Source organism: Tympanuchus pallidicinctus, unplaced genomic scaffold (assembly GCF_026119805.1).
Source record: "Tympanuchus pallidicinctus isolate F22 unplaced genomic scaffold, pur_lepc_1.0 scaffold1, whole genome shotgun sequence".
In the NCBI taxonomy this organism is placed as follows: Eukaryota; Metazoa; Chordata; class Aves; order Galliformes; family Phasianidae; genus Tympanuchus; species Tympanuchus pallidicinctus.
Genome location: NW_026294618.1, coordinates 32,488,112 through 33,050,029, shown reverse-complemented (window position 1 = coordinate 33,050,029; position 561,918 = coordinate 32,488,112). Strand labels below are relative to the sequence as shown.

Here is a 561,918-nt window from a genome sequence, read left to right as displayed (position 1 = left end):
CTCCAGACCCAGTTCATTTACTGGCCCATGGAAGATCTATGGTAATGATTTCGACTTTAGATGTAATTAAGGGAAAATGCAATTCACAGTGAAAAGTTCAACTTAGTAGGATATTAGGATTAAACCAAATGTTAAAAAGAGTAAAAATTATGGGATTATTTTGCTGCACTTTGTGACTATCCATGTGGGCCCTCAACACAAGAAGAACGTGGAGCTGTTGGAACCAGTCCAGAGGGGAGCCATGAAGATGATCAAAGGGCTGGAGCACCTCCCCTATGAGGACAGGCTGAGAGAGCTCAGGCTCTTCAGCTTGGATATGAGAAGGCACTGAGGAGACCTTATAATGGCCTTCCAGTCCTTGTGAAGGGGGACTACAGGAAAGCTGGGAAGGGGCATTTTATAAGGGCAGATGGTGACAAGATGAGGAGGAATGGTTTTAAACTGGAAGAGGGTAGATTTAGACTAGATATTAGGAAGAAATTCTTTACTGTGAGAGTGGTGAGACACTGGAACAGATTGCCCAGCGAGGTTGTAGATGCCCTCTCCTTGGAAGCATTTAAGGCCAGACTGGATGGGGCTGTGAACAACCTGGTCTGGGGGGAGGTTAGCAGGGGGTTGGAACTAGATGATCTTAAAGGTCCCTTCCAACCCAAACCATTCTATGATCTCATTTTCACTATGGCCTAGAATTGGAATGATTAAAACCAAAGTGAGCAAAAGGCTCAGATTGCTGGTAAATATTCAATTTACCATTTGCAGAAATTGAGATGACAACAAAGCAGCTAGCACAGTAAGGAGAGTTTGATCACAACCGACACTGTATCTATTTTTCTTCAGTTTCCAAACAGCTTCTGTGAAACCTTGTCAAACGTGGTAAAGTGTAGAACAGATGTTTAAAAGCTGTCTGATGGCAGATTCTTCTCTTGCCTAAATTATGTGAGGGTCATTTATGTAGTTGGTATTTCTCTCTTGGGAAATAAAACACATGCTGTACAAGAGGAGAAAAATAGAGGCTGAGTCCATTGTTAAAGAAGAAGTGCAGAAGCATCATTGTATTAGTACCAACAAAGGACTAGCAATTTCACATCAGCATTATTTGTTTGATAAAGCATAAAAGTGACTATCAATGTGTACAGAAAGATAAACTACGAGAAAATAACTTTGGCCAATGGCCGTTAATTGTTGCAGAATTCTCTTAAATATCTGTCCCAAATGAGAAAATGTCCCATGAAGAAAGTGTGATTTACCCATTAAAAACAAACTGACACAGAGGTGTTGAGAGGATAAGGAGAAAATAATGGCTAACAGCTGTTTCTCCCTGCATATTTTCACTCTACGTGACTCCTTGGCCTTACAGGTTAGTAATGCAGTCCTGTTTATTGACAGAAATTCAAACGTTTGAATTTGCTAAGAATAACTTGCTATCACTGACACCACAAAAAAAGAGAACATAATGTTTTGCCAAATTCCAACTGACCTTGAAATATGGGCCTTGACATATTTATATTATGTAGCATCAGAAAGCATAGTTGTGAATTCAACATTCAGTCTGCTACAGGAAGTTCCCCCATGCATTCTTGCTTCTCCCAATTAAAGCAGTGTTCTCATTCCTGTCTTACTTCTTACTTTATTGTATTTAAACTTTTAAAAGAAGTATGAGTGCTGAAGGGATTGCACATGCATAACTAAATTGACTGTAGTAAAGCAAACCTGGGAGTTGAGAAAAGATACATTGTGCTGTAAATATTATAGTGGAATCAAACAGGAAGAAATGATGTTGTATGATTTTATTTACTCTCTTACACAGTAATAAAAATAGCCAGGCACCTAATAAATTCTCATGTTCTTGAAAATACCTCTCAAGATCCTGGATATTTTTTAATTAGTGCTTTTGAAGCAGGAAAACTCATAGGGTTCAACTGTGTTTAGCCGCAGTTTAATTATTATAGGTATCATGGCATAATTACAGCTGATTACAATTTCAAATGTGGTATAAAGAAGTCTTGCATGGTAATTCTGAATTTACAGGAGAAGAATTAAATATACAATTTAGCTTTCTCAGAGTATGTATGTTGTGGTCGGTATACCAAGGACTGTGTATCCAGAGCAAAAGTAATTATCTTGGTTTGCTTTAAATTGATTAAAAGCGCTTTTGTGGTTCTCTGCAGTACGACATCTTGAGATGTGATGTGCTGTTAATGGGATAGACAGAAGAGCAAACACAGAGGCCTGTGCAGGTTTGAGTGTGCTACTACAAACAAAGAAGGTGTTCACAAATGGCTTAGAGCTACATTTGACAAGACAGTGCTAATCACACTTGGAATGGGAATATCTGGACAGAGAACACTCAGCTGGCTTTGTGTCAACCTTTCTGAAGGCAGAGAGAGCTCTCATTTATTAGTAAATTGTGGACATGCATTGCTTGAGTTCATACGTAGAGAAAATCTGCTTAGAAATTTGTTGAGTGAGAAAGGAGAAATCAAACCCCCGCTTACTGAGGCTGGGTCGAGGAAGCTGTGATGAGCAGACAACACTTGATCCTGAGTGTTTGATAACCTGGCTTCTTGGTATTTCCCACTCTGACAAAACTTCAGAACTGGATTTTGAAAACGGAATGTATACTTATTGTTTGCATGCAGATATATAGCATACATGTATATGCCATTTATTTACATTTGGTCTATTTGCTGATAAATTTTTTTCTACTGTAACTTGAAAGTAAAGCATTAGTTTATAAAGAACTGAAGGTTTTACCAGTCTCTCTGTTCTCACCATTGTTAGTTGGAGGCTCCTGTTTCAAGCGGAGACATCCACCCCTCTTCTTCCCATCTCTCTGGATTTGGACTGGGATGCAATAGAATTAGGTGCCTTTATTGCATTTCATAGAGAAAATGGTTCTTCCCCTTCCTCTGTGTGGCTGGACTGGAAGGTTTGCCTGTGGGAGTGTGCACATGTGAGAATGTTGGGGTGGTCAGTGGTATCTGCTGGGCAGAAGGGAACATGTTTATGTTTGTAGCATATGTGCACCTACTGGAGGCCCCCCATGCACATGTGGCAAGGTGTGACCCACACAGCAGCTTGGTTCCCTCCTTTCCCTGCCCCACAACACTCAACTCCCATCCTTAGCAAATGGCAAAGGATAACGTATGGGAAAGTGACACACTAAGGGGCTAAGAATGTGTAATGAGTTTGGCTACTGAGTGCAGGGAACTTTTTTAGAGGATGAATATCATTTGCTGTCGAGTTCTGAGCACTTCACATTCCATGCAGATAAGAAATGAAGGCCTCAATGCTGAGCACCACTCTTGCCATTTCTTTTAATATAGTGGGAGTTAATGAAACACTGATACATCGCACATGCTGGGGCTCTGCAGAAGTGTCTGGCACACTCAGAACAATGCAGCACAATGCCACAGTGCTTGCTGCAGTTGGAGCTCTCTATGCTGCAGTGTGGCAGCAAGAGTATTGTCCTCTCACCTCTAAAGAGAAATGAGAGGCAGCCAAATGAAATGCAGTCAATCTAGCTCAACAGCTATTGACAGAAAAGAAGAAGAAATTAGATAATCATTACATGTCCTGGTTTGACTCCTCTGGCTGGTAATACAGTCCCTAGCTGTGTCACCTCTCCTCTTACAGTGCACCGTTCAATTCAGTGTTTCTTCAGATTTGTTGCCTCCCTGGCTATGGAGATATTCATGAAAACAGAGAGGTTGTTTTTCAATTTCCTTGTATCTCTAAGGCATCAGCACAGCATCAGCCCTCAAACAGGATGCATGCCACTAAATTTTGGATGGAGATAAGTCAGCATTTAACCTCCAGCAGGGAGGAATGAATGAAACAGCCATGCCTTGGAGAAACAAGCACCTGAGACAGGCAACATGAGTCCCAAAGATAGCAGTGCCAGCCCCGAGGAGTACATGCAGTGTGCTGTGCTGCTCTGTGGGTGACAGAGTCTTCACACAGGTGCCTGGACATGAGTCGTGACATAGACCCCTGGCTCTTCCTCACCAGGATGGGTGGCTTCTGGCAAGTGGTCTCAGGAGACTGCAAATCCCATTACGGCAGAATTCCATATTTTTTAATTGCTTGCTTACAGTCATAACTGAGCTCAGGGAATATAGGGCACTTTGTGTGGGCTGGCAGTAGCCTGCCCATTCCAGTTATGATATGCATAAACAGCAGAGGTAGTGAAGAATAAATACTGGTATCGCTTTTAAGACTGTCTGTCAGATCCCTTGAAAATCACATTTTCCTTTCCTTCTAGCTTTTCAAGTCCTATTTGGACCATGTTTTTACACACTAGGTTTGTTCAGGCTTAGTCTGAGGGAAAAGTGCAATCAAAATAAGACAGCTCAAGCCATTGAGCCATTTCCAAGAATGAGGGAGAAATGGTAGAAACATTATCTTCCAACATTCAAAACGTTTAGTGCCTTTTTTGGAGGTGTTAAACAATTATTCCTTACGACTATGACGGTTGCCATTGCATTCTGAATTTTGCCTGAAAATCCATGGAAATTTGGACAATTTCCAAATCTACAGAATGATTGTTCTAATTGCCCACTGAGAATACTTTGAAGAATTTAATTAATAAATTCATATGAGGAATTACATCTGGATGGGTCCCATCCCACCCAGAACCAGGACTCTCCTTGCAGCCTCAGCTGTGTGTTGCTGGAGACTGGGTACATTTTGGGATGAGTTATCCAGATTCAGAGCTTCTTTCTTTTCTTTTGCTCTCTTCCTTTACATAACCCAAACACGGGCTGCAGAAAGATGAGGGTTGCAGGAAGAGGAGGAGGAGAGAGGAGAGAACTGGGCAAGTGCTTTGGTGACAGACAGTAACTGAGAGGTGAGGACAAGGCTGGGATTTGGCAGTTATTGAGAACTAGCATTAGAAATTATGTAAAGAGGAGACAGCAGAGAGTTTTAGTTAACTCAGTGGAAAACGAGAAAGAAGATAAAGGGGAACTGAGACTGGAAGCCAGGACTATGGCTACACAATAATACACGACGACACCACGACTAATTCATTCCTGTTGGCAAGAAAAAAAGATGTCGCACCAACCTCAGACCCACCTTGCAAATGAAGAGCCAGACCCTGGAGCAATAGGCTTGATAGACTTGAGTTAATGAGGGACATTGCAGTTGGCTGACCAAGTAGCTGAAGTGCTGAGAAGGCATCTTGGAGGAATCAACTCCAGCTGAAGAAAGTAGCCTGGGGATAAGTCATGCTTGAGCAGGAGGCTGGATCCAAGTAACACATGGGTACAAATGGGAAAAAAAGAAGGAAGGAAGGGACAGAAGAGATCCCTACCATGGCAAAGCCTGTGAAACTGTGGGCAAGGTATGCTCACCTTCTAGGGAGACTGCAAGTAGATATCACTAACAATTACTAACTACCAACTGCTTTTTGCACCCAGTGTGCTCCCATTTAGGTGCTTGCATAGCATTATCTGATGCAAAGTCAATTATTCAAAAATCCTGAACTTTCAATGAGGAAAAGTTATTAGCGGTTCACTTGTTAATCATGTCTCATCTAAGTTCAGTGTTCGAGATCTGGTCATCCAAGCCTAAGACGATGATTTATTTAGGCTGCCTTCAGTGCTAAATGTATTTCATCCTGAGAGGAGATGTCTAGGGTGCTTAAAATGTACAGGGCAGGCAAGTTGATGAGCTCTCTGGCACAAACTCTGTCTCTCTACAGATTCTAAAAAAAATGATTAGATTGGAAGTGACTAGATGAGCTTGAAAATATCTTTTAGAAGCTTCAGACTGGGCAATATAAATCCTAATGATGTATTTTTGTGTCTGAGATGTGAGTCTGCAATGTGATTTGCAGAAATGTTTCAGTACAGGTCCCTCAGGGTTTGTAAGTGCAAATTTCTTCTTGTAATTTTTGTGTCCTAAATAGCTTGGACACAATGGGTGTAAGGCTCAAGACTGCTGCTGGACTGAATAAGAATCATGCCTGAAATAGAGTGCTATGCGAAGCTATGTAAAAATGAGATCATAGCTATCTCAAACTGGCCAGAGAGACTTAAAGAGCCTTCCCAACAGAAGCATGTGTCCTTAGTTGCCTGTGTATAAAATGGGAATGCTAGGAATACACTGCACAGTCCCTAAAAGTCTGTTCATTAGTTCACACAGCCACTAGAGTTACTAGCATGCAGAAGACTCACAGGGAAATTTATCAGGGCAGCAATCTGAAATCCTGTCTGTAAGCTTTTGCTGTGCAAGAAAAATGTCTGAGTTGCAGACTGCAGAGAGAGATAACAATACATTGAACTGTAATTCAACAAATTGTCATCACCTCCTCTGGGCACTGAGAGGAAGGGGACAGAACATGTTGATGCCGTTGAAATTGCCATGGTGCAAATACACTACACATAAGAACTGAATTTAAGTTGTGCAGGCATCCATGATTCTGACCTTTTTCTAACTTTTTGGTACTTCCTGTCACATTCTTAATAATTTTTTTTTTGGCACATAATTGCTTGGGAGTGAGAACACGTGTCTGTATTTCATCCCATCTGGAGATTTTGTGTAAGATCTCCTTTTCAAATTCTCTTGAAAGCTTCTGAGCATGTGTTTATATGCCCTGACTTAATATCTGAGATATTAACATATTCAAGACAAAACACATCACAATATTCAATATACTTGATACTCAGTGATTAACTATGAGGTGCAATGCTTGTTGTTGATAGGAACACATACATTCAGGTTACTGCAAAGTAGTTGATAGCAAATATTGTCTGGTAGGCATAAAGTTGTCATCTTTAAAGAATTTGAAAATCATTATGGAAGAATTTTTAAAGCTGCATGCTCTGTGTTTTTATCAGCTTCCTCTGCTCAATGCTTTATTGATTTCTTTCCTCTCTGAAATGCAGTCACGTTCTGTTATCACACATTTCACAGAATCACAGAATCATAGAATCACCCGGGTTGGAAGGGACCTCAAGGATCATGTAGTTCCAACCCCCCTGCCTAGCAGGGCCACCAAACGTACACATTCAGATCAGGTTGCCCAGGACCCCGTCCAACCTGGCCTTGAACACGTCCAAGGACGGGGCATCCACAACCTCCCTGGGCAGCCCATTCCAGGGCCTAACCACTCTCCTTGTAAAGAACTTCCCCCTAACATCCAACCTAAATCTTCCCTCCTTCAACTTGGATCCATTTCCCCCATTTCATTCTTGTACATTCCAGCATTCATAATACAAAATACAGAATTGCAAATCCGTGTGATATCACGTTATTGTGAATTTTCTTGTCTCACCTTTTAAATTTTCTCCTGTCGGACTTTTTTCATGAGTACTCTGTAAGAATTCTGCAGATCCCTCTTGCCAAGTTACTGGATTGGCTTTGATCGATGGAGCATAAGGCTCCCAACAATTACTATTCTGTTAGTCAGCCAAATGTCTCTCTGGCCTCCAACCCTTCCTGCAGCATAAGCAAAAGAAGTCTAAATTTTTTCCATTACTTTTACCTGCTGTCTTCTTAACCTAGTAATTTACCCCAAATAACAGCTTGTATCCATCTTTTTTCATGTTGAAATACTTCGCATCTGTACTAGACATCCTAAAGTCTCACCAGTTACTTTACTTAACCTGGAAGAGTATATATACACACGTACCCATATATGCACATATACATAATACATTTTAAGTGCATTTCTACCTGAATAAATATGACCTAGTTAAAAACCTATGCATTAAAAATACAAACCTTGTCAGATATCTCTGAGTACCTAAGTTTCTGACTAGTATATATAGATATTTTAAATGATGCTCTTATTAAGAAGAAAAAAATAACGTGCAAAGGATTTTCAGAATATTTTCCAGCCAAAATGTGGATCTCCTCATTGAAATGATTACCTTGGGCATTCGTTATGTCAGCGCTGCAAGAAATCACTCATATTCTATATGACATTGACATCAGGAAAATACTTTGAAATAAAATATGGTTTGAAATGCTTACCAATTAAACAGCTGTTTGTCTGACATAGTTTAAATACATTTAAGCACGTATATTTGACATCTGTTTTGTGTATTCAGTGATTCCCTAAGAGAGGATTCAGATGACATGAGTAGGAAATGCTGGCCTAATTTACACAAATATTAAGTGAACTGGGTTAAAGCAACTCTTACATACATGTTGTCAAGCTCATAATTGAAACAGTTGTTTTCTCTGATTTTTTAACCTATATTAGCCAAGACTGACAACTATGACTATGTAATTACTGCAGTGTAGGTGGAGGCTTCATTTCCTGGTGCTTTTTCTGCTTTTATCAGAAAAAAAAATCTTGTGCTGATTGACACCATGTTCACCATTTATAAGGGATTTTATGACCTCAAAAGGAAATGCAGTATTTAAGCCTGCCCTGGCTTCCTCTGAAACCTGCAGTGATATACTTCTGAGCTCCAGAGGAGTCATGTCAACTTCCAGCTGCCACCCCACCACCAATAAATGCATTCCTATGAGCAGGAGGGAAAGAGCTCATGGTTGGCACTTCCCAATCTGTACAGAGAAGATAGCAGCTTCTGAGGTCACATCCTCGTCCTGAACTTCAGAGAGCTGAGGAGCTGAGATGCATTTCACAACAATGTTTGTATCCATGGGTAGAGAAGCAGGGAAGAGTTAGGCCTTTTTTTCCCCACACTGAGGCCAAGAAATAATTTATTTGAAGAAAACTTATCGAGAGAATTTTCTGAAGCGTTAGTTTTTATTTCTTTTTCCCTTCCTTCTGCTGTCTCTGTTCTCACTCACTGCTCTCTTCCCATGGAAGAGAGAGCAGGTGCAAGGCAGACTTTTTGGCAGATAAAGATGTTCTAGCAGTATAATTGTAATCAACATTTATATATAAAATACCTAGGGAGTTCTGGATGCACATACAGGGAGTTCCACACAGTCTTGGATTCCTTGCTATCATTCAACAATTCATAAATACTAACAGAATATTAACAACTTTAATCTTCTGGAGAATTCCAGATATATTTTGGGGGAGGCAATAATCATGGGGACTATTGGCTTGACCAGGATTCATCCTCCTTCTCATAGCAGGTGCCTGTGGTGCAGTGCGGTGAAAGGGGGAACTCTAGGAACATTCTGCCAAAACAGCTGCTCTGATTTACCTCAGCACTAGAATGGAGAAGAGATTGCTCCAGGGAGACCTCACTGAGTTCTTATTACTTGAAGGGAGCTTATAAGTAAGAAGGAGGATGGACTTCTTATGCAGTCTAACAGTGATAGGACAGGAGGGAATGGTTTTAAATCAAAAGAAGGGAAATTTGGGTTAGGTGTTAGGAGGAAATTCTTTACTCAGAGGGCAGTGAGGTGCTTTCACAGGTGCCCAGAGAGCTGTGGGTGCCCCATCTCTGGAGGTGCTCAAGTCCAGACTGGGTGGGGCTTTGGGAAGCCTGAGCTGGTGGGGGGCAGCCCTGCTTGTGGCAGGGGTTGGAATTGGTTTGTCTTTGAGGTCCCTCCCAAGCTAAGCCATTCTGTGATTCTATGATTCTATGGTGTAAAAAATGGCTAGAGCCTCCATCGCCTCTCTGGGTGCTTGTGGTGGGCTTGTGTAGTGGTTGATGACGGAGACAGAGCAGAGGAGGACCAGCCTTGTTGCTGTCATGGGCTTTGTATAGACATGAGATTCTCACAAGTAGCAATATAAACCTGTATGGCTGTCAGAGCTGAAAGTAATGGTGGTGTGAGCTTTCTAGACAGAGGCCCAGGAGGAGGAAGGTGCATGGTTTGTTCCTGTGTCCCTCATGATCCTTTGCCTCTGTGCTTCATATGCACACCCTTTGACAGTGAGAGGGATGGCTTCATTGCACAAACATGAGAAATTATCTCCACTTAATAGTGCAACTCACTGAACAGTGGAGCCAGGAACAGAATTTTCAGTAAATTATTTACTTAAAAAGATTCAGTTCTGTGCACGCGCATGCATGCTTCCTTATTTTGGCAATAGGTTTACAGCCTGAGAAATACCTGATTTTTTTGTTTGTTTGCTTAAAACCATGTCTCTATTTTTTCATAAATTATGCACAAACAGTTTTTGCACTTCCTCCTGCCTGAAATCTTACTGCATCTGTGAGGTGGACAGACAGTGCACATCTCTGTTCTCTTCCTGAGTTGGACTTCTATGACTGATCTTCCCATGAAGACATTGCACACATTCATATTCATCACAGAATCACAGAATTGTAGGGGTTGGCAGGGACCTCCAGAGATCATCGAGTCCAACCCCCACTTCATCACTTTATCACTTAAGATTTCTTTTCCCTGAACGTTTCCAGTATTGAGTTTAAGAGTCTTTGTTTTCATAATACAATATTCCTGCAAACAAAGTAAAGGCAAACACAGAATGGATGAAAAACACCACTTTAAATGTGGAGCAGGATGAATCTGCTAGCACATGAGGTTAAAAAAAAGAGCATAGGAGTGATTTTAAAGGAAGGATTGAGGAAAAGATGACAGGTGCTGGAGAGCACACAAGCTAGAGTGACTCATGATCTACAGGATAACAGCAGAAACACTCTGCATATGTGAGAGAAAATGACAAAATCCAGATAGGAGTCAACAAATATCAGTGCCTACATTGCAAATAAAAATGGGCATATGATAATGGATTCAAATCATAGAATCAGAGAATAGCTTAGGTTGGAAGGGACCTCAAAGCCCATCCAAATCCACACCTTGCCACGGGCAGGGCTGCCTCCACCAGCTCAGGCTGCCCAGGGACCCATCCAACCCGGCCTTGAGCTTCTCCAGGGATAAGGCATCTGTAAGTGAGCACTTCTTGGCCCAACCAGTCAGATGTTCCACAAGAGACAAAGCCGCTCCAGGTGTAGACCTGAGCAGTTTGCAGGAGCTATTTCCACGTATGACTCTGGAGGAAAAACTGCAGTGGAGAGCCTATGGTGTTACATCCAGCACGTCTGCAAAGATGGAAAAGACACCAACACACAACCACTTGGAGAAAATAACTACAGCACATCTGAGTTCATCAAGAAGGAAGCTGCTTACAAATGAAGAAGTCAATCAAAATCAAACTGTATGAATCATAAAAGAATAAAGTAGAGGGAAATGATTTAGATTTGAGGAAGTATGTATGGCTTATACAGGTGGAAGTGACACTTCACCAAAGGATGGTGCATTATTTAAGGTGTCAACCACTTTATTAAAGTACAGAAATCAAAATTAAACAAAAGCCATCATTATACCATCAACCTTGTGAGCTTATGGTGAAACTGTGTTGAGCACTGCATGTAAGATTGTTCCATTGTCATGAAAGTGGATGCAGCACAATTAGAAAAGTCATAGGAAGGCATCGTTTATGTTAAGAGTACTGAAACAGCACCTAGATTAGGGGAGTAAACATTACAGCATTCTCCAATTTAGAAGGAAAAGTGATGTACAGAATTCTGTAATTCTACCAGGTATCTGTAAATTGTTAGTGATAAAGAGAATAAACAACTATTTCTCATGATTTGATCTCTAGGAACATCATATAAAATTGCCACGAGGCAGGTTTAAAATTAACAGAAGATTCTTTTCCATACAAGATACAACTAAACTGAGAAATTCACTGCCACAGGGTGCCATAGAGACCAAAGCATAGAGGTGTTTGAAAGGATCAGACAGAGATAAGGCAGATATGTCAGAGAGTATTAAAAAGGATCACATGGGTATCTGTCTGACTGGGGAAATCAGAGTGAGGAGTTGTGCTTTCTCTGATGCCAGGAGCCCTTCTCTGAGCCCACAGAGGGCTGGTCTGGTGCCTTGGCCTGCTTGGCTGTGCCCTCATGTTCTGATCAAAGGCATGAAGGAGCTGAAAGGAAAACCAGGGGGTGATTTTGATTACTAGCCTTTGATTATCAAGCTGGATTGTGGAAGTGTTAATTTCAGGATGAACAATTCCAGCTAAGTTATCATATCCTAGGAGCATTGATTTGTAAGTGGAAGACAACATGAATATCAAGTGATTCTTAATTGCATGAAGAACAGCAGTTTCCTGTCTTTAACTCAGATGCAATATATGCCTTTCAGTGCACAAGTCAATTATTAGAACTTTTATGTTCTTCTGTTGCTGTAAGAATTTGGTAAGAAAAACATTAACAGCAAAAGTTGTCTGACAAATACTTTCTCTTTTCACAGTCATTACTCAGAAAATGTGACTGTGCTTATCTGCCTTCTTCCGCTGGCTCAGTGCATTCTGTGCCTCGTCCTGAGGCACCGTAAGCCAGGAATGATAAACTTAATTAAGTTCCTTAAGCAACAGCATTCTGGCTCAGTAAACATTAACACTTCCCCTCACGCTTGAGCAAACACGGAGATCTGGTCTCAGGCTGGGAATGGTTTGGAGCGCTAACACAAACAACACAGCCTAAGCTATTTCTGCAAATGGTCCTGAAAGGTTTTCTAACAAGTGTTAATCACACTTCTCACTTGGGAAGATAATTTTGCTCTGCTGTTCTGCATCCTACCAGTGGAGTCTTTTGCATGTGAAGTGATTTATTTGGCATGAGGAAGGGAAGGAAACGTGCTGGGAAGCCTCTAAATCATCATGCTAGAATTCTTCCCCCCCTAAAAGTAACTATAAATTAAATCTGTGGGTATTCTTCAGTGACATGGAGTAGATTAGATGGTTTCAATAGCATCACCCTACACAGTCTGGAGGAGCCAGAGTTACTTTTGTCCAGCTTTGCACCTATATTTTAGCAGATAGCTAAAAGGCACATGTGCAGAGGCATGTTCATGGTTACACATGGGCTTGTATGTGGATCAGTAAGAGCCAACAATGGCATTCTGATGTTTCCCAGAAGTTTCAGTTAGCTGTAAGAGCACATCTCTGTACCAGGCAAATCCCTTTGTTACTCTCTCCCCATAGACCTTTCTAGCTATTCAAAGGGCCACATAACACTCTACTCAGAATTCATTTTCTACTTCTTGTTGTTATTGGATTGTTTGTTTCATTTGTTTTTCATTGCTGAATGTTATATGATGTTGGCAGGGGGGAGCACAGAAGAACTGTCATGAAGTGTCCATGACAGTATAGAAGTGCTATGTGATTATCTCTGTTTGGGGCAAGCAGTAGTTCTGTCATTTTAATCTTATTTCACTTTTGAATAAAACCGTAGTTAAACTTTGCAGAGAAAGAATATAATGAAACAAAAAAAAAATCTTATTAAATATATAAATATATTTGTTTTATGACTATATTTAATTATTATTAATAGCTTTTTCTTATGGTATAGAAATCTGATGGGGTTTCTAAATTGTCTGTAAAAGGAAACCAAACCATCTTTATTCATTTGCACTGAAAAACATGGAGTCAAAGCCTGGTTACTGGCCTTGATACTCTTTATTATTTCTATTTCATTCAAACTGAATGCAAGAAGGACAAAGATAGTTCCAGTCATTGAGTTTCTATGCTTGTTGTTCGTTAAAAGGCTTTTATTAAGGGCTTAAATGTTAATGTTAATGTTAATGTTAAAAGACTTTTTTTTGTGTTGCAAAATCTGAAAACAGGGAAATGCTTGCACCTATGACTATTTACTCTTTGAAATACAGAGATATTGTTTAAATAAATCTTTGAAGTTCTTTGTGTACTCAAAGATAGGTTGGCCCAATTAATGTTTCTTTTAGTCAAGCTCATTTAGTCCTTACCCTTTCACTGATTGTAGATTGCACCTCGTTTACAAATACGCCTATATATACCAAGAAGCCTTTTTCATCTATGTGAACAGTGTGCTGTGTAGGTTCTTCAGGAAGGCACTGCATGCTTTATAGGCTTGCTATTACTTAATTTCTTTGTTTGCCGCTATGTTTTGTTTCCAGCTATGTTTTGTTTCCTCTTATGAGTCCTATGCTCATCCATCACTTTTCTTTTGTTCTTTTCTGTCGTCAGGCTGTTGTCTCAGGGAACATGAGCTAAACACCAAGCATGCCTTTGTTACTTGGTTGTCCTTATCACTATCATCAGGATCAGTTCCTTTCATGTTTTCATGTCCTACCAGCCTTCCCAAAAGCCAAAACTATACTACAGTCTGCATTTTTTTGTCAGGTAGAAGGGGTTGCTTAGAAAGCAGATGAGAGATCTCAGCTGAACTCTGGCCCAGGAGGTGTCTATCTGACTGTTATCTTGGGCTGGAAGAATTCAAATTTATGCCTTCACTCTCCCCAGAATATAGACTAATTGGGAAGCATCAGGCTATCCTGCTGAGGAGGAGGAAGGTCTCTAACTAAGAACACACCTTCTGCTGTCCAGGAAAGCATTTCAGTACTCACTATCTATAAGATAGAGAAAAGCACCTCCCCATCTTCCAAATCTGCAGAGGTAGACAAGAGGATGATGGGGAGAGGGTGTAAGGAAAAGGACACACAGAAAAACCTGGGGAGGTGTGGCCAGAGGGGGTGTAGAGGTGAAAGGCTGGCAGGAGAGGACACAGTCACAAGACATCCACTGCCTGTCCACACAGGACCTCTGCCTGCTGTCCTAGTCAGGAGGCTGTTGTCAAATGTGTGAGTGTGATTTATGTTGACTGGTGTGGCTGTCCTGAGAGGAAGAAAGGCATGCTATTCTCAAAGTCCTCATCCACGAATTTGGTTGGAATGTACTCTGTAGCTCATATATGTGCCTCTTTTCTCTTTGCCTCAAAGGCTTCCTTCCACAGAAGTATTTCCAATGCTTTCTTTTTTCCTCCTTGAGAACTTCCCTTGCCAACTGTGCCATGAGGTAGCTCTCAGCACTGGTTCTACCTAATTTTCCTGCTCCCTTACCTTCCACATATTCTGTTTCTTTCTTCCCAATTTCTGATCTCCAATTTCAAGCTCTGACTGATGGCATTTATCTAATAACAAGATGACCTCCAGAGATCAGAAAGGAAAAGAAGCTGAGAGAGTGCTGCCTATATCTCTCCCCCCAATATCTCTGTTGCTAGCATGAAGTCTTTCATTTTCTGTTCCTCGCTATAAACCTCTAAAAGTTTTTGATAATCTCACAATTCACTGAGCAGAGCTGGCTGTACCTTCATCTGCACAGAAGTAAACAAAGTTTCAGGCGGGATTACTAGCTGGTACAGTGGCTGCCAGCCTTTGTATTAGGCAGCATTCGTGGGGAGCCCTAAGGTGAGGGTCTTTTAGAGGATGAGCTTCATGCTCTCTCATAACACATGGAGATTTTGTATGGTGTTATTCTCAGGCTGTGTATTTCTGTAGTATAAAGTAAAAATAGATTGAAAGTAAATTCCTTGTTCCAGGTGCATAAAAACATAGTGAGAAATCTGCCAATCACTTTGTTGCACCTGATGGTACCCTGCATATTTTTTTCTCTTAAAACTTCTCCTTCGTGATAGAGATGTTCTGTATCTATAAGAAAAATTCAGTAGTTACATTATGATGTGGAATACTGGTGACAGACCACAAAACCATGACATTTTCTTTCCAAATCTTTAATGGATCAAGATTAGATGTGAATATTCAGGAGCCCAAATTCACTGCTTTTGCTAATACTGATCAGACAAAAGAGCAGTGGAAGGAAACAGTGGTTGGGACCGAATATGATCAAGAATTCTTCATGATGAAGGAATATCAAAACCAGAGTTACACCCTGACATGAGAGCAGATTATACCAAGGCTACCCCTGAACATCCACTCAGTTTCCAGGTTCCCTTGCACTGCCATGATCCACGCTGGAAATCTCCCATTCCACCTAGGACCATCTCCTTCCACAGGACAGTGTACACATCTTTATGCAGGAAGAAGCCTGGGACCAAATTTTGATTTGCAATCTCTAACTTTCCCCAAGTCTGGAGAGCAGAAAACATTCAAACACCATGAACCTGGTGAATAAAGGGTTTTTCAGTAAGTAATGGACGCTGACACTTTCTGAAAGTCTCTGACAGAAGAAGACCGATTTAAGATTATATTTCTTACGTCTAGAACATTGTGTTTTCTTTCTTTTCTGTATTTGAGAACTGAGTGCTTTACTCTATCCCATTTGATACCTTAGGGTCAACTCAGTATCGTATAAACTGAGGAAAGAGATTACACAATGTGGTTGCCTGTGTTCCTACGTCAAAACAAGTTTGGCCATCAGTGAGAACAGAATCATATCATAATTCCCACACAGCTTGTGATGACAAACAGGATTACAATCTGTGGTTTAGTAGGGGAAAGAAATAGTGGAAGGAAACAAAGTCTTAAGAAACAAAGGCTGTTTTCTTTCAGCTAGATCTAAGAGCACAAAATAAAGAAAGCAATACCCTGAGAAATGTGGTTTGGGATGTCCCTGACAAGCATTTATCCCAAGGTGTTCAATCACCTTATTTTTGTCACAGGCACTAAAGTATCAGTGTTCTTTTTTGCTGGCTGTGGATGTGTTATGGATCTACATTACATTATGAAGTAGGAGATGTAAGGAATCTGAAAAATCAAAACCCTGTAACTGACATTATGGTGGAAGAAAAGAATGTAGGTCTTACAGCTGTGGTGAAACCTCCCTCAGTTAACGTTGGCAGGGACCATAACTGTCAGGGTCCAGCAAAGCAAAAGCTGTGGCTCTGTAATGTTGCAAATCAGATCCATCTTTTTAAGTTCTCAGTCAAGCAGAAAGCCACCAAAATGCCTCTGCTGCATGTTCTCATGCAGATGGTACTTGATTAAAAAAATTTTATATTTCAGTTTAGCGTGCTCTGTGTTTAATGTTTCTTAAACCTTAGTTACCTTAGAGATTTACTTCTTTTTTCCTTTCCTTCTTTCTTTCTTTTTTTTTTTAATTACTTACCACCAAATCATTCATTCAGAACCAACCATCAGTGAAGACATAATTTGTGTTATAGTCTTGTATCTTTTAAGTAAAGCCCTGTCCTTCAAATTAGCTATACCACATTAGAGCTATAATTCCCACATGGGAAAAATTATTAAAAAGATACCGGTCTTGCTATGTTTCCATCAGCTCAAAGAAAGCAGCATCCCTCCATTTCAGATGTTGCTGACACCCCAACCCAGGCATCTTCAGGGGTTCCCATTTATGTCCATTGGGGGTTCCCATTAATTTCTTCTTGAGGTACATACCAGGCTGTGGGTATCTCATGTGCTGTTGGAGGGATCTGACAGCAAAACCTCCCTGTCACTTGCCATCTTCTGTGACTCTATTTGATCACAATAAGTGTCAACATTCTCCACACTGCCCACTGAAGGAAGGAAGTGGTGGTTTCAAATGCTAATTGCGTTTACATTGAGAGGTAATGGCCTTATGTTGCACCAGAGAAGATTCAGGTTGGATATTAGGAAAAATTTATTCTCAGAAAGAGTGGAGAGGCAGTGGCACAGGATGCCCAGGGAGGTGGCGGAGTCATTGTCCCAGAAGGTGCTCAAAAACCATGTGGGTGTAGCACTGAGGGACGTGGTTAGTGGGCATGGTGGTGATGGCGGATGGACTAGATGATCTTAGAGGTGTTTTCCAACCTTAGTGATTTTATGATTCTTAACAGAAGCTGGGAAAATACCCCTTCTCAGATGGCAAGATATTTCATTTGGCGTTTTCATTGTCCCCTCACATGACGAGTGGATAAGATCCCACACAAAGCAAATACCTTCCCAGATTTGTGTTGCATTTGTGGAATCACTGCTTGCTTAAGGAACCTGTAATTACCACGTGTGAAAAACAGAATGAAGCTCAGTTGTCATTTGATTGTTTTGATGTCATTTGTCATTGATACTCTGATAAAGTGATGCACAGCTGGAGGAGAAGCAGTAGAGAGAAGTAGGAGCTGCTCTTAGTGCATGAAATGAGGCTCCTCAGGTCTGGCAGTTCCTTGAAGGGCTGAGATGGTGCTTCAGGAAAAAGAATTCACCCTACATACATGTTTGTGATTATATTGCTGTTTATCCACTATTATAAAAGTGGGAGGGGTTCATGTTTAATACTTCTCATTAGCATTATCTAACTTCCTTCAGAATGTCAGATCACATAACAGGATGAAAATATTACAAGTGAATACTGTAACACAGTAAAAAATGAAGTAAACTCACACAAAAGCATGTTAAGTTAAAAAGTAATTTAAATCCAAAATAGTATAATGTAGTATCTAAATATCTGCAAATGGATCAGTTTCTTTTGGCTGGACAGGATTGTACTTGCTTATCTGCTGGGGTCAACCTGATTAAAGCATCAGATGTATTTCACAAAACCAACAGCAGAAAGCTCTTAGAATTTAATGTTTCAGCTAAAGCATCTGTTGCTTAGGCTCCTGCACATGGTACCTAAGAACAGACAGCAGATTGTGACATTGCCTTCACCAAAGGGAACATTGACAGTGAGCAGTGCAAGGCAGCACCCTGACTATGTGGCCATGGGAGATTTCTCCACCAAATCCACTGCAGTGCTGGTCTGCAGCTAGCTGTAGGAAGTCTGCTACATGCTGAAGGCAAATGATTTAAATAATCCTTTCTCATTTGTGCAATTTAAGATTCAATACATTAAAAATGATAATTAGTGTTTGGTGCAGTCTGTGAGCAGAATACTTCTCCACAACAGAGAGGCAGAGTTTTCAACCACCGCCATTAATAACATCGATAACAATTAGGCTCTCTAGGGGACAGCCTGGTGTAGGTATCATAAGTAATAGCTGTGAGAGAAAATGAGGCCAGTAATGCAATTACTGCTCAGACACACAGTAAATGTTCTGCAATCTTCTAAATTTTGTAGGGCTTAAATACACCCTGATGATCTGAATGAAGCACTGGGGAGCAGAATGCTGTAGAGAAGAGAAGAAGGAAAGGCACAGTGTGTTGTTAAATGTGGCTACAGCATTAAAATAGCAGAGCTGCTTCCTCCCCAGCTCTCAGTGCTTAGAAAATCACCTGCATCTGATCAGGATGCAAAGCAAAAAGCTTAGGAGATACAGAAGCACAACTTCCACAAGTTAAAAAAAAAAAGAAGACATATAAAAACAAATGACAACGGATTTTCAGCTTGCATAAAACTTTGTTTTTCTTTTTCTTTTTTCTTTTTCTTTTTTTTTCCTTTTTTCTGTTTCTTTTCTTTTTCTTTTTTTTTTATGTAAAAGTAACACAAGAGAATGCAAAGTGGAATTGACTCATTAGACTGTTTCAAATATATGAGTCTGGAGGTTTCACACTAAAGGGTAAAAATGAAATATGCCAAAAGATCTTGTAATTACTTACATCGCTATTTCAATACATTAAAATAATTCAAATAAATGTCAAGAGGGGAATACACACACACATATATATATATAAATCACATATATAAATTCTTGTGTAACTAGTGATAGGACTAGAGAGAATGGTCTCTAGTTGCACCAAAAGAGATTCAGGTTGAACATTAGGAAATATTGCTTCTCCAACAGAGTAGTCAGGCTCTGGAATAGGCTACCCAGGGACTGGTAGAGTCACTGGCCCTGGAGGTGTTCAAGAAATGTTTAGACGTTGTCTTGAGGCACATGGTTTAGTGGGAAATATTGGTGATATGTGGATGGTTGGACTGGATGAACTTGTAGGTCTTTTCCAACCTTGGTGATTCTGTTATTCTATGATATATATGAAAAGTAGCCCAATAGGCAAAACATTGGAATGGTTTCTATAACACCATAACAGCAAAGAGGTAGAAGTTAAAAAATTGTTAATAAATGTCACAGTTCATAGAATATCCCATGTTGGCAGGAACCCACAAGGATTAAGTCCAACCTCTGGCTCCCAAAAATGACTACCCAAAAACCAGACCCTCTATCTGAGAGTGTTGTCCAGACACTTTTTGAGCTCCAACAGCTTTGGGCCATGCACGCTGCCCTGCAGAGCCTTTTCCATGCCCACTGCCCTGTGGTGAAGAAGATTTTCTCAATACCCAACCTGACGCTCCCCTTGACATTTCTCCTCACCATTGGTTCCATGCAAGTGAGGTCTTATCAGGTTTTATTTCATTGTCTTTGACTCAGTGATGATTTGGGCAGTGGACAAAATGTGTCAATGAAATCTACTTGGGCTTGCACAGTGAATGTGTATGTGTGCTACTGATATCTGAAAGCTTTTAACTGGTGAAATTAAGGTGGTGGGAAATGCAGGCATTGACCAACAGCTCCTGAGGTAAATAAGGACAGAAGTCCCCAGTGAGGTGCCTGATTGGGTGGGCTTTCTCAGCTGGGCTGCTTCTGCTTCAACACACTTTTCTGGTCCCAGGCTACTCACTGTTTATGTGGATGATTCACAGAGTGATTCATAGAGTCTTTGCCAGAAAAATTTTGAATCTCAGAAGATTGAATCAATAAAACATGTGGAGAATTGGTATGCTCTGGGTCAGTTATGTGCATGGTCACAATGTTAGAACAAAGAAAAGGTTCTAACATCTACAGATGAAACATTCAGTTACTGAGGAGGGGAAAGGGTTATTTCTGTTCATTTCCAGTGTGATCAAAAATGCTGGAAAGCAAGAAAAGAAGGAAGTGGGAAAGGGAAGCAAGAGGAAGAAGATGATCCTTTACCCAGGAGAGAAGTAGAGGCTGTTCATTTGAGTTATGTCCCCATCTCATCTGTGGGTACAGCACAGAAATCTCAGTGTGCATGTGTATGTGTGCATGTTTGAAATCTGGGGCCCGCCCTGCACATACATTGGAGCCTCCTATACAGAAAAGGAAACTCGCTGCTGTGTTCTTAATACTCATAAATTATGCAACTCTGTAATACGACAATGATTATAATCAAATCTTATGCTTGAAGGCTTCAAAGTCAGAAAAATGTAATGACCCTTCATGCCACTACCAGGACATGCTCCAAATCCCTCCGGTACTGAATGGGTTCATTTTCAATGAGCCCAGGCAGCTGGGGACCTTGGGAACTTTCTACTTGGTTATATATGTATTAATATGAGCCCACCCCCAGTGGTGCTGTTTTGGAAAACTGGTATCACTTGTGTAACTAAAAAGCATCAGATTGATATTTGATGTGCTGAGATCTGCAGGAAGGCAGATGAATTTATCCATGCTCTGCTTTAGGTTCCATTTCTCAGAAGAAGAAGGCAGAAAATAAATTCCATTGTTAATGCAATAAAACAAATTAAAAAACAAACAAACAAACAAATAATTGAATGGCTAAAAGGAATGGAAGGACAGGTGAAGCTGAGAGAGCTATAAAATAAAATTGCTACTGCATTATTAAACAAAGAAAGAAGGAAAGCAAATCATGGAATTATAAAATGATTTGGGTCAGAAGGGACCTTTAAGATCACACAGTTCCAAACCCTTGCTATAGGCAGGGACACCTCCCTCTAGACCAAGTTGCTCAAAGTCCCATCCAGCCTATCCTTAAATACTTCCAGGGAGGGGACATCCACAACCTCACAGAACAACTGGTTCCAGTGTCTCACCACCCTCACAGTAAAGAATTTCTTCCTAATATCATGCAGCTATTGAAAGGCTACTTAATTCCAACAGATGTGGGTAAGAGTAGTGGCCAGCCTATTTTTCATGCCTTTCCTCGCTGTTTTCCTGTGGTTAGTGAAAATAGCTAACAGTAATGGAGAAATATACTTTTAGGGAGAAAATAGTAGTATGTATGCTGGCATTTGCAGTACCACATTGCAGTAACCATTTATAACAGTAGCAAAGGCACTGGAAGAGGGATGCCCGGGATTTTTTACTTTGTGCTAAGTGAAAGAAGAAACTGTGATATCTGAACTTGCATGTCAGTTTATCTATCTTACATATAACTTGTGCATCTGCTTAAATATATGCCAGTATTAGTCAGAAGGCCTGGGACTACATTAGTGTTGCCACGACTGCACAATCAAAAGGAAACTGAGGATCTGAAATGTCTGAGCACTAAGAGATATCAACACTGGCCTATTTAACAAGACATGACATTTCAAGGTACAGCTTACTGTGATGTGGAGAGAAGCTAAATAAAACAACACGAAGTAGAAGCTGCATATGTAAAATAACCATTTATGTCTCCCCTGTTGCTCTACTTTTTCATATGATGAAGATCCTTTATGAATTATTGGATTGAGCTGACTGAGCTGTTCTTATATTCTAATTCTGCTTTTTCTGTGTTCAATCTCTACTAATACAAAAGTCCCTATATAGTTACTATTAATTTCATAGCTAAAGTGTGGTACAGAATGCACAAGACAACATTCTATTTTGGGAGCTTATAACCTATGCTTAATGAGATACCTGTGATGAAGAAGGTCTTAAGGGTATGAATTTGTGTTTACAAAATTAATTTTGTTTCCATATCCATGTGGTACTTTTCCCTTCCTTAGTAGAGAAACAATCACTCACTTAGTATCACTCAATATTCATTGAGGAAAATGAAATGGAAATGTATTAAAAGGAGTCCTCTCAGATAAAATGCTGCACCTGAGAGATGGAAATTATGAAATTAGAAATACGCCAACTTGCCAACCCCTGTTCTTAACCTAAAATACACAGGTTTTCACTTCAGTGTATGTATTTAAATGTACAAAAAGAGTAATGAAGTTGGACTGAACTTTAGAAGTTCTGCCTGGGGACAAATCATGCAGTATGAACTGCAAATGAACCTACAGTGTGACTACAACAGGTTGTTATTTCATCTTGCTTGATCTCAGCTTCCCGTTTTCAGATTATATGACCTCTTTCAGATAGGAGAGAGGTCTGACTGGACTTTTGCAAAGCACTTAATAGGTCCTCCAAAAGGAACAAGTATTTTCTAGGCATTATAAGGTGTGGTGATGGTGAGCTGCTGTCTCCATTTGCCCAGGCAATGACATTTCAGACCTGAGGGCAGCTGGGCATAGTGTGGGGGCCAAGAGAGGAGCAGCTCTGGGCATATCTCCAGGGAGATGAAGGCTGAAAGAGCACGCACCGTTCCTCAAAAGTCACATAGTCTAACAGGCCTGTTGAGCATGAAATAACAGGCAGGGAGAGTGTTTGTAGGAGAATGTATATCTACAGGTGAGTCTAGGCTGGAAATTAAAACCTTTCTAAGCTTCAGGGAGGCATAGGAGTAAAACACCAACCCAACAGCTGCTGTGGGAATAAAAACCACTGATTAAAATTTAAGATGGAACTTCATCAGTTTGTGAATGGGGTGGCTTTACATAACGGCTTGTAAAAGCAAAAATTAGGCACTGTGAATCTAAAATTCCAAATCAGTCCTGTGCAACAGTCTATTTAGAATGCTAGTTCTTCAGAACAGCCATGGTCCCTTGTAGTGCTCTTTTGAAGTATCAAGATAGCACATTTGTTACCACAGCAGGGCTTTCCTTTGTGCTTCTATATGATTATTATTTTTAGAACTATATTATTATTGCAATCATTATTATTATGTTAGTGGTAATAATAGAAATAATCAGTAATTATTCATTGTGAGGAGTTAAAAAATAGTTATGAAGCCCAGAAAGACTGATTTTGGGGGGATATGCAGAATCATGTCTTGGAAGGGTCTGTAACATTTCTAGCACTTGATGGCGGGTTTGCTGGAGCTGCTAGTCAGCATCCTCAGGCAGGCAGCTCCAGTAGCAGGAAGCTCTGCTCGTGGTTGTTTGGTGCCATCTATGGCCAGACACTGAAACTCATTCACACATAATAGGATCATTTGAGGAAAGAAAACATGCAGTGTCTTTTAATGAAATCAGCATTTACACTGATATTCAATATGTTTATAAATATATCTATGATAAACACCTATCTCTATATCCCTATCTATGTCTATATCCATCTATCTATATATGATCTTTGCATCTGTGATAATCACCTATAACTAACTCTTCTAGCAGTTGGACACTGTGAGTGAGCTCCTAGGGGCTATGAGTAGTTCCTGAATTTACTGAATATTTTTCAAATATGCCTTCATAGCCAAAGCACAGTAATAATTAAATTGGGGTGTGGAATTAGGAAACTTCAACAGAGAAAAGGAAATGTGGTGCTGAAGGGTGAAAATGCATCATTTGTTTTTCTACATGAATTATATAGATGCTCATCTGCAGAAGGTGGCATGGGCACACACACAAACTCATCTCTGCCTGGAGAACCTCAGGTCCTCAGGTAGAGCTTTATGAAGTAGAGCTCTATGTCTTCTCTCTCCCCCTTTCCAGCTTAGTCCCAGCATCTGACCCCATGTCTCTGGACAGCTGTGAGGTCTCAGAAAATATTGCTGGAGAAACTTAGGGCATGTCATGGCTGGGACAAATTTTGGGTAAGCATAACGAGCCTCTTGAGATGAGAATCTCCTAGATGTCATATGGGGAAGGATGCAAACACCTGCATGTAGGTGTCTGCATGTCTAGGTCTACATTTGAGAATCCACTGAGAGACTGCAGAATTGGGATGCAGAGCCCACCAGTAGGCACTGTGTGCTGTTGGAGATATCCTCTTGTGTCTGACACATCCTCACATACAGAATCTGCAGGATACCCAAACCTTTCTGCAGCAGGAGCTGGAGACCTGACAGGACATGCAAGAACTCACTGAAAATCATAGGAGCTGGAAGGATCTCTGTGGATCAACTAGTCCAATCCCCTGCAAAAGCAGGTGCCCAACATTGTTACACAGGTAAGCATCCACACGGGTTTCAAATATTTCCAGAAAAGGAGACTCCACACCCTTTCTGGGCAGCCTGTTCTCGTGCTCCTTCACCCTCACAATAAAGAAAGTTTTCCTTGCATTCAGAGGAACATCCCATGTTCCAGTTTGTGCCCACTGCCCCTTTTTCTGTCACTGGACCACACTGAAAGGAGCCTTGCTCTGTCCTCTTGACATTTGCGCTTTAGATATTTGGATATTATAGATATACAAAAGGCTTTACATGCCAGCACTTGGGCAGTGTTGGCTCTTGCATTCCCATGTGCTGATCCGGAGCTGAATCCCACTGACTGTATTGTTATCTTTTCTGAGCTACTGGCAACATGAGGCCATCTGGTGTGGTCTCTCTGTAAAACAGACTTCAGAATTGCCTCCAAGTAGTCATAATACTCTGCCGAACATTTCTGCTGACATTACTAGCAGTTGCAATGCCAGGTAGTCAATTTAAGTTGTGTTTTTTAAGTTTAAAGGAATATTTTGAAGATATTCTAAGTGGATATATGAGCAGACATGTGACAATAAAAATGCCTAGAGGTCCATATCTTTAGTCCCAGTCATCCGATGTTTACTCATGCTGTGCACCTCCTGACAACTTCAGGGAGATTTCTTAGAAGCATAGAATCACAAGGTTGGAAACAACCTATAAGATCATCCAGTCCAACCATCTCCTCATCACCATTGCCACCACAAGCACTAAACCATATCACGCAGCGCGTCGTCCAGACGCCTCTTGAACACTAGCAGGGACGGCGGCTCCACCACCTCCCTGGGCAGCCATTCCAGTGCCTGACCACTCTCTGAGAGAAAAAATTCTTCCTTATGTCTAAGTGCAATACTAATGTCTTGCGCATTACTAAAGTGATGAAGGTGTGCATAAGTGCATTCCCATAATTTGACTAGGATCAGCTGTCTCACATTGACAATAACATTGCCATAGACAATACAAGAGTTATAATTTTAATGACAGGAATTTGGAATCCATTCATTATTTGTGACGTTTACTTAACTAGTTGGCTATATATTACTTTGTTGGAGTTTAGAAAATAACTGTAGTATCTAGAAAGATACACTGCTACCAAGAATTCCAGCATCTGTAGGAGCCAAATGTAATGGATCAGTGCCAATTGTCTAAGCTATTTGAGACATATTTGTCAAAGGACAAAAATATTGTGCTACTGGGGCCTTTTCTTCTCAGAGTGAGTAGATGAAACATTACAGTCATTCAGAATTTTGATATCTTTTGTAATATAGAAAGTACAGAGGACAGAAGTGAATATGGCACTGTCAAGTTTGTCTGACTTTGTCAGTGCAAGTAAAACTACCTCCTATTACTTTAATAATCATAGCAATTTCCTAGGAGAGCTTTTACTGAAGTATTCTCTTATTTCTCAATTTAAGCTGGAGGCAGAAGTAAAGATGGGCTAGACAGACCTCTCTATTATGCTCTCATTTTCCTCCTATCTGATGGAAAAGAAAAAAAAAAAAAAAAAGAGGAAAAAAAAAAGGAGCAAAGAGAAAACTGTATTTTTTTTCTGAAAAGATTGTGCTGATACAGTATAACTGGCATTATCTTTGGTGTGGTTATGATCTATAAAAAACGTTAAAGAGGCCCCTGGTTTTAGAAAATCAAGCTAATCAGTGATAGTCAAAGAAATAATGTTTGAAGCTTCACAAGCACAATTACTTCAAGGGCAGTAAACATCATGGTCAACCTCATAAACTTGGATCCTGAAACGATGGGTTTCATCTGCTCTAGATGACAGGACTCTGACTGTGTGCACTGAAAAGTACAATTATTTCAGCAGGATGGAAAATTGTTTTTGTTCTGAATAAGGAGATGAAGAGACATTGAGACTAAGTGACTCCTTTAGATCAGAATTCATGGCAGAAACAGTCTAAATGAGTTAACAATTTGCCTGTCTGTTCTGAATGAAGATGTCCAACTTGGGATCTGTACCCCCAAATAGACTCAGTAGGCTGTACAGTGGTATAATAACTTCAGGACTTTCACAGTATTACTTTTAATGAAACCTACACTTATTTTGGCCTTTTTCACACAAGAGAATTATAACAGGAGGAAAGAAAGCTTTTCAAATGTCTGTCTTGTCTTAAGCTCTCACTCTGCTCAGCTGCATTAGACAGACCCCAGAAGCCAAACTTAAATGATGTGGACCATCTCTTAAAGGCTTCTGTCTCCCTATAAAGATCATTGGGTCCTAACTCTGTATAAGATAGAGGGGTGTTCACATCTGTTCTGGGATCTGGCTGTTAAAAACTCACTTTGGGATGTAAGGGATTTTCTGAATAAGTATAGCATATGCTGCACAGAGTTGAGTAATCTGGAACCCAGTCATGCGTATGTGTTTTTTATCTCCATACTTACAGGAAGACTTGGTGTTTTCATACAACCAAAACATAAAATTGTTGTTGTTATTATTCAGATGGCTTTATTGCACCTATTTGCTATCAAAAAGATTGGAAATACTTGACGTTAAAATACCGTTAGAGAATGCTTTACTTCATGGATTTTCTGGCCAATTGTACAACTGTGGTTTTGCTTGTGGGTGCATGCTGATTTCAGTTTTTTTTTTTTTTTTTTGCACCATGTTTGTGCCTTGGCTGGACTGCTTGCATTTCAGGATCAGTTGCCTCAAAATGCAAACATAAATGAAAACAGGAAAATGAAAAGTATTCTTTCAGTAACTGTAGTTTAATCAGAGGATTTACTGCACTTGACTTTTAAAACCAGAATATTAACTATCATAGCAAACGTTTGAACTTTTCTTTAACATGGATGAGATAAATAACTGATCAGTCTTTTGTGTGCAGAGTGTACTGTAGGAAAGGAACATTCACAGATTTGTACATTTGAATATGTCTTTATTAAAAGAAACTAGCACACAGCCAGAAGCTTCACTTCTGGCAAGGCATCCAAATGCAGCTTTACAAACAAGCCAGTTTCTGAAGTTGAAGCAATAGACAACCCCGCTGAAGCAGAAGAATCTATCTTTTCACTTGGCTCATTGACAGAGATGCAGTCATATCTGAAGCCCAGAATTATCCACTGCTGCTAATTGTGTTTCCCTTCACTGAGAACACAGATGACCTTCAATTTGCCCCATCTCTGCCGACTTCACCCACCTTCAGTTACCACAATTGCATCATTTATTTCAGAAAAAATATAGATCACTAGGATCTCCCCTCTCATCTGCTGCTTTCCAAAGCCTGAGGTGCAGCCCTGGTTCAGGCTGTACCCGGGGTTACATCCCAGAAGTGCTCTATTATTAGAACTGACCATGCAGATGTGCTTCAAGAGACTGTGCAGCTGAAATGCAGAGAACACTCATATTAAAAAGAGAAATGTTTTCAATTTACTTCGTTGCTGCTTTCTTTGGCAGCTTCACTTCATTGCACATTACTCTGCTTCCATTCCTTTGAGCATAGGTAATTAATACCTTTTCCATTATTAAAGCCTTGGGAATAGAAGATAAAATCCTGCCTCCATTGAAATCAATGGCAGATCACCCCTGAACTTCAGTTCCTTAAGTATCAGGCCCAAAGGGATCATTAGATAGTCCTGTGTATGTCTGACACTGATGCTATGTTAGACTACTGCTTCTCCTCCAGATGGCTGTGAATACAAAGGGACAGAAAATCCACCAATATCCTTGGCAGCAATGTGTTCCCATGATCATTTACCCTCCCACTAAAAAAAAATCCTATCTTTTATCCTATTAATCTTGCTCAGTTTGAAAATCCAAGCTCCGATTTTTGATATAATTTTTCCTTCCCATATTAAAGAGACTTAACCCATCTATCATATTTCTCCAGGAAGATTTTGATTTGCTCCAATATATATATTTTTTTTAATCCAGTATCTTTAACTACCACAAGCAACTATTACACTTTTTGTCCTTTTGCCATAAATTATCATTTCTGCCTTTAATATGCTGTTTTGTATTTTTTTTCATTCTCCTATGTCATCTAGATCTCTTTACAAGGGTCTATGAGTGATATTTCAATATCATCTCATCAGATTCACCTTCAGCCTTACCTTCCCACACTTGTTATAATTCCATCCAAGTATACCACATTGGTTATGGTTCTCATGCTTAGTTTCTCATCTGCTGCAGTCCTTTCCTCCTTCCTTGAACATACCTCCCTTGTTTAGACAAGGGTTTGCATAATACTTCACACTTTCATGCCAAATTCCACCTGAGGTTCTGACACTCTATGGAGCTCAATGAGTTGAGCTCCACAAAGATGCCCTGAAGCAGATGTTGTACTGGTCCCAAACCTGAGATGATGAAAAGGAATGACAGAAAGGATAGAGAATGCCCAAGGTCACTAAGGTCTACGGCAGAACCAATTCTAGAAAAAAAAATCCTATTTCTTTGCCTTGGGCTCTCACCAGAACACTGTTCTTCTCTAGAACATAACTTTGAAAAAAATATATAAGATTACACATCTTATTAAGAAATATTCATTATTGTGCCTATAGGCATCCCCAGGGTTGTAGTGCATCAATGCACCAGAGGGGGCTCAGGCAGCATGTGGTAGAAGACAGAGTGAAAAAGATAGAAGGAAATGCTAGAATGAAGGTTACTATGTAATATGTTATTTTTATGAAGGTAATTCTTTTTGCACACTGAACAAGTGGAAATAACTAACTGTGGAAAAACGAAACATGTGGTCATGTAATTGGTGTGTTTCAGTGTCATTTAGCCAGTGGAGCTATTGTCAGAGTGACTCCAGCTTCACTCCAGAAGTTACAAAATGTGTAGTGAATGAGGCAGGAGACCGCAGGCAATTGAATGCTGCCCTGGAGAGACCAAGTCTGTCCCTGCCTCTGTCATTTTTCATTTTCTTGTGGCCCAACGGGAGACATCTGGGTCTAAATTAGAACAGGGCTGAGCATTCACAGCTGCTCTTAAAATTGCTAGCTGCAATTTGAACATATGAAAAAATGATCAGGCTCTAAGCATCTAAAACTGGGCATCCTATTCAGGCAATACTTAATTCTTGGTTTAACCACTGTTCTTCAGTTCTCTCTGTCTCATGCCCCCGTGTATAAAATTGATGGAATAGCAACCTCAAAAAAGAGCTGTAGGGATACATTAATTGATGTTGGTAAGCAGTGACAATATTGCGAAGAGATCATCACAGTAAATCTCATGAGGAGATTAATAATTCAATAGAGGATTTGAATAACTGCACTAATAATGGGTAAGGCTTGAGAGTACTGAACATGGAATACGCGATGAGCTTGCTGTGGGGCGAGGCCTGTCTGTCCTCCAGGCAAAGTGAGTAGGAGTGCTGTGGAGACGTGGCTGTGCCATCAGGCATGGCATCACCAACTGTACTCCCAGCTGAGCTGCATGCACGTTATTCTGCTAATTCTGGCACTCCCTGACCTCTAAGACGTTGAACTGCTTTCTAAAAAAAATTAGCATTCTTTTACTACTGACTTCTACCTACCAAATCCTGAATGCTACTGTTTACCTGACCTGAAGGCTCTCCCCGTCACCAGGGACAATTCCCAAAAGTATAGGGATGCAGAAACCCCATCCCTCTCCCAGAGATGACAGCAGCTGGCAATGCCAGTGCTGGAATTGTATTACTAACAGCTGTTCCTTGTGGCACCTCCCTCACGCTGCTGTTGGGAAAGCAGGCAGAGCAGAGCTGAAGCTACAACAGACTACGGGGCTGCATTTCGAAGCAATGGTGCGCCTTGGTGGAGTGTTGTATTTCCATCTGACCTTCTCTCTGGATGGTAAAACAATGCGAGCTGCAGTCAATCCTTCTGACGCCGTCAGTTGGCTCTCTGTGATTGCTTGCAGGTTCCCACAGCCTCGCTTCTCGCTTGGGGCCAGACTTTGCAGACTGACTTCCACGTCACCAGGAATCGCTCCAGTACTTTTGCTGATTTAACTGACAAGAACAGGATTTTTTGCTTTAAAAAATCAGCCTCTTATCCCTATGAGAAATTACGTGATGATGAAAACTGGAGCATTACTATCTATTCCAACACTAAAACAAGCACATAGTATAGCTTAACTATGATGTTGGCTTGCAATGAAATAACATGTTTTATAACATTTCTGGTCTAACTTCATACAACAGATTTTAATATTTGTTGTTGTTGTTTTAAGTATGTGTTTTAATTTTGAGAGGACGGACTTTTCTAGCTTGAGAGATCTTTGAAGGCAGCCAGCCAATGCAGAAGGTGTATTTGGAAACTTTCCCTTTGTTCAATTAAGACAGCTGGGAGCCATCCGGATTCAATGCAGTGCTTTCTTTTACCATCTCTCCTCAAATTTATTGTTCTTTTTATTTATTTATTTATTTATTTTTATTTTTTTTAACCCTAGCTTCAAGTAAAATTGATGAGAATATTAAGCTCTGAGAAAAACATTCCATCTGACTTCATCTCTCATACAGCAAGAGAGGCAAGGTCAAAACTGTCACTACTAGAGAACCTCTGTAATGTTAAAAAGGCACAAGAGCAAGCTAAAAATGTTATTTCAGTATTAACTCTTTTTTGTGTGTGTGTGTGTTTGAAGATTTGTTACAGAACCAACTCCTACTGATGTTAGGTGACTAATCACATTGCAGTGTAATAGCTTGCATAAGTAAGGCAAATTGGACTTAGCCTTTACTGACTGCTGGCCCGCTGAATTTAATTATGATTTATTTTAATATCTTTGAATATATATACCCTTAACTCAAAAACTGCACTGATTTATTAACATTTTCAGTCTTCGGTCCTACCAATGGCAGAATGGGTTGGATTTTAGAGGAACAAACTAGGAGGGACAACTATGTAAAACATACCAAACAAGCATTGCTTGGTAAGAGCTGAGCAACGCCATCACAACTGAGCCAGAAAAAAACACAAAACCAACATCATGTAACTCTGTTTCTTGGTCTTACAGAATTTAAAAAGAAAGAAAGAAAGAAAGAAAGAAAGAAAGAAAGAAAGAAAGAAAGAAAGAAAGAAAGAAAGAAAGAAAGAAAGAAAGAAAGAAAGAAAGAAAGAAAGAAAGAAAGAAAGAAAGAAAGAAAGAAAGGAAGAAAGGAAGAAAGGAAGAAAGGAAGAAAGGAAGAAAGGAAGAAAGGAAGAAAGGAAGAAAGGAAGAAAGGAAGAAAGGAAGAAAGGAAGAAAGGAAGAAAGGAAGAAAGGAAGAAAGGAAGAAAGAAAGAAAGAAAGAAAGAAAGAAAGAAAGAAAGAAAGAAAGAAAGAAAGAAAGAAAGAAAGAAAGAAAGAAAGAAAGAAAGAAAGAAAGAAAGAAAAAGAAAGAAAGAAAGAAAGAAAGATGAACATCTCCAGTGTGTGCACAAATTAGGCTGAGTTCAGGGTTTGCAGTGATGAATTTTTCCATAATTGTTTTTTTGGTAATAGAATTAGTATAAAATCTAAATATGACTTCAAATCCTACAGCAAGAATACTGGCTAGCTGGTGATTAAATATCAGTTTCTCTTCTTACCAAAACATGACGCATTAATCTGGAATGAAGTACATACCCCTCTGTCAATAGATAAAAAATATATATATGTACATGTCAAAAGCTAGAATAATTATCAAACTTTAGTTTTCAGAAGCAAAAGCATTACTTCTATAAATTAGGAGAACTAACTAAAAAAATGTATCAGTCAACAATCAAATGTATCTTGAAGTCATAGAAGGCACTGAGTCGTAGAGAGAATCATTAAATGAAATGAAGTCTGTCTTCATTTCTGAAAGATTACACATTGTTATCTGAGGCAAGATATTTGAGCAGCATATATTGCAATGATCTATGTCTTCCACCTTCTTGCGAGTTCAGAAACTGGGAAAAGGGAATCTAAGGACATTCAGGGACTCGTGGTTCAAATTCTAAATCTTTTCTTCACATCAAGGAATGGCTGATTCCCTTTGCTCCCACAGACAGCGGGTCTCCCTCCACAACGAGGGACTTCACTGCAGACACATCAACACCTGCATCTTCCCTGATGATTACATACAGGCAAATTAAATTTTATCCTTCTTCACTGAAGGGTTTTATTGTTGTTTTATTTTTTTCTTTTTTCTTTTTTTGCAAGTCTGCAGGAGCTTAGCAAAGGCGCTGAGGGCTACTGTGTAGGCACTGTCATATAATTCCCATATACTTCTTCCATGTACCTCTCATGTGGTGTTCAGATTGATGCAAACCAGTGGGGCAGCCCTTGGTGGAGACTGTTCAACACACACACACAGACACGCAGTCTGTCACTAGATTCTCTTCTGACATCCCCAGCAGCTAAAAGGCACCAAGAGCTGCCACTGGGGGTAAACATCACTGAGTTGGGACACCAGCAAAAAACTGGTCTAAATGTTATAGGCAGCTTCTTCTCCTTGGACAAAATAAACCTCCATAGTGTTGTGGTGACTTACACTGGATGAAGAACTTAGTGCTATCTTCCTAGTGAAACATGTAATACTGTAGACTCCTACCTTAGAGAACAGGATGGTATTATAAAGGTGAAGTTATTCACCAGTCCCATGTAGTAGTATGGGGTGCTTGAGCAATGAGAGGATGCCCCAAATATGTATGCAGGCAGCTGAGTAAATCATAGCAGTTCCCTCTGCTCTGCTATTACTGGGTCATGCAAGTAGCAGGAGATAAAAGGACGTGGCACAAATAGGTCAGAAACCTATTCCTGATGGTCTATTCCAGGGAAGTGGCCACTACTGCAGCCCGCTGCAGGAGCAGATGTACTGATCCTCCTCCATCTGCTTCTGCAAAATAGGGAATGTCCTTCCACTTCTCCTTCCCCTCTCTCCCACTCACTTTCAAGAGTGAATATTAAAGCCCATTTACTCTGGATTTGTGGAGAGCTTTCATTCCTCCACCACCTCTAAAATCCCTGTTCCTTTTAGAAAAGGACTGGGAAGAGAACGGTCTCCAGTATTTTCAGCAGGTGAGACACTGCCTTGCTCTGTGACTTCTGCTACAGCCCAAGGCCTTTGTTGCTGCTGAAAACCAGGTGTCAATCTCGCACTTCAGCAGCCTCTGAAACTGTGAGCTATTAGGAACTGGTTACACTCTTGGAATCCTTGGTGGTTGCAAGTTTTCCCATCTGTTATGATCTTTTTAGAGCTGATAACACTAAAGTACCCCAAAAGCTCTCTGTACAGGGCTGCACAGACCCTATGCCATCACCTCTGTGATCACCACTCATTCCAAGATAACAGCGGTGCCACTGGGAAAGTAAAGGACATTAAAGGTTTTAATTACACTGGCGAAACCAGGACCAAGAGTCATCTTAGGTCAATTTAGACATCCTCACCGCAGATAACAGTGCGAGAGCTCAGCAACTGGCACTCCTCTATTGTCAAGGGAGAGGAATAAACAGGATCATCTGATCTTTAGAAAGATATCTGCTTTACAGTAAGATGAATCGTACCTCAGAAGTGCCACTTCTTGGCTAAAAAGCAGATAAATAGCTCAGATAGATCTCTGAATTTAATTTATAGACCTGTAAACTTTGAAGAAGTTTATAGAACATAGAAACAGCCCAAGGCAAGGACATCACCCTTTTGATGACGGAATCTGCAATGATCTTATGTTTCCCTAGTTACAGGTGTCTAACTTCTTTTAATCTTTTACCCATTTTCCCCCAGTGATTATTCTTCCAAGAATATGTCACATTCTTTTCTAAAGACATATTACAAGTTAGACACTGTTAAAAACAATAGGAGAGTTTCCTTGTTGATGTAACCTCCTCTCGGGAAACTATCCCTAAAGTATCCTCACTAATTTCAAGCTGAATATGAGTCACTGTACCTTTTTGAGATCACTTTGTAATAAGTAGCTGGGTTTTTTATTTGTCTTTTGAGTGTGTGCTTGAAGCAGGTTTGGTGCAAGTTTTTATTGCTGTTTTATGAACATTCTGTTTGATTTTCTCTTTTTGTAATTTAGTACTGCCCTTCAGGGAGAGGAGTGATATAATGGCCTAAGCCACCCCAAAATATTGTCTGATTATATTATCTGATTTTTTACTTGCTGTGGGTGTTACATGGAGAAGAAATGCTTAGCTATATTTGCTTTAAAAAAAAAAAAAGAAAAAAAGAGAAGTTTTGTATGCACTTGAATTGTTATCTCAGCTATTTAACATTCCCGTAAGATGCCAAAAGAAGTTCCTTGATGCTGTGGATTGAACATGAACCAAAATCAAGTATACAAACAAAAAGGTCATCAGCGGTAAGGAATCCACCTCATCCAATTGCCCTAAGTCAGCAAACTTCAGTGCAAAACTGGGAATGTCGGAGATAATTTTTATTTTGTCATAGTTTTAAGTGTTAAGTTTGATAGCAAAGGTTGTAATTAGTCCTGACTTCCAGACTTGTGAAAAGAGAAAGTTCTCAGTGTTCAGATAAACCTCTGCAGCAACGTGAATGACATAACTATAATAAAAACATCTTTGTATCTGGGTTCTTTGGATTCCTGCATTTTTATGGCATTTGGCATTATAAAGAGAATGCGCTTGATTCTCATGAATAATTTTGTCTTCCTTAACCCCACCCGGTCTCAGAAGGATCAAGGCATTTTTATGGCCTTTGTACTGGGTTTTAGACTTCCTGTCATTCAGACCTCTGATTAGAAAGGAAGTTTGCACGATCTAGAGTTTTATTTTAAACCTGCATCAAATACACACAGAAAATCTGCCAAACATTTTGTTTATCTTCTATGTTTTTATATATCCTCTTCTTACTTTCCATGCTCTCATGAAGCATCTCTATGAAAACTCTTTGCAGGAATACTGGACCAAAACATGGCTGAACCATAAGAAAAGGCGATCAGACATTACCCCTCTCGGGTAACTACTGCAGAGAACTGTAAGCATGCAAGTAGTACACAGATAAAACCCCCTGAGTCTGATTTACTTGCATAAACAGCAACAACCCCCACAGTCTTGTGCTGCCAGTGCAAAATAGAAAGCTATGCTTGAGGAGTTCTGGTTCTGGTGTTTGAGAGGCACAGTGATACAGAAACAAATTTCTTTTTTTTTTTCCTTCAGAGGAATTTTTTTTAAAAGTAGTTTAATAACATTTCAAACATGTCTGACTGCAGTGAAGAGCAAACACACTAAAAACCAGAGCACGCAGAGGCATTCCTATGTTGTCCCATATCATCATCAAAACAGTTTACGCGCTATGGTAGACTCTAACAGTTTGAATTAACTCAGCAGACTGCTCTGGCATTATAAATAAGGGCTTACCACATAATTTAGGCCCAGCTTCAGCAATACTGCTGAGCTGTGGGCTATATGATGTATTGCAATGACCACTAAATTATTTTTCATGCCTAATATAGATTAGAAAAACCATGATGAGAAGATGCAGTGTCCCCATTAGTGTCATTCATGGTTGACATCAGCCATCGTTCCTACCCAAAGGCCATCAAGAGACAGTGTGTCAAACCTGTCTTGCTTTTTGTGCCAATAGAAATAGTTGTGGGTTGATCTTGGCATGTTTCCAGATTCTTTATGTGACAGGAGCGGCATGAGAGGGAGGCAGCAGACAGGAAATCCAGCCCCACTGTTCTGCTTAGTTCTTTGTTTGCCAATGCAGACCATGAACAGCTACTTTTAATCTTCAAAAATGGGTGTTCTAAATTAGTAATGATGTTGACAAGATGAAATCTAAGTGAGCTATTCCACTTCATTACATCTATTCCAAAGTCATTATCAGAGATCAGAATAACTACCAAACATTCTGGATATCAAACTTTCATGATGGATTCAGTGAACTCTCCAATGTCAGTCCTCAGAGATAAAGAGCACTTCACCCCTAGCAAAAATTTATTTACTGATGATAATACTAGTAACATATTAAAAAATGCATACATTCCAGGGTTAAGAAAATGGGGTGTTATTCTTTACTCACAAATGTTTTTTTCCTGGTAGAAAAGAAAGCTCAGAAGTTAATCAGGCTGGGTGTCTATCATTTGTGACGCCATTAAGGCCACCATTAATCAAGAATATTGAAGTATGTTGCTATTGCAGAGGTAGAGTTGATCTCCATTTCTAACGATAACAAGCTCAGGGCACTTACTCCTGATACATATTCCTTTAGCTTACAGCAAACAAGCAGCTAATATCTACTGTATATCCCCATCAACATGTTCTCTTTTCTTTCCTTTTGTATGCTGCTTCCAACAAACTCAACAAAGTCAGAGATGCCCTTTACTAAGCACATTGAGGCATAGAAGGATAGTCACTGGGAAGCAGTGTGTGCATCTACTCCATTCTGTCCTTTTGATGAGTATTTATTAGATAGGTTTATAATCCCATTGAAATTCAGTGTAATTAAAAAGCAAAGCCTGCATGTTATATGGAAAAGGCTGTTTATTCCTATGAATACTTATTAAAGAGATATAAATGCATATCATTAATTATTTAAAGGGCATATAAACATGAATTTGTTAGTATAATGCAGTGGGTTGGATTCCTTCTACAGCAGTCCCTCTCAAATTCAGCCAGATGAAATATCCACAAATACTATGTGCTCTGCCCTGATCTGACAAGTCTAACACTGTAAAGTGAAAAAAGATGCAACAGGATAAAATTCCATGTTCTCTACTGCAGTTTACAGCACTAAGACTTATTAACTGCTATTTACACAGCTGAAAGCCACACACAGGTGTTCATATGCTTATTAACCGCGTTTGCACACCTCACACACACACAAAAAAAGAGTATAATGTTACATATGATTTCTCAATGACATCCTTTCTGCAGTTTACTTAAAAAATAATAATAATAAAAGAAATAAAATCTGCATTTTCCTTCCTGTTTTTAAGCTGGCAGAATTGTTTCACACTGAAAAAAGATAACCTTTTATTGGCTTAGGTCCTTGGGTCTGTAGCTTCACAAACATCTTATTATGTGAGGTCTCTAATAGTGCCAGCAATGTGGTAAGCACTTCCTCGGCATAAAGAGAAGGCAGTCCCTGGGGCTAATAATGCTTACCTTCCATGCAGTGCAGTTGAGAGGTTAAATTAGCATTTGTAAAATACTCGGAGTTCTTTGAATGGAGGACACCATGGAAATGAAGGCGAAAGCAAAGGACATTGTGAAGCAAAAATATCAACAGTTAATACTATTCCATAATGGCCATAATTTTCCTATTAGCAACACATGAAAATGAGACTTAGGCTAGATCTGGGTTATTTTAGACTGAAGTCTTCCACATAGGCACTCAATTAAGTATCTACCCAGAGATACAAATGATTGGCTAGTCAGCATGGTCATTCAGGCAATAATATGTGATTACATTTTGGTCTTGATCCATGTTCATCTCTAGGAGCTGCTCCTCTTCTTCAAAAACATTTCTAACAGTTTTTACCCTTTTTCCTCTGCAGGCCCTACTATAACATCTTTCACAAAGCCTCACTCTGATAGTATATAATCATCAAACCATTTCCCATCACAGTTCCTCCTAGAGATCATTTTTGCCATTCTACCCATTGGAAGCAGAATTTATTGATGAACCACACATACTATTTATAAATGTACATGCTTAAGAGCATCACATTTTCTGGTTCTTGTCTCAAATTCCCTGCTTCACTCCAAACTTTGGTCGATATTAACTCTCACATATATCATTTCCAACATGAGGCAATGTCAGTAACTTGCTTCTGTGAACCTTTTGACCTTAAAAATAAAAAAATGAAAAACTCATTTCTCAGGGCTGCAAAATACTTGAGTACCATCACTTTCAAGAAAACATCTGGCACTCAGTACTTCTAGAAAATAGTCCATCTCTTCAGTTAGCTAAACAGAGATTGAAAAATCTCAGTGAAATCTGCTTCTTTTTTTCTCGTGGGTTGAACTCAACATGGAATCAGGAAGTGTTTGGCTTTTTTTTTCTAAGCACAAAGCAATAAACAGTTAATTGTTTTCATGGAATGACAGAATCATCATAGAACTTCTTGAGTCAGAAGAGACCCTTAAAGGAACAGTTAAAGGCCATCTAGTCCAACTGCCCTGCAAAAAACCCTACAGCTAGATCAGAGTGATCTCCAGCCCCATCCAGCCTGAACTTGAATGTTTCCAGGGATGGGGCTTCCACGACCTCTCTACGTAATCTGTTTCAGTGTCTCATCACTTGTACTGAAAAAAACTTCTTTATATCTAATCTAAATCTCCTGTGTTTTAGTTTGAAACCATTTCCCCTTGTCGTACCACAACAGACCATGCTATAGAGTCTGTCCCTTTCTTTCTACAGCCCCCATTTAAATACTAATAGGTCACTCTCAGGTCTCTCTGGAGCCTTCTATTCTCCAGGCTGAACAACCCCAGCTCTCAGCCAGTCATCTCAGAGGAGGTGTTCCGTTCCTTGGATCATTTTTTAATGGCAGCTTTGTAAGTGCTCCTAGAGTACTCTACAGCAGCAGGATAAACACCTCTTTTCTTCGTTAAGGATGATGTTTAAGCACTTACTGATACATCCTGTATATTTTTGTATATTTTGAGCTGTCAAAATTGTGCTTGCCCAGTTGGGCTAAACTCAAGGAGAAATTAACTTCGATGTATTTTCTTTAAATAAGATTTTATTGTATTAACTATGGCCAGAACCTGCATATAATGTGGCAATTATGCTTTCTTGTGATAGCCTGACAGTACAGCCTATGAGGAAATGCTCCTACCATTAAGAATAAAAGGCATTCACCTGTCTACTCAGTGTCAAATCTATGACTGTTTTTATAGTCCTGATTTTCAAGAAGTTTAGAACAGGTTTTCTGGATTTCTAAGGACAAGCAGTTTTGATGAAACAAGAAAGTCACTCCGTAATCAGAAAAGAAATGGGGAATACCTTGAAAGCAAGCAAGCATGGCTCTGTGGTGTGAACTGCTGGAGGAAAAGCATCAGGGATACACTGGGCAACACTCATGCTCAGTAATTACCAGCATGATGTGTGTGCAGACAAGAGTGGCCTTTTCTCCTTCTGCACAGGAATATAAAGTTTTTCCAAGTAAGAGGTCATTATCAGAGTGCACAGTGAGCTAGGAATGGGCAAGTGAACTTAATATTTGTCACTGCTCATTACCGGGCTGGAGACTGCAAAACCTTGAGGTAGGATACACAGTGGTAGGATTGCACACATCTACAGAGGGGCAGAAAAGAATACCAGTAAACAACCTCTACCTTTTATAAATGCTCCTGACAAAATAAATGGTTTGTTCTTTTCTACTTCCCCTTTTGACAAATGGCTTATATATTTCCAATTTATGGAGAGGCCTGTAGTCCTGGTCCGTATGTCTATCATGAGGAGTCAGGTGAAGAGGACAGCAAGAGCCTCCCAACACTCTAGTACATTTAAAGAAAAATAATTTCAGAGAACATGGAAATAAGAATTTAAGCAGTCTTGTATTCCTGGTGTCATCCATGCCATACAAACAAATGAAAATCACACCCTGCTGCTGTTGGTGGATCTGATTATAAAACCATACATCTCATCAGGTCTATCCACATGGCATCATACTGGAAGTTCAAATATTTTGCTTGCCTGCTATGATCTCTAATCCCTTTCAGAGTAAAAGCTTTCCTACAAGTAATCTTATAGGATTTGCTTCTAGATATATGTACTTGACTGTACTGAAGTGTTGCTGACAATCCCAGTTTACTGTGCAATGCAAAATCAGAAGGGCTTAGTCTTTTATATGATTGTGAAGCAGTCAACACCGTGCAAGACCATTAGATGTACACTGCATGAAGTCCAGTAGAACGAGCCGACTGATCACATCCCACTATGAAAATGGCCATTGGGTTGCCAGTCCAATCAAAAGTGCCCTCCTATGGTGACTTCTATGGTGATAAGGTTAAAGAGCAACCTCAGTCTTGGAAGATTAGACGTGCTACCATATCAGAAGAGTAGATGAAGAGTTTGGTCTTACAGAGCTTTAAATTATGTGTGTTGAAAAGCATATGAATTAAAAATACTAAAAGATTAAGCACTGTTAAAAAGGCATGAGAAATTTACTATAAAGTACATATCTGTATATATACATTTTATCATACATTCAAGTGTCTATTTGCCTACCTTGGCCTTTTTTTTTTTTTTTTTTCTTTTTTTTTTGAGTGAATAGAGGTAGAGTTTGGTCAAAAAGTATTACAACTTTTAATCTAATATATGCTTTTTTTTTTTTCCTTAAAATTTATTCTACCCTCTGGGTTGAAAATGTTACTTTTATTTGACAAGTCTGGCATCTATTGAACCTCTGCTGAATTAATGTGTCACTGAAATTACAACTTGAGAAATTTATCAGCAGACTGACAGTACTTCACTGTTGTTGCACTTACAGCTGTGTGTATACAGAGCAGCAGCAGATGTGCTACACAGCATGTGGTCTAAAGCTTAGTCCTGAGGTTCAGATGTTGCTACATGCCTACTGTCCGCAACAAAAATGTGTTTTGCTGAACCTCAGCGAAGTCTTCTTGTGGTTCTTTCTATAGTACATCTGTTTCTGACTGGTTAAGACGTGCTCCTATGGTGCATAAAAGCTCACAAAGACAGTGCACACTACCCAGCAGAGCTTGCAGTTACCTCTTTAGTAGTGGCATGTTTTCCTTGACTAAAGCATCACTTTCTGTCCATCAGCTGCTACATATACTGGACAACAAGTAAAATAAAAACATGCTGTAAGTACACCCAGCTTACAGAAAAGCAGTAGGACACTACAGTTACTGTCAAACAGCATTCCCCCTTTTGTAGCTATGGATAATTTGCCGCTTTCATTTGATGCCAGGAGTCAGGCAGTTGGTGAGAGAGCAGGCTCAGCTTCCAGGACCACAGCTACGCTTTACTGACTTAGCACAGCAAAGAAATGAAATTACCTTCTCTTGACAGCATATAGAAAAGAAAAGATCTCTCCTTTGCAAGTCTTTGCTAATTTGATTGAGAGGAATCATACACTGCAGCTTTGCTCATGTAAATCCGTTGGGGATTTATTTTATTATTTGGGGCAATGCTGGCTTTGATGGTGTCTGTGAGAAAGGATGCAAACAGGAAGAAGAGCTGGAGAGAAGTAAAAGGGTGGGAGACAAAAAGGGCATCATGCATCTGAACGCCACCTCAGCTGCTCCTCATCCAGGCTTTCAGCCACTTGCATCACTTCTGCTCCATGCAAGGTACAGCAGCTTAGAGCTGGCATTGGGTGGTCAGATGGAAGCCAGACAAGTGATAGTGAAGCATACTGACTGCTGTACACAATGGCCAAAATACAACCACAATTTCACCAATACACAAGTATTACAGTTATAAATAAATACAAAAGTAGTTCACCACTGGCAGAAAAATGGTGATGCTTTATTAGTCTCAATAACAAAATAATGCTCCTTTACCCAAAGAGCAGAAGAGCATAACTAATTTTGCTTGAATATGAAAACTTACTGCTCCCATAGCCAAGGTAGTTCAAAAGTCTGTTCTCAGTTCCATGGATCACCATTTCTTGTTAAATATGGTATACAGAGAAATGAAATTTGAATTTTATTTCAGGCAGCATCCTTCCCTCCTTGAGGAAATGATGCAGCTTTGATCAATTTCTTCAGTGTTATTTTGTGTTCATAGACAGGGATTGTCAATTAGTCATTGAGTAATAAATTTTACAAGTCAATTAGTAGGAAATTATCTGTTTCTCTATATTACTGCAAACCTGTCTCACGCTAATATCTGTGAAGCCTCGCATGACTTACCTAAATTATCTGACAGATGTTCCCCTTCCCACTATCGGCAGCTTCTATGGAATATTAAATATTTGTATTTAAGCTGACCTGCAGACTTCCTTATTCCTTAAACTATTTCTCACAGCTGTCTAATATAAATACAAAGCTGTCATCTCTAATGAATATATTAAAATACACACTGCAAACTGAAGCAGAAAGCTAGGTAATTTTTTGGTACATAGTTTCATTTAAATATGTGGAATAAGACAAATGCTCAAAAGAAGGGAAAAATTGTAAAAAAATAAATTATTTTAAGCCTAGTCTGATTATGTTGCATGGAAGAGCAATCTACTTCTTAACTTCGGATTTGGAGGAGCTACAGAGAATAAGAAATTAAACGAGGTAGATAATAGTGAAAAGTTTTATGAATATTGACTTTCATGATTACTGGACTTTTCTGTCCCACTTCTGTATCTGTGTATCTCTTCTATTTCTGATCTATTGAAGTGTTTGCTGTTACTAGGCCTGACCCAAAAGTTACTCCAGCAGAAGAAACAGTCCTTGCAATGTGGATGATGATGTCCATTAACTCATCAGACCAGTAGGGACCTTTAAGATAAACAAATTTTAAGGTAGTTCCTGTGGAAACCAGCATACTGAATAAAATTGATATTCATGCACAGGAGAAATAATTCACTTTTAATGAACTGTCTACTTTGGCTGCATGAACATATCCAGGCTGCCTCCTTCTTGGGCGGTCATACTGACTGGAAAACTGGCAACTTGCTTTAATTTGTCATTGGCACTTATTGCCATAGTAACCAAAAGAATTACTGGGACAGCTGCCCTGATGAGGGGAGCTACAAAGTCTGAGTGAATTTTCATGGACAGAAACTGCACAAGACCAGAAGATAAGCTTACCCTGAGAAGCAAAGCATAGGAACTTCTGGATATCTCATACTTTGGCATTTATTGGTCCTGGTGTTTTGCAACTCCTGCTGCAAGTAGCAGGACAGAAGGATGCACTTTCTTTGTCAAGTCCTTTCCTTCTCCTTACCACAGCTACATGGATTTTATAGGTTCACTGATGTCTCAGTGGTGACAGCCAGCCTCTCCAGGAACTGTGTTTCTACCACTCACCATAAGAGCAGCAGCAAAGCAGTGGCACTGGGTATCCTGCTGGCTTAGATGTCACCAGGATGGAGCCTGAGCCAGCCTGACCCACTGCCTACATGCAAAAGCAGGAGGAAAAAGCACCAGCGCTGGCTAGAGAATTGGATGGCCCAAGAGGAGAAAGCTGGAAATAGATCAGATGGGAAACAAAAAATAATGCAGAAACAGAATTACAGAATCAGCTAGGTTGTAGAAGAATATCAAGATCATCAAGTCCAACCATCAGCCTGACCTACTAAGTCCTATTATCAAACCACATATCTTAGCACCACAGCCACATCTCTCTAATATTTCCTGAAGAAAGGACATCATCATTACCCTGGGCTGCCCATTCTAGTGCATGACCAACGCCTCCTTGAAGAAATTCTTCCTGGTAGCAAACCTAAAGCTCCTCTAGCACAACCTGTGGATGTTTCCTCCCATTCTATCATTTGTCAAGTGAGAAAAGAGACTGACACCTTCATATTGCAACCTCCTTTCAGGTAGTTGTAAAGATCAATGAGATCTCCCCTCAACCTCCCCTTTTCCAGACCAAGCAGCCTCAGTCCCCTTGATCACTCCTCATAACTCGTTTCCCAGTCCTTTCACCAGCTTAGTTGTTCTTTCCTGCAAATACTCAAACAGCTCAATATTCCTGTAGTGAGGGGCCAAAATTGAACATAATATTTGAGGATATGTGTTAAGAAAACTGTAACTTAATATGTACTAAACAATGAAAATCCAACATGCTTTGCATCACTTGAGACATAGGCGTCTCAGTTTTATAATCCAGTTTTCAGGTGAGTTGAATCAGCCTTTAGACATGCATGCTTCTCTTCCTGTAGGCGCTTGAAGGTAAGATTAACACAGATCAACATCTTTTTTTCTTATTTCAAGATCTGGTAAGAATTAGTTTTGAGCATTTATCTCAGCTTTGTAGTCATTGGTGTATCTTCTCTGTCAGAATCTTCAGTATGAGGCCGAAAGCGCAGCTACAAGGAGCCAAGAAATAGAACACCATTCTGAGTTATTCTAAACAGCAAGAACACTTCCCCACTGCCTGCATTGCCCTCAACCAGACCTCCTGGTGCACCCCATCAGCCACAGAACCAGCTCACCTTGGGACTCCAGGACTGTGCCTAGAACAACCTCAGCAAATGTTAACAGCAATCCCAGACCTGTTCAGGCTCAGACAGCTCCATCCATTGTCTTTCCTTATTCAGGATGGTTCCTATTTCCTAAATGGATTGCACCACAAACTTGAACTCTTGTTTTATGATTATTGATGTGGTTTTCTTGTTGTTGTTTTGGGAAGTGAGGAGTTGACTGATCGATTTGATTTCTATTTGTTTGGGGGGAGGTGCTTTAAAATCCAAAGGCAATGCAGCTCCAGCAGGTCATATCATTTTACTTTGAATTTTAGCAACAATGATGTCCTCTTCATGCCCCACTTTCTTAAAGCATCTTAACTTTTTATAAATATCACCATAAACCAAAAATTCAGGCAGCATGCTTACTGAGAAGATTTCATTGAAACACCACTTTCACCTGTTGGCATTGAGTGATCCTGTTTTTGTTCAACAAAATCTTTGTATGCCATGGTCACCAGAAATCCTCGTGCTGACCTCACGTAGAGGAAAAGAAGAGCCTCATGCACAGTACTGCTGACCAAATGTGATACGGATGTAAATAAGAATATATTTTCAGAGTGGTTTGTATTCATGATACTGATTATTTGTTGCTGAATATGCAAGTAATGGGAGATAATTTAATTTAATATTAAAAAAAAAAGCTTCCATACTGCTGCCTTTATGAGACCTTGCAAATTGTTCTTTTTGCACACTCCAGTTCTTAATGCAGCAAATCGCCAGATTATCACACATATTTTGGATGATTTCATCATTTCTTTCTTATAAACTCAGTTTGCAAAACATACATTTAAGTCAATAGTATTAATTTGTAATATCTTTTGCTTAAACATTTTGACAGTGTGAAAATATAAAAAGAGGTGAGTATGAACAGCCATGGTTCTGGTGACACAGCCATGATTTCTCAGTGACTGAACCTGCTGATAGTGATACGAATCGGTTCAGAAAGAGTCATGGCTGTTACATTAAGCCTGGCTCAGGATATGCACAATGGTCATTAAAAACAAGTTACACCACTAATTAAATACCTTCTCTATTATAAAAGTTGAACACTGTGTCTACAGACACCCACTGTTTGTGAGATTCTCATACAAGAGGGTCAAATTCTCAAATATGAGAACATTCGAAGTTTGTAGGTTCCTAACATTTCTTATTGACATATGTGACATATATTTTCAAATTAAATTCAAACACTGTGCAGGTGAAAACATTTCAGTCTTGCGATTTGAAAGAATCAATGCACTCTGCAAAAGGAAAGCTGTTTGACTCATACTGAGAGCTGGAGGGGGCTGAGCATCTTTTTTTCAGGGCACACAAACACCACCTGAAGTGTTCTGTTATTATTTTTTTTTTCAGAAGCGATTTCCCATAGAAACAGGAACTGGAACTTTGGAGCATTGCTGCAATAAGCTTTCAGGCTATCTACAACTTAAACTCTGGGTGGTTACATTCAAAAAAAAAAAAAAAAAAAAAAAAAAGCAGTAGTGAAAAAGCTGCTGTTTCATACTGTCATGGAACACAGTCCCCAGGCAGCACTGTGCTCCTGGTGCAATGAATGGAAATGGTGCAGTGTGTCTGCATACAACACGACCCAGCCATCGTCTCCTATGCAGGGATCTTCAGTGCCGGCTGTGCACATTGCTGTATTCGGGTAATTAACAACACACATCGTCTTCTTGAATTTGCTCCGACAGCAGCTCAGTGTAATTGCTACCAGCACCATCCCGTTTAGACCCCACCCACCGTAATCACTTTACTCCAGAACTAAGTTCAGACAATTTATGCTATTCCATGTGCACCACGTTTCCGAAGGCTCCGCACATTGCTCGGTTGGGCTTCAACCACACAACCTCCCCGAGCTGCTGCTGCTGGTGGCAACGCGCTCTGCCCAGCGCAACAACCGCGGTCCTTAGGATATCTTCAGTAACAGAGAATCTTTCCGGGGCCGTTGACAGCTTTAGGCAGTAATTAAAGCCCAGTTTGCACGCAGTTTGGGGATGTCTCAGTGAATCATTTCGAAGCTTAACCACGGGACCGTACCGCAGACAGAGGAAGAAGCATCGGCGGCTCCTGCTGTCTTCCCCATTTGCACAAGGTGCTGTGCGTTCTTTATTCTTCCGGCGCTGTTCTATTTAGTTACGCTTTTGTTTTTATCATTATTATTTTTTTCCGCTGGAAACCCGCAGCCCCCCGGCACTCTCTAGGCGTCACCTTTAAGGGGCGCGGCGGGGCGGGGGGCTCCCCGGGCGGAACCGAGCGGCCCGACCCGGCTCAGCACGGCTCAGCACGGTCCGCCTCAAGCCCGCGTCACCTGACCGCGCCGGGCCACCGACCTGCAGCGGGCGTGCGGGCCGGCTGCGTTCCGCCCTCTGCACCGGGCTGGGGGCGGCGCTGCTGCGGCAGTCGCGCGGGGATTAGGCTGCGGGAGGATTAGGCTGGAAATAGCAGCGGCGGCTCCCGGCCGTGCACGCCCAGCGCATCCCGGCGGCGGCGGCGGCGGCGGGAGGAGGGGGCAGCCCGCCCCGCACCTGGGGCTATCGGGGCCGGGGGGGGCTCTGGGCGGCGGCGGCCGGAGGACGGAGGGAAGGACGCGTTGACAGGTCGGTGCCGACTCTGCCTGATCCACCCCCCAGGCGCTGATGGCGGCCCTTTCCCGGGGCGGGGGGAGCGGGCAGGCCGGGGAGGCGGCGAGGGGCAGGACGCGGGCAGGTGATGTGGGGGTGAGCTTTCCTCCTCCCCCCCGCTTCCCCACCACCCCGGCCCTCATTCGCGGTTTGTGCCGTCTCCCTCTATTCTCCTTATTTTTTCCCCTATCCCCGCAGTGTCTGAAATCGCCCTTTTTTGCCCCAGGCAACCGCTCTGGAATTGTCTGGCGAGGCGAACGCTCGCGCAGCAGGGCGGGGGGGCCGGAGGAGCCCTGTGCGGCGGCCCCCGCCTCCCCACGGCCCGCAGCCCGCGAGCCCCTTCCCCTCGCGTGTTTTCTGCCTCTGCAGAGCAGGCAGCGGCACGAACGGCAACCGAAGATGTCGGGTCAGACGCTGACAGATCGCATCGCAGCTGCTCAGTACAGCGTTACGGGATCGGCCGTAGCCAGAGCCGTCTGCAAAGCCACCACGCATGAAGTGATGGGGCCCAAGAAGAAGCACCTGGACTGTAAGCATCCCTTTTGTATCCGCAGTGAAACCCGGGGCTGAGCTTGCGGCCCTCTGGGATGTGGCTTTGGGCTTTCTGGCTTGCTACTGTAATCCAGCTCGTGAGTGGAAAGGGCTGTGAGAAATCTCCAGGAGACGATGAGTTATTATTGCATTTCTTCTCGTATTGCATAATACCACTCTTTCAGCCATTTTTTTCCTCTTGACCTCTTGCTTTGCGCTGCCTTTCTAGATGAAAAGCGTGCCTCACAGAGCACAGCCCCAGCCTGGGAAGGGGGTCGTGCACATGGCAGGATGGCACCTGCCTGCCACTGCCTCCCCCGGCCATGGTGGGGCCCAGCAGGAACAAATAAGTGCTTTGCCAGGAGCATGGCCTCTCTATAGAGGCCTTCTGAAGAGGTTAGGTGACGGCATAGTGGTCAGCAGTATGCTGTGGATTGGAATGGCTTTTGGAGAGGGTAAGGGCAGGTGCTGAGGTCTTAGACATCTGATAGCAGCTTTGTGGTCTGCCTGGTGGTTTCTGTCATGTTTTATTGAGGATGGCTTGAGGCTTTGTTTCAGAGATTTATTGTCTGTTCTGGACTTGCTGTAGCTGGTTAATGCATGAAACAAGGTTGAAGTCAAAACGTTTCTTAAAAGGCAATAAGCTTGTAATGCTTTATCTTGACAATTCCTTCTTTTCAACCCACTCAACTGTCAGGCCCTTCTTGGAGACACCAAGGAGTTAGGATGGTGAAGGTACTTAATTGTATGATGGTAATTGGCATTGTTCACCATAGAAACTGTCCAGCTTTGGTTGCAATCAACAGCAGGTTTTAATGATGCCTGAAAGTAAGTGCTTTTTCTTTTTTTCTTTTCTTCTTCTTCTTTTTTTTTTAATGCTTGAAACATATGGTAAAAAACACTCAGAAGAGAAGGTTAGTTGAGTATTGTATCAAGAAGTCTCTTGGCTACTTCCATTATCAAGTAATGCTGGTGCAGGTGCATGCAAACACAGTTCTGATTATACTATATTTCTTCACAGGAGGTAGTATTACTTCTGGAAAATAATTACAGATTTTGGTGCTAATGATTTCATGGCTAGCCGTTCAGATGGAACACAGCATGTCAGCCTTCAGCCATGTCCAGTGCTCTGTGTGTATGGCAAAGAGATGCTGAGTGTACTCTCGGCATGTTTGTTGATGACACCAAGCTGAATGATATAATTGACCCAATAGAAGGAAAGGATGACATCCAGAAAGACCTGGACATGCTCAAAAAGTAGGCACACAGGAATCTACAGAGGTTCAAAAAGGCCAAGTGCAAGGTGTTGCGTTTAAGTTGAGGCAATCCAGATATATATATATAGGTCAGTAGAAGAATTCATTGAGAGCAGCCCTGTGGGGAAGGACTTGGGGATTCTGATGGACTAGAAGCTGAGCATGAGCCAGCAGTGTGCCGTTGCAGAAGCCCAGAAGGCCAATTATATCCTGGGCTGCATCAAAAGAGGGATGATCAACATGAAGAGGGAAGGAGTTGTCTCCCTCTACTCTGCCCTCATGAGGCTCCATCTCGAGTACTGAGTCCAAGCCTGGGACCCCCAGTACAAGAATGATGTGGAGCTGCTGAAGCTGGTCCAGAGGAGGGCCACAAAGATGTTCAGAGGACTGGAGCACCCTTCCTATAAAGAAAGATTGAGAGAGTTGGGCTTGTTCAGTTTGGAGAAGTCTTTGGGGAGACCTCACTGCAGCCTTCTTGTACTTAGAGGGAGCTTACAAGCAGGAGGGAGTCTGGCTATTTGTATGGTCTGATAGTATGGGACAAAGGGGAATGGCTTTAAAACATAAGAGGGGAGATTCAGGTTAGATATTAGGGACAAAGTTTTTACTCAGAGGGTGGTGCCAGAGGGAGCTGGCATGGCTGCTCAAAGAAGCTGTGGTTGCCCCAACCCTGAAGGCATTCAAGACCAGGTTGGATGGAGCCCTCGGCAACCTAATGTGGTGGGGGGAAGCCCTGCCCATGACAGGGATTTGGAACTAGATGAACTTTAAGGTTCCTCCAACCTAAGCCATTCTGTGGTTCTGATTTATTACCATTGACTGAAAACTGACTTAAGCATAAACTGTTGTTAACATAGATCTGCTGTCTTAATGTCATGTAATCTCCCTTGTTTTCTTGTAAGTTAGTAAAAGATCTTCTGATGAGGGTGGATAATCAACAGACTATAAATTTCTTGGTTATTGATATCGCCTATGTTGATGTTTGGTAGCTGTCTACACTTCTCAATCTGTAGGCTGTGTATGGCCAGTCCTACTGTGTCTGTTACTAGAAACTTCAGCTTTAAAATGGAAAAAGAAAAAAGCTTGGCTCTTGTATAATTAAAACCATGCTGTGTCTATGCAATATTAATGTGCATATATTCTACACACATGTGCATGCACACATCTGTAGAGAAGAGAAAGAGCTATATGGAATAGGTAGGATTGAAGTGAGAAGTGTGGTAGAAACAATTTACCAGTGCTGTAATGAGGTCTGGAAAAGAGTTGTGCTTGGATATTGATGCTAGTGTTATTACTTTGGGAATGAGACTGGGGGAGTCTGAAGCCTGCAGGCTTCCCTGCCATTTCCTGTCCACCTACATGTGAGATACCCATGAGGAGGGGGGGGAATCACTTCCTGGGAAGAAGTCCTTGTTCGTTTTATCTTCTGTTTTCTAGGCCGTGTGTATTAGTTGAGCATTTAACTATCTGGGATCATTAAAGACAGAATCTTATCAGTGGGAGATGCACACATTCAAAATTGCAGGCTATAAATGAAAATCAGGTTCATATTTTAGAAGATAAAGTATTCTCAGACTCTTAAACCTGAGACATCTCCTCAGCACCGTGAATTGTCAAGCAGCTCCTTGAACTCTAGTGTGTGTCTTGTGAGCAAGTGTCAGGATGGGTCTGGTGCTGTAATGAGAACCAGAGGCCCATCCCCTGCCTGCGTGCAGGAAACGCTGCAGGTGGGGGCTGTGCTCTAAGTTGCATGGCTGGCTGCATTGCTGATGGATAAGTAGCACAGGAGGGCCAGGGAAAGGAAATGGAAGGCAAAACTTACCTTACATTCTCAATTGAGGTGTGAAGGATTTTGACAGCGAGGGCTGTAGGTACTAGAGACGATATGTGAGGTGATTGGAACAGTGTATTATTAAAAGCTGTAATTGTACTATCAGCACAGTGGTTCTGCATCCTTAAGGATCTCTGTAATTGTGTTTAGTGTCTTGGGTTGTGTGACATGACACCTGGCTGCTACCTGCCAGTGTCCTGCTTAGCAGCTGGGCTTTGTAAATGAAGTGGAAAGGTCAACCATTGAACACGAGTCCTGTGAGGATGGGACACAGTGCCTGTCCTCATGTTTTCTACAGAAGGCATTAGCTCTGGAGGTTACAGAAAGAAAATGGGTGGTGAGGTGTGTGGAGGGTTTGTTTGGTTTTGTTTCTTTTTAATTTTTGGTAAATAGTGCTTGAGTAGAGGGAAGTTGCTGTCAGGGTTAAAAAGCATGATTTGAGTGTGAATCCATGTGCACAAGGAAGGGAGAAAAAAGTATAATGAAGTTTTTTGTGTGAACAAAAGCTGAGCTGCTTCATGCTTACCTTGGTGTGGCTTTCTGTACTTGCTCAGCTTACAAGTGCAGGCTTTGCTGTGGATGCTGCATTGTAGCTGTCCTTTGGCATGGACTCTGGGTGCTGCACAGACTTGTTATGTAAGGAAGAAGTACAGAGCGTGAATAGGCTGCTTACATTCATTAGTAACATTTACCACTTTTTTGAATCCCAGCTCTCATACCAGTAAGAACTTCTGCTGGAAGTCATACACTGAACAAATTCTCAAATGTCTGTGGGGGAAAAGCATAAATATAGGATGCAGTGACGGTTTGGGGCCAGGCACTGCAGCTAGAACATCAGAGCTCTGATCCTTTTGGACTTAAAAATTGGTATCTCCCCTCCTGTAGTTCCTTCATTCCAATAGAGGCCTTTAAGTTTGCACAGTGATATTGATTCATCTCTTTCTGCTAATTGTGTTGCATTAAATAAATTGCAGTAAGATATAGAAGGTGAGGCAAGCGCTCACATGGTGAGATGAGGATTAGCAGTGTGGTTTTATTTATGCATTTATTTTTGAAGCAGTGAAAAAGGCTATTGAGGAATTTGTGGATGTAATATATGTATGTTAAGGATACATGAGATGTGGTCATTCAGCTGTGAGGGCAACACTCATGCACAGCACAGATGCTTCGTTCTCAGTGTTGTTATGAAAGCTGTGCTACTGCTTCGCTGGGGGTTTGGTGGTGGGGCAGGCAGGCAAAGCAAGCATCCAGTCTTAAATGGTGTTGGCTCTGAAGGCATCAACAGGGAGAAGTTTTCAGAGAAAGGACATATCGTGACTTGCAAATGTTAAAACACATATAGATCCGAAAAAAAAAAAAAAAAAAAAATGAAAGGAGCTCTGTTCAGACCTACTTATAAGGATTTAGCTGAGAAACAGACCAGTGATCTGTCAGTTAGGGAAGTGAAGTGGAAAGCAGTGAGGCTGTTACATCTGTGGTTGTTTGTAACAAGTTCCTTTTTCTGAAAAGGATCAGAATAGTTGGGATTTTCCTTGTCTTATGTTGTCAGTGAATTATTTTGCAGCTGGAGGAAGCTCTGGAGTGTCTAATATCATGTCTCACATGGCCTAGAAAGACCACGTAAAGTCTCCTAGCTTCCTCAAAACAGTTTTTGTAAGATTGAAGCCCTTCCGGGGGGCCGATCAAAAGCTGGGAGGTTTTCATGAAATGTGGAAGCGAAGATGAGGATTTTCTGTGACTGTGGAGATGACCTGTGTGCATATTGCAGAAATAGAAAAGTATTTGCACCTCAAGTCTAATTTTGTCTCTTCTTATGTGGCTGACAAAGGCTCTGAAAAGAGATATAGTTTAAATCATGTTGGCAACTGAAATGCAGGACTGGTGTCAGTGTTTTACTGATACAGATACTTGTCTCTGAAGGGTTTTTGCCTGTTATCCTGCAAACTGTGTGGATGACCTAATGAGTTTGAATTAAGATGGTCTCTAATGTTGAAAGAGAAATGGTGATTGACCAAAAGCAGTGGGCTAAGTTTTCTTCCCAGGTTCAGTGAAGAAAGAGGTACAAGATATTACTATGTATAATTACATAATTACGTATCTCTAGCTGGATGGCTTTTGTGCTATCTTCAGTTCCTTGCATCAGTGCCGCTATCGTTAAACGAAGTGTGTATTTCAGAAGCTGTTTGCTGTTGAGGTTGTTTGGAGAGTGTTCCAGATTTGTTGGCACTTATGGCCTCTTACTGAAGGGAGTAGCACAGACATGAGTTCTGCATTGCTCTGCAGTCTAGGTGATGCTTTGTCCGGGTGGCTGTGGAATTACTCTAAAAAAATTGTCAAGAAGTGACTCTCTGCACAAATCAGACTTTATCCTTCATACTCTTATAAAGAAACCACTACAGTATAAGATATAATGAGGTATAAAAAAAATAATTTGTCAGTTTCTATATATGAGAGAAATGGCTTTCGATGTAGATCAGTTTTAGTACAATGTCTTGTTTTTGTTGTCTCAGCTAGGATGTAGTCTGAATTGTGAATTTCTTTCTCAGAAAATAAACATTTCAAGCAAGCGATTCTTTACTTTAGTAGGCCATTCAGTAGTGAATAATAGATTAGCACCTTTTTCCCCTGAAAGTTGTCGTCATCACTCTCTGGTGAATAGCACTCTGTTTTTTGTGGACTTAGCTCGTGTCCTGTCTCAAAATGGTTTTGAAGACTGGCTTTATTTGGAGTTGTGTAGATCTCTAAGTAGAAGTACAAACAGCTGTAATGGGTAAGGGGAGCTAATAAGAAGTCTGAGTTAGTCTTGAACATTCCTAGGACATTACCTCTGTTCCCATCTTTGCCACATTTGAATACTGTTTTTGAGGCATGTGTACCAAGAGAAGGTTCCCCTTTTTATTAAGATATGACTTGGCAAAGTAATAATTCTTAAAAATGTGTTTGATCCTGGATAGAAGTTTGAGTTTGAGTTAGGATTCAGAGGCAGAAACATGATCAAGATCACTCAATTTTGTGCATCTAAACTGTTCTGTCTTCTTATGGTGCAGTGCCTAAGGACAAGGAGGACAGGAGAGAGAAGAGTGGTAAATAGAGTAATATTAAACATCCTTTTATCCAAATAGTGTAACTTGATAATGTTAGATTCATTAGTCCTACCCTCCCTCCCTTTGGCTTTTCTGCCACTGAAGACATATTCTTAGTCTATTTCCAACAGTCAAGATCCTTCTGTCAGAGATGCTTTGCCAAGGTCGCAAATGACCAATTTTGGGACAGGTTGGGCCTTTCTGCTGTAATGACTTCTGTCAGTAGAGCTTTATAATGCAGCAGTCATGCCTTTTCTGCTTTCTTTGTGGTCCCTTGTTCCTGAAATTGTCAGTACAATATGGCTTCTTTTCCTTTATGTAAATGAAGCCTAGCATTTTCTGGTTCTGCACAGATGAAAAAGGTGTGTGGTTTTTATTTTTTTTTCTTCTCCTGGAAGAGCAGACAATAGTGCAGTGACCCATCCATAGTTTTCATCACTTCTATTTCCTGGTTGAATATCTCATCATATTCTTGTGGGGCAGTAATCCTATAGCCCTGGGCTGCAGTGATTGACAAAAGCAATAATTAAAATAATAATAATAATAATCTGTTCTTTTATTTCCTGTTGTTTGACTTGATCTGTGTGTGTGATTTCTTGACCTGGCTCTTAAATTCATCTTCTCTATGCATCTTACCTGAGCCTGTCCCGTTAGTTAAGACTTCTGTGTACTGTTCAAGAAAGTACCCTGGTGGAGTGGTCCTGTGTGTTTCTTGAAAGATCCTCTGAAGTGCTTAAAAGTAGACTGCAGTCAGGATAACTCTGAAGGGCACACAGAGTTTTGGGTGCTATTCAGTGCTATTTTTCTGGATGGAGAAGATGGCAGTGGTGGGTGATACTTCCCCACCTGGTGTCCTCTCCTGTCTTGAAGCCTACTGGCAGGTTGAAGAGCCGCTGGTCTTGGAATTGAGAGAAAACTGTAACTGAAGAGAAGAATTAGTCTCTCCTTCTGAAGAGGTGGTAATATAGTGAAGGCACACCTGCATCTGGTGCTTCTCTGGTTGTTTTCAAGATACTTGAGACAACTGACATGTTTTGCACTTCACCTTTTCCTTCAGTATTGGATGTCCATGGCAAGGTGTTGGCAGCAGGATGTCTGCATGGTGAGAAGAAACTGTCCTTGGCCAGATACAGCCACCACAGACACATTGTAGGATGTGGCTGAGCCCAGAAGTTGAGCTGGATGCACCTCTGGGAAAATGTATTTAAGAAGGGGCAGGAAATGCTGGACAGGCAGTGAAAAAGTGAGAATCAGCAAAGCGAACGCCAGCATCAGAGGTGGAGCAGGAGGCTCATGGTGCTGCTGAATCAGATATCCCCTGTAGCCCATGAAAGAGACCCCCTTTCTCATATAGGTCACTCCTGCAGCTCCTCCATTACCAAAACTGTGCTACGTATATCCCCTAGTCCTCAAGGAAAAAAAATGGAAGATATCCCACAGTCAGTTGCAGACATATGGTATTGCTGAAGGCATCCCTTAGTCTTTCTATAGTCTAAAGATGAGTCAATTGTACCGAACAGCATCATTAACTTAACATGTGCTGTTCCTTTTTGGAGCTTATTTTCCAGGCACAGATCAGAATGTTGGTAAGGGTGGAAAAGGACAAGTTCTGGTGTGTGCATAGGGAAAATACCAGACACAAAAGAAGTCACACCAGTGAGTGTCTGATGAAACTTGAATCACCAAACTTCAATACACAGTATGCAGATTAGGAACAATATTCTGCCTGGGTTTAAAATGCTGTGAAAACTGAACAGCAAGGACTATATGCAAACTGGAAAATCAGGGTCAGAGTCTCAGCACAAGGCTTCCAGTGTACAGAAAAAACTGAGCAATATAGCACTAGTCTGAACCCTGAACTCAAAAGATATGGTATAAGGAGCCTTTCTAGGATCTTCGCAGGCACTGATCCTTAGCAAAGGGTTTGCAACAGTATTTTTGTTCTGCTTTGGCCAGTAGTACCAGTAAGATTGCAGTGTGAAGCTGGTAAGTGAACACTGGAGTATCCCACTTCATCAGACTCAACATAGTTGTTTAGCTTCCCTACTGGCCAAAATTTTGCTTGGATGAGGGCTTGATGGCCTGAACAAAACCTGAATAAAACCGATGTTGGCAATTGTTAGAAGGCAGTACTTGGCAGAGGCTAGCTTGTCACTTTCTGGAGTATAGCTATGCCTGCTTTTTCTGAAGTCTTGCAAGCCACATGGTAGACTGTTAAAACTGTTTTTAATACTTCTAATATTACTATTTTGATTGTATTTAATTCAATCACAAAACATTCTAAAAAACAGTATGAAGTTTTGAAAAGATGGGTTCATAGAATCACAGAATTATACGGGTTGGAAGGCATCTCTGAAGATCATGTAATCCAGCCTCCTGCTAAAGCAGGTTCCCTGCTGGATGTTGTAGAGGAAAGTGTCAAGGTGGGTCTTGAGTATCTCTAGAGGAGATTCCACACGCTCTCTGGGCAGCCTGTTCCACTGCTCCATCACTCTCGCAATAAAGAAGGTTTTCCTCATGTTTGTGTGGAACTTCCTTTGTACCAGTTTCTGTCCATTGCCCCTTGTTGTGCTATTGCTTACTGGGTACTGCTGAAATGACTCTGGCCCCACCCACTTGACTCCCATCCTTTAGATACTTATAAGCATTGATAAGATCCTCTCTCAGTCTTTTCTTCTCAAGGATAGTCCCAGGTCTCCTTCTCAGCCTTTTCCCTCAAGAGAGATTCTCCAGGCCCTCAGTCATCTTTGCAGCCCTCCTCTGTTCTCTCTCTAGGAATGCAATCTTTCTTGAGCTGGGAAGCTCAGAACTGGACCCAGCATTCCAAATGTGGCCTCACCAGGGCAGAGTAGAGGGGGAGGATCACCTGCCTGGCCTGCTGGGCATGCTTTTTTTAATGCATCCTGGGATACCATTGGACTTCTTGGCCACAGGGCTATTACTGGCTCATGGCCAACCCGTTGTCCACCGGAAGCACCCAGGTCCTTCTCTGCTGAGCTCCTTTCCAGTGGATCAGTCCCTAACCTGTGCTGGTGCATATGGTTATTCGTCCTCAGCTGTAGAACTCTATACTTGCCCTTGTTGAATCTCATAAAGTTGCTCTCCAGGTCTCACTGAGTGTGTCAGTTGCTCCTCCTGGCTTTGTAACTAGCAGTCAGTTTATGACTAGTAGTCAGTAGGCTGCTTGCACTCATAAAAATTCTCCTCTTCAGGTTGTGAAATTAATTTTTGCTGCAGTACTTTTAGTCCATCAGAGAGGCAATATACTAGCAGCCTAACTAGTTCCACAGATGGTATTGGATGTCAGCCTTCAAGACTTGACCATATTATTGTGAATGTACATGGAATACGGTGTTTTCTGTGCTGCTGGCAAGTGGTAGAATCCACAGGGCATCTAAGGTTTACAGCTTATTAGTAGGCACAGTAGACAGCATACTTTATTACTACTGACTTCCAGACTAACCAAGTCTAAATACCCTCCTGTTCTTCCTCCCTGTCCAGGGTAATGTGATTTCATGCTTTTTTTTTAGATTGTATCTATATCTCATTCTAGTTTAATGAAAGGAATTGTATGCTGAGACATCCCGATGTCATGCTAATGTTGTGTATTTTTGTAACATGTAATTTGGCCATTTGAGCTGAGACATTGTGTCAGTTGATTGCCTTTGCTAGAATCTATTTTCTAGCCATTGATAAAAATCAAAAGTGTATGATATTTCTTGCTTCGGGGTGGGGGGAGTGGGATGGTATGAGTACACAGGCATGGTCATGGTTGAAGGCCACCAAAAGGGATACTGTGCTTTTAATATGAACTGAGAATTGCAAGTTAATGCCAGGATGCATCTGCAGCTTGAGGCTAACTGGTGACAATCAACCCTTTTTTTTGGTTGCAAGCTGATACACAAAATTAGCACAGGTAGATGGCAGTTGGCAGGAGCTCCCAGTGCTGTAGTTGGGCCATAGAGCTCTAAAAAATGATTCAGCTGTGTTTTGCCAAGGTGGTTTTATATCCTTAAAGAAGGAATGAAAAAGAAGGCATGGGATCATTTGTTTGTTTTCCCCTTCCCTAGCTGTTTAGGAGATGAGGTTATAGCTGAAATGTGAAACACTGATAAGGGCAGATTCAAAGAGGCTGGTGTTTACTTGAGCTAAGATCGTTCTACCATCTCTTTAAAAGACCAGAGAAACGTCCTTTCAAGAAAGTATTGTAAACTTTGCACTCTGTTACAGAGGCGGGACAAACTGTGGCATGACTACTGACAGTAGACTTGATTGCTTCAAACTGGATCTCGACTTGGCATGAGCATGGATGACATGGATGACATAACGGCAGTGGATGCTTCCATAGCAGATGGTCAGCTGTTAGCCTGCAGAGACTGGCAGGCTCTCAGTGCCTTTGGCATAATTTCTTTGTATCTCTTAAGTCTGATAGTTTACAGAATGTTCTAAAATGGTACTCTGTAGAAATGAGAGGAAGACATGATTGCTCAAAACATGAATAAAACATAGTGACTTGTCGCCCACGCTCTTATAATTTATTCAAGTCAACAAGTTTGTGTGGAGGTCCTCAACATGGGACAGTGATCTTCCCATGATGCAAGACTTCACTAGCTAGAGCATGCATCTTTACAGGTAATTAACAGAGCCCTTATAGATGCACTTAAGTGGGAGTTCAAATTGCTTTTAAAGGAACTCTTTCTTTCACTTCTCATTTTAGAGAGTGTGGGACTTGTATGAAAGGGGGAAGCCAGCTGGCCTGTTTCCTGGCTCTGAAAGCTGCTGTTTCTCATTATATAGAGGTTGAATATAGACACCAACTTTAAGAAATCATTACATCAGTTCTTTAGCAACCCTGGAGTTTTTAAACCCAACCTTATCATATGGAGACTTGGGTTTGGATCTTACTGCTTAACTCTGGAATCCACAGTGCAGTCATAGTGCCTGTAGCTCTTAATCCAAGTTTTATAGCCTCATCTAAATGTGTTTACAGGGGAACGTACATTCTGCTAAGGGGCAGCAAGCCAGAGGAAGCTTATCTCAGTCAGCATATCTCATGTGCCAGTATTTGAAAACAAGTACAATTTATCATGAGTCAATGGTTCATTTCTAGCTTCTAAAACAGAGCACAATTTTCGTACATGAACCTTGCCTGTGACTTTCTGATGTGTTTCTTCATTCTAAGCCATGGTGAGTCTCTCTGGTTATGCTTAGCTTTATGCAAACATTCTTCTGTTATTTGTGAATGGCAGGAATATTACCAGACAAAAGTTACAGTGTTTACCATAGGTGAGAGCAAAGAACTTCCTGTTGTTTACTTAGAAGCTGGAAAATGCTTAGGCAGTATTATGAAAAGTTACCTTTCAAAAACTCAACTCCACAGTGTGCACGGGAGTTTAATTGACACTTCTTGGTATTTCAGTCTAGAGATCTGCCTCTGCATGAAGGTTTGTTGTCTGGATTTAAACCAGCATGACAGATTCCAACTTTCCCACTCCTCAGTACTTGATATGAGACTTCCACTGCCAGTGGCAAGTGCATCTTCCAGATATGGTGGTGGCTTTGAACTGTTAGATAACAACTTACTGCTGTCAGTTTATTTTAAATGCTAGTAGTCCTAACTGCATCCTCCTCCTCTCAGGTGGATATTCCATTGAGATTAGCAATTTTATTTTCTTTTTTTCTTTTTTTTAGCATTGAGAGATGTGCAGTATGTGAAAAGCTTCAACTTGCAGAAGCAGAAGATTCTTGTTGAACTGCTGTGATGCAAGGGAATGATCTTCAGGGAACTGGATGTTTAGTTTCATCTTGTTGTATTTGTTTTTTTAGCACAGAGAGGGTGCTCCTTCTAACCCTAAAGGATATCTATCAGCTTTGTAAAACCTCTTTTAAGGCACAGCATTCACATGTGAGGCAGCCTCCTGCTTTTAGAAAGTCTTGCTGTCTTTTTATTTGTTGCATTACAGATGTGAGACAAAATGGATTGAAATGATTCCATCGGTGTTAAAAATTACTTGCTGATGCAGCTATGCTTCAGTGTGCCTCGAGGAGAGTGCTGTTGCATTGACTACATGGGCAGGTTTGCATCACACTTGGTATCCATTTCCTTTAAGTATGCCCACGTTTCCAACAAGACTGCATAGTTGTGAGCATTTCATTTGCAGTTCAGAATTTCATCCCATTTTCAGCTGCTGGTGGCATGTCTGTTCAGTGGAGTATGAGGACTCTGGTCTTGTTTTATTTTCAGGTGTTATACTGAAGGTTATATATCATCATGTGACACACACTGATGAAGTAGCTGGACTCCAATGAGAATCCCACTGAAGCAGCTGAGAACACATGGCCTGGGTATTGAATACTAGGCCTGTCAGCCACTTGGGCTGCCTACTCAGCTGACCCTTTTCTAGCATTCATCAATAGCTAATATACATAGCACTGAAGTTGCTTGTATGTTGTCTGATCTTCACCCTAGGTTTTTAATCTTTCAGTACATAGAAGCTAAGTAATGCAGCTAAAACATCAGGCTCCTTCCAATGTTTTTCAAGGCTAATTCAGATTTGTAGTGGATTACAAACTGCTCTTTTGGTCTAGTGTAACTTACACTTCTACAGTCTTTTTCAAAGCAAATGCTTTTTCTGAGGAAGACAGATCATCTGAGGGTAGAGAGCACTAAAGGGAATTTGTTCTTCTCAGCGTAAAAAATGACAGCAGTGTAGCAACTCAAACATCTTGTGCACCATGCCTCTATTGATTACCACTTTCTGCCAGGTATGATTGGATTTTTACATCACCACATGTAAAGGCTAATTATAAAATGCTGGAGGGCAGAAATTACAGCAGATGACCCCATACTGATGTGGCAAACAGACTGGAAAAGGAAGGATTGTGTATTTGTGGTGTTCTTGCTGAAAGCTGCTGCTAGTGGTTATTGATAGTCCAGTAAACAGCCGAGTGATAGGAGTTACAAATTGATATAACCAACGCTTAATGTTAGGCGTTGTTCACTCTCGTGGAAGGATAATCACAGGCCACAGCTGGAGTCCTGGTATTCAGTTACAGCAGTAAACTTACAACAGAAAATTTGCTTGCTTTTATCCTTCTCAGAAATCATCTTGCAACTGTACATTCCCTCTAAATTTGTTTCTCTGTATCGTGCAAGATCTAGGACTCTGTATAGTGCAGTACAGTGACCAATGGGTTGATGGCTTTAATGCTTGCATGGATTGAGAGAACAATTTTATACTTTACAGGAAATCAAATAAATGCTTTGAAGGCTTGGGAGAAGATTGGCTGATGCCTGTGGCTTTGTTTTCCTTCTCTAACTGAATGTGCATTTTGGTTAAGATTTGAACTGGTGAAGGAGGTGACTTGTAGAATGAGGTATGAGTGTTGCCATATGTGACAAAAATTATTTTTATTGCAAAAAGTTATTGGTCAAGTGGTTAACAGAAGACATTCTCCTTCTAATGGCAGTATTTTTTTTTTCCAGTATGCCATATTAAGATAGGCTGTGGAATGGCATTTCTCCAAGGCAACTACTTTTGTGAACTAACCTTATCACTTGATGTCCACCAAATGCAAGTGGCATTTTGTATATTTTAAACTATTAAAAGCTGCCTGAGAAATGTAGTACAAGGCGATGTGTTGCTCAGCTGCTATTTGTGTAAGTCTTTAAAATGCTGAAGTGATGTGTTCAGCTCCAGAATAACTTGATGTTTCCTACTGAAACAATGAAAACTCTTCAGTATTTGTCTTTGGAAAAGTGTGTGTATTTATTGAACTAGCTGTAGATGTAGATGTAGAGTCATGCTATTGGCATTCAGGAAAGAGGAAGGGAGCATGGGGGCAGAGATTTCTCCTCTTTCCCTTTGCTTTCTGAACCTGTCTCCTTACCTGAGACAAATTCTTTGGCATATAAATTAAAGTGAATTCTGTACAAATGGGGTTCAAGAGTGAGCTTCCTACTTCTTTGAAGAAGGAAGAAGATTTTATTCTGAGTCATTGTGGCTTTTCCTACCATGAAGGCACTTGACCAATCTGCTGTTGCCATGGTCTGGCCTGAATGGCATCTTTCTGTTTTATTACTTTATAGGAGAGAATTCAAATGTAAACAGTAAAGGTAAAACATTCTCCCATTATCAGTGGAGCAATACACTTTAATTTTAAGTAGAAAATATACGTAGTTGATGGAACTTGCAGTTGCTTGTGACAAGAATTCTTTTAAGACAGTATATCACACATCTTCTGCATTTTTAGTAGTTAGAAAAACTAAGCAACTTAGGGCTGCACCTTTTCAAATCTAGTAGAACACTGCCTGGCAGTGGTTTATATGTTCTCCTTTCCAAGGGAGCTGCATCTGACCCTCTGAAAAGGACAAAAATTGAATGCAACTTATTTAATATTGTTAATGGAATAGGGTTTTTGATTTTTTTTTTTTTTTTCATATAATTTAAAGCCTTGTTGTGGTGGGGAAGGAAGGGTACAGATTGTATGAAAGTGCACTGGATAAGATGCAGCAGTCATAGGATCACAGAACTTGGGTTGGAAGGATCCTTAAAGTTCCAACCCCCTGCTGTAGGCAGGATTGCTAGCCAGTAGATCAGACTGCCCAAGGCATTATCCAAACTGAGCTTGGATGCCTCCAGGAATGGGACATCCGCAGCTTCTCTGGGCAGCTGTGCCAGTGCCTCATCTCCTGAAAAACTAAAAATTTTATTCCTAAAATCTAACTGAAATCTACTCTCTTTTAGTTTAAAGCCATTCCCCCTTGTACTGTAACTATCAGGCTGTGCAACAAGATAGTCTCCCTCCTGCTTGTAAACTCCCTTCAAGTACTGGAAGGCCACAATGGAGAAGAGAAGCCTTCTCTTCTCCAGCCTCCTCAACCTTTCTTCATCGGAGAGGTGCTCCAGACCTTTGATCATCACTGTGACCTTCTCTGGACCCTCTTCAACAGTTCCACATCCTACCTGTACTGGGAGCCCCAGGTCTGGGCACAGTACAGTACACACACTCAGGAGGGCAGAGCAGAAGGGGATAATTCCCTCACTTGCCCTGTTGGCCACCCTGTTTCTGATCATACTCTAGACTTGCTTCTCTTATCTGAATAAACTGCACATATCCCAAGACTGGGTCAAAAAGTGGTCTAGTCAAAGAGTTTAAAGGCTAGTGTTTAGATTTAAGTTTTGATGTAGAACAATTGCTATCCTTTCTTATGATTTTTTTCTTTTGTATATTAAATTTGCATCTGAAGACTTAACTGGAAAAGTATATTCAACTCCAAATGAAATGTATAATTTAAAAAAGGATCTCTACACTGACTGAGTGTTAAAATATCAGCTAGCAAGATGTGAAGAAAAGAATTATAAGTCATGTACTGTGATTTGGCAATGGTAATTCAGTCCTTTGCAGTAAGCAAATTAATTCAAGTGAAGGATATAGGTCTTCACTCTTCAGTGATTTTGCGAGAGTATCACTGAAAGCACTTCTGTGATTGCTGTAGAATTCCCATTCTTTTTACTATGTAACTTCCATCTGAACCTAGTTTCTGGATTGGGAATCAGCTGTCAGTGCATTTGATATGTATGCCTGCAGTAATAGAAAATTCATCATGAAGGTATCTTTAATCCTCATTCATCCTACTTCTCTGTATAGCAGACAGAATCAACATTGCAGGACTATTTAATATTGCTTCTAGTGTGCTGTTCTACATCCAATAGTTTTTATTATCTCTTTCATATTAACAAATCCACCTGTGACTTCTGTCCAGTAAATATCTCCATCAGAGTGTCTTATAAAAAATGTAGCTTCTAGATTTTTTTAATTGTGTTTTCTTTTTCCTCATACCTGTTCTTCCCAAGGTTGCTGAAAGCAAATTAGTTCAGTTGATTCTTGTCTTGAAATTCCAATTAGCCACTAAACAAACTCTTGAGTTCTATAAATTCAGCTTTGCTTGTCAGCAGCACCAGACGCTGACAATTCTTAATTAAGAGGAGGCTTTACAGTGTTGGGGAAAGAATTCCTTAATTCTGTTTATGATAGCTGAATGAAAACCAGCCCTGGAAAAATTAACTAGATAACTCACCCATTTTTCAATTTGTTTTTTTTTTTTTTTTCTCCTGACTCAGATAGTACACAGCGTCTTCATGTGTTGTTTAATTCTTTTTTGCTCACTGAAAGAAGTACGCTTAAATATAATCATACCTCTCTCCTCAGCACACTGTAATTACTCATGTCCTAAAACATTTAGAGCTGCAGACTGTAATGCTGTACCCTCCAGCACTAGGGAGAGGATCAGAATTGACTGAGTGGCTTAGAAGCAGTGCTGCAGCAGCACATATGGATCGTGCACTGCAGCTTGCCCTGACGGCACTACTGTGGGTGGAACCCCCCATGGTTTCATTACCTAACACCCACAGATGGAATACACAGAGTATATCTCCACTCCCCATAGTGAGCAACACACTGAAACTTAAGACTGAAAGCTTGCAAATGTGATGCATGTCTCCCTTGTGAGAAAGGCAAATGCTTGTCTGAAAAAAAACTTCTGAATGCAGTGAACAGACAGCAAGGAGATTGTGACTTGCTTTTAGGCCTTTACTGACTGAAGTCTTCTGTAATGCATTAATCAGCATTACAGTATAGAAGATTATTAGCCTGTTGTTACAGTGAGATCAACGAAAATTGTGAGCCTGGACTGCTTTCATTCAATAGTGTGTCTTTACTGCCGTAATAGACTGCAGAGCTGCTTCCTTCAAGGGTAGGATTACTGAGGCTGTACAAGTTAACTGCGTGTTTCAGAAGGTGCTCCAAATAAACAAAATATGCACAGAAAAATGAACAAACACTTTAAAGCTGAACTTTGCTTATCTATGGCTGCAAACAAGTCACTCCACAGTCAGGAAACGGACAAATTGCAATTTCTGTTTTTTTTGAAAAAGACAATTGCTAACACAAGTACTACTGTGCTGAAGTACTGAAGTGTTTGCAACAGATGCACGTAGTTGAGGTGTACAAGGATCAGTCACACAATTGCACTCTGCTTCTAAGGAAGAACATCTGTTGTCACTGAACAAATTGAATAGCGAGGTGAGGATTTCTAGTTGGGGGCAGGGAGGGGAGAAATACGTGGGAGATCATTAACAATGGTTACTGCCATCCCAGGGAAAGGAAAGTAGGAACATTTTCATTAGTAACAGACACTGATTAGTCTAGGAGTTAAGCTTTTTAATTTTTAACTTATTTTACCTAGGTCTTCAAAGGTTAAGTCTCAGCCCCATCTCTCAGCCCCCCTCAGTGTTTTGCACTGCTTTTGTAATGTCAAGTCTTCTCTTGCCAGGACTGTGGCTGGCACTGCACAGGCTTAAGTCATGCAGTTGTGGTATGCAGTTTCCCATTGTGTTCCCAAAACTAGGTAACAGTTTGTAAACAGTCATTGCCAGATACCCACCAAGTATCTGTAGTAACATAGTAAATCAAAGATCCTAATAGTAGATGTGGGATAGAGATGCCAGTGGAAAGCTGCTGCTCTACTGCTTGTGATTAAGTATTTATCTTAATTTCTGGTACAGCCATGTGCAAGTATGCACCTTTCTAATGTACAAGATCCAAAGCCATGTCTTCTTGTTCCCTTTCTCTGAATACACTGGTATCTTATTTCTTCTATGTAATGTCTACTTGCATGCAGAGGAGGTGCTTTTATAGAAGCTCGTATCCATCTTTGCTTTCTTTTCTGATGCTGAAAAGGTCTTCATGCATGTCTGAGTGTACTCTTTTGCTCTAGAGGTACATAAAGACTCCAGAAGTTGTGCTGTAGCGTGCTGATGAAACTCTAACCTCTGAGATGGCTAGAGTATCTGTTTCTGGTGATATGGCTAGATTCAGTGTGCTTGACATACTATCTGTTAGCAAAGAATTTGGTAATACTTATTAATCTGACCCAGAAAAATGAACTGCCACAATTACCTTGTAAACCCACAAGCAGCAGTCACGTAGTGTTCTGTACCCCACAGTCATTTGGGATAAAGATGGGGAAGGGCTGAGGCATAGCTCAGGACACAGTTGTTGGAAAGGAGAGCCAGAATGGCATCACTGTCAGCTTGTACCACTCTAGCCTCAAAGATATTCTGTTTTTTAAATTTTTTTATTTTTTTTTATTTGCAGCTTAAGCACTGGATCTGCAGTTTGTCACTGCCATGGCCTGCAGCCTGGTGATCTGAGAGCTCGGCCATGCTGCGAACTTATTTGTCTTATTTGTAGCACCTAAAACTTTCCTTTTATCTCTTCTACAGACTTGATCCAAGCAACTAATGAAACAAATGTGAATATTCCCCAGATGGCTGATACACTGTTTGAGCGAGCAACAAATAGTAGCTGGGTGGTTGTATTCAAAGCCTTAGTTACTACGCATCATCTCATGGTTCATGGCAACGAGGTAAGCGGAAAGCTTACAGTATTAGTTTTGGAAAGATATCTCTCAGAACCACCAAGGACCTGAGAAAAAAGGGCAAGAATAGTTATTTATGACAAGCAAGCTTCCAAACTTACCTTTAGCATTATAGTTTAACTTGGAGAGGCCTGCTAATTATCTGCATTCTCATTTATATAACTGCAGAGTTAGAGCAAGGAACAGTATGCCTCAGTATTGTGACAGAATTTATGTGCTCTCTGAACATAGAGCTATGCAGAATTAAAGACTACTTGGTGCTTCTATCTATGATGAACAAAACCTAAGGAGAAGCTCTGATGCTGGTTTTGCATTCTTGATGTCCCATCTCATGTGTGTAGTAAAAGGTTCTGCTATTAATGGCCTTTTATGGCTTGGAAGACATTAGAGAATCAAAGTTGTTGTGTAGCACCATCAAAGTCTTGTGTGTAGCACCATCCAAATAGCCCTTTCAGTGTGACTGTTAAACTCTTCCTAGACCTGTAAATTCAATTCAGTAGCTTTCTGGATTGTACTGTCTTTGCTGTTGCTTTTTATTGACCTGGTTAGATTGATGTGTCTGTGCAAAACTAAAAGCATTAGTATGATTGTAAAACAGCTCCTTCCTGGCAATGTATAAAGTATCTTCTTGCAACGAACTTATTTGGTGCTGCAGCGTAAACTTCTTCCTCCTGTTGTATATTTTTGTTCCAACTTTGGGCCAACACTGATTTGTTTTCCGCAATTGTTTCAGTCTATTGGCCCTGGTTCTCAGTGTGAGACCTACTTGTTCTTAGGCCCTCAGCTTGGCTGAAACTGAGGGCTGGTGGTTCAAGAAGTTGAGACATGCTGTTTTGCAAGCAAATAAATCTTAGCTATTCTTACTGCTCCTTCCTCTTTGCTGATATTTTGTATAAAATCCATTTTTACTTATCCTATGCATTAAGATATTCAGTAGAGATTCAGGCTAAATATAATTAATCTTAATTGGTGGAAAAGTTTTTGAGAAAAATACAGTAGGCTACCACAAAAATCTGGGTTTTCATGTGTGTTTACTGGTACTAGGCTAGTAATCTTCTTGCTAGGAGGTAGAAAGTCTGCAGATATAGCCTGTGATAAGAAATAACTTTGTGTTGCAGAGATTCATTCAGTACCTGGCATCTAGAAACACATTGTTCAATCTGAGCAATTTTCTGGACAAAAGTGGATCTCATGGTAAGCCTATTCTTGTCTGTTACCTTAATAAGATCTTATATAAGATACTATTGTTAATTTACTTCTCCATTCATAAGAAGCAAATAATGTTAAAAGGCTTCAGTTGTACATTTTTAGAAGTACTTAATACAGGAGCTCAAGTGAAATAAGAGCTGCAAGATCGTTTCAAAACAGTGTTTCTCAGTTCCTGCAAAATCCTCATTCAAAAAGTAAAACTATAAAATTCCATAAAAAGTGCTGGATGCTATCCTCTTAACTCCTCTGTGAGTCAAAGATAAAATGAGCAACTTATTATATAATGGTTTTTTGTATTTTACTCAGTCCCAAATGGTAATTAGTTTAGGGACACAGTGCTTTTTAATATTTGTCCGTAAGTCTTTTGTTTGCAAATAAACAAACCAAAAAGCGACACCAGAGGAATTATTTAGATCTGTTTTGAATAGTGAACTTAAAAGGCTCAAGGAAGAAATTAAGTACTTGCTTCCTCTGAAGTTTGTCTAGTGTGCTTTTCTAGTTTGGTTTTGAATTAATAGTGAATCTTCTTGTTTTTTTCACTTAAAGAGGGGAAAGCTTGTTTGATGGTGGTTGTTTTAGAGAACAGGAAAACACAGTTCTTCAGCTGTTATGGATATTAGTAGAACGTATGCAGAATGCATGGTTTCTAAAGTAATAGGCAAAATAAAGCAATACCAAGTTTGTCCATCTCTTATTGGAGGCATGTGACACCAAAAAGACTTGATCATCTTTTAGAAATGATAAAAAAAAGGGCAAGAACAAAGGCCCAGAATAGTAAACCTCTGTTTGTCAAGCTGAAACAGGGTTTTCACATTCAGTGGTAGTGGTATTTAGCAAATGTGAATTCTGTCCAATGCATGCTTTTGTGTACATTGCTGCTCTTTAAACTTCAATTGGAGTTTCACAGTTATCACTGTGTCATGGACAATATGGCATCAGGAATTGTAGTAATAAACCTGAGTTTGCAGAGATGCTTAGTATTGGAAAGGAAAAATGCATGTGATTACGAAGTTGTGGAATGTGGATTTTAAGGAAGGTAGCAAAAAAGAGGCCAATACTGAAGAGGACAATCAGTTACTTTCTGTACACATTTCAGTAATTTAAAGAAGAAACTTCATGAGAAAAAGAAGAAGGTTAAACTGTAATGCTGTTTAGAAATTTTCTAGATTGGAATGTCATTGAAATTTGAGGCTTTTTGCAAATGTACCTTGAAGATCTCAGGTGTAAAAACTTCATTAATGGGAATTTTCATTTGAGATAAATCTTTATCTTGGAAAATGTGTAACAGTTAAGCATAAACTTTCTGTTAAACTGGCTTTTTTCATGTTTACAGAGAGATAACTAATTTCACCTCTAAGTAGTGTCACCCCATAACTGTGGTGGAGCCACTGGCGGGTTTCCACAGGAACCACCCATTTGTGAATTGGGTGCATCAGTTTGTAGTAGAGAGTAGCAGTAGATTGCTTTGGTGCTACACTGCTGGTTTCTTTCTTCAGAAGCAAGAAGATGTCATACAATGCAAAATTAAACGTGATTTTTTTTTTTTTTTTTGCACAGGTTATGACATGTCCGCCTTTATAAGGCGATATAGCAGATACTTGAATGAAAAAGCATTTTCCTACAGACAAATGGCATTTGACTTTGCAAGAGTGAAGAAAGGGTAAGCAAAATTTAGATATGTAAACTGATTGGATTGCCTGACCCATAAAAATCTGCTTTTGGCATTATGCTTAATTTTATTTTCTTAATGACTTCATTCTTCACTTTTTTGTTTAGCCCCAGTGAGACACCAAAATGGCTGAATTTCTTAGGCATTTGTAATTGATTAAAATTACACAAGGCGAAGAGGAAAGACTGTGGGTACTAAGGCAAATATTGAAGACTGCCCTAAGATGCCCTGCGGAACTGGGAGCTTTTAGTGCTAGGTATTAAATCAGGCTCTTATTAAATTGTGCTGCAGGGAAACTGCATTTAGAATTTTTAGAAGGAAATGCTCTGAATCTATATTTAGGATGTTTCATTACTCTCCAGATAATTTCCGTAAGAAAGATGACGTATTACAAAGGAAAATTCAACTGAGTAGGCTACATAGCAAACAGTCATAAACCAATCAGAACAAGGCTGTAAACTGCTGAGTTGTTTTTCCTGCGAAAGTTGTGGTTTTAAAAAAAAGAAGTGTGATATGGCACGGAAAATAATTTAACCATACTCAGAGTAGTGAGTTGGTATCTGTCAGAATATTCTTTTGGTCTCTAACTGAGTGATCCATAGCTTCAGATTATCTTTTGAAGCATTAGCTACACTGCAAGTGTCTTAACACCCACTGCATATGCAGTTTTGTTGACTGCATACTAAAGATATTTATTTTAATGATGAGTTACATACAGGATTGCTCCAGCAGTTTTAGTATAGTCTGCAGCTTTGGGCTGCTAACGCAGACATCATTGCTTGGTTTTCCTCTCCTGCTGTTTTAAACTAGGAGACAGTCTAAGGCCTACTGTAACTGTTTTTGCTGTGTGGCTTCATGCCATTCCAGTAATGCGGACCAGAGTAATCTCTTGAACCCATCTGGAATATGAATCATTAAGAACTTTGTGACATGAAGGATAATAGCTAGTGGGATTGGTATTACAGGTAGGCTTTGATCCAGCAGACCACTTTGATCCTGCAGTCCTAAGTTTCCTTTGACATGTGGTACTTTAAAATGCTTCAAGTTACACAAATGTAAGTTTGGGTTGCTAGACATCCTTCAATTTCTGCACTGTTATGTGTTTCTGGAGAGCCTTTCTGTTCATTTTGTTTCTGGTTCTCAAGGTGCCTCAGAGAGTAACGTAAAATGAGTAGGAATGCTGACATGCATTTGCAAAGAGGAGACACCATACCTATCAGTGATCAGAATGGGTCAATACCTAACAGTTGTCGAGTGCATTTGGGTATTTAGCAATAAAAATCAGCGTATGTGAAGACTACTCTAAGCCTCTGAGCTGCAAATAAGAGGTGCTACACATCCATGACTGCTAAGTTATCCAACTGGAATAAAAGGCCAGCACCACTATGACAGTTCAAGATCAAGTAATATTGTTATGAAGGAGCAGTAGAATTAGTAGAGGAAAGTGTGCTAACGTAAGAAGCTCTTAGCAACAATTGCCCAATTTAAGTTATTGACATGCATATATTGTGGTATTTGATGGGAAAAAAAGCAGCCTGTAGAAGTGTTTTTTGTCTTCAGTGACCATAGATATATCATTAAAAAGTACTCTTAGCAATAAATGTTCATTAGTTATTCATAACAAAGTTAATGCACAAGCACTATCAATTCTCTGAGCGCTTCCACAGCAGTTATTTCTTGTCAAGTTATTCAAACTCTTAAGCAGCTTTAAGCTTAAGTTTAGGCAGCAGATAGGTTTGAGGAGAGGAAGAGGAAATACCATGGCTTCTAATCTGTATTCTCTCTTGCAGAGCTGATGGTGTAATGAGGACAATGGCTCCTGAAAAGTTGCTGAAGAGTATGCCCATACTACAGGCACAAATTGATGCACTACTTGAATTTGATGTATGTATTGAAGCTGACCCAGCTTTAACACTAGCCAGTGATTTAAAATGCTGCACTATAATTAACACATTTCACATTGTAGGTAATGCTTTACTTAATGTTCCCAGTATGTGAGCAAAAAAATCCAATTTCAGTGTCCCACTGAGGCAGACTGAGGTGAAAAGTGGTACTTTCCTATATGCCTAAATGCAGGTGTTTGGTTTTTTTTTTTTTTAGAGGAACAGAATGGGAAATGAGGGCTGTTTAGGAATTTTGATTGAGAGTGTGAACTTTTATCTCTTGCATCAGTGAGGGGAAGAAATGGAACAAAAAAGGAGACTGAAAAATCTTTTTTCTTTCTTCTGGTAATCAGCTTCTATTAGAGGGGAAAGAAGAAAACATTAAGTTACCACATGTGCATTGTTTCACTCCTTAAAACCTTCATCTAGTTTTCAGTTGTAAGTGAATTGATTAACTTTAATCTAGTCTATTCATTGAAATGTCTTCAGTATATTTATAACATTGTTAATGTTGATGGGGTTATTTATCTGCTTTGAGGATAAAACCAGGAGTCAATTATAGGAGGTACACTATAGTATTGCAGAGAGATTGCTGAAGGAATCAATCTTGAAGTTGTTCTGTTCTTGGTGAGTGAAAGGACACGTTCCCAGGTGGAAGACAAGGCCCCCTCCAGCTTTCAGATGAAAGCCTTAGAACTACACAGTTTCGCTAAGGTTGTTTCTCAAGCAGCTTAGGAATTATGATGGTGGTCTACGAAGAGGTTTTTTTTCCTTTATACAAGCAGTTACTTTCTGCCCAAGTTAATATGAGAACTGAAAGAGTCTTGACTACATTAATCTAGCTGTGTTACCTAGGAGGCTACTGAAGCTTTGTTAAGCACTGTTATGAACTGATGCCTTTGGTCCAGTTTCATTAAAGCTTTTTTTAATGTCTCTGCCTTCTACCTGTTTGCGAAGGAGTCGGGGTAAGAGTTGATAGGAGTACTCTTCTGTTATAATGGTTTGTGTTGAAGTGAAAAAAGCAACCTGTGGTCTATTAACTGAAACAGAAACAACCTCTGTTTAGTTTTTTTCTATGTAAATTTGTATTCAGTGCTTGATCCCATCTGTAACAGCATCAGATATATGGTACTAGCTAAAACTGCTGCTTGCATTCAATAAATATATTGTAACTATTATTTTATTTGTAGGTTCATCCAAATGAACTGACAAATGGTGTCATAAATGCTGCATTCATGCTTCTGTTTAAAGATCTTATCAAACTTTTTGCGTGCTACAATGATGGTGTTATTAACTTACTAGGTAAGTAAGCCAGTGTTGATATTTTACATACTATGAGCAAATAAAACCTGAAGCAGATTTGAAACTCTTTTTTTATGTTTTACTTAACTTTAATTTAAATGATAATTATTCTTCTCCATTCTACTTTGAAGTGAGAAGTGAGAGATGACTTTAAGCCATAACCTATGATCTTAGTTCATCTGAGGCTAGGTTTTGATATGCTGTTAGAATTGTACAGTTTATTTAAAAAGCATTTCAGTATATAAAGAAATATATAGTGCTGTGAGAGACTGCATAATATGTCCAATAAGGCTAGCAAAACAGCTTTTGCTATTTGTTGTTTTTTTTTTTTAATCCAGATTATTCTTTCGGTTAAATATGCTATGCCTTACCTGAAGCAATATCCTCCTGTATAACATTCTTGATCTGTCTGAAAGGCCAAAGCTGGACCTTCCCTAGAATCTTACTTACAGTCAACCTACAAGTCCTGTGCAAGGCTGCAAACATGTTTAGAAATGCTCAGAAAGCTGGATGTAAGCAACAGCGTAACACACCTTAACCTTTGTTAAGGTTTTGCTGGTGGCTTTGTTATGAATGCTAAAACTGGGATTTGCCTTAAACTGCAGGAAATGCAACTGACGTTGTAGAAAATAAGGTTCCACTACTGAAACCTCTGAGCACTTCATCTGGTCTACAAAAATAGAAACTGAGATCACTCAGCCAGCGTAACTGACTAAAATCTGTGGCTGCAACTAGAAAAGGAAGAATCTGAGAAGTTGTAAAAATTACACTGGCAAAAAGAAATTCCTGGATTGTAAAGCTCAAACACTGGTCTTGTATCCATGTTGTAAAACTTTCTGATGATAATTCATAAAAGTCCCAGGTATTTTGACTGAAACTATAGACATGGAAGCTGATGAGACAGATAAAAGTGTGTTGAGCGTAACAGTTGAGTTGAGATTTCACTGTCTACTGCTACTAAAAGTGTAAGTTCAGTTGAAATATGTGGCAGTTGTGCTTATTAATGGACACAGACCAACTTTAAGGAATTACTTCAGCAGGAAGGTGTTCTTTGCAGTGTCCTTTGGAGTTCTTTGGAGTTAACACAACTTAGGAAAGGAAATCAAAGGAAATCTAAGTATCCTTAAATACTTTGATTTTTAAGGTTGGTAACTACTTTGCCTAGTTATTATTAATCTTTAAGTACTGGGTTTACATCACACAGTGCTATAGCTCCTTAGGGCGGAGTTTTCCAGTCTGTGTAATTCTTAGGCATCTCAGCAGATTCTGAGTTCTCTAAGACTAGGAACACTGCTAGCTTAGTGTCCAGGTAGAAAAATGTTAATGGAGTGCAGTATTCTTGAAACGAGACTTTCCTGAAAACTAGAATTGCTGATGAATGCAGGCCTACTGTAAGATATCTTAACTGAAATTTGCCAAATTATTTCTCTAGAGAAATTTTTTGAAATGAAAAAGGGACAATGTAAAGATGCTCTTGAAATCTACAAACGATTTCTTACTCGAATGACCAGAGTATCAGAGTTTCTTAAAGTTGCAGAGGTAAGTGACTTCTAATCTTCTGGAGTCTGGCACTTAAGTATTTTGTGAACTATTTTAGCCCTGATATAAAATATTAATTGTGCTTGTTAAGCATCTAACTCACTATATATAACTGTGAGGCAGCATAGAAATTCTTGGATCTGCTTATTCAGCTCTTCTTGAACTAGTAAGCCCTGCTTAGGCTTTCTGCAAGTCTCTGCTGTGCAGCAGCCTCAATTTCCTGCTAATATGTGTTCAATCATAGTGGTATTTCTTGGAGGTGCATAATGTGTGATTCTAGGGCAGAGTTGAACATCAGAGAAAAATGTGGTGATCATGAATAAAAGCATGATGATTTCAGAAGTCTTACTGTTAAGTCTTTGCAGCTAGCTACAAGTTAACTGCAATGTGAAAATTTCCTGATTTTGAGACTTCTTATTCTCTTCTGTGGATAATACAAATATTACGTGGTTAATGTGTTCTTTTGTTGGGCCCTCATTGGTGGTAGTTGGCTCCTTGGCACAAGATGCACATTTTCCATGTTTCATGCTTCATTATAAAGGGCAGAAGTAATGAGCTGAATAAAATGTTTCTTTACTACTTTATTTAACTGTTTATGAAGGAGCCTGCTAGACTCTTGAACTCATGTAATGCCTGATGTGAACACTGGACTTGAGAGAGTAGTAGCATGAAGACTTCAGACCTCTGAGCAATACTTCAGGCACTATAGGTCAGCTTTACAGGACAGGGGTTGTATTTGCTACACTTCAAGATTACTAGATGCACTGAAGCCTGCGCTTCTGCAAAACCTAAACCAACAGGCACTTTGAAGAGCATAGGTAAGCAACAGGGCAGCTAACAAAAGCTTGCAGATTGCATCTTGATTTGAAAAGCTAGGAAGAAAGGTTGGAAAAACAACATGATTGGAGCTTAAACATTTTTATAAGTATTGTCTTCTAGGACTTGCTCAGTGGGTGAATTTTAGAGAAAATTGTTTGGGGATAGTCAGGCATCTGGATAAGGTGTGTTTGGTAGTTCACTGATGCTGTCCTCTGAGGCAACAGTAGATGACCAGAAAGTCCTGTCTGATTTGCAGTAGGGAGCATGAATTTTACCAAGGAGGAAGAGTTAATAATGTGAGTTGATAAAGGTGATGGAATTAGTGCTGGAAAGATAGGGACATCTGCATGTGAAAACACTGTAGTCTTTTTCTGAAGACAAAGTGCATTACAGCTTGAAGTGTGTACCACTGTTCTATCAAGATTAATGTCTGCTGCGATGGAATAATGTGCTTACGTTTTACCTCCTTTTTTAAAAATCCACAGCAAGTTGGCATTGACAAAGGTGATATCCCTGATCTTACACAGGTAAGACTCTCTTGTAATCTTTTTGGTTTGTGTAATTAACATTTAATAATTAGTAAGTGCACCAGGAATTTAAATACTTACAGGAAATCAATATTTTCAAGCACTCCAAATTTGCAAATGAGAAAAGAACTGTCAAAAGCTGTTTATGAAGACTAATATAAGTAGATTAATGTCTTTCCTGATCTCTTCTAACCTGGAGCTGAAGGGTGAGCCATGTTGCTCTTTCCTTGCTGAAGGACAGATTCTCATAATTGTAGAAAATGTTTGTCTGTGACAACAAATTACATGAATGTTGTGATCATGATTGCTTCATAGTCTCTCATAGTGTCACTGTAGTGGTCCAGAGATGAAATTTGGAGCTGCAATAACATTCCTGTATCAGTCTAGGTACAGCAAACAGAAGTCATGATTTCATTGTGGAACTGTCAGTATACAACAAAACTTGCACACCAAATTTGCCAGTGCTGTAGTTGCTTGAATTCTGTTGCGCTGGCACATTTTCAATGGGCTTTGTGTTTAATGTGAATAGGATATTTATGTGGAGAAGAGGATACATACAAAGGAGTTTGGAATTTTGGTAGTTTCAGTGCCAATAAAATAGGAACAGAAGCAAAAATGCATAACAGTTGTAAATGTTAAGCATTCATAACCCATAAATGTTAAGTTTTGTAAAGCCTCTAGAAAACCTGGTTTAAATTGACATCCGAATAGTGGTTCTCTTTGGTAAACAAAACAAAACAAAACACTTACTAAATCTGAAACTCAGATGCCATGTGAAGGTGAAGAATTTTATTCTTTATAGCCCTGTAGCATCCCATAATTTCTACCCACTCTTCTTCAAGTGCGGAAACAGAGTTGTAGTAGTGTTTGGAATGCGAAACTCAGTTCTGAAGTAGCTAAAGGAGGCTGTTCAGTCAAATTTGTAACTAATGGGCACTTTTTTTAAAACAAGGTCATATGTTAGTCATATATTAGTCATATACCAAGTCCTTGAACAGAAGAAGTCATCTTAAGTTGGATTAACAAAATATGCTTTATCTGCTTCTGCTTTTGTTGCATTTGTCTAGACGAAAGGCTGCCTGCTAGAATGCTCAAGCCTTGCTCCACAGTCCATAGTCAGTTGCTACAGTTGCTTAGTTACTATTAGTTGCTGCTACCTCTGTTTCTGAGGCCTGTCAGTGGAGGTTTTTAGTTACTTTTGTATCTGTTACTGAGGTATATATCACCTCAAGTATCAATATTTTGACGAAGAGTAGCCGTTTTTTGGGCCAACTGGAAAAACGGATGACTGACTAGTGTTGCCAGAACGTGCTCCTCAGGCAGGCACAGGAAGCTGACTGCTGATCTAACACATTTATTATGCAGGGAACTGCATAATAAATTATTCTGGGATTGATAACTGCCACACATAGCTATTTGATAGCAAACCTAAATCTCAAACCATCCATCATAGCTGTGCTCTCCTAAAAGCTTTCTGGAACTTGCTTGCTGAAGCTCATTTGCAACACTCTAGATTCTGCAAAGACCTAGGCAGTGCATTTCAATGAGAAGAAAGTAAAAGGTGAATAATAAAACTGAATTCCAATTAATAAGTTTTATATGTAATTACATATAGTAATTTCAGCTAACGAAGTTGAAATATCAGTGGTATACCTGAATTCCTAAGAGAAGCAGTAGGATCACAGAGTCACAGAATGGCTTGGGTAGGAAGGAACCTTAAAGCCCATCTAGTTCCAAACCCATGCCGTGGGCAGGGCTGCCCCACACCAGCTTAGGCTGCCCAGGACACCATCCAACCTTAATCCAACCTCTGGCCTTAAATGCCTCCAGGGATGGAGTACCCACAGCTTCTCTGGGCAGCTGTGCCAGCGCCTCAGCACAATCTAAAGACAAAATTTCCTCCTAACATCTGATCTTAATCACACTTCTTCTGAGTTAAAGCCATTCCCCCTTGGCCTATTTTTATCAGACCAGTAGTCAGTATTATTCCACAAGAAATTGGCTATGTTGACATTTGATGTGCATGAATATATTTTAAACCAAGAAAGTGGTTACAGTACTAAATAGAAGTTCATAGTTGTCATCTTTGAAATTTCTGGTTTGGCTGCAAGGTTTTGGAAGCTGAGGAGGCATCTTGGCACTTAGGCTCATTTTCAGCTATACGCAAATATTGAAATATGGCAGTTTTCCCCCAGATAGCTAGTGAGTAACCCATAGCTATAGTTCCCCAGTGATGTTGGCCAGCAGATTAATCTAACTGAAGCAATATCCAGAGTAAATTAAGTGATGTTCAGGGTCACAAAGAGGATACCAGGCAATATTTAACTTCTGAAGTAGGTAGATATTTTTCTAAAGCTCCTTCTGTTAACTCTGCTTGCTAGATGAGTTTCATGTTTTCTTGTCTTTTTCTGAAACCTGTAAGTAATGTATTGAAAAGATAATTAAATTGTGTAGTGCTACAGTTCATAAGAGAAAAAAAAAGTAATGCTTTTCTTAAAAATATTTATTTATTTATTTTTGAAACATAGCATTTTGCTTATCTGGCTTACAGGCACAGTTTGTTTCTTGTGCTGTAGCCTTATTAAATAAATAGAAGTCTGAGTCTCTTCATCCGTTAATGAAAGACGTAGGAACAAGTGTTCTTCAGGAGCAAGAAAAATGAACAAAGTCATTTGTTTTCAGCTAAATTCTTTATTGTGCATATATTCTTAGAATATGAATAGACCTGCCTATGAAATAGTAGTAAAGGTTCAGATGGTGCTGCATTGTGTATGTACATGAGATGTATTTGAAATCAAGCAACTAGTTAAGGATTTTTTGGGCATTTAAAATTTTTGCATGTGTTAAAACTTACCTTACCACTCAATTTAATGTCCAAATTAATATAAAAACACTACAAATACAGTTAGCTCTGCATAACTACTAGGTACTAAGTGTCCTGAAGCATCCACATTAGGCAGACAACTGGTTTTCAGCATAATGTACGTACAAGCAGTAGGAAGTCTGTTTGCAAGCCAAGCAGACAGGCTTGCTTATTTATTTATCTATCTATCTATCTATCTATCTATCTATCTATCTATCTATCTATTTATTTTAAATTCATGTGTATACCCTGGAATTAAAGACATTATTTATGAAAAACACCATAGGTTTTGCTGTCAGGAGTTCTGGTTGATCTGAAACACACTGATAAAGAGAATTCCCCTTTTAAAGACAGTACCAGTGATGAAACGGTAACCCTGATGAAATACTTCACTGTTATGCTCTGCTGTATCTTTCAAGGGTTTCCTTCTTGTGTGTTGATCTTGTAGAATTCTACTTATCTGGACTCTGTTTTTATATTGGAGTAGATAAGTGCCCTGTCATTTGTATTTATAACTACTTTTCTTAACTACCATTGTAACAGCAAGTGCCTGCCTGGGGATATTACCAGTGAAAAGGTTGCTTAAAATAAAACCTAAGATCAGGGAGTCTAGTAAAATGCTTGGTTTTTGTCAATATCCAAAGAAGTAATCTTGCTGAATTTTGACTTACCTGCTGGGCTCAGTAATCTGTGCCTAGTTTTGGGAAGACATAGCTGAAAGTTGGTATTGGAATGTTGGGAGTATTAACTCAACGGTAACTGATTTTGGGGGCATTGGAACAATCTTTTAGCTTGTTTTATTTAGATATACAAATGCTTTGCAACCCTTTGGTGTTAAATGATGTGTTGGAGATCTCACTTAAACCAGAACTGAAGGAATGACCTTGAATGTATTATTCTTATACTTGACCCTGTGGATGCCTGTGCTGTTGTCAATGTTTAAAACTGACTCAAAGCATGGTGAGCACATCCTTGATTCTGGCTGTAGGCTCTGTTTGGTAAAGTGAAATGCTTTCCCTCTGCAAATTTTGACACAATATTATCTCTCAAAATCTCTTTACCTGAATACCTATAGCATGGAAATCCACTACTTTCAGTGCTATAATAACAGCATGAGTGTGCACATGGTGAACTTCAGAGAAGTTGTGCTAGATTTCTAGTACCATCAGGTCAAAGTAATCCTTTTAAAAATGTGACTTTCTCTTTGCTTTCAAGGCTCCTAGCAGTCTTATGGAGACCCTTGAGCAGCATCTAAACTCACTGGAAGGAAAAAAACCTGGCAACAAGTAGGTACATGTTTTGAGAACTTTCCTCAAGGCAGAATATTGACAATTTGAGACTAGCTAATATTTAGGTTTGCCTCCCAATCTCCTTTAGCTGGAAAATAAGCTGTGGTAAGACTCGGCTTTTCCTTTCCTTACAAAGTTGTCTTAATGCCACCTGTTTTTCTTATGGGGTGGGGGAGAGATACTGAACAGCTCAGCACTTTTCATAATGAAGTAAAATTATCTGTGAAGCTGACCCAGAAGGATCTATTTTCCTCTGCTGCCAAAGGTTTTATTGTTAAAATTTATTTGTTTTCTAATGGCTTTGCATCCTCTTACTAGATGCTTGTCATGGCTAACTCTAGGAAGGATTAAGCTAAAATTTTGTTTTCTCTTTTGCTGCTGCTTCCCTTGCAATTTAGTGAAGGGTAAGTACATATGTTTACATATCACTTGCATGCAAGCATGGTTGTGGAGCTTTTTTTGTTTTGTTTTTAAGATGGCTTGAACAATTAGATACCTCATGAAATTGTACCCTAAGCTATTTTTAGTCATTTCAGTCTTAACTCTGAATCTTCTAACCCATCCTACAGCTCATGTAATGTATCCAATTCAATTAACTTATAGGATGGATGCTAGCTCAATACTGGCACAATTTTTAACTTCAGCTCCTCTTTTTTAAATTAGCACCATTGTAATTCTTCATTTCTTAGATCAAAGCAGCTCTAAAAATGCATAGCAGTATTTTCATACCTCATGATAATGAAAGTAAACAAATGCACTGACATATATTCTAATTTATGACTAAAACTCTATGGATTAAGATTGTTGTGAGTATTCTTGCATGTGAGAGAATTCTTAGTTTGGGACTTTCCTACTCTTTCCCTACTTTCAAACATTATTTTAAAGTGTCCCTGACTTTCTTTAAAGAACAGACTTTGGAAATTGGCTGATACATTCTCAGAAGACTCATTTTCGATAACTGCTTCCCTATTGGTCTTATTCTGCTACCCTTGCAGGATTTTATAATATAGCTATATTTTGCCCCAATAATTCTTTTCTACTGACTTTTGTAGACCCTAAGGCAAGACATTTGCATGCCTCTCTGCCTTTCTTCCATTAAGTAGAACTTGTTTAAAAGGCAGAATAATCCAGTGATACCAATTAACTAAAAAGATTCATTTAAGCTTTGAAGTAACGATTTGCATTCCTTGTCTAAATTGACACATGAAGTCTGAGAAATGGAGAAGGCATGCAGTTGTAGAGATCTTCTCACAGCTGTAATGCTTAGTTTTTGGTCTTTTTACATGTGTTTTAAGTACAAGAAACAAGTTTGCAAAAGTGTACTTATCTCAGCCCCCTTTTTCTTCCCCCTAGATCTGGGGCTCCCTCTCCTCTGAGCAAGGTAAGTACTGCCAATTGTTGTACTCATTAATAATGAGTACAGCATGATATAATGAGTTTGCGTGATGTAACATAAAGGCATGAAGAATTAAGTTTTTCTTTCCTAATTTGTTTTTTAGGCTTGGTCACCTAGGCTGTACCTGAATGACAAAGTTGCATCTTTAGATGGGCTTGTAAATAACAGCTTCATAAAAACAATTTGGTGATCTGCAGGGAGATGCTGCTTAGACCAGTGCAGGATGCTAAGCAGCTTTGCTGGGGGTTGATGTTCAATGCTTTGTGAAAGCCTAAGACACTCACACCTTTATCCCAACTTCTTTTTTTTAATCTTCATCAGTGAGACAATTGCTCTGTTCTCTTTCTTCTCCAGATTCTTCTCTCCATGTTCAGCTTTTTATGAGAAAATGCTGACTCTTTCTCTTCCTAAAAATGTATATCGTTTCAAACTGTAATCTGATATACCTACTTTAGGAATTCTTTATTAGTGTGACTGCTCACTGTAAAGCTAGACTTGCCAGTGAAAACAGCCCGTAGGTTGTTTTTAAAAAGGGCTTTTTTCTAATACTGTAGCAGTTGATGAAAGTTGATGAAAACATTATAATCACACACAGAATCGTACACAGTATCACCAAGGTTGAAAAGCTCTCCATGATCATCAAATCCAACCGTCTGCTTACTACCAATATTTCCCCACTAAATCATGTCCCTCTGTACTACCTCTAAACACTTCTTGAACACCTCCAGGGATAGTTGACTTCACTACCTCCACGACCAGCCCATTCCTACACCTGACCACTATTCCAGAGAAAGCATTTTTCCTGACATCCAACCTGAATCTCCCCTGGTACAATTTAAGGCCATTCCCTCTAGTCCTATTGCTAGTTACACAGGAAAAGAGACTGACTCCCACCTTGTCACAATCTCCTTTCGGGAAGTTGTAGAGAGCAATAAGGTCTCCCCTGAGCCTCGTCCAAACTAAACAATTCCAGTTCTTTCAGATGCTCCCCATAAGACTTGTGCTCCAGAGCCCTCATAGCTTTGTTGCCCTTCTTTGGACACACTCCAGGGCCTCAGTGTCTTTCTTGTAGTGAGGGGCCCAAAACTGGACACAATAATAAAGGTGCAGCCTCACCAGAGTTGAGTACAGAGTGTGACAATCACTTCTCTGCTCCTGCTGGTGGCACTATTTCTGATACAAGCCATTGGCCATTGGCCTTCTTGGCCACCTGGGTGCACTGCTGGCTCATGTTCAACTGAGCATCTGCCAACAGCCCCAGGTCCATTTCTTCCACATAGCCTTCTAGCTTTTCTGCCCCAAGGTTGTAGCATTGCCTGGGGTTGTGGCCAAAGTACAGGATCGTGATCCGGCACGTGATCTTGTTGGACTTCATCCCATTAGCCTCAGCCCAGTAATCTAGCCTCTACAGATCCCTCTAAAGAGCCTTTCTACCCCCAGAGAAATCCACACTTCCTGCCAACTTGGTGTCATCTGCAAACTTACTGAGGGTGCACTCACTTCCCTCATCCAGGTCATCAGTAAAGATATTGAACATGACAGGCCCCAGTACCAACCCCTGGGCAATACCACTTGTGACCAGTTGACAGCTGGATTTAACTCTGTTCACCACCAAATTCAGAAAGTGTTCTTACAACTTTAGGTAAAACTTCTATATTTCTGTGAAAACCAATCTAGTCTCAAAGGCTTGAGAAAAGTTGAGAAATCATTGATCTATCTCTTGTTAGCATACTGATTATGAGATGGCAGTATGGCAGATGGAAGAAAATTAATTCAAATTTGCCATACTTTTTTTATTTTTGAAAGCTGTCAGAATGGTAAATAGTAATGAACGTAAGACTTGTTTTCCTTTTATGAGGAAAAGTATCTCTAGCAAGCAAGGGAACAAAGCTCATAGTATCTTTCAGAATTAAATGACATGCCTCAAGGAAATGTGATTCTTTAAGGGCACAGAAAGATTGCAACGTACGCTGAGTGTTAGTTCTTGCAACACTTAAGATATCCTTAAGCTCCAGAACAGGAGGTGCAATTAATACAAAATTATAGGCTGAGCTTTTTATTGTATCTTCCTGAGAACTTAACAGTTTGTGCTAGTAATAGTTCTTTTTCTTAAACTTTCTTCAGTCCGAAGGTTTGTGTATACACTTTGAACTGTTTAGATAGTTATCTTCTCCCACAAATTTTATCATTAGAATACTAAGGTTCTGTTGTGAACTAGCAGGTATTTGATTTAATGGACAAAATGAGGGGTCTGACACGTGCAGAATCAAACCCACAAATATACTTAGTCTCCAAAATGGTCTTAAAATTGATAGGAGGGAATTTGCTGATGAGCAAACTGTTTTCTTGAAACTTGCTGAGAATCCTTTGACACATAGGCACTGTTGGTTATCCTGGCTGGGATTTGAAAATGCAGATAATGCTCCTCCAGCTCAAGGATCTGAGTTAGCTGCTTAGACACTACTGAACCCAGGGGACTAAAGCTGATGTGACGCTTGCTGCTGGAGTCTCCATGCACTCAAAGCACCTACAGAAAGCATTTCCTCTGGAGTCAGGCATCACTATGTGGAGTCACTCTAGATTCAGTTCCTTGACTCAGCCATGATTTTTGGGAGGTCTTTCTTTGCTTGCCTCTGCCCAAGGGAAGATTTCCCCTGCCAGGAGAGGGATGTCACAAGTGTGTAGGCGTGCACAGCTCTGTGTGGTTAGGAAAAGAGGCACAGGAAAGCTGTTTTGTGCTGGTATAGGCATTAGAATTATCCCATGACCATACATCATACTTGTGCCTCTAGGAAGGAAACCAAATGTTCAGGTTTTGTGAATTAATAGCCCTCTGAAAATACAGCCCAATCTTTTTTGAGTTCTCTCAAGGTGAGAACAGTTCACAATGAGAAGACTTAATGTTCAAATTGGACTTTATAAGTATGTGAATCTGTGCACCAGTTTGTGGATAAATGCTCGCATACTGAACACGTTTAAAATATTTCTCCAGTCTTCTCCAGCCACAACTGTCACATCTCCCAATACTACTCCAGCAAAAAGCATTGATACGTCTCCTCCAGTTGATCTTTTTGCAACTGCATCTACAGCTGCTCCAGTCAGGTAAGTTGAGAAGCTTATTTGAGTTATTGTGCTTGATGGTACAAACTAAAGTCACACTTGTAATGGGTAGCCTGCAAGATTTTGCTTACTTTACAGATAGTATCCAACAGTATTGAATGAAGTACACAATTCTAACAGTCTAGGTCATATATGAGTTCAAACAAACAAACAAAAAAAACATCCAAACAAGAATGCAAACTTTGCGTCTACCCTGATTTGCTGTCAGTGCAGTACTGATTTTGTACAGTTCTCAACATAACATCATAAACTTATTGTCAAATAGATTGAAGTAATATGCACATCCAAAATAGTCTCTGCTGAACTTCTGTATTGCTTCTAAAACTACTGAATTAAGATTCCTTACTCTTGCTATTCAAATCAGTTAATGAAGCACAGAAAAATATAATGAATGTTGGGAGGTTGAAATAAAAAATAAATGTTAAATTCCAAAGAGGAATTTTGAATAGTACTTCCAAGTTAAAACTAGGACAGACGACTGTTGTTCATTGTAATGAGTAGAAATGAAAGATCTCTAAACATGTAAAAGCTCTGAGCTTGAACCAAAACTATGAAGATAATACTGACTTAATTGCCAAATTAAACACTTCAAACACTTCATTGAAGAAAGATCTTCTAAGCTTATTATTATTTAAATGTTCCAAATGAAAAAAAAACCTTGTTTCCTAAGCAAACACTCAGATAGCTTTAGGCATCAAAGTTTTACCAACTGCATTCTACCTAACAATTATTTATTGCCTAGAAATGCAGGTTTCTGACTTTCAGATATGTCATGAGGAATGGAGCTGTTTTCAGTTGCAGCAGTTATTTCCTCTGTTCTTAGGGGACACCTGGGTTCTTGAATTTGGGTTTGTTGGGTTTTTTTGTTGATGGTGGTGGTGGCTTATATTTAAAAAAATAACTTTTTGGGGATTATCACAGCCTAGTGATGTCTCATAAATTTATTAAAATGCCATTATGAAGTAACATAAGTATGTTAAGATCCTATCCTAGGATGTAGTATGCTCTTTGGCACTCACTGCAGTTCCATTCCTGGTCACTGCTCTAAGACCTGGAAAAATTCTCTCTCTTAATAGTTCCCTCAGTCTTTCAGTCTAAGGATGGCCTTATCCAATCTAATTCCTGCAATCCAGACATGACTTTTTTTTTTGCACTTGACTGAAGTAGAAAAATTACTCCAGTATTTAATAATTCTCTTCCTTTTCTTGACAGCTCTTCCAAACCATCCAGTGATCTTCTGGATCTTCAGCCAGATTTTGCTGCTACTGGGCAAGCAGCTCCAGCAGCCCCTGCTGGAGCGACTTCTTGGGGAGGTATAGAAAACCCACTGTCAGCATTTCTTCTTGCTAACTCCCTCTTCTTGCTTGGCTGGCTGAACTGAAACCTATCCCTTTTCATACTAGCACAGGATGTTCCCAGCTCATTTTCTGTGATCTGCTGACCTGACAGGCATGCATTCCCTTGCAGCACAAAACGACTCCTTTTTCTAGGGATATGCATAATTGTATAAGCTGATTATAAAGGCCTGAATGCAAAGCTGTGGTTGGGGGGCAGGACTGTGTAACTATATGAGCAGGAATTGATGGCTAAAGGTGAAGAGGTAAGGCAGACGCTTTAAAATAGTCAGGGAGATAGAACTAAAACTGTTCATTTGCTTCTTGGCAAGTTGTTTGGAGATATTAGCACTTCTGTTCATGAAGCAAAACACACAGACCAGTGGGGGAAGGATCAAAAGTATCTTTTAAAGCAAAAAATGTCAAAAGGATTCTAATGATGGTAAATTAGTTCTATTGTGAGTTTTACCTCTGACATTCCTTAACATAAAAAACTTGCTTTTCTGTTTAGAACTGTAGTAAGAAAATAGAAGTAAAGGACTAGCTGTCTTCAAATAGGAACCTGTTCTCTGGAATATGATCTTTGTGGTACAGCACAGGCTGAACCAAGCCTGTTCCAGACAGCTTTAGCAGTGATGGTCTGAAGAGGACCACAGTAAATGTTAGGCAATGCTCACTGCTCTTCTCTTGTGGACAAGGAATTAGGCTAATAAATGATGATTTAGGCTACATAGTTGTAAATCTGTGGTGTAGTTGTAGACATCTTCACTCATTACAGCAGGAATACTGCACTGAGTCACCTTGACTCCATTGTAAATGCTGTCGCTGGATACTAGTGACTTCTGCATTCCCTGTTTCTGTTCTCATCTTCAGCTCATTAAAGATATGTCTCCCAACTGCCTCATCATGAAAGCATAGCTATGTAGACCACGCTTTGCATATTTGTATTAAATCTGTGGGTTTTTTTTTCTTTTCAGAAGTGTCAGATTAATTAACTGAAATACAATTTTATACAGAAAATAAGACCAAAGAGTCATCTCTTCTAGATATCTGGGACTAATTAGTCCACATTTTTTCGCAGCTTCCTACTTATTTTCTCTGTAGTTATGCCCTAGCAGCTTGTAGTTACTTTTGTTGTCCTTTTCTATCATCCCCAGGTACTAGAAGCTTTTCTGTAAAAAGCTTTTTTGTGTAGTACAAGCTTTTCTGAGCTGTTCCAGAAGAGCTTGGGCCTCTTGGATAACTTTTTTTTTCTTCTTCAAGCAACTGTTCATTTGTGCAGAATAAATAGCCATTAAAATATTGATTCACATTGCAATTGAAAGCTCATGTTTTGGTTTTTGTTTTGTGTTGTTTTGTTGTTTTTTTTTTATAAGGAACATAGGGTTTGGAGCTTAGATGTTTTAGAAGAGGTGTTATGCATGTATTCCTTTGAATTACTGAAAACTTTTAAAAATTGGTCAGTAATACGTCTAGACCTCTTGCTCCATAGCAGAAGAGGACAGCAAACTTTTTTTCCTTTGGCTTGGATTATTACCAATCTTATCAACTATACTTCAAGCTTGTATTTCAGAATAGCATTTTGGTAACTTAGTAAGCCTCAAATTTGTCTGCTTTGCAGGATGTCCTGATGGCAGGAGTTCAGGTGTGGAAGACCTGTTATCACACTGGAATCACACCTTTTTCCTAAAACTTTTCAAAATATAAGGCCACTTCTGGAATATTGTATCCAGTTCTGGGCTCTTGTAGTCAAGGCAGACATTTGATAAACTGAAGGAGACTAAAAGGGGCTCTTAGCAGTGGCTTACAGCTATTTGAAAGGGAACTTGCAAAGTGGAACCAACATTTTTTTGGGAATGATGACTAGTTGTAAAGAAAAGTAACAGAAACACATAGCTGTTTTGGAGGCTTATTACATTAATAAAACATTGTTTCATGTGGAGGATGGGACAACACCAAGGCAGATCCTCTATGTACATGCTAAAGGAATATCCATTCCTGGAGATTTTTAAAGACCCAACCAGGAAAAGCCATGACTGCCTTGATCTGCTGTTGGCAGTAAGTCTGAGCTCAGACTGAACTATATGACCTTAAGTTCCCTTCCACTTTGTGAGAATGTGTAATAGTGCCTTTCTGCTACTTGAGCTGCTTGCTCATCTGCAAAACAGTTCCTGCTCACAGGAAGTTAATGTAGGAACTTGTGAGAAAGAACTAGTAAAGAGAGGAAGCTAGAAAAATTGCTGTAGTTCAGAATAGAGAATGTAAATACCACGTACTTTAAGAGGAAGCATCAAGCTGGCACCTTATATGTCACATAAATCTCAGGAATTCAGGTGGTCACTAACAAAAAAAATCCTTCTCAATCTTAGACTGAGATTCATTATTTATATTTAGTGGTGAATATACATTATGGTTGTATGTTAGGTGTATTTCTGAGTACAACATGAATTACCTACCAAATGAACTGTAAATTGTGAGATCTACACTGCTATGGTAACAATAGACTAAATACAATACAATAAGAATAAACACAGTGCTGGCCATGCTGTGCTGGGCAATTATTATTTCACTTTATTATAACCTATAATGTAACTGGATAACAAAAATGCATTGAAGAATAAGCTAATAGGAGGTAGAAGTTTGCCAGCAGTTGTTTATTTCAGGTCTAGCTGTGAGGCATCCACCTGTTGTGCAGTAATGAGATACCAGAGTGCTGCATTTTTAATACACTGCTACACTTTTCAGAATGGTGTTTTGACTTACCTTGGCTTGTGAAATGAGTCTCAAGTAGAGCTCTCCTAACAAACCAATTATTAAAATACACACGTCTTTTTTTTTTTTTTTTGTGACCTTTTTAACAAGCGATGTAAAATGAAGGCTAACTTATTAAGGTTAACCTCTAATTATTCAAAACTTTTTACTTCCTACATTTTTACTTTACCTATAGTGAAACATCCGGATGCTGTGCTGGTTCTTCAGTGCGTTGTAGGTAAATGAACTCATGACCCTGTTAAATGTACAATGAACCAAGGAGAAATACTGAACTATTGATTATTAAATAAGGCCAAGCCACATATTTTTTTCAGATTTTTATACCTCACAGTTTTTATTTCGATATTCTGTTTTGTAGCTTTCTGTGTCAGGTTTTGTGTTTTTTTTCTAAATATATATGTAGGGAAAGTTTCCTCTGTCTGCCTGTGTGCTCAATCTGACTGGTATTAGCACTCATCATATGGTAGAAAAGTCTATAACTAAAGATACTCAATGGCTTCTGAAAAGTTTATTAAGGAACCAAAGTTGGAACAAAGCCAGCCAGGAAGGGAGAACTTATATGGTGGTGAACTGCACTCTAAAGTTTCTTATCTGTGTCCTGTGGTAGCAAAAGGTAGGAGACCTTCCTGTCAGCTCCTATGGGCTACTGCTAGATTCTCTCTGCTGTAGTGTAAAACACAGAGCAGTAGCTGTATGAAAGAGTGATACATGATGCCTGTGTGTGATTAACTTGCTGATTAACTGTGAAGGAATGTAGCAAATGGAATTTATGTGCTTATGCTGACATGAATAGAGATATTTAACAGAATGAGCTTTGGCATGTAACCATAACATCTTGAATGTTAGAAAATCAAGTGCTGAAATGACATTTAAACTACACGTATCACCTAGAGAACAAATTTATCGCTAACAAACATCTTCAGTCTGGCAGTTCTACTAATTGGTCTGTTTCTTTACACTGCTGCCATTTTAATGGACAATTGCTAGACCTCTTGGGAGAGGGTGAGTAATATTTTTGATTTTTAAGTCTTCTGAATGTTAAGAGTCCTTATTAGGAGCTCTAACTTTTTGCAGTTGAGTGTTTGTGGTCTCTCTCCCTCTTCCCCTTACTTTTCCTGTTTGATCTTCGTTATGTGGTTGCATATAGATAATCTGGCTGCACTTTCCGGTGTTACCTCTGAGCCACAGATTTCAGATCCATTTGCTCCAGAGCCTAGTGCAACTACTGCTGCAACTACTGATACTACAACTACTTCATCTGCTGCTCCAACAACTACAACTATTACTGCTACCACTGCTGAAGTGGATCTCTTTGGAGGTTAGTTTGGTTGCTCTAGTCCTCTGTGCCAACTCAAAAGGTAGATGAACAACAGAAGTTCAGCTATTTGTAACGAGACCTCTAATTTAACTCTACCAGTGCATGTGTGTTGGATACTAGATGGAACAGGAAATGTAAACTACCCTTTTGTTTGCTGTGCTGTTAGCTATAGACTTCTTTGCATATATTTAACTAAATGGAAATGAAAAACTGCATACACTTAAGACTGAGGTATATTATGTTAAACAACTAAGAACATTAATTTTCAAGTCCACATTGGGTTAAGCAGGCATGCTTTCCACATTATCCAGTAACTACAGTTTCTGGAAAAGTAATTATTGGACTGGAGAAGATGGACATTTCTGCTTTTTGCATCTCTTACATGCCATGCTTGAGCTATTGTTTAATTTGGACTTTTCCTGTAAATACAATACTGAGCCAGCTGAAATGACTTCATTTCAATATTCTTCAATCTATGTTTTATCTTGCGTAGCATGACAGTAAATTGAAATGGCAATGAACTTGGTACTAAATGCCAATGATAAAATTGAGTTATAGGAAGCATTTTCCTGTAGTTTTGTTATGCTCTTTCCGTCTCTGATCTTAGCTGCTAACCTTGAATAAGAATAAACCTCCCTCCTCACCCAGTATGTTGTCAGCTCACTTGTCTAATGAAGCAAAGGGCTGCTCAACAAGTGAGAAACTACTGTTTCTTTTCAACGTGGTACCAGCCCAGGTTTATGGAAAAATCTTTTGATCTACAAGCTACTAACATTCCCAAACATTCCATTTTTCTAGTTATCCTTTCCTATGAATCATACTTCCCGTGGCTCAGTGGATGTCAAGAATTAGTAGTAACTTACTTGGTGTAAAAACTTGGTAAAATACTTGGTGTATTCTAGAACTTTAACGTATGTTCACTGATTGGGTGTGTTTATCTGTTGGTTCTAGTTCCAGGATTGATACAGAGGTCTTGTACAAAAACAGTTTGACTATAAAGGCTTTTCCCAAAGATTGGAAGTATCTAGAAAAAGATTTTTTTTTTAAGACTGGCTTCAACAGACATCTTTCAGATAGCTCCAGTAAAATTGCTGACAAGCTCTGAGGAAGGAGTGGAGCTGGTTCACTGCTTCTTAATCCATCCTTTAAAAGGGGTAGAAGAGAGTCTAGTGCCACAGAATCAGGAAGTTCAGAAACCATTTAACCTGGCAGCAGTTTACGATACCACCAGAAGCAAGAATCTGACATTTGTTGCTCTTGGAAGCTTGTTGCAGAGGCCAAGGCCTGATGAATTCATTGTTACATAATGTGCAGTGCTTACTTCTGGTGTGTTGGCTTTGGAAGGTAAGTCAGTCTTGGAAACAGCACTTTCAAATAGTATTCTTCATTTGGAAAAGATGTGTCACTTTTAAATGAATTGATAAAAATAATGATTAAAATAAATACATAAATAAGTTCTTAGTTGCTTTGCACTGTGTCTTGTCAGTGAGGTGCACTACAGGAAGGAGCAAGAACAGTGATCTCAAAAGAAAGCATGTGAAGAGTCTCCAAGAAGTGGCAGGGTAGGCAAAAGGGATAGAAAAAAGGCAGCAGAGAAGACAGAAGCAGAAGAGAACACTTTGCAGGAATAAATTCTGACTTTTCTTCTTATGCATTACCACTGATATGGAGCTTGTATGCTACCTGTGACTCTGACTGGACTTTGTCTTTAGGAAAACAGTCCTGTGTTACGTCTTTATCTAATGTATTCCTGGAAAGTAGGTGAGAAGTGCAGGGTTGATCCATCATAGCTTCTTGAAGAATTCAGTCTGAATGATGGGTGAGCTTTCATTTAACTGGTCCCACTTAAAAATTCCCTATCTAGAGGCTGAATTCAGAGTGCAACTGGAGTCATTTTCGACAGGGAGAAATCTAAAGGTAGAGGAAAAGAAATATCTTGAAATGCTTTCCATCTCAGTGACAGAATTCAGACATAGTGTTTTTGGACATCATTGATGTGCTTTTGAATTAAATTTATTCTATCATGTAAACAGTGAGGATAGCAAATAACAACAGCCTTTGTGCAAATGCTGAGCATTCAGATGATGTGAATAGGCAGGAGAACTGTGGCTTTCCCTAGTGAATGTCTCTTTTATTCTTGAACATACATTCATAGTCTATACCAAACTAATGTTTATTTTAAAAACATGTATATTTATAAGATTCTTTCCTAACACTGAGCCTAGTGAAATATGTCCTGTTAGCTCACCAGAGGTTCTCCATATAAAAAAAAATAGAGAAAAAAATGTGTAAACAGAACATCCTTTTCACCTGCACACTTAGTTCTATGATCATTCCTGTAATTTTGGCTTTCATACAGTTGTTCCAGATGTTACACATTACATTAGATGAGTATCAGTATCATCAGTGTGAAAAGTTTTTATCCTGTATTGATGCAGTAGCATCAAATAAAAAAGCTGGAATTTTTAAAATTGCACAGACCACTCTCAGAAACATTTATTTTGCTGTGGGCAGTACATACTGAAGCACTATTTCAGTATTTCAGAACTTAAGGGCACCCTTCTTTACACATTTCAACAATTAGTAGTTAAGCAGTATGTAATACATATCTACGACTCCCAGTTGATGTTCTGTGTAGTATGAAGTTGCAAAGGCTTCAGTAATATCTCTTGAAGTTACTGGGCTGTCTGTAAACTCATGTGAGGATCATGTATCATTTGATTATAAAAGTCAAACTACATTTTCTTTAGAAGCAAAAGATGTACAAATGTGAGGAATTAAGTAAATGTCTTAGCTGCTTTAAAGAGAGAAGGTCTTTTGCAATGCTGGGTATAAACTCATAGGGTTAGTATGACAGTGTGGAGGAACAAAAGCAAAAATATGTTTTTTTGACTAATAAAATATACAGTATCCATCTCTACATGTGATGCCACCTGTGCAAGTACAACAGAGCCTTTTGAAGGGCTGCAAAAGAATTGAGAAACATCAACTGTAGACCACATTTCAGGCGGGAATTGCATTGTTGGTCTACAGGCTTGTGTGGATAGAAATATGTTCTTTCACAAGAATGCAAGCTGATGTTCCACAGGAAGGCTATCAGAGTAGGACAAACAGCAGCACACAGGACCATGCGCAGTGTATTCTGAAGTAGTATGATTCAGAAGTCTTTGGTCCACTTCTGTCTTGAATTTCTTCTGAGGGGTATATGCCAGTGCCTGGTATGCATACAATAATGTGACTTTTGAATAATTGTTATTTTTACTTGGACAACTGCCATCCAGTTTTGTTATTAAACCTTGATACATGAAAAATAGAATTATATTTGAAATGGCTTATTAGCAGGCCTTTATTTGCTAACAATTCATTTTAATTCTATTGCAAGAGTAACTGGCTTTCATCTCTTATGTTCAAATTTCAGTGCATGTTCTTTTTGGGCTTTTTAGATTAACTGGCATAAACTTGGTTTTAAAATGGTTGTTTTCATTTTAAAATTGATATTCAAGTTAAAGCATGTTAAGCTTTTTCCTGCGCTGATTTAACAGTGCAATTGCAGTATTCCTGAACACTGTTGTTTGTTTTTTTTTTTACCTCACTAACTTTTTGCTAGTAGGTGAATGGCCTTTATGAGCATCTTAAACCAGTTAATCTTAATTGCACCATCTTTTTTTTTGTGAAAAATGTGCTCGCTTATGAGGATAGTCCGAATGCAACCACCCATTAGGACTACTCCGTGGAATTAACAGCTACAAATGGTGGTTTACATCTAGGAATAATGCCGTCAAAGTTCAGAGCTTGAAGTTTAGCTATATATTAGCAAGTGACAAATAAAAAAAAAAAAAGCCACAAAAAAACAAATCAGGCAAAACTCAAGAGCAAGTAATTCCAAAACCCCAAAGCTACTCTTTTCCCTTGCTTGACTGGGCTTGTTAGCCTTAGAGATAATCCTCATAGATGTGGAGATTAAGTATGGCTGGCCAGTAGTGAAAATGAACATTTTGGATCTGTTGGAAGTAACCTGAGTAAATATAACCTATGAATCAGTTTTTCCAGCTTCAGAAATATCCTGTTGAAATACTGTTAAGAAAAAAGTAAATTAAGGTTTTCAGATGTTTCAGAAATTGTTTAGATGTTGACTGAAAAGCTAGAAGTGGTAGCAATAGATCTCTTCCACTATAATTGGATTGTTGTTCATAACAGTGCTGAAGTTTGCAGACCCCTATGCAGGTAAATTCAGGTAAAGGATAATCACGTATAATGTGGGCTTTCAACGTGGAAATTCAGTTTCAACTATTAACACTGACATACTGCAATACCTCCACTCTTCATTAATTAATTGTGGGTAGACCATGACCATGCTGCTCTGAACCCTTATACAATGAGAATAAAGCCTTTTACGCTTGCTGTACTTTGAGCAACTGGAGAAATTCCTTCTTCAAGCCCTAGAACTTGCTCATGTGGGGTTGGGGGAGACAAAGCACATAAGCTGCATGTCTTGTCTTGCTGTCAGAAGAACAACATTCATGTTGTATAAGGGGATCTACTTGTGCAATTTAACTTGTTTCTTTTACTATATTTTTCTTCTCTTTATCCTTTTTCCTTTAAATTTCTGTTTTAAATCTGCACCCAAGATGCCTTTGCAGCTTCTCCTGGGGAAGCCCCTGCAGCAACTGAAGGGGCAGCAGCACCAGCTACCCCAACCCCTGTAGCAGCAGCTCTTGATGCATGTTCAGGAAATGGTGGGTTTTATGTCATTAGATGGTTTCTTGTTTTGCTGTTTTTGGTTTTGTTTTCTTTTATTTAAACTACATGGCAGTGTGTTTTTCTGAAATTTTCTTAGTGCCTGCTATTGGTTAAAACAAATCTTAGATGGAAGAGCATGCTTAACAAAATGGCCTGTTTCTGAGTCCCAGTATTATTTTGCTTATTCATTAGTGCTAATCAAAGATTCTGGCAGTGCTGACTTTTGTGAGCAGTAGCCTGTTAAACTGGATATTCTTTCATCATCTTTCTGTCCTTTTTGGACTTGTCAAATGGCCTATGAATGTTCTGCCCTTTAGTAACTGGACTTCTCAGCCTTTCAGACAGTCTTTATTTTGGAAAAACATAAGTGGCATGTCTGGATAAGTAGGCTAGATGTAGAACAACCTCATCTATGTGTGTGTGAGTGTATTTGCAGTATGTGCATAGCCTAAAGTTGCTTTGTTCTTGACTTCTTCCCTCACTGATACTAAGTAAGCATACACGTATATTTCCCCTCTCCTTTTTACAAGACCCCTTTGCCCCATCCGAAGGTAGTGCAGAGGCTGCTCCTGAGCTGGACCTCTTTGCTATGAAGCCAACAGAGACTGCTGTTCCTGTAGTTACCCCTACAACTAGTGCAGCCACTCCAGCTCCTGCAACAACTCCTTCTCCAGCTGCTGCTGTTGCTGCTGCCACTACTGCTACTACAGCTACTGCCACTACCACTACTGCCACCACTTCTGCTACTGCCACCACCTCCGCTCCTCCTGCTCTAGATATCTTTGGTGGTAATTTTGTTTTTAACTCTTTGGTGGATTGATCTGTCAGGAGTACTGAACTAAAAATTGTTGCATGCATGCTGTGTGCTAGGCTTTCAAACCAGAGAGCCTATTAACTCCAAAGATGATGTACAAAATTTGAAAGTTCACATTCAGTCCTGTGTTTCAAAAATGAGTTAAAGACGTGTTGTGTTCTTGGCCTTAGATTTATTTGAGTCTGTCCCTGAGGCACCTGCAGCTCCTAAACCAGATGCTACTCCTAGCATAGATCTCTTTGGTACAGGTAAACAGTGAAGTCTTCAAATACTCTGCTGCTTTGATGCCTTGTGATGGTGTAAACTGACTGAACAATACTCGACTTCTTGTTTTTTCTTTTGTTTTTGGAAGATGCTTTTTCATCTCCACCACATGGAGCTTCTCCTGTGCCTGAGAGTTCTCTCACTGGTGATCTCTTATCTGGTAAGTGTTTTCACAGGCCATCCTATAGACTTATGGTTTTGATTTTGTGGATTTTTTTTCCTTATAACTGAAAACCAAAACTTATTACCAATTTATATCTTTAAGCTGAGATAGTAAATTGTAGGTTTGTTGATACTTTGATCACAAGATTAGCAGTTATTGAAGATGAGGATCATGAAGTGGCTAACACTGAAGTTAAGTAAGTGATGTGGTTGTTAAGAGAGTGTATTCTTCTGTAAGCATAAGAAAGTTATTAATAAATGTTTTGTTTGTTTGTTGCTTTTTTTTTTCTTTAAAGTACTCCAGTGTTCAGTTGCTGTGTGAGAAATGTGACACTTTCTGTTTGCAGTTCTGCAGACTCTCGCCCGGCTTTACGTACCCCATGATTCTACCTAATGGAGCCTATGTTGCTTTGAAATATTTAGCTATCATTGTTGCCTTGCTGATACTAAATATTATTTATCCTATGCTTACTGCAGTGGATGCATTTGCAGCCCCCTCTCCTCTACCCACTGCCTCTCCAGCAAAGGTGGATTCTTCAGGTGTGATTGACCTATTTGGTGGTGGGTATTTTTCTTTCCTCACCACTTCAGAGCTGAATCACTTCATTTCAGTTAACTTTGCGCTTTGCCGAAGCTGCAGTTTTCCCCTTCTTACAGCTTTTCTTTGTCATTACAGCTAAGAATAACATGTACAAATCTTCATATTGCACATTAATGAACTGCAAATGAGCTGTCGTTGTTACCATTCTGTTGTCCTTACATTTGCCATTCTGTCTTCAGTCAATGCATGTATGAGTCTTTTTCTCAGAAGTCTAATGAAAGTATATTATGTTCTTCCTTTTTATTTTTTTACTTCTTCTTTGCAACTCTTCACTTTCACATTAGTTTCTCTCAGTTCCATTTCTCAGAGCAAAGCAGCTGAATTTTTGAGGGTGATTTGCCTCAAAGCAGAGGGCTGAATTACAAGGTCCTTGTTAGATTTGACAAGTTGGAAATTGGGATGAGCACAACCAGCTCTAGAAGTGCTGTAGAAGAGATGATTGTTACTTAGAAGTAGTGAATATTCAAACATTAGTGAAGTACACGTCTAATAAGACTTGATATGAGTCAGTAAATTATGTCTGGAATTACTCCAAACTTTGAATAAAATGGCTTACCCCTCTAGCCTAGAATGCTGCTCTTGAGTCTTCTGATAAGTGGCCCAAATATAAGGATCTGCAAACCTCACTGACCTAATATTCTTATCTTCTTCACTGCTATTCTTTGTTATAGAAAAATCTTTAAAATGCTGGTTTGTTGCGTCTCCTTTTCTTCCATCTGAGCTTTGCATCCATGGTACTGCTCTGAAATAAAGATGGCTAAGCACGTTCATGTTCTTCTGATGAATGAAGTTGTTATCCTATTGTTGTCTCTTATTTGAGTTGAATGATGAATTGATGCATTTAATATTGAACTCTTTGCTTCCTGGAATTCCCTTTAGATGCTTTTGGAAGTAGTGCTCCTGAACCTCAGCCGGCAACCCAGGCCACTTCTAGTTCCTCAGCTTCTGCAGACTTATTGGCTGGTAATAAAGAACTTTTTAACCAACTTATTGTCATGCAAAATTTAATGGATAGTCTTATGAAATGTTGTGAAATCTTACATGGGTGGATATGGATGATTACAGTGGGATAAAAATAGCTTTTAGTAAGATTTCTTGGTACTTTAAACTTAAATTAAAACTTCTTGGGTTTGTAATGGAGGTGTTATCTCATAGAAAGGCTTAGGTTGGAAGGCACCTTAGCAGTTGTCTTGTTCCAGCCCCCCTGCTGTGGGCAGAGTTGCCATCTAACTAGATAGGAGGCTACACTTTTTATTCCTCACTTGTAATTCATCGTTATTTCTTGGTTGATTTAATAAAGTCAACTTACATACTTTAGATGTTAGAAAATTGAATCAGTGATTTCTCTCAACAGTCTTGTGTTTAACCAGAAAGAGTGGGGTGATAAAAGAGAGCCTTCTTGAGTGCAAGGACACAACAGTGCTAGAAATCCTCTCCTTATACTCGCTTGTTCTGAGTGTGGCATCAGACTGTGATGCCAATTTAGGAGGTCAAATAACTATACTTCTAATCTGCATCCTAAAAGCTAAGCCACTTCAGCTGAATTCTGTTTCTGCAAAATGCCTGCCACATTGTGCATTTTAGTGGATATACAAATTGTGCTAAACAGTCAGACTCTTCCCCATTCCGGTATGAAGTGCATAGAAAACAAGATCCCAGCATGTTTTTTTTCAGGCTTAAAGAAAACTAATATGTTTCCAGTTTGAAGGAGAACTTGACTAATTTTTCCTCATGTTTCTAAAAGGTGAATTTGTCAGGTTATCCTTTGCAAATGTGGATGATTGTTAGCTTCGTGTTGTGCTTCTGTAGCTTTAGTTCAGACCCAGAGTGGAAGTTTGCTCTTTATGTAATGATTAACCATTCTAGGCATGGTGGGACCTGATGTCATTGGCTGTCTGTATGTCTGAAGTTCTCCCATGTCAATTTACACAACAGAAGTCAAATCCTATGTATGTTTTTGTCTTCAGAAATATATAATGCAAGTAAGATATCTCAGTGTTTTTGATAGTATCTGCTCTGCGTGTGGGCATCTCCTAGTTGGGCTTCACTAAAATATAAATGTTCTAGAGAATAACATGCATGTCTGTTCTGAATCTGTTCCATTTCTGGCCATCTGACTACTTAGTCGAACATACACTGTGAGGGCATGCTATGTACAAGTAGTTTCCAGACTTCAGGATGGAGGGCTTCCTTTTGTTTTAATACTGTTATTCTTTGTATTGGTTAAAAAGCTTATGAATATCTTTTAAACTGTAGATGAGACTTTACCAAGTAGATTCTGGTAATTTTGTAAGGAAAAAAGTTTACAAAAGGAAGTGCCGCTGCCCTTTGCAGTATGTGGGGACTGGGTGCAAAGATGCTGTCAAGAAAAAGCTAATCTTGTCAATGCAAACATTAGAATAAAAAAATACTTTCTGTCTTTATCTGTAATTAAACTTAAATTACAGTAGGAGTTACGCTCTAGATGGCTTAAACTTCTGCAGTGCACTTTCTGAATCTGATGAATCACATTAAATCAATACCTGAATTATATAATGGTTGTTGTAAGTCTGAATACTCAAGCAGACCTGAAGCTGTTTGAGTGAATAGATTTTTTCTACTTATATGCATCCAAAATGACACCAAGTTAGAGGTGAATCTCAATTTGGCATACACAGAGGGTCGGGAAACATCACAGCATATTGCTAAACATTTGTTCACCCTAGATAATGGCAGATGTATAGCCTGCAGTGCAATCCAGTTTTAAATTTAAGATTGTCTAGGTTTCGCTGAAGGCTTGTCCTTCATGGTTTATAATTAGTTGTAACAAGTCTTTATATGCACAGTGTTATGAGTATACTTGCCATGCATCATTGTCTCAAGTGTTCTGCTTTCAGGTAAGTGGCTAGACTCTGCTCTCTTGGAAAGGGTGGCAGAATTTTTTTCATACTCTTCTGAGCCTCTCAGCAGACAAAAATATAGTTATGTCGGTACATGCAATAGTCTAACCTTTTCCCCTTCTATATTTTTCTGTTCAGCTAAATGAATACATGTGTATCCCAGTGCTAATAGTATGTTCTTATAAGAATGATAGAATCATAGAATCACAAGGTTGGAAACAACCTGCTGGATCATCTAGTCCAACTATCCTCCCATTACTACTGCTACCACAAGCACTAAACCACATCTCGCAGTTCCTCGTCCAGGCACCTCTTGAACACTGCCAGGGACGGCAACTCCACCACCTCCCTGTGCAGCCATTCCAGTGCCTGACCATTCTCTGAGAGAAAAAGTTTTTCTTTATGTCTAACCTAAACCTCTTGTACAACTTGTGACCATTTCCTTGGGTCCTGTTTGTTGCCTGGGAGAAGAAGCCAAATCCCTCTTCATCACAACCTCCCTTCAGGAAGTTGTAGGATGCAATAAGGTCTCTTCTGATCCTCCTCTTCTCCAGACTGAACAATCCCAGCTCCCTCAGTCACTCCTCACAAGACTTGTGCTCCAGACCTCTCACCAGTTTTGTTGCCCTTCTCTGGACACGTTCCAAGGCCTCAGTATCTTTCTTGTAGCAAGGGGCCCAAAACTGAACACAGTACTCAAGGTGTGGCCTCACCAGTGCTCAGTACAGGGACATGATCACCTCCCTGCTCCTATTGGCCGCACTATTTCAAATGCAGATCAGGATAGCATTGGCCCTCTTGGCCACCTGGGCACACTGTCGGCTCATGTTCAGCTGAGCATCAACCAACCTCTAGGTCCCTTTCCTCTTCAAAGTCATCCAACCATTTAGCTCCAAGCCTATAGCACTGTATGGAGTTGTGCCCAAAGTGCAGGACCTGGCATTTGGCCTTGTTGGACCTCATCCCATTCACCTCAGCCCAATGATCCAGCTTATCTAGATCCCTCTGAAGGGCTGCCCTACCCTCAGGCAGATCAACACTACTACCCAACTTGGTGTCATCTGCAAACTTACTGAGGTACACTCAATCCCTTCATCTAGGTCATCAATAAAGATATTAAACAAGATGGGCCGCAGTACCGACCCCTGGGGGACACCACTTGAAAAGGGGCTCCAGCTGGACTTAACTCCATTAACCACTACCCTTTGGGCATGGCTCTCTAGCCAGTTCCTTACCCAAATTACCAAAAGAAGGGTATACCTGTCCAGGCCACGGGCAGCCAGTTTCCCCAGAAGAATACTGTGATAGACTGTGTCAAAGGCTTTGCTGAAGTCTAGGTAGACTCCATTAACAACCTTTCCATCATCTACCAGTCTCGTCAGCCCGTTGTAGAAGGAGATAAGGTTGGTCAAGCATGACCTGCCTTTCATGAGCCCATGCTGGCTGGGCCTGATCCACTGGATGTCACACACATGCCGTGTGATCTCACCCAAGATGATTTGCTCCATAACTTTCCCTGGTACTGAGGTCAGGCTGACAGGCCTGTAGTTCCCTGGATCCTCCTTATTTCCCTTATTGTAGATGGGAGTCACATCGGGAAAAAGAAATCTTACTGAGTGTGCTAGTAAAAACAACTTCAAAATCAGGCAGTTGGAGATATCCATACAACATATCTCAGCTGTTGCTATTTCTGCTATCTTTCTCTGGGTCTTGTAAAAGCGTAGATGACTAGGAATTATACATGTTAATGCATATTTGTGGCTTCTGTGCCTGATGATTGTGCATGCGGCTGAAAGCTATTAAACTAAGAGAACTTACCATGCAAACTTCACCTGAAGCTGGGGAGGACTCCGTTCTCTAGCTGGAAAAATAGGCGTTTTGTGGGGATTTGCAAAAATGTACATAATTTTCTAAACAAAATCGTATAAACTGTGTTATGTCATGCACTGCTGCCAAGCTCCTACTCACTCAGGAGGCAGAATGGGTCTGAGCATGGGATCTTTAGACGGTTCTGGTGCTGTAGGGATTGTTGGAGTCAGATGCCTTTGTCCATCAACCATATGCCTTATTACCCTGCTTCTGCGTGATTCTTCAATGATAAGTATGTTTTCTACATGTAGCTGAATGCCTAAAGCTTGGCCTTGAGACTGGCGTTGAACCAGAAGTTTGTATATAAGAATCAGAGCACTAGCAATTTTATAGTAGTTACCTGCTATAGACCATCTAGTCAAAATGAAGCAGTAGAAAAAGCCTCTCTTTAGGCAGATAGAGAAAGCTTTACTGTCACAGGCCTTGGCACTCATGAGCAGTTTTAACCACCATATGTGCTGGAAGGGCAGTATGACTGGGCACAGGTGATCCAGGGGACTTCTGAAATGTATTAAAAGTAATCTCTTGAAGTAGGTGACCAAGTCATACCAGTGTGAGATCATTCAGTGGAGGGCCACCAAGATAGTGACAGATGTGACAAATGAGCAGAGGTTGGGAGCTGGATCCATTCACCCTTAGAAGGCAAAAGCTACGCATTATAGCTGTCTAAATCCACCTCTTTGGAGAGATGCAAAAATCAACCACGTTCCTTATGGAGGTGCACTGTAAGAAGAAAAAGATGGTGTGAGAATTCCAGAAACTTTTATTTATTAATTTATTACCACAAGAATCATCAGATACTAGAATTATCTGCCCACAGAGGTAGTGGAGTCTCTCATCGTAGAAGCGCTCAAAGCAACTGTGTCTGAGCCACCTGATTTGATGAAACCTGCTTTTAGCAGGGGCTGGGACTGAATAATCAGATCAGATATCACCTCTTAAACTACCCAGTGACAAACCTGCCTCACAAACAGACACTGGGGAGCTGAGGCAGCTCTCTGATTCAGTATGTTTGTTCAGCTTCTCATTTAGCAACTGCAAGCATGTGGCTTGCTACAGAGTAGAGTTTGGATATTAAAGATTTCTTGGTGCCAGAACCCTGAGGTGGGTCTAATAAGCCAAAGGAAGCTCATGCAGGCATTTGAAATGCTCTTTACTTCAGGCTATTGAAAACAGGCTGCTCTGTGTCCTTCTCTTGCTTCCCTGCCTCCATCCAGTCCAATCAATCAGTCATCTAAAGGGACTAGTTTAAGTTATGATGTGTAACTGCCTGCAATCTGGCAAACTTAAGCAGCTGAAGGATATACCTAGAGGTCTTTCTAATCAGGTTGTGATCTCCTGGACCTGTAATGCCACTTTTTTCCTACCCTTTCAACACTTTTAAAGTATTTGGTGTTCAGTTTTACTTCATTCTGAGAAACTATCACTTTGGGGAAGATCATCTGAGATCTTACAGTAATATTTGATACAATTAATGATCACAATTTGAACACAAATACTTTACATTCAGCACTGGTTTGTCTTGTAGTTAAATGCCTGGGGAAGACTTGTTTTCGTAGCTGCGAAATATGCTATTGTCACTGTTTGGCAGATGTCTGCATAATGTTCTGTAATCGATACATCCTGTCATCGTGGAAAGCAGTTTTGGTTAAAAAAACTAATAAGGGGTTATAAAATTTTCAGAGCTTTCTTCCCTAGTGAACTGGTAATTAAAGAAAAGTTGAAGCAAGATGAAAAGGAACGAATTAGATGACTGCTTAAAGGAGTGGTACAAACTAGTTAGAAGTTGAGGCAGTGATAAAAGTTTCATGCCTTCTGAATTGATGCATGTATTTCAACAGTGTGACAGAGTAGCATCCTTAATTTTTCAGATTTCACACACAAGAAGAAAGATGTATTTTTAGATAAGAACTGAGTGGTCTCCACATATTAGAGAAAGTAGTCTGAAGAAGACATTTCAAGTGGGTAAACATGCAAGCTTCTGGTCTTGGAAAGTAATGATTAACTGAAGAAAAGAAGCTAAAGGCAGTGGTGGACTACTGACACATCACCGTCTTATGTTCAGCCATGGGAGAGTAATATGCTTCCCACTCTGATGGCAAGGAGAAAATTACAGCCTACATGATGTGCAGAGTTGTCTTCCTTTTATATTTGTGGTTGCAGTTAGAATGGTGAGCTCAGAACTTCCTAATACAAGGGCAGCTGGGAAAAGCCAAGGCCAAGACTGAAGGAGTATAGAGATCTCAGGCGTCACAGCCAAGAAAAGATTGAATAAGAAGACTGGCTTGTAGACTAGAGAGAATTGAGGAGGTGTCATATGTCTGTTCTCTTTTTGGCAGTCTTTGCATATTTAAACAGTTTCTAGAGTCTGTAGATAATGCAAATAAACTTAAATTGCAAGGGAGATCAAATTCTATAGTGGGCAGGGGAGGGATTTTAAGAATAGTTAAGCATGGGAATAAATTACTTTAAGGCTGGAGAATCTCCATGATTAGGTTTTGTTTATATTTGTGGATATTGTTGATCTGCTTTGGAAGGAGAAAGGGATGGTGGGCAGCAGCTTGAAGACATCTTGACAAGACAGAACAGGATGTTTTAAGATGATGAGAGACAAACTGGATGAGTAAAACACTGCCTTCTGAATTGGAATTCCTGAGTAGCTGGGTCCATTAAACGGGTCATAACGCTCTTCTCAAGCCAGTCTTCTGTTTCACTTTTTTTCTGAACTCATCCTTTTTTATTGCCTTCTGTATGTGAGCTTACTTAACTAGCACGTAGTATGGGAAGAATTGTGTATTCTGTTAGTGCACTTCTGGAGGTATCTAAATAATGAACATTAAAGTTTTTACCAGCAACTCTTGCAAAAGTTTAAATTTCTTGGATCGTATTTGGCATAAGGATGCTTGTGTAGTACTGAACTGTTTGCAGTAGTCTAGTAATTCTTTTTAGATTTATTTTATTATAGATTGAGCCTTTTATAGATTGAGCTTTTGTTAAACACAGCCCATCAAGACTGACTCTAATGTTGTCACCTCTTTTATGTGACTTTTTCAAGGCTTTGGAGGTTCTTTTATTGCTCCTTCTCCATCACCGTCTCCAGTCACTCCAGCTCAAACAAGCTTACTACAGCCTAACTTTGATGCAGCTTTTGGAACAACAGCTCCAACGACTGGCAGTTCATTTGATGCATCAGGTGAGTCAAAAGATTTCTTCCTATGAATTTTCTAATGTGTTTTATGTGTTAGATGAGTTAGTGGCACTAGATTTAGGCTTGGAATGCAAGCAGTAGAAGTGATTTCCCTTTCATCTCAACTGGAAGAACTCAGTGTTGTATTTAGGGAAATGTGTGCCCAAGAGCTTTCTGTGACCATGTTTTATTCTACCATGTCAATGGAAACTGAACTAATGCAAGCATCATCCTTGCATGTGCTTTATGGCATGAATCAGAAATTACTCAGTGAAAATACACTTTTGTAAATTAAATACATACCCAAGTCATCTCGCTGTTGCTGCTGAAGCTGTTTTTAAGCTCGCATGGCACCTGAAGATTCACAGAACTGAGAGAAAGTTCTTTGCCTGACTTATAAGCTTAAACTTTCATCACTGCTATCATTTTGTTTGTATCTCTTCCATTCTATACTTTCCATGCTGGGTCCTTGCTACAAACTTAAAATTGGTGAGTTCTGCAACTGTACAAGAAAAAAAGGTCAAAGTAGTACTGCTGCGTGGTTATTTGGTTGCTTGCCAGTGCACATGCTACCCCTTCCTGTTGACTTAATATTAGCATGTACCTCAAATACAGATCAGAAGACAGAGTGTTGGCATGGGATGTACCAAACAGTTTGACCTCAAGGGATCTAAAAAAATTTGCTTCTGAGAGATGGCTGGACTAAGGAAACTAGCTCTGTCAGTGTGGATGGTTCTTATTCCTTCTGATCTTTTGAGATATTAGTAGGTTTTCCCAACTCCCTGCTGCTTGCAAGTGAATAGTAACATCCTGAGATTGTTTCAATCCTGTTACCGTGTCAAGGTATAAGACTATCTTCGCCACCGTAATTCTAAGTGGTGTTTGCTGCAAGATGTTCATTTTAAAAGCCTTTAAATGAATATCTCCTGACAAATGTGTGTGCATCTAATGTCTTTCTAAGGATAACTGTAAGAAGAGTAGTGTCATGTGGAAATAATACTAACTCTGTGTAAATTCAATTGAAGTACTTTTAGGCATGTCCTGTCATTTTATTTTTCATTGGTATAACTCCTTTAGGGTTACTACTGGATGTTCAGTCTCTAGTAAAATGATGTGCATGCCCTTGTTGGCATTACTTTTAATGTCAAACTGTGTTTTGGTAAGTCTTGTGACGTTGCTGTCTGTGCTATATTTGTTGGACCAACATCCAAGTGTCTGGTAGCACTTACCAAAGCTGCTGTTCATAAACTATTTTCCTGTCCCTTTTAGTGTTTGATGGCTTAGGTGATCTTCTTATGCCAACTATGGTTCCTGCTGGTCAGTCTATAACACCTGCAGCCACAACAACAGTTCCTGCTTCAGCAGCAAGCAAAGGTCTTGGAAGTGATCTTGATTCATCTCTCGCAAACTTAGTAGGCAGTAAGTGACAAATATCTGTTTTAAGTGATGTGGCACATAACAATACTGTTTATTTGTGGATCCAAACACCTGTGCATTTTACCTTTCTTGTTTCAGTGTCCTCCTGTTTTTTTGTGGAAATCAGGTCAGCTATAGGCAAGAGTAGAGTCTGATTCAGGTAGCTGGTGCTCTAGGATCATAGCTCGTCAGTCATTCCATCTGAATACAAGAAAGAACTTGTCTTTGAGGGTGACAGAGCACTGGAAAAGGTTTGCCCAGAGATGTTATGGAGTCACCTCCCAAGGTATTCAAAACCCGCCTAGATGCTTCCTGTGTAATCTACTGTAGGGAGCCTGCTTTAGCAGGAGGCTGAACTACGTGATCTTCAGGGGTCCCTTCTACCCCCTAGAATTATGTGATTCTGTGATTGTGTTTAGGATCTGGGATAAACAATAGGATCTATTTGTTAACTGTGATTTGTAACATTTGAGCATTCTAGCTATGTTCAGGAACATAATCAGACTCTCAACAGATGGGCACTCAAGTTTTAACAAATGGAATGGTGAAAATTGTCCAAAGCATCTGGTAGTACCGTAGAATTTAAGCAGAAAAAGTTCAAAGAGATATTGCTATTCTCCTTGTGAGGACAGAGTAGTAGTGGTATGAAGAACAGACCTTATCTCAGATAGTGAACTTCCCAAGACATGTAATTGAAGCACTAAACAAAAAATATTCTTTCCTGTAGTGAGGTAGTCCTTATAACTAAAGATCAGTAGCACCCTGTACAAATCTAACACAGACTTACCTAGAGTAAGGTACAGTGTGGAAGTTGTTCTTGAGGGACCTTATATGTAGGATATACCATTCCTGTATGTAAATACAGCAAAGATATAACTGATCTTAAGGTGCACACTCTTCTGTTAGGAGTGGAGATAAATGACCATATTTAGAAGTCAGCAGAAGTTTTAATCACTCAAAACGCCTTCTGCAAGTCATTTGGTGTATCCAACTTTGGGGGAGAAAATAATCATACTCAGCAGTCCAACTTACAGGACTTGTGCTGATCATGTGAGATGAGAGTTCTTTAAAACTTAGATTAAAAATTCTTTCATAGGGTAGTTAAGGAAACTGCTTGGAGCACTCATTCATGACAGAGCAGATAAAACTGCAGAACATTCAGTTAACAGTTTTATCTGTCTGAGTAAAATAACTTTCAGTATATAATATGATGAATAGATAGTGCTGTCATTTGTGGTAGTTTTAATACCTTGAAGAACGTTTTGTAGAAATAAATGTATTGGCACTGTGGCTTGCTTTTGGAGCAAAAATGGCTTGAAGTATAAGACATCCATATAATTCCTCAGATGTAGTTCTGAATCAGATTTAGGTGTAGCTAGTACTCTGATGCTGACTAGGTACATGAAAACAGCCAAAACTTCATTATTCTTTATAAGCCCATGTGCTATGAAACATGAACTGTTACTTTGATGCACTTCAATTTCTTAGATATGTGACTTTTTTTCCCTCTTTTTTTCTTACAACTTTCAGATCTTGGAATTTCTGGTACCACTTCTAAAAAGTAAGTTCAACTTTTAATTTAAAAAAAGAAAGAAAGTTTTCAGGTCTGTTTTATAATCTTATATTGATTCTAGTGATCTGTAGAAATCAATGAAGTGATCACATCACATCCCAGTACCTCCCTCCTTTTGTATTCCCTCAAACAAAAAATAGAAATTCATAAAGATTTTGAGAAAAGTGTTCTATTCTATGCAGGTTCACTGAATAATCAATGTTTGTTTGTTTCTGATGTAGCTTTTAAATTTGCTGGCTTAAACATGAGCCTCTAATATATATATATGTTTATACGTATATCTTTGTATTGGATAGCTGATTTACAACTGGAATTGTCCAGATGATAAATTGCATTAGCTCCCTTCAGTTATTTAGGCTAGTATATAATAGTTCTGTTATCTTTTTACAGACACTGAATGGGCATGTAATGTAGGCATGAAAAACTTCTTTTTGCAAGAAGAGATATTTAAAACATTACACTTGGTTTTGAATGCCTTTAGCTAACTGCTTACTTCTGTGTGGAGTCTTCCTCTATATCCAAGACCAGTTTGTAATGCCCATTCTTCAAGACGTGTTGTGCCTCTATGGAGATTATAGGAGGGAAATGAGTAAACAAATCATATGCTCTGTCCTCCTTATATAGCTTCCCTCAGTCTACTTCATTCAAGGAGTTCAGCCTATTTTGGGTAAAGCAGCCTCTAACAAAATCTGGTTTTGAAACTGCCCTTTTATTCTGTGATTGATTTGTTTCTCTTGTATCTATCAACTTTTTTCAGAACTGAATGCTTTTCTCCTCCATCTTTCTGAGCAAGATTTCTAGCAATGAAATGACCTTTCAAAGACTTCTAGCAGGCAGCTCTACTTCTGGCCCCAGTAGAATAGGCAGTAGCAGTCCCTCTTCCTACTTTGCAAGGGTATATGCAATAATATGTTACCTTCAATCAGTACTAATTAAAACAGCTCTTTAATTCTCACCACAAAGGCTGTAACCACTTAACTGACTTGAGTGTAGAGTGTAGTGGTGTCTGCCACTAACAGCCCTTGGAACTGCATGGTACTAAAAGTCTATCTTTCTGTTAATAGCGTAAACTGTAAGTACTATAAACTAATGTAGCTGCAAGCTTAATTTTAACATATACTTGGTTTTCATTTTCATTGTGTGAGTATAAAGAATAGCTCTCTCTGCCTCTCTACTAGGGGAGACCTTCAGTGGAATGCTGGAGAGAAGAAGCTAACAGGAGGAGCCAACTGGCAGCCGAAAGTAGCACCTGCGACATGGTCAACTGGTGGTGTACCAAGTGGCCCACTGGTAGGTGCTTCATCCATCAATACCACTGATAGTTAAACCTCAGTATTTTGAGACTGCTGAAGTGTGCTGTTTCTGTCTGTTTCATCAGAAGAATTTGCATCTGTATAAATGATACTGTTGTTACAAGTCACATTTTTAAGACCATATTTACAGCCAACATCACTGAACTGAAGTCAGTGAAGATGCAGTAGCCCACAAATGAAGATTCTACATAGGTATTTAATGATTGAGGACTCTTCCAAGAAAAGTGTGTGGTTGGCCATTTAAGTCTTGGCCAGCATCAGGTCCAGATAAATTGTTCAAAGAACAGTGATATTCATCCAAAACTGATTTACTGACAGGAAAAAACTTAAGCTTGTTCTCAATTCAAATTTTCCTGAATGAAGTATCAAAAGACTGCGCATCATTCAGACTAAGTAGATGACTGACATTAGAGTAGAAGATAGCTTGTTTAGCCCAGCGAAGTAGTCTATTGGAAAGGGTGAGATTGCCATGTAAAATATATTAGAAAGCACTATTTTGAGGAAAAGGGGGTTGAACTGAGCTTAGAATCTAAACTTGGATCAAGAGCAATTTAGTAAGCTGCAAGAGTCTTCTGAAGAAAGGTCATACTTCATCAGAGCCGCACAGCATAAAGCAGCTTCTGTTGGAAAAAAGTGGGATGGGGGGGGAAAGAGAGCTCTCAAGTTCAGTTCCATGCTGCAGTAGTCAAATATTAATGCAACTGTAAGTTTATTACAGCTTGTTCCTTAACCCTATGAAACTTTATTGAGTACATTAGTTGTAATGCTAACTTTTTTTTTTTAATAGAGAGGCTGGACAGTACTGTACAGTGTAAGTGAATTATTTTGGGGGGATCTCATTACACATACTAAACATGAAGATACTAACAACAACTCACCTGCACTGCAGTTACTAAGGCTGGCTTAAAACTACCTAGAAGCTACCTAACATGGCTCTTTCTGAATTGTTCGTGCAGCAGAAAATCCTCAAGCAACATATGGTATTTTCAAACAATCTTTGCTATATGTGGATGCGACATATCTGGTAACATACACTACCTGAACTTTCTAGCTTCTGTAATACCAGTCTGATCTGGAATTGTTTTTACCATCCAGTAATTAACTGTCCTTTCTTGGAAAGCTGGGTGGTTTTGATAGCATTTTGTGAAACATGGGTGTTACATGCATTTCTTCTAAGTCTGTATACTAAAGTATTTTTGAAAACCAAAGCCACAGGGAAAATAAATGTGAAGATCAAAATGAAGCATCTTTCACATCACTGTTGAAGCTTGAATTTGGGCCACTGAAGTTTTGGTCACTTTTTCCCTCCCTTCCAGATTAAAATCAGCATCATTTCACAAAAATCTGTTCCTTTCAGTGACCCTTACTGTTTCAGGCAAAAGCAGATTCAGTTTGTATGGCTATGTTCTTGGCAACTGATGGACAGAATTCTGAACTAAGCTGTGTTCCTTTGGCTGCAATCAGATAGCTCTAAGGTGCTCTTCTGATGTCATTAGTGCATATCTTCACATTCCTTATTTTCCATATCCAAGATATTGTTATTAGCTTGAGGACAGACATACTGCTCGGGTGATAATGATTTTAATTGAAATGCTCCCAGTAAAAATTTCAGACTGGAAAAAAAAGATTCCTAATAATTCTTAAGAAAGATTAGGATGCTTGTTGTTTAATAAATCTGGAATTAGTTATCCTGACTAATCTCAGGTTCCTTAAGAAACTGGTATTTCTACCTCAAAGCAAGGATTAGGCAAGCACATTAAATGCAGCCTTCATGAAAGTGGGCTGTATGATGAGTAATTCCTGCATATCTCCAGAGCTGCTATCTGCTGTAAACTGAGAGTATGCAGACACAGTAGGTCAGTGCTGGGACCAATGCTCTTTTATATCTTCATCAGTGACATTGACAGTGAGGTCAAGCGCACCTTCAGCAAGTTTACTGATGACACCAATCTGTGGGGTGCAGTTGACACACCAGAGGTATGGGATGCCATGGGATGCCATCCAGAGGGATCTAGACAGGCTTGAGCAGTGGACCTAGAAGAACCTCATGAGATTCAGCAAAGCCAAATGCACGACCTTGCACCTGGATCGAAGCAACTTTCGATGCAAGCTGGGGGATGAAAGGATTGAGCACAGCCCAATGTGGGGTACAGGTGGATGGCAAGCTGGACATGAGCCAGCAATGAGCCCTTGTAGCCCAGAAAGCCAAATGTATCCTGGGCTGCATCAAATGAAGTGTATCCAGGCAGGACAAGCAAGGTGAACCTGCCCCTCTACTCTGCACTGGTGAGACCTCGTCTGTAGTACTGTATCCAGACATTGAGTCCTCAGTACAGAAGGGACATGGACCTGTTGGGGCGCATCCAGAGAAGGGCCACAAAAATGATTAAAGAAATGGAACACCTCTCCTATGAGGACAGGCTGAAAGAGCTGGGGCTGTTCAGCATGGAGAAGAGAAGGCTTGGAGGTGACCTGATAGCGTTTCGATCTCTAAAGGGGAGCTAAAGGAAGGGGAAAGACTCTTCAGCAGGGTCTGTTGTCGTAGAACAAGGGAAAATGGTTTCAAGCCTAAAGAGAGATTTTGTTAGGTGATAAGGAAAAAGTCTTTTACAGTGAGTGTGATGAGGCACTGGAACAGATTGCCCAGAGAGATGGTGGAGACTTTCAAGGAGAGGCTGGATCAGTCCCTGGGCAACCTGATCTAGCTGTGCATGTCCCTGTTCATTGCAGGGGAGTTAGACTAGGGGACATTTAAAGGTCTTTTCCAACTCTAAGGATTCTATAGTTCTGTGTTTCTATTACTGACTCAAGGTAGGTAGTCAGGATTTAGAGGCTCAGGAATGATCAAGCAACTTCTGTAACAGCTTGAGAAATTTTGCCAATAGTCTTAGTTAGGCCCCAAGATAACTGTAATGATGTTCCTAAAAATCCTACCATCATCTTAAATCCCTTCCTTGAATGCTTCCTGCCTCTCTTTAAAGTTCTTATTAAGAGTTTAAACAGTGTTTGGATTAAATACACTTCTGTGAAAAGGAGATCCTTGCATGCTTTCAAGGCCATAAGGAGACTGTACGTGGGAAATTACAGGCAAGGGAACCAAAAAGAGATGGTGCATAGGTTCTGCTGGATACCTGAGTTGGCTAGTTCAAGGATACTGCTTTAGATGTGCTGTTTATACAGTCAGATTACTAGACTAACATTTCTCTTTTCCTCAGTCCTCGTGGAAGATCTCTTTTCTTTGCTTACATGTTATTTGATGAAAAACAATTGCATAACAAGCTAAACTTTTCTTAGTAAACTATGTAACAGTTTTGATTGTGGTTTAAGTGTGTGAATTTAGTTTTTAAGTTAATATCACTGCATAATAATACTACTTTTTATTGGAAATTAATTACTATAGCAGTTACTTCCTTTAACTTTACATTCTGCTTAAGCTAGGCATAAATCTATAGCTTTTACTAAAACTCAGTGCTATAGCATGTGCAATGGCGCGTTGGCTACCTGTTATAAAATTGGTGTGCTTTCTTATCCTGTGTTGAAAGTAGAGAAAAGTGTGAATTTCCTTGGGCCCATTTTGGCTTTGTTCGGAAAATGAACTCCATTTGCAAAGAGAACTGAGTCTGTCACCCTAGCTTTCTTCTGACAAAGACAGCTGAACATTATTGTAAGGACTAATTCAATTCATTCTTCAGAAGCATCATAATTTTGAGGTTAGGTATAACCTACTACATAACAGCCTGACTTGATAGAACAACTTTGGGAATGCAGTTTCCAGATAACTGGCATTACAGAAATTCGTGCTTCTCTTTCTTTTTTAATTTTTCTTTTACGTTCCAGGCAGGAGCCGTGCCTCCAGCAGGTGGAGTTCCTCCCACAGGAGGTACCCCACCTGTTGCACAGCCAGGAGCCACATTTGGGATGGTGAGTCTCTTTCACTGTACAGCTCTCCCTTTTTTATCCAGAAACCTACTCATGCTGCCCTGATTTACAGCCCCCAGCAGGACCAGGTGTACCCATGATGCCCCAGCAGCCAGTTATGTATGGGCAGCCCATGATGAGGCCGCCATTTGGAGCTGCCGCAGGCCCTGGTGTACAGGTGAGTCAGTGCTCACAGAAAGAATCTCCTGTGTCTAACTACATCCAAGATGTATTCTGGAGGGGATTTGGGTAAAGTTTGAAGTAGAGCTGTTTGATGTTTCCATTCTGTTCAGAGCTTGCCCACATTTACTAGAGCTATGCTCTGCATCTTCCCTCTCAGCCCACCAAGAAGACTTCAGAAAACCGATCTTCTGCTCATGGACAAGCTTGAGTTCTTGAGTTCTTTCATGACAGCTGTTTCTTAGTAAATGCAAGTTTAATGGTTTTAGGCTGGTGGCTTGCTGCAAAATTACTGCATTTGAGTATAAATTCCCATAATGTATATAACATCACATAGAGTTCAAGAAGTGTTTTTCACTGCAATGTGCAAATTTAAATATTGAGGAATGGAGTTTTTCTTCTAACCTACATTGATGTGGAGAAATGCAAATGAAAGGTCTTGAGCTTCAGTCACTCTGTCGTTTTTTTTTAAGTTGGGAGGTACATGCCACTGCTTCATTTTTCATGTATTTAAAGTGAATTTACCTAGTCTGACTTTGTGATGATCACGTTTAGACCCAGAAGGGCACATACAACTTGGCCATATACAGCTAAAGCAAACCTGTTCTTAAAGAACTAGCATAGCAATTGAACTCTGGATTGGGTGGCTAAATTTTGAGACAGATGTAGAATCTTGAGCATAAATTTCCATGCATACAGATACTCTGTTAGTTGCTGCATACAGGAAGTTTTTTGTTCATTACATGAGGAGATATTTGCTTAGCAACAACTCTGGGTGAATCACAGAATGATTTAAGCTTGAAGGAACATCTGGAAGTCCTCTCATCCAACCCTTGCTCAAGCAAGATGCCCAGGATCATGTCTAGATTGCTTCTGAAGTTCTTTAAGAAGGAGACTCCACAGCCTCGGAGGCACCAGTGCTCAGTCACCCACACATCACAGAAGTGTTTGTTGGTGTTAAGTAGGAGCCTCCTGTGCTCCAGTTTTTGCGCATTGCTTCTTGTCCTGACACCTCTCTTTACATTTGACCAATATACCTAGACATTACTGCTGGATATTGTCCTGGATATTATCATATGTAGTGATGCTTCAAAGCAGAGCAGATTAGTCTGAAAAGATGGTAGTCATTCAGCAGGCAGAAAATAGTAAAGAACTGCAAAATGGTCTCTAGCCCCCAACACAGAGTAGTGCACTGCTGTAGTACTCACACATTACTTATGTCATTCATACAACCATCTGTCCTGCAGTCTGTTCCTCGTCATGCAACTGCCTACCTACCAGCTGCTACCTGAAAGTCCAATCTTAGCAGACTTCAGTGTCTGAGTGCTTCTGCTTCAAATGCTTCACTTGACAAGAATCGTGCACGAGCAGATTAAAAGCAGGTGCTCGAAATGGATCTGAAGAAAAAGTAATTCAAGCTAATCTTTGGGATCAGATTGTGGAAACTGATCACCCTATTCATAATGCAAGGCTAGTAACCAGAAAATGCTAACATGACTTACTGGCTACCAGGAAGATGCGTCTTTCTTTAATATGACAAAAATATCTAATGGAGTAGTTAATGACAAAGTAGTGAATGGAGATATGCCATCTATCCTGTTGAAAAAATATGTAATCAGTTGCTTCTTACAATTACCCAAGTATTCCTTCTAACTTGAAGCTAATAAAATTGGAAATGCAGCAGTCTGTATCCACTCTGGTACAAGTTTTTAGATGACTGATAGCAACTAGTTGACACAGCATAAGCCATGATAGCTGTTCCAGGCTATTTTTCCATAATAAAGTTTAGTTTATAGTAATTATGGAAAGACTCTTTCCAGAGGAGAGGCAGGGAACAATTTTCTTGAAGTACTTTTCATCTTATCTTTGAAATGAGTTTCGAGGTAGAAGTTCGTGCTGTGAGCCTAAAATCTTTTGATACTTGAAACCACTCCACCTCTCAGTTTTCCAAACATTAAGTCAAACAATCAACCTGTAGCAAACTGCACTCTTTAAGTTAGAAACTACGTTCTTGTTTAAGTAACTCTGAGTTTTCCTCGTAGAAACGAGAACTTGAAACTACTAGAATTTAGGTTGTCAGTAATGGAGCTCTGCATTTCACACATTCCTATTTGGTCTTTCCATCTTAAACTGTCTCTTGACACAGATTATCAAGAATGATATTATGGAAGACACAAACACATTTTTCTTAGAGTAGGGTAGTCATCAGTGTGCCAGGACTATGTATTAACTACCTGCAGTGCCCTCAGGTAAGGTGGTGATAGTGAGCAGTAAGGGTGGGAGCATCATTTAGCTCAGTAGGGAAAAGGGTTGCATGTAACTTGAAAAAATGGATACTATCTACTGAATAATTCATTTTATGCTTAACAAAAATCAAGAGGAATGTAAGTATAATACAGTCACATCTCCAAAACGCTAATGGGCTTTCATTTTTGTTACCAGTGCTGAACAACTTGTATTTAAATGCAAGTTGCTGGATTTTCAGATGTACTCTGCAGCACATGCTCAGTTTATTCTGTACCTTGGTGTTTAACATCTGACAAGTGCTTAACTTCTGTCTGGTTTGACACTCCTAACTCTGTTCTGTCTTGCAGGGTGCAAGCAATCAGCTATGCTAACAAGAATAGGCAGTGTCTGTGCCCATTACATCAGCCAAGCATTGTTAACTTTATAGTAAGGACAGAATTTAAACAATGCTTGAGCAAAATGGCAGCACAGTGAAGTTAACACCAATGTAGAACTTTCATATGCTTTCAGTGTGTTTGTGAGATCCAGCTATACTTACCTAATGCTTGTGTATCTGTATTGCTTTTTTTTTCTGCTTTCCTGGCTGGCGTCTGTTAGCTTTCTCCAAGCCCAACTCCTGCTACTCAGAGTCCCAAGAAACCTCCAACAAAGGACCCATTAGCGGATCTTAACATCAAGGATTTCTTGTAAACGATAAGGTATTTTGTGACTGCCTGCATGTTACACTGCAGTACATATCTGGCAAACAGATGGTGATTAGTCCTGCAGATTAAACACAAAGAGCAGAACTGTACCTGCAGAGATCTGTAGAAACATGCAATGATAATGTGATAATGTGGTGGTTAAAATGGAAAGCTGAATTCTGTCTGCATTTTTTAATTCTAGCCTGAAAGCCTGACATTCGACTACCTTTTGCCAAAAAGTGACTGACAAGAAAATTATCCCCAATCTATAGCTTCTATTTTGTCTTGCTTCCCCTCAGTCAAAGGGTTCACATTTTTGGTTTTCATGAAATTGATATTGAAACAAATAGAAACATAATAAGAGTACATACACTAGAGCAAAACCATGCCAAAGAGGCTTGTTCCATGTTGTTACAAGGAGCTGTGCATTGTTTATGAGGACTTTTGGTAAATTGTGATTGATCTTGCATCCCATCTCATGTGTGTGGAAATAGATATTGTAGCACAGGTGTGGAGAGAGGAAAAGGGGAAAAAATAGGGCTAGAAAGAAATGTCAAATTGGATTTAACACTTATGCATTTTATTTTTTAAATGGATGAAGTAAGGTAAGCGTTTTATAAGTCCAAGATAATTTGCCAGGTGAGAAGACAGTACTTGCATATCTCTGAGGCCTTTGCAAGTTCCTTTGCTTTCTACCCATAGCTTAATATTAAGGCTTGTTCTGGGCTTCCTCAGTGCTGGAATTAGCAGCAAGGAATGGGATTGAGCTCATTTTAGCAGGTACCGCATGGCTCTTTTTCTCCACATTTCTGTATTCCAGCTTTGAAGGTACTTAGAAATTTCTGGAGATTTCTAAAAGTGGAGGTGCATTTTTTGTTGCTGGGTTCACAGCTTTCAGCTTGTATTTGCAGTAAACGGGCTCATAACTGTCCATGGGAACACAGCCACTTTGTTAAATGCTGGTAACAGCTCTGAGATGCAGAGAAGAGTATATTTGGTACTTTCCCCTTAATTTTTCTAGAATGTGCTTTATCTGATTCATTATTTCTGCTTTCACGTAACACTCTTCTGTTTCCACAGCTGCAGTTTTTCTGACAAGATGATAAAAACGTGAGTTTGGAGTCTACAATTGGATGCTCAGAGTTTCAAAGTGAGCCACCAGTACCAAACCCAGCGCTTACTCAGACTTTCTCTTACTCCTGAAACGTGTAGCACAGCTGTGAAAGTGAACATTAGGAATGTGTACTACCTTAGCTGTTATCCCTACTCTCTCTAAATTTGTGTACTTGGGTTATTTGTGTTTTACAATTTAAACAATGGATGTATGTTTCTGATGCCTTCTAGTGCTTTTCTGAACCTATCCCACAGGGGCAGATTATGCAGCTGTTGTTTGGTGAGCCATTTGGAGCGATGTCTGTGTTTTTTGAAGGTTTCAATGTATATAACTTTTTGAGGACACCTACAGTTTCCCTAAGACTCAGTTTCTCCTTTATCTGTTACAAAATATAGTGTGATAATACCAGATAGTAAGGAAAATACTTATGGAATTGTGTGGAATACATTTTTTTGCAGTCACAGGAATCTCAATTGTCGTGAAAAAATGTTTTATTTTTGTGGCACTGTATATGTTAAGATAATTTAAAGTAATATAAAGGTAAACTTCCATAACAAGTACTTTTCCAATGATTTTCCAAGACTGAAAAGTCGTATCTGAAAGAATACCATATTTATTGTTGTTTTGATTTTAAAATATATTTTAATTATTTAAGTCTGTTCATTTTAAATTGGCATATTTATCTATCAGTTCTTGCTGAATGCACTGAAAATAAGTAAAGGGTCAGTTTCTCTCCAGTAGTTGAAAAAAGCAACCATAGTTGCCTGGCATTAAGGAATTTCAAATCTGAGAGCACTCATTGGTATATCTGTAGTCAGAACATGGCAAGTGATGTTATTCACCTCTGTTTAGTTCTTACGTACATCTCTTAATTTAGTACTTACCTGTGTATGCCTTAGGCTGGTGTTTTCTCCATTTCCCCAACTGCGCTGTGAGTAGCTTTTGTACAGTTGGTGATTAGATTTAATTCTGATCCAGAGATCCATGCCCTTTACTGTACATAATGTGTTTCTTTCATTTTTATTTGTTCTCATACTGTTTCTGCTGATGGCTTGGCTTAAGATCTTGACTCTTAAATGAGGTCACTGTTGATCAGTGTTACAAGTGGCTTGGCAGTTCTCTGTAAAAGCATATTGGGTTGGAAAGATTCACCTGAAGTCTTTCAAATTAACTATTTAATCAATGTATGGTACCATTAAGAGTGGATGTATCACAGAGTTTGCTGTGGGGATAACATACACCGTAATGGGAAAGTTCTATAAAAAGTTAATTTCAAAATGGCTCTTCTTTGTATTTCGGTTTGAAAAAAAAAAAAATAGCAAAAAACAGAAAAACAGAAAACCCCAGTGCATGTGCGCCCTCTGAGATGCAATAAACACCTTGATCAAAGTAAATAACTTGTTGCCATTTTCCTGATCATTCAGATGCTGAGCACAGTAATATGCTTTGAGGGGGAAATATGTATTGTGAGAAGGCTTTTGTGAGAGGGAGAAGAGAACTCTGTAGTTTGACCCATAACACCTCAGAAGTTTTCATTAGAGATGTGAACTCCTAAACTAGAATAATATTTAAATAGTTGCACCTATGAGAGCTTATGTTACTGGTCCCCATCTCTTTTCTATGAGGTTTCATTCAACAGCTTGTTGAGAGCTAGCGCAGCTATGATGCTACAAGAATTGCTTGTGCTAAGGTTCATCTGGTGACGGGATAAAAGGAAGGGAAAATGTTTAGCCACACCAAAGTCTTTCTGATGGTACACAACTAACAAGAGACCTTTTGATGAAGCGGTAAAAGAAGAAGTGATAAAGTGGTAGTGAAGGCTGTTTTGTTACAAACAACAGAACACTGGAACAACCTGGCGAGGTCTGAATTTAGAACTGGATTACAAAGAAATTTCCACCAGCAGAGTAGTGTAATTGCTTAAGAGATTTTTTTCACTGTTCAATTTTATTTTTATCCCATTTTCTTTTATTTGCTGCTACTGATCTATCTCGGTTGACCATTTAAGAGGCTTTTAATATATGTAACCCATAGAGTCAGACTGCCCTGTAAATGCCTGCGTTTTGTCACTATTTGAGCACTAAGACCCAAACAAGTTCATCCAGAAAGTCTCAGGCTCTGATCAGGTGGGTTTTTTGCTCATCCTTGCTATTGCCTGGAGGTCTGACACATGGTGTTGTGAAGCTTTCTTGAATGAAGTATTGTTGGAGTTAGGGTAGTTTGGTTAGGTTGTGGTTGGACTCAATGGCCTTTAAGGTCTTTTCCAACCTGAGCAATTCTATGATTCTATACCTTTTTCCCAAGGACAGTCATAACCAAGCACTGCACGTGAGGAGATGTGTTCAGACTACTTCATTGGATGTTGTTCTAATTAATGATGCAAAATTAGCTGCATGCACTTTGTTGCCAATAAATGTCAGCTATAACAAAATCTAGTTATTTCTGTAGAACACAGATGCTTCAAGGGGTAAAACCTCACTGTGGAGGCTCTTCCTTTGTCAGGTACTCCATCACTATGTGATAAATGTCTTTCTGTAGCAGGTTCTACAATGCCCCCAGTCCTTGTTCTTCATTCTTGTTAATCTTGTGTAGACCTCATGCCCATGAGCTCTGTGAGAATGTGGTGGTTTCCTATGAAGACAGAAGCTCTAGTGATGTGAGAAATGTGCAGCTCCTCCCCAGGCCTGAGTGCCCATGAACTCAGTTTGCTGAGTTTTGAATGACAGTGGTAGCAAACCTCAACCTGGCTCATTACTTGAATGCTTGGGGTTAGTAGCCTCTCACACTGCTTCCCCATTCATCATTCATTACAGTTTGCTATTTTTGTGATTTTTTTTTTAGCTATGTATTTCAATGTGCTCCAACTTGATGTATAGACTTTCCCTGGAGTGATGCTGCTGTTCCCCAAGACAACAGATGAAAATCTGGAAGTTGAGGACTGAATTGTTATCTTCTAAGACTGTATTTCAGACTGGTTGAAAAATCATGCTGCTACTTAAACTTCTGTTCTTAAGATTTAGTAGAAGAACAGAAAAAGCTAGGGACTTGCCTTAAAAAGGTCAATCAGATGGAAATTGCTTTGCAAATGCAGTTGATGCTTTGGTAATATAGGATATATTGGATGACAGATCTAGTGCATGATATAGCCACTAGCCATAGCTGACATAGTTCTGTTTTTCTGGTATGGCTCTTTCCTCCTGATCCTCCTTTCCCATCTTTCCCACTAAAATGAGAGCTGCCTGCCTAGGTAACTTATTCTTCATGGGAAAAAAAAGGTCTCAGTAACAGCAGTGCAGATGTACCAACTCTTGATGCTTAGAAAAGTTGACCGAAACTTCCTATGGTAGAAATAATGATGGTAACAGAAAGATGATGTACAAATCTCTCCTCTGAAATATGAAATATTCAGAAACTTTATTAAAAGAAAACCCCTTTCCCTGCATGTTGTGTATTGCTAGTGCTGTGAGAAATGTGGGTAGTGGCAGACACTAAAGTACTGAAAGAGCTAAACAAGAATTTCAGAGATGGAATTACAGAAGGCAAGAGTGGGCTATATGTGTTTTAAAGCAGCCAGCACCGGTATTTTTTCTGTTCCAGATTTTGGCTCCTAAAGCTTCACCTCCTCTTTCCTTCCCCTTAATTAAACTCTGAGAACCATGTGAGTAGCAAAAGACTGGTGCTTGTTCTTTTGTACAGAAATCTTGTAGTGCAGTTATAGATGTAAGGGCCAAACATGAGTTACCAAAGGTGGTAGTGCAGAGGCAGAAACTCAGCACACAAAAAGTGGAGAAGTGCAGAGGAGTGAGGATAAACATCCACTGCAAGATGTGAGGATAGCACACTTCTCATCTGGCTGTGTAGATGAACCTATGAAAGGTTGATCGATCTACTCTGCCATGACAGAGTAAAGCCCCTCCATCCATGTGTTCATGGTTGAGTGTGACCCATATTTTGGAAGTACAGCTGTCTCCTGATTTAGTATGATGTAAGCTCTTTGTCAGATTACCTTGCTGTTGTAGATGCCCACAGTAGCCATCTTTCTCAGAGGCCTTATCAAAGCACTAGCCCACTTCAATGGAAACAAAAATTTCATAGTGCTAAGTGACAGCAGATCCAGGGGAAGCAGAAGGTACTCCGTCAGTGTTGAATTGGCAGTTGGAGACAATTGAGTTGCCCACCACAACTGCAGGGACTGGTAGGCTCTCCGGCACATGTATAAATTTACTGGGTTTTGTGAAACTCCACTTTAATCCAGGAGTAGAAAAAAACAATAATTTCTATGGTTGGTTGTACGACTTCAGCTTTGTGTATCTATAACATGTCTATAATTGTACCCAATCATTTTGTCCAAGAGGATTCAGTGATTCTTTCTTACTAGAATAATACTTTGCTACCTCCAGCTGAGTTAAAGTATAGTTTCAAAACCCCAAAATCTGGCTTAATTAAAAAAAATAATCTAAGAGTAGAGTAGATTACTTTCAACAGGAGCTAAAAATAAGTTTAACAGAATAGCAAAGCTGCTTAATCTTGGTTAAAAATGGGGAGAAGTTAGTAATATTGAGACCATGCCATATAATTAAAATTGTCACACTATATAAATACTAGTTCAGGCTTTAGAGCATCTTTGAATCGACTGATCCCTTCTGAACCTTGGTACAGACCAGCTTCTGTTGTTCATGTAACCTCAGACACATTGAGGTTTTCATATTTCATAAACTTATGTGAAATGAAGTTGAGATCGTGATTTGGCTAATATTGCATTCAACTGGCATTTTTAATTATTATTATTTCTCTCAAATTTCCTTTTAAATGTTAAGCTCCAACACATGCAGATGAAATCATAATCTTATTACCATGGTGCTCATAAAGTTTTGAGCAAAAGTTGATTTAAATTTCTGAACAAAGATACCATTCAAAAAATACAGTTCTTTTCCAAACATAAATAAATTACATAATGGTGGCAAGAGTTTCACTTTTTGTTTCAACATTTAAAATGATAAATAGTAATCATAATTCATGTGCACTTCTGGCATTCTTACACCTATGTCATTAGTGTAGTGAAATCTGCTCTAGAGAAGTGTTGTGCTCTCTCTCTCCCCACAGCATGGTATTTTGCATCCAGGTTTTCTGTAGGATTTCAAGATCCTGGCAAATTTTTTTTTGTCATAAAGCAGCTTATGTGTCTGCTGAAATATTTTGCTTCTTTAGACGTTTGGCTTCATCACTGACCATCAGGATTGATTCTAATCCTACTCTATCATTTAGTCTGGTTTGGGCATTTTTCAGAGAGCTTACTTTTTTAACCAACAACCAGTAGGGGCTGGATGTGGGTTGTTTGGGCTTTTAACAGCTTTTTAAAATACCTCAAAGAATTTGCTAACGTATCACAACCTATAGCTCCCTTTAGATAAGGATATGCTGAAGAATGGTCTGTTAGAAGGGGGAATATAATGAGGGGGAGCTATATGGAAGAAGGGGACAGACTGTTTAGTAGGGTCTGTTGTGTTAAGATAAGGGGAAATGGTTTTGAACTAAAAAAGAGGAGATTTAGACTGAATATAAGACAGAAGTTTTTTTACAAGGAGAGCCATGTTGCCAAGAGAGGTAATGGATGCCCTGTCCAAGGAGAAATCCAAGGTAAGGCTGGACAGGACTCTGAGCAACCTGATGTAGCTGTATGTGTCCCTGTTCGCCACAGGGCAGTTGGACCGGATGACCTTTAAAGGTTCTGTCCAACTCAAACAATTCTCTGGTTCTATGAAATGGTCTGCATTTCTCTCAAATGTAAATTGCAGAGGCACAGAGAGCTGTGAGCCCTGGGAACTGCAGTGATGCCCGTGGTGGGACGTGCTTCACTTTCGCTTTCTGCTAGCAAGGAAAATCCTCCAGCTCAAACCTGCAGTACTGCCTTTGCTCCTTTGGAGATCCACTCTTACATGTTAAAGAAAGCACCTTGAAAACACCAGATTGCAGGTGGTTGGTCTAGAAATTCTGGCGTGAAGTGGCCAAGCTGGCAAAAGAGCTGTTTTGAATCCAGTTTAGTCTGTGTGAAGAGCCCATGGTGGACGTGCTGCTTTGCTGCCTCAAAGCTGGGCTGCAAGCTGAGCTGTATAAATGGATGACAGTTACCTTGTAGGCCATTGTACATGCTTCTGAAACAGAAAAGCTTTATCCCTTCAATAGAGCTGGGATTGTTTCGCAAACGGAACACAGGGAAATAGTGCAGATAAAACATAGCTACACCACCTACAGGTGGGATTTCCAGCCTTAATCCTGGATTAGCTCTGGCAAACTGCTCAGCTGCATGGAGATGTGTGTCGCTGTGCTGGCACCAGTCTGGAACAGTGGCTGGCAGAAGCCTCATCCACACCAGCTACCAGCAGTGTGTACTCAGCAGATGTGTGGGTGCTGGCTGGGTGTGGAGACCAGCAAGCAGCAGCAGCCTCAGGCAGCCCACCAGGATCTGCCTCTCCCCACTGCAGGTCCTGGGGCTGCACATCTGCAGCCATTGCAGGCCATTTGCAGCCTGGTTAGGGTAATCATACTAATAGCATCAAATCGCTGTTATTTTTGCAGTCAAAGAAATGAGGGAAATTTGGTAGAGCTTCACTGGGGACTCAGAGGAAGAGGATGTGTCAGGTGATTGAATTCCATTCTTGCTGCTTGTGTCCAGCTGGTGCCCTGCTTCGTGAATGCTTCAACATGCTGCACTCTGCATTGGGACAGTCAGGAGCTGACTATATGTAAGCTTTTAGAAGTGCAAATAAAACAGAGAAAAGCTGCTTTGTTAGCCTCTGTGGGAATGGGTAGAGCAAGGGAAGTTGCTGTCATTAAATGTAAGAGATAAAAGGGTGCAAGCCTGAGCTGGGAAGGAACACGCAGCTCTGGGTGGTAACTGTCTTATACTAATGCAGTCCCTGAGTTCCTCTAAGCTGAAGAGGAGGAAGTTTGAGCTGGTCCCTGTGTATGTGTGTGTGTGTGTAGCACACTGGGTTTGTACAGCACACCAGCCATGCTAAAGCTGCTTTCAAAGGCAGGACCCTGTAAGGACAGCTCTATCCCCTTAAAGGAGTATTATGCTATTAGTGGCAGCTGTTCTTTGGGGGTTTTTTTAAGGCTGCAGACAGAGTGCTTACCCTCACATTGTTGAATGCGTAGAGGTCAGATTTAATTTAGTCCCAGCTGGTAAGAAAAAAGTCAGTCAGGAAGATGCAAAGGATGGAGCCCTTCAGTCACATTAGCTGCAGTACTTGATCACAGATCACAGCTGCAAAAGGTAAACTTGCAAGCAGTAAAGTGTGAGATCTAAATTGGACACTAAGAAAACACGTTTTTATTTTGAGCACTGGCTTTCTTTCTGCTTTTTTGAAAAGAGCAGACCTTCTTACAGATCACAAATGCCTATTGTGCATTACTCTGTAACATATAAATATGTATAATGTGCAGTGGGTCAAATTCCCCTCTAAGGTTCACCACTGTAAGTGCTGTGGTGTTTGTTTGCTTACTGGAGCTTACCAAAACGAGTTCAGTTTCAGCCCACCATTATTAAAAATGACTTCATACATCCTCCCTGGATACATATAGTAAATTGTTTTTAGAGACACTAATATACTAGAAGGATGAGAAAGATGAGGAGGAACTAAGAAGACAAAAGAAGAAAAGATAAAGAACATAGCAGAATGGCTGAGATGGAAAGGGACCAGACCCCCACTCTATCAGGAACACCCAGAATAGGGTGCCCAGGTCCACATCCAGGCGGCTTTTGAAGTTCTCCAAGGAAGAAACCCCACAGCCTCTGTGCAGCTTGTGCCAATACTCAGGCACCTGCATAGAAGTGCTTCAGGGAATCTCCTATGCTCCAGTTTCTGTTCATTTCTCTTATCCTGGCATTGGGCATCACTGGAAAGAGCCTGGCTTCATTTCTTTGCATCCCACCTTCCCTTCAAGTATTCATTGACGAGATCCCCAAGCCTCTTTTTCTCCAAGCAAGGAGGAGACAAAAACTCCAGTGTTCATGCTCAGATGCCTCTGTATATACCACCATTCAAGCAAACCATGCCTGAGCCCAAACTCATGGTGAGCAACAAGAGTCAGACAACGCAATGGATCCCTGCCTGGTGGGGACAAGCTGGGATGGAAAAATGTTTGCTATGTTCTACCTAAATTAAATACAGTTCTTGTCTTAGCGATTACTCTTAAAATATTTTTTTCCCTCATATTACTCATAAATCCCATTGGAGTAACTCCACATTCTCTCCCTCTCTCTCTCTCTCTTTTTTTTTTTTTTAATTAAATTTGTCAGCAGCTTTGGTCTCTGCCCTGCAATCATTAGCACTGGTTAGCCAATGAGTTAATCATTCAAAAGAAGGCAAAGGAAAGGAAAACACAAGGGTTGATTTTTACTTTAAGAAAGACAAAGGTCCTATTTTCTCCCGTTCCAGAGAGTACTTTGGGTTTTTGCTGCTGATTACAACTTTCACCTTTCCCTTCTGCACCCTTCTGTGTCTGCAGCCACAGAGGTGCCACCAGGACAGGCCCTTCAGCTGGGATTAAGTGAAGTTGACACCGGAAATTCATCCAGAGTTGGAAATCAATGGGAGGGGAAGGGCTGGAGAGCGCAGTAACTGTAGCTAAAGGGCAGCTGAGTAATTCCTCTGAAAAACTGCCCAATTTAGTTTCATCCACTGTTTTCCAGCATTTTCACGTGGAAATGCGGAGCCATAGCAACCACAGTAAATATGGTGCATACATAACTGCCAAAGAAGCACAATCTTTATCAAATATGTGTATAGCTTTTGCAGTGCATCTGACCCTCTTTCTCAGCTGCAGCCTTCTTAAGGTTCAAAGATGTGCTCCAAGTGAGAGGAATGGGCAACTCATCAGGGTGCTATTTGTAACCCACCTAAGACATAGCAGTGGCTTTGAGGTTTCAGTGGTTGCTATTGTTTGCTCAGGTCATACACTTGGTAAAGATGCCGGGCATTAGAACCACGTCAGGAAAATACTCACAAGAGGAACTGGGCTCTGTCAAAACATTTTAGGCATGAGTTGGTATTGGGTAGGATGCTACTAGGCCCTTGCAAACATGAAACTCATATTATGTCCTGAATTGTGCCCTCCATAGGAGCAAACAAGTGCGTGTGCAGGGGACACACTCTTCACCTGTGGTTAGGGACAGAGAAACATCTCGCAGGCATGAAGCCATTCTCCAGGGCAATGGCATATGGTACAGCCTCAGCAATGGGAAGGTTTAAGTACTGTTCCCAGTCACACATGGACCTTGGTCCAGGTGGAAAACCTGTTGGTGCTATTTATTGCCATATGGCCATTTCTCCTCTTCCATGGACCCCCAGAGATGCACAGGAGCCCCTGTCAGACCCTGTTAAATATTGCTTGTATTGGATGGGGTGGTAATTGCTGCTGTAATCACTTTGAAACACTGCATGAAATAGTCCCAAACAGCTCTCGTTCTTGCCAGAAACCTCTCCTTTTACTGCCAGTGATCAAATCACCACTGGATTCAAGGGCACGGAGATAAGATAATGCTGAGAGCCAGCTCTGTCACATTTTACGTATTTCTGACTTGGCCTACTTCAAAAGTTCTCCAAGGTAGAAAATACAACAATTGCTAACAGCAGAAACAGAACTAATTGCTTATTTTAGAATTAATAAGTTGTGGCATAGTCTGTGAGTCACTTCCTTGCTGAGCCTTTTTTTTTTTAATCATCAAAGTTGCTCACAGTGTAATTATCTTGAAGACAGGAGTAGGCAGGGAAAATTTTCCCATAGCAAATTTAAAGAGACATTCATTAGTATCTTGTGAAGCTGCGACCAAGAGGATCCAATGAGAACCTATTAAAGATATTCACAGAACTGAGTCGGTTCAATGACAACGTGGCTGACAAAGGGCATTGTGAAAGAGGAAAAGAAAAACAATAGAAAATATTTATTGATGTAGTATGTGCATTGAATAACATCTTAATATACCAAAGGTTTGCATTAGTTTTCCCAAGTGAGCCATCATTTTGTGCATCTAAGAATTGTATAAAAGCACAGGTTTTTGAAGTTTGCTGTCACACTTTATAAAGTTAAGAACATTAAAGAATCATACAAGCCAACTCTTGGGGTTTTTAACCTAAATGCTATATCACACTTGGAGCAAATGATGGTGCAAGCAAAAATGAAAACCAGAGACTCAAACCTGCTGCCAAATCCTTTGAGAATACCGTGGAAATTTAAGCATTCAATCTAATAATATTTTTTGTTTTTTCATTTTATTCTCCAGTTCAGTAATTTGTCAATGGAAGTGTCTGCAATATACTGTGCTTTAAAATTAGAATCAGTTGATTAAATTTCTACAAAGATACCAAACAAACTAAAGGTATTTGTAAAAAATTATTGGCTAGACTTTGTAGGTATATGCAACAAGAATGGGACCAACAGTTGAAGTTTGGGATTTCTTTTTCCAAGAGGGAAAAGCCTTTGCAGAAATCCCACCAGAAAGTCAGGTTTGGACAACTTCCCAGGGAAAAGTATTTCCACTCTGTTGGTGACATGCTGTGCTGGGAGGTTCTGACCCTTTGGGCTTTGAGTTTGTTGCTTCCCAAGGATTTTGACTTACTGTGATTTTGGGCAAGGTCTGTAGATGTGGGTTGGCAGCTGCTGCCTGCTTTTGGTTCCTGCCGTAGCCTCAGTCCTCCCAGCCCTTTTCTCAGGGCTTGAGGCTGAGAAGAAGAGCCTCAGGCTCGGTAGTGGAAGGAGTCTGTCTATGTGACATGATTTTTACATCTTAATCTGTACTGCTATGCCTTTACCAGCTGCCTGCTCCTGCTTCCAGTGGGTTCCACTGTTACCTCACAGCCATTTCGTCTGTTACTCTCCACACTTTCTTTATTCCTTTCTCACCACACCACCTCCTTCTTGAAATATCAACTTGTTTTGCTCCCTCTTTCTGTAGCCATTGCTGCCTGCTGCAAGCTGGTCCCTTATCAGCAGACTGGGAGGAATGCCCCACATGCCTCTCTCACATGAATTATTTTCTTGCTGCAGCCATATTCTGGGCTGACTCATACTTTATGTAGACTCATAAATCTGCAGAACTTGGATGGTAAGTTATAAACTGACTCCAGGGGTTTCTTTGAGCAACTTTTAAAGCATCAGACACTCTATTCCTCTTATAACAGAAATAAGTTTGTGTTTTCCTTTTGTAAGGTAATACAAACTCAATTTTTCACGTCATAGATAACCCCCTTGACTTCCATGGCACTTCTCAGAGCCCCAGACTAACCACATGCACAATTACCTTGCAGAACCTTGGCTGGGTGTGTTAACGGTTTGAACGCGAGATGCGCCCTTGGCCTGGGGCAAGCTTATTTGTTAACTTCACAAATTGCCAGCAACCCTTTAGAAGAAAAGGAAATTGTCTGAATTTATGGGGTTTTTTTTGTTTGTTTGTTTTTTCCTAAAGCCATGAACACGACTAAATATCAGCTCTTACGAAAAAGCATTAGTACTGAGGAAAACTGATGCCCATTCCAGTACTGGAAAGAGGGAAAAATTCTTTGGGAAAAGATTTTTCCCAGAAGAAGCATTGTCCCAAACATTGTCCCCTTCTATAATGGGAAGCAACCCTGATTCCTGTGCACTATGCTGCTCACTAGGAACACCCTCTTCTGCATTTCTTCATAGATAACAAGATGCTAACTAATGCTATCTGAATGAAATCTGAAGCTCAGAAGTCCTTGTGCCACTTGTAGTAGTAGGTGACTGTAGCTCTGTGCAGTGCACTGGCCAGTGCATAAATACTTGATTTATGAACTATTCAGGAGGTAGTGACAATGCCTACACAAAGTATTTCCTTCTTTATTAGGGTAAGTGGCAGATCTAAATATTGTCTGGCGTTAACATTTTGTCCATTCATGTCTGCTTGGCCTGACAAAACAGCACGTGCTTTCCAAACCCATATATTTGCATGTCTGTGCACAGTCACTCAGACACAGAAGCTTGGATACCAATTGTGGTTGAGGCATCAAGAACAGATGGTTGTTAGAAAACCATCTGAAAACTGATAATATTTTTCATTCTTACCTTGTCCCCAGTTCCCAAACGAATGAAGAAATAATGCCATTTCTTTTCCTAATGAACACATCTAGAGAATACTTCCAAAAATAAGGAATGGACTATGTTACCTTACTGTGATCAGTTTTGGACTCAAATTAAGAATGAAACCACAGAGGCATTCAAGACCAGGCTGGATGTGGCTCTGGGCAGCCTGGTCCAGAGGTTGGCAGCCCTGCCCACAGCAGGGAGATTGAAAGTAGATGATCTTTAAGGTCCTTGTCAACACAGGCCATTCTATGAGGATGGAGTTGTATTGAAGTCCATGGAACTGTGCTGACTTCTGTTGATCAACAATGAGGTATCTCAATTCTTAGCATAACTATGGAAAAAGGCACTTAGGAAAAAGATTACAGAACCACCTAAACAATATTATAGACCAGCTGCATAGAGCAAGAACATTAAATACTGGATTGAGGGGATTTAAAATTAGTCAGTGAAGCCATATATCTTAATTGAGATGTTAACAACCACAACAATAATTAACTTTAAAATTAATTAGACATAGATTTCTATCTTTAACAATTATCAGGGGTTTTTTGTTTGTTTGTTTTTGCAAACAGTCACACAAGTCTTAAAAAAACCCCAAGTTTAATGTTGCCTGAAATGGCAGAAGTTGAAAGAAATATTTTCCATTAAAGTGAGATATTTCCAATTAGTGGAATGTTGTAATAGTTAAGGTATGGAAACAAGCGTTAAATTTTTATGCTTTGTCAATAATATGACAAAATCGCCTGCGCATTCAAAGTGTCAGGTTTTATGTTTTCAATCGTCTACAGAAAAAGTCAGTTATTAAAAAGGATCGTGTTTCACTGAAAAATGTTAAAAGCATATTCAAATATACCAACAGATGAATAATATTTGAAAATCTTGTTATATTTTTTCCTTCTGCATAGGAAGAAAAAGGATTTTGGTCAATATAAACTTATTAAAAAATGAAATATTGCAGTGTTGAATAATTGTGGATGTAATTAAATACAATGAATGTGATCTGAAGTACACAGTATCCTTTTATGTTATTAGATTAACATAGCATCATAACAACCCTGTGCACTCCAAAATCTTGATATAAAAAAAAAACAAAAACAACAAAACAACAAGATTAAGGCTTGCATGGCAATCAACAGCAACCAATTTTTATAAAGGCGATTCATGTATAAAAGCATGTAGAAGTCAAGCTCACTTTGTGTTTTCATTAACTGCGTGGTTCAGCAAACATATTGAACCACATGGTTTGATAACTACTGCTGCTACATAGCATGATATCTCTCATAATGCACAGGGTAGTTTGTCCACCGTTCAGAAGGCTGTATAATTTAGTTGGGAGGTTTTTTTTAATTTAACCCTAAAACTCAAGTTGAGGTGGAGTCTCAATATGACATGACTCAAACTACCCACTTTGTAAAACTAAAGGCAAGGAAATACTGCTTTCCAACTCCCAGCCTAATACCCAGAGCATTCTACCTATGAAGCATAAAGTAATTTTAAACGTCTGCAAAAATGGTTAGCACCCAATAAAGCCATCACCTGTGGCTTTGAGGTGAAGCTCTAAATGATTGTCAAACAGCCACCGCTTTGCCTTATGGGAAAGCAAAATGTTTGAAAAGAAACTAAAGCTACAGCTTTTCAAACACTAACTAGAAAATAAATCCATATGTTTAAGACTTGTCTAGCTTCTCAAAGAATATTCAAAGGCATTACGTTACGTTCTAATGTTTCTTCTTCTTCCAAACATGGAAACTTCTGCTCATTATTTTCTCTTTGTTGTTTTTGCTGAGCAGTGAAGCAAAACTTGTCTTTTAGGTCTGGTCATCAACTAGAGAAATGTGGGATTTCCATGGGAGCGTTCCTCCAGCAACCAAAGCTTTCCAAAATAACAAGCTTGAACTAGATTGCTGTTTCTCAACATAGAGCTGTGGTCTTTAGAAAATGCCAAAAAAAGTCTTGGTCTCATGCTGTACACATACATTCTGCACATACAGTAAAGGGATGTATGTGCAACTTGCATTTGAAGAATTGAAACAGAACCCTGAGAAAAGCAAATCCACTGGAAAAATGTATGGTGTTAAATAATACCAGTTTGAGAAGTTCTAATCCTTTCCGTGGGGGAAAAAAATGACAAACAAGTGTTGCCATTTTTTTCTGATGTGAATGATTAGAATTTATCACAATTTATAAATATAGCTTGGGATTTCAAGTGCAGACCTGCATTTGATTACAACTGAAAACATTTTGTTTGACAATGCTACTCATCCCCCAACCATTCAGAGTCACTCAAGTCACCATAACACATTTGTGAGCTTTGAGCTTGAAGGCATCCTGATGCGGAATGATTTCTCTCGGTAGCCTCTTTTCTCTCGGCAGCAGATTTTCACTCTATGATATCATGGGTGCTTGGCAAGTCAGTGTCAACTCTCTTCAGCCTTGTGCGCAATTCTCATCATTTCCGTGTATCCAGAAACAAATCTGGGCATATTTGAGAGGAGTAATTCTTACCGCTACATTGTAATCCTGCTGTTCCCCATTGACATCCACCCATTGGTGGCCCGAAAATACAGCAATGATCTTGCGTTTCCACTTCCTCTTGTTTGGCTCCTTCAGACGAAGATAAACACCAGACCCAGTGGAACCGGGCTCAGCATCACAGTACTGATAAAAAAGATCATTGGACTCATCAGAAATGCTACAAAATCTGTAGACTAGCTGCCCAGATCGGTCATTGTCAAAGCCTGAGAAGTGGATCATACTGCCAGGCATCATTTTGATGGTAGGGCTGATTCCCAGCTCCATGTATTTCCTTTTGTGGGGTCGCTTGAGCTCAAGAACAGCATAATCGTAATCTAGGGCAATACCTTCTGAGAAACCCTTAAACCAGCCTTTTGGGATGTGGGTACTCTTCACTCTGGTCCACTGGAAGGAAGGCATGCCATCTGAGCTCCCCTGCTTCCTCCCAGATCTCCTCTGTTTTCTCCCACCACCTCTGGACCGTCGCCTTTGTCCTGTGGCAACTTCAGAATCCTCTTGGGCCTCAAGGGCTTCTCGCCTGCTTCTTTTAGCACCTTTGCGTTTTCTGCCATCACCTCTGGACTTCGTCCTCATCAGACCCACCCTCAGCCTTTTGCTGCCCTTAACATAGTCCTTGCCATCATGCAGACAGTGGGCAGCTGTGAGCACATGCTTTGGGGAAATGAGAATGCCACTGCAGCCAGTGGAGATCTTCACAGCTGTGTTGAAAGGAAAATTGGTCATAAACCTCTTGTCATAGATGCTGAACCTACTGTCTGTTCCATATATCTGCCTCTTCTTTCTCAAAGACTTATGTGCAGTTGTGTTTCCAGCTGGATCAAGTGTCAGCCCAAGGACATTCACTTCAGTCAGGGTCCGCGTGCCATTTTCAAAGATAGTCTCATAGGATAAGAAGTCCTTCAAGTCAGACAAGCTGGGTACTGGCAATTTCCTTTGACATTCAATTCCACATACGCTGTTCAGCTCCAAATTGGGTTTTGCTTCAAATTTAGGGCTGTCAAGGGAGAAAGTTCTTTCGCTCACAATCTGGGGAACCTTCTTTAAATGCCAGGTAAAATCTTGTTCAGTTCCTATTCCATTAGCAAGACCCAATGCAGGCATGAAAAATATGAACAGCAGCAACACGTGATCCATCTTGTCTGTTTTTTTCTGAAACAAAACAGAGAAGTTTGAAAATACACTGTTGAAATACGCACAAATATCTTAGCATCTAAAAAAGCAAAGCCATGCAATATTAGGACTGACATCAGTGGAACAGAATTTAACATTCTGCTCAAAATAGAAGTGCCTTCAAATATTCCCTGCACTGCCTCTGACATTCCCAACAGTCTCTAGTGAGATGGGTGCTACCAGTCAGCCAGCATCTACGTTGAGCTACCTACTGGACAGAGCTAGCTAATGGTGGACAGAGCTGAGTTTTACTTGCTTTTTCCTCAGCAGCAGTAGTAGTCTCAGTCATTCCACTCTACCAGCAGCCTGGTTTTATCTATACTGTAGGAATGGAATTATCTTTTAAGACTCTGCTTCTCTACTGGTTATACTGATTATAAGCTACTGGTGATAAGCAGAACATGGTTGAATATTATCGACATATTTAAAAGTCATCTAGAAGTTGGCATGCAGACAGAGATAAATAGACAGACTGTATCCATGAGATTAAATCCCTTAGGAAACCAGACCAATTACAGTCTTTGATGTAAATGTCAAAAATGGTTCTGCCCTACTCATCCAGCTAAGATCTGTGAAATTGCATGCTATTGAAAATAACATTTTTCTAATTGTTTTTCCCAGTGAACATATTTAGAATGACCTCTTTCCCAAAGTTCCTGTTTTCTGGAAGTGACAAAAGGAACAATTTTGGCATCTACAAAAGGCAGACAGTGCCATTTTAGACACTTTCCATTGCTGCTGCTCTGAGAAGCAGGGGTGTCCTGCATCTCCTAAGTTGTGTGTCCTGCATTCTGGGGCCACCAAAATCTCCTTCATTTCCTTTGCATAGGCATCTCAGTCATAGAATTTCAAAATCCGTGGTTGGAAGGGCAGAAAGGTGAGAGAAGAAGACGACGGTTGGCCTAAAGAGACTCCTGGATATATGCACAAAGGAATGCCCAGCCAAGTAGGTGGGACAAGTCAGCTGACTCATGACATGCCTTTTTCCTGCAGGATCCCAGAAAGGCTGCAGAAACTGTGCGGTCTGTGTCTCATGGCCACATGTGGAAAACCCCACCTAGCTGGGGTGATACACCACACAAAGAGCTAATACTACAATTCCAAAAGACAAGAAAGTGTATTATTATCATCAGTAGTTGGGAAACATACAGAAAGAATGTAAAATTGTTAGAAGCCTGTGGCAGAGTCAGAAAATGAACCCAGAACTCTTGATTCTGAGCTCAGAACATTACTGAAAAGACCATTTTTCTCCCTTGGCAGCAGTGATGTCAGTGGCATTAACCAACTACTGACCAGTACCATTGGGAAGTGCACTCCATTCTCGTATCCTTCATTTCAACTACACGGAAACCTCAGTGGTGTATGAAGAAAGAACCTATGATTAAGCTTTAAAAGCCAAGCAATTCAAGGGTATGTATGTGGTTAAGCTTTCTGGTTTACATTATAATGGCAGTGTAAATCAGGGCAAAGACAAGCGCTTTCATTTTCCTGAGCTTTGTTTAGAATAACACAAGTAAAACCATACAGTGAAATAACCTGGTTACAGGGTAGCTAAATATACAGCATGAAAAAGAAAGGAGCGTGTGTGTAACATGGGGGGAAAAAAAAGTGTTAGTCTCACTTTTAAGAGCAATGCAACGGATCAACAACTCCTAACATTTTAGGCATCTACACCATATTGACACAGCATTTGGCTGTAAGAGGCAACAGCTATCACTTTTTATCTAAACACTATGGCTCAAACACTGCTTGTTGATTCTGACACCAAATTCAGAGTGCAGTGTTAGCATAATTTTTAATGCTTTTCACCTCAGCCTGCATGGAATGCTGACTTTGAGCTGGGGTTTATTTACCTGGATATACTTAAAACACATTTTACAATACCATATATATGCTTACCCTGGCTTTAAAGCAACTAACTAAAGTTTTGGAGATGTATGGACTATTCCAAGACATCTGGAGATTAGAGTGATTCACAGGCCTAAGCTCTGGGGTGTATGCAGTCATACTGAAAAATATTTGAAAATTTTGAAAGCTCAGAAGAGTCATTCCAGTGGCAAGATTGTGCAGGGAGACACCACTTGGCCATCTCACTGTAGGTCATTGGTACAGCAGAAATGCACATATTTAAACATTAATATTTATATACAGCATTACTTGAAAGCCAAATATGTCCCTCCTCTCTCACACTCTCTTAGCTTATAGCCATTTGCACCTCAAGAAATCTAAACCAGAGGCAGTTTCTACAGTGTGAGTAAAACTCTACTTTACTTTATGGATTTCTCTTCCATAAAGTTGCCCAGTCTTTCCTTGAACCCCACAGAATTTGTACCCACAGAGCTCTGTATCAGGGCATTCTACTGCTTAACTACATGTTGTGTGACAAAGCATCCCCTTTTCCTCATCTTAAGCCAACCACAGACTAGCATCATTTGATGACAAATCACATTTTACTAACGTGGGAAAGCTGCTTTTAGTTTACTGTGTCCTAATAGAGCTTTTGAAGAGAAACAAGGTATTAAGAAATTAATTTCTTCCATCAGGCTTCAGAAGAGACTTTTTCTGGCTCTTCTCCTAAAATGCTCTTCCCTTCCTCAGCTCTTCTCCGGGATCTGGGTAGCTGAGGTTTGTGAGCACTATGTAAAGTTAATTCACTAACTGCTAGTTCATATGGAAAGGTGCCTGGCTTGAGTTGCCTCTCACTGAGATGGTGGAGGCCTTCCCAGCTGGACCTGTAAGGAACTTTGCTTTGCATGGAGGCATTCTGCAAGCAAATGGGCGGAGTGCTGTGCCTCTCTTTAGCCATTCTTTAAAAAGAAGGGAAAAAAAAAACAAAAACATGCAACCCTGAATAGATGCATCGGAGCCTCCTGTTTGAAACACTATACTCAAGTGCTCACTACTTACAAAGAGTCTTGGAAGCCAAGATTTCCATCAATTATAATGAACCACTTGTTTGTAATGAACCGACTGGACAACTACACTTCAGTAGAACTGGATGAAGTCCAAGCCAAGGAGCTTGATGAAAATTCTCATCATTCTCATTTACAGCCAAGCACTCGGGCTCTGTTTACTAAACTGAACTCTACTACTTAAGCAAGGCCAGCATCAAGCACAGGCGAACTGAGCAGTTGTTATGGCCCAGTACAGGCTGCTGGCATGAGAGAATACAGGGATTTCTCTTGCCAGACAGTGGGGATGGAAACACACTGATGGTTGCAAAGACACTACTGTAGAGTGAGAGAAGGGGAAAGAGAACTCCCCAGAGTTCTTCAAAATGAGGAGGAAGGGCTCAGAGAAGGCTACATGATAGAAGGGAAAAAAGATCATCAAAATCTTAATAATGCTTTGCACTGCACTGTTCTCTGCTCTTCTTCCAAACTTTGCCCTCTCCTTTTCTTTGCTCCTTCCCCATACACATTTTAGGATGGCTTACAGTAATTAGAAGCCTTCAATGAGTTCTGCCTTTATGGCAGGATGAACTGTTTCAGAGAAGACAGAAAGTAGGAAGTAAAAGAGTGCTCTGACTCCATGAATATGTCAAAATTCTCCATCTGATTTTCAAGCATAGCAGATAACTACAAGGACTCTGTTCAGCGGCATTCCAGCACCCATATGTACATGTAAAAGCATTTTCAGTTCTTCTCCAGCATCAAACCTTTTTGCAATCACAAAGCATACTCATACCCTACCTTTTTAGGATATCCTTTAACTATTTTGTCAGCACGACTTATCTTACTTCAGCAGATTGTATTCCAAAATGCTTCTCTTTAGGCTACCATAGACAGAATTTGCCTTTTTCTGTAGTTCAAGCACCAGAAAAGATGTGCCCAGCTGCCTCCCAGTGCTATATTATGGTCTGTTTAGAGCAGCCTGAGCCGTATGGTAGGAAAGTCAGCACATGCCTAAATTTACATGCAGACTTCAGACCATAAAAAGAAGCTGCAGCACTAACCAGCTCCTTAAGTGCTTTTGGCCTTACTCTCAAAATGGTCTTGGAATTGACAGTTCCCCTTTGACACAGCAAAAGAGAAAGCAGATTTTAGAAATCCCTGGAAGGAAGCATCACCCTAACCCTGCCCACCGCTGCCCTCTCCACTCCTGTGGAGGTTCTTGCTCTGTGGAGCACCGCACTGATTTCATCCCTCTGCTCTGACTTATGGAAAAACAAACAACTCACTCAGTAACTCCACAGTGACTCCTGTTTGTCTTTTTTGTACAAGATTTAAGCTGCTTCAGTGTCAATAAAAAGAACAAAGTCAGCAAGGATATTGGAAAGCTCATGTGGACTTATGAAATCAAACTCAAAAAAAGGGGGGGAAAAGGGAAAAAAACGGGAAAAAAAGAGGAAAAAAAAAAAAAAAAAAAAAAAAAAAAGAAAGAAAGAAAGAAAGAAAGGAAAAAAAAAAAAAAAAAAAAAAAAAGGCAATGAAGGAACGGGCTTCATCTCGGGCCCGGATTTTCTGTGTCCCGGGAGGGGCAGGAGGACCGCTGGGTGGCGCGCCCGGATAGCGGCACAGCTCGGAGCCAACGGGCACAACTCGGCACGGCCCGAATCGGATCAGAGGGGCTGGGCTCGGCACAGCTTCGCTCGAGGGCAAGCGGAGGAGGACGAGCTTCTTTCGCAGCTTCAGCCCTGCCGGCTCAAGCCTCGCTTGGAAGTTCTCCCAGCCGGGCTCGCAGCAGGCAGCCCCGCTCTCCTCCCCGCCGAGACTTGGGGAAGGGGTCGGGAGGGGATCCGTAGCTCCGCTGTGGCTGCCGGGGTGCGGGGAACATCAGCAAAGGGAGGGAAGCCGGGGAGGGACGGCGACCGCGTTCGTTTCATTGCCCGCTCTCCTGCTCACCGTTCCGATGCACTAATCGCGCAGAAGTGTGGTGCTTTCCTGGAGGAGTGGGAAGACGGCTCTAAAGCCCCTCGGCCACCCTCTGTCCCGCTTTCGGGTGTGACCACGGGGCTCCCTGCTTTCTGCGCCCAACCCGAAGGAGCTCCCTCTCTCCCAGTCCTCAAGCTAGATACTTGGCACAGCTTTCCGCGATTCCGAGATAAAGCCGTTTCTAGCAGTGACGAATCTGGATAAAATTAGTGTCAGTTCCAAAAGGAGGGCAGGAATGGTAGCACAAACACAGCGGGGGTGAATCAGAACTCAAGGAAGGTTGTTTTGAAACGTAGAGAGGCTCTGGAGCTGCGCGGAGACAAAACCCTTGAAAGCGTAAAGAAATGAACGTGCCCCCCTCCGTCGCCCGCGGAGCCGCCTGCGCTTAAAAAGGGGATCAGAGATTCGCCTCACTTCTTGGTCCTATGAAAAAGAAACCCACCAGGACAGCAGTTGTTATGCAGAACCCGAGGCATCGACCCCTCCGCCTCGTTTCACAGCGGGCCCGAGGCCACCTGCGCACTGTCCTGCCCTGGCTGCGGAGCCCCCCCAGTCCGTCCCTGCGCGTACCTGGCAGCGCCGAGCCCCGGCAGGGGGGCAGCGGCCACATCCACGCCGCGCCGGTATCCCCGCTCCGCCGCCGCCGAGCACCCGCCGCTACTGAGCACGGGGCGGGGGGGAGCCGCCGGGTCTTCCCAGGTGGGGGAGGGGATGGAAAAAAGGGAAAGAAAAAAAAAAAAAAGAGCAAGGGAGGAGGGAGGGGGAGGGCCGAGGGGAGCCGAGGCAGAGCCCCTCGGATGGGATGGGATATGGGATGGGATGAAGGGACGGGACTCTGCCTGCGGGGCGGGGAGTGCATAGCCGCGGGGAGCCGGGGTGACCCGAGCAGAGCTGGGGCGGGAGCGGCTGCTGGGAGAGTAGGGGAAGGCGGGGACGGGAAGGGGGGGCGGCGGGGCCCCGAGCCGGGAGGGTGTCCTCCCCTGGGGCGCCTCGCTCCGCTCGGACCACTCTCCTCAGGGTGTCGGAGGCCGGGGAGAAACGTTCTTCTCCTTTTCTTGCTTCTCAGAATCACAGAATCGCAGGGGTTGGAAGGGACCTCAGGAGATGATCGAGTCCAACCTCCCTGCTAATCAAATACCCTACAACAGTTCATACATGTAGGCATCCAGACATGTCTTGAGTATCTCTGTAGAAGGAGACTCTACAACCTTTCTGAGCAAGCTGTTCCAGTGCTCCATCACCCTTACTGTAGCTAAGTTCTACTGTAGCGAAGTTCTTCATATGGGACTTTCTATGTACAAATTTTAGGCAGTTACTCCTCATCCTATCGCTATGCACCACCAAGAGAACCTGGCTTCATCCATTTGCCTCCTACCCGCCTTCACACATTTGTAAAATTGATCAGATTCCCCCTCAGTCTTCTTTTCACGAGGCTGAACAGACCCAGGTCCCTCTCTTTCTAACCTCTCTTTCTGCCTTCCCATGCCCTGGAGCAGAGAGCTCCCAGAACCTTGCTAGTTGTAGCCTTGTGTGGAATTGGAGCGCTGGAGCTTTGGTGACCCTTCTCCCACCACTCTCTTTGAGACCTTGGGCTGGGGTTTTCTGCTCCATAGGTCCTGTCCCAGTGTGGGAACAGTGTGGGACTTCTGAAGAGATCAGGAGACCCAGCTGGTGTCCACAGCCCTCTGCCCTACAAGTACTCCTGAAGCATTCCGGCGCTATGTAGATGTGCCACATGAAGAAACTCATTTATTAAGGAGTTTTGCAAGTGCTTGACTTGAGTAATTTCAATAAGCTCGTCTGCTGAAAACAGCTCCTGCAAGATGATGGCCTGCTTGGTTTGCCAAAACCAGCAGGAAATTTGTGGCATTGCTAGAGATCAAATTGAGATCTCCAGAGTGCTATTTAATGTCTCAAGGATAAGAATATCTTTCCTTTCAAAGACTTTAGTTTTGAAATTTGGTGTATCTATTATATGAATAGGGTGGAAATAAACTATTGGCCGTTCTTCATGATGTTCATTTTCTTGCAGTTTTGCTTGTGTTGCTGTTTGCCTGTACAACTTCAAACCAAAGCATAATGGTAATTATTTATGCACCTGAGAAAATAAGCTGAACAAATTCCATTTTACTAGACAAGGAGAGATAGAAATCCATGTTACGAGGCAGTTACGTTTTGCTAGCAATTTCTTGAACATGAAGAACACATGGTTCAGCCCGAAGATTTTTAAACCAAAAGCATATGAAAGAGTATTAGTGCAGGGCAAGATCATACGGTATTCCTCTAGAGAACTTTACCACCAATATTTCAGTCTCAGCGATTTTCTGAGGAATATATCATTTCTATGCACTTAATAACCTTTACCTTCCCTTAAACCTATGTAGACTTTTAGTGTCCACAACTGGCTGTTGTGGCTAGTTCAGCAAAACCATATGCCAAACCTGTCTCTGTGTATTGTCAACCTCGCTACTGCTAGATTGCTTACACTCACTTAGAGACACCCTTCACGTGTCACATCTAAATGTGCAGGTCTCCATCATAGAGATTCTGTAGCCACTCTCTCACCTTGAATGATTCTAGCTAAGTTAGCTGTTGTTTTATGTGAAAATAACTCATTTTTTTCCATTCTACTGCTGATGCACATGGACTAGAACATCATCTGAAGGATGATGGGGACAAACACTTCTTGGTAGTGGCAACTACAAAACGAGGAGCAACAGCCACGTGCATTGGGAAGCTGTGCTGTATTAACAGCTGCAGCCTGGGATGTTCAGCTTGGATATCAGAACCAAACCACCAAAAGGGTCGTAGGATCACAGAATCTTTAGAGTTGGAAGGGACCTTTAAAGGTCATTTAGTCCAACTCCCTTGCAACAAATAGGGACATGCACAGCTAGATCAGGTATCCCAGGGCTTAATCCAGTCTTGCCTTTAAAGTCTCCAGGGATGGGGCATCAGCCACACCTCTGGGCAGCCCAGAATCATGCAGCATTGGCACAAGGTGTGCAGAGAGGTTGTGGAATCACTGCCCTTTGTGGTTTTCAGCCTTCAGCTAGACAGAGCCAAAGCCTTGATCCAGTGCTGGCAGTAGTCCTCTGTCAAGTGGCAGCCTGGTCCGGGTGACCTGCAGAGGTCCCTCTCAACCAATATTTCTGTGATTCTTTACCTCAAGATGCAGCACAAAGGTGTTCTCTGTCCTATCCTGTGCTGATTTCCCAGCATCTCCTAGTTTTGTGGCTGTGGGGTTTTTTTGTTTGTTTTTGTGGGTTTTTTTTGATAGATGTCAAACACTACGCTGATGCTCTTGTGAGCTTTCAAAACTCCATCACTCTCCCAAGAAGCACTGACCAGACGACCTGCATTTTCATTTGTGAAGTAAGGACCGTTTTTTCCCATGTGAACCACTTCACATTTGTCTAAATGGAACTCCGTCCACCATTCTATGGCACGGTCATTCCCCTTCACAAATTTTCCTGAAGTCCTTTGCTTTGTCTTTATTAACCTGTATAATTTGGAAGCCTCACCAGACTGTGTGATCCACAGATCCCTTTTCCAGATCATTTATGAACATGCAGAATAGCTCAGGTTGCAACAGGCTGTTACTGCTAAACTGTCACCTCTACAAAAATTAGTTACTTAGTACTATATTCTATTTCTTGTTTTTCAGAAAATTAGGGTAAGAGAGGTTTGTTTCATTAAGTGAACTCAGGGTAATGGCACCAGTTTGCTCGTGTCGTATCACCCCCACTCTATCCTGCTTTCTCAATCTGCTGTAGGTTAGTTAACCTTCTAAATTTTTCTTTTTATCTTGGAAAATTGGCTAATATGATATTTCCTGATTTCACATTTCTGCCTCATCTCAGGTGACATTCACTAGAAGTTGTCAAGATAAATGAAAAGTGTAAAAATTGTTGGGGAAAAAATAAACTATTTTAAGAAGTATAATCTATATATATGTTTTCTATTTTTCTTCTTCATTTTTAACCAGCTTCTTGAACTCTGTTTCATTACAATTATTTTATTTCTCGCAATAGTAAAATTATACACTGTGGATTATTCTTAGTGCAAATTTAAAGATTCTGGAGGGAGAGAAAAAGTTATTATTGCATTAAAAAGTACCTCAAAATAACTAAAGATTGCAAAAAGACATCAAGAATTTGTATTTCATAGTAATGATTTTTTAGAAGCATGCTGTATAATATACATGGTAGGGCTGTACAAATATAATTGTTGGGAAAGTTCCAGCATGCTAATTTTATCCTTCAGAAGTAATTTTACCTCATTAGAAGACTAGTGAGCCCTTACAGTATTTTTACATGTCCCAAAAATAAGTTTGACATCATATACCAACTGAGAGAGCTTCACATGGAACTAAGCTTTGAAAGTCTGATGCCTAAAATAAAAGAGGGAGGAAAAGTGAAAAGCAACTAAGTATTAACATCAACAATTTGCTGTTTTCTATTGAAGTTTTTCCCTGTGGATCTATGGAGAAAATAAAGCAAGTTTTTACCATCAGATTTGAATGCACTCACAGAACTGTAATTAGTGGAAGGTAGATAATTCACAAAATGAGCTACAAAATGTTTCCAAATAAGATTCTCTTGTGTATATATATATATATATATTTATTATTATTATTATTATTATTATTTCATGTAGAAATCTGAGATAGGAGCCTCAGCTTTCCGTGTGGGCAGCACACACAGGGTGTGGACGCACCGGCTGCACAGCCACTCCCGGAATGCAGTCTGGCCTTACAAGGCTGGACAAATGCATTCTGCTCCCAGGCAGGTTTTGCATACATACAAGTAGTTTTGGATCATAGCAAGAAAATGTCAGTCTCAGGATCTTACCCTATGTAATGCATTACACCTCAATAGAAAGACAAGCTTACCTACAAAGTACTCTTTTGCATAAGAGCAAAGAGGGGAGAGAGAACAGAGATGCATCTCAGGAAAACAAAACAAAAAGTTGATAGATGTCAAAAAAGAACAGAAATGCTTATAACCAAATTAAAAGCTCAGTGCGCAGTCCCTTGCCACATTCAATGTGCAGACAGTAAGTCAGCTTTACTCTCTTCTTTCATTCCGTCTCCTCACTGCTCGTGTGCAGATGTGTACCTCATTCCAAAGCAAGCAATTACTTGGGGAGTGCAGGTAAGCCCATTTGGTCTCCCTTTAATTCTCAAGCTCATCTCAATACTCTTCTAGTTCAGCAGATAGCATGTATTTCACTTCCTTTTTACTTTCCCTTCCCCAAGAAGACTAATTTTATGAGCTTTGACACTTTTGCAGTCCCCAAACATTACACTCGCGATATCTCATTGGCTCATGATGAATGGTTGTGAGATAATTCCTACTGCTTTCAGAACAAAGGGATGTGAAATACAATAGATCTTTCTTACTGGATCAAGAATGGTCTCCATGGCAGTGTCTCTTCTGTAGCAGCTTGTTGCCACAGAAGCCCTTTTGTTATGTGGACCAGTTGGGCTTGGTTATTGTGCTGCTCAGAGGTTCCTGTGACACAGTGCTGACCGGTTAGACTAAGACGTTGAATGAAACAGACCTCTGTTAAAGACCCTGGCACTGAGGACTTGGAAAATATACAATAACTACAATAAATCACATCATTTTTTAAGAGTACACACAGCGAGGATAAAGAAGCATCACTGGCTCAGGAGGATTCTGCATAGACCGATGGACTATCACAGTGCATGCTGTGAGGCTGTTATTAAATTTAAATTGGGTATAGGTGTACAAGGGAGTATGGTGCCAGAACAAGGACATTAGCAATGAATGCAGCGTCATCAACAGAAGAACTTACAGATGAAAAAGAAATAAGTGCGTTATGGAACATAGGGCATCTGTATGAGACTTGATTTTCACCATGTGAGTATATGAAATAAGAGGTCAGGAGGAAAAGAAAAGAACAAAAAAAAATAACCCTACCATTTTGAGGTAGTACAAACAACAAAAAAGATCCCATTTCTGAGTTAAAACCGTGTCAAGCTTGTGGTCAAATCAAGAGGGTGCTTTCTTCAGTGAAGCAGAAAGAAGAAAAAAATGTGGAGATGTAGAAGAGTATGACCCACAGGAAGGAGACTGAATTGAAGGCCCAACGCCCAAGGGCTAAGTCCTGCCTTCCCTGGTTTTCACTCCCCCTACATCTGCATCTAAAGAGAAAGCAGTACTGAATTGTTGCTCTGAGATTCTTATTGTTATAGAAGAGCACAGTTGGCTGTTCAGTCATCAGTGCTAAAACAGCAATGCTTAAAATTCTTACCTGATAAGAATCATGGAGATTAAATACATACATAGAGTGATCACTTTCCTTGCAGAAAATTTGCACAAGGAGAGGTATTTCTGGAGAACTGTCAGATGGCAAATATTTTATCCACCCAATATGTTGGCAAGTTGCCGGTTGGCACTATTAGGGGGTGAAAAACTCTAAAAACTAACTGAAGAAAAATCAAGCAAGTATTTTTGAGAGCATACTACTTTGAAGCAAATGGTTTCCTCCAATTGACACTCCCACTACACTGGAAAATAGAGTGAACCGTAGATGGTAAACAGAGTACAGTAATATCCGTAAGTGACATTTTGATGTGAGGAGAAAAGAAGTGAATGTCCAGAGTTTGAGAAGCTTTGGAAAAACACCTGACTTTGCCTGGCTAAAGCTGAATATTCATTCTCTCCCCAGGCCTCTAGATTACTATAATGGAAACAGCACACTGCAGTGGAAAATTAATAGAGTGATGGTGACATGTTAGATAAACTAAGATTTTTAGCTACCATCAGTGTAGTTGACACAACTGATCAGAAAGGGATTCTAGGGAAATTAAAACTATTGAGGGACATTGTGCCTAGTAACAATATTTAAACTGGAAGGAGGTCTTTGGGAGGGAGACACACGTCTTAAAAGCTTGAGAACTCATAAGAACTAACAAAAACATGTTACCTGAGAAAATTTGGCATTTGGCATAAAACTGAGTGCCTATGGTAATGAAGCACTCTTCTTCTGGAAGCCCAGTCAAATGAGGAAAAGAAGCATTAACAGAAATTAAGTTTTGGAGAGCTCAAAAAGAGAAATCAAACAAACAACAACAAAAAATACAGATGTTGGCCATATCCACCGGTAATAAGAAATAAAGTATTCTCTTATGTGAGGCCACTTTTGACTGAAGGTGACCATAAACTATTTACTACTATCACAAAGATGCCCAGGTGAGTACAAGATTAGTTTTTCAGCTACCACTGCATACACTGGATAAAAAAATAGGGAAAAAAAAACCAAAACAGCATGCTTTAAAGAATCATTGATTTAACTGCATTCCAGAACAGCATTGCATCAAAAGGCAGATCTGACTGTTTATTCTTAGTGAGCTGTGTGTATGAAGAAAGAGTTGAAGAAAACCTGGTGATGCCCTTTTCAAATTCCATTCACAATCCTAAAATAGCTGGATGTTTCTGCTAAAATTGTTAACAGCCTAATAGCTAATAATGTTGAATTTTATAGGGTTTCATTTTAGACTTAAAGCTGAATATTCAGCCGAAATGAACCTAGTCATTTTATACCTCTCAGAGTTGTAATTACTATCTGCTGCCTAGGAAAACAACACTGGAGTAATTGCCAAAATCCATGGTGAACACAGCATCAGATTTGCCAAGAATGCCTTGTTGCTGTCCAGAGCGTGTTAGGAGAAGATTATCTTTGGGTCTCTGCAGCTGGCAGGAGAAAATGAGGGCCAAACAACATCCAGGACATATTTTTAATGCTTCCATCTTCTGCTTCACATTCCACATAGATCTCTCCTGTGTTGTCTGTTCATATATTCTCACTCACCTCTGCAGAGCTGGTCAGGACACAGGCTATTAAGTGAGGGGAAGCACAGCTGCAGCTAACGTAATAGGGAATCTTTTCTGGGGGCGTTACTGAAGTACATAAATGCTCATTACTACCCTTCATGGCTCTAAAATCTCTACATATTTCTAATAGTTTTAATGTTTTCTGTAGGCTTTCAGCTTGCAGCTGGAATCATTTCCACATGCCAACAGCTCAGTGAAAAAAAAAGAGAAGGGAGGCAGAAAGGCTTTGCCCTGAGCAGAGTCCCCTTTGCACTTTCTCAGTGTCAACTTCTGCAGCAGCATTTGCACAGAATCCCATTTCCTGTCAGTCCTTGTGACCTTGCTATTGCTCTAAGGATTTCCAAAGGTCCAGTGTCATTCCCAAGATGTTACAGGCAGAAGTGTCCTCAAAGACAACCCGCAGTAAATATGAATAGATACTGAGGGATGGCTTAGCTTGTATTCTAGGCATTGTGCTTTTTTTTTTTTTCAAAGCCTGACCTAAAGTTCACATTTTTCTTAGTCAAGAGGTGTTTTCAGACTGTCCTGCAACTCGCCTTCTTTCACTGCCACTTGTTGCCCTTCCAGTCTCAGGCAAGGTGCATCCTTATTCAGTCAGAGGGCCTGGCTCTCAGAACAGTAGCACCTTGACTGAGGAAAGTCAGAAGGGGCAAGATTCAGCATGCATTTTTTTCTCTTGAGGCAGGCTAAGAACTAGCAAAATATGTTAATGGACCTGAAAAGAAAGTAGAAATTAGAAAATATGTTATTGTTACATTTTTCCAAAGCTGTTTGAGAAAAAATAAGGGGGTGAGTCTTAGAAAAACAGAAGCTGCTAACCATGGTGTGAGCTGAATATCTTAGAATATTCTGTTTCTGTTTATTCCTGCATTAAAACTCTCTAGCATGCTGTCAAGTTATAACGCTTGTAGCAAAACATGCAGTGAAAGCAGAGCATAGAGGATTGCTAATGATAGCTGCAAGCTGTTTATATCAGACCTGTGCTTTCAGAGGTGTTGTCTATACCACGCCAGATCAACACTAGCACATTGGAATCCTTTTCATCCCAGCAGACCTACAGTTTTCATTTCAAATGACTTTGTGAATTAAACATACTACAGAATCCATTGTTGGTAGCATATTCCATGGCCCTATAGATCATTTCATACCAGTGTGATATTCTTCTTTGATTTACCTGCTAGCACAGCTGGTGAGGTATGAGAGACAAACCATAAGCCCAAATGAGATGGTGGAAGGACTTTTTTCACTTCACAAGCCTTTGTATCTGGTCTCAAGAGAGAAAAATGATGGTGAAGATTTAATATCCGTATAGATTCTCTTCCTCTACTCATTAAACTTTTTGCTTCTGATTATCTCTCCAGCCTGTAGTCTCCCTGAATTCTTTAACTGTAATAAAGAAAACAGATGCAAGAAGATTGACTTCAGAATGAATTTAATGCAAGTTAAAATAAATGGAAAATTATAGCCCCAACTTGTAATGGAAAACTGATATTCATCTGAAGAATTATCACTCATCCACGTACCTCTCCTTGGCCAAGATTTTTAAACTAACAACTGCATATGACTCAGTTACCAAATCCTCATTAGCAGTATGCATAGCCAAAACTCGCTGAGATGGGGCTTGTCTGCCTCTTATGTTTGCACGGACCTCACTTCATTTTCAGCAGAAGCCAATATTGTTATACATTATGAACAGAAACTGTAAAACTTCTCACTGGATAATTCTCTGTCATGGCAAGAACAAGCTACAAGCCTCCAGCTGTTACTTATTCCCCATTTCACTTTCTAGAAGATGCTGAGTATTGTTATGGTACTGAGTCCTCTCTCTCATGCAGTATCTTTCAGTCATTAAATATATGAGCAAGAACCATCCTCCCTCATCTGCTCCTGGTGTTGGCTCTCACCTCCTCATTCGGCTTTGAAAGAAGCATCTCTGTTACTTCATTATGCCCTTTCAAATCCTTTCATAGAGCTCTCCCTTTCTGTGACACTTATAGGATACTCACCACACTTAGGCTAATGATGGGCTGCAACCAAACACCAAGTCTGTTATCATATTGTTCTCTCTCTGTAGTACCCTTTCTGCCCATATTCCCTTAAAGATCTGTATTGGCTGACAACTGTAGAATCCCAGTTTAGGATGGAGATACTTTAAGCAATAACAGCACGAGTAAAGAAATTAATTTTTGCAGCAGGAATGAACTACAGATGTGTACATACATTACTCTAGTTGCCACAGTGCTGGGTATTGGAGAGATTTAAATATATAGAGCTACTTTGCTTGTGCCAGTATCTGTTCTGTTTTAATCATAATTACTGACAGTACGCTGCTGCAGCAACAGCATTTCCACTTGAATATTTCAGTTTTAGTAGTTCATGAACTGCATGTAAGAAATATCCTCTGTTAAAAGTTGGCACTAAAGCTACAGCCTATGAGCAGTTTCTATTTAGTTCAGGAATTTTATCTAAGAACAAAAGATACAATTGCTGTTCCAGAAAACATTCTTTCATATTATCATGTTCAAAACTGACTTTGATGACATTGCTCTGTATTTCAATTATCTAAAATATGAACTTTTAGAAATATAGTCCATCCACTGTTATCAGCTTTGTACTTCCTTGTCCTTTGATAGTGCTGAGTAGCAATAGGAACCCACTGGCTGCAGTCCCATGGATTGGAGGAAGAAACAGAGAATACTAAGAAGCATATGGAAATGCCCATTCCTTTGACTTTGGCAGCTACATGCTGAAGACTATATGCCTAATTTACACGCTCACTACAGAAGAAAATGGCTTTTTGCCTTCCAAGTCAAATAAGCGCCTAGCCAGGAAAAAGGCTTCCCAGCCACTAACGACAGAATAAACAAAGGGGAGTCCTCCCTGACATTGTAAAACTCTTCCAGAGAGTGAAGTTTCCACATTTGTTTGTAATTCCTTCTTCCAGTTTATTTTCTTTATTCTCCCTCGTGGGAGGGCCTTACAATCTGTAGGTTTTACTCATGCCTGTGCTGGGCCATATGACTCTTGCAGTGGTGGATTGAAGCTACAGAGGCCTTTAGGGACTCAGGCAATCCTTCTGCATCTTTCCCGACAGATCTGTCAAATCACAGGGCAGGAGACAGCAAAATCCCAGTGTGGTTGGCTTGACTTGCATTTAGCATATGATCAAAGACTGCCTGTTGCCAAATTTTCCCACAGCTGGATACATTTGACCTAGGTCTAGTGTATTTGCCTCGCTATATGGAACTCGATGAAAATCTGACTGAGGATGTGGCAGCTAGCAATATTTAGAAAGGGGACATAGACTCTGTAACATCATAAATGTAATACCTGATGGAGTTTGTGCAGCAATTTATTAGAAGTTCCCAAGCTGTGTGGTTACACAGACCTAGACCAAAATAACCTCTCTCCACATACTGCTGTAACTGTACATGTAAATGGAGCAATGCACACAATGCACATGTGCGTTTGCTGAAACAAAGTAATGCAGGCATGTCCTTTCTGCAATAACGTTAAATGGTTGAGTTAATTAATTCATTTGATTAACTTGAATATCCTGTGACACAACAGTGCACTACAAGATCCACATGAGTGATATGAAACTAAAGAAGCAAATGTAATGGGACAAATTGGAAGACAAAATTCACTATGACCCTCTCATTATTTTCAAATGTGTACAAGCAGAGCCCACCAAAATTGCTATTGCAATTATATGTGCATACTGAGTGGAGGACGCACCAACTTCTCACAGGAAAATTCCCCCAGGGCAGTAAATTGCTCATCCAGATTATTCATCAGGCTACAGAAAGCCAAGATTTTTAAGCAACAGTTACCAATTTGATAGTTTATGAATATGAGTCCAAGGTTAAAACTGCAGAAAATGAAGTCCAAAGGGAATGAGAAAAAAAATAATAATGGGCAAATACAGTGTCTGAATTTTCCTCATGTACATTAGCACAGCCATACTTTCTGCTGAAATGCAAATTGCATTCCTGCTTAGTAGTGCTATTATCTTAACTCTAAAATATTCAATTAATATTTTCCCGAACTGGATTCATTAGAAAACTACAATGGTATTCCCAGGGTATGGTCCTGACTTCACTAATTTTTTTCTTCTTCTACTTGCCAGAAAGCATGGGAAACACCCAACTCAGTTCCATTAACTGATTTCTTTTTAGTAAAACATATAGAATTGCAATTTGTTGGTCTCAGTTTAGTAATTCCTGAATGGGTCTTTTTGATATGACTCCAGGGAAATGTCTTATTTACAAGATGTTCCTATTTTGCTTCAATGAAATATTTGTTTTGACTTCTAATATCTAATTGCAAAAAATAGAATGAATTAATTACTGTCATTAATCAATAAAATAGAGAAATACTATTGAATAAAGGTTTTAATGCATGAAGTTGGCCAAACTAACATTTTTTAAATGTTAACATTTGTGAATCTCAAATTTAATTGCTTGATGATAAGCAAGCATTACAAAAAACTGACAATGTCACTGAGGCTTAAATTACTAAAGATGTCAATAGGTTACGTAGGAATCAAGATTACATTTAAAAGATTGAAATTGGTATTGGATGAGTAGTTCAGTGGGCTAAAACTATTGTGTTGTTAGGCCATCTTGAGCAGATCACCAAATTTAGAAGTGAGGCAATCAAAACAGTAGGTAAAGAAACAACACTGTAACCCTATAATCAATATGATATTGATTTAATCTAAACCTTTTCCTTCACCTTTCATCTGCAGCTAAAATGCCTTTCACAGTGCAATGAAATAGCTACCCATGTTGATTTTAACCCAAGTTACAGATACAAAAAAAAGAGATGTAATGAATTTAACTAGTCTTAAACCCACTATCAATTTCCCCATCACAGCACCAGGCATAACAGCTAAGGAAAAATGTATGAAGCCTTTTACACAGTAGGCTTTATATCCAATTAATAAGAAAGAACTAATAGCAAAGACCTGCTTTTACATTTAAGCAGCCTAAGCTCCATATAAGTCATATAAGTCATCAAAGTGTATGCCAAGAAAAAATTCACATTTGAGCTGTTTATTTCAAAGTGCATTGTTATCATAGCTGTCAGTTTTTTCCAGTGCATTCTTTAGAAATGAAACGGCCCATGGATTGCTATCATGACAGCTTTAGCATCAAACAAAAAGGTTCTATATTATTCGTTCAGCTACAGTGCGTCGTTCACCACAATTCCCATGAAACATTAAAATAAGAAATCCAATGCTACTGCAATGTGTCTCTGAAAATAAATGGTATATACTGGGCTTCATTGTAAAATGAATGACAAATATCTCTTCCCTGTGGTTGACTGCTTTGTTACAGCTGTAGTGCATTTAATGTATCGATATCACTGCAAAGGAGAACAAGCAGCAAGGTAAGAAAATAGCTGTGAATTCCTAATTAAAGGATTCAAGTCCAGAGATTTCTGGATTAAAGTCTGAAAGTTCAGGTTTTGTGGTACTTTCTCCTTTATTCTTTTTTAGGACGTTTCAATCATTAAACATTTTTGAAAATGGGAGCTTAATCCAGATTTTCACATAAAGAACATAGAATCTGCCTCTCCATGATTTAAAGGGTTTTATGAAAAGATCCACGTATCTTTTACAGTCTTTGCTACATATTTTTAACACTGAGACACAGTAAACACACCTAAAACATTTTCATCCTGATTTCACATGCTATTGTTTTACTTTTCTCTTGCTATTAAAATGGAGCTGATCAGGAGGAAATGAATTCCAGTACTTAAGAGGTGATTGTTTACATAGATTCCTTTCTCCACTATGTAAGTTACAGAGAAAAGTGAAATATCAGTTTTATGTGCTGTCACACTCCCTACCAAGCCATGTATCCAAATCTATCGCAAGAACAATGAATTTTGAACTTTCATATACGAAGGCTCAAAAAATGTATCTGAAAGCTCCAATAGGTTTACAGAAAGGGAAGGATTTCTTTCTTTCCATTTTTTAATCAGTATTTCTTATTTCTCCTGATATTTTTGTATTTCTTTTGTTTCCTTCTGTTTCACACTGTTCTGGAATTCTGGTACAAGATATTCATGTGCACCGAAGACAATAGCAGTAAAATTGCACATGATGCTGTAACTTATGTTATGCTGTGAACTTCGAAAGGTGTCTATAGATGCCAGAAATGTCCTAAAATTCAGCTGCTAACAAAAAAAAGAAAATTAAATAGCAATCTTCTTTTTTCTTTATAGGCCAGTCCAGCCATCTTGTGATTATGGAGAATGTAAAAAATCCACATAAATGTCGTTCATGTTTGACTTGTTCTTACATAAAAGAATGATAGAGGAACTAAATACAGGAATCTGCAAGGTACTTGTACCTTAGGTTTTACCTAGGCAAAATGTCTCTTCTTATTTCCAACTCACCAATGCAAGCTAAGGCTTGACTCGTTCACAGATAAACTGTCAGATCTTCATGCTACAACTACAGATGCACCATAGATGAAAACCAGACACTAATGAGTATGCTCTGGGATTTTCATCAACTGATTTAACCATGTAAGTGCTTTACACAGTAACAATTCCTTTAGTAGTCTATGTGAATAAGTATTTACAGTCAAAACTAGAATTCTAAGTTTAGGTTTCAAAGGAGAATAGCATTGATTTTGATCTGAATTTGGAATGTCTTTTTATTCTTGCTTTCTTCTCACAGTAATACATGATTTGAAACTACGTACTTTAATAATTAAAGGCAGAAACAAAATGCCATATTTTAACAATTTTTGTTTTCATGTTAATGATCTAACTGGCTGTAATTCTGTTAATATCTGGCAGAGAAGTCAGTGTTAGTAGAAAGATGTATAAATAGACAAATTCCATCAGCATATTAACAGTCTTTACAGGTTTCCCAAGTAAAACTGTGGCTAGTGAAATGAGATATTGGATCAAGCCCTGAGTGCAGCACAGCCTGGTCCAAGAGAGCCAGAGAAAACTAACAGGTCTGAAGTCTGTGCCTGAGGATTTCAACAAGATTAGCAAAGGCTGATGAAGAAAAGGGAGGAGGAGGTAGGAAATTCCCCCCTTGGTTCCTCTTCTCCACAAGAAAGAGGACTGCTGGTGTTGGAAATATTTGTCACATTCTTTTGTGTTAGAGGCTGCAGGGTTCTATGTGGGTTGTGAAGAAGAGGTGTGAGGATGCAGCTCTGTGCACGGTCATCATTAAGACCATGCCATAAGGGAAAGACCTGGACAGCTGTTGCAAAGGGCAAGTGGAGAGTCGAGGAATCTGAGTGCTCAAAGGGTAAGAGAACACTGTAGCAGCCAGGTGCCTGGCTGCGAGTGTGTCATTCAGTAAAGAAGATAGCCTAATTCCCACTTAATATACCAAGAACAATTTTTACTAAACTACTACTGCCTTTAGCTGCCTTTAGATAAGCTGTTTGCTTATCTACCTTGAATGCTGCATGCTGCATTCTCAAGACCAGGCATCTGGAAAAATAAATGATTTGTTTTCTCGTGGAATTTTTTTGAAGTTAGATCATAAACTTCCCATGTGGCAATTTAGGTCATGAAGATGATATATGAAGACTGATGTGTTAGGTTTCTCTGACTGGAGAAGAGATCAGATTACCTAGAGAAGAAATGGGAAAGGTTACAACTGGGATCTAAGTGACTCTCTCTGAGCTCCTGTGAGTTCTTTCATTTCTAAAAGTAGCCAGAGTTCAGCATGGAAGAAGAAATGGGGAGGAAAAGTTTTGGACTATTTTATCTCTCAGAGAACTCTTTCTCTTAAAATTCTGACAACATAAGCTAAATGCAACAAAGGTCTTCAGAAAGAAGTAGATTTGCAGGTAGTCACTGAGTAAAGTAAAGATGAGCACCATTTTGAAGATCTGCAAAAAATATGCAGTAAGTTTAATGGGAAAGATACTTACTAAGTGACTAGGCAACAAAATGGCAGGTAAATTTCAGAGATTACTGTAAGGTGACAGGTACAAGAAAAAAACAATTTCCTCGATGAACCCTGAGTTGACTGCTACTATTTTGATTTTAAATCATGACTTACAGATAGGCATTTCTATGAATATATCGCCTTGATGAGAAGCTGCAATGCAGACAGAAAGTTAGGGCATTATTAGGAAAGAATAGAGAGAGAAAAATTTTACTACCCCACAGTAAAATATAAGTTAAAGAAGTCCAAAGATCTTGAATACCTTGTGTAGTTCTTTTCCTTCTCTAGGAAATGACGTAGTAAAAAATGGTATGGCAACAAAGTGGACGCAAAATATGAAAAAATTTCTATGCAAGACTATTTTCTATTCATTCTGAAAAACAGCTGATCTAGAAGAACAAGACAAAGGTTTATAAAATCCTGAGTGTTATGGAAAATAAGAAATGGATAATAAGAAATTATTTTTCTCCATCTTTCAAAAAGTGGGAGACATTCACACTAGCAGTTAACAGGTTCAAAATTAAGAGAAGGAAGTACTTCTACAAGCATATATATTTAGCCTGTGGATCTCATTGCCACATAACGTTGTAGATGCCAAAATCTTGCATAAATTAGAAGTGGTCTGGACAAATTCACATAAGCAAAAATCTGTTCCAGGTTTTTAATGTAAATGGACCACCTCTAAATCAAATTCACCGCCTCTAACTCAGTTGGCTTCTGAGCCAGAATTTAGGAGAGTATACTGGGAAAAGTTAGTACATTGTTTGATAGAAACCACTTGTGTTTCACTGTTTATTTGTTTTAACCGAGGTTGATTTCTACCAACAGCAGAAAAAGGACAAAGAGCAGGGTTTCCTTACAGTGGAAGATGTATGTATATCAACTTATTTAGTCACAAAAACACCACACTTTGTGGAAATAGGAGAATTGAGACAGGTGATCTCAGTAAGTTTTCTCAAAAAATGGAAAAAGACCAGTGTTGGAAACTCTATGAAGAGACAACATCATTTTTCTACAGGTGGCACAGTATCTTCAAGATCCATAAAACCTCATCAGATATAGTTTGAACAGAAATTAACATCTGTCATATTTCTTTATATGTGAAAAATTGCCTGTATTTCTTTATGTCATGAACACACGGGGAATTGCCTCCAGGCTCTTGGCTCTTTGCCTTCGGTCCTCATAAAGTATAATTCTTTGAGGGGTACAGAATATCTTTTCAGTTCAACATTGGTGCTTATTTCTTCTGCGTTCTTTTGTTCACCTTCATGAGCTGCGGGAAACTGTCTCTGCTCTTCAGATATTTAGTATGCTCACTATTCACATTTGGAGACAGTGTTTGGGGATGAGTGGGTCCTTGGTTCTGATCCTGTTCAGTTGTTCTAATGTTTCCATTTGTCTAAGTGCTTTCCCATGTGATAAAATCCAGAGACCTGAATTAAAATATTTGCTCCTTGTGTGGTTCTCCTCCAACTCAGGAAATCATTGTGATTTACCTAATTACTGAAGTTCATTTGGGTTAAGACGCAGATGAAAGACTCCAGCCCACTTGAACCCTCTTCTGAGGAACCTCTGTTGAAGGAGCTCAAAAGTACTCTCTATCCTCCCTGGCTTTAGAATACACTGTAAGCTTTAAGATCCAGCTCAGCTAGTAAAATGCTCTTTCGAAACATGGAAGATGTGGAAGACGCCATGGAGCCATCAAGTCATACCAAGCTGGCTTGGTATGAAATGGTGGTGAGCCCGAGGCTCCCATCTACTTGGTCTGCTGTAACCACTAAGATGCTAGTGGTTGCAGTTCTGTTCTGCTTGTGATGATTAGATGAAGTACTCCATCATTTTCTCCGTTAGTAGTGAGAATTATAAAGATTAGGGAAATAAAGATAAATAAACATACATGCCTCAGGGGAAGTTGCCTGAATGAGACCAACAGCAGTGCAGGGGTTGCTGGTTATATTTCTTCTCAGAGGACATGGTCTGTTTACTTGCCAGATGAGCAGAAGACTTGATACACTTATGTTGCCTGTACCATACTCTGAATGCCACTAAAAAAATACTTAAAAAAATACTGGATATAGCAGTTACAGCCTCTGTGTTGAAGGAGTCAATGATAAAGTTATATTGTCCTTAATGGAAGCTAGAAATGATCCAGTGTTTCGGTCTGTAAGGTTTATTATCACTTTGTCTTCCCTATTCATTGTGGCCAGCAGCCAAGCAACAACATTTCTTCAAAGTTTGGAAGTTAAGCTAAAATGCTTTGGGCTGCCAACATATACAGAACACAATATGTATGTAAGATATGTAATAAATATGGAATATATAATCAGTTCATATATAGATCTGACACTTCAGACTTAGGTCTGTATAATTAGACTTTTTGAAAGGGTTTCTTTACATCTGCAATGCTGCACGTTCTGCCGTTGATCCTGCTGAATCCTGTTGACAAAGCGATATCATGATCAAGTTAAAACAGTCAGCAAGTAGCTTAAACACCAGTAGATGTTTCTACCATAGCTGGGAAATGAAAAATATTGCTAATATAACTAATAAATGCTAATAACGTACAGTTTAAAAAACTGCATGTAAAAATCATTGTGGTATTATTGGCATTTAAATTGGTGAGACAAAAGCTTGATGTTTGCAACCCATCAGTTTCAAATCAACAATTAATTCCTTAATTCAAGTCTTACGTAATGTAGAAAAGCAGTAGTGAGTACAGGATTCATACTTGTACTTCAGAAAGTCAGCAATTCATTTAGTGGTTAACTTCAGAATCTCTTTTTCTATTGCAAAGACTACCCGTAAAAAAAGAAGAAAAAAAAAAAAAAAGTGAGAATTAAATATGACCTTTTTAAGTATTCCACAAATTAATTTTGGTTGAGGTTTTAGGGAAAAGCAGGATAGGTTGTTGGAAAATGAAGAGAAGATGTTTAAGTAAAAAAGTTGAGAAATAAAATATGCCCTGTTCACTGAGTATGCATACTGTTGTGCCTTTCTGAAGCAGCCAAGGTCACACTGAAAACTGGGGAGAATACAAAGCTCTTGAGCACAGTTTTCTGAATTCTCTGCTCAGTTTCACTAGCAACTCAGTATCTTGCCAGCCCACCTGACCTCTGACACTCTACTCCTTTTTCTGTAGCTCCTGGGAAAAAAAAAATGAATAAAATTCTCAAACGTTTTACTGGATGAAGGCTTTTAAGTACTTTAAGGCAAGTCTTTAATGTTTTGCTTTCCCCCCCCCCCCCCCAAAAAAAGCATCAAATACAGAATCACAGAACACCATAAAGGATATTAGCTGCCACCATAATACAAATTATGGTAATACATATGATAATACAAATTAATTACAACACCTCCTTTGTGCAAAGCCCAGGCTGGGTAACTTCAAACCATGACTTTGCCCTTAAGTATAACACACACCTGCATATTCTCTGCCTGCTGGTTACTTGGATTGCTGACTGCCATCCAGGATCCATCACATCTGCAGGAGGGATCCATCACAACTGTGGCATGGTGTGGAAGTCTGCCTCTGCACTCAGTGATCTTGGTCTAAGCTGCTGGTATTGTTTTTACTGTTCTAAAACTACTCATATCATTGCTGCTACAAAATACATTACAATCCAGGTGCTGCTATGTTCTGAAGTGGTTTTGTAAGTAGTTTTACACTCATTTGTCAAATAAATGAACCTGACACATTCCTTAATACATTCAGTTTTCTTTTACTAATTGTAAATCAGTCTTCATCAGTGAAAAGTAACTCTTCATGCTCTGCTGGACCATAACCAAATATTATAACAAGTGATACTGAAACTGTGCATGACTTCAACAGATTATCAGGATAATTGCAAAGGCTTTCTTTTCACATGCCCAAAGATTACACTTACAAAATATCTTCTTACTGGCTCTGCACCTTATTTTCCAGACCGATAACAGAAACCAAGCCATACAATCTTGTCTCACTTAAACTGGAAAGTACAAAGGGATCAGAGTGTACAAACACAATTACAGGACCAGAAATTTCAGAAAAGAAAGTTTCCTACTAGAACTACAACAGAAACTTTGTGCAGCTCTTAGAACTACCTTAGAGAGAACTTTTCATAGAATCACAGAATCACCAAGGTTGGAAAAGACCTCAGTGATCATCCAGTTCAACCATCCACCTACCACCAATATTTCCCACTAAACAAATGTCCATAGTATAACATTCAAATGTTTCTTAAACACCTCCATGGATGGTGACTCCATCTTCTCCCTGGGCAGCCTTCCAGTGCCGAACCTCTCTTTCAAAGAAGAGATTTTTCCTAACAAGCAACCTGAATCTGCCCTGGCACAGCTTGGAGCCACTCCCTCTACTCCTATCACTAGTTAAGCAGGAGAGCAGGCCAACACCCACCTCACCATAACCTCCTTTCAGGCAGTTCTAGAGAGTTGAAACATCTCCCCTAAGCCTCCTCTTCAGCTGATTAAACAATCTCAGATGCTCAGTTGGCTTCACCCTTCCATGGCAGAACCAAGAAGCAACTGGTAAGTGCAGTATTGCTAGTCTCCCTTTGTTATTGGGTGCAAGTAAATCGGGGCTTGCTAATAACATGTTGCACTGGGAAAATATGAGAGGAATATTCAAATGAAATGTGGGATTGTGTAGTTAAGAGACAAGTGCCACCTCCTCAGAATGTTTACAGCCTTTGGCACATCACTTCCTAAGACATAAGCACAGATACAGTGCTATATTGTACCTTAATAACTCCAGTGCCTTTTGGATGCTTTAGCTTTACATTCTAGCTCCTCTCACAAGTCTAGCTTTCCTTTCTCTAGTTCTCTGCAGAATTAAGGAACATATGTCTGCAGCATGTGGGTACATCAGGGATTTTCAGAGAAAGAAGCTGAATGAGTTCAAATCCTTTTTAGGGTATGAACTGCAAAACTTTTCTGCTTAGAAACAGCTTTTTTACAATTTGCTTTGCACTTGTGAAAAAAAAAAAAAAAAAAAAAATAATACTCATATATCTACTGTTTAATTAAGGGCAAATTTTCTTATGCTACTACCAAGTTACTGCTGCTGTTGCCCTCAAGCCTTTCTGCTTTCCTTATGCATGCTAGCATACAACTGAGGTGTGGATCAAAGTGCAGATAATTACTTCAGTAGGCCAGAAACTCAGCACAAAATATTTAATTTCAACCCAATTCAGCTGCTACTCCACTTTACAAGCCATCTCCCAAGCGGAGGGATAACAGGAGGTGCTGTGGAGCAGAGCTGCTCAGGCCTATGTCAGGTACCATGAAGCATGGCAGCAGAGAATGTGGGCTGCTTCATGCCCATGTCTATTATTGAAGTATATGCAGCTCTATGAGTGCCTATTTACAGAGATAGATCACTTCTGGACACTATCAGCAGGACATAATGTTTCATAATGTCTCTCTCTCTCAGAGCTGAAGAAAGGATGAGTGATTTGCCCTGTAGGAACAATTAAAAGGCTGTGGGGAATTAATTAATTCTCTCAAGAGCCACAACAGTAGTATAAAGGGTGCTGGAGTCTAAGCTGGGATTTTCTGGCCCTCCTTGGGAAAGCACTTTTAGATCCTCGCTCTGGGGCTAGCAGAGGGAAGAGGAGAGGTTGCTCCTGCTCCTTACAGCTGGTCAGGAATGGCTCAGGCTTCCCCCCTTGCCTTCAGCTGGTTGTAGGGAGGCATGCCATATGCAGTAGGTAAGGGGGTGTGTGTGTGTGGGAGGAGGTGGAATATTATATTATTATTTAATAAAAAGGTCAATTTTAAAATTAATTTTCCTCTTGTTTTTTTCTTTTTTTTCTTTCCCCACAAAAAGATACATTAGAAAAATGTTTGAGCATCAGTTAGGTGACAAAAATCTTTTATTTTCCTGAAAAGCTGCCCCTTCCAAGTGCCACACAAGCTACAGGGACATGGTCTTTCTTTCCTTTAATGTGACAGGACACTGTCATTCCAGTAGAACAAAGCACAGCCTGGACAAGAAACACTGTAACTCTAGGCTGATTTCAGATGATACATCAGAAATGACCAGAGCCACACTGACTTCGATAGAATTAATGCAAGTTACACTAGAAGGCAACTTTTGGCTTATGAAACTTCTGTAGAATATTTGTGTACAGTCCCTCCTGGTACAACCTGAAACAAAGCAGAGCCAATTCGCACATTTGAAATTGTCGTTCTTTCCTTGGTTCACTGATTAGGTTGCTATGTAAGTCCTCATCTTCCAAGAAAAGATTTGTTCTTTGTTATTACTGTACTAACCCTACCTGTGAACCAAGTTTTTCACTGTTTTTCCATGCAGCTCACATGACTCTATGTTCTTAATTCAAAAATAATTAAGGATTTATTAGATATGTGTGGGATTGTTTTGTCTTGTGTTTTTTGTTTTTTTTTTTTTTTTTTTTGGTGCACTGGGGCAAATTCCTAGTTCGTTATTATTGATAGAAAAATAATGAAGTTAAAATGTGGCCTATATACTGTTAGATTATCTTAACTGCTAATTTATTCTTATTAATAGTTTATTTGTTCTACTAAAGATTTACACAGATATACACACCTTATCATAACCTTAACATTACTAGCAAAGCGGATGGGACTCTAAACTGAGGTGACTTCAGGGTCTCCCAGTTTAACATAATCATCTCTCTCTTGTCAGTTAAACACAGCAGGCAGAACAATATTTTTAGAAAGCACAGGGGGTGCTCATCACTCTGCAAACTGATTCAAGATGTAAAGGAAAATATTCACAAGGTACACCTATGTGACATGCTGCACCCAAACCTCATAAGAAATTCTAGACCTGCCACATGCTACTGAGGAGTTTGGGATGCAAAGGGAAATGGGGGCATTGAGAGCCACTGCAAAGCTGATGAGCTGCAGAGGCTAAGAGGTCTGCAATTGATAATGATTTTAAGACACAAGTATTCCTACCATGCTAGCACAAGGATAATAAAACTTATATGAATTATCAGAAAGTAATAATACAAAAATGTGAGATTTTCAGTTCTAGAGTGGGACCAAGAGAGCAGGTAGAGGATATATAGTTGATTCACAATGTTTTTCAGATACAAAACACAATACAGTTTCTTAAGAATACATTATAGTAGGTTCCATGAAAAAAGTGTGGCCGGAGGAAGCAAATTAGAAAACGAAGCCATTGTTGAGAATTCATTTTACTTATTTTAAACTTCAAAATTAAATTCTGGCATAAAATATCTGATGATGAACAGATCAGGAAACAATTTACTTTCACTACAAAGCCATAAATAAATGTGAGAACTATTCTGGGTAACTGTTTTCTGTATTCAGATACATTAAAATTGTGTGGCTTTATAAACTTTAAACAAGTCTTATTGCATATAACCCTCACTAAAGAATGTGCACTTTGGTACATATGAAAATACTGGTTGAGAGACAAAGAGGTTTGATATACTGCACGTGCACCATTCATTAATTTTCCCTGACAATTTACATGCATAGCTGTTGGGTTATCCAAATATAAACTTGTACATACCCTGAGAGCTTGGAAGGTTCACACCCTTTTTAAATCCAGGCAACCTTTCTTCCCTGCCTAATTCCCGTTAGGCCTCTATACAGTGCTTGCCAGCAGGCTGAAGCTTGGCAGGTGTGGTCTTTTGTAAATTTTCCCCAGCTGATGTTTAAATGGAAACCTCTTGCGCACATGAAAATATAATTTTCACCCAAATACTTTCAGGACTGTGACCTCAATTTGAAAACTGCGAAGTAGGGGCTACATCCTGACTCCAGATCACAGTATTGCATGCCATAAACCAGTAAAAATAACAAGTACTTGCAAATATTATGCAAAGACCCGGTGTTGCTGAAATATATGCCCTCATTGCAAATTTGTATTGCCAGTTTCAATATGATTTATAATTATAGTGGTATTCTTATGACATGATTAAGTTTCTGACAGCTTATGTTTTTTGACCCAACCACAAAATGTTGTTCTGGCTATTACTCAGCATAGAAAAAGCTGTAGTGACAGCAACTGCTTCATGCTATTTTAATTCTTTATAAGAGAAATTGTTTAAGGACTTAAAATCAACATCTCACAGTATGCAGAAGTTACTATGGAAACTCTTGTACTGAAAGTAGTCATTTTTTTTATTATTCTTTTGACTAAGGGAAAAGAAAGATCCTTAGGTATTTAATTTATGGGATAAGGTCTATTAGTCATGGAGAAACACTGTTTCACGTGATAAAGAATATTGGCTTTTCTCTTTAATGTAGGTTAATGTTACAACTTGTACCCCTACTTGAATTTCACAAATCCAGATCTTCCACTTGGAGTCTGCATTAGCAAAGATAAATACACACTAATTGTTATACATCTACATTAATACTTTTTAGCAACTCAGATATCCCATGATTTCTGGCCACATTAACTGGAATTGCTTTGGGCCCTGTATGCATTGCAAGAACTTCATCCTTTATGTAGATATAATCTCAAAACTAATCGCGTCCTGTTTTTATATTTGAGAGTTTCTATTTTCTAGTAAGTTTTGAACAAACAAAACCCACGTTATGAGCTCCTCCTGCTTAAGCAGAGCAAAGTAGGTTTTCTCTGTCATGCTGGTTTTAAATGACTTGTTAATTCGTAAGTGTCTGAGCAGCTGATTGTGGCAGAGATAAGTTGCTTCTGTGCCCCAAAGTATAATGATCTCCAATTTGTATCCATCTCCTGCAATCCAGATTAATGTTGGCCAATCAACCAACAGAAGACTTGTGGCAACAGATTTTTGGTTTGACCACAGACCTTAGGTATAGGAAATATGATAGTTGTTCTGGCTTTCAATGAGTGGGTATCTCATGGTTTGTAGGTAATACTGATAATGTTTGTAGCCATGGTTCAGGTACCACAAATAATGTGCAGCACTTTTTTGCCACAAGGACAAATTAATGAGAATTTTTCCAAGAACTGCAGAAAAGATGAATGATATGCAGGATGATCAGAAAGTCTTATCTTTTCTAATTCATGAAGATATGTCCTTATGTCAGAGGGTTTGGTGAAAGAAAGGCTGACTATACATGCACAACTACAGGAGGGAGGTGGGGTGAGACACAATTCCAAAAGATTCATAGTATCTGCTGAGGTAACAAAATGGTAGATTAAATATTTAATCTGAACTGCTCTAATTTACTTAAGACTTCTTAGGAAAGTGGCCACAGAGCCAACACAGAGCTCATTCTCTGAAAATTGGCACTGACTGTTACAGACTGTAGGAAAAGTGGATAGAGTCTCAGAAATTATTTGCGCAAATAAATGGAAAATCAAAGACAAGATATCAATGACATAAAGTGACATAAAGTTAGACACAGTACATTTGCCTCCTTGGCACAGTCTGTATTAGCAATCATGTCAACTCCAAAGGTTTTCAGTATAGGTAAAAAGTAAAAAATATTTATCTTTTCTCATACTCTACAAAAGTAGGGGTCATCCAAAATATTATCCAGCAAGAGCTGAAAACATACAACATTCTCAAACAAAACATTTTCAAACGCTATGCTGTTAATTATGAGACACAGTGCATCAGGGATATTGTGTAAGCCAAAGCAGAGGGATTCAGAAAAGAATCAGACAAAATCCATGGCTATTAGCTGTAGTAGTCTGATGGTAACTCTGTTTTGGGAAGTCCTTGCAATTTATTGCCTTGAACTGAGAGGGAATGCCAAGGAACGCTGCATTTCTAAAAACCTTTTGTAAATTAACTGTCTACTGCTTTTTATGCCAGGATATTGTGATAGGTGGCCCTTCAGTCTGACGAAGTACAAGAGTTTTCAGATTTTCATACTTGTTGTCACGGTTTTGTGCATAGATTGATCTAGTTAACTCCATGACACCTGTATGTTAAAAAACTCTTTGTAAGATACTACTATCCATAAATAATTTGGCCTTGGATAAGTGTGATTAATATTGCCCGAACGATCATGTCACACTGAGCCCTACATCTATGCAAAGCAAATCACAGTTGTTTTCGTGTGCTATAGAGTCAGGATTCTGTGGTTGTAGACCTGACACTGTGGCCCCAGCTGAGCTGAGCCCAGGGAGTGCATCACAAATAGATGCTTTCTGTGCTCACATTCTGGTAACAGCAGAGTGATAGAGGATAATATCAGTGTTTAATGTTGGCATGTAACAGTGTGGAAGCTTCAAGGTTCATCTAAAAGGGTCATCTGTGTTCCAACAGTGCTTCTGCTGTTTTCTTTTACCTAGCAGTGATTTCCTTCTGAAGCCTGTTGCATGGGCTGTATGGAGGTGGAATTCACTGAAAATAAGTAGCATTCTTGTTTTAATGGGTATTTAGAAACAGTGAGTAATTATGCATGGGAGATGCATAGAGTGAACGTTCCTGAAGAGTTATGAGGACATTATAACTAGTCATGGTAGGATAGGTTAACAGGTAGTGGTATGTAGCTTTTAGACACACTGTTTTCTACTGCTTCGATTAAACCATTTTAGGACTGTTTGCGTGTTCGTTTCTATATTTGGTTTATTTTTACATAAATATGAATAAAAATCTCTTCTCGCTTCTTACAGATATAAATCAACAGAAAAGCTTGCAGACTTAGCAAGAAGATCTGATTATTTGCCAGGTAAAATATCTGATGCTACATAGTGGTGCGGTTATCAGTCGTCTCTGTGTTCTTTACATAGAATTTCCCCTTGAGCTGTATTTCTCCCTGGAGTTAATTTATAGTACAAATTTACTTAATTTTTTTTCAGTAATGTTTCCTGAAATAAATAAATAAACTGTGCCCTTCAGCTGTTCCCTGTGGTTAATTATCTTAACTGGGACAGCTATTCTTCAGACATTTTATAAAACACTGAAACTCTCATCTGAACTAGGCCACTAACTAATTGCTATGCACAGGCAACAACACCACATTATTTCTGAAACCTTGTAATCATTGTCCTGTTTCTGAACATCCATGGTACTGGTGAATTATCTTCTGCAGGACTACTTTAAATCAGAAAATTCCCTGCTTAGACAAATTATCTATTATTTCCTGTATTTGTAATGACAGAAAATAATGCTAAATGTTTCTACAAGTTAGGTTTCAGCAGAAATAGTCTTAATGATATTAAAAGAACATAATGCTATTTGAAAAATACGATCAATACTCAAAATGGCTGAGGTAGTTCTTCAAAATATTGTCTTAGAAATATTGCATCCTTTTGGATTTTTGGTGTAGTGAGTTACTGTTTTAAGTGAAGCAATACAGATTGATTTATTTATGTTAGAAATCTTTTGGCTGCATTAAGGATTTAAGGTATGTATAGTCGCTGCATAAAAGCCATTGTATACAGACTTCTGAGGGCCCAAATGTATAGAATAGCTCCTTAAGGACAAGATGAACAGGTTTGGCAGTGAATCAATTCATAAACTACTGACTACTGTCTCCTAAGTAACCATGAGGTTGAGAATGACATCAGAAATGTTTTGAGAGAAATGCTCCTGTATCCTATGGTGAAGACAGAGCTTAAAATAATGATCTCTGAAGACTACCTTTGAGCCCTTACTCAGTTGTTCTCTTCTAGGTGCTACACTTGTTAAGATGCCCTGGAGGTGTTCAAGGAATGTTTGGATTTTGTGTTGAGGGACATGGTTTAGTGAGTACTATTGGTGATAGGTGGATTGTTGGACTGGATGATCTTGAAGATTTTTTCCAACCTTGGTGACTCTGTGATTCTGTGAAGATTGTAGGTATTTTCTCGTATGTTTTGTACTCATGCTGAGGTCGTCCAGGCCTTATGCAACTATTAACAAACCAGGAATCATTGAAAGGGATGCTCACAGAATGTTAGGATTGTTTCAGTTTCATCTCAAAAACTTTTGCCACTTCCTTCTTCTCTGCTGATTTAGGTGATTTTACCTTTCAGTTGGTTTTGTACAAAATATTTGTATATAAAAAAATCTAAATGCAGCTGGAATCTAAGTGCAGCTGGAATCTCATGAACCTCCAGTGCTTTGGCAAGTGAACTGCATGTAATGGACCCCACACAGCTTCCCATGCGTAAGGAAGGGTTGCTGATGAACTAAGGATTATATTTGAGCCTGTGCCAAAGTTTTTGTGAGAAGATTTGTTTTTAACATTGCTAATGATTTGGAAAACAAAATGGACTTTGTGGGACAATCTCCAAAATACTTATGGTAATTAGGACATGTGGAGAAGAAGTCTTTAACAGGCCCACAAAACCATCTGTCCTTGCACAGGAGAGGAAGTAGTTAAGACCTTTCAGAGCATGCTTTGTCAGTTGCTAAACCATTAAAATTACTGTGCCAGACATAACGATGGTGAAAATGGAAGCGAATGGAAACAAACATCAGAAACGCACTCACTTAAACTATTCCAAAGTAATCCTAAAGGTGTCAAAGTTATTTAGAATTATGCCTGTAACTGACAGAGCTGAAATAATTCATCACATTTTTATAAACAATGGTTGGAGACTCACAAAGTTACTACTCTTATTGCTGGAACATACATCTGATACAGCAGTTTAAGTAAAAATGCTGTTTGGGGCCTTTTTCTAAATCCTATTATTCCTAGCAATACAGTGAACTCCCAGTATTAAGATACTAATCATACAATAATGTCATAGCAATTTTATTTTGGCATTCAATAATCCTCAGTTCCAAATTCATTGTTAACACTGCTAAAACAAAGCCAAGAAAAATTTGTTCTGAGATACTTAACATAACAGTCAAAAATGTTAGTTCTAGTAATCCGAAATATTCTTCCATATTATCTTTAAAATATTTGAGATTGAAATGTGTACATACTTCATAAAATTATGTGAAGTGCACAATGAAGGCTTTAGCATTAGTGATAAAAAGATACTACTAACAAGATTTCATGTCTTTCAGATAAGCAGCCTTGGTATTCTAGAAATAACTGACATTCCTCATCACCAGCCAATTCAGGAAATTAATTCAAAAAGGATATTTCAAAAAAGATTTGCTTCAAACTTTTTTGAATAGTTTGAAGAGGAGGTACGTGATTTTCCACTGCTTTATGTAGGTCATTTAAGCTACTCCAGAGTGTCTATATATAATCAAAATAAAACTATTTTATATCAACTTTTAAAATATATTCTCATTCTTGTTGCATCTGTACATTTGTGAAGGATGTGGCCCACATGTCAAAACAGTAAAGCGTCATTCACTTCTCATTCTGCCATGAGCAAACCATGCAGCAGAAACGAATGGTTCTATAGGCATGCAATTGCCCCTGTTTGTCCTTCTCCCTCCTCTGCAGTCAGCTGATGGAAGTAGCTATTGGTGTGCACTAAGCTGAAATTCTCTCGTGGTGCTTTAACACATCTGCCAACATGTGCTGGACAAGTGTGGCTTTTTTTTTTTTTTTTGCTGCAATGCCTGGACTATGCAATATCAACTAGTAAAAAGTACAATGGGCATATTTACGGTATATTAAATATTTTTAGCTATATTTATATTACACTGGAACAATTTTGATTTCCATCAATCTAGCCTCAGCTTCCAAAATGGCAGATATTTATCACCAATTGTTGAAGTTAAGTAGTTTAACTAGATTTAAAGCAAGTAAAGACTGAAGTGTTACAAAAACTGTTTTTCTGAATATAGAGCCCGTTGGCCAAGCAGATAAATGTCGAAGTAGAAAAAGAGCCAGAAATAAAGGAGCGAAATCACTGAAACTTGAGATCATGAGGAGCAAAGGCCTTTAGCTGCCATGATGAAATTCTTGTAGATATGCCAGTGTGTTCAGAGAATTTGTCTTTCTCAGTATTGTGCAATTCATAAAATCACAGAAAAGTTCAGATTGGAGGGGGCAGCTGAAGGTCCTCCAGTTCAAAATAAGCCTAACCCTGAAGTGAGACAATGTCACTCTGGCCTTTGTCTCAAGTGTTGGAAAATCTCCAGGGATGGAAATTCATTGACATCTATGTAGTCTGCTTCAGCACTCACCATTCTTCTGGTGGAAAATGTTGTCCTTAGGGCCAGATGGATGTTTTCCAGGTGCAACTTGCTTCTCCTTCCTGTTGTCATTCTATGTCCTATCTCTGAGAATATCCTGGCTCTTCTTTGTGGAAAACTGTCCACAGAGTCAGAACACAGTGGGGGACAGTGTTTCCCTTGGAACCTGGGGGGCTCTCCATGTGAGCTGACGTGAGAGAATCTGACCAGTGAAGGCCCACCCTATCATCCACAGTGAAAAACCAGGACAGTCTGGGGGCAACTCGGGACAGTTCCTTGGCCAGGTCTGCTGCGGTCAGGCACAGTGTGGGGACCCAGGGTCAGGTAAAGCTCATGATTACTGAGTGATGTAGTGACGAGAGCAGGCTGAGGGCATACTGAGATCATCATGCTGCTTAGTCTCACCCTGCCACGTGTTAGATCAGCAGGGCCCATGGCCAGGCACAGATGTAGGGACTGATGGTGTTAGGGAACTTGATGTGGTGTCTGGGGCTGTGGGCTGGGTGGGGAGAGCCCTGAAGAAATGGAGAGGGACACCCCTCAGGCACTTCAGGCATATCAAAACTGCCATTAGATTCCTCACTCAGCTTGAAGTGTGCATTACTTACTTCAAAGTAAAATAAAACAAAATTTAGAAAACAACAGCAAAAATCCAAGTTTGTCTTACAACACATTTGTATTACCAAAAATTATTCAATTTAAAATTAAACAACAATATTGCACTGCTTATGCTATTTAGTTTTTTTCTCCTTCAGCTTAGCTAATTAAAAATACACTTCCCAATGACCAAAAAGTGAATTTCCCTTTCAAACTACCAAGTACAGTTCTGGCTTGCTACTGCTTGTTGTAAAATGTTTACATAATAGAAATGTTACAAATGTTTCAGTTCTATTTTTAAATCATTAAACAATTCCCATTTTAAAGCTAACCTTGTGTTTCTGCCAAATTTGACATGATATTGCCAACTCATTCAGACTGTACCCCTGCAGGAAAGGACATGGGGTTACATCGGGCCACAAACCAAACATGAGTTGATGGTGTTGCGCTATTGCAAAAAAAAGCAAACATTTTACTGAGAAGAATAAACAGAATCACCACTGGTAAAACAAGTGAAGTAAATCTCTCTAGTTGGTTTAGGTGAGGTTTTGGCTGACGTAATGTGGCCTATAATCAGCCTGCAACAGCATTTCAGGAGTGTGGTTAGGATGGTAAGGCAGAAAATGTGACCTGGGAGGAACATGGGAGGCTTGAGGGTCTGGGTAAGAGACATGATGGAATTCAAGGAAAAATCTTCTAAAATATCTCTTTTCTTTAAAGGGGAATAAACTTTTCTACATCAGTTGGTAACAGACCAACTAAAGATCTTGATTTGGGCAAGTTGGATATGAAGTACAAGTCCTAAAAAAAAATAAAATTAAATTAAAAAAAAAGGGGGGGGGAGAAGGGGGCATTTAATGCAATGCTTTCATCAGGATGTAGGATTTCCCCTCTCTTCTTCTAAGCTGGTAGCACTGGAAGCTGACTTTTTTCCAGAGCGGTACCACAGGAGACCCCAGAGTCTGCTGTAGTTCAAGCGATGGTTTGACAAGTTCCAAATCCTTTGACCAGTTGCAGCCCAATACAAGATCTCATTAATAACCACTTCAGCAACTGGGAAATCTTTTCTTTCCCGTATGATCTCCTCACTGTTGGATCGCCAAGGCAGATTGTAAGATCTCATTTTTTGTAGCTATCTAACAGCAGGTTGAGACATGAAGGCAAATGAAATGACATCCAATGCTCTTTCTAGTCACTTCTTCTAGGACTATTTCTTGTAGAGAACTTTCCATATATCCATAATACAACTGGGGAGATTTGGCAGACAAAGACACATTAAACAATTGAATAGAGGGAAGCAGGAGGAGACAGTGGACAGTCTTCAAGAACAGCTACTTCAGAAAAATCTTCAGCAGGAATTTTAGCACTGTGCTATATGAACCACTTGGGAAGAAGAATGAGGTGCCTACCAGAAAAGCAACAAAGCCACTGTCAGAAATACCTTCATAATGTATAACCCTTACTGATTTATTTGAATGAGGGTTAAGTCTTTAAAAATATCATTGTTGTACAGTATTAGTATTAGTGTATTAGTGGTTGAACATGATGAACAGAAACAATATCAGAGAGAATAATAGATAACAGAAATAATTGCACCAGGGGAGGTTTAGGTTGGACATAAGGAAGAACTTCTCTCAGAGAGTGGTCAGGCACTGGAACGGCTGCCCAGGGAGGTGGTGGAGTTGCTGTTCCTGGCAGTGTTCAAGAGGAGTCTGGATGAGGAGCTGCGAGATATGGTTTAGTGCTTGTGGTAGCAATGGTAATGGGAGCACGGTTGGACTAGATGATCTTGCAGGTTGTTTCCAACATTGTGATTCTATGAACACAGGAAGAAATTCATACAGTAAATACGGCTGTAAACTGTTTCTGAAGTCTGGCTATGTAAGGGATAATAGGGCCACATTGACTTTCACCTGAATTAGCTGTTACATTACATACCTTTAATAGTAAGAACAAGGTGAGTCAGGACATGTTCTTAGCAGGGGTCAGATGTCATAGCTGTTACAGTGATTCCTGATGTAAACTAGAGAATTTTTTAAATTATTTTTTATTTATTCATTTTTTTAAATAGACCACATTGCAACACTGTGATAACAATTACATCAGTGCACCTTTCTCTCTCTGGGACAAAAGTATCACCTTTGTTACCATTCTGTCTGAATGGTTTCAACCTACCTGCAAAGAACTGGGGAAAAAAAAAATAAATCCATTTTGCTTTTCATTTTTATCATGACCAAAGGAGGCTTGCAGTGTGAGCCTGATGTTCCTGATATGCCTATTTAAGGTAAAATTCAGGACTTGGGCAGGAATTGAGCTATCCAGACAAGCCTCAGGAAGGCTGGATTGCTAGTCACAGAGGCTTCAAGTCTGAAATTTGTTCACTAATACCACTCTTCACATTGCTTCCTGAGGCAGTGGAGGCTGGGAGAAGTTTATTTACTGAGCTTGCTGCTGACTAGCTAATCAAGTTTCAAGAAGCATAACCTGGAATGCTTCCAATTTCCCTTTGTTAATTAACCCCAAGTGAACTTTTAGGAGCTACTTAACAGGAAATTTGGAGAAGGTCAGGTTTTGGGAGAGCCTCTTTAATAGCAGATGAGGTAGCAGGATGGATACAAGGCCTACAGAATGAATGCAAGGAGGTAAGTTTAAAATAGTTTCAACGTTCTTATGTTTGTTGCTGCTTGACATTGCAACATCAGTGTAACAGCAAAAGCCTCAATCGCTGAGTAGTTTTCTGTCATTAATTTAAAGCTGTGTATTTCCTCTAGCGCGGCCACAGGATCCATATAAAGATTATTTCTCTTTACATCAACGAATCAGGAAAAACACTGCCACAATACCATAGCACACAGTTTTAGGACACGCGGCAAACAAATCCAACAGACGGGGCACAAACTGGCCCAACACCTGCCTTGCTCTGCTCTCCTGTGCTCTCCATCTCTACCACCCATAGCCCTGCTGCTCCTCCCCTCCCTGAAGCTGATAGCAGCTCACGCTGAGCACTGCACCGAGCTGTGCAGCCGATCCCCTCCAGAGAAGGGTAGATTTCACCGGTGTTTAATAATAACATAATGAAAGCGAAACTCGGTTCCTGTGAGGGTGGGCAGACCCGGCTCCGCGCACAGCTGAGGCCGGAGGAGCGCTCCCAGCTCAGGGCCCACCTGGGCGCGGGTCCGCCGGGCAGCACCGCGCGCAGCACCTGCAGGCATCGAGCAGCGTGGCTGTGGGGGCATCGCCGCGTCATCTTCCGCACAAAAATGAGCGTGAGGAGGCAGGAGCGCTGTCGCAATTCCTCCCTAGCAGGGATTAGGGAGCAGGCTGTTGCCGGCAGCGCTCGGCGTTAGACGCAGCGAGGCGGGGAGCGGCCTCGGCACCGAGGCCTTCCCCTCCCCAGAGGGGGCTGGCTGACCGCCCCGACCGGGGTGCGCCGGTGGGTGACTCAGCGCGGCGCCCAGTGACCCCCGCCTGGCGGCGGCGCCTCGTCGCGGCTCTGCCCCCTCCTTCGCTCCCTCCCCCACTCTCTCTCTCTCTCTCTCTTTCCCCGCAGGATCATCCCACCCCGACGGGCGGTCACCTCAGCAGGAGGAGTCGCCGCCGTTTCGCCTTCTCTCCCGCAAGACCTGACGGCAGTACGCCTCGCCGCGCCGAGCCCGTCGCCATGCAAGCAGGGAAGGCAGCCGGGAGCCGGGAGGGTGGAAGGCCCCTACAGCTCACCATGAAGAGGGGCTACGAGGTGCTCCGCGACCCGCACCTTAACAAGGTAGGGGCGGGTGCCAGCCCTCTGCCCTCCGCCGCCTGTCTGCGTGCCGTGCCGGGCGCTTCCCCTCCTATGGAGCCTGCAGCTGGGCTCTGCCGCTCCCTGGGCTCACCCTTCCTCTCTTCGTATTGCTCGACGAGGATGCCGGTGGGCTTTCATGTGCGGGTTTGCTACTTCGCTGCCAGCTGCAGTGCTTCCCGGCCCCCCATCCACAGCGCCTTGCTCTGCTTCCTGGGGCAGTGTGTGCTGCCTCCGCGGGTACCGGAGAGCTTTTGTCACGGTGTTTCTGCTGCCAAGTCCAATGCCAGTTCCCCCTGACCTGCATCAGAGGATGCACTCTGCGTTTGGGAGATGCTGTAGCACAGGGAAACGTTTATGGCATCTCTGCACTTAAGGCAAGCTCAGCTTGATAAAGTTTGTAAATGTGTGACTTGGACTAGGTGAGAAGGTGAGTATGCATTTGTACAGTGCTCATACAGCTGTGGTGTTCAGATAACAAATACTTGGTTGGTTTGCTGGACCTTGGATTTGTTGCTAAAAATGAAATATGAGAAGGGTGAAAGGTAGGCAATCAGCCTCGTGTAAAACATGAGACCTTGGTTAAGCCATAGCCACAGCTTTGTCCTTGTGTGTCAGCTTTACTTCTTGGCTTCTGTTTGTGCTCTGATTGGTACCTCTGCTTTAAGATGTATATACAGTCATTTTGCTTACTGCCAAGTTGTATGAATTGGCAAAAACTGTGTCTTCAGCCTTACCGGAGAGGTTGACTCATCAGTAAAAGCTCCATGTATTAGTTGGATGAATGGTGCTTCTGTTAGTGCGGGTGCTTGGATACACAATTTCCTCAGTGGGTGTGTGATGTCTGTTGAGGTCAGGTAAAATGGGAATTAACCAAAAGGTGAAAATCCCAGGAAGAATTGACGAGGGGTTGCTTCACTTGGGATTGCTTTTAGCAATTGTAGTGTTCGTGGAAAAGTCTGATTCAGAATAATCAATGGCGACTGATTGCTACCTTTTTCACCTCAAACATCTTTCCCTTGAACTGCATAGCTGCAGATGAGATGCTGAAGGTGAAAGCTTGTGGTTAATTTCTCGGCTTAGACTTTACTCTTCCACCCCTCTTAGCTGTGTTATGGCACGCATGCTGCATAACAGAAAAGCCAGGAGATGTATTCTTCCAGCTCACAGAGCATTCTGAAATATGTAGGAAAGGTTGGCTTACATCTCCATTTTTGCCTGTGGGGAAAGTCAGGTCCATGGCCAGGAGGGGACAAGCAAGCTGATTTTGAGATAGGTGATCTTTGGTGGGTATGGATGCATCATATCTTACAAGATACGGAAGGGCAATGATTTAAAACAACAACTGAGAGCTTAGCATGGTTACCTTTCTAATGGTTTGTGATAGCCTGCATGCATAGGAGCTGGTACTCCATGTTTGCTTTCGCGTGCCAAGGCTGTTAAACAAACATCAGGTTGTACAGAAGTCAATCTGAAGCTGACAAAATATCTCCTTTAATGATTCTAAAGTACAGGACTTGTTTTCGGTTCTGAAGAAGTGCCAGAACTTCTTGCTATCTTATGGGCTCTGCTTAAGGGCTACAATTGCTTGGTATCAGCACTTTCTTTTCAGTACTTTTGCATACACTTGGCAAAAGTAAGCAGTGAGCACCAAGCAGTGGTATCTATCTGTGACCTAGAAAAGCAGTAGAAAAGTAAGACAAGATGTGTGTTCGTTACTACTTGAATCTTGTCTGATGTTCCTTGTCTCTCTTCTCTAAGTAAAACTCAGTTCTTGCAACTTACATTGCAAACTTCAGCAAGTCAAAGCTGAACACTGAAGAGTTGTTTTAAGGGACTCTTAGCCACAACCATTGGCCTGGCAAGCAGGTAAAGCTCAAATATGCATGCTATGTGCAGAAACATACAGCTTGAGTCCTCAAAGAGTTTCTCCATTTTATCGGAGAGATTTAAAGAAAAAATTTATGAAGAATCATTTATACTTGGACTTCTTTAAAAATAGAGGTAAGAGGAAATAAGGAGCATGAGTTGGGATACCTAACAGCACCTAGTGCTCTGCTCATCCAATAATGAAACGGATTTTGGCACAATCAGTGCATTTATGGAATTTTATATTTAATCTAAATGGCTGGGATAGGTGAGAAGGAGGGCTATAGGAAGGTCAGGGCAAATATCCAAATTTCTTCTTTCCCCTCCTGTTCTACTTTGACAAAATTACCAGACACAGAAGAGCACACATGACACTGAAATAAATCCTTCACGATTCAGTTTTGAAATCACGTATTTTTCACACTATAAAATTCACACACCTACTAACTTAGTGGGGTATGGCTGGATTATTGGTATTATTATTTGATTTTCTTCCATTTGGAGTGTTTTGCCTAGATAAGAAGCCATTACTTCTTTGTTTTTGATGCATCAGAAATCATGTGGGACAGCAGATCTTAGCACACTGAGTGAATTACATGAGGATGAGCAATTGTGTAAGGACACAAGTTTAAGCCCATGAACGATAGTCATGGTTCAGTTTATAATGTTTTTAAACTCTATAGTTCTACAGCGCCTTTAGAAACTTCTTGCAACTTTTTTTCTTGTGCAACTAAATACTGTGAGTAGGAATTACAAGGAAAGCAAAAAGAGTTTTACTTCTTTTCATTGAAAAGAAATGCATTAGGAACTTTTGGCAGCAAGCTATATGCTCCTTAAGCTGATGAGTTACAGCAGTATGACAACAATTGGCTCTTTCCTCCTGTAAATCTTTCATTTATGCTTTACTCAGTATGAGGGCTATTTTTAAGCACATAAATCATAAAGACAACTTATGCTAAACGTTTATCTCACATTTAGTTTTTTACCATTAAATATTGTTTAAACAAGTCAGAGTTTCCCTTAACCTGCATATTTTCAGAATCTTGATATGAAGATACGCAAACATATATTTTAATTGCAAACTTTTCAAATAGTATTTGTTGGTTGCCAAGTCTAAATGCTTGCCTGATTGGGAAACTGGGCCATTCAGGGACTGCTTTTATATTTCAGCAAAGCAATTCAGTGAGCAGAAAAGAAGTGGTTCTGTTAAATCTAAGTGCTGGATGGCTCTTTCTCTTCACCAGATGCTTCATTTTAACTACTCTCCTTTGACTGACCACTGTCATTGCTAATTGTGGCATGCTTGTAAAATGCTAAAATGCTGAACCCTTTCCTTTTTTCCCTTTATTCAATTTCTACTAAACTGGAGGATTTCAGAACAGATCATTTGATGGGTCTGCTGAACACCTGAGAGTCCCAGATCTCAGTCCCACCTGCAATGGTAGTGATGTTTTATGCTTAGCACCTCCTGTAAGTGAGGCACTTGGATCCCAAAGGGTCCTCAACTTACTTTTAGTTGTTGCTTGGAGTTGACTGTGAGTCCATTGGCTTGCTACTGAAATCACTGTAAAACAGCCAATGGAAAAGACCACTTGTCCCAGTGTCATATTTCTGGCAGTGGCCAAAATGGATCTCTCAGGAAGAGTAAACGAATGGGAAGATCAGTTCAGTTGAAAGGGATCCTAAAAGCTCATCCAGTCCAACTTATGAGAGAATGAGCAGTTTACTATGGGATTATTGAGGTTCCAGTGCTTGGTTTTCCTATCAGGTTACATGAAATGCAGGTACTAATTTATTGAAAATGTATTATTATTTTTTTAAAAATTCAAGTAAAATAATTATCTGAGTTAAATATTTACTTCCTGCTTCCATTCTGTGTTTCAGACAGTGGGACAAGAATGCTTATGATGGGAGAACATACTGTTGTTTTACTGAAATCAAATTTGATTTATGTAGGAGATTACAAATATAAGCAACTGCTTATATATTATAATGCTTATGTATTATAATGCTTATATATTATAATCTATGCTTCTACTAAATACTAAGCAGTAGAATTCTTTTCTACTTCTGCTGGTAAAATTTATGTTTTCACTTCTTAAAACTGTGAGCACTAAGTCACCTACAGTAGTCTGCGCTCACTTTAACCTTAGCTGATATTCTAAGAAGAAAACTGATAAATCTGGGGATGAAGGAAGCAAAAACACTCTCTAAAATGATCTGTTAGAAGCATTTCTATTAACTTGTAAAATAGGTTTTCTGCAGGTTATTTAATACCATATGGGATGCTTTAGGATTATGTGCTAGTAGGCATGACATCTCTTGGATGATGATTTTTTTTTGTCTGTGTAGTTGCTGATCATTCTCACAATCTTCCTTTTCCCTTGTAGTAATTTTGCTCTTTACAGCACCATAGTTCTTAACATTAATATTTCTGATCACCTGGCAGAGCTGTTTAGATGTTGATAGGGATAAGCACATGCTGTGTTGTCTTTTTATTTGTCTTTCACATTTGTCTTTTATTTTGTCTTTCACAAATCTAAATGATAGTATGGCTATGTTAGTACAGAACCTTCATCAATCTGGTCTTTGTCTGGAATCTTTTAGAGAGAAATTTTATTGATTCTGCTTCTGTGTTATATGAGCATTATAGAGTTGATCTATTATGAGGGCCTGTGGAACAAGAGTTACTGTTTTGTGGAATAGCATCCTCAAAGTGGGAGTTCTGTTCATACCAGAGCTGTTTGCTGTTTAAAAGCCATGATTGTAAGTTGTAGATTGGCAGAACTGCAGCTACACTGCATATTTGCTTTTTGGGGGCAGGGATGTGAGCTCAGAGGTAGCTCACCATTACCTACTGTGTGGTTGGGTGAAGAGGTTATGACATTACCCTGTGTATTCTTCTTTCTTGAAACACAGTTTCTCTGTGGATAAAATTAACTTACTTCTTGAATTGTATGAGACTTCCACGTCCTAGTTTTTTTATTGATCTTTTCACTGCCTGCTCATGTTGTGGTTAGGGAAAAACTGAATTTTTGGGGGTGCAAGGAAAGAGCTGTGATGCAGGACTATAGTAGGAACTCTTTTATTTACAGCATGTGTGAAAGGGCTTTAGAAAAGACTTCTGTTCTTCATTCCACCTCTCTTTTTTCAAGACAGGTTTGTCTGCTTAAGAAATCTTTGATGCTAATATGAGTGACTTCCCCTAGCTGTTATTGCATTATTACATTAGTATGCTGCAGTGTTTGGGCAGGGGCAGCTTGTGATGACTGCCTTACACAAGTTACAAGGACATTCTCACTGTCTGAACAGAACAACTTTGTGTGCAAGAGACAACTCCTCTGGTGGGGCATGCGGTGGTCTGAGAGCTGTAAAACTGAGACCTGGGGCCATTTTCTTCACTAACCTTCTGAGGGAGAGAAGAGGCCCGATTTCCTAAGTTGTGTATGGGGAGGATGTTCTGTGAAAGGAAAACTGCAGGCTATTTTAGTCACTGTTGAAGACAAGATGCTGTGGAGAAGGGCCTTCCACAGCCCATTCTGTGTCAGGCTTGGTGAGGGTGAGCTCTGTAAAAGTGGATCATTGGATGTAGTGCCACCTCATCTTTTCACTTATCCTCTCTTCTGCAGTAGCAAGTTGAATGAAGCAGCCCTGAGGGAGAACAGGCTTATCTGCTAGAGCAAGCAGCCAACCAGGGCCGGAGGTGAAAGTTTTCAGGATGAGTATAGAGACTAGAAATAATAAGGTAAAACCCCCGCTAGCATATGAAGTGTGTTTTTCCATCATGTCTTCTGCATTGAAGAGTCTCTTCTAGAAGTTGAGATAATCCATACAGCTCAGCAGGACAGAGTCCAGCCCTTTTTTCTGGAAACAACTTTGGAAGGAGAAAGATCAGTAAATAGTCCTGCAGGAAAAGTAAGCAGTTGATGACTTTAAGGGTACAAAGGGATCTCGATAATGTGCACATGTGTAAGTAAAATATGAGTTTAAAAAAAATTGTAGAGAAGAGTAGCGTGGATCCAGAGATCTTTCTAAAATCAATTCAAGAACGTGCAGTTTATCTTTTGGGAAAATAGAGGTATTTTGATCAGTTTATTTTTCCATCATATTCTATTTTATGGGTGCAGTCTGCAGTGCGTTTTGCCTTCTGGTGCTTTTTTTTCTGATCAGGTAGGTAACTTGCACTGGTTAGCATTATATTCCCTTCCTTCTTTGGCTTCTGGTTCTTTGCTTGCATTTATGAAAAAGAATGCTGAGTCGGCACAGCAGGAAGAAAGTTCTGTGACTTGAATTAAAAGCAAATAAAATAAATGAGAAGTTGTTATGTAGCAAGCTATATAAGTATAAGCTTCTAGCAACTGGAAGCTGGTATGAATAGCTGCAAGAAACTGAAAGAGTGGTTTTGCTGTGAAGTTGTTTCAGACATTAAAATTAGTTTTGGTTGTGTAATTTTCTTGTAAACTTCAGTAACTAAAAGCAAACAAGCTCAACTCTTTTTCTTGAGACTACATGAATGGCAACAGTGCTGGCACAGAGTACCATCCAGGCAGGATTTGGGTATTTAAAGCAGATTATAGATGGTTCTCTACAGTAGGTTTTATAGAGAAGCTGGAATGGCATGCAACTTTATTATTATTATTTATTTTATTTAATGGATGGATGCTTAAAATATGATTGGGCTGGATCAGAAATTGTACTTCTATCTAGGTAAAATAAACTGAAAAGAACATGCTTTCTGCAGAAAAAACATCTCAGAGTCCGTACGTTCTTATTTTGCACTTTTCCCTGCATACATTAAATTTTGCTGTATAGGTCGTTTGTACTGAACTGTTTCTGGAGAAGACAGAAGTTGAAGCTGTGGCAGACACAAGCTTCTCCTACCCTTCTTCCCTCTCTGAGGAATTGAGGAAGTGAAATTCATGTGACAGTAATGTTTGTTACTAACCTGTGACCTCAAGTTGAATTTTGCCTTGTGGTTAAATACTTGTACTCGTGCAATCTTTGCTTTTCATACTTTTCCTTTTCTGAACTGCACAGTGGTTCAGATGTAAGCTGTGTATTTGGTGCATAACTGACTTGCGGTGGTTGATGCTGGGAAGCTGTGCTGAAGGCCTCATTGTTCCACATTCAGATGACTAAGTGGCAGGGGCTGTCTGCTGTCATGCTAGATGTTGTTGATGAAGGTCTAAAACATCAATCCCACAGAGCTCTGAGGTCCAGTGTAGCAGGAAGAGTGATGCAAAAATAGGGAAAAGGGTGAGAACAGAAAGGAGAGCGTTGATGTTTGTACATACCTGTGTGCACAGGATGGTCTGTTCAGCCCTGTATTTGAAACAGAGAAATTGTGTTCTGTGAGCACTGGTAGGAGTTAAACAGTTAGCATGTGCTGGAACCTATTGGGCTTTCTTTTTATTTTGCTACATAGTAGTGTTGGGCACAGTGGAGTGCTTTTTAAAAAGACAAGCAAACCGGTTGCATTCCTTCAGCACAGGTGCAGTGTCAAGGAGGAACTAGCATCTGCTAAGTGACAACTGGTGAATAATAGATGCTCATTTGTGTTCATGTATCCATTGTCCTCATTCAGTGCTGACTGAGATCTGCCTGTTGAGACAGGTACCGGTGAACTTCTGACCCAGAGATGTGCACACACGCCTGTCAGCTGGGCATGGAACTGAATATGAAGAACTGTATTATTTTTTTTTTTGTGGTGTGGTTACTGTGATATCTCAGCGGTGCTTAGATGTCCCAGGCATCAATGAGTTGAATTGCAAGTGTCTATAAATTAACCTGGATCCCTTCACTTCCATGAATAATAGTTTATTTGATCTCAGTGTAATACAAGTGATTTGTGTTTAAAAAGATGGTGATTTGTGAACTCCTTTTAAAAAGACTTTTTCCAGTCAAATTACCAAGGCCATCATTGGCAGACTCAATCTTACAGCTTCTGAAAATAAAAAAGCATTTCATAACGTGTAGTAAGTTAGTAGGAATCTTAAGACTGCCTTAAGGGATTGTCAAGATTATGTACATTCAAGACACCTTCAGGAGCCTGAACAACCTTGACATACAGCCTGTGGAATCTGGGTTAGAACATAATTGCAAGTGAGGTCACGGCTTTTACAGTGGTGATGCATATATGCAGCATGATATTTGAGAATGACTAAGAACTTAATTCTGATCCTGGTTTTAGTAGTTTAAAATCAGAATAAATTAATGGTAAAGGGGTACGAGAGGGGATGCTGCTTCAAAACTGACACAAAATGAGCACTGGTGTTTTAATCCTACAATAATCCTCCTTTGCCACCTTTAGAGTCTGAACCCCATTAAGCTACTCAGACTTTTAAGACCTAATTCCAAGGAGCCCGTCTAGAAGTGAAGTTTGAAATATGTATGTAGTGTGAAGGTTAAATAATGTTTGACTAACCAGATCTTTCTGAGATTATAAAGGCTGTAGTCTAATTTTAACAATATTAGATAACATCTTTTTAAATAAAATAATGAGGATAATACTTTAAATCTCTGTGTGACTTTAGGGGAAAATATGTTGTGGAGGAATCTAAAAATTTTTCTGTTATAAGACAGATCTCCAAATTAATTTTGTATTTGAATTATGTGTGAATTACTTTTTTAAGGAAATTGTTTAATAGAAAACCCCTTAATTGTATTCATAAGAAAACAAGTTTTGGTCTTATCATAGTTTAAGCCTTGCTAATGTAATGCACTGCATAATTCAGGAAGCAAAAATCCTGACTTAGAAGAAGGTGAAGGTCACAGGGCACCCTGGAGAGAATTCTTGCAAGCTTTCTGTTGAAATCAGTCTTTGTAGTTTACTTGAATACTATTCCCTAGTCCTGTGTGAAATACAACACTGCTTGAGGTTGTTTACAATGCAGAGGAAGTGCAAAATAAATGCTTTATAAATGCATAAACTATATGCAATGTAGAACTGGGGAAAAAAAACATAGGAATTGTCTACTGATTTGAATACTTGGGATTTTTGGAAATATGTCAGGATATAATTGTCTGATATTAAAGTTCAAAATGCAAATTCGTCACCATTTTGCTCTTAATATAAAAGCATAGGGCAGCGATGCATTTTATCTTCGCATGTTTATGCTTTGCTTACTCTATTGTTAAAATAGCAACAGTTGCATGTTTCTAGCTTAGAAAAAAACTTGATTTTGCTCCAATAATTAAGTTAGTATTATAACAGAAGTCACTCTTCTGCATTTTCCTCACATTTCTAGAACGTAAATACCACTACAAGTGATACGAAAAATTACAAAGGCACTTTGTTCAATAAAACTTAGTTTAAATACACTCAGTCTTCGGTTCTGAGTTTGTATTTTAGGTCAATCTATCTTGTTAATGGATAGCATGTACCTTACTATGAAGTTTAAATGATTTTGGCATCTGGTTCGGACTGAGATGTCTCAGATTAGCTTTCTTCCCCTTGTCCCCAGTGAGTGATACATTTTCAAGTTTGCTTCTGGAGTGGAGGTATAGTAGTATTGTATCTGTGCTTTTCAAGAGCAGAAAATAATTAGAAATAAGAGCAGTACATAATTCCCTTTCCTACAAAGGCAAATATAATTTTGGTTTTCACTAATGACATCTAAATAGTCTTTGTCTTAAGTCTTTACTGGAGACAAGTGCATACTTGTGACAGCAAAGTACATTATAATGTTTTCAGTAATAGCCTTTATCTGACTTATTGGATTTCTTCCTACAGGTATCTGACCTTAGAAAGCAGATTTGTATGTGGAGATATGCTTACAAAATAGACAGTAAAACCTCTTTCTATAAAAAGTACAAGTGAGCTCTGTTAGTACAGATAGAAGTCAAAATGGGAGAACATTGCAGAGCTGAAGTAAAATGAATACCTGAGTCTGTGAAGCACTGAAACTTGATTTTATTTGGCTTGAATCTGTTGAATTACTGTGCAGTGTTATTTTGGAGGATTTTGGCAGGAGAGACACGCTGACGCAGAAAGCCTATCTATAGGTACGTAGGTAGTTTTACAAAGGTATTACGGTGCTATTGCATCTTTGTTCCTTACACACTTCTCTGCTCTGAAAACTACTAGTTAATAAACTCAGGTTACGTATCTTTAGGATTAGATTTATCAATTACATTGTTTTTCTCTAAGCAGAGGCTGGATAAGGCCTTCCTCTTGCTTGTGTGATAGTGGACTTGAATATTAGTTTATTTATTAGGTCATTCAAGGGTCAGATATAGAAATAAGGAATGCTCCTTAAATTAACTTGATAATTTTGAAATACCTTTCACTTTGTTTACAGCATATAAATCCTGTCTTAAGTTTAGAACTCTGCTGTGGAGAAATGAAATATGTTGACTGTAGATGAGACTATTCAGTGTGTTTATGAACGGGTATCAGGAAAGGTAACTTACATACTAACATTTTTTTTTCTGCTTTCACCACACACCCTCAGCAGCTACTTGAAAACAACATTTTATCTAAACTCAAGAAAAGCAGATCTCATTTTGCATTTCACCAGAAAAACTTAACCAGTCCAACTTAGCCCTGCAGCCACTGGCGTTGGGTTAACCAGCAAAACAAGTGTTCCAGGTCAGGAGCCGGCCTGAAACTAGATCTCCTGCTCTTCTGCCATACTGGAGAGAAAAGCCCTCTGCCTCCTGAAGTAAAGGGATAAACTTAAAATGAAAGATTAAAAAAAAAAAACAACCAAACAAACAAAATCCTTCTGAGATTGAATTCTTACCCACACATGCATGTGCAAATACACAAAAATAAGATAAAGAGAGAAACTCTTTGAACTAAGGCAATTTCCTAATTTTCTTATTCACTTATTACACACAGGTTCTGTCTTCTGGAATTAGGGTTACTGAGTCCTCCAATTATTTTTCTGCGGTAAAGATGTAGAAGGTAAACATGGTCAAGAAGAGAAGATGAATGTGGGAAAAAGGACAATTTGTTTGTCACGGTGTTCCACTAGCAGTTCAAACAGTGTGACCAACTGTCACCCTTTCTGGTTTACTTTGAGGTGCATTTCAAAAAATTTTAATTAAAATTTCAGGGCTATTTAATGAGTATGGGCACACACTTTTCCACTCCTTTCATGGGATCTACTTCTGCAAGAGAAACAAAATATTTTAGTAATTTGGGCACTGAACTGGAAACTAGGTCAATAATTTTGCTTTCTCATCTGTAAAAGAAAGCATCATTTGAGAATTTTTCAGAATGAAAAGCAGTGTAAACTATTAAATACAGTGTATACTATTAAATACTGTGAGGTGAATCTCGAATTTCAGTGATCTTCTTCCTGGGAGTTCTACTGTTGTTCCTTCTTACCTTCTCATGCCATTGTAGGAGAAATTTTTCTTTTGTCCCAGCCTCACATAGCGCATGAAAATGCCAAGCTTCATCCTAACTGTTAATGTCTTATGACTAAGTGTGTCTAATCTATATAGTTCTGATATATTTTGTCCATGTCCTTCTACCTACTGCCATATTGCAATTACAATTAGAGAGTGTATTAGTGGATGTGCAGCCTAGATCCATGGAAATCCATTTAATGGGATCACGGAGTATGACCAGTGTTGAAAGCTGGGAGGGAGAAGGCAGATCTGAATAGGCAGAAACAAACGATCCATCTGTGTAGCTAAACCTGCTCCTGGTGTCAGGCCAGGCTGTGCCACATACGGATTAGTTCCAATTAGGTGAAGCACTAGCTGACCCTTGGCTGCCTTCTCTGAGCCTTCTGGTCCTGGGCAATGCTGTTAAGTGTCACATTCATTCCAACTAAGTGGGAAGAAGAGGAGAAAAAATGTTCAGTATTGATGTGCTGAATGCCTGAAGAAGCACAGATCAATACAGGCAAAACCTTCAGTTAATGATTAGTTGGTAGTTTTTAATTCAGTGGAAATTCATTCCTTCAGGAAGCTAGGATTTGTGATTCCAAAGCTTAAATACATGTGATTATGTGAATGAGATCTGTCTTTCTAAGGGTATATTTAGCTGAAGACTTTGCTAGTTATTGAATGGGCCAGGTGGTACAAATTTGAAAAGAACTCATTTCCCACACTTTGGATTCCTATGTTGACTACCTAAAGAAAATGTCTTGCATTGAAAATGTTAAAATGCTGAATAAAACGTCTGCCATATTTTGTGCAGTGGGAGGTTACTGTTGCCTGCAAAGACATCTTTTTTATTTTTCTTTTCTGAAACATGATGATACGATGCACTTGTATCCTCTAAAGTACAGGAGCTGCACTTTCTTTTTATATGTTTTGTTAGGGCATTCTCATTTTGCTTCTTTAAATAGCCAGCAGAACAACTTGATCAAGGTCTAACAATTAGAAAGCAATTCATTTTCGTGTCAAAATATTGAATTCTGTTATGGGTTTTCAAAAGTGATGAGAAGGGTGAAGCTTCTACATAGACAGCAAAGCAATAAGGCAGCAGTGGGAAATTGAGGCTGGGCCTGCTACGTAGTATGCTTTGCATTCTGTGAATCTGTTATCCATAGCAAATCTTGTCACTGAAGGATAGATTTTGATAATCTCATTTAGGAGCTGTGGGTGTTGGGGTCTAAGTACTGATGTGAGAAATCCAACCCAGTTTAAAGGTGGTGAGGCTAACGCTGGTTTTCCTACTTGTCTTCTTTTTCTGTTGACAATATATGTTATAGGCAAACGATTTTTGCTTTGCGGTGCCTAATACATGTCTGTGTGAGCTCAACCTGTTCTGAGGCATGGTGTGAAGAGAGCCTCAGCCTATCAATCAGATGTTCTGCCATTCTACCTTATGCCTGGAGATCAGTAGTTAGAGGCAAGTTAGCAAAGGAGAGGTATTGTCAAATGTGACATATATAGACTATAGAAATAGTCTGATCACAGCAGCTTGTCCTGGGTTTTAAAAGAATACCTTCTAATCAAAATTAAACCTCCTTTAGTTTTCCATGCTAAGGAACTTGCAAAGAGTGTCCTTTATTTTTATGATCTTTAGCTGTGACTTAAACTTCCCATTTTATTCTACAATCTGACATTTTATCTGTCTATTAAGTTCTATCAAATCATGTTAGTTTAATTTTGTGGAAGAATTGTTTGTGTATGTTTATTGCACCGTAGTTGGCCTATCTCAATAAGCTTTTCCAATGCTTTGGCTCAGAATCAGCTGGCTTACACAGATGTGTGAAACTAACTCGAGTGTGCCTTCAGGTTTTTTTCCCCTGCTTGTCTCAGAGTAATATCAGCAACAATAATAACACAAAACATTTGATATGAGAGCACCTGGCATTCCTGAACAAAAAGTGTGTGTGTTATTTTTCTGGATATATATATATTTTTTTTTACAATGGCAGTAGTTCTAAAAACTATAATGCCTCTTGAAATGATGCTTTGATGCAGACTCTGATCATTGTGGTGTCCCTGTACTGAGCTAACAACTGTTAAAAGGCAGCCCTTTTCTTGCCTCTATCCATGGCTGTCCCCACTGCAGATGTCATCTACAGTCTCAATGATGTGTGTGCCATTACCTTTTCCAGGTCACTGGCAGAGATGTTACACAGGACAGATCTCATTACAGACTCCTGCAGTACTCCACTTCTAATGGCCACCAGGTGCATGGAATGAAACTAGACTAGATGGAATTTGGTAGGGCATGTGGGTGTTTATTCCTTTTACTTTTGAGTGCCTGTGAAAATCATGTCCCACTGCACTGAAGTTTTGCTGAATGTCCCTGCTACTTCCAAATTAGGTTTGAAGCAATCCCCATGGCACTGACGTACCTTCCTTGCTGTGATCTTGGCCTGCACAATCTCTTTGGAGCTCTACATCCTCAATCACCTCAGCAAATAGAGAAGAAACTTATCTTCTCTAGCTACATTAGTTACTGTGCTTGCAAGAGATAGGAATGAATGTAGAAGCCATAACTTTTTGTTAATGATTTTAAAAATATATACGAATTGAACCTGCGCTTAACCTAATTATAATATAATAGCATAGGAATAGAACAAAAAGTCTTCGTTGTTCAGAACCTCTACTGACCAGGAACCTCTTCTTAGGGAGAAAGCCAAAATCTGCTGCTGTTAAACCTCTTAGGCTGTTTTTTCGATTTGCGGTTGGTTTGAGCCATTTGTAATTCTTTGTGACTGAATAATTCAGAATAATTTAATTGTATTATTCTTGCTTATGTTAACATGTCAGTGGAAATATAACAAGTTCACCATAAAAAAAAAAAGTGTCATTTTTCTCTTCTGAATTCTGTTGAAGGGAAAAACAGAGACATGCAGTACTCCATGCTCATGTTAAGAATAATTTTTAGTCCAATTTCTTATATCTTAATTAATGTGCTTACCCACACAGATTTGCAAATTTTAAGCAAGTAATAAATACTGTCCTCTGACTTGCAGTTTCAATAGTAATTAGTGTTAATCTGTCAACCAGATGACCACAGTATATAATTGCAAGGATTTCTTAGGACAATCTAAAGATCAAAATTCTTACTGCATTACATTTCTGGGGCGTGAGTTTTCTAGTTTAAATTTTTGTTTGTTTGTTTGTCTTTTTGTGTTTGTTTCATTCTCTGATGGGAATCGGGAGATTTAAGCATTTTTGTTTGTTTGCTTTTTAATTTTGGGCTAACTGTAGTCTGAATGGCTGTCTACAACCAGGATGCACTGTTGGACTCCTGGGACATATCTTTTATCAGTGCAAAACAATTCAGTTCAAATACTTTGAGACTAATCCATAATATAAACCAGTTACAGTAAGTTGAGACAATGAAGAAACTTGATTCAAAAGTGAGCATCCTGTTACAAACAAAAGAAATATAATGTGCATTCAACCTATATAAATAATTGAAGAAACACTTTATGCACCCTGTCACCAAGGAAAATTATTCACAGAATGTTTAAGTGTTGCTCTGAAAGTAATGCCTCCTATTTATTTCCATGAAAGCTGCATCAGATATGAAGAGCACAACAGGACTATTTGATACAACAAATTCTCAGCTACAAAACACTAATGGTCATGGTCACCATCATTAGCTGAGCATTTTTGCTGGCGATGATCAAGAGCACGCATGCTGAGCTCGTAACAAATCTGCACCACTGAAGGTGACCTATTGTCTCACAGCTACTAGGATGATGTTGTTGCTAGAATTACGTTGCCCATGCTGTCCATCTTTCAGGAGACTGAACAGATGGAAGTCAGAAGGTGCCAAATCTGGACTGTGAAGTAGATGTGGTAGGACAGTCCACTCAAGACTGGCAATGTGCTCTGTGGGTTCAAATTATTATAAAGATCATTCTGTAGTGTGTTACAAGAAAATTGTTGTATTCTCTGACTTTACTCCAGAATTTTGAGCCTTCAGCTTAGCCAGATTCATGTTGTAATGGTCAAAGTTGATAGTTTCTTCAGTTGTAGAAAATCTAGAAGGATCACCCCTTTTCTGTTTCAAAAATCAGTTCACATCATTTTGTGTCTTGAGCTTTTTCTTGAATAGGGAATTCAGATGTCACCCCATGGACTCTGATTCTGCTTCATTGTGGTGATGCCACGTCTTGTTGCTGGTAATAATGTGATTGTAAAAACTATCAATTCCAGCTTTGTATTGATTCAGTAAGACTTGAAAAACTTGCCTACAGAGTTCTGTTCCTGTGTGAACATTCGTAGGACCAACCTGGCACAAACTTTGCAATATTCTAATGTTATCTCCGTAATTTACAACACACTGAAGCCAATATTAATCTCTGTATACAGTTCCTTGGTTATGCAGACCAGCTGATCAAGATACTCTTCATTTTTTAGCGTGACACCTGTGTGTGGCCATCTACAATGTGACTTGTCTTTCACACTGCTGTCACCACTGCTGAAACACACCCCTCACTGCACTCCTGGCTGTTTGGTCTCTCTAGACCAAGTATCAGTGGGTGCAGTTTTTTCCACATGGAGGAATTCAGTTACATACCTTTGCTTCATAAACACTTCTGCTACAATTTGTCATGCAGAAACAAAATGTGAAAGAATATTGGTGGGAAGGTTCATTCTCTACCGCCATACTTCCAACATCTGCCTCTGTAGTTATGGGCCTAAAGTAGTCGTTGCTTTCAGAGCAGTCCTTCTGTGTTATACCTTACATTTGCACCTACAATAGCCTTCCTGAGGTTTCACTTCAAGTAGAATTTCATTTGATTGTCGGACCTGAAATATGGATGCTCATAGTTGGAACTGATTTACTCTTTTTTTTTACCCTTTAGAAAACTTTCATAACAGAGAAACTTAGAGAGTTTCCTCTGTAAATAAATAAGATCAGTGAGATTAGACATGCAACAAAAGGCATGCAGCATTTTCCTAGGGCTATTCTGTTTATTCCTTACATTTGTAATGTGTATTGAGATAGAAATATGTTGTTTTATAATACAGTAGTGTAAGAACTATTTTAAAAAGGTGTGGAGTAGCCTATATACAAATTTCATTTACACATAGGAAAATCCTTCTCAGTTTATTGGATATGAAGGCCAGATCATATTCCTCATAGGCCATTAAATATTTCATGTTCTGAATCTGACTGATGAAAATATTTCTGCTACACTTGGATTGCCAGTGTTTTAAAAATCAAGCGTGGTTCAATGCGTAGTCACACTGAATCTTGACATTGAATGACTGGCTTAGAGTTCAGTGGGGCCAGTTCCTGTGTTTTTTTCATCTTCAAGAAAAGCAGAGTTGGCAATTCTCTTCTGTTTCCTTCCTGACTTTTTTTTTTTTTTTGTATGCAATGTGTATTAAACCTTTTGTAAGCATATTTTGAACTTCATTTCCTTCGTTGTTATCTAATCACTTTGAATGGATAACACTTGGGTCAAGTGTGTTTTTGGATGTTTACTCCAAACATAGGAATAAAAAAACCCAACAAAATAAAAGAGCTTTTATGGAGGAGGTAACATGCAGTCAGAAGATCTGATGCTGAAATTCCTGTGTCTGTTAGTATTGTTGGATGGCTGCTGTTTTGTTCCTGTGTAATATCTTAGTTAAGTATTAATTTGTATGAAAAATTAAAAGGAATAATTTAGATAACTGTGTTTAGGCCGTTAAGTTACTAGCATCATCTTACAAAGTCTCTCTTGCTGTTGTTTAATGCTGAGTAGGACGCAAACAGTGGAATTCAAATTAATATTCATATGGGGCAGATTCCCCCTACCTCATCTGTTTCTGAACGGCTATGAGGATGCAATTCATTTTGCAGCTCCTCATGCTGGCAGGAAGATAGATATCAGAATTCCATAACTCCATTGGCTGTGAAAGAAGTTTTCAGCTCTTCCTGTTACACATGTTTCTGTGCTCATGTTCAAAGCACAAACCCCTTAAAACACATTAATCATAGAATCGTAGCTTGTTTCAGCACTGTGTAGAAATGGAGAGTAAAATCAGCCTTTTAGGTAAAGCATCTTCTGATATTCTGTAAGACAAACCACGGGACAACTTTTCCATGAATTCTCCTAGAAATTTTTGGAAAACAACGTGATAGTGTTTTTATCCATTTTACTTCATTCATCATACATCATTTATGGCATGTATGCCTTGGTTTTTTTTTACAGGTTACTGATGTGTGTGTACATAGGAGCAAACTCCTTACACAGTTAAAAACAAACAAACAAACAAACAAAAAAACAAAACAAAAAAACACAACTTTTATATGACTGTCACCTGGAAAATTGTTTTTAGATGGCTATCTAAATCTTTCTGATCATAGAACCATAGAGTTTGTTGGGAGGGACCATTAAAGGTCATCTAGTTCAACATCCACAATAAACAGGGATGCCTTCATCTAGATCATGTTGCTCAGAGCCCTGTTCAGCCTGATCTTGACTGTCAACAATGGCTTGACAAAAATAAAAAAGGTTAATTTGCAGAACATAGAAGGGGTCTGGGTAGGGATTTTGAGGCAGATTTTGAGGGCAACACAAAACAGGCATAGTATACCTTAGCATTCCTAGTATGTCATAGCCTGGGAGGATTCCAGAAAGTTTTCTTATTGCAAAAGTAGGTATGTTTTCTCTTATTTTTTTTACCAGACAAAGTTGATAAAGTGCATGCAAGAATCACCTCATTTGAGGAACTGGAAAGCTTCAGGTTTTGTAAATATATTCTGCTTGGAATGTATCCTGACTGCTTATTCCTTCCCGTTCCCTGCTTCAGAAATTACTGGTATGACCTTGCTATCTACTTTGGCTCAGTAAAGGAAATAACACGCCACTTTTAATTTCAGTCAGGGTGCTATATTAACCATTAATTAATGGATTATATATTAGTTTCCATTTCATTGTGTACAAAACTGTTTTTGATCACACTGAAATAGTTCTCAGTATGTGCATGTTTTTAAAGGACTGCTTGAACATGCTGTTCAACAGAAACAAGCTACATTGACCAAAATTATTTAACCAGGCATACTTATTTTATGACAACAATGTTCAGAATTGCTCTTGTAGGCTGTGTGAGAACTGAGCTGTGCCTATGCACAGGGCTGCTGCAGGGCTCTGCTGCTGCAAGTGTACCTGCAAGAGGAATTTGCTGAGCTGTTGAGCTTTGCTACTGTCCTAGAAGATTTGAACTGATCTTCCAAAAGCACGCATCTGCTGGCATGAACCTCAGCTTTGCTGCTCACGTTGTTGTTTGGCCAGACTTTGTTTTTTCCTCCCCCAGGTTGACAAAACTGTCTCTATTGCATTAATGTAGGCTGATCCTGTGCTGGATGGCTCTACTTTGCTGGTCAACCACTAGTGATCGCTTTTCAGAGTATGCGTAGATGTCTTCTCTCCCTCTCCCTTTTACAGAAACTTTTTACCATCTGCAGTGTTACTTTTTTTATTTTTTAGTAATTTGATTCTGAATTACTGTTCTGTATGCCACTGAAAATGATTCCTTCTGGAATTCATCTTTTCAGTGCACATTAGAAACGTATTAATCAGATCGTAAACACACTGGAGAGGATCGTTAAACTGCAAAAAATCCAACTGCTGAGCAATAGAATATATATATATATAAATATACATAATATATTTATATTTTGATGATCCTCATGGAATCAGTGCATTTAAAAGTTGCAGTATTGTGCACTGTTGTTTGTTTGTTTCTATGTAAGAAATGTTCAAGGTGAGAACTGAACCCTCTAGCAATGTCTTCCTTGAAAAGTTTGTACTTCACATTGTTTCTAAACTGCCAAGTAGTATAGGATGAGTAAACACATTTGAAATAATGGGGAAAAAAATATTTGTCTGTAATTATTTGGGCTAAGCTGAAGGAAAAAAAAATCACATTATTCTATCTAACTTAAAAACAATATTAACTGTGTTTAGGACAGTCCAAAGGAAAAGCAGATGATTATCTCTCAGCCACTAGTTATTCTTGTAAATATTAACATAAGCCATGGACAAGGTGACATTGTTAATTAGGAAAATGAAGTTGAGTTCATCTTTTCATAATGTTGTCTGGAAAGTTCTCACCAGTGGATGCTACTGTAAAAATGACCTTAAAAAGAAGTTCAGTTCAAGTGAAAGAAAAGTTGCCACATTAGCAGATACTTATTATGTTTCCTTTTGTTGCAGAGTATTCACCCCTTTCACAGAAAAACAAATGAGCTGCTAGATTCTGTCCAGAAATTGATGTGGTGAGAAGAGGAAGCTATTGTTTGAACCTCTTACTCATTTTCCAAGATGAAAATGTGGAAACAAATGCTTCCAGCTCTCTTAGGAGAAATATTTCTGCATCCTTTTTGTTCACTTTTTCAAAGAACTATTGCAGACCAATCCTTTCACTTTCTAAAAGTCTATATTTAGGGGGAAAAAAGGGTCAAAACCCAAAAGATCCTGACAAGAACCACGGGGAGTAGCGGTGAAAGGGAATGCAGACAAAGTTCATGGGAGATAAGGAGACAAAACAGGAAAAGCCTACACAGAGAAATTGCAGATTGTCCCTTTTCTCATTTAGTATCATGGAAAATATATGGTAAAATACTTATCTGGGGTCTATGCAGATTTTGAGAAACTGAAGGAACACTGAAAATGCAAAATAAAATATCGGGCAGAGCTTAGAGCTGGCATTTTAAATGGACTCTGAAGTAATTCTGTTTTCAAAGATGAACGTACAAACAGCCCAAAACTGACATTGCTGCTGCAGGGAGAACTGGTAGTGAAAGAAGAAGAAGCTTCAGCACTTTCATGTGGTTTCTAACTGAAAAAAATCTTACACTAGATGATGATCTGGATGTTGCAGGGGAATACCTTACCTGGGACTTGTTCTGAATTCTGCTTGTGTGAGAGGAGACGTAGGAACAGTACTGAGAGATGCTTTCTTCTCACCAATTCTTCCATGCTCTACTTAAGGTCAAGTTTTCTTCTTGGGAAGTAAGACCAAAGCCATTCTTCCTTCACTTGATGAGGGAAGATTAGACCTCACTAAGGTGTTTAGAATTTGCTAAGATGAACAGTATAGCATCTTTATTATTAAACTGTATGATGAGACAAACTGTGTTATCAGAAAGCTTGAAGACTATGTGTGTACTGGAAAGAAGGGCTGGTTGGAACTACATGAAATTCCTCAAAGGCAAGTGCACAACCATGCATTTAGGGTGGAATAAGGCCATGAGTAGATAGGTTCAAAACGAAGTAGAGAAAAAACTGCTCTGTATTTAAAGATCTGGCGAAGTAAAAGATTAGTTACCAGTGTTCTTCTGCAATAGAGAAAGCTAACTGTAACCTAGGCTGGATAGACAAGCTGGAATGTGAGATATCCCAATGGATATGAACTAAAAAATATTACCAGGAAGATGTTGGGGCTGCCTGCAGAGAGTTGGAATCTGCATTCTCAGTGCAACCTGATGCTCACCTGGAGATGTCCCTAGTCCTATAGCAGTTGAGCTAGAAGTCCTATCTCATCTGCATGATTCTGTTTTATTTATGGTTGACGTGAACTATATGAATAAAATAAAGGCTTAGATTTAATACTAGCAGGGTTATAATGTTTTCTTCCCTTGAAATAAGGGCTAGTTATCCTTTTCCCTCCAACTAAAACAAACAAACAAACAAAAAACAAACCAAAACACCTTTTATCAAGAACTAACTTAAATATCTAAGAATTGCTTAAACTATAGGATATGCATTTTCTGGCTTTGATTTTAAGTATGAGAATGCAGTACAATAGATGATCTGATTCTCTTTAATTCAGCACAGGTGTCATCTATGCACAAGGCTAGACACTACAAGGGGAAATCAACTCCAGAAACCCCATTTTTCTCTTTGTTGCCCTGCCTTTCTTCATCCATCCCAGTAGTGTATTTCAGTCTGTTTTCATAAGTATAATCTAAAGATTGGTTAAAGGTTGTGTCATGAATTGTCTTATGGTTCTCATGTACTTTTTATCAACTTGAGGACAGAAAGTTTTTCTAAATCAAACAGTTTATAAATTAAACTTGTAATTACTTTCCTGTGGAGTTAAGCTAATGGGAAAATATTTAGTAACGTGATGTGACCATTCATTCTGAGCACAAAGTTATAATAATTTTGAGCTCATGTCAGAGAGGGAAAAAAGATTTTTTTTTTTTTTTTTTTTTTTTCGGATAACCTATGCCTGTTCTTTAAGGAAAAAGAATGGTTTTCTTCTTAAAACTGTCTTTTGTTAGCAGGTGGGCTTTTTACCAGCCAATTCTCAAAAAAGCTTGGAATGTATTTTGGTGGTTTCCTCTATTTGGAAAGAAAAAAGTGGAAAAACCAATCAAGAAACATAGAAACCAGTCCAGACCCGCCCTATCTCCAGTGGTAATTATCTATCAAATGCTGCTAACCTAAGTAGATATTACCAATTGCTGCTCTGTCATTTCATTATCCAGTATGTTGGTTTTGTGGGGGTGGTAGAGAGAAAGAGGGGTTTAATGTTGTTTTCTGTTACTTGGATACTGTTTTATCCAAGCTGACTGCAGTATTATTTATGGAATTGACAAATCCATTTCTGTATTTTAAAAGTCCTGATCTCAAATCGTGCTTCTAAAATGAACAAAAATTTTACTCATTATGAAAATTCTGGAAAGAATAGAGCAGAAAGAAATAAGCTTTTTTTTTTTTTTTTTTTTTTTTTTTTTTTTAAATGAAAAAAAATCAAATGGTGACCTTTATAGTGCTTATGTGTATATACATCTGAAGAGCAGGTCATGACAATATTCCCAATCGTTTAGGTGGAAGTTTTGCTTGAATGAGTTAGAAAGTATGCTGAAATCCTTGGGATATTGTTCATCTGAAATAAACCAACAAAAACTTTAGTTTTGAAAGAATGTGAATTTCCTGTAAAAAATAATTCTTCCTAGAAGGAGCTAAGTTGACTGCTTTTTTATTTTTAAATGGACAGATTTTCTTAATAGTGTAATTAAAGCAAAGAATGAAAAGGCATTAAAACTTAGCACAATTATGAATAAATGATCCACCAGAAAAGGAAATGGGAAGGGAAAGGACAGTACTATGAGAGCCCACCCAGAAGGTTCTGGCAACCTGCTTTTGGATACTGACACTGACACATTAAAAATGGCAGATGATAGATCTACAATATTGTCATAGATAATAATCCAGAGAAAAAATGTGGATCTTCATTACTTTGCACTCTAAAATATTGCAATTTTCTGTTGTTTGTAGCAGTTGTTTTTTGTTTGGTAAAGTCTATGGTAGAATCATCTTGTTCATCAAGAATATGTCTTTGTATGCAATAGGGTAAATGCTGTGGATTCTGTGTACATGAATACAGAATTTTTTAATTTGCCTTGTTTTTTGGGTTTTGTATGTACCTTTTTCAATTTGTGCCCCTATTTGAAAAATATAAAAGGTTAATAATGTTTCAGTGCTGCCTAGCTCATTTTCCTACATGTGGGAGAAATTAGAGGATCTAGCAGAGGTTTTTTTTATTGTTTTCTGTAAGCATTACTAATAATAGGCTTAATTAAGCCTTTAAACAAAAGCATTCATTTTGCAGAGGACTACTAAATAGTTCTGGTTGAGCACAGTAATTTAAACATTCCAGCTTTAATAACTTGCCAAGCTAGGAGATAGTTTCCCAGGGGAATAGCATATTTTGAGTACCTGCTTTGTCTACGACATCCTCACATCCCCTCCCAATTTGTGATTTGTAATTCCTTCTGAAGACCAACAGGGATTTGTATTTCAGTAGGGAAGTGCAGCGTGTGAGAACTGGTTCTGAGGTGCCTTTTGTGGAAAGCTTTTTCCAATATGATAGATCAGAAATGCTGCCTTTGGACATGAAGCCAGCAGATTGCTTTATGCTTAGGGCATGCTATTTCAAGACCATGTGGTGGAGAAGCAGCCTGGAAGGTTGCACATAATTATGAAATGAAATGGGTACGTGAAGATGCTGATATTGGTAAATTTAAAATTTATAGTTACTGGAGGAAGCAAATAACCAAGGCCATGAATTCCAGATTAGTGAATGCATGTATCAAGGTGGAATCAATACAACCACTCATTCATTGGGTTCCAGGCTTTCAGCACTGCTGGAGAGCCCTGCCTCATTCTCCAGTGCAGTGCCCGCTTCCTCCACTACAGAGGCTGCCCTTTTCTGCTGAGGAAAGGAAAAGTTACTTTTTGCAGTTAAGCTTTTCTTCTGGACATAACTAAGGAGCAAAAAGAAAAGATGCTTTATATGTATTTATGTGGCACATGAAGTAGTTCGTGGCAACCCAAAGCTCTTTTGACACAACTGCTTGCAGCTTTTCAGTCTTATATTCTTCTTAGCTCACTCTCTTCAGCCTTTGCCTTTGCATTAATGCCTTGGTGTTTCCATGCACAAGTTGGACTTGCTCCATGTTGTTCATGATTCATACCTGTGAGCTCCGTTTCACTAAGATATCAATAGAAAATAAATCCTGCAAATGTTTTACTTGCTTAGTTTGCTTTTCCTTCTCCATCTGCTTGGGCCTTCTGCTGGACTGTTCCACTCCCATTACTTTCTGTCACAGCATTTAACTTTTCTTCTGCGCTCCTTCTCTGCTCAACTTTCTGCGACGCTCCTCCAGCAGCTCTCAGCAACTCCTTTTTAAGCCTTTCCTGTTTTTATTCTTTCCTAGAAATGTCTGTGGTTCCTGTGAGAGACAAATAGAACCATTTTGGGGCTGTGCCTCAGGAAGGCCAGTGACTGTCATATTCATATTCCTGTGAACAGCGAGATGTGTTTTTTCCTATAGGAAAACCAGTTTTTCTCATGAATCTTGTAAACGGATTTCTAAAGTTCTATCTGTGTAAATCACATTTCCTCCTAGAAAAATAAGCTGCTGTTGGAAAATTTTGCTTATTAAATCTTTGACATATGGTCTTATTTTGAGTTCCAGTACAGATGAAAGAAATCTGTTCTAAGGACTGTGCTGAGAGAATCATAATTGACATAGTACCAGTCCAGTACCAAAAAATGCTTTGAAACCAGCCCTTTTGGAGCAAAAATAACCAGAGCAACCTCTCTAGAAAACAACTGTGCTCATTTAGAAGATTGCTAGGCCCTCCTCTCGCAGAAAACAGTGGTAGGTTTGCTAAAACTCAGGAACAATGGGGAAGTAACAAAATATTTTTAGTTTACTGTTAGGCTTCAGATAGCAATTCATCAGGATTAATGGTGGAGATTTGAAAGCTCTTATGTGTTCTTGTGACACGGTCTCTGTAATAGTCTCTGCAATATTATTGCAGTACAGGTCGCTAAGATGCAGACAACCACTGTGAATTTGGCCCACCATTCCATTTAAAATTTCTGTCATAAGCTGTTTAAAATTCCAAAAAGATGTCTTAGTTGACTGAAGCCAAATAGCAGCCTGATGTGCTTATTAAAACACGGCTCAATGTTCTGTCATTTGAGTTAAACAGCAAGTCATCTTACTGTTTAACTTTTGGAGCCATTTTGTGGGGCTCCTCTCATCCTTTTAAGAAAAAGCTTGATATTTAGAAAAAGTGTTCAAATATGGTAGAAACTGTGAGAGTAATAAAGTCCACAGTTTAGCCTTCAACTACATGGCATGCAATAGATGAAATAGAAATGCAACTTAGGTCTGTATTCTGCTTTCTGTTACTTCATCAGATATTGTTCTAGCCATCAGGGAGCTTATGAACATTAAACTTCATTTAATAACAGCAAAGAAGAGACTGTACTATCAAACAATGAAAAAAAATTAGTTTTGCATAACAGAGCACAGAAATTTAATGCAGACCAAAGAAAGCTTTTTGGTGTTTCTAAGGCAGATTAAAGCTAGAAGCAAAGGACTCTTATCAATGTTTATAAATATCTAAAGGATGGGTGTCAGCAGGATGGAGTCAGGCTCATTTTGGTGGTGCCCAATGGCAGGACAAGGGGCAGTAGCCACAAACTGGAACACAAGAATTTCCATCCGAACATGAAGAAAAACTTCCATACAGTGAGGACAGCAGAGCACTGGGAACAGGCTGTGCAAAGAGGTTGTGGAGTTTCCTTCTATGGAGATATTCATAATCCTACTGGATGCTATCCCATATAGCCTACTTTAAGGAACATACTTTAGCAGGGAGTCTCTGCTCCAGGGAAATTTCAGAGCTGCTTGCTTTTTTATGTGGCTTCCTTATTGGTGGCCCTTTTTGCATGTTTCCATCTTCTGAGTAAAGGATAGTGAGAACAGGCCATTTGAACTGTAGGATATAATGGAGTAAGTTTAGTGTGCTAATTTGTACTATGGAGATTAATAAACAACCAAAACACCGGGATTGGTTGTTGGTTGTGTGACTTATCTTACTGTGCACTGTTGTATTTCAAGAATCAAACAGACTTTTTTTTAAACTGAACCAGTTATGAAGCAGATGAAAGCTGATGATCCTTCACCGCTCATAGCCTGAGTAGATCTCCTGTGTTGCCTAAAACATGACTCAAATAGGTCCTTAAGCCTAGGGATCCCAGGCACTTCTAAGAAAATATCTTTAGATTTGTCAGTCCTATAACTTGGTCTTCACTGCATGAACGTTGCTGGGAAATATTTTAGCTATTAGCCCATGAATGCTCTGGTTTCCCAATTTATCTCCAAGCTATTTCCCCTGCTGTGTTAACCACCCACAGTGTGCACTGCTGTGTAGGTGCAGTGTTTACAGGTCTGCAGCTCCATGAGTTCAGAACAGTCTTGCACTAAGGGCATTGTTGAATACCAGCTCTGGATTAATCAGGTTTAAACAAGATATTTGTTCTCATTTTGCATGAGTGATGGATGCGACACAATGCTTTCCTCTGTGGCAGTCACATAGCTAGAACCTTTTAATGGGATGGGATGATTAGATACTAGAAAATGAGAAAGATGGGAAGAGAGGGACAATATTTCCTTTGGGCTCAATCAAATATGCTTGTATTTAATATTTACTCCCAGGATATGTTTTTCAATGTTCACACAGGAAATGTTTTGCTTAAAATAATTTCTGTTTTGTTTTACTGCTTTGCTTTAATTTTCATGATTATTTTTGTTTTGTTTTTAGACTAGGATTTCTGTGACTGACACAGAAAGACAAAAGGATGAGAAAATCCACGGTTTGCTTTGAAAATGGTAGCAACTTGGAAAGAATCAGTTCTCCTGTGAGAGGATTCTTTGCATTTTTTCATCTTCAAAGATTTTCTTTCAGGTAGAAATCTTGTGTGTCTGATAGCAAATTCAGATGGCTTTATGTTGGCTGGTTTCCTTAACTACTATTCAGATTTTATTTCTATAATGTTCAGTTTTCTTAATCCAGTGTTTGCTTTTGATGAATCTAATTCTTTTGGAGAGCAGTCAAATGTAAAGAAAAGTGATATACCCCATGCTGTCACAGTTTTTCCATATGTTTTTCAATCTGATCCTTTATATGCATCTATCCTACCCTAAGCAGATACAACTGATATACAGGTTGTATTTTGGCAAAAGCAGAACTCTTGAATCTACTGGGCATATCGTTTTAAAGTGGAATTACTCTGTCATCAGCAGAAACTTTCCTTTGATCAACTTTTTCCATACTTGAGAAAGCTGTTGCTTAACTTCTCTTTCTCTAGGTAACAAGTTAAATGATAGTTTTAAGTAACAAAATCAGAGCTCATGCTAAGATTCTGGGCTGACTGTGTCTTATTTTTGCCATTGATTTTATATACCAAAAGTTTGCCACCTTAGTCATCTGATCCTTTCTTTTTTCCTCCCATGATAACTGAAATAATAGAAACAAAAGTGATATTTAATTTCTGTAGTGAAGTTCAAATAAGCTTATTATGTTTTAAACAAATATGAACTGTAAGACAAAGCTATGTGCACTCTTCTATCACTTGACTGCTGTTGCCTGGCTCTGAGATAATGTTTGCCTATGGTTCTAGTAATGAAAACAGCTATTGATGGCTCTGCTTAGTGCTTAAGAACGCAAAATAGGAAAACAGATCCTATCATGAAACCAATACTTCATTCCTACACACTTAGCAAAACTGAAAGAGAGTATGTAAGAGGGTAAGAAAGGTATAGATTATATCTAGGTTTGTTCACTAATTTTTTGTAATACTGATAATGAAGCATGGAAATGTGCTACCAACTGCTTCAATATATTATTGAAATTGAGAGGTTTTGATTATAACTGCGTTGGATGTTTATGTAACTAGAAGAGTTTCTTGCCCCCAACAAGACTGTTTCATTACCGAATGCTGTAATTTATGCATGCTAAGAATCTTGTGAGGCCCTGTTCAGAAGTGCTAGGTGCGGGCCCATTATCTGATTTTTTATTCTTAATGTTTGAGTTCGTGACAATTGTAATGTGCTTTTATGCTATATTCCACTTTGTAAAGCAAAAAGAGTGGTAGAGTAGCCCTAAAAGTTTAATAAAGCTGTAAAGGATTCAGTATTTGGCAAAGATCTGTATCAAAATTTAGGATTTTTGTGTGTGTGTGTGCATTAAATATGATAAAAACATTCACAATTAATATCTGCATATATTTCTTTTCTACATTCTTGGATAGCCATCTGATGTAGTTTGGAAAGTAGGAGTTGTAGCCAATGAAATTAAATGACAGTTTAGGTAATATAAGTCTGTCTAGCATAGTTTATCGGACAGTACAGTATAATCACCTAGTAATATAATCTTTCAATGTATTTTTTATTAATACTGTATAAGCCAATTAAGATGCCTAAAGTTTCTACTTACTAATGAAGAAAGCAGTACAATTTATTGGGTGCAGCTATTGGTTATGCGATGCTACACTTAAGAAAGAAAATACTGGCTTCTAGTGCTGATCCAAAACTAACTAGCCAGGCTGTAAGCCTCAGGTCTGTTTTGCAGATTGCAAGGCCTGGCTGCATGCTTGGCCTAGAGATGTCAGTGTAGCAGAAGTCAGCTGTGTTACTAGAGTGATTTACTGCTATGGCTGTGTACTATGTAATGAATCTCTTGCAGTCTATCCAAGACTATTCAGTGTGTCACTGTACGCTTGTCTCCTGTTTCTGTATGCCTTTAATTACAAATTTTCACTCTAACTGTCTTCATAGTTGCAATAAAAATTTTAATTCTGCGGAGGCCTGAGAATGAGGAAAAAAAAAAGTTGATTTTCAGTGTATCAGTAAATTCTAGCAACACTGAATGGGAAAGCAATGCATTGGTGATTAGAATTTCAGGGAAGGATCTGCAACTCTATGTAAGCACTTTTTTTTTTTTTTCTTTTGAGTAGAAATTGAAATGTCCTTGAATCTGAGAGTTGAGTCTTACCCATAACATTTTAATCTGTTATGTAGAAGAAAAGTGTTAGAAATGTCGGTTTGTTTTGTAACATCTGAAGAATTGCATCTATAACCACAGCAGGATAGCTGAGTCATCTAGATTGTATGGCATGTTGTACCTGCTTGGTCAGTGCTTTTTATTACTGCCATATATCTCATAACACAGAAATTCAGAAGAATGTCTGTAAGAGTTCCATTTTAAATTGAAAGCTTAGGATAGATTTAAGATTTAGTAGATCTTCGGAATGAGACTACCTCCTAAAGAAAACCACACATGGAAGAAGAAGAAAGGAGTAGAATTTTGCTCAGCTTAAATGACCCATTGAAAAGTCTCTCAAGAAAAGAGAAGAAAATGACTTGAAAGAGAATGCTGCAAGTAGAACACTTATTGTTTTGGCAAAATTATTATTAGATAAATTATCTGTCTGCTGGATGGATATTTTATAGTAGATAAGATAAATGGCCAGATTAGCTGTGCTTTGGAAACAGGTGGAATCAGAGAGTAATCTTGGTTTTAGTGTACTACTGGGCTCTGAGAACAAATGCCATGATTAGATGAAGCAAGTTCCCCAGACAGAAGACTTGGATAGTCTTTGCTATTTTCATATATTTATATGTTTCCTGTTCTTAGACTGAGATTATGAAAGGAAAAGTAAGTTTCAAACCATAGAATGAAGAAATACCTGATACGCATGTAAAATGTGCTTTTATTGTATGACCAAAAAGATTTACAGATGATAGACTGTGTAATCCAGAATGGATCTGAATTACCTATGACAGTGGAAAGCTTTTAGTCCAGAATGGCTGTTTATACTACTTTTGGTCCAAAAAAGAGAAAAATGCTCATCCTAGTGGCCAGCTCAGTGTCTCTGTAGAGTAAGCAGAGAGCCCAGAGATCTGATTTAGAGTAGGACTGCGCTACACATCAGTCATCTGATAATATATTCATCATTTAGGTTCAGTAAGTTTGATACCAACAGTTCTCTGGTCAAATCTTAGCCAGGCCACTCTTCCTGGAGCTATGTTGCTTAATAGGGAGTGTCCTATCAAGCTGCAGCTGTTGTACTGCTATAGGTGTGGAGTGAGCTGTTTTAACATCCTAATCTTTGAGTCTTAGCCCCATGTGAGTAGAAACAGCAGTGGAAAGTTTCAAGAAAAAGTGACCTATTTAGGACAACACGGGTAGCAAGGTGTAGAAAATAGATGTAAGATTTCTCCATGACAGCAACTACAAATCAAATGGGCACGTAGTATCTTGGTCATGAGAGGGAAATTTCACTTTTTTTAAAGTTGCTATAGTTAGGAAGATGTTTAAAAATAAATGTTAAGGTATGCTAATCTCTGTTAGAAGCTTTTCTTTATAAGTTTTTGAGCTGCCTGCTAAATGAACCTAAACAAATTTGAGCCTCCTTTGCTGATCACCATTTCTTTCTGCCTGCTTCCTTTTGCATTGCATTATTTTGGACTATTACTGTGTATTTCATTTTGCTATTGTGGTGCTACTCTAAGCAAATCTAAGCTACAGTATTTAAAATATTTATTTGTATTAATTATTTTTTATGCTGCTGAAGAGAAACTTGTCCTGTCAGGAGCACGGAACACAGTAGTTAATAATCGCTTTACTCTCTGAAAGGCAACAATAAAATCTGCTAAGCATATCAGGTCTATCAAATCCCCTCAGGATTTCAGGACTTACTAACCTGTATTTGGATAAGTGGATATTTTAAACAGATGGACTTTTTGGCAGTCACTGAAATTCCTCATCTACCTACATGGAAATCTGACTGACTCTCAAATAATATCTGATTTTGCACATGTAACTGGCATATTGAAGACTGCATACGTGGAAACTGTCCTTTATATAATATTTATGATTAAATACCTTCATTTGGCATTTCATTTGGAAATGCTCTAGTTAGCAATGTATGTCAGTTGTCAGCCGATATTGCACTTGTCTAAATTCCCTTCATAAATAAAGGTTCCGTGTTAGTTATTCCACTGATAGCATTGCAGACATCCTTGATTATAGTTATACCTGTACTGACTCACAGCATCTTCTGCTCAAAAGAATTCATTTCTGTAGTAAAATGGGAATTTCTGGAAAGGTCTAGTAAAAATTAGTGTCATCTTTATTTAAAAAAATTTGCTACCAGCTCACTGGTGGCTTTCAAGTGGGTGCTCAGAAAGCCCTCAGTGCCCTTGTTCCCCCAGGCATCTGTCTGAATCTGTCTGCAGTCCTTGACTGCACGTAGCAGCCACTTCCTTCTTGGAAGTGCCGCAGGTTGTGCAGCTCGATGGCAACATGTAGTGGGGGCCTTGAGCAGATCTGATGTCTTGCAGGATTCTGAGCTTATCAGCGCTGGGTGTTCAGCAGTGCGATTCTTCTGTGATGTTCAGCATGTCCTGGGGGACTTCCACAGGCAACTCCTCTGTAGACTCAGGGGTCCTACTGGGGCATGGGGACCTGCAGAGCATATTCTCACCAGCTCTGACCAGAAGACTTTTATCGCAACTCTGTATAACAACTGTATGACAAGGGACAAGAATAGTAGGGGAAAAGATTAGAAATCATAGTTGATGCTGAAACATGTAGCAATATGCCAGAGAGCAATATTGGTGTACTCACATTAAAAGTGATAGGATAGGTATCTCTACAGATCTTAACGCTAACACAACTGTTCCCTGAGTGGTATCTCAGATTCAGGTTCTGCAGGAAAGCTGTAGAGGTCTGTGGTTTGGGAGGTGGAGGTTGGGAGTTCTTTCTCCTTATCTGCTGCAGTTTGCAAATGACATCAGGTCTTCAAGATTATTTGAAATCTACTTTTAAGGCTCCTAGCTCTGATTAAAAGCATACAAATCCAGTTCTTGCAGTTTTGGGATTACTTTGAGCTTAAGCATTTTTGTAATAATATGAAGGATTCAAAGTAAGATGATTTTAGTGGGACACATGGATTGGGAATCAAAAGGACACTTGGAGTTTGATGTAGTGTCTCACATATCATAGAATCACAGAATAACCTGAGTTGGAAGGGACCAACAAAGAACACAAAGTCCAGCTCCTGAATCCACACCTAAAATTTAAACCCTTTGTCTGAGATGATTGCCCAAACACTCTCACAGAATAACACACAATTGAAGGGCTGGGAGGAACCTCAAGAAATCATCAACTCCAACCCTGTGCTCCTTGAACTCCAGCAGCTCAGGGCCATGTCCACTGCCCTAGGGAGCCTGTTCCAGGCCCACGGCCCCGTGGTGAAGAATCTTTTCCATGCCCACCTCTCCCTAACCCTCACTGTCCCTTTAGGTCCCTGTAGCTGTCACCAGGGAGTGCAGCTCAGCACTTCCTCTCATGAGGAGCTGCAGGCTGCTGTGAATCATCTCCTCAGTCTCCTCTGCTCTGGGCTGAGAATCCAAGGGACCTCAGCCATTTCTCACTCACCTTCCCCATCTTCACAGCCTTCATTTGGATGCTCTATATTAGTTTTATGTCCTTCTTCTACTGTGGCTCCCAGAACTGCATGCAGTTCTCAAGGTAAGGCTGCACCAGTCAGAACGGAGTGGGACAATCACTTCCCTTGAAGAGGCATGTAGATGACTAGGGCTGTTTGAGGTACACAGGAGTGCTGTGCCTGGTGTTGTGCCTGATTTCCACCTGTTGCTGTTCAAGCATCCCAAGTCTTCTTGAAATTGATTTACAGTTGACATCATTGCCATAATAAGCTATGTCATGTTGATATCTCTGGTATCTTAGAACCTGTAACAGTTGGCTCTTACATGTGCACATCTAAATTTGGTTTGTAGGCAATACAGTTATTGGAGCCTAGGGTGAAATTTGGATTAGTGATTGCAAGGTGTCTTTTCTAGAGTGAGTTGGATCATTCTTTATCAATACTGTATATTGTATAATTGCAATAAGAGGATAGGTACCTAGATTGCCTATAAACATCTACATTTAATGTTTAAGTCTAGATTCTGTCCCATCCCAAATTATACCACAACATGCTCTGTATTTTTATACAGTATTAACTGATGGCTTGTTTTACTCTTCAACTTCTTAATCTCTGCTGTTTGTGCAATCACAGTCTTAAAGTGAGGAGAGGTTATGCAATGTGAAAAGATTTTACTGTATATGTCTGTGTATAATAAGACAAATATGTACCAAAACTTTCTTAAAATAATTTTGGTTACCTTCTTTCAGGTAACTGTTTACAACAGATTGAAGGAAGATTGCCAAAATAAGAATGCAATGATGTGTCATTTCTAATGTGCTAGCCTGAATCATGCGCATATGAAATCCCCATCACCAGCTCACTGCGAGGCTGCCAAGCTGCCCACACATTCCCATGATGAATTTGCCAAGAGAAGCCTGATCTCCTTTTAGCCATCTGCATTTGTTTTGAGTCATAAGGCCTTGGATGTGTTTATTAGCTACTGTATTTATCTGTGGTTTATTTGTTAGAAGCTGTTTGTGACTTTGGTTTCAGTTTCCCTTGGTGACATGACTTTTTAAGTTTGCATGTGAAAATCCAATGGACATAGAATTGAGCTGTGACTGTAATTCAAGTCTCTTGACTTTCCTTGAAACTTGAAGTAATTTGATGTGCAATATGCTTTATGTTTATTGTCATATTGTCATATTGTCAGGAGTCATAATGTCTATTGTGACTCCTGGAAAACAATAGTGACATTGTAAGTGCTAAAAATCAGAATATAGCTCTTCAACTTAGATGCTAGCTGCATTTAAAAATATGCGCCAAGTCAAATCCATGCCCCTTGATATTTTATAGTGGAAATTAGGGTAGTTTCTTCTTTTTTGTGTGATCAGCACTGTCCCCATCAACTATAGTGCATCTGTTGCCTGAGGGTTGCAAAACCGGATTTGTATTTTCATATTCAGTATTCATGTCTGAGCTTCATCTTTGAAAATGATATTTGGCACAGGTATTGCTTTCCTGAGGTCCAAACAGTGATCTTAGATAACAGAAAAACATTGCTTGAGTTGCAGTATTAAGCTTATTCCTTCTTTTTAGCTATAGTGGCACTTTGTGACTGCTCTGGCCTAAACTGCAGTTCAAAGAAGAGAAATTAACTCAGATATCAGAAATAGTTGTCTGTGCACCTGGTATTTTGTGGCAATCATGACAAGAATGTTGAAAGAAACTAACAGGATCATCTTTAGCTATACTTAGTAATCCAACCTAAATGTCTTGCCATGAACCACATCTGTTTTTAGAAGAATAAGTTTATTACTCAGCGCATCTCAGAGTAATATTCTCTGCTTCCTGGGGTGTTGTCCCTTTAAACAGTTTTTGATATGGAAAATCTAGAGTATTTTTCTGCTTTCTCCAAAGTGCAAAGTGAAAGGGAAAAACTTCTAAATCTTCATTTTTGATTGCACATAGGGAATTTCTTTAAGTACAAATAATATAAAATATTACAAAGGGATTTGCAGATCATCAGACTCTTAAACAGAGCTTAAAATGCTTGAAAATTCATGTGTGCCATATTCTTTTATGGAAATTTTAATAAAGTTATTTGAATACCTAATATTTACAGGAAAAAAAGAAATTCTCATCTTAGAGGGAAGCACAATCTGTTGTGTGCTTGGAAATGTTTTTATTTAGCGCAAATCCAGCAGGACTATACATATATTATGCTGTTTTCTCAGCCTATGAAGTCCTCCTTAAAGCAAAAGAAAATTGTATTTGTTTTGACTTGGATTCTTCCCTAACAGCACTGGTGTAGTATGAGAAGCCAAAATTATGAAAGGCAAAAGCAGGAGCAGTAAAGGATTTACTTGAAGAGTTTTATACATACTAAAGTTTAAGTTTTCCAGAGAACCACATCTCATTCTGTTGAACTTTTGGAGACAAACCTGTGCATAAAATAGTGTGAGCAATATGGGATGTCCTGGGACTGGCAACTAATAGTGACATACCTGAGAAATCTTTAGGAAAATCTTTTCTCTGGTGACTGGAAAATGTTTTTAGTTCTTCAGCCACAAACTTACTTCTCATTTTATTTTCCTTTTTTTTTTTTTTTCTTTTATTGTTATTATTTTTTAAGATACGGAATGGCAGGGTTCTGTCTGCAGGCATATTTCTTCAAAGAAGTGATTCAAATCTTTTTGCAGACTTGTGTTCCATGCAGCTGTGGGCTTTTCTCTGCACACTGTGTGCCAGAATGCTTGTGCTCTGCTCTGAGTTACCGGCTTTTCCAGCAGCAGGCTGCAGGCGGTGGCTTGGAGCCAGCTCTGCTCCTTCCAGCTGCAGCCACAGATGTTCTGCATATCTGCATCCCTTGGATTTGAGTGGTTCTTTTCACATACTGTTGAAATTAGTTCACTCTTAACATTGTGATACATGGAAAGATCTTTTAATTGAGAGGGTTTTTTTTTTTTTTTTTACTTTTTCTTGGCTCTGAGACAGTGATCAACTGTTGTCTGCTGTCCCCAAGATATTTTAGAGATTGTGACTTTTATCTAGTAGCATCTTAGATCAGCAGTCCAGAAACTTTTTCTTGTAAAGCAAATGGTACTTCTAGATACGTTTTCTTTTTAGTTTCCTCTTCATTTCTTCCTTCCCCCTTGCACAGATCCTTTATACTCAACTACTTGTGCTGTCACTTGAGTTCAGATGTTAGTGTTGCAGGTTGTCTTTTGAGTCTCAGGGATGACTTAAGTCTTACTGGGCTTTGTTTGCTATGACCAGAAGCTGAAGAAAGAGTCACCACTTCTAAGACCCTTGGATGTGAGCACGGTTTCATCTTTGAAGACAGCATAGTCCTACATGCTGAAATGTTAAGAGTTGTGTACAGTGAGACCTGCAGGTGGAGATAAGCCTTTTTTTTTCTGAATGGTTTATAAAAATGGGCATTTTGGCCTACTAGAACAAAAGAGTACTGGTCTTTAAAGAAATTGAAGGAGAATGTCTGAGATGAACATTCTGTTGAGGTAGTTCTGGCTACCCACTGATGGAGCTGAATCTCATTAGCACATAAAAAACATGCGCACATAATTTTGGTGCACTTTTTCTTAAGGAGTTTATGTAATCTTTGGAGTCTAATTTGTGTTAAAAGAGAACTTGTCTCTTTGCTGACTGTGAACTGAGACTGAGATAGCTCTTGAAACGTTTTGAATGTGCTCTCTGTCTCCTCAAGCAGACCATGTCAATTTGGTTGAAAGCTGGTGCAAAAACCTGTTTCATTCAAAGTGGTGTTTTTCTGCTGTTCTGTTAGATGGCTGCTATTGAACAAGGAAAGTGATGTATAATTGCATGAAAATAAACATGTAATGGCATGGATTGTGGGAAAGCATAGAGGCTGGGTGGAGAACGTAGGCAAGAGCTGAGTTAATAAACTGATAAAGATTAAATAATAAAATAATACTGAACAATGTGTATTAATATAAATAATTGCTACAAGTATTGCACAACATTGCATTCTGAGTAATGAGTTCAGAATTAAATGTATTTGCAATGAGTTGAACTTCTTGAAGATGAAAAAGAGAAAAACAGACACAAAAAACTTTCTGTAAAACTGAGAGTAGGAGCTGTGTGTGAGGAGCAGTAAAGTTTAAAAAAAAAAAAACAATTCTGCCAAATGATTTGTGAGAAAGGCAGGTAATGAGATGGATGAAGAAGAACTCAAGGTTTTACCGAAGCCAAATTAAAGATGCATATGAGACAAAAGCATTTAAGACTTCAAAACTCTTACCCATGAGACTTAAACATAACTCAGTTTCTGATTATGGTGGTATATATGTTGCCTTCTGAAGACACAAGGCAGTGAACAGAAGCAACAGAATATAGGTAAAATTTAATGCTTACAGTTGCAGTCACTTGATCTTATTTTATTTTTAGATTGCCACACTACTGTTCTTCTTGAACAAATTATTTGTAATACAGAGTGCAAAATGAAAATGTCCACAGTTCTCTTATAGTTGAGCTACATTTACAGGTTGGAAGCCTGCCCCATTCAGGTGTGTGCACAATTAGCTCTCTACAAGGAGCATGTAAACCACGCTGAACTTAGAGCACTCTCTGCTGGATGGCTGGGAAACAACACTTCAAACATAATTCTGAAGTAGAAAACTGAATATGAAAAACTAGTACAAGAAATCCAAACCTAAGCCACAAAATGTATGTAGACTGGCTCACCCTATTATAAGAAGATGAAACAGTGTATGAGAAGTGTATGACCTTCTCATTAAATCGTCATGCAATGTGTTTCAGCCATAATTATTTTCTTGTAAGCATATAAAGTAGCAGAGAAAAAGGGAACTAAAGTTCCATCTTATACATTTGAAAAACTCATGATATCTGTTCTGAAGAAGAGTATACAAGTAGAGAATTTTAAAACCATGTGTAACGTAGTAGGTATAGATGAGGGCTGTGTTTTTGAAGTACTGCCCAAAAGAAATTAACATTTACTGTAGGAGCTGTAGCAACATGTGGAAAATATGCTATTCCAAGATGAAACACTTTTTTAAAAGGGAATTTGGCAAGATGCAGTAACTTTTCTTGTGTCTGTTTTAAAATACAGTTTCCATCAAGAATGCAAATTGTAGAGTAGTAATTAAAGTTCATATCTTATTCCTAAACGTGAAGGTAAGCACAAACAATAAAAGTGAAGGTAAGCACAAATCTTTCTTTCAGAAGAATCCTCTCTAATTGATACAGGAGAGGAGGAAAACAGAGGATAATTGGCTTGCCACTTTTTTGTCAACACTGATCCACTGAAACTGTGAAGCTCTCTTAAGTCCAACAATTTGGAATTGACGCTGAAGGGTGTGTGCGCATGAGTGTACATGCACAGCTTTTATGTATTTCCTGGGGCAAAAAAAGTCTACTGAGGATAGAGAAACCAACTTTGAAACCCTTGAGGAGTGTTGACTTTTTATTTTTTATTGGTCTTTCAAAATGTAATGTCAGGTGAAGTCACTCATGGCATGCAGGGACACAAAAAAAGTAATGTTGGATCAGGAAAAAACACGGCTTTTGAAACCCCTGAATACCTGCATGCATGGAAAGCTGTAGCAAAATGATTGTTAGCCTTTACTAAAATTGTTTTCACTCACTTTCTTTGTGTGAAATGAGTATATTTAATAATCCGGAGTTGTTTGGCATTTTGAAAAGTTTTTGTCATGAATTTTTCTTTTCCTTGTTTTGGGGTCATCTTTGTGCTTAGGGTAACAACTCAGTTAATGGCATTTTAGTGCAGACTGAACAAAACATGTACCATTTAAATGCAGATAATATGTAGATAGTGATGGAATTGCTGTTTTGTTTTGTTTTGTTTTGTTTTGTTTTCAGCCAGCTGTGATATAACTACTTGAAAGCTATTTTGATGAAAATTAGTATAAAAAGCATGGAACAGTAAGAGGGAAAAACAATTTTGTAGTTTATTTCTGTTCTGTCAAAATAAGTTCATTTCTGAAAATGAAAACTTGTCTGTATAATCAAACTGTCCAGTACCAACACATCATCTTTCATCACTAGATGTTGTGTAAAAGGCAGTAATGGTATTGTGTGGAGGACTGTGAATCTGATCTCATGATACAACACGAGTAGTGAGGGGTACCTTTGGCATTTGCAGTTGCCTTCTTTTTTTTCATCATTTTTTCATCTGCTGATTCTAAGGGTGAAATGAACAAAGACATTTTGAAATTATATTTATAATAGATGTGAAGGTACCATAGTAGTATTTATTGTCCACAAGAGAATGAATGCAAAAAACATCACACTGTTCTTTTTCCCTCTTTTGTGCCATGAGAACACCCAAGGTATTTCCTCATTTTTTCTGTTTTTGGAAGAACTGAAATGTTTTGTGTGTTTTGTACAACAGGCGTAGAAGACTAGGCAACTGTCTGATGGCTCGTTTATTTTTACTGGTATGCATATACATAAATCCTCTTGTTGAGTGATAAATGCTATCTAACCTCGTATACGTATTACAGAGATAGTACATTACAGAAATTTTTGATGTAAACCTAGAATGAACGCCTGCAGAACTGCAAGGCATGCTCCAAGGATGTAAGAAAGGGGGGCAGGATTTAAGGCAATGGGACAACGTGTTGGTGGAGCCTCATGTAGTAGTTATAGTGTGAAGCATGTATTGATTTGATAGGTCATATATAGAAGAAAACCCTATCATGTTCCTTTTTATCTCCCAAATCTGATTGCACCAGCAGTCTTCTCTGGCTGCAGTTACTATAACAAAGTAAAACTTCAATGTTTAGGATCCTTGGTATTGATATACTACACACACAATCGTCCTTCTGCTCTAAAGGCATAGTATTTCTTTCAATAGCCTGAGTAATTTCTGAAATATATTTCTGAATATATTTCTGAACACATTTTAGACAAACATATCTCATTATAAAAGCAGATTTTTGCCAGATATTTGGCTGACTACCAATCTTTAAGCTGCAAACATTGTATTTTATGACTGTCTATTTAACATACTAACTACTTTTTAAAGTCTTCTGGATGCTATGAGTCAGTCTGTAACAAGACTTTTCTTACTGTAGCTGAATGCAAATTTGAAAAACAAAAGAAATTTGGATCTGAATATATACCAAACTCAGAATGGCCCTGTTTCGGTTGAGTTCTGGATCAACCTCTTTGACTATAAAAAGAGAATGAGTACTTCGTTGTACTATGGCATTCTGTTAAAAATTCATGTGATCACCTGACATTACCCAGATCTTGAAAAACTTTCAGACATTAAGATCATAATGTTTAAACTGAAATGAACATTATCCATGCTTTGTGTCCAGAAGAAAGCCAAACAAATAAGTGTTTAAGAACATTCATTCACTTTTCAAAACCTGTGAACTGCTGTTCTGTAGTTGAGCTGTAGTTTAATAACTTTGCAGGCAATAATACTGCAGTGTTGAAAGATTTTAATTCATTCTGTTCTGGAATGGAGCTATTGCACTATGCAGGAATGTTCTCTTGTATTCAGTAATAAACTTTTTTTCCAAAATAATTTTGTAACTTTTAATTATGTTTAGTATTAAATAGATTATTTTTCTGATGGTGACTTGTGTTATATTTGCTGAAGAATTCTATTGAAAGATATCCCTCCATCTATCTCTCTCTTATGTGTGTATATATATTTGTTGCAGGGCATGGCTTTTACCTTGGAGGAAAGGCAACAACTGAATATCCATGGACTGTTGCCACCTTGCTTTCTCAGTCAAGATGTCCAGGTTTTGACTATTCTTAAGAATTTTGAAAGACTGACATCCGACTTAGACAGGTAAAATATGGCTGTAAAATTGGAACCTAATTATGAAACGTAGTCCTTTTTTTCTCTGTGATGGTAGATGAGATGAATTTTGAGCTGTTGCTGTCAAAAATTGAGAACAATTAAGCTAAACTCAACAACATTTGTTCCTGTGTATGGATACGTATGCTTGCAAAATATATAAAATATCTAAAGCATTATAAAACTGTTATGTAATATAGGTTTTTAAAGAACAAAACTGAGATGAGGGGAAGGACAGCATTTAGGAATACTCATTTGGTAAAACTACATAGGTTACAGCAGCATTCCTCTGTATTTTTCCCCTTTTCTCTGACATGGCATGTCTTCTTATCTTTATAATAACCAGCAGCTAATAGATACCTGTCTATTGGTGTCTATTTGAAGTCCCCATAATGTTTGTTTTTCATAGAGGCAAAATACTAGAAGCATGCAGAATCACAGAATCACAGAATTGTAGGGGTTGGAAGGGACCTCCAGAGATCATGGAGTCCAACCCCTCTGCCAAAGCAGGTTCCCTACAGAAGGTCGCACAGGTCGGCATCCAGGCAGGTCTTGAACATCTCCAGAGAAGGAGACTCCACCACCTCCCTGGGCAGCCTGTTCCAGTGCTCCGTCACCTCACTGTAAAGAAGTTCTTGCGCACATTTGTGCAGAACTTCCTATGCTGCAGTTTCCGGCCGTTTCCCCTTGTCCTTCCTCATCTGTGCAGAAGACATGATTGCAGTACCTTTTCTGCATTAGCTAGCATCCAGTGATTTTAGGGAGAGAAATATCAGTTATCAGAGTAGTAACCTCTCAGGCTAGAATGATTAAGTCTGAGTCTCTATGTATAGCATAACATAAACTGTCACAGAGACACGTCCTTTATGCACATCTATTACCATAGCAGTTAGCTTCTTCTGTCCTTATGTTTCCATTTCCTCCTTAACTCTTCTGTGAAGAAGTGCCTTTGTTACAGGACAACACAGTTGTTTGTTTCTACTTGACCTGCTGTATTTTCTATTCATCTGTAACTTAAAAGCAGTTAGAAAAACCTTTTATACCATATTACTATGTGTTTCTTAACTTGCAAGGAGCTTTTGCTCCTGGTTCAGGTTACAGGAAAAAGAAGCGCTTGTACTTCTCATTACAACTTAGATGGAAAGCTGCAGATTTAACTATGCAGAATGCAAGAGGAGACTAGCCATATATACAAATCTTAATTCTCTACTTTTCAACCAAAATTTTTTGACATTTTAATAGCCTTTTTCTTTTCTGCCAGAAAAGGAAAAAAAAACCACAAAACAACTGCCAATTCTATATGATAAATCATTGAAAATTTGAATGCTGTGCCATTTCAAACATAAAAAATCCACAATATACCCATCACTTGATTGCAGTGGTCTCCCACAACCATAGGAATAGTTAGCAGAATACTTACTTTGTTACACTAGAAGAAAGGAAAGAGAAATCTGTCTGACACTAGATGCCAGGAAGCAAAGATGAATCCAGGCTTTTCTCTGCTCTCACTGACCCTGCCTGGTGCAGGAATATGAGGCTGGCAATCTCCAGAGGGGCTTTACAACCTCAGCTGGTAACACGGATCTACAGCAGCTATGTAATATGCATTGAATAACCCTTGATCAATGTAAAATTGGGAAAATTAAGAACTTAAACACTTAAGCACTTAAAATTATATAAATTAAAAATGCGTAAATCCACAAGACCCTCTGTAAGAAACCACATATGTATTCTATGTATTCAGACCCAGCAGTTCTGAATTGGTTCTTCATGTCATGCTATGTGATAAAGAAATATTATATGAATTATATTGTAGAGGTGTTTTCTTCAGTTTTTAGTAAAGTAAAAACATTTGAGTGGTAGATGTATAAGTATACATTTCATGGAAGCATAGAACCTGTCCTGTCACTGACACCAGAGAGCAGTGCACCCTGTGAAGAGTGGTTGGCTGCCATGAGGTCTCCCTTCAGCTCCTCTGCTCTGGGTTGAACAAACTGACAGAAAACTTGGTAGTATTTGCATGCAGAAGATGCTTCTTTTACAGATTACGAACTTGGGCTTCTTTTCAGAGACGTTTGTGTGAAAAGAAGATGTTTTTGTGAATTGAGTATGAAAAGCTTGTGCGTGCAAAATGTGATTTGCAGCCGTTTGTATGTGTCTGCAAATTTTATTGGAGTGTCAGTAGACACCATACTCTGCAAACATGCACACTACACGTCTGTGAGCTCAGAGCCATTTTTTAAATTAAAAAAATACTGTCCTTCAAGGCTCTATGTTAATTCTGGTCTCCTGTAGTCGCATTCATGTTGAAATATATTAAAAGGAGAAGGAAATGTGATCCTGCTCCTGTATTACTACTTGAGTCCTATCACTGATGGAGACTGTTGGGAAACTTTCACTGTTTTAACTGGAAATTGAAAGGCAGTCTCAGCAGTACCTGTAGAGGAAGCTATTCAAGGACAAGCTTGTATGAGAGCACACATCTGTTGCCCTCTAGTGAAAGCAAAGATAAGAATTCTAGACAAAAAGTTACTTCTACTTCTACATACTACCAGCATGCATCTAGTCTTCTTTCCCATAAGAGCAGTGGTTGAGAAGAGAGAAAGGGATGCTATTGTTTTATTCCTGAAACTAGAATTTGGTCGTGGGTGTGTTTTACATCCCAGTGCAAGAGATTACGTATGTGCATTTGGATATGACAGTACCAGATGCTACTAAATGCTTTAGATAGAAGAGTATTATCTGATGAAATGTCTGCTGTGTAAGACAGTGCTGTACACTGGCAGGATTGTAGCCTGCTCTGGTTTTGATTGGAAAACATGTTTGTGCAAATTCATAAAGCAGAGCAGATAGTACCATGGCATTACATTTTTTGGCATGGCTGATATTCCTTTGCTGACTTGCAGTGTGGAATTGCTGTGTTCTGAAATACCACAAGTTCATATACAAGACGAACGTGAAACAGAAGCAAGTACACTGCCTGGTATGCTTGGCAAAAACAAAAAAAAAAAAGCCAGTAACAGAAAATAATTCTGCTCCTCTAACTTAATGTGGAAAAGCTGCAACGAATTCTACAAGTAATATGATTTCCCCCCCCCGTATGTTCCTAATTGTCTTTATTTTTGCTACATACTGACACTGAAGTCTTTGCCCTTTAGACAGACATACGTTCTATCAGAGCTTTTCTTTCTCCAGTTATACTGTTAAAAATTTTACTGAACATGTTAGCATAAGGAGAGGGTCCAGCGGTTCATTTTTTTTCCCAAGAATATTGTATATTTTTATTTTTTTCTTTAAGTTCACTGCTTAAATAACATTGACATTGTTAATTTAAAGAAATCTATGTGACTTTACACAAGTTGTACAAATTATGCATACACATATATATATATTTCTTCCAAGTTTCCTTTATTTTCTCTCATGTCTTGCAAGCTAAGGGCAAACAAATGCTATTGTTTTTTGTTATGTGTTTGCTTATGTTATTCTATGTTATTCCATTTTAATGTGTAAAATGAAGGTCAACAGGGCACATGTAGACTAAATTATCCTAAGAAATAGTCTAATTTTCCGGTAGCTATATCAGTTTTCCTTTGTTTTTTTGGATGGTATTTGGTTGTTATCTGTTTATTGTTTCAGTAATTGATTCGAATTTTAATAGAATCATGGAATCATGGAATGGCTTAGATTGGAGGGGACCTTAAAGCCAACTCAGTTCCAGCCCCCTGCCATGGGCAGGGCTGCTCCCTACCAGCTCTGTCTGCCCAGGGTCCACCCAACCCTGCCTCAAGTGCCTTCAGGGATGGCGCATCCACAGCTCTCTGGGCAGCTGTGCCCAGTGTCTCATCACTCGCTGACTAAAAAATTTTTTCCAAAAAAATAGCCTTAATCTCCCCTCTTTTAGCACTCAAATAGCAATCTAGCACTACAAATTCTTAGGTGAAGTGAAGGCGAGGAAGCAGAATGACATAGGAAAAATGTGAATACTTGGCAGTCTCCACTGCCTTCCTTGCCAGTTCTTGGTTTTCTACTTTTGAACCTTTTCCTTGAAATCTTTGTTCATGACTCCTTGTATGAGAACAGATAGTATTTTTCTCCCTTTTTATAGCACAAACGATCATTCTCAACATTTTATTGCTCATTTTCACTATGTTTTTAATTACATGTGGTCTTTAGTAAAAGATTCCATGAAATACTTCATTTTAAATGCATCTTTTTTAAAACACAATGCTGAAAACTTCTTCATGGTTTTAATTCTGTAGATTACTTGGATTTTGCTAAGAGATGCACAGTGGTTGTCTAATGCCTTATAACGAACACCACATTGAGGATGAGAGATGTTTGGTTTTTCTTCTTAAAAGGAATTTCTCTGAAAGCTGGAGCTCATAAGAAAGTAGTTTGAGGAGATATTTTATACCCACGGAAAATCAGCCTTCTAATCAAAATTGCTCTTATCTAGAAATATTTTTCTTCTGATAATAGCATCTATTATGCTGATTTGGATATGGCCAAATATGCAATATTTTAAATATGATTTTATTTACTGTGCTATTATTATCTTTGTAATTTTTTAATCATATCCCAAATATGAAAGTGGTATAATAAATACAAATAAGAAAATCAAATCCCAATTTATTGCTCAAGGACAGAAAAAACAGAATGGAGAATTTTAGCAAACAGAATGGCAGCCCTTGAAGAAGCTTTTAAAAAACCTTTTAATTTACTCTGTAAAAGCTTTCTTTACATTTAAAATACAGAATTGCTCTGAGTAACTAGAAAGGGCAATGAAAAGGTATTTTAAAATTTTAAATATTTGCTTCTCATTTTAAATAAAACTGGTAAAAAGAAGAAAAAGCATACGGGCAACTTGTTCACATAGCTTGCATGAATGCTTGTAGTCTCTGATACAGTGCAGGCCTAAATACACCTAACAGTCTCTAACACCACTTTGATATCCTCTGGAAACAAATGAATGCCCTCAAATGTATTTACAACTGTACGTAAAGGAGCTTGAATTTCATGGTAAATGTTGGGATAATCATTTTCAACTGCAAGGTTTTAATAAAGAAAGTTCTCCTGGAATACAAGGAGATTGAAAGACATGCCATATCATGATAAAGTGCTAGGAAAATTAAAGGTTGTAAGGAAATGTACTAATATGAGGGAAAATTAGTATACATGTATTTGCAGCAGAGAACTGCAAGTGTAGGGTGTAATTTAACCCTGGAAAACATTCAAAACTTCCATGTAGAAAGGAAGATAGTTCAGGATATCTCATGATGATAGTATTTAGAGTACATGTTCAACATTTTGGTTTCAAAATCTTTGTCTGTATGGAGGCCAGAACACCCTTAGTAACACAAGGTATTTAGCTGGTTTGCCTCTTACTCCTGCCACATCACTGCAGTCTCCTCTTGCCAAAGGGGCTGCACTGACCATTTGTATTGGACTTGTTGAATACTTCTTTAGCTGATGGATAAAGCTAAGCTTTAACAAAACAGCTGAATATTAGCTAAATTACTTAGGTTCATCAGATTCCAAAATATCAATTTTTCATGAACTGACCAGACTTGTACCTAAGAAATAATTATGTAACTTGAAGTCACCAGAAACGAACACTCTCATTTGCAGTGTCATACCCAGTGATCCTGGCTGGGATAATGAGTAACTCAGTATTTATTCAGAGTTAGAGTGATGGTAGTCAGAAGTAGACCAGAATAAGTAAGATATTTTTTCATTCTCTTTTTTCTGATGTTTTAATATGGAATTTCTGCTTACATAAATCTAAAATTTCTTCAAATGCAATCCAAAATTGATTTCTGTTAGGAGACAAAGAAAAAATTGTAGATTTCATTACAAGGATAAAATTCAGTGTTGAAAGATATATGTCAGCTCTGGTTTTGAAAGCTTTGTCCTACAGCATACCAGTAAAGTATTTGTTTGAAGTATTTATCCGGTTTGGGGAGAATTTGCTATGGAGGCAAGAGAAGAAAAAGCTGTATTTTCTAGTTTTTTTTTTTTTTTTTTTTTTTTTTTTTTTTCCTGCAAGTGAGAGATTTTGTTTAGTTTTTCTTTTAATAACTACTTAATTTCAAATGAAATAGTTTATATGTACGGTTTAGGTTCTGAAAGACTAAAAATTATCTTGCGTTGTAATGTTTTATACCTGGAGCTCAAGTTTAACTTCCTGAAGGTGTAGAATATGCCAACACTGTGATCTTCTCAGCTTCTCTCTGTCTCAACCAGTTAGTTATCCTTTAAGACAAACAGGAATTTAAGTATTCTAGGCAGGAGACTAAGAGGCTGTTGCTTTACAAACATGGCTTTAACTAATTATCTGGGCACCTTTTTGTTTCTGAATTTACTTCATATATTCCACTTGATGCCTGCCTAATTATATCTAATTCTCCACAGATATATTCTACTAATGAGTCTTCAGGATCGAAATGAAAAGCTTTTCTATAAAGTGCTGACTTCTGACATTGAAAAGTTCATGCCTATTGTTTATACTCCCACTGTGGGACTGGCTTGCCAGCATTATGGTTTAGCATTTCGGAGGCCAAGGTATGTAAGTTTCAAATAAAAGTAACTGTATCTTATTTTTTTCTTGGCAGATTTTTGCATGGGGGGTTCTAACATTGCTGAATTTAAGCCAAAACTGTAATAGTTGAGATAAATCAAATTAAACTTCTGGTCTACATTGAACAATCATTTGTGTTGCATTAAGAAGGTAAATGCTTGTTTTAATTGTGTTAAACATGGATAAATTTTTATTCTCGTTAACTTAATTTGACTTCCTTGCAATCCAAGATGCATGTTAGAACACTATAAAAGAGTGGATAATTTATCTTAAATTTGTTTTATCAGTCTTAAGAGTATTGGCTTTTACCTGTATATTTACATTATAGGTCTTCTACATACACACACATATATTCAAATAGCATGCATACAGTCTAAGGGTTTGTTAAGTGTGTATGCATGAATATCATAGAAATAATAATCCTCAAAGCACTTGTCTCACTGCCTGATAATTTGTGGTTTCATAGGCTACTGGAGTGCTTTTATTCTATATGTGGCACCTGCTTTTTTAGAGTGATAGGGAAGTGGTATGAAAGAGATGTAACTTCTGTCTACTTCTGTTTAATTTTGTCTCTTGAACACCAGCCCACAGAGTCTGAGATTTATGGTGGTTGCTATTTGAGAACGTTGTGTGTACCAGCAGTGCATTCAGATTTTAGGGCCTGCAGAAGTTGATAATGTCTATAGTGAAGGCAATATTTTTGTTTCAGTCGGAAGCAGTTCCTGAGGCTTGGAAGTGTGAACAATGATGCATCTTTGCTCCAAATACAAAATGGAACAATACTTTGGAGCATTGTTCTATTTTCCAGCAAAAGAAGAGATAGATAGACGAGCAATATGTGCATAATTCTGTTAAGAGAAACAGATTTTTTTACATTAGTTGTTTTTGACATTGGTCAAAAACAAAAGATTTGCAAGACTAAAGGAACAAATGGCTGCTGACATTGTCTTCAGCAGGAGGTATTTGAGGTACAAGGCTTAGGGCTTCAAGGTTTTGTTATTAATGTAAAAATCACTTTGGACTTGTGACTGAATGAGTCACGACCATCTGGCCAATTACACAATACAAAAATTCCCACTTCTACAGAGAGAAAAAAGTTCAAAAATACCTCAAGAATGCTTGCTTAAACCTGTTTAGCAATCTGTGGCTTTTAGGTGCCTCGCCTAGAAAGAGAAGTCATCTTTTTTCACATCAGTATTACCAACATGGTAACTTTATTGGCCTTCCAGTAAGTGCTAAATTTGCCAATATAGATTAAATATATATAAAAAAAAAGGAGTTATGTTCTTTAGTGAAAATTAGCAAATTCACTTCTTGAACTATTTCATTGCTTAAAACTACTTATGTAGTTTCCTTAACCTTTTAGCCTAAAAAATTATTTATAGGACAACCTGCTATTTACTATTTGACTTCACTGCTGTTCAGCAGCTAATGAATGAATGATGTTTGAAAAAATATGAAGTAACTTTTCACTGACAAGCCTTTCGGTATTCGGATGTATTCTTGAGCTACTGAAATCAGCCTTGGCTGTATTCAACTGTCTACTGCTTTCCCAGCTACATGTGAGCTTTGTTTTTTATGACTGACCGTCTTTAGAGATGTGAAAGATATTTATAAAAGTCTGTTTTGTATCTAGTCCTGCTGGATTGCCTCACCGCTGTCAAATAAGTGTTTCAGTGACTCATTTAAGTAAAGATGGCTGAAAAACATCGGCAGTCTTCTGAATCTCATAGGAACCTCATAAAATTTGTTGTTATTTTTTGTTAAGAAAGAAGATCATCAGCCAAGTCGGATGTTTACTGTTCCTCTGCAATTCCCAATAGTTATGTTCACGGTGGCTTACTTCCTACTCTTACATTCCCCAAGCATTCAGCTGATTCCAATGTTCATCAGAGGTCTCAGAAGAAAAGTCTGTAAAGTGTAAAGTTGGCACATTCTTCGCTACTTAAAAAATACCTATGTCTTGTCATCTTCCACTGCATTCTGTTAGATATACATATACATATACATATATATATATATATATATATATATATATATATATATATATATATATATATTTTCCCCCTAGAGAAAGCTTGTTGTAAATTATTCCAAAGCTGACTGTGAAAAGCAATCAACTTTATTTGGTTATATTCTATAGTGTGGCTCATTTAGTATTAAGTATTATATCCCTCAAAAATAGCACCCTCTGTAAACTGAATTTGCAAAGAACAAATGGGCATTTCAGTTAGAATACAAAAGGAAGGAAAGAATAAAAGATAAGCAATTTAGTCAACTTTAATCATTCATACATTCATATCCTTATATTATTATAACACTGAAATTTGCAAGGTAATATCTTCTGTGTGTTGTGTTGTGAAGTGAGCTTAAAACTCCTGCTTCACAAGTTATGTATTCAGTCAAGGAGTTAAGGAAAAATAGTTTAAAGATATGTGTCTAGTGGGATCACTGAATGAGATCATCATTTGTGCCTCCCTTGCATGTTTTTAGAAGACTATACTGGCCCACAAGATGTACTTAAAGTTACAGAAGGACACTGTGGCTAAGATGAGATGTTTTTCATCCTGAATCAGTATTTTGCAATTGTAGAATGAACATTCTTGGCTGGTTCGCTGAATGTGTGATTAAGCAATATTTCTCAAGAAAACCAGCTGCAAAATAACTCCATTCGCTGTTTTGATGCTCATCTGGATAACTGAACACTTGTTAGTAAAATTAAAACTCTACTCAGAATTGCATTCCTCACTGTGAATATTTAACTTCACCAGTATAATCAATCCATGGGTATAGTGAGCAAGCATCCAATGTTCTAGAAACCAGCAGATCTGGTAGCCAGTCTCTAACAATTGAAGAAGATGAGGGAAGATGAGGCTCCCATGGGGGTTGGTCAGTGAAGGAATATAGACCTCTATAAGAATTCTCCCCGCTCTGATATACTGTAGGCATATACAGGGATTTAAAAAATGTACGGATAAATGTTTTAAAGGCTTATGCTGGGAATGTAGTGAGGTATCTCAGAATCCCTATGAGGTAATTTCTGGTCAAGAGTTTCTACCTTTCATTAAAGTAAAGTGTTCTTTAATTGAACAAAGCATGTACATGATACAACTTTTGCTGAACTCACCAAGAAACAATTTATTTCTATAATTGGTTTTCTGAAATACAACAGTGTTTTCAGTTCCTTTATTCACCCGGAAAATATAAATATGGGAAAGTTCAATGGAAATTTCCTCTAAGAGTCCAAAATCAACTTTTTACATAGTTGAGAGAACACCCAGGAGCTTCAGATTCTTGTGTAAACTTAGTGTTCGGAGAGGGGAGGAAAAATTGGCAAGTATTGCTATGTTGAAGACTTGGGATGTTGATAAAATGTTAGGTGACTCTTAATGTATTTCCATTCCTAGAAGGAAAAGTCATTTCAAATACAGAAAGAGCTAGCCCCGACAACTACTGCAGCCACACAGGTGTGTCAGAACTCCTCAGGAGTAATTTATTGAGGCAGTCGTGCTGGTAAGCTGACTGGGGGCAGTTTTAAAAGTACCTAAATTGAAATTGATACTGCATATTGAATACTCAGATACTGTCACGTAAGAGGCAAAGTATGTCACCCTGAGCTTATTTTTTTCCCCTTTTCTTCCTTATTACGTATATGTATAATTAGGTCTTCCCCGACTTCTAGGTACTTGTTCAATAAATTCTTCTCACAGAGGTTTTCTTTTCTAATAATTCATTCACCATTGCCCTTTTTCTTGTTTTCCTTCTTTGAATGATTAGAAAAAGGAAATCTAAATTTCTTACTCTCTCCAGGTCTAAGCATGATTACATTTTGAATTGACTTTTAATAAGTATTTTAAAAACGTGTTTGGTTTAGCTCTTTTCATATTTTTGAAGAACACTTAGAATATTACTGGTGGTTGTTATCTCCCATAGTTCACAGAGCAATTTGGTATGTCAACTATTTAGCTTATAAATTCTGATGTTGTACGTGTTTGCCACTATATTGAAGTGTCTGACTGATCCAGCACATACAAATTTGAGATTGATTTCTTTCTTCATATTTCTCAAATGGAATGTATCCTTTTACATTTATTGCATGCATTTACAGATGTACTCTATTGTATGAGTTCTTTTTTCACTGATACACTAATGTTTACCAAACACATTGAAATTCTCAGCTGCAGGATAGTGTACTTTTTTTAATTTTTTTTTATGAGGGAATAGAATTAGAGAGGATGGAAATATTTGTCTCCTGTGACAGGGCTTACAAAATTTTAGAACTTGGCTGCAGAGTTGCTGTGTGTTTGCCAGAACAAGATTGAGTCTTGCAGTGCATTTAATAATTTTATCACAGTTTTTAATGAGTTTTTCACTGGAGACTTAATTTTATTTTTTTGTTAATTCCTTTGGATGGATGCCTCTGAAATCCAAGTCTCTTCAGAAACAAGACATGACTTACAGGAGGCCAAAAACCTGTCAAGTTCTCCTGGATCACAAGAGCCAATAAAGTTCAGTTCCTGGAGCTTCCTTGGGAATGCCTGTTTCACTCACGGATATGTGCTATTTTCTTGATTGAGACCAGAAATTCTGGATTCATTTAACATAATATCTTCACCAGTGTAACTGCCCTATGGATTTTTCTGGGAATCTAGATGGTTTTTCCTAGGCAAAACAGATTTATTTTGAGCCATTATTAATCTGATTGTTATTCTGAATAATTATTTTAGTAGCATTTTCACTTTGTAATAATCAATATTTTTATAGCATAAAATTATGTTAAAATTTTATTAAGTTACAAAGCCACTTAAGAATTCTTTTCTATTAATTGAGCTGAGCACAGCTGAATATTTAGGGCAGTCTCTGAAACTGAAATATGTTGTTACAAAGACATATCAGAAGCAAGATCCTTGTTTGAAAATAACATATTGGAGTTCCATTCTCCAGCAAGTGCTGGTATGGGCTGCATGTGTTAACAATATGGGCCAGGTGGCAAGCCGTTCTGTAACATTATAACAGATAATTAACAGGGCTATAGCACTTCTTCTAATTTTATACAGTCTTTCCGTTATTGGTTTCAAGTGTCCACCAGTAATGATAATTGCAGCCCATCACAGAGCACTTTTGAAGTAAATGTTGGTTTGTCATTTTCACTTTTGTCTCTTGTGAAAGTGACAACTGTTGACATTTTCCAGACAGCTTTCCTTTCTTTTTTTACTTTTTTTTTTTTTCTTTTTGAGCAGCCTTTCCACTGAATTAAAACACCATAACACCTTCATGGCACCCTGTAATTCTACTCTTTGGCACAATTCTGGTCTTCTCTGTTACTTTCATCAAGCTAAAACTTAGGTTAGTATACTATTGCTTCCTCAGCTCAAAAGTAATGCTAATAAATTCTCCCAGTGTAACATTTTGCCATACTCTGAAAAGCTGGAAAAAGAGAATTAGCACACGATGAGAATGTTGAATTTCTCTCTTCCACTAGACTGTCTTCTAGAAGATACTACAAGGGATTGTGCATAAAACACATGGGGTGTGTTTTACTTAGTCTGTCACCAGCCAATAACTCTGCAGAGGGAGTTGTGACAATCTTTGCATGGAAGATGTCAGTTGGCCTCATTTTGGTCTTAAGAGTGCTGTTTAAATATTAGGCCAATATCTGAGCCTAAGAAATAGATGAATGAAAATAGTTTTACCTTGACTTTGAAAATACTAGGATAAAGGATGAAGTTATATGTATGTAGCCATCTGGTCTCTCTTGAAATGCATAGGATTCATGACTTTTGCCAATATGTTGACAGTAGGTTTCACCATTTAGTCATCCTGTGAATTTTTCTTAAATTTTTACCTTAGAACAGAACCATTAATGATAACTTATGCTAAATTGAAAATATATAGTCCTGATCTAATATTATGAAATATAATATCCTCCATGTGGTGTTTTTCTACGCACATAGTGCTTGTATGTAGGCTTTACCTACAGCTACATTGGATGGATGGGATTTACAGAAGTCACACTTTGAGATAGTCTTTTATTTAAGTCTTGTATGAGTTGAAGCTTTCATTGTTGTTAGCTTCTTCCTACTCTCAAGCTGCATAGATGATTTTTTATGCATGTGATCTTGGGAATTCTCATCACGATCATAAAAGAAACTTTGTCCCAAAACATCACAAGCATGGAATTTTTGGCTTTCAGCCTAAGTTTGTACCTCTTGATGGTGTATTGCTCTGTTTTTTCTGGAGGGAGAACATCTGGGCCATGAGTAGAAGGAAATGAGGCCAGCGCTACTCAAAACATGACTCTCAAAATGTTTGGCAGCAGTCAGTGCTGGATCATTTTATTTCTCCTCTTTACAGTTTTCTGAGAAAGCCTCAGGGCCCTTCTATAGCACCATCCTTGGTGGTTTCTCTTCAAGGGTGCCAGAACTAATGTACTGGCCTTACATGTTTCCCTGTCCATGTCTTTCTCAAAATCCTGGATATTTCTAGGGGATTCCTTTTCTCAATTGACTCATAGTGTTGTACTTTACACTTTCCTATCACCTCTTGTGAGAGATTAGTGTAGAAATTTCCCTCTCCTCCATAAATTTGAAGGATTCAAATTTCTCTTTTCAAGGGCATCTGAACTCAGAGACAGTGGAAACTTCTATGGATTTTGATGTATTATGATTATCTTCCTCTCTGTGCATCCTACTAAAAGACTCCTCTGAAACACGTAATTTCCTTACTCGTGCTTTTTAGCATACAGGAAGGACAGTTTGTGTGACAATTTTTAATGTGGTGATTCCCATTTGAGTTGTTAAAACAGTCATTTTGCAGATCTGTATGCAGGAAACTGTGCAGAAATACAGCTTACATTTCTCTGACTGATCTTTTCTCCCTAGTGCCAATACCGTATAAAAAGTAGGCTGCATGTCAACAAATTCACTATAGATATATGACTGCCTTTTTAAAAGAGTCGTTTTCTTTCAACAAATTATAGTTTCCTATTGACAATTAGTATGTGCACCAATATATAACCATGTTACTCTTCAATATCTTTCTTCAGAGAGCTTTTAACTTTGTGCCAACCCACAATACTGTCTTCTGGTTATAAGCTTCCACATTTCCCAAAGTTGTACATTCCTTAATAAAATGTACAGAGATTTTATTTAGTTTTATGCCTCAGGTTGGCCCAAGCTATGGGCTATACTAATTCATCAGGTAATGCTGTAAGAAAGAAGTCTACTTACTGGCTCTGTCCTACTCTGATATTTATCGACCACATTTTTCTCTCAGTGAAACAGCCTCTGTCAACCTGCCAGATTTATACAGTGCCCTAACTGTCAACATCCTTTGGCCCTGAAGCAAATTTTTTGAGAGCCGCTTGCTTCAATAAGGGAATCATTACTTTCAGTAGACAACACTTTTTCAAGGACAGGCTATCAAGCTCTGAGCAAACACATCAGCCTCAAATCTCATGGAAGTTTTTTGACAATTTTTCCTGGGACTGTATAGTTTGTGTTGCTTTGTTTGTTTGTTTGTTTTTTAGAATTGACAGTGCTCAAGCTTAACGTTCTGTTCCTTTTAGGGACCCTTTTTATTAGTTGCCTCAGGAGGAAATACAAAAGTAGTTGAATGTTGGGTAATAATTTGTTATTAGACAATTTTTTAGTTATAAATATTTTTATAATTATTTTTATTTCTTATTTTTATATTAATTAATATTTTAGGGTTTTATTATTATATAGCTATATATAGTATATAGGTATTAATATTAACATAAATATTTATTTATAAGAATAAATACGTACGCTATAAATAATAAGTACGCTAAAAATAGGCTTTTACATATAAGGAGTCTTGGTCTTTCATTCCAAAATACAAACTCAGTTCTGGTGCTATTGATTTGGTTAGTCCACAAGGAGGACTGAAGAATGGTTCTTGGTCTTCAGGATGTTTATGTCCCAGTCCAGATATTTATTCTAACAAAAATGTTTCTGTGCCCATGAAATAGTCCTGTCTCTTGAAGTCATCAAGGAATCCTCCAGAAGAGTTATCCGTGACTGTTAGACACTTAAGACTGCAAGAAATACCAATGTCTTCCTGTGAAACCACCTGTCATCCAGAAAAACAACTCTTAGTTAATTTGATGAGTATCACATACATACAAGCACTCTTCATCAGACACAGAAAACTAGAGATCTCACCTGACTAAGTGCTTTGAATTGATACAAACTGTAGGAATTTCTCATTATGTGTCTTCATAGAACCACTTCTGTTATCTGAATCCCATAGTATGCCTAGAATCCTGTATCTCGACTTAATAAGGATCTCTTCTGACCTGTGTTAACAAATATCTTCTCTGGTGGAAGATCCCATGTAATGTCTGCAAATGGATGCTACATTATCTATTCCTGTTGTGCAGAATTGTAGATACGGTTTCCTCCCTTCTGGACTGAGTGACACTGAACAGTCCTGAAGTTGTGGCCTGCAGGTTTAGCATAGCCTGCGTAACAGTAGGCAGGTACTCTGCTGTCCTAGCACATTTAGAACAACACAGACAACTGCCAGGTTGTACACCATCAGCAAACAGAACAGACCAAGATTTTTTCATCTGTTTTTGAAACAGGAACATGAAGTATCAGGTGCTCATATCTAGAATCTGCTAATACCTTTGTGGGTGGTCTAGTAAGGTCAGATCCTTAAAGACAGTGCTTAGGAGAAAGAGAGATAGATCACTCATACTGGTAGCCTCATCATAAAGAAGGTAACAATTTTAGTTTGTGGATGCAAATTCCTTATCTTGAACACTTGAATTTTTTTGGCCTTTGGATGTCCTGAGGATCAGCTTTGCACCTATGTGTCACTAACTCTGTTTGTAATGGCTTTCAGAGAAATAATGTGTTAATTTTAATCTTCAGAAACGTATTTAGTAATAAGGTATTTCTGCCATATGTTGTCCTGGAGCTCTGGACACCATACCATCACCTATGACTTATACTATTTTGCTCTAAGGCTTCTCTCTAGTGCAATGTAACTGATTTGCTGTGAGATATGAGGTATTTCAGTGCAGCTAAATACAGACAGGAACTACGACGTCAGAAATTACTTCACTGTGTGTGTGGGGAAGCCTATTTTTTGACTAAAAGACATTGGAAAAGGAGGATAAGGCAGCTTCCTTATTGAGACTTTTGTTGATATTGAAGTGTGACAGTTTCAGTGTTAGGCATACTTAGCCTTTTTGTTTGGCAAAACAGGTCTTTTTAGATTACATACATTACTTTGCGCTGCATTGAGGCATCAAACAGACATTTTATCACAGAAAGGGGGCAATAACTGTCCAGATGTTATGAAGTAGTTAAAATGAAATTTCTTTATATCAGTGTGTTGTTTCTTGCACATCTATGCTACAATGTCTTCTGTGACATCTTTGCTGCATATAGTAGATACCTGTACTAACCACTATTTAACGTTTTCGTTGAACTTACTGTTGCAGAGAAGTTACAAATTGTAGATGAGAGTCCTTCAGAATACATAGAAGGGGGTACTCTGAAACCCTCTGGAACATATTATGCAGAATTGCTTAGCAGGGTACATGCCTAGAGAAACACTTACAGAAGAAGATCTGCTACATTTCTGTGGCTGTTCTTGGAGATATGAAGAGTGGTCTCTTACGCATTTATTTGTGTCGTTTTTAAGCTTGCAATTTATTGCTTGAGAAGCACTGAGAGAAATGTGTGTGCTTCTTTCTTCCTTCCTAGGACTGTAGAAGAGAAAGAGCTATTCTAGCTATCGGTGAGGTAAAAAAGAAATGATATTACTGCATGTGTTTATAATATATTTGTATCATATCTTTGCTACATGAGCATATAGCAAAGATCTACTACAGGTGATTGATAAGCATTCAGTATGTTCTTTTACACTGAGGTCTTTGCAGAGGAAGAAGAATCCCACCCTACAGCAACGTGCAGAGAACTTTCTCCAAATTTCCACTAATCCCCATTACTGACTTTTTATGTTGCAAAATGAGGTGCCAGTAGTATTTCAGATGAGACAACGCCACTGACTTAGAAACATTACAGTGCTTTTATTAGCTCATTCTGTATATATTCCTGTCCATGTTCAGAAGGCTTTTCCTATGGGGGTGTGCTTTACACTGGAAATTCTCCAGCTCTTGTTTTCTGTACATTTGCTGCACGTCCTTCAGCACCACCCAAACCCCCTGTTAACCTACTCAGCAGCTTCTCTGTTTGTTATGTTCTCATTACTCAGCAGTCCAGCATGCTCCTGTTGTTGCATTTTGAATACAGTATTCTATAACTTTAAAAATAGTCTTGTATTTGGTGGTCAAAAACAGAAAGCAAAACCCTCCAAATCTGCAGTAACTTGGATATACTAAAATCTACCTTTGACTAGAAACCTTCTAAATAGATCTTAAAACAGACAATTTGAAGTGAAAAGGAGGCGTAGCAATTGTCAGCCTTCAAGAGCATGATAATGAGATTATTGTGTATTTAATATGCCCTGTGTTTATATCATATTTATTGTGATTATTTTTATCAGTTCTGGAGATTTTTCCACACAGTTTTTGAGACAGTCATATGCCTCTCCTAGTAAGGAACTTCTGGAACAGGCAAGGGATGAATGTTTTGGGATAGAAGTAAATATGAGGTAGAATTAAATATATATTAAGTAGATGATATAAATATACATTTCTTGTTTTTTACTGGTAAAATTTAAACACTCGTTTCTTTTGTGATTGACTTTCAGAGAAGAACTTGTTTGTTGCAACTTTGTTAACATCAAATAACATGCTCTTAAGAATAGCCGTGTATGCCACTCAGTATTTGTGTCTGAAATACTGCTGGGCATACAGCTTTTTTCCCCTATATAAAGCTTTCGTTGGACAGAGTCCTAAGATGTATGTCTGTCTCGAATATTCATGCATGTTAAAAATTTAATAGGAAATACTAGCAAAACTAGTGCTAGCCAGGTTGTTTGCATTTTACTATTTTAAAACGTTGTGGTTTTGATTGTGGAAAATATGGACATAAAATGATGGAAAACATTGTAGCAAATATCAATGCAGTAATTGAAAAAAAAAAAAAAAAAAAAGGCTAAAATCAAGATGTCAAAAGAAAACAGTAAAAAGTAGATATTTGAAGAATGTGCAACTGAATCATTTGTATGCTAAGGACCTACTACCACAGCATATTTTTTGGAATTAGAACTAGATCAATCTTTATTTTGACTTATTCTTGCAACATTTCATTGAATCTTCAAAAATATTTTAGCTTAACATCCATGTTTTAAAATTACTCAGATTTTAATTAATACTCTAAACTATGAGATTTCAGCAACTATGCCCTTTCTAAAGACTTGTGTTTAAATAAAATTCAAACATTTGTTTAATTTGGAAAGTAGTCAGCCACAGCCCTGATTTTCAGAATGTTATTATGGGTATGCATAGTCAATCAGTAGTCTAAATAAAACATTGTTAAAGCTACTTCGGTTTTTAAATTTGTAAGAATTTATTAAGTGATGTTATCTAGTGTTAGTGTTGCCAGCAGAAACAGGGAAGAGTTTGTCCCTCCATATTCATCTCTGGTGAGGCTGCACCTCAAGTGCTGCATTCTGTTTTGGGGGCCTCACTAAAAGAAAGAATTTGAGGCCCTGGAGCATATCCAGAGAAGAGAAACAAAACTGGTCAGGGGTCCAGAGCACAAGTCTGATGGGGAATATCTGAGGGAGCTGGGATTGTTGTGTCTAGAGAAGAGGAGGCTCAGGGGATCCTTTATTGCTCTCTACAACTGCCTGAAAGAAAATTGTGGCAAGGTGGGGGTTGGCCTCATCTCCCATGTAACTAGTGATAGAACTAGATGGAATGGCTTCAACTTGTGCCAGGAGAGATTCAGATTGGATATTCGGAAAAATCTGTTCTCTGAAAAAGTTATCAGGCTGCTGGGATGGGCTGTTCAGGGAGCTGGTTGAGTTATTTTCCCTGGAGATGCCCAATAAACATTTAGATGTTGTATTAATAGGCATAGTTTATTGGAGGAATATTGATGGTAGACGGATGGTTGGACTGGATGATCTTGGCGATCTTTTTCAACCTTGGTGATTCTATGATTCTATGATCTATTTGAGTGATCCCAAACGCTAAAATAACAATGAAAGGGAAATGACCCAAACAGACTTGCTTCTTACAGTGAGAATAAATTAAAACCAAAATAGTCTCAACGTCACTAAACAGTGATTTATTCATTCTGCTTATCAAGTTATAATCTTACATTTTCATGTGGGAAAAATTGCTGAAAAGTCAGTTCTGTGGTAGGATGAACTGTCAACAGAGAAACTGAGTTACGGTAAAGGATTGCCTCAGTGCCCTTAAAATTTCCTTCTTGGAAGGCTTCTTGTGTTTCCCAGAAGCCACCAAAGCCTGGCTTCTTGGTCATGATGGTGGAACAATGGATCCACTTTCATGCAGAAGTGGAATAGAATAATGTGCCAGGATTTCTAACTATGAGTTAGCCTGTGCATAAACCAGCTGTTTTACAGTTGACAGTAAAAATCTAGACTGCTAACTGAAAATATTTGCTAGTAAGGAATTTATGGAGTAGATGAAACATGGAGTAAAGGCTGCTAAAGCACTGTCTTTGTATAAACTGTATTTCAGAAACAAGAAGGTCTCCATACAGTTTTTGTAGTTAAGACTTTATTTTCTCGCATGTAAAATTCAGAAAATTTATAAGTGGGTGAACAGCTGGGTGAAAGTATAAGCAAGGAGCACCCTCACATCACTCAACATGGACGTGAATACACTTCATACTTGCAGTCTCTGTGAGTGGCAAGCTGACTGAAATAATATCTAGTGGGAACTCTTCTCTCTGCTTGAAACCCAATACTTTAGAGGTTTCCAGGCCACTCAGCACTTGGTCCAGTTCAGGAAATCTGGACCTGAGGTCTTTTATGAGGATGCAATTGGAAGTCAAGGCTAGATAGGGACAGAAAAGGAGGTGAACATTAAAAGACTTTGCTAGGACATTTGCACTGATTCTACAAGCTGAGCTGCATGTCAGGCAGCTTTTTTTTTTTTTGATTTTGGTAAATTCATCTGTTGAAAATAATTTATTTCAGAAAAGTTTGGTTATTGAATATCAACGAAGGAATGCTTTGTTTCTTTGTTCTACCTATAGTCAATAGCTAGTCAAGGTGAGGAGTTTTTAAGAACGGAAACGTTTACTTTGTAAGGATTTAAAAATTACTTCGGTAGCTACACTACCTTGTTTCAGAAAAAAATGAATATGTTTACAGGTGGTGCCCTTTGAATGAGGAAAGAGAAAGTGTTTTTTTACTTACTAATGTGTTCTTTTATTTGGTGTTCTCTCACTTAGAGTAATGCTTGTCATGTGAAAGGTTGTTTGGCTTTGTCCTAAGACTGAAAAACTTAAGCTTATCTTAAGATGTGCAAATAATAAACTGAAAGTTTTCTTTCCCAGCCTCTGTTGCCCACCTCTACATGGTAAAATACAGGAGATCTACTTTCTAATGCTATTTTCTGTTAGAGTTCCCTCTGGTAACAAGACTAAGTTTATGTATAAGTTGCAGCAAAGCACAATGCAAAATGCTTAGTCTTAGGAGAAGCAAACTCTATTAGAATAGATATTTTCATTTTACCACTAACACTTCCTGCTAAAAACTGCGGAAAAATCATGGCCTATAATCACATTTTTATCCCAGAGGAATTCAAGACAAAATAACTGCTCTAGCTGAGAGTGCTTGGACTGGAAGATTTCATGAAATCCCATAGAATATTGGTGATCCTGCTCCTCTGGCCCTACAGACGTGGGTCTCAGAGATGTCACTGAATGTGATATGCAGGTAGCTCAATCATGGATAAACCTGCTCTGTTCTATGCCTGGAAAACTCACTGACAACGTGACATTATGACAAATTTAACTTGTGTTCTTTTTACATTACCCTGCCTTCCTTTCTGAATTTTGCCTCTTAGCACTACAGTTCTCTGCATGAAGAGCTGTTGTATTGCTGGGACATGAACTTGTCCTTGGTCCCTTTTCAGCTGTGGAGGTCAGCTGCACAAAGGGAAGATAGTGTCTGTTTCCAGAACTGACTTCTTCATTAAAGTAGAAGTTGAGTAGGATGTGCCATAAAAAGAAGCCTTTTTAATAAGTCCTCACTTTTGTCCTTTTAATGGTTGTTGAGAGCAAATGATGTCAATTTAAAGGTCAATGAAAACTGGCTTAAAGGACCTTATTGTCTAAATTCTGGAGTATTTCCATGTTCCAATGAGTAGAGACAGTACAAATTGTTGAAGAACGTATGTAGAAAGACAGTGATTTCACTTGTTTGAGTACTTCACAGTTTAAATAACATTTTAAAAAATTTCTTTAAACATCAGCAGCATTGTAGGACTCCTAGTAGAGACATGATTGATGCTGTCATGATGGTTTTTTACACAGCATCAGCATAAAATAAAATGAATATAGTAGCTATTGAAGTGGAACAGCAGGATATTTTTGCCTTTAGACTTAATTTGTCTGGCTCTGGTGAAATGTTCTCTCAATCACAATCTTCAAATAGTTCTATTTGAGTCTATTAGAGTGTAATAATTAAGTTATTTATTGAGCAATTGTCAGTAGAATTTAAGTAGCTTCCAGAGCAAAATAGCTCTGGATCTTAAATACTGTATAACTCAGAGTCTATCTTTTGCTTTTCAGACTAACACATCCCATTTATAGGCCATTATGCTGGTGTGGTACAGCAAGAGTACATACAAACTGGTTATCTAGATTCATGAGAGTTTTGGAATAAAGTAAAGAAATTTGTCCTTTAAGAAATTAAGAGAGATGATTTTGTATGCTCTATTTTTATATTAAATGGATGCATTATTACAGTCTGAATAGTTAGGCCATGAAGTGCTATGCTGTTGATTCTGTGAGTAAAGAAGGCAAGACAGTAATTTAAAAAGTTTTATCCAGATATGCAATAATGGCTATTTTATATAAATGAAAAAATATATATATGTAATTTGAAAGCCTGCAATTACAAAGTCTAAGAAGTGCTGTTTTTATCATGAAGAATTCTTAATTTTCTTCCAAAATACCTTGAGCTATGCATCATGGTTTCCAAAATTAGAGAATTGTGTAGTGAAGAGACAAGATGTACTTGCTTTATGTATCGCTTAAGAATCTTGGTTTAAAGATTTACTGTGTAAGACTTTCAATGTTTTATTCTGATTGCTTTATAATATAAATAGCTTTTGTGCCGAATGAGAGCAGTTGAATTAGTTCATCCTTTTGCTTCTTATTATACAAAGCTCTGACTTTTTTTACATGTTTATGGAACCACTGACATTTTGAAAAATTTAAGAGGTATATTTCAAGTACAGTGGTTTGCTTTTACCAGCCACATCATACACTTGAAGTAGCAGTGTGCTTGGGTAACAATAATCATGCTCTCTGAGAGCTGGAGTTGTCCAGACCTGTAGATAAGTGATAAAACAGCATCCTATGTTCCAGATGTTGAGATTTTCTTATAATTTCTGTGTTTTATTTGCCTTCAGATTGCATTACTCTAGGCATCTTGCTGTTTTTATTTTTTTGTTTTTGTTTCTTTTCACCTTCTCTGGTGTCTTATGCTTGCAAAATATACCCTCCAAACTCCAGAGCATGTTTCAGATCTATGGTCAGCAGCTCCCTCAGGCCTTTTCTGATAGCTCACCTCTGAGCTATCATGTCTGCTATGTGGAAGTTATTTTTAACAGCAGAAACTGTTAAAGCAGCCCACTTACTATCAGTGATTGATAAATAGCTGTGATGAACTTGGGAAATGAAAAGAATGCTACACAGGCTGCAAGCAAAGATAAACAGTGGCATGAAACAGCATTTTCAAAAGGAAGTCTTGAAATAAGACTAACTTCTGATTTTCTCCTGTAACTGAGGAGTTCAGACCCCTCAACATAGTGACATACAATGATTATATTTTTTCTTTTTTGATTATCTCCCTACAATTCTGTGCCAAATTAGGCTTTTGAATCACTGTAAAATTTATAATAATGTTTCTGTTATTCTTTTAAATTCAGCTAATTTGAGTTGGCATATGTTATCTTCCATCTTCCAGAATACTTGAAACCAGCCTCTTTGAAAAATAGATATTTAGTAACAGTCATTCAGGAAACCAGATGCCAAGCATGAAAACACATCTATTATTTACAAACATATGATTTATTCATGTATTTCCCAGGACAACACCTTATTTTCCATTGTCTTTCACTTACTGTTAATATTTACCTTTTCTATGAACTATACATGTCCAAGTTTTCAGGAATGATAGAAGTTTGTACCATTCACACCATTCACTTCACATACACTGTTCCCATTTTGCTGTTGTTTTTATATATAATCTCTGTTTTGTTTCCTACAAAATTTTGTGTTTAAATATGGTTTGCATACGCAGTGTCTAGAAAGTTTTAAGACTAGGTTTCTCTTTACTGATGAATTCAGAATGAAGCTTAGAATCAGATGAAACTTCAGTGGCAACTATTTTCCTTACTCAAATAAATACTTTTGCACTAAAGTAATGAAATTCACTCCTGTACAAAGGGAAATGTTAAAGCAAAAAAAAAAAAAAATAGAAAATCTATAAACAGCTTCCTTTTTAAAATCAGACCATCGATAGTATCTATTTGGCCTCAGAAATCTTGGGAGGAGCATCACTAAGAACAAGAACTTAATGGGTTAAGATGTAATTAAAAGCTTCAGTACTCTTTGTACATGGCAGGAGACCATGCTGAACAGTTACTATGAGAAATGCTGTTTTCTCTTGGTGAATAAAGAGCAAACCATTCTATTCTTGGGATTTAGGTACTTTAGCTTCTAGTACAATATTTATAATTGTACCACTTTGTATAATTTTAGCACAAATAGAAGGGAATTTCAACAGAGGAACTAGATTGGCTTATTTTGCAAAGCGCAGGAGTTTGAGAAAGTGAAGACTCAGAAACTGAAGCTGCTCCCTGTGAACTTTTATTATTATTATTTTTAAGCTAGTTGATTTAGATGGCATGGAGAAGTGAAATCACTTCTATTATAATTTTTATACAGTCCATAATTCAAATAAAGTTTTGAATGTGAAGGGCTGTGAGAAAAGTTTGAACTTCTCCATTCAAAAATGTTTGGCATGTTTGGCATTTTCTATGTTAGAATACCTCCTGTTTTAATAAGAAGAGGAAAGAAAGGATTATTCTGTTACTCCAAAATATTTTTGAACTTCAATAGAAAATAGACAAATATGTTAATGGTGAAACATTATTTCCTTGAAGCATGACAAAAAAATGCACTATTTAATTGTTTACTTTGTGCTAATAGATTAGAGTTCTAGTAAAACAAAGCCAAATTATGTAATTCAGAACGACCTTCATACTTCGGTAAAATCTACAGTATGGTGAAGTCCCTCAAAAATCCCTCAAAAATCCATCCTTTTTTTCAGTGGATCCTGATGTCCTGGCATGGTTCCACTCATCAGTCTTTAGGGTCTTACTGATGCTGTGACAAGAGAAAAGAAGGCATAGGAACTTCTTTGCATAATTTTTGCTGAACTGTAGCTTCATATACTTTCTTTCTATTCAAAATGATAGGACAAGGGGGAATGGCTTTAAACTAAAAGAGGGCAGATTTGGATTAGGTTTTAGGAAGAAATTTTTTAGTCAGAGGACAGTAAGGCCAAGGCCCAGGCTGCCCAAAGAGGTTGTAGATGCCCATCTCTGGAGGCATTCAAGAACAGGTTGGGTGGGATCCTGGGCAACATGATCTGGTAGATGGCAGGGAGGTTGGAGCTAGATGTTTTTTAAGGTCCTCTCCAGCCTAAGCCATTCTATGTTTCTATGAAAGGACAGGAGTAAAAGTTATACCTTTGGCTAGACTGGTTTGAATCACTGCTGAAATCTAACTGGAGCCAAAACAAGTAATGGTGAGCATTAGTGCCTATGCACTCAAAGACATGTTCCATGTAGATTTACCCTGTGCCAGGTAGCTGCTCCAGCCTGAAGGACTGAGTCAAACCCATGGACACAACATGGGCTGTCTGTTTGATTCTGGGCAGTGAGCATTGCTGACATCACTTATGGTTATGAATGTTATACACAGATGGAAAATTCTGTCTTATTTCTGAAAGTTTTTTTATAAATTACTCCCATTTAAGCTGTGTAGCTTCCAGCCTGCAATGTTCTGTGGCTTGAGAATGCTTCCATGCTGCTGCTTTCTTGATTGTTCTTATGGTTATGCATTGACAGCCAAAATATAACCATCATGTCTACTGGCTAGCCAAATACCTGGCTGTCTAAATAGTCAGTGTCACCCTATTAGCCCACTATTACAAACCTTGTTCAGCTATTGCTGTTTCTGGCCATTGTATAGTCTCCTAGACATGAAAAAAAATGTATAGCCTGTTTTTCTGTGGTTGCATGCCTGTAGCATTGCCAGCCTTAAAGGAGAAAAGTGCTTTAAATTAAAACTTGGAAGATGAGGACAACAGATCCAGATAAAGAGATTCCTTTCTCTTTTCATATTCTTATGGAATAAGGAAACTGTGCCCTTAAAATTAACAGCATCTTCTCAGTCAGGACAATAAGTTCAGAAATGTGTTAATAACATATAGAAAGAGTGGAGGGAAAGGTGGAGGGAGGGGAATAAAATGCTTTCAACACGATCTTTGTTTACACTTTAACCCCTATTTTTCATTGTTGTTTGAAAGTGATCCTCCTTGGACAGATTTCTGAAACAGGCTCTGAATACTTATTCAAATGTCCTTACAAATGTTTGGACAAAGTTCCTTCTGGAGCTGCCATCCTGCATTTATTTTCCTCTGCTGTGGAATTCACTCCATGGAGACCTTTCTCCTTGCTTTGCAAGAAAGAGGTCATTTAACCACAACTAGGCTGCTCTGGCACTTTAGAAAATCACTACAAAATCTTACTTAATTTAACACCAATGTATTAGGTCTGTGTAAATTGGAGAGCAGGGAAAAAGGAGAAGGGTAATATCTTTGGGTAGCTTTCTTTCTACACTTTTCATTCTGTTTAGCACTCTCATCTCTTCAGACTGGCCATCTCTGAAGCTAACAATTTTGACAAACTGTTTTATGCTTTATGTAAGCCGTTTACACAGCAGTTTATAAAACAGCTTATTTTACAGTACATCAGAAAGGAAGCATCAGCATTTATTTTGCCTTGCTTCCTTACAGCATTTTGGGAAGGATTGTCTTTTTCAGTTAAAAAGCACTCTTCAAAGTAAAAATTCAGTATGCTTAGCCCTATAGGGCAGACTAGATACACTTTCAAATTAGAGGTTTTCATGAGACAATTGACCACTTTAGTCTAATTAAATAACATTTTCTAAATATATAACCAAACACTCCTGAATTAATGATGATGACTTATTTCAGTTTTCATTCATAGATTAAAACTTCGGTGTATTTTTGCCTAAAAATTTTGGAACTGCATTAGTGATCACTGCTATAAAATGAATATGTTTTTTCAAGTCAGTAGATTAATGAATGCAATTTGAACATGTCAAATACCTGGAGAGTTTTAAAATCCAGCTTAATAATTTGCAGAATTAAATCCTGCAGATTTTTACTGCACAATGAATCTTTGAGCAGTTATGTTTTCACTGTTACTTTTTCTCTGACTTCTAATAAATGCAGATATTTAATTCTCTTATTCCAAAGAAACTAAGCATTTATTGAACAGAATTTATATATGTCGAAAACATATGCATGGAGTTAATTTATGATTTAAATAATTTAGAAGGGAACAATTGTTAGCTTGTGTATATGAGAAGTATTCATTTATTTGCAGAGGTCTTTTTATTACTATCCATGACCGGGGGCACATTGCTGCAATGCTGAAGTCCTGGCCAGAGAGTGTCATCAAGGTAAGTTTGGTTTTGTTTGCTTGACAAAGCTGATACTGTCAGAGAACATTTACTGCACTGTTTAATTTCTTTCAGAGTGCTATTTTATTTTAGCCAATTCTTTATAATTGAGATTTAGAAGCAGTACATATGGTGCACAACTGTTTTTAAAAAATGTATTAGTAATTGAATGTATGGAATTTTGAAATATATGTAGTCTTTGTATCATAAACATCCTAGCAAATTAGAAAAGAAAAAACATGTTGTATTTATGAGAGAAGTGGTGGCTGGCAACAGGAACTGTAAAATTTTTAACACCTTCTTCTAGGCTTCAGGGTCAATTGCTAGATGTGATCATATTTAATCTGTATTGCATTCTGAATCTGTTTCACAATGTTTCTGAGGAGACTTTTGCATGGATTTGGCAACCTGATGCTAAGGAATGTAGGTGTTTCATTTGCTCTCTGAGAATTTTCCATGTCTTTACTACAGTAGTTGCACTTCACTGTTCTTGCTACAAGAACATTTTTATGGTGCTATCTACTTCATTGTGATTGAAATGTTAACACAAGAATTTGACAGTTGTACTGTAGCTACAGCAGTGGCTTTTATTTATTTTTACATTTTTACTTTATATGAAGCTGTTTAATATTTTGTCTCTATCTTTATATTTGTACTCATGAATACGTGGAGTGTATTTCTGTAATCTAATATGAAAAATCTTCCTTATTAGTGCATATAACTTTGTGGGTTTTACTGAGTTTCTCTATTTCTACCAGTGGAAACACAATCTCATATGTATAAATATGATAGAGCGTGTTATTTGCTCAAGAGAAAAGCAAATATACATTCAAAGGATAAGAACTAGGTGACTGTAGACAGCCCTGTGAAAAGCCAGCAGGAGTGGCAGGCTCTAGTTCTCCTGGAAACAGTGATGACAGAACCCAGGAGTCTGGGGATCTTCTTTTTGTGGATAACTTCACTTCCTACTCTGTTTTGATGTTGTTGACAGAAAAATGTTATAGGGAACAATGCCAGTTTCCTTGTAATATAATATGAAATACGTTTCTAGGGTATTCTGAAAACTTTTACACGCAGATCCCATTTATGATGAAGTAAAAATCTAAAATAGTGCAACAAAAGCACAGTGATATACAATAAACCATTTCACAAATACAGATAAGCAGAGGAAAAGAATCTGGGGGTGTTAGCTGGCAGCTGGCTGAATACAAGCCATTAGTGTGCCTAGATGGCTAAGAAGGCCAGTTGCATCCTGGCTGTATCAGAAATAGCATTAGCAGCAGAAGCAGGGAGGTGATCATCTGTACTTGGCACTGATGAGGCCGCACCTCGAGTACTGTGATCAGTTTGGGGCTCCACTACGTGACAGACATTGAGGTCCTGGCGGGCGTCCAAAGAGGGGCAACAAAGCTGTGAGGGGTATGGAGCACAAGTCTCAACGGGGAGTATCTGAGGGAACTGGAATTGTTGAGTCTGGAGAAGAGAAGGCTCAGAGGAGACCTTATCACTCTCTACAGCTACCTGAAAGGAGGTCACAGCAAGGTGAGGATCTGCCTCTTCTCCCAGGTAACTAGTGATAGGATGAGAGGTAATGGCCTTAAGTTGTGCTGTTCGAGATTCAGATTGGATATTAGGAAAAATTTCTTCTCTAAAGGAGTGGGGAAGCAGGGCACAGGCTGACCAGGGAGGTGGTTGAATCACCATCCCTGGAGTTGTTCAAGAAATGTGTAGATGTGGCACTGAGGGGCAGGGTGATGATGGGTTGACAGTTGGACTTGGTGATCTCAGTGATCTTTTCTAACCTTAATGATCCCATGCACCTATGATTTCATGACTTTCGTTTTGTTGTTGTTTTATTTGTATCAGTTGTACCTGTTTTTAAATGAAAATTTGAAGAACACCAATATGATTACAAAATAATTTGTACATACAAAAATGATCTAAAAAAGAACTGATTTTTAAAGTGCTTTTCTTTCTTCCTCCAGGCTATTGTAGTGACAGATGGAGAACGTATTCTTGGTCTTGGAGACCTTGGCTGTTATGGAATGGGAATCCCAGTTGGTAAACTGGCACTTTATACAGCATGTGGAGGAGTGAAACCTTTTGAGTGCCTACCTGTGATGTTGGATGTAGGAACAGATAATGAGGTAAGTACTTTTCTGAGGTGTAGTGTTACCAGTTTAAAGGGAACTGTATAAAACTTGAACCATAAAAAGTTGTCTTTCTCTATTATGATATGGTTTACAATTAAGTGGAAACTAAAAAGACATACGGAAAAAGTCTCATCCTAATGCACAGTATATATTGTTTGATAAGGCTTGAGTATGTAAGGAAGATATTGTCTGTAAAAATGTACTCTGTGCACTCTGTGCACTCTGTGTCAGAAAGTTGTACAGCAAATTACATCTCAAGAAGGCGGGGATATTAGAGTTAAAACTATGATAAAAAGCAGCATTCTTGCTCTACTTTTGCTGCAGAATTCCTCTGTAATGATTTCAAATGTGAGTTCATTCTGGCAGAACAGCTTGAAGCTACAGCCTTGTATGTGTTCTGAGTGCACTTCTGTGTACTTCAGTTGTACATTAACTTCAGCTATAGAAATCTCTGTAATGCTAAGAGTTTTCCCAAAATGATGTCCTAATGCTTCAAAAACCTTGCCTTCCTTGACTTGGCTTCCCATTTGTATGAAGTAGAGAGATTTAAAGGCAGCTAGTTATAGAAAATTGGTTTTGTTATTTCCAGAGTGCCAGATTACTAATTACTTGGCCTCTCTTGTTCCCATTTTTTAGCTCAAAGAATATTTGAATTTGGTGTCTCTTAATGATATCAAATATCATCAGCAATATCATTATGCCTTAGAAGAAGTTACACTATGACTGATGCAAGCATTGAACTTTGTGACTGATAAACATATCAGAGATTTATGTGTATTGAAGATAAATAAAGCATTCTTGTACCGGTGAATTTAGCAGAGATTTCTAGATTGCTGGGCTGGGTGTGTGCAACTTCAGCTTCACCTCTGCCCCTGCCACGCAGGGATAGTTTAGAAAGTGTACATCATGAAAGCATTACTAAAATTAGGAATAGTCTGCTATTCTCTTTCTCTGTTTCCCCAAAATCTTCTCCTGAAAGTGAACAGATTAACTTGTAAAGTGCATCTGATCACCACAGGGCACAGCCATATCAAGTCACAAAAAAATCTTATTAGCTATAAATATTTTTTTCCTGGTTTTAGTAGGTGGGACAGTCATTTAATCTATGATTAAGTGTTTCTAAGCAGCAAATGTCATCCGCTGCTTCTGATACTGCAATAGTCTTCCCATTTTTCTTTTATGCCAAACTTCATTATCACTTTTAATTTTTCATGGGATGTTATTGTCTTGACATGTATTAAACACATGTAGGTCATGCCAAAAGTATTGCCTCCTATTTATTTCCAAGGGCACTACAACAGATACAAAGAGTACAGTCGCACTATTTTTTAGAGCAAAGTATCAGCTACAAAACACCATTTTCAACACAGTCACCAACATTAGCTATGTATTTTCACCGGCGATGAACATAAGACTGCATGCTGTGCTCATAAAAATCTGCCCAACTGGAAGGGACCACTGTCACTTTGACGGCTGCAGAAACATGTCATCAACTGTCTAACTGTGCTCACATCCACTGTTTGGTCTCCATAAATGGTTAGCAAATGTTGACAAATAGCAGTGGGTGCCATTTTCTTTTCATATGGAGGAATTCAGTGACACACCTTTGCTTCATGTGCAATGTCAGACATCGTTTTGTCAGACTGCCCCTCTGCTGCCACTTGTCACACAGCAACAGCATGTAGTGAAATCTTGACGGGAAGGTTCAACCTCTACTGCCATACCACCAACATCCACTTCTGATACTGTGGACCAAAATTAAAAAAAACAGATGTTACTTTCAGAGCAACCTCACTACAAGTGTGTGTGTGTGTATATGTAACTCTACAAGTACCAAAAAAAAGTGTACATGTACTAGTAGTTCAACTTTTATAATGCTCTTCTTGTGGCTAAACAATGAGGTCAAGGTTTCTAAAAGGGTGGTCAACCTTAAGCATTACAAGATGCAAACAAACTCCATGAGCTGGTGTGTATTGATGTTCTGGCACTCCTATCAGGAGGACTGCCCAGTCATCTCAAAGCCTCAATTCAATTTACTGCTGAAAGAGGCCTTAAACTAATCTTCAGTGAATGGATGGCTGAATAAAGAGGTTTTGTATTTGATTGTTGTTTTTTTCTTAATGGTTATAGTGGGTGCAAGAAATAATATTAGCCTACAATTCAGCACTGTTCATGCTCATCTGAGTTTTTGCAATGGAGAGGAGAAGTCAACAGGGTGTGAGAAATTAAGTTTCTGAGTCATGGTTGGGTTACCAACTAAAGGCTCTTCTGAGGTTGTGCTAGACTGCACTTCAAAGAGTAGAGGGATGGTTGTTTTTTTTTTTTCCCATTGGGACTGCTCAGAGTATTAAGCATTTACCTTTGAGCTGTAACTGGGAATGAGATCCCAGAATTTGCCACTTAACTGAAGAGACTGCATGGGTCTGATTCTATTCATTGTACATTTGGAGCTTGCATCTTGTCTTTTGATACTTCAGTCATGTCAGGAGTCCAGGGACACTAGCTCCCTTAGTTTCTTCCCTCTCACCCCTCTTCTCTGTCCCATAGCTCCTGTTCTCTCCTTAATGCTGGTGTTTGTCTGGCAAGGTGTTGAGCCACTTCAGGGCTATGTTAATTGTATTTGTCAAGCTGCTATGGAACGATACTTATCTTACTTACCTTAAAATCTAAACCTCTCTGACAAATAGCAGTGTTTTTATGCTGTATTTTCTTACTCAAGCCAGAATTTTCCATTGTCAGATTCAATGGAAATCAGTCTAATAACTTGGGCATATATAAATAATAATTATGCTGAACATGTTTTTCAAAATGTGCAGATGTTTTCCATTTAGATTAGTTTCTTCTCCCTTTCTGTGGGGGCCTCAGTGCTTTAAAATGTTTAAAAATATGTATTTTTGGCAACTTTAAACCTGTTGTGCAGAACCTGCAAATTCTCCAGAAAGATAAAATCTTACTTTAAAGCAGATTGCAAGAAAAACTTACAAATTTTCATCCTGTATTGTTTTGCTTTGTTTTTTACATACAGGACACAAAATAGTACATAGGAACTCAGTCCATTCTAATGATTATTGAATGTTTCATTACTGCTAGTTTTAGCAGAGGCATTTTTAGCTTCGGTGTTATCCTGCTACTCATAAAATGAGGGAATGAAAAGAAAATGCAGCATTTTTATACAGTTGTTCAGTTAGTAAGACAAATGGAAAATTCTTCCTTACAAGTAAAATGTATCTAGTTGAAAGACTTGCATGACTGAAATAGTAAATTTCTCTGTGTAATCAACACAGGACTGAGAGTCTAAGAGGAGTGGTGTTGACTACTGCCAAAACTAGTATGCATAGTTTTAAGTCATTGACAAATTGGAGGCAAGCAATCATTCTTAGAACACTTTAATACAAATATTTTAATACATTATATTCTGTTAATTATTTACCATGAAAATTTCAGTGCAAATTGTGTCTTATTTAGTAACTGTATTTGTAGGAGGTGAAAATGATGTTTCTCAGTTGGGATTTCAATCCATGTTAAGCATACTCGTATATCAGTCACTGTACTGATATCAAAGTGTTGTTAGGAATGCTGAGGTCATGTGGTTTCTGGATTCTGGGCATTCGTCAAACATCAGAGAGGCATACATTAATTGCCTTCTAATGGTTAAAGGATCTGCTTGCAGAAGAATGGTGAATAGGTGTCACAGTACAGCAACTACAACTTAATGGAGACTTCCCTGAAATATTTTCTCTGCCAGAAGTGGGATGTTTTAAGGATGAAGGAAATAATCAAGCAGAATCAATGCAAATCATTTAGACAGTAGAAATACAAATGATGTTTATTTACTACTTAAAACTCTTAGTAAACTCAAAAAATAAATAATAAACAGTAGGCATGTCTGTTGGTTAAAAAAAACCACACTCACAAGATGGATTCTGCACTGGGAATGGCCAGTGGTGGAAGCTGTGGGAGAGTTCATTGTATGTTAGCATTTAAACATAAGCCATTTACCATATCTTTCAATTTAGTAAGAAAACATTCAATTTTTTAAAAATTGTACTTTCCCATAGAACAGAGAGGTCAAGACATTTGGTGTTGAAATCTCTTGTGTCCTGGAGCCATCTCAGGATTGCTCAGCAGTCTCAGTAGTGTCAGGCTGACAGCTGGATTTGATGACCTTGAAGGCCTTTTCAAATCTGCATGATTCTGGCTGCATCCAGGATGGTTTTAAAGAAGCTGGACAAAGAAACTTTGTTTTGCTCTGGATAGGCATGGTTAGATAGAAGACTGGTCGGATATATATATGCCATTATTGACATCTAACTTCATATAGATGAACCATGACTGTCAGTACGCTTTTTGCAAATGTGTATCTGATGCTGTTCCTTTATTCATACAACTGACAAACACAGTCATGTAAGTACTGAACAGCGCACAAAAGAGAGAAATGTGCAAGGCAGTTGCTAGAGCAGCTCCTTCTCCTTCATCTGCCACACCACAGGGACTATAAGAAAATGGGTTGTTATTTGAAGCTATTTCTCTCATGCATACATTGGAATATTTTTTCCTTAGCTTACTGCAAGTATTTAAATGCAGGAATGTGACAGCTCTCACAGTTGCCCTAAATAGGTCAATAAGCATTACTGGGCTGGTAGTTCAGATATTTCTGGAGGAATGACAGGCATCCATGGCGGAAGACTGAATCCGGAAAAGCTAAGGTGCAAATTCAAGCTCAGTTCTTCAACTTGGTGTTGTAGTTAGCTTTCTGAATTTCCCCAAATTACTTCCACATGTCATAAGAGCTTGCACCAATCTTCAACTTTTACATTCTTCCAAAATATCATGCTATGAATGTGAATAAGGAAGCTGCTGATAAAACATAGAGACAAACCTGCTTCTATTATTTCTATTCCAGTCAAAATAGAAACTTGGATAGAAGGAAGCTCACTGCAGCAGAAAAGTGCAGTTTCTAATTGTCAGGTTTGGCCTGCTTCCTGTGACAAGTGGGTGAAGGGGATCCATAGATCCATGCCCTGGGAAAGGGAGTTGGAAGAAGGGAAATTGCAGGGAGATGGGGCTAGACAAGAAAAAACTGTGATATGTTATGGTGTGGAATAATGATGAAAAACCATAAAACCATGGCATTAATCAAACTAAAGATGCAAACTTCTAAAAAAAATCACACGCATTGCCTACAGCTGTAGGGATTTCTGAATAAAACAGTCACAATTATCATTCATATGTAGATGAGTTGCACTTCTACACTGAAGTTTATGTAGTTAATGCATTATAAAATTGTTACGATCTCTGAATTTAAAGAGGTCATATTCCTTTTGCCGTGCTCTTGGATTTGACTCTTAGAACTAGAGCCAGCTACTCAGTGATAGTGTACTGAATAATAATGACTAAATGAAATAAATGAATAAATTATAATGGAACTTTCTGAATTCCACAAAAAAAAATCTTTGTATAGACAGGAGGAAGGAGTTATCTTTGTAGCTGGGGATCTACTTTCTGGGTTATGTTCTGCAGGTGTGTTCACTAACAGTTTTGAGCATTTCTGATATGCACACGATCTGTGTAGGGTGCAGACAGTAGATTTCTAGATATACAGCTTTTCATGTAGCTATGTTAAATGTGATTGATCAGTTTAACCCATCTTACTGAGATAGATGGTCTCTTTTCCATGTTCCATGTTCCACAGAGCAGTGAGTCCAGAGCAGGTACTCAAAGGTTATGCTGTGGCCTAATCACGCTGATCTCCAGACATTACAGTGTCTAAAACTATTGATGGAGTAAATCTTCAGGCAGTTTATTTCCTGCTCCTGCCATTCTGACAGGAGATGGTTGCAGTTACCTTTTCAGGAGTTCAGACCTTATCAGGAATTTTTCTTGCTCTTTGCAGTCTCTTTCACAGATTTGGTGCTATTTTACAAGTAGATTTTTTCCCCTTAAATCTTGCTACAAGATCCTTCCGCTTGCCAGCACTTCAATAAACATGAAAATTCATGAATGTTCCTTCTTTACTCCTACTTCTCCCTTCCAGTTGGCAAGAAAATACTGCAGTAGGGTATTACTTTTCATACAGACAGTCATGAATCATTTTTTGTTTTCACTGCTCAAAAATACTGAAAAGTCAAGTCAGTTCTGAATTACAATTCTGTCCAGCCCATGGTGCTGAAGAAGAAAACCCCAAACCAAGATTTTTTAATTTTCAGGAATTAGTAGCCTTCTTTTAAATTTATTCAGTTATTTGGAGTGGACTGAGTCTGCGTTAGAGAAGGGTGTGGACAAGTGCAATCTATTTTTCTTGTTTCTTCTAAAATTAGGGGGCTTTGGTACAGTAGAAAAGGTACAGAGTATAACTAATGACCTTCTAAAGACTGAAAGGAAGGCGTGAAAAAAGAACAAGTAAGACGATATTGAGTCTAGATTTTACAGTCTATAGTATGGAGAAAATGGAAAGTCTGAATCTGAGTATGTCTGGCATTTCCCAAAAATGCAGAAAGGGAAATATTTAAAATTGTCCTTTAACCCATGATTTTAATGAGAATGGATAAAGTTTTTTGCACTGATACAATTATGAAGCTAGAATGGAACAGGATAATAATATATGGAGTGTGTTTGCTTCAGTGCAGAATAGTTGTCTCTATGCCATTCCCCTTAAAATTTCACTTCTGAAACAAATATGGCATCGGCCATCTCTCCTAAATATGCTTCATTAAAAAAAAAAAAAAAAAAGGAAGCAATCAGAAATACCTGAAACTGAGCTAACATCCGTATTATACTTGCAAACATAAAGGAGTTGGGAAAAGGGTGTAATTTATGACAGCTGCCATTTGCCCCTCATTGCAGAGGCATTTCTACAATTTTCTGGAGCTGCTCACACAAATCTGACAGCTGATCATTTTTGGCACTTTTTAGAGAGCTTTCCTTCTCTTGATTTTAAGGGGTCTTTTACTGAACAGTTCTTGCAATGCATTTAGAAACATTCACAACTTGAAAATATCAAAAGTTCTTTTGCCTCTAACTCAGAAGATTTGAGAATTTCTAAGTGTAGTAATAAGCCCAGATTTACCATTTGAATGTTTCTGCCATATGCTGCTAATTTGTTGTTGAGACATGCAGACCTCGGTCTTTTGACTATGCATTATCTTGCTCCTTCTGTCTCAAAGAATTGTTTTACAATAGCCTGTTCTCTCAGTTTATAGCTCCCTATTTCTCAGATTTTGAGACTTGTGATAAAGTGAAGTTGGATTGTCAGAAAAGCACATAGAAAACAATAAAACAGAAGAGGAAATGAAATCAAAGCTTTAGGCAATAGACAAGAAATGATATTAAATAAGCCTACTTTAATCAAAACTTGAAATAAATGGGAAAGTAAGGGTTTATGTAAGTGATTCTGTGATTCTATGATCCAGTGGTGAATGGTATATCCAAATCAATGGCTTGACAAGGCAAGTCTACACCAGAGGAAAAACTGAGCTAATTTATTAAATTTTATCAGAACTAGAGGATAGTTTGTAGAGGTTTTTACTCAGTTGGAGGTACGCTATTCTGTAATTTGTTGTTGTTGTTCTTTTTCCTCCTAATTAGTATTACTTCTAAATGATTATGTGTTTTCTTGGTTGTATTAAACCTGATTCTTCAGTCTGTAGAAGGCTGTATGTAAATGGCTTATGCTTTCTAAGGGAGGCACTGTGTGCTGAGCATGAAAGCATTGCTTACCCCTTTTATGAAATAATTGTGCACAACAGGGAACAGCATTTGTTCATGATATTTAGAGCTGTTAACTCTTTTGACTCATTTGCAAATGTAGATCATATGCTATCTTTACCATGGCATTTCCAGAGGAATGTATTACATCACTGCCTGTGTTTTCGCTTAGAGGCTTTTCTTATATTTTGTTAGGCTCAGCTCAGTAGCTGTGGTTATCAGTAGATTTATCAATAAAATTCCAGTATAAGTGGGCTTTTCTTTTAAAAATTTACTCAATTAAAATGTTTTTCAGACTCAGTTATATATTATCTACACTAACCACATTTTGACTGCTAGTATATTCACTTGTAATGAACTGCTTTCTTTAGAGAGTAGAAAGACATTCTGTGTTTACATTATTTCAGTTATAATGTATGTCTCCTTTTGTTCTAATACAAAAATGAAAAATACCTTCCTCTAAACTTTCTTTCAGAATATAAATACATAGAGCCCTTTGTCAAACCAATGAACTAATTACACAATTAAAAAGAAAACAAACAAAAGTACAACAGTGTAAAATTTTAATTTTCTTCATCTGGGTTTGCTTTTGCCGTTGTACAAATTTACTGCAATCTATAATACTCACTTGTTCTTGCACAGTTAAATTATAAGAGAATTTTGAGTTAATTTTACCTTTCTAATATCTTTAATACTAACAATATAATGTTGTATAAAATATTATTATATATTTCAGAACTGGACTTCACTTTACTATCATTGTATTTTCCTCTACTTTAACTGTATTGTACTTAGATTTCCATAAAACACTGGAGATCAGTACTTGTAATCAATCTCCTTGGAACCATTCGCTATCTCACATTGCTTGAGTCCTAGACCAAAAATAAGGCCTTCCTAGTGTACCTACATAGATAGCAATCTTTTTGTCTATCCTCTATTATCTTTCCAATACTTGAGATTCAACAGAATAGACAAATATAACCTCATATTTGAACAATTAATCTTGAGAATGTGACCCAGCATTCCTGAACTCAGTAAGCTCCAAATGACTGGGTAAGATAAAAGTACCTTGAGAGTCATCTGAACCCAGGTTAATCATCTGAGGCTAATTTTATGAAGAGATATAGAGATTTCTTGTAGAGGATCTGCCTCAAATTGGTCTAATGAATTATGTCTTGAAACTATCTGTTTTTGTCCAATGACTACTAAAAGAGCTTAGACTAGATTAGATGTTGAAAAATCCAATATAGATTCTTAATTTAAATAAGATAAATTCATTCTTGGTTTGCCCTTCACTTTCCTCTCTTGCTACATGCTTCTTCCACATCATTCAAACTTCTAAAAAGATTAAACTTGTTTTTGAACACATCAACTTTTTTTTTTTTTTTTAATAACACTTCATATCATTGAGAAATGCCATTCTACTGCTTAATGTGTGAGAATACCTCAGCAATGATCTCTCACTTTTGTTCATTTGTCATCCTCCAAACTTTGCCATTTTGACTAGGAGAGTATGGCATTCTTTTCCCTAGACTGTTATTTTTATGAAATACATTGTTTATGAATATTTCTTCTGTGAAATAATCTATTTCATTAGACCATGGAAAATCTGAGAGAGCCAGATGGAGTTTCAGATTGTTGCATTTACCAAACAGTGTATCTGCAGTGATTTTATGGACCCAAGAAGAAGCAGAGGAGGAAACGGCTTTAGCAGAAAGAGCGTTAATGCAGGCACTAGATTTATGTCTCAGTTTCAGTTCATATTAAAGAGTATGAGCTGTATACTGATATTACCAGCAGTTACATCAGTTCATTTCATTTCTTTTCACTCCGCATTTCAGTAAAAAGGGATTTATAAAAGAGAGTAGAAATGAATATCTGGAAATGCTTATTTTGGATAGTATGCATGAATATCCATAGACCAAACTGATGGCAGACCTTATTTCAAAATACAGCAAACATTTCCAATTCTTAACACTCAGAAAATGGCAAAAGATACTGTTTGTTTTAGTTGGCTTCTGTTCTTTCTGAAACTAGCTGTCTGCTTCTTCAGCACTTTGACAATCAGTGGAGAAGACAAGAGTGGGAATGAGCCATAAATATAGTTATTATAACAAACTGTGAGATAAGATGCATCATCTCTATTACCACAGAAATAGACCTAGTTTCTGAGACAAAACATCATGGGCTGATGGTGAGGCTGATCCTAAAACCTTGGGCCTTGCTCTAAAAGGTCTACATTGCGCACAGAGCTACTTCTGCCTTATTTTATTCCTGCTGTTAGGAAATCAGGCATAATCAAAAGCTGAGATGTAAGTATCAAAAGAATACCATAAGACTTTGTTAGTAATTTCTAGTTTGTCGAAGGGTCTTTGTTGGTGTTACCTTTTTATGTAGGAAGAGACTTTTTGGTTCTAATAAAGATCATGGCTGTGTCAGCTCTGGAGACAGGGATGCCAGGGTCAAAGATATTCTGTGAATGTCCATAAGGGATTAATTTATGGAAGTAAATGAAATAAATAGATACAAGTTTAACGAAGTTGAGAATAAGAGGACATAGCAAGTGACAAAGATTTATAGTTACATCTGAAAAAAAACAAAAATCATCACAAAATATCAGAACTGTTGATCAGAAACAAGACATACTGATAAAATGAAATAAGATTTTCAGTTTTATAAATAGTGCATTTGTTAAAATTATCTTCATTTTGCTTTGTAGTGAAATCAAGACACAATTTGTCTGTTATTAAATTGTGAGTTGAAAAAGAAAAAAAGAAAAATGTCTCTAATTTCTAGAAAAATTTTCACTGGGGCCAGAATTGGCTTTAGGTTTCTTTGGATGCATTATAGTCTCTTTAGATCATATTCTGTAACTGCTGTTTGATCATCTTCTGTAATTTATTATCATCTCTCACAGCATAACATTCTTTCAGCATTTTAAGTTGGAGATTTGTATTTTCCTTTTTATGTTTAAGAGCAATAAGGTAATAATGTTTGGTTGTGATTATCTATTTCTGTAGCTTGTTTCCCTTCTCAGCCAGGCATATTCTAAAACATGGAGGGTATTCTTAAATGTTTTGTGATGTGTGACAACACGTATGAAGTTTGAGATTTTAGCTATTTAAGTGCTGGAGCTCTTGAAGAAGGAATGATACTCACTAGTCATTTGGGGGCTATTTACGGTCAGTTGTACTGAGAGCTTAATTATTACTCTGAGCTTTTCCTGAGATTCAGTAAAATCTTTTATAGAAAGTAGATGTCAGGGATTTAGGAAATTTCTTTTCATGTCTTCTGATAATTACATGTGTTAAATGTAAGACTTACTCCACTTCCTTGCTGTCTGATCATTGTCTCTATTTTAAAATATTAATTACTGTATGCAGTGTAATCTGCTGAAGTCCTAAACAATATCAGATTCTTCAGGACTATTGTTTTCTCAATAGGCAAATAAGATTAAGATTTTCACGAAGTGCCACTGGCATGCAGACAACCATTTGTTTTCAGTTTTAATATATACAAGAGTTATGCATCCTTAAATTGCATCTGATGAAATATTGCTCTGCAACCATGATTCTGAGCATCTTCCAAATTCCAACTCAAATTACAGGCATTTGTGGAGTTAGCATCTTCCCTACCCCTTCAGTCAGATGTTAACATTCAGTGAGTTCTCTGAGACTGTTAAACATTATGCAGTACGTTTATCTTGGTGTTCTTATTTTTGTGTATCCTAAAATGCACACCGACTCTGCTAGATGTGGTTGTGGCAGCACGTCACTGATGCAGTGTTAGCCTGATTTAGTGCATCAGTGCCTACCCTTGAATAGTGTGGTAAAGCTGTTCTTGTGAAAAAAATCATTTGTGACTTCTTAAGAGAATGTCAGAAGGCAGTATTAGATGGGGAGTAATATATTGTTTCTAAAGAAGTGAAAAAAAATTGTAGGGAAAGGAGCAAACTGTTTTCTGAGCTCTGTTAATAGAAAGCTGCATTTTTAGGCCCATCAGAATTGTCCAGTGTTTAATTTTCTATGGGTATCCCCAACTAGCAACTCTTACGAGCTGCTCAAGCTTGGGTCTTCCTTCAGCTACTCTTGACTTTATCCTGCTGCATGAAAGATCATGTTTGCTTGTTTTTTCACCTATTTCATTTATAAAGCTCTTTGTCAAGCTGAGGAACTGAAAGGTGTTTTTAGATCAGAAACATAACCAAGAAAATGCATTGAAATATTACAAGCCTTCGTTTCATGTCTATATACTGTGGCACCCAAAACTGCTAATGTAAGTTACTGTGTTGGTCTTACAGACAAGGATGCTTGTCTCTTAACTTTTCATTTCAGTGGAAAGTCAAAGAACTTACATTAGAATGCTGCTAAATACATCATCATTTCAAAACAATCTACTTGTAATACATTACTGATAGATTTTCAGAATATAAGCAGTTAGTTAACTGATTGAACTAGAGAACATATGAAAGTTAAAAATAAAATCATTAAGTTGTAATTTCTATCCGTTCCTTTCTATGTAGTACTAATTTGTAGGGAGCATATTCTTCAGCTGAAATAGTTTTACCTCTGTGTTTACACTATTCTATGTATTGTAGCAACAAAATAAAAATTATAATTATGCGTCTATTGTAAACACCGGAGGAAAACCTGGCAAGAGCTGGATGCCAGGTTCCTTCTACAGTCATTTTTGCTGTCACATGCTCTTCTATTTCTATACAAATATTTCAATTTTGCAATCAATAACTATTTCTGGAATGACTTTTTCATTCCCATTTTGAATTTTCCTACCTATTTCAAATGACTTCAGGAAAATCTGACATACGAAGGATAATTTTACTTCTCTGGAAGATAAATTCATAGGAAATACAAATGAAAGATACATTCGCCCCCTTAAATTTTTAAATTATGAAGATGTTTCAAAAACTTCACAGCTAAATTGAGTCATAACTGATTGCATCAATAATCCAGTTTGAAATGGGTAGTAACTCTGTAAAAGTTCAAGAGAAATATGTGTTCAAATTTATGCTGTTTAAAGGAAGGGCTAATTGAGCCAAAGATCTGCCTTGAAACACTGGGTCTTATCCTCTTTATGCCACTTTTAAATCTTTAATAAGCATTTTAAATCTATAGTCAGTACTAAAGCTCAGAGCTCTAAAACAAGCGTAGTTATGAGAAAGCTATATAAATGTATTCACCTATTCACTTAGACTACTTAAAACATGCCGAACTCAGTGTTTCTGGGGCACGTTTAAACATCCAGTCTGGGAAGTCTCACAAGCCCAGACAATTAATTCAGCGACAAACGCAGATGAAAAGCTTGGCCAGCTATATACTGAGAGCCTGAAATTCCTTTACAGCTCAATGCCTTCTACTTTACAAATGTTACAGTTCAACAAGAAATAGCCCGAAGTTCCTTTATAGTCCTGTTTGGAACAATGTATGAAGAAACCCAGGGCAAAGACAAAGGAACTAAACATTCTACAAGTGAAAAGAACAGTAGTTATTTCTGAGCTGTGAGTGGCAATCCATTGTGGAGCTTCTCTGTTTCCAAAAGGCACTGAAGAATGAATAAGCTGCTTAAGCACATTATCCTGTTATTCAGGTCAACACCATGCAAACTGGGTCCCTGCTTTTTTTTTTTTTTTTTTTAGTGTTCACACATCTTGAGAGATTAACATTTACTATCGGCTATTTCATGGCTTTCAAAACAGATCACTGGAGAGAAACTTCTATACCACAATCAAGTGTGTCAAGTTGACATGATGATTAGGTACTTTTCCTCAATGACTTGGGTTCCTTTTGTTCCTCAGCTTGTTGTCAAAGCTTAAACTTAGATTTGTTCTTTTGGAAATCTAATCTCCTGTGAAACGTAAGTCTGCTTTTCCTGGTTAGTGGGTTTCTTACACATATTAAATGATACTGGAAAAGTTGACACTAGTTTATTTTTAGGCACACTTAATTTTAAGGCTGAAAAAACTACTAAAAAGTTGAGGTTTAGCAACATGGCAGAATTCAAGCTTTAAGCAAAATAAGAGTTTACAAGGAGAAAGGGCTTAATTGAGGTTCTGGTACTCAGAGGATCATATAGATCTACTTAAAATTAGCTGAGTAAAATAACAAAAAGTCCTTTGAAGAACCACCTGAGCATATTAAAACTGTAATGACTTTGAGGTTTTAAGAAAAAGGCAAGTCATTTATACCATCTTACTTGTGCACAATTATAGTAAAGAGATCAGCAAACCATCAGAGTTCAGGCAAGGCTTGAGCTGTGCACCTGGCTCTAATTTAGCTACAAAAGCCAAAGCAGTGAGAAACAGAAAATTGCACACATATATACTTCATCAATAGAGAAAAAACATGCGGAAATGTCATCTATTCTCAAACTTGGCACCAGGAAATTTCTTTGGAACTTACATAATTTAGTGCACGCTGGAGGTTCAGAACCCAGGGCTGCAAGATGCTGAGCCTCTCTACTCACAAAGACGTCAGCAAAGGGAGTCCAGACTTCTCAGTGCCACCTATAACATATTTGGTATACAGTGATGTTTCACAGCAGAAATTCCCCCAGTGCCATTAAAAATATCAAAACCCTTCATTTCTACAATGAGAAATAATATTCATTGGAGCCACAGTTATAAAACTAAAGGGAAACTACAGCTGTACGGAGCACCAGCAGCTTTGAGAGAAAGATGTGCCACCTCCCAGAAATGAGAAACATTTCAGAGTACGATTGGTTTAATGAGGCATACAGCCACCAAGGAACATTTAGGATCGTTGACACCTTTTCAACTGTGAACATTTGTATATGTTAAAACAGTCCAAATTCTTCCTGTGAGCTTCTTCTTTCTCAGTTTTCTCAGGTTGGGGAAGGGCTTGTGAACACAGTGGAGTTTCTGTTCTCCATGTCAGACATTTCAAACAACTTTTTTGTTTCCACAGGACTGAAATTTCACGCTGTGTGAAACTTTTTTCAATAAAAGAGTTCATCACTAAAAAATAACATTGAAGCTACGGGCATACCAACAGTTTCCATCAAAATTAATTGTGCAGTAATCAATCTGCGTTCATTTAAATTTGCACTAACATGCTGAATCATGATTTTCTGCCCTGTAAGAACTGCTTACAGCTGCAAAGTGTTTTTAAGGCATTAGGAAGCTGGATAAGATTTCAATTTGTATTAGACTATTATGCCTATTTTCTTTGAACAAGCTTATTTTGAAGTCCAGCACACAGAACTTAAATGTGTATTAGATTCTTTGTTTGCAAATGCTGACTGAATTTTGGATGTCCACAATCCTGCAACTAACACTGACATTAGTTGGGTTTGAGGCTGTAGAATGCTTTGCAAAAAGAAACTTCATAATCAGGTAACATTTTTCTTTGAACTATACTGCCTCTTTTACATACTCACCAGTAAGAGATTGGGGCTTTTCCTACCTAAAGACGAGAACTTTGTCAACACATTTGCAAGGAACCTCTTGTGAAAGAAAAAAGGAGCTTTATCCTCTGTTTCTCCCCAGAAGATACTTCATCTTTGGGATGAGCTAACATAAGTGCTAGCATCAGCTCTCCCTTTCTCTAGACTTGCTGAACAGATAGGTACTGACTATAATACCACTGAATGATAATAGACATTTTCTCATCTGTAACCCTAAAAACATCACTAAAACCTGCCCTCCTGTCAGTCCAGAATTTAAAAGACTGTACCTTCATAATGTTTCTATGATATCAATCTTAAACACAGTTGTTGAAAGAATAGTTTCTGTGTGAAAACATTAATAGCAGGAGTATTCTATGTATTTGATACAGTTTGAAATAACGATTCTATTGTTTTGCACTCCCGAGTTCACATTTTTCAGTTAATTTGCCTTTAAAAAGGCTGCTCGATTCAGTCCAATTTGCTCTTTCTATCCATGAGGTTTTTATCTTCCAGTTTGATCTTTGCATCCTTCGCTTGCCTTTTGCTCAGGAAGCCTATTAATTTCTTAACCTGGAGAGGAATTAACAGTTGTAGCTTCAACTTACACAAACACTTAACCCTACTGCTCATATTCTAGGGTTGGCTCCCACATGCACAGACTGCTTTGCCCAGCTGAGGAACTGTCAGTGCCAGTGAACTTTAATTAAAAAACAACACTGTAATGGCTGGAAAGAATGCTTCATGGAGGAATCTTGTAACAGGCTACAAAATTACCAGTTTGTCCCCAAGCAAAAGGCTGCACAAAACCAGACTGAGCCAAGGACATTCTGTGGAGGCTTTCGGCATATATCTGTGGCAATGAATAAAGAGCCCAGTGTGCAAGGGCTGTGGTCAGCCAGGCATGGTGTGTGCCGAGCAGGCTCCATCCCTACTGCCCTTGTGCGGCACAGCCTGCCTGCTTCTGTCCTTGCAGTGCAATACAAGGCACCAGACAAGCTGTCCCAGGATGCCAAACTCATTTCCTTGCCTAAGCGTGCAGAGCTAACGCTTATTCAGCCTCAGAAGACTGAAGTTCATGAACATTATATAAGTGGTTGAAGAGCAGTCCCACAGAAGGGCATCTTTACTGTATGCAGGTTTGGGAACCACCATATAAGAAGGACATAAAATGATTAGTGTGTCCAAAGGACTGCTACTAAGGTGCGGAAGGATCTAGAGGACAAGATGTACAAGGAACAGCTGAGGTCTCTGGGTTTGCTCAGCCCAGATCATTGGAGCTGAGGGGAGGCTTCATGGTGGCCTGCAGCTCCTGACCTGGAGTGGATGGGCAGCGCTGAGCTCTGCTCTCTGTGGCAGCAACAGGGCCCAAGGAACAGCATGGAGCTGTGTCAGGGGAAGGGCACTGAAGGTTAGGGACGGGTTCTGCACCAGACAGTGGTGGACATGGAAGGGGCTGCCCAGAACAGCAGTCTAGGCACTGATCTGCTGGAGTTTAAGGAGTATTTAGACAGTGCTCTCAGAGTTTGAATTTTCGGTGGTACTGTGTGGAACTGGGAGTTGTACTCAGTGATCCTTGTATGTCCCTTAAAGCTTGTGATATTCTGTGATTCTGTGACTCTCAACACAGCTGAAATGATGAACTAAGTATTCCCTAAGAGATATCTGTGAAACGTGATAAGAAGAGAAAATAACTTTTTTTAAATTCAAGCCCTGTCAGGATATAAAGGGAAAAAAAAAGAGAAAAGAACTAAATAAAGTTCTAAAAAGATATTCTTGAAACTTGACTTCTTAGGTTAAACTTTCCCTTTTTCACTTGGAAATAATATACTTCTTTTGATACTAGGATATCCATTTTCCTTGATACAAAAGGCTGTTTCTTTAATCGCTTTGCTGCATTTTTTCAGTCTTTCTATAGAGGTGGATAAATGGATATGTATTTCATACACTTGGGTTAATCCTCAAACACTGCATTGTTGTCCTTTTAATATAGAATGTACCAGTGTAACTTGTTCCTGTAATAGTTCAAATAGTTATTTTTTTTTTAACAGGCATTGCTGAAAGATCCTTTGTATATTGGGCTGAGACATAAGAGAATCAGAGGTCAAGCCTATGATGATCTTCTTGATGAATTCATGGAAGCTGTGACTTCAAGGTATGTGATATATTTGTGCTGTTCATTGGTGAATTCCATTGTGAACTTCATCTTGGAAGAAATAAATGTCCTTAACTATGTAAGGAAGAAAGAGTAATGAGATCAGAGTTGCTATGTTTCTGATTTTTTTTTTTTTTTTTTTTTGGAGCATTATATTTTATAAGATGACAAACTGTCTCTAACTTGCCTTCAATAGTGTCATTTTATGAATTCACTGCATGAGTGGAAAAAACTCATCTTGAGATAAGTGAATTAACTTTTCAAACTATTTTTTTGCAGTTCTGACTTCATAAGGCATCAGCATCATACTAGGAATATGCTGTTTTTACAGCCTGCTTGCCATCATGTTTAAATCTCTCTTCTCCTCAGGTTTTAAGGTTGCATGCACTTTGCACTGAATCCTTCTCTATTAAAAACAAGAATTACAACAACAAAACAGGAAAAGGAAAATAAAGTCACCCTAGTCTCTGTCCAAACCCAAACAAACTCAAGACCGATCTTCTAAAGTCTTGTTTTTAAATGTCATGTTACAGACCTATTCCAAATCAGCTCTTTCTCTTGTTTCCTTCTCTACTGTTCATAAAGTAGTTAGATTTATTATTAGAATATATGGAATAGTATGTTCTATGTCAAATGACACACTTGCTTACATTTTTCTTTTTTCATTAAAATATTTGGAGTTCTCGAGTTCTCATTCTGCATTCTGTGTGTGTACATTAAATAGCCTAAGTACCAGAATCCTTATCAGAACATGCTCCCCTCCTCTGCTGTAAATCATAAAGCCAGGACTGAGCTGTGGGACCAGGAAATACTTTCCAGCTCCTCAGTCTCAATTTGTGTCCGAGACATGTTTTGAATCCATGCTGGGACCTCACCTGGATGTGCACAACCTCTGTTCTCCCTGCCCTGGATCCTGTGTAAAATAAACTAGGGCAAGAGAGTAGTCTTAATTCCCGTACTTGAGGCACAGGTTCCTCTACATTACCCATTACCCCCTCTTGGCTGAGAGTCCCTTGTTCTTAATCTTCCTACAGTTCCTTTTGAGTATTCTCTTTCAGGTAAAACTGATGCATTTCTATCTCCATAATAGAAGATTTGGAACATTAGAAGTTGCTCTATGGACAAAGTTTTGATAATTTCTAATTTAATGCATTCACTAATTCAGCCTTTCTTTAAAATTGAACCATAGCTAATTTTAGATCATTTTAATCATATACTGAAGAAAATTATCAAGGTCAAGCAGAATACTATTTCAGTAATGTTTGATGGTCTGGTTGATTTGTTCTCCCATTCTTTTTACTCGAAAATCTTTATAAACAGTAATTTTGAGTAATTTTTAGCAATTGATGTTAACTTGACCTTCTGAAAGATCAGTCTGTTCTCAGCTGCTATGGTCTACAACATTGTCCTTTATTTCATGTTTGAAGTGGAGCACTTAACATTCAAAGTTGTTAGCTGTTTTGGCTGTAATGTGACATCCAGTTATGATACTCACTTGCTAAGATGAAGAGAGAAGTGATGTAGCTAAGATAGTCAGGATCATTTGTTCAATAATTTAATATACTCTACATTAAAACTTATGTTGAGGTGAGGTTTTAGCAGTTCTGTTGGGAACATGTGGAAGTAGGCAGCTGTACAGGATGGTACATTTTGTATAGGCTTCTCTCATTGCCTTCCAAGAAACCTTTCTAGACATGTGTATCGTATTGGCTGATTGTTAAATTTTGAAAATCTAGATTGTTATCAGCTGGTTCAGCATCATTTATAGTGTATACTTTTGGAATGCTACTTTTATAGAGTAAATGTTATGGTGTGCTTTACAAAAAATCCTGTCATGTGAAGGTATAATTTCATCAACTGGAATATTTTCCCTTTCACAGCCTTCACTGCTATTCACTCCAGAAGACTTTTCTTGTAAATCAAAATCATTTTTGAATGAGTCTTTATTTTTTTTAATAAAAGCACACAGAGAAAGACTTAAAACATCCACTAATAGAAGGTTTTGGTACAGTATCCACTGTGTTATCATAGCAGAATGAAACTAGTACAGTGTGATTTTTCCCAGATGTGAATAGGCATAAGCATATGGAAAGTATATGGATTTCTTCTGGCATAAAGTCAGCAAACAGCTTTTATTTATTTACCTATGTCTGTATCTGTCTGTTTGTTTGTTACTGTTGCCAGCAGCTGCCTTTGCTGTGGACAGGTGCTGTAATTTCTGTAGACATTACCCAGTTTTTCTTGCTTTTGTCTTTGCACAGCGATTTGAGGGTATGAGGATATACTAAATGGAAGGAATGTCTTATAATATGGGAAGTAAAAAAGAAATATCTTCAGCACCAAGTAGCACAAATCAAAATTAAAACCTGTTCATAACTATTTGCTGTATTTTACCCTATGGAGATGTGGGTGATAAAACATTTTATACAGTAGCAAATTTTTCCAGATGATAAGTTGTTCTTAAATATCTGCGTTTACAGAGGAAACTCTGAGAGGAGGGATTGCTGAATAGGGCTCTGGTAGCTGGGGTTGATCCACCAAGACTTCTTATAAAACTAAAAGAAGAAACTCAATTTTTTTATTCCAGTTTCCATTTCTTTCCTACTTGCTTGCAATAATGTATTCATTTACAGCAGTGAAGGGATTTTGGAAACACTTAAAGGGAAAATATGTAGACTAGAGATAGAACAAGAAATGAGGGGAGAAGAAAAAAACAGCCTTTTATTAACAGGAACATTACCTGTCTGATGTAAAAAGTGGATTTTTTTCCTTTTTCTGAAGGAAAAAAGGAAATTTGCTTCCTTTTATCAAATCTGGTAAAGATAACTCCAGCTTGAACGCCTCTGAAGAAGACCAGAGTAGGGAAGAATAGCATGCTATCAGCTTGCTTTCTGCTGCAGTTACTGTGCACTGGGGAAGGAACTGTGCACTGCCCAGAGAATCAAGGCTGACTTGTACCAGTGGTCTGTGAACAGTGAGTAAACTTATAGAAAATGAAAAGTAATCTCACGTAACTCTGGAAGGTAATACCACAGTCCCAAGGAGTTGTGCAGAATATTTTTTTCTGGTATAAGCTAAAATTTGTGGGTTTATGATGTGGAAAAGCAACCCTATATCACTGAAATTGTCTTCTGTAGGCATGATGTTTTTTGTTTTTGTGCGCTTTTCTGTTTCAGTTCAAGGTGCAATACTAGTGAACCTTAGAGAAGTAATCTCACGTATCATTTATGTTCCAATCTGTAATTACATTTTAATTAAATCCTTCCCCATTACTTTTATATGCTGTCCTTTTCTTAAGCTTGTGGTGCACAAAACAAGCTGCTGACAATTATAATTCAGTATGTTCTGTCCTAAATAATCATGATGTAGTCATTATTACTCATTTGCCTGATTATATTATTCACAGATGGTAATAGTGCCTAATTTCACATCATGTGTTACTTTAAAAGGCTGCATTATGGTAAGTAAGGCTTATCTGACTTTGAAAACAACTGTAAGATTTATCAATCATAAAAAGAAAATTACACAAATATTTAGGTCACTCCAAAAATAATATCTCCTGTTTATATCCATGGAAACTGCAACAGATCAAAAAGCACAATAACACTGTTTGATAGAGCAAATTCTCAGCTACAAAACAGTTTTTCAACATAGTCACCATCACTAGCTGTGCATTTTTGCCAGAAATGAACAAGAGCCTGCATGACACACTCATCAAAATCTGTATAGCCACCTGAAACACCTTTTCAGTGGCTCTTGCCACTGCTGAAACACACCACCCACCACCTCACTGTGGTCACATCCACTGTTTGGTCTCCATCAGTGTTCAGCAAGCATCGACAAATATCAATGGATGCTAATTTTTTCCACACAGAGGAATTCAGTGACACACCTTTGCTTCATCTGCACTAATAAAATAGGAAGCATTACTTTTGAAGCAGTTCTCATACTTCAGTTTTTATTTAGTAGTTGACATTGGAATAGAATTAAATCTGTAAATTATTAATTCAAAATGGACATAACTTCTTGCAAGGCAATGTACTGTCAAGAAATCAATACAAAAGGTGATTATAGCTGTGCATCGTTATGGAATTTTTTGCACAACACATTGCTGCTAACAATGTATTCACACACAGGTTGTTAGTAGAAGGACACTGGCACCTCTGTCCTCTAGTACATCGTGGTACTGAAAGACTAAGACTTGCATTGTGCCTATGTGTTCCTGTATTGTTCAAGTTAAAGTGACTGTTAGGAGCACAGAAAAAAATACTGCTGTAACAACTCCCTCCTATGGCAGTCTTAATGAAAGTATTTCTGTTTACAGATTTTTTCCCTTAGTGGGGAGTTGTTGTTAGCTGCTTTATAGCCCTCTTCCCTTCCCTTTGTGCTAGTTCATTTGGTGGTGCAGTTCTCCAGGTCGGTTGGCTGGGTGGTAATTTTCTGACACTCCAAAACTAAATGAACCCAATCTGATCTTCTGCAGTGAGAAGTGAGAAGTCTGCTTCCTCTTTTTTTTTTTTTTTTTAATTTTTTTTTAAAATCCCATTTTAAATCTGTTTATGCCCTTACCATAATCTATATCTAATATTTGTGTCCAACTTTCTTTAATGTCAATATAAACCATGAAATTTTGTCCTCTCTCTTCTTTCTGGACTTAGAAGTGCTGAAATCTTCAATTCATGATACTAGCTTATCTACCTTCACATTTTTCTTTAAAACTCATTTGTACTTTCATTAACTAGAAGCTGAAAACAGATTGCATGCATTGCTGGATTGATCACTGCTAGATAACCAGGAAAATGTCTATATCTTACTTTCAACATCATGTTTTCTATCCATCCTTTTCAATAACTTTTGTTTCTAGCACATGGGTCCAGCCATTTTTACAGCTTAGCACAATGGATTTCAGCTTATTTAAGCCTATTGTTTGGTTCTGTTGTAGAAATAGTCAATAACAACACATCTGCTAAAAATAAGTCCATGTCTCTTGTCACAGGAGCAGCGCTCATCATTTCCCAAATACCAATATTCTGTGCAGAAGCTCTGATCTCAGTCCTATTCCATCAATGTCCTTGGCAAGAGAAGGATCTTTGCTTTGTCATCTGAAACCACAATCAACTTTCACAGTGGTTTAAATTGTTGTGATTCATCATTTCCTTTCGCTTGCACGCTCTTGAGAAATACTGACAGCTTGCCAAGGCAGTAATAAATAAATATAAATATTCCATAGTCTAGATTTTGGTGACAGTCAAAACAGCAGCAACAGTGAATGCTGCTGGGAGTGCTTCATATGAGATGCAGAAGTGGAATATGCTGCACTATTCAGAGGCTGGAAAGGCCACAGCAGCTTTTTTTTTTTTTCTCAAGATTCTCTTTGTGGAAAAATATGAATGAAGATAAAGCCATATGAGGTTTTTCATTTAATATGCAGAGTTAATCTGAATCTCCTACAACACAATTATGCAGTCTTTCTGGATCTCCTTTAATGCTGCTTGCCATGAAATAATCTACTTAGTTGTTCACATGAGATAAGTTTGCACAGTGGTGCCTAATGACCAAGGTCAGGCCTTTCACAGTGGAAGCTCAAGATTTGCATTTGCAAGTATTACAGGGTTTGTTTGTTTGTTTGTTTTCCTTCCTTTAAATAAACTGAAATAAAGTAAAAATCACAGAATAATATAAATGTTTGAGTTGGAAGGGACTTTTAAAGGTCATATAGTCCAACTCCCCTGTAATGTACAAGGGCATCTACAGATAGATCAGTTAGCAACTCTACTGATGAGCAGTATTCCAGCTGTAAAATACAGTTTTTAAAAGACAGAGAACCTAAATCTTAGACCAGTGCAATTTGTTATGTGTGCTATTCCTTCTTTCATGGCACTGCCTTCTACCAGTCTTTTCCTAGGACCTTGCTTAACTCACTTTGCAGAACAGGCAAAGAACAAGGAGTAGACTTGGAGCTGCATTGGCAACTGTGCCAACTGCATGAATCTTTTTGGGATTTTGTGACCAGTGACTTCTGACAGCCTTAAAGACTTTTACATATGCATTTTGTGATTCGTTGCTGCGGGCTAAATTACATCTGATTGCTGGAAATGACACAAACATACACTTTGCGGGTTTTTCAGGCACAGTATTTGGCAAAAGGAAAAGTGAATCTGTCAGTGAAGTGAAATCATGGCAGAATAGACAGACTCTACTCACATCAAGTTTATTTGTAGAAAGAGTGCTTTTATTGTTTGTTATGCAGGACCACAGAGAAATTCTTAGCAAGGATCAGTAGAGGAGTCTTAAAGATATAAAACCTCATTCATTTCTAAAAAAAACAAGAAGCTGTAAGATTGTCAAACAGTACTGAGGGAGAAGGCAATTGTTTTGTTTTTGTGGGACTAAATAGAGAGAGTTGGAGGTATTTTTAGTATTTTTAATATACTTCTCATATTCAAACTGATTTTTGAGATTGGAATGGGATGTTTTCATGTTCTAATAAAGCTCAGCTATGTCCCAGACTCTGCAGTTAGTCAGAACCCAACCAGTGAAGAACACACTGTTCTCAGGCTTTCCTTCTCCACCTTATTTCAATAAAGGGTTTTTAAAGTGGAAAGGGCCTGGGTAAACCCAGTTATGCTCCTTCCTCTTTTTTATCTGCAGAACGTGGTGGGCAGGATCCTCAGTAGAAGTTAACTGGTGCAACTGCATTGCAAATGGAATGAGTGTTGATTTATTTGAATAATTTGTGAGCAATATTTTAACATACATGAGATAGATTTCCTGGTAAAATACAGCTAATCAAGGTCAATGATGTAAAACAAATAATAGTAGTAATAATTTGTTGGTCTCCTGCTTCAGTACAAATTTCAAAGTTTCTGTGTGCCAGTAACAAGCAGATTCAAGTATCACAAGAATAACAGGGAAAGTTGGATTCTGAAAATTTGTAAATCTATAAGTATAATTCTGCAAGTACAATTTTTATAAAATATGGGATATTACCCATATTACCCCTCAGATATTCTAAAATGGCCTATCATCACCTGCGTCTGCCAACATAACAGGCCAAGATGGGCTCTCCAAAAAGACTGCATTGCTTAGTTTGTTCTGAACTGAATCTGTACAACCTTCTCTGTTCCTGTGTTGATTCACCAAGGAATCCTGCATCTGTGCAGATGAGATGAATATAATCATGAACCTCGAGCAAAATTAATAGCACACAACATCAGTGATCCTAACAGATTCCAATGGGGGTTTGGGAAAGGAGAAAATATTTTAATACTCCAAATGTTCTGATATCAACATATTATTATATTTTAAGCCTTTGACAAACAGCTGTACTCTCAGATCACAGTATTCTGTACAATTTTTTGTACAGTCTTCCTAGAAAATTGTAATGGAAACTTCAGTTACTTCTCTTTCCCTCCTAGAATCTACACCAGTAGTATGTCCCTACAAAGCAATATAACTGACTAAAGAGTGAGACATGGCACTTCTGAAAATGAGGACAATTTTCATTTAGTACAGAAGTTTGGATTTAAATGCTGACTTGTGAAATGGAAGCATTTAATCTTATCCTGAGATTACAGCCAAATTAGCCTTTTAGCTATGCAAACCCTGTGATAAGAACTGTCTGCCAGGGATTTGGAACTGGAATCAGAATATGCCAGAGCTGAGCTGTGGAGCTGTGTGTGTTATCTGCACCAGTAAGTACAATAATATATTTATTTTAAAGATAATATGGAGTACCTTAAATGAAGTCTTTTCTATGTCAGGAACAACAACTTATGACTTTGGTTTTTTTTCAGTCTTATAAGCATATCCAATGATCTTTAAAACATCCTCCATCCAATCTGCCTAACCACTTTGTAGTGATGTGTAAGCCTTCTTACAGTCATGCTGCACTTAAAGTAGTTGCAGATTAATACTTTTTTCTTTTTCATAGCTGGGAAGTGAAGCATAAGATAACTGAATGTAAATTAGATGTCCTTGTGGGAACAATCCACTTGCCTAAACGTAGAAGTACAGCATTGTATCCTCTTTGGCTTCCAACTGGTGGCTTAGGTTCTTTAGTTGTCACGCACACTGAGTCCTAGCTGCCAGTTCTGTGCAGATGCCATAGATACCCCATGGATACCTTAGAGGGCACTGGGTTCCTGTGTTTAAATATCTATTTCATACCCCAGTGTCTACCTTTATGTGCTTGAAGGCTTTCAAGTGCCAGCCCTGAGTGACTTTTCTACTGTTGCACAGATAGACTACTGGCAAGAAAAGTAGAACCCTAAATGTTCTTTGAGGTAGACTTACACCTATACAGCTATCTCTAGCAAACATCTATGATTTTATATAAAAATAAATATAGTTTTATATATATAAAAATATAGTTGGATATAGTTCTAATAAAATTAAAATTAAAATTAAATCTGTTGCATGCAGATTTTGCCACTGTTTTGAATGCTGACAGCTACTTCTCTCTAATTTTGCAGTCTCTCCATACTTCTCTGCTGCCAAGAAGGCATACTAAAAGCTTGCTTAATTGAAAGCAGTTAAAGGCTGCAGCTTTGAATGGCAAGATAGGGCAATTTACTTACTTTACTGATTCATATTCTTTTTTATTTAAACTAGACATAAGGAGACAGTATTTGATGTCTGCTGTATTCTTGACACTTTCTGGAAATTCCAGATGCACATCTTCCTTCTGCATAAGCAATCACTAGTGTTTATACATCGCTGTGAAAAATATTAGTCTGGAAATGGCTGAAAAATGAAATATGACACTTCAGACCCACTAGCATATGTAAGTGAAGTTAGCTGACATTTTGTTGACGCCCACAGTTGCGCCAGTGCTAACAAACCCCAAATAAATGATGGAATATGTTTAGCTCATGCCTCTAATTACCAAATTATGAGAGTACTTTGTTATTCATTGTGAGTTTAAATGAATAACTGGATTACTGGCATTGGAAGGTTGCTGATCATGTCCACAGAAGCAGATAATGGTTAACTGATGGGTTATCTTATCTAAAAATGAGGGTGCACATGAAAGGAAAAAGAAAGACATTTTGAAAATCAGACTGGAGTTTTAGTGGTTCAGTGATGTTTCTCTTCCAATCCCTTACTCTTTTAGATTTTGCTAAGTTTTGAACAATAAGGAGGAAGAATTTCTTCTGCTATCCCTGCATTGGCTCTCGCAGAAGGAAATTCTTTACAGTTTTATCTCCAGCACAGCATTACTTTGATACTTCTCTCTCTGAAAATGGGATTTAGCTTAGTACAAAACCAGAAGGTTATCTGTTTCAAACATTATACTTTGGAAACTGCAAGAAACATATCACTTAATTGGCTAATTTTATTTCAGAATTTAGTGGATTTTAACATCAAAGTTAATCATTCTAGTTGCTGGTTTGTAGCAATGGCTACTGGAAAGAGACTGCTGGCAGGGTTTGCTGAAAATGAACTACACAGATTTTAATAAAAATGGAGTTAAACATAAATATACCAGCAGTATGTACGAGAAAAAGCTAAGTCTTCTTTCCAGAAGATGTACTTCTTGTGAATATCTAGTTAATTCATGCTATACATTCTACTTTTTAACACTGCTTTGTAATGATCGTGTAATTAATCCATATTGTTAAAAGATAATTACTTGTTGTGTATGTGTTTGTTTCCTTTTATTTTAAATATTTCAGTGTAACAGATATTTGGAATCACTGTTCTTGCTCAGGATAGAGCTCTGATATAGAAAACACACCCAAGAGTTATTTTGCATTTTAAAGTCGTATGAATAGCAGTAAGCTTATTTGTGTCTATTATATAACCAGAAGGGTTGTAAGAAAAGTTAATAAGAACGGAAGAGTCTGCAAATTTGAAAAATGCAGGAAAAAGTAGTTTTCTTTTAATAAGCAATTAGCTGATGCATGTAATCAGATTCTGCACAAGTTGCAACCATTTCTAAGCAGATTATTTGTCCTGGGTGTCATCTGGGTTTATAGTTCTGTGCTTACGAGCAGAAAACATTTGCAGCACAAATCTCTGAAAAGCTGCAATGCTCATAGTAATCTCTTATCTCACATGCTTTAAAAAACCATGAATATCTTCAAATTTAGCAATAAAGTCAACTTACATATATTTTCATCCTGCAACATTAAAATTGTTATATTTTTTTAAGCTTCCTTAATTAGGCTCAGAATACAAAGCGTGATTTTGCCCTTGTCAGTCATGGAGGAATCTAAAAACTTATGAAGTCAATTTCTGTGGTTGGAAGTAACGAGCCAGACATTTAGAGATCTTTTTACAGTATTGAATTTTTATTAAAAAGACTTTGATTAATCTTTTCTGCTGAAAAATTGATTATGATCTGAGCATATGCTTGACTTCTGGAAAACTACGTTTCTTCAGCTGTTTGACTGTAGACATTCCACTGAATTTATACTGGGGTGTTGGGTAGGGTAAGAGGCACAAAAGCTAATTAAATCATTGATCCTTCACTTTTATACAAGCTGATTTAAGAATGTCATAGCATCTACAAAGAAGTGCTCTATTAAATCTGTTAATCATTCAAATTTGTTTAAACAAAAAAGATTTTTCAACTTAAGCCAGACTGCGCAGTGTTAGGGTTTGTTTTCTTTTCTTTGCCAGAAACTACAGAAGCTGTAAGTTATATATGGAAAGTATTTTTAAAGAACAACGTTTTCAGGATAAGAGAACTGACTGCAGCTGGTTTGGTATATTTTCCAATTCAGATTTCAGAATGGGAACCAGCTGCTCCTATGTTGCTCTTAGCTAGAATGCCAGCATGAGCTGATGGTTGTGAGGTGGCCATTTTGAAATGATGCAAGTGAAGAATACAGGATGTGATCCCCACATCAGTTTCTGTTGCTGAGTACCTTCTGAGCAGATGGCTCCTGTTTGCTGTCTCTGGACACAGGAAAACTCGTACCACTTTTCTTTTAGCCCAGATGTCTTCTTTTAGCTGTACAAGCAAGTATGCATTGGTACACTAATGAAAACTGAGACTGTAGATGATGAGCTGTTATTGCTAATTCATTAGAAGTGTGTGATGTATTTTTTAAAAATAAGGTTTGTCTTTAACACAAATGTGATGGCGAATTAAGAAATAGAGACTAGCCTATTCATAGAAAAGAAACATGAGTGCAGCAAGCAGTGCATTCTTTGGGATTTTGATTTAGACAATGGGGGATAAGCTTTTTTGGTCTGGATGCAATTCTCATATTTACTAAGTATCACAAATAGTATTTAATCCATTTTTCCATAGTATTAAACACAAACTTGAATAAATTGGGAAATTTAAAAAATAGATTTGATCAACATAAGATTCTGTAGTGGTATTGCTTACTTATTTGCAAGAAACCTAATATTAGAGCAATAGATACACTGAATTTTGAAAATAAATGATAACAATGTTACAGCATATACAGAAGTAGTTTGCTTAAAATCTCTTTGAGTTTACTCAAAAGAAGTTAACTTTGAAGCCTTTTTCGACTTCTATGTCAACTTCCAAGAGATTATTTTTTCCACAAGAAAGAAATTTTCATACCATGTCCTGAAATTATATTCCAAAATATTCTCGTTACACTCACTTGATAACAAAAACATCTTGTTATGCTTTCTTTAGTTTCAATCCCAGTAAACTCTCACTGAACTGAAGGCAGCTTTTGCACATATTCAGTATGGCTGGAAAATCTAGTCTTGTCTAGGAAGTGTTGTGCTGCTTATTCTAACTCTCTGACCATTTATTGTACTACAAAATAGCCAAATAGTGCAGTTTGCAATTGCAGCTACTGGTGTAGGAGCATGCTAAAGAGAAGACTTGAGGTCTGAAGACAAGAAAATAGCTCTGTTTCATAGGACTCGAGTATTTGCACAACATGCTTTTGTTTCATAATTTGGTGTTTAAACAGGTTTTTCAACCCTGTATTTGGAAGAAGAGGGTCAGATTGCCGAGAACAAGGAGTTAATATACACTCAGGCAGTTGGAAAGGTTACTGGAGCTGTAGTGTTTTCTCAGTTGAGGATTGTTGGCAGCAGTTTTAGTTTAATGAGCAGAGGCAATGTCAAATAACCACTTCACAAAACACAGGACAAAATAGATTCTTGTCAAAAAAAAAAATGGTCTTGGCTCCAAAGAAAACCATTGCCTTGGTTTCAGCTTCAGCAACTACTGTGGCACTGTACTATATAAAAGTTTTTGAATGTTATCTCATTTTCTGTCATATTGCCTTCTTTCTTTGTTGGAAATCTTACACCAACTGAAACAGAAGGGAAAGTCCAAGTGACTCTTTTTGGCTGATAAGGGGCAATACAGTTCTTGAGGTAGGGGTTTTAAGTAATCTGCTGTGTCTTGGCATTCGTTACACTGGATCTTATTGCTTTCCTATAGGTGTTTTACTGTAGTTTCAGTGTATCCCACAGTATTCTCCTGGAGAAGCTGGCAGCCTTCAGCTTGGACAGGTACACCCTCTGCTGGGTAAAGAAATGGCTAGAGGGATGGACCCAGAGAGTGGTGGTGAATGGAGCTAAATCCAGCTGATGAGTGGTCGTGAGTGGTGTTCTCTAGAGGTTGTACTGGTGCCTGTCTTGTTCAATATCTTTATTGATGACCTAGATGAGGGCATTGAGTGTGCCCTCATCAAGTTTGCAGATGCCACCAAGTTGTCAGGAAGTGTCAATCTGCCTGGGGGTAGCGAGGCCTTACAGAGGGATCTGGGCAACCTGGATCATTGGGCTGAGTCCAATGGGATGAAGTTCAACAATAAAAGTGCTCTTTGGCTGCAACGATGCTAGGCAGTGCTACAGGCTTGGGGCAGAGTGGCTGGAAGACTGTGTAAACGAAACAGACTTGAGCGTGCTGATTGACACTCAGATGAACATGAGCCAGCAGTGTGCTGAGATGGTGAAGAAGGCCAATGAAATCCTGGCTCGTATAGCCAGGAAATAGCGTTTCCAGCAGGAGCAGGGAAGTGATCATCCCCTGTACTCAACACTGGTAAGGTTGCACCTTGAGTACTGTGTTCAGTTTTGGGCCCCTCATTACAAGTAAAATTTTGAGCCCTGAAGTGTTTTCAGAGAAACGCAATGAAGCTGTGAGGGGTGTGGAGCACAAGCCTCATGAGGAGCATCTGAGGGAACTGGGATTGTTTTGTCTGGAGAAGAGGAGGCTCAAGAGATACTTCATCGCTGTCTACAACTACCTGTGAGGAGGTTGTGGAGAGGTGGAAGTCAGCTTTTTCTCCCAGAATTGGCTTTGAAGCTGTTGAATCATTTTAAGAGAAATAGCCAAGGCTGACTTCTGCTTATACCCAAAGAAAAAAGTGTTCATTGTAGAAGACAACTAACTCTTTTTCTATGTCCAGATTCTATTTCTAAAATAGAAGTCAAATATGTCTTTAGTACAAACCCAAGGAAGATGAATCATTGGTGTGAACAAACTTTAGAAAATATCTTTGTTGGATAAGAATATCTGGAATAGAAAGCATTTCAATTTTATTGTAATTATTTTCATTTTTCAAAGAAAGAAGCTGGATTTAGATATTTTTTTTTTCAGTATAGTATAGAAAAAAAAAGTTAAAAAACTCTGAAAAATGTAGAAAGCAGAAAACTAATGCAAGCATGCTATCTTTTTGCCAGTTGTGTTACGGACATCAAAAAGCTATATACTACCTCTGAAGTTCAGAGTAGAGCTGGATGATACCAGAATAGATCTAGTGTAGATTGCTTTTCATCTCAGTGTGAAACGTGCTATGCATTAGAAACAGTAAAAAACTCAAAAATGAAGAAAAAAAAAGATAGCCAATTTTTGTGGATTTTCATGTTTTCATGAAAGGGCAGAGGCTGCTCAAGACAATAAGTCTGCTGTGATGTGGCTTGGACATTCTTTGCTTAAGGCAGCAGCATCCTGCCTCACCAGTCCAGGAGAAAGGGAACGATCACGCTGTCTATGCAGCATCTACAGCAGCTCACAAGCACAAGATTATGTGCTAACAGGCTGAGCAGTGTCCAAGTTTTATGTCACTGCGGAAGAGAGACCTGTGTTCCGAAACACTTGTTCCCTTGTAAGAAGCGAGTAACTTTTCATTGACTCGCTCATTCCATATTTTTGACCGTATATGCTTCTGGTTTTGCTTACCTCCTCCTTCTACTTGTAGTATCTCATCTTGTTGCTTTTTCTGCCCTGTGGACTTCTGTAAGTTCCAACTCTTCTTTTTCCTTTACTGCTCACTTATCTATGAAGAGATTCATTTAATCCTATTCGTACCTACTTTTTTACCCACTGTTTTTCTTAAAATTATCTCTAATCCTTCTATGTCGTGACTGTTCCCTTTTCCATAAGCTTCTAGATTTTTATTCATGATTCGCAGTCTGCTTTTCCAGATGTATATATATATTTTTTTTTTTATTATGATTATTTTATTCCTTCGCTTTATGATCTCCATAACTTCTGCAGTCTCTCCCCTGCTATTTCTGAAACTACTGTGTCAACTTGCTTTATGGTGGGTCCTGCAGCCTTGGCTCCTTATCTGGCTCTGTCAGAGCAGAGCACAGATCCCACCTTTCCCAGGCCTGGCTTTCCAGCAACAATTAAGGCTCAGGGAACACACTCTAAGATCACATACTACCATGACCCACAGGTGGTGAAGTCACAGTGAATATATTTAGGGACAGGAACTGGGGTATGTGTTGCAGCATGCATTTGCCTTGCATCATTAACTTTGAGAAAAATCTCCAGTGGATTTTTCTGGGAAGAATTTTAAGACTTTTGTTTGTTATTTTCTTTTTATTTTTGTTACTTATTTAATTTCCTTTTTCGCATCTGTGAAATTATCCTTTCTGTATTACAGCTCTGTCTCAGGGGTACAGTCCTCTCATCTCCATAAACATCTTCAAAGTTTTTTGTTTTCAGTGCATGTTATTTTTCTTTTTATATGGCTGCTTCTGTCCCATGCTATATTTCAAGCCTCTTGCAATTTCATTCTCTCAAATCCAGCAAGAGAAAAATGTTGTCATCCCTGTTTCACAGGGGAGAAGCAAGTACCTTAAGGGCCTGCAGATTTCCATTGATACTAAGGAAGCCTGGCAATTAAATTTCAGTCTAGGGCTGCAGGCTACAGCTCTGTCACTATATTTAAGGGAGTTTGTGATGACAGCCCTCCTTTTCAGTCATGATCCATTTCACTTTAACCAATCTAGGATCTCAGCAAGTATGCAGGGCCCACGTCAGTATGTGTGACTGAAGTACAATATAACTAACTCTTTATTTCTTCCATCTGTCCTGCTACTGCTAGAAAGCTTTTTTGATTGACATTTCTGAGCATGTCCCCTTCTATTTTTGTGTAAATCTAACCTTTCATCTGGCATTTTTTGGATCCGTGACACCATAAGTTTTCTCTGCCTGCCATATCTGGTAACATCCTCAGGTGCCAGCGCTGCTTCTTTCTGCAGATTGCATGATAAGTCATCTTTATAGCCCAAGACACACCTTTTTACTTGCATTTTTTTTTTATGCAGAAATTCAACATTTATATAGTATATTTACCAAATACATGCATGGTATATATGCCATTTATATGGTATATATTTATACCATTCAAGTTTTTTGACATCTCTCTTTTCTATAAAGCCAAAAAAAAGCAGATGATGAACAACAGCTAATTCTTTTTTGCTTCTTTATTACTTTCTTTCTATCGCTGTTCCCACTAAAAATAAGAAAGGAATGTCACAAAATAATAAAATAGCTTGGGTTGGAAGGGATCTCATTACAAGCCCCTGGCAACAGAGGGTTGCCAACCTGTAGATCAAGTTTTAGATCAGGCTGCTTAGGGCCCCATCCAATCTGACCTTGGACACCTCCCGGAATGGGGCATCCACAGCCTCTCTGGGCAGCCTCTCTGGGCAGCCTGTTCCTCACCACCTTCTCTATGAACAAGTTCCCTGACATCTAATCTAAAGCTCCCTTCCTTTAGTTTAAACCAATTACCGCTATCCACCGCTATCTTCCCATGTAGGAAGTTGATTTCCCTCCTGTTTACAATCTCCCTATTTGTCACAACATCATAATGTAAGTGAATAATATTAATTCTTTCTCAGACTGACTAACTTGTGTATTCCAGCCTCAGGAAGGACATTGGTAATATAATTTCCTTGGGCCCTTATCCCTTGAAAGATTCTGTCTTCTGCCAACATGAAACACAGTGGGGCATCAGTTCCTCTGTAAACTCCTGGAGTACAAATATTTAGATTTTTTTTTTAACTGTTTTTATAGATCATTGAATCATTTCAAATTTTTAATCTTAACTTTGTCTGAAAAGGGACATAAGTGAAGAATTTAGTAATCATGATAAGTAATAAAGACTCAGCAAGCTATTATCTTAGTAGTCTCGTTTTAGAATGATTAATACACTGTATGTATGAAAGGGGAGACAGATTTTCTTTCCACAAACATCTGTTTATGATTTAAGCTCTGCAAAATATCCAAAAAAAGATTGTGGTGAATACTGACTTAGGACTTTTGCCACGTATCAAACAGTCCCCAAGGATGGTTCTTACACTGCTGTTAATTTTGCTTGTTCAATTCCAAATCTATAATATTTACTTTAAAACTGTTTGTATTCACCTACTCTGTTACTAAACAAAAGTAAAAAGGGAGAACGTAGGGAGCATTTATGTAGTTGATTTAAAATATTACTTGAACGTGAAATTATTGTCAAAAAGCATATGGTCACTATCAATGAAGTATGTTCTAAATAGATGTGGATATATTTGAGAAGTGAGGTTTGCTCCATGTGCCTTGTTTTGCGTTGTACGTGCATCTGTTCTTTTCCAGTGAAAGATCTCACTTGTTCCATGTAAGTCATCTTGTCTTTACACCTGTTGCAGACCCCTTTTTCACTTGATCTCTCCCAGTTAAGTTTGCTCTAGTCAAGAATGGCATGCAGAGCTAATGTTGGATTTAAAGGGATCCAGCTGAACATTACATTTTGTGAAGGCCTGCTTCTGTAATAAAATGTTTCTTTCTCCTTCCTAGCTATTGTCTTGGCCCAAATAGAAATGAATTATGTGATCTTTCTTTGCTGGGAGAAGTACTTTCCAATTTGTATAGTGCAATAGGGCAAGGAGTTCTTCTCAATGTCAATGTAAACGTGAATTCTATATTGGTTTGTAATACTGCAATTTGAAAAATTGTGTATGCAGGTTTTTCAGATAGTTCTGGCTGAGGTATAGCATGTACCTTTAGTAGAATCAGTTGTTTGCCTCCCAGTGTAAGGTTAATACTCCCCTATAGCAATGCTTACTAGATTGAAGTTCAAATTTGAGCAATGATTGCAAAAATCTCAGGAAAAATATGACAGTCTGGCATCTCCAAAATATTTTGACCTGCTAAGAAGTTCTTTAAAGTACTTCAAAAATACAAAAATGGACAGTATAAATTTTCTTGGATGAGAGACGAAAGCTGAGAGATGATGAGGTAATTTTGTAATACCCCAGTGAAAGCCACAGTGTTACTCTTCCTCTTGGAAAGAAGTTGCCTTTGGTCATGGCATTAATGTGCATGATTTCAGAATTCTAGAATTTTTGCTGGAAACCTAAGGCAAACTTTGAAAACTGTTCAGCTGCAAAGTTCTACACTTATGAGCCCAACTCTGGGCACGTTGTCCAGTGGCACATTAGTTTTCACTGTGCTTCTGTGGATACAGGATAAGGAACATCTGGAAGTAGACAAATGAACTTTCAGAGATTTTATTTTCAGGATTTCTCTATGTGGTAAATGTTAGACTTTGTGTTCTGCAGAAGCTCATTTCTGCTAGCCATAGAACACTGGCTTTGAGTGCACAAGCTTTGAGTTGTCTTCACTGCTGTGTTTCAGAGGTATAACTATTTTCAGAGCCCTCTTTGTCCTCCCAGACTGCTCTTCCAGGAGGCTCATCCCTCAAGACAGTCTATTCTCCCTCTGAATTCCTATCCAGAAATGATATACCATTTATGAATTTCACAAGCCTATTTTTTTTTAATATCTCAAACACCGGGAGAGAAACTGAAAATATTTGGGTGCTTCTATACTTTAAATGTTTGGAAATGGGTGGAGACTTCATTATTTAGCTGAATCTCGTCAAGATTTGAAGCCCTAGCTGTCTGTACTGAATGCCAAAAAATGTAGACATTTTAAAAGACACGTGTGCATATATATGTATAAATTTGTAAAACAATAATAGTTCCAGAAGTATAAAATTGGCTGTTGTCCTGGTTTTCCAGTTAAAAATAATAGTACTGGAGATATTGAGTGGAATCTCATGGCATTAAAACTGTTTTACCAGATCATTGCTAGATACTTTTCTTATTTAGTAGTCTTTAAGCATTTCCAAAAGCTGATTATTCCCATCTCTAGGGAAGTGGCTTTGCAGACAGCTACAGTTATTGTACATCTTTCCTGGCCTTCTTTAGGGAAGTTGAGGGAGGGGAGCAGTGTAATGGGTATGTGTTTCCTGACCAAAAATCCATCGCAGTGCCTTCTGAGCGTTTGGATGAGAAGCTGAATGAGTTCATAAAAAAACCCAAGAACTGATTACAGTAGCTAATGTCTTAGTACATTCAATCTTGCTCCTTAAATCATATAAGGGAGAGATGCTGAATTAGGGAAGAGTTTCTTCTGCTAATAGAGTCAACTGTGAGAAGTTTACAGGGCTAATCTCAGGTCACCATCTGATCCTGATTTTCAATGAAGTTCAGTTTACTGTTGCCTGATAGAACTCTGAGAGCAGATTAAAACAAAAACGAACTGGCTGTGTTTCTGGCAAGAGGAAATGTTCTTAAATTCTGGAGAACTTTCCTCCACAGCTCTGAAGAGAGGATATTCAGTAGTGGTGAAACCTATTACTGAGAGCAGGTTGTTTGTATGTCTCCCTGTTAGGTGGTTGCGCTTTCATTCACGGAGTGAAATGGCAGCTTTCCCACAGCTTTTGACAAGTACGTCTTGCAAATTAAACTTTTCATTAATACGTATCATATCTTCTGCTAATTATTAAAAGTTTGTGAGAACAAATACTGAAAATATGTGACACTCTACTGACAAAGAATATGGACAATCTGGCTTTCCAATTTGCTGCTGCATGAGCTTTCCTTTTCACCTTTTGAATGGATAATTTTAATTGTAAGCAAATAGTTTTTCAAAGCACAGTAATTATTGTGCCAATCTTATTCTTTTGTCAACTTCTTCTTTTGTAGCTTCTTGGAAGAAATAGTCACATTACATTCCTAACTGCTTGAACCTGATTCAATATGATACGTGTTTCTGAAATAATATTGTTTATTGACTCTGAGAAGAAACATTTGTTTTTTGTTTTTTTTTTAAAAGTACGGGGGAACTTGCCAGTGTTTGCAAACCGCACGATGTAATCACTCTGACTCTTGTTTATATTTTTATTGACTAAATCCTAACAGCAAATAGAAGTGGTGATCGAGATTTAGATCAGTCTTTATCTCAGGAAGTTATGGAATTTGCAGACTTAGGGACGACAAAGGAACATAGATGACAGTCTTGTATAAAAACATAAAACATCAATACGTAGCTTCTCATTAAGGGAGTCCAGATGATCATCTCTGATAGTACCTGTCGGTCTATGCGGGAAGAACAGCAGCTGATAGAGCAGTTCTGAGAATAGTTATTATATTACAGATACTATGGATCCATTGCACTGCAACCAGAGAGTGAGGGGTAGATTTTGGGGATGGCCTCAGATGAACGTTAAACAGCCAGTGTTTAAAGTAAGCATTTAGAAATCTGATACTGTGTAAGCTGGAAACACTATTAATTCTGTTATAACTCACATTTCTCTGTGAGACTTTTTCCCATGCAAATATTTTTCCCGAAAAGGTAATATGCATACATGAATTTACTTCTTTGAGACTAGAAAAAAAAAAATATTGTAGCATTTTTCATCTCCTTCTTCCCTGCATTTCTGCAAAAGTACATATTTTGAGAGGCCAGTGTTACTGTCACAGATGGAATAGGGTGTGCAGGTTCACTTGCTTACAAGCTGTTGGTTCACATAGTGCTTTTGTGGGGTGTTCTGAGCTCATTGTCATTCCAACTTGTAATGGATTGATGGCCTTTAAAAATGTCATGCATATTACACATGTGACAAGGAAATGCATGTATATTCCCCAATGTCTACGTGCTACAGTCATATCCAAGAATTCTGATATATATGCATAATTAGTTTCTAAACAGCTTGGAAAAAAAGAGGAAAAAAAAAGCATCTCATTGATGTGATGTCTGTGTGGTCTAAAAGAACACATCAAATATCAATACTTAATTCATTCTGTAACAGAAACTGGGAGACCACGTGGTACATGTCTGAGGTTCCATGGCGAAGGCCTAAATGATAGTGTCAAAAGGATAGAATTTGCCCCACCAGTGGGTTATAAACAGATCTGAGGAGTGTGCAACAACTTCCTTTTCTTACTTACTCTCCAACTATAAGAGCTGCAATCTTATGCATTCTTTTTCTGAGGTTCCTGGTATAATCCCCAGTATCTTGGCTATTTGAAGGGACTAATGGGAGAAGCCATCCAAAGCATCTAGCCACCTGTTCAATATGTTAAAATGGAGTTAGAGCACTCCTGAGACATTAATTTAGTCTCCAATTAACCTTTTTTCCAGTCATTGTTAATAAATATTTGAATATAAGTTTACCAGTGAGGCAGTTTGGACTGAAAAGTTTGAAACTGCTCCAAAAGAAATTTTTCAGAAAGCTAAATTCACAATGATAAAACACAACCCCAGCCACTAGCACAGGCTTCACTAATGTGTCCAGTATAGGGCAGCTTCAAGTGTTGCCAGTTTTTCAATGTTAAATGCAATGCTCATGCTTTCACTTTATCTCTAGGGATTTCAGAACACTCCTGTTTCTGCAATGAAAGCAAGAGAGGCTATTATTTCTTTATGACGACTTCTGGAAAATACATTACAGTTATAAATATTCCATTCTATTGAGCTTTAGTATTCCACTTCCATGGCAAAGTTTATAAACATTCCTCCAACTGCTCCCAAGTATAAACCCAATCAGAGATGATTTTGATGTTAATATGTGAAGACTTGACTTTATTTAAATATTAATGGTGGTCGCAACTTCTGTACTGTTAAAGAGCCACGAAAAGTGTTTTTGTTAGTCTTTGAGGGTTTACTTTCTGTGAATTTTGGTGTATCACAACGTGTATAAACCACAGTATTAAAAGTGTAGAAAAAAAAAATAAAAGTAGTAAAAAATAAAAAAATAAAAAAATAAAATGAGTTCTGCTGAAACCTGGCTAATAATTTCAAAAGCATTAATTTTTGAAGCACTTTGAAAAAGTCTTTTCCCAGGTCTTTTTGGTGTTTGTTTGTTTCCTTTTCCTTACCTTTAAAGATGAAGAACTGAACCTCATCAGTAAAAACTTCTATTTATTTGAGAGGCTTACTGCAAATCTTTAATTTTCCATGGTCATTGCTCTACCAATTTTTTTTCCTGTGAACTCTGCGGTTATTTGCTGATCCACAGTAACTGGAGAGTCATCCAACACAGATGAAAGCAGAGATCAACCAATATGCTGCAACTTGGTTTTGTAACAGTGGTGGGATTTCTCAGAATAATATGGATGCCAATGGAGCAGCAGAATTCTTCATATTAGAGTGAAAAGTGCTTAGGTTTTATACCAACCATAACAAATAGAAGAGGATTTTCCTTAGAGGCAACTACATAGAGCCCATGGAAGTCCTCTGAACTTCTATTAATTTCTGTCATTTTCCTCACAATACTGACATACTTCAGCTTTCTTGCGAAAGCTGCTTCAAATTGAACATAATTTTTTTAACTTATGTTGCTGTTTCACTTGCAAAGTTGTTGGAAAAGCAATTTATTAATACAAAATGGTAACCTTCTGGCATGACCCAAAAGTATGAGGTTTATTTATTTTTTAGAGAATCTCTTACATTAAGGCATAGTACGGAATCTGTAATCTAGATTCTCATTCTTATATGCAACTCCCTAAGAAGGGTAAGGTCTGCTTTCTTAGGAAAGAAAGGTCACCATGCCCAGGAACACATACATACAAGTGCTTATATATTTTCTGGTTTGGCGTGTTTTCTGTATGATGTGCACTGGTAGAGCTACCTATTTCTAGCACTGTTTAATTTCTGCTGAGTCAGCAATTACTCTGCTGGCTTTGTCATTGAAAATTACATTGCACTAGCCAGTGCAATTTAATTAGCTAGAAAATTAAATTGCTCTATTGCTAATTAAAGGGAAAAAAAAAACCACAAATATTCAGATTCTCTATGGAAAGTAAGTGTTCTCTCCACTTACATCTCCACGTACATCTTCACTAGGATGTATGAGATGACTCTGATGTTTCTCTGGACATGATTCTTTTCTGTGCTTGTCTTTTATTAGGAAGCATTTTAAAACACGTCAGTCTTTTATAATCTCCATCTTGGATTACAGTAATTTCTGGCCTTTCTGATACACACCTGGTTTCCTTCCAGGCAATCCAAATACTACTGCCAAACTTGTCTTCCTCTCCTGCACTTTATTCATACTTCCTTTTCTTTCAAATCTCTTCATTGGCTGCACATTGCATTACTACATCAAAACATTTTTGTTACTTCATGGTTCTGCAGATTTTCTATTTTCTACCTCCACCTAATCTTCACTCTCGTTACACAGCTCTGCTGCTCACCACATCATGTTTTTTTAATCTTCTGTGTTGAAGTCCTTCCCCTCTTTACTTCTGCAAGTTTTTTTCCGCTTTTTTTCATTTTTCAGATAGCTAGTTGAAACTTACCTTTTCTAAGTCTTTTCAATCATTCCCTAGAGTACTGAGTATGTATACACAATTGAATTTTTGGAAATGAATGTGAGATTTATTGTATGTTATTTAAGCATTTTTCTGGCCGCGTGTACTGCAAGTTTAAAAAGGCAGAAAAAGTTTTTGCAAGCTTCTCTGACCTTCTACATTAAGTGGGGTATTTGGTTTCAGTCAATTGTTTTTGATCTTAAATTTTTAAAGTATAAACTTCAGAAATGATCGAAGTATTACAGCTTTGGTTGTACTGTATCCAATTCAAAGGAAAGATTACCCCATCTGTAGAAGATATTCCCTCTATCTGTACAGTCCTTATATACAGTGACTCCTTTGGTTGTGATATTTGCTGAACTTTTCTAGATATCATTGCTGATAGCTTTCTTTGAAATGTATCTTTCCACAGATAATTTCTTTGCCCTTGCTTTATTCTTTGGTCCTTGCTTTATAAGTTTACATTTGCCTGGATTTTATTAATTACATTTCTGTCTTTACCCAGAAATGGTAAGAGAGGAACCTATTTCATAATTTATAACAAACCCAATTTTTTGTCATGCTTAAACTTTAGTAATAATGTATTTTCTCCCCGAGTTGTTGCAGTCAGTAAAATATTTAATAACATTTTGTCCAAGCAGGAATTCATGTACTTTGCTCCAGAAGGATAAATGGTTCTTACTTTCTTCTTCTTCCATCCCATCTCCTTTCCCTTAGCTATTTCCATACCAGTTTTCCTATGACATTTAAATCGTATGTAACAGAGAGCAGAGATTCAGTCCTGCAGTTTTATTATCCAAGTGACCTTAAAATGTAAATAACAGTGGAATGGGAAAAAAAGGTTAAATGCTTTAGATATATAGTAGGAAGATATCTTAAAGCGTGTGTAGATGGTGTTCTTGGAAAAGAGTCAGAAACTGGAAGTTTACTGCTCTTTGGGTATTCAACTGGCACAAAATTTAGACTACATACAAGTTATGGAGCTCTGATCTGTTGGTTTCCAGAGTAATTCCATCTCTTAGGACAATGAGATTGGCTCCAGGCAATTGTAGATGTCAAGGTAATTTCTTCATATGTAAAAAATCTCAGCCCAGGAGGATGATAGCAGAAACTTCACAATATTTATGAAGAATTTATTCACATAGAATAAATTCATATTTTTAATGGGCATAAAACACAAAAATGATCTTGATGCCCATTAGCAGAAGTTTGATGCTTCTCTTTCTCCTTGAGTCAGAGTGATACTGTGGAAAGTTGCCTGCAGTAGTTCACCTTTCTTCTCTATGATCAGAAAACTTCTAAAGGTTGGTGCTCTCAAGGACATAAAACTTGCTCATTTGCTTAGGAAGCCTTGAATCCCATGTTTCCTGACTATAGTCTTTGAGGCTAAATCTGGCCTGCATGCTGCAGAAGGCAGTGGACTAGGGATTTAGCCAATTTCTTGAGACTAGGACATTCAGAGCCTGCTCTGAACTTGATTACTTGAGGCTGATTGCTCTTCTTCCTAAGCCTCAGAGGAGAGTTTAGCAAGGAGGCATCCTATAGACTGACTGCAGAAGGAAAGTGTGTCCCAAGAGACTAGGCATATTTCTGTCCAAAACACATAATCCATATAACCACACCTAGCATTTAAAGACACTACAATTTTTTTTCCTCTACCTCTGATGGTACCCTAGATTGAAAGAACATATGTTCTACAGCACCTAAGGCTGTGGTGCACACCTTAAACATAAGATGCAATTCTATTCTGTAATACTTTAGAGGGGATGGGGCACTTCTTTTCAACACTTGTCCATCTTCTCCTACTGAAATGCCACTTTGATCTCAGCTCATGCATTTACACATCTAGTACAATTATTTCACATGACAGAGCACCTTTCTGTAAGTCTGCAGTATTCTTTTTGACTGAAGGGATTCTAAATTAAGTCTGAGCTTTTCTATCTCCCTGTTTTTTAAATAGATGCAAGCTAAAACAATTTTCAGGTTAAATTATCACTGCTATAATACATTGGCCAGTAATGGCTGGTGGGACGTATAACAAAGTTCAATGGTTGCTAATGCAACCATTCCAACCACTCTTTTTCCTATATGCTTGGAATAAATTTATGTTACATGCTTCACTGTCTATCAAAAAAATATGCTTGAGGAGAATTAGGATTGACTTAAGGAATATACCATGCCATCCAGTTAACGATGTGGAATATTTTTCACATAGATAAATGATGATCAGTATAGCTATGAGCTATTTTGGAAGGAATGTTTCTCACTTGTCCAAGGTAGACTGCAAGTTCTCATGTTTTTTAACTACAGAAACTTGAAATTAAAATTAGTAATTGTAAAACCTACCAAAACATTCTGGTGCAGCTTACTTTTCCCAATCTTTAGGGACTTGGAGAAGAGACTCAAAGAACCAGTTTCTTTATCATCAAATACAATGACAGTGTGTAGTTGCAAATGGGTTCTTAAATATCTTTCTTGAAGTTCCAAGGTTTTGTCTGATTCTGGCAGCTCTCTATTGAAGTTGATCTTGTAACACATGTAATGAAATTGAATAATTTCTATGCGGTAGAATAATAGCTCTGTCGGTGAAATTTCCAGTGTGTTGTTTTATACACAGTTGAAATTACAGAGGGTAGGCATCATAGCATGCTGAATTCATTGCAGAACAACTGTAGAACAACCATAAAAATGTTAGTCTGTTCATAAGGTCTAACCCTGTGGCATGTCAGATACTTCCTACTTGAGGTATCTTTAGGATTCAGAAGTGCTCAGCACCTCCGTTAATATAGCACATAGAGAGACAGTGGGGTTGTAATTCAGAAAGGAGAAAATCTGAAGAATGCTTTAGCAATGCAATCTTTCCAGCATGTGTGTACGAAGAAGAAAAACATTTTCCCCCTTCAATTAGCAGTGTGAAATGAAATTGAGGCGTAATGGAGTTACTGACTTTCTGTATAATAAAGCATTTTCTTCATAATTAGTATGAATCACCTAGATTTAAATCTAAAGAGGGTAGTATAAGTGTAAGTGTTTATGGTTGTGAAAAAATTTGAATCATTGATCATTTTCACTAAATCTCAATATTTACATATAAATCATTTGTCAGACTGCAAATATTTCTATTGCCTAATTGGAGAAGAGATCCTTGCATTGTGTCAAATAACTGAAGTCCTACATTTTACAGAATTAGTTAGATGTTGTCATCCATATTCTGGGACCACCCACACCTGTGCCCATTTCTGGGCTCTTCAGTACAGGGGAGATGTAGATAAACTGGAGAGAGTTCAGCAAAAGGCCACTAAGGTGATGAGTGGACCAGAGCACCTCTCCATGAGAAAGATTTAGAGAGATGGGATTGCTCAGCCTGGAGAAGAGGAGCCTCAGAGAGGATCTTAGTGATGTCTATAAATACCTGAAGGGACGGTGTGAGAAGATAAAGCTGGGCTCATTTCAGTGGTGCCCCATGACAGGGCAAGAAAAAATAGACACCAACATTCTGCTTGAAAGTAAGAGAATTTTGAGTTTAAGAGAAGTTTTTTCACTCTAATGGAGCACTGGCACAGGTTGCTCATAGAGTCATGCAGTCTCCTCAGTGTGTTCCTTGGCACCCTGCTCTGTGGGTCTTCTTGAGCAGGGGGTGAGCCATATGGAACCAGATGTCCCTTCTCACCTCAGTTTTTCTGTGGTATTCTTATGTGACATCTGTAGTTCCATAAGTCAAACAGCATGCTGTGTAAATAATGCTTAGATGCAAATAAATTCTCCATTCTCTATTTCTCTGATTTAACTTCCAATATGATTCTTTTTCTCTCAAGTGATTTGTATTGAAGGTAAACAAGATACTTTAATGCTTTAAAAACACCATCAGGGATTTGGGGAGGGTGTGATCTGTATCAAATGATCGAACAGTACACAAATTGTGGAATGCATTTAATCTTTTGGAAATAATTTTAGAATTCCTACTACCAGCCTTTTTGACATTTCTGAAAGGCCATTACTTTTTGCATTTTAACTGTCAAGGTGAAAGCTGTCAGTGGTAAAAGCGAGATTTCCATCTGCTCATTATAGCTTAAGAAGCAGCTGAAAAGAACAGATGTGCTGCCCCAGGCTTTGTACTAATTTTCCTATCCAATTTCATCTCCTATATTACACATCTATAGACTCATACAGATCTATTTGAATATAGAAGTAAGTGCAAGCATCTTGATTTAACCTCCTATAGGTGCTTAGCTATCTTTAGGATCTGGAAAAGACGTAATACCTTTTCCAAAAACTCATTGCATTTGCTTTAAATCACTCAAGTCTAATTCAGTAAGGCAGCAAGGCATGTACTTAAGTTAAAGTAAAGGAACAGTCTTGTTGATCTAAGCTGGAATTCTCATATGTTTAAGTACCTTAATAAATTAGCCTTTATTGAAGAAGTATTTTTAAGTATAGTTAGACCCAGGTGAGTAAATATAGTGGGAAAAATATGAAACATACTGATGTAAAATTATCAGCCATGGATCCCTTTTTATATTTATTGCTTACAGTGCAAACCCTCAGCTTTTTATAGAAAATGGAGGAAATTTGTATCTGGGCAGCGAATATACGAAAGTTCATTCTCAAGAAAAGATAAGGCTTTTATAAATGGAATTAATTTTATGTGTTATGCTGCAAAACTCCTTAAAATTCACTCAGGCTGCCCCAATTTAGTTTGTTCGAATGAGATATTTTCTTTCTCAACAGCAGCTTTCATTTTAAAACAAATTTCAGAAGCTGCTCAGAGAAACCTCTCATGTCCAGATTTAGGAATCTGGGCTTCTTAGAACACGATTCCACTATTCACTGTAATTGTTAATATATACAGTATAGCATCTTTCATCATATGGATGGCTTCCCTGTGACATCCCCGTGTTATTGCTGACCAGTGCTCAAGTGCTACTGTATGTACTTATTTTTTTATAATTTTGGCAAAAATTTAGAACAGTGAAATCCTTTGTTTGAAAAGTGTGTTGGCTGTGCTGGTGAGAGCACAGCTCCCAGCACAACTGAGTCTCTGTGATGATTTTCTTGGCAAATTAAAACATCGTGACAGTCTGAAACAGTCAATAGTAATAGATTTTTAACAAATGCTTAAAAATTGCATCCATAATGTATACAGGAAACAACCATTTGAAATCGGATGTAAATATTTTAAGCTGGATAGGATGCCTTATCAAATACTATGCGATGTATTTTATATGCTTTTTTTATATAACCTTTGTGATTGAATGTAAAGCCACTAAATTAAGATTGCTCATTACATTTTGTAAGCTTGAAGAGCTTACTAAAGATTGCTCTAAGTTTTGAGAGGTCAAGGTGTGATTTGCACCTTTAGCTGCATATAAGGACTCATAAGAGATCGAGCTGCTCGCTAATTCCAGATGAGATGGATTTTTCTCTTATTTCTTTGTTTTACTGATTTAGTCTGCCCAGACACTTGACTGCTCCATCTGCTGAGTATCCTTCCTTCCCTTTGTGGAGGTGATGCTGCCAAGTCTCTAAAAAAGAACTGCAGCAACTGAAATGAAAAAAAAAATAACCTCAGATAATCTGTCTCAAATCTGCACTCATCTCTTTTAAATGAATATGAAACTGAACACAGTTTGACGTTGTTCATTTGTCAAACGCACAGAGCAGCGAGAACAGTAACACTGTGAAAAGAACTAGAATAACTAGGAGAAGCAGAATCACATTTCCCAGAGCTTTACCTTTTACTTAGATGGGATCAGGATCATAGAATCATATCATAGAATCATAGAATGGCCTGTGTAGAAAAGGACCACAATGCTCATCCAGTTCCAACCCCCTGCTATGTGCAGGGTCGCCAACCAGCAGACCAGGCTGCCCAGAGCCACATCCAGCCTGGCCTTGAATGCCTCCAGGGATGGGGCATCCACAACCTCCTTGGGCAACCTGTTCCAGGGTGTCACCACCCTCTGTGTGAAAACCTTCCTCCTAATATCTAACCTAAATCTCCCCTGTCTCAGTTTAAAACCTCTTTCCCTTGTCCTATCACTATCCACAATCGTAAACAGTCATCCTTTTTCCTGTTTATGTGCTTCCTTCAATTATTGGAAGGCCACAATGAAGTCTCCCCTTCTCTTCTCTAAAGGATTAGGTGACAAGTGAACCATTCATGAGGAAATGTCACTCTAATTCGCTGTACTGTTAACTTTGACTACATATGGAACTGATTTATTTATTGAGGAAGAAAGTTGTCAACGTTTATAATACAGTAGTGTTGTGGGGTGGTTTTTTTAGTTGTTTTTTTTTTTTTTTTTTCTTTCCCTGATTTAACTTCAGCATTAGCAAAGCCTTCATACTTCTGCATTTGTGGAAATTTTTGTGTGATAAGTTTTCTCATGGCAATGAGGTATGCTGATATTTGTGTATGTCAAGAACTGAATGTAAGAGTTTGGCTCGTGTCTGACTTGATGACATTTCAGAAGTATAAATTATTTGTTTAACAAGCATAAGACTACCTGTGTCATCCAGGCACCTTCTGGCCGAGGGAAGTTAAATAGTTTTCACAGTGAGAGAAGGAAGGTTGGTGGAATCCGCAAATAGGAAATTAATTTGATCACACACAGTGCAAGACTGTATGGAAGAAGGAGGTATTTTCATGCTACAAAGTCTGCAAACTAGTAGGTTTTACCTACTTGGTCTTACACCTCACAAGCATCACACCACTCACAAGCATCAGTCTTGTGTGTCCTGGTGGTCTGCCCAGGATTGCTCATGCACAGCACTGAAGGCAGAAGGGCCTTGACTGTGAAGCCCACAGTGCATTTCCTGGGTTCCTTGTGTCTGAAGATGATACTCTTCTTTTAATACAGGTCTTCCACACCTTTAGGATCCAAAATCTATACTAGCTTGATTCTTTCTGCCAAATACCTTGGTTAGTTTGGTTTCCAAACATATTAGACTAATCTGCTGTCTGTCTGTGTATTCTCATGTTGAAATTTTTCAGATTGTGTTCTGAACTTCCTGCAGCATCACTGTGTATGGAATGTGCTGTGATAGCATGCTGCTGTTGCTGTTTTCCTGTGGTCAGGGTTTTCCTTTAAGTTGAGCTCAGGTCTGCTGCTCTTCATGTAATCAGGTCTTTTTTTCTTTCCAATTTTTCTGCAGTCAGTACTGTCTTTGTTATCAGTGCAAGCCGTTCTCTTTATATTTCCATTGCTTTTTATTCAGGTGCTTTTGTATATATTTCCAGTCATAGCTCATTCATATTAGTCCACATCTTTTACAAGACTCTATGAGCATGCACTGGAAAAGTCAAGGTTGTGATGGAGCCCAGTTCCTAAGAACACTGTGTGAACATCTGTAGAACAAATATCTAAATGCAAAAAAACCCAAATCAAACTAAAACAACAACAAAAAACCCACTCAGAATTACAACAATGCTAACTTAGATGAGTTATTTATCAGTCTTTACATTTTACAGCCTTGAAAAATCTGATAGCTAATTCAGTGAGATACTGAAGTAGAGGAAAACTACCTCAGATTCTCTAGGGACCATCAGTGTTAGTCTTTTAAATTGAGCAATAAATGCACAAAAATTAAACAGCGTGTCCTTAAAAACGTTTTCAATTTAATATTTCAAATAAGTCTTCAATTTAAAGAGCAATTAGTAGTCTCTACAAAGTGTGGTGCAATCAAGATTATGAAAAATTAAGTTAAAATATAGACCATCTTTTACTTGTAGTAATTGTTTATGCTCCTGTATTGCAAAAGCTTTCAGATTATTTCTTTCTTTGCACAAGCCCCTTATGTAAGAGGTGTCTGAGCATGCTGAAAATCTGTTTTTATTTGTCTCCTTATAAGCATCAGAGATACTCTCCACATAACAGACTTCCCTGTGGAAAGCTGAGATGCTGACAGTTCTTTAGAAAAAGTTCTGTAGACAATCTCTTCCTGTGAAGAATGCTATGTCTCCAAATTGCTGTTCCAATCCAGGACCAAGAGCGAAAATTATCTGTTATTTAAAGATATCTCTCCTGGGAAAGTATTTTCATTGCAGCACTGTCAGGAGCTGAGTACACCTTGAAGGGTTTTTCATCCTGTGCAGCTGCAGCACATCAGGATTTTATGAGAGTGTTTCTTGTCTCCATCACTTTTTTCCATGGAACAGACAGGTAGCAATTAGTACGGAAATCTCCATCCCCCTCTGCCAAATTTAGTTGAAGTGAACCAGAAGGTTGAAATTGTATTAGAAGAAGGGATACTAGTATGGATGCATGATGAAACAGAGGTAAAAGCTTGGGAGAGGGAAGATATCCAGGTCAGAGGAGCTACTGGGAGGGACAGTGGGAAGACATCCCTTACTGAAAGCTGTGGCACAACAATGAGATCATAGCAGTGATTGTTGTGCTTTAAGTCTGCTTTGAGCAGTGAGATGTATGGAAACAAGCAAACTTGGAGCACTTGGAGTAGGAAGGACTAAGATTGTTTCCACATTGTCTTGATGCACTATAAATGGGGCTGGCTGGCAGTGGGACTGACTGACGCACAAGGAAAAGGAGAGAATGCCAATATTGCTACCATTTTGGTTCAGCCCCTTCTTGGGAATGGGTGTCAGCAGCCAATTCTGATGGCTTTTAAGTCTCTTTCAGTTCCAGACCCCATGAACAACAACAACAAAAAATACTCATACAGGATTCTGGAAACTCTAAAAGCCTGAAAAACAGCTACTTACCCCTTTAGGAAGGTTTCCAAAACAATGGCTGGCAATAAGAAGAAATGATCTAAATATATTTCCAGAAAAAAATATTTGCTGCAGAAATAAGTGTGGATTTTACTGATCGTATGGTTTGAATTCAAAATCATGCCCAAACTTTGAATGCTCCCTTTAGATTCTTGAGGGCTTTCCCTGTTTGGGGTTGCCAAAATGCTAGTATTATGAATTTGGTATGGTTAAGGAGCTGTGGGCATTATTCTCCAGACCATTACATAAATACGTAATCCAGAAAATTATTTTGAGAGATTAACATTGTTGTCATAGACAGTTGAATATAAATTTATTTATACATAGAGCAAAATAAACTAAGGCTGTTACCCAAAATATGTTGTAAATAAGCAATAGTGTTAGAGTGTTTTCTGACAACAACACATTGTTCTAGTGGACTGTCTCTTTTTAATCCATTGTCCAGTATTTGCCTCCAACACTCAGTGACAAATCTGAAGTTACATACTTACCATCACTTTTGTCAGCATTTTCTGTCCATAACAGAAAAAGGAAAGATGCCTTTCAATTTGTGTCCACTTGGATTGTGATTCAGACTGCCTACGTGACTTCAAGAGACAAAGTTCCAAGTACGCAAAATGATGCGGGTGATGAAACAGGATTTATGAGGGAGAGCAGTTGTCTGAATTATCATTTTTTAGGGATAATTTATAATTTTTTTAATCAGCTACCACAGTGACAGAGCCCAAACAGATGAAAGAGAGGTATTTGCAGCTACGAGATACTTGCCTGCTGGAAACCAGCAGCCCTAGCCAGATTACTGAAGCCAAGATACTGCTACAAGAGTAATACTTTCCAGAAATAAGAAGCATAAGAAAATAGTTTAGAATTTTGTAGGACATAGCACTGAGGATCAGTGTATTTCTGATATTAATTTATTTTCTGTGTGTTTCTAGTCTAGGCCTAAATGCTTTTTTTTGAAGTTATGATAGTTGATGCTCAGTGATTAAGTTCTTTCTTTGGTAATTTGTATCACCTTTCAATTTGAACACGCTTGTTAGTTATGTGCTTCCCCATTTTCCCAGTTATCCCCTATGTATACCTGGGTGAGGCATAGTGATGCACAAATGGTGTTTCTATTTCAGACAGGTGATGAAGTGTGATATGTTAGATATGACTCACACTTACAGCACTGCAGGATCATCATACAGGATGTTTGCTTGCTTCCATGACTCCATTTTTACTGACACATTCAAATTAGAAAGATTCCAGGTTATATTTTGAATGGTATGTCTTAAAGTTTCAAATATGAAGATGAAATTCTCTAAAGCGTGTGATGATTGACTTCAGCTACTTAGATAAACAATATAAAGATTAATAACTTCATTTCATGCTATAGCATTATGTAGTCCACAGCTTTTAAAATATAAAGAAATATCTCTTAAAGCTTTTTCTATCTTGACAAGCACTTGTTTGAAGAACTTTGCCTCCTTAGCTTCTTGTTCCTCCTGGAGCTGCTGGCACACAGACTGTAGGCCTTTTCCCTTTAACTTGCCCCACATAATACTCAGCCACAACCATTTAATATATTTTTTTTAATCTGATTATTTTGTTTGTAGCAAATCTCACTTCCTTCTGAACATTCCTGAGTCACCATGCGTCATCTGAGGAAACTCAGTGAAGTCAATCTGTGCTGTATCAGTGTAAAGAATTGATGAACAGCTGTTAAGAGTGTTATGCCTTAGGAAGTTATTATCAACAGTTTGGGCCTTAATAAAGGCCTGGTTCTGTGACTAAATGGGGCAGGGGAAGCTGTGGAACCATGCTCTGAGATGTGGGGAAGGGAGGAAAAGGTAGGGAGATGGACCTAAGAACAAAACAGCAGCAACGAACCAAGGGAGAAAACTAAGTCACTAAATATGATAGCAGAATGCAAGATAACACAATATAATACAGTGTAATTGGAATTGAAGCTAATAAATAAAATAAAATAAGAGAGTATGTAAAACCTAAGGCCTTATTCTAAAGCTGAAGGCGAGACGGCTGGGGAGTACACACCACAAAAACAAGCAATAAAATAAGGGGCAATCTCATGAGTCGTGAGCAGTTTTATCTTTCCTTCTGAATGGAAAATGGAAACAACCAGCAAAGTCTTCTGGGAGCTGTAGTTCTTCTCTTCAGTAAAAGGTATCCTGGAACTATGGACAATGCATGGAACAAGAGCATTAACTCTTTAACTTCCAGTGCACTGCACAATGTTGTGATGTGGAATATCCATAACAAAAATCATAAAACCATGACAGTTCACAGTATCACAGAATGGCCAGGGTTGGAAGGGACCTCAAGGATCACGAATCTCCAACCCCCCTGCCACATGCAGGGCCACCAACCTCCCCATTTAATACTAGACCAGGCTGCCCAGGGCCCCATGCAACCTGGCCTTAAACACTTCTAGGGACAGGGCATCTGAAAACTCACGATGAAGTGATAAGAGTCACAAAAAAGAGACACATTCTATTTCATGGATGTTGATTCAAACAGTTTCCCTTTATAGTGGAGAAGTCTCTAACTGAAACCATTCAAAAGCCAGTTAAATATCGCAAGGGGGTTTTCTGAATTGCCAGAGATTTTCTCTTCTGTGTTACTTCATTTGCATTTATCGCCTGTTAGTGGTTTTAAATAGCAGGTACAACTGGGAACAGGAGTGCTACAAGCAGGGAAATGCTACTTTTTTCTCAACTGTCATGGATGCCAGTGATTGAACTTAGCTGGATTTCTTTGATGTGCTAATGCTAAACCTTCACAATCCTCATGAAGTACTACTAGTGTGAGCACCACCAAGGCCTCAGGCTTTTACTTCGTTTCATATATATCACTTGCACAGAATAAAAATGAGACATATAATTTCCTTCTACTGTAATGTCAAAATTTGAGAGGCCCGGGATTAGACTGTCATTTGTTGGGCCTTTGTTCCTCTTATTTTAATTAATCAGGCAAAGTATCTTGCTCAGAAAATTAGTATGGGTAGTGTGCTCAGTACAGAATGAATGTTTTCTATTGAGAGTCTAATTTAATGTATATCACAGAGGGTTTTGATATGTGTCTAGAAAGGCAGCAAATAAGAAAATAGAGAAAAATCAAATTCAGATGAGAAAACTGAATGTTTTACTTGGTAAAGAATGTCATAATATCATCAGAAAAGAACTTCGACCAAGTTCTGGGGCTTGAGAGTGTTAATCTCATTAGTTTCATATTATTATCCAACTGTTAGCTCCTGGATCCTTATAGAATCATAGCAATTCATGTCAGATACTGAATAGAGTTAGAGATTTAAGTCAATTTTTGAAAAGTAGCTGTATTTTCTTCTCTTATTTGAACTCAGCTGTGGTTTACTATACTCAATTACTGACTAGCCAAGTTGTACTTTAATGGTTGTCTGTCATGCTGCTGAAGAAGCCCAGGTTTTTCCATAAAAGCTGAAGATACATTTGTTTTAAGCAGGGATTACCATTCTTGCCAGTGGAATGTTAGTAGTTTTGTTTAATTGTAATGTGGGTGTAAACATGTGATTTCCATGGAAATTAATTTAGTTACAGGAGGTTTTTTTTTCATTTTCTATACTGATGTCTATGCTAAACACAGCTGACAAACATATGTAGTTTAAAGAAAACTCAATTACCACAAGAGCAGAGTATAGTGAACTGCTCAGTATATGCATGTATTGCTTTTCTGGATGAAGCAGGAACTGCTTGAGATCTTGTCTTTTTACTCTTTAATGGCAATAATTTCATAACAAAACCTTACTTCAGTACTCTTTAAAAATTTTAAACAGAAAGTCTCTTACTCTGTGTGAACAGACATCAGATTTACTGAAGTCTAAAACACTTTTTAAAGAACTTCCAATATTATTCCAGGGTAGGATAAAGTTTATGTGATATTTCCAAACCTCTACAGGCAGTTTTACTACTGACCCTACATTTTAAACTTCTGAAGTTGTATTCTTTTTTCCCCCTTGTGTAAGTATTCCAGTTATGTTTTTTGTCTAGTGTTGTTTTTTTTTTCTGTTGCTAATGTGCTCTGCTACAAATGCATACTGCAATTTCAAAATATGGTGTATTCATATAACATATGCAGATGTTTTCAACATACTCTAGAAAATGTCAGTTTTAATTATTTCATTAGCTAGGGGGACAACAAAGTGTTGAAATGGGTGGTAGCTTTGCTTCTGAGTGCATTATTTAAGAAAGGTTTCAAATTCATATCAGACAATCCTTTCTGACAACCCAGTGAAACAGTAGATGTAACATTTAGATAACATTTTTTCTGCATATACACAAAGTTTTCTTATATTTTAGCCAAGCATAACTCTATGCAAACTCTCAACTATTGGTTTCCTTCCTTAACGTGTTGTCATACGTTTACCATTTGTCTAGATTAACTATATTGCTACTAAAGCTTACTTTATAACAGGAATGGGCTAGTGTGGCACTGTGAGTGACGTTGAGCTGCTGATCTGTAAAATAACATTAAAATAAAATCCACATTCTGAATGTGTTACTTCCTCACTGCCCTTCCTATGGGGACAATCTTTTTACTCATTAGCTGATTGCTCTATGAAGACTGCTGCTGAGATGTCTGCAGCCCTTTTCCCTGATCTTTTATTTTTAACCTGGAACTGAGTAAAGAACATTAGCACTCTAATTATGCCTTGTAGATAATTTATATTAGCATGTAGATACAGAATGCTACAGAAATGCATTAGCAGATGTTATCATATTCTATCATCATATTGCAGTTGTATTCAAAATCTGATTGCAAATAGTAGCAGCCTTTTAATACGCAATTACATATTTTCATAATTTAATGCACTTTCTGTTTTGTCTTTCCAGTTATGGCATGAACTGTCTCATTCAATTTGAGGATTTTGCTAATGTTAATGCATTCCGCCTGCTGCATAAGTACCGTAACAAGTATTGCACTTTCAATGATGACATTCAAGGTAACAAACTCTTTTTCTTCTCTTCTGATGCTTACATGTCAGAGAAATAATTTTCCCTATGCTACTTGAGGATGTTAGTATGAGGTCACATTTAGCCTTGGGTTTCCTCAGCATGGCTTTCTGGTGAGCTGTCTTTGACCTTAACCTTTCCTCTCTCATTTATTTCCCTTCTCATGCTTTATTTAGATGTTCACTCTTCAGGGTTTTTTTTCAGTAGTTCAATGTGTGCTTAGTTTTCTCGTATAAACGATTTACTCCAGATCTTTGGGCAAATGTCAGGTTTAAAGCCTGGACTGCACTTCTTCAGGTCTTTTTTTATTATTATTATTTTGCCTTTCCAGTTACAGCTGCCATTTCCCTGAGCAACAGAGCTTTCTTGATAAATGTCAACATTTATTTCAGTTCTTACACTGACAACTCAGCTAAGTATCCTGATTTGTGTTGCAGTCTCAGGGCCACATTCAATTTTAGAGGGAAATTATCCCCCTGACTCTGCTTTCCAGTCTGAGTCATTTGTAGCAACTGATGAAAGGAAAAGATCAAGGATGAGAATAAAGATTTCCAATGAGAAAAGTCGGAAGCAGAAGTCAGAGCCTGTATGACTGTGCTCTGCTGTGATTTCTGGGTTTTGCCAGTAAGCAAGTTCTCGGTCTGGTAGGCCTTGCAATGTTTTCCTCCCAAGAAAGGAGACAAGTTCCTTTGTGAGTTATCTAACCTCTTTTCAGGAAAACAGCACTGGAAAATGACTTCTCCAGGGCCTTAAGTGCACGATTTCCTTGCCAAGAGACTGAAGATGGAAGTACTGGGGAGAGGCACCCAGGGAAGGAAGGATCTGTGCACCCAGCTGCCTCATGCCCCTTCACGAATTCAGGTGTTCCCAGCACAAGTGAGATAAAAACTGGGAATTGAGCTGTTTTAATTTCCAGCACCTCTCAGGGATACAAAGCCAAGCAGTAGGTGCTTCAGTTTTTAAAATCCTTTTTGTGTTGCTCATGGGACCTAGACACTATTTCAGGGACTCATGAGTTCCTTAGTCATGCAACCACACAGAATCTTTAAATTTATTTAGTTTCTGCAATTTAATTTGTCTTTGAGGGTCTTTCAGTATTTCCCTTGGTGATATTTTGGACTTCAGGGTAACCTCCAGCCGTAATGCTTATATATCTTCCAGAAGGTGAAGGAAGATGCCATTAACCTGCCTTAGCTCTCTGTCATTTGTCCTCATATCTCCACAAAAAAACCTTCAGTACCTTTTTTGTAGATTGCCATCTTCCCCTGTAATGTGGAAGTGGAATAACAGCCCAAATACAGATCCAAGGATTTCTTTTTCCTTTTCCCTCTTCCTTTTCCAAGTGTGTAACACCTTAGGATCTCTCACCTGACCACATTACTGAGGTAGATGGTGCTAATCTCTCAGCAATCCTCAGAGGTTTTCCATTTCTAACAGTATTTTTCAAAAACTGGAACAGGTTGCCCATTGAGGCTGTGCATACCCCCTTCCTGGAAGCATTAATGGCCAGGCTGGATGGGGCTTTGAGCAACCCGGTCAAGAGGGAAGTGTTCCTGCCTATAGAAGGAGAATCTTAAAAGGGATCTTAATTGAAAGGAGAATTGAAAGGGATCTTAAAAGGTCCCTTTCAATCCAAAGCATTCTATAATTCTCCAACACTGACTTGTTTTCATTAGTGATCTTATATATAGGAGAAATACTAGTATTTTTTCATGTCAAGCTTTACAAAATTTTTAAATGCCTCATTAAAATTAGGTTCAAAAATCTGATTGTTTCCAGTATATTTAGGAAAGAGAGATCATAAGGATAGTGTGGATTTTTCTTTAAGACACAGGTGTTTTTTTCTCTCCCAAAGTTCTGCCTTGCACCAATGCTACAAAATGAATCAGGGTTTCTGAACACAAAGCAAGCAGATTGTTAGGGTGGAAGATGGTCTCTACTTGGTGAGCCCTCCTGAAAGGAGACAGTGTTGGGATTCACAGTTCAGGAGCCTGAAAAATCCCCTCAGAGAAACTATCCTGTTCTGTTTCCTGCCACAAGGTTGTTGAAGAAACCTGCTAATGCTGATTAAAGAAGATGTAGATCTGGAATAGCAGTGCCTGAAATCTTGAGTCCTTTGCTAAGCAGGTGGCATGCTGTGTATACAGTCAGGAGCAGCCTTGGTGCCTGCAGTTATGCCCCTGCTGCTGTGGCAGCCTGGGTGCTGGGTGCCTCTGTAGTGGTGGAGCCCCTCATAAAGCCCAGCTGTGGGCAAGGTAGGATGCCACACTCCCTTCCCACTCCCAGTTTGGTTTTGCTGTTCCTGTTGAAAGACTTTTTGGTACTCAAGCACAATCAGTGGCTCAAGGCAAGTTTCCATGACTTAGGAGCATTCGTTTTATGTGGTTCTCTTAATGTTTGTCACACAGTGATTGCTTTTAGTCACTGCTGATGTGGATGAATTTCTCTAGGTTGCCAATTATTTCAGCCAACTGTTGTGATTTTGCCCACCTTTGTAGTTCAGAATTGCCTCAATGGGAAATGACAAACTTCTAGAGCTAAGCCAATCTATCTAAGATGTTTCTATGTGCATATAATTCTGTAAGTTTTTATTTAGCATTCTAGCACTAATTTATTGTGCCATTATGGGCACAGAACCTGTACTTTATGCCAACAAAAATAATTTCAATACAGCGTAATTTCTCCATGTAAATAACTTCAGCATTCATCATGATTTTAGATGTCATTTGTTTTTAACAGCTGTGTGCTGTTTAATTGAATCAAAACTTTATTAAAAACAACAAACCTAAAGTAAAAATGTAGAGCATATAGAGTTTAACATTATTACTTCATTTTCTGTGCTCTGATTTAAATTATATGATAAATTTTTAGCAGACCACTTCAGTAATTGGGGAAATAAGATCTGAAAGTTATATTATGACCAATTCAACATTTAGTCAGTGCAGTTCTCAGAAATCTGAATTCTCTGTGAAAAATATTCTCCTTTTCAAAATGTAATTCTTTTTAATGCTAACATTGAAAATGTTTCACTTAGTAACTGGAAATTCCAGTCCTTGAAATCAATTGGAAAAAAGGTTTTGCTTTTGTTGTGATGGGTGTGGGGAGTCAAATCCATTCTCTTACAGGGAACTTGGGAAATGTAAAATTGGGAGATATATAGTAATTGAAATGTTTATATCATATCTCAAATTCAGATAGTGAGTGTAAACTGTACAAACTTCTTTCCTAATATGGGGTGAAATATGCTTAGAGGTGGAACAAATGTTCGAATCTTTTAAATTTAATAGCAATGATAATAATAACAACCCTACCAAGACATATACCATAGGTCTGTGATAAAGTGTCTTTTTCTTCTGGTATATGCACTCTGTCACCTGTCCATACTGGTAAATTCATGCTGAAATCAACATGTTTTCAAATAAGTCCCCCAGAGTAGCTTTTGTATACCTTCCCAAATGTATGTACAAGAATGTGCATATACACGTATTCTTCTCTTTCATTTTTCCATCATTATGGGTGAAAAAATCTTGCCTTCAGGCAGCCTGTTCCAAGTGCCTCTGCTTGGGCAAGAGCTTGGCTCTCCATCACTCCTTTCTAGCCTCAGTCAACAGCAATTCTTTGCTTTATCGCTCCTCAAAGATACCATATTTGCTCTTTTTCAAAGGCTCCACTCCTGCTTCCCTGCACATTACCACCCTCCTTGCACTGCTCATGCTGCAGTGTGGAGCAGGGATAGGATTTCTATGGGATGTGAACTACCCTTAGCCTTTACCTCACTACTAAATGAGATTGCACCTTTTAGGTAGGACACTTACTCTCACGGTTTTTTTTCCCAGTAGGAGTAAAAGAGGACAATGCATTTTTTCCAGCACTCTGTGTCAGTTGGAAGAATGACACTGTTAGCATATGATTTCTATTATGTTGTGTTTTGAGAAATACAAGTTTTGGTTTTACCACTTCCTAATACTTCAGCCCAGAATGCATACTTAAGATCTTAAGATGTTCTGCAAAGCTTCCTCTCCTTTTGTTTGCTTTGTTTGCTAGCATTTAAAGATGCTGTTGAGAAAACAAAATAAAGGAAATAATGATCTGATTACATTTTTTTTTTTTTATTTAAATAATGTGTAAGTGCTTCAGTGCCATAAATCAGTTATTGCTTATTCAAATTAAACTGCATCCAAAAAAAATTAAGTTCCCCATCCTTTTGTTCTGGGGCCTTTCCCCTCTTTTTTTTTTTTTTTTAATTGTTGCATCTACTGAAAGAAGAGTGCTCTGTAAAGCATTTTCAATGTACTAGCCCTGAAGTCTCTGGTTTCTAGGAATTCCTGTAACATCATATTGCTTACAGTACCAAGCAAGACTAAGCATCTTAGATTGAACACAAAAACTTGTTGAAGAACAATGCACTTCCAAATTTCACATCTAAATTGACATTTCCTTAGAAAAATACCTTTCATTATCAGTCTTGCTATGGCTATTGTGTAGAAAATTTGGGACAAAGGAATCCATTTTCAAAACAATACCAGTGTTCGTTTTAATCTGCACAGAGAGGATTTAACCTATGCTCTGTGAGAGAGGGAAGGAAAGCCAATTCTCATCATGAAAGAGAGAGCGGAAAAAGCAGTGAGATTCTTTTTCTGCACTGCAACATCCTCCAGAACCAGTTAGGCTCTGGCAGTTTGATATGAATTGCATTTTGATCCTTTTCAAAAACCTGACTTGGTGTTCACAGTGAAATGGAAGATGGGAGCAGTTCCGGTCAGACAGATCTGCTTTTCACTCAGTCAGCTGCTCTCCTTCCATGAGGAATGAATAAGGGAAGCTGGTGATGAGGAGTGATGACAGCTGCTGCCATCAGCAAACAGTGATAGAGAACTCACTGCTCTAATAAATGGGGTCATTATGCTTTCTAGAGGCAAGAAAAACAATACAGAGTATGTCTAAATTATACCATTTTCAGGGCAGTTCTTGTGTAAAAATTGTAGTTCATGAGAAATGCAGAATATTTGTGTGTTGCTAACCTAAACTTTCTGAATCATCCTCAGAATGAGCATACGGGTAGCAAAAGCTCACATAACGTGCAAAATTTAATTGACTTTCAACATAATATAGGGTCTCTTTCAACTCAAATGATTCTATGATTCATTTTTTGTATTTTATGTCTTTTTCCTTAAAACACACAGAGTCAACTCTGTAAAAATATTCCAACTGATCAGATATAATCACAGTTCATTTTTCCAGCTAAAAAAAACTTAGCAATACATCAGCCAGGAAGATAAGCAGGGTCCCAGCATTCCCATTCATGATAAATTAACACTATTTTATTTTATCTCCATCACTAGCAAGCAGCCTGGAGAGAAGATTTCCTGCTCTCCAAGAGTTCTACTGTTGTCAGGGAGCGGCTGCGCCGTGATTTCTGGCCATCTCCTGCCTGACAGAAGGGACTGCAGGAGCTGGGAATGGGGCCTCCTTTTTCAGGGGGGCAGATCAATGGCTTTAGGAGTCAGCTATGTTATGTCAGCTTCCTCCTCCTCTCCTGCAAACACAGCTGTGTAACATAAAATAGAAGAAAGCACTTGGCATCCAAAGAGAGGATGGGGTTTTATTGAAGGTTATGAGGAGTGTTTGGTAGAGTACCAAGGGAAACTGAGAAGGAGGTCTGATTTTCTCTGGTTTGCCATTATTGGTCTTTGCCAACTTGGCACTTTCCAGAGGAAGACTTAAATTTGTCTGGGAAAGAAACAAACTAACTCTTGGACTCTGCTGGGTGGAAGTGTCTCAGCCTGACACTTGGTGTTCCTGAAGCGATGCCTCAGAGGAACCATTTTTTATTTTTATTTTTTAAAAATCCAGGAGAAGAGAGTAAATGATCTCAGCTCTGACCAAGTAATAAAAATGACTAAAAATGACAAAATTGTATGGTCTAAGCATTAAGTGGGCTAAGAACAAGATGTCCTGTATTCCTGAGGATTGAAGGGAAACATCATAATGGAAAGCACACAACAAATAATTTTTTCCTTTAGTCCTATAGGCATGCTTCTTAACTGTTCAGATGCACCTCTTAGCTTTAAAATATTTGCTCAATTTTTTACCAAGAGTTACATTTTTTTAAACTATTTATTTATGAAAACTAGATGTTCCTACATAAAAACCGCTGATTGGAACCAAACTTTCCACACCAAATGGTGTCTTTTAAGGACAGATTTACCTACTCCCAGGTTTTCTACTACTGCTATTCTTTTACCTTGTTCGCTACCTGTGTTTGACACTTAGAGGTTTGTGTGCATACAATGTGAAAACCTGTTTTGACCATCTCCTCAAGCTTAACATAGAGGTTACAGCTTTAAACTTGGCTTTGCTTGTGGGAAAGTGAGCTTGTGAATAGCAAAAGTACCTCATGCAGGAGAACTGTATGTTGAGGGGAAATGGCCAATGTGCAGTTGGCCAGGTGCTTTTGAAGGCCTCAAGTTCCTCTGAAGGAAAAATCAGTAGTAATGTGAACCATACCCTCAAAAGAATTATTACAGAAGTTTTCAGATGCAGTGGGAGGGTTGGTGCCTCAAATAAGCTGGTCTTATCCTTTCAGCTCCCTTGATTTCTCTGTAAATGTTTGCAATTTGCTTTTCTACTCTTACAACATCTACATGAGAAGTAAGAGTTTATTATTATGTAGTAGTATGGCCATTACAGCATTATCAGTTCTCAACAGTTCCAAAGAAATGTTATCTCCGGTAGGTTTGGTGCAGATACCTGTTTCAAGAGTGACTCTGTTCTTAATTTTCAGTATCTGGAACCATTCAGAATGCTTCTTTCTGGGCTATCCAGTTTTTTTCTTCCTGAAAAAGATTGTAACTAGAATATTTTGTCACATTTTGGTCGCACCAGTCATGTTGCCCATTCAGTAGAATGAATTGGTTGATGATAGAATGAAGATATTCCCACCTACACCTTATTTTCATAAAGACAAAGTATAGAAAACTGCAGTTCCACTGAATATTTGCTTACTAGGCCAAGTATCTGTATCTTAGCTGAAAGTGACTGTGAAATCATATGAAATGTATGCCTAATGCCTTGTAGATCTTTGTGGGCTAATAAAAGACAACCATTTATTTCTTCAGGAACAGCATCTGTGGCAGTTGCAGGTCTTCTTGCAGCTCTGCGTATCACTAAGAACAGGTTATCAGATCACACAGTGTTGTTCCAGGGAGCTGGAGAGGTATGTGTTTTTAGACAGCAGTTCTACTTTGAAAATGTTTCTTAATATTTATTTAAGTTATAATGCATCCAATTTACAAGGAGATAAAACAGGCAGAATTACCACTGAAACCTGATAAAAGTCACTGCTTAATTCAAATGTAAACTTACAAAAAATATTCTCTGATCCTGTAGTCAGGCCTCATATTTTCACAAGAAATTTTGAGATCTGTTCTCTTTTTAAACATGAGGCTTTAGCTCTTCAGCTCTCAGTAGAAACTTAAAAAACAAAAACCAAAAACAAAAAGCCTGGATAGATAGAAGAAATATTTTAGATAGCCAAAGAGATAAAAATCTAATATATTTATTTCTATGTGTTATTTAGTAAGAAGCAGTGCCCCTGTAATTTTTTCCTCTCATTAATTATAGTTCTCTACTATTCTTCATGTGAAGACCATGAATTTCTGAAGATTTTTATGAATGCTTGTTTTTTGACACTAGTTGTTCCACATACATTCCCAGGCTGCTGACACACAAGTCGAAGTTGTACTTATCCATAGCGTGGCTGTCAACTGGTATATGAAATAAGACCATGGTGCCATGAAAATTTGTGAAAAATATTATTCATGGTCACAGATCCCCTTTGTAGGGGCAGTAGATTAACTCATCTTTGTGTAGTCCAGATATTTTTAATGTGATTCAATATTTAATTTAACTGAAATAGACCAGCTGAGTGGAGAATGCCTGGTGTAAGTCAGTGCCTTTTTCCATCAAGTCTGTCAGTCTCTACTGTTCTTTCTCCTGACTTTGCTCCATGTTCAGCAGACAGATGAATTCACAGTCAAATGTTTTGGGGTTCTCTTATCAGTTTTTTCAGTGTTTCTGTGCTGCAAAAAGGTTATTGTATATATCTTCCCAGCCATGTGAGCTCATTCCTAATAAAAGTACGTATTTCTTAATTGTTAGGTAGAAAAAGGGAATCTCAGTTGATTCTCAGTGAAACTGAAAAATAAAGAACAAGAATAATACCATTAATATATATGAGTTAGTAATCAAAAATACCAAGTAGACTGTTGACTCATTTTGTTGCCTGCTTTTCAATCTGTTCCTGTATTTGATCTGTTGGCTGAAATAGAAAATCCATTAAGAATGATATGTTTCAGCAAAATATTGATAAGTGATTTTTTTCTTACCCCTGCATTCATTGGGAGCACAGCCAAGTCTACAGTTACAAAATGCATGAACAGTAGGTAAAAGGAGATTACTTTCTTGATGGACATTTTAAAGAAAGATAAGGAACAAAAATTCTTTTAGGACTGCATTTTACTTTCTGGTAGAATGTGATTTCCTTTGGCTTAAATTACAAAGAAAAACAAACCTTTATGAACAAAAAAAAAAAACATCAAAAAACAACCTACAATTTTATATGATTGTATGGGATGTGTTAGTTTTAACATTTAAATTAGAGTTTGGTTATTATGCTATCCATACTTCAATTGCCACCCTAAGGTGTATCTCTACTTTTCAATATGGTTTCTAATTACTGAATATTAGTGCCCATTCATTACTATTTTATTGTTAAATAAATGAGGTGACTTATTTAAAACAATGTCTAGAGGAAACAAGTCAGTAGGGGATTTCTTTCATTTCTAGTTTCATATAGTTCTTTTATTTTTCCTACAGGCTGCACTGGGGATAGCAAACCTAATTGTTATGGCTATGGAAAAAGAAGGGATGTCTAAAGATGCAGCTATCAGAAGGATATGGATGGTTGACTCAAAGGGATTGATAGTGAAGGTAATACACTTTGCTTATTCCTTTAAATGTTGTGATAGTTACTAGTAGTCTGTAGATAAAGGCAAAAACATAATTTTTATAACAGGAACTACAGCAGTTCTTCTCTCTTGTCATAGCAAGCATTTTTCTTTCTTTTTTTTTTTTTTTTAAGTGTATTAAATAAATAACAGGCTCCCATTTTACTTCAAGGGAAGGTTGATTATGCCTGGAGTTTCTGACCATTTCCATTAGAGATGAGAAAAGAATTTCTCAGCAGTTCATGAAAAAAACGGTGTAGGAAATAAGTGTTCAACTTGTGAGTTTAATATTCTCCATGTTCACACTACTTTTATTTGTTAGTGCAGTCTTGTATGAAGATGTTTGTATATGTGCTATTAGCAAAATATTCAAAGATTTTTTTTTAAAAGAAGGAAAATATTTTCAAGGCGAATGTTTTCCTGGTGCTGCAAACATGTCTTCCTTCTTTGGGAATGGAGATATATTGCTTTGAATAGCTTCTATGCACAGCGATAGAGTTCATATTGCAGATGTTGTGGTCTGCAGTGCTATCAACATTGGTCAGGATTTGAAATTGCTGAGAGACTGCATCAGTCACCCTTACTTCATTCCTTCTGTGTGCCAAAATAAGGAAACAAATGTATTCCATGTGCCAGAATAAAGAAACTGGGTATGTTTTAAAAGGTGGTTATGTATTTAATGGTTTGTGAGCTACTTAAAAGAAATGTACGAAAGGCTCTTTGACTCTGCTTTTTCACCCTACTTTTTGGTTAGTATTGTTTGTGGCCATCTTTGTTGGCACTGTACTCTTTTGTGGTGTTCTTTAGTTGTCTAATATTTAAGATATTTTGTAGTTCACATGCATTTGCATGAGGAGCATGAATTCAGCACTGTGTATGTGAGTTAGTTTATTAAACAGTATCACAACACCCTTTGTTTGTCTTATTACAGGAAAAATAGTAGGATCATAGACACTGAGATGTGAAAACACTGTGCAAGTCATTTTGGACATTTTTTGCTAGATGGCATAAAAATTGTCTGATGGGTACAGAAAAAGCCATATCTTGCTACAGATTAAGATAATCTTCTGTTTGTTTCTGTTTTTTTAACAAAAAGTTTGTAATGCTTTTGGTTTTCATCTAATATGCGTAACGTGTTCTGGATCCTGACACTGATAAGTGAAGGGTTGTGCATCTGCTGTAGCTGATGAAACTTAGAGGTTGTCTAAGACGAATAATGCATTGCTCAATTTCCTCCACTGTACTGACTGGGAATATAATTACAAAAATAATACAACTGGGTTCATGGGTAGAAATGTAAGAGCTTCATGGCCCCAAAACAGTAAACCTGGCCTTGTAGCATGGCTATGCTACCAAGGTTGTTAAGCAGCCTTTCTTCCCTTCTGCTTCTTTTACACCTCTGACTTCTGCTGCTAATTTGCTAGCCAGCCGAGAAGCCAGGTTGTTGCTCTTGGTACTCACAACTCATTCCTTTCACAGTTTCTAATTTTTTAGTGCTTCAGTGACCGTATTCTTTCCTCAACGCCTTCTAGCTTCAGTGCTCTCAAGCAGGGCCAAAACCAATCACTCTCTTACACAGTTCGTAAGTTCCTTTCTTCTGCCTGTTCTTTCTGGTGGGGCTTTACTTGGGTTTTGTCCAAAGAGCAGTCCGCTGAATTTCATGTCCTGCCTGAAGTATATTTGTGAACTGTTCATGATAGCCAGACATAACAGTTATCTGAGATAGATTAGGGCTGACCACTACTTGGCTTGCTGGAGAATTTGAGACCAGCTGTTGATGCAAGCAGTGGGATCTACTGGAATACATTTCAAGACCATGCTCGTTGTCCTGGAAGATCTGTGGGCAATGATCATAGAGCCAGGCAGAGCTGAAGGGGCTTGAGAAGGGGTGGCCACTTCCAGCTGTGGCATATTTTGTGGCAGAGCCAGCTGGAACTAGAAGTTGGTGACACTACAGTGCCAAGCCTGAGCTGAGTGTGAGGAAAATTGTTCTTGGTCAAGAGCTCTGCAAATCCTGCCTTGGCTTTCTTCTGATGCTAGATATCCTAAACAAAAATTATAAGTAAATAGATGTAAAAAAATCTTAGGCCTCTTGAGGCTAGTGATTTAACTGCCAGGAAGTCATATTTACAGTAAGTAAATAATTAAGTTCTTCCTGGTACCATTTTTCTGGTCTGAGAAGGAATGCCATGCTTTACGTACACTTAGGAAATTACTCTGGCTTTAGCTGATTGAGGAAAAGTGTTGCAAGAGTCAAGAGACTTTCCAAACTCTTAGAGATGAGATAAGAGAACAGGAACATTTTTGAGAAAGCTGAACAATAGGAAGGATTCTATTCCTAGAAACCTTTTCATTATTGCTAACAGGAGATTCATCAAGCAACAGATTAGCTCACCTATTAAACAACTTTTGCTTAACCTAAACTGACTCTTATTTCTTACTGCTATCAAAGGTCTATCAAGAAAACCTGTACAGTGAGAGTCCCTTAAGATTTGTCTTATCAAAAACTGCCTGACCAAAAGTAGTGTCCTGGAAACCGGGAGACCCTTTCAGTCCCAGAAATATTCTGATCTCTTGTTTTAACAGTATGAAGAACAACAGAATCTCTAAAGACTCGGCAATTATTTTGTCCAAGTAAATTATTTTTTACATCCATTTTTTTTTCTGTTCTGTCCTTTGATCACTGATTTTGCAATGCGTGGTTATAGATTTAATCATTGTTTCTCCTTTCATCTGCTTTGAATAGCATTTCAACAAGTATAATCCAAAGAAAAATAACCTTGGGACTTTCGTTGACCTGCGTATGGACATCTTCCATCTTTTCTCCCTCCACCACCCCCAAAATCTGCCACGAAGTCACTTATTAGGCTTTTGCAGCTGATTTTTCCTTTGTGGGTTTTTAATTGTTCAAGTACAGCTGTGTTTTCATTTTCTTGTATTTTATGCTTTTCTTTTTCCCCTGGGAGCAATTTTTCTTCATTAAGCTGAGTTTGATGACCAGCTTTTCTGCTATGTTGTGGTGAAAGAGCTGGTGGTGAAGGTTACATTTATTGTACCGTCTACAGTTTTGCTCTCTGATTCATTCTGAATACCTTGTAATGCTCCTATTCATGAGGGCAAGTTTTGTTTATGCTATTTATTTATTTGTTAATCTGCTTATGTTGTTGCTTTTGCACTCTTGTGTATTAGGAGATTCTGTCATGTAGTTGGGACTCATCTTTAACTCTGAATTTTGTCACAGAGACTGACTGGTATATGTATACTGAACTATATTAATCAATATGTATTGTCTTCCAAATTCCTTTTCGTTCCTATTTGCTATCCTCATTTTTCTTCTCTTAATGATACTACACATAAGTGTGATATGTTCTGAATGCATTTTATCTTCTTTGAAGCTGCCATAATGTCATGCTTAGCTACGTCAGTGACCAAATCTTCACCCATAATCTTCAAAGACAGTGCATTCATTCGTGCCAAGTAGCCAAGAAAAGGCAAAAACTTAAGAAGAGTCTTATGATGTTCATCTGAGGGAGTTGATCCCAACAACAACAAAAAAAGATGATGCTCACCATTGTGTATATTTTAGTTAAGTCCTGCAAAACCTTCCTGCAGGGTAGTTCTTGAGCTGCACAGAGTGATTATGCAAATAATAAGTAAGTTTTAATATTTAAGGAGAGTGTACCTATGCTGCAAAATATAATTTAATTCTTTTGTGAAGTTTACCTGTAATTTGCAAGATTGCTTGTATGCCATGTGATTTCCAGTGCAAAAATGAACTTCCATAACATGGGGATAAATATTATCCTTCATTTTGAAGAGTATATCAACATGAAATATATTGGTCTTGGCATTTTTTTACTCTGCACTTCAGCACATCAACACTTTTGTGTAATTGAGTACTTTGTATTTTAAATGTCCATCAGCTATGTGATTTCATTCCGTGTAAGACTTCTGGGCAATCTGGATGAAGTGGTGCTCAGGGACGTGATTTAGCAGAAGGTTGCTAGAATTAGGGTAGTACGGTTAGGTTGTGGTTGGACTTGATGATCTTTAAGGTCTTTTCCAACCTGAGTAATTCTATGATTCTAAGTCCAAACTGAATGGCAAGATCAGTGTCCCAAAATACTGAACTCTTTAAGAGGAGGACAACAACAGACACCAAAATGTTGGTTTTCTGTTGTCTTCATTATTTAGAATGAAGATACCAAAGTAATCCTCTAAAACATTTTCAGAGGAGCACAAACTTTCACAATTCCCCTTTTCCTACTCACTTTTGAATATCTCTGGCAATCTTATTTGGAAATTTTACTCATAAGCAGTGAATTGACAATGGGAAGAATCGTCTTTAAAATTCATGGCTTAGTCAAGATTTGATACATACACAGTTCAATCTTGTCTTAGAGAATGGTGGAAAAGAAAGGACATTTGAGACTGACAGAATTACAGTGCCATCTAGGTGTGGTTGCTCACCTTACAAACAGGGCAACTGGTAATATGTGAATGATCATTTGCTGCTCAGAATCCGATTCTGACTGTCTGAATTTTACTGATTTTTTTCAGTATGCTTGTAATCGATTCTATTAAAATTGCTTAAGAAAAACCTTTGAACTTCATTTTAGGTTTTAAAGCCATTTTATAAATGGTTTAATATTCTATATGTTGTTTAATGTTATATCTGCTTCTTCTGTGAACGTTTTAGTAATCTCTGCCTTCCTGTTTATCAACAGTCAATTGTTCTGACTCTCTACTTCTGTCTTTTATCAGATCATTTATGTCTGATTGCAATTGCCCCTGACTTTTTGAGCCAAAAGACTCTTGCATCTTTAGCAAAGATGCAATGTGTGGGATATCTCCAAACATCATAGTCACTTAAAGCAGTCTGTCTTATTTTACTCATGTACTGACTCAGTGAAGTACTGTGTTTGTTTCTGCTGTTATTCTCATGACTGGGGAAATAGTCTGTTCAGTTTCATCTTGAATATATCTTGTTTTATATGAAGTATAAATTTTGCAGAAGGAAAATACATTAATTTGTCTTTGAGTTCTTATGAATCATTATACTTGTGACTCATACTTGAAAAGTAATCTATGAAAACAGTTGAAGAGAAGGCAAAAGGCTGATTGGTGGCGTGTATTCAATTAATACCCACATTATTTTCTTAAGAAGTGACACCACCAACTATTTGGATGTTAAATTTGTTGCCATGCAGCTATTCCCTCTTTGACACCGTATGCATTGGATGTTCAGATGACATGATGACCTTATCTGGATGGGTTATGGTTTCTTATGCTTTGATATTGCAGTGAAGGATTGTTTTGCTCCATTTTATTTTTATTGTTCTGTAGACTCCCAACTTGCTCTACTTCTCAGATCTTCTTGAAATAATTGTCTTAGTAAGCTTTGTCCGGCCTGTTATTCTTTTATGCTTATCTATGGAAAGTGTATTTTGTATGCTTGGGAGGACTTACATCTTCTGACAGTGTGTTTTTAAGTTGACATTAGAATTATAGTTCTTACCTAAATCTTATGTTTTACTGCCAACTGCCAATTATGACATTATCCGGTCCAAAAAATGTGGTGGGTTACTCTTATATTTTTTTGTTTAATTGGTTAGTTGTTTTTGTTTTCTCTGTCAAATGAATTTGTATCAAATTATGTTAATTGTGTATTCAGGATTTTTGTTTCTAAATGAGGTAACATAGGAGTGCCTGTGCCCTGCAAGTCCTTGATCTTCAGTGACATGCCTATATCCACACATTCTTTTTTTTTTTTTTTCCCCTACTTGCCAAATTTGGTAATTGATATTAACCTTGAGTTCTGCCTACGTAAGGCATGCCATAGTTGCTGCCTACAGACACGGAGTTGAAGTCATGTAAAGATTATCTCCTAACAGAGGGATGTTTCACCCTTTCTCCCATGACTCTTAACTGTATTTTTCTCCCTTTTTTCTTGACGCTTTAATTGTTGTTTTGCTTAGAACTCTGTAAAGAATTCATTTAAGAAATTAAGAAAACCACAACATTTTTCCTGTTGGAAATGCTATGCTTTTCCACTTTGGTTTTTGTTTTGTTTTGTTTTGTTTTTTGTCTACAGTTCTCATGTTCTTTTGCGGTTCTCACGTCTCCAGCATTCAGGAAACCTTAGATGAATTTATTAATTTATCTGAGTGCTGATCTCTGTTCTCTTGTTTAAATAAGCTGCAGTTGACACAGCCAAATGGAGGCAAGTATTTATATAAATAGATTTGTGCCTCCCTGGTTGAGAGATGGGACCAGTGCCAGCGCAGCGTCTAATGTGGGGCAGAGCAGTCATCAGGGTGCTCTGGCTTGCTCTCGTCTGCCTCTGAGATGATGGAAATAGTGAGTCTTGGAGAGCTTCCAGCCATGCCACTTGCCTGCCTTATGTAAAGCTGCTCTACTCTTCAGCATTGGTACGCAAGGCATTCCCTGGGGGACCGGCTCAAACAGGCCGTGGCATTAGATTTCTAATTGGTAGCATTCATGAGATTTGCCTCTTCATTTTTTCTATTTCCCATATACATTTCTGCTGTGCGGCCAGAGCTCCTGTTTTTACAGCTGTTTTTGATGAGTTTTCTCAGGGTTTTTGATGGGTCAGTTTTGTTTGTTATCTGACCCTCCATGTGATTCTGTGGTATGATGATATGAACAATTTTCTCTGGAAACTGATGCATGAAGAGTGATCCAGGGATATCCTTTCTTTGTGATGTCTATCAACAATGGTAACTAACATCTAATGTTATCTAACATAACTATCTAACTATCTAACATCTAATGTTAATCTAAACTGAAAACTGCTTCCAGTTCACATCCGAAATGCAAGCAGTTTTTCATAAAACTGTTAACTATTGAGTTATGCTACTTCACTGTTCTCCTTGGATTCCAAATCCCAGTGTACAAATGACATGCTTTACTATTGTTAATGATAGGTAATATCAGTGACTCTTTCTTATCCATTAGAAAGTATAGATGTTTTAGGTTTGCCAAGATCTTTCGTTCATAATATCACCATCAGAGAATGCTGCTATTGTTTCTTTATCTCTGTACTTTGCTGAATTAACACAGTCCACATTGTAACGCATTTGCTAATAAAGAATTTAGCTCATATTACTTTCCATCTGAGATACCATAGTGGCTTCTAATATAGCAACCTGTCTATTTTGAGGTGCCTTTGTGCTCTTTTGTTCAAATCCAAAATATACCATTGGTTTCTTGGTACTAAATGATACTGTGATACAAACAGTATTTTTCTCCTCTGAAGTCATTTCTGATATTTTCATTGATTCTTTGGACTGAGATTTCATTAATCTTTCGAGAATAATTCTCTTCACCTTCAACAGTTTGGAGAAAATGCATTGTACTGTTTATCCAGGCAGGCTGAGAATGCACTAAAGATACTGTGGTTGACTTCCTAGTATTTCAGTATTTAGTTTGGGGCTTTTTATTCAAGCAAATTTTGTATGATGCACAAGGAAAATCATTTTGCCTATTGAAGGAAGTACCAGTGAGCTGCATGCCATGTTAATGTTAGGATTATGCCAGGAGGAAGGCTTGAAGCTTCTGGAAGACATTTGCTTGCCATGCTGACAGGTCTGTTTGAGTTGTATCTCTCCTGAAGGAGTGAGAGAGTACAGAAAATGGCAGGAAGGCCAGAATGGGCACCCCTGAGTTTTAGCTCCATCCTTTTCCATCAACTATCCAACAAAATCTCAATGAATTCCCCTTTTTCTTCTGTAGGTGCTTTGGGGGGCACATTTGTAGGCCTCTACTAAACAGACTTGCATCTCCTTAGTCTAAGGGCAAGTACACAGAAATTAATTGTTTCTTCCTTCCTGCACATTTCTTCCTTCATGCAAGGCTTCCCTGCTGGCAGGGCACTAAAGGATGCTTGCAGTGCTTTTCTCAAACTTCATATTTTTGCTGAACTTAGAATTTATATTCCCCAGATTGGTGAATTCTTATCTAAAACACTGTTCTCTAAATCATCAGAGTTTTGAAACCAAATTTCAGAGAAATTTTTTAAGGAGGCATTGTGTAGATCACTGAATTAACAACTAAGAATATTTCTTCAAATCTATTATAATATATACACATATAAAGTATATACATACAAAATTCTAACCTTAGATTTCTCTTACAGACATTTTCCAAGCAAAAATCTCTATGTACATAGCTGTTGCTATTTTTGCTAAGCCACAGAATTGAGTATTACATTTTCAGTTAATATACTAGAAAAATATTTACTTGGAGATGTGATTCACTCTGACTAATGGGATCAAACTAATTGAGTGAAAGCCAAATAAAAAAGTTCAACTTTTTTTTTTTTTTTTTTAGAATGGTAGAAGTTAAATGTGTGAAATTGAGATAGGGTAGAAATGATGGCCAACGGCTTGTGAAGGGATGCAGTGGATCACATCTAGCTTACTGTTTGAGTATCCCCTCATAGCTAAGTTAATGAGATGATCATTTGTGTCAGTAGGAAATGGGGTCTGGAATCCTTGGGGTTATGACAATATGTATGTGGACAGTTCTTCCATGATTTTGGTTTTAAAATGTTGGAGTTCCTCCTCAATAGTCAACCAAACATAAGACTGTACAAAGAAAAGAGTACCAATGTATTTCTCCATAAGGAAGTCAGCCTCTGGCCTCTTAGCTATTACTAGTTGTGGAAAAACAGAGCATTTCATTTCCCCGTCAATCTGCATGCTCCCATGACCAGAGCTGTATGCTCTGAGTGCCTGGAGCAGGCTGAGGAGTGGGCCAGCCCATATCATAGCTATTAGAGGAGATTTATTTTATACTGGGTACCTTCTGGGGGGACTGAATTCAAGAATCAGTTTGAAAAGTGGCTTCCCCAATAGCTGCCTGATAAGCCATCAAGAAACAGATTGAAGGAGGAGAAGGGGATGAGAGTTTTCCACAGCACCCACCAAAAAAAAAATAAATAACCTTCCTTGATGTCAGGCTCTTTGTAGCACCTCAATTTCAAGCAACCTGCCCATCCCAATGTATCTCATTATTGCATTCTAAATTATTCCTAGCAACAAGCTTTTGGCCAGGAGGTTATATGTACAGTTGTTCTTTAATGGCTTAAGAAAGTCATACTTTCCCCCTGCGAATACGAAGGGAGATCACTGTTTTGAAATGGACACACCTCAGATGTGTGTGCATAGACTGTGGTGACATCTGCTGGAGTACTGGAAAACGGCAGATGCAAATGCGTAATGATGGGGAAGTGATTGAAGCATAAATGTCAAAAATTGCCTATATTGCAGCATTCTCTGAAGGCTGGGAAGTTTACATTTACCCACAAAGGAAACTAAGTGCCTGTATGGTGGTATTTCTCTGGTAATATTCCAAGAGAACCCTTAAGACCTGTATATACACACACAGATATAAGCCTCTTAATGAGAAAACTGTATTTAGGTTACTAAAAAAGAGGTCCCGAGGAGTATAAATCTGGAAATTAGTTGTCATCAGGGATGAGTCAAGAGGGGCTGGCATCCCGAGGCAGAACAGCTGACCACATAACAGATGTACCCTGCTTCCTGTGGTACCATCTGGAAACTTTACATACAGCTGAACATAAAAATTTGCCTTTCATTTGGTGTACCAGTTCCTGTGGTTACTGTTCAAGGAGCAGCAGAGGAACTCCAGCATGGCCACACTGCATTGTCTAATGTGTACTGACAGATCGTTCACTCTTGTTAAAATTCAGCAAAAATGTCATTTAAAAAATGACTTGAACCCAATAGTATGTGCACTACTAAGCTGAGTTAAAACAGATTCACAGACTTCAGTGGCATCATGGAATGAATGCTGTTCCAATACTTTCTGGGATTAAGGGAACTTTTTGTATTATTGGTAGGATAAGGTGTGGCTATGGAGGCAAGGATACACATCTGTATACAGCTAAATTATATTTCACATCCTGTTTTCCTCCTGCACTTCCCTACATATCTGTATCCTCTTCTGTCTCCTTAAAGGGTGAGGTGTTTGAGGGTCTGGCAATGTCTCTGAGATTTGAGTTTGAAAGTGCCCACCTGGCTGTGGGGTGGGATTGGAGGAGGCATACAATCTTTAAAGAGTTTCAGCTGTTCTGCTCTGTGTGTATAGACAAAGGTCCATGCATTTAGGCAGTGAATGTAATGTTTACAAGCGTGGTATCTTTCATGCCCCCATTCCAGGTCCCTTACACTGAGCACTGAGCCTGTCAATGTATGTCAATGTATGTCAATGCATAGCCCTTTTTCCAGCATCTGCCACGGAAACCCTGTTGGGCATCAAAGGAAATTGCCAGTGTAGATCACATTGAAGTTTGTGTCACAGCAAAGTCAATTTTGTTAATTAAGAAACAGTGCATTGAGCAGGTGGTTAGAATATTTTTTATCCTTAAGAGTCAATGAATGAAGTACAAAGAAGTATGAAGTAAAATAGTCTCCTTTATACTTTCCCCTGTATATTCTCTCTGTTTTTAGGCAAGAACAAACCTGAAAAAAGTTGAAAAAAGCTTCCTGTCCTAGCACTTCTGGGTTGTTTGTTATATAACAAAGAGTTTGAGCGAAAGTATGACAACTTTAAAAATGCTGAGAAAGAAATCTGTGATGTGTTTGTTTAATTGTTAATACAGTTGGTTTCTAGAGCTTTTATGAATGTGAAGTGAAATTATTGAATTTAATTCCTCTGCTTCTTAGAGAAATAGATTTCTCCTGAGCTATCCTAAGAGTAATAACTGTATACAACGTAACTTGTTCTGATATGGTATTTGTTGACAGATGCAAAAGCAGAAGTGAAAATAGGACGTGTTGAACCAGATACTTCATAAACTGATTATCCCAGGATATTAGGTTCCAGAAAGCTTATAGTAAATATCTTTTTCTTTTCCCTTGCTCAGGGGCGTGCCTCATTAACAGAAGAGAAAAGTCATTTTGCACATGAACATGCTGAAATGAGAAATCTAGAAGACATTGTTAAAGATATAAAACCATCTGTGCTAATAGGTAATTTCTTTTACTTTAACGCAATGACCTTATTCTTTGTTTGAAGAAAAAAACAGAGATGTGGCTTCATCTGAAGACAAGATCAAGTTCCTCTGAACAGAGTTTGCCTTTGTGGTTTTTTAAAAAACACCAGGAACATAATGGGCTCTGTTAAGCAACCGAACAAATATCAGCTATCCAAGCATGTAACATTGCTCTCACTCCAAACCATCAGTTTTACAGGAAAAATAATCCAACTTGTTTTAAACATCAAATAGAGAAGCTTATCACCTTCCTAAATTACTTCTGATCTAATGAGGACAGTGTAATACAAATGACCTCAAACTTAGACTGAGAAAACAGTTAGCAAATGCAGAGCTGTGTAATTATGAGCCAGTTGTATCTGAATATTCTTTTACTTCACATTTAGCTCCTTAGCCCTCAGTCCTTTGTGAAGACCAAAACACAGGTTTTACAAAGGCTTTTGCTTTTGTAAAAGTTGCAGGACTTTGATCTCAGTGAAGAATTGTTCAACTATCTGCAGTTTGGTTGTTGTATTTCAGTGACAGTTTCAGGAAAGAAAAGCAAATACTCTTGAATTGTTACTTAATATGTAAAACTTGAACAATTATCTGCCTAGTAAAATCAGTTAGGAGATGCTAGAAAATCTGAAATGCCACAGTGAATATTATGCTATGTTTTGACTATGCCTTGAACACACGGCCCTTATGCAGTAAAATCTGCTTTTTGACAATGATCTTAAATGAGGTAAAGAAATTTGGCTTGGGTTTGCATGCTCTCCTTGTGCAGCACCAAACTGACCTTTAGAATGGGCAGTGTTGGAATGCACCTTTAGGCACGAGTGACGAGAAGTTGCAGTGCTGACCCAGGAGAGACCCAAGCTGCAGACTCCCATCTCCTGGCCTGCATTTGGATCCTTTCCTACTCCCCCACCCAAGCATTTTTTCCTGCTGTGGAAACTCAGAATGCTGTGTGGAAAGCAGAGCCAGGTGTCAGGATGCTGAGCAAGTAAGAGGCCACCTTCTCTACAGCCTGTGTGAGAAGTTGTCCTAAGAATATGGTCAAATAAAGTTCATTCAAAGGGCTGTTTATCTGTTTCCCATGGAAAGCATGGCAATCAGAAGCTTGACTCTTGGATTCCCAGCTCTTATAGGTTAGGTAGAAATACATGTTTACTTGACATCCCAAAAATATGATTTCCTTCTCCTCTCCTCATTTTTGGTTAGTGAAGCATCTGAGATCTGAGATACTATACAGAAGCTGCACGTCTACATTGCAACAGAATCCAACTTAAATTAGATGCTTTCATACCACAAGACTGGCACCTAGTCCTTGTGGAAAGCATTTATAAGTGTGGACAGGCTTGGGGAAAGAAAACCATTACCTTTAATCTCTGGTAGGATGGAAAGTGTTGAATTTTAAAAGATTGTTGCTGTCACGGAAGCCTTAGACTTTTAACTGAAATTATCTGGCAGTTGAGGCTGGAGATGACAGCATGACCAGCTGTAGGACACAAAGGCTGTCATTTATCCTCTTCTTGTCACACAAGTCATGAGACTTAACAGACAGAGATACATCTTTCTACTTAGTAAAGTGAGAAGTTCACCAAAACTCTCAGAGATGTATAGACCCTCTCTCACATTGGAGATAACACTGAAGTTTCACAATTGCAAAATCTGGTATACAAAGCTTTTTTTTTTTTTTTTTTTTTTTGGGTTGAGTTACATTTTTGAAATGAAGGTATACAAAAAAAGAAATACTGTTCTTCTAAGTGTGGCATTTGTTACTTACCTGGCATTAATTACCTTTTCTGCTTGTTGTATGTGTCTTTTTCTTCCTTAGGAGTTGCTGCAATTGGTGGTGCTTTTACTAAACAAATTCTTCAGGATATGGCTGCTTTCAACAAAAACCCAATTATTTTTGCTCTCAGCAATCCTACCAGCAAAGCAGAGTGTACTGCTGAGCAGTGCTACAAATATACAGAGGTAACCAAAGAGTAATACCAATCTATGTAGTTTAAAGCAAAACTCAAGATTGGAATGGGGAAAAGGTAGAGGGTGAAATAACAGGTACTGATAATGTTTCTACCTGTAGCTAAGATTTAATTGAATTAAGTGACAGATTTTATCAAGGCAATTTCACTGAAGTCACTAGAAGCTTACACTCTCATTAAAAAAAAAAAAAAATAAGCATAATATTTGTTATAACTGAAGGATCAGTAACTGTCAGATATTGAAGTCTTATGCCTGTTTTTGTACAGTACCATTTGTTTACTGCTGTGTTAATAGCAGTATGCATTTTATTTGAGGCATTACAAATACACTTTGCTGTAAGAAAGTATGTCAGTAAAGAAAGAAAATCATTCAAATATTTCTTTATTAATAATTACTCCACTTGGAGTAACTGACTCCTCTTTGAGTCAATTGACAAGGATTTCTGTTATGGAAATATAGGTGAAAATAATCTATATTGTCTTATGCAAGTGCTAATGCACACATTATCCTGTAATTCAGTTTGGGATTTGCCATGTATAAATAGTTGACTGTATGTATTTTATAGTGGCTTCTATTTGGATTTCTTTTTGAATGCAGGGCAGTTTGAATGACAGCTTCAGTGTTTAAAAGACAAATTTAGCATGGCCATTGCCCACTGAAACGTACACAATTACAGTGCAGTGCAAGAATCAGGGAAGCAGACTGCATGGAGGGCTGGCTATAATGGGTAACAGCATCTGGCAGGCAAAGAAAGGGATACACTGAAGTGTTTGATCTCTCACCAAAACATATAATAAACAGGCCAGGAAAATGTTGCATGACACCAAACTAAACAGAATTATCTTCTGAAGAGCAAATACAGTATATTTTAAAATGCACACTTTCAATTCTCTAAAATAGGCATGGATATTTCTGATACAAAGTACCTCTGAAGTTTTAACATGACATTTATCACCTCAGTAATGCTAGCATAAATGAAAGCCAGCTTCTCTTCCCCACCTCAATTTACTGCTTAAATTCTAGGGTGCTCTTTCCTCAATTAGGCAGGAGCTCAGAACCTTTGGTGCAGAGCCTCTGAGATATCACTTCTTCCCTCAGTGCTCTAAAACTGACACCAAGCCTAGCACTCCAGCTGTCTAGTGCTAAGCTATTAGCAACATCAGCTTTGCTTCTCTGTCTGGCCACCCCATGTGCTTCTGCCCCTATCTGATGGCAGTGCCAGAGCAGGCCCTACATAGCCTCCCTCCTGGACAGAAGGGAGGGTGCTCAGATCACGCAGCACTCAGGTTCCCACATGCTCTGCCATGTAAAATGAGTTGGCTGCTCCTTTCATCCTCAGGATAAATGATATGGCACAGATTGTATCATCCACACAGCTAAGCTCCCTGATACCCCCAAACAGGCTAGGTTTTCCGTGTTGCCTGCTGGTTCCAACCAGTGTTTGGTGCCTGGGATCTGTTTGGGACAGCAGCACCATCTGGATCACTTGGCACTACCCAAAAGTCCGCTAGAAAACGGGTGTAGGTCTACCAGTATTGGGTGTTCACATACTAGCTCCTGAGCTGGTGTCCAAGCTCTACTCAGTGCTTTACAGTAAGTGAATCCACACAGTTCTAGCAGAGGAAATCCCATCACCAAACTGTGCTGTAGGCGCACTGTGAAATGGCATTCCTGGGACAGAACTGGCAACTAAGTCCTCCACTGAGCTGTGGGGTCACTGGAGAGGCATAGAAGTGAGCTGCTCTGCCTGTCTGCAGCTCCTCAGAAGTTGCCCTGTCTTTCACACAATGTGCAACACTTGCTGGCATTGGTGCCATTTTTGTGGTAACTTTGCTGTTGTTTTGGGGAAGAAAATGTCCAGTAGCATCAAGCGTTGTTACTGTGACAGTACTGTACCTTCTTCTCTTACAGCTGTAGGTATCTACTTTCTTCCCATATGCCCTTCCTCTGGTGTGGACACACAAAATGAGTAATTGGTGCCAGCCTTCACCTCTTCCTCCTCTAAACTGTACAGATAGCTATGACTCCTGAACATGGCAGTATGTACTCTGTGACATCAGATAGACATCCACAAGTAATTTCTATACTGTTGAAAATTTCTCAGCCAAATATGTGAACAATATATTCTCAAATAACATTTCTTTGGTTTTCTCTTTACAACATAGGGACGTGGCATTTTTGCCAGTGGAAGTCCTTTTGATCCTGTCACTCTTCCAAATGGAAAAACTCTATATCCTGGGCAGGGTAACAATTCCTACGTGTTCCCTGGTGTTGCTCTTGGTGTTATTTCATGTGGAATGAAACATATTACCGAGGATGTGTTCCTCACAACTGCTGAGGTACCGTATAAAAGTTTTTTAAATTTCTTAATATACTAAATTGGTAATAATAAGAAATTATGCAGAAATAACTAAATATTGTCTTTAAAATTGAGAAAATAGTGACTTTTTTTTTTTTTTTTTCCCTAAGATCTCTATTTACAAGGTATACTATTTCTTTTTAACGAGGTGATACTTGGCCCAAAGGACATCTGATGTAAACTTCATGTTCTGTTAGAATGGAAATGCGAGAGACCCTTTGGCAATGTACTGTCATGGGTGCCTATGTACAGTTCCCATACCTGTGCATACAAGTTTAATTTTAGACTTGTATTCTGATGTTGGTAGCTTTGGGTGACTTTTGTGGGTGTTTTGCTTGCAAAAACTACTTGATTTTTTTTTTCTTTTTGTTAATATTGCATAGAGTTGTTAGTATCATTTCTGGACCTCTCCTGTCAACAGCTGGTGAATGTGCTCCATTGCTTTCTAGTTATTTGCACCTCATCTTGAGGTGATGTTATTCTTTCCATTTTGATTCCTATCCTTTTCTGCACTGGTTCCTCTCTTTCCTCAAGCAACATATCATCATCTTTGTTCATCATTATTATCCAGCTTTTTGTCTGTCCTCCTTTATCTCCATCTGCTAGGTAAGAGACAGAGCAAACATATTTCATTTTGGGAACTCATTGACCTCTTCCAAAAATTATTCAAAATCTGACATCTACAGTCTTACAGTATGACATTGCAAATGCACAGGATTATTTCTTCAGCACACATCAGAGAAGAATCTGGCTAAAGGCCTTTCATCAAACAAAATAACCAGGAGTTGTTGAAATCAAATTCTCTTACACAGGTGTTTTTTTTTGTGTATATTTTTTTTAATTTTTATTTTTAACAAAAACTCCCCCAAGTCGATCTTTCTGTAACTGCTTTTTTGCTTAGGAAGACTGTAAATTTCTATGCTTTTCTGGATCCAACATCTTTGCTCATCTGCTATAGGCAGATAACATCCTTACCACTCTGCTCTGACTTAATCCCTGTCCCTTCATTCTCCTGCATTCTCGCACTGTCCTGATGTTCCTGGCTCCTTTGCATCTGCACCAATGTGATGAGCCTCACAGAGTTCAGCTCTGTCCATGCACACTCATTCAAAGCCTGATGCTTTCTTTTCTCGTTTGTTAATGGTACAGAAAAAAGCATGGTTATCCCCAGTTTACCAAAGTAACTGTGATTAATCTTGATTCTGTGCAATCATGTTTACCCACTGCAGTTTGTATCCATTTGCCATCCATACAAGTTTATGAAATTGCAGTGTCCTGATCCTTAAAGCTGTACAAAAACCTGGAGAACACATCAGTAGTGGCTTACACTGAATAAGCCTGAAAGCAATGAAGTTAGAAATTATGGAGCAATCAAAAAAGAAAAAGTTGCACCAGATAGCAAAAAAGAGAATGCCTGATGCAACTCTAAAGGATATTGCATTCCAGCATCCTTGCTCCCTGTGTCTTCTTCATGGATTAAAGGGAAGAAAGTGGCCCTTTACTATCACCCTAAGGCAATTGGTAGGCAACATAACTCTTTGACTGATGGTATGTGGTATGAAGCTTTCTTCAAGGGCAGACACTTGCATGCTGCCATTGCTGGGTTTCTGATATTTTGTTTGAAGGTGCATGCTACAGCATCTTTTAAAAGGTTTGCCAACAGCTTGCCCCCCATGAAAAAGACATTCACAATTTCCATCTTTAAAATTAGTAAAAGGCCCAGACTGTCTCCACTAGCTTTAACCATCCTAGGAGGGCAATGATCCATCTCATAAGTCTTTGGATAATTATATCCTCCTTTTAAATCCTCCTCTGTAATTTCAGTTGGACACGGTGATCTTCACTTGCTGGTCTAAACTGCTGTGTTAAACAGTTGTCTTCTTTCATTCTTGATGTTGCTTTTGGTTTGGGTGAAATGACTCCTGTGTATAGAATGTTGACAAATGAAAGGTGACACATGTAGATCAAACTGTGTTTTAAGTTGCAGTGTTGCAGTCTGCTAAGTCACCAAAAACTCATTTTGAACCAAGAAACTTAACTGGAAATAAAATGGTGTCAGAAATATTGAGGAACTTCTGAAATGCTATCTTGAAATAGATGTTCTTTCCTGACTCTTCCTCTCTGCTAAAGATTTTCCTACACAGAGTACCTACCCCCTTAATAAAATCCCTAGTAACGCTTGACATGTGAAACTATTTTTTCCTTTATGGAGAATCTGTACTGGCACCAGGTTCAATGAGTAGCTATTTGCAACACACCTGGAACTGAAAGAATTCATATTTGGTCTTCCTCACTGTGTGAGAGGCACTTCATTACTGGGGATTCAGTGAGCTCAAGGCAGCTTACAGACCTGGCAGATCAAAGGATCTTTGCCCAAAGTGTCATCAGAGGTGCTAAGGACAGCTTAGGCCCTTAGCTGAAATTACAGTACAAAGCAAAGGTAAAATTTTTAACTGTTTTTTTTTCCTCTAGATATTTTCCAGTGGAAAGAAAGAAATCAAAATAGTCCCCTGTGTTTTTCAGAACATTTGTTTGTACTCTACATTTGAAATGGAAGGGCCCAAGATGCTGCAAAAGTTATGGAGCCAAAAAGATGCTTTTTAAGTAGAGGAACCTTCTCAGTTTAGTGGTAACTTTCTTGAAAAAGTATAAAATCCAATCAGCCCAGGCTGCATGCCTGCTGCTGCTTCTTTGTGCTTTGCTGCCCCTCCAATTAAATCTGATAAAAGTCTCAAATAGTTTATTGTAACTACAACAGGTTCTACTTTCAGTGTTCTTTTCTTCATGTCAAGTAAAACAGAATGTAACTTTGATTTAGGTTTGATAAACCTTGTAAAGCTGTAATAGCTCTTAACTGTAGTCAGTTTCTCTGGATGACAAGGGACATTGCCTATTCTATGTCATACCTAACACAACAGAAGGGAAAGAGAATTATGAACCAACTGAATGTTCCTGACGTGTTATTTATAAGTTACTCCTTCCACCATAGAATTTATGTCCTATAAAAGTCAGGGAGCCACTATTCGTTTTATTCCATTTGTCCAATCTTGGCTGCCTTTCACTTCTTCTGTTAAAAACTGTAATTAACTAAACTATGAACAATGAAAAGCTGTCATACTGGGTTGGTCTTAAGACCCAAAGAGTCCTATACTTTCTGTAAAAGGAATGAGAGCAGAAGCTGAGGAAGAGAGGATAAAATAAGAGGAAAGGATAGAGCGATCCTTCTGCTGAAAATGTGTTCTCAGCAATCTGTGCTCTACAGACTTTGTGAGTTGGAAGTTTTATCCCTGCACGGCTTTCTCTCACATATGAGACCAATGACTTTTTAAACATTTGAATCTTCCAACATCTTTTAGCAATTAGTATCACAATTCAATTATGAGTTCCATGGAAAAAGAAACTCCTTTCATGATTTCCTGCTGCCTGATGACTTGGGTTTCCTATAGCATGATGAGAATTTTATTTTTTATTTTTATTCTCCTGCAGTCTTCCCTTCTCTTCTTTCAGGAGTCTGATTTCCTTGTACAGAGCCTAACCTTCTGAGTGCCTTCGTTATTCTTTATACCATTCATGATTCTACCCTATTCTTGCTTGAAGTAGGTAAAGAAAGATGCACAAAGTGATCTTGCATCCCAGATTTATACATTGATGATAATTACATTTTCTTTGTTGCCTCACACTTTCTTAATAAATCCAATTGTTGATTCATTTTTTTTTCCATTGCCATTGACCTAATGGTCTCAAAAGTTCTTTCAGAGACCACATGAAGAATGTGTCATTCTTTTGCTTATATAGGAGAAAGTCAGAAGGAACAGCATGCCATCTGTACAGGCTAAGCTTGCTAACTCTCCCACTTTAAGCATCATCTTCATGTTTTATGGCTTGCTTTCTATCAGCCCTGTCACAAAACAGAAGCACTCTGCCCCCGACCTTTCTTCTCAGTGATGTATTTCACTGACAGCAACTTGCCGTTGATCATTTCAGATTCCATCTTTTCTGCAGAATCTCACTGAACTGTGAACAGCAAAATTCTCTTTTTGTAAGCTCCTCCTTACACACCAGATGTATACTTTGTTTTATCAAAGGGCTGTGCACCATTTGTGGATAACCTAGTTGCTGTTACAGAAAGCAAGCAGTAGATCTTATGTTATCATAGCTCCCCCTAGAGGGGTGTTATGTCTGCTATATCTGTCAATATCAGATTAAAAGGTAAACAATCTTCCTTTACCTGTTTTTCTGAACTAGAGTATGTAACCTCTAGCTGCACTTGTTACAATTTTCCCTCCATATGGAAAACCCTGCTGCACCTAGCAGAGTGTCAGGTAGATTGCAAAAAAAAAACCAACAGGATCTCTTTGAACCTGGAGTTCCTGTCATGTTAGTCCTTTAATTCAAGCATTTTATCTGCTGCTGTCAGCAGGATGAACTGATGATAGCAACGTATCTTTTCTGGTGCAGTCCTCATCATGCATAAGCAGTGTGCACAAGGTCCTGTTTCCCACATACAGCACAAGATGTTGGAACTACTTGTTGCTCTGTTACAAGTAAGCTAATTCCTTCTCTCAGAGGCACACCTCTTGCTTTCTGTTTGGGCCATGTTATCAGAAGGATAGATTCCAAGGGCAAGCGTGATGTACTAACCTGCAATTGAAGCTGCTTATGAAATGTAACAGATTTAAAAAGCACAAACTTGTGCTGTACAAAAAGACTCCTTTTCTTGTTAGTGTTTTGTGCTCCCAGCTGCTCAAAGAGCAAGCAATGCCCACAATAGGGTAAATTCTTTCTGTGCCCAAGTAAGACAGACATATGTATTTGTCTGCTTTCTGAAAATGATTTAACATTTTCATAATATTTGAAAATGATTCTGTTTTGAGAACTGTAATAGTGAATGCTAGAGAAGACAGCTTTTAGTTTTTAAACTACTTGAAGCCAGACCATGTCTAATATATGAGTTTTGTGCTTAGTTTGCTTAGAAGCTATTTAGATTTGTTTCTGACTATCAGCTCCCTAGAAGATACAAAGGTGGACAGCTAAAGAACTGAAACCATCAAGTCCACCAAAGAGATTCCAGAATAGAAGCAGGTTAATGAACTGATCCCAGCTGACTCTCAGGCTCAGTAAACCCAAGGCTGGATTATCATGAAATGCTGTTCTCTATTTCAGATCCCCAAATGACAAACAAACTTTAGTTAGCAATAACAAGAATATCTTTAGACCCAAATATATTAGTTATTAGTTATTAGTTAGCAAGATCCTTTGCTTCTTAAATGTTATCTGTGGTAGTAATAGAGGAAGTTCATGAAAAAAGACAATGTGTGCAGTGTCTCTTCACTCTGTTGAGAATGCCCTCACACTGCATGGTAATAGGTTTTTCATGGGGCCAATGAGGAGATGGTCAAATTTTCTCCAGTTTGCCATGCTTTCCTGATCTGTTCATTACTGGAGATGACTGCAAAACACTTCCAGTCTTGGTGGAAGGACTAAGTAAGAATATCTAGGCTGTAGAGGAGATGCTTGGATGTGAATCAGAACTTCTTTGTCATTGTTTAGTACTGTAGTATCTTTAGTACTAGTGGTGGCAATGGTGATGAGGAGACGGTTGGACTGGATGATCTTATAGGTCGTTTCCAACCTTGTGATTCTATGATTCTATGATTGTTTCCCCTCATCAGTCTGATGGAAATAATAAGTAAATCAAACAGAGATTCAAAATAATTTCTCTATTAATCTGCTGTGGCTGAGGTGACAGACCTGCTGCAGCATTCAGGTGGAGTGGACATAGCAGCAGTGGGTTTGTTGTCCCAGCAAGCCCGAACGTGGACCTTCTGTTTATCAGTCTGCCTGCAGTGACTTCCAGAAAGCCTGGATAATCTTAACTTGGCTTTACTTTGCTCTGTGGTTGACTGTATTTCCTTTTCTGATTTCATACAGATTAGACTGGTGAGCTGGATGTATAAGAAACCTGGTTAGCCGCTAGTAATTTTATTCAAAGCATTTTACACTTAAGTTTTCAGCATTATTTTCTGCACAGGATGACATAACAACCATCAGAATAACAAGTGCTTCTATAATTTTAGAAGTCTATGGCCCAACTAAAACCAGTGGCTGGAATTCATGTGTCTTAGTGAACAATTTGCTAGTTTGTATGCTATGGCCTCACTCAAGATCCTGTTCAGTGCCTCCTGTTCTGTTCATTGCACAGCCTGTCAATGCTTTTATGCCAAACATTTCCTCTTACCTAAAAAAAAAATTAACCAACCAATATCAGATTTGAAATTAATAAATATTTATTTCCCTTCTACTCCATCTACAGGCACATGAATGATTCAGGTTTCAGTACAATCAGAGTGAGAAAAGGGCATAACTCCCTCAATTTCTAGCTCTTATCTGGCTACACCTAATGATCAGGCAGATTGTTAAAATCACTAATAGGGAAATTAAGTCACACAGTACCCATGTGACCTGCCAAAGCATGACCATTTATTTGTGTAAGACTAGATCAGTGCCTCATAAAGTTACAATTGTGTCTGCATTTAAAGTTTAACATGTCTGCCTTATTTCTAGGTAATAGCTCAGCAAGTTTCAGAGGAGAATTTACAGGAAGGTCGCCTGTACCCTCCTTTAGTCACAATTCAGCAGGTGTCTCTGAAGATTGCTGTGAGGGTAAGTCATTTCAGTCTTTCCTGGCTTTCTTTTCTTCCCATGCTGAGCATTAGATTTGATCTGCTGACACATCTTCTTACAAGTTGATTTACAGCAATCTTGGTCTAGGAGTAAAAAAAAATGTATTTAATTTCAATTCATAAATGTAACCCCAAATTTGACCCCAGTACAAGGAGGAATGAGTCAGAACTCCAGAAATTTTGTTTACTGATGTAAAACATTCCAGTTACTGAACATCCTTTTGAAACAATAATAAGGAGCCTTCATGCATCAAACACTTCCCTTAGCTTCACTTACTCTACATTTAAAATAAATAATAATAATAATAATAATAATAATAATAATAATAATATCCTTCTTGCCCCTCATGTCTTCTTAGGCAAATGATAACTGTCCTGTAAATGTTAAAATATTACCAAGATTCCTCAGGCTACATCAAACTGCCTATGTGGCAGAAAACACAGTGATGGAAACTCCTCTGTTGTCTCTGATGAGATAACCTGAATGCGTGTTGAAAAAGGAAAGTGTTACTGACCAAGTCTTTCTGCCTGATCTCTGCTGAAGTGTTATTCCCACAAGCACCTACTCTCATGTACTGCTTTTGTGCTTGTACAGCACTAAAGGTTAAGTGATGGCCTCTGTCCTTTCCAGGGAAGAAATACTCTGAAAATTTTTGGAATACCAAATGCAGAACATAAATTCAGACCTCATTCAGCTGTGATTATTATGCGTGCAGACCTGAAGAAAAACTCTTACACAAATACAGACATCTCACTCAGCTCTGGTTGGGACTTCAGATGAATTCTAAAAAGGAAGCCAACATACTGTAGCTCTTCCCCTTGGGGCACTGGCTTCTCACTAACCTAAAATATTTATGTTTTAAAGTGATGGCTAAGGAGAGCAGGAAGAAGACTTTGTCTTCCCTTCATTTAAAGTAAGAGCTTCAGTCTGTTTGCCAGTTGCAGTTGAAGCAGATCCTACTGAAGATCACTGCTGCTTTAAACTAATGTGTAACCCTTCTTTTGTTTCACAGAGGAGCATCTAGCCAAAAGATGTATATATCTCAAGCTGATGTTCTTCAGATGTGACAGTATGCTTTGATGCATTAAGTGAGCTCCAGTCCCTTACGAACGTCAATTTTTTGCCACAGCCATACGTAGGATGCAATTGATTCTGATCTTTTTGAATTCTCAGAGACAAAATACACAGGTTTTCCCCCGTCATACATAGAATTTAAACCTATGCACCTTGTTTAGCGTTTACCTTTGAGAAATGTTTTACCAAACTGAGGCAAATAATAAACTTCCCTCATATGCAGGGGGCATGGAGGCTTGGAATAAATCATACTTTTCTTATGTACTTTATAGGAGGTGGTAAACCAGGGTAGCCTGCTCACAATGTAATCCTGTTCAAAAGAGTTCAAAAGCAGCACAAATCAGACAAATCAGTGCACACATCATCATATTCTTAATCTTTTTTGCTGTATGTTAGCCCAGATCCAGTGTAACTTGACATGACTGTCAGCATCTAAGAAGATGTCATCTTGATTTTGACCTAATTTCTACTTAAAAATTCTGTTAAATGTATTCACATAAAGCACTAATTGGGATTTTAATGCAACTTTCCAGATTGCAGAAGAAGCCTACAGGAATAACAGTGCCACCACCTACCCTCGGCCCAAGGACCTTGAAGCCTTCATCCGTTCGCAGATGTACAGCACTGATTATAACAGCTTTGTGGCTGACTCATACACCTGGCCTGAAGAAGCCATGAAAGTGAAACTGTAAATACTTCATGAAGAAATAAGCAAATCAGCAGCAGTGGAAAAGCACTAAAATATTCAGAATGTTTCTGCCTAGAGAGCCGAAGAGTAGATAATTTTGTAAGATTCAGAAGAAGTTTTCTAAATCGTAATATTTGATTAGAAACTCAGATTAAGGAGTCATAATTAATTATAAATGAAAAAATAAAAATTGATCTGAGAACTGTATTTGTGTTGGTTGTTTTCTGATTGTTATTGCACTTGATGTGTCCTATATGATGGCTGTACACATTTTTTTATATCAAAATGAGTGGTTGCACCTTGAATTCAGAGATGTGTCATACATGTCAATGAGAACTTCAGCAGATGAATGGTACGGTGGAAAAATAAGAAATACACACAATGACTGTTCAATCCATTACAAGTCAGGATGTAACTTGTGTAAATTGTCAAGCTGTTATTGAAAAAGAACAGTAAGTTTAGAAATATTTTCCTCCACATAAAAGCCTTATTTGTCACTCCTGTGTGCAGCAATGAGGATTTTCTGATGAGAATTGAACCTGCAGAGCCTTTGTTGACAAATTATTCAGCAGCATTAAAATATTCTAACAAAGCCATAGTCCTGTGAATTATCATTTTCCCCAACAAGACAACTGTGCTGCAATTGCTCTGCATAAAGGCATAAAGCATAAAGCATATGCATAAAGCATAAAGGCAGTCAATGTCCCTCACAAAGAGAGAATATCAGAGTATTATAAATAGGCAGCCAAAGCATCCCCATTTTTAATATTGTAGTCATCAGGGGAGTGTACTGAAACACAGCTTTTAAGTAGCTGCTAACCAAATAGCTCGATTTGTAGATTTGGTCATCCATACCTCAACAGTAAGGGTGGTTTTATTGCTGTGTACCAATTTTCCCATTATGGTGCTTAGAGAGAAAGCAGAAGGCAGTGTTATGGTGGTTCTTTAAGGCACAGCTATTTCAGACTTCTCAGACACAGCCTTCATCTACTAATAACATTCAAATATGACAATCCTTTTATATCTATACAGACACACACACAACATATATATTTCCTTATTTATTATGTTAAACACCTTTCAATATGCTAGGCCTAGCAATACAAATATAAAAAAAGCACAAGTTGAGCAACTGTTACCATTCAAAATTACCATTAATGTAACCAGACCCTAATGAGATGAGAAGAAGCTGCTATTGGAAATGTGGGCAATAACACTATCCCTGTAAAGACACACTACCCAGAGCTTCCAAATGATAGGTGATGTAGGTTTACTTCCCCGCACACACACTCCTCTGTTTTAAATGCAAAACCTGGTGCTGTGCTTGGGCACAAGAGTCTTTGCTTTTCTTGGATCAGCTGAATTAAGTGAGAGCAGGTGCTTCATACAGCAGTAAAAGATAGTGAATGCAGCAAATCTCTGACTCCCTTTGGTGGCACTTTTATTCTGGAAATTGTATTAATCTCTGACTACAGCCACCTTGGTGACACACAACTAAATGAAAAAGTTAACTAAAGCTCTGCACCCCAGCTTAGTAACACAGCACAGTATGGATGATTGCAGACCAGTGTAATTCGGGATGCTACCATGTGGGATTTTCATCACCTTGCAAGCGCTTCTGTGAGATGTGGCTCAGTGATAAATGCTGCTTTTAAGCTCTCTGAAAATAAGTAAACAAGCACCTCTTTCAAAAAATACACTGCAATTCAGAACAGAGCCAGGAATATCTGCTTGAACTGTCCTTCTGTGTTAAACACTGAGTTTCTCTTTTCACAGCAGCCATAGCTTAAGGATAAATTTTAATGTCAGCTTCATCTCTTGCTGTCCAAAGTTAGCATTCTTTTACATCTTTTTTTCTTATTTGTCTGCAAGTTTGCCTTCAACACCAAATAAAATCTGAAAAATGTGTCCACTTTGATGCTGTTTCAGGAATTCAAGGAACTGGCCCAGATCCATGTGATAGTCGTTCCTCAGGCCATAATCACCATGGGCCTGAAACTGCAAGTCTTCAAAAGTTTGAAAGAGGCGCAAATTATCGATGCTTCCTTCTGCTTCTACAGTCTCCACATGTTTGCATGAAATATGCTTCCAGTTGGGATACCTGATAACACGCCAGAACTCCTCACAGTTTTCTCTGGTTCCCTCCACACAGATCACCCCAGGTTTTCCTGTCAAGCAGAAGCCAGTCAAGTTTAATTTCTTTGCACACTCAAAGATCTTCTTCCTCAATTCCTGCCTGTATATATGATGGCTGTAGATCCACATGCGTTGAATTGTTTCTTTAACTACTGTTTCCTTTGAAACACTTTCAGCAGAGACCTTACTATTTTCTAAATAAGGCAGGCTGTTCTCTTTCAGCCACTGCACAGCTTCACATACACACAGTTCACCTGAATCCAATGAGCTGATGTGAGAAGTGAGAAGAGTGTTGAGCTGCAACTGTTGCTGTCTGTGCAGTGCATTTGATCTTGCAAAAAGCTGAGGAGCCACATGGGGATACATATGAGGCAACTGTACCTGCAATTCCACTTTCACCTTTAAAACAGAGCACAAACACACAAAAAGAAAATAAATTCCACAGCTAAGAGAGACGCGCTAGATTCCTTTCCCTGACACAGGCAGATTATGAGATGTAATTGGGATTGCGGTATCCTAAAAACTGGAATCACTACTTATGTCTTCCTTTTGTCCCCATAACCTACTCTTTCATCTGGTCTTTCTATTGTATCTCGCTGGGACTTTCCCAACATATCAACTGTTATCACAGCTGCCCTCTTCTGCCATCTACCGAAATGATGCTATGGCTTGAAAGAAGGAACACAGGTGCTACTTACAGGACATTCCTATTTCCACTGCATGTTTTGAGAGTGTGCTCAGTTTTGTCATAGTGACAAAATACAAAGTGGCTTTGAGAATCTTTCCCCTCAGCAAACATATATGTGAACAATGAGTTCAGCCCAGGTGCTGAATGGATTCCCAGAAAACAGAGTTACACGAAGAATGCTTATGATTATACACAGTGTGAATAGAGGCATTATTATTACTATTTTAAGCAAATACCTTAGGAGATGAAGCGTTCTCTTCATTACAGACAATAAAAAGGATTTTTTTAGGCCGCGAAAACCTTGAGATTACCCTGCCTGATCTCTACAAACTGTTGAATTTCCCTTGGTTATTCCTACAGTGCCTTACAGCACTGTAAGATATTGTAGCACTTCAGTTCTCTGGAAACCAAATTCTGCCTATAGTTAAAGAGCAGGAAAGGTCCTCAGTGCTCACTGTTCCATCCCTGAAGGTGTTAAGAGGAGGTTGGATGGGGCAGCCTGGTCTAGTATTAAATGTGGAGGTTGGTGGCCCTGCCTGTGGCAGAGGTGGAAGCTTGATGACTCTTGGGGTCCCTTCCAACCCAGGACGTTCTATGATTCTATGATTCTGTGATGCTATGAAATGATTAAAAACAAGATTACAGATTCATGGAGGTTGGAAGGGACCTCTGAAGATCACCTATTCCAACACCCTGCTTACAGGAGGTTGCACAGGAGAGCATCCAGGCAGGTTTTTATTACCTACAGGGAAGACTCTACAATTTCTTCGAGCAGGGCGCAGTTTTACCCCTCAGCTTTTGAAACAGCAAATTGTTCCCCCGCTCCCCCCTTTCGGGCACACGTTCAGCACCTGCACCACGAGTAAGGCAGGCGCAGGGACCAGCCCAGGGGCAGCTCTCACCTCCGGCTCCCCGACACCGACAGCGACCGAATACTCGAGCCGCGGCGGCAGGGATCCGCCGCCGTCCCTCAGGTAGCGCTGCAGCGCGGGCACGGCAGCCTCGTCCAGGCTAATCTCCCCTTTCTTGGGGAACATGGAAAGGAGCATTTCCACCTCCAGCAGCTGGAGCTCCAGGCACTCCCGCACAGCGGCAGCCATGGCTCCGCGTTGATACGTGACGGCCGGGGGTGGGAACCCGAAGTCTGCGTGACGTCTGCGAGGCCGTGCCAGACCTCAGCGGCGCCGCTGCTGTTAAAGGAAAATCTGCCTTGCTCGAGAAGGCGGCCAACAGCTCCGCGTTTCCCTCCGCTTTCTGTAGCCTGGTGGGGCCTTATGAAAACCCGGGAAGACGCAGGGAACCGGTGAGTAGCTGCCTGAAACGACAGCACTGCTTTGGCTTACGTTTCGTGTCCACGCGTATCAGCGTGCTGCCTGACACGCGTCACGCTTTCATTTACACGGGTTAAACGGCCCGCATCAGCTCAGCGAGGAGATACCGCACCGGTTTTAACACGGCATTCCCGTTTAAAGCGCTGATCCCATCCACCCTCAGTGCCGGAGCATTGGGTTTTTCCATTGGGAAGGGCAGGGCTCAGCCGCCTCGTAACACTCTACCAAGCTGCAGGACGTCCTCGCAGCATCGCTGCCGGCTCTGCCCTACGGCTCCACCCCGCGGGCTGATCCCACTGCCGCGTGGCAACCGCTTGCCCCGCCCACCGCGCTGCCATTGGACAGCTCATCGGAGGGGGCGTGGCCTTACCGGACCCGGAAGGAGAGCGCGGAGGTGGCGGCCGGGCGGGGCGGTGTGCGGGTAGGGCTGCGTTCCTTCGGAGCACGGCGGCAGTGCGCAGCGGGCGGCAGGCTGCTTATGGTGAATGAATGGAGTGGTGTGGCTGTGTGAAGCGTGTGACTAGCGTTAGTTCTTTGCGGGGCGTTGTTGATGAGGGGACACGAGTGATGATCCGAGATCTGCTCTCCCAGATCACTTCGGCTCTTCGCGGTCTAGTCGAGCTCTTCTGGGGTAGTGTTGTACGGGGACTGTAGAGGCTCTGGTAGTGGTCCTCCCCGCAGCCCCACACGGAGGTGTATGGGGTACAAGCGGAGCTCTAGAAGCATCGAATGGCTTAGATTGGAAGGGGCCCCAAGGGTCATTGAGCTCTGCCTACTGCCATAGGCAGGGCTGCCTTCCACCAGCTCAGCTGCCCAGGGCCCATCCAACCTGGCCTGGGGCACCTCCAGGGATGGGGCATCACAGCTGTGCCAGCACCTCACCACCTCTGAGTAAAGAACTTCCTCCTAACATATAGCCTAAATTTCCACTCTTTTAGTTTAAGGCCATTTTCCCTTGTCTTATCACTGTTTAAAAAGCCAGACCCCTCCAGGTTATAAGCTCCCTTCAAGTGCTGTAAGGGCCGCAGCGAGCTCTCCGGCATTGTGTTGGCCCCAGTTTGAGACAGGATTCAAACTCAAATGAAGTACAAGATGTGAAACAAATTGGAATGACTCTTTCTCTTACAAGCGCTTGTGTTACTTCTTTCTCCAGAAATGGATGTTGAAGGACTTAAAAAATACTCAGCTTTGCATCCCAAGCCCGCTGGACTTACTCTTCAGTATGGCACTGCTGGATTTCGCAGCAAGGCGCAGCAGCTTGAGCACGTCATGTTCCGCATGGGCATGCTGGCAGCACTCAGGTCCAGGGCCACAGGAGCTACTATTGGTGTCATGGTTACGGCATCTCACAATCCTGAAGTAAGAGCAGCCTTTTGTTTGAAGGAAAAAATAGATGTGGCCTAATAGAATCAAAGCTCAGGTAATAACGAGAACAAGAGGTTTCCATGGGCTGCATCCTGCAGGCACCTCCATCTACTTAAGAGACGTGTTTATAGTGTTCCATTAAAATGTGAACTCTGGCACGCTGAGAGTTACCTTTCTACATACACAGGGTGGTTGTTTTCTCTCGTGGAAAAGTCAATGCTGTAATGTAGGATGTTTGTAAGATTAGCAAGGCTAGGAGTGGCTGTGAGAAGAGATGAACCTTTGAGCAAAATCTGCCAGTAGAAAAAATGAAGCAGTTACAAATCAAGCACTTTAGACTTCTGCTGCTGTGGAGTATTCCCTGGTATTCGCATTTTCCCTTAGGTCACTTTAATGTCAGATGAACTTCATGCCAAGATCATAGTGGGGTGGGGTGGAGGGGAAATAAATGACTTAATACGCTGCTTAGTTCAGTTAGTTGGGCTTGCTGGAGGCTGGAATAAATAGCTAATCTATCACTTCCTAAAAATGTTTCATGTTGACAGAAGTAGTATGGTTAAACCTTTCCCACTCTTAAGCTGAGTGTGTTTTGTTCTCTTTTCTTCTAAGGAAGATAATGGTGTGAAGTTGGTTGATCCTCTTGGTGAAATGCTGCACCCATCCTGGGAAGAATACGCTACGCAGCTAGCAAATGCAGAGGACCAAGAGTTACAGAAAACAGTAACTGAGATCTGCCAAAAAGCAGCAGTGAACCAGCAAAAAGATGCTTCAGTTTTTATTGGTAGAGATACCAGGTAATTCAAAAACACTGTTAGATGTGTGCTGCTTTTAGCAGAGGTGGCAGCAATTTGTTCATGAGTGCTGCTGAGTGCTTAGCTGTCTACAGCCAGGTTTGTTACCCATGCCTAGTCTGCTACCTGTTGAAGTCACTTAAGGCTATAGCAGTCCACAGCTGTTTTCTAGTGTTCCATTATGAGCTTCTCTGATAATTATGAGAGCTTCCTAGCACTTCTGATCTGGGTGTCTTATTGTTTTTTTTGGTGAGCACTGTGTCACATCCATGACACAGAAGTTCATCAGAAGTTCACTCATCTTCATAATTCTTTAGGGTAGTGACTTTCAGACTTGCTGAATCAAAGTCTGCTGGCAGGAAACTTGCTTTTCATAGTCATCTTCCCCATGCTTCTTCTTTCCAAATGCACGTATAAAGGTTTTCTGTAAAGGTTGTGCTTTTTATTTTCCAGACCAAGCAGTAAGGAACTTTCACAGGCAGTAATAGATGGCATCTCCGTTCTGGGTGGTCAGTACCATGGTATGTCAAGCTTTTGCTATTCTAGTTTATTATCAAGTTGTTTTTGTAAATGTGACTCTGCTACGTAGCCCTAAAGCAGTAGCCCAGGTTCCATTTCCATTTGTCCGTAACAGTCTTCTTTTAGAAGAGTTGGATTGCTTTATGGTAAAGGGGTTCATATTTTTTTAACAGAGCTTAATTTTCTTTGTGTTTCCTTTGTCTGTTTTCTGTAGAATAGCAGATGTGCTTTGTATAATATACTTTGAAGGAGAAGTTAATTTAGCGTTCAATTTCTTAATATTGAAGCCTTTGTTTTATGTTAGATTATGGTCTAGTGACCACACCACAGCTGCATTACGTGGTCTGCTGCCAAAACACCCAGGGGCAGTATGGGAAACCAACGCTGGAAGGTTATTACCAAAAGTTATCCAAGGCTTTCACAGAGCTGATAAAAAAGGTAAATGTTGGTAATTATCTTCTTCCTGCAAACGTACAAAGTGGGAATCTTCTGCTGTTATTTTGTTTGGGTCTGAAGTTTTAAATTCAGCGTATCTATAGGTGGGGTAGCGGAGCCTATGGTTTCCCTCAGGTGTGAGTTCACTTTGTCCTTTCTTTCTGTGTACAAAGTCTCTCAGTTCTGGAGAGGCTCAGAGGCAATTGAAGATTGACTGTGCCAATGGCATAGGAGCTCTGAAACTGGCAGAGATGGAGACCTATTTTCCAAAGGAGGTACAAATTCAGGTATATAATGATGGAACAAAGGAGAAGCTCAACCACCTGTGTGGGGCAGATTTTGTAAAGGTTCATCAAAAGCCACCTAAAGGTATGTAGTCAGTCATCTTATATCCTTTTACATCCTCTCTAGATCTAAACGTGCAGGGTGTAGTAGTGGTGTATCAGCCTCAGATGAGCTGAGTTCCCTTGTTTCTTACTAAGTGATTGTAAGACTGGTTGTGCTTGTGTTGATGGAAAGAGGGAATCCTAGGACAGGTTTTGATGCAATCTTAGATTATTATTCTAAATCGTTTGGTGGACTACAGCATGTTTCAGCACATTTGGAGACGTGTTTGACAATCTGACATGAATGTTAAGCTGGCGGAGCCCAGGGATCATCCAGGGCTAGCTTTGTTTTACCTCCCTTTATATTAACAAGAAGTATTTACACTGTGGCCTAGCATTACAAATCCTTTTCCGTGTTCCTAAGGAAGAGCATAATTAACACTTTGGTGCCAGCAAACTGACAGCTTGACATACACCACAGAGGTAATTATTTCAACCAAATTCCTGCAGAGTGCTTAGAAGAAAATCCCTAAACTGGGAGAATGGACTAGTTTGAATATTAGATTATTTGAGGCTAAATTGAGCTGTCTATTCCACAACTGCTTCCTGAGACTGTCAGCCAAACATCAAGGTATGGTGGCATTTCCTCTTTGTCATGCTGCTTGCAGGGACAAGTTTTGGGGTGTGGTTTCCAATGCTCTGAAGGATAGAAGGTGTCAGCAGCATGGGCTGGTTTCCTTGTCCACCTGTGTGCTAAACTGTGTCCCTCCAGGAAGGGGGATAAAGGATGCAGTGTCCTTTGGGGCTCTGCCAAGTTCCCAAAGATCTCCAAATGAGCCTAGGAATGGCCAGCTGCTGTTTCTGACATACAAACTCCAAGTTAATGGCAAGGTCAGCATTTTGACAAGAGAAAGACTTGCATTGATAAAAGGGCAGTTTGCTTTTCTGAGGCATTGCTCTGACAGGTGACAACTGCTTCCCAGCAAATTCTGTCTTGGCATTAAGCCTAGAAGCGTTTTGAGGCAGGAACTCATTTGTTTATATACTGTATACACTTAGCAAATGCAATGTCAGTTTGGAGCATCTGTTTTGTGTGTCTGCAAAGAGCTAATTTTGTTTCTTTATTCCTATCTCTAACTTGCATTTCTAACTCTGTGTGCATTAGGGCTAGACATGAAGCCTAATGAGAGCTGCTGCTCATTTGATGGTGATGCAGATAGAATTGTTTATTACTACAAGGACACAGCTGGCCATTTTCACCTAATCGATGGAGATAAAATAGCAACTTTAATTAGTATCTTCCTTAAAGAGCTCCTTGCCAAGGTAACTTTGATGTGTCAAATGAATGCTTACACTTAAAACAGGAAAAATGTAAAATAATAGTCTGAAAGGACTGTGTTGATTTACTCACAGGTGGTCTTTCTGTGCTTGCCTGAAGTGCACCCACTTTAAAAAGAGCACAGCAAAAACTGTTGCTTTGACAGGGCTGTAATTTCCTTATTCCAAATAAAAATCCAAATACAGAAATTTTAAACTTACAGTTCTTAGTGAGAATTTTCCTGTTTATGTGCTCAATGTACTGATAGTCCATTCTTTCATTTTTTTAATCTTTCTTGAATTCTGGGGGGTCTCAATCCTTTCCCCACTGTTTCTCTGAAACTTTATGAAGTTGAGCATGAGAACACGTGGCAGTGACAGGGTTTGCTTGTCATCATTCCCAAACCAGTACCTGCAGCAAAGCATCCTCCTCCTACAGGGAAGAGAGATATAAAGCTTTTCTTTTTCAAACATTCTCTTGGACTTGGTGTTGATGGTTAGCCTAGATGAGTTACCCTGGTTTTCTTCTCTTTGACACCAGCTAATTTCTTGCACTGTGGCAGACATGCCAGCCAGTGAGGAGAACTTGTGCTTGCCATCTCTCAGCCTTTGCTTGCTTTGCACTCGAAGCTTTCAGTTTATTGCTTGTGCTCGTGGCCCCATTCCACGTGTCTGGCCAGTGTGCTGAACTTGTTGAATCTGAACAGTGGTTTGAAAGCCTAAAGAGAGCTGCTTCAAGCTCGCCACAACACCCATGGTACACAAAGGCTTAGTAAAATTCACGCTGTCTTACCTGTGTGCATATTCTCTGATCTCTGATACTCAGGAGATTTAAGTGTCTGCAGGAGAGCATAGGCTTAGTCCTATATGATTTTATTTTTCTGGTTACCCAGCTGTTCAGCCTTCTGTACATAACCACTGCACAGTAAAGTGCTTTGCTTCTTGGTTTGCTCAGGTGGGACAGACTTTAAAGATGGCAGTGGTACAAACAGCCTATGCCAATGGGAGTTCAACGCGCTACCTGGAGGAGATGGTGCAGGTATTCTCAACTTTGTATCTGGTAGTGTTCTGCAAATGTTCTGTATTGCTTTTACTTAGTACTACTATAATATGATTCCTAGGAAGGCTTAAGCTGTGCTAAAATCAGCAACTGATGACTGTTTCAAAACCTAAATTATTAGTGGCAAAGGAGACTGGAGAGAGGAGATCTGGAAAGTTCCACTTTTACTAGTTAAAATCTAGTTTGGCAAAAGTTAAGCAAAATCCTTTGTTACTCCTGGAATAACATGAGGAATTTATGGCTTTGCAACCAAGTGAGCAGGAAAGGGCTCCTTGATACTTAGACACTGATGCTTTCATTTTTATCTAGCAGCTGGCTCAATATTGTTTAATAGGAATATGTGGCTTAAGGTCAGTTGGCAAAAATTGAGTTAGGACATTTAAAGTTTGGATAGAAATCTGTTATGTTCCCTGAAATAATAAAATGAATTAGGATGTACAAATATTTTTAAATCAATCATAGAATTCTAGAATGGTTTGGGTTGGAAGGTACCTTTAAGATCATCTAGTTCCAACTCCCTGCTATAGGCAGGGACACCTCCCTCTACACCAGGCTGCTCACAGCCCCATCCAGCCTGGCCTGCAATGCTTCCAGGGAGGGGGCATCCACACCTGTTCCAATGTCTCACCGTTCTCACAGTAAATAATTTCTTCCTGATATCTAGTCTAAATCTACCCTCTTTCAGTTTAAAGCCATTTCCCCTCCATCTGCCATCAGTAGATGGTAACACAGTTTACATTCTCTGTATGCCCTTGGGTTGTAGGTACCAGTTCACTGTGTCAAAACAGGAGTGAAACACTTGCATCACAAGGCCCAGGAGTTTGATGTTGGAATTTATTTTGAGGCAAATGGACATGGCACAGTAAGTATGAGCATGTCATACATGATATCTGCAGCCAACGCATCAAATCTAAGTTAAAATTAGCCTTTGAGGGAAATCTCTTCGTCGTCTGCTTACATTTGTAACCAAGACTTCTCTCATATATTGAGAACAGCCTTGTTTCTGCCTTTATCATAGCACTGCCACCATCTCTTCTGTTTTGTATGGGGAATGGGAAGTAATGGAGGCAAACCTTAATGATTATTATATGGGCTTAAAGGGTGAAAAGCTTTTTTCTTATATCCCAGTTCTTGATGCGGGCTGTGGGCTGGTCTTGTTCTCATCTTTTTTATTCTAGGTACTCTTCAGTAAGGCTGCTGAAAACACAATCAGACAACTGGCAAAAGAGGAGAAAGATGATGCAAAAAGAGAAGCAGCGAAGGTGCTTGAGAACATGATTGACCTGATTAATCAGGTAAAAGTCAAGAGGAACAAAACCCCATGCCTGTCAGCACAGCGATAACCCCATTTGTTAGGAGTTTTCAGGCTCCTGCCAGGGACTGCTGGAGCAGGAGGGGGTGTGCCCTGATGGAAGGGACCAAGAGGAAGAGGGTAGTAGTAGTCATCAGAGATGTAATAGTTTCTCAGGAATGGACGTAGGATGCTTTTATCTTGCTTCTGCATTCAGAATCAAGAGAGAATGAAATGACTGGAGAACTGAGTGAGAGCATGTGACTTGTTCCTGACTCAATAGCAATTTTTCATCTGATGTTTTTCATTGATCTTTGTAGTATATGAGAGGATGGGGATGTTCCAATGCCCACGACAATCCCTTGTCATGGCATACAGATCATTTCTCCAGGAGCAGGGCCAAGTTACATTTCACAGGCCAGCTTCAAGCATTCTGACCCTGAAACAAAAGTGAGGTGCCAGTCCTCATTAGGAAAGGTGAGAGCTAGCACTTGCCCTTGGCAAGTCAAAATTAAAAAGCCTGAAGAACAACAACTATCCTTACCAAGGCAAGTCACTGGCTGTGTGATGATTTTCTTAAGGTGGGAGCTTACTGATCAAAGCATGCCTTCATTTCTTCCCTGATGAATTCTCCAAGTCTTCCCTTTCCCCTCTCTGTTAACAGACGGTTGGTGATGCCATCTCAGACATGTTGGTTATTGAAGCAATCCTGGCTCTGAAAGGTCTGACTCTGCAGCAGTGGGATGCCCTGTACACTGACTTCCCAAGTCGGCTGCTCAAAGTTCAGGTTAGTTGCTCTTCACACTGGCTCATGTTGCAGCAGTGTCTTTCTTTGTAAAATTCATACTTCCATTTCACTTTTGCCTCTGGTTGAAAATTGGAACATTAGTGTGAGAGAGACAGTCTTGCTCTGCTGTAACTCTGTCCAATTTTTCTGGCACTTAAAGAACTTGAATATTCTGGTTCTTTCTCCTTCCTTTTCCACTGTTTGGAGAGCCTGAGGAAAACTGGCTCCCAGCTGATAACATTGTCTTATGCTTAAGAACACAGTAAGAGAGCTTTGGGCTTTCACATTAACTAAAGACAAGAGGTTACGTGTTCTGATCTACTGAGAAAAGCTCCAGCATTAGCTGAGCAGCTAACCAAGGAGGCATGTTCAGAACTGACCCTTTTTTCCAAACCAGAAGCTGAGTCCTATCAGGACTTGGTTACCACATACTGAGCAGCAGCTGAACAGGGGGTTCCTAGTGATCCCAAAGCCTTTGAGTTAGCAGGCAGCTCTCAAAGTGAGCTCTTATTCTGGTATTGAAACAAACCAAAACCTGAAGTTCTGTCTTAACAGTCACCTGTTTCATTCTGCTCTCAACATACTGCTACAGCATGGAATAGATAATAATTTGTCTATTTCTGACGTTGAAGGTTGCAGACAGACAAGTAATTGACACAACTGATGCCGAAAGGCGTGCTGTTACACCTCCAGGGCTACAAGAGAGAATTGATGCTCTGGTAAAGAAGTACAAGCTGTCACGAGCATTCGTGCGTCCATCAGGAACAGAAGATGTTGTGAGGGTGTATGCTGAAGCAGACACGCAGGTCAGAGCTTGAACTGTTTGTTCTGCAATGTCTCGCTCAGTAGTGGGTGCTAGACATTTAATCAAATGCAATAGGTACTAAATTTGGGGGAGACAGTGAATGTTTTTAACATTTACTTTTAAGAGTTAGATGTTTATGAAGGCAGATTTGATATTAAATGATTTTGAGAAGACAGCCTTCTGAGAACTCTAAGAATAAAGTTAACAAGGCAGCCAGTAACTGCATGATTTCTTAAAAGGTAAAAAGTGCTAATAAGATTTAGTCCAAATGGAGACTTAAAGTCACTACAAGCAATAGTCCAGCTCTTCCCATGGTCATACACTCCTACTCCCTCCTTCCTGCCAACTTGACCACAGTGGCAAAAGATACCTCAACATGACAGCAACATGAGGAAAACAGTGTTTGCATGAAAACTTTGGTTGTGGTGTTGCACACTCATTCTAAACTTCTAATACTGATAAAGAGATTACTAACTAACTTCTACAATATCCCACAGGAGAATGCTGATGCCCTTGCCCATGAAGTAAGCCTGGCTGTTTATCACCTTGCTGGTGGAAAAGGGGCATCACCCCAACCTATTTAACAACTGAAGTTCACAACTGGACTTATTTTTTAATGCTACTTTCTTTACTCTGTACTCGTGTGGATGTATCGAAACCTTCTTGATTGTAGCAAGGAGTAATCAGAACTAAGCAGAATACTACTTCACTTATTTCTTACCTTGGTTGGCAGCTTACCTCTTAATCAGATGTTCTTGCTACAGTGTGGTCTCTTCCTCTCCAAGTCTGAGTAACTACTGAAGCTGAATGGATTTAAAGGTGGCAGGTACCTTGGATGCCATTTCTTAGCAGCCACTGGCCTGTTTGGCCATAGGGGAGCTACATCTCCAGTCTTCTAAGGCTAAAGAGCCACCTTTTGTACTGGCAGCAGTCTGGTCATCAGCTTTTCCCAGACAGCATGCAGGGAAGATGAGCTCTGCAGCCTGGGCCAGTGAAGACTCTAGAGAGCCTTGCCAGAGTGGAAGCTCCCTTCAACTGTAGTGCCCTGCTGCTACCAGTCAGCCAAAAGTCTTTAAGAGCTTTCAGCTGCAGTTTTTAATTAAAAGGGATGCCCCCAGCTTTCATTGATTACAAGGATTCTAGTTGGGTAACTGTTATTTTCATATTTTAGCATTACTGTGATCAAATTCCTTACTACCCCCCCACTTCCCAGCTTATCATCATGTTATACTTCCAGGCTGACCTCCCCCATCAGTGCAGCCAGAGTTGTAGCACAGCCTTGCTGAATGCACACCTCTCCTACATGCCTAGACAACTGAAGCTCTCTCACACAGACAAGGGGGGGGAGCAGCAAGTCCTGGGCCTGAGAGTGAGTTCAGCTCAAGGCAGGGACACCGAAGTGATGAGAAAGCACTTGCAAATAATACAACTTACTATTGCAGAAATATCTTAAGTAGATTTTTTATGAAATTAAGAGATGAACAGAAATTAATACTTGATCATTTTGAAGGCAGCCTTCTGTGACCCCTTTCACTCCCCACTGGGGTGAAGGGGCTAAGCCAAAGGGGAGTAACACTTCATATGCACACATATCACTCATCCATGTATTTCAGTTCAGGGTATCTACCTCTGACAAAAATATTAACTGTATTAACTCCTGGTATGGCATTTTTTTATATTGTTAAATAAGCACAAGTGCCAATGGATCCCCCAAACCCTAAGACAAATAAACAAAGCAAACTGAAAAAAAATGTGCACTTTGTATTTTTTAGGTTTTTGTTTTTTTTTTGAAGACAGAACTCAAGACAACAGAAAGTATACTGTAAATAGTAGGCACCATAATCAATATGAGCCACCAATAATTACACGTGATTCAGGCCACATCCAGAACTCTTATTTACAAATATGTAACTTAAATACAACATTAATTATTACATACAAAGTAAGAAAAGAATAATATACAACTGGGAAAGATAAAGTATTTCATTGCAATACATACATTACACATAAGCAGAACAGTACCGGTTTGGTTCACGTCTTTATGACACCTTCCAGAAAATCCTTCTCAACCATTTCTTCTATCTTTTGCCTTGCTTTGCTGGAGAATGTCTTGAGGTTCTCCATTTTTATGTCCTTACTTGGAAAGCAGTTGGGGTAAAGGACAGGGCTCCCTGAGTGTCCAGCGCATCTGCTTGTGACTTTGCTGTTAAAAACTTGGCTGAGTACGTTAAAGAAAGGCAGAAGCTGCTCAATGCTGCGAACGGTGTAGATGGTTAGAAGCAGGTGACCTGGTTCCCAACTTAGTGTTTTCCCTGAGCTGTCCTCTTCTGGGTTTTTCTGTAAGTACAGAGAAATAGGAACTAATGAAGGACAAAACAGAAGTAGTATAGCTAAACATAGAAGGTAAGTGTCAATGCATTATTTTTCCATATTCCAAAAAAAAAAAGTTGATCAAGGCACAAAACACCAGAGTGCAGCTTTTGAAGTAGATCACTGCATACTGTGTACTTGAAGGGAGCATATAAACAGGAGCTGTTTACAAGGGTGGATATTGACTGGACAAGGGAGAATGGTTTTAAACTGAGACGGGAGGTTTAGATTAGATATGAGGAGGAAGTTTTTCACACAGAGGGTGGTGACGCACTGGAGCAGGTTGCCCAAGGAGGTTGTGGATGCCCCATCCCTGGAGGCATTCAAGGCCAGGCTGGAAGTGGCTCTGGGCAGCTGGATCTGGTGCTTAGAGACCCTGCACACAGCAGGGGGGTTGAAACTCGATGATCATTGTGGTCCTTCTCAACCCAGGCCATTCTATGATTCTATGATTCAGATCTGTTCCTCCCTGTCATCATGTGTGGCAGCAGCACTGGCCACAAAGGGACAGCTGACATCCACATGAAAGCAGTGCTGGATGTTCAGCCCAGGGCAATCTGGAGCTGCGTGCCTTCTGTGAGGCCACAGCCCAGTGATGCCCTGAACACAGCTCGAGCTGCTGCAAAGCTGTGGGAGTTGCAGTTGTTGGGAGAAGTTGCGAACTAGTTGCTCTCTAAAGCAGGCTGCCTTCTGATGGCAGCCCTCGCACTGTGCCCTACTGCTAGCATTAGGGACAACAAAGTCCTGAGGAAGTTAAGATAAAACCAAAGGATTTTCAACCTGAAGACAGAGTTCAGAGTTTTCAGAAGAGCATAAGCAGTGTTGTTTTAAATATCAGCGATAACAGCTCCAGACGCTTTGAGCAGACACCAGTGTTTCACACAGGAACCCAGATCACTGCTTGTACGTGATCTCAGCAGACTTTGTTTACACAGCTTCCACCTCACAGGAAAGATCTCAAGCATGAGGACATGAGGAACTCCAGCAGCACAGGCAGCAGTCACACCCCCACTGCTCGCAGGCACCAGCAGTGGCCCTTGAGGGTTGCCTTAAATATCTGCACACTGAAACATCTCAGCACTGACATGCAGCTGCTTACACAGTCATCTTTACTCAAAAAAATCCACATTTAAACCTATGCAACAAGGTAATATCAACTCTAGAAATACCTTGTTTGGACAACTATTGACAAACCAGTACAAAAGATCAACTACCATGAAAGCAGAGTTCCACAATGCAGTTTTTTTCATTCCCTGAGGCAGGAGAAAAGCAGGAGAGGTCACATATCAGTGAGGGCCCATCCCAGTTGGCCTCTGAGCAGCTCCTTGCTGCCCACACAGGCAGCACATTGAGGTGGGGGCTATGGGCACCACCAGCTGCATGGCCACAGGGGCAGGCCCTGCTCCTCCTGAGCTGACTCAGCAACCAAATGACAAGGAGAGAAATATTGATAGCAAGGAAAGGACTTTCTTCAAGAAATGGCATTTCACAAATACCATTTTTATCCTTTACATGAAAGCAACAGCTTGCTCCAATTCAGGAGCCTATGACAGCTGTTTCACAAAGAGCAGTCACATGAAACATGAACATAGGTAGTATTTCATTGTGTGGCTCCCTGCTTTTGGAGATGACTATTCCACCTATGCTGTTTATTCTCTACAAAAGTTCAAGAAAAGAAAAGCCACAAAACAGACTAGAGCAAAGGGAAGCCTCCTGTTTTTGCAAGAGTTTTTAGCTTTAAGATTTCTCCCTCAGAGCTTTCACATTGGATTCAGAGAAGGGAGACATTTCAGCACCGGTCTCTGGCAGCACTTGGCACAACCCAGTGATGGCTGCAGCCCACCCCCAGCATGCAGCAAGTGTAGTGCTACACAGCAGCCAACCAAATGGGTGCACGTGCAAATACTGCTGCTCCCTCCGAGCAGTAAAATACACTTTGTCCATGCTACACAGCAGTACCTTTGCAAACACCACTGATTCCTCAGATACTCAGAGCAACAGTTACTTTGACAGAGATTGGATCAGGGATCCACACTAGCCCGTTGGCAGAAATAATTATTTCATTTTATAATGATTTGTGAAGATGACTGGTTTTACAACAAAAACTGTTAAACTCATGTAGGAAAACAAAAATAAAATTATGTGGTGTCTATAAAAATGAGGGCCTTTACAGTTACTTCCCTTCAAAAACCCCTCAACCCTGAAGAGACTCATCTCCTTCATTTCCTTCTGGAAGTGAAATGCTACCCTGGGCCTTGAGGTGATGGTAGTATTATGGCGAGCTTATTTCACAACTCAAGCATCAAAGGCCACCCTCACCTGATGCTTGGCCATCTCCAATCCCTCCAAAACCATCGTTTTAAAGTCCTCCTGTTTGTCCTGTGGAAGGAAAGAGGAGAACTTTCAGACTGCATTTCACATATCATACTAAGACTTTGCCATGAAGGCCGTGCAGTTGCTTGGTTGGGTGCTGTGTTTCAGCAGGAAAAAAAAGAAGCAAAATTCACCTGCCCCAAATTGCCATAGAAACCATAGACTCTGGGGCTCTGGGACACTGCTACACAGTAACAGTGTTCTTCTGTGCATTGCAGTAATGCCAAAGGAAGGTTTTAAGCACATTTGTTTCAGACAGAGCCTGAGAAATACCATATGAAGGGAGCAAGAACATTGGTCAGTGAGCTCCAATAAAAAGTTGAAGTCAATTGAAACAGTTTGCTCAGAAACTATATTTTCTAAGAAAAATGCACAGCTATATGCAACAGAGTTCTCCTGCATGCAACGAAGAAGGGGTTGGAAATCAGTATTCATCACCTCACATTCATCTCATCCTCACACCTCCAGTTATGGCTCACAGTGTGCAACTACCACCACTACTGACAGGCTGTGGAAATCTCAGGAAGCCTTCTGCATTCTGATGCATGCTGTGGAAGTCCTGACTTCAAGCATCTATCTCAACATACAGTACTTACCAGCATGTATATGTCATACATCCATGTATTTCCTAATTTGTGCAGAGAGATTATTTGGAATATGAGAACCTTCTAACAGGTACAGCATGTTAGATCAAACATGAGAGCTCGAGGATATCGGTTAAATCAGCCAGTTAGAGCTCATTATTCATTTTTACAGGTGAGAGGAAGAGAGTTTTATTGTCCAAAGGCAATAAATTAAGAATGTGCATGTGCTTCAAGTGGTTTCTTTACCCCTATGACATGAGATTTGCTAGCTAAGTTCAGACTTGCTTGCAACTAAGTTATCTCTAAACTTCTCTATTTAGGCACTTGTATAACAGTAATTGTTTATTTGTTCAGAGAAAACATTTAACAGACTGTAAACACAGTAAGCTATCCCTGCTACAGCCCTGACCATGCCACCCTGATACAGGGATCCCTAAGGATGAAACTTCAAAGCTTCCTCCCAGGTGCCTTTGAGCTTCCTCCTCATTTCCCAGGCTCACACAGCAACTGGTCCCACTTGAGAGCCTGCCTGGGGGGTACTCACAGCAGGAGCAGCAAGGTATCTGACAGCAATGCTCTGCCCCTGTGGCAGCAGACAGGAGCTCCTCTGGACAGTGTTTGGTCAGCTTCCAATGGCTGACCAGGCCTTTGCCACAGCCAAACTTGGGTTTTGACATACCTCATGTGCCAATAACGATAGCTCTAATTCTGCTCCCATTTTATAAGTTATGCAGCTAAGATTTTCTCTAGAACCACTTCCATTGCTCTATTCCTTCTTCCATTCACAGTAACTACTCTGAGGAAAAACTCATTCTGTCCTGACTGTGCACTGCTTCAATACTGTTCTGTCATTTTTAGAAATGCAGTGGTTTTCTACATACTTAAATGCAATTATTATAAATAAAACAGCTTTACTGTTTCAAAAGGTAATTATTCTACTACCTACATATACAACTGGCTATCTAAAAATGACTTATGTCTATATTAGACTTCTAATCAGGAAACTCTGGGCTATTACTTGAGTAGAAAGTAAAATGCGTTTCAAAGCCACTGACCATAGTGACCCTTTTTAAATACCTATTTACAGTTTTTGTCTGATGCTGGCCTGAGATTACTCTAATGAAAATCTCCCACGCTATGTATACTCCCATCTATTCAACAACATCACAAGACAGTGCTGCAAGTTTCTGTACTTGCACGTTTTCAGTGCAGGCAGAACTGGATGGCAGTGGCATACCTTTGCTTTCTTTCGCAGCAGTTTTGCTAGGCGCACCACATAAGGTTTGAATTCCCTCTGATGCGTTCCCTGTCTTCGTACCTCCAAGCCTGAATCATCTGATGCTTCTGGAATAAAAGCCCAGCGATACCTGCCATGAGATAACACAAGCAGACATTATCTTTACCGAACGCACAGCTCATCAGCTAGATCTAAGAACATGAGATGCTGAGAAAATCTAGTGAAATATCAGAGAGGAACAAAAGCCAAAACTCAGTATTTGCCAAGAGAGAACAGCAAAATCATTTTCTGAAAAGTAGAGATATGGCCAAGAAAAATGGAGTTATCTTATTCTATTAGAGTTTATTAAAGTATTAAGGATGCCAAAACTGAGGCAGTGAAGCTAGAAGTGTGTATATTCACATCTTTGTTGTGTCTAAGGGAACCCAAAAGGAATTGTGAATTACAAAATATGTAAGTTGCACAAAACATGAGCACATTTGTGATACTTACTGTAATACACCAAACGTTCTCAGCACACTTGCGATACTATGACACATCAAATGTACTCAATATACTGTGTCGATAACAGGAATTCATTTCTGTTACCTATTCATAGGCCAAAGGACAAAAGGGACTATTCCCTTCTCTTCTGCTTACTGCACTGTAAAAAACAGCAGCTTGAATTTTACTCTGTAAAGGAAATTAAGGTTTCTGCCTTGAAGGCTTCAGTCCCAGTCTGTGAGAATGCTGTAAAAGGCAGCTATCCATCATGACTAGTGTCTCTCCAGAAATGTGCAGCGATGACCTCAATAACATTTTTAGCCTAATGGCAGAGATTAGAATAGCATAGAAAGCTTGGAAAGAGTTATGAATCAAATCTTCAGTAAATAAAACAAGAAACTCTTAAGATTAGCTTTAGATTTAGAAATACTGTGGGGCATAACTGGACAGTATGTGCACAAGTCCGTGCACCATCTAGCACACACGAGAATCTTTTCAACAATAGGACAACTCGAGCCATCTGCAGAGCTGTGCAAGGGACAGTCACTACTGTGCCACGTATAGGAAGAGACGAGATGCTTTGTTTTGTCCTGGGCTGTCTCTTCTACAATCCCCAGCATTGTTTTGCATTCAGTTCTTCCAGCAGATAGGACCGCAGAGGCACTGAGAAAGCAGTTTGTACATGTGAACACAGCTGCCCAGAAGCAACCTATGGGATCCCCTTAACAAACAGATTTGTTGCAGCGTATTTCAGTCAGATCACACAGGAGTAATTTAAGAGAAGTCATATTGAGATCATACCATCGGTCATCTGATCTGATGACTCACTCACTGAGACATACTGGGTGTATCTTAGGATCTTGGACATTACCTCAACTAAGTACTGGAAAAGTAAAGTATTTGAATAAATTGCTATTACTGATTAGCTCAGAGGTGTGGAGAATCTCCAGCCAGAGACTATGTCAAAGCAGCCTGAAATCATCTGCTGCATAGCTCTATTTGTTCTGGGGGCCACTCTGACACTGGGAAGGGATGGACTGCAGGCTACTATGGATGAAGGCGAGAAATGGAAAGGAAATAGGAAAAAGAAGGTTTTAAACAGCAGAATTTTACCAAGAGGCACAGTAAAACATTCAGAAACTCAGATAATAGCATCTTCTACTCACATCTGAAATTGAGGAAGATTTTCAGATGGTAAAGCTAAGGCCAAATCCAGAAATTTGCAAGCAGACAAGTACAGATTCAGCCATCTCTGGCTATTGTAGGATGTGGAGAAACCATTGCCCCCTGTGTACGTTGTCTCCAGACCAGCAACAGATGGGCCAGAAGTCCTAAAATAAAGTACCACAGACAGGTGAGCCGATGTTGCCTCTCACTCTATGGGCCAATCCTCTGGTGTTTGCTCTTATAAAGATTAAAAACATTTTACTTCCCAAAATAATCCCAAATGCATAAATCAAAATAGAATATTGCATGGTTATGCTGTTGCTGGAGTTTTGTAAGAGTGTGTGTATGTGTATAAAAATCATATAAATATGTATATAAAAATACAAAAGTATATTATGCTGTATCTGATTCCTGTCAGTCATCGAAATTAAGAAGGAGCTTTAACTTGGCAGCCAAGCAGACGTTACTTTATTTTACAGAATATTATTCAAAAGAATAAAGAGAAGCTAGGAAGAAAACAAAGAACAAGACTTGGACAAATATCCCTCTTTGTTCTTTTGAGAAATCAATTTCTATTGGTAGCATTGACTGAAAATGCATCATACTATGCAGAAGGTAGATGCAATAGAAATTAACAGTAAAACAAGATAGAAAGATCTAGTTCATCTTTGTATCTAACACTAGAAGATGTTACCTTTTTATTAAAGAAAAGTAACAACTTTGCAATCTTATTCTAAACATATGTGTGAAACAGAAAGCTAAAGTCATGCCATGCCTATTTGAGTTGAAAAAGCAGTGTCATTTTACATGGAAGACACAAAGAACTAGCACACTTGTATTGTGTAAGTTACCCTAGATGTTTATGAACAAGTTAGGAGTGGTACTTTTGCTTGTTTGTTTTACTCTGATTGTGTTCCTGGCACTGCAGTCAGACTGGAGTACTCTTCACTTGTACTTTTCATTTGGGCTTGGCAATTGTAAGACAAACTATTCTAACAAATGACAGCCCATCAACATGCCAGGATATTTAACAAGCCAGAAAAGCAGAAGTTTATAAGTTTACCTGGAAATGTCTTCGTCTGCAGTGAGCTCCTGCTCCATCAGTAAAAACACTTGCACCTGAAGACCAAATGTATTTTAATACAGTTTTCTTATGGACTGCTACCCAGGAAAATGCTGTAGGGAGGTGTGAGTAATAACCCTTAAAGTTCTGAACAACAGTTCCTCTACTTCCATTCTTGGATGACAAAATAACTCCTGTACTGCAAGTGGAAATTGGAACCGATATGCATGTGGAAATTGAAACTCATATACAGCCCAAAGTAGCATAAAGACCTGAGTCTTTTACAATCAGGATTTCCTAGAAAGGGAGCCCAGCAGAGAGCAAGACCTAAAGGAAATGACAATAAAGAATTATACAAAAAAACAGCCAAGCTCAGGTTTGAATGCCTGAAGATGACACAGTTTTGTCCGATGGAAACAGTTTCTTGACTGAGGCAGCTTGCATAAATAAATAGGGTACAACACAGAAACAAGAGAGGCACACTGTTCTCAGCTCTTAACAGCTCTAGCAGAGTATAATGATATTTCTACTACTTATACTGCTGACAAGCTTAAAAACAAATGCACGTACTTCTTTAAATAAATAAATAAATGCTCTTGATCTTTAAAATACTCCTTAGAGCTTTTCTAATTCATTGCTTAGATCAGTGGTTAACTAAGGGCTAGGTTAGGCACCAACAGATATCAGAAAAATCCCAAGTGATTCTGATTGCCAGTTTGTTAACATCACCTACAGATTCATGGACCAATGCTGGATACTGAACACAGTCATTTGAGTTTTGGCTTCGAGAATAGGAATAGCTCTGAATGACCATTAACTGCCAACGCAGCATGGATTCCAATTCTTTCTTTCAGAGTTTTCTCAGCTTTGTTGTTGGAGAAAAAGGGCGGAATGACCATGGAAGTAGCTACAAGGACTAGGAATGGTAGAAAAGGTACGTGTACATAAGTAGAAATTGAAGCAGGAACCACAAAGGTAAATACAAATTTAAGTCAGGAGACACCTGAACGGCTTCAGTAACATAAGCCAACAGGTGTTCTGTTTGGTTGGAAAAAATAGACTACAAAAATAAGTTTTTTGCTTGTGTCTATTTTGTGTAGTTACATGCATAGTATCTAAAGAAGATTTAAAAAAAATCATTATGGATATGGATTTCATCTCCAGCTTGCACCAGTCTTCCAGATAACATGTGCTAACTGCAACTTACCAGTTCGGTGATCATTGTAGGCCAAAGAGAAGTAAGGTGCTGTGGAGACATTCTTAAAAGCAATACTCTGAAAAACAGGAACACTTGGGAATGAAGGGTGGGCACCTGTGGCAAACGAAGACTTTCTACCAATCTTTCTGAAACAAAAAGCCAAGAAAGCTTCCTCAGTTCAGAATAGCAGAGTAACTCCAGCTAGTATTTTCTTATTCCTGCATTTACTCTCACTTGCATTGTTTTTTGTTTGAAATATTTTTCATTACTTCTTTATATTGACAGAATAAAGCTGTAGCAAGAGCCACTTACACTGACAAGGAACCTCAGAACTGCAGTGTATTTTTTAGTGTATTATGCAGAGCATAATAAATCAGCTTCTGACAGACTGGGAAAAACAAAACAAAACAAAAAACATCTCCAAGGAACAAACCCTGGAACAAATGTAATCAGGAAGATGATATAACTGACTATCTGTGTGGAGGAAGAGATCAAGGTGCCTGCTTTGGTAGCATTAGCAGATAACATATCAAGAAGATGCCATAATTATTTGCATCATCTTAGAAGAAAACCAACCAGACTTCATTCCCAATCATGTAAAAAGGTCAGTTAAAGAGATATTCTTCAGCAATAAATGGGATATATATACAGAGCAGCAGATAAAAGTCATGAATTCAAAAACTCTTCAAGGTCAGATTTTGTATTTATCCCTAGTTGAACATTCAAGATATAAGTATTTACCATGTCAAAGAGCACTTTTTGGGTGTCCGAGGACATTGATTAAGGTGTAAAATGACAAATGAGTAAATAATCTGTTAGAGAACTGGTAATGAAAGTCCACGTACTTTGTAATCATGTAAGATTAACAGTGTTCTGAGGAAAATCTGTAGTAATTCCATACTCAGTATGCACAGATATTCATTCCAGGGAACAAATTTACCTGCTGTTATCCTGTTATACAAATAATTCCTCAGGCAATCAGATTCCAGAAGAACTCCATGAACTGCTACATTTTTACTGACCTTGTATATCTGGAAGGTATTTCTGGTATTGGTCTATCTCACTACTAAAAATTGCAAAAGCCAGTCTCTTCAGGAGCATAGCACGCTGTTCCAGCTCTGCTTCTCTATTAGCAAAGAGATTGAGAGAACTGCTCTGAGCCACAGCCACTCGTGCTGAAAGAGATAATGAGTAACACAGATTAAAATTATATTTCCCTTTCATTTCACTTAAAGGAGCAAATAACTCTTACATTCATTGCATTAACGTAGCTCAAAAGCAGCCATTAAGAAGATGCATATTTTGCAATTTGCATTCTTAAAAACTGTGATTTCAAATACACGTTTGAAAGAAAACTCATAGGTATACACAGTGCAGCTGGGCTTGGCTGCTCACTTCAGAAGATCTTATGTATGTATCATAGAAACAAGTACTTGAAAGAAAGAAAAAAATATACTGGATAATTCAAATAAACTGGAATAAACACCAAACAAGTGCTTTCTTCAAATACTTATTCCTCCTCCCAGCCCCCCCTCCTTCTTTTTTTCTTCCTCTACAAGTTTTCCTTGGAGAAAAGTCACTGCTACATCACTGAATACTTACTCATCAAATCTCTGAATGTGGTTTTGTCGTGTGTCATCAAATTATCCATAATAGCTCTCCAGCTAAAAGAGAAAGATTTCACACAAGTCAAAAAAGTGAGAAATACTTACAGGAAGCTTCTCTTGTTCTTTTAACGTATACCAGCTCCAAGCTCTCTACAGTACCACTTACACTGCACAGTTTGATTTGATCTGAAACTATAAATATTTATTGCTTTTTCTCACAAAAAGTACTTAAAAAAAAATCTTAAAATTGAAAAAAAGAAGAAGGAATACACATTAGGTAAATGAGTTTCATAATTTAAGTGGTAATCTACAATACTACATCCCTCCATATTTCTCTCAATATAAGGCTGTTAGAAATTTTTGGTTTGCATACATAAAACTTGTAGTAATCCTCGATATAGGCAGCAAAAGAAAAGCCTTACTGGTTAACACAAGAAGCATCCATCTGGAAGAAGGTAGAATCCATGAAGAGATCAAATGCTTCCTTCTTCCATGCTCTCCTTGTATACTGATACCCACTAAGACTGCTTAATAACTGAACACAGGCTCGATAGCTGGATGCATTGTGAGCACTAAACAAAATAAGTCAACAGGAAAGAATTGTAAATTGTTGACAAACACTCACGAAATTTCAACTGGCTGTTGAGATCTACATATATTGAATACATTCTAAAGATACCTGTGATTACGGAGGTAGGGTACAACATAGTGCATGATATTTACAAGCAAAGGAATAACCCTCTCCTTTTCATCACTGTAGAAAACCATATCCAAGAGATGAGCCAAAACCTGCAACAGGTGAGGAAATTATGTTATTCTGCATTCTCAAACTACTTTTTATTTACTACACAGCAACATACACTATAATGTCCTTCACTGAACATTCAAGTTTATGATAGAACTGATCGCATTTCAGGTACGACACAAAATCCAGAAGTATAAATGTCCCTTAATTTTTTTTTAGAACAAACAAATATTAAAACACAGAAGCATCAGCTCTTGGACAAATAATTCCACAAAACAACCTGTGAAAGAAAAATTCCAAGGACTGACTGTGATTATCATTAGTAAATTACACAAAAAAAATCTATTAACATGCAAAGTCTTCCAGCAGAGCAAGCAACCCATACCACACATCTGAAAAGGCACGCTCTACTTCACATTAATCTCACTGTATATTTATAACCGGCTTCATAACAAAGTTTCATTTATTGTTACACGACAGGAACCAGAATCCATTCACACCAGTGTTTCCCATCAAAGCTCATTCTCCAAGCCCTTCACAGCAAGAAAAGATTATTATAAGGCAGTATTTATTACACTTGAGGAAATACTTACCTCAGAAAGTAGGGTCAGTGCATGGACACTATAAACTGATGGAGTTATGCTTGAAGTTTCCATTGCTGGAGACAACATATCTAAATGAAGACAACAGTAACGAAGTCCAAAGTTATTTTTCTCCAGCCATTATTCACCTTGTAAGCGTATTTTAACAACATACGTTTTGAAGGTATACAGACTTCACCAGATGCACTGTGTAAGGCAGTAAGGCTTCAACAATACTGAAGCATTTTTAATGTATTCAAGTATGGTAGAGCTGTCCTCTTTGTTCATCCTGGTGTGATAATTAATATTTATTTAAAAGTTTCATTTAGGATAAAAAGGATAAAAAGGATGAGAACAAAACTACCTTCAACATCTGATTCTAAGTTGTTTCCATCAACCATAATCTTAGGGGAAGGCTTGACCTCTAAGTTTCGTCTTAACCAAGTAGTCTGTTCCAATGAAGAACCAGCAATGGCCCCAATAGCATCCACTATCTTGTGTGTTACATCCTGATGAAAAAAAACAAACAGGCTTTCAGGAACTCTCAGTGAAAGAACTACATTATTGTCCTGACAGATGTTTCTGTAGAAAATCTCTTCATCACTTAGGTAAAGGACAGCTTTAAAAATCACTTCTAAATACTGCTCAGTTCATTCTGTGATTAAGAACATCACAGAAAATGAGATAGTCTTCAACAGATTATGAACAGTACTAAGTAGAAGACACTAGAGATACGCTTAAGAGTACAGAACTGATACATGAGGTAATTCTGGTACATACAAGAAAGCCAATAGAATAAAAATCCATGCTGAATACATCCTCCTGTGAGAAAGGTGGACTACAGTGTTTTCATAAAATCCCTTCTAACCACATGCACTGACTACAGCTCTGAACACACAGCTGGCTGTGGCAGCAACATTCTCATCATAAGATAAGACAGATACTGAAAGAGAAATGTAAGCTTTGATCTACTGGCACTTCTAGTATTTGGACAACAGTAGGAAACTGTATTCTGTCTACGAACAATTGCCTAACTCAGGATGGACTCTGCATGTTTTCCAACAGGACATTATCACATCATCTTGTAACTGAACCACAGGCATATCTAACCAAACGCTTTTGCTTGTTAACCAAGAAAAATGTTAATTAGTAATTAGGTACTTGGGAACAAGCCACAGCATAATTTGAACATGAGCATATGAATGCATGCTGCTACATACATATTAAAACAAAGTTCAGCATTTTAATAATAACAGAACCTCTATTGTGAGAGGGAGAAAATAATTCCTTTATATCCTTCTCCCCATTAGAATTTTTCAAGCTATTGTTTTAAGGAGAAAAGAGTTTAGGAAACCTAGTAAAAAGAATATTTTAGGAACGAAAAATTATGACAAAATTAAAAGAACAGGCAAGGCCCTGCTGACTAGAAACATAAAATAAGAACACAAACAAAGAGAATACACAAACACTTAATTGGAGGAAATAAATATTACATAAAATAGCAAAGAGCACATTGCTTCAAGGCTAGCAAGTTTAATAAAAGCTGTTCTATTACAAACACATTTTTGATGTCTATCTCTCAGTCTGCATTCCAGCTTCACAACCCTTTGGCTACTGACCAGCTCTCTAACAGTTCTCACCCTCTGCCTTTTCCACATCCCCCAGTGACCTTCCCCTGCAACCCCCTCTTGCTTCCCAAACTGTTTCATTGGAAAACCGGCAGCACCTGGCTGCTGTCTCTCCCTGCAAAGTGGCACTAATCAACTCCATGGAACAGTCAATTTTCAGAAGGTATAATATTTTTCAGGACATGTTAGCCCAAAATTGAGCATCAGTCCCTGGACAGATAGAAAATTTTCTTCAGAAGCTACAATAAGTAAAGCAGTCAACTAATAAGTGAAGTTTATCTATTAATTGCCTTATTAATTGCTTAAGGAATACTCTTATAGAGAGAAATCTCTTGAGTAAAGCACTGTCATTCAAATATTTCTACCAACTTCAGCATTTATTTCTCAATATTTTTAAAGAGTCAAACATGTAAAAATTTCTCACCTGAAGATCTCTTTGGTCTTTCTTATTCTCCAGACTTGGATTTTTCATAATAAACTCATTAAGAACACTGAAAAAAATTGAAGTAGACACGGATTTTATAATACATTATTCAGTTATTTTGAAACCCAGGGCAAATCTGAATCAGTACAAATTCCACACATTTATACTGAGCTTCTTTAGAAGCTTCTCTTCATGGAGAAGAGAAAGCTCTCGGGACACCTCACTGCGGTCTTCCAGTATTTAGAGGATGCTTAGATAGGAGACAGGCTTTTTTTTTATTGGGCAGATAGTGATTGAACAAGGGGGGATGGCTTTAAACAAAAAAAAAAGAGGGGAGGTTTAGGTTAGATGTTAGGATCCTTGGAGGCACTCAAGGCCAGCTTGGATGCAGCTCTGGGCAGCCTGATCTGGTGGGTGGCAGCCCTGCTCACATCATGAGGGTTAGAACTGAATGGAATTGAAGGTCCCTTCTGACCTCAGCCATTTCATGCTTCTATGATTCTTTGGAAACTGCAAACATCAAGTGCACTTACCCAAGTATGAGGAACTGTCCTGGAGCTGGAAGACCAACCTGGATGGAATCCTTCAACAGAAGTAGCAGTGCTGCCCAACTATCCACTAAGCTGGTCACTGGAATCCTGAAATATAAAACAATGACAGCAATAAAAACAGCAATGTCTTGCTCAGGTGCTCCCCAGACATTCCTTTTTACCTCACAATTCTCCTATCAGATAATGTTAATCAACAAGTACACAAGTTTCTGTGGGACTGTTTTTTTTCCCCTGCTTATTATTAGGGAGCTACATCAGGAAAAGGAGCAAGAAGGAAGAACAATAAAAACAAGATTGGTGTAGAACCAATGGATTATAGCACAATTAACATCAGTTTTCCTTATGCTGCAAGGAGATTTCCTGCAGGATTTTTAGACATGTGAAGAAAGATGATACAGAATTAGGAAACTCACAAAATCCCTTGTTATTTTTTTATAATACCTTCAATTCAAAACGATTTATATTGAAGTGGCAATTTATCTTCCTAGAGGTTATAAAACATTCAGATTGTCCACCTACCTCTGTCATCAAGACACATTTAACTTTTTGTCTTACCTTTGAGTATAAGCATAGAAAAACTGCAACATGCAGACTTCCAGTGAAAGATGTTTCTGGGAAAAAAAGATATGAAAACTGTCAGAAGAACACACTGACTTGTTCCTCTCTTGCTAAAGCAAAAATGAAAACACTGTGTTATCGCAACATCTGAAGATGCAACTTAATTAATTAACAGGGTTTTATGAATATCTATTGAGGTCTCTCTATAAAATTTGGAGAGGCCTTCTCTAGAAAAATCAGAGAACGCTATTCAGAAAACCTGGAAAGATAGGTTATAATGGATATAAATTTGACAATTGCCTTAAATTTTTAAAATCTCATTTCTTTAACATCCTAAACCCTGTGTGTTGAGTCCAGAAGGCAGTTCAAGAAACAAAGTAACCTTCATGTAAGTAACTTATTGCTACAAAACAGTTAGTACAAAAGCATGAAACAGGACTTTAGAGTTGTTCAAAAAATGGTACTGACTTAATGGCTTTCCTCCAAAAGTTGATCCATCTACAAGATATTCAAAATTCCTGTACTTACTGTGAGAATAACTATTTGCTCAATATTGCTCATGAAGTATCTATATTATCAGTGTCCTAAGTTCTGGTAAGAAGACATTGAATAAACAAACAGCACTTCCTCAGTTTACATACCTTGTCCTTTGCTATGGCTGGAGGCTGCTTCAAAACTTCTTTCACTGTTTGTATAACAGTCTCAGTTCTCATAACACTGATAGACCGAACTAGCTCAACGAGCAGAAGCTGTTCTTCACCTGCTGTAGGTATAACCTGGAAGAATCAGATACGTTGCATTATCATCACATAGCCTATATTAAGACATTTTGCCTCATGGGCTTGCTTCTGAAGTAAATGGAATGAGACCAACTATATGGATGGAGGAGAAACAGGATCCTGATCACAAATGCCTTGCAGAGCATCATGTTTTTACAGTCTACAAAGCATCTTTGTAAGTTGTCTTTCCTGTTCATGGTGCTTTTAAGAAAGCTCTACAAAGGAGTAAATTTCTAGGAAGCAAAGAACAATATTCTGACAATTTAAGAGTTGAAATACAAATAGCTATACTTGATATGTTAGAGGCAACTTTACAGTAGGTTTCTAGCCAGGGCATGATACAAGTCAAAAGCTTCTACAGAATCATCACCAAACAGAGTATTATCTTAAAAAGATGCACTACAGAGGTTGAGAAGGGTGGTGAGGCAGAGAACGTAAGTTCTGCTGCAGCATCTGTGATAATTACACAAATAAAACCAGAAGTATAACACATATGCAGCAGCTTCATAACTGTGGCTTCAAAAGCAAAAAGGCAGCAAATATTCTATTTGAGCAAATCTGGACAAATAAAAAGGATAGAGATTAAACTCTGACATCTGACTATGAATACAGTGAACTATAACTCGTTCAACAAAATCATGCTTTTGACAGACTGTGGCTGTCAAAATAGGGTATATGAACAAAAAAATCTCAACTATTTATTAGGGTATTTATCTTGCATCTGCATTACTAAGTCTGTGAACAAATTGTTACCTTCTAGTTTTGCTACGGTGCAGCTTTGCTGGCACACATAGTTTTTGAGTCTAAAAAGGTATAGGAAAAAAATGCAAGGTTTTAAACTGGTAATTCCCTGAAGGTACAGATGCTAGTTAAAAATATTTTCCATTTCACTGAAATGCTGAAATATTAGCCCTATCATTTTTAAATCACTTAAAGCTATCACTGCTATTTGAAGGGATTGTGTTAATACAAACATACCTTTGTTCTGGAAGTGTTTTTATTTTGTTTCCTTTCATTCCATACAAAAGCAATGGCAGCCATGAAGTGAACACCATGATTCATTGAAATTGGTCCCAACAACTCAAGAATCTGTTGCCTCAAATTCTGAAACATGAAATAACACCAACCTTTAGATAAGCACTCCTGCATTACGTGTAGAACAACTAGCACTAAAGCCAGACTTGGACAGCAACTATCGCTAATTTTTTGTGACAATGGAAGAATGCACTCAACAGGGTTCATAAAGCTCTGCTTTAGATGTGGTACTCTTCAACCATTTTATTAATGACTAAGATGAAGGAAGAGAAAATACACTCCGTAAATTTGCAAATTATAATGAAAAGGGAAGAGACTGAAAGGAAAATACAGAAATCAAAGTGATCTGACAAATTGGAAAAATGTCCTGAAAAAGGTGGACTACAGTAACAAACTTGAGCTTTGCATGCAAAGGGAGAGGAAAAACAACTGATTATTCAGGGTGAAAAAGTATTTAGATAGCAGTGCTGCATAAAAATAAAATTTCTGGATTACAGCAGATCACAAAGTCACTGTGACAACTTTGCAAGGGAAGAGAAAAAGAAGAGCATTCATAAACAGCAGCACTTCATGACAGACATGTAATATTTACCCTGAAAGAAGATACCATGTACCATGTCCAGTTTTGGACACCTTACTTCAAGAAATGTACACAAGCTGAGAGAACTCAAACTATAAAAAACAAGAAAGATTAGTGATACAGAAAGTGACCTATAAGAGGAAGAAATGGATATGTACAGTCAGGAGATGAACATTAGTGGAGACATATCTATCAACTGTGTATGAGAATTATGAAGAAAGAAAACATTTGCATCTACAAATAGAGATAGACTTTATTGTAAGTGAGATAAAAATTAAGTAGTAGGAAAAGAATTATATAAAAAAGAACACATTACTCTAGGAGTCTGAAATATTCATTATTTAAACTCTCAACAGCGTGTGTGTGCCATTCTTCTTTAGGCAAGTTTGGGTCGGAAAAAAAGAGCTTTTTTTTTCTTACGCTACTTTCTCATCCTGTCCTTCATCCAGATTTTTTTTTATGACAGAAATATTTCTGAGAAAAATGCACTTCATCTGTTTTCTGAAAGTCATTTCTAGTCTGGCCACATACATTCAAGCAGAAATTGTATAAGCCTGCAAGAAATTGTTACACAGAATCCTGGAATTTGACTGTGCACTTGCCACAAGTGTGGTTGCCAGGCTTAAAAAGGATTTCTTCATGCATAGCACATGTTGGGTGTTCTGTTGAATACCATGGATTTGGGCAAAATAAAGAAAATCTGGGATTTACAGAAAAGTTCATGTTGAACTGGAGTACAAAAGCTTTTCTTATTTTCACAGAAGCAGTGTATATCATGTGCCTTCCAGAAGTACAGAATCTTCTCCTGCCATTGAGTAGGAAGCCCTACTGGAAGTCCAAATAGAACCACAGATAACGTTTGTGGAAAGACATGCAGTCTTAAGACAAGGAGTTAAGACTCCTTCAGCCTGAACGACAAAGGTTGAAAGGGATGTAAAATAGAATCATCAAAACCAGTACTTGGTGTATTTGGACTAACTATGAGGAAAACATTTTTAAACATTTCAGATTTAAATGACAATTTCATATTTAAGAACGTGCAGTATTAGAAGTCTGAAGTGCTTCCAATAAGAGGCCTAGGCAGCATTCTCAGTATGGTCCTACTTGATTCCCTTCTTAGATTGTCTTCTAGATTAAAATTGCTGGCTTACTGCTTGCTAGGATATTTCTCCCCATGCATAGTGACATCACTGTATGGACACTGAATAAACAAAGGAACTAGTTCAAAAATGCCCAAGTTCAAGGTGTTACAAGAGGAGAGCTCTCTTACTAAGATTTTAGATGAGTATTTCACATCTCTTGAAGCATAAAAGGGTGGCTTAAACGGCTCAAGTATTATTCAGGATGGATGTAATTTTTTTTGTAGAAAAACAGGGGAGATGAATTGTTGTCAGCTGGTAATATTTAAAAGTAGATTCAATACCCATTTATGAAAGCCTTGTTTTTGGGAGGATGGGTAGATTAGGACAAATGTGTTAAAAGCCAGTTTACATTTAAGAGATGCAAGTGGATTTATTTGACAAAAAGCATTTAGGAACAATTTAAATGATGTTATCCCTGATATTCTGACCTTTGTTGACCCAAGATTAATAGTGGTAACGGATGCAGCAGCAGCAGCAGCAGTTTTCTCTGAGGAGTCTGCTAGGTGAAGAATGTTCCACAGCAACGTCACAGAAGACATGATCATATGCAGGATAGACAGAATCCCATTGCGTGCTTCAATCAAGTGCTTCTGATCTACATTAACCAAAAGCTAGTGGATTTCAGAGGAAAAGAGAAGAAAGAGTATTAAATATCTACATTAAACAACATTAATAAAATAGCATAAATTGAGACAATGTACAAGAAAGCTCTACATCTTGATTTCTTTTCCAAAACACTGTTCCAATGATTTGTACAGTATGCACAAGTTGAGTCTATCAAATAATCAATTAAAGAATCTTTTGATTCTCAGTCATTCAGTACGGAATGCATTCTGAACACGTGGTACGTGAACACGGGATGACTACAGCAATTTTGTATCATGTCAAAGTCTTTGCAAAACATTTATCTCAGAATTTGAGATTTGCACGTACAAACAGATTTCAGTTATTTCTAAATGAAAAGAAGGCAAATAAGAACAAAAATAAAACAACAAAGGAAAAACAAGACAGCAGAAACGGGAGGACAGAAGTGTTGTAGAATGTGGATCCAGTTTCTAAGAGACTATGAGATCAAAAATGTTGCTTGACTAAGAGAAAAAAAGGAATATAAAAAAGAAAAAAAGATAGTATTTTGATACATTGCATGATGAATACAATCTAGTCAGAATCTGTCAGACAGATATCAGCAAGGAAATACACTGCACAGGAACCTCTCACATGACCAAGTAAGTTTACCTGATGATACTGTGTTGATGGATCTAAGAGGCAGTAATGAATTATTGTTGTAATCCCTTCCAATAACGTAAGAACCATATCTGGAGGAGTGACTGATGCCATCCAAATAGGTCTAAAACAGATAATACAGTTTTTTAAATGAGTTTCTCAAAGCAATTCAACACAATCAAATACATTTTACAAGATTATATGCCTCTACATACACATACCTATTATCAGATAATCCTGTTTCATATTTATATTGTTGAATTAAATTATCTAAGTTCCTGCAGAGCTGAAGAGTCACAGAAACAACCACCCTCTGAAGAACTTTTCCCATGTAAGGCAAAGTGGAAGTGATAAGGCCAATCCACTGAGGATGCATTTTACAGGCACAGTGTTGATGTAAAGCTCTTATCACTGCACAAAGAAACATGCCTTGGCAGGTTATTGGCTGGGAATGTAAATACTGAAGAGAAGTCATTGGCTGCTGGGGACCAATGTGCTCCAAGTCTGTTACGACAAAGTCAAAGCCTGTTTCGTTCTCCTCAGGCACAGTCATTACTTTATGTTCCAGCACAATCAGCCGTTGAAGTACTTTTAGAAGCTGCGACTGTAGAGTACTGCCATTGTCAAATTCATCTTCAGAGAAATTTATAAGGCTGTCTTCAGAAAAACCTTCTTCTACAGCCACTATGTTTTTTCCAGCCATCTTTTCACTGTGCCATTTCTGCGCGCTAAAGATAGACGAGAGCAGACAATGCAGGATCACTTTCTGAACCTTGCACTTAGATAACATGTCCGAAATGAAACTAGGAAAACCCTTTGCAGAGCTTTCTATAACTTTTGCCAACTCAGCAAAGAGAAGCGTCAGAATTTCTATACTCATCATTTGCATATTACGGTTTCCTATTAGATCTGTCGAGGTCACTTTAACATGAGTAGGGTAGTGGCTCCGCATATAATACAAACACAAGGAGATAAGGATTTCTATGTACATAGAACTCCGAAAGTTATGGTTAGAATCAACCGGGATGTGACTGTAGAAATCCTTGCCCATGACAGATATCCGATGCCTGGCTAGAAGATTCTGGAGCAGGGACAGCTGAGGAGTGTATGCATTGTTGACACTGGTAGTGGAGATAGCACTTACAAAAGCTGAAGGATTTGTTTTCAGAATTGCTTTAATTGCAGAAAAAGCATACAAAGTTCTTGAAGAGTCATACAGCTGAAGATAAAGCAGCACATGTTGATACAATGGATGGATATTAAAGTTGGGAGATTTCCGCATCCCTGGGGAACCCACATCACTTTCAATTTCTGAAATTTCTCCTTCCCCACAACTGTACCAGTTTTCTAAATCAAGACCATCACTGAAGAACACATTTGTTTGTTTAAGCTTCTCTGTTTGTGCTTTCTTCTTCTCCTCATCTTTCTTTTTGGCTATTTTCACCTTTGGTTTTGCACCTGGTTGCTTACCAGCTTCTTTAACAATTGTTTCCTTCTCTGACATTTTTTCTGGTAGTTTTCCTTTGAAGTTGAACTGAATACTACTGTGGCTTCGCTTTCTGGACTTGGATTCTGTGGAAGTAAGAGTGAGATCAGAGAGGGATTGCTGGCTTGCTGTAATACAGGGTGAAGAGTTATTTCTTGAAATTTCATCTCTTAAGCTCTCAAGTCCAGTCTCAGTTGATGCTGATAATAATTGGGAGCTGTCATTACTAACCAAACTACTTTGGCTACTTTGAATATTTTGTTCTTCACTTTTAGTCACCTCTTCAGCATTATCCAAAGGACTGAATTTACATGAAATATCCTCAGAGAGCAGACTGTATTTAACTGGTTCATTCTCTTCTCCAAGACTGCTTACAACTTTGCATATAAGATCAGTAACCACTTGCTGCACAATTTCATCAGGTGAATCTTCTCTGAGAGTCTGAGAGCTATCTTGAGCACTCAGGCTTTCTGTTTCCACCTCATAACTGATATTATCTCCAGTAGATGACTGAGAGCAGCCTGAGTCAGAACTCTGCAGTATTTCAACCTGATTGTCAGGAAGGTCAAAATCAGACACAACCATTGGAATGGTCTCACTGCTGGTACTTAACAAGGAAAGTCTGTCACTCAGAGGATTGACAGTCAGGCTGAAGTTCTCCATTTCATCCATAGCAAGATGTTTTTCATTGCCTTCTTTAGGTATGATAAGTTGTCCTTGGCTTACAGGCACATGAGTAAATGCTTGAAGAGAAACAAACAATAAACATCACACACAATGTTTTGTTTTTCAGAATAGAATTTAAAATTAAAATTTAGAATTTTAGCTATTATCAAGACTTCTAATTATATAAAGGCATGGTCAATAGATCTTTTTTTCCACTTGAAAGCAGAAAAACATTAATAAGAAAGCAATATATCCACATAAACCAAGCAAGATTACTTTAGTACTAGACCTTAGTAAAACAACATAATTCCCTCAGGAGAAATAACAGTCATACCTACTTGTGATTTAATTAAAAAATATATATATACAATAAACAGAAAGATATTTAAATTGAATCAGTATGTTTTCAGTCAGTTCCACGTTATTTGTTCTAATTCACAAAAGCATTTCACTTCTTTGCTAAGCTTCTACTGAATTCCGTAAGACATAAAACATTCTTTGCATGAGGATACGAATATATTGCCTTAATATAGTAGGGCAATTAAACTTCAAAAGCACTTGGGGCACCTAGATTTGAACTAAAAAACATGCATAAATGCATACGTAAGCAGCAGTCACACTTTTTTTTGCCAATTACGCCAAACAAAATTTGTATTTTAAATATGTAGATAGCAAATTAAAAAATTAACTAATGAACTTTGTAGAGTTTTCTTTCGTACGTACCATCAGCACAGCTAAACTTCTGCATAAAGTGTTTTTCATTTTCTTCTTCAGGCTGATAGGGAGACTTAGTCCAGTAACACTCAGCCTGTACTCGCTGAACAGAAACTCGTTGAGTTTTTGGATGAAGAAGCAATAGGAGCAAAGGCTCAAGGACTCTTGCAATATCGTGTCTTTGAAGTACTTGATTTAACCAAGCCTGTCCCACTGACCAAGTAGAACCATCCAAGCTGTTAAGGCTGTCCAGCATGATAAACAGAGATCTAGAACAGGAAGAAGAATGAACCTCACATATTCTGTATTACCCAGTGCTGCATTGCCTACAACAACCCAGTATAATCTCATTTGAATCTGATACATGACAAATCTCTATGCATTAGAACATATTCCAGTATACTTCTCACATAAAACACCATTGTCTTTGGAACTCCACAATCCTAGGTTTTGCATTTTAGTTCAGTCTATTTAAGAAACTGCCAGGAAAAGCTAGTAATAAAATCAGTTAACAATGCTCTTGCAGTAATAGTAGTATAGTCAAAGAATTTGTTCAGCTCTGAGCGTAGCAAGGTTCGGTTGTCTATAAATGCTATCAGAGCACAAAACCATAAAATGCTAATTCACACAGTTACAATGAAAAGAAGACAATTCATTAAAGGAACTTCTCTTCAAGAACTGATAGAAGTGTATTTGGCATCTCAGTTCTTCCTACCATTGTTATTTTCTTCCTTTTATGGTTTTAGCTTTTATTACCCTTTCCTAAATTGGGGAAAAATAATATGTATTTTTATATATAGGACTTCAAATTTTACCAACTGTTCCACATCCTCCAGCGACACAAGTTCAGAAGTTCTAAGAACTGAACACAGAATTTACCATCACTTCTGCAGTGAGTCACAGAATCAAGGCAAAGAGATAACCCTTTTAATCTGCTTCCTACAGTTAAGTATGCACTAGAAAAATCAAGTAAGGATTTTTCCACAACATTTATGTTATCTGAGGAAGATGAATCCAGTTCAAAGTCCAGATCATTCAGTTCTTTCTAAGGCAGCCTGACATCAGAGATCAGGAGATCCCTTGCTGTTTGTGTGACATTGTACATAAATCACAGATTAAACAAAATAACTTTTATTGCTAACTTGCAAATGTTCCTTAGTTTTTTCTTGTTACTTTCTGTTTTCATGTAATTCATTTTTGTGTGGACTTCTCTTGCCTTTTTTTTTTTTTAAAAAAAAAAACCAAAAACTAAATCACAGTAAGAACTTAGATGTTATGTTCAATACATAGTGAACCACTCTGGGAATCAATGCATTACGTGACCATTCCCTGTTCTACTCTATCACCAACAAAAAAAACTTAACAGCTTCCATAATCATCACTGTGAAAATCAGTTTTCTTAACTATTTTGTTTGCTTCCTTTCTGGCTCTGTTACATCGTATTTCATAAATGCTAAACATTATATGCTGCCAGTATGACTTAATTAAAGCAATTTTGCCTCAAAAGTTTTAACTGGATCACACTTGCCATCACTAACCTGTCAAAGGTACGGCCAAAGGACGATGATTTGTTAATATGAAGGTCACGAGTGAGATGCCATAGTACTGCAAACTTTGCATGAGCTTCCATTCTTATCTTCTGTGAATCAAATTATAAGTTAGATCACAGTATAGCAACTTTTGACAACAACTGGGCATAGAGCAATCTAAAATATCAAGTACGTATTTTTACCAACTTTATATATTCAAATCCTGTCTTCTAATAGCAAAAGCAATAAGAGAGAACATATATTTGTGAATAACATTAAAGATTGTCCCCTCTCTTCATCTTGAGCTTGTCTGCCTTAGTTTTCAGGTATTTAGAATATTTTCAAGTCATACTCAATGTATTAACTTGAACAATACTCATCCTATTCTTATGAGTTACATGTCTCTTTTTTTCAGTTAGTTTATCTATATCTCCACTAGACCTTTGGTAAAGAGAGAGCAGGAAGAAACACACAAGCTGTTAAACAGGAAAACTCAAGGACAGAGAAGCAGAGTGGCACACAGAAAAAAATACTTAGGGGTAGTTAACCAGATTGTAGTGTCTGGAATCATGAGATTAAACACAGTAACCAAGGAAACAAGGGAATGAAAATGTGTTGGTAAGGGAGACATAAGAATTCCCTCGCTACAGATGATAGAATTTATTAAGAAGATACCAATTTTCACTAGGGAACACATAGTTTTGTTGTTGACAAAAAAACATGATTACTACAGCAGATGAATTCCAATGACTGCTAGTAACTTGAAGAATATTTAATGGTGAAAATGGTATTAAAATAACAATTGTTATGTCTTTCTTCACTGCAGCTGGTCAAGGAACGAGTTATTGAGCAAAACTGTAAACACAACAGTGAATGCCACACCATGATAAGAACATCTGGGTAAATCTGTTAAAAATAGCTTTATTAAAGAGACAAGGAAGCTACTAATCACTTGCAGGACTGAACAAGCAAAGTATGAAAATCAGGATGGTCATGCTTTAAAAAAAAAAAAAAAAAAAGTCAAATGTAATCAGAGCTTGAACTAAGTTACCAAAAGTCAGACAAGATGCTGATTGAGATTTTCACTTGTTTCTTTGTGAAACTTACAAACATGAGACCAAATCACAAACTGTGATAACTGTGATGATCTGGCATACTTCCACACCTATTTTATAACATGCAGTTTAAGCTTTGCAACAACTCACATCTGCCACTTTAACACAAATTTTAAGTAAAAGCTACAAAAAATAAAAACTAAAAATGTACAAAACCCACAAAATGATGCACTGCATCAGGTGTTCATTAAAAAAAAATGAAATAGGACTTTGGAAAGAAAAGCATTTATTTAGAAAAAAAAGCGATTTCAGGGAAAAAAAAAAAAAAAAAAGCTGCTGCAAGATCTACAGTTGCACAAAACTTTTTGCTAAAACTTTCTGAATAAAAAGAAAATTTCACTTCCACAAGGACTCCATGCAAGCCCTTGCAATCCACGCTAGTAAGATGTCATTCTCCTCTCTTTACATTTAGCAAAAATGACCGAATGTCCCACAGCAGTTCACAGACCAGTAAAATACTTTAAACTGTAACTCATTAGCAGTTTTATCAAAATGCCAAACTGTGAACTGCAGTGATTAACAAACTGGCTCACAATTGCTTTTGTTGACCTGGTTACCCTGGTAGAAAGGCAGAAAGGCAACTTCTGCTAAATGACACAACCTGAAAATTTCAGTATATGTAAGCAAGGAGTGGCCTATAATTCATTCTGCTGGGGTTGTGAACACAGGTCACTTATTTAAGAATTTAAAGCACTAGCTAAAATGACAGCAAAACAGAAGCTATCATTATAATAGCCAAGGTAATTTTTAAAAAACAGCCAGCAGTGAGTCAAGCAACTTCTGAACAGCAAAAGAAAACGGGAGAAATCCACTGAGATGGATCAGGAGCAAACATGATAGCCTGTGTCAGCAGAACAAGAAATAGGACAAGCTGCAAAATAAGAACCACAAAACAAACACCTGTCATACAGGCAAAGAAGCAGCATTCTTTTCACTAAGAGGTTCTGTTCAAATTGTACTCCATGGCTGTTTAGAGGAGATAGCGATGGAAGAAAAAGGAAAGAGAAGCTTTAGCAGCATACTGAAGAAAGGTACACAGACAACTCAGTTGTCAGGTGCCACATCACTTAGAGAGGATTAGGCAAGCACCACATTTCCCATGGACAGATGCAAAACAAACTAACCCTAACAATTATTGTTACAGCAGTTTAGTAAGTAGCTTGCAGAACAGACAAATGTGAACACTCAGTATTCAACTCTTTCAATGATACAACTACAAAACAGAGGGGCCGTATAACTGTAAAGAAGATTCTTCAATGAGGATACCTAGTTACTGTAACCTCCTTGCTTCCTAAAAGGAAAAAAATAATCTCACAGGAATGCAAATAATTAATGAAGAGAAATGTCAGAAGAGGAAGCTCAAGCATACAGCACAGCTCTTGGGATCTGCAAGTAAAATACACTTACAAGCTACTCTTTTCTCTGATATTTACATTCGTTTTTACAGAAAGAACCATAATCAGATAATGCATGAACGGCCAGAAAGACAAGAAAAGACTTGCTGCCAAAAAACAGAAAGGATACATGGCAGAAGTGATACAAGGCAGAAACAAAATAATACCATCAGACTCAGCAGACTCACTTAGTTTCTCACTGTAAGGAAAAGAACTGAAAGCAAATCTCGTGCTTTAGACGGACAGTGACAAACAGAAAGGCAGATAAGGAGGGCACCTTGACCCAGAGACAGGGATCCACACAGTGCTGAGAGAAGAAATCAAAGCCCCCCCTATGAAAAAAGGGACAGACAAAGTAGTTTAAAAAAAAAAAATAAAAATCCTCTTCTCTTTCTCCACATATTGTGAAGGTAAAGAAGGAGAAAAGCACAGACTCTACTTTAGACGAATTATTAGAAGAAGATACAAGAGTCAGGTGAAATAGGAAAGAGTATACCAGAGGTCAGAAAAAAAGTTGGTAAGGATGCAGCAAAATGAAGGGACCTTAAAAATAAAGAAGCTGTTCAGGGAAAGAGGAGTTGTTAGGAGAACTATCATTAAGAACCCTTTTTATGTATTTCTGAAACAGCAAGACAGCATGAAAACACGGATCAGATACAGAGATTAGGCTAAAATTTCTTGCCAGTGAAAATATAGGAAAGAAGGTCATGGTGTCAGGGTGGAAGAATCCAATATTCTGCATGTAAGATAAGAATATTTTTTAACATTTGAAACAAACTTTCCAACACAATGCAACATTCTCAAAATTCTGAAGTTCATTTACATCCTCCTCTGAGGTACCAAGTCCTTTTTCCAAATATATTTTGCTAGTATCAAACATACACATAAAGCCATCTTTCAGTAACCACACATACAACTTACCTTGTCTCTATGAGTCAGCTGCTGACTAATAACATCTTCACAAATGCTAGAAGATGGTACAAGGTTGTGCAGCTGGTAGAAGAGCTCCACACTCTTCTGATGATGCTGAGGAGTTCCATCACCCAACTGGTCCCAAAGAGTTAAAGCAATATGCTTTGGACATGAAAACAGAAGTTGTAAGAGAGACAAGTGAATGAGTATCATGCCTTGTTTTGAATCATAGAATCATAGAATTACAAGGTTGGAAACGACCTGCAAGATCATCTAGTCCAACCATCCTCCCATTCCCAGTACCACAAGCACTAAACCACATCTCGTAGCTCCTCACCCAGGCGCCTCTTGAACACTGCCAGGGACGGCGACTCCACCACCTCCCTGGGCAGCCATTCCAGTGCCTGACCACCCTCTGAGAGAAAAAGTTTCTCCTAATGTCCAACCTAAACCTCCTCTGGTACAACTTCTGGCCATTTCTTCGGGTCCTACTATTTGCCTGAGAGGCCAGACCCTTTCTCATCACAACTTCCCTTCAGGAAGTTGTAAAGTGCAATGCGGTCTCCCCTGAGCCTCCTCTTCTCCAGACTGAACAATCCCAGCTCTTTCAGCTGCTCCTCATAAGACTTGTGCTCCAGACCCCTCACCAGTTTTGTTGCCCTTCTCTGGACACATTCCAGGGCCTCAATGTCTTTCTTGTAGTGAGGAGCCCAAAACTGAACACAGTACTCGAGGTGTGGCCTCACCAGTGCTGAGTACAGGGGGACGATTACCTCCCTGCTCCTGCTGGCCACACTATTTCTAATGCAGGCCAGGATGCCGTTGGCCCTCTTGGCCACCTGGGCACACTGTCGGCTCATGTTCAGCCGAGCATCAACCAACACCTCCAGGTCCCTTTCCTGTTCACAGTCATCCAGCCACTCATCCCCAAGCCTGTAGTGCTGCATGGGGTTATTGTGGCCAAAGTGCAGAACCCGACACTTGGCCTAGGACCCAACACTTGGCCTAAAGTTTTGTTCTGAACTATGCTGAGTTCTATGCAGTTATGGGAAATGTATATGATGATGGCTTATGACAAAGAGGCAATCTATAAAACTGTTCTAATTGTATGAACATACATAGCTATTTGAAACACTGCAATAGCTAACCACACAAAGAAATCTTGTTACGAGTCAGAATAGGTATCTCCAGAAATAAATTTCCACTTGAAAATAATTAACTACATAACACACCCTGCTCCTGATTTACATTTGTAATTTACAAAAGGTAATAAAAAAAAGCGTGGTTTACCAGACTCATAAATCATGTATATCTATCTCCACTTCATATCTTTGCTAGTTAATGATTATGTTCAATCAGCTCTCACTTATGTTTGAACCTATATTTTTGAAAATAAGTATTCTCACCCAAGCATCCAGTAAAACAATCACAGTGGGAAAAATTACTACATATGTTCATTTAGACATCAACATGGATTACAGTTGTTATCAGAACACTCAGCAAGGAAAACTTTTATATCAAATCAAGAATGACTAAATGGCAACAACTGTCAGTCCTTATCAGTCAAGAAAAAAGTATAAAGAAAGCATCAGTGAGTTGCTGCGCAGTACCTTAAAGAAATCTGTCTTTTCAGCCATGTATCTCAGATTGCCTTGTGTAAGAGGAGGTCTGATAACCACAGCCACTCTTCCCTGGTTAGGGCTAAGAGGCTGAGCTGTTTCCACATTGTTCAAATTTTCTCCAGTGACGAGTGCTACAGATTGAGTCAATCCAACCAAGTCCATCACAAGGGAAATAGTTACACCCTGAACACTGAAATCACTCGCTTGCTTGCAAGCATTCATTAAAGTCTGAAGCCAAAGTGGGGGCTGCACTTGTTCACAGTCTGAAATAAAAATCAGAGATATATTTTTATTTAACAACAATTTTGCTGTGAATTTTTTCTTCTATATTTCACAACCATCAGCACATTTGTACTTTATCTTTCATTTTTCAACCTTGTCACCAAACCTGTTTAGCAAAGTGCACACAGGAGAGATACTTCCTGATGTATCTGTCTGAAAAATTAGCTAATCAAGAACGTAATCTTGTAAGACTTCAAATATTTAGTAACTAAAAAACAGAAAATTTGAAGAAGGAAGGACAAAATACATTGTATAGAATTGCATCCACACAACTTCATACTTTAAGCAAAACTGTACTTTTAGTAGATGCATTTCTCTGCATTCACTGCCCATCTTCAGGGCGTTCTTAATCAGTAAATCATGTTTCAATAGTGCTGCTCATAGTCTGTAATAATTCACACACAAACACGAGTTGGTTCATACTTATTGTTTACATACACACAGAAACATATCCAAATCAAGCCTTTTCTGATAAAAAAAAATTGAAAGAATTTACTGGAAACATGTAAATGTAAAAGTATCTACAAAAACTGATACTTTCAGTGTCAGAAAATTGATCCTATTGATCAGACTTTGCTTTCTGTGTTGGCTGTTGCTTTCTAACTGTTCCCACATTTAACACCACACACTATGCTAACAATCTAAGAGTTTTTCTCTGAATTCAGTGTCTTTATACACAGTCAACTCAAGTGAATAAAGCACCCCTCTACCTTAGGGATACCAAACTATTTTTTCTTAAACACCAGAAAGACTTCTTAATAGGTAAACAGTTCTACAATTAGATAATATGTCTTCACGTATGCCTACAAGGCACAAATACAGCATCTACTTAGAATTAAGGTGATTTCTAATTTGTATAATAATTCTGCCAAATAATTTAGAGCAAAAATATAGCTAACAATCCCACATAACATTCTACTGTTAACAGATACAAATGTTGTTTTGAGACTGAAGATGTTAAAAATGGAATTGAGGCAATAATAGCACACTTACTTGAGAAAATGAGAATGTAGCAATAGACAATATGCAAAATATAGCAGTACAGTTATATTCTCGCAATACAAGATTAATTTGGCTCCTTAACATAAATAACTGATGACACTCACTACTGGTTAAAGGCAATAGAATCATCATCAATATAATTCAAAAGCATTTTCCAATCTCAGGAATCCTTCAATAATAACAGCTTCCACTGCAGTAAAGAAACATAGCAATAGATAAAGAAAAGGCTGGTGCGTGAATTACAAGAATTACCTTCTCCTGTTTTTTCCAGCCAGCCAGCAGCACCTATAGAAAGCAGGGCTCCCTGGAAAGCTTTACAGTCCCATTCCCACTGCTACTCCTGTCTGCCATTCTGCACAGTTTATGTTCACATCTGAAGCAAAACCAAACTCTTTTACAGTTAATCTCAACCACCTGCAATTTATGTGTACTCCTCAAAGCCAAACTGCATAACAGACTCCAAACGCAACACTACAAATGAGAAAGCTCAGCTGGAAAATGAGCAATACAAATTTAAGACAATTAGCAAAGTGAATGGGATTCCTAGAAGTATTGCCTTCGTGTTCACGAGACTTAAGTTATTATTCAAGTTTTATGGGCTTTCTCCTTTGGAATTCATAAGACAATGATGACCAGAAGTGTATAAAAATGTAATAAGCAGGTAGCTGATATTTCGAAGTTTTCTCAATCATCTGCCACAACACTCAATCATTCAATTGTAGCCTAGTAGTATTTGAAAAACAAACAAACAAACAAACAAAAAAACCTCACCAAACCATTAATTACATATTTCATAGTCACATTATGCAAGATTATCACAAAACATTCCTGGATTCATTCAGTAAAAAGGAACACTTGAAAGTCTAGGTACTATTCTAAGGCTTCAGTTTGTATAATTTATATTTGTTATCCCAATTCTAATTGGTTTCAAATCCCATCCCAGCATTGTTCCTGAGGAAATCTATGAAGAAACAGTTAATTTTCAAAAAGCAAACAAACTGATAAAGAAGGAAACTTGTATTTCTGAGGGAAATGGTAAACAGGAGCACACACAAAGAATTAACACAATCATTTTAAAAATGTTTTGAAAGCAAGAACTATAGAAATGAAGAACAGAGTCCAGCTTACCAACTTCAGGCTTGCCAGAATGTAATTCTGAAGTACGGTTTCCCTCAGCAATGTAAACGGGAAAGCTTGAACATTCAAGATAAAGCTGACAAGCAGCAACAAAGGCAGGAAGGTATTCTTTTGGTGAATTTTTCTTGTTCATTTTTTTCACCTTAGCATCTCCTTGTGGCTCTCTATCCCATTTTGCGGTCTGTCCTTGCTCTCTAGCAGCGTCTACCAGAAGCTCTGTCCCTAAGGGCTGAGATGAGGAATTGCTCTGACTGATATACAGGTTGATAAATCTGGTTAGAAACTGTTGAACATACTCCAGACAACACTGCATTGCAGTCTTCTGTATCGTTTTCCCACTTCGAGTTGCTGTTCCCTGTGTTACTAGGGAAGGAGGCTGTACAACAGTTTCCTCAGATCCCACGGTCGATGCTGTCTCAGTCTCTGAGGATGTGCTACCTATAATAGGAATGCCAGGTGCACCATGACCTTCATTTAGTGCTCTGTCAATGTCATCAGTAGTATCTGCCTGGTATTGTACAAACTCTGTGAATCCACTTTCTGATGATCGACTGCTTGGAGGATTTTCACCATCTTCAAACACATCATTGGGATTCTCGAGAGAAACGGATGGCACCTAATTAAGATAGAAGTTAAATGACTGTTTAAAATAGGTTATTTGTTAGTAAGAAAATATTTGTCACAAATGTATCACCCAGTTTTAAATCTATTCCTATAAACACATTTTCTGCAAAATAACATAGATTGTTAAGCATTTTCATGGGCTCTTTCAGTAAGCTTGGCAGATCAACTGATAAAAAACAAGTCTAGTACTGTATGTGGACTTCCAGATACAAAAGAAGTCCACATACTGGACTGTATCAGAAGTGTAGCCAGCATGTCAAGGGAAGAGATGATTCCCTTCTGTACAGCAGTTTTAATGCCACATCTAGAATACTGTGCTCAAGTTTGTGTACTGGAGGGAGCAATCTCTAACATATGGAAATCCTCATTAGAATAATCTAACAGTGCAAACAAACCGTACAGAAGAAGTCACGGAATCTTCATTTTTGGAGATACTCCAAACCAAGTTAGATGCCATCCCAAGCAACCCAACCTAGCTTTAAAGTAGAATCCAACTCTGAAATCATTCCCACTTTGAGCAGTGACCCCCATCTATCACTTGCAATCTCAGTCACTGCATGATGTTCCTTTACTTTCTTCAGCTGGATCCGCTGGAGAGGAAGGATTTCAGGGCATGCCACTTCACATACCTGAAGTGGTCTGGTTGCATGGAACACGTTAAACAAAAATGTTGGAAGAGAAATAATTGCTGGTTGATTTGTATCTTCTATTTCTTTATTTGATATTTATTTATTATTCTAAGACTTGACAATAAAACGACAGATAAGCATTAATCTGATGCACATAAAGTGAGAGGAGAATTAACATGTGCCAGATAGATAAGCAAAGCAGAGAACTCTTTCAAGTCCAGTTACTCTACAAGATCAGACTACTGAAGTGCATCCAGTGAACTTCGAACAGCAGTTTTAGTTAATTACTCTGAAACACTTCCAAATCATAAAATTATATACATGTAATATTAAGTCTGGGTAAAAAACCTTAAGAATCAAGACTTTTTTACCACAATGATGTAATTTCTTTTGATGATCCAAGTTTTATATGTATATTTCTTTATGTTTAGCTAAATCTAATGAAAACTAGTAGTCCAACACTGACTTAGAAAATTCACTTCTCATTAAAGAAAAATGGACGAACAAAAGAAGTACCATTCTTTTTCCCCTGACACTGCTCAATATAACATCAATTACCTTTTTATTTTCCCATTCTTTGATGGAGCTGCTGTGTCCACTAGGAAGCTGCAGTGTACCATCCATACCCGCAGAGAGCAGGGGAGGTTGAACCTTACTAAGGATCTTCGAGCAGAGTCTGAGAGAATCCGTAAGCTCAGACAAGTGCAAAGTGTGAAGATGGCTCGTCAATGCAGAAATCATTCTGAGCAACAGCTGAGGCAAGTGCTCTGTCTGTATTTCAATGTAAGTCTCCTGAAATAGAAATAGTACATCTCAGGTGTTGGAACACAAACTCCATCTTAAAATTATTTGCTATAACAATGTTACTGGCCATCTGATTAACTGTGTTCCAAATGCATTGAAAATTTAAAAAAAAAAAAAAAAAAGAAAATGAAAACCTTAACATCTGAGAATAAGAACTACATACTTTTAAAAATTTAGAAAATTAACTTAACAAGCAAATAACCAACAGATACACTTTCTTTCAGAAGTGTACATCATGCTCACTACATACATGTTACAATGTATTTTAATAAGATTAAAGAATAACACTATTATTTTAATAACATACGAATTTAAGAACAACAACAACAAAAAAGATAAACAAAAGTGTAGTAAGTATAAATAAATGAAAAACAGGCTGATTGCCATACCTGACACAGCACTCTCATGCTTCTAGTAGGCTTTGAAATGAGAAAGCAAAGAATTGAAGAAAGACAGTATAGAAAGCAAAACAGTTTCAACAGTCATTGCTACATTAAGCAATGCCAACAGATGATACATTATCATGACATTTACAGGAGTCTTAAAAGAAAGTTGTGTATCTAACTGACAAATAAATAGTTACAGAAGACCATGCTTGTAATTAATACAGTGGCATTTTGAGAAAAGAAACAGAGGACAAACAACAACAAAAAAGTTTCAGGTATAAGCATCATAACTTCATTTAAAGATGCCCAACAATTAAATAAATTTAACAAAGCAGATATGCTATTTCTGTAGACTTCAAACATACAGTATTCCAGTATTAGCAATAGATAAAGAAGTTCTTACCAAAGAAACTATATCCAACAAAAAATCCACTAACAAGCAGAAATTTGTCAGGGGCAACTCAGATTGCTCATTACCACCTGCAGGCTCAGTTTGAAGTCTGGCGTGTAATGTCCTCCTGCAAAATTCAAACAAAGTTTAAACGTCATTTTTTTTTCTCCTCTTAAATTAACCACATTACTGCAATACAAAGCTGTGCACACCAAAGACAATCCTAACAGAAAAAGGAGACTCCTTGTTTGTTTGTAAGTACCTCACTTGACCCCGCTGTGAGTTCTACTGCAAGCACGCAACCATCCTTTCACTGTAGAAGGGTCTTTATTCATAAAACAAGGAAATGCAAGCTGAAGAAAACTGCATTGTACACCATCACTTACAGCAATATTTAATGCCACAAGCATGGTCACCAATAACAGAATTAAAGGAATGGGGCTACTGAAAATTGTTATTTTGAAGAGATCAAAAGCCAAGGCATTAAAAATATAAGATAAAAATAACCAAAAATAAAATAAAATGCCCATGAAACTTTAAAGCTGCACAAGATGAAAACAAAACAAGCTCATCTGAACATTCACTTCACTGTCAAATACCTGCATTGCTTGACTATCAACAAGATGACTTTTATAATTTAGACAAAACAAAAACATCCTCTGTAAGCGTGCTGCTATCTGAAAATATGATAAAGGATACAAGCAAAACAATTTGTTTCTCCAATTCATTCATGAGGCTGGTGGGATGTAAGTTCAGCCAAAGTTTTGTTCAGCAGTCAGGAAAGCTGCAAAGCTTCCAGGTGCAGTCTCACCAGTGCAGAGCAAAGGGACAATGACTTCCCTAGCCCTGCTGGCCACACAATTCCTGATGCAGGCCTGAATACCGTTGGCCTTCTTGGCCACATGGGCATGCTGCTGGCTCACATTCACCAGCTGTCAATCACCAACCCTAGCTCCTTTTCTGCCAGGCATCTTTCCATCCACTCTTCCCCATGCCCACAGCACTGCATATGGCTGCTGTGACCCAAGTGTAGGACCTTGCACTGAGCCTCGGTGAATGTTGTGACTGGGCTCAGCTCATTGATCCATCCTATCCAGATTCCTCTGCAGTGAATTCCTACCCTCAAGTTCAACAGCTCATCCCCTCATCTAGATCTGATAAAAATGTTCAACAGAACTGTCTCCAGCACTGAGCCCTGGGGAATGCCACAGGTCAGTTGCAAATGAATCTAAACTTAATTCACGTGGACTCTTTGAGCCTGGTCAATGAGGCAGTTCTTCACCAAACTGTATACTTTTCCAAGCAATGAGCAGCCAGCTTCTCTAGGATACTGTGAAAAACTGTGTCAAATGCTGTACTAAAATTCAGATAAACAACATTCACAGCTTTTCCCTCATCTATTAAGTGGGTCATCTTGTCATAGAAGATAAGCAGGTTAGTCAGACTTACAGCCTAGATGATCACATTTACATTAGGTTAAATTCTATGATGAAAACAAAAAGAAAAAAAGAAACCAAACAACTATAAAACAAAAGATAACTTCAATTTTACATACACAGAGAGAAAGTATTATTTCCTACCTACAACACTCTTCAAACCAACGAGCAATGTAATCCCACATATAATAAGGCTCAAAGGAATTGAATAGGAGATTGGCAGTTTTGATCAATTCTGCTGTTTTCTTGTTTTCCCTCAGTTTGCTAAAAGAAAATAAAAGAAATATTTAATATTTTTATGCTTCATTTCTGAGTTACTTCACCACATGTCAAGTTCATCCCCCAACAACTGATGCTGATGAATCACCATCTCCCCCAGCTCCAACCCTGCCTTAGAGTTCAGTACAGCAGTAGGCCCAGTACACCCATGTCTCTGTATGGTTGCTAGCCTTCCGGTCTGTTTTCTCATTATCTCTCCCATTGTTGTTTCTTCCACACTTGGGGCTTCCCTCTTCCGCATTTTAAGACAGACATCAGAAATGTTAAAATAGTTTTTATACTTCTCTCTATCTTCAATTTTATTCTATGATACAGCCAGCAAAAATACTGAATTTCAGCTGTATCGAGCAAACATTTTTGTCATGGAAAAAAGAAAAAAAAAAAGAGTAAATTTCATTGTAAAAATTGAAGAAAAAAAAAAACAGAAAAAAAAAAAGCAATATCCCTGCAGACCTTAGCACAGAGCACAGAAGTTGCAATTGCTATCAATAGAACCCATATCAGAAAGAAAACAAGGTCACAGTCTCACAGGCTTTGCAATCATGGCCTAGATACAGCATGCTTTCAGACACAAAAAGGCTTTTTTTTTTTAAATACAAAATACATTCCACGTATCATTCACCTGCTCAGCTGCGTGTGATCTTTGTTGAAAGAAGGCTCTGCCTGAAGCTCCAGCTCTGTTTTGCACTGTGTATATAATGTTCGAAATACTTCAATCAACACATCCTCTAGGATGGCAGGGCCTAAAGTGAAATACCAGCAATTACAGTCTTGTCAGTTATAACACCATAGCAATCCACATGTGAAACTTAAATAATTACCTAGCTGTGGTTACTGGAACCACAAAATTCCTTCCGTTCAATTTCATAAACTATATACATTTCAGAAAGGCTTTTTTTGTTTGTTTGTTTTTTGCTTTCTAGAAATAACCAGGCAATTACAATAACCAGAACTATAATAAATCACAAGAGAATTTTTTTCCCATATGTATACAATGATTGCTTGCACACAAACACGTCTAGTTCAAAAGCAAAACACATTAGCATAGCTCATGTTCAAGCAGACTCCCAGGTATTATTAGCTTCATTGAAATATGACTTCATAGATTCCTAATCAGAGGTAGCTTTTAAACAACTATTTTGGAATACCTGCTCAGAAGCTAACTCATGCTGTTAATATACAAAAAATATACTTAAACATTTTAAACCAAATTATGCAAGATAAAACATTCTGAACATTTTCCTTTTAAATTGAGGCATGTTTTGTTTAATTCCAGATAGAAATATGGGATTTTTTTTTTCTTTTAAATACCATCTGCTGAGATAAACTCTGAATTTTAAGGGAAAAAAAAATTTACAAACAACTCTTCTGAGATCAGTTGATTAGTTCAGAAAGTGATCCTGATGAAATATTTGCTTTCTGGTCATGTCATTTAGCCTCATTTAACTGCCTTCAGTGACAGTACGATCACTGAGTCAAGCTGAAATCTCACTAGCTTCTTCTGTGTCACTTTGCTGAAAGAATTCTCAGAGTGTCACTTACCTTATGAAAACTTCATGTGCACATTGCCTCTCAAAAAATAAACTGGCCCCAGAAAATACAAACTGACCCCAGAATTCAAAAAGTATCAGGAAGACAACAAGTTCTTGTCAGATATTTTGTTCTTGGTAGTCTGTCTTAACCACTTTCTTTTCAAGTTGCACCCTTACAAGTGATGCATTTTTAAGCTTTTATTACTCTACCCTCAAATTTTAGGGCATACACAGAAAATTCTGCTAATGTTTAGTCACCTTTAAAACTGTTGTAATAAAAAAAAGGCTTAATTGTTGTCAGTTCTTTCATCTTACCTACTTTCATTCTCAGTCCTTTGCACTTACCTGCTGAAAACTGCATGTTAACATTTAAAACAGTGAAAAACAAAAATAAAAATGAAGTAATACTTGCTTCCTTACAGATAGTAATTTTGTAATGAAGTGTTTTGTCGCTAATATCTCTGATCTCTCTGTGTACATTAGCAGAATGACCATACTGTTCCCAAAAGCAACACCCAAGATTTAAAACAGTAAAGTCACTATTTGAATAAAGAAATGAGAAATAGTGTATTTGCATTTCTTTCAACATGCTTTTTTTCTGCCTATGACTTCAGCTTTCTGTTCCCTGTGGTGAACGTAGAAGAAAATGACTTTGAATGAGGATAAATCTAACAACCACATTAAATAATTGGCTTGGAAGATCTAGAAATCCAGCTAACCGGCTGATACTAATGCTGTCCTTAGGAATACAGCTTTGTTTTAAGTTGACCAACAGAAGAAAAAAAAACAACAGTTATGCCAAGTCATGTAAAACAAAACAAAGACTAGAAGTAGGAAAATGAAAATTACCCAGTTCAGGCTTATCCAGCAAACTGATAAGAATTCGAAAAGGCTTTAAGTCTTGCATTAACGTGCTTTCTTCTCCATGTCCATTAACTTGTAATATTCCAGTCATGGCCTACGAAGGACAATAGTGTAAGAGAGAAAAGAAAAACCAAACAGAAAACAGTTTTTGAAGAAATCAGCAGGACTGCATATAAATGGAAAACTCTTAGTATTGGAAACCATTATCTCACTGTAGCTCATTGTCTCCAAGTTTTAACACTCTCTCAGTTTTGCCAAGGAGATAAAATTCTCATCTACAGAAATATTAACAAGTATATACCACAACTCAAAAGAACACCCAGTAACATATTTTAAATAGGTAACATCTCACAGCTTCCTGAAAATACAAAAGACAACAAGAAAAGTAATGAAGAAACTCATTGAGAATGTAAGGTAGGCAGACATAGAATTTAAGGAAGAAATAAAAAAACAATCTATCCATCTATCCCACAAAAATCTATGTTGTACATCACTTTCTTGACTAAGTTGAAGAGACAGCAATGACAATTTCAAAACAACAGAAAAACTGAGTTTCTGCACTAAAGCAGTTTAGAGTACAAGCTGTAGAATTAAAAATAGCCCAACTAAACTGCTACAGACTCAGTTCAGTTTTCTCTGTTGCTGACATTCCTTTTTTTATTTTTTTTTTTTATTTTTTTTTTTATTTTATTTTACAGCTTCTGAAGAAGAGAAAGAAGGAAGAGAGGAAATGAGGCAGGAAAACAGATTCAGCTTTTATATCCACTATAAATCAGGTGGTATAAGCCAATATCTTGAAAGAGAAATCTTTTGTACTGCAATGTGCCTTTGGAAGGTCAGAATTCTCATTACATTATCTCAGTGAATAAGATGGGAGGAATAAATGAATAAGAAGACATACAGAGAAGGCAGCAAAAAAGAATAATGTTTTTGAAATCTTCTCAAAGACAGCAAATGGTTTTTACAAGGCATATGTAATTCATATTATGTAGACCAAACAATTGCTTTTGATGTCATGAAAACGATTTAAAGCAAAAAATGTAAGACAATGATCATTGCCAAAAATTGTCACTTCCCAATCTAGTGTAACAGTAGGGCCTGCTTAAAGATCTACATCAACTCTACACTGCTTGTAGTTTTTTCAGACAGGAAAGCTTTTATGACACTAAGACATACATACAGATTTAGAAGGACAATCATAACTTTCTAACAAGTGCCAAAAAGATGCTAAAAGCCTACCAGATTTTGTACAGACAGAAAATTGTGAAGAATTTCTGAATTATCTGCCACAGGAGGCAGAAAGATGACAAGAAAAAGATGAGAGAGGGCCAGCAATGTCCTTGCTTCATTAGAATTCAGGTCACTTTCTCATCAGTAAAAAAGCAGATCTCATTAACTTCATTTTAAACTGCAAGTGCTTATTCTCCACTGGATTTCACCTTTAAGTTGTTGAGAGCTAAATATGCTTTTGTCAGCAAATCAGATTGAAATCCTCACTGTAATTCCTATACATAGTACTGCAATTCTTACTATCAGAAAAATTCCAAATGTAACAATTTGCCTTAATAAGAAAACTTCTACCTGATTTAAAGATCAGGCACAGCACCTTGAAAGACATCTGTATCCTCCAATTACTGTGAGAGAAGAAACACCAGTCCTTGAGACCAGGTAAACTCAGCACATTTAGCAAGGTTTTAAGGGTTAAACATCATGACAGTCAACTATCCCTAACTATCAATGGATATCAATGGACAACCAAAAGAACCTTCTCCTTGCCTAGAGGGAAAGAAGATCATTTATGCCCAGGCCTTCTGAGGAATGTTTACCTAATCAAAATTTTATGATTCCCAAAATATAGGAATTTTCTGAATCTACATCAGTGAAAATAACTCCTCAGTTCTGTCTTGTTATGTGTTGGGCTTATAATCAAATATCTTTCATGTGTGCTGCTTTCATGGAAGAATAGGACAGGCAAGAATCTAATACTTGTCCTGATCATACCATCACTTTAAAGAATGACATTACCTTATATTTATTACGTGTTTCATTGAGATGGTTTCAGAAGAGGAGGACAAAATACCACAGTAAGACAGAAATTGAAACGTCAACTCAAAAGACGAGAATAGTAACTTTGATCATTATCTACTTCTATGTGCTACGATAAAATATTGTATGCCTACCTGGACTAACATTTCCTTAGAGAAGGTGTTGAAATAATAAGTAGCATGCTCCTCAGGATTGCTGTGCCTTGTACTTCTGGGTCCTATAAGGGCACCATTGTTATCAAAACCTTAAAGGAAGCAGAAGACAAGGCAATAAATACTTGTCTCTTAACAGAATATTTTGTCAATTTCTTTAAACTACAAATCAACACACTAGCACTGATAACTTACCAAGGTGATGTCCAAGTAATGTTGGCAAGAGAGAGATGATTTAAAAGAGTTTAATATAGGAACTAATTGATACTTCCATACAAGCAGTTTGCACACAAGTTACAGAACACAACCACAACCAATCAAATTGTTTATCACACAAAGTGTCCAAAGCCTGCATAGTTCTAGGAAAACACTCTATGTCTCATAAGAATATATCAGTATTAATAATAAGAGAACACAGAATTTAGTATTTTAAATATAAATAGATAATCACTAAAAACACTCTGATATGACTAAAATACCTATACAGAGAGAATATTAGTCATCTACTGATCATTCATATTCCAAAAAAGCAACTTTATTATTATAAATTTAAAAGAAGATAAACTTTTGCTTTGAAAGGTTTCTAAATTTTACCAATTTATTTTATTATTTTTTTCTTTTTTCAGAAGAACCAAGTGAATATTTACTCCATTCCTCAGTTCTTGTTCAGAATTAACCAAAAAAAAAACAAAAACAAAAACAAGGAAGGAAAGCCTAAGAAGATTAATTCCAACTTAAAACAACCATTGTTATGAATGGTTAAGCTAGCATGGGTTCAAAGAGACAGAATGTCATATTTACACCTAGAGACATAAGAAGACATCTCCAGCTATAAAACAATAAGGAGGAATAGCCAACACCAGAATTAAATAATCTCATGCAGAATATAAGAGTTCAGAGAGTCCTCAAATATAACCAACTCCTTTATGCACACACAAAAAGGAGCACAACATCAAAAAAAACCAAGCATAGCCATATTGTCATTTACTCTCTCCAAAGATACACAAAATGGAGGCACCAGCAATTCATAAAACAGGTTCAGAAAAATTCATTTTGAAACCTTTTTCTGAAGCTTCAGCATTTTTCTGTGGAGACAGCTGTAGAAACTTACACAACTGAAAAAACACTGATTTTTAAAAAAGCATGAATTATCTTCTTCAATGACAGTAGATGATACATCTAATCCCCCAAACTTAGCTGAAATGTTGGTACAGTGCTTAATTTGGGAATTACTGTTCTCTAAGTTGGATAATGTAGGTATCTGAATGCATGATTGTGCATTTCACTGTCATTCTTCAGAAGATGAACACTTTGCCACAGACTTCAGAAGTTATTAAGGCATTAATAAAGATTTTAGCTGAAGTTAGTATACCTAGTGGTATCCATTTGGCAATAAGTTATGTGAATTTGAAATACAGTATTAAAAATAAACAATCTATTTAGTTCTATAAACAGCAAAACTAAAGAAATACAGAAAGATTTTTTTTTTCATGATAATCCATTAAATCCCTGCAACTTCTTCGGCAACAAAACTAATTCCCATATGCAAAATTTTGCTGATCTCATCCCTACCTTACTACTTTCAGTTCTCCCTTTCATGTTCTCCGACTATTTACCCACAAGCTACCTGCCTTTCATGTCATATCTACCAGCTGGGAAATATACAACAGTTGCTGGGAAGGGCTCTGGATAGCCTGAGAAGCTCAAAAGTATTGGCTGGTGAGCTGGAAAGCTAAACAAAAAAGGTAAAAGCAGAACATGAAACAGTTTTCCCTCCAGTTTCCCTCCACTCAGTCTCCAGATTCTACGACAGTTTTAAGAACTTACATGTCAGAGGTGCTGACTTCCATATTTAAGTACTCTGACAGTGATCATAAGGAAAAACAGGCCAGCTGCATGCAACCACCGATTTCATTTTCTCAAAACAAGACTGAATAAAAGTAATTTTTTTAAAAAAAGTTTTCTCATTTTCTAAACATTACCCAAAGTAATTACTAAAATCTTCTAAACATCTCTTCTTCTCTATCACTCTTTTTTGACTATCAACTGCTTTCATAGAAAAGAATAAACACGTATTACATTAGTAATTTATCATTTGATAGAAGTGAAAGTGTCTGTCATGTCATCAGTCCATTTGCACTCCCAGAAAAGGGTTGAAGTTCTGTATTAGCACCTTGAAGACCAATTAAAGTGATTGATGATTTGTTAATTCAACCACACAAATATTTAACAAAGCCTGAAGTTAAGGTTTGCATATTCAGTCCTCCATCAATATATTATCAACACATTTTGACACTGTTTCACTTTCATCCCCTCTCTTTCCTACTATGCTCCAACTGTCCGATGCTGTAATGCCTGATATCAATTCTTCCATTGTAAGATCTTAGGGAGACAAAACTTGCCTTTCAATGTCCACTTATGCAGGCCTATTACACTGGAATTTCTTGCTGAATGCAGCCCATATAACCACTGCTACAAGAAAATGCACAAATAATTTATGTAACAGGAAGCAGTTCCAGAATGACATTCTTCATTTGTTATGCCAACAGAGAAGGATGCTGCTTTTCTTCCTAACAATACAAAAGATATTTCCCTTTTCCAATAATTATTTTCTCCGTAACACAAAATGCAGCCAATGGACAAATGATTTTTCTTCAACTTTCAGTCAAAAATAAAACAAATTACCTAATAAAACAAACCTACCCAGCAGCCATGCATAAAGCCTTCGGTTGAGTGACATATCCCTGCGCAGTACCACATGTAGGGCTGCTGACAAAATTCTGATCATGTCGGGACGCGTTGCCTGAAGAAGTTAGAAACATGACTCAATTTAATTACGAAAAGTAACACTTCTTCTCATCTAGCAGCTTAGCATATACAAAACCAGTTAATTTCATGTTCCAGTATGAAGTTATTCTTTGAATAGACTCTTAGTAATAGCATACACCCTCTAAGAACAGCAAAAATACTTGACTTCATTAACAACTCATTTTTTTCTAATTAATGAAAATACCTTGTAAAAAATCCTATGAAGCAAATTACACTAACATCTAGTTAAAAAATTAAAAAGCTATTTAAAATTCTTTAGTCTACCCACTATTGTTTTTGAAGGCTTTTGTAAATCTTAATATTAAAATCAGAAATAAGCATCCTAGTATCTAAACAGACACACAACATACTCATGTAACAACTGATAATGCAAACAGTTCCATAAAGCAAGAACACAGCTCTTTTTACAGCAAAGTAAGAAATTCCCATCATTTCTGAGAAAGTATGAATCAATTTCATGTGCATATATTAAAAAATAATAATTGAAAAAAAAAATGAAGAAGAGACCTTATATCAATAAACAAATCATCTTGAATTCTCTCATGTTCTGAAGCACTTATTCTAAAAAGATAACTTTAACTGCTTTTCAACACTTGAGAACTGAAAACAGAACATGAACGGGTAACTTGTTTGCAGATGAAATCAGGACAAACTAAAAGCTCTTGATTAACACTATATTGGGTTTGTGGACACAAAAGTTAAAAGATAATGCATAAAGTTAGAAAGAACAAGGGCCAAGATCATGACGTGAGAATAACCAAATCTATCAGAGCAACTCTTACACATGAATCTATTCAATCATGGAATAAATCATTAATAAATATTTCTAAGTGCTGCTAATAATTAAGCAGTAGAGTACACTTAGGAGTCTGCTAATTAGTATCTCTTATATTAATAGCCTACCTGGCTCATATGGAAAGGAAAACAAAAAAGGATAAGGTCCAGCGTGCTCCGTTGTACTAAAACACTGGTATCCTGCACTGATGTGCTTACTGCTTCCACCTGAAGTAACAGAATTGTTGCAAGTAGATGTAACTGAACATTCATAAAATAAGTCACTTATAAATACAGTGATACGTATAACATAGCTATTTTAAAATAATTTTGAATAATTACACAAGATAAAAACAGAAATAGTTATTTTATCACTGAATCATAGAATGGCCTGAGTAGAAAAGGACCATAATGATCATCTAGTTTCAACCCCCCTGCTATGTGCAGGGTCACTAACAACTAGACCAGGCTGCCCAGAGGAAACACAATCAATAGATTCCATGAACTATATAAACATTAAACTTTTGCTCTATAGTAACAGTATATTAAAGGACAAAACAACACTATACATTCTTCAAAAACACAAAAAAACCCACATTTTTAACTGATGAGTAACGCATGGACAGCTTTACACAAAACCTAAGCAGTTCTAAAACATTAATTCAGCTTTGCAACATTTATCATACCCCCGAAACATCACTTTAATTGGAGGCAGAACAAATAAATGCACTTTTTTTTTTTTAAATTTATTATTTTCAAAGACTATATTCAAAGATACAGAAGACATTTAAGCCACTCTGGAAGTATGTTATTACATAACCAAGCCTAACACCGATGCTACTGGTGTCAATAAAACATTACCATTAATTCAATATCACTGCCAATTATATAGAGTTGATCTTCCATTGAAAGCTTCCTATTCAAATGGGACAGAACGTAAGTGATTCCAGGCAAGCGAACCGCAGGGCTTGTGAGAAGACTACCCCAGAGAGCACTATAGAACGCCGACTGATCCACAGCTGAGGCAACCTTCTCCAACAGTGTGTTTGTTCTACAAAATAAAGTCATCAGCTGAATTAGGTCATGCATCACAGTCCTTGCCACTATCCCCAACCCTAATAAATAAATAATCAAGTCTTACAGGAAGACTAACGCTGTATTTTGGGTGGCTGATCATGTTCTGAACCACTGAATGCAACCTGGACACAATGACCTAACCTAGCAAGCCAGCCTGGATTACAAAATGCTTCTGCTTGCCTACAGAAAGTCTAACTATTCCTCGTGTTCAAACAGGTTTTTCATCTGCTACTTAAGGCAACTGTTGCTAAACACAGAACAGGAGAGCACATCTACTTAAGGATACAGCTTTTGTTCCCTCGTTCCTTGCACCAAGCACTTCTGGCAGTAGTGCATAACAACCATTTGAGCAAGAGCAATCCCTTCCATGACCCTCATTTCTGCCATCTCCCGGGGCACCTTCACACAAGTATGACAGACCTGGGAAGCAAGCAAAGTGCCACCCCCAGAGTAATGGAAACTACGTAGCAAAGAAGTAGCCCCTTACCCACTGAAATAGGTATACCAACTACACTGTATCTACAGAAAAGAGGTACTGTTACAATTGTGCTTCATGTACAAGTTGAAATACCCCAGCTTCTGGAGCTCCAAGCAACATTCTTGGAAATACCCAGAATATGTCAGCACATTAACAATTCCACTAACACAATGACTTGGAGTGCAACTCATCCTTTGCTTTGTTAAGATCCCAATGCACCAGACATTATGGTCAAGATACCCAGAAAGCCTAAGCCCACTTAAAGTAAGAATTATTACCTCCCAGGCCACTCTGCTCAAAATATACTAATAACCTATGCAGACATGTGGATCATTGCTGTCTGACTCTAATGTAGGTGTTTTAATGATACTTTAGATATGGTAAAGAATAAATCTTAACAACAGAAGCTTGGGCTGCGTCCTGAATTCAGTTACATATTTTGTACTACGACTACAGCAAATACAACTTCAGTGGAAAGAAACAAGCATTAAGTTGACAGAATCCCAGGACGGCTAAGGCTGAAAGGGTCCTGTGAACATGTGGTCCAGGCAATGTCCAAGCAAGGATGCCCAGAGCAGGGTGCAAAGGAACACATCAAGACAACTTCTGAAGAGCAACAAGGAAGAGACTCCACAGCCTCTGGGCTCTCTGAGCCAACACTCCATCACCCACACAGTAAACAAGTGCTTCTAGACTCTAGACTGGTTCCTAGTTTCTCTAGTTCCTAACATGCTATACATCTCCAGAACTGAATTATAACACTAAGTCTACTTACTGTCAATTCTCTTTCAACATCAGGAACAATTAACAGTTAATCTATCATAAGTAATGTTAGGCATCTTCCATCGTAATATTCAGTTGCAATTAATATGACTGAATGAAACTAAATATCACCTCTTCAAAAAAAAAAAAAAAAAAATCTGCAAATATGTAATGAAAAGTTGCAAGAAAAATAATCAGTCATATTGCTTTATTAGCATATCCATTCTTACCTTTCATAGTATTCTGACCCCTCCTCTAAACCAGGCAGAATTCCAGTTAACAGTCCTTGCAGACCTGGTTTCAGTGTTTTCCCCAGAGGGAGGTAGTAAATCTCATACAGACTCAGCAACGTTGGCTTGACAGACATAGCGGCATTGGCAAGGAGTGGAAACAGCCCAGAACTGTGGGGAAAAATTTCTATATACATATATATATATTTGGAAATTGCACAAGTGAGACAGTTTATGTTTACAATGAAATACATAGAGGAAAAAAAAATGTTTTTGAGTTTAACTTGAAAAATCAAAGTTAATGAAAGCTACAAATATAATCAGCTAAATAAAAGAGAGCTTTCTAGATACTAAAAACATTTTTGCTACTGGTACTAAATATAACAGATGATTACAAACAACATCAGTAATCAAAGATGTGTGCATATAAATGCAATCTTCGAAATCATTGAAGACTGATGTTAAGAGACTGAAGACCCTTGTCTCAAGCTTTTTTTTTTTTTTACTTCCTCTTCAAACTGCTCATTCATCCTCTTCTCTACGTGTCATAAAAGATATGCCTGTAGATCTACTATTAAGAATCATTTTGGATACAAATTTTATATGTTACAGAAAAATGAAAGTCTTTGCAAATTGCAGAATTGTGTATTTAATTTTGCTTTTATCTATAGGAAATGCTGCCTTATGATTCTCAACTGGTTTGTTTTTCCTACAGAAAAGGTCTTTTTGTTCATTTAAAACACTATTGCACAGTCTTCCTTTGTAAGGCTACTACTCATCCTTCAAGATCCTTAGACACAGTCATTCCGCTTACATGAAAAATACTGGAATCTTTGATAATGCAATAATGTAAATGTCTTAGTCTCCCCCCAAGCATCAGCAACAATGGCTCTTAGTTACATTACACAAGGTAGCATTTTTCTCTGTCCTAGAACTTGTTGTTACTGAGATACTGCAGCTACTGAAATCAAAGCACAAACAAACAAAAAAAATATTGAGCTACAAGTTCAAAAAAAATCAAAAAACACCAACCAACATAGAACTGAGATTCTTCCTTCCAAAAAAAAAGCAACTATTTGTGAGCATATTGCCCATGCAAGACAGAATAGCTGAATGTGAAGTACACGATTTGTTTCCAAACATTAGTATACGCTTCTGCTACCTCACCAGAATTCTGTTTTAATTCTACAGATTCTCAAATTGATGAAACTTCAATCTTTAGGGATAGCTGAAAATTAAAATCCACATGTGACTCTGTGTGCACACATATATTGATTTCTTGCATATAACTAGCTGACATCCTGCTTTTCATCTGACAGAAACTGCTGGAAGTTTGGGAATCAGAATATTTTCACAACACTTTCTTTTCAAGGTTCTTTCACCTTCGTTATCTTCAATCCTAGAGACTGACAGTAAGATGTTTGGTACTTGCCCAGCATTCTAGCAAAAGAAGCAGTCTTCCTGTACCACTGCTTTGATTGCTCGGAAGAATAAATTTCTCATAATAAGCTACACACAAGTAATGGAAAAAAAAAGTAAATACATTGAAATAAGTTTTAATACTTCAATTGCTGAATATATTTGCACAGCTTTGTTTACTTCAGTGAAGAAAAAATGAATTCCAGGTTTCTTAGCAAAATAGAGCTTGTTCCCAGGAAAATTTAGGCTACCTGTATGTCTTCTGATATACAGTATTCAGAAGAACAGTATTACACAAACATCAGGAACTTGAGAAGAAGAAATTGCTTGATTCTTGCCATATAACGAAGCAGTACTATTAACAGAAAATGCAGAAAAACAAGAGAATTTCAATGACACATTTGGAACAGAGTTCCTTAAACTGAAATACCTGTAGAGGAAAAGATCTTTGGCCAAACGTTTGGGCCCAATGATTTTGAAGATGATTTCATACGTTTCAAGAGCCTTCCGATGAACTCCACCTGGCAAAGCTGGATGAAGGCATTGTGCTAAGCGCTTTCCTATAGTCAGCTTTTTAGGAACTACCTGGTACTTTGCATTGTTCTGTAGTACCTGATGAACAAATCAGTACATTAAGAAAAACAGAACAAAACAGGTAAGTTAAACATCATATGCATATTTTCCAAATTAGTTCCCAAACATGGCCACTAAGTCACAATACACAGCAAACCAATCTTTCAAGATGTACCTTGGAGCTTTTTCTTTGCAATGCCTCCCACCTGTACAAGACATTTGCTACAACCAACGCATTTAAAACTTCACTTGCAACAGGCTCCACACTTACAGCTTATTTGCTTAATTTTTCCAGGCCTTTTCAGCCATAATCATGCTGTGGCAGTTCAGGATAAAAACAACAGTCTACATTCATCAAATACACTGCCAGTAGCTCAGAGAGAACTACTAAAATTATCCCCCCCAAAAAACTCACAACAGAAAGGTTCAAAACTGCCATAAAGCAAGGCAACACATAAGTTTACCGCTGTCTAAAACTGCACGAACACTTCAAGACAGATTCATATTTCTGTCCTTTTATTTTTTGTTCCAAATATCATGGCTTTCTCTATAAAAGGCAGAGTTTATACAAAGGAACTATCCCGCTGACGCTGCCAACAGTATTGTTGATCTTGATTTTCCACAGGATTAAATGCACAGTATATAATTGCTTCAGATCTGTATTTTTCTGTTCCAAATTCTGCACAGCTTCATGTTGGTAAAAAGTGCATGTGTAAAGGGAACTTCATAACCCTGACTGAAGATGCCTAGAAACTCCTCAACAGACTGATCAGAACAAGATCTTTCAGAACCTGAACACCTAAATAGCTATTAAAGACCACACTGATAGTACACGTTGATACTATTGGCATGGATCAGAATAGCATTCTCTGGTCAACAAATGGTTTACAAATTCTGTAACTCAGAATATTAAAATATTTATATTTAAACAGGCTCCTATCTTTGAAAATATTACCCTATTATACACTCCTTGTCAATTCCTGATTTTCTTTTTTTTCCCAAGGGCACCCAATGGCCATACCTTGTTCAGCTTTCCAAGTGCTGATATTAAATCTGCCCATTCACTGGAATATTCAAAGTTCTTCAGAGCTTTGTCAACTGCTGCTACATAGTTTCTGTACTTGGAATCTGTCAGTAGCTCCAGCTCTTCTGTGTTCATCCTCCCACAGTGTCCCCACTAGAGACCAGCTTGTAATTCATGTACAGTCATTACCTATTCAAAATACATAAGTGAATCAAAACACAGACATTTAACTAAAACAATTTTGTTCAGAGAACAAGACATTTTCCTCATGAAAAGCATGACAGAAATATCAAATTGAAGTTAGGCTATTTACAGCAAATCCTACGAAAAAGCATACATACTGTCCACAAATATTTAAAACATATCCTAAAGAGTGCATTTAGAACCAAATCTTCGTAAAAAATAAGAGACATTTGGAAAATTAATGCCTTGCCCCTCGCCCCAAAATCTGTTTATTCTAAACAATACAAGAGGATTCTTATTTTATTTTTCCCCACCCCTGAGCCCATCAGCAGAAGGAAAACCAAACAAAACAGAAAGAATAACTACAAAAAACAAACCAAATAAACCACCACTCTGCCACAACTCAGCCTTTCTGAAAACAGAGAACACCATTTTATTTATTTTAGAATTACTTCCAAGTAGAAGACTGAAGCACACACGTTAGGACACACATTATTCTGAAATACTTTCATGCCTCAACCCATCTACAACGCTCATATTCCAATTCAGAAATACCACCCTACTTAGTATTTTTAATTATCACTCACACACACCAAAAATATAAGCCTAGGAGTGCCCTGTAATCAGAGGCTTTTGAAATTTTCCCTGTATATTTTAATCCCACGTTATTTACATGAGGCAATTAAGATGTTCTATTTTGTGAAACAGCACCTCGTAAATAATTTATGTCCTATGAAGGTATTTCATGAAATTCCAATCACTATTTTTATTTTTTTTCCTCTCTCTCTCTCTCTCTCTCTCCCCACACACACACACCACACACACACACACTTTTAATACTACTTCAGTCTCGAGCACTTACAATCCATAATGGGAAATTCAGTTCTAGCATTTCTATGAAAGGAGACTTTTGAGTCCCTTTTAACTGAAGCCATTTGGGAACTTTCTGTTATTCAACTTTAGAAAAGGACTTCACATTCAACAAATGCTGCTCTCCTCTGTCTCGATTAAAGGAACGCACAAAGAAAATTGCATGTTGTCTTTATCCGCAGATGAAACAACCACCATGAATTAGCAATAACAATAAAGAAACTGCATTCACAAGACTGCCTACCAGGTACAATAAATAGAAATCATGCTGAAAACAACAATTTCAGTGAGATCTTTCACAGTGAAAGAAGAGCCAGCCTCATTGGCACCAATTCTGCAAGCAGCAGCACGGCAAAATTGTGGCAATGTTTGAAATTAAAAATGTCTATGAAATAACAGAGCAGAAACACTAGCAGAAATTAAAAGTGATATTCGATTTCTGGTGGTTCAACAGCTGAGGGATATAAAATCATATTTTTTAATTCTATTAGGTAAAGTTCAAGGTTTTGAATGAGTTCAAGATGACTAAAAATTAAATTTGTATTATTTCATGTAATAAATATGTTGTACAACATAGATCCAAAACACATACACACTTTTTAACTTTTGTCATATGTTATCAGTTTAAAACTCCTTATGAAGACACAAAATCCTTACATTTATATTTTATCTACCCCTCCCTTCAAGCAGCACTCTGCCCAAAACAGTGTGCTATCTCCTAACTTCATCAATAGCTTTCATAAGAGCTCATCGCCATCTAAACATTGAAGCCTTGGGATCAACTGCTTGGTATTTGCAGCTACCTGAAAGCCAACTCTTAACCAAGTTCTTACAAAAACCCCCAGCATCACAAACTACAGTGGTACTTGTAACAGAAATGCTAAACTCATGGCTGCATACAGTGATTGAGCATCTGGTGGGAAGGCAGGGCCAACCCAGGGGAGCTCAGGTGCATGCAACAAACCTCAGTGACCAGAAAGGGTGGGACCAGGATTGACTCCCCCCTCCCAGATCTCATTTAAGGCTTGGCAGTGGAGGTGAAGGTATCTTGCTGCAGATCCCTACCCACCCATGGCCTTCCAAAGGTAAGCAGGGTTTTTTTGTTTGTTTGTTTGTTTTTGTATCTATTGCTGCTGTATTTGGATTGTCCTCATTTGCTGTAGTTTAGGATTGAGAAGCCAATACTATCACTGTACTTTTCATCACATTACAGCATCACAGTACACTTTCTCTCTTTAGCACTCCATAAGGTAAATGTGAAGAAAACCACATTCCAACGTGCTCAAATTAGAGACAGCTATAAATCAGACTTGAAGTGTCATGACTGTGTCAAGCTTATCAGATAAGTATTCTAGCAGATTTTTGCTCCCTCTTTTTTGTCCCTTTACTTAGCAGTTGCTTCTGAAGATCAGTGCAAATCTGTCTTTAATCCTCTTGAGCTTCATTTTTTTTCAGAAGAACACTTTATAAAAAGTATTACTTTAGTCAGAGGCAGTACAGCACCAAGTTACGTGGTGTAGAGGGAACTCTGAGAAGCCACTGATCTCCAACCTTCATGACACAGTAGATATAAAGTATCAGATATTCTCTCTTCGTCACTCCTCTCATTCACCTTATCTCTTCCAGAACTAAGATTCCACGTTTCTTATTTTTTTTTTCCCTCTTAGTTATTACTTTACTTCTCACATTGTTCATGTCCTGCTCATATCTCAGCATTACAAGGAAAGCAGCAAAAAAGAAAATAATCATATAGGTTTTCACTCTTTTTGTCTGTAACTAGCATAGCAAGAGTGAATTAAAAGGTCTATATCTACTAACTTCTTACACTTCTGGTTCTGATGTCAGGCTAATGACAAATTGTCTCCAAGGCAGAATAGAAATGCAGAGTATTATTTCAAAATATATTCTGAATGCTAAACCAGTAGTTTTCCTTATACCCCAATGGCACAAAGGACTTGACCTCTTTTTTTACTTAAAAGTTTGAGTGGTTTCACTTTATAATAACCATATTCTCTTTGGATTAAGATCAGAAGGAGAAGAGCTTTGCTTTGAAATAGTTACAGAATACCAACAGATTTCTCAAAGAGACTGTTGTGAGGCTGCTAGTATCTGTTCTCCAAATGTAAAGTAAAATGTTAACACTAAAAAGAAGAAAGGACCAACATACAAAAGCAATACGATTCACCTTTTCCCCAGCACAAAAGATTGAGGAAGAACTTAACACAGTGAATAATGGTTTTTTTTGAGTCAAGAAAGCATCATTATCATCTTTTATTTAGCTACTACAAATGCAACCTCTTATGGCTGTGTGGAAAAGAGAACTCTGTCTTCCTGAAGTGCTTGAAAAATTTGAAAGCCAACAATTTAGACTGATCCAAGATTATCAAAGGTGAGACAAAAACAGCAGAAACACAACATTAAAAGAACAGTGCTTTTTTTTGTCTTAATAAACTGGTCAAAGTATTCTGTTCCTATTAGGAAAAAACACAAACAACAAAATGAATAATCTGTATTTTTAAACAACAGTTTGTTGCTTACCAGCTGAAACTAATGAAATTATCCTGGTCTTCTAGTTTTGTATTTTCCTTTATTCATACAATATCAATTTGGAAGTCCTGCGTAGAAAAGAAAAACGTATTTCTTACCACCCTATGGTTATGATCATGTTTCCTTGAATTTTTATACAATATATAAAATGTAATATATTTATCTTTTAAAATGAAGAGATGAAGAGCATCACTCCTCATTTTTGTTGTTGGTTTTTTTTTGTTTTTTTTTTTTCCCCTTTTGGCATGCACCTCACAAAGTGAGATCAAATCTTTTCATATTGAAGGCTCACCTGGTTTCCTGGAGAGTCTGTCAGGACATGGACAACAACTGACTAGTTAGATGACCATGCCTCTTAACAGATAAGGTAAAGGAAACACCAGTGTATGAGAATAACACTTATTGCTCATGATGAATATTTACATTATCTGAGAAATACATCTACTTCCAAAGTATTTGATAATCACAGAAGCAGGCCTTGATGCTTACTACCTTCTACTTTAACTTCAAGGGAACAACAAAATGACAAGAACAGACATCACACAATTCTGGATACATCGAGATACCTGTACACTTAAGGCACATCTTCATCAAAGAAAGCAGTTACCTGGCCTGTGGATCTCCTTTTGCTGAGGGTTATATAAGCCTGCAAATCCCTTCAGCACTGAGGCAATACAGTCTTTCCTTTGTGTGATGTTAGAATGCTCCTCCTACAACTGTATTTTTCACAGCAAATGATCATCCTTCCCAAGCTTACGTGCTCGAGAGCCTTCTGTGTCGCATCAAGACAAACTATTGGACCATTTATGAGACTCTAAATGGCTCTGGTTGAAGCTAAAGAAACTACATTGACAAGAACTGTTTACATTAACGTAGTCAATATAAGTAGGTCTTAACTTTATCACAAGATTGAAAGACTTTCCAACTACTCATAAACACTCTAGCAGCTGTTGTACCCCAAAGCTCCTCTCCAGGTTTGATTTGCTGCTGTACATTCTCACATTCTTTCTTTTTTTTTTTTTTTTTTTTTTCCAAGCTTCCCAGAAATCAATAGGCTTATCTGCTTTCCTCCCACCTGCAATACAGAACAGGTCACTTGCTGGTGCAAGCCAAGGGGCTGATCATTGTGGAGTGTAGACGTGCTTACACTTTCCTCAAGATTTGTCCTTAGTACAGCATGAACCTTAGCTAACAATCCTGCTTGCTTGGAATTCAGAGCTCTGGCAGTTCAATGTCTATTCAAGGTCTATTTCTGAAGTTATCTAGTGATTCAAGCTATGGAATGTACAGGAAAAGAAAAAACCTAGCAGATAAGAAAGATTTCATGTTTCACAGTGTTTGATTTAAGCTGTATACAGTGCCCACATACCAAGCTGATAACTGCAGAAACATCTTTACTCAATATGAACAGATTTAAACACACAGAGAACAGAAGTCCTGTCATTTGACAATTCATTACACTTCGCTTTTCCTCAGAAGTGTTTAAAAGCATAAACAGTAAACTACTATAAATTCCAAGCTAGTGTCTTGATACAAAAATCTTGCACTGGAAATATATATTTTCTTCTATCAATAAACAAAGACTTTCCAATTATAACTAATCTGTTTCTAAAATTAAAGTCCTCTTATATTGAGAATGTGTCAAAAATACATCTTAATGCCTTCTGAAGAGCAGCTTGAGCTTGTTACTTCAGTCAGTTGTTATTAAATACAGCAATGAAAAATATAAAAGATGAGGTATGACTAACAACTATATACTCACTGTACATTGAACTAGCCCAAACCTCACTGCTATCCTGCAGAAACGTAGAGAACTCTATGAAATGTATTATTGTGACAAGTAACTCCTCAATACACTTTTCTATCAAATAAAAATTCACAGGTAAGAACTATTCTTCCACAGAAAGAAATGATACCAAGTCAGGTGTTCATATTCCTTTTAATTATCCATATTGATGACCTCTAAATGACCATGAAATGTTTTTCTGAGAGACTCTCACTTAATTCTTGTTTGAATGAGAATCAAACACGTATGGCCTGTAATACAAAGACTAGATTAAACAACTGAATAGATTCTGAAGCCAGTAGAGAACACATCCATGAAACAAGCTTATCACTATGTTTAAAAAACAAAACAAAAAGACCTGTCTATAGAAACACATTAAGTACCCTTTTTCTTCTTTTGGCTGTATGGGAAGTGACAAAGAAAGAATGAAAGATTCTCAGTTTACCACTGAGAGAATTCTGATGGGAATAGATAAGATATGCAAATGTTTTTCCTGCTTTTGCTCTTTTATGCTGTTCTGGAGTCTGACATACACCAGATATGAGTTCATCAAGAGTAATAAGCTCAAAAATTCTTAAGGAACATCCAGCAAGCCTTCTTGTAATCAGCTTCTCTATTTAATATTTAAGAACAGAAATCAAGATCTTGACTTAGATCTAGAACTGGTCAGTATTTCCCTCTAATTCAGGTACACATTTGCAGGAAAGAAGAGAAAAGCACTCAGAATTTGACCTCTACTGTTTTGATATTTTTGCAGAGTTTCCCTTCCTAAATTTCATTTCAGCTCAGCTTACAAAGCTATCATCTTTATAACTAATTCAAATTCTAACAGCAAAGCTGCTATTTAAATAAGAGTAAACAGCACAGGCAAAGGCATTTTTGACTGTCTTCTATAATAGAGTAACCTTCATTTAAATCCTTGTGCTGACATTTCAGTAATTCCAGTGGGAAGATAGAATATCTCATTGATTGATTTAAGCATGAAAAGTAGCCACTGTGACAGTGTCAAGACAAAGAGAAACATTAAATCCTACCTCAGAAGTGTAATGTATGTGGCCTATCACCCATTCACTGCAGCAGAACCAGTTGCTATGGGTTGACATGGCTTGGCTTACCCCCCTGTATTGGTGGCAGCCTTTTTCAGTTGTCCACAATCAAATTGACAACGTCACAGTTAGCAATTTCCCAACCTTCATTTAAAAAAAATTACAAGTCTGCATATTGGAAAGCAGGTTGTCCCTATTTCTTTGAACAGATTACGTTAAGTATTTATCTGACATCACTAGGTCCATGGTAACCACATACATTTGGAAGGCTGGAGAAAACAGCAGGAAAATGAGTGCTCATGCTGCAGTGTGCATGCACCTGCAACCCTGCTGTGCATGACCACTGCCTCTGCCCACAGTGAGCTCTGTGCTCTCCCTGCCATGCGGTGCCACTCACTCAGCTCCTGCCCACCCCACCATGCAGCAACTGGGAGGTACATCATTTGAGTCACCTTCTCTCCAGGTATCTGACTGCAGGAACAAGGAAAGGTTTCTAAAATGAATCACAATTAATTTTTGCTTTTATGTTTCAGCCTCATTGCTTCAAGTAATCATTATACCCTTAACTGGAAACTCTTTTTAATTAACTAGCTCTTCTGACCTCCTCCAACCATTTACTGACTGAAGACTCAGCTTGAGGTACTCTTTTTCTCTTGCTTATGTTTTACTGTCAGCCAACTAGTATTAATGCAGTAAGGAAGTTTAAAAACAATACAAACAAAAAACACAACAGCAACAACTCAAACCCATTTAAACCCAAACTTGTACAGCATTTGCTTTAAAGAAGTTTGCCAATTCATAGATACATTTCAGCCTGGAAAACAAGAAAGGACCACATGAGTTTCATTGCCTTACACTGAGTAGGTGGTATTCTCCTCCTCAAAGAGGAGCCTTACTTCTACCCAGCACCGAGTTTGCATTGTGACATCTTCAGCATTCCAACACTGAATTTAAAGCAAAATCCACCAACTTTAAAAAAAAAAAAAAAAAAAAAAAAAAAAAAAAAAAAGCCTATGTATTCATTTTTTATTCTTTGCTCACAATAACTTTAAAATTGAAGAATTCAATCTTTTATTCATCCATTCCTGTTGTTCTAATGCATACCTTCAAGTGAATTTGTCTTCCTGTCTCCAAACCACCCTGATATTTCTTTTCAGTGTTCGCAAAAACGTTTGTTGGAAGTTCCCCATCCTGAGTCTTGCCAATGCCAAAATTGGGTAACACTCTGTCCAATCTCCTTTTTTAATTACTTTGAAATCTTAAGATGTTACTAATTCGTTTATTTCTTATTCCTACCAATTTCTATCTCTTGATGCTCATTTAAATTCTGAAGTAGCAGTACAAGCCATATGCATACCGACACATAACCTAGAGTGTGGTTGTATTTTGCTGTGTGTCTGACTGCACATGTTCTGGAGATGGATGACAGAGAGCTTTGTAAAGTAGTCTTCTGATGACTGCTCTGGAAACAAATCTGTTGGACCAAAACTTGTTTGCCTTCTTATTGTCAGAAGTAAACCACAAAGGACATAAATGATTAAATTCTCTCTGATTTATAGATACTAGAAATAAATTAGATAAAACACCATTCCTTAGCTTCACTTTTTTTTAGATGGCTATATTCAAGTACAAGTTTCTAATGTTTCTCCTACAGAAGAAGTTACTAATGGAAAAAATCCATCAATGACTCCAGTTATGCATGCTCAACTATGCAGATACTCTAAAATCTCTCTAGTGAGGAAGCACAGACCATACAACATAAGCAAACTAAAATATAAATGATAAAAATAGTGTTGCATTGATCAGCAAAATCTTCTCCTGAGTAGCTTTGGTGTTGTATTTTTCTTTGTTCAGATACTGGGGATAAATGGTTGATCCTGCACTGCTTCTCTCTAAGAACTTGGGGAAAAGGAGAAGCAGCCCATTTCTATTTATTTATTTATTTATTTATTTATTTATTTATTTATTTATTATATATTTAAATATTCTCAGCTACAAGAAAAGGCAACGTGATTATTAATCTGAAAGGCAGTTTAAATGCATACAAATAAGTTCTACTGTATAAAGTTCTGCTCTTCCATTCTATACAGATTCCATTCTATAACAAGTGCTGTTTTTATTGTCTCTAAGTTCTGTCTCTGTCCTATTTCCTATTTTTCTCAAATGTTTTCAAACATTTTTGTCTTTTTAAACCAACAACAAAGGTAGAACAGTAATACATATCTTCAGTCAGTCTCATCCAAACAATCCTCCCCAGATAAGTAAGAAAACTCTAAAAATAAAGGTGGAAAACAGTAAAACTGGTCGAGACAACTAAGCCAGTGATGAACTAAGAGAATCATTCCCCCTCCACTTATTTAAGTGAGTAATACAGGCAGATTAATACAATTTAAAGTCCACCCACACCAGACAGATTGCATTCTTACCAGTTTAGTTTGCAGTGCATGTGATGAGTATTTCCAGTGGTCACTGTAGTATGTCAGTACTTGTGCACAAGAAAAGTTCTGCCAAAATAAATATAACCTGCCCAATGAACATAACCATGCGCTAAAATGCACAGTCACAGCCCTACTGGAAGATGTATGATTACTTGTTTGTGCAAGATGCTGTTTAAATACCTGCTGTCACAACTGTCACCAACAGGTGGGGAAAATATGACATTCAGTAAGCCAGAAATGCAGCTCTCTTCACCTATTTCTCATTTACAGGTTACTTAGATCCCAGAAGTGCCTATTCTCATTTCAGTTAGAAGAAAACCAGGAATTATGCTGCTGACATTTTGCCTTTTTCTAAAGTGGCATTCACCCTTATAACATTCATCCATGTTATATTAAAGGTGACTGTACTTTTTGGATAACCACAGTGTCCAGGCATCATACTATCATTAGACATGAGGAAGGATATTACTGTATTTCATCCTATTTTATGGAAATTTATCCATAATCAGAAAAAAAGCACATTTGATGTGTAAATATTTAGATACATAGCTATTTAGAACAGATACAGATGGAGGCCTGGCAACAAAATTACAAATTACAATGTTCAACCTTACACAGTCCTGGTTACCTGCAAACATCTAGAAGATTACAGTTTAAGAGTCTTCCATCCATTCCCAGTTGTGTAGGCAGAACTCAGGTAACACACTGTGCAGTTATCTGAGACCCATAACATTACTGCATATGGGAAGAAGGCACAGGAATGCTAATTACTCAGCAATGAGAACGCAAGGACTCCCCCAAAGCAAGTTCACCGAAAGTATGGCTCATCTCCAGCAGATTTTAGGACATTTAAGGAGGCAAATTGCTTAGGCCTCTCTGATTATTATAACAGGTGTGCAAATGCTATTAGTAAAAATGCTCAACAGACAAGCCGTCGTACATTTATCAAGTGGGCATCACAAGATATAAGGATATGATATTTAGACGATATTTAACCACCACAAGACTAAGGCCGCTCCAGCATCAACAGATGGAGTTTAACCCCGTGCTGCACAAACGGCTGACGTATGGTGTTACCCACCAAACATCACACTCTGCGGCCAGCGGGACAAAACAGCGGCCCGCAGCCCTGGTGTGCTCAAGGTCAAAGCGGGACAGCCCCACGCTCGGGCACGGACAGTGGGACGTCCCCCCGGGCGGGATGGCTGCTCCCCGGGCACGGCGTCTGCCTGCCCCTCAGGCAGGGCACGGCCGGGCGCCGGCGCTCTGCAGCGCGGGGCCCGCTCAGCGCCGCCGGGCGGCCCGCGGGGCGCGGTGGGAAGGGCCGGCCGCCACAGGTGAGCCGTCGCACGGCGCCCAGCGGGCCGGCCGCGTTCCCCCGCACCTGCAGCCCGCCCTTGGGCGGATGCGCTGCCGGCCCGGCCCTCCTCGGCGAGCCGGTGGGGAAGGCGGCGGCAAGCGGGCCCGTCTGCGCGGAGAGGAGGCCGGGCTCGGCTCCCGCCGCCCGCCGAAGGGGGAAAGGGAAGGAAGAAGAGAACGGCGGGGAGCCGCCTTACCTCAGCGACCCCGCCGGAAGAGCCGCGCCGCCGCCGGCCGCCCCGCGCCACCCTGACAGCTCCCGGCGTGCCCCGCGCGCCGACGCACCGCGCCGCCTGGCGGAGCGCCGCGTCAGCAGCGGGTGGGGGGGCTCCTCACAGTGAGCCCGAGGCGACTGTGCTCACGGTTGTAAGTCTGCTAGCTCGTGGCTTATGCTAACAGCCAGCAGCTGAAGGAGCCCGGCTTTGCTCTCATGGTGTGGGGTAATGCAGAGGAGATGGCAATAGTTCCTCGTGGAACTATTTCGTAACTCTACTGCATAAATTCAGATTCAGCTCAATGCTCAGTACTGCATAAATTCAGTCAGCCCCCAGTTCCTTGGGACGTACGCAGGCACTGAGTACAGCCACACACCCTGTATTTCCAAGTGAAGCAATGTGTCGGCCCTTACTTTTTGTTACAGGACAATACAAATGCACCTGAGATTTAATTCCTACCCAGAGGTCAGCAGTGCATATAGAGCCACTTAGTATAGAAAGCAACTTCTTAAGCAGAGAGTGATAGGACAAGGGGAAATGGTTTTAAACTGAGAGAGGGTAGATTAACTTAGATGTCAGGAGGAAGTTCTTTACTCAGAGGGCAGTGAGGTGCTGGCACAGCTGCCCAGAGAATTATAAGTGCCCCATTTCTGGAGGCACTCGAAGCCAGGTTGGATGGACAGCTGAGCTGGTGGGGGGCAGCCCTGCGCACGGCTGGTGTCTTCAGGCAACAGGAGAATGCTGTATTCTCTACCTGCAGATCTGCAATTGGAGAACAGGCTCTGTGCTGTGGTAGCAGATGACTTAATGAAAGGTACCTCTGAAGAAGCACTGGAGCTCTCCAAGCCCCGAGCACATGGCAGCACCACTATGAGGAAGTGGCGGATGATGGCAGCTGGTGACTGTTGTGGAGGATGAAGGACACCATCTGCCACCTGGACTTTTGGCCTACTGCCCCCAACCACTTGTACACAGAGGCACCAATGACGCTGCCTTCTCTGTGGAGCAGCATCATGGATGTGGGGAACTTTTCATAGAATCTCAGAATGGCCAGGGTTGGAAGGGACCTCAAGGATCATGAATCTCCAACCCCCTGCCACAAGCAGGGCTACCAACCTCCACATTTATCAGCAGACCAGGCTGCCCAGGGCCCCATCCAGTCTGGCCTTGAACATCTCCAGGGATGGGGCACCCACAACTTCTTTGCGCAGCCTGTTCCAGCACCTCACCAGTCTCTCTCTTAAGAACTTCCCCCTGACATCCAACCTAATTCTTTCCTCCCTCAACTTAAAACCATTTCCCTTGTCCTGCTGTTATCTACCTTTCCAAAGAGTTGACTCCCCTCCTGTTTGTAGGCTCCCTTTAGGTACTGAAAGGCTGCAATGAGGTCACCCCGCACCTTTCTTTTCTCCAGGCTGAACAAGCCCAGCTCCCTCAGCCTGAACTCTTGTATGAGATGGACAACAGGCTGTGCTACAGTTTGTGATTCAGGATCAGAAGAGACTGGTAAGAGTGGAAGCTTGGTGGCCACCTAGTGAAGGTAAAAAATCATAGAATCATTAAGGTTGGAAAAGACCACTAAGATCATTTAGTCCAATCACTGACCCATATCCACAAACCATATCCATCAGTGCCACATCCACACGGTTCTTAAGCATCTCCAGAGACAGTGACTGCACTATGTACCTGGGCAGCCTGTGCCACTGCCTCACCACTCTTTCTGATAAGTTATCCTAATATCCAACCAGAACTCGTCCTGGTGCAATGTGAGGCCATTCCTTCTTACCCTATCGCTGTTATCTGGTAGAGGAGGCTGACTCCCACCTCACCACAACTCTCTTTCAGGGAATTATAGAGAGCAATGAAGTCTTCCCTGGGCCTCCTTTTCTCCAAACAGAACTATCTCAGTTCCTTCATGCGCTCCCTGCAAGCCTGTGCTCCAGACCGTTCACCAGCTTCTGGAAACACCCTAACACTTCAGTGTCTTTGTTGTGAGAGGCCCAAACCTGAACACAACACGCGAGGTAGCAAGGGGTTGATGCAGGGAGTTCTTTGTCGTCCCAGCGCCTGGTTACAGCTGCTGCCCTCGGGGCGGACCAGCCCTGCGCACCAGCCGAGGCAGAACAGAGCAGCGCTGCAGAGAGACGGCCGCGAGGCCGGACAGCGCCGGCACCTAGCTGCAGGCGGCGCTGCGGCAGGAGGCCGCGGTTGCAGCTATCGACAGGCGGAAGAAGCAGCCGCTTCCTTCCTGCGCGGGCTGTTGGAGGCGCTGCGCCGGCATGGTGTGCGCGTTCCTGCTGGAGATCCGGCGGGGGACGCAGAGCGCTTTGCTCGTTATCCGGTAGCACGGGAACCCTTCCACTGTCCTTCTTTCCCTCCCTCCTTTTGGGGCTGAGCGGGACCTGCGCGTTGCGCGGCGCTGGGTAGCAATTCCTTATGCGGGATAATAAGAAAAACCAATAATACGAAACCTGTTTTGCCTTTCCAGCGAGGCGAGCTTGCGGAACCTGCCGGCCGACATCTCGGTGGCTCCGGGCCGGCTGGAAGTGAGGAGCAGCTCCGCCTGCGGGGTGGCTGCGTTGCCGCCAGGGGTCAGCCTGGCTCCGTCCTCCTGTCGCGGGCTGCGGCGCCTGCACGGAGATGGCCTGCACCTGCACCTGCGGCTGCGCGATGTGCCCCGCGCCCCGGGTAAGGCTGCGCGCCGGCGGGCAGTACCGATAGTCACGGCTTCTGGGTGCATCGGCAGCGGTCTGCTCTAAAAAGCAAAACTGCGTGAGGTGACGCAGAGAGGGAAGTTTGCTGAGTAACTTCTGCGTGGGAGTTTAAGAGCTGTGTTCGACTCCCTCCCCATGCTTTCCCTCTCCTATTTCACATTTAGTTGCTAAAAATGCAGTAATATGACTCATTCTGGCTATAATGCAAAAATTGTCAGTGGCCATTTATGTAAGTGTGTTTTATATAAGTTTTATGTTTTATATAAGCTTGTGAAACTATCTTTTATGTATCTAGAATGTTCTTAAGTGCCTTTTCTTTGTGATTGCTGCCTAATTCTAAAATACCAACTGCCTTTGCTGAGAATATACCTTGATGTCAGAAAGCCTGTTTATGCATAGAGTTAGGCTTACACTTTTTCTTCTGCCTGATATTGATTGTTGTTCTCTGGATGCTTTTGTAGGTTTTTATTTACTTATTTATTTATTTATTTTTAATTTAGAAACTTGTATTTTGAGTTATCTGATCTGTCTCCTGAGACTGTGTTCTCTTTACTGACCTGTAGAGGGTATTGCCGACTGTCTGTTCTTTGAGTGATACCGCCATGACTGTGTATCTTACCTGGCTGAAGATTGAAGACTGCTGACTTTTTTTTTTTTTTTTTAAGCACCCAAATGTTTTTTGTTGTGTATTGGGAAGTAACTCATACGGCAGAGGCACTCACCAATAGGCCAGGCTGGATGTGGCTCTGGGCAGACTGGTCTGGTGGTTGGTGACCCTGCACGTAGCAGGGGGTTGAAACTAGATGATCATTGTGGTTCTTTTCAACCTAGGCCATTCTATGTTTCTATGATCATTGCACAAGAAAAGCACAAATATTAGTTTGTACAATGTCTGTAATGATAAGCAGTATGGGGCATGAGTTGGAGGTGGCAAGTTTATCCCATCTCATTACTTGTTTCTACAGGTAAATAAGTTAAGGTTGTGTGTAGAATGTCACTGTTTTGCTTTGTTTTTTTAGATTCTTATCTTGCTTAAGAGTGAAGTTCTTGAAAAGACTTTTTGTGTATGAGTGAAAACTTTGCCCAACCTTGAGGATTACTGTCTTCTCTTGTTTGTAGAATCGGTTTATAATCTGAGGGAAAGCCTGAAACCACAGAAGAGTTACATCTTTTACTGCCAGTCCTGTGGTGACATCATAGTAAAAGAAAGGTAAGCACCGCAGTGTCTTGCACTTATGTCAGTAACTGCTGTACTGATTGGTGTTTTTATTATTTTCTCTACTTAGATAGTTAAAAGATGTTAATTTTGAACTTGATAGTTAAGAATGCCTTGAAACACTTCTACAGATGACTAAAATCAAAATTGTCTGAAACAACTTTTATGTATTTATTCATTTTGGCTTAGAAGGTAGAAATAGCTAACTAACAGCATATGGTGCATTGTCCTGCAAGGTGGGAAATCTGAATTCTCTTCTTGGTTGTCTCCGGTGCCTCAAACAAGACATTTTTTTTTGTGGCTGGATTTTGCTGTGTGTAAAAACAAAACACTGAAATATTTTGAATTGCAAATAGGAAGTTCAACACATTTTTAATTTTCACTGATTCAAAAATACTCAGAGTCTATGGTTAGCTGACAGCTCTGCTGTATCTAAGGGACTCTGCTCATTGCAGAGGAGTTGGCCTAGATGACCTTTAACAGTCCCTTCCAACTCAAAAAGATTCTATGAAAACTGTAACTTCTTTCTTCCTGTGTACTTTGAGGGATCCTTTTCAGTTCTGTCCACTCTGTTAGGAATTTTCTTCAGTCACAGTGCTGTTGTTATAGAGTAGCTGGCCAGGATGGAGGTGTTGTCAGCAGCTCTCTTCTTCTGTCTTTTAAGCAAAGCTGGCTTCCACATTACTTTGGAAATGCTGAATTTGGGAAGTTCAGGAGCAGTTTCTTAGCTATACGACTTGACCTTCTCTACTCCTTACAAAGTGAAACACAGAATGAATGAATGAATCATAGAATGTCTTGGGTTGGAAAGGATCTCAAAGATCATCTAGTTCAAACTGCCCTCCCATAGGCAGGGCTGCTAGCCACTAAATCAGGTGCTAGATTGGGCTGCTCAGTTTTGCATCCAGTCTGTCATCAAACATCTCCAGAGATGAGTGTAGGGGAAATGCTAAGTCATGGCTTGAAATGGGTGGGAAGGCAGGGCCAGCCCAGAGGAGCTCAGGTGCATGCAGTGTATCTGAGTAACTGGAAGGAGTGGAGCCAGGATCAACACCCTCCCCTCCACCCCCAACCTCATTTAAGAGTTGAAAGTGGAGGTTTTCCTTTGTGTCTGTTGTATTTAGGCTTATTCTTACTTGCTCTGGCATAGGACTTTGCTGTTTGCCACTATCGTTGCTGTGCTTTCCATCGTGTTGTAGCATTGCAATGAGGCATTCACAACCTTTTTTGGCAGCCTGTGCTGGTGCCTCACCAGCCTCTCAGTGAAAAACTTCTCTTGAACATCTAATCTAAATCTCTCCTCTTATAGTTGAAAACTGTTTCTTCTTGTCCGGTTACTATCTATCCATGTAAAAAGTTGGTTTCCCTTCTCCTTGTAAGCTCCCTTCAAGTACTGGAAGGCCACCATGAGGTCTCCCCGGGGCCTTCTCTGCTCCAAGCTAAACAAGTGCAGGTCCCTCAGCCTTTCTTCACTGGATGGTGATCCAGCCCTTCTGGTTCTCCTCTGGATCAGTTCTACATTCTTGCTGTACTGGGGCCCCAGGCCTGGGCACAGTACTCCAAATGGGGCAGAGTAAAGAGAGACAATCACTTCCCTCAGTCTCCTGGCCACCCTTCTTTTGATGCATCTCAGGATAGTGTTTGCCTTCCAGGCTACAAGCACACTGTACCATCTCATGGTAAGTTTTTCATCTACTAGGACCCCAAAGTCCTTCTCCACAGGGCTGCTCTCAATGAGTTCTTTCAGTTTTTTATAGATATTTAGGACTGCCCTAACCCAAGTACAGCATCTTGCACTTGGCCTTATTGAACCTCATTAGGTTCACATGGGCCCACCTTTCAAATTTATTCAGATCCCTTTGGGTGGCATTTGTTCCATCTGTTGTAACAACTGCATCTCTGAGCTAGGTGCAATCCACAGACTTGCTCAGTCTTATTATATATGTCACTAGTAAAGATGTTAAAGATTACTGGTCCCAAGATGGACCCACTGAGGGACATGACTTGTGACTGACCTCCACCTGGACATAGAGCCATTGACCACAACCCTCCGGCTGTGACTTCCTAGTCAGTTCCTTATCCACTAATCCACTGTTTGAACCCATATCTCCAATTTGGAGATACGAATGTTGCATGGGACCTTGCCAAAAGCCTTGAAAGAGACCAGGTAGTCTGCAGAGTGAATGAGAATTTTAATAAAAAGCTGCTGCGTTTTCTGGATCTTGTGATGAAGAATTTTGACAGCTTCAGCTGCATGTGTATAAAGTGTTAGAGACACATTTGACATACTTGCAGCGTTTTATGGTCTGTGTCACTCCTAATACTCAAAATGGTAATGCAAATGTAAATCAGTAATATTTTTTTTATTTATTTTTTTTGTCATACGTACAGATTTATGGTTATCCTGAACATAAAGGGGGGAGGGTTTTGGGCTTTCTCTGATGAAATGTCTCATCAGAAAGTCTTGCAATAAGCTTTTGATAGATTTATAGGGTAATGAAACTTATAATTTCTAGTCAGAAGCATTTGCTTTGAAAAAATCTTTTATATTTTCATCTTGGAGTGGGTATTTTCCTGAATTTCAGCACACCAAATTCGTATGCGTGGAATTTACATATTTTGGTTCAACATCCTACAGTGTAACATAATTTGAATTTTTAGAAAGAAAAAAAAAAAAGACATTATAATACATCACACGTAAAACATTTCTCCTTGCAGAAGACCTTTGACCCCCTTGAATGTTATCTCTAAATTATATTGACTCGGGTAAGGATAGAAGGTTGGAGCTGCCAGTGTGTCAGTTTCTGTTTTACCACTCCTGCTCTTCCAAAAAAGACAATACTTTCAGAAATAAAAATTGTTTGTTGTTCACTGCGTAGTCCAGAGACCTTGCTAATGAGAACACAGGTGATGGGATTGAAGAGAAGTTGAATAACTGTGTATGTGAGAGCTTAATAAAGTGTGCATTGCTTGAAAAATGTCTGTAGTAAAATCAGTCTGATATCTAGAAAAGGATATCTTTAAAGAAATTGAAAGAAATGGAATTTAGTTTAGATGTCTCCTAGGAGACATAAGAGTCGTCTGGTATGTGCATAGTTGCTGCAACAGTGGTAGTTACGGTATTTAGCGAAGCAAGAGGATTTTAGGTTAAAATGAAAAAACATATTCTAAAGCTTGTTTGTTTGTTTTTTTTTTACCACTAGAGATAGTCTGCAACCTCTATCACTTTGAAGAGTAGATGAGAGAAGTATGTCTGGAGTGGTTTAAGTGTTGTGAATCCTTTCTTGAGACAGGGAAATGGACTGGATGAGAGTTTTCAGCTCAGTTTTCTGTTATTCCCTCAGTGTTTTCTGAGATCCACTGGATTAGTCTGTCTCCTCTGGGAGTCTTGATGACTCTTCAGGCATAAGGGTTATGCTCTCTGCTTCTTCCGCATTATCGTTACATTAGAGGAAGTGGTTAAATTTTTGTTTTTTTCTCATAATTTTAAGAGTTGCAAAGAATTTGGAGTATTTTCTTTCTCTCCTTACAGTTATACATACAGTATGAGTGTAGGTCATAGATAAAATAATTCTCTAAGATGTTGTAATGTATGAAGGGCTGAATGTTGCAAAAAATAATATTTAGAAATTGACTATTAAGAAATTACTGATTTAATTAGCCCCAAGCCTGAGCAACTTTACTACACAAGTATTGTATTGAAAAACTGATTGTAGAAGTCTTTTAATCGGACTTTTCATTTACTAGTAGCTTCAAGCTTGACAGCTGTCAAGATGGTTTTTCCAAAAAGATGGCTGCTCCTAAAAGAATCCCATTGAATCTCCTATCTTTTCTTCCTTTCTAGAACTGAAGTGTTAATACTTATTTTTACTCCTTTACTTTTTGTTTGAGGCATTTTCAATAAATAGGATGATGTGATTGGCTGCTTAAATATTAACTAATAATGATGATAGAGGATGTTTATATAATGTAGTTTTATAAGAATCTCTATGGCCGAATCCTCACCTTAGCAAGGAAGCCCATTACTGCAACTGTCTTAGACTAGTACCTAACTTTTAGCTTTTTAAACCTTAAGCACCTAGACTTCTGTTTTGAGACAGCATTTCTAAAGGGAGGTTTAGGATTATTAGATGCTTTCAGAAGGAGACTGTGTCTCTTAATTTCTCTCTGGCTATATAACTACCTTAAAGCAGAAACTTAGCTATTGGTTATCAAGGTTATAAGTTTTATCTGCAGGCTAGAGTTTATTATTGTGTTTGGCAGCTTTAAGGGAGTCAGCACCTGGTAGACTTCAGGCTTCTTTTTTTATTGTTGTTTCCTGGAAAGCTAATTTCAATTAAGTGTTAACATTTTTCCAGTTCTAGAAACAGAATCTAGAATAAGGCTTTTCAAGTCTGAATGGTGAAAGGCTAAAATAAAGTGGAAAAGTTACACTTTCTGTATAGCTTAGTTGGGAGGAACCTGTTAAGAAACTTCTCACTGATCAGAATAACTGCTTTTGGTTTGGCAAAAATTCAAGATCTTGATGCAATTCACAAAGCTCCAGGCTGTGAGGGTAAAGAAAGAGTAATGTAAAGAAATTGGACAGCACTGATCTGCAGCCTAAGGTAATCTTTTTTTTTTTTCCTTCTTCTTCAACACTTTAAAAAGTATTGCTGAGCAATACCACCTTTATGTTGCTATAATATGAGGAATGGTACAAGGGAATGGAAAAAAAACATTTTTAGTGTTAGTCCAGGTGTTAGCACTAACTGTATGCAACTGGGAAGAATAATCAGTCTTTAGACCTCCATCTGAACGTTGATAATATCTCTGCTGATGATACATAAAACTACAAAGAATGAAGTCAGGGATGCATAGTGCCAGAAGGTGACATTAGTCATAATGCTAAAGCTGGGCAGGAATACCAGTTATTCCAGGTTCCATCTGCAGATGGGGCAAGCACAGTTTGAAATGTATTGCAGATCGAGAAAGAAGGAAGTCTGTATACAAAAGTTTTCCTTTGACTTAGTCGGCAATACAGAAAGCACAACGAACTGCAGTGGGAAAACAGGCATCTTCAGAAAAGAGCAGTCTCTGAAATGCAAGAAAAGGAGGGTGTTTAATTGCTGTCTCATTAATTCTCATTAGTTCTCTGATGATTTGCAAAGTGAGATTGTATTTGCAAGTTTTCAACTAGGAGTGGAATCAAGAAATGATGTGTGAGGAGTTTGGGTAAGAACAGACAAAATATGAGAGCAAAAGTAAAACACTCCAAGAAACTAGACAGATAACGAAACATTGTGACAAACCACATGTAGAAAATTGTTGGAGAACATGCAGTTAAATCTATTATCTGTTATTTTGGTAAAGAGGCAGAATTTTTTCCCAATGCAGCAGTTTCTTAGAAAACAGAGATTAAAGCAATTGTAAATGTGTGGACAGTACTCATCAATGCTTTTAAATTCTTAATAAAATCACGTGTGGTGAGACCACAGAATGGTTATGGGAACTCCAAGCAGAAAGTATTGACTGCTGAGCATAATGGCATATTTATACACGTGCATTTATTCCAGCTATCAGAGGGTGTTCTACAACTTAAAACAATGCTTCAAAAGTTTGGCTTTTAAAATCCTCAGTCACTGCAGGTAACCAAAACAGGAAGTTAAAAACAAAATAGATGAAGAACACAAGGTGTGGTATTGGCTGTAGCAGACACCTTGGTCCATATAGCAGCCCAGGAGAAGAGGATTTGATTTAGTGGGTTGGATGGTGGTTTTGTTTTGCTGTTGGTTTTTTTTGGTCTGTGTGTTTTGAAACGTGAATCTGAATCTAAATTAAGAATTCATTGTTTCATCCTTTTTTCTTTTTAATGGATACACACTGTGGTATTTTTGTCACAATTTAGCTTTGTTTCAAAGTCTAATATCTGACTTTGAGAGGCTTCGAAAGACATTCTGTGGCAACTTTTTTTTGTTTTTCCTTTGTTTCCTTGTATATATTAAGCTTGGTGCAAGGAAACTTTGCAGTAATTAAAATAACTGCATAATCTCTATTGTTATATTTTTCTTGACTGAGTACATCTGTTTTAATTTTACAATGTGATTATTTACAAGGAAGTTATGCCAAATTCTGCTGTATAATCGTTGAAGATTCACTCGTGGGAAAAGCTTCATCACAAACTTGGCAGGAAATACTTGGCCATTGCTTTCTCAGAATTCATCCAAAGAAAGTACCTTTGACTGAAAGGAGAGTCATGCACCTCTGTTTGGAGGAAGTCCTACAGTTTTTTCTTTTCCTTCTTGTAAGGACTCCAGTCTCTTTGTTAGTGTCTTAGAGTGTCTTAGGGAATAATATATGAAAATATTTCTTTTTCTCTGTTAGGAAATTTTTCAGAGTTCTTCCTCTACCAAGTGAAAACTGGAGTGCTTTAGTAGAAGAGTGGTGTTGTCACCCTAATCCCTTTGCAAGAAGCACTTTACACCCTCAGCATGATGACTGTTTTCTTGGAGAGACTTTTCTCCTGTTGAATTCAAGAAATGAATCATATGTGCCTGAATCTCTCAAGTGCAGCTCAGAGACTGAACATCATCACACTTCTCAGAATGACTCTACCTTGGTAAAGTAGTTTGTTTTAATAATTCTTAGGGGAATGTATTTGAATTTTTTTTCCTTGTGAAACACATTTTTATCACTGGCTTATTTAACTTATTACAAGGGTGTTTTGAAGGTCAAAGAGGGTTGTTGGCATTCAGCTGCATTGAAGCCAGACAATACATGCACCATGTCATGACACTGACCTGGGTATGAACCATTTAACAATGTAGTTCTGGAACCAAGTGTTCCCTTTTCCCCCCAGAAAAATATCCTCAGTGGAGAACATCAACATTTATTCGGATCGTAACTGTGATTGGTTAGGTGTTTTACAAGGGACAGTGAAACAAAGCAAAAGGAGAAAACTAGAGTAGCATTGCTTTTCTTCTCCAAATATGACTGGATGCATAACTATAAATATGATCAAAGGAAAGTGTAGGTTTTGTTTTGTTTTATTTTTAGTAAGATTTAAAACAATCAGAAAGTGTGCCAGCATAAGGGAGCTATATCTGAAAGAATGAAAGAAGAATGTTGAGCTTATTTGAGGGCTCTTTGTCTGGTAAAAAGGATCTGCCACTCCGGACTGTAACTGCTGAAGGTGACTTCTGTAAAGTGTTCCAGGAGGAGATATCCATCAGCTGAGCCTGAAGGAATAGGGCTACCATTTAGCTTAGAAACATCAAAATTTGTTGTTGCTCAGGAAAAAAGAGTGTTTATAGGCTGATTGTTTCAGTAGTGAGTTGAGGAAATAAAATAGATTGCTTTACTTGTCTTGGAAATCCAGCACTCATAAAAGTTTGAGCAATAATTACTTCTGCCACCAAAAGAGCATCAAGTAATTTAGCTTGCATTTCCATAAAATCTTTTCTGTTAATGTACAGTTTGTCTGTATTTGTGTTAACACTTATCCTGCAGATCAGTCCCATACTGTGTATTAAACCTAATAGTTTAAAGTTCTTCAGCAATTTTGGAAACTGTTACTGCCTTGTGTGTCTGTAACAGCTGATATGCGGATTCCCTGCAGCAAATTCTTCATCTATTGAAAGTAACATCAGAGGCCCTGATTCTTATATAGTGCTGCTGTTTACCATCATAAGGGATTTGTATTATCTCCTTTTTAAATCGACAGGATTTCAGCAGGTCAGTTGCCAATGGTGTGATGCATCCTAGTGAGCCATCTGTTTTGAGAACAGTTCTGTCCTCCTGTCTGTATCTGCAAGTCCTGAAGCTATGGTCTCTCTGGTTTCTTGTTCCGTTGTTCTTTGAAAAACAAAATTTGGGGAAGGGAATATAACAATTGGTATCCTGAAAGGATTTCAGCATGAGAGAAGCAGATTAATCTGGATTAGCTCTTGAGTTGACAACTGAAGTTATGTATTCTAAGTATTCTTAAGAAGGCGGATAAGTAGAAGATTTTGAATTTCCAAGAGGACAATGCCTTCTGTCAGAGGTCTCCAAAATTAATTATCTCACATCTCAGTTTTTTCAAAAGGGATCATGGAACAATGGGAACAAAGATGGGAAGAGGCAGTGTCTATGGAATTCATACTGCAGCCCAGAGAAGGAGGAGCAGTCTGCCCAGCATACTTTTAAAATCAATCAAAGAAATGTTTGACAGGGAAATGCTGCCTTTGAGGCAGAAACATAATAAAAAAGATACAGGACAGAAATATTACTGAGATATGGGTCACCAGAACAATAACAGAACTTTGAATGAGAGAGGAGGCTATTTTCTGTCAGAAACTTACAATACTAATTTAGTGTGATGAATCTTCGGATTGGCTTTCTTGTTTAGAACTTGAGAATTCTTTCCTTGTTTGTGTCAAATCCCTCTTTCTACATCTTTCAGGCTTACACTGAATTCCAATTTCCATGTTTTCGTATTTCTAGCATCGCTCAGTTGCCAAGGAAATGAGCAGAAAACTATAAGATCAAGCAGAAGCTGGATTAATAAGGGAGAAAGTCCTCATACTGAAACAGAAAATTCTTCCATAATATGAGAGGAATAGAAACAAGACAGATTGCTATTGGCATAAATGTTCTCATTTTGGAGAATACCACTGCGATTTGTCTCAGTATGAAAGTTCTTTTTTAATTGCATTGCAGTTCTTCGGAAAGTGCTTGCGTATGACCAAAATAGTAGCAGGAATATACTAGATATGCTTAAACAATCTTTTCCTGCCTCCTGTGGGACCAAGACAACATCCTTCCATCGCAAACATATTTCTCACATCTATTAGTCTTCCAGTGTAACATAGTATTTAAATGTCACATGGTTCTGCAGCATCCTGATAGTATCTTTTGGGGAAAATATTTTTCCCTGTTGCCATATCAGGGATCTTTAGGAATAGAAGCTGAAAATACTGGGCTGGTGATCCACCTCCATCTGCCGGTTGCTAGCAGCTGCAAGTTATCAAATAGATATATTGATTTAATTAGCCTTGCTAAAGGTATTGCTTTTTCTGCTGAAGTGTGCTATGGTGAGTTAGTGGTGCTTTATAGGTACAGTACTGCACAGTTCTCAGCTAGTACCTGTAACCGTAGTCAGGAAAAAACATCTGAGTTGTAGCTTTCAAGGAAGTGCTGCTGTATACAGGTTACTGAGCAGTTTTTGTATCATCCTCAATAGAGAGGGCAGAGGATTAGGACTTTATCATCATGAGTTCAGATCCTGTGGGCCACTTCCTTGTTTTTGGGAAGCTGGAACAGTCCTTTCTGTTCATTTTAGTATTTGCATAGTACAGATCAGAGAACTCTTGCCAGACATTCCCAGCATCAAATCCTTCATTTCTGTTTGAGCTATAGCATGACTTGGAGAAAGATGTCAAGTACTGATTTAATAGTCAAATGAAGGCAACTTTATCATTCTTTGGTAAACTGTTTCAGTGGTTAATCAACCTGAATCTTTGCTGCCTACTTATTAAATTAAACACAGTAAGAATTGTAACTCTTTATCTCTTTTCCTGTCTATTTATTTTCTGGAAAATATTTTTGTAAGTTTTCCAATTATTTTCAACACTCTCTATAGATGCATTTTATCAGTAATCATGTTACTAATTCTGGAGAATTAAATTCTCTATATTATCCTTGTAGTGGAAATGCTAAGTCATGTCCTGAAGCAGTGATTGAGCACCTGCTAGGAAGGCAGGGTCAACTCAGGGGTGCTCAGGTGCATACAATGCACCTGAATGACCAGAAGGGGTGGAGCCAGGATCCACCTGTTCTCAGACCTCATGTAAGGGCTGGCAGTGGAAATGAGGTTATCTTGCTGGAGATCCCTGCCTGCCTGAGGTCTTCTAAAGGTAAGCAGTTTATTTTTTTCTTTGTTTCTCTATCCTGTGACTGCTGCGTTTGGGTTGTCCTCATTTGCTGCATAGGACTTTGCTGCCCTGCCATTGTTGCAGTGCTTTTATCAACGATTCAATTGTTTATACATTCAGAAATCATTTTTTCTCTTTCTTCTGTAGCATTTCATTAGTAACTCCTGGTTAGCTAGCTACTATCATCTAAATTCTTTTAATTTTTGCTGTCATCTGCTGTTTGAGCACGTGCTTTGGAGTAAGTGTAACTTAATGGTCCAGACTGGTGCTTGTAATTCATTTGTCTCCCATGTGTAAGTTTCCCTGTCATTGCAGTAAGAGGTACCTACTGAAAAATTGGCCCAATGTATGTATTTTACTCCTTCATCACCTCTTCCATGGCCTCTGAATCAGAATGAATCAAATAATAATGTATTTTTTAATGGTGACAAGGATAATTAGGCTTGGATATCTTCATAATCTGGAAGCCCATCATCTAGGTTCTGAAGACAATCTGTAATAGACATACCTCAGCATTTTCCTTCAGAAGATGAAAAGTGTACCTGAGACTATACTAAGACGATAGGATGTATTTTATTCAACTTTTTTTTTTTTTAATTCTGTAATGTGGTAGGCTACCATTTACCAATTTGTGATCTGGATAGTAGTCTGTGAGAACTGCCTTGCATCACACATTTTAAAATTTGAGGACTATGGTGGTGGCAATGAACATAAACCATATTCTCTCCAGTTGGAATGTATGGGAACTGCAGACATCTCTTAGGCTGCAGAAACAGATAAATGCAGAGTGGAAATACTCTAATTTAATTTGCTCTAAGTTTAGGCAGTCTTATGTAGGCAAATCCTGCGGTAGGATTTCTTAAGTTGGTTGTGACTTGTTTGGACTTTACCAAGCCTGAAAGGCAGTAGTTGTTCAACTACACATTGGTATTTTTATGCACTGTGTATTGAGTTAACAATTATGAAAGTATTTGTACAAAGACAATTTAGAGGTCTTCTCATGAGGTTCCAGAATTTTTAGTTGCGGAAAGGTTTTTTTAACTCAGGAGCGTCTGTGTTTGCCTACACATCTTAATTCCAGATCAGAGTTGTACTGTGCTACAGCCAGGCTGATAATCTCACATAGAACCAATTCTGGAGTTTGTGTTAAAGTAGGAGTTGTGCTTGCTTGTATCCATCTACTGATAATGAGTTTAAATGTAAAGTCTGGAATTACTAGAATAGAGCTGTATCCACACCACCTTTCTGAAATACCATAATACATTGTGTTCTGTAGTTCTTTCCTAGTAATTCTGCATACTCTATAGACCTTTTCTACTTTGCTGAACATTAAACTGTTCATTCCTACAATCCTGTCCACAGTGGTTAAAACTTTCTACTGAGTGATGGTAGTGTGTGGGAGCTGTTGAGTCACATCCTGAACCACTGAAAGATTGCCTGGGGAAAGGACCCTGTCAGCCCTGGGAGCACAAGTGAAAGCAACTCAGCTGTGTGACTGGAAGGGGTGGAGCATGGCTGCACCTCTCTTATAACCACCTCCCCCCCCCCCCCCCCCCCCCCCCCCCATTTAAGGGCTGACTGCTCTGGGGAAGGATCTCTGGTTGGAGATCTCTCCCTTGTGGATTTTTTCCCCGTGAGCCTAGATCCTCAGAGATGGGTGAGCATTCCTTTCGTGTTCGTCCCTTTTGCTATTCCACTTCTGTATTGTCTTTCCACTGCACTACTAATCTTTCTGACTGTAACAGTTAGTCATTTTACAGTGTAATATTTTGTATATGTAATTAGGAATAGTTCTTGTGTGCATTATTTTTCCCTTATCAAAATTGAATTTACCTCATCACTTTATCATACAGTCACTGAATATTATGAGATTCTCTTGTTATCTGTTATCATAGTTGTCCTATGTGATTGGTTATACTGCCAGATTTAAAAATTGTTATGAAACTTGAAAGCGTGTCGAAGTTTGGAAGATTGAAGTAGTAAATGCACATCTTTGTATATGTGAATATAAAGGGAATATAAAGGGAATATAAAGACTAAAGTACAAAGTTCACTATATCCTACTGGGAGTATGTTAAAATTATAGAGTTCTTTTTCAGAATAACAGAGCAGCATCTAAATGATGTTTCTTTGTCCTACAGAAATCAAAGGAAAATACCAGAGTAATTTGTGAGCGCTGCAAGACAACACTGGGAGAAACAGTATCATCAGGTATTGTGTGTGCAATCTTAACTGTACTTGCCTGCATCAGCTAATGAGCATCAGAGGTTAAAAACTCCAGAGGAATGTTGTTTATCAGAAAAAATGTAATGCTGGAGCCAGTGTGTTTGTGGCATTCCCTTCTGGAATTGCTCTTTCTGTGAGACCTTGAGCTAGTGACTTAAGCAGGGAGGTTCCTTGTTTTGGTTTTTGAGGCATATTTGATTAATTCTAAAGCTTTGAAAGATGGAAAGCATGGTTCCAGTTTAGTAGGAATCGCAATCAAACAGGAGATCTGAAAAATTGTGGATCGTTTCTTTGTTGTCAGTCATACAAAATGATGGAAAGGTTAATTCTTAACTTGTCTTAAGCTTCTAGTGCTTTGTGAACTGTTATTGCTAATAGCAAGTCTGGTTTCATGGGAAGGAAGTCTCTCATCATTTGATGATGAAATTGTGAGATTCTTGGTTTTCTAAAAGCTGTTGTGACATTGAGTATTTAAAGCTTACCTGATGTATTCAGAAGATGTTCTTCAAAGTGCCATTTTTAACAGAGAGATAAGCAGTGATAAGACTGTTTTTAGCAGGATTTTTTTCTTTTGTTCTCTCTCTGCTCTACTGCAGATGTGTGAGTCCATCTCAGTTCAGAGAATATAAAAATGTAGCAGGAAATGCAAAGTCTGTTTCAGAAATAAGTTATGAGTAGACAGAAGACAGAAGTTTGAATGATTATTCTGTACAGAGATCTAAAAAACACAAGCGCTAAGAAAAGTATTTTTTTAAGGTAAGACATTTGAAATCCTACAAAGCAAGTTGTAAGACTTTGCAAAATCGGGCTAGAAAAGATCCTTACAGATCCTCACAAATTGGTGCCCTCATCTAAGCCTTCAGACAACTCTAGCAAGGATGTGATCATTGATAGAGGAAGCAGGAAACAGTGTAGATGTGCAGGGGATTGTTTTGGACTCTATATTTTGGTGGAGTTAGAAAGCTTGTTGGTTGCTTTCAGCATGTTCCATCAGCACTGTAAAAGCTTTATGGAGAATTCGAAGAACAGACAAAAATCTGTTCTTTTCCTCATCTCTATTCCCATATATGCTTAGGCTTCTTTTGGTGGGGAAGGGGGAATTCCCACCTTTTATTTCTGTGGGCAAACATCTTCTCAATTCCCAGTACTTTTTACAGCAGTGGAACATATTCCTTGCTTAAGGTAAGCCTTCTTGGACAGGGCACAGCATGGAGCCGACTAGAATTAGCTCAGAGGTAACATATAATTTCTTAACAGTGAGGATAATTAAATTAACTATAATACTTATCTAGACAAGGTGTGGAGTTGCCAAGCCTTAGAATAGTTAAAACAGGATTAAGTGTCTTACTGAGAATCATAGAATAGATTGGGTTAGAAAGGACCTTAAAGACTGTCTGGTTCTGATTTCCTTGCTGTGAGCAGAGAAGCTTATTTTCATCCAGGTTTTACGGTGTGTCTGGACAGCTGTCAAATGAGGCATTCCATTCTACTCTTGAAATTTATGGAACTGATGAATCTTCACTGTTTCTCATATGTTAAGTCTTATTGGAATTAAGTTCTCTGTATGTGTAACCTTTTCTGCTTGCTATTTGGTTAGGCTGTGTGTGTAGCCTACGCTTGGAGCTTCGATGTGATAGTTTTTTGACATTCTCGATGAAGACTAAATTCTGAACTCAAAACATTTCCACTTGGTGCTAAAAGAATGTCTTAGTGGAGCTTTTTGGAAACACATTGAAACTTGACATGTTTCGTATATTAACATAATGTTAGTGCAGTTTTTGGAAAGAGATTCTAATCTACCTCTTTGAGCAAGGAAGAAGATTATTCCTGTGTGTAATGCTACTGGAACTCTTGTGGTTCACTGCAGCATTACTGAGCAGCAGAGGATTCTAAAATACCATGTAAGCTATGCTGATCTCAGTAATTTAGGAAAGGGTGGTTTTTTTTTTTTTTTTACTATGTCTTGCAGGTTTGTCTTGATAGCAGTGCGTAGTGGACAGGAGTTAATTGACACCAGCAAACATCAATATGTAAGACATTTCAGTCCAGGTGTTTGAGTTCTTGCATACTTTGTTTCAAGGTGATTGTTCCGACTGCTAAACAGGGATCAATGTGAATGGTAAACTGCTAGAATGCTGCTCTGAAATAATTACACGATCAGCAGTGTTTTCTTTTATCAGATACTTCTCCCAAAGACTCAAGCATGAATTTGATCACATGCTGCACATCATAATTGACTGCAGAACAAGCAACTAATTATAGTGTAATTAAATACAAAAAAAAAAGTCTTCGTTCTTTAAAGGTGTTTTTCATTTTAGATACTGTTAAATACTATGTGACTGAGGTGATTGTTTGGCCATCTGAGGAAAGCTTCAGTACAATACCAAGGTAAAAAAAAAAAAAAAAAAAATCAGATAAGTTGCTTAGTTTTTTTATATTCTGGAAAGGATGCTTGCAACCTAGTAACATTTTACTATTGAAAATTTTAAGTATAACAAAGTGCTACATTTTAAAGGTAATGTACTCTGTATTCATTCATGCACAATTTTGTGTCTATAATAAGGAGATTACAATTTATTGCAGTATTTCACTGTTCAGCCAATAAACAAAAGTAAAATACTTATTTGAATTATGTAAGTTTTCATGGCATTTGGTGACTAACTATTGAAATTGAAGATGGTTGTGTAGAGTGAAGTAAGCTTGTAATGTTTCATTGGAAGTTGGGTTTTTAGATTTTCAAGTAATTCAATTTGTAGCTAAGATGGCACAGAACGTCATTCAATTATCTTGTATTATATACTTTCTATTAGTCATTGGTCTTTCTATTTGTGAATTATATTTTAAGTATGTACACTTTTCTGAACTTTGTGTTTTTATGTATAAAGTATAAGGAAAAACGTTTACTCATCATTTGATGTTTGGTGTTGGTTAAAGTAAGGGATATGGAGCAATTTAGATGCTGATCTGTTAAATAGTTGCTGTTGCAGGAGATAGAAGGTGGTTTTGGTGGAGGCAAAGATAAAGAAACTCAATTTCTTTGTAAAAATGATAGTAAGATTGTAGTGGAATTCATAGTATGAAGTTGCTCATACTTGCACTGCATTGATATGAATGATCCTACCTTTGTAGTTGCTATTAAAATGTACAATGCATTTAATTCTTTAACAGGTCTCAATTCATACAGAGTATGGTTGCTCAGTGTCTTGTGGAATTGTCCTCTGCTAAAAGCACATTTAGATTCACCATAAAAGGTGACAATGGAAGGATCTATATTCTGGTAAGTTTTTTATCTTGAAAAAAGCTTGCTAGGTAAAGCAAAAGCTGTGTCTGTAAGCAAGGCAAAAAAGGGAATCCGTTTAGTACTTTCAATCAGCATGCCGGTATTCAGCCAGTTCTAAGAAAGCAGGGCTCCTCATATGTAGCAGTTTCTTGGGAATATAAACACCATCACTCCCAGGGGCATTTTCATGCCTCCTTTCCCCTGGCTTTTGTTCCTGTGCATGATGCCCTGTGGCCAGTTCAGATCAGCTGTCTTGGCTGTGTCCCCCTCGCAGCACTTTGTGCATCCCAGCCTCCTTGCTACTAAGGCAACATGGGAAGAAGATATGTCCTTGGTTCTGTGTAGGCAGGCATTGCTCAGCAACAATGAAAACATCAGAGTGATACTGCCTCTGCTTTTGTCCTAAATCCAGAACGTAGCGTTGTACCAGCTACTATGGAAAAAATTAACCCCATCCCAGTCAAAACTAGAACACGGAAATAACAAGAATTTCTACTCAGAAAATATGGAAAGCTTAGATCTTGGCTTTGTAAAATAATCTCATATTTCTGTTCCAGTGTTTCCTAACTTTAATCACTACAAGTTCATCAAATTATGTAGTATCTTTCACAAATGCTTTCTCAGTTCAGGAGAAATTATTCATGTAATCAATATATTGCATTAGAAAGTGAAACACAGACAATAGTAAAATTTCCAATTGTACTTGATGATTTAATACTGTTAAGATTGCCTATTTAGACATTAACAGCTAAATTCTTCAAAGTTTTAAGGTGAATTGGGATTTGATCCTGGAGTTTAATAATAGAGGCCAGCTTAGCATTTTAATGCTCATTATTAATCAGTATGAGGTTGAGTTAACATAGGAACCAGCTTCTAATTGTAATCCCTTCCTTTTTATTTTTATTTCTTTATTTTGTGTGTGTGTGTGTGTGTGTGTGTGTGTGTGTGTGTGTTGAACATCAAAACGCCTTGTTCATTTCTGTGGTGATACTCTGGGAACAGTACATACACTGACAGGTGTTCCAGAGGTACAGTTTAAGTCTTGAGACTCAGAGACCTTGTGGATACAAGTGTAATGTAAGCAGAGTTTATACTAATGTTTGCAAATAAATAAAAAAAAAAAGTAACTGCTTAGGGCTGTAAGTGCACAGACAAGTGGTTTCATCACTGATGTATAGTGGGCCAGCTGTTCCACTTGTTTGTATTGAAAATGAACCTGTCAAAGATTTCCATGTGTAATGTTTGTGTTTATATACCTGAATGTTCGCAGCCTAGGCTGTGTATTTAATAATTAAGGTTGAGGTCCTTCAGAAGTCTTCTTTTGAAATGTTTATTGTCTCTGTGTATATCACTTAACATTATACAGTTACATTATCTTTGGAGAGCATAACTTGAGTTTCTGTAAATTGTTGATAACCAAGTTTTTGAAAGCTCTGTACTTAAGGATTTTTTTTAAAAGACTGAGAGTAAATAAAACTGTGATAGAAGACTAAAATGTGGCTCAGACAAATCTTTACTTATCCTGTCTGTGTCATCTCCTAGATGGGCTTCACCTAACCAAACTCCAAAAGCTTCACCTGTGAAAATTTTATGGTAGGGTCTTGAGTAGTCCAGTCTTAACTAAGTTGTTCTTTGGAGTAGGATTAGGTAAGTTAGCTCGTATTTTAGCATTGAGTGGGAAGGGAGTAGGAAGGTAACCCAAGAAAAGAAATGAGACAAATGAGAGGGACTTGTCAGTCAGATACTGGTTCTTCAATTGTGTTTTTGAGAGCTTGAGCAAAATGAGTTCACATTTGTCAAGGCTAGAGAAGGGGGTGTTGCAGCAATCAAGATGTGATGACTACCTTGTTGAGACTTAGTTAACCATCTCTTTTAGAGAGTTGTATTCTCTGTGAGGTATGAAGAAGACCGAATTTAATCCGCTTAGTTTAAATGTGAGGGCAGAGGTGTTGTAATGGAGTGTATGTACAGTACGAACCCGTGTGATACCGAAAGTATTGGTAATGTCTGCAATAGCTGGGAGTGAGGAGGAACAACAGCTGTTTCTAGCCATGTTAAATCAAAGTTAGTGGTTATTGTTCTCAAAGGGAAGCTGAAGACATAGATTGAGATTTTGGGAAACTCACCGAAAGTAGATCGCTGTATTTTACTTATTTGGATCAAATCCCACCAAGTGTAACAGAGATTTGTTGCAGCTCTTTTCCTGACAATATCTTTGAAACTTACTGGCAGGATGATTTAGAAAGGAAAAAGCCACGTGAAAATACTTTCTCCCGAAGCTGCCGTATGAGGAAAGGTCATTAATCTGCATTATGAATAAATTCTAAACTTTATCTATCAATCTTTGTTTGAAAGCTCTTTTCTTACTGGAGTTAAAGCCAAAGGAATTTGGTTCAGCATGCACTGTTTTTGTACAAAATAGTAGAAAGAAAGATTGTCTGTGGTCAGCCGAATGGTTGAAAGCACAGACGAAAATCTGAATGCTATGCTAGCCACGAATAACATATATAAGCTTCTTTGAGTCACTGCACTCAGCTTAGTGAGCGGTTGTTCATTCACACCAAAAGCAGGATTTGAAAATAAGTCATTTATAGTTGATAGTTGTAGAATATACTTTTTTTCCCCTCATAGCGAAGTGTTTATTCTTCCCTTCTAAAGTTCCAGTTGATTGTTTTGCACTGTGGGCTAAATGACTAACGCAGACCTGTGGTGTCACTATTGAGGAAAGGACATTCTTTGAAGAAGTGGTAGGAAGTTGCTGTCAGAAATCGCACATCAGCACTTTTGATAGAAGTACTTTTCACGTAGTTCATGTTGCAAATTAAATGGATTAATTGCTTTCTCTGAAGAAAGTTCCAGGAAAATTCTGACAGATAAAACTGTTCCATGGACGAATTGTGTGGATAGTTGCCTTCCAAAAAGCATCCAAAAGGGGCTTCTTAAAAAGGAAGTCTTAATTTCAAAATTAAGAAATGCTGTTTAATTAAAGTTAGTTGTGGTGGTAATGGCCTTTGTGTTTAGGTTGCTTCTCTTCTGTCCCCATTTTCTCCAACATCTTCAACGTGCAACTTAAAAGCACCGTGTGTAACAGCCCGAGCTGTGAGGTATATTTTGCTGTTCAGTTTATGAATGTACTTTGAGTTACCAGAACAAAACTGATAAACAGCCACTTGCTAAGTGTGAAGCTCAGTTGCTTGTCATCATTTATGTGTGTATGGGAACTACTGAGTCACAGCCTGAACCTCTTTTTGATCACCTGAGGTGAGCCATGAGTCAGCCAGAGGAGCACAGGTGAAGCCTGGCTCCACCCCTCCTAGACCTGTTTAAGAGCTGGCTACTCTTAAGAGGGGAAGGATCTCTTCTGGAGATCGCCTCTATTGGTGTTTTGCGGTGAGACCAGCCGAAGGATAAGCCTCCCATTTTGTTCTCTTTTGTTATCATTGTCCACTTTGCCTAACTCTCTAGATTAAAATGTAACATCTTGATATCCATTGATTATACAATTGTAACATCTTGATATCCATTGATTATGCAATGTGTGTAAGCAAAATTGATTGTTTCCTCTCAGAACTTCTTTATCCATTCATCAGTGAAAATTTCACAAATAAGTATAGAGATATTCTGAGCTTTGATCTCCAAACTGTGATTGTTGCATTCAATTATGACATATACTATGTGTCCTGTTACCAGTGGCTTTTTTTCCTAACTGTGCATGTCGCACATCTGCTACCAGCCTTACCTTAGACCATGTTAATTGCTGTTTTTCTCATTGTATTTCTTAGATCTATCCAGTCATAAGTAAATGTTTTGTAAAACTTCTTACTTGTTCCCACTTCTAGTGGGCAGTCTTTCAGTTCCCTGCCTGTAGCACGCAGTCATTCAAAATGATGTGCTCTACCAGAGAGAAAGAGATGTTAATAGTGAATGACTGTGTTAAATCCTGGTTTTCTTCTCTAGGGACTGTGATATGTAATAGTGAAAATAAAATGTCAGTTTGCTGTTATTTGACACTTCCTTAGAAACTGTCACGCTGTGTTAGTATCAGCTGTTCGTGGTACATCAGATTTAGGATTAGAGTAGAAGAAGAAATTGATGTCATCCTCAGTAAAATGATTTATTTCTTTATTTATAGATATGGCTTTTAAATTCTGACACATTGCTGGTGGAGTCCTCAGGAAGTTCCTCCTCCCACAGTGTATTTACACTGTTTGGCGATAATTTCATGCCAAGCTGTGGAACATCAGGGATGTGGAGTGCTGTCAAAGTTCTCTACCAGCCATGCATTAATAACAGGAATAAAGAGTAAGTATGGCCTTTTTTTGACCTCAGATTGTGATTTTTGATTAATTTTGCTTTTCAGGTCAGAAATATTTCTTTGAGGTCCTTTAAACAGTCCAGTAACATCAGAGGTGTATGTTCCTTTTCAGGATTACATGTTTTACTCTTTTTCATTTCGTTATCAAAAGGAAAAATAATAGTTTGATTTTCCCTTAGAGAAAATCTAATGGTTAAATTTTTGCAGCATAATGTTAATATGTGGACAAGAGAGTAATGCTGTTCTTAGAGGCACACGTATGAATGATACAAACAGAGTTATCTCCCTTACATGGGAGGATGATTTACTTTTTCATTTCTTCATTTTTTCCCTTTCTGAACTCACTGTGTACTTTTAGAGCTTGGTCTTTTCTTCAGCTCTGTTGACAGATGCTGGAAAGATTGTGGTGCCGTGAATTCCAAGGAGGAGGAGTGAGGTCTGTCCATACTGTCTCAGACATGCTGCTCTATAGCTGTAGCTCTGGGCAGCATAACTGAGAGAGGAGGGAAAATTGAAGGAAGGTGAGCATAGGCTGTTGCTTGAATGATGCTTGTGTTTAGCCAGATCTTTCTCTTTGACTTTTTGTCAAATTTCTGTGTTTTACATGAAAATCCAATCTCATCTGTCAAGATACTTAAAGGAGTAATCCTTTCTGTGATTCCCCAGTAAAGAATTTGGGCATTTTTGGTACAGTTGAAATCAAGAGGGCAGAGCTGGGTTGCTCATAGTTCAGCAGATTTTATCTGCCTGTTCCGACTTCAGTCTTGACCATTAAAATTATGCTTTGCTTTGTAAGACGTAGAGTTGTGTGCAGGACTGGAATGTCTTAACCCAAGCTACCTTTCGCTACCTTTCTAGTGGATCACAATAAATTAGTATTAGAATAATCTCTGTTTATGTGGACAGTGTGCTTAGCAGTGCCACTGTTAAGATATGCTTCTTGTAGCCTAGAAGAATAGGAATAATGCCATACAGTAAACCTCTGCTTTTTGCGTTACTTGTTTGTGAAGGAGATGCCCTTTTTGGATGATTCAGAAATTCATTGAGACAACAAATTAGCCTGAGTGTAACTGTAACTTGCATTCAAACCAGTGATGGCAGTATCTCAAGCACAAATGAGGCCTAAAGGAAAGGGAAAAGAGAAGAGGTAATGAAGGTGGTTGAGTTGAATGCCATACCAATGTTTATGTTTCCAAGTCTGCTAGAGCCCCTAGGAAAAATTTTATTTGAGCAAACATTGAAAAGACATTATGACAAATGTCCTACCTAATGTATTAAAGGCTGTAACTGTTAGAAAGCAGAGGTGTGAGAATATTAAGCAGTGACTCTGATGTTTGCAGGTGATAGAAAATTTTAAATATAATTTCTTGCTTTTAGTTCTGTAGTGATAGAACAGACAGATGTTTTTCTGTAGGTCACCCTTAAATAGTGGTTTAGTGCTCTTATTTTTCCTTCAAATTTTGGAAATAAGATGAAAGTTTTAAAGAGCTATGTATGTATGTAAAATGTAGAAGGGGTTCCCTGAAGATTCAGTGAGTACACTAACTTATAGTCCAAGAGCTCATAAAAGTACAACAAAATGTCTTGCACAGACAAGGAGGTATGCATACATCATACACGTTTAGATATTTTCATGGAAGAAATATACACCTTTCAAAAATGTGATGCATTATAGTGAATATTGCCAAGATTCTGTCTTAATTTTCAAACAGATTCCAATATTGAGTAAGTGAAATAAACTCTCTAACATGGGAAATATATTTAAAGTGGACCTATTTAAATAAAAAGATGAAACTACAGGACAAGCTATTACTGTTATTCATAGAAGAGAAAAGATTACCTTTATGAATGGTGTAGCTTCAGGAATTGGCATTGGAAATATGTGATCCAAAATGTTATCTAGTGCACAAAAATGCATCTTGAAGGATTTACTTTTAAATTGCTTGTTGTTAGAATGGGGGGTATTAGAAAAACCACTGCTTGCTCTTGAAGATGCTCGGTTTACGGCTTTTAAGTCATAGTTATAACTCACAATTTTGTGAGATTTAATTACCTTAAGACATACTTTTACATAAATTGAGGTAAAAGTTGCATCTATTTAGTCAATTACCCAGTGTTCAAAAAAGCTTTTCTTGAATAGTATTTTCAGCAGCAAAATTCTGCTCTGTGATTGTATTTGGTTCTTCTGTTTTCCCAGGCAGACTGGTTACAGTTCTTTTTTTGAAAGTTACCTTGTATTTATCTTTGGAATTTGAAAGGTGCAACTCAGGCTTTAATTCTCCTCTAGCAGTAACTGTTCTCTCCTTGGCTTATAATGCAAAAACAGAAGAGAAAGGACCATAGAGGTTTGCTGTAATTTCATTCTCTCAAGCGTGTTGGGAGCTTTTGTATGTTTTGGTGTAGGTGTGGTATAAGAAATTAAAACACAGTCCATTTAATACTGTTATCTCTGACCATTTGTATCTTCTTGCATGCATGTTTCCCAAACTGTTTGATACTTGTTTAAGTACATTGTTGTCATTTCTTCCAGTTAGGGATTTTAAAAAGCAGAAGAAAACTGCAGATGTGCCTACAGGTTTGTGTACAAGCTGTTATTAACTGTGCTCTTGTTCCAAAGTTAATGTGCTGGAGCAAGATCCTTCTTGCTTAGCACTTGGCACATTTTGCATGTGTGGTAGCCCAGTGTGCTTTATGGAACAGAAGAATCGTTTGACTTGTTTTTGGTGATGAACAAGTGTGTGTTGGTTTAAAAGAATGGTTTGTTTTTGTTTGATTCAGTCTACATCAGTATTGCCTGTAAATATCAGATCGCTGAATCCCAGTGTGGTTGAGGTTGAAAAGAGACCTGTGGAGGCCATCTGGCCCAGTGCTCTGCTCAAGCATGGGCACGTATGGTCAGCTGCATAGCATAGGTGACTGGGTAGCTACACCCTGAACTACCTGAAGTTTCCTCTGTGGGAAAGCTACTTCTTCTGAAGGTTGTGTTTGCTGCTTGTACTGACAGCCTAGAGGATTTGAGCTCTACCTTTAAAATAACTACTTATGGTAGAGAATTAGTGAGAGTGAAAAAAATATTACTTTTGAATCTGAACGTAGCAAACAAGTGTATTTAAAATAGTGTGATTAAAACTGTTTTATTTCCTGTAATGTTAACCTCAAAAGAATGTATTTAAGTGCCACATCAGGTGTGGGTGTATAGCTGAAATTGCACTGATTCATAGGTATCAGCAGCCATATATTTTCTTTTGCACACTATTGATTTTGGTGTCTACTGATTTGATTAAAGGTTTGGGTTCTTTTGTCTAATGTTGCTGTTCTGGTACTTGAAAGAACGTTGAGGTATAAAATGTGTAAAGCAGATACTGGAGGTGAATTTTTTTAATGTGATTCAAATATTTAATGGCTTAGAAGGACTAACTAATTTTAAAATAACTTGGACAGCCAGCAAGTAAATTCATCTGCTCACTGTGGAAAGGTAGGGAGGGTTGTGTTTTTGACAGGGAACTTCTGCTGAGCTGCTTTTTCTGTGTAGTGATCAGAGCTCTCAGTTCTGCCCTTACTGAAATAAATACAAGATTTTGGACTTCAAGATGGAAGAACAAAAATATTTAAACTAATATAATGGCATGTATCTGTTCTATTGTTGTATTTACTATTTCTATTTACTATTTATTTACTATATATTGTATTCTATTGTATTTACTATTTCTACTGTTGTATTTACCTAGAAAAACACGTATATATTGTGGGGGCAGGAGAGCTGTTCTGTTTTCATATTGGCTGATGTGTGACTCTGTATTCTTTCCTTCAGAGGTGCAGAAACCAAAGTTATTGTTGGCTTAGCACAGTTTTCCCATTCTTAGCTGTTCTGTGAAACGCAGTAAAAATGACATAATGCTTCAATCTGTTTCAAGCCAAATGATAAATGTGGAAATAGTGCCTCGATGCACAGTAAGAATGAAATCTTTGTGCGTTGAACAGTAATGTAACCACAACAGAGGAAAAAGTATCAAAAACGGTGCAACTTGTGTAAAGCAATGTGCTTGTGTTTAATTCTCATATTCAAGAATTTTGAACAAAAAGTCAAATTTCTCTAATAGTGTTTCAGGTATTGCATTCCAATAGTAATTATAATACTGAAATTGCTTGTTTCTGCATACGCATCTACCTTTGAAATACTGCAGGGCTTTTGGATCCTGTAGTCTGCTGTAAAGGATTAGAATATTGTTCTAAGCTTCATGCTGCATGTGAATGGAAGAAGCATCTCTGTCCTATTCTCTGGGATAGTGACTGAAGTAGTGAAAAGAACAGATCTGAGGACGTATCATGTAGAGCCTTGGCAATGAATTATTAACAGCTGTGCTCTGGGTATTTTTTCCAGCAAGCTCTGTATGTTAGAAGAACAATCAGCAGCTAATAAGGCAGAGTGAAGTTAAGACATGGGCAGATATATCCAGACACACTATTTATAGTATAGCCCTTGGCACTTTTCCTTGCAGAGCCCTATTCTGCTGATCTTTCTGAGGATTGCCGTTTGATTGTTGTATTGACGTAACCTTTGCATCTTTTTCTTCAGCTATTAAGCAGGGCTGGAAATATATCTCCTATGTGTGATAGCATGAGTCCTGAGTAGATTTGCCAACAGTTAGGTTCCTGCCCTTGTGGGAGCTGTATAAGCTGTCTTTCTGCAACAAACTAGTTGAAAGTATATGCAGAAGAACAGTTCTCTATCATTTCTTAGTGAAGGACGCCTCGTGCATTTTCTGCTCTGTTCTAACTGAGGTATTTATTGGTGCCTGCCACTCTTCTCACAGCAAGGCTCCTTTTCTCCACCTACAAATCTGCTGTGCAGACAGGAGAGATCTTCCTTTCAAGTAATGGGTTCTTGGCAAGTAAGACGTTATACAGCCAACCTTGACTGCTGGGATTGATCATGTTAAATAGTGCTGGAGTGAGTGTGTTGTGAGAATGTGTGAAGAAAATGAAAAATAAGGCTAGGCAGCAATTTGATTATAGTTGGTCTCAGTAAATATTTGTGGAAGTACAGTTAGAGGAAATTATATTTTTCCTTTTATAATAGTGTGCTAGGTAAAGCTTTAGTTTCCAAAAAATTAGCGGTAGCTTTTTATTTCTTATATGCATCCAGAGTCTCCCTGAATGGTTTATAGCTTTTACAGAAGCCTTCTCCTAGGCAAGAATTCACTGCTTAGCATTTCAGAGTTGAAAAACAACTTCCAGGATGTTTGCTTATTTTCTATTAATTACAGAGGGATAGAATAAGCTAGAAATGAACGAGTTCATGGTTCAAAATTTCTTTTTATTTCTAGTGCTTTTGGTACACTTTTTAATTACATCCAAGTCTGTATGTAATAAGATTTTTCATGATGCTCTGTTATTGATGGATTGCAGAATATCAAATTGTTTATTTGCCCCCAAAGTGGTTTTAGTTCCGTATATGACTCTATAGTAATTTGCCTCCTATAAATGTACCAAAATATCCCAATTCAGCCTGAAGTTTCTTAAATTCCACAATATATCACTGACTCCCATCTGGCTGAAATAGCAAGATTCTTTCCTAATGTTTCAGTAACCCTGGTAGAAAATATGCAGGGTGCACAGAGACCCAGAGAAATGACCGTTTTTATACTGTTTTGTGGTTTCTATACAGTGATTTTTGTAGTAGAAGCTGCTTATTGTGCTATCTCTGCCACGATAAAGTGTGTGTGTTTGCAAACAGATTGTGAAGAATCTGTTTTATTTTGAATATTTTTTTTCCTTTTCTGTTCCCGTCTTCGATTCTTTCATGGTATCAGGAGAACTGACACTGTGGATGGAGTGCTATGCCTTAAAAGAGCTGACTGAGCAGAGCTTTTTGAAAGATGTGATTTGATGACAGGCAAGGGTCTTGGGACAGGAAAGGAAAATACTCTTTAGAGTTCAAGGAAGATGTGTATGGATGCTGTAAACCTGCTGAACAGTGTAGGAAGGGATGAAAGTGCTTTTTTTTCATAGTTAGGGATTGTTGTTGAGAAGAAAGATCTGTTCTTTACTGTTAACATCCTTTTCCCACCTCTAGGAAAAGATGCGTGTAAGTATTTAAGTCTCAGGAGAAAGATGCTGACTGTTGTTTATTGAAACTAGACCTACCATATGCAACATCTTTTTATGGTTGTTACAGAAAAACTTCTTAATTGATTTTTAAACAGGTGTATCTTTCCGATTCTTTGGAGCTATCATGTTTTTGATGTCTAATCTTTCTAACTTTTAATAGTCTTAGAAGTACTAACTGAGATAGAGAAAAATAAGAAAATCAGAAAAAGATATTGGAATAAAACCTTTGTCTACCAAATCTTGGATCTCTTGCTCAGATTTTGCTCATGTTATTCCAGTTGGGCTTGTTGCTTAGGCTGCCTTTTGGCTCAGTTTTTGAAGTCTAGCTCTAAAGACAGGAGGTAGGATTCTGACTAGTTATTGTTTTATTTTATAAAGATGGATTTTTCAATCCTGATTCAACTGCTTGTGAAAATTTGATGAATTGTTTCCCTTTCTTGTTGCATAGCATAAAAAATGCTTATGTTTCAGTACTCATCTTGCAAGGTACTGCTGTTGAACTGTGCATTAGAAGTGATAAATGCTGTATGCACAGTAATTGGTAATGTACAAAGAAGAAATTGAATGTAAATACAATTGCTGAGTTACTTCTTGGGTTCTAATTTTTTAGGAAAAAAGAATTAAGATTTTCTATCGTATTTAATAGACTTTTTGAATCAGAGTTTGTGATTCTGTAATGTGATAGGGGGAATAAAATTCAGGCTTATTATTTTTCTTATTCTTCATATTTATTATGGAAGCAGTAATTCAGTAAGGCACAGATTTGGTAGTTCTCATACCTCTCATTCATATCACAGTTGCTCATCTCTTTTGGTCATACCAGAATTTGTGATGGGAAAACTGATAAGTTAGTTTGGAAAAAAATTGCAATTAAAAGCAGTGAGACAATATGAAAGTAATTTAAAATGTATAGTTTGAAACAGCTGTATTGTTAAGTAGTTAATTTCCCTTTTATGAGATCGTAAGGGTATAAGAAATTCCATGCTGGGCCAAATCAGTGTTCCCTCTATCCTCTCTCTGAGATCAGGAGGTGTTATTGAGAGGAGCATGTGAGCCTCAGGACATTCTTGTACTGCTCAGCTTATATAGTTGTTTTATTAAGGATGTTAAATGGATACAGCCCTGCCTGTTTCCTTCAGTATCTGTTCATGCATCTTAGGACCATCTTCTGTATAAACACTTTTTGATCTTAATGGTACTGTTTGCCTTCACAGTCTCTTAAAACAGCAAGTTCCAGATTTTCACTGCTGCTGCAGCGTACTCTTTTCACTTGTTTTAAACTGATCTCCTGCTAGTTTTGGTGAATTGCCTCTAGGTCTAGGGGGATTTGGTGAAGAAAATTCTGCACTTGTACTGGCAGAATAGACATGGGTATCCTAAGCTTCATACTGGTGCTATATCATGCGGAGTTCTTGGCTGTATTTAGATTTACTGTTCAGTCTGCTGGAGAGACTGTGATGTCACATCTGTGTAATTCCTACTGTAAGATGTATATTTCTAGTATGTTAGCTTTGGTTTTCTTGTAACCTTTTTTTGAAAGTGAGATACCCTTTATGAATTAGTGATGCTACATTGAATTACTTTCGTAATTATAGGTGAAACTATAGCAGCTTTTCACTTATGCAGTTAGAATTTGCTTCTGATAGACTTACAAAGACTATTGGGTTTACTTAAAAACTGTAAATACTCAATTCCTATAATATCTTTTAAATGGCAGCATTCATTTGAGCAGAAAGGATTTCTATACTGAGACAGGAATGAAAAAAAGAACTTACAAAAGCACCTTGGGCAGACTGGAGACAAACGTGAAAACTTGATGTAGTTAATTCAAAAGTCTGTTTTAAAGTAATTAGTTTTTGTTGTTTCTATTATATTTCTCCATGACAGGCTGTGTGAACTAACAATACTTACATTAATGAAATGGTTTAGGCTGGTAATTTTACTTGAAGTACTTCATGTATCAGTAAGGCAAAAGCAGATTGGGACTGTATGACTCAAGATCATAGAAAGTTAATTTGTGAAGTTGCTCTGGATATTGCTGCTTGTTTGTTGAGTACACGTGGTAGCAATATTGCTGCTGGTTGCTTATTTTGAATGCTGTAGCAGCAAGGGTAAAGAGAATGAGCCATTCTTATGCTTGTCCTCTGAATACTGGATTTAAGCTGTAAATGAGCTTGTGTACAACTAATAGGCATAATAACCAATAGTGCTGTGGATATGGATATGTGAGGCAGGATATCTAGGTGGGAGGTACTGTTTCAGGCAATAAAATTGCTGAAGGTTTATGTTTTAAGTCAAATACATTACTGAATTGCAGTCAAATAGTTGCTGAAGGCGGAACTGGTAGATGTACTCAGAAGTTAGATTGTCTGCACCTGTTTCCCCTCTGTGTGTACTTAAGAGTATTACGTTTGGTCTGTGTTCTTTCCAGCCTTGTATGCTCTACCTGCATACATCTTAAGCCTTCAGATTTTTCCTTACTTCACAGTGACAGAAGTAGATAATGATTCTTAGAGAGCCATCTGTGTACCTGGAGGCAGCAACACAGACATCACTGAGAGCTTCTTTGGGTTGTGATTTTGCTGGCTTACCTTGGGAAGGCAAAATTGTATGGTGTCTCATTAAAGACTGCTCTTCTAGAAGATGACTGCAGCCATTTTTTTCAACTGAACACCTATGTCTCCAGTGCACTAACTTGGGCCTTTAAGCTCGAACTTAAGTTCTGTTGATACTGATCAAGGCTGCAGTGTAAAGTCAGTAGCAGAGCTGGTTAGAAGTTGATTTTTAAACATTTTTTAAGCATAATCATTTTTCATTCATATAAACTGATTTTTCTAAACCTTCCAAAACAGTTTTATTTCAGTATGGAAATGTTGCTGAGGTGCATCAGGCATTGTAGCTGCACTTTTTGTACAATTTTCTTTCCTTTTTGGCTAGCTTCTGAGTTGTCCTGTGGTCCTCACAAAGCAGTAAGACTGAACAATATGTTGTATTTTCTCTTCTTTGTCAAAAGTTGATATTTCGTGATGAAAACAACTGCATGACCTACAGGAAAAAAAGCTGTTGAAATATTTCCATACGTTTGTACACTTTTTTTTTCCAGATGTTGGGCTTCCTTCAGAAGCTGAGGAGTATTTTTTTTTTTTAATTGGGGAAAGAAAAAAAGAACCCACAGTAATTCTGACTAGTTTGAGTGAATACTGTACTGCGAAGATTCAAAAAACAGATTTAAACATTACAGGAAGATGAATCTTCAGATGTTTAATGATTCAGTGCATTTTAAGTCTAATATCATTATAAAGGGAGCTTTACTTGTTGTAGTCACACCTAAAAATTTGTTTGTTGTTACTTCCCATTTCCATCTGTTTGCGTATTATTGCTGTGAAATTATATTCCGCTACGGTATTTTGAACAGCAGTGGCTGCATGTCATTAATAATATTAAGGCCTGTTAGTTTTGAAGCATGCCGTGATGACTAAGCATCTCTCAACTCGGTTTGCATTTGTTTTATTGAAGGTGGAATTTTGTTCCTTCTGAAACTGCTGAGACTTGGTGGCTTCTGTAAAAGGAAAGGAGTTGATGAGAAACTGCTTTTGTCTCCCAGTGTAGCAATTCTGCAGATGCTTTTAGCACCTCTGCAGCTCTCTCGTATGGGTAGGACCATTGAATTTTATTCACAGTTATCCAACTGGCTTTCTTTTATCACCATTACATATGATGCAAGTCTTTACTCTGCATATTGCTGAAAATTAAGTAGCAATGGGTACCGGGTAGCTGTAAATGTTCATCGACTGTCTTCAAAAGAAACTGGAGAACATAGTGATATCATTGATTATGAAGAAGTTGATCTGAAGATTGGAAGATTTCTAGTATCTAGTGAGGTACCTTTTAGTGGGAATAATTTCCAAGAAACATAACTGCTTTTAAGATGCAGCTCGAAAAGAAGATAGGGAGAGATTCTCACTAGGGAGTGCAGTGATAGTGCAAGGAATAACACTTGTAAACTAAAAGGCAGGGAGATATAGTTCAGAGTTTTGCAGAAGTTCTTTCCTCAGAATAATGGTGAGGCGCTGGCACAGCTGCCCAGAGAGCTGTGCGTGTCCAATCTCTGGAGGCACTCAAGGCCGGGTTGGATGGACTCCAGGTGGCCTGAGCTGGTGGCTTGTGTCCCTCCCCACAGCAGGTGGGTTGGAATTGTCATGGTTTTGATTGTTTTCGGTATTCCACATCATAACATCATGTAGTGCACTGGGAGCTGAAGTGTTAATGCTCCAATCCCAGGTACCTGTCCCTATACATCATGGAAGTCATGGGATCTGGCCCTTCCTGGTTGGGCAGTCTCTTACTGCCTTGCAGTGGATGTCGGAGGGTGCTTTCCTAGCCATACCAAGCTTTTCAGGTTTGACGTGGTCTCAGGAACAATCTCTCCTGTTTTATTTGATTTATTAGTCTCAGTTTCAATTAGATTTTGTGATATTGGGTTATCTTGCATTCCGATATTATAGTTAGTAAAATAAGTTTTCCTCCAGAGATCATTGCTGCTGTTTTTTTGTTTTTTTCTTCCTTGAGCCCAGCTCCTATGTCCCTAGCCCTTTTCTCTTTTCCTTCCCTGCTGCCCCACTGACATGTGCATAGATTGATCTAGTTAACTGTGTGACAATGATCTTCAAGGTCACTTCTAACCCGAACAAGAATTGTGTTAAAATTGTAAAAATGAATACTTTGACACAGTTTCTTTTCATGCAGAGAAATAAGCTTTCTGACTTGGAAGTACCTTCTAGTTCAATGTTCCAGCTCTGTCACAGACCTACCAAAATACTTCCCAGCTCTCCTTCACCTTGTTTGTTTTCTCTTTAGAGTGACAAGTTACCATGGTCTTGACTGAGCTCATGTTCAGCAGCATCATTGGATTATTTCTTTACCTGATTAACTTCATTTGCAAAGGGTTTTCGGTATGTTACCTGCAGCTGCCTTACTTCTGCTGTTGCATCACCTCTTTGAATGAGCTAACCTACTCGGAAGATTTGATTTTCACTGTACTGGAGGATGCGAATTAATCCTTCTGTGCCTTCTTTACTTTTCATCAAATCTGTATTTTGCTCTGTTTTTAACATCAAGTTCCATTTCAGCATGATCTTAAATTGGCTAAACCTACATATCCTCTCTTTCTGTTTTTTACTTCCAGTGCCACTCTTGTTCATATCCAGATCTCAGCTGCCAGGCTTCCTTTCCTGTTCCTCATGCTTCTAAGTTGACACTGGACTTCTTTGTTCTAGATCTATAATTCTTTTAAGAAAGCTCATAAAAATTAAAGAGCCGAAATCATCTGTATTCAGTTACCTGACTGTGTCAAGGTACATGTGTGTGGCCAGCATAGCCCACCCAGTGCTACTTCAGAAGGGCTGATTGTGATACCTCCAGCTCTGCCTCATGTCTGCAACAGGATTCTGGACAGCTCTACAAATGCTGTGGGGAGCTCCAGCAACATGGCTGTGGACTATACTGACACTGTTAAATCTCTACAATTACAAATGGTGCAAGCTTCCAATTGGTTGAAGGATAAAACTTGAGAACTAGTTCTGAGGAAAGGCAGATTAAAAAAAAAAACAACAATAAAAGAGGGGCAGTTCTGTGAAGGGTTGAATTTTTTGGTGGAGCAGCACTCCCATGCACATTAGAAAGCTGACCTGGCTGAGGACAGGGAAAAGGGGCTTGTGGAATGTTGTTCTTTCTAGATTTGTGGTTGGTTTTGAGGATTATTTTTAGGAAAGAAAGTTGTGTGCTTGACTGCTGATTTTATTTATTTAGGGTTTAATAGCTTTTAAACCTGACTTGTAGCTGCACATAGTATTTTAATGCCAATATTGTTTTCTACCATGCACAGAGGAGACATCTGCACAGATTTTGCCATAGTCACATCAATGAGTTAAAAAAAAGATGATACAAGTAAACTGTTCCAGGGAAATAATAGTTTCAGTGGGAAGGCAAAAGTATGGCATATGGGGAAATTTTAACTTCAGTAATTAGACTTTATATTGGCAGAGGTGTGGACCCAGTGAGTGGAAATAAGTTTTGCTTTTCTGAAGTTCTCAGGATTGGCTGATTGTCTGTTTTGTGATGATCCCTACTCTGCAGCAGGTTCCTGTAATTACATTGTGAAATACTGAATTTGCTTCGCTCCTGAAGTCAGTTACATTGGGGGGGAAAAAATAGAATAACTTTAGAGTAGCAAGCTGAGAGCATTTTGTGAATAGTGATTACAGCATTTATTTCTACAGTAGGATAACTTCTCCCTTTGGATTCAGACATAATGTTCTGGAGTGTCTGTTATTTGTGTTTACTTCCATATGGAATATAAGCAGCATTGTGGAAATGATTTAGTTTTACCCGAAGGTTTAAAAATCTGGGGCCAGAAAACATTTTAATCTTTAGTGTACTGAAAATCCATTTCAACTTCACAAATGGCCTCCTGCTTGGCGTAATAGGTTTTAAAAAGGGAATTAAGGTTTATGGAGCATATGCAAATGTTCATGTGGCACAGTTAGTATGAATGAGAGCATGAGAACATCAAGGAAAGTGCTTTTATGCTGTGGCTGTGGAACCCAGGGGCTTAGTTAGGTACAGGGCAAGAACAACGCTGTGCTGTCACTGATTATACAAAGCATTGTTCATTCAACCTTGATTTATTATTTTTTTTTTTAATAACTTTCCACTTGCCTGGTTGATTATTCTGAGAAAATAATTGTTATTCCTTGTTAGTAGTCTAGAGCCCTGAATGAATATCTGAAATCAGTGCTGTTAGGATAGAGTATTGAAGATTCTGTGTGCTCCTAAATGCTGGTGTTAAGGTTGCTGGTTGATCTGATTGTGAGGAGGAGCAGTGCAGAAAGAGAGGCAGGTAATTGGAGAGGCCTGGTAGGAAAACACATCTAACATGAGTACAGTTCACACCATTTGACTGGAAGACCGAACAGAGACAATTTTGTCTTTTTAAGTGATCAGGTAAGAGCTCTGTGGCATATGGACCATAGTCCCTAATGACATGCTTCCCTGGTTTTCACTGGTGATTACCAGGAACATGTTACTGGAAGGGGATAGTACCACATTGCTTACTGGGTTCGCAGTCTGCCCATGAAGCAAACCATTCTACTGCTTCTTCCACTGACTAGATGAGGAACTTGGACTGGCTCACTTTAGCCAACCATGCTTTTCATTCAGAATTTAGCTTGGATTGGTTGCTGAGGTCACTGTACCAGCTGTTGGTCCTGCCTTTGCAGCATGGATAATGTGCTTATATTTCAAGTCCTTAACCTGCTGCAGCTCATAGCATGTGGTTGAAAGTAAATTTCTGCTGGTTTTCCATTGCTTAAAGATGCTGCCGTGAACTGTGTCAATTTAGGATATGAGCGATGAGCAGTTCAGATATCCAAGCAGGGTCTCCAACTGGGGTTTCTCCATCAGCTGTCCTAGGATGGCTCAGTCAGGTCACTGGTTGCTAAAACCATGTGGTTTAAATATCTCCTAATGCACACCATGCACAGAACCACCAAATTACTGGCTTTATAGCCATATATTCAAACTTTGGTTCTGCATGCTTTCTATTTTGGCTTTAACAGTAATTTTTTAAAACAATTAATCATTACTTAATCAACCTGTGCTGATTTATCATAATTGCATCTATAAATCTCTTTCTAATGACTATACACATGAATTTCAATAGTCCCTTCCCTGAGACCACATTAGTCAGCATGAGCTCAGACTGATACATAGACTTTTTTTTCCCAGACTCATAAGGAAGTGTAAAAAATTTGTGCTCTTGCTTTAACAAGGTCCACTGAGGGTTGGGTTTATTTATCTAAGTCCTTACTAAAGACAAAAACTTTTCTATGTTTAGCAAAGCAAAGCTGCTTTTCAGATGGTACAGTGCACTTGAAAAATGACAGGGAGCTGTTAAAAATAGAGCTGAAAGCATGGAGAGAAGGAAGTACGAAGGTTCTTTCCTATACATCCCTTTGCCCTAAAGCTAAAGTTACTATTCAACATTGGTATAAAAAGAAAAAACGTGTTTACAGCACCTCTTGGATTTTAAGGCCATTTCACTATGCTATGAACTAGCAGCGGAGAACAACTGTCACTGTTAAAAGGAAACTACTTGCCATACTGAAGAAGAAAGATGCTGGAAGATGCAAATGGTCTGCCTCATTCTCTAGGAGGAGAATTCATTCTCCTGTACAATTAATAAGATTTCCTAACCTCATTTTTCAGCACTCAAATCTCTACTTTTTGTATGTGAAACAAATTTTATTCATGTGTACCTTTGCTGGGACCTCAGTTTTGCATCCCCTACTGCTTCCTCCTAGGAAGATACAGATGGAGAATTAAATGGACTGAAGAGTCCGGACAGACTGTTTATTAGGTTTTTAGATCCTTTCTTATTGAATTAATTAGAATACTAATCAATATATATTTTTATCTATCTTTGCATGATAGGTTTTGTATTTGATTGCCTGTTTAAGTTTTCCACATTTTACATAGCAGAAAATAATTCTCACATATTGAATGTAATATTTATACACAGGGACCCTTGTATTTGTAATATGGTAGTTGATACCATGTGTCTTATTTCTACAGTATGCTATCTGATTTGGATCATTCTTAAATTAAAGTTATATTTTCATGAAGAGCTGTAAAAGCACCTATGGGGAATACTGCTATTGCTAGCATCCTGGTATTCAAAACTCAGGATGTGCCAGTATCAATAAATACATGTTCCTGCTGAGTTTTCCTGCTATATATATATAATTTTTTTTTTTGGAGCTCCCAGCCTGAAGAAGGAAGAAGTCTGTAAAATCATTCCTGTATGAGAGTTTGGTAAAAATGTATTCCAAGAGAGAGCAGGGAAACTGTGTGTTTTCTTTGGGGCTTCTGCCTAGCATCATGATGCCTGGAGAGGCTGAGAGGCAATCTGTTTTCTTACCCTTTTTGGAGGGAGGAAGATGGCATGGAGAAGGCTGCTCTATGATCACGCAACGAGGCCTGTTTTACAGAAGCACCACTAAAGTTGAAAGGCAAATAGAAGTAACCAGCAGAGCTGTCATTCAGTAAGATTCTATACATTCTTGGGGTTGGTTTATGGAGAAAATACACAGATAAATACTGTTTCATTCTCTGAGGGAATGAAGTATGTGGCAGTACTTTGTGTCTGCTTTGCCAGTTACTCACACCCTCTTTCTGCCACCATTGACGTTTAAACCAAGCAGACAATTTTAGAGATAACCCTTCAAGATGTGACTTACTTGAGGAGGTTTACTCCCGTTTGCCCAGCTTAGAGCAATGGCTGAAATGCTGGGAGGTTAAAAAGAGAAGAAGAAAAAAAAAATAAATAAATAAATAAAAGGGATTTGAATGTTTTGTTAATCACAGGCTGTCCTTCTATGTCATTTGTTCTGGTACATGCATTTGATACTCCTTATAAAGTGATGTGCTAGTCCGGCTTTTAGCAGTAGGTCAGTAGCGTGCTGCTTTGTATCCTCTGAATCCATCCCAAGCACAGTTAGGCTACAGTTATTGACATACATAGGGGAAATAAAGCACAATCTGTTGTAATTTATATTAAGGTGTATTCCAGGAAGGAATCGAGAGGTGCTAAACATTAAGAAAAGTATATTAAGGGACAAAATTATTCCCTCATTCTGAGCTATAGGCATACCTGTGACTACAACCAAGAAAACTTCAGTCTGCAGTCAGAGTAGAACTGTTGCTAATCTGATAACCACTGGTACTGCCATCCTCCAGAATGATAAATTGTTCATTAACAGTGATGTGGCTGTAGCAATCTGAATTTCTATTGTTTTAGCAAAACTACTTGAGTTCCTACCACCTGTTTTACGTACAGTAAGGCATTCTAAAACTGCAGCTTAAAGCCTTAACACAGCCATTAAACTAAAGCAGCACATTTCTAAAGCTTTGGCCATGCAGTTTTTACAGGAGCAATTTGCTGCTGCTTTTAAAGGGACCACGTTGCCTTGCTGCTGAGAACTCTGCAATTACATTGTACTTGGGAGCAATGCCAGCAATTCTGCATAGTGTGGGTGTTCAAGAGCAGTCGCAACAAACTTCAGCCAACTCCTAGAAAGAACTGTGCTCCCGCGCTTTCTTGATCTGTGTTTTGCTTGTTTTTTTTTTTAAATGAGAAATTCTGTGTTAAACTTCTACTTCGAAGAGTAGTGAGTTCTGCTCTTGCACTCAGTTAAGAAGAAAAGATGTAGGTAATTTCAAAAAGTAGTTCAAAGGGATACATTATGAATACGTTGTTTTCCGTGTTTTCTTGCTCTCTTGATATCCTGTTTACAGGATATAAAACTACCTGTGTGTGGGAAGGAGAGCTGCAGATATGGTGAAAGGTCTGAGGGCAAGGTGGATGAGGAGTGGCTGAAGCCCCTGAGTTTGCTCAGCCCTCAGAGGAGCTGAGGGAGGCGTCATGGCGGCTACAGCTCCTCACAGGGAGAGGAGGGGCAGCGCTGAGCTCTGCTCTGTGTGACAGCAACAGCACCCAAGGGAAAGCCATGGAGTTGTCAGGTGAGAGTCATGGGATATAGGGACAGCTTCTGCACCATGCACCAGAGCATGGTGGGTGTGGAACAGGCTGCCCAGGGCAGTGGGTGCAGCCCTGAGCTGCAGGAGTTCAAGGAGCATTTGGATGCTGCTCTCAGTAATGGGGTTTGAATGTTGGGTAGTGTGTATAGCTGGGAGTTAAACTCGATTCTTGTGGGTTCCTTTCAACCTGGGATTATTCTAGCCTAGCCTCCTATACGTTTGCCCATCAGAAGTCCTGCAGGAGCTTTGTTTTTTCCATGAGCTTGTATTGTTTGCAGTCAGATGCTCTGTTGAAAGTTAGAACTGTGGGATTTTTTTTGTTTTTTGGTTTTTGTTTTGGTAGCTTGGGCTTTTATAGCTTCAGCTGTTACCATAAACTCTTGATCTTGCAGAGTAATGAAGAATTTCCCCATACACAGTTACTGTTATGGATTGACTGTGGATATAGGTGCTGCTTCTGTACATTTATGCACTCTGGTTTTGCTAGTAGGACATATCATGGGAAGTAGCCAGCAGGCTTGAGGTTTTTTTGTATCCAAGATCAGTTCTCTCAAAATTAAAATTCCTTTTTCTCTTTATTCTCAGATCAGATCATTTTTGCATACCTGATGCTGAAGCTCAACAAAGATGACAGTATCATAGATGTACTCAGTGGCCATCTGTGTGTAGTATGAGAACTGTCATGAATTTTAAGTTTAGTGTATTTGCAAATTGTTCATGGTCCCACACATCTACATGTCCCATGGAACATAAGTATGCCCTATAATTGATGCTTGATCTAGCTTTTCAAATATTTGTTTTAAGCATTATGGATCTGGAGCGTGAGGGTGACAGGATAGGTGAACACCTGCTAGTCCTTCACTGTGATATTTAAGTATAATTTCAGAGATTCTTACAGCTGAAGTTCTGCTTGATCTATCTAATACTGTACAATTATTGCTGCTTTACAGTGAATGAAAATATTTCATGAGTGATGAAATATTTTCATCTGAAAATTAATGCTTTGTAAATTGCCTACCTGCCATCTGGAAGAGGGAGGACAGCAACAACGACAGCAACAAAAAGGCTGTTGGCACCCAAAAACCTTTAATCTGGTGGAGTGTGCCAAGCTTTGCTTTGAAATGATGTGCTCCAAGGCAAGTTACTCTTGGACTGAATTAAAATCTAAAGATTTATTTCCATGCAGAAAGATAGCATTCAGAGGAATACCTCTACCTACCTGTAAATGATCATATCTGTGTTGGCACAGTGTGCTGATGCAGTTTGGTTTTCTATTGTTTTTTTGTTTTTTTTTTTCCTTTTTCATTTTGAGAAAACAAGAATTGAATTCTGTGAGCTAAACACAATTCTCATTTGTGCTAGTAGCCTTTTTGTTTAACAGCACTGAAGTCATCGTAGTTACATGTAAGTAAATAATGGACAATTGAGTCTAATAAAAATGTGTGTTGTTGCGAAACAAAAGAGAATATGATGTGTACATTACAGGTAGGCAGCTTTTACTTCTCTGACTTTCCTTAAATAACTTAAAATAATCAAAGCACATTGAGAAGTATTGAAGTAATTTAAAATACGTAAATAGAAAGAGTGTAGGTAAGATTCTTATGCAGTTTTCTCATGCAAACAAAGCCATTCAATACATGTCTTTCATTGTACTTTTTAGCATGAGGTACTTAATCTGCGCTATATATTGGAGTTACCAATGAGAAAATTATAGGTGTAACATTTCTGGGATCAGGTAGGATAATTTTGCTTAGAATGCCCTTTGAAACAGTACCAGAACATCTGATATTCTTATGCCAGCCACTTTGAGAGATATGGCAATGAGCAGGTGGTACTCTGAGATTAAATTTGAATTTACGTTACAAGCCTTTTTTATTAGTATGAAATAACTTATCTCCTTCAAATGGTAACATGTTGAATGTTTAAGGAGGGCTCATGTTTTGTAGGTTAGGATGTTTTAAACCTCTTTTTTTATTCTGGATTTTTATCTAACTTCTTTCTTACCCACCTTCAGAAATACATGGTTGCTTGGTTTAATAGAATAAAGCCAAGAGAATCTTATTAATGGTTATGTCATCACATGTTACATGTGTGCGTTATGTTACTCTATATTCATTTCTATAAAATTAATAAATTATTTTTATGCTATTATGTGTAAATACCTATGTGATGTAAGTGTCAGAAATTTTATCACGAGACTCCTTTAGGAGAGTGTTTAGGACTGTTTTGAGCTACAGAAGTTCAGTGTTAAACTGTCCTTTCAATATGATGATGCACTGGAAAAAAAAAAGGTTCACAGCTTAGAGGTGGAGTTGGAATGTTTTTACTGGCCACTGTTGTCCATTGCACTAAATATTTAAAAAAAAAAACCAACTCGTGTGGGTTCCTGGATTATTGCTGTATGTCCTCTTATTTCTCTTAATATGTTCCACTGCTCTTGCTCATCCCCATGTAAGAATACCACTGGGTTACATTTTTATTGTTGCCTTGTCACTTTCAAGAGATTTAATATCTGTTAATTTGGGGTGCCATACAACTAGTGAAGATCCTAGGGAAGGTCTGCTCAAAAAATTACTTAACGCTCTCAGCTGCTGAAGGAGAAAAGTGAACCACGTTTGAACAAGTCTGCAGATGTTGTTTTAAGAGGAAAACAGTGCCTTGGTTCTGTAATGAAAGTTTTTTCCAAAGGAATGTATTGTAGGCTTTGAAAGTACTGCACTTCTTACTGTTCTGTATTATTTAAATTTTGGCAAGAGCTTAGAAGCTAATGTGCATGCATTGATTTTTGTAATTTTTAGATCACTGCAAGGATAATGAGAAATATAAATAACTTAGCCTCCTGGTATATTAAGTATGTAGACATATCATCAACTGTAATTTAGAATTGTTTTTAGATTAAATCATTTTTACAAATAGTTATTTAATTTAGCAAGTTTGTCCTTGGGTTCAATAAAGTCATCTGTCATTTATATCAGAACTGCTGCTTTTGGAAAAGGAAACATTTAACAACATTCAGTGAATCCTGAGAGTCTGTCAGCTTTTCTATTACATTCTTCAGCATGGCTTTTATTTAACAAAACACTGAAGCCATAGCTACCTTGTAGTCATCTCTTTCAGGTGTTCCTCAGTATTTGGAACCCTAACTGTAGAGCATATTTACTTAGATTGTAAATAATCAGGTGGAATTAGCCCAGTGCCTTTGCAGTAGCATGGATTAGTTCTTTGAGTAAGAGGTTTTTTGTTTTCCATTTTTTATTTTTTTGACTACCCCAAGTTAATCTATAAAGAGAAGTACCTTGCTAAATAAGAGATAGGGATAAGGTTGCTCTGGAAAGTGAAAAAGGAATTTACCTGTTCCTCTTCAAAAGCAAACTGTTTTGTATTTTGCTAAGACAGGTGCATTTTTGAAGTGAATGACATGCACAGTAGAAGATGATTACTTTTGATTAATAACCTTGGCATTAATGAAAGAAAAAGCAGCTCAACTTCTTCTGAACAAAAGAAAAAAAGCAGTGAGACATTTTGTCCAGTTTTTTTTTTTTTTAAAAAAAAAAAACTTAGATTCCAAAATCTTAGGTTTCAGTCATTTCTCTAATGACTTTTAAATACGTGTCAAGATTTTTCTTGTTTCGCTGGTATGCCATGACCTGAATGGTAACTGGGTTTGTTTGCTAGAACTTAGAGTCAAGGAATTGTAAAAGAAACGTTATTCATTATTTTGGTGTTGTAAACATTGCTTCTAAAGACATTATTTTCTCATCTTATTGTCTTATGTAGGCATGGAGCAATTCCATAATGGCCATTGGAGAAATACCTGATGAATCAAATTTATGCATCTGAAAACATTATGATCAATTACTTCTGTTGGAGAAGTAACTGGTTTATCTTTAGTCTTATCTGTAGTCATGTCTGAACAAACGTTTTCAAGTTTTGCTCATCTCTACTTTCAGAATCAGTTGTTTGAGTTTCAGGAAGGATTTGCTTTTTTTTCTAAAGAGAGGCAAATTTCACATTTATCCTATAAACAGCTTTGAAAATACTCTGACATTTGTGGTTTTTTTCTAATTGTCTTGCTCATTCTGCTATAGGAGTTCTATTTTCCTGGCCGTATTGCTTTGACTAATGATATCATGGTCTAAACCTCTCTTTCACACTTGTTCCTTGGAGAAAGTACTGAAAGGGATGGGAGGAGGGTAGTCTCAGCCTTTCATCTTTATTTTTTGTTGTCAGTATTTCCAGGTTGGAAGTTCAGCACATTGGTCGTAATTATTTCATATTAACATAGTAGCTACATAGGTTACCCCTGAAGTAGAATTTTATTCTGTTTGATTTCCATGCTACTTTCAGTTCTGAAATGTTTGCTTGAAGTATATTAAGCACTTTGATTAACATTGATCATGTCTATCTTGAAATGAAGTTTACATGAAGATCTTCCATGCTTTAATGTTATGTCTGTTTATTGTCTTTTCATGGACTAGATTAAAGCATGTCTTGTAGCTGAAACAAAGTGAGTTTGAGATGTTATTTTAATCTGCAAGGATAGCATCTCAAGTTTGAATTAACACTGGAAAGAGCTCTGATTTTTGCCCTTTTTCATAAAATGATTTGAGATGGAAGGGACCTTTAAAAATCGCCTAGTCCAACACCTCTGCAATGAACAGGGCTGGGGATTTTTGTGTCTGAGAGGTTGCTCTTAGGCAAAACTGAATGATGATAACTTATAGAGGTAGATTTAATGTGCTATGGGAGAAAAAATTCTCCCTGAAGGTGTGTGTTTGGCCCAGTCTGCTTTTTCTCATGAGAAGCTTAGAAGCAAGAATTCACAGATGAATAAAGAAGGAAGGAAAGAAAGTATGCGCATACTCAATCCCATCTGTATCCAAAGTTACCATGAGCCCGTCTGAATCCTTCTGGCACCATCTTCGTCTTTGCCCTTAGCTCTCCCCAAAACTCTCTCTGACAGTTTGTCCGATCTTAATGTCAAAATCTATTACTCTGTTTCTAAAATTAGGAGAGCAAAGCACAGTTTTGGATCTATGGTAAGGAACTTTCAGCAAACTCAAATTGTTGGCATTTGGGGTTGGTCTGGTAAAAGCTGTCCTTTGTGGTTGCTCGCTCTTCTGAGAAGCAGAGTTAACCAGTGTGGCTCATTCAGTAAATAGAAAGCAAATAGTTTCTCTTGTACTGGAAGAGAGACAATCCTCTTTGTACAGAAGGATTCCCTGCAGCTAAGATTAAAAAATAAGATTTCTTTTGGTTTTGTTTTAAGTAGACATTTTTCTCCGTCCTCTGCAGTGAAGATTGTAGAAAAATACTCCCACGAATAGGGGTAAAGAAAAACAGAGACATGGCCTAACAAAGCACGAACTTACCACAAGCTCATGTGTTAGATGCTGCTAAAGGACAAGATATGAAGACTGTTTCATAACTTGAGTGTTCCTGGAGCCATAAATGCTAGGACACATGTGGTTTGTTTGTAATGAGGGAACACATTGGAATCATTTCAGGAAACGCTCATAATTGAGCTATTAATAAACAGAAATTACAGTCTAATTGGGCTAGATGTCTTTATAGCAACAGTCCTCCCCTCAGATAAGTCAACAGACTCAAAATGCCCTAATGCAGTATCAGTGCTGTATGAGTCAAACTTCAGTGTGGGGAGGCAGCTCCAAAAAAATTCTCAAGTTAAAAAAAAAAAAAATAGAATCAAGGTAGTTTTCAGTATGGCCTGGAGTTCTAAAAAGTTTCTTTGCAGAGAGTGCACTGATCTGTGGAACCACCTTTCTGAGCCCCAGTACCTTATCATATTGTCACCTCCAGTCTCCAAACACTCTTAACTGTGTTTGAAGGTGCCTGCACACTGCTTTGTTTAGACTTGCTGATTTGTGAAAAACTTAAAGCCTCTGTTTTGCTAGATTTACCTAGATTTGCCTGTATCATCAGATAAGCTTGTAAAAAAGTGTAGAACAAAGACACAAAGACAGTAGGGATTACCAAGGTAAATTTCTAATTATGTTTGGAAAAGAAGTTACAAAAGATAATGAAACCCAGTCCTTGGTTGCTGGCAGCTCAGTGACCATGGTGTAAAGCTAGATGTTTTGCCCTGCACCATTGACAGAATCTCTAGCCCAGTCAGAGTTGCCTCTCTCGGGCTTGACCATTCACTGATTATTTTTACAGAATCCTTTTAATATGGACAGTGTATTTGGGGACTTAGCTGCTCACATCTTTAAAGACTCCAGAGTGTCTTCTGAACTGTTTGCTTTCCTGCCCTAGCAAACAGTATTTGTAGTAGCTTAAAACCAGCTTTTGTAGACTTGTCTGGCAAAAGTGGAAGCATATGAAGTAATTTATGAGGACTGTTGCTGTGCAGAAGGTTTTGGCCTCTGTGCTTTGATTTGGTCTTAGCCATTTATGAAGACCTTGAGTGATGCAGTGCCATCCAGACTGCCAGAGGGTGCCTAGCTCAGGCACCCTTCTCATTCCCTGTCTGGCTTAGAATTCCTGTGTCAAAGTGACCTGCTTGCTCTAGCTTTAGGATGAGAAAGATGTAGTATGTTTGTCTGTTGTCATGGTTAGTAAGCATCAACCCTGATTTTTTTTCAACAGTTGTTGACTGTTGGTAGAATTCTAGTGAGAACATTATAACATCAGTTTTAGAAATCGTCTGGCCTTTGGTGGTTTCAGAGGTGAAAGGACTTATTTATTTTAACAGAAAATGGAGGCACTATGCTCTAGTTAGGATGCTCTATGTGTAAAAGCATATGCTTGGAAATAGTAGTTGAGAATCGGTTCAGAAATATTCAAACTTGGATTAAGAAATGTGAGTGCATTCTTCTAATGTGTGCTAAGTTTTCTTTTCACACTATGCAGCTCTTTGTAAAATGGATGGTAGGCATAAAATGCTTTAAATGCACCCTATATTTCTGTTATAACAGTTATCTTTAACTATAAGGACAGGAGTGACAAGTGAGGATAATCTTTCATCACAACTCTGTGCCATATTCTAGTATATGTTTAATTTTTTTTAGATATATGAATTATTTCATTTTACTTTTTAGCCTTGCTGATGCCTGGGAAAATGATTTTGGAGTTCATCCTTTAAAGTTTCCATCAGAAACATGTCTGGAATTACTTCTGATGCTGAGTTTGAGTACTGCTTCTTTACCCCCTTCAATTCAGCGCATGAACTCTTTTCAGGTAAGGAGCAGCTGCTGTTTCAGTATAATGGTGTTATTTCTAGGAAGAAGATAGATCCAAGGGGTCTATAAATGCTTTCAGACTAAAAGTTTGTCTTCTGGAGTTGAGTAACTTTTCATTTTGTTATATACAGCAGTAGAGAATTTCTTTTCGTTCTCAGTTTTTCTTTTTCTTTTTTTTTTTTTTATTACATATAGACTAAGGCAAGCAGTACCATTGTTTTATTAAACACTGAGTCACTGTTTAAATGTTTAAAGAAATGACATAAAATTTGCAAACTTAATCTGGAATGGCTAGAATTATTCAACTCTCTTGAAATGCACCATTACATAAAATTATCTTGTGTTCAAAAATAAATAAATGAAGTCCTCAGCTAAAAATGAAGGTTTACAGTGGTGAAAACCAGTCTGAGCAATGGGACTAAATATGCAAGCCAGTGTATAAAATTAGCGGTGAAGCATTCGGAATTTCATCCTGTTTTCTGTTACTGCTACAGTTCTCACCGATAGCAAATTTTCCTCAAAAATAATTGTTGCAGGCATGTTAAATTGTGGTTTGCGTGGTCTTAGTATATTTCTAAACATGGACAAGTCTTACAACAGATAGAGGTATCTAAATTCATCTTCGTGCAACCTATGAACTCAGCTTCTTTTTTTTGTATGTGATATTGTCTCATGTACGTGTATATTCTGTATGAAAATGATACTTGTATTTGAACTGAAAATCACTGTTGAATTGCTTGTTACCCATACGTGGCAGTCTTGTTCAAGAGGAGGCTGGCTTCTAGGCTACTGAATACTGGATTCTGGTGCTAAGGGCACTTGCAGAGAAATGACCCAGGGATGTGCCTGAGCTTTCTGCTTTCCTAAATATTCCCACTCTTAAACACATGCTGTTGAGCTAAATAGATCACTAGTTTCCACTCAGGCATGTTCTGACACAGCATTTTAAAATGAATCTAACAGGCAGCTGTGTGTGTTGTGATTTGAAAGTTACAGCTTAACTCCTGAGATCCCATTAGTAAGCTAATAATACATAGCTAAATGTACCAGCTGCTTATAACTGAGTAGGCAAAAATTATCCACACCCATGTGATGTTTGAGATTGTATTTACTCCATCTCTTGATGGTATTTCAGTGTTGCAGTTTTGACAAGCCAAAATCTTTAGTCAGTATACATTTGCAGTAGGTGTCGTTTAGGTTGTAAAACCCACACAAAGTAAATGTGCTTAGTTGCTAATCATTTCTGTAGTAAACTCTGTACTGCTTTGTAAAGCTGCAGAAATGCTTTCCAGGACAAGCTTAGCAGGCTCCATATCTGTGCTGAGACATAAATTACATTTTATTTTCAAACACTGTGCTACTGCTTAGTAACATAATATTTGAAATCCCTTTTCGTTCCATTTTGATCTTGTGAAGACTTTTCACTGTGATTTACATCACTGGAGCAGCCTGGAAGAAAGAAGCAGCAGCAGGCTGTTCACAGTACCCTGATTTTAAAGGGGTAGGGCAGTCACTGCAGCCAGCTTTTAGGGTGCCTGTTTCTGCTAGAACAGGCTGTTGATTCTAGATCCTAGAATGCCTTTGTCTCATCTCTCATTTTGCCTGTTCAGTGACAGTAGCATTTTCTGGTAGACTGTAGAAAGTCAAATCTTAGGAAGCTTGGGCCCAGAAGCTTTTGAAGGACCAAAATGGTAGACAAGTTCATGTTTGTCAATGGCTGCCCCTCTGTTTTCTAAGAAAACTTTAATTTGCCATCCTCACTTGCAGCTTTGCAGACCTGAGGTCCTACTTGGGTGCCTAGAACCAGGGATTAAGATTGGCTGAGATACCTCGTATTTATCCTATTTATTTATCCTATTTATTTAGCAGTGCAGAAAGCAGTAAGAAGGGAATGAGGAACTGGCTACTTGAAATGATTGAAAATGTTCTTAGCTTGCTTTGATCTGAATCCTTTACATTATATTGAAAACTATGTTAGCTTGCTCAGTTCTGGATCTCAATCTCTACCCGCCTGAGGTAACATCTCTTGGCTTTAGGACTCATTGGACTTGACTTTATGTATTATCTAAAATACTTGCAGATGCTTGTAGCTAGCATCCCCACTTGAGTTATAATGTGCTTCATCACTGAACTGCTCAGTTGCTGCTTCTCAGTGTAGTCTGGGAAGATGCTTTGGTGCTTTAGAGTTTAAAACAAAAAGCAGTTAACACAGGGAAATGCTTTAAAGTGACATGTAATCTCTGCTGTGTTTTGCTAACCTTATCTTTCTCTGAATTCAAGCACAGTGAGCAGAAAATGTCGTGGATATTGAATTATTATGATGATACTTGGGGCTGCTCAGCACATTCTCTCTCACTGGTGTTACTGTGGGAAGCTAAATGCCTGATTTCCCACATCAGGGCAACGTTCATAAGACTGTAGGCTGCAGCAAGAGTTCTCAGAGTTAAATAGATCACAGTTTCATTTTTATTGTCACAGTTGCATGAAACTGAAAGAAGATTAGATTTTAAAGATGGCAAAGCATTTTAAATTTTTGTTTGAAATAGTTGTTGATATTCTTCACTGCTGTGCCCAGTGTTACCATGAGTTATCAGCACACTGTCTGCTGGAATTGTTTTGCTTCCAAAAAAAAAGGGGTAAAAAAAAAAAAAAAAAGGTTCTCATAGTGCCTGTTGAGTTCTGTCATTTGAAATAATTTGGTGCAGAAAACATTCTGAAGTACTCAGTGGTGGTGATATAAAAGAAAAAGTTGCTCAGAAACTATAAAAATTAATGAAAAACATATCCAGTGTAGTTTAATGGCTCTACTGTGTGAGAATAAAAAACTCATGGAAGGCAAAATACAAAATTGCTACTGCCTGAGGTATACATATTGTCTGAACTAAAGCCTTGACATTCAGTGTTTTCTAAGTGTTGAGAATTACATATGTAAGTTAGGATGTTTCAGGAACAGAGAGTAATTGCAGATGCACCTGTGTTTTCTGACAGTCCTTTTTGAAACTAACTGCCACTTCAATTTAGGAAAATCTGCTCAGCTCCTCCTTTTGTTGCCTTCGGAGTATTTGGAGCTGCAGATGTCACAGATTCTTTTAAGTTGGACTCTGCTCCTCTGGGATACTGTCAAACAGTAGCAAAGAAGGAATAGGGAGATATTCTGGCTCTGGGATATGAAAGATGACAGTATCAAGACAGAAGGAAATTCATCTGTCTAAGAAACCAGGAATAAATCCATTTGTACATTGAAATATTTTCTTTTCAAATGTTTTTAAATTAAGCTCTGTATGACTTGCTTACTCATCTCCCACAAGATGACTTACAGATTTGCAGATGTACATTCTGTAAAATTTTGCACACAATGGTTAGAATCCCAGATCCCTTAAGATTTCTGCAGACAAGTGTTTCTTCATTTTTCTGACTCTCAGTGACTGCTTATGTCTCTGAAATTTGAGTGGACACTGACAGTTATATGGAAAAAACACTGCAAAATGAAATGGAGTAATTTTTATTTCCCTTTGCAAAATGTAAACTCTAGCAAGTAAACCAAGCTTAGTGTCAGCCTCTTTTGGTGCTCCTATTTCCCCTAGTTTAATGTGCTTTTCTTAATTTACACAGATTTGGATAAAAGTGCTTGCTGATGTCTTTTTTTCAATTTGGGCCAATTTCACTTGGTTGCCAGGATGACATAGGACGGCTTAATTTTGTTTTGAATGCTTGTATAGTTTCTTTAGAAACAATTTTCTATGCAAAGGACTGGGAAAAAACCCACAAAACACCAGCATTCTCCTAAACGTTTGGATTTCATTTAGCATTACATCTGCAAGTAAGTGTTTCATTTTGATAATTATGTGGAAATATATTAAGGATCAATTTTAAACAATTTTTTTGTAAATAGGAAACAAGTACCCAAACCTTAAAGTACTTGAAAAGCAGATGTTTTCTTTCTAAATACACATACAAGCATTTAATTGACTTGAAAATGAAAGAAGTTATAATGTCTGTATATTACGTTTTGATTGCTTGCGTTTACTAAATGTCATAATAAATCTGTTTGAAGACTGCAGAGTAATTAGAAAAAGTGATGGTGATTTTGAGGAAATGCTGACAGAAACAAGCAGTAGTAAAAGAATTAGTATTTCAAAGCCAAACTTAAATACTACATTACAAAATGACAGAAATGTCTAGACTCAGTCAAGAGATTGTCTTGTTTTTCTCATCTGCTCATTCATTGTTTTAAGGTGGATTTTATCATGTGGCCAGGCTGTTCTGTGTTCACCATAAGCTACCTTTCTACAAGCATCTCTAGAGAGATCTGTGGTATTTCTTGAATACTGAATATACTGAATCCTTTTTTTTTTTTTGACAAGCTCTCTCAGAACCTCGAGTTGATTTTCTTTTTTGCTTGAATTGTAGTTATGTACCAGCTTGAAGTCTTCGTTGAACCGTAACCAAAAATATTTCCTACTATTGATTCCTCATGAACTTAATTAACTCAATGTCTCTTACCTGAAAAGTGTTCAACGCAGATGTTCTCCATACACAGGAGCATATTGAGCAGTGTCTTGTGTTTTCCCCTGCATGTCCCTGATGTGAGTAATCCATACCTGCAGGACAGGCAGTCATTTCTGCACTATGGCTTTATGAATTCTGGTGCTGCTACAGAGGTGCTGATGTGAAGGTACTATCCCATTTACCTAAGGTCTGGTATGGCTACACTGCCTCTAATGGAAGGGAGTTGCCCATTTCTTTGGTGTCAGACTAATGGAAATTCAATCGCATCTAAACCAAAATTAAAACATTGAGCTTACTGGTGGAAGTACAAAATTTTGTGGTCGTTTTCAGTGCTTGGTGATTGAGAGTCAGAACTAAACTGAGATTCAAAATTTGTCATCTGTTTCTTGCAGTTGAGTTCACCAGTACAGAAAAAAACAGAGAGGATGAATCTGGGCATGTTGTACACAGAAGAGTTTACAAAAACATGAGCCTTCAGTGAGAATCAGTGTATGTGTAGTATGGAGACAATTGCCTTTTCTAGAGATATAGTTTCTTCTTGCTTGAAAGGGGTGATCTGCCTGAGAAATCAACTCACTTTCATTCATTTGTCCCAGTCTAGACTCCAACAACAAAAACCTGTGTGGATTTTAAAAGTTGAGTATTCACTTTCATGCATTTCCAAGCGCAAGGTCTTGTTTGGTTGTTTTTGGTTGTTTGAGGCAGCCCCCGCTGTCAATAGAAGCTGGAGGATGAAAGGATTGAGCACAGCCCTTCCAAAAAGGACTTGGGGCTACTGATAGATGGATGGAAAGCTGGACATGAGGCAGTAGTGTGTCCTTGTAGCTCAGAAAGCCAGCCGTACCCTGTGCTGCATCTAAAGAAGTGTGGCCAGTAGGTCAAGCGAAATGACCTGCCCCTCCGCTCAGTGCTGATGAGACCTCAGATGAGGTACTGCATCCGGATATGGAGTCCTCATTACAGGAGAGACATGGACTTTTTGGAGTGCAACTAGAGGAGGGCCACAAAAATGAGCCAAGGGGTGGAACGCCTCTGTTTTGAGGACAGACTGAAAGAGCTGGGGCTGTTCAGTATGGGGAAGGTACTAGAGAGGCCTGAGAGCAGCCTTTCAATATCTGAAATGGGGCTATAAAAAAGAAGAGGACGGAAGAGGACAAATTCCTTAGCAGGGCCTGCTGTGATGGACAAGGGGAAATGGTTTCACATTAAAAGAGGGGAGATACAGACTGGATATAAGGAAAATGTTTTTTACAATAAGAACAGTGAGGCACTGGAACAGAGTTGCTCATCTTGGTGGATGCCCCATTCCTGGAGACATTGTCAGGCTGGATGGGGCTCTAAGCAGCCTGATCTAGCTTATGAGTCCCTGCTCATTGCAGGGGAGTTGGGCTAGATAACCTTTGAGGGTCCCTTCCAAGTCAAATGCTCCTGTGATGATTCTGTACTGAGAAAACAGACCTAGAGGATGCAGTATAATATCAGCATTTGATAATACATTTCATTGCCATTTTCTTAGTCTGTACAAATATGTTATTAGTTCTTTAGACAGGAATGTGAAATTGATTATAGGAATCCATTTAGATAGCTTGATACAGCCCATGTTATCAACTGCTTGAAAGGGATGATGAAACTAATTTGGATTGAAAAGGATTGATATCACTCATTTAATTTCCTGTTTGCTTCTGTTGTGAAAGGTTTGATTTTTCCCAAATTGTTTTGACATCTGAAAGTGTAGCTGCTCTCTGATGTCCTAATTATCCAACACTTGTCTGTAAGATGCTATTAGACACAGAGAGTTTTTGTTCTTTATGTACACGCAACACTCCCAAAGAGTGTTTATCATGAATGTGTTCTGAAAAGAGACCAGTCAAATACCCATGTTTATGCACCTAAATATGTACGTAAAGAGCCTTCATACGGGATGTCTGATGCTTTTTAGCACACCCATTTCTGTGCCTGTTCTGACTCAAAAGCAAGCTCATAATTCATGGCCCTAAGGCCGAATGTTGCTGTGAGTGTTTGGCATGGTTTATAGGTAATCTTTTTCTTTTGGGTTGCTTCCCTCCAAAACTTCAATTTACCTGAGTTAGTCTTAGCTGTGTCCAATTCATTATTAATTAATCGACTTAAGTTCCAATGTCCTAGCCAACAAGGTGCAGAAATGTTGTTATCAGCTGAATAGATCCAGGCAGTCAACTGTTACTTTGGAAATCATACTGAGTCACTGGAGAACAGTGATTCTATAATGGAAATTTTTCCTAAGGTTTCACATTGTTACTCTTTGAATGCATATTGTCATGGAAAACTATGACACACACTGTTTATTTCCTTATGAGTCTAGATGGAAGCTTTGAAGCTACTTCAGAAGTTTGTGAAAATCTGCAAGAGAGAGGTATTTATAAGGATACTTTTTAGTAGACTTACAAGAGCTTTAAAAACAGATGGAATCAAAGGTATTGAGATTGCAGCTATAGGCTGTAATAGGCATATTATCACAGATAACAAGATTTTGAGGGATTCTGAAAGAGGATGTCACTGAATCCTAGTATTATGTTAGCAGGCAGGGCATCTTGCCAAGACACTCAGTGCAGAGTGTTATGTGTTAAGGAGCTGGAAATGGTAATGATGTCTTCAAGGAGACAAATGGACAAATATACAGACGTCTGCAAAGTTGGAGCGTAATAACTGAATCAGTGACTTGACTGTGATTAAGTACATGGTAGATGGAAGGGAAGAGGATTAAGCTTTTTTTTTTTTTTTTTTTTTTTTTTTTATTGTCAGTTGAAAATGAGTCTGGAATGGATCTTTTGGTGAAGTGAGTAATGCTTCCAGTGAGAAACATACAGTTTGCTTTCTCAGAAATAGGAGCCCATCATTCTGTTGCAGTGTCAGTAAAGAGAGCACTGGGCTCTGAATCTGTGCTTATGTCACAGGTCTTTGATCTGTGTTTGATGGCTGGTGACAGATGGTAGAGTTTGAAAGCTCTCACTTGTTAGGGAGGAAAATTTCATGTTTAGAGCTTAGGAAAGCTAGAATGGGAAGAAACACAGGTGTGGGAGATATATGTATCAAACTGCTGTCTGTCCAGAGACAGGGGAAAAACATAAAGGAAAATGGAAGAGATAAGCAGTTCCCATTGACATAAACCAGCAAAATTCTGACAGACTACAAAAAGAGTAGGATTATTTCCATCTTCTTTAAGGTTTCTTGCTGGTTTGACCGGTAAGAAAACCAGTTCTGCAAATGTTTGTACTATGGCTTCACTACTTTTGAATTAAAGAAAATTGTTCTATGTATGAATAGCTTTTCACAGTGCTCCTAAAATGAAATTTGGAGTACTCTACAGGAGGAAGAAAGAGAAGGACAAAAGGTATCAGCGTAGCCTATTGAAATCAGTTAGTCTTTGACAGCAAGCTGCTGTTGCCAGGTTTCACCTCAGGGCAATCATTTAAGAGTGTGTAGGAAAACTTACAGGAATCTAAAGAGGCAATAGCCAAGTGAGATCACAGGGAGTGTTGGGTGTGCAGAATGTGATCGGTGGTTGGACTTGGCCAGGCATTCTGCTTAATGTTTCTTTATCTGTCTTCTAGCAGCTTGACAAGTAAAATAGGAAATGATTCTGCCTTATGGGAAATAAAAGTATTTTCCACATCGTTAACATAAATTATAAAAACAATCTGTAGAGAAAGAAACTATTTTAACATGGCAGTTGCCAATCTTCCTTTTTTTTTATGAGCTTTGGCGTTGTGAATTAAGCAGGTCAGGAAACTGTATTCTTTCTGTTGCTTTTAGTGAGCTTGAATTTATCAGGAAAATAGAAGAAAAGTGAGTATTAAGCACACTGGCTACATGAAAAAGAGTCTTTCCTGCAAACCGGTACAAATGAAAATGTTGTTTTAATCTTACTAACTAGCTTGGCAGCTCAGTCCTCCTACAGTTTTTTCCAGGATGCCTGGCCTTCCTAAATACAAGCTTCAAAAATGCTGGGCATTGTACAGTTCAGATGTTCTCACTTTCTGTAATTACTACCACTAACTCCAGTTCTTTTTTTTTTATCAGTAACTGTTACCTGTGTAATTCAGTTTTAGACAGAATTTCTCCTGCTCTTGGTGTTCTGGTCTTTGACACTTTTTTTTGTTGTTGTTCCTATTTAGATGTCCTACTGTAACAAAAAAGCTATCTTTGTGTAATGCAGTATGATTAGCTAACAAATTTGTTTTAACTCACCAAAACGCCTGCTGCTTATTCTTAGTGATGTTTTCTTACAAAGTTTATTCTATTCATCATCTGCCACACTTTAAGAACTCATTAATTTCTAGGACTACTTTGTTTTCCTCTTTGTTGACCACTTACTCTTTCTACAGCGGTATTTCCATGTCACTGAGTCATTGGAGTACATACTGTTTCTGTACCACTTGTGGGGAGACAACCTGTAATTCATTAGGTCTTTTTACTGGTTGGAAACTTAACTTTTAGTACTTAAGATTGTCTAATTGTATTTGCATGTATTTGGACAAGGTAGAAAAATAAGCTGGGAGGTGAACAGCCTGGCTTTATACCCTACTTTGGATAGTATGAACTTTCTGCTGAACACACAGAATTGTTCTGAATTCAGGTTACATTCTCAGCTTCCACAGGAAGAAAATACATTTTTAGCTATATTTTTATAGAGCAGTAGCTAGTGACTAGTTTAATTAATCAAGTGTCTATTCTGTGTGGTTATCTTGGGGATATATTCCATTAGTGACTACTTTTTCTATTTTAAGGTGATATCTAGGATGTAACTAAATACTGCCTGTAGAATTTAATGTGCTCTTTTCTGTAAGTTTTTGCTCTCCTGCTCTTCACTTATTTTCTACTTATTCCTGCCCTCTCACATAGTGTTCTTTCTAAAATCCAGACTTAATATTGGCAGCAGTGAAAAATGTAGGAAGTTTTTAATTTTAAAGGGTTTAATGTGGAATTTTAGAAAAAATTCAACAGCTAATGAAATTAAATCCATCTGACATACCACAAAGCTAACACTCAAGAGTTTATCTGTGTAAGTGAATAAAAGTTTTGCCTAAATTTCTCGGCTCAAGTGTTGATGGTATTAGAGAACCTGGATTTGGAAAAGTGTTCCAGCAATGTACTGCTGCTCTGGCCTTTTCCAAGAGGAGCCAAGGTATGGGTGAGGCTGCAGTTTGACTAGAATCTCAATCTCTTGAATTTAATGTCAAAACTCTTCCTGGCTTCAATAGTGCAGAACTGGGCTGCAAATGAATGAAGCAGACAGCTGATTATATTGTAGAGAAATAATTTTTGTGGGCTCTCTGAAAGTTCCTTATCCGCTTTTGGATGTGGACTTCGTAAGAAAATGCTTGGAGCTGGTCTTTGGTAACTATTTGTTAGACAAATTACTAACCTAGCTGTGGTTGCTGGTTCATGCAGAGCTTTCTTTATTGTTTTTTCCCCTTATGTTTCTTTCAGCACTTCAAACAATATAAATGATTAAAAATCTTCACTAGATGGGGAAAAAAAGATGCTTATAGTATAGTACTTCCTCACTCTGAAGTTATTGATATGATGTAATATTTTTATGCTTGGGTAAGTATAGATTTTGAATAAAAGAATTTAATCAACATTGAATAAATGTTCCTCATGAGGGGAAAATTTCCCATTTCTATTTCATTAACGCTTCATGCTTCTAGCAGTTAACAAATTTAATTTCATTCCTGGTGTTCAAGGTCTGTGCTTTTCTCTCCTGTCTTTCTATCTGTCTGTCTTTTAAATGAGCTTTGTATTTTACGGCTGGGAGGAGATCAGTAAAAGAAAGCAAAAGGAAAAGTGCAAAGCATTTTTTCTTTACCTGAACTTTGTGAAATATACAGTGAACGTGTATCTGCAACTGTGTAAAATAAATATGTGATGTGATAAAATGGTATTTAAAACTATTTCTGAAGTTGAAAGACTATTTTAAGAAGTCATTTATAGAAAAATAAATTGTTTAAAATAATTGAAGGTAGGTAGGATCAGCTGTGTTATAAAAAAAATAATAATAGTAATAATAATCCTCATGTTTTCAGACAACTGTGCTCATTTAATTTAGCTTACTGAGGAATATAAGGATTTGGGAATTGGTATGTACCAAGCCTTTTTTGAGTTTATGTAGTGCAATAGGATTTGTATAAAGTGTTTAAATTTAGGGTACAAATAGGTGAAATGTGGCAAATGGTCAAAGTGAATAAAAGTATTTGTTCAAATTATCTTGTGCTAAAAACCTTCACTCAGTCTCACCCTAGAGTATCTTAGAATGGTCTGAGTTAAAAAGAACCACAGTGATCATATAGTTTCAACCCCCCTGCTATGTGCAGGGTTACCAACCACCAGACCAGGCTGCCGGACTTCTGCTTTACAGAAGTCCAGAATAATGTCTAAGGCAAACTATTCTTCTGTTTTCCCCCCATCTCTGCAGACTCAAAACTGATTTTTTTTCATACAGAAACATGAAGTTTCAGTCTTTGCTAGTTCTTGGTGTTTAACTTATGAAACAGATGAAGTTTCTCAAAACTTCAAGTTATTTCATTGAGATCGTGCTATGGTCTTCAACTTCAGATCTTGCCTGTTTCTACCTGTATTCTTAATTATCATCTGCCTGCATTTCTGCTATCTTATGCTGGTTTTCATTCATTGAATATTGTGAAGTGCAAAATTTATTCATTTTTATAATGCAGGTAAATCAGGTTTAATAGCATTTTTTAGTAGTCTTGCTCTAAGGAAGGAGTTTCAAACAGTATTTTGAAAGTCTTAGAGCAGACCAACGTGTTATAATAATTGCACTTCAATAATCCCGAATGATAGCTCCAGGGAGCTATGACTATTGAATAATTTGTTCATATATACTTGTCCTTGATAGTAAAATTGGATTAAAAATAAGAATAGGAATAGAAAGAAAGAAAAGCTGAAAAACTGATTATCTTTGAAGGTCATTAGTGTTTTCAAAAAAGAAGATTAAAAAACAAAAAAGAACATGAAAATCTCACTTAAAGGAATAGTGTTAGCTATGTTTTGAATAATAAGATTTTTATTACTACAAGAAAAGGTCTCATAATAATAAAGTCTAATTGTTATTTTCATCTGAAACTGGTAAGAATTGATTGCTGGGAAAAAAAAAAAAGCTGAAGGAAATAGTGGGGGAGAAAAGCTTGAAGAGAATAATATGGATTGCATGGAACTATGAGTTGAAGGACATGCATGCTGTAATATAAAGAAGAGAGGATATGAAAGGGGGAGTAAACCAAAGCTGCAGGATAATGTAAAGATCAGAAGTATTCCCTGTTTGTTTGTATAAAAGTATATTTCAAGTGAAGGGAAGAAGTTGGTATATAAAAGGAAGCTTGGGGAACTAACTGGTGAGGGAAAGTGAAATTTGCAGTCAATCTAAATCCACCCCAAAACAGTATAGACTGAAATAGGGAAAAAATCTGTTCTGAAGAGTTTCAGAACCATTGGAAAACTGTCTTGAAGGATGCCTTAATGACCAGCGTTTTAAATGAGCTTGTTTCCTTTAAAAATACATGCATCAGAAATATATATGAAGCATAGATTCATTGAGGTTGGAAGTGAACTTTTGATATCATCTCCTCTGTGCACCTACTAGAGTCAGCTAGAGCAGGTACTCCAGAAAAGTAACCTTTCAGATATTATGACAAGGAAGTATCTGCAAACTTACTTGGCAATTTGTGTTCAGCCACCCTCACTGCTGAGAGGGAAAAAAGAAAAAGAAAAAAGAGTTTAACTCTCTCTTCTCCACTCGTTTCCTCCCTTCAGGTATTTAAATACATTGATGAGATCCACTCTGAGATGTCTTGTCCAGGCTGAGTTGACCCAGCTCCCTTGGCATTCCCTCATGGGAGAGGTGCTCCAGGCCTTTCATTGTTCTTATGGCCTTTCTTGTACTGGGGAGCTTGAAACTAGACACTGTATTCCAGATGTGACCTTACCAGAGTTGAGTTGAGAGGAAGAATCACTTTCCTCAGACTGGTCCTTTTTCTAATGCAGATCTATGTCCTCACTGTTCTGCAAACTGGTCCTCCTTCACCAATGTTAAATCAACTTGTTGCAGACTTTCCCACTGATCTCAAGGGCTTTGGGATTTTTAAAAGCCACTCTTACCAGTAAAAAATGAGGCAAAGGTGTTCAGTACCTCAGGCTTTTCTGTGTTTCCTTTGTCAGCAGCACTCTTGGTGATATTCAGGCTGTTGCTGCTCTTTCTGCTTGTGCCTCCCTCAGAATCTTAATATGAAGACCGGCTGGCTCACTTAGAATCATAGAATGACCTGAATTTGAAGGAAGGAACACAAAGGGTCATCAGGTCTGACTCCTGGCTCCACACTGGACCATCCAAAATTCAAAATATTTGCTTCTCATCCTCTGCTAAAATAGTTATTTATTATTGCAGTAGCTGTTACAGTTTTGTTTAATTAGGAGAGCCAGGGACCCAGACACCATTTGTATTCCTACAGTGTAGGGCTGTGACTGTACCTGTTGGATGTTGCTCTAGATCTCTTAATTGTGGGTTAAGATGAGAGTATATGAGTTACAGGACCTTTTTCTGTAAATGCAGATAGTAATACAATGCATGAATTTTGAGTTACCTGTATTCTGAGGCAGCAGTCTTAGTATAATCTTACTATACCTCCCACTGGGACAAGTAGCCCCTAAATATTCCATACAAGTATGTCTCAGTTATGCTTTTTACCAGCACAACTGTTTAAACATCCATTTTATTTTGAAATGGCTCTCATTTCAACCAGTTAGCCAGGGTGCTACTAAAGTCCACATGTGAGCTGTGCTTTGCTGTGATAAATAAGTACAACTTGCCTCAAAACCCATTTGCTTTTTGCTTGGATTCTTTTACAGAATTTGATGGGTGACCTACTTTTGTGGGGATGAAAAATTATTTTCCTATTTCTTTGTGACATTATGGGTTTTGTAAACTGTTGCACAGTCATTTGGAGTAGATGGCATTATTAGGAGGGGTATTAATTATTTGCAAGCTGCTGATGCATCATCTCTGCATGATCTATATTTGTCTCTTGAATGTTCCTCATCTCTTGCTAATTGTAGGTGGTTTTGAGGGAACTGATTTCCACAGCTAAACAGGCTAGTGTAGCCTGTAGAATGGTCTTGAATTGTGCTAAAGAAAGCCATGAGACAGGTTACTTATATCAGCCACCCCAGACTTTTTTGCCATTCTAAGGTGGTTACATGCTATTGATGCTGCTCGCTTACCTCAGAGGAATGAGCTTCCTGCATCCCCTCATCTTGACAGCGTGTAAATTCCTTTCCACTCTGGTTCATTGCTTGTTAAACAAATTGTTTATTTTATTTGTGTTTTAAAAAGCCTAATTTTTTTAATTTCATTTTGCTGCCTCTTGCTATTTTTCCTCTATTTCCTCCATTAGATTTTTTAAAAAACAGATCTAAGCTTTTCAGCAGATTTTGTGATTGCTGTTACATCAGTCACCTGAAACTGAGTAGGGAAAGAAGCTGTGTTTTTATTTTCTTTTCTGATTTTCAATTTTGCTTACCTTAAAAACAGTATCTCACTTTCCCTTTCTTTCTGTTCTCCTTTCTTCCCTGCAAGTGCTGGCCCCTAAAACTGGTAATGTGAGAGACCTCATCTGAGGCAGGATTAAGAGCCAGGAAATCCTGACTCTTCCCATGACTCACTGTGTGTGTCCTTGGGCAATCTGTTACTATTACAGACAAAAGCTGCACGCAGCACTTGCCAGAAAAATTAAAAGCACAGTATACAATCCAGGGAGATTATTTTCAAATTTTAATCAAAGCACTGCAAAAGTAGAAAAGAAAGAGAGGCTGTAAAAGATGATACCTGAGGAGTAGTTTGTTTGTGAGCAGTGTAAATTGTCTATGAAAGGAAGCAGCTATTACTAACTGTATTTTTGTTCTTCTTGAAGCCTTTGGTTCCATTACAATGCAAATATCAGTTGTGGGATATGATGAACACACAGTCCTCTATTTAAGAGCTGTTGCAATCCTTTTTGAAATGAAGTAGGTAAATAAGAGTGAAGGTAGAGAGAAGGTGCACAGACGTGTTGATGAATTTGTGCTCAGCTTCAGAAGTCCAACTTGAGACTTTTCTTGGGAAGTGGATTTCTTGTCTTTAATTAAAATACATGCAAATGCGTGATTTGCGTTTGTTTTGTTTTGTTTTTCTTTCTTAATTTTTTTTGTAGTTTTTACCTTCTGAAAAGCATGGACTCCTCACCATTTAGAGCAAATAGCAGAGATCTTTGGAGAGAGCAAATGCCATTGCTTGGAGATCTGGGAAGGTAAACAGGATCATTTACCTATCATCCATAATGACTCAGATATAAAAATAACTTCCACAAGTAGCAGAATATGATATAATAGAGAAAGCTTCCTCCTTTATTGTTTATTGAACATATTTGGATAAAGCCTGAATGACTATAAAATCTGCATGCTGTTTCAGGGTGCCTTTCCAGATATTTTAATACCATGTCCATTCAGTGTTCATTCACGTGATGTTGCTTATAGTTTTATTTTGAGTATATATTCAGCAGCAAATTATTAGATTTTATCTAAGGTGGCTCTTCAGTCTCTCTTGGCCTCTTGTTCATGTCATCTTGCCTCTTCCCTCTGCTTTTTCTGCATTATTTGGGGACTATACATTTGTCCCAATGGTTGGGCCAGCACAGCAGGGGAGGAAGGTTTGCAAGAGCATTTGCATATGGCAAAAATTGCCACCAAAAAAAAGCATACTTCTGTATGGAAATAAATTACTGAAGGCTATCCCTGGCATTTTTGTATAATCTTTGACATTTCTTTTGGAGACAAAAAAAAGACTGCTTGGAATGAGGGGTCTGTTTTTGAACTATTAAATGCCTCTGTACTTTTGTTTTCTGATTTTGGTAGTGATGGTTTACTGAGAAGAGAAGAATATTAGGGTTTTGAGGCTCAGAGATCTTCTGATTTATGTTTTGTCGAAGGTCATTTGGTCATTATGTCCTTTAAGGTCAATCCTAGGCCTACAGTGGAAATTATTATTCCCATACAAGAGAATATCGTCCATCTTGTATCTGCTTGCTTAGCATTAACTTGCATTTCCCAATGTAAGTGCTCTGTCAACAGGCTGGCATGAGAATCTGATGAAAAGACCATCATTATCCCAGTTTTTGTGATCAGATTTACAGCAGTTTACAGCAAGGACCACTTGGAACTCTCATATGTCATCCAGTGTAGTCCCTTGCTATTGCAGGTAACACGTCATGTATCATCAATTAGTCAAGCCCCACCTTAAAATCTCTTTAGTTCCTTGCATGATTCCTCTTTTTGGAAGACCAATTCATTTTTATCCAGTGGTTTCAAAGATGATCATTGGTGCATTCATCAAAATTCTCAGAATACTCTCAATGGAGAGTAAGTGTGCAGTTACCTGATTCTCTCTGTTCTCTATTAGTGATAGAGACACATAAGCCATTTGTGAATCTAGATTTGAGTCCTATAAGTACTTCACCACATGAATAATTGCCTCTCTTGGAAAACTGAGTTACATTGATCTGTTCAGAGTTGTTCAAATGTATATGCAGAATCAATGATACAGAACCAAGTTCAGCTTCTAAATGTTGCTGTTATTACTGATTAAGTCATTAGAATCTAAAGGACATGTGAATTTGTATCAGGTCAAAATAGTTTTCTTCAGTATTCTTTTCAAATAGAGAATCCTTTGCTGCCTGTCATTTAAAAACCAGCCTTAATATCTTGCTAATTTAAAGGCTTGTTCTCTCGTGGGTGCCTACTGACAATAAATACTTAGAAGGGATGCATCTTAAAAAGACTGAAGTGAAAGATAATTGCATTAAACCTTCTAAACATGCAGGAATCATTTAATACCAGAGACATAAACATCTATAGCATTCGCAAATTATGTTACTACATTCTTCAGTCAGTAGTTCTGCAGGCTACAGGAAAACTTTTTAATGGTGAAAGACATGGGGGACCTCAGTATAGTCTAGACAACTATTTAAAATTCTTATGATACTCTCCTTCAAAGCTCCAGCTGGAGAGTCAACAGTGCTGTGAGTTTCTGTAGCTTACTATTCTGGTCTTAAAGAAACAGTGCTGGAGAATGGCAATAAAGTAATAATAAACACAATAGGTCTTGCAAAATATTCCCCCATAAAACCTTGCCTTTCAAAATCGTTGCTTTGTTTAGTTTTGCTGTTGTATGAAATTTTTGGAGCATATTAACGCAAACATGTAACTTACAGGATTCAAGTTTGTTTTATTTTTAATTTTCTTGCTTTTTGGTAGGAGAAAGTGACTAAAGATGGTGATTTATTGTATTTTATTATGAAACTTCAGGGTCAGTAACTCTTTGTTTTCACGAGAAAACATCTGTTTTTTGTGGGTTTTCTTTTTGTTTTGTTGTTGTTGTTTTTTAATTTGATTCAGAACATGGGTAGTCTCAGCTTTTCTTCCGACCTCAGGTGGCAAAAGCTTGTGCTTAATCCCTAAGAACAGAATTCATTCTGACCCAGTAATGGCTGTAGAGATCTTTGAGGCCAGAGATCCCCACTGTAGAAATGCCTGGAATAATTTAGCAGTTTAAAATCTTCTGATGTTAAACTCCATTTTGAGGCTTTGAAAAAATTTCATTTCCCACCCAGCATTAAATAAATGAAATTTGCTTATTGATTATGTACTCTTTTAACAAGCAATCATGAGAAAAAGACAAGCAGAAATTGAAGGACATCCCTGCTCAGACTGTCATGGAAGGAAGGAATCTGGCAGAGATGTTCTCCAAGTATCTCATTGTTATTTGTATTCTGTGATTGTTTGTATGTCTCTGTAAGTCACAAGGTACAAATGAATGCCACATTTCAAATTATTTTCCTTTCATTTTCTTGGCTAGTGCGTTTATTGCCACTGTATTATTTTCTAAGCACCTGTTCCCTTTTTAATTCAGTCCTAATCTCTTGCCAAAATCTGAACACTGGGGTAGGAATGCAGTAGTTCTAATAAGCTATTTAAAATAAAAATAGTAGTTGATACTTTTATACTCCTTTATATGCACAAACTAATTATTTCTTATACCTCATGCAGGGAAGTATTTATTCTCTTTCCAGTTTTAACTGCCAGGAAGAAGAAAGAATTTTAAGCAGCTACTTTCTGAAGCTTTCTGGAATGTTTTCAAAAGATAACCCAGCAAAGACACCTGTTCACACTATCTAGTTTCAAAGTAATACTCAACAGCGTCACCTTCTCCTTTAACCTCCTCTACTTCATTCTTACGTTTTATTGTAGATCTCCTGTTTGGACCATATTTGTTCCATGTAAATATGAGCACACAACCAAATACCTCTCATTAAACACCTCCTTAATGCCTCTATTCTGTGTCATGCCCTCTCTGTCTACTCTGCACATCATTTTGGAACTTCAAATGGTATTTCCAGCAGCATTTGGTTTTGGTCTCTGAAGAAATAGATGTTCATGCAGGAGATGGCCCCGCTGGGCACTGTGGCAGTTGCTGGTACACGTGTTAAGATGTCCCAGCAGCTTCATTACTGCATCACAGTGTGCTCTGCTCATGTAGCCTTTGCTAGGGGAGACGCTTAAAAACTCTATTTAGGTCTGTGTGCTGATTTCTTTGGCATCACAAATGTAAAACATTGCAGGAGATGAAGATAATAGACCTTCACTTAGCTTACAGGCTTTGGCAAGTTTTCCTTGGGGATATAAATGAAACAGTTTGGAGACTAAAGCAGAAATAAACTGGAACTTCTCTCACCAGGCAATTAGCAGGTAGAGTGTTAAGAAGTGGTTGGCTTTGTTTCTTTGTTATCCCTGTACTTTTAAAGTACTTTGCTACAGTAGTTTTCAATACACTTTTTCCTGGCAGATTAAAGGTAGGGTGAGTTCTGATGCTACTCCATAGTTTACTGCATTAGCTGTACCTGTCTGTTTGGTTTTCTGATGCACCTAAGTGTAGGGTCCTCTTATGAGGTTAATGAGTTTGGACGAAGAGAAAAGGAAACATGTTCATTAAATTAGAATTCAGAAATACATTAACATACAGCATTAATAGTTTTGATATCTCGCCTGTCCTCTATCCTGCACATGACTGTATTGCTTATAGTGAGATTGTGGGTAGCGAGAGAAAGCCCAAATCACCATCAACTAAAAAGCAAAGTATGACAGCCTTGATAATGCACCACACCAACTATGAATATTTTGTGTAAACACTTGTCTATGTTTCAGTTATTAGCAAGAGATCCAGCTTTTTCCTCTTTTTCCCTATGCTTCCGATTAAGTTCCTTGTTCTCTTTTAACTTTCCACAGTGTTATGCCTAAGATCTAAATAATCTTAGCCTGCAATTTTTCTCCTATTTGGGGAAAAAGACAAACAGTCAGAAAACATAAGGAACAAACAGGAATCTCCAGCCAGACCCGGAAAGAAATTCTGGCTTGCAGATTTTATCTGCTGCTGGAACGGGAATGCAAGTAATTGTGGTCTGTTGTGTTTGGGGTGTTTTTTTTTCCTCCCTTTTCAGGAACCAATATGATCAAGACTGCGTATGCACTTGTCTCCTACTGTAATGTCTGAGCCATAGTGCAATTTGGAGGTGAATTCTCACTGAAGGAGTACTGTGTGGGTTTAGAGGAGAGGAACCGATTGATGCAAGAAAAATGTAGGGGTAGTGGTTAAAATAGGAAGACTGTGAGGAGAAAGAACGTGAGTTAATTTGGTGAATGTTTTGATATTAGGGAATAACGTTGGAAGAGTATGTTTATGGTAAAGGAAGAATTGGAACAAAAAAACAACTTTTTTTTTCCTCTGATTTGGAAGTCGCAGAACGTGAAAGTCACTTTCCTGTTTTAGAGAGTTCATGGTACTTCATGGCTAAAGGGGACAGGACAAGGAGAGGAAGAAAGGAGACAAATGCCAACTTAGAATCCAGCCAAGCATATTACTGTGCAGTAATGAAATAAAACTAGTCTTTCTCCTTCACATTTGTGAGCGCTTCCTTCTCTGGAAGGCATAATAGAATTGAAATACAATAGATAGGACACATAATAAATTACGTTCAGACAGTACCACCAAAGAGCATCTAGTTCAGAGCAGCAGACATGCAAGTGGCCAGAACATTGTCCATCTGGGTAAACCAGCATCTAGTCAAAGTCATACACGAGCTGATCTCAGCTCTCACAAATAGAAAGCTCCATGCCCTATCAGCTTATTTGATAGAGGTAGTGTGATGATACTGTGATTCAGATGGAAGGTTTCTGTGGCTGTTGTGTAGACCATAAAGGCTGTCATCTTTGCTTTTGGAAGAGCAAGTCACAATACCAAATTTTAAGTAATTGGGACAGTGTTAGACCTTTTTACAGCTCACTATATTGAGTTATATTTTAAAGTAGTGTTTCAAATGATGCCCACTTAGTTGGTGCTGTTTGGCTCTGGAATTAGGTACCACATGCATGGTTCTAGGTCATGGAAAATAATTCCACACATCTCTCTGTCTAGACCTTTCTTTTAAGAGATGTAGGCAGACTACACTTGTTGGTTTTTTTTTTTTTGTTTTTTGTTTTTAACATTTTCCTCATTGCTTAAATACTATAAGAGCTGCAGTTGCTGGATGTTGTAGCAGAAAGTGTGCTGCTCCTCTGTGGGGAAGTTGCATCTGAGTTTTGGTATGGATGGTGATGGTCACTTTACACAGGTTCTAAGGAGAACTGCAAAAATCCAGCAGAATCTTAGATTGAAATAACTTATCTGACCTGAAGCAAAGCAAAAGATGCTGTATGTTTGGAGGGATGAAATGACTGGCTATGCATTAGGGTGTGGGTCTTGGAAAAGTTGGCAAATACAGCCTTCCCCAAGTTAGCTTCTGCATATCTTTTGGTGGGGCTAAAATGTTTTTAGGGTCTGCATCATGTGCTCTTGTTTGGTTTGCCAAGGATTGATCTCTCCGCATGTCTAGTTTTAGGATACAGCTGGCATGATGTAAATTTACACAGTAGCTTGCAGTGCCTGGTTTGTTTTATGTTAACCTGTGTCTCCCAGCTGCCCATACATGAGGGTGCCTAAACACATCTTTTCTACAGCAGTTATAGCCATTTTGTGGAGAAAAGCGTGTGCTGCTGCTTGGATTGCCTGCTTACCTGAGGATTGATTTTCAGCATAGTAGTTACTACAGTAAAAAGTGAACATAATCTGTTGTTGACTAAGAAAATCCTAAATTCTGTGGGTTTTGTATCCTAGTTGGATTTGAGTCAGTAACTGCAATGCAGTATTGGTGCTAAATTCCATCCTCTACTGTGGTTTGCGTTCAGGAGAGAAACTATAATTAAGGCTAACAAAGGTAAATAATATTGCTGTTTCTGCATCTGTAAAAATGCTGGGTCCGAAAAGTAGTAATGCCTGCAGCAGAAATAAAAGCAATGCAGGCTACTGAAGAGGGCTTGGCAGAAAACAAAATAAAGGCATGAGTTTTCAGATCTTCTCATGTTGAGATGTAAGGAAAAAAAATGATGAAGAACATGGACCACTTAACTCAGGTATGCACATAAAATATTTTCAAGCAGGAAAAAAAAAAAAAATCAACAAAAAAAATTCATATACACTAAAACGTGCAGAGATTTTCTACTTTTTTTTTTTTTTTTTTTTTTTTTTTTTTTTTTTTTTTTTTTCAGCTGCTTATAGATTTTCCTCTTGAGATTGCCCTTCCTTGGGCAAGTTTCAACATCCATCTGTCATGTTAGGTAAAAGCCTAAGTGCACATGCTCAGCCTAGGACTTCACAGGTATCTGTTGTGTTTTTTTTCCCCCTCATTTATCTCTGTCACAAATCCAGTTGTCATTTGTATAAGAAATTTAATACTTTTAGGAGGGATTAGGTGAAAGAATGCTTATTTTGTAAATCCTGAAGGGGCATTACCAGATTGAGAAATCATTTAAAAAACAAATCCTCACTTTGGTTACAATTCCATGAAAAATTGAATTTAATGAATCTGATTCCCTTTCTGTTTGATTGTTACGGTTATCTTTCAGCTTTTTTCCATTTTAGACAGAAGAAGAAAGTGATTTCTCAAGGTGACATTCTCCTAATAAGTTTCTTTCTGCAGTGAAGGCTCACACCACATGCTTTTCATACCATAGAGGAGTTGAATTGCCCTTCTTAGCAGTACTGAGGAATTTGGCTTTTTAGATGATAGGTATACTGAAGCAACAAGCACAAACTGGAACAGAGTAGTTTCCCTCTGAACACCAGGAAGCACTTCTGTGCTGTGCAGGTAACTGAACACTGGCACAGGTTGTCCAGAGGCTGTGTAGTCTCCTCTTTGGAGTTGTTCAGAAGCCTCCTGAATGTGGACCAGGGCACCCAGTTCTCGGTGACCTTGCTTGGACAGAGGTTGGGCCGGGTAGACCCAGAGGTCTCTCGCCACCTCAGCCTTTCTGGGATTCTGTGAAGCCAAGTTTTCCCCATGCTTTTGTTGCTACCATTGTTTCTTTGTACTTCAGTTGTGCACTGACAAGAAGGATGTTTCCCAGAAGACCTTAGAGCTGCTTGAAACTGTTTCTGCTACCTTAAAAAGGTATTGGATACATGCTGAAGGAATAGGACTAGCAATAAGCGGACGGTAAATGGCCTTTAAGTTGTGCCTGGGGAGGTTCAGGCTGGATATTAGGAAAAATTTATTTTTGGAAGGAGTGGTGAAGCATTGGAACAGGCTGCCCAGAGAGGCAGTGGAACCATCCCAGGAGGTGCTCATAAAACATGTAGATGTTGTACTAAGGGATATGACTTAGTGGGGAAATACTGGCAGTAGGTGGATGACTGGACTAGATAATCTTGGAGGACTTTTCCAACCTTGGTGATTCTATGTGTATAATCAATGAATGTACAGATGTTAGAATTATGAAATATACCAGAGAGTTTGGCTAAGCAGGTTATTTTACCAAAAGGTAATAGATAGAAAGCTTACCTGTGTCCTGGGCTTGCTGTAAAACTCCAAAGGAGGGATCTCCAGAAGAGATCTTTCTCCACTGGCAGTCAGCTCTTAAGTGGGTCTAGGAGAGGTGGAGCCAGGCTCCAGCCCTTCTGGCAGCACAGGTGAATTGCCTTCTCCTGTGCTCCTGTGGCTGACTCATTGCTTGCCTCAATCAGAGGTTCAGGCTGTGATTCAGCAGTTCCCATACATTATGGAAACCTAGAACACCCATGGAAGTAAGAGAAGAGAATCCTTCACAAAATGTCCTTGCCACCCAGATCTGGGTCCCATAGATACTCAGCAGGTCAGACTGCAAAACTGCGTTTCCATGCATCCTAATTTGCAGGATTTGAACCTGCTAGGATAACAGTCTCACAACCTCTGCTTCTGTTGGCCCTATTGCCATGACCACATAGTTCTGTGCAGTGCTGTACTGCCATGTTTTGGTTGTGAGAGTTCTGGGTATATTTTATGTGGCATCTGTCTCCAGTAAAATTCTGGCATAATGTCAAGTCATGAGGGCCTTTATGCTGGTGCTAGACTTCACAGCTTCTTATTTGACGGGTTATTTAAAACTCAGTTTGTCCAACTGTATCTGTTCAGTCAATCTGTAATATTTTTTTTGTGACCTTTTGCAGAGAATCATATTTTTCTATTGATACTTTCATTTGAAATCGTTTGTTTTCATTGTAAAGTATTTAAGAATTACCAGTTTACGGGTGTGGGTACTGCTGCTGTGAGGACAGACTGGTTCTTCAGTTGCTGAGTCAGAAATGCTAGGAAAGGGGAGCTGTGTAAAAATTCAGCTGTGTAAAATGCTCGGATTCATACTCAAAACCAGACATCTCATTATGTGGCATTTAAAGCCATTTCCCTGTCTAAGAGGACCTGAAACAATTATTTTTGAGAGGTTGTGATAAGTGGATAAGTGGCTGTGGAGGAGATCTAAGAGTAGACAGCTCTACATACACAACCTGGGTGGCCTAAGAGGTACACAGTGACTTAATACTCAGCTCTCACCCCCAAAGCCTGGAATGTTGAAAAAAGAGAATGAAATGTCAGTGTAATTGAGGGCAACTAGAGTATAGGTGAGGAGCTTGCAACCTACTAGAGACCAACTTGAAGTAACTAAGCCCTATGCTGTCAAGGTAGTGGCATCTCTGGCCCCTGTGGTGTTCTTCTATTTTTTCTTCCTAGATTTGAGTTTAAAAATGCCTTTGCCCTTCCCTGGAGCAGTCTCAGATATCTAGGGATAATATGTAACAACTTGGTAGTCTGGAAAAGACAGCTACCTTTTTTTGAATCTGTGGTTTTCATAGGAAAGAGTGCAAATACAGCAATTAATGTGCTCTTAAATCTCCTTTTCGAGTCTCTGCTTCATGCCCAGTCATTCAAACTGGTGTCAAAATATAATTCTGGAATGGGTGTTTGTGCACGCACCCCCCAGCTGTTAGATGAGAACCAACATGTAAACTATGTGGTGTGGATAGGCAGGCAAATTCTTAAGTTTTGTGGTTGGACTTGATCTTTAAGGGCCTTTCCAACCTGAGCAATTCTATGATTCTAAGTTTTAGTGTAATTATAATAGTCATTGTCTGTAGCTGGTAATAGCTATTGGACGTAGCAGCTTCTGGTGGTGTTGCAGATAAAAGCTGTTGTGTCTCACAGAAAGCGGTGTTCTTTTGACTGTTTCTGTCTCTTGTTAGCAGGAATGGGAACACCAAACTTATTTTCAGTTGATTTTACCGGAAACCAGGTGTTTATAGAGCTGTGGCCAAGGCATGGTTTGAGTGCTTTAATTCTCCTACTCTTTGATCCATCCTTTACAGAGCTGAGATGAATCAGGTAGGATAATGGCTTTCTCTTTGCATTTATGCATGTTGTTGTTGTATTGGTGTGTTATTAAATACAGGGGTTTTGTAATACATGTAGAATCAGTGGTACTCACAGATGTGTTTATTTCACTCTGATTGTTGTTTCAGGGTAGGTGTGTACATAGGTCAGGGCATCTTGATTATAACTGTAATTGCAGCCACCCAAGCAGGTCCATTAGCTGGAATAATTGAGGCTTAAACTATAACATTTAGCGCTAGCTTTGGTGGCAGTACAAATCTGTCCATGAATTAAGCTTTGGCCTGAGGTTTTGAGTGTATGTTATCTTCCAAATCCAGCTGCACCTGTGGAAGAAAACGCTATTCTCAGCTTTTCACTGTTGTTCTAAATAGAGCTTAGTCTCTCCCCTGTGGTCTGCCAGCAGAATTGTTTCCCTCTCTTTCTTGTTTCCAGGATAAATCACTGAGGTTAGCGTAGACCAGAGTTTAGTTTACCAGTCCGATTTTAACAAACACTGAATAGAAAGCTTGAAAAGGCATTCTGTAGGGAGAGAGGAACTGCAGCAGAGGGATTCTGAACCTGTGAAGTTAATTGCTTCCACCAGTGCATCTGGATCTAGGAAAAGAGATCTGCTCACTTCTTCTCAGAAAAGATTTTCAGTTCCTGTCCATATGTGAATGGAATGGCATTACCTGTTACCTGTCAATTTTGAGTGGTAATGAATACAGCATTTGATGTTGATTACAGGCTGTAGCTTCAGTAGTGTGTAATCAGAATTTCCTCTACAGTCATTCAGTCACACTTGATTTCACACTAGCACCTGTGCAGAACCAAAGCATGGGAGTTTACGTCCAGATTATCTGCCTGCTATTGGTAAGATTTAAGGGAGCTTGTAAGTTGCTTTCTTCTAAAACAAACTGCAGTGTTATGAACCATGTGTGGTAGTGTTTAAAAATGAGTCTAATGCTCAAAAGAAACAACATAAAAAGTGTTTCATATATTTAATGCTCAGACTGGAGCCTGCTGGTGTGCAGCAGAAAAGAAAAAACAGAACAGTCATATTTTAGGAAGGGCTTATAGGTGTAGCAGGTAATTACCTTCTGAAACTGAAGCATCTGTAACTACTTCTCACTGTTTTCCTTTATAATCATGTAAGAGTAGACAGAAGTACAAGGGCTGCTCTGAAAGTAATGTCTCCTATTTTATTATGTTGGCCCACAAAGTCAGAAGCGGATGTTGGTGATACGGCAGTAGAGGTTGAACCTTCCTACCAGTTTTCCATTCCATGTGGTTGCTGTGTGACAAATGGCAGCAGAGGGGTGATCTGACACAATTGTGTCTGACATGAAAGTGTGGGTGAAGCAAAGGTGTGGCGTTGAATTCCTCCATGCACCCATTGACATTCACTGACACTTGCATAATGTTTGTGGAGATGAAAGAGTGAATGTGAGTGTAGTGAGGTGGTGGGTGCTGTGTTTCAGTAGTAGCAACGCTGGGTCACCTCCACTGCTTACAAGTTATGAGTGTGGCATGCAGACGCTTGTTCATCAGCAGTGAAAATGCATGGTTGAAGATGGTAACTACATTGAAAAGCAGTGTTTTATAGCTGAGAGTTTGTTCTATCCAATAGTGTTATTGTGCTCTTTGTATCCGTTGTAGTTTCCATGGCAGTAAAAGAGGCATTTCTTTTGGAGCAACATACGTACAGTTTTCCCTTTATACTGAACAGAAATTCTGTTGTATATGTTACACCTACTTCTGTTTAATTGTTAGAAGAGACATAGATGTTAGAAATTGCGTCCTCAATTTTTAGAGGCATACAAAGGGATCTTTTCTTTTACACAGTTCACTTGGTTTCTTTCCTCTAAAGGGAATAAAAACAAGAACAGTTTTAAACTTGGATGAGATTGAACTACTTTTTCTTTCCTTAGCCGAGAAAATAACTTTCTTCTGTTGCTGCATATCGTCTGTCTATTGTCAGCTCCACAAAACAGATTGTATGCACTGGATTTGCAGATTGCATTTCTTTAAAATTTATTGTTTCACTGCCTCTAGTCACGCTTCTGCTTCTCTTACACCAGCCCATTTGCCCAGTGTTACCATTTTGGGGAGAGCAGATTTCTTTGCAGCAGCTTCTGCCATCTGGAACCATCCTCTTTTATCTCCCTAGTTTGTCAGGACTCCAGAGCTTTTCAAATATATTCTGAAATTATAACCTTTTTCTTTTACCTGTTACTCATTGGGGTATGATTCTGTGACTCAGTGTCCTATTCTGAATGTACTGAATGTCTTCACCCCACTGTTGTTTTCTGTGAGGTTTTTATCATAAGAAGTCAGGAAAATTATTAAACGCTCCATGGAAGTAAATGTTCTGAGAGAGATTCAGAACAACTGAAACCTATAGCCCCATATCTACTTTCTCCCTACTGAGAAAAGAACATTGTCAGCCTCTGTTTTTGTAGCTTTCAGCGTGGTGTATTTGTTTGACCATGCTGTCAAGTTGCTTTTCCTAAATTCTCAGCATCATTTTCACATTATATGGAGAATGCTTAAGCTTGATATTTTGCATTTTCCTGGGAAAGCCGAGAGAGCACAGTTTCTAGAACTGAATATCTTAGTTTGAATTTCTTAACTTACCCTGGTTCTAAAAGCTTTTAACAAAGTTTTGTTGTTTATGAAAAACGTGACTTTATGAGATACATCCTTTGTATGGCTGTGGTGCTCTGTAGCTCCCGCTGTATAGGTATCTCTTTAAGATATTGAAAATGTGGAGTTTATGTTCATTCATTATGCAGCAATTTCTGGCACTACAGAAGATAACAAGGTGGAGTACTGCAATGCATTTGGTACTGTGACAGAATAAGATGATCATCTTAAGATGTACTGGAGAGGAAACGAAAAAATAACGTTACCTGTCATATAAGTAAGGACGCTGCAGTACAGAAGTCAGGTCTTAGCAGAGGTTTGCGATTAGCTATCTTGAGCCGTTGAAAAAAGGAAGCAATGTGTTTAGGTGTGGGCAATATCAAGAGCCTTGAATTAGGGAAGTGACTTTTTATTCTTAACTTAGTGATACACCTCAATTTGTAGATCAGGTAGCTGTTGGGTGCTTGATTTTTCTTCTGGAGTGCAGTGGCTGCAGTGAAATACTGCGTTTGTGAGCTTTGGTAGAAGACCGTAGCAAATGGACTGGTATGGTCCATTCTGCAAAGAAAATCTCCTGCTAAGTGAAGAGCTGGGGGAAAAGCACTCCCTCTCACTTGCCCAAGTCATAGGTTTGTAATTTTGAAACCAGTGTGCAGTGCCAGTCTGTGTTATCTAGAACATACAGCAAGCTCAGAACATCTGGATACAATAAAGGGAGTCATTTTACTTGTTTCATATTGAACTTTGGTTACGGAGGAATTTTTAAAGTTATTTACTTTGAATAGTTTTCATCCTTGAACATCTTCATGTGTTGCAGGTGGTTTTTTAAAGAACTTATGATTTCCATGTGTTAGCCCATTTTTTGTCAGCTCTGTCAATTGTACGAATGAGCTGATGTGCGTTTTCTCATTCGCGTTGATATTAAATGTAAATGCAGACACTGAAAAATGATTCCTTTAGACATTTTTCATTTTATTGGGCAGTAGGGGAGCCTAGAGTTTCAGGAAAACATTTTGTTGCAAATAATATTCTCAGAGAAGTGAATAAGTGCATTTCATACATTATAAAATATATGAAGTAGTCAAATAAATATATCCATTCTGATGATACCTCAGAAACAGGTACAAGAAGAGTCTGTAGTCTTGGGCTTGAAAAAAAAAAAGCTTAGAATCTTATGTCATGTATTAAAATGTTTATTGTCTTCCTAGATTTTTAAAAAATTCCTTTAAAAAAAAAAAAAAACAACCTTCTTTCTTCTGTTGTAGTTTAACTCAGCACCTAAACACAGCACAGCCTTTTGCTCACTCACCCCAATGGTTCCACCACGCTATGAAGGTGGTGGCTCTTCCCTGCTGAACGGCTGGCCTGATCCCAGGCATGCTTCCATCACTCAGCAACAACCAAAACATCATTGTGCTATTGATGTTGTTGCAGTTGAAACGAGGACATCTTTCTTGCCGTGCAAGGGCAAATTTGTGGCTCTGTCAAACTCAGTGTGAGTTTTGCCTATGACTTAATTTAGGCCAGGATTTCCTTCCTAGTCTGTGTTACTTATAACTTCTTTGCGTAGGTAAGAATTTACATTTAATTGTATATCTTTCTCTGTTCATCTGAGTGGCTAGATCATGAGAAAGGTGATAGGTGCATTGGTTCTTCTTACAATTTGTGTCTTTGAGGTTGAGAATCTTTGCCTAGTAGATGACAAATTACCACACAGGATGAGCCATTTCAAGCCTTTACAACAACCCTTGGTTGAGCTGACAGGAATGTTTGTGCTGGAGCAGCTTGCTGTTGGAAAGTGCTGATTAAACTGAGTGAAAAAGCACAATGGGAAGGTGTCAATATGATGCTGAAAATGCCAGGAAAATCTCAGGCTTCTATCCTGAGCAGCTGGCTGCATACTGGCCAGCTTTGTCTCCAGGCGTTTCTGGAAATTTATGTTGTACATGAAAATCCTTTTCTCTGATTTTTTGTTCCACTTTGGAAGAACAGAATGATTCAGAAATATGGAAGTTTTTGTGGCTCTCTGTTGTCCTGTCTCTGTAAATAAACTTTTACATGTAGTAACACTGCAGCTTTCTCAAAGGCTACTGCTAATTGTTGGAGTCTGGGCAACCTGATCTGAATGTGTACGTTTGGTGGCCCTGCTAGGCAGGGGGGTTGGAACTACATGATCCTTGAGGTCCCTTCCAACCCGGGTGGTTCTGTGATTCTGTGTGATTCTGTGATTCTGTGATTCTGAGTGGAAAAAGTTATTTAGGAAGTGATGTGACTTGATTTTTACCATTCTAGCCAAGAATTTCTGTTGCCATATCCCATTAGCACCTCATAGTTGTGTTATTTTAAATGTGAATCTTTCATATTAATGGTTTTCTGAGAAGCCTCTTAGATATGTTCAAACTTGCTTAATTTTTTACATCCTCTATGCAGACATATAACTCTCTATTAAACACTCCTTGGCCATAGGGTAGTTTTGCTTTTTCTTTGTTTACCCTCTGTTCCAAATGCTTGGTGATATCTTATGCTTTAATTCAGGTCCTTCTGGCTGATCATCCTTCCTGTGTTGCTTGCTTACAGTATCAAGTAGATCAGTTATTGACTGTCAGTTCAGAAAATCGAAAGCGATAGTAATTTTGTCACTTGAGTACAATTGAAAAGTTCTTTGAAGAAAAAAAGTGTCTCTATTCTTTTTCTCCTGTGTTTTTGTGTTTTTCAGGAGTCGGTTCTGTAACATGTAGTCTTTTTTATTTTGTCCTCACATGGCGGTATCTGTCCCATCTCTTTTTCAGTCCTTGTGATCTGCAAGATGTGGTGCTTGTTCCCAGTTCAATATCTGAAACAATTTCCTTGTCCGATAAGAATCCTGACGTATGATTGTGTCTCCAGTAGCGAACTACTTTCTAAGTTAGAATCTTTGGAGAGATAAATGTTAGGCAAAAAAGTGGTGGAAAAGTAACTGATTTCTAATATAGTATCTTCTCTCATCACACTAGTGGTTTTGGTTTTAAGTGAAAAGATTATAATAATATGTAATTTCAATTAAGCATCTTTTGTTGTTGTTGTTGCTGCCCTGCAGTATTGAGACTAACCACAGTTCTGTTTTTTCTTTTACAGGTTGCCTTTCTGAAGCTGTGAAGATCTCAGTTACCTATGTAGAAAACTCTTCTCAAATTCCCTTCCATCAGACATATACAGAAACCTTCCAATGGTGTGACACCTGAAAGAAAATCTCCTGGCAGTACAAAGCAGGATGAGCTATGGCACACATTATTCTTTCTATCTGGAAGAGATTCACAGCCAAAGACGGAGTTAGCTTTTACATCCAGTACATTCTTAGATGTTGTTGTAAGAGTGACTGCTCACATCAAGCTGGACTAAGTTGTATGTAGTCAATACTACCTTTGTCAGACAGTATTGGGAGTCCTAAAAAGACAGGCAGCAAAGAAGGGATCTAAAATATTTAATGTTATGGATGCTGAAGTGTTCTGTTCTTTCTTTGCTCTAATAAACTTAGAAGGCCGACTTTAAAATACATGTTTAACAATAACTAGATTTTGTATGTTTATCATGTTTATTATTTCTGCATTAATGTTTACCTTTCTTCTTGTGAGTGAAGAAAGACCATGTTCATGTTATATACTGTATGTAATATTTTGTGAAAGTGATAATGTTTTGAAGAATCAATGCTTGATGGTTGTTTGAACTAATTATTCCTTCAGCTTCAAAAAAGGGTATCCCCATGAGGGCTGCCTTTTCAGAAACTGCCAGAAATGAAAGATTATTGTCCATTTTTGCTCTGCGTGCTTACCTGTTTTTCACAGGAGTTTTTTCACTGGGCACAGAATCTGTTACCATTTTTGTTTTTGGAGTGAATTGGATTTCTGTGACTCCCCAGAATATGACTGAGCAATTGCACAGAAGTACTCCAACATTAAAATCTTTCCCAATCTGTTGAAATGACCCCTATTATGGTTTTGCAAATACAGAGCTATCTTAGGTCACAAAATATGTGCTTTTGGGATTAAGTCTCTGTCACATCCTGCTTCATTTGCTACTGTGGCCGTACAGAGTAAATCTGACATTATATTTGGTTGCAGAGTGATGTGCGTAGAAACTTCATCAGTTTTTGGGAACAAGGAAAAGCCTTCTGGAGATGAAGAAACATGCATCAGCCCCATCCTGCCGTGCTCCTGCTGTGGCAGTGCTACAGCTGAGCAAAATCCTGCAAATCCTAAGCAAATCCTGAGGGAGCACCAAGCCCAGCATGTACACTGATAACACTGAGCCTTTTAGGAGCTTGCCTCCTGCCCTCCTGCCTGCATGTACTTAAAGCTGCTGCTTTTTTTATTTTATTTTATTTTTATTTTACACCCTTGTGCATTGGTGTACAGGGTCTGACTGGGATGGAGTTAACAACTTTTGTAGCTACCATGCTGCAGGTTGGATTTGTGGCTCCAACAGTGCAGATAACGCACTGCTGTTCTGGCTGCTGCTGAGGAGTGCTTGCACAGCACCAAGTCTGGGCCTTTTTATTTCCCCCTCACACCTTTCCCTCAGTGAACAGATTGCTGTTGAGCAGGAAGCTGGGAGAGACCACAGCAGAGACAGGTGGTCTCAGCTGGCCATAGGGTTTGGGTACATATGTAGCTTGCTTACCCTTAAAGCATGTAAACAAACACCATGGAGATAAGAAACTGCTCCAGACAGTAGCTGGCTGCCAGCTGTTTTTTTGTTTTTTGTTTTAAGAAAAAATTGATCCTACTTATTGCTTTCTCTGTTTTCCCCAATGTTTTGTATCTGTTACACTGCATTTTTTTTTCAGGGCAGAAAGTATGTTTATTTTACTCTCTATAGTGTCAAGTACAGCCTCAGTCTTAAAGCTGTGATAATAAATCAGCTGTGACGTTAGGAAGTACCCACTCACATTAACAGAGATAGATGTGCCTCCTCTACTAATGTGCAGTTTCCAGACAGTGTAAGGCAACAAGAAGCTATTTAAAATGTCAGCTTTAATTTTTACATGCTATCAAGTTGTAAAGATTGCTATTGCAAAACACCTCCTATGTGTCAGACAAGGGGTGTTCTCCATTAGCACCAATGGACAACAGTATTGTTCCTGTCATTAACAGGTCAAATGTAGAGCTTGTTACCTTCTTTAAACAAGCTTGACCATTACAATGAACTGGGATAGCTAAGCTGTCATACCAAATTAAGTCTCAATTATTTGGTGGTTATTTTATCTCCAAAAGTAGGCTTTCTAGTATAGTTTCTATCACCTCCAGTGTAGGCTAGGATATACTGAATAATATTGACAAAAGGATTGATGCTGGTCTTGCACTGTGAGCTGAAGGGCAAGTTCTGTCTTGCCTCTGCTTCACTTTTTGTGTGGAAAACTTTGCAGGTATAAGGAACAGCTTTAATTAAAATTTACAATACATGTTTTTGCACTTAATTTTGGATTTAAATGCAAGTGTGTTTCAGTAATTCTTTCTGTTTTGCTGCCTCATTGTTGGTCCTCCAGAACATCACTATTGTGTCAATTTTAGACTTTGCATTCTTTCGTTTCTCTCCTAGCCAACTCTATTCCATTGTAAATGACAGATTTCTTGTTTGAGGTACTGCGTCAGCTTATTTGCATTGTTCCTTTCAGTTCCCCTCCAGCTTTTCTTTTTATCTTTTTTTCGAAGCATTGCAAAGTCCTCAGATGGACAAGTTGCAGAAACATTGCACAACCTGTCTTCACTAGACTTCTTCAGTTTCTTTCAAAATGGGCTGAATTGCCTCATAGCAGATGTCAGGGAGCTTTTAGCAATTTTCACTGAATATCATGAATTTTACTGGTCCACATGCTATAACCACTCATTAGCAACGTTGTGTCTTCGAATATCTTACTGTGACAGGCAAGTGTGATATTTCTGTTATTGCAGACAGCAGATGCTGTGTTCAGATCTCATGGTGCTATAGTTCAGGAAAGTTAGATAGCATTCTTTTAATGATAACCATGAATATTTGTCTAACTGCTAATTGCGTATAATGGCTCTTGCTTTGTCCCCATCCAGTTGTCTTACACACTGGATTGCATTGGTCGTTATATTACACGCTCAGTAATAGATGCTCCTTCTATCTGCCTGTATTCAATGAAGATATAAATGCCTATCAATTTCTCATTGTAAATATTAGAAAGCAGTTTATTTTATAATATAAAATGTCATTTTAACTTGCATGTTTTTGATCACTTCTTCAAGGATGTGAAGAATTTTACTGTGTGTCTTATTCTGTGATAACAGAGGAGGCTGTGGCTGAGTTCTTTGTTTTGTTAGTGACAGCTCTAACGGCTAGGGGGTTGGAAAAGAGACTCTATACCTTAATTATTTACATATGTTAATTACACCATAATTGGCTGGCTGTCTTTTGGCAGCATGCATTTTCTTACTGGTTTGCCTGTATCATTGGGTGGGGGGGAGGGGGGGAGTGGTTGTGGTTCTCCTGCTAGTGACAAGGTTACTCAAGGTTACTTGCTCAACACTGCCAGTGTGACAAAGTCCCTATGGAGATAAGTTGACTTATACCCATTGGAGACAGACTGGTGAATGAGATACCTCATGTTTCATCAACCAGCAGTAATAAGCATCTGCAGGAGAGAAACAAAGGGTCTTTCCTTCAGTTGGGTTGGTGTGTATCTAAAAGTGGGGCCAGATATGTCTGAGAAAGTCCTGGGATATGTCTAGACAGACATAGAGTTAGTTGTTGTCACCATGGGAAGGCTCAATCCATGTGGAAATGGAATGGAAGGACTAGCTGTGGAAGAACGGAGAAAGGACCTGATGGAGTGCTTACAGAAGGAGGCCACAAAAATGATACAAGGGATAAAAAACACCTAGAAGAACAGGCTGAATGAGCTGGGACTGTTCAGCCTGGAGAAGAGGACATCAGCAAGACCTGAGATCAGCCTTTCAGAAGGCGGGGCGAGGGGGGGGGCTGTGAAAAGGAAGAGGACAGACACTAGCAGGGTCTGTTATGAGAGGACAAGGGGAAGAGGTTTCAAACTAAAATAGGGGAGATTTAGACTGGATGTAAGATAGGTATATTTTTACAATAAGGATAGTGAAGCACTGGTAGATTGCCCAGTGATGAGGTGAATGCTCTGTCCCTGCAGACACTCAAGGTCAGGCTGGATGGGACTCTAAGCAACCTCGCTTAGGACCTAAATGTAGGCATCCCTATTCATTACTAGGAAGTTGGATAGATGACCTTTATGGGACTCTTACAACTCAAACAATTCTATGAATCAAGTGTTCTATGAGCTCTTCACAATGCATTCCTAGATTTGTTGGATTATTGAGTGTATTCATGGTATAGTGGCTCTTCTCTCAGTTTCTTTGTAAATATTGTCAGAAGTTTCTGTCTGTGACCAATAAGAAGTTATGATTTGGAATCTGTAATGATCCAATTGTATAGTTAGTGTCATCTGTTTTCTCAGATTAGCAGACTTGCTCTTTAATAAGCTTTGATTTACATGGAGGGCAGGAGCAGTCCTTTCTTTGAGCTTTGAAAGGAAATGAAGATTGGGGGTGATTTACAGCTTGCGCTTTGCTGCCAAAAAGGAAAAAAGGGTTTAGTAAAATTGCTGGAACAAATATTCTCAAACACATGACCAAAAATGAAAATATACTAAATCAAGAGCACTTTTTAAATTGATGGCCACTGAGAAGAACAGGTGAGCTGCTGTTTTAATTGATTCAGAGTAATTATAAAAGTCATATTTTACAGTTGAGATGAGCAAACACAGCTCAATTGTTGCATATTGTCTTGAGTTTGTGAAGAGCACTGTGCTCCCATCCACGAGGACATCTGGGGCAGGTCCGGTAGGTTGGTGCTAGGTAAGCAAACAAAGCATGAGGGAGCACAGCAGAAGACAGGGAGCATGGCATGACAGAGGGCTCTGAAAGATGGTTTGGGATAAGAGGTTAACAGCAGGCCTGAAGGAAATTATTTCCTGTCCTGAAAGATGCTTTTAAGTTGCTGCAAGCAGGTAAAGAAACATCTTGGTGGTTGGGGACTTTGGAATTGGCATTGTAGCTTATAAATTGAAACATTTACTTACCTATTATTTGGTTATTGGTTGTTTTTTTTTTAATGATCACACAAACTAAATATTTTTTTCATAGAATAATGCTGATAAATTTTACATTTTCTCTATTTTTTTCTGGATTTGGTACAGTATGCATTCCAATCTGCGCCCTCATCATCGTCAAGATTTTGATGCTTGCTCCACAAAAATCACATTTGCACTAGAGTATATTAGCTTTCATTTAATATAGAAAAATTTTCTTCAAAGTAGAAACCAATGGAAATTTGTTGTTGTAGTTACCAGGATACTACTAAATGAGAAAGATCTTACATGGGCTATTTACTTTGTTGCGCAGATTTTTGTCTCCTGCTGTACCAGACATGTGTTCCTTAATTAGTATTAATCATTTTTTCTTGGGCCATAGAACATTTTTTTAAAGCGTCTTCTAAAGAGATGGAATTCAGAACCTGCAGGATTTCTATCCTTTGAAGCCAGTCTCCTGTTACTGCTGGCACTCTTCCGTACGGTTATGTCTCATACGTTTATTTTCATATCCTGATCCCACATAAATTCAGTTACTTTTTTTGTCCTACTACACTTATTGGAAACCTGATCCAGAGCCTCACTTATCTGATAGAAATATGATTTCTGGTGTATCTCTGGCTAACTTATACCATTTTTGTTTTTGCTGTTGTGCCAGCAACATTCTTTAATGTAGAAGTTAGTTTTCTTCTTGGACTCTTAAACATATTTCTGTGTTTGGGGAACAATCCTGTCTCCCCTCAATGTTTATTTTATTAATGGCTTCCTTCTCTAAAATACATACTGTGTTTTACTAGATTCTGTCTGTTCTGGTTTGAAGTAATCTTCCTTGTGAAGGCAAGAACAAACTATGCCAGCAGAATGACATTTACTTTGTAATTCCTTTGGGAACACTTTGCGTTACATGTCAGAGCTTCTGTTTTTTCCTTTCACCTTTGCATCACACCGCTGGTTCACAGCAAACTCTTCACTTCTGCTACCAACTGTGGTGACCTAAGGAATGCCATTATTGTCTGGCAGAAAATCCAATTATTTCACATGTGCATGACTCTTTGCTCTGGATGTTTGATCCTTTCTCAGGTTGTCCTGATCCTCATCTTTATTAATGATGTTTCTGACCGCTGCATCATCAGCAAATGTTCTTAAAACATTTCTAGTGGACCGTGTCACTGTGCCATGGTCACTGTAAAAATGTTTAATAAGATTGGTTCATAGAAAAACCTACAATGCCCTCTGGCCTGTTAATTCTCTTTTTAGTTCCCACAGAGAGATTCACCTTGGGTTTTCCATTCAGACCTCAGCAGGAGTCAGGATCTCAATGCCATCATCTCCAAGCCCTGTTCCAGTCTTCACCTGTCATGCAGGAAAAGCCCTTCGGCTGTCATTAACAACCACGAGGGGTTCTTGACCACAGATGTGAAGTAGATGTCTAGTAAATTAGTCCCCATCTAAGGAAGATATTGTGTATGATATGTATTACATATTTTTACTTGCAGGTAAAAATGTTTTGTTCTTATTTAGTTCTCTGTTGCTGATCCATTGGATATTTGGGCTTTTTTTTTTTTTTTCTTTTTAAAACTCCATACACAGTGAATTCTTGAATCTTTTGTTAATTTAATTTAATGTTAATTTACTCTAATGTTAATTTAATTTAATGTTTTAAAATTAAAAAGAGAATGTCATTCCCACTATCAAATGCTTAAGCAAAAACCAAACATTATATTCCCTCTCTCCTGATATGAATTTGATAATGAATCTGATGTTTACACACACTGTTGGTGAACTAAGATCAGCGTACAGTGGTGAGAGGTTGATACTGGTCAAATTCCAGTAGTCATTAATAGAAAACATTACTGTTCTAGAAGAGCTTAGATGCAAAGACCTGAAAGATCATCAAGTCCAACTGAGACTGAACTAAATGACAATAAGGACTTCTCTTGGGTGCATAAACCTCTTGCTTGGATCATAACTCTCCACTGTGCCTGGGTAATAAAGTGGTTTGACATAGTATTTGAGTCCTATAGAATTGAAATATCTGATAGCTATGTTGGGTCCAGCTCTTTGGCTATCTTGAAGAGAACACTTGAGGTCTTTACTTACAGCTTCATTGAGCTGAGACAAAGAGACCAAGTCAGTTATCAGGCACATTTTACTGCAGACCACATTGAACAGCCAATGTCACTGCATTCCACTTGTGCTTACCACCACAAACTGTTTTTTGTCTTGCTTAAGTTCAGTTTCAAGTAACAATTCTGAGAAGTTATGTGTTTTGTATATTAAGACATATGATGGGCTATATTATCCTAATGTGTGCACAACAACCGTGCACAAATCATCCACAGCTGCAAAAGATAAACTAGATTATTTTTATTTATTAGTTTAATATGAACCCTTCATTGAAGATTATACAGTAATGCACAAAATGCAAATTTACTTTTGGTATTTTCTGCCTTGAAGTGTTTTATCACATAATCCAAGCGTGGTTTTAAGTTTCTGATGAGATGTATGAGAAGGCTTTTGTTTATTTGGAAGAAAGCATTAAAGAATTGTGAGCTTATCACATGTGTGCATGTATGTGTGTTTAGACACAGCTTCAAGAATTGTGCACACCTCTTCAAATAGGAATATCTTGTATGTCTGATTTCATGAGGAATTCAAAATTAAAGGTCACCTAGAAGCTGTCTTCATACTTAATTCATTGATAACAAAGCACGGTTTTGGCTTTTTATCCTTCTAATGAAATGGTGTTGCACGCATTGCAGAACTCTGGTAATTTTATTTTACTGTAATTCCTAAAATAAATAAATAAATAAATAATGGGCATGCTATAATGCACTGAGGTATTTTACTAGAAAATTGAGAGCCAGTTTTTCTCTCTATTTTCCAGATAACTTTTCTCCTTCTGTCTGTGCTGTTGTTTTGTTTTTTTTTCAGAATTGTATTGCTTTGGTACTATCTCACTTCTGCAAAAGGCAATTTTGTTAAATGTATTCCCAGATGCTCTGATGAAGTTATAACTGTTTGGCAAAGGCTTGAAGACGACGGTGCTGCACTGAAAAATGAGCCTTGTCAACTGGAAACCAATTTGTGATCATGAAATGTGGACAGTATGGTCAACATTGTAATATCTTTGCCACCCACTTTCAGGTACATCTTCTGTCATGAGAGAGATGTTACATGTCAGCAGCATGTATGGGCTCTGTCAACTCTTCTTCATCAAATTATATCATCTTTTTTTTCTGTTTCTCAGGAGTACAGCTTTGCCTTGGTACTACTGGTCATCCATGGGTCCTGTGGCTGGCACTCTTGGGTTTGGGTACTGCATTCTGTTCTTTCTTGCCAATCACTGATACGCACTTAAAAATGGGAGAAATGCACAATGAGGTCACAAAATAGGTGTTTATAGGAGAAACAACATTAAATATTTTTTGAGGGTAAGCAATCAAGGGTTTCATAGATTAACATGAATTTGGTCTGGACTGTTTGTAAAACACTGTATCTTATTCTATTCTGTGTTGTATAGTGTTTTGGTACATATGTGCGAAGCCGTTGCTCCCAGAGTCTGCTTAAGAGATGATGATATTTCCTTCCCTTAACTTGTAATGCATTTACCCTGACTGTGATTTATGTAGCTAGGAACAAGAACTGAAGCACTTACACAGGGGAGAGGAAAGGTTCCTTGTATGCCAGAATTATTAAAACCTGAATCTTCATATCTTTAACCCAGAGGACCGTGTTTCAAAGGACAATGTCCTAAACCTGTTTGTATTTATTTATTAGTTTCACTACTGTGTTATTTCTACACTGTTGAATGGCAGCTGATACTTTCCCATATTTTGTGAGATGCTGGGGTATTTGTTGCAGTTGTTCTGTCCTGCAGACCAGCAGAGTGGCTGGGAATCTACAGCAAATATGGTTTAACCAGTAAGTAATTAAACTTATGCTGGCCTAGGAAATTATGCTTACTATTAAACTGCATCAGCTTATTTATACTCTCAAAGAGCTGGCATTAATATAATATCTCAGTCTTTGAGATGCACACAGCTTGTTTTGCTGTAATCCATCTATTAAAAAAACGAAAAGCTGTGTTTATTCATTCCATGTGTTGCTTTGATGACAGGTGTGGAATTTCCTGCCTTGGTGAAAGAGGCGAGGATTATCATTAACAGTGGACTTCAGCCTCTGCCACCCAAGTCTAATGCTTGCTGTGCACAAGGGGGAACAGCACTGCTTTTACAAGGGATTCTATGAGAATCCCCTTCTCTGAATTGAATACATTGCCAACTCATAGCCACACTCCAGACGCTCAGATAATTGCCAGGGGTGTCATTTGTTTTAAAGCCAGCTGCTAAGACCTAGGACTGTCTTTCTTCATTGCCACTGACTGAGGACTAAAGGGTGACTTTCCAACCATGAACTGTTTTTGTTTAATCTGTGTATTGCTGTACACACTGCCTGTGCTGCACATCCTACCTAGAACAGGGTCACTGGAAAGAGTATGTGATACAGGATGGTTTAGCAGAGGGACACCAGAGACATTCTCTCACTTGTACAATTAGTATAAGAAAAAATGTTGTGTATTTAATGATGTTCCATTGCTGCCTGAGTACTCTACAGAAGAAACAGAACTTGAAGAGTAAGGCAGGATACTGAAGCAAAAATGTAATTAACAGGTGAGAAAGTAAAAAGTATTGCATTCTCCCTAAGCACTTGCTGGCATACTCTCTAGACTTTTTCCTTTTGTGTTATTGGTGTGCCATGCAAATACTCTGATGCACGTGCAGCCTGGATCTCCTGCATCAGCAGGAACACTGCCTGCAGTGTTCTCCCTCCTGCTTCTGAAAGGAGTGGCAGCTTCCCTGAGCTTTGGCCACTATGTGTGAGAAATGGTCTGTAATTACTGCACTAACTTAAAAAAAAAGAAAAAAAAAGTAATAATAACACATTTATAAATTATTTCAGAGGAAACTTTGAAAGATAACAGGTGAGTGTGAAGGGGACCAAGAGAGAAGGAATATAAGAACTTTATTAAGACTTCACTTCTTTCTGTTCTGCATGTAATGGAGCCAAAACAGCATAATGCCCTTCTTTGTAGCAGAAAACATCTTTCAGACTGAATCTACTGTGCAGTCACTGTAAAGGAAGTTTAAACATAGTTGAATTGGGCTTACTAAGAGAGTTGCGAGTGGGTTTTAATTTCCAGCATCGGTGTTCAACTCCAAGGCATGCACAAGCATCCGGCACAGCAGCCGATCCCAAACCTACCTGACTGCCACTTGTGTGGGTGGGTGTTGGTGCTGGATGCTTTCTTGCCCCTTCACTGAGCTGAGGGCTTAGCGACTGCAAAGCACTGCTTTGTGGTATTCCAGGCTATCTGAGGCTCCCGTGGATGAAGGTCCATTGGAGCAGGGTCTCAGCTGTGCTCCTGACATGGTACAGAAGCAGGGAGGCTCTGGAGGTGCCTTTCTCACTGTTCCTGAAGGAACAGAGGGTGATGGAATTAACCAACGTGGGTCCTGATACGCTTTTTCTTTAAATAGGAGCTTCAATTAAAGTAAGAGATACTTAGGAAAGTATAACAGCTCCCCATGCACCATTTAAAACTTGAAACAACTATAAACACTTGCAAGGCACTTTTCACAAGCTCTTGATAAATTGGGAAACAAAAGAGGAAGTGATATTAAAAGCTTAATTTTTTTTTTAATGAATAATTTCACACTAAAAGTAGAGAAATTCCAATTAGAGGCAAAAATACTCAATGTTAGAGGAGCAGGACTGAATGCTGGAAGATACCTGAACTCCCAGCTGACAAAGAACTCCTAATTTAGGGACAATTTAGGTTGGCATGTATCCTCTTGTCGCTTTGAGGTACTTGAGTCTTACCCCAGCACGGCTGAGACCATAAATGAGCCCTTGAGAAGCTATTTGCTACTGAGAATTCTTTCAGAGCCTTATCATTATTTAAGTTCCTTCCTGAATAACAAAGAGGCAAAGGCAGTAGAGCAAAAAAGACTGCAGGGACTGATCTGCTGTCATGAAACAATGCAATTGCCCGAAACATAAGGGCTCCAATGTTAGAGATAACGCTATCTGAATAAGTTTTTGTTGTTGATGTTTAATTCCTGTAAACACTGGAAATCCAGAAAATTCAGATCATTAGCAGGCTGAATTGATCCAATTCCAACATAAAGCACTGTGTTATTCGTATGGAGGCTCTTGGTCATTGTTGGATGTTTTCCATAACTGTCTATCAGTGACTTTTTTCCCAGTCTAAGTAAATCAGATCACTGTGACTGGACACTTGGGTGGTACAGGAGGTGTGCTACATCCAACTCTGACCTTCAAACACCACTGTATGTGGGCACGTCTCCTCTGCTTAATGTGATAAATGAGGTTAAACAGGATAATTAAATCAATGTCTCATTAATGCCATGCAGTTTCTGAATTTTTTTTTTCACTCTTTAATGCTACAGATCACTTCTTGTATCTGCCTTTCTTAGATCAACATTTGATTTTGTCCCTCTTCTTTCTCGGCTCTCCACCTGCTTGAGAAATATATTTAGTACATCTAATAAGAGAACTGTTAGAAGGCAACCAGTAGCACCTCCAACTTCCCCATTCAATTCATTTTCACCTGTTCACAAACAGAAGCCCTCCTGAGTCTTTGTCGGACTTAAGTTATAAGCTTAATGGAAATAACATTTTTGTTGAGTGTGTTACAAATTGTGTTAATGCAGGAGAGAACAGGAGCTGAGGGATCTTTTTGTCAGCATGTTGTATGAAAGAATGTAAAGAATCCTACAAGAATTTTCACTCCTGCAGCACCTACAAGGATCTGAGTTAGGAATATGCCAAACAATATTGTCCCCATACCTATTGTACAGGTCTCTCTGTGCTTCCACATAATAGGAGGCTTCTTCTGTTCCCTCCTTGACTTTAGCCCTATATTAAGTACCTAATAATAGAGGTTTAAATTCTTCCCATGAGAAACATGAAGAAAATGGTCTAACTCTCTCCTGGAAAATGTTGATTTTCTTGTTTGTTTATTTTTTTTATTTTTTTATTTTTTTTTTTCTCAGTAAATCACATTTTCAATACCGCTTCAGAATAGAAACATAAACGTGTGTGTTCCTCCATTTTTTTTTTCTTTTCTTTTTGTTAAATTCTTTTTATTTACAAGGTTTTTTCACATACAATGCATGAGCTGAGGAAGCAATTCTCTTTACTGATAAGCATTTTTTTTTCCCAGGAAAAGTTTGGAAGAAATAGGTTTCTACACCAGCTAAACAAGATGAGACAAAAGAGAACAAGTGCCAAAGTTCTAGGCAACCCATAGCAGCAGGCCATGCCAGAATATCTTGCTGTGATTCACATATGTGTTTCACTTGGGGAAAAACAATGTTGATTTTAATGCACCAAATACACGAATTCCTGAATTCCTGTTTGGGAATGCACAAATTCCCAAACAGAGAGCTTCCCACATCTAGGCAAGCACCAAATCTGATGTGGTTGCTCCTATACAACTGAAGTTTGTCATCACATCCTAATGCACCTGGATGTGTTCTCATCCTTGGAGCATGTCAAGAACACAACCTGCTCCCCTTAGGACTCCAGTTTTGGTTTGAAATGAAGTGACAGAAAGATCCTTGAGTAGAAACCAAGATAGCTACCCTCTCTGTTCACCTTTTTAATAAGCACGGCCTATAACCACTAACCCTCTGTGGATGGTTGCATCCAAAGCATCTTGTTCAGCATTTTATCTGGGTGTCTTGGGCAGGCAGCTGGCATCTGCTTGCAGGAGGCTGAGTCCAGAGCCCTAACCTGCCTCTTTCTGCCTTCTTTGCACTATATATAGTAGGCATGTTAGTAAAAGGCCTCGATATGACTCTTATATCGAGTCAGGATGTGTTGCTTCATCTACCACTAACTTGTCACATTGTGTTTCGTCCTGCAGGAATCTGGGTTGCGTTCAGAAATCCAGCTCATTATCCAGAGGTGGTGCAACGCGACATTCACCCGTCCTCTTTTTGCAGTTAATGGAGCTGTCAGTGCTGCTGTCACTCACTTGTCAGCTCAGCCAGAGAGGTGGTGCAAGCCCTAAAGGAAATAGATCATCCCAAGAGCTGAGTGCTGAAATAAAATTGACCCTTATACAAATGTATGCATAAAATGAATTGAACTTTTCCCTTCAATTGTTGTTTGTAACAGGCTTGCTTTTCCTTCTAGAGAGTTAAGGTGACATATTGAAAATATGTCATTTTTCAGGAAAATATCTGTTACAGGCTGTTCTGTTGTCAGCGTTTTGTGATATTTTCGTGGCGAATTTGGAAAAAAAGATTTTCACCTCTGTCTTTTTCAATTGCCTTAATCCTGGCATTCTCATCTCATTCAAGAGACAGTAATGACTGACTTCACTTGTTGCACTAGATGTTTGTGCCAAGAACGTTTGTGAATGTTCTCACTGATTTTAAATATAAATTTCAGTACTGGGAGACACCTTCCCATCGAAAGCAATTGAGTCACCAAAGCAGGGAAGGAGAGGTTAAGCAGGTAAAGTGGCACCACTCAAGAGGGTGCTGGTTGGCAAGTAAAGCGCAGGGGATGACAGCTGGGCTGATGAAATGACATTTGTATCTCTAGAGAAGTGAGACTTTCTTAATTTAACTGTGGAAGTGTCAAGATCATCTTCTGAGTGAGTTCGAAGCAAGCAAGTTTCAAATGAGAAGATGGAAAGTTTCAAGAGGAAAAATTAAATATGCTCAGTGCCCCTGAAAATGGAATTCATTATAGAAGTAGGTGAGCTCTGAGGAGGAAACGTTTTTCTCTAACAAGTGCAGCCTACAACATGCGAAGAAACAGAATCTCTGACATGTCAGGAGAGCATCTGAGTGGGAAAAAAGACCTTTTGTAATTTCTCTTGTAAGCAGGCTCACTATGGTCTTCCTCTTTAGGCCTTGAAAAACCTTTATTCTGTTGTCCGTTTTGGATGCTGTAAAAAAATACTTGAGTTTTGCTTTAATTCAGTGTTGAGCTGAAGTAGTTTGCCAAAATTAATACATTCCTTACCTAATAGTCATCTGAGGAGGACACATCCCAGGAGTGAGGAGCTGGGGTCACCATCCCATTTGAGAGAGTTGAGTGCATAGACTTTATCAGAGTGCTGGGGAGACGCTGGGATGTTCCCCCAGTGCACTTGAGTGACGGTTTTTTATTCCTCTCTGAAAGAGCAAACCTCCCTGTTAAGAGTGCGATTATCCTGTTCTAGCTCTTCCTTTTCTCACAAGCAGCTCTTGGTTTGCTGGGAATACAAGTAGTTTACCAGCAGTCCTGTCAGAAAGCTTGTTAGCATCATACTCCTTTTTTAATTCAGAAAGCAGCAAAGAAAATTATTGCTGCCATGTCCTAATCTGACCCAGCTGTGCTGCTTGTACCACGCAATCCTGCCTGCTAAACAAAAGAAATTTGTTCTATATTCATTACAAATCCAAAATGCAGGACCATACCAACCACTATTAAGAAAATTAATTTTCTCAGTCCAAACTAGGACACTCATTTAGGAAAGATGAGACATGGACTTTCTTCTCTTGCTACATATTTTCTACTGTAATGTTTTCCTTTGGAATCGTACTTAGATATTTTCAGATGTTTATCTATTGCACATAATAAGACTGCAGTAGGAAGATAAGTGGGTAATTGGTTAGGTTTCTCAAGCAGGTTCTGACACTGGAGTGATCATCTGTTGATTCACAATGTATGGACTTCAGTTAGTAACAAATGCGGGAAGTTTATTGTTCCTTTCCAAACTCAATACAATGTGCAATTTTCATGTGTGACTTTGTGTTCCAATGCATTCTGCTTGCAACAAATGCTACTGAAATGAATCTGCCCCTGGAGGAGATGCACAGGAAAGTAACGAGGCAAGGTAGGTGACAAGTGTCTAACTGAGAAGATTTTACTACCAATCACCACTAAATAAAGTGTCAGACCTGTCAGTGTGACCATCAGGCAGAGAAGTTAAAAGGTAACAAGGCAATCACTGCAGCTGACTTTTAAGTATATATTCCAGTTCTTATCAAAAGTGGTTGTCATCATTCCCAGGGTTCTTTACAGCAAAAAATAAAGAGGCTATATAAATGCTCGATTTCTTCCTCTAGAGATTTTTCAGTGACACTGAAAACTCACTGTTGCCCAGATCCATTACTGCAGTAGAAGCTGTGCACTTGAGAACAACATTCTTCCCATGCCTATGTGCACTGGTTAGAAATTTAATGTGCAGTTCAGAGAACCCACTATCTGCAGTCTGTGGTCATGGCTTATTAGGCAGGCAATTACTAAAATAATTTCAGTGTTCACAACAGGCATTCATAGTATAAGGCTTGAACTGAGCCCTAAAGCTCTTTGGTACCTTTGGAATCCTAACAGGATTGCCAATCTATTTGCTACTTTTTTTTTTTTTTTTCTTTTTTAATTACAAGTTTTAATTTTGAATTTTTATGCAAATACAAATATGACAGAATTACAAAGGTTCATCTTTTTGCGGTACAGTCACAAAACCCCAGATTATTGATATATAATAAATGCTACCAAGCTAATTTACTCTGAAGATTGTAACTGAGCCCACTGAGTGTTTAGTCCCCTTCATTCCAGTCATTCTGTCTCCTATAGTTAGGGGACATGCTCTTATCAAATTTGGCCAAAAAGTCATGTTAGCACGTGGATATTTCACTTATTTTCTTGACCACAGCTGCCTTTTCTCCATCAAGACACAGTGCTGTTCTGTTATTAAATCAATGTTTATTCTATTTCCTCATTGTTTGTTCTGTTTCTTCTAAGGCTCTGTAGTCAGAACGATTATACTTCATTAGTGATGGCATTAAGGGAAAATTGTCAGATCTGAAATGATCCGTTATTGAAGCAGTAGAAACTCCATGGCTTTGGTACATTTATCTTGGGCTTAAGCAATTAAGTTGCTCTGTAACAGCCAGATTTAGGATTGAGGAAACTTACTTTTGAAGCAGCTTGCTCTGGCTACTGTTGGAAACAAGACAGATGGCAGTTCCCATAGAACACAACAAAACTTGTATTCCTTACCAAGATCTCGCCTTCCAAAATAAACCTTGGCCAAGGAAACACAGGAGCTCTGTGTGTTTTTGCACTTGTTTCACTACAGTTTGGTATAAATAAAACTATGCAAGAGTTATATAGTAGATTTCATTCATAGTAGATGGTGAGACACCAGCTGATACTGCCTGTATATTTAGGTTGAATGCCTGTGTTAGAAGCACAGACAGTCTGGAGCATAATAGAGTCAAGTTGTGTTTATTTTTGGTAAGGTGACTCCAAATCATATTAGGAGCTGGGAAACATCATCAGTTCCTGAGGCAGTCACAATAGCGATAGCTTTATCAGCACTCATTCACCATTTTAAAGAACAAAGGTTAATAAACAGGAGATAGAATATTTATTCTAATACAGATCCCTGGAGTACTAAGTCATCGTTAATGAGAAACAAGGTAATTACCAGTTCTGTCACCTTTCATCTCTCAGATACGTTTGAAACTGTTTAATATGAGCCCTGTGTTGTTCAATGAAATTTAAAGACTTGCAAATTATTGTAAACCACGGCAATATCACTATATCAATGTGAAGGAAGTGAAGACTGAATATCAATGGTGTTTGGAACATTTCTGTTACATCAAAATTGGATCAGGAGGAAAAAATAAACATCAGTTGTCCCAGTGTATTGTCACCCCTATAATTACAGACTCATTAGAGAGACAGACTTTTTAGTTTGAAATGGAAAACGTAGTGGAAGAATTTGACTGTGAAAAGTTTATGAAGGACCAATTTCCAAATTTGCATCATCTCCCTGTTTTGTCAATTGATGGGGTCAACAGGAAGGACACAGACACCAACAAAAGGGCTTATTTTACTGTCTATTTCAAAATAATTGAAAAATAAAGTGATGCTTATAGTTAAAAGATAAGCTTAACAGTAAAGAAAATAAGAAAGGTAAGGCACCTTGTCATTACTACATAAGGCTAGTGATAATGATTAAGGAAAATACTCCACCATTTATCCTAATACTTTGCCATCATCCAGATCCACAGTCACTGGGGAGCCCTGGTAGCAGCGAGGATCTGGAGAACCTGTCTCAGAAACTGGGAAGTCCTGCAGCGGTGCATCCATCCCATACTTGAGGTCACCAAAGTTACTGCAAGCAGGTTCAGCATTTATACCACTGAATAAACAAATCTGCATAGTAGTCAGGCAAAACATCTGGTTTCTTCTTTGTCCTGTTGATTTCCCCCTTAAAACCTGGCCAGGGTTCAAGGAGGAACCAAAGGACTTGTGTTATCTATTTTGGTGCACCACAGGCTTCTTTGGCAAGACAAACTGTCTGCCCGGACTGCTGCAACATGCTTAATTGGGTAACAAAAATTACAGCAAAGTTCCCTTGTGATCAAGAAAGATATAATTTGGCCATTATTACTGCATATAGATAAATACCAGAATATACATATTCATCCTGACAAAAAAAAAAAGGATAAACAGCATCTTATAAGTGCAATTAATACTAGTAGATATACTGTGAGGTTGTGAGGTACATTGACAGGTCATCTTTGATTCAATGCCTGTCTCAGGCCCCAGCCTTTCACTCCCTTACACCCGGAAAGCTCATGGAGAGTGATATGAGATCAGCTAGGATGAAAACCAACTGATCGTGAAGAAAGAGCATGGAATGGCTCCTGTAGTTGAAGACAAGACAAGCAGTCAAGCCTCTATAAGACTGCAAGCCTATTTTCCTTTGTTTTGCTCTACTTGCTGGATCAAAGATTCTCAAAGTAGATTTACCTGCCTGTGCCTTTCTGCAATGTCAGAGCAGTGTGAAGGAGATCCAGTGCAGACAAGAACCACGTTCTGCAGGATTAGGTTATAGAAGGATAATTATACAAACAGCTCTCACCCACACACTGTACGGTGCAGGCAAAATTTAAAATGGCTTCAGTTATGGAGGATAAAATAGTTGCTATCACTTGGCTCTAATGTGCCACGCACACAGACCTCTGGAGGACAGTTTCACCCTCAAGCAGTTTCTGCCCTAAGAATATGGTCTGGACTGCTGTGAACTGTTCCCCATTGCTCCAGGAGAGGCTCACCGAGGAGCAGGCTGTGCCCCTGCAGCCCATGGACACTGCACGGAGCAGATGTCCACGTGCAGTCATGGAGGAGCCTGTGGTGCAGCAGTGGATGAGGTATGAAGGAGCTGCAGCCCATGGATACCTCTGGAGGAGCATCCTGGGCTGGAGCTGCAGCCGTGGGGAGCTGTGTGAAGCAGTGCCTGAAGGGTGAGCCCTGTGGCATGGAGCTGTGTTGGGGCTGTGCAGGGAGAGCTGCAGCCCGTGGGAAGCCCATGTGGGATCAGCTGGAGAAGGCTGGCATTCCATGGGAGGGACCCACATGGAGCAGTGACCAAGTGACCATGGAGGAGTGGCATTATAGAGTGGCTGCAGCCCCCACCCCCTGTTCCCCTGATCTGAGGAATTAGATAGAAGAGGGTGGGAGGCAGGTGTTTGTAATTTGTTTTTAGCTTTTCACGATTTTGGTCTATTAGCAATAGGCAACAAATTACATTAATCTCTGTTATGCTGAGTCTGTTCTGCTCATGGTGGTAATCATGATAATCATGGTGGTAAGCAATCTCCTTGACCTTATCTCAACCCATTAAGTTTTTTCATTGTATTTGCTTCCTCATTCCTTTGAGAAAGACAAGTGTAGAGCAGTGTGGAGGAGCTGAGTTAGGTAGCCCTCAGTGTGAGTCCACCACTGCCTCAAGAAGATTATGCTCAACAGGACAGAGGGACTCCTTTTGCTCAATCTGAAAAACTTAAATGGCAGAGAGGCCCACAGCTGAGTGTGGGGGGAGGGCCAAAGGGGAGTGAGAGGAACAGGAGCAATAGTGTACAGAGCAAGTAGGGCTGAATTCAAGTCACCATTTGGTGAAGTTGTGAGGGAAAAGGCAGCTGGCAAAGCTGATGATATCGAAGTTTGTGCCTTTGGAAAAGGAGTAAAGCACAACTGTTACAAGAAGCTATGAAGATGTCTTGGGGTATCACCAGCCATGGAAAGGCTTGGTGGCCCCATTGTCAGTGTTTGTGCCCACCACTTTAGCAAGTAATGGGAATGTTCTAGGCTCTCCTGGCTAGACCTGGTTCTGGGGAAGGCTCTTCCAAAAAGAGCAATAGGAGCAGAGATCAGTCTTAGAAAATTCAGCTCAATATCCACAAAGAAGCAGTGTACACACCCACTATCCATTGCTCTTCTCCATGTAAACATTTATTCAGTTTTAAAAATTCACTGTAAAGTGGCTGATGGTGTTGATCTCAGGTTATAGTTGCTAAACCAGCTCTAGACTTGGTTCATTACGGAGTAATGATGGCTTTGCATCTTCTTTTTTGATGTTCAATAATTGTCCTCTTGAATGAAAGTGCCTATTGACCTGAACGAAATATAATTGTGCCTCCCTTCAACTTTCAATTTTTCAAAGGCATGCTCTGCTGAGCTGGCTTTCTCCAATAATGATTGTATTTGGTATAGATTTCCTTGGCAACATAACAGCATGGAAATAAGGATTTGTAATAATCCTTTCCACTTCAGTTCCAATACGCAGTAGTCATTTTTAAATCAAGAAACCACATCTTGCTTTTACTTCAGCGTAAAGGTGAAAGAGCTCCTCAGCACTGCTAAGTGCAAATAATGTTTCTCTCTGCTTTTCTGCGTCACAGCTGCTCAGTAATTCCCTGTTCCCACTTACTCAACAGGGATAAATCCAGCTCCCAGCCCTGCGGGTGCCGCAGCATCTGCAATGGGTTGGCACCTGCTTGCAGCTTAATCTGTGAAGACAGCTCTCAGAACTGCTAGCACTGGCAAATCTACTTAAAGACAGTGATAACCTGCAGGCTCTGATAAATCAACCTGCTTTTCATTCTTATTTGAAGGATTGGAAAGCTTCCAAACCATGGAAGGTCTTTCTTTGGGTCTTTCTTCTTCCCTCCTCCTGGTGCACTGGATGGGGAGAAATTGGGGGATTCACTTCCAGGTGGGCAGGGAAGCGACCCAGCAAACTCCCAGCTAACTGTGGTTTGGTACTTTCTCCATACTGAAAGATCAGCAGTTGTATTTAAAACTGTGCAGTATAATTCTGCACAGCTAACTACTGTCATCGGGAGCATTGATCCCTTCCCAAATCTGTATATAGCACTTCTGAGTGTAATTTGATGTGATAGGTTTATTACCTTAATAGGCTGGAGAAAATTTTCAAGACCACTCCGTGCAATAATTAGATGTTTTGTTACATTTAATTAATTCCAATTTGTGTGATTTTAGTGCAGCATAAACAGTTAGATGTTGAGAAATAGAGAACATAAAACTAAAATTCAAATCGCTTGTTTCTCCAAACCTGGTGATTCCAGTGTTGTTCCAGAGAACAGAAGTGGGTTCTGCTGAGAGCAATGAGTTACCAAATAATTTAGCAGCACATTGCGAGGTCAATGTATTTTTTTTTTAATTTTAACTATGGTTATTTGGTTTGGGAACTTAAATATTTCATTTAAAATTCCAACATATGCTTGTTCCTCATGAAAGCCCACTGTAAACAGTCCCAATTACTGCTAATTGATTTAAACTCAGAACTCAGTAGGAAATCACAGATGTTAACTGCTCGGTGATGCACTAAAACTTCCTAAGTCTCTCACAAAAGATTCAGAGTAATTGCAAGAGAGCTTTTTGGGGCCAGGGATTACATAAAGCTGTTCCAGGGAGAGCTATTCCACAGGAACACTGATGTTAGGCTTGTAAGCCTGCTAAGGAAAATAACTTTGTATTTGTTTTGGGACATTTCACGCTGAAAAAGACTGAAGACAATGTACAATATTTTTTGCACCACAAAGAAGTGAGGAAGTCCCTCTTGTTTGGACCCTTGTGGAGGATCCCAAAACCCTTTAAAAAGAAAATCAGCTGTTTTCTTGAAGAGCTATAAAACAATGAAACATAAAAACTTGAAAAAAAGAAAAGCAATATTAGCAAAAAATAGGTTATTGGAACTGATGTGCAACTCTGAAACTGAAAGTATAGGACAAGAAAAACAGAAAAAATGTTCCAGAAGTCCTTGATTATAAAAGCAGGAAGATCAGCTTGGACTGTCTGGGAGTCTGAAGTTAAATTATGGACATAAGAGTCCATAAGAGTGGAGAACGCAGTGACCATTTAAATGTATAGAAAGACAAGCTTCTGCAACCCAACTGCTTCTAGAGTTAAAAGGTCTGTTTCCCTCCTCATCCATAGAAACTACCTACCAAAGAAATCTGCTGGCAAATGATTGTCTTCATTTCTCTTGCTGCAGCAGTTATGATCATCTCTCTTGCAGAAGTGCTTTGTCTGAAACCAAAAGAAACATGTAAAATGACCAACCAACCAACTAAACAAAAAAAAAAAAAAACAGCAACAAAAAAGCAGAGCTGGTAGTCAGAAAAAAAATATGCATTAAAGCATTATTAGGAATTCAGTAATATCCCGGGCAGATGGTGAATCTCCCAGCAAGATGTAGTGCTGCAAGTCAGGCACTGGCAGGTTTCCCAGCAGGTGAGTCAGGAGCTCAGCTTGCATGGTTTAAAGCTCGAGGGCATCTCTGGGCTGCAGATTGTTTTTCACTGGGGATCTGGGATTTCAAGGGTTGGCGGCGCTGGCACAGTGCAGACTTAGAGCAACAGCTCGCAGGAGAATGTTAGTTGGATAAAGCTTTGAACTGTGGATCAGGAGAATAAAGGTCTGCTGTGTGACTGCCATTTTCTCCTTCTGCACGCCTTTTGTAAAACAAAAGCATTGTTTGACTCGTGTGAAGCTTTCTGAAATCCTACTGGAGTGGTATATGACAGGAACATGGTGTTGGCAGTGCAGGTGGGGGGCCCCAGACACAACCCTCAACACAGAATAGGGCCCAAGGACAGTCCCTTTTCTATAAAGTGCTCTTCGATTTGTTAATACCTATTAATACAAAGGGCATAAAAATGGCTTCCCTCCTGCAGTTAAAGGCATTTTTTATGTTAGTGCAAACCAATATGTCTGAGAGGCAATTGCACAGAGATGCATGGCAGAACAACCATATGAAGAAGGCATACTGGCCTCAGATAAAGAGTACAGTTCTCAGTTAGGCAGGATTAGGGAATCCTCCCTGCCTTCACCTTCCTCCAACCCATTCCAAGGCAGAAAGTCTCCTCTGCCCCATCCTGTCCTCTCCAAACCTGATGACGATGTATGTTTGAGAGGACCTGGGATGTCCTCCAGATCCAAGCCAACTCTCAGGGCAGAGACAGCACCTACTAGGTCATGCTCTCTGTCATCTGAAAAATTCAGATGAGAAACAGAGATGGACAGTATTTATCCTGGGAATAGCATCCCCAGAAGCTAGAGTAACGTATTTCCCCATGTTATTATATGTACATTTTGGAAATGTTATCCTGCTGTTTGTTTAACGAGTTTCTGCTGGGGAACACAGGAGAAGGATGCAGATGTGGATGCAGTTAACCTCTGTTGGCCATTGGATCTTCCTTAAGATTGCTACAATATTGGTCCCTTGAACTTGTCTACCATTTCTGCCTTCTTCAAATTAAATGGAGTCCTGGAAGAGAGGATGTAACCTTCCTGAATTGGCTATTGCCATTGTATTGTTTTCTTTCAGATTCCCACCAATATTAGCATCTGTTTTTCAGTAACAACTTTCAAGCAGTAACTTTCAGTAATTGAAGGTGTTACTCTTAGGAATAACTCAGATCCCATTATTTTTATAAGTTTTTAGTGCATTTTAATTTGAAAGTGGCTCTTGAGGTCAGATTCCCTTTCTTTTCCAAGCCCACACGGCAGATCCTGAGACAGTCTTGATGGAAAATCTGTGGCACTGTGGATCAAACCCTCCATACAGGGAGTTCTCCATACCAGCCAGTCTTGTCTGGAAGTAGCGATGCTCAGTGCTGACCAAGATCTAATGGATTACTCTCTTCCCAATCCATTTTTAATTATGAAAAAGTATTTAATATAAATGTATTATTCGTTTCACCTTAAATCATGCCTCTGGTTACCTGATTTGAAATGTTATTGTGTGGTTTTTGAAACAGTTATTTTTATCAGTTCATATTTAAGCACTGGAAATGGAGCTGAATAAGCTGCAAACTAATTTTATGTTGCTAAGAAGTTAAGAAGGGTGTTGATAGAACATAACATTTCATAGTAAATTGGAGAGATGAAAAAAATATCCTCGCTATATCTGGATACTGGTTTTATCATGGCATTAGATAGCTGTTATAGAACTGTACGCTATCTTTTCTGCTGTGAAATAAGAGGTGAAACAGATTTTTAGTCATTTTTTAATTTTATTAAGATTTTATTAAAAATTTTTTATTAAAAAATAATCCTGCTTGAAAATGCTGCTCTCAAGATTTCGGCAGTAGTGGGTTGTCTGTATGCAGGAGTAAAAGTCTCTCCTTAGTGAGCTGTGGGGCTGGATAATAAACTTGTAAATTGCTAAATGTACCTGGCTGCTTATCATACGATGGGAACACCGGTAATGTTATTGGCCAAAATACTGTCCATGAGACCCATGCAATTTCAAGAGCTGTGTAGGAGATTGCAGCTTCCTGTCTTCAGACTTATTTACTGTCTTCCAGATGAGCCAATGCTCAAGAAAAAGTAATATCTGTCTTATTTTCACGTTCCAGTATCCTTGGGCCTTGAGAGGGTAAAGAAATATTCTTCTCGACTCTGAGAATAATTTTAATCTACCCTTAAGAAACCAACAACTGAAAGTAAACACATGAATGCTACTGCACACCTTTACTTCTCCCAAACTCCTTGCAAATAATACAGTTATTGAAAGCAGGGTGTGAGCACCTGGGTGCTGACATCACCTGATGCACAGTGTGGAGTGTGCCAGCACTGAGACCCACGTGCTGCTGCTGGAGCCTACAGCTCCACTGGAGACTTTTTTGATATTAGATTTGTATTATCAATCCTTGATCTCCCTAGAGCCACAGGGAAAGCCAATGTAGAAAGGACAATGTGGGAAGTAAGGAAAATATAAAGGGCTGATGTGTTCATTGTTGAAGTGTTGCAAAGTACTTGCTAGGGAGCTTGGATCATCAATAGAGAGTGATGAAAATCACAGTGGCATAGGTTTATGCATCATTAATGTGTCTATTTTGCTCTTAAAATGACCCGATTAGGGTTAGAGATAAAAGTATGCGATTCTGAGGCACTGAGCTAACCAAATCTCTCCATAGATGCTCACAAGTATGGTGAAATATATCCCCCAGGCAAACATGCATCATCCAGTGATGGAAAGGCCAAGGAAAGTTCAAATGCTTGGTACCAATCCAAAAGCAGAAGTCCATGAAAGGCCACTGAATGTAGGAATACTTTTAACCTAAAACACTGTAATTGAACATTAAGTTTTCCAATTTAGTCTCAGGTGACTGCCACAGGTTCCCTTGTGGCCATGGGCAGCCTGTAACAGCATGCTCAAGCAAGCGGGTGTGAATCCATGATGAAAACTTATAAGACCTCAACCTGAGATGTGTAGTTCGATGCTTCCAGTCTTGGGGCCACAGTGTGAGCATACAGAGGACATCATGGGTCATGTTTCTGTCCTTGCTATTAAGCCCCTGTTGTTGTCATTGGTTATACACATACAAGTTGCACTTAGTACTGGTAGTAAATCATGTTAACTGTAAGTCTTCACTGTCTTATCACAGGATGGTTTTGGTTGGCAGAGACCTCTGGGTCTACCTGGCCCTACCCTTGCTCAAGCAAGGATACCTGGAGCAGGGTATCAAGGACAATATCCAGGCAACTTTTGAAGATCTCCAAGGAGGAAACCCCACTGCTTATCTGGCAACCTACGCCAGTGCTCCATCACCCACACAACACAGCAGTGCTGCCAGGTGCTCAGAAGGAACCTCGTTTCCTCCAGTTTGTGCCCATTGCCTCTTGTCCTTGCACTGGGAACTACTGAAAATAATTTGAATCCATCCACTTTACATCTGCCCTTCAGGTACTTATAGATGTTGATAAGATCCCCAGCGTTCTTCTTGTCCAGGCTGAATATTAATGATATCAGAAACCTCTTTAACTTTTGGTTAAGCCTTGACTGGTGTTGATGTGAAAAGGCTGGATTCAACATCCTCTCTAAAAAGTTTCAAGTAGTGAATTAACATTCCAGAGACTGCTAGGGGTCTTGCTTGGACCAGGCACGTTAAGCTGCAGGGCAGCTGATACTGGACCCCAAATGATGCAGTGATCTTACATGGTATCAACTCACCCTGAGGTCTCAGATCTGTTCCATAAAACTTGGCTGGGATAATGTGCTAAGAACCTTTACAGAAGACCAGGTTTCAGCTGTATTCTACAACTAGTTGTGATTGCACAGAGCTGGATGAAATGCCATGCTGGCCATGGAGGTTATTCAACAGAAGTACGACCATCTGCCTCTGTCTGCTCCAGGTGATGCCTGTACCACTGAGTAGCTGGTAGCTCTTTGATAAGCACTAGTGATCATGGAACCATAGTCTCACTGTTATGAATTTGAGATTAAAACCCATCTTGAAATAGTTAGTTCTTTCTGCTCTGTGGTAGCTTTGCTAGATAATCTTTTAGATACACACTTGCAGAAGGGCACAAGTTGTTGGGGAACATCAAAAATTAGAGGAGAAGGAGTCAAACCATCTTTCTGCTGCATGATTACCTTTTATGACTACAGCAGGAGTTGTAAGAAAATGATGCCTTATGTCTTCCTCTCTTCTCTGATACAGGGCTGGGTCACCAAGGCTCTGCTAATAAAGTCCATCTGAGTTGTCTGAGCAGTTTCCTATGCATTTAACAAAGGAATAAATTCAATCAAGTGTCCAGTGATTAGCTGATCAATGTCAACTGGAAGCAAAAGGGAGCAATGCTGTTCTGCCTTAAAGCAGTGATGGATTTTGATCCATTGTTTAAAGCACAGTATTCCACAGTGTGCTTTTATCTGTCCTCTACCAAAAGTGTCTTTAACAAGAGCAGTACAGACACTTGTCACAGACCCGATGTCTGCTAGCTATCTCTAATTCTTACAAAGCACAGAAATTTATTATGCTGCATTAAGCTTGATTCATTACCACTGTGCTTATTTTGCTCACAGTGTTCCTGTTTTTGTCAACAAAACTTCATGAAAGGCATTGCCTTTTACCCTGAGGGAACTGATAGCTGTGTTCCTTGTACCGCAGCCCTTTTTTTTCCCTGTCAGATCTTATCTACAGTTATTTCAGCTTTCTTTCTGCTCCTCTAAGCTGACTTAAGTTTAAAGTTGCAGTGAGAACTTTTTGCTAGCTTTTTCTGTTAGGATTGTTATTAGGGTAAAGATAAAATATTCTTTTCCTAATGAATCATCTTTTCCTATGAATATTGCAGGTTTGCAGAGCTTTGTGACATACTCTATCTTACGTCAAGGGGATGAAAAAGAGCACCAGGTGATGTGGTGCTGCAAAACTTAGGTTAATTTAGCAGGCCAAGCAAGAGACCAACTCCACCAGAAATAGCTTTTCACAGATGCACACCCTGTCAGCTGCCACCTCTCCTCCTCAGTAAGTTGGTGATGTTCTCTGGTTCTTCAGGTGTGTTCTTCCAGTAGTCATTTCTACATCTACAGTTCAGGTCAGGTGTTAGGAAAAGGTTCTTCTCAAAGGGTGAGCAGGAACTGGAGCAGTCTCAACACAGCAGAGGTCATAGCATTGAGCTTGCTGGAGTTCAAGAAGCATTTGGAGAATGCTCTCAGTCATTTTTGAGCGGTTCTGTACGGAGCCAAGAGTGGAACACAATGATCCTTATGAGTTCCTTCCGACTCAAGATATTCTATGATCCTCTGATCTCTCCACTGGTTTCAAATGTGCTTTTCCTTCAGCCCATGGCTCACATGAGGCTAGCATTGCCCTTTCCATTGCGCCACTGGCTGTGTCTCACTATACTGAGCTAGTCTGCATCATGCCCAGCTCTTGTCAGAAGCAAGGCTGCAATGCTCCTGTGTCACCTTGTACTGTGAAAATTCCTGCAGTAAAGCTTCACATCTGTTTTGGATCTGGCCCTAAATCTCTTCCTTTTGATTAAATAAAGAACTGATGAAAAAAATATACGTTATTACAGTCTGCTTTATCACAGCAAAACAGACCAGAAGACTCACTAATAACAAAGACAAATAAATATCTCCTTTTTTGTTCTCTCTGACACAGTGACATTTCATCTAATTTCCATTCCCATTTCCCTTGTCTTAGCTGCAGGTACCCCTTCTGCTCAACTGAAGGAGCACAGATGCATTGGAGTGGGGCCCCATGCTCCATTGACCATCGTGGACAGGCCTTGGCTCAGCTGAAAGGGTGGAGGGAAGTGCTTGGTTTTCACAGGTGCTGCTCCCCTCAGCCTCCTTGTATTTGCAGAGTGTGTGTGCCATACCCACACCTCTGAAAGTAACTGTTGTGGTACAGCACTCTTGCAAAGTCCAGGTACCAGTTTTGGAGCCTATACACCCCATTTGTCCTGTGGGCTACAGTGAAAAGCATATGGAACTTGTTTGTATAAAAAATCAAATTAAATTAAAAAAAGAGGAACAACAGATAGACAGCTTTAGAAACAAATCCCTTTTCTCTAGTGTGTTTCAGGAGCAGCTGGTTGTAAATGGTAATTGTCCTCTATTTAGAAGCAATAAATTAAAGCAGAGTGAAATAAAGGGAGTGATATTCCCAAAGACCTTCTGATAATTTTTAAGGGCTTGTAATCACTGTAATTAAATGTATATTAGAAATCTATAACTGCAATACAAAGATGATTTAAAATGACAGTTACTCTCATGCACCATGCACCTTTTCCCAATGATGATTGTATTGGACAATTAAACTCTTCTTGTAGTTTGCTGCACTAACCTGTCAGGTTTGGCAAAGACAGCCTTTCTACGAGCATTTCCAAACCTTAAGAGGACACTAGGCTTCAGACTCAGGGAAAGACTGAATGAATTGCTATCCTACATTGTAAAAATTTGTGAGTGCAGGATTATCCACAGCAGAAACAGGTACATACCAACTTTAGCTGTCAATGTGTGTCTGCAAGGAGCAGCTTTCTGAATTTCAGTGCAAATATGATCATTTTTTCCCATTAAGAAGTCCCTGCCTGTCACACTGTATGCTCCCTGCAAAATTTTATTACAGAGCAAAACCTTGCTTCCCTTAATGAGATTCTAATTAATTGCAGAATTGCAGAGTACTGCATTGAATTAAAGCCTCCTTTTTTTTTTTTGGTAACTAAAGACCCCAAACTGGAGATCTGGGAGTCCAGGTCCCCAAGAACACCAGCAGTTACTGAGAGCTCTGGAGGAAAATTCTTGCTCATGAAAACAAGCCTTAAATCTTCCAATAAATGGTTCTCATTAGCAGCTATTCAATTATGTCTCACTGCTGTTTCTTCCTGAGCCTGTCTGCCTTCTCCCTCACTACACAGACACCTGAACAGGATCTGGGAGGGTACTGTGGCAGTGCTCTGAGTTGACATCTTTAGACTGGAATTAGGAAATATATTTCAAATGGGAATTCGGAAGGTGAATATTTTGGGGCTCACAAGTTACAACTTCTCAAAGTATGGTATTATGCTATCTGATGGGAAAAGGACAGGCTTTGCCTTATGTAAGACTGAAATTTTTGCAAAGCTTGGATAAGAATTATGTGCTGAGATGGAGTGTGCTGTGTTGGCTGAAAACATGGCTGGATTTAGGTCTCTGAGGAAAAAATTTAAGTAACGTGGCACTCTTCTGGAGGCTTTCTAGCAGCCACCAGAGAGAAAATTGCATCAGTGAGAAAATGAAGGTGAAAAATCACTAATGCCCCAATCCTGCTCAAGTGCTTTTCTTAATAACAACTCTGTTAAGACTTAAAACACATCTCAGTAGTTGACTGAAATGTTTGTCTGAACTGGAACAGAAGAGGAGGAGTGGTCAGTCTGTGCTCGGAACTCCTTTCTGAAACATTGGGCTTGATGGGAAGTCCCCCAGACTTGGGAGATGCAAACCGCTGTTACTCAAGAAAAGATGTTTTGCGATGGGTCAGCTTTGGCTAACAGCCCAAGTACCACCCAGCTGCTCACTCACCTTCCCATTCCCAGTGAGGTGTGGGGAGAAAATATGAAAATGCTGTGAATGAGACAGCTGGTGTGTTGAGATGAAGGTGGGAAATCACTCATTGTTTGCCATCACGTGCTGGATGGTCATCCAGAAATTGAACAGAAATGCTTGGAAAATGAAGGGCTTTCTTCATGAAGAGTGTGTGGTTGGTAAGATCTGAAATGCTGGCACATTGCTGATGCCTTTCTTCCTGACAGAGGAAAAAAAATTAATAATGAAACACAGAAGTGCCAGTGGGTATGAAAGAAATGCACACATGAATATAGGCAAGCCAGTGATGGTGATATTGAAGATGCAATACAGATAGCAAACGGGAATTTCCTGTGAGAGCTGGAACAAAGAAGAATTTTTGTGATTGTTGCATTTCAGCTGGCATTTATGTGCCACCACAATGTGCTGGTAATTCTGAATATTGTGTTGCCATATCGCTACATATTGCAAGTGCTAAGTATATTTACCCTAATTACATAATTATGTACAACTATACTAGTCAGATAAATACATTAGAATTGACAACGTTCTATATATGTGCTCTTTCTAAAACAGTGCTATCAGAGTTAGCTAATAACCCACTGAAAATAGGCACATACAAGAATAGTTTTCTCCATGCATCCATATCTGTCTATACTTAAGTTACTGCTAATTACATATATATATGCCTGTAATTTACTGCTGTGAATATGCAGGAAGACTTCTTTTCGTTTTTTAGAGAAAAGAAAAAGAAAAAGGAAGCCATCGAGAGAAGTGCTCCAAGTAGTTTCATACAGATGGTAAAAGAAAATATTGGTAACCATCCATCAAGATTTGTATTTGATTTTGTATGGGAACTGCTGAGTCACGGCCTGAACCTCTGATTGATCACCTGAGGTGAGCCATGAGTCAGTCAGAGGAGCACAGGTGAAGGCAATTCACCTGTGCTGCTGGAAGGGCTGGAGCCTGGCTCCACCTCTCCTAGACCTATTTAAGAGCTGACTGCCAGTGGGGAAGGATCTCTTCTGGAGATCACCTCTGCTGGTGTTTTGTGGGTGAGCCTAGGATAGGGGTAAGCCTTCTATTTATTCTCTTTTGTTATCATAGTCTGCTTTGCCTAACTCTCTTGTTTATTTTGTGATTATAACATCCTATTATTCTTTGATTACACAGATTTATTCTCACTTAAGCTTTCAATTTTAATGTATTGCTGGAGGTGCGCCAGCACAGGAATGGCCTAATGCTCTTTTTTATTCCTGCCACCATTTCAGTGCAAATAATGAAGTACTATGGATATAGATGATTCTTAGAGGGCACAACCCTTCTTCTGGGAAACATCCTGAAGACTGGAAGCATCCAGTCTTCATTGGAATCATTCCAAAGAGGGCTGAAGATGAAAAGAAGCTCAGAAAATTTGAAAAGGAAGAGGAAGGTGAAGGTCTATGTCCTGCATGCTTGTGGGTTTTGATCAGAACCAGATGGCCCTCAGCTGTCACCAAGGAGCCAGAAAGCAGGATGCAAACCTTTCCACAGATATCAGGATCAAATAGCAGGGAGAAGGCAGATTTTAGCTACCAAAAAGTACCTTTTACCCCACTGGTTGTTTAGAGACTGAGCTGCTAACAATACGCATTTCACTGTCTGTAAATCTCAATGCGCAATCAATAAATCCAGCTGTCATTTCAGTGAGGGTCATTAAAGCATAATTGAAACATTCTTCATTTCCTCTAAAATAGATCTTATGCAATAGTATATAAAAACAATGTTCTCTGTGCTGAGAGTGATGTTCTTTATTTTTTTTTTTAAATGCCTTGGCATGATAGCAAAACCTGCAAATCTTAAGAACTGCACAAAGATTTTGGTACAGTTTCTCTTGTTCACTTCAGTGGACAGCTCTCTTTCTCAAAATTGGAATCAGAAATGAAAGAAGGATGGGATCGGCCTCATCTGAGGGTACAAGGAATGTACAAGGTCATATTCACTGATCAGCACTTTTCCTCCTTTACACATTGCTCCCAAAAAGTGATAAGGACAGTGAATGGCAGCACAAATTCATGAGTGTTTCTGCATGTGGGAGGATGAAGGCATCTCTGAGGAGTCATTCAAAGAGCCCCAGCAAGTGCTGAGCCAGCACCTTGGGCTTGATACCTTACCTTTTCCTTAATGCTAACTGCAGGAACTCTCCAAGTTACTTTCAATAAATGGGTCTTAAAATCTTTTATATGGGAGAAAAAATTTAATAGATGATATCTTGACTGATTCAAGAAAATACAATGGAAATCTTTTTTCAGATGCCATGTGTCCTGAATTTAATTTCAAATATATGATCTAAGTACTGCGTATGAAGATTCTTCTAATAGTGGATCAAAGGATAAATAGAATGACTGCTTCCGAACCATTTTTTATCTGCATAATTAAATCAAGGTTATGGATAGACATTTTTGAAGAAGGCATCATTTTTGGATGTATAATTAAAAAGGAATTCAAAGTAACCCCAAACCTAAGTACAAATCTGTCTCTTGTTTGGGATATGGCTGATTTAATCTTGCTCTAAAACTCTTGCTTATTCCTAGGTCAGTCTGATGACTTTGACTAAGTGTATTTCAAACTTTTTAAAGTCACTGCGAAAGAAACAAATGGAAAATACTTATGTGGTGGTTGCCAGCATCCACAACATAAGTTGTTCTGATTGCCAATGTCATCTCTTATGTTCTTACCTACATTTATTTATTTATTGTTGCAATGATGCCAGAGACAAGGAGCCAGTTTTAATAAGACCATCTCCATAATAGCACATATACAGCCCCTTTCCCTCCCCAAAAAGAAAAACTAAAAAAAACAAACAAACAAACCTTCAGACAATTAGAAAATCTCCGGAAGTTCCCATATTTAAAAATATAGTGCTTGAAGAATTGCATTACAACAGTTCTACCTGTTATTGAGCTGAGTTTATTCATACTGTTCTTGTTCATGTTGACACATGTAAGGAAATCATGACCATGTTTTAATCCCATCAGTGTATGTGAGCGCTTCTGGCTGATAGACACTTACTTTAGTTTCTGCAACATGTAGACATGTCTCATAAGGGAAAGTGGCCTGCCTTATCTTTGTGAAGGGCATCAAGATGCCTGGATGAAACTGGTGGGATGGAGCACGGAAGAATGGCAAGGGAGGTGCTGTGGTGGAACAGCTCCTAGAAGTGCTTCCTCTGGTGACAAAATTCTTGCTTTCTGCCTGAACAATTCAGAGCAGATTAGGCAAGAAATCTTTGCAGTTTTACTAAAATGGAAAATCCCCCCCAAAATGCTTTTCTTAAAAACATCTAGCCAAAATTGCTCGGGAACTATGAGATCAGCCTCAACGCACATTTCATTCTCAAGAGCTAATGCATAAGTCAATTGTGAGAGAAGATCTATTCTAAAAATCAAAGACATTAAAGGTGTGTTTGCTGGCCATCTGGGGCATATAATGCCAGCGGACTGGTTAATTCTTCGGATCCTACTGATGAGAAAAACTTATATAAGTAGGGGTAAATAGTATTCAGGTTTTCTGCAATGTCAAAATTCAACCCTCTTACTGCAGTGAAAAACTGTATTGCAAGAGTCAATAACTTAAATTATGGAGGAAGTATTTCACTAAGGCAGATATAGTATACATTTCTATTCTTACATTCCTTTGAAGTGTACATATGTGATTTGATCTAAGCATAGCAAATGTTCAGGAGTATGGACTGTTTATATCACATCTGCTCAGGACCATCATTGACATTTCAGCCTTCAAACTACTTTATCTGCACAGTGAGAATCATGTATGTTTGGGAAACTACTCTCGGTGTTTCTGAGATTCCCCTTCACCAACTTAAGGTTGAAATCCCGGTTGCAGTGTAATGGAGGTTGTAGGGTAGCTGTTAGGGGGCTTGAACTGGTGATTGAGCACCTGGTGAAGGGATGTGGTTGGCTCAAGGAGCACAGGCACATTGTTAGCCCTGTGCTCCCAGCCTGGCCAGAAGGGGTGGACTCAGAGTAGAGCCACTTTGTCTCATACAAGGACAACCATGGAAAGGAAAGTGTCTCTTGGGCCTTGGCTGCTTTCTGGGGAGGGATGCTGTATCACTAGAGAGCCCTCCCACCAGTGGAGTGAGTACCATTCTCCTTCCTGTAAGAGACTGTTGGCCTGCCTGTGAATACTTTGTCTGATATTGCCAAGGACTTGTCAGAAACAATTTTGCTTCTTTGTGAGCAGAACAGAGACTTGTATAATTAGAGCTCAATGATAGACTTTCTGTTTCCATATATGCTTCACCCCCCCCTCATGGTAGGCTCCATGAGGCTTATTCCAGTTGTGGGTCCGTTTCTGGCTTGCTACCTCCATTGTTGCTCAGGTCCTTTTGTTCTACTTCAAATGCAAAGTTGTAGATTGCTGCAATGCAACAAAGGAAAAGTAGTGGAAAATGGAGAGGGGAAAAAAAAAAAAGCTTTGGTCTGGGAAAGCACTCTGATCCAAAATCCAAGGAAGTCACTGATTTGATGTGGCCTTATTGCAGTTCCTGTTTCAGTAGGATTGCAAACCTGACTTCATGATATGGAAGGAAGAGAATTACCTGGGTTTTTGTACAGGATGTGTGAGGCTCCCAGTGCAACCAATAGGTGCGAATGCGTGAGATTTCCAGTCTTGTATCTACTGCTGACAGCATGGAAGCTGTCATATTTTGTTCTCAGTGTAAAGGAAACTTTAACATGAACATAAAAGGAGTTAAAAGGATTGGTTTATTTCTAAACATTCAATTATGATTCCTGTTCAGCAAGCATGATGACATGTGCATGCGTTCAGACATCAGTATCTGTTTTCTCGTGCATCTGAAGCACCAGAAGGATGCTTAGATGCTGTGCTGCATCCTAAATGAAAGGTTACTTAGATCTTTGGTTCTTATAGAAGCCTGTCACTTCCTTGATCTAATAAATACTTAATGTTTTTACACTTTCTGGAAAGCTCAGTATAGACTGTTGGATTTATGAGTGTGGGTGTGTGGTAGTCAAAGGATAAACATTTGTAAAAGCACAACATGTGGGGAACCTGCAAATAACAGCTTTTGCACTCAGTGCAGCGCTTATTTTTACAGCACTTCCCACTCCAGTTTCCTTCCCCAGTAATCCCAAGGTCAGCACCTCACATCTTTGAGCAGCAGGTCACTTCACCTGCTTACTGCTATCAGAGATGGAAAGTGGTTTTTTAATGCTTACTTCAAATTTATTTTCCTTTAACTTCAATTTGGATGCTCCTTATCCAATCTTCAGCACTGGAGCTAAAAAGGAACCTTCTCTTATCTCAGTTATTTATGATTTTGGTCAGTTCTATTAAATCTCTCCTTATAAACATAGTTTTCTAACTTGTTCTCATAACTCATTTCTTTTAATCTCAGGATTAGCAATGCCCTTCTTGGTCCTTTCTGACTCAGTTTCAGGAGCTGCAATTGCAGTGTTTCCTGTGGGGGGTTTCTAAGTCAGTTATTCCTCTTTTTTTTTTCCACATAAAATTCTTGCGAGTGAAAGAAGGAAATCATGGGAGGTGTCTGAGCAGCATTAAAGCCCAATGTAAATTCCATTTATCTTATGATTTCTATTAACAAAGATCATTTGTGAGGAAATGTCTTAAGAGCAAGCAGTTTAAATATTCAGGTTTTTTCAAATCAAGTGCTGCTTGTTACACTTGTCTGTTTGTCTGTTTTTAGGAAAGGTAGTGCTAAGCCAATGTTTAGGTTGAGTGTTACATGTTAGCATTTATAAGAAAGTCAGATACACCCTGCTGTTGTTGATGTTCAGCTTCTGAAAGTCTCATCTGAATAAGAATCATTAGGATAGGTATGCTCTTTTCTCTCTACTTCTGCACATGAAAATTCATTTACACTTAGCTGAGATATAACCTGTGATGTTGCTTTTTCTTTTTTTTCTGCCACTTTTCTGGAAACCAGAAGAGTGTACCACAGCATTGTACCAAACATGTATGAGGTGGTCCTTGAGTAGCAGGAAGACCACAGCTGATTTACTATGGGAAGCTTCCCAGTAAAGATAGCTGTGATGACTTGTTGAGCCTTGAAGATAAGATGTCTAAAAACAGAGTTTTTCCAGCCCTATGCAATCTGACAGGCTTGTCTCTTTTTCACATCTTCCCAAGGAAAGTGAATATAGAGATGATAGGTAGAAGGCATCTAGAAGGTGGACTGTAAAAACTCTCCATGTCCCTCACTGTACTTCAATACCTTTAACCTTATCCTGCATCATGGTTGTAGGAAAGTCTGCACTATAAGCAGTGCTGCTGCTGAAACCATGGTTTGGCTGAGCAGGAAGACTTTTCAGTGTATGTGATCTTGGTCTGTTGGAACCTTGGTACTTTAGTTAGGGAAGCAGCAATCTGGAATGGTTGTGAAATAACTGAAACAATATGAAAGATTTCTCTGCCTTTCAAAGCGTTTCTTGGTTTCTGAACTATATTTACATTTTTTACTTCATAAAGAATAATTTTTTGTTCAGCTTAGGGCATTGTCTCTTCACTCATCTGTGCATCCAGGCTGCAACTTTTCCTTTAATCATGTTTACTTAGTACTTTTCTTTCCAAAGGAAGCTTTATAAAATCTGCTGCTTACCAGAAAAAACACACTTTATAAATCCCTGTAACAAGCCTTATTCCCTCTCCTCTAACATCTCAGTAGAGAGAACCAGAATACTCTGGTAACTAGTGCTCTATAAATACCTTTGATGATAGATAAATTACCAACTGCTGCACACTAGAGCAAGCTTCACTTGTGCTGTGCAGCCAAGTGATGCCAAAATAAACACTCGCTTGCTGGTGGAGTGAAATATATCATAAGGATTTGGTTTGCCAACCATTGTCTCATCTATTTTCTTTGCCTAAGCAGAGGGATAGAAATATAGTAATTCTTGTTGATAAATGCCACTTCACAGTGCTGACTGCTGTACTTTCCAAGGACTCTCATTGCTGTACAACTGCTGCCAGTTTTGACAAATAGCATTTGATTAATGAAAACTCTTTTTTTCTAAAGCAAAATACTGGGAAGCCCCCTCCTCAGTTAGGGGAGGAGAAAGCTCAGGCGTGTGTTGGCAGAGACTTTACAGAACCATGAAGGTGTCAAGCATTCCAAATGCAGCACTGACAGCTACCAAATATCCTTGACAGAGGTATGGCTGAAACAAACAGATCAGTTGAAAGCAGCTGTAGAGGGCTGCTCTGAAGGCAGGTGCTGAGCTTTGGGTTGTGTCACCAGTGAATGAGCTGGAGACGTCTGCAGGTTCAAAAAGGGTTTAGACACCTTATGGCCAAGAAGTATCTAAAAAGATGCTAGCATTGTCAAGTCTCACAGGCTGCCATGAGGAGCTTCTGTGGCCATCAATGGACTGGTTGCACCACTGGTCAAAGTCAGCAGAGCATTATGTCCTTAAATGTGGAAAATGGAAAAGATGCTGCATGTGCTGCAGATGCCTCCACAGAAGGCTTTGTTATGCCTTCACGGTGTGCAGGAGAGGGAACTGGACTTATCAGCATGGAGGATGAGAGTCTGAAATTGTGTGGTAGTAAAGAAAGTTTCCAAATACATACATGGGCTTCCCCTGAATCTTGACTGTTTACTTAACACAATTTTATACAGATATGCTTTTATTGTTGTGAATTGCAACAAGGAGTTCTTCTCAAGTTATTTTCTTTTTGTTTTGCATGTATCTTCACATGGTTAGTGACCATGGCTCATTAAGAAACTCAGCAAGGCAGTTTAACTTGTGTCAAATTGTGCTGCATTATCTTCCAGCTGCCTTTGTCTATACCAGAATATGTTTCTGTCTATTTTCTTAGAAATCTTTGGAGATTCAACAATAGCCATCAGATGTGAATAGAATTGCAAGAGCCCACTTTGTTTACAGTTCCCTTTCCTCTATTTAGAGCTGTTCTCAGTGGGAGGTTTAATTTAGTTATCACTTTTTGCTAAGGAAAGCACAATTTTAGGTTTTGCTTTAATTTTAAAGCAAGTTTGCATCCTCTCCTTGCTGAATCTAAAGCACAGTCTGTGTTCCTTCCTTGTCATTCATCACACCCTTAACAGTGAGAAACCAGAGACAAACTCCTCTGGGAGACATCTGTGCAAACATCATTCCTGCATTTCTATCCATCAGGATTCAATCTGGACCACTGCTTTTTCCACTCTTCCTTCTGTCTTATGTTTCTCAGGGCCTGTACAGCAAGTTCTGATTTCTTTGTTCTCATCATATACACTGCCCAGAAGCCACTGTCATTGACTGAGACCCCATTGAGTGGGAGGCAAGAGGCAGCTGAGGTCTCAGAAGGTTTATTTTAGGATTGGGCTTGAAAGAACTTGTGCCTTCCAAACTATAAGTAAAAATCAATATGCTGTGTATGGCTGTCTGGTTCATAAGAGGCAGTCCAGGATAAGTTAGGTCTTGTCCCTCAAAGTAGTTGCTGAGGTGAAAATAATCTCTTGTCTGTAATGACAGAGAAAGGAGGCCGACAAATTGATTGTGCTCCATTTAGAAACCAAATATTTTCAGTATTTTTAGTGTCTAACCTAATATTGAAAATATAGTAGTGTTTAGAGGAAGAAGTGAGGGGTAGGTCTTCTGTTTGTTCTATGCAACAACACCAAACAGTCACAGCCTGTAGAGATGACATCTTTCCTCAGCAGTACCCAGGTGTTTTTGTGGCAACGTCTAACTGTTGAATGCTGGAGAAACAAAGATGAAAGTTATATTGCTGTTCAGTTAGATTGTCAGAAACACTGATGTCCCTTCTTGCATTAGCTTCATGAGGAATTTCAGCGTCTGTCTAGAAACAGTTAGGTGTTCAACTTCTCAGCCAGACAAAATTCGTTGACTGCTGAAACAAATTCAGCAGCATGCAGCTCTCACCAGTTTCTATTGTGAACTTTTTCTCTCCTCTTGCTGACAGTGGCTTTATGATTCTGATTTATTCTGAGCTTTATTCTCTGTACTTTTTAGTCCTTAATAGTCTTATATTGTAATCACAGCTGAAATCTGCAGATTATGCTGCCACAAAAACTTATTCAGATGTGCTACTTAAACTTCATTTTGCTGAAATGGTTCCATCTCCATCAGTGATTGACAGTTATTTTGGAGTATTATTTAGCCTTTCACACTACAAATCAGGGCTTCTGCCTACTGCCAGCTCCAGCTTCCAGTGCCAGATTCCCATCTGGCATTGCAACAGGGAATATTTGAGCAGGACATGCTGCCTTTTTTTAGTATCAAATACATAAGGCTCACAAAGAAAAAGCAGTTTTTCTCTGCTGAACTTAAGATTATTTACAGAGTACATAAGTTTAACTTCTAAAGCATTGAGATGATTTTAATAACCCTAATTGAACAGAAAACAGAGCTGAAAATCTGATGTGGAGTTGGAACTTTCAGTGATGTTCAAAACATCTTTTTTAATAGCCCCTCTATTAGGGGAAAAAAAAAAAGTTGAAAGGAAGTTAAACACTGTTATGTAGACATTTCTGTCATAGTCCTTCCTGAGCAGCAATTAGTCCTGTTCTTGATTCACCATCCAGCTGGAGCTCTGGGGAATTGCAGAGGCTTTCAGCAAGGTGTGAGGCACCCTGCCAGCTCCCAGCATCCACGGTGACCTACCAAGCCCTCCTGACTGTTGCAGCCTTCCTGACCTGTCAGATCTTTAGTGAGGAGCACAGTGCCCACCTCTGTGACTCTCTTGGTTTCCTATTCAAAAGGCTGTTCTCTGTGCTGGCCAGTTGTGTGAGCAGGGCTTTGCTCACATTTTGTAACAAAAGGAAGCAGTCTCCAGGAGTGTTAGAATATCAGATGCTTCTATCCTAAGTCATTCCTTACAAACTGACAAAAAATAAACAGTCCCTCTATGCCCAATGTTTTTACTAACCTAGATATTTTTTGTGACTGGCAGAAGTGTCTTTATCCAGTCAATGTCATTTTTGGCTTGCTATTAAAAAATTGTTTCCTAGAAATGTTCCTGTTTTTGGTATACTTTTCTCTTCTTGAAAGAGGATTTTGTTTTTAAGTTCCTTTTTTTTTTTTTTTTTTTCACTTCCCTTAAGAAATATATTAATATCTATTTATACCTGTTGTCTTCTATTGCTATCAGAAATTCAGCTGCAATATTTCAAGAATAAATGCAACAGAATATGGGGCTTTTAAAACTTGTTGTTTTAATATATTCTCCTCTTACTCCTAAAATTTAGCATGGCAAATTACTCTGTCAAGAGAAATCAAGGAAGTAGTTTCAGTATTTCTGCCCAGACTTGGTTTTGCTCCTAATATGTTAATGACACCCCAGCAAAAATATTTCGGCAATAGCTGATGTTTTTCAAAGGTTTATGTGAAGTATAACAACTGTAGTTGTCCTGACTCATGACCAGTTCTTGCTCCTGCACAAATCAGAGCCCACATCTTTTTTTACCACCAACACCTTTCTCTTCTTTCTTCTTTCTTCATGGGTAATTAACTTTTCCTGCCTCACATGGGAAATCTGGCATTCTCCAACTTCATATGAACTATGAGGGCTACTTTGAAAGTAATGCCTCTTGTTTTATTCTATAGGCCCATGTTGTCTGCAGTAGATGTTGATGGTATGGTGGTAGAGGCTGAGCCTTCCCATCAATATTCTATTTCATGTTGTTGCTGTGTGACAGATGGCTGCTGAGGGGCAGTATGACAAAATGGCATCTGACATGGAAGTGTGGATGAAGTGAAGGTGTGACATTGAATTCCTCCATTGAGGGGAGGGGGACTGACACCCATGGACATTCACTGATGCTTGTTGAATGTCTATGGAGGTCAAACAGGAAGTGAGCACAGTGAGGTGGTGGGTAGCACGTTTTCTGCAGTGGCAAAAGTAACAGTGGATCATCTCCACTGGTACAAATGTTTACCAGCATGGCATGCAGGCTTTTTCATTGCTGGCAAAAATACATTGCTAGTGCTGGCAACTGTGTTGAAAAATAGCATATTGTAACTGAGAATTTGCTCTATCCAAATAGTGTTGGTATTCTTCCTATGTCTTTTTAAAATATTTGACTCAGCTGAAAATGTCATCCTCATATTTTTTTCTCCTTTTTTCCCAAAATGTTGTAGAATTTGATTTTACTACCTTTGAATAGAAGGTAGTAAATAGAATAGAATAGTACCTATGAATAGAAGAAAAAATGTCCCCTAAGCATGATGTATTTACTGGTTAGCATGTTGTGACTACCTATCACATGTTAACAACTATCTAGTAAGGGCTAGAGGAAGTTCTGAATATTAAAGGTAGTGAGGAAACACAACCTTTAAACATGAGTTTCTGTGTATGTATCAGTGGAAGAGCAGTTGACGGAGAGCTAGAATACTTAGGATTACAGAATCTATATATATTTACATACAAAACACAGTTGACATATTTAAATAAGTGGTGTAGAAGAGGCATTTGACAGAAAGCTGGAGTGATGAGCCAAGAGGAGGGCTGAGAGGAGGAAAGCGGAAGTGGCATCTTGTGCTGCTTTTAAGAGTGTAGATATGTATATATGGGGGTGTGCATATGTATGTATATAGGTGTATAATACTCTACTGCCTTTTCTTGGGGATTAGAAAGAGATGATGTAGTTCACTGGAAGGAGCCCTGACATATATTTAATAGAATAGGATTTATTAAGGTGAGCTGTATTGTCAGCTCCACCATCCCAAATTCTCCAATAACTTTATTATCAGGTTCTAGCCAAGAGAAAACATTGCCATTGTTGTTTTGTCATATTGCACTCCGTTCTTTCTGCAGCCTGGCATAAACAAGCTCATGTTGAGCCTTATCCTAAGCAGACCACAAACTTGCCCTTTGTTTGACCCAGACTGTTATATTTGAAGTTCCTAGAGAACAGGTTCTAATTATGGCATGTGAGTCTTTGTGGTTGTGGCCTTAAATAGCTGGAATAGGAGATTGCTTTTATTAAAACAGGCTTTCAATTTGCATATTTAAGCAGCTACAGATTTCTGACAAAACCATACCATTACAAAGGATACCGAATGGACCATTCACTTAGTGTTGTGTCCGGGTATCCATTAAGTGGTGTGTATTACCAGAGTCAGCAGGAGGGGTACTGAGATGCTGCACAGCAAAGGACAACCAGGGGTCTGATTCTTATTCATGCAAGGCCTCATTCATCTGTGGAAGAGATATAGTTAAAGAGAAGGAATTTTTTTGAAGTTTCTGTAGAAATAACATGTACTTCCATCCCCCCTTTTCACATTAACACAAGTCTTTGCAAATCATGTTGCTTCTTTCAGAGTTTAGAGGAAAAAAAAAAAAAGCAAGATTATTTTAAACTAGGATGCTTTTTCTTTGGCTGTTTGACAGGTTCTCACTGCCATCTAGAATCTGTACTAATTAGCAGTGAATATTTCAGTGGCCTTGTTATGCTAATCAGATGTTGGCATTTTTATTTTCTGCTCTAACTACAGTCTACTTCTGGTTGTTGTGACTCCTGTGAGCAGGGGCCATTGGGTGCAAACGAGCCCTTTCCAATGAGAGTTGCTTGAAGAGTGCTGTTGCAGAGATGGCTTCCACATCCACTTACTTCTCCAGAGCTTACGTGCCTACATCCAGACGGCTCTGCCTCGGTGTTTCTGTGTAGCCCATATCCTGGAAAAAAAATACTTTGGGAACTATTTCAACTAGTAATATAGTATTCAGATATTTATGGGGCTGAGTAACTTGTGCATCTGACTGCAAAGACCTCCTCTTCCTGCACTCTTTCTTGGCCCACCTTTGCTGTTATTGAATCACCTCTTCCCTATTTAGTCCTGTCCTAGCAGTAGGTACGCTTAATAGGGAAAAAGGAGTCCCTTAGCCACTCCCAACACAAGGGAATCAGTGTAGAAATCAACTGGAATATTGCACTGTCTTTGCCAGCAAAGACTGTTTTCCTGGGGAAAGATAAGTACTAGTTGGTATGTTTTTATGCTTTTTTTTTTTTTTTTTTTTTTTTTTTTTTAAATAATGCAACCATTTTCTGGCCACGAAGAGATAGGCTAACACTCTGTCAGCAGAGTGTTCATGAATTCTAACTGGTGAAATTCAGCATTCAAAGAATACATCAAATGTCATTAGAACTGAATTTATCAGTGAAAGTAGCCTTTGGGGATGTGTGGATTGAGGGGCTAAGGCAGATGTGTTCTAAATGGAAATAATAAATACTCAAAGCCTGAAGTGCTGGAAGGGCAAAAGTAATCAGATGGGGGAATATCTATCCAAGAGGCAATTCAGGTTTCACCAAGCCATACACAAGCATAAGGTGTGTTTTATATGTGGAGCCTGGTGTAGAAGAAGTAGTACTAGAGGAAAGATGATAGCTTAGGAAATGTAGATTTCTTCCAGCAAATCTTTGAAAATGTCTGCAATAAGAAAGGGTTGTGAGTTCTTTTTGTTGGCTTTTCAATAGCAGGTGGCTTAAAGGCTGTGATTCTGTATTCTGTAATTGCAGGTGAAGAAAAATGATGCTGTCAGCTTTCTATACTGCAATCCCTGAAAGGGTAATCCCAAAGCAGAACTCAAGTTGCTCTGAGGAACACATGTTGACTTTTTTTTTTTTTCCACAGGAGTTAAAGAGACTGATGCCAGTGGTGGGGGGAAGAGGGGTGGCGGTGAGATCTCAGGTCCTTGGAACTCTTTGAAGTTCTGTTTGTGTGGGAATGATAGAAATCATTCAGTGTGTGGTACCTAGCTGGGTTTGATCTGCCAAGTATGCTTGGAGACTGGAGTTTCCCCAGAGTCTTATCACAGATGAGATAGAGGCAGGTTAATTTAAAGGCTTTTGTTCTTTCCAGTGAGTGCACAAGAAATAAATACTCATGGCTGGCCTCGGAGCTCATGTACCTGTGTAAAAGTTGTCATAAGTCCTTAAAATGAAATTCTGAAGTCAAGACAAAAATCTTACTACTCTGTCTAAACCCCCTAGGAAAATGGTAGTGCACCAACCAAACAAAGGTGCCCCTTATACTCATGAATCTTCCTTGACATGTAGGAATATCACCTTTGGCTATCACTGGAGCTGCATGTTTTATCAATACAGGAGTGTTACTTCATGTGGTTCTTAAGGGAAACAGGTTGTTTTGATGACTATTCTGTTATATGGCCTTTCCTGCAAGTTGAAATTACACTATCCTCAGTTACACACCATCTGCTGCTGGCACTCAGGGAACAGAGAAAAACTAAGTAGAAGGACTTTTTTTTTTTTTTTTTTTTTTTTTTTTTGTGTCCCTTACCTTGTTAACTATTTACAAGTAGGCAGAAAAGGTTACAAATCAAAAGCAGTAGGTATGTATGCTCAACTTCCAGATTCATATACATCTGCCTGGCACCTTCTGAGGGGGAATGCCTCAGTGGCACTTCTAAGTTGGTAGTATGTTGCTGAGCCTTTCTGATGGAGTTCAGATTTCAATGAAAATTCTGTTTCTTAAATTGATAAGATGCAGAAAGCAGGGGAAGCTGCAGAAACATTTAAATGCTGCTCAAGATCTTGGAAAAGGAAGAGAAGGAAAAATGAGATTTTTCCAATGCATTTATTACTGACCTGAAATTTTTATAGGGCTAATTATTCTGTTCTAAATTTTCCTGGTATCAAGAAGTAGCATTAAAAATTTCGCTCTTACAACACAATAAAGGAATCCAATAAGCAAAGAACCTCATATAAAGTACTTCATGTACCTTGAAAAGCGAGAAAAGGTGATTTAATTACATATTTTAAAACTAAATTGCTGTGAATTACCATAATATTCTGCAGACAGTTCTCTTCAGTTGGTTGCTTTTGCAATTGGGAACTTAATCCTAGCGTTATTCTCTTGGAATAAAACAGCCTCTATTTTTTTTGTTATTTTTTCCTGATATAGTTTATTCTAATGCATGCAAAAAAGGAAGATGTCATAACTTTCCAAAAGAGTACTTCATCATAAAGAAATCTTTTGGGAATTACTTTGCATGAGGACAACAGGTGCTTTTTCTTCACAAAGCATACATTTAAGGTTAGAGTCAGTGTTTCCAGAATGCTTTATCACCAATCCCATCTTATCTGATCAGAAACTTCTTCACAAAGAGTAATTTGAAATTGAGTATACATTGTATTATTGCTTCTTAAGTTTTTCCACCTGCCATTAGTCAACATACTTAGGACACTGCAGAAATGGCCTGGTTAATTTCACTTTTCATAAACATACTTCATTTATTTGTCTTATACAGAGCAAAATAACCTTGGTTACTGGTGCTGTACTGATTGCCCAGAACCACACCCAGATAACTTTTAAAGTTCTCCAAGAAGGAGAACTCGCAGCCTGTCTGGGCAAGCTACATCAGTGCTCCATCACCTGCACAACACAGCAGTGCTGCCAGGTTCACAAGGAACCTGCTCTGCTCCAGTTTGTTCCCATTGCCTTTGGTCCTGACACTGGGAACCACTGGAAAGAATCTAGCTCTTTACACCTTCCCTTCAGGTATTTACAGACATTGAGATCCTCTCCTGAGCCTTCTCCAGGTTGAACAGCCCAGTTCTCTCATATAAGTGCTCCGAAGAAGCCCTGTCACTGGATGCTCTCCAGCAGCTCCATGTCTCTCTTGTACTGGATTTCTCAGTTATAATTGGTAACTAGATAAAAGTACTAATTACTGTAGCTATGCCCTTAAAGGGATCAAGCCCCCTGGATTCTAGGAAGAGCACTTAGCAAAAGCTAAGTGCAAAACCAATTTGTGGTGTCAAGGGGTAGCTCTGTGTGAAATGTATCTTGTCTTTGCTGTGCTGTCCACATCTGAATATTAACACTGCAAATTCCAAAGCTATGCTGACTAAATTGATCACTGATTGGTGATCACCTCTGGCCTCAGTCTATACATTTGTGGTTGTAGTGGAAGAACAGAATGCCTGTGTAATGTTGTAAAGTACTGGCACAAGAAATGAACTTTTTCTGGCTGTGAAGTATTTACACAAATCCCTTCAGATTAGTCCTCAAGGAACAATAGGCCTCCCCAGCATCTTGATCTGAAGCCAAGCTGTGCAAACAATAGAGTAAGGGGATGGTTTAAGAGCAGCCATGAAAGCATCAGGATGTGCTGGTGACTGTGCAGAAAGTAACTTCTTAGGGACAGCTGTGTCCTCGGGATCGACGTCCTGATTATCCAGGCCTCAGGCTTTCTGCCAGGGTACTTACTTTCCAACCCTCATATGGGCTTTGTTTAATGTTTGTTGTAAATGAAAGATAGAAACCAACTTTTCTCCCCCGCAAACATTAAGGTTCTGCCTCATTATACTCTGTGTATTCAAATGACAGATGATGTAAAGAGAACCAGAACACAGTGTTTTGTTTGTCCTGGCGTTAATGAATGTTCGAAATGCTGATGTGTAGGCAAATCTATTTCTGTTCTCAAATTTTGCATATATATTGCTTTATAATGCCTTATGGGGGGGAATAGGAATTCAACATCTAAATATTTTAATATTCATTAATAGTAGTATGTACAAAAAAAGGAGGGATTTTTTTTCCCCTTCAGATATAGCAGTGAATGTTAGTTTGGCTTCATGCAAGCATTTACTATCAATTTGTTCATCTCACTTAGGATTGCTGTTAGTTCTTATCTTCAGGAAATAGATACATCTTCCCTTGTTCTTTTCATCTGAGGTCACCTTCTTAGTCTAAAATGATGTATGCTGGTAAAAGGGTTTTGGTATCCTCTCAGTCAGGCAGTGAAAGACTTTGCAAATGCCTTGAGCTGAACCAGCTCCAGGTGGAAGTAAGAAACTTGTTTGTAATGTGCTGTGGCCAGTTAGAGTTACACAACACACTTCTCTGCTGGGGATTGCCATGGCCTCAGATCTTCAGTCAAGCCTTTGGGTCCCTCTAGAACCTCCTCCTAGAACACCTCACTGGTGTTGCTTTATGGCACTGATGACCCAGCGATAACTGGATAACAGTCACGTCTTGTTATGAAGACCAGAGTATGTAATCAGAAAGGTCTCGTCTCCTCTCAAAGTGTATCAATTAATCAACTTACTGGTTTACTTAATTTGATTTAGACAAATTATAGAGATATTATTATATTCTGTAAGGTAGATGGAGAGAGAGGTTTAATGTCAAATGAGAAACAGTAACTTATCAACTGATGCTAATGCTAATTGTTTTTGCCTTCAGCATATAGGGGTGTGCATACAACATAATTTCTACTGGTCTTTGTCATCTAAAATCCACCTAAACTAAATGAAAGTCTTTCAGTGAATGGGAGGAGCAATGAATGTAGCCACAGAAGTGTGGAATAAGCACTCCTATCCTGGTGACCCGTCACAGCTTTTTTTTTTTTTAATGGATACAACTGCAATCAGTAGGGATTTTGCTGGCTGACGTTGGCCAGAGCAGCTCGTTGATATACAACTTTGCAAGCTCAGAATTCAAATTATGTACCCAGAATTATAAATAAATAATGCTGCCACCATATGCCATCTATATATGAAGAGTGCCAAAAAGTAAGGCTCCCATCTATCTATGTGCCTTCAGCAAAAAAATGAATGCATGTATAGGTAGCCATCTTTCAGACTGTGGATGAAAGTGTTTCACAGGTTATAAAAGAAATTTAAAGCATCCAAGGAGTATTCTTTTTTGAGTATTAAGAATACTGTTCACATTGAACTGGATTTATTTGTGCTGTTTCTAGCTCATTCCCTCTTATGTTGGAGCAACAATTTATCATACAGACTGTTTAGCCTACTCGTTAAAGACCTTTCAGATTAACTCATTGTTACCCTCAAGCCTGGTATGCTTTTTTCATAATACAGCTTGATTCATGTAGTTCCTTCCTAGAAAGCTAAATCACTGGGATCTGTAACCAGAATAGCCTTTACTTATGGTGTTACAATGATTTATTTTCTGTGTTTGGATTTAAATCAACACAATCCAATTGATTTATTTCTTCAATATCTGCCAATTGTACTGAACAGATGTTGTATTTTCATGTTCAGGTCTGTAAAATTTCCTCTTTTCACACAGAAGATACCAGCTGCAATGTAGCTTGCATCTTTGTGAGGGTTAACTCCTTACAAAAAGCAGTGAAAGCCGATCTGCTCCAACTACTGACTCTTGTACCCTAGAATTATAGACGGGCACTTTGCCTATGCTGCTAGCTTCTGATGTAGTAGTACTCTCACTTGAATATTTGCAGACACCTCCAGTTTTCATCTGTAGTATTTTGATAAAACTGGGACTTCTACTGTAGTATTTCACTTACTTTAGCAAGGGACGGGAATACAAGATAATTCATTTAGGAATGGACATGTTTTGAAAATTTAAGGATTTAAATAGAACGCAATGACAAACTTTGAGGTATGTGAAATGTAACAGCTCCAAGGGAGGTCTGTGCTCCCTTTGGTAACCATGCGCACATATCAATTTGAGAAGAAAAACATAAATATTTTTGTGACTCTTTTGTTCCTTTTGCTGGGATTGCTTTTTTTTTTTTTTAAAAAAAAAAAAATAGTCCAGATTAAAATGGAGGATTTGAGGATGACTTGTGAATATTTGTTTCTGATTATGCCTTCTCGAAGGATATAGTTCCATTATAGCATTGGAAACTCACTCAAAAAGGAGAACATAATGTTCTGAAGAATTGTAGAATAGCTTTTATTATGTAAATAACTTCCAGGTGGTATTTTTTCACCAGATATTTTAAATCAATATTGTTTTCATTTATTCCAGCCTCAAATTACTCAGTCCAAAACTGCACACATTTTCATTGAATTAAGTAAATTATACTCAGAGGGGTTTGCTCTTTTGTCACAGTCTTTTTTTTTTTTTTCGATTCTTATTTCTTCAGTACTCCTGCAACTTCTGGAGAATCATAGGGGGACGGAGAAAAACTAAAGAGATTGATTGTAATTCTAACACTCTTAAAATGGATGTTCAAGCTTGAGAAAGTTTTCAGACACTCAGGGAAACAGAGGAAGACAGAAGTAGAAACCAATATGCATTCAGTGATAATGAAAACAGGGAATGTAGAGAAAAAGAAAACAAATAATACAGGGAAAAACAAACACCTGAACTTCATGTTTAGTTTTCAATACCTAATACTGAATGAAAATAAAACTTTGAAGTTAAAAATATCAGTAATGTTTACAATAGTATCTATAAAAAAAAAAAAATCAGCATATATCTGCAGGCATTTAAGTCACCCTTGATTCAGAAGCAATTAAATGTACCTAACTTGAAGACATGGCTAGAGTAGGAACCCTGTGTGCCTTTTGCAAAGTATCTGGGTAGCTGAAATGCTGAACCTGCAAGGAGGAATGAATCTATATCTTCATGCAGGTGCTTCATATATCCTAAACCAGGCACCTTTCCAGGCTCTGTTGGCATTAACACTGCATGCAACTGGAAGTGCAGCAGTCAGATAGATATGAGAAATCATAATTTAGTCTACCAGTTAGGCAAGCAGACAGCTATAGGTAAAATGTATCAGCATTTACATTAGACAAAACTTTAGCAAAATAATTCTGGAAGCTTGGGCCAAACTCATTCAACTCTTGAGTATTTCCCCAGTTGTTCAGCAAAAGATTTTTTTTCTCCTTGTCATCACAAAAGTAGCAGTCAGGGTGCATTCCAGGGGCAGAGTGAGAAAGCACTCTAAACTGATCTCCTGTTTAATGACTTGTTTTGATTTCTAATAAATCTGTACTTGACTACAAGGCTTTTCATTGTAGAAGCAAGAAGTATTCATATACCAAAGTGTTGCTGGCTGTTTGAGAAAAGCCTCAGCAGAGGAGGTATGAGTGATCATGAAGCTGGTGATCATAAAGCACAGGATAACGTAGCTCCTCATTCCTTGGGAAGGCTTCTCATGACAGAAAACTCTTGAACTATTCTTTACTTTGGCCTGGTAAGAGGTAATATGTAGGTAATTTCAGACAAAGAAGAGGTGTAGGAATCCAGTTGACCAGTCAAATATCCTTATGTATGTGGCAGCTTTTCTGCTGCTTTAATTCAAATGGATTTCAGCTGACAATCAGAGTGAAAATGCCACAATGGGAGAAATCCTCTGAGTGCTCCAGGTCCTGCTGTTCTGAGTTGCTGTGTAGTCTGAGCACAATATGATTTAAGCAGATCAGACTGCTGGAACTGTTATTAGTTAATAATAAATACAGTTGCAGTATATGAGGACTTCTTTGCATTTCTTTGAATTCTCCCTCTGATACTCACTGGTCTAGATTGGTCTGAAGTTATCCAGGGTAATAGCTTCTACAGTCTTATACCTGCTGTATGGAGTTGGTTTCTCACAGTGCTTTGCTGAGGAGAAGAGCAGAGGCAGTGCTGATGGTGGAAGTGATAACATAAAAGAACAGATATGAAGGAGCTGTTAAAAGCCTCTGGAGATCTTTCATATAGTGTATATATTAACAAAGTTGCAGGTATAAAATTTGGGATGTATGTAAGTAGAACCAGTGGAGCAATAAGGCAGAATGGAATTCAGGCAAGATAAACTTGTAAGCTGCTTGTTTTGTGATGGGCTGGGAGGTGGTGAGAGGTCTGCTGTGTTTTAGAAGATACAAACGATTGGCAGTAAACCTTATTGGTTTCATATGCATTTTTTTATATGGGTGCTTGGATCAGCTTTATTGTGTACTTGAATAAATTCCTAGGAGAGCACCAAGCATTTCCAAGAAATGAGAAAAGGCAGAATGGTAATTTTGAAAACAAAATTGCAAAAAAAGGTAATATAAAAGTAATGCACAATATGGTGACAGAGTGCTAAGTAAGATATTAGAATGCAAGAGTTAGGGGGGAAACGAAACATATTCTATGTTTTGTTCAGTTTAGAAAGAAAGGTTCTGTAAAGAGTGTTATTGGGTTGCATATGTTATCTTCTACCTGAGGTGGAAATGCAAAAGATTTATAGAGTTAACTATGAGACTGATTTATTTAAGAGCTCTTTGAAGCTAGTAGGGTGGGCCAACTTGGAGCTTGATTTAGAGTGAATAACACAACAAGGAAGCAGCAAGGTAAAAATGACGAGTAGGAGAAGATAGAGTTCAAATGGCAAAAGAGCATACAAATGGCACTCACTTCCTGCAAATAGACTCTGTAAATCTGATTATGAGCAAATTCATTGCCTTCATTCTGTTCTGACACAAAATGTCTTTTTGTTTTGTCTTTTTTCCTTCTGTTGTTTGTTATATTTGTGTGTTTAAAATACTATTCCATAATAGTTATTAAAAATAAGGAACATCCTGTGAGTGGCAAAACTTTCGGGAGCAATGAAAGACCAGGGGAAGTCCTGAAGCTGGTGTATATAAAGGAGTGAGACAACATAGAAAGATGAGCTGAGACTAGTTTTATAACACTAATCATGACGTTTTTTCATGTATTAAAACTTCTGGTTAAAATGAGTTCGGGGCTCTAGCAGTTTCAAACAGTAGATAGACCCTGTTGGAGATAGATGGAGGAATTGTCACCAAGATGTCTAAAAATCTCACTGGAGAGAGACTGAGTCAATCTGACAAGGGATTAGAAGTTGAAAATGGAAGGCATGGATGCCCTCCTGAAGCAAAATACGGTGTCTGAAGCTTTGGAGCCTTCTGAGCAAGCATATGCCATGGTGGCATTAGCTGGAATAGGGAAAATATTCTCTTTTACTTGTTTACAGCCTCAGATTTTTTCTTTATGAGGTAGGCACTGGAGGTAAGTAAGTCTAGGCTGTTGGGAGGCTTGTATTTGCCTCATTTCTCATTCTCCAGATGCTTCTCAGAGCTCAGCAGTTAATGATCCAGGTGTTTCTGCCCTGAAGTCTTCATTCTGCCTGCAGTAGTTACACCAGAAGGAAGCTCTTGCTGGAAGTCCCATGCTGCTCCTGATCACAGCCTTTTTTCCAGGTTGCTGTATACCATACACATATGCAAATTTCAGTTGTGTTACCATTTTTTTCCCTGAATCTTGTTCCTTATAAATAAGATACAATCCTCATTCAGTGTAACAAATAAGCAGCTTGTATATAGAAATGTTTACTTGCTGCTGCTTTTCATTCCTTAAAGCCATAATATTAGACACTGTAATTGTTCCTTTTGTAACCAGTGTGACAAGCCAAAGAGAATTATAGCTAAATAGAAGGTTCAAAGCAAACATCTTTAAAAAAGTTTACCTTCATTGGCAAAAAGAAAATCAAAGCAGCTCACACTTTTCCTCAAGATGACTACATGGATTTTGTTGTTTAGGTGCTTTTATTATTATTCCTATTTCTTTTTATCTTGGGTAGTATTTATCTAAGCTTTGAGATGTTATTTAACCACTGACCATATTTTGCACATTGCAAACTACTTTATATTTTGGTGAAATCATAAAATGATAGAATGATGTGGATAGAAGGAAACTTAGAGATCCTGTTCTGGCTCCTGCCATGGGCAGAGCTGCCCCCACCAGCTCAGGCTGCCCAGGGCTCCATCCAACCTGGCCTTGAGAGCCTCTAGGGATGGGGCATCCAAAGCTTCTCTGGGCAGCTGTGCCAGCACCCCACCACTCTGAGTGGGAAAAACTTCTTCCTAAAATCCAGTGTAAATCTTCTCTTTAAGTTTAAAACCATACCCTCTAGTCCTATTACCATCAGACCATGCGAAAAGTCTATCTCCCTTCTGTTTATAAGCTCACTTCAAATACTGGAAGACCACAACAAGGTCTCTCCACAGACTTCTCTGGGTTGGAATGTTAGCTTTGTATTTTCTAACAGGCCTAAAGGCCTTGACTTTCTGAATGTTCTGCATCCATTGCCGGCAAAGAAAATGTACTGAAACTTCAGGAAAAAAATCCTCTTCTCCCAGATAACTTCAGTAGCTCTGAACTAGTGTATGTCTGGAAAGCAGAACTGAGCTCTGCTTACTCCTGAGACAGCCATCCATGCTGAGGTATTGAGTTGCACAGATGGGTAAAAGTAAAATGGAAGCTTGCAAAATGAGATTTCAAATACATAACAGGTTTCTGTTGATGGCAACCTAATAAAGGAGGTAATTCTCTAAACGTATTGCTCCTATTTTGTTTCTAATTACAGTGAACTACATAGTTAGTTCTGCTCTTTAGGTGCACTTTAATTACTCTCTCAATGTTGACTTTATGCGTTATGAATCCTTTAACACACCATAGGAAATAGACATTTAATTAACCAGATGTCACTCAATAAATCTTAACTTCTCTCTGAATCAGAAAAGCCAATGTTAGCAGGCATAAAAGGGACTAGATTTTAGAAATAATTTACTTTCTGTTTCTTTATTTCTTTTGTTATCAGAAGGTTATGGAGGAAAACTACATGGATGGTTTTGTCATTTAATTTAATGGCAAATATCTCCACAAAGTAAAAACAAGTTTTTAACATTATGCAAGTGTTGATGTTTCATAAATTGTAGGAATGACAATTGATAACAGTAAGGCTAGCAGCATGTTCTAAACGCTTCCTGATGTGTCACCCCAAGTTATCTCACTTGTACTTGTATCTCACTTATCTCATTTCACATAATCTTGTCTATACTTATTTAATATCTTCACTTTTTTGCATGACTTTTTGCATGTAGCTCTATGAGCCCATGGTTCATGCCATCATGTCAACAATAGCCATAATGTTAATGCTCAGGACACCTAGCAAACACAAGGTGCCCAAGATGACAGCTAGGAGCATCTCCTGGCTCTGGAGGAGGAGGTGGCCAGAGTTTGACATCCTGATATCCTGCTGATCCCCCCCACCAGACCTGGATGGATATTAGATTAGTTCCACTGCAGCCATCAGCTCTATTTAGAGCTTTCTAAACATTTCCAGTGGGCTTAAAGTCAAATGAATGCAGCCACCCAAACAGGCTAATGGCAGCCTAAGTTACTGAAGTGTTTCAATAGCTAGACGGTCTCTTCAGGTGTATTAGTCTGGTATCTCAAGAATTTGTCAGAGCTTCCTGAACTAACTTGCAACAGCAGACTCCACTTCCCTGACCTTGTCTCCTTAATGCCAGTGTCTTGTCAGAGATTTCCTCACATCTGACCTCAGTCCCAGACCCACTTCCTAATTATTCTTATTCAAACTTTAGAAGCCTTTTCTCTACTACAACCACATCCCATTTCTCTCATTACTCCTAAGTTGATAGTACTTTTAGCAATGTCACAGAATACGGCCAGAGTCCCATAAAAGAATACAACAGGGCACGTTCTTCCATTAATAATTGCAGTGTAAAGCTCCTATTAAAATTAATGGGCACTCCGTGTGCACTGAAGTGTAAAAATAGCCCCCTTATTCTCACAATCTATTTTAGTTTCTTCATTCTAACTAAAGTTTCCATTTCCATTACACCTAATGTTATTCCAAAAGTTGTTCCTTGGTCTAACATTCACACTGTAGATGCTTTAAGTCCCTTCTTCAAAATGGAACCAGGCACATGTTCTGCAGCTCCTATGAGACTATATTTTAGCATCTGCCGAGAGTAACAATGTATAATAATAATACTGAATCTTTTTTTACATCAACTCATACAGAGGTAGTGACACCAGGGAATATGCTGCTCCAAAAAGGTAACTGTCAAGGATTAATTGCTTTTCCAGTCTTGGTCTTTGCTTCTTTTGATGTCCAGCTGCCTTCCAAGTGGAGCAAGGGCAACTTATTAAGGTTGGCCTCTCAGCTGCAAGGTACTGTTTTTGCTAGCATGATAGACCCACTGCTAATTCTCTTCTTGCATCTCCAGAACAGATTCTTCTAGAAGCCTGCTGTGCCCTGTTTGGAAATAGCTACACCCAATACATTTTATAAACTGTGTGATGTCATCCAACTGACATAAAATAAGAAAACAAGAAGCAGAAGGTTAATTTTGCATAACACTAACTAACTACTAACTAACTACTAACTAACACTGAGAAAGTGTTAAGGCTTATAAAGCTTCCAAGATCTGATGAGAGAATGCTGCATAAATATGACTTTTAAAATTGTGACTAAAATCTAGCTTTCTTTAAAGTACTTCACACGGGTGTCCACAATCTCAGCATAGCCTGTTTAGAAAGCAAATTTACTTTTTTGGGACAGCAGACTGGTGTGAGACAGGCAGGGTGTCTAGAACTTCACCTCTCCTTCAAAGCAATGTTCCAAATAACTGGGACAGAGCTCTGCTGGCATGACTTCTGGGCAGCCCTGTAAGAGACTATTCTGTTAACTTCTGTGTCACAAAGCTTGCTGGGGACACAGATGGACTTGTTCAAGTCCAGACAAGTCCCGAGCAAGGATTGTGAAATCCTTTGGGGGAACACAGATGGACAAGGCCAGGGGCAAACGAGAGCGAGATGAGCTGCAGCTAAATAGCTGTGAAGTGCTCCTTTGTGTGGACCTATCTCCGAATGATGACCATCTCAAGGGGTACTCAATGACTCTTGCTCAAGGCCCATCCTTGTCGCGTAGGCAGGAGAATGAGGAGGATAAAAGAGGAACTGAAAACCATGAGGATAGGTTTCTGACAACAGATTCCTCACGAAGAACGGGGGTTTCTGACAAGAGATCCCTCATGAAGAAGAACAGAGAGAGAGGAATTCCTGAAGATAGAGGGATTCCTGAAGATTGAGGTGATTCCTGCATACTGTCGAACTCTCCTGAGCCTGCTGCCTGACCGCTGTTGCTGCTTCAAGAATTGGCTCCTCGACTTCCTCGTCTACCTGCCTGCTGCCCAAGGCCGGCCACGCTGCTACTCCCCGTCTTCTGCTGCGTTCTGCCCGGGACCTTCAACGGGACCGCTGCTGTATCCTGCTGGTGACTATCCCTGCTTTACACAACTCCTGCTTCTTTTCCATCTGTTCTATCGCCCTCCTTCCCTTCCCCGTCTCCCTGATTAGGTCTTAGTAATAAACCGGATGCAACAACATATGAACCGTTGTTTCTTAATCTCACACCGGGTATACAGATATTAAAGAACCTCATCTCCCTCCTATAAATTGGAGCGAGACAAGCCCCCAGCAGCCCTAGCAGCAGCAGCTCTTCCCATGATTGGAGCGGTAAGTGGACACCATTTGCCTTTCACTGCCCCTGGAGAAATGTGAGGATATGAGTAGCAGATCCCACTCCTCACTTCTGACCAGAGGCTGAGTACATCCTAATAGCCTGAGGAGTATCTCCCTTGTAGTGGGACTGAGTGCCCAAACACATGCTCTGCGAGGGGTATGCTGGTCTTGCCTCTGAAGATTGCACTGAAAGTTATTTTTTATTTTCAGTGCATAAAAACAAATGACTCCCAACTGATCACAGTTCCCTACTAAACTTTGGATCAGCAATACAATTTCTGGGCTGGAATTTCCTTACTTCTTACTTCCAGCAGTGCCTAAGATCTCCTAAAGGAAATAACTCTTTAGTTGCTTAATTGAGCTCTGAGTTTAGGAAGGCATTACCCATTCAGAAAGCCTATAGTGAATTCCCATTTGTGCTAAATTGACCAGGTGACTCATCACTACCTTTTTAAAGTAAAAATTCCCATAAGAGCACTACAGCAACAGTTTCAACAATTAAAGTGAACAGTATTGAGCAAAATAGCTTTGCCAAAAAAACAATTCTGAGGGACCACACAGTATCCTGATTGTAAGAGAGCTCATCTTATGGCTGTGTCTTTACTTGCCTCTTGAGATTTGGACTTTCAGTAGTAGTTTCCATCTGGCCTGTTACACTGCTGTATAACTTGGTAACGTGTTCTACCTGTGCTTTCTTAGAACGTGTGGTCAGGATTCTCTTATAATTCCTCTGTAATTATTTACTCCCCTTACTAACAATCTAATAAGCCTACCTACAAACCAAATTCTTGAAGTGACCGAGCTTTTGGAGGATGCCTTTTATGTAGAAAATTTCCTGCCTTAGCACAAGATCTCCAGATTTTGGGAGTGCTCTGTCACCCACCAGAGAGAAGGAAAGATGGCGGCCAACACAAGGGAACAAACAAAAAACACTGATTCCAGAACAAATGGAAGAAAGATCTGAGAGATTTTTAGCTCCTTTCAGTCAATCTTCTTTGGAAAATACCAATAATCCAAGCCTCAGGCAGGCTCCCATGTAACATTTACTTCCTTGTGAATATTGATTGGGTCAGCAGGTGGATGAGGACTTGCTTTCCTTGTTGAAAGTAGCTCTGCCTGTTTTATAAAGTAGTTTATGAATTTCAGAGAAAATTAAATAGAAAAGAACTAATTAATCCATACAGAAAGAACTCCTTTTACTGTACTTGAGTTCTGTGGCTAATAAAAAGGACTATAAAGACAAAAATGGCTAAATGCAGAGTTAACTGGGGAATTAAACAAAAGGAAACTCAGTCTGCCTGCTAAAAAGAGTGAGCAAAGAGATTGAGGTTGCCTGGCCCAATGCATTATGGGGTCTCCAATGCCCATTTAAGACATGCCTCAGAGCCAGAGAAGAACCTGTGTGATAGTTACTAAATTGGGAGCAAAAGTTTCAAGACAGTTTAGCAACTGTAAGGCTCCAGTTCTTTTTGTGATCTAAGGACCAAATCTGCTTCTCTGCTTTCAGTTTCTTATTTCCAAAGGTGCATCTGATAAGTCTTTTGTGTCCCAGAGCTGACACGAGCCTTCCTGGACTCAGAAAGGATGATGACCTGAGTCCTGGGCTTGTCTTCTTCCAGGAGTAAGTCTTTCTCTGGAAGGAAAAACTATCTAAAATGAAGATTTGTCTTTGATGTTGCTCTTTCTGCTCTTTTTTGTGTCTTGCTTCATCTTTAGAGAAACAGAAACATTTAAAAACAAACAAAACCAACCCACCACGGATAACAGCAGTTTCTATATTTCACAGCTGTTTCCCTTTATCCTCAAATTAACCCCTTTCTCCCAGCCTCCATCCTTAATATCATCCAAAAGGCTGACAGGGTTGATCTTTAGATCATCTTTTCTTGGTGATATTTTTAAGCCAGCACTTCTCCACCTGACAATTTTCATGGTTGAGAATGTGATCCCATGTAAAATACATAACAAGACTACTGCCTAGTATGTATTTGTTAGTCACTTCTATCTTTTTCAGTGGCCTCTCTTGACCTTATCACTTCGGCTGAATCCAAAAGCCACTCCTTCACTCCAGTAGAATTACCCATATGCAAATTCTTTAAATTGAGCAAGAAGATAACATTTTCTCAGGTTGCTTTGCTTGAAAACAGGACAGTACTCTTGCATATTTTAAATAGCTTCCCGAAGCAGGTGCAAGTGATAGTGAGAGTGCCTTGTCAGCAGAAACAGCAGAAGTAATTGGACCTGCTGTTACTGAGCCCTGTGTGCTGCCAGATGGGAATGGATTTGCCAAGAATCATGGAGTCGTTCACCATTTCCACTGAGGCCAACTGCATCAGCATCAAGAGTGTGGTACTGCACCCTTCTGTGTTCCAGAATGACCATGGCACTCATTTTCACATTCAAATAATTAATTACCAGTTGAAATTTGAGTCATGCTGGGTGGGAAGCTGCAGCTGTAATTAGTGGCAAATTTTTAATTAACAAGTTAAGCACTTATTAACAGCTGTTTGAGAAATAAGCCAAGATTATTTAATGTGTCCCTTGGATCTACAAAATATTAGACTTACATTCTCTGCTTTATTGTGAATGCTGCCATCATATTTATGTCATGTCTATAACTATATATCTCCAAAAAATGTATAAGGTCTTGTTATATATATTGGCATTGAGAGGAGGATTTACAAGTGTTTGGTTCATATGAATCATCGTGTAGGTAATTTAATTATCGAACTCCTATACATTAGTAGTGGAAGCCTAGGAACTATTTGACCTTATAGAAATTTATGAAGACTTGGGAGGAGAACAAATAAAAGAATGAGGCATATGTTTTAACATAAAATGTTATTTGTCACAGAAGAATTAACGTAGTTTAACTTTCATGCTATAATTGCATTTGATATAATTGGAAAAATTATCAGACTATTTCACTTCAGCTGAGTCTATCTAAGAAACATACATATTTTTATATATTTATAAATGAATGCCATATGCCATGTTTGGGGAGCCAGTGTGGTTCAGTAGTTTGGATGCAACCACCCTAGTTTAGAAATGATGTGCCATGCTAAAGGATATCAAGAACTGGAAAATGGTCCAACGCACACTGTATTTGGTAGCAGAACCATAGCCTTAGTTTCCACCAGTGACGAATAGTAATTATTTTTATTAATAGATCTAATTTGGGAATTTTCCAAGGCTGCGCTGTTTTTTTATTTACTTGAGGAACAATGGTAAGACCACTGGTACACTGGGAATCTACTTTTCCTTTGCTAACAACTATCTTCCTCTGTTCAGCTCCTGCTGGAACTCTCCGCTCTTCTTTCTTCCCATCCATGCATTTATGAGCATGAAACACACTCTTGTCTGTCTCCAAAAACTGAATATTCCTTCCCAGTGCTGTTGAGGCTCTCACTTAACTCCAAAACCCACGATTGCATGCGAATGGCTAATATCTATTATTTTTGTATCCCTGCCTTAGGGGGTTTCTTTTTCTCAAATAGGACATTTTTTTTTATGATCTAGGTATAGAAGTTTTTCTAACAGTGAAAAGGTTCTGACAAGTGTCATCTTCTCAATTCAGTAAATCAAATCACCCTGCAGGCAGTCACCTACTGTGTGGAAGTATTGTTTGCATCTCCCCTTTATGCACTCATATCTTATTGGTTGACATATTACTAATTGCAGGACCTGGAAATTACTATAGGACCAATTGTGTTCAACAGGTCATGCTTGTCTGTTTTTATCAGCATCACAATTAAGGGTCAGCAGATGTTTCTGACTAAAATAAAAATAGAGTGAGTGTCCTCTTCTCAGATTAAATCCGTCTTGAATTTTGGGAAGATGCCATTTCTTTTACTGATTTATTTTTCTGCATTCTCTGGTTGTGGACAAGAAATTCAAGTAAAAGCATTAAAACACTTCTCAAGTGGTATCAAGTAAGTATTTATAGTGTTGATACAAAAGTAGTAACCAAAAGAAGCAAAATTAGCCTATCCCTTGAAGATGTAAACTTGTTTAGAAGCATGTTGATAGAAGCAGAGAGCCTCTGCTATGCAATGGACCTTAGGTTTTGGCTCCTTTAATGCAGTTTTAATGTAATCCCTCCAGACTCTTGCGTCAGTTGCTCTTTTCATGGTACTTAATGGTACTTGTGGACACCATTCAAATACTAAGTTTCAGAGCTGTGCAGCTGGCATGCAAAACTCTGGCTCACCCCAAGCTACCTGTACCTGTATGCATGGCCACAGCTCACACCAGTCCTTTACTCCTTCATTTCACTGTGCTTCTAACTCTGTGTGTGGTTTATAATTTAATCTCTTGCCTGCTTCAAGTAACATACATTTTTTCTTCCATGTAGATTTCATTTCATTAATATCTATGCTCTAATCTTTCTATTTCTCATCATAAAATAATTCAGCATTGCATGGTTCTCTTGGCCTCCCATTTTAGCACCACATATACATGTTGTGTATCTCCCGAATCATCAGTGGAAATTCTTCACATAGCATTGCTATTATTTACAGAGGTGTCTGGATGACCTAGAAAATTAAACTGACTTTTTGACTGGACTATATTTCCTTTCCCAATAACTGTTCTCATCCCATTGGATTTGAAATATGATTATTTTGCTTTAAGATTCAGAGGTGTCTCCTGAGATTTTCTTTGGTTTTGGTCCATAAAAGAATCAAAATCTGGACTTTAAAGACTCATGTTTTCTTGGAAATATTATCATAACTAACAGTCATTTTTTCTGTACCTCATAGCACAGCTCCTGAGATTTTATCATGAAAACTATTTGTTATCCCTTGTTACAGTTCTTTCATCTCTTAGCAAACCATTTGTTCACTTTCCAGCCTATTTGACATAATCTTTTTGTAGATTGTATACCACTTTTTCACATGCTTTGCAAATCGAAATAACCCATCTACCTTATTCCCATTTTCCATTTATTTTCATAATTCCATCAAGCAGAGTGCTTAGATTTCTGGCATGATTTATTCTTTAAAAATTCATTTGAATTCTTTATCATAGATCACATTATCTTCCATGTGAATATCTGTGTGTTAAACTGAAGTGCAGATCCTTGTCTTAACATCTGAATTTCTATCATTGCTAACCTACTGGATAAATAAAAAGTTTTCCAATTGGAAACAACTACACTTCTACCTTGCTCTCCATGTACTGCACAGTGCTCTTGTCCTTGGTCTGAGTGACTAACGAAGCTTGTGCTGCTAAGGAAAGGGTAAGTAAGGCAGTCTCGGGAACAAAGAGGAAAGGGAATGGAGGCCCCTCGGTCTTCATCTGCTGCCTGTGTCCCCTTGCACTTGAAAAAGAGCAGTTGCCTTTCATGAGCGGAAGATGAAAGCTGTAGACAATTTTTAATGGCATACCTTGCAAGGTTCTTTTATTTGTTCATACTTTTTCTCCATATTCTTGTTTTCCTTTAGCAACTATTTCCAGTATTCCAATTAAAAGTTTAACATTTTCCCACAGCAGAATCAAGTTATTATTTTGCATCTTTAAACATCATTCACAAAAAAGGTGTTGTGTGTAACCTAACAAACACACTCCCCCTAGATGCTGACTGATCAGAGAATGTCACCTGGCACACACTGACCCAGGCAGGGGATATAACCAGTTCTGTTTTAGCCAAAAGAGAACAGGTAGAAAATAGCACATGGCTCACAACTCCTCATCTCAGGACTGTTGAGGCCTTTTGCATAAGCAGGCAATACGTTGGGTGCTTTTAATTATAATTTTGCAAATATACTGAATGAAAAAACTGGCCTTTACTAGCCAGACATTCACTTTTAATCTGTGCTAGAGAAGGTGAGAACTAAAACTGGTTCTGTTCACTTTCAGCTCAACTGAGATAATGAGTTACATTTTTCCAGGTCTCCTTCTGAATATACACACACTCCACGTTATTTTCATGTGCATTCCCTGAAGGATGTCTGCAAGCTCCCCCTCACTCAGTGATGGAGCAGTGTAAGGGCCAGCAGTGTAAGTAGAAGTAGACTCGTAACCCAGACTCCACATTCTGAATCCCCCACAGCAGTAATCCTCCATCTCTGATTCCCCACCACAGTCTCCTGAAGCAGCTAGGATCATACTTTCATGAAGCCTTTCTCGCCAGGTCATTGGAGTTGCTGGCCATGCGTGTGTGAATGTGATATGATGTCCTAAATGAAGTAACACAACTTCTTCAATTGGAAGTCATTTTGTATCCTGTAGTACTTGTGACACAACATGCATCTAGCCTGTCGTACGCTTCACCTTTTCCAGATCTCTCTCATGTATTGAACTACGGATTTCTAACCTAATTTTAAAAGGATCCCAAAGTGCTGATAAATCAATAGGATTTTTTGTGAGTGGGAGCAGGAGTAGGTGACAAATTGCTAGCACTCAATGCTTAACAAATACCTGACTCCCACCATACAATCAAAGAAATTAAAGGAAGGAGGAAAGGTGAGGGACCTGGTGGCACTGAGCTAGCCCTGTCCCATGGCTCAGCCTACGCCTGGCTTGCTCTGGGCTCACAGAACATCCAGCATATATATTTTTTTAAATCTGTGTGATGGTTTTTTCTTTTCTTTTCCATTTTTTCTTCACATACTTACATTTCTAGAAGCATTTCCTATGCTCTCATTTCGCATGGAAGTCTTGGAATTCCATGTATTTACATGCATGGTCTGCAGCTTAGCTGAGGGAGAGATTCTCATAGCTGTAGCTTGGAGTCTTGCTTTTCCAATAAGTATCTTCTTTAGTTAGCTTTGCAGAAAAAGGCTGCTCAGGGAAGTGATGGAGTCGCCCTTTGGGGAAGTTTTCAAGAAAAGTGTAGATGTGGTACTGAGGGACATGGCTTAGTGGCATGGTGACAATGAGCTGACATTTGGACTAGTATCATAGACTTATAGAATGGCTTGGGTTGGAAGGCACCTCAGTGATTATCTAGTTCCACACTCCCCCCACTCGCTGTTGGTAGGGCTGCCAACCACTAGATCAAGCTGCCCAGGGCCCCATCCAACCTGGCCTTGAACACCTCCAGGGATGGAACATCCACAGACTCTCTGGGCAGCTGTGCCAGCACCTCACCACCCTCTGAGTGAAGAATTTCTTCCTAACGACTAACCTAAACCTCCCCTCTTTCAGTTTAAATCTGTTTCCCCTTGTCCTATCACTATCTATCAGCATAAAAAGTCAGTCTCCCTCCTTCTTGTGAGCTCCTTTCAAGTAATGGAAGATTTAGTAATCTTTTCTAAGCTTAGTGATTCTATGATTTTGTGACTACAGGACCCAGTCCACACTGACTGACCAGATTATGTCCATGTACAGCAGTGGATGAGGACCAGGAGTGCTGCAGATAGCAAGGAGGAGGTGCTGGCAGAGTAGATCCACTCACCCATTCTGTGCCTCAGGTCTCCTCTCTGCTAATGGCCCTGTCAGCATGCCATCAACAGGAATGAGTGCTTGGTCTGGGGAGGCGAGCACTGAACGGGCTGCAGGCAATGCATATAGTTCTTTTTATGTGGGGAGCAGAGAAAAGGGCAGCTACTACAAGCCTCCCTTATCCTTGGTATCTGCTTGATACCCCAAACTGCTGGGCTGGGAATCAGAATAAATGATGACAATTGCATAAGCAGAACAAGGGGAGCTATTAGTGTATGAAACAAAAGCTCTTCTTCTGAGTGTTCAGACATTTTTAGTTTCACTGTCCCAGAAATGTCAGTGAATTAAACAAATGATTTCAGCTGTAGCTTGGATCCGTTGTCATTTACATGTCAGGTTCTCACACTTCGCTAACTGAAGGCAATGGAGGTGGGTGTGAAACAGATCCTTGGCAAAAGCTTTAAAAAATGGTTGCCTAAAAAGTTAGACCTCTGCTCTGCAGAAGTGGCTGGATGTGCAGGGCTTGGAAAACTGTCACTAGCACATCCAGATGTAGGCAGTAGGTATCTCCAAGCCTTATTCATCCACTAGCACTTGTAATCTTGTAGTACTCCACTCTTTTGGTTCTCTACAGAAGCAAAGGCAGATTATCAGTATCTCAGTGGCTCAATTTTTACCTAAAGGCCAGAATACTTCTGGACTTGAGAGCTGGTGAAAACTGACATTACATTTTTGCCACCTGTCTGATCCATCTGTATTAAGGCAGCATCAGAGATCTCAGAAGGGAGAACAGAGTTTAGAGAAGTGGAAAACTGAGTTACTTCAATGTGAGGCACAAGTCAAGCCAAATTCACGTTGAGAGGGGTTCAACAATTGTGTATCACATTCTGTGAAGTGGAAACCAGTTCTCTACTGTTCCTGAGCTTTTTTACTGGCTCTTCCAGCCTGACATATTTCATAACAATCATATTCATGTTAAAATAAAATGATTGATATGAGAAATATGAAACTTATAAAAGGAGGGGAAGCTTATATTAATGTCTGAGCTGATTGTTTTGCCTAATTTTTTTTTCTGTGAGCAAAGCAACTATATTGCTCCTGATTTGCTTGGCTGTATTGGAAAGTTTACCTGAAAATCTTAATGGCTTGCAAAACTTGAGATTAAGATTTAATGGATGGTTAGCAAAACACATTTTGGGTCTTGTAGCATGATTTCATGCTATGATGCCTACACTGACTGCCTAGTTACAAACCTGCTTCAATTCTCTGCTACCAATATATTTCTAATTAACACAAGTATAGCTGAAACATTGAAAATCTCCTCCTTCATCAGGAAGATGTAGGGCCTATAATTATTCTTCCTGTTTTCACCTTCTTTTCCTCCCTTTCCCCAAAGGGATTTTGTCCTCCTTAACACTTTAGAAAACCTCATTCTCTCCCCGGCCTGCTAAGCTCCCTCCCTCCTCAGCACTACCCTCACTGTGTGAGCAGGTGATTTATGGCAGTGCTAAGCACACAGATCTGCTCACGCAGAACACCAGCACCATCGTTCATTTCTTACTTAAAATGCTTTACAGGCACTTTGTGGGAGGATGACAACAGGGCACTGCCACTTATAGGAGTTCAAACTTCCCACTGCAGCCAAAACACCATGATGGTTTGGAGGAGGCTGCTGCTCTGCTTGGCTGAGAAGTTGACTCATGGAAATACAACTTCCAGGGCAGCAGTGGGACCTCAGCCTGGCAGTGCCATGCCCTGAGCAGCAAAGAAAGGCGGAATCTTCATCCCAACCATGTCATCTGAGGATTGAGAGTGTGTATGTTGGAGGAAGAAGCACTGAGAATTCAAGCTGAAACGCTGCCTGCTTTGCAAGCTGTGATTCAGGGATATGTATAAGGGGAGAATCATGGAATGGAAGGCTTCAGAATGCCCTAAATCATAGCTGGATTGTATAAGGGACAAAGAGGTGAGAACAAGAGGTGCCAATGGCACCAGTCATGGTGCATTTTTAACGGTCTCAGCTGCTGCTCTGCTGCTGCTCAGAGGGCTGGAAAGGTTCAAGAGACAAAGGACACAGCCTCTGGATGAGGAACAGCTACGTGAATGGGGATTGTCAACTGGGGAAACAGTAAGGACAGTACAGCAGAGGTCTGTTCAAATGCAAGAGGCCTGATGGAGAATGAGTGGAAAGGGATGGACTGTTTCCTATCCCTACGAAGAATGAAGAGGAACCAGATGATGCTAGGAGGAGCAAGAAAAACCAAAGGAGTTGGTTCTGTATCAATCAAACAGCAGAGAAAATATCAGAGGAGGTTACACCAAAAATGAACCAAGATCACAGAAGAGGTACGCCAAACATACACTGGGTGTGGCAGTCCCAGAGCTTTAAGGCATGGAAGTCTGGGGGGATGAGGGAATATTTTTGGATGCGCTTTCCTACCTTTTATATTCTAGGAATTTTCCTTTATTTGCTTCTTGGGTACAAGAATCTGAGCTGGGTGGACTTCTTCCACTGAGTAAAACCATTCCTATATGCTCTGTGTTTAACGAAATCACTGATTATCTCTGGAAATCTGATCCACAGCCAAAAAAATGAAATCACAGGGGCTATCACCATGTCTTCAGCCACAGCTTATGTATCATTGGGACATGCTGAAGCAGCACTCACTGCTGTATATATAGCACGAGCTGCACAGTTAGGGAGTAAAACTATGGTTTCTTTGCTGTACGTTACACATGTACGTTACACATGTGTACGTTACACATGTGACAGTCCTGCTTCTAAATTTGTGCTGTGAGTTCAGTGAGAGCAGACAAAGAAAAAAAAAGCCCATTTACTCCTGTTGCTATTTCACTTCAAGAATGTTCAGCTGCTGTCCAGTTTATAGCAGCTAACAGAAAGTTTAAGAAGTCAACAAGATCTGCAAGTTCTTTTTTTTCTTTAAAGCCAGTGCTCAAACTCCTGCTGAACGCAGGAGATATAAGGCCAGTAGGAATCTGGAGCTCTGCTTCTCCTTTGTGCTCAGTGTAAGAGACCGAAAGTTCTTGGTATCACAAATATTCTGGCTTTGAACTACAGTACATGCAAACAAAGCTGTCAGCTTTACAATTAAATGAATATGGAGGAATGTTTGCTGCCATTACTCAATAGGACCCTTTTGCTGAGTGTTCAGAATTGAGAAAAACCTCTAGTGAATCAACACTACATCACTGTGTTATCTGTCTTCATCATTCTACATCCTGGCAGATGTAGCATTAGCTCTGCATTTAAATTACTGTGCAACGCTATGAGTTATACAAAATAAGGAGGGGGAGAAATTCTGCTGTTCCACTTATCAGTCAAACTGAACTGATTTAGGGTTATGCATTTCCAGTCCCCTGTTTTGACAGCCTGTGGTTTCATATTTTCATTTGTAAAATTTCTGTAGGGATTATTTGATTTGATTCTCATTTGGACTCACCTAAAAGCACTGTGTTTAACAAACTCGCCGCTTCTCTGGGAGCCTCACAATCAAGCATCCTTTTCTTTTAAGGGATATGCTTCCTTTTTAGCAGTCTAACATATTAGTATTGATAGTTATTGATTTTAGACAAGAAAGTGAAGTTGCAGGATTGTTACCAGCATGCGGGTAAATGCAAGGGACACTTACTGGCCATGAGGAGTAGTGGTGGTGATCTCACACCTCCTCCCATCTGTGTAATGCTGGGATGTAGGGAAAGCTACTTTGTTAGAGGTGCAGCACAGCAATCAAGTGTTTGGAGGTCGGATATATACAGTTCTTACTGAAAAATATAAAACTGCCAAAAAAGGCTGAGAAATCTTTGAGAGTAACATCCATATGTAAACTTGCAAGGAGCTCTTTAACACAGGGAGAGACAGAGAAACTCTGAGGCCTTGCAGGAAAGTCTGTCCTCATCTCTGCTCTTTGTAAACCTGCCATAGTAATGACACCAATGAGACCAGGGAGCAATATTCAGCCTGGCATCTAGGAATCATCCCCACAGCAGGCTGCATTTTTGAAATTACCACCAAATAGGCAGAGAAGGGTTAAAAAGCAAGAAAGTGTTTAGCTCCACTAGTGCTTTCTTTTCCTCTGCAAAGGAAAATTCAGCGCTGCAGAATGTAGCAATCTTATCAGAAAGCAATGCTTTCTTTCACCTTCTTCCCTCCTGTTTTGTTGTCATATACAGTGCTGCAGGATGTCAGGCACAGTCCTGGGGTAACTCCTTGTTTTTCCTTCTCATTTTGTGTGTGCCTGCTCTTTATTCTAGTCAAATTGACTAATCATACAAATAATCTAGTGGCCTTTTGAAAATGGAAACAAAGTAAAGATTAAAAAGGTTAAAATCTGCATCCGCACAAATATCACCTGCACCTCAGGGAATCGAGCAGCTCAAGAGTTGCAGCAGAAACTCCTGCCAAATTACGAAAGTGCGGATGCTGCCCTGTGTCAGGTGAGGGTCTGCCCCTCTCCTAGGCTTCCCCAGCCCCTCTCCAGGATGCCTTCATCTGCTGGAAGGGGCAATCATGAAGGACAAAAGTTAACTACCCTCCTCTGTCCTGTATCTTCCCACAGATGCTGCCTGGTTCAGAGGGCTGATCACCTGATTCTGAGCCACAGATAGAAGTATCTATGTCTGAACAAGGAATGCCCAAAATACTGCCCCTGGCATGAATAGAGAAAAAGTTGGTTCCGGATGGCATAATTGTAGCAGTACCTCCAGTTATGCAGCTTAAAAATCTGTTTTCCATTAAAAAACCCTGCTCTCAGGCACTTTTAGCTTTGGCAAATTTTCATCCAGGCTGAAATTCCCCATGCCACATCTGTGGGCTTTAGGCTGAACATATCTGGCTGTGATACACTCATCAAATAGTGTCATTTTGTTACTACTAATAAGCCAGGGGAATAAACGGGAAATACCAATATCATTATGACATACCAAAGCTGTTGGATTTACCTGGCATGCTTCTTTTAAAATAAATTTAATTAATTCTCTAAGCTGGTTTCTGAAAGCAGGGGGCTGTGCCAGTGCAGACTCCACAGCACAAGCATGTGTCTTTAGGAGTGGCTTCAGGGCAGCTGTGAGCATCTCTTGTGCTGAGGGAGCAGCCACTGCTGAGTGCCTGCAGCTTCTTCAGCCATGCTGTCACTCTGTGCTTGGTCACCTTTGCCCACAGAAAGGCAAATACAAAACTGTGGATCAAGCCATCTGGAGAGAAGGTTTGGGTTTGAATATGAGACCTGGAAACTGGAGAAGAAGTGATGACGGAAGAAGAAAGTATCAGAAAAAGTGGTGCTGGGGTTTGTCCAACATGGTCTTTGGATCTGCATGGTCTCAGCAAGAATGAAGTTGAAATGGCTGCAAAACCACAGAAAGTTTGCGTATTAACATGATTCAGGGGGAGAGCAGGTGGGAAATGCTACAGTCATTCGAGTTTTGTTTAATGGAAAAAAAGGGTGTAAATCTATACTGCACAGCCAAGAAGCTGAACATCACACTGCACCCCTTTACTTCCTTCTAGAAGCATCTTTTATCTGTAACATTAATGGATATTATCTAAACTCCAGACAGTGCCCACTTCCTACTTGCATCTTGGAACAGATACTTCCAACAGACTTAAATAAGGCAATCTTCATTTGTTAAGTCTATGAGTTCCTGGCCTTTTTTTTTTTTTTTTTTTATTCACAGAAGAGGGGAAAGAGCAGGTGCTGCAGGACTCATAGTATATGCTCCCATAAATTAATCCTTCCTTGCCACTGATACAATGCTATAGTATAATATCAGAGACCACAGACTGCTGTTGCTTTTGCTTGTACTCCATATCAACATTGTTGATATGTACTCCATGCTTGTACTCCATATCAATTGTTCTCCCATTCTGGTGTTAGATTTCGTCTACGGGAAACGTTGACAGCACATGCATTTTCACTGTGTGTGTCCTGCTTTCCATTTTGGCTTCTTGCTGATTTTCCCTTCAGAGGCAACAGGGTACAGTACTGCCCTAACTCTGCCCCCAAGGCTGCCTCACCTCACATGCCAGGAGCTATTTACTCAACCACAGCAGCAAGAAGTCCCCATCACACTCCAGCTGCTGGGAAATACAGACTCTAATCAACATCCAGAGGCCAAAGAAATACAGACTGAGCAGGGAGCAGTTTTCACACATTTCAAATCGCTGCCTGCTTTGCATTAAACTGATGTTCCCCTACTTCGCCTTTGCTCATTGGCAGTGATAGAAAATGGAGAGGGTTACATAGAGCTGGAGGTCTTTGAATGAAAGATGCAGCTTCCTGTGAGGCATGGATGACTCAGGACGGAGGACAGAGAAGGAGAAAAGCAGGAAGATAAGTCAGGACCAATTGGAAGAGGGAGGAGAGCAAGGAGAGACACAAGCACCACGGAACATGCTCCACATGTGTGTGTTCCAGAAGCAGCCTGGATGGGGGAAGATGTATACCACAGTGCCAAAGCAGCAGAAGGACCAAGGGACTGTCTGGCACTGGCAAACAGCCATGGAGAGGCTTAAAACTTTGAATGCAGTTTGTGCAATAATAAAAAGCAGATTGGGAGAGGTCCAGACCAAAGCTGGAAATTATAATTGTAGGCTAGGGTAACAGCTGAGGGTTCAATTTATTTTATGATCTAGGGAAGAAATGCAGTAAAATGGCACATGGAAATACAGGATTCAAAAGCATGCTTTTTCTGAGTTTGATTTTCTCTGAGGAGAGAGACAGATCAGAGACCACAATATATGAGACGACAGGCCACAAAGATGAAAAGTTTAATCATTAACTGTCAAGGGAAGAATGTGAGGCGAACAGTAAGGAAGTCAGATAAAGAGGAAGAAACCATGAAAGTCTAGCAAAGGGAAGGGGAAGGCAGACTGTTTGCAAGTGTGTGTGATAAAATGCTGTTGCAGATCCTTTGAAATATTTTATTTAACAAAACAGAACTTGTGGATCTTTTAAGCAGTGCAAGGTTGGGTCCATCCCCATTTAAGTGGGGGCTGTGAGGTATGGTGAGATGGTGAGCACATAGAATGTGTGGAATGGGGAAAATTGATGTGGAACCAAGGAATGAAGGCTCTGGAACAATAGCACTGGCTGAAGAGGAAGAGAAGAGGAAAATCTTGTACTGCAAGAAGATGTTCTGCCTCTGATAGCAAAGAAAGGGAAAAAGAACAAGAAAGGAAAGAGAAGATCACAGTGTTGTGGGAGAGATGGCAAGAAAACCTGCAGGTGGGAAAGCTGCTCAACAAGAGGTTTTACAGCCTGTGAGAGGGAAGGTGTGGACAAGCATGAGGAACGAGAACAGCAGCTACGCCTAAGACAAAGAAGACATGATGAAGACAGGAATCTGCAATGATTGAATGCCCATTGGCATTGTGCACTTCCTGAAGAGATTAGCCGTGCTCCTTCATTCACCTTGGTTTTCAACCATGCTCATGGCTGTCAAACTCCAGGAATGGCCTTGCTTGCAGGCAGGGCACCAACAACACTGCACCTCATATTCTAAAACCCACCATATTACGTGCCTATTGGCTGATGGGTTTCTGTGAGGGCCGGTGGAGTCTGTGGAGGTTCCTGACCTCTCTTTATGGTGTTAGCAGCAGACGTGGATGGGAAAAGACTAATGAATAAATCAATTAGAAGAGTTCTCTCTTGACATGAGTCCCTGAGATGGCAACAGTGGTGCAGCCAGAGGCTAAGACCAGAGCTGCAGACCTGCACAGAGTGCTATAGGGGTGGATGTCTGTGGGACAGCTCACAGCTCACAGCTCCAGCTACGGAAGAAGACATTGATGTAGAATTCCTGGATGAAAAATTAGAGGTCTCACTCTGACTCTGGATGGTTTGGTCCACAAGACTGATCAAACTCTGGCAGTAGGAAGTCTATATCTACAGCTTCATTCTGTTAATAACCTTGAGATGCACAGGGAGGTGGTGGATAGAGCATCCTGTGTGTGATGCTCTAGGGACAGAGCCACAAATCTCAGGAAATGTTTGCTAAGCACTTCGTTTGTACATTGGAATAAAACAATATAAGCCTGTTCACAGCTGCGTCAGCTGCTATTTCATTTCCCAGATAAGCAGCTCCCCGTTCTCCCTCTTTCTCTCTGTCTTTTGCAAGCTATGTCATGGGATTTTCTCCTGCTCATCCAGCACTTTCTGTCCATTAGCATGGAATTTGAATGCCTTAACAGTTATCATTTTATGTCTGCCTTCTGATTATCAGTAATTTGTAAGCCGCTGCTTCATTTTAACTAGAAAACAATAGCTTTTTGTCTGCATTTAGTAAAATAATTACTTAAGCACTTATAGGACTTACACAGTTATATTATTATAATTTGTGTTAATATATATCATACTTGTGTATTTATTTTTGATAGTCTCAAATTTCATGCAGTGTGCTCATGTGGAAAAGCAGTATTTTGCATAAAGGACCCTTTGTGCTGCTGATTTCATTAGGACAACTTAAATATTGTTGAAACAGGCACGAAAGAGAGCCAAGCAGTTGAGAGCACGAGGGAACTACAGTGTTCTGTTCGAGTTCTTAGTTCTTTGTAGAGTGTTTATGACTCTATCTATAACATGACAAATGTTATAGAAATTGGGTACCTTTGTTACAGTTTTTATATGTGCTTTATTTTAAATGCTGCTATCTCTTTTTCCAGTTTTAATGCTGGCATCCTTGATGATTCTTTCTTTTCTTTTTTTTTTTTTTGGCCTTGGTTTCTTGAAATGTAAAAATGTTAACGCAAACAATAACAACAAAGCCTTTTGTAACACATTCCTTCCTGCAAATAATTAACTTATAATTAACTTTTCCATCCTGCCTGTGCTGTCCTTCCCTTTCTTCTCATGATCCCTCTGTCCTGCAGCAGTGCCCAGCCTGCAGTCCTTAGTACGCCAGCCCTCCAAAGCTGTGGGTGCCCCTTTGCACTATGATGTCAGCTGCTCTGTAGCATAAGATAAACTTAAGACACAAAAGATTCCAGGACTTGTGTTTATGCTGTTTGACATACAACAGTAATCCGCATGTACACCTCTTATTGTAGCTCATCTGCTCTTGAGCTAACAATTCTGAGGTTTATAGAGGGCAAAAGATGATGGACCACAGGATCCTGTAAACAGTACTATTTGAGGCTGGAAATATTTGCTTGCTGCTCTCTTCCAGGATTTGCACCCTGCTCTCCAGCTTTCCCCATCTGTTTGGGCTGTGGCCTCATATGAACATTCTGAATCTCACTCAGGACTTCAGACCAAGCAACAAAGTCTATGCACCTCGTTATGAGTAGCCAGGCCAGACACTGTGGACCCACCACTTCTGTTATCTATTTCTTCCATACTAATCTCTTTCCTTGGCCTTAACTGTTACTGTCCATCACTTTCAAAATGTCTAAATCAGCACATTCAACAGAATTATTTTCAAGACCTTCCTAGGTGTCAGCCCACAGCTACTGTGATCCCAAAGCATCTCCCACTTTCTTAGTCCAGGGTTTCCATGCCCCTGCCCAGCATGGAGCAGAGACACATCCTGGCACTCCAGGTTTTGTGGGAGGGAAATCCAGATGCTTGATGTGGCCAGATTTGTGGTTTGGATATTAAATGCCTAAGTTTTAAATTTAGATTTTACTCATTGTGTTTTTCTTAATGCATGAAAATATCTATCTGAGAAAGTAATTAGGAATATCAAGAAGGGCCATAATACAGGGAACAATTTGCTGCTGAAGGAGTAGAAACATTGTAGGCTGACATTACATTAAAAAGCTTGAGAATGTGGGATTATATATATAAAAAATATCCTTCAAGATTTCATATAATCAAGAGTCAGAAAGCCATCTTATTCACCAACAGCAAAGGGATGTATTCATTTAGCTTATGTAGAGTAACGTAATCTTGTATCAGTGCTGTCTGGTTACCTTATACAGATTAATATGACATTTATTAGTGGAAAATTCTCTCTCTCAGATATATGCATGCCGTACTAAGCTTGGTATGTAGAGATACTCTGAGATCAACTTTGAAGCAGACTCTCTGTGTTTAGATGGACCAGATGACATCCAGAAGTACCTTGCAACCTCAACCTTTCTGTGATAAGCTAGGTCAGATTTCTTTCCTGCCACACAGGCCAACCTGCAAGAGAATCAGCCAAAGTACCATATGAATATTCCCTGCTCTTTAGTCTTCCATTGCATCATTTCTAATCTGAAGAGTGTCAGCTCATCAAAACTCTTCCTGTAGCATATGGAGATGGAGAAATCTTTCTACTGCCCACTTAGCTTTGAAATAGTGAAGCTCTGGATTCAGTAATAACAGAAGAGATTCATTCGGTGCCCTGTTGCCCTGTTCTGTGTGGGTGGAGTTTGCACATGCTACTTTGAAAGGCCAAAACTTCACTATGAAAAAAATGACCTTGAGGACTGAGACACAAGTATTTTCTGTTCTTCAGCAAAACAACAGATTCACATGAGAAAACTAAGAGAAAATTAGGGAAGACATATTTTTATGTAACTCAAGCCTCTCGTTTTCACAGCCATGGAGCAACTCAGAAGTGGGCTGTGTAAAGGCATACTTGTTGACTCATTACTATATACATGGAGATGCAAGGGCATCTATCTCATTGAAAATGGAAGTTTTAATCTCAAATGGCTTCCTGCCTCCCCTCTGCTTGTCTGCCCCCATGCAGCGATGATGAGAAGTGTATGGGGAAGTTTGTGCAGATCTGGATAACACAGCTTTAAATGGTTACACTCTGGCTTTATGTTATTGGCCTTATTAAAAATGTGAATAGAATAATAAGATACAACAGTATTTCTCTTTTGCAGGGAGTACAAATACAACCCAGTCTTAGTTATCCCTACTTCATAATGTTTGCTGGCCAGGGGGAAGCACTTGGGTTAGGAAGTAAATGTTCTAAAAGCCATCCCCTTGAGAATGATGAAATGCAACTTGAATTCTAGCAAGCTGGCCTGGAGTACCTTCTTATTAAACAGCTGCAATAATTGTAATTACAGTTAGATAAAATTAATAAATAATATAAATGCTGTTCAAGATACACAAAATTATTAATGGATAAAGCATAAACTGAGACTGTAGTCAGTTGCTTTGTTTGAAGATACAGTAGAAGACCAATAAATCCTGCAGGCAGATTAGTTGGAAAAAGCCAATAAAAATTATTTACCTAACCAGCCAGCCCACTTGCTATTTGGTTTGACAGATTCAATTTATTTTCTCCTTTTAAACTAATTTTTCCTCTCTTTATTGCAACAGTTTCTTGGTTTCTGGAAACCGCTGAGATGGAGTGTAAAGTTGTGCTTGTATTTCTCCCAAAGTCTATTGGAGTTTGGGGAGCTGTGAGCTTAGACTTTAAGACCAGATATGATATACTGAGCAGCTGAATGGCTTATGTGTAATCAAGAGGCAGAGAAGCTTAAGTGAGAAACTGCACTTGCCCAGATCTGTGATCTCAAAACATCCTATTTCAATGTTCTTCCATTTGTCTTTCCCTTCATGCAACAAGGAAATGGAGAGGAAAGGATTAAATGAATGTTTGTGAGTATAGCCTGATAGTGCCAAACACTGAATCATTTTAATCCTCAGAAAGCTTTTGTATGGGTCACAGAAGAGCTTATTTACAGAATGCTGGCTGTTTCAACACTGACCTAGAATGATCACCCCTCCTGGTTAATAAAAAGGTATTTGGTCTCAAACGTGAAGTGCTATTTAAGTGTGACTGAGTTATTATTACAGACAGCAAGATCACTGCTGCTTCATGAATAACCAACTGATCCTGCTGGAGAAACTCACTTTGCAGCTGAGAGATTTCACTTTTACCTTTGCACCCTGTGAGAGAATAAACTCACCCAGTAATGACCAAAGATAATTGGCATCACTCTTTTTCTGTGGAGCAGAAGGAGTTAAGGTTGAAGAAGCACATGATGAATAACTACCTGCCCTAGAAAAACGTGGAAATCAAAGCAACATTAATGGGCAGCTGAGCATGGCTGTAATAAGGTACTGAGGTCTGCAGCCGAGGCATTAGGTTGGGGTTTGAGTCTGGTACCCAGCATCCACTCCTGGGAAGGTAAAAATGTTGAGTCTTTCATGATTGCAAATCTCCACGTAAATGGAATCGTCAGCATGGAGAGTGCTAAGTGGGGAATTTGTGTTCCTGACAGCAAGTGGGTGAGAGAGACTACAAAAACCATGATGATCCCACTAAAATTAGCAATCAAGGATCTATCTTTACCACTTCCAAATGGTTTCTAGAAATTATGTGGCCGCGCACTTCAATACAAAATTAAGGTGAGAAGAAAAAAAAACAGTTTGCTTTGTGTCTAAATTTGTCCTTCATTAAGGTGTCTGGCAAGTTTAATTTCCATGAAGTTCGAATGAATATGTTGCAGCTTTCACTATTCAAAATAATAGTGAGTATGTATCTAGGAGACACTATTGCTCAAAAGAACAGTGTCACATCATGGCATGCACACCCTACCAAGGTAGAAGAAAGCTGTTACTCTTCTGATTTATTAGAATGAGTTAAATGCATTGTTTACAAATTAAAATAAATAAGGAAGACCCCTGAGGATTACCACAGTTACCACTAAGTCTCAAGCAGGCTGTTGGCTGACAGGCCAGGCCTTGCTCATTAAGGAGACACTGCAAAAGACGGAGGCCATTGAAAGGAATGTGAAGGAGCAGGGACAGAGACACCACACAAATCTCTGTAGAAGACATAAAATTACAGTCAGGTAACCACACTGTAATACTGTTTGCACCTCAGTGTTCTCCAGCCATGATCCTCCCTGCTGCCTCAACCAGTGGTGATCAAACCTGTTCCACACACATATCAGGTATCCCTTCTATTGGCTGAACCTCAGGTTTCGCACCCTGTCTTCTTCACTTGACTTTACTTTCTTCACATATTTTAGTAGTTCAGGTTCTGTGTCAATGCACATAGGGGCATCATACTCATGCCTCTCTACCAAATTCCTGATGTCCTGCTTATATCAGCTCTTATCATAAAGTGCAGGAGCTATGTAGGGCACTCCTGCTGGTACAGTAAGCCAATAATTTGATTAGCAAACATCTTGAAGTGCAGAAAAGACAGTGTGCCTGTCTGTCCTGTATAGGACAGCTGAGAATCCTGCCACAGCAAGCAAACCCACTACTGTTAATATGCATACCAAATAGTGATACAAATTCTGTTAGTATGAGATTAAGCTCTCCACACTGTTGTATGTTGAGAGAAAGGAAAGCCGAGTTGTGTTTGACACCATACTGTGTTTTGCCAATTGCATAAGGGAGTTACCTATGTCCAACATATCTAAATGTAAATAATTCAGTGCATTTCATATCTAAACCTCTCCCAGTCCTACATGTGGATACTTAAACAGAACAGGATCAGATCAAGATATGTTGATCATGCCCCAAATAAATAAATGAAAAAGAAAAGCCTACAGTTATGTGGGAGTAGATCTTAGCAGCTTTCAGATGTAGCTTGGAGATACAAGAAACACACTATGGGTCAGTTTTTGAAATGTTTTAGCTAGTCAATTGGTGACAGGGCTACACCATGCCAGGCACAACTGTTTGAATCTATGGGACCCATTTTCAGTAGCTGGCTGGTCAATGCTAACTTTTCTGAACAGTATACCCAAGGTATAGACTACTCCTGGCACTCCTGCTCTATAATTAAAATACTCTTTAACTCTACTTTATTATATTTTATTATTATTATATTTTATTAATTGAGTATTTTGGATTCAAGTTGCTGATTGGCTGAATGCTTTACTATCTTGTTGTATCCTCCCTGATCATACAGCCACATAAGCTGGACTATAAGAGGAGGCAAACTCCATGTTCAGTGAAGGTGCATGGCTGAGTAAGGATGTAATCCAGCTTGTCAAAGAGAAGGGGTTAGAAATAAGTTCTGAAGATCCAGATTTTGGAAAGCCAATATCGTAAAGCAGTATTTGGTGTTCCAGCTATGGTCAGGACATGGAGAGGACACAGAGGCAGATCCCAGGTGGAAAAAGGCATGCCTAAAAGCCCTAATATGTATCACGGCACTAAGAAACAATGAATTACTTAGTGAAGAAATTTAAATATGCAGCTGAAACAACTAAGCTCAGCAGCTTGATATTGGAAGAATGGCTTGAGGAGAAAGGGTAGTCCAATGGTTTGATGGCCTTCAGCTGCTGTTCTGCAGCCAAATTTATGACTGTTAAGGCTTTCATACCATACCAGCAAAGGGTATAAACAAATCTGAATTTTTAACAACATTCCTACCTGTCACATGGCCTTTCTCTGACAGTCACTTTATGTCTACTGATTAAGTCAATCTCAATTCATATATCGCAACACTGCTGTTGTACCAGAGCAAGAATGTGTTGCAATACTTTTTCTTGTAAAAGATACAAGTGAAAAATGTCTCCACAGTTATCTTTACTACAGTTTGGTTCCTACCGTGAGATTCAAACCTGTCTCCAACTACACTATAGTCACTGGCATCAATTAGTCTCTGATTCTGTAGCTCTCTCTTTGCTATACGTTGTGTCTGATGCACCAGCCTGTTGTCAAGGACTTCTGTGAGACATGCATCACTCTCTGAGTTTTGTGAATAAGGGCATCCTTCATGACCACTGACACATAAGTACATTAGCAGAAGCACAGCACCCAAAAAAGGATGTGAAGGGACAGGTCTGTGCATGACTCAGCCTCCTGGCTGGTGTGTGGGCAACTCTTTGTTATTCCACAAAGAATTAAGGTTTTTCCAGTGCAAATTTTCCCAGCTCTGAATAGGATGAGTGTGCTCTCTAGATCTCGGCATGAGCTGGGATTTACACGCTCCAGATTCTTTGATTTGGTTTGAAGAGCAGCTCTAGGTAAATTCAGAGGATAGGCCTTTATCTTGTCTTACTCCTCCTTTTTCCACTACCAATGAAGGGTGGGAAAAAACAAACAAACAAACAAACAAACAAACAAACAAAAACAAACAAAAAAACCCTAGAGAGATTGAAATGGTAAAAAGCTGAAAATGGCAACACAAATTCTGTTGCTGTCTCTGTTGATTGACTTGCTGTACTTAGCAAGAGGAAAAATGCATTTTTCTACACGTATGTTGTTCAGGGTTGGAAAATATTTTCAGTGCTTCTTTCCAGTGGGAGGTGAGGAGGAAGCTCTTTCCCCCCACTTGTTTGAAATCAGTTTCTTCTTTTGCTTTCAAAACTCATGAGGAGAACAGTAGTTTAACACAGCTGAGACAGTTGAAATCAGCTCATATTTTGATGAGGTCTTCTGGGTAAGCTGACGGCAACTGCTTATTCAGAATTACTTGCCTGTTAAATGCAGAATGCTTTCTAAAAATATTCTGACTGAATAATGGCCTGTCAAGTGAAAAAACAAAGCTATCTCACTCACTTAAAATTTCTATATAGTTGCTTTCCTGGAAATGAGGGAACCAGAGGGAGGTATGCTCAGATGGAGCTGCTTTCATATTGACAGACCATCTGCGGATGGGGCTGCTTGAACACTACTTTCTTTGGAGGCACATTCCTCTGACCAGGTGCAGCTCTGAACAAACCAGGGTTTGTTTGACTCTTAACCTTGATTCCCTAACAAAACAGGTTCCAGTCAGCGTTTACAGGAGTGCCGATGTTGCTCAGGCCCTCAAAGTAAGGCAAGTTCAAATAATTACCTTGCTTAAATTTAAAGAAAATTGAATTTAAAACCTATAAAAACTACCAAGAACAGCATTTTAGAATACATTCATTTGAACAATAGTATTTAAAAGTTCAATGTTCCTAGGAGCTGAAATCAGCTGCTGCTATAGAAATCTTAATGTTTCATCATCTTACAAATTAAAACCATTGACAATATTAATGGAGGCTTACCACGTTTCATTAAATTAAAACACTCACTTTTGTTACATCTTGAAGAACAAGAAAAAATTACTTTAGCACAGCTTCTGTTACTCATAATAACAGCACAGAGTTCAATAATCCAGCCAGCTACTGCTGAACTGTACTGCAGTCAGTGGGCTGTAATAGCCCAGGTGATGCTAATTGAAGATAACTGCTAATTGATCTGCCAGGTAACTGCTAATTGAACTTTACTACTCCAGTGTTTGGGCTCAGCTAAGTGTTGTTTTTGGCACCTCAGTTTATTACTCGCATGACTGTGGATACTGAGGTTTCATTTTCAACGTGGATTGCTTAGGTAACAAATAACACGAGAACAAAGCAGAAGTGATATTAAAAAGCATTGTTATGAGTGAAGGGTTTGGAGCACGAGTCTTATGAGGAGTGGCTGAGGGAATTGGGATTGTTTAGTCTGGAGAAAAGGAAGCTCAGGGGGGACGTTCTTGTTCTCTACAACTACCTGTGATGAGGTGGGGGCTGGCCTTTTCTCCCATGTAACTAGTGACAGGAATAGATAGGATTAGGTGCCTCAAGTTGCATCAGGGAAGATTCAGGTTGGACATTAGGAAATACTTCTTTGAAAGAGTGGTCAGGCATTGGAATGGGCTGCCCAGGGAGATGATGGGGTCATTGTCCCTGGAGTGTTCAAGAAACATTTAGCTGTTGTACATGGGCATGTTGGACATGGTTTAGTGGGGAATAGTGGGGAATATAGATGATAGGAGGACAGTTGGAGTGGTAATCTTGGAGATTTTCTCCAACCTTGGTGGTTCTATGATTACTGCATTTCTATGCGTTGTGAAAGGTGTTTTCTTACAGTTTCTTGTAACTGACATTTATATTCTGAGGACTCCTTTTTTTTTTCCTGTGCTTCTTGTAACTATACTCTCTTTCAGAACAAATGTAAAGTTTCCACTGTATGTGAACGTTTAGCAGTTTTAGTGGACAGGCATCTATTTTAAGCTAGGTCAGCAGGGAGTGGGTTTTAGCATGAGCGTAGAGCAAGATGAATGTGTGCATTTGGCATCGCAGTGCATCACCTTACCTACTGTGCTACTGGTCTCTGTAGTGAAGGACTAACAGCTACCTGAAACTGCAGTTCAGGAAATGCATGAAAGATAAAGAAAAAAGAAGTGACTTAGCTGATTGCCTGTTGTTGGAAAATGAGTACAGAATTAATGTCCTTTTGAAAATTCATCTGCATTGAATGGTAATTTAACCACCTTTTAGGAAGTAAACAGCAGGATGAGTAAAAATGAGAACAATCTGTTAGTGAGATCTCAGTTTATAACTCATGATGGGTTTTAATATTGAATAGTTCTCAAGTGCAGAGGGAAAACATGTACCTACAATAGAAATGACATAGTGAGAAATAAGGAGCTATTCTGGTGAACGATATGAGTTGAAAACACTTTCTCCACCCTAGGTGGGAGGCTTTTGTGAGAGAAGGAATAAATCCTAGCCAACAGTTTGCTGAAAAGAATGGTGCTGGTACCTATGACAAACAGCCCATTATATGGTGAAAAAAATGATGGAAATGATTTCCCTGAACCTAAGAAGTCTTCCATTTCATCTTTTCTATTTCCCTCTCTCTTTCTCACTTATACAGTTTTCAGATTGCATGGGACCAACTTATTCCCTTCATATTTTACTGGGGTCTGCTGACAGGTGATAGAAGCCACCTCCTCACTCTGGCCCAAGCTGTTGCCCTGGGTAGGCGTTCATTAGGCTGAGGAACTTTCAGAGTGGGAACTGTGGATGAAAGCCAGGCCCTCTTGAAGAAAAGTAGAAAACCATGCCTTGCTTTTGGTAGAAGAGAGTGTTACCCTATTTCTACTTCTGTGTCTGTCAAGCACCGAATCTACACACAACCATACCCACGTATCAAGGTTTGCAGGCTTAGGATCTTGGTACAGGGCTATTCTGAAACCAGTCCTTATTGATATGTGTTTGGAAAACACTTGTCTCTGTGTCCTGAAGCTTTTTTTTCTGTGTTAAACAGCACGAAATAGAAAGATCCCAATGAACAACACTTGCTCCAGTGCAAATGAGGATCTTTCTCACCTTACATTTGGGTATGTTATACATGTATCGAAAAGTGATCAAATGGATTTCTCTGCTTGCTAAAAAAAAAAACAATGGCTCTGTAAAATAGCAGGATCTGGAAATTTTTTCTCTCTGAATATCACTATGGCCACTTGCTGTTTTCTTTTTGTTAACTTCAGGGTGTGAAGATATATACATCATTTTCCTGCTTGAAAGCAGCTATAACAAGAGTACAGCAGAGCTCATTCTCATAACCAAGAGACTGGTTGTTTCCTTTCCAGTAATATTTCTTTTACAGAAAAGCTTATGCATAAAAATACCTTTTCCCAAAGCTAGCGTTACAACAGTAATTTGAGCAGATTGGTGCTGTTCATAATTAGTGCTGCATTTCGTATTGACTGCTGTGCTGGTGGAGCTTTGTGACACCAGCTATATTAGTTATGGATCTCTTTCCATCTATAGGCAGCTGAGGGGATGTATAATGTCGAGAGTATAGTGCCTCCTGAAGAGATGGGAATGTTCCTGTTGAGCTGCAGGTATAAGGTGATGAAATAGCTGAAATCCTCCCAGGACATCACCCTGATGGTAGGCAAACAGGAACATGGGCTGCTTGAGATGTGTGCAGACATAAAGTAGAAAAAAAGAAAGCATTCATTTGGAAATTTCCAGCTGCATCCTTCTGTTTACGTTTATGTTTTAATACCTACGCTACCTAGGGAAACTTTCACTGCAGTAACAAAGGGCTGAACTTTTTGGGTCTTCTGCAGGATGGACTAGAAGGAATGTTTGGATATTGTAATTAAAAAAGTCCCCTTTCTCTTCTACCATTCACAAGAGCGCAGCTTTTCCTCTAAGGGACTGATTCAATGGATAACCTCCCCACTGCATTGCAGAAGATTCTGATAAAAAAGACTCAAGGTTTCTTTCATCATTTTCTCATCAGGCACACACAGTGCTTTTAGTCTGCAGTTTTGTATTACACAGAGGCGGAACAAAGATCTTTCTTCTCCTTGTACTCACCAGCCTCCAAAGGACAGCTGCAGCACAGGGAGGATACCAGCAGCTTGCACAGAAATTCTGTGTAATTGCAGCCAGGCTTTTCCTCTTACCCCTGGGCACTGGTGATGAGGCAAACCGGGTCGAAAAGTGCAGCTTAAGTGAAATGAAGCAAGTGCTATAATCACTGCAAGTGTTCATAGCCGCTTGGCACTCACATAGTTTGTGGTTCCAGCTCAGTGGAAAGCTACAGAAGGAACTGCCTGAGCCACGACAAAATTGCCAGCAGGGAGTCAGTGTCTTCCCTTTATGACCCTGTGTCCAGTGTGCTTCCATTAGCTGGTGGTTTCTGGTAGTACTTATCCAGAGGAACAGTCTGGGTACCAGTGACAAAGCTGGAATAGGAGGCAGGGGACCTTTCTACTTGTAAGAGGGAGGAGATGCAAGCTCACGGAGAGTAAGTGGCTGCTTTAGGAGTGAAGTTGTGCATGCTAGAGATATACTTGGTTTTGTGCCCGATCTCTTTCCTACAGTCACAGACATTTACAAGCATCTTCTGTGCTTTCATATGAATGTCTTCCTACAAATGTGCTAGGCACATGTCAGTGGGAATGAACCTTGCCATACACGCTCTGTGGCACAGTATAAAGCCATAAAGTGGTCACTGTGCTGTAGGCAGGTAGAATTTTTCCATTTTGTTTTGAAACTAGAAATAACTTCATGCTATATGAGCAAAATCAGAGAGTGTGGTGGGCACCACTGCTTTTTAGTTCCCTAGCCACCACTGTTGGAACAGCTTCTGGTTCTGCCAATAGGACCCCCAAAATAGCAGTGATAGGGCTTTCGAGGTGATGGCTGACATCATTCTCCATATTTCAGGTGAGATTTACTGCAATCAGCTTCTCATAATGCTGTTTAGGATAACATCTAGAGAGGAATTGTGAGCAAGTTTTGCATATTGGGATACCTGTTTCTCATGAAACATGTGGTCTCATGTGGTCAACACAGTGTTCAAAAAAACACAGTGGTCAAAGGAGTGATGTAAAATGAGATGTGCAATTGTGCAGTTATGAAGCTTCTTTGTTCTTCTGTAACATTAAGGAGAGATGTAGATGTAATAGTTCTCTGCAAAGAGCTAACACTGGATTGCTATTTAAACAACTGTGCAAGTGATCTCTCAAGGGATCTCATAATTACTTGAATTGCTTAGCTTGGAGAAAAAGTCACAACATTTTTGTGAGTGTTGTAGAACTGGCAAACAAATTAGGACTTACTTTATCACAATTCTTTTTAATAGCACACAGAATCACAGAATTGTAGCACAAGCCTGAGAAGTGCAGGAAATGGGCAGTTTCCTCTGCTCCGTGTTTGATTTATTAAAAAGTAAGGAATTAAAAAATGTTCTTCAAAAGAAAAAGAGCAG

The 561,918-nt window shown here is 38.8% G+C and overlaps 7 protein-coding genes and 1 long non-coding RNA gene across 33 annotated transcripts; 4 read left to right on the top strand and 4 right to left on the bottom strand.

The window, feature by feature from the left end:
* Positions 1 to 46,887: 46,887 nt before the first annotated feature.
* Positions 46,888 to 117,692, top strand: SNAP91 (synaptosome associated protein 91). Of its 5 annotated transcripts, XM_052682643.1 has the most exons (30): positions 46,888 to 47,179; positions 47,573 to 47,732; positions 66,192 to 66,334; positions 67,465 to 67,540; positions 69,113 to 69,215; positions 71,015 to 71,108; positions 72,298 to 72,409; positions 73,842 to 73,948; positions 75,253 to 75,294; positions 79,373 to 79,443; positions 80,800 to 80,827; positions 83,835 to 83,944; positions 85,175 to 85,275; positions 89,056 to 89,070; positions 89,216 to 89,386; positions 94,015 to 94,122; positions 94,657 to 94,914; positions 95,111 to 95,188; positions 95,293 to 95,364; positions 95,844 to 95,927; positions 96,847 to 96,930; positions 103,771 to 103,908; positions 105,172 to 105,321; positions 106,849 to 106,879; positions 108,070 to 108,181; positions 108,992 to 109,015; positions 112,042 to 112,125; positions 112,196 to 112,300; positions 115,147 to 115,247; positions 116,313 to 117,692. In XM_052682643.1, the coding sequence occupies exons 2-29, from the start codon at positions 47,603 to 47,605 to the stop codon at positions 115,237 to 115,239; spliced, it is 2,724 nt and encodes a 907-aa protein (XP_052538603.1). In that variant the 5' UTR covers positions 46,888 to 47,179; positions 47,573 to 47,602; the 3' UTR covers positions 115,240 to 115,247; positions 116,313 to 117,692. The 5 variants fall into 5 exon arrangements, with proteins under 5 accessions (XP_052538603.1, XP_052538636.1, XP_052538614.1 ...); XM_052682654.1 differs by lacking the exons at positions 89,056 to 89,070; positions 89,216 to 89,386; positions 94,015 to 94,122; positions 94,657 to 94,914 and having other exon boundaries at positions 46,894 to 47,179; XM_052682671.1 differs by lacking the exons at positions 89,056 to 89,070; positions 89,216 to 89,386; positions 94,015 to 94,122; positions 94,657 to 94,914; positions 95,111 to 95,188 and having other exon boundaries at positions 46,894 to 47,179.
* An 8,585-nt stretch (positions 117,693 to 126,277) lies between these two features.
* On the bottom strand, positions 126,278 to 137,908 carry PRSS35 (serine protease 35). Of its 3 annotated transcripts, none has more exons than XM_052682770.1 (2): positions 137,604 to 137,908; positions 126,278 to 132,138 (listed from the first exon to the last, which is right to left on the bottom strand). In XM_052682770.1, exon 2 carries the CDS (start codon positions 132,121 to 132,123, stop codon positions 130,882 to 130,884), a length of 1,242 nt encoding a protein of 413 aa, XP_052538730.1. In that variant the 5' UTR covers positions 132,124 to 132,138; positions 137,604 to 137,908; the 3' UTR covers positions 126,278 to 130,881. The 3 variants fall into 3 exon arrangements, with proteins under 3 accessions (XP_052538730.1, XP_052538751.1, XP_052538741.1); XM_052682791.1 differs by lacking the exon at positions 137,604 to 137,908 and adding an exon at positions 137,476 to 137,548; XM_052682781.1 differs by lacking the exon at positions 137,604 to 137,908 and adding an exon at positions 137,004 to 137,110.
* Positions 137,909 to 140,781: 2,873 nt separating this feature from the next.
* On the bottom strand, positions 140,782 to 170,769 carry LOC128080547 (uncharacterized). Of its 2 annotated transcripts, none has more exons than XR_008206730.1 (4): positions 170,581 to 170,769; positions 169,355 to 169,429; positions 146,073 to 146,284; positions 140,782 to 145,613 (listed from the first exon to the last, which is right to left on the bottom strand). It is a non-coding gene; the product is annotated as an uncharacterized LOC128080547 (long non-coding RNA). The 2 variants fall into 2 exon arrangements; XR_008206728.1 differs by lacking the exons at positions 140,782 to 145,613; positions 146,073 to 146,284 and adding exons at positions 154,733 to 155,267; positions 155,815 to 155,973.
* A 50-nt stretch (positions 170,770 to 170,819) lies between these two features.
* Positions 170,820 to 326,606, top strand: ME1 (malic enzyme 1). 2 transcript variants are annotated; one of them, XM_052682685.1, is made up of 15 exons: positions 170,820 to 170,849; positions 170,967 to 171,179; positions 210,941 to 211,074; positions 217,495 to 217,644; positions 237,516 to 237,591; positions 239,577 to 239,738; positions 256,919 to 257,022; positions 293,455 to 293,564; positions 300,693 to 300,790; positions 302,452 to 302,565; positions 313,495 to 313,600; positions 315,443 to 315,585; positions 317,760 to 317,933; positions 324,518 to 324,616; positions 326,245 to 326,606. In XM_052682685.1, exons 2-15 carry the CDS (start codon positions 171,078 to 171,080, stop codon positions 326,401 to 326,403), a joined length of 1,731 nt encoding a protein of 576 aa, XP_052538645.1. In that variant the 5' UTR covers positions 170,820 to 170,849; positions 170,967 to 171,077; the 3' UTR covers positions 326,404 to 326,606. The 2 variants fall into 2 exon arrangements, with proteins under 2 accessions (XP_052538645.1, XP_052538656.1); XM_052682696.1 differs by lacking the exons at positions 170,820 to 170,849; positions 170,967 to 171,179 and adding an exon at positions 197,613 to 197,713.
* A 552-nt stretch (positions 326,607 to 327,158) lies between these two features.
* On the bottom strand, positions 327,159 to 330,340 carry RWDD2A (RWD domain containing 2A). The gene is made up of 2 exons (XM_052682854.1): positions 330,126 to 330,340; positions 327,159 to 328,934 (listed from the first exon to the last, which is right to left on the bottom strand). Exons 1-2 carry the CDS (start codon positions 330,321 to 330,323, stop codon positions 328,257 to 328,259), a joined length of 876 nt encoding a protein of 291 aa, XP_052538814.1. The 5' UTR covers positions 330,324 to 330,340; the 3' UTR covers positions 327,159 to 328,256.
* Positions 330,341 to 330,402: 62 nt separating this feature from the next.
* On the top strand, positions 330,403 to 341,017 carry PGM3 (phosphoglucomutase 3). Of its 4 annotated transcripts, none has more exons than XM_052682721.1 (13): positions 330,403 to 330,526; positions 331,708 to 331,913; positions 332,529 to 332,713; positions 333,164 to 333,231; positions 333,534 to 333,667; positions 333,838 to 334,033; positions 335,156 to 335,313; positions 336,263 to 336,346; positions 337,131 to 337,229; positions 337,546 to 337,662; positions 338,323 to 338,445; positions 339,078 to 339,251; positions 339,748 to 341,017. In XM_052682721.1, exons 2-13 carry the CDS (start codon positions 331,710 to 331,712, stop codon positions 339,832 to 339,834), a joined length of 1,629 nt encoding a protein of 542 aa, XP_052538681.1. In that variant the 5' UTR covers positions 330,403 to 330,526; positions 331,708 to 331,709; the 3' UTR covers positions 339,835 to 341,017. The 4 variants fall into 4 exon arrangements, with proteins under 4 accessions (XP_052538681.1, XP_052538688.1, XP_052538698.1 ...); XM_052682728.1 differs by lacking the exon at positions 330,403 to 330,526 and adding an exon at positions 330,930 to 330,975; XM_052682738.1 differs by lacking the exon at positions 330,403 to 330,526 and adding an exon at positions 330,967 to 331,035.
* DOP1A (DOP1 leucine zipper like protein A) lies at positions 340,992 to 401,255 on the bottom strand. Of its 9 annotated transcripts, none has more exons than XM_052682508.1 (40): positions 401,174 to 401,235; positions 394,339 to 394,415; positions 390,745 to 390,936; positions 389,581 to 389,762; positions 387,732 to 387,902; positions 386,046 to 386,235; positions 385,314 to 385,412; positions 384,285 to 384,384; positions 381,564 to 381,673; positions 379,369 to 379,477; positions 377,610 to 377,730; positions 376,853 to 376,972; positions 375,285 to 375,399; positions 374,885 to 374,914; positions 374,250 to 374,483; positions 372,430 to 373,054; positions 370,006 to 370,280; positions 368,405 to 368,557; positions 364,984 to 365,084; positions 363,455 to 363,714; positions 360,801 to 362,808; positions 360,592 to 360,703; positions 359,784 to 359,966; positions 357,577 to 357,702; positions 356,461 to 356,595; positions 355,817 to 355,872; positions 355,244 to 355,348; positions 354,711 to 354,777; positions 353,023 to 353,167; positions 352,671 to 352,750; positions 352,012 to 352,121; positions 351,755 to 351,904; positions 351,328 to 351,389; positions 350,748 to 350,900; positions 349,735 to 349,871; positions 348,528 to 348,583; positions 347,464 to 347,628; positions 345,815 to 345,944; positions 343,940 to 343,999; positions 340,992 to 341,587 (listed from the first exon to the last, which is right to left on the bottom strand). In XM_052682508.1, the coding sequence occupies exons 3-40, from the start codon at positions 390,880 to 390,882 to the stop codon at positions 341,282 to 341,284; spliced, it is 7,479 nt and encodes a 2,492-aa protein (XP_052538468.1). In that variant the 5' UTR covers positions 390,883 to 390,936; positions 394,339 to 394,415; positions 401,174 to 401,235; the 3' UTR covers positions 340,992 to 341,281. The 9 variants fall into 9 exon arrangements, with proteins under 9 accessions (XP_052538468.1, XP_052538486.1, XP_052538478.1 ...); XM_052682526.1 differs by having other exon boundaries at positions 381,564 to 381,646; XM_052682518.1 differs by lacking the exon at positions 394,339 to 394,415 and having other exon boundaries at positions 401,174 to 401,255.
* Positions 401,256 to 403,433: 2,178 nt separating this feature from the next.
* On the top strand, positions 403,434 to 479,302 carry UBE3D (ubiquitin protein ligase E3D). Of its 7 annotated transcripts, XR_008206703.1 has the most exons (12): positions 403,434 to 403,532; positions 403,680 to 403,879; positions 405,025 to 405,115; positions 411,485 to 411,719; positions 417,156 to 417,225; positions 419,559 to 419,628; positions 420,409 to 420,517; positions 424,653 to 424,822; positions 448,604 to 448,742; positions 463,495 to 463,590; positions 464,411 to 464,537; positions 478,867 to 479,302. XR_008206703.1 is itself a non-coding variant. In XM_052682811.1 (10 exons), the coding sequence occupies exons 1-10, from the start codon at positions 403,471 to 403,473 to the stop codon at positions 478,885 to 478,887; spliced, it is 1,167 nt and encodes a 388-aa protein (XP_052538771.1). In that variant the 5' UTR covers positions 403,434 to 403,470; the 3' UTR covers positions 478,888 to 479,302. The 7 variants fall into 7 exon arrangements, 4 of the variants coding, with proteins under 4 accessions (XP_052538771.1, XP_052538786.1, XP_052538797.1 ...); XR_008206705.1 differs by lacking the exon at positions 464,411 to 464,537; XR_008206706.1 differs by lacking the exons at positions 464,411 to 464,537; positions 478,867 to 479,302 and adding an exon at positions 458,723 to 458,839 and having other exon boundaries at positions 463,495 to 463,562.
* The last annotated feature ends 82,616 nt before the right edge of the window (positions 479,303 to 561,918 follow it).

Excerpts from the sequence above, each read along its gene's own strand:
- SNAP91 (XM_052682643.1), top strand. The coding sequence starts at position 47,603 with ATGTCGGGTCAGACGCTGACAGATCGCATCGCAGCTGCTCAGTACAGC. Across the intron at positions 95,189-95,292 it reads CATAGATCTCTTTGGTACAG|ATGCTTTTTCATCTCCACCA; the intron begins GTAAACAGTGAA and ends TGTTTTTGGAAG. Across the intron at positions 95,365-95,843 it reads CACTGGTGATCTCTTATCTG|TGGATGCATTTGCAGCCCCC; the intron begins GTAAGTGTTTTC and ends TGCTTACTGCAG.
- PRSS35 (XM_052682770.1), bottom strand. The coding sequence starts at position 132,123 with ATGGATCACGTGTTGCTGCTGTTCATATTTTTCATGCCTGCATTGGGT.
- ME1 (XM_052682685.1), top strand. The coding sequence starts at position 171,078 with ATGCAAGCAGGGAAGGCAGCCGGGAGCCGGGAGGGTGGAAGGCCCCTA. Across the intron at positions 211,075-217,494 it reads CTGACATCCGACTTAGACAG|ATATATTCTACTAATGAGTC; the intron begins GTAAAATATGGC and ends AATTCTCCACAG. Across the intron at positions 317,934-324,517 it reads TGTTCCTCACAACTGCTGAG|GTAATAGCTCAGCAAGTTTC; the intron begins GTACCGTATAAA and ends CCTTATTTCTAG.
- RWDD2A (XM_052682854.1), bottom strand. The coding sequence starts at position 330,323 with ATGGCTGCCGCTGTGCGGGAGTGCCTGGAGCTCCAGCTGCTGGAGGTG. Across the intron at positions 328,935-330,125 it reads TCGGTGTCGGGGAGCCGGAG|GTGAAAGTGGAATTGCAGGT; the intron begins GTGAGAGCTGCC and ends TCTGTTTTAAAG.
- PGM3 (XM_052682721.1), top strand. The coding sequence starts at position 331,710 with ATGGATGTTGAAGGACTTAAAAAATACTCAGCTTTGCATCCCAAGCCC. Across the intron at positions 333,668-333,837 it reads TCACAGAGCTGATAAAAAAG|TCTCTCAGTTCTGGAGAGGC; the intron begins GTAAATGTTGGT and ends CTGTGTACAAAG. Across the intron at positions 339,252-339,747 it reads ATGCTGAAGCAGACACGCAG|GAGAATGCTGATGCCCTTGC; the intron begins GTCAGAGCTTGA and ends AATATCCCACAG.
- DOP1A (XM_052682518.1), bottom strand. The coding sequence starts at position 390,882 with ATGAACACAGAAGAGCTGGAGCTACTGACAGATTCCAAGTACAGAAAC. Across the intron at positions 355,349-355,816 it reads TTCTATGCTTATACTCAAAG|GATTCCAGTGACCAGCTTAG; the intron begins GTAAGACAAAAA and ends TTTATATTTCAG. Across the intron at positions 345,945-347,463 it reads AATCTTCCTCAATTTCAGAT|GTATCGCTGGGCTTTTATTC; the intron begins GTGAGTAGAAGA and ends ATCTCATGGCAG.
- UBE3D (XM_052682847.1), top strand. The coding sequence starts at position 403,471 with ATGGTGTGCGCGTTCCTGCTGGAGATCCGGCGGGGGACGCAGAGCGCT. Across the intron at positions 403,880-405,024 it reads CGATGTGCCCCGCGCCCCGG|AATCGGTTTATAATCTGAGG; the intron begins GTAAGGCTGCGC and ends TCTTGTTTGTAG. Across the intron at positions 405,116-411,484 it reads GACATCATAGTAAAAGAAAG|GAAATTTTTCAGAGTTCTTC; the intron begins GTAAGCACCGCA and ends TTTCTCTGTTAG.